The sequence below is a fragment of the Mesocricetus auratus genome, unplaced genomic scaffold, assembly GCF_017639785.1.
Source record: "Mesocricetus auratus isolate SY011 unplaced genomic scaffold, BCM_Maur_2.0 Super-Scaffold_100006, whole genome shotgun sequence".
NCBI classification, from domain to species: Eukaryota; Metazoa; Chordata; class Mammalia; order Rodentia; family Cricetidae; genus Mesocricetus; species Mesocricetus auratus.
In genome coordinates this window covers 65,881,729-66,428,029 of record NW_024429190.1, presented here as the reverse complement: position 1 = coordinate 66,428,029, position 546,301 = coordinate 65,881,729, and the positions used below count along the sequence as shown (strand labels likewise).

The 546,301-nt window shown below is 40.5% G+C and overlaps 1 protein-coding gene and 1 long non-coding RNA gene across 5 annotated transcripts; one reads left to right on the top strand and one right to left on the bottom strand.

The window, feature by feature from the left end:
• Positions 1 to 35,127: 35,127 nt before the first annotated feature.
• Positions 35,128 to 44,088, top strand: LOC110340544. The gene is made up of 4 exons (XR_002382334.2): positions 35,128 to 35,183; positions 39,694 to 39,739; positions 41,967 to 42,115; positions 43,873 to 44,088. It is a non-coding gene; the product is annotated as an uncharacterized LOC110340544 (long non-coding RNA).
• Positions 44,089 to 139,815: 95,727 nt separating this feature from the next.
• Positions 139,816 to 537,083, bottom strand: Slc4a4 (solute carrier family 4 member 4). Of its 4 annotated transcripts, XM_040747371.1 has the most exons (26): positions 536,993 to 537,083; positions 515,480 to 515,542; positions 412,559 to 412,632; positions 394,039 to 394,218; positions 331,313 to 331,448; positions 322,231 to 322,391; positions 314,453 to 314,632; positions 278,995 to 279,071; positions 246,124 to 246,281; positions 239,551 to 239,638; positions 236,852 to 237,006; positions 236,118 to 236,231; positions 233,518 to 233,692; positions 221,002 to 221,135; positions 215,738 to 216,009; positions 203,361 to 203,431; positions 195,019 to 195,210; positions 178,706 to 178,819; positions 176,575 to 176,736; positions 167,006 to 167,184; positions 165,695 to 165,767; positions 157,718 to 157,786; positions 154,657 to 154,830; positions 150,953 to 151,114; positions 144,731 to 144,810; positions 139,816 to 143,923 (listed from the first exon to the last, which is right to left on the bottom strand). In XM_040747371.1, exons 2-26 carry the CDS (start codon positions 515,491 to 515,493, stop codon positions 143,818 to 143,820), a joined length of 3,300 nt encoding a protein of 1,099 aa, XP_040603305.1. In that variant the 5' UTR covers positions 515,494 to 515,542; positions 536,993 to 537,083; the 3' UTR covers positions 139,816 to 143,817. The 4 variants fall into 4 exon arrangements, with proteins under 4 accessions (XP_040603305.1, XP_040603306.1, XP_040603303.1 ...); XM_040747372.1 differs by lacking the exons at positions 515,480 to 515,542; positions 536,993 to 537,083 and adding an exon at positions 456,637 to 457,135; XM_040747369.1 differs by lacking the exons at positions 515,480 to 515,542; positions 536,993 to 537,083 and adding an exon at positions 412,985 to 413,132.
• Between the last annotated feature and the right edge of the window lie 9,218 nt (positions 537,084 to 546,301).

Sequence of the window (546,301 nt, the reverse complement as noted above, 5' to 3'; positions counted from 1 at the left end):
AAACCATGGCCACCTTAGTCCTTAACTTCTCGAAGAAGGCCCTACTAGTAACCATTGCCATGACTTACTTTAAACCTCCATTAGCCACATTTTGGCACTATGCCAAGATTGAACTGGTTCCCCCAACTGCTGCTGAACTCTCTGCAGCTATTCAGAGGGTGAAAAAAAACAATTCAAAGTGCTAAAACTGGTAGCTGCTGACAGCATACAGTTAATGAAGCTATAATGAATGGTGTGGTGGTCACTGAGGTGTGGATGTGGTTTTATATGGAAGAGATCACATGTGCCATCGTTGCTATGATGTCTGAAGACTGATCTTTAACATCTGATTTTATTTGAATTTTTATTTGAATGTTCTTGGACCACATGTAATGAGACTGCTTATCAGAATAAAATACTAGCTGTCGAATAAAAAACAAAATAAAAAAGAACTAGTGCTCAACAGGGCAGTGATGGCACACACCTTTAATTCCAGCACTACGGAGGCAGAGGCAGGCAGATCTGTGAGCTTGAGGCCAGCCTGGTTTACAGAAAGAGTCCCAGGACAGCCAGGACTATACAGAGAAACCCTGTCTTGAAAAACAAAAAAGAAAGAACTAGCGCTCCCTCGAGGTCATAGGAAGAAAAAGTAGGACAGACACACCTCCAATTAACAGTTCATGGAAGGTCAGTGGGCATATTTGACAGACAGATTCTTGAATCATATCTGCTTTGGAAATTTACCTCTGCTTCGGAGAGCCATAATTTACTGTATGTAAGTCACAATTTCCCAAATGTATTCATCTACCGGCCCCTTTGTTTGAGTACTGCCCAGAATTACTGCTGTCAGATTTTCAAGAAACCGTGCCCTGTTTTCAGAAGAGAAATTTGCATTCACAAATCATTTCTGGATGAACTGCCGCAAACTGTTCCAGTTTACTGGGCTATTGTAATGCTTGATCAGATAGAACTTTGGTTACTAAGGAGCCAATAAATTTGTTATGGCTGACTGAAATGCTGTTTTCTTTAGTTTTATTGAGCTCAACTTGACTGCGCTTTTTTTTATATTAAGAATCACTAAGTCATCCCACTCCTCATTAGTATATTGGTGAGTATCCCTAACTGTAAAGCCAGGAGGTAGTGACGCATACCTTTAATCCCAGTACTCAGAAGGCAGAGGCAGGAGGATCTCTGTGAGTTCGAGGCCAACCTGGTCTTCAAAGAGAGTTCCAGGACAGTCTCCACACCAGCAGAGAAATCCTTCTCAAAAAAACCAAAACCAAAAAAAAAAAATCACTGAGTCAAATGCTCCATCACCTTAACGGGAGTTTTAGGCTTCGATCTCATGTCTGTAATCATGCCATTAATCATGCCATTGCTGTTTCACCTCCTATGAAGCTGCTGTGTTTTGATAAGATACTCCCTAAGTGCTGCCCAACATTAAGGGAAGATTTTTCGTTTCATCCATTATCAACTGTAGATGATCCCAAGAGATGATTGTTTTATGTAAGCTCTCAATGATTTATAACTTTAGTCATCAAATTCATCTGAGTCCTCACTGTGTAGAAAGGAAACAAAACTCTATTGTGATGTTTAGAATGACATATGTTGTCATTCTCCTAGGAAATGACAGAGGATAGATTGGTTTTAAGGTATTGACTTATCCCATTGTGAAGATGGTAATTCTGTGATCCATAGGGCAGGCTGACAGTATAGACACAGGGGAAGGATTTCCATTTTACAGATGAGGTAGAATCCTTCCATGCCTGGGAACTTCTGTTTCTTCTCTTAAGTTCTGCAAGACATTGGATTATGTCCATCTTATTCAAGTTGGCTTATGGTAAATGTTAATCACACTACAACATCCATCTTCATCTTTCACAAAATTCTCCCCAAAGCCTGTTTAGGTTAATGTAAAATTTAACTAGCTACAAGCTTTCTGCTGTTGCCCTTTGTAGAGTTTAAAGTCTTTGACATTGTAGTACCAACTCACTGTGTTCTCTGGATGCTTAGGTCATCGCACAGATGGTTCTTCCATATGACCTTAATGGTCTTAAACACTCTCCACAAGAATTAGTTTTTTATTTATTATGTCAAGACGAAATTCTTCAGAAGCAAGGTTTGCCATTTTGGAGACTTAGATTTATGCCATTTAATTCAAGGGTGATAACCCCAAGGAACACACAAATTTGTTCTGACTTGACATTTATCAATTTCCATTGGGAAGAGATGGCTAAAAGGAAACAAGGGTTTGGAAACAAGGGTTTGGAAGATTGTTAAGTCTGTGGTCCCCTCTACAGAGCCCTGCCTATAGTAGGACCCCACCTCACATTAGAGTCACATGGAGAATCATACAGAAACACAAAATACTCTCTCCCAAGCATCAGCTCCAAACTGATATTTGATCAGGTTTGAGTAACACCCACTGTGCCACCATAATTCCTGAAAACAGCCAATTCATGCCTCTCACCTATTGGCTAAGTGGTTGGTCACACTTCAGCAAGGGTAAACTTATAAGGCTGCATCATCTGTAGCTACTACTGCATTTCTAATATTTTTTTTTCTTAATGACAGAGTGACACATCTTCCACTAAGCTTTTCCAATCATGGGCAATCAAATGAAAATATTTCCTTTTCCAAAGAATATTTCATTCTTGTTTATTTCTTCCAAGATTTGAAAACTTATTTTTTCTGTTAGAAAAATACCTAGTTACCGGTTTGTGGGGCCACTAGCAGTAGGACCAGGATTTATCTCTACTACATGAACTAGCTTTTTGGAGCTCATTCCATGTGGAGGGATATCTTGCTCACCACAGATACATGGCAGAGGGCTTTGGTCCTGCCTCAGCCTGATGTGACAAACCTTGTTGACTCCCCATGGGAAGCCTCACCCTCTCTGAGAAGCAGATTGGGGGTGGAGTGGGAGGGTTGCAGGGAGCAGGAGGAGGGGAGGGAGACGGAATAAACTGGGATTGGTATGCAAAATAAAAAAGATTGTTTTCTTATATTTTATTTTTAAATTTAAATTTAAATTAGAAACAAGGTTGCTTCACATGTCAATTCCAGGTCCCTCTTCCTTCCCCTCCCCTCCTCCCACACCCTCCCACCAGCCTCCCCCCAATATCTCCTCATTCCCCATGGTGGGTGAGGCCCTCCATGGGGGTGTCCATAGTCTGTCATTTCATCCAGGGCAGGGCCTAGACCCTCCCTCAAGAGTCCAGGGTGAGAGTGTATCTCTCATTGTTGAGCCCAAAGTCCATTTGTATACCCGGGATAAATACTTATCTACTGCCCAAAGCTCAATAGATTACCTAGGCCTCCTCACTGACACCCACATTCAGGGGGTCTTGATCAGTCCCATACTGGATTCCCAGGCATCAGTCTGGGATTCAAGAGCTAATCCTTGTCAGGTCAGCTGTTTTGGGGGGTTAAACCAGCCCAGTCTTAACCCCTTTGGTCATCAATTCTCCCTCTCTGTCACTGGATTCTTGAGTTCATCTCAGTGCTTAGCCGTGGGAGTCTGCCTCTTCTTCCATCAGCCACTGAATGAAGTTTCTGTTTCCCAGACTCTCTGGCCATGGGATTGTAGGCCGGCACTCCCCAGATCTATGTCTAAAATCCATATATGAGGGAGTACATGCCATGATTCTCTTTTTGTGACGGGGTTACCTCACTCAGGATGGTTTCTTCTAGTGCCATCCATTTGCCTGCAAATTTCAGGATTCCATTGTTTTTTTCTGCTGAATAGTACTCAACTGTATAAATGTACCACATTTTCTCTATCCACTCTTCGGTTGAGGGGCATCTAGGTTGCTTCCAAGTTCTGGCTATTACAAATAATGCTGCTATGAACATAGTGGAACAGACATCCTTGTTGTATGAATGGGCGTCTTTTGGATACATGCCTAAGAGTGGAGTTGCTGGGTCTTGTGGTAGACTTATTCACATTTTTCTGAGGAATCTCCATACTGATTTCCAAAGTGGCTGTACAAATTGACACTCCCACCAGCAGTGGAGGAGTGTTCCCCTTTTACCACAACCTCTCCAGCATAAATTGTCATTGGTGTTTTTGATTTTAGCCATTCTGACAGGAGTGAGATGGTATCTCAGAGTTGTTTTGATTTGCATTTCCCAGATGGCTAAGGATGTTAAGCACTTTCTCAAGTGCCTCTCAGCCATTTTAGACTCCTCTATTGAGAATTCTCTATTTAGTTCTGTAGCCCACTTTTTAATTGGATCCTTTGTTGTTTTGGATACTTGCTTCTTGCGTTCTTTGTAAATTTTGGAGATCAGCCCTATGTCAAATGTGGGGTTAGTGAATATTTTTTCCCATTCTGTGGGCTGCCTTTTTGTTTGCTGACTGTGTCCTTTGCCTTGCAGAAGCTTCTCAGTTTCAGGAGGTCCCATTTATTAATTATTGATCTCACTGTCCATGCTACTGGTGTTATGTTCAGGAAGCTGTGTAAAGATTGTTTTTTTTTAAAGAAGAAGGAGGAGAAGAAGAATGCCTAATTACAATCCCCCTTTCCACCCATCATCCCACTGTGTTCCTATCCGTAACGTAACCTTACTAACAAGTACCTGCTATCTGTCTCTAGGTCATGGTGGTGGTTTTTATATTTTTCTGGACCTCAAGAAGGTGTTTAATGTCTAAATTAAATGCCTGACACCACATTCTTCAACATCAGAAGCAAGGGTTGCTGTACTCTACCTGTGGGATGTTGCTTGGCAGACTCCTAGGTTGCCTAGTTCAAATAAAACCCTTTGCTGCCACCCTGTGGATGACATGTCTAAATGCGGGTACCTACAGAAAGGAGTGCCAAAATGAGATCTTTTCCATTATTCTAGGTTTTACTTATTCTTAAAATGAATATGCAGCATATTAAGCTTGATTCATTTTTTGTTTATTCTCTCCCCTCCTCTTCTCCCAGCCCCTTGGTCTGCTTGGTTTCCTGATACCCTTCCACCCCCAAGAGACTTTTTTTCAGCATTCATATGTAGTCTATTCTCCCTACTTGCTCAGTATCTCTTTTTCTCCTCTCACCATCTTTTCTAGTTTCATAACCTGCACCCATATTTACTCATATATATACATATGTATGTATGTGTGTGTGGGTGTGTGGTTTAGTGTTGGCTATTTTCTTAAGATCTTAACATTTATATAATAGCAGTGTGCATGTATATGCATACATAGCATATTATATATATTTATGAATGTTAAAACAAATCTTAATAAAAAGTCAGCAACACAAAACCATTCAAATATATTTTGCAAATATAAAACTGTTTACAAAAGCATGAAAAGCATCTAACAAGAAATTTCTAACTTTTATTCCATGTGATTCATTTAATTGTCAATTTGATCACTTTTTACACATAAATGTATTCCACTTGGAATTTTTTCCTTACTTCCTGTTTCTGAGATGGTTCAAATTTTGATAAAGCATTAGATCCATTTTGTCTCTTGGCTGTGGAGATAGCCAGTGGTAGTATACTTTCCTAGCATACAGGGAGCCCTGGATTCAATTCCCAATACAAAAACAACAAAACTCCTGAGTAACTTAAGATAAGTATGTTTTTAAAGCAATTCTAATACTTCTCATAGGCTTTGTTTTCTATATTACTTTCCAGTGTGTGACCTCTTCTCATATTCATTCCAATAACCTAAAGATAACCCAGGTCCTATCACATGGAAGAAAATTCCACCCAGCAAACCCAGACTGCACCCTTTCCTGGCTCTAGAAGAAGACTTCCGCTTTACCGGAGGTCAGGCCAGTTCTAGGTCTATTATTTCAGAAGAAGACTTCAGCTTTACTGGATCACAGGCTTAATCTAGGAACCCAGGCGCTGGCCAATGTACTGGAGGCCAGGCTGTTCCTAGGGACCCTGAAGGCCAGGCTGGATCTAGGGACCCCAGTCTACACCTGACCCACAGCTTGTAGACCTATAGCTTTGTCTACAACTTTGGAAGAAGACTTTGGCTTTACCAGAGACCAAGCTATATCTAGGGACCTCTAGATACCAAAACTCAAGACCTAAAGACATGCTAGTCTCCAGAACCCTTGGCCTAGGCCAGAAGACCAGAAAGGAAGAGAAATCAAGGAATAAAACACCATCTAACAAAGACAAACACAGAAATCAACACCTAGACCTATCCCCAAATCTAGATGCCTAAATGTTCGTGTTAGAACACAATTAACAGAAGAAGCGATATAACACCACAAGAGCCCAATTGTCCTACAACAGCAAGACCTGAGCAATCCCACACAACTGAAGCAGAAAAAAACTATAGGGTCCAGTTGACCTGAAAGAGGGAGTGAGGAGTGAGAAAAAAGGAGACAAGACAGAAGATAGAGTCTGGAGGGCACTCAGTGCCTCAAGTTTACTACTCAAAGACCTTATATACCCCAAGCAAAAGGGGAAGGCAAAAGACTTCCTTACCATGATAAAAATGCGGAATGTTTGACTTAGGGCATGGTGACCAGATTTTTTTTGGGTATTGAGAAGGTAGTTATGTTTGTTTGTTCCTTGTATCATGGACTTTATGAAGATGATAGAAATCCTTTAAAAAAGATATGAACAAATTCCCTAAAGAAACTGAGGAAAAGACAAAAATTGGAAGAAATCAATAAATCCCTAAAAGAAAGTCAAGAAAAAACAAACAGAAAAAGGAAACTATTCAAGACCCAAAAAATGGAAATAGAAGCAATAAAGAAAACACAAATGGAGGGAATCCTAGAAATGGAAAATCTGGGTAAGCAAACAGGAACTACAGATGTAAGCATCACCAACAGAATACAAGAGACAGAAGAGAGAATCTCAGGTGTTGAAGACATGACAGAGGAAATAGATTCATCAGTCAAAGTAAACTCTCTATAACTATGCTGTGGATCAACTGCCTAGCAGCTTGCTACCCTGAAAGAGCAGTTTAAGACAATAAAAATTATAAACAGTTAAATGCAATAGCAAACGTCAACAAACACATCTGCTGTAGTTGCACGCAGACTGTGACCAGCTGAAGTCTTTAAACACTACTCCATTCACATGTTCGTCCCTTAGGCTGGAAGGAATCAAGTAACTGGAGTGTGAAATACGTAAGGCTCTATGGTAATCCCTTCCCAAAGCAGCTCCAGGTCAGCGAGGCATTTCACATGGGGGCTCTCAGAGTGCACCGCCTATAGCAGTTTTCCTGTCTAATGGAGCTTTGAATGTCAGATTGCATTATTTACATCTCTATTCTACTTAGCAAGTAAATCCAAAGACTTACCCAAGTCAAGGGAAGGAGAAACTGGCTGTGAGTTTTAATAAGTGGATAGTCAAGTTTGCAGTATTCCAATGCTACCACATAAACTGTACCTCCATTACCTCTTGAGGTAGGTAGTGCTAGTATCCTCAAATTGTAGATGAGGACACCAGGGGACAAGGGGGCTAATTAACCCTTTGAAGGTTAATTACACACACACACACACACACACACACACACACACAAGGGTGCATTAGGGCTCTATACTGGAGTATAATTAGCTTAAGTTCTATACATGCTCTCTCTCGACAGTGAGACTGTTGACTGGATATACACAGACAATTGTGAGCAGTGTTTTGACATTCACTACAACTTTCTGGTAAAGTTTCTCAGGAAAAGAATTCTCAAGACTGCAAGGCTGCCTTGCAGAACACTAATCTTTAAACATTTGCAGAGCTTCTAGGCAGCATTTACCAAGCTTAGCCTTTCGTATTAAACTGGCTTCCACTGTGCTTAGACAGACAGATGAATACATCAAAGAGTGAATGTAGATGAATCAGGCAGATGGAGAATCACTGAGAAGGAAGTGGGGGAAACTGGCCCACCTAAGTGCCCAGACTTCAGTGCTAGGGCAGGTTCTTTGGAACAGAACAGAATATACTCTGCCTCTGCCTCTGCCTCTGCCTCTCTGCCTCTCCCTCTCTGCCTCTCTGCCTCTGCCTCTGCTTCTGCCTCTGCCTCTGCCTCTGCCCCTGCCCCTGCCCCTCTCTCGGCCCTCCTTCTCTCTGTGCTATTCACTCAGCTAGTCACCTTGGTGTCTGTGCAAGGAGTATATCATGTGTTGCTTCTGCAGCATTCCATCTGGAAACTGAAGCTTGTGCAGTTAAAAAACAATGCCCCCTTCACTGGTCTCACACTAGAAGTTGTTTGGATTACTGTTTTGTTAACTTTCATGATGTATGGGAAGGTGACATATCACACAATTAAAATAAATTGTGCTTCCCCCATCTACTCAGTCAGGCTCTGGCAAACCTACCTGGGCAAACAGGAGGCAAACAGCAGCTTCCCTGGGCCTCTACCTCCAGCTCTGGACTCTCCCTTACACCACTAACAATTCTGTTTCTACTCAAACTTCTTCACAGGTTCTAGGACTCTGATACATGGCTATAGTGCCCTAGTTTTACATTGTCTTTCAATTCTTTTCAATGTATTTGTGTTACTGTATTTGATGTGATTAATCTCCAAATTGGTCTAGCAATATAAAGTGATTTGAACTTATTGTTCTCTTTCCCAGAAATATTTCCTTTTGGGAAAAAAAGAGATAGTGGAAGTCAAAGTAATCAATATGTTGTAAGTTTTTGATGTGCAGAAATAGGAGAATGTATTTTATACCAGGAAATTCTCCCAAAGTCCAACTTCCAAGAGATGCACAAGTCCTTTCTGCTCAGCCAACCTTGTCAGCATCCTAGCCACTGTACAGGGCTCCTGCCTCAAATGGAATTGATTCAGCACTCTCCAAGGAAGGGTTCTTAAAAATGTCAATTCATTGAAGCATGGAAACAAATGGGAAACAAATACTTTCCTAAGTTGTGTTGGGACAGGAATGAGATTCAAAATACCTACCAACTGGAATGGCATCTGTCCTCACTAATCGGAGTAGGACACTGGCCAGCAAGAAGGCACGATGGCTGTGAGCACCTGGTCCCATCATAGGTAGTGGGCATGCCTGAACACTGCCTGGCTGTTGGGAAACAATAGCCAAGGGAGCTGGGGAAATCCTTGAAGAAAAGAGGGCAGGACACAAAGTGGCAGAATCTCATACACTTTGTTCATTTGATTTGATTCAAGTAAATTTACTGCTCTCATTCACTGGCCATTGCAGAGTTAGTTTTCAGTGGCACAGCTGCATCATAATGTATTTCCAAGGGTCTTGATCAGAGACATGTTGAACAAGTTCCTGGCAGGTGAAAATGTTTTGAGCAGCATTGTTGTCATCAATCACAATTTGGATAGAAGTTCACTTACAAAAAGAGATAGACAGCTCTTTTTCTCTCTCTCTCTCTCTCTCTCTCTCTCTCTCTCTCTCTCTCTCTCTCTCTCTCTCTCTTTTCATTTCTTGTTATCCCTGAAACACAACTAAGGCATGTTGTGATCTAAATACTAATATGGAAAAAAAGCACCAATTCTCTCAGGAGCCTGTGTGTGACACTGATCACTCTAGACTCTGCAGTATGGGGCATGACAAATGACTGGGCTTGTACACACAGAGGAGGTCTCTCAAGTGCCTACAGCAACAGCAATATCCACTCCCAATCTCCCTTTGTACTCCAAATACACAAGTCCATCATCATCACCTTTCAAGAATCTGAGACCCAGGATAGACCAAAAAGAAGAACAAGTGTAACAAGAAACACCTTGCAAACTTCAGTCTCTACAAACCTAAAAAGTTCTAGCATCCTCTGTTCATTGCTATGATACACAGTGCTCTCATCACTCCCAGTCAATAATCTGTGTGAGCACTTTCTATCCCAGTGCACAATTTAAGGTTAGGAGTTAGGAATAAGGTTCCGATTTCACACCCCATCCCTGTCATACTCCTCCAGGGGAGACTTTATATAAATTGTAAAGAATATCAGTGATGGAATGATTTTCAGAATTGGGAGCTTTCATTCATAGCCACATAATTAAATTGAAAACATATTTCCTTTAAATTCAAGAGTAGGGTTTTTTAAGCGCTAACTGAATTAAGCAAGGTTTTGACTAAATGTTATCTCTTTTCCCCACTGCCCAGCCTCCATTTAAGGTTGCTCCATCCACACTAAGTAGGGAACTTGAGTTCCTATTTGCATGATGTGGGAAGAACAGAACAAAAAGAGATTTCCAAGGAGATGTCTCTTCTCGTGGTTTACAGTTCATTTTATTCCCAAAATAGAAAGATCACCTCCCTACCACCTCAGGCAGCAACTGTGTATCCTGGAAATTAAATGAAGAGAATATTACTTTAGTGCATAAAAGGAACATTGGCACATGACCCATTCCTACCTCAAACGCAGAAGCCCAGCTCTGGGCAACACTGGGAAGTCTATTCTAGCCTTCCTCCAGCCAGGACCCTCCCAACGAGTGCAGACATTATTAAAGAAGTGCCCCACACGAGTCCATTCTTCCTCCTTCCACTTTAGTAGACAGAATTCCATGCAAACTTCCAGCGCCTGCACAGGCCTCCTCTTCAGGTAGATGTCACTCTACTGAACACCACTAGCTACCCAGGTGGCCAGAAGGCAATTGTAGCCTGTAGATAGTTTATAGGTGTATGGGTCAAGGTTAACACAGGTATTACATGTGAAGTCCTCATGGAGATGGGAAAAGTTGGGACTGAGAAAAGAAAGGGACAGGCTATAAGCTGGAGGCTGACTCATGTTCTGTTACGAAGGGGCTGGTGAGATGGTACGATAGGTAAATGCACTTACACCAACCCTCGCAACCTGCGTTGACTATCTGTAGGTCACATGGTGAACATCCAGCACCAACTCCCAAAGGCTGTTCTCTGTCTCTCTGTCTCTGTCTCTGTCTCTGTCTCTCTCTCTCTCTCTGTGTCTCTGCCTCTCTCTCTCTCTCTCTCTCTCTCTCTCTCTCTCTCACACACACACACACACACACACGGGAGAAATTAAGAATTTTAAACTTAAACTTGGATTTCCAGATTGATGCCACTATATATTTGACCGGTTAGGAAGATGTAAATGTCTAGCTATATGCAGTGTGGGTCTTCTTTTATGTTTTTATGCCAGGGCCTGTAGAAGCAGCAGCAGGGCTGTACTTTAAAGATACTGAAATGGATAAAGTACATGAGTGGCCTTCTCACTACAAACAAATATAAAAACCTAACCACCTATAGGTTTGTGGTTTTGATCCTGAGAATGATTTCAGAATGAGCCAGTTTATGAAGCAGAATTGGAGATTTTATTGAATACATTTTAGCATGGGCTTAAGCACAAGGATCAGGACCAATGGGATGCTCCAGGAGAAAGAACATACACCCGAGAGAACAGGTGTGGCTTTCTCTGAGAGAGTTTCGGGAAATAAGACCCAAGAGAGGGTATGGAGTCCTCAAGGGAGAATTACAGCTATCTTAGAATTGGCATCAGCACATATAGTTCCATTTTGATGGCTTTCAGATCACATCTTCAAGGGCTGCTGAGAAAACTTTGCCACTGCTCTCCCTTTTGATGAGTGAGCTAAGTGAGGTTGCTCTGGACACTCGGGGTGGGATCCTAATCTGATAAGGTGAAAACCAACAGTCCCTATCACTACACAAGAGGTCTGACTAATATGGGTCCTCCTCCTGCAAATGGGATTCTGGAGAGATTCCCAGACAATTACAGGTTTGCAGCTAGTAGTGGAAAAGGCCTTAAGCAATTGTCCATTTCACTGGAATTCTTGCTTTACCGAGGGCCAGAGGCTTCAAATGAGCTCTACAGGGAGGGGCTTCATTTCCTTCTCATGTTCCCCAAAATTTCTCTGCCCCTCTATCCTGTTTCTCCTGTATCCACTCACTGCTTTCATATCAAAGGGGCGCATCTCTAAAAGATGGGCACAGCTACCCTTTGAGGTGGGTGATGGTGGGAAAGCCGGAGGATGGCAGTCGGCAGATAGTCACACCAAAGCACCAGGGAATTTGGAGAGAGACGGCAAAGGAAAGTCTGCTTCAGTGTGAGAAGTGTGGAGTGTATAGGAGCTGAAGACCAGACCAAGAGGGAAACATTGATAATAATAATAATAATAATAATAATAATAATAATATTAATATTAATGATAGGAGCCTTAGGTGTGAACAGAGTCTTCACTTGAAAAAAACAGAAAATGGGGGGTTGGAGAGATGGCTCAGGGGTTAAGAGTGCTGGCTGCTCTCCCAGAGGTTCTGAGTTCAATTCCCAGCAACCACATGGTGGCTCACAACCATTTGTAATGAGATCTAGTGTCCTTTTCTAGTCTGCAGGTATACATGCAGGCAGAACACTGTATGCATAAAAAAGAATGGCCCCTACAGGCTCATTAAAAACAAACAAACAAGCAAACAAACAAAAAACAGAAAAACAGGTGGGGTAGAAGGAGAAAGAGAACCTTTGGGGGCAGAGCTAGAGAAGCAGCAAATGATGGCAACTGAGGGGGAAAGAGAGACTCAGAAAGCCAATCTGCAGCCTCAGCATTGAGAAACAATGTCTAACGAAGCAGTGGACACTGAGAAACACAGGTGCTGAGGAAGCTATTTTGAGAGACTCTACTATGAGGTTCGTCTTTGGGAGTCAAAAGTCCCTGAGTTAGCCCATCTCTAGAAGTCCTGGCAGGGTCCGGCACTGACCCACCAGTGCTGGCATGGAAAGTTAGTCTAGTTAATTAAGAAACACTGAGTCAGAGGCTGGAGGCCTCCATGCCGGGGGGATTTTGATGGGTGAGAGTTAGAAATCGCTACTCATTTGCAGTTCCGAGGCTTACCAGAAACACTGCCAAGTGATTTCCAGGCAGGTAAGTTGTGAACAGTTGAAGATCCCCCTGGGTGTCCAGAGCAGTCTCCATGTCAGTATGGAACCCTGACATAGAGTTTCATACACTCATGGGCCTCCCAGTGCCACATCTAATTGCCACATTTGAGTGCACTGGAGACAAGGTTGGATCCTCAGAAACATTGTACACTTCTGGGTCCTAAAATCAGGGCAGCCCAGAGAGATGGTATTGGCTCTGCACACGGAACAGACCGTGTTGCCAGGTAAAGAAAAACAAGAAGCCAACTAGTGGTCAAGTGGCCACAGAAAGATGAGCTTGTCCACATGGTAGACCATCCACAACGAGGGCCTTCTTAGCTCTTCAGATAACTAGAAAGTTGTCATTCCTCTTTTTTTAAAAATGCTGGCTCTTTCGAACCTATTCCCTATGGTGGGATGTCTTGTCCAGCCTTGATGCAGCAGGGAGGAGCTTGGTCGTGCCTCAACTGGATAGGCCAAGCTTTGTTGAGTCCCGCTGAAGGCCTTAACCCATCTGAATGGAGACTGAGGAGGAGTGGTGGGGTGGGGGAAGTAAAAGAGAGGTGAGGGAGAGAATGGGAGGAGAGGAAGGAGGGGAAACTGTGGTTGGTATGTGAAATAAATAAAAAATGATGAAAAACACTTTTAACCCTTCCCTTTCAGTTTTGTGCTTATATTTACATATAAGGTTTTAATATAATTTTGAAGCTTCTTTTTTTCTCTTTTGTCTTTTATACTGTTCTTAGTCACCTTTAAAAGGTATTTTGTTTTGTCTTGTTCACCTCCCTCTTTTTCAGTTGAAGTTGTTTGTTTCTTCTACTTTGCTCTGCAGACTACCCCATATCTCACATCTCCAGCATCCTGGGGTCTCCACTGGACCTTATTCTTCATGTTCACAGTCACCTCTGAAACTCTACATATTGTCTACATCCCTGTCTATATTCCACTACATATTGTCTACATCCCACTACATATTATCTACATCCCACTACATATTATCTACATCCTACTACAAATTATCTAGCTTTGACAACTCTCTGGAACCATGACACAAGACTGTGACCCCTCAACATTGCCTCTTTCATGCCTATAAAACTAGTACCATGCACACAATGGTCAATGCTGCCACACTCTACTACCAGCTTGGGTGAAGCCTGCCCTCAGGCCAAAGTTCATTGGCTTTTACATGCTGATTCTGTGGAAACACTTCCCTCTTTGGTTGTTTTTGAGAGGGAAATGCTTCAAAGGCATTCTCCATTTAGGCTCCCTCTTTTCAAATTTGAAGTTTTACAATATGAAGCCATCCATGGGTGGGGTCTTGCTCGAAGGGTACCTTTCCTATAGTTTCAGTGAAAAGAGTGGGATTTTTTTCTTTAATGGAGTTAATTTCTTCAAAAATTACAGACACTTTCATCCACATTCTCCTTGTCAAAAACTTTAAACTTGCCCCCACATCTCACCAAACCACATTTTCCATCTTTTTCTGCTCCACACTCTCTTTCACTACAGATTTGAGTGAGAGAAATGAAAATTAACTGTAACTATGTGTGGTGGTTTGAAAGAGAATGGCCCACTTAGGCTCAGAAATTTGAGTGTTTGGTCTTGGGCTGTTTGCTGGAATTGTTTAGGAAGGACTAGCAGGTGTGGCCTTATTAGAGGAAGTGTGTCACTAGAGATGGGCACTGAAGTTTCAAAAGTCCATGGCAGACTCAACCAGTTCCCCCCCTTCCCTCCCTTTCTCCCTTCCTCTCTCCTTTCCTCCCCCTCCCTCCCTCCCTCCCTCCCTCTCTCTCTCTCTCTCTCTCTCTCAGTCTCTGTCTCTCTCTCCTGTCTTTCTCTGCCTCCAACTTGCTAATAAGATGTAAGCTTGCCACTCCTGTTCCAGAACCATTCTTGCCTGTCTGCCAACATGCTCCCCACCATGATGGTCATGGAAAATATAAGCAAGCCCCCAATTAAATGCTTTCTTTTATATGTTGCTTTGGTCATGGTGTCTCTTCACAGCAATAGAAAAGTAACTAAGACACCATGGAACAAACTAAAAGCACCCCTGTCTTGAGAAATCCCTTCCTTCAAATAACTTAGTCCATTTTTTTTTAATTTAGCCTTACTCAAGTTCTAAAATGTGTGGATTAAACGCTTTAGTGCTTAACGCTGAGTCATCAACAATGTGTCAGTGTTTCATTAGGGAGAGAAAGCAAAGCACTTCCCCTTGGAGCCATTTAACCAAGACAAGTTCAGATTTGAATTCTCTGCTTCATTCTGCCTGTGTTTTCTTTCCTCTGTTGCATGAATCTGATGGTGAGGGCTTCCTTGGGGGTCTGAGAGTGAATGGTGACAGTATGTGCAGTATGAATTGGACTTGGTGGGTTAGGAGACTCAAAGGTGAACAAGAAGTTTCTGGGTTGTGAAGGATCTAGAGAGAATTAAAGGGAGAAGTAGGGAGTACATATGATCAAAAATGCAATGTATGCATATGTGAAATTATCAAAGAATTGGTAAGAATATTAACTATAATAATAACAAAAATGATTGGTGTGTTTCAAAAATGATTTGACTAAAGGCAAAAGAAACTGCTCCAAGTCACCACATACTATTTAATAAAGTTCTTTCCTGTGATAATATGGGTTAATTTTGATACTTACATAGGTCTTTATTAAAAGTGAACATAATGTCAGTGAGTATGGCCAAAGTATGGATTCTCATGAATGTTGTGAGAATGCATAAATAAACAAGGAGTGGAGTTTGGAATGAGCTCCTGGTGCTGTAGTAATATTTTAAAAGATAGAATCAAACAAAAATTATAAATCCAGCCCCACCATAGCATTCAACTATAATGTGAAAGATATACGCCAAGTATTATAAATAGCTAAAAGACACCAGAAGACAGACATATAGTCGAGATGGATTTTAAAATCATAGGGTTAACAAAATAATAATAAGAAAAACCATAAGACTTTGTAGATAATATTATCAATATAAATTTTAAAACACAGCACCAAAAAGATGATTCAGTAGGTGAGAAGACTTGTTTTTGAGCATGAGTACCTGAGTTCAAATCCTTCACACCCATATAAAATAACCAAACATGGGTTTTTGTGCTTGTGCTTATAACCCTAGCATGGAGTGGTAGAGGAAGGTGGATCTCATGAGCTCACTGACTACCCAGTCTAATCAAATCATTGAGCTCCTGAATTGGTGAAAGACCCTGTATTAAGGCAATGAGCCAGAAAGCAATAGTGGAAGACATCTACACACTGCATGCATGTACACCTACAGATGTCATACACATGTAGGCATTTAAAATACATGAATACAAAGTGAATTTTTATATTTAACAAGAATATATGCATAGGAATCACATGAACTAGGAAGAAAGAGATGGAACATTGAGAATAGGGATGAATTAAGCAAGAAAAACGTCTCATATGATGCAAAGATGATAATGTGCCTGAACTAAAGAGTGTGATTGATGGACTTTATAACTAACCTTCCATACTTGACCCAGTAGGAAAGAAAAATATATTCTAATTCGAATTAGATAATTGAGTCTAAAAATTGTTATTCCACATTAATAGTACATTTCAAGAAACTAGAGAAAGACTTTGAAAGTTTCATCATAAAGCAAGCATAGGTGGGTCAGCGAGATAACTCAGTCAGTGAAATGCCACAAGTGTGAGGATCTGAGTTCCATCCGTGGACCCAATGTAAAACATAAGTCAGGCATGGATGACAGCATTTAAGAGTCCCTGCCCTAGTAAGGCAGAATCTTTGGGACTCCCTGGCCAGCCAGCCTAGCCTAATCAGTGAGTTCTAAACCAGTGAGAGATAGTTTCATAAAACAAAGTGGACAGCTCCTAAAGAATCCAAGGTTGTCCTCTGGCCTCCACATTCAAGCCCAGACTCACACAGTGCACATGCATCAGCAGATGCACACATAATTCTCTCTCTCTCTCTCTCTCTCTCTCTCTCTCTCTCTCTCTCTCTCTCTCTCTCTCTCTCTCTCTCTCTCTCTCACACACACACACACACACAATGATAAATGATTGAGATGATTGAGGAGAATGACATATTGGCCCTGTCTTATATATGATACAGTAAACCGTATTTTGAAACACTGTTATCCTATCAATATGCCTTATGGATCAGTTTAAAATAAGTTTTAAAATGAAATGTAAGAAAGAAAAGAGCATGATATACAGAATGTTATTGTATTGCTTTTAAGTACAGTGTAGTTTGAATTCACATTTCTCATGTCGTTTCCCATGGTCTGAGATATAGTATGGTATAATACGGTTTCCCAACAATTTTCCAATGAAAATTCTCCACAGCTCCACTGCCAACAATTCCTTTGCCCATACTGAACTTACCATAAAGGTGTCTCTGTCAGACCAGTTTGGATAATGTCTCCTTCCCAGTGATAGTAAGGCAAGGAGTAAGGAATTTAGCACTGGTCTTACCCAGCTGAAGGGCAGCCTACTTCAATTCATCTTCTCCTCTTGTGATGCCAGACATCTCTAACATATTCTGAGGAAGAGAAAGCTTGTCTGTCGTCTCTCCTGCATTGCTTAGACTTCAGTTCTGCTATGACAGCATAGCCTCAGATATGCTAGAACAGAGACAGGCTTGACACACTTGGGAAAAGCCATCCTTTTCAAGACACTGAGGCATCATTGCCCAAGGAAGAGAATTAGTTCCAAATGACTGGAATGAAGGATGGGTTGAGACTGATGTTATCCGACTCATGGACCCACTTAGCTAAGCCTAAACTTAGTTAATTACAAGATCATTAGCTAGAGCTGGCCAAAAACAACGATTTGGCTAGTTTAAAAATCAATACCTTATGCCAAGCATTGTCTTAAACACATATATCCTCACAAATAGACTTTGAGATGGCTCGCTTTGAAATTAATTGCTTGGATAAAGGTCAGCCATTAGTAAAGTCCATAATTATAAAGTTCATATATTTTGCGTGGCTTTGTTTTAAAATGGAGTGTAGCACTTGTGTTTCTTTTTTCATGTTCTAAAGATGTTTAAAAATATGTTAGTGGTTTTAGAATTCTGCAAATTGAAGATGATGATATTAGATGAGTGATGTGAAGACAGGAAGATGCTGGGTGATGGCTTCCACCTGTGAGAATATCTGAGATAAGGTAAAGTTAGCAATATTCTGTAAAACCTCTCATGCAGTAGAATTCATCCACCCAAAAGATACTTGCCCTAACAGGGGCCAGTTTGTTTCTGTCCAAGATCTCCGCTATTTTTCAAAAGAAGATTGTGAAATAATTAGGTTTTACTTTTCCAGACAGTTTTGATTCAAGAAGAAAACTAACAAGTGTGACCAAAAAGAGAACCTACTATTTTATACCATTATCCTTACATGTCCATATTTACAAAACTTCTCTTTAGAGTATTCTAAGTGTTAATTGGATATATCTTGTAATATTATTAATATGCATAACTGCAAAGATAGTATTTTTAAAAATCTGTTTTCAAACAGGCTTCTTTGAATCTGGCTGCAAAATTCTTCTGGCACTCTGATTACAACAGCACTGTGTGTGTTTGATAATATATGTACTATGTGTATGCATTATGTATGTTTACATATGGTATATATTGTTTGTGTGTACTGTGTGATCTGTATATTGTGTGTATTACATGTATGCACTATACTGCATGTATTATGTTCCACTATTTATCCTCTAATATTCTTGTCTTTTATTGTGGGCAACACAAACTGGACTTGTGTTTTCTTTTATACTTCTTTTTTGGGGGAGACATCACAAAGGAGGGGGTGGACCTGGGAAGACTTGGAAGTGAATGTCATCAGGGTGCATTATGTGACACTCCCAAATAACCAATAAAAACATTAGGTTGGAAAAGTAAGTAAATAAAGAATAAAAATTTCACCAGAAGTCTACCACTGTCAAGTCCAGTTTTAGGTGCCTAGGAAATGAAAACTTAGTCTAGATTACTGTAGAAGATTCCACATATGATTATATAAACAGGTCCAAGCGTAAATACATCCAGACATTGACATATGCACGCCCGTATTGCACACAGCCTCTTTCCTTTCACAAGTCTGAGAGCATACTGTCTATGCTAGAGGACGCACAGTCCTTCAGGAGAGAGACCCAGCTTTGAATCCAGGAGTGGAAAAGGCTTCTTGTTCCTATTTGTGGACTACCAGAGGAAAAGAACACAGAGGCTGGAGTTCGATGTTCAGTTTTATATGCTGTATGAGCTGGGAGATGTTATTCAGTCTCTCTGCTGTCACATCTCATTTATAAAATGTTGGTGAAGAACTACAGAAATTCCAGGAGGACTTCCCCCCACCGATAACCACATTCACTAACAACACTAAACCATGTGTGTGGGAGCGCGATGGACAGAGACAGACATATGCGGTCTAAATACAGCTGGCTAGAAAATATAGATTACTCAGTTTATCCACTAGATGGGAGCAAATTCCAGACAACTAAATGATTTCACCGTTCATCCCCGACAGCATCCTGAAGGCTACTCCCAGAAAGTAAGGGAAAGGACTTTACCACACTGATCACAACCTTGAGTTATGCTCATGGCTCTGCCATTAACCACTTACACGACCTTTGGCAAATAAACCCATCAATGTTTCTAACTACCCTAGCATAAAACTGAGGTTCTTTGAAGAGCTCAGTATCATTGCCATAGCAAGAACAAGGCCCATTTAAATATTTATGTCCCCTTTGCCTCCCTGAGTCATTCAAATTATCTGAAATTGATACAAAGAAAAACTTATTTTATCTGAGTTTGGGGGCTGTTAACATTTTTTTTCTTTTTTTAGTTTCCTCTGGGATAAAACTGGAAAGAGACAGTATCTATTTCTTAAAGTGTATTAAAATTAGATAAGATGCCACAAGGAAAGTTGCCAATGTTCATTACTTTTGTTGGTGGTGGTTTTAGTGTGTGTGTGTGTGTGTGTGTGTGTGTGTGTGTGTGTGTGTGTGTGTGATATCATTTTTTTTCATAGTATAGTAACGCTCTCATGGTATTAGTCTCCTCTCTGTTTCCCTATTTGTGGTCATAAACCAGTAACTGCAGATTGTTTTTTTATGTTCAAAGAGTATACAGCAAAGCCATGGGTTCAGAAACACCTGGTAGAACCCTTTCTGTAAGCACTGCTGCAAAAAGTCCAAGCATCAAATTTGTAAGTCCAGGGGCCTAGACCCAGGTCTTGACTTTCCTCAGTCCTCACTAAAATCCCTAAACAGGAACTTCTTCTCTAGGCTGTTTAGTCTAAATTCTCAGCCCACAGATTTCCATACTAAAGAAGACTGGAGTCCCTCGAAGACCTTAAGGTACAAATAGTGAGCTCCCAAAATGAACAGAAATCTACAAATACAAACAAACAAATGATACCTCATCTAGATTACAGAAACTAGTGCACATGGTTGGTCCTTGAATTGACTCTGTTTATTCATATTCATCAATTACATTGTTTCTACAGAAATAAAAATGCTGTTATATAGTTTGAAGAGAGCTTCCAAGTCCTCTTATGAAGTGGTTTATTTTAAGGAGGTGTGTGTGTGTGTGTGTGTGTGTGTGTGTGTCTGTGTCTGTGTCTGTGTCTGTGTCTGTGTGTCTCTGTGTCTGTGTGCACGTGTGTTCATATGTGTACTCATGCATGTCTGTCTGCCATAGGTGCCCATAGAGACTAGAAGGAATCTGATCCCCTGAAGCAGGAGTTACCTGTAGTTGAGTCCCTCAACATGGGTACTGGGAAATCAACTTGGGTCCTCTGAAAGAGCAACAAATATTTTAACTGCTGAAACATTTCTCCAGTCCCTCATATACTAGTTCAGACTAGAAAGAAAATGCTGAAGGACTGAGAAGAACCAGGTCTTTGAAGTAAATAAAATTCCTCAGATCCACCCTGATTCTCTGTCCTTGTAAGCTGTCATCACTTGTTAAAGTATTTGATATGATAACCTAGCAGGATTAAAGTGAAGAACTGAGTAAACACTGGCTATAGTTACCACCAGGAACCTTCTCTTTACTCCACCCTCTCTTTAAAAAAAACTATATTAAAACAAATCTTTCTCTTTTCTTTTTCTGTTGTGATTCAGTGTCAAGCATGTAACTTATTCAACAATGACATAGGTGCATGGGGATATGGTGTTCTGTGTTACAGGGTGAGCCCAGGACAAGATCTGGTGATCAGAGGGAGTGGTGACCAGAGAACTTGGCCATGCCCAGGGAAAACGAGGTGGAGGACACAATCTGAACACTCAAGATTGCTCAGGTAGTGAGAAAGCAGACATAGGCAAGAGCAGAATCTAGAAACATCTCATATCTCTATCCTTAGATGTCAACAGAGATGAAGACAAGAACCTGGAGACTTAGTAGTCCTCCAGGAACTGAGGCTGGCTGGAAGGAAGCAAACCAGGGAAAGAATTACCAGACTACCTAATGAGGCACTGTCTGGCTCTATTGCTGGCTTTCTTGGACAAAAGATGCTCCAAATATGCAAATAGGATTTTTGATAACAGTTCTTCAATGCTTATACCATCTTTAGAAAATGTAATAGATACAAATCAAAAGGAAAAGAACAAGCTGGCCTCTGGTTATGTACTTTCACTTTGAGGAAATTCTATAACACAGATCAGTTACCAGTGACTCATTCATTGCACAGTATCACCAGGGGCAGAGAGCCAGCCAGATCCAGTGATCAGCCTGGAGCTAGCTACATTTACTCTCAGAGAATGTTTGTCTTCATTACTGTTGTGGACCACACAATTTGTACATATCAGTGAGAAAGCCTGTGATGATCTGCTTCATGACCAAAGCGATGAACTCTCTACCTTTAGTCCCTCCTGACCTTCAAGAATTCAACAGCTTGAAATAGAAACTAAGCCAGAATACAGGTCCCAAATGGTTACAAGTTCCCTATATATCTGTTAGAGTTGGTAGCTTGGAATACCCTGAACACCATGGCAGCTGTAGTAAGTAATACGGAATTGCTCAATAAACATGACACAGTGGGTAGGGAGAAGGGGAGATACTGTAGACGACAGTTGGCATCCAATATCCACAGAACCTGGAACAGCTCATTTATTGTTTATTCTTCTTACTCGTAGGTTAGGTTAATTGTCTCTACAGTCTATTTCAGGGTAATTTTCTTACTCTAAGCTGGTCATTGGGAGGCAAAAACTAGACTCAACAGGGTCAGCCAGTGTCCTTGATGTTCATCAATTCCCACACAGAGTTTTCCCACCCTAATCCACATACTTTTCAGTGTGTGAGCAACTAAACTGCTTACAGGAGATTTGCTGGTAACATAAATGCAAGAAGGATTCCAGCAAATTGCGTGTAATCATCTTTGGTGCACTGCAGAACACTGCCGTCGCTCACCACTTCAACACCCTCCCGAACTGGCTAGCCAACCGTCTAAAAAGAAAAATTTAAGCCTTAGAGAAAAGCTGCAGAACTCACATGAAACAGTCTTCAGGCTTACTGGCGGGTGTTACGTGAAAGAGTGATACAACCAGCAATTGTTGACGAAGCGAGCCATCAATAGACAACTAACTAGGGAAGATAGGCTTGTCAAAGTGGAAATCCTGCCATGTATATCTTGCAGCCCTGTGATCCCAAGGTTTGCAGAAAACGGTTTTCTGAGTTGAACTACAATTCATTAACGTAGGACTTTCAGGACAGCCTGGTAGTGACAGGAGATGATGGGTGTGGGAGTTGGGGTGGCCCCTGGGCGAAGCTGTTTAACTCTGATCCCTGAATAATCCCGTCAGCACCACCATTCCCCTGGGGTACTCAGTGTTCTCCGCCAAAGTTATAATTGCAAAGGTCATTCGGTTCAAAGCACACCACCCTCCAATTTCATAATATCTCTGCCCAGTTCCAGCCGGTGAAGTAAGCATACTCTACCATTTAATTCCCACTGTTGTAGTATAAAACCTACAAACCACAAGTGAAAGTTTTAAGACAGAAAAGTGCATAGCTTTCAGAGGGGAGGGGGCTTTTAGTGGGAATGGGGCTTGAAAATGTCACTGAACCACCAGTGTGTAGTTCATATTTCCCCACTGATGCCTTATCCTCAACTCAAACCACCCCTTCTCTATGTAGGATCACTGATTTGATAATTTGTCTCAGTTTCCAACTTGATAGGATGTGGAACACTAGCCTCTTGGCATACCTGTGGACTACTGATTATCTTGATAAGGTTAATCAATGTGTAAAGACTTTGGATAGTGCCATTCCCTGAGCTAGGAACCTGGACTATATAAAACAGAGAAAATGAGATAAGCATAAGCAGTAGCTCTCTTCTCCCTGGTTGCAATGTCATGGGACCATCCGCTTCCAGCCTCTTCCCTGCCTTGACTTCCCTATTGTGACTGGTCTGTACTTCACAGGGTATTTTTATCACAGCAACATATAGCTGGGGTTTCTTGTCCATCCTGGTCCCACAGATGCTTTGCCCCAAATAAACACACAAAGACTTATATTAAGTATAAAATATTTGACCGATGACTCAGGCTTCTTATTGGCTAGCTCTCTGTTAATTATTAACCCATAACTACTAATCTATGTATTTTTTACATGGCCTTATCTTACCAGAGAATGCCCAGCATGTCCTATCTTCCTGGTATCTACATGGCATCTCCCTCTGGTGACTTCTCTCTTTTCTCTACCCAGCATTCTCCTCATCTGCTAGCCCCGCCTATACTTCCTGCCTGGCTACTGGCCAATCAGTGTTTTATTCATCAAACAATAAGAGAAACATACTTACAGAAGGACATTCCCCCATCAGCAACAGAAGAGTGGGTAATAAGGAGCTCCCTGAATGAACATCATTAATGAGCTACCAGAGTGAGCAAGAATTACTTGCCAGAATCCCTAATTCTGGGCAAAGAAAAACTTCCTCTCCATGGGAAGAGCTCTGACCACAAGACATGAGAGGAGAGGGGGAACCTTGAAGTCCTTCTACTGCTCATCTAGGGACAGAAAAGTTTCACATAAAATTATAAGGATCCAGGTGTCTGAGGAAAAAGAAACTGAAAAGAATTTCAGAAACTGGAAAATGATGAAATCATGCAGAAACAGGAGCCTAGGACCTCACCTCCTGGGTTCATCCCACACTGTGCTTATATGAATCTGGACTTAACAATACCAGAGACTCTGAAAACTAAAAGTCAGAGCACTTTCCAGGCCTTAGACTGGACACTGAACAGTACACACAGAGGTTAGGTCTAAATGCATGGCAAAGATTGTGAAAATAGACAAAAAGATAGGAACATTTTAACAGATCATGCAGACACTGGAACAGAAAAGAGTGAGTTCCACTAAGGAATTCAAACCATATAGAGATGACAACAGAAATGAAATATGTAGGCCAACTACTTTAAATTTACAAACTGTCTAAGCCAATGGTTCTTAATCTGTGAGTTGCAACTCCCTTGTGGGGGTTTGTCAAATGACCCTTTCATGGGGGTCACATAACAGATTAGATATTTATACTATGATTCATAACAGTAGCAAAATTACAGTTAGTAGGCAGCAGTGAAAATAATTTTTATGGTTGGCGGTCACCCCAACATAAGGAACTGTATTAAAAGGTAACTATTAACATAGCATTAGTAAGGGTGAGAATCACTGATCTAAACTAATCTAAAATAAAGTAGAAACTATAGGTCTTAATATTAAGGAAATTGAATTTTTAATTAAGACATTTTAATAAAAATAAAATCCTGGTTCCAGGTGATTTCATTGGTTAGTTCTTCCAAATATTAAAATTACAGAGAGCCTATAGAATGTCTTCAAAATCAAGAAGTTGGGGACACCTTGTTTTGTGAGGTCAGCTTTACCCTAATATCAAAATCAAATAAGGATCACAGAAGAGGCACTCTAGCAATGCAGCTTCGGAGGACCATCATCACCCACACTGCATGACACTCTTCAGGGATGCCCTTTTTGAGTTACACTTGCTCCCGTGTCCCTGAAAATGGCCCCAATAAACCCAGTGTTTCACCAAGAGACAAGAATAACAGAAGTAACAAAAATATAAGCCAACGTATCTCAGGAATTTAAATGCAAAAATCCTCAGTAAAACACCCAAAAAAAATTAAATCCAGCACCACACAATTCTCTCTCCACCCTCTCCCTTTCTCAAATACACTGTGACTAAATGCTGTTTATCCTAGACATGCATGGCTGGTTCCATTTTCAAAACTGAATCATTATATTCCACCATTTCAACAGTCTATAAAGCAGAAAAATCACAAGTTTTTAAAACAGTTGACCAAATTAATTATCAATTCACAGTAAAAACTTACAGGAAATTATAAATAAGAGACTTTTTCTGCATGATCCCTATGACAACATGTTTAACTGTCGAAAAATTGAATGTTTTCTCTTCTAGTATCAGGGATATAGCAAGTGCACAGTTCTCATCACTCTTACGCAACACCATAAAGGAAATCGTTGACAGTACAATAACTAACAAAAATAATAAATGTGTAGACTGGAAAACGTGAAACTTCCTTTTGGCAGAAAGCATGATTGTCTATATAGTAAATCTCAAATAATCTATTAAAAAGAGAAATCTCGAGTAACTAAGTGACTTTGAGTAATTATAGTATACCTGGCCAGCATATAAATTTTGTTCTATTTCTATTTACAGTGTGAGCAACTGAAAAGGCATACTTCTTAAGCAATAACATGTATTAACTTGAAAAGTAATATTGTGAGTAAGAACCTGGAAACTGATGAAAGATAGCAAAATGCTGATGAAAGATAGCAAAAAACGTTTTGAAACGAGAGAAAAGTTAGCTTCATTAGCTGGAAAACTCAAGGTAGTAAAGGTGTGAATTTTCCATGTGAATCTACTGATATGTGTCAACTATAATCAAAACATCACCAGCATTTTCTGTTCACTTAACTAACCTGACTATATATATGGAAAGGTATTTTGAAGGATGGGAGTAAATTGAAAGGAACTACACAGTATTTTTCAGACATTATAAAACTGCCATCAGCAAGACAGTGTGATGTTGGCAAAATGGTAGACACATAGAACAGTGGAAGCCAACAGACAGTGTAACAATAAACCCACACAAATAAAATCAGTTACTTCTCAGTGAAGATTTAAACATAAGCCACTAGAGAAAAGATAGTCATGAATCAAATGGTATTAAAACAATCCTATCTCTTGGGCAAAATGACCTTTACCTAAAATGCATACTTTATGCATTGATTATCTGAAAAGTGATTATTTACAATCATAAAGCTTTTACAAGTGGATATGTATATGCGACTTGTACACTAAACTGTCTATTTTACTATTTGCAAATCTTAAAGATTATAATTTAAAAGAACAACTTAGCCTCTGATCCATACTAGACAATATATAACATATAAATAATATAGACTAGACAATAGATAAAAGAATGAGGACATTTTAAAGGTATTTAAGTAAGATAGTAAAACTTTAACTTTATATAAACCTTTGACTCCTAAGACTTTCTCTCAAGGATAAAAATGCTGCTTTTCACTGTAACACTGGTTGGTTGATCACCCTCAGTACAGAACACACCATGCTTACAAATTATATGGTAAACCTCAAATTAGGTGGTCCTTCTTGGGATGTCCATCATGAACTCAAGGTTATGAGTAGAAGAAAGCTGATGCTGATAAACGCACCGTCACTCATTCAAGAAGCTGAGATTTCAGGGGCAACCAGCACGTGGATAGCACATTAGTTCTGGTGGAAGGTGGCATCACCAGAAAACAGGAGGTCAAAGTGCCAAAGGACTTTGAAATAATTTGAAGCAATGACTATCCAATAATGCAAGTGGACATTGGTTAGTGTGCCATTGCTGCTTTAACAAATCATCACACACTTGTCTTGAAAAGAAGACAGTGTCTTATCAACCACAAATAGCTCCAAACCTTAATGCCAAGACTCATTGACCCAAATGAAGGTGTCCTGTGGAATCTATGCCCTTGTTCTTTCTAGCTTTAGGAATCCACTCACATTTCTTGGTTCCTGCTCCATTTTGCTCATCTTCTAAGTCAGAAACAATGGCATCTCCCAGAGTCCTTCATTCTTCTTTTCACTTGCCAACTACTTTCCATTTCTTCCTCCTTCCTCCACTTTTATGAACTCCTGTGGTGGCAGAAAGATCACACAGGTCACACAAGATAGTCTTCCTATCTTAAAGTAAGCTGTTTACCAATCCTTATGTCCTGTTTCCTTGAAATCTACTGTGATTAGAACGTGGATGTTTTAGGAAAGGTGAATATCTGTTGAATGTTAGGTAGGAATAGAATACAGCATTAAAAGGGGGACATTGAAATGTTTAATTGATGAACACCGGAGAGAAAAGAGTGCTGATATATTTAAACAAAGCTGAAGCTAAGGGGGAAGGAAAACTACTTTTTATGTGATTAGAAGTTGAAATTTTTGTATTTAATGCTTCTACATGCTCAATATCTCACTGATATTATACAGACAACTATGCTGTATGTTGTAGGCAAATAACTTCATCAGCATGAGATTTAATTAAAATCTGACATTCTATGTGCTTTAGAAACCAAATGAGTACATGACATACTATTAAATGTAAGCTTAAATTGGATTTGAGAGTGCATCTTAACATGATAAATGTAATAAGAGAGAAAAGAAAAGGAATACTTATTGATTTACCTAGAGTAAAGTGAATATAATTTCATTAGTAGAAAGAAGTAACTCTAGAAAGAAAATGGAATAAAGGGTAGGGGGAAAGGAAACCTGTAAACCATTGTAATCAATCCCATATAGATATTTATTTTTATTTTATCAGTTCTGTTATTCTAGATAACCCTGATTGATATACATATTGTTTTTTATTTGCTTTTTCAAAGAACATTCACTTAATTAATCATGTAATACTACTATATGTTAAAAATGTTTACCAGATTAGTACATTTGGAATGAAAATCAAATCATTTACATGTGGCTACTGAGAAATTTGAAGCATGATCCCTTAGTTATTAGCTGTCTTAACTGTTTCTTAATAGACTATATTAAAAAGTCACTTCCTCAATGCCTGTATTTCAGACACTCAGGGTAAGAGGACACACCAATGATTCTCATCCTTTTTTGTTGTTGTTGTTATGTTTGTTTGTTTTTTTGGAGACAGGATTTCTCTGTGTAGTTTTGGAGCCTATCCTGCCACTCACTCTGTAGACCATGTTAGCTTTGAACTCACAGAGATCCGCCTGCCTCTGCCTCCCGAGTGCTGGCATTAAAGGCATGTGCCACTAATGCCCAGCGGATTCTCATCCTTTCTGCCTCAGAAGTACTTGTGAGAAATGATGATGTTCATATATGCAAAACATGCAATTGTGATTTAAGTTCAGTTCTCTATGTAGTATTTCTGATGCTATCATTTTCTTTTCCATTCATGGAAATACAGTCAGTAGTTTGATAATCTAATGTATTTACTTTTATCATGACACAAAACCCTTAAGCTTCCCGAGTTCCCTTTATTTTAATATATAACTAACCATCACCATCTGGGTCTCCATTAGGTGTGATGTCACAAAATCCAGATCTCTTCTGAGAACCTATGGATAAGGTTCACCTTCTCTTGGCCACAGCTTTGCCAACTCCCTTACCAATTCTTCCTATCTCAGTCTTATATAAAATATCTTCATGTGATATAATTACCACAGCTGTTCCTCACTCTGAAAGTAGGTATCTTCTTCCCTTTCCAAATTGTAGATGACCCAAGTATTTTCTCTTCACAAGACTTTGCTCAACGATTTCACTATAATATGAGCTACACAAGTCAGACATGATTTTCTTACATGTCATTACCTGGAACAAAGTATATGCTCAATAAGAACCTGTCAGATAAGCAGACTTATGGAAGCATATAGGGATTACAATGTAAAGAAGCACAACCCCCTAGTCCAACACCCACCAGACGTTCTTTAGACGTGTTCTTTCATCCTTCCGAGAGAACTCAGTTTTACTTTAGTCTGGCTCTCTGGGAGAAAACAAGCCAGTTAATCCCATCGTGACCTTTCAAAAATGCTGCTGGGACCACAGAAAATGCAGCCTTGTAAATAGCTTTGCACAGCTCTGGCCTTTCTTTGTTCCTCACTGAGGGCTCCAGCACAGGGTTTCATTTCATGTTTGTGCAAAGCAAGTGCTTACTCACAAACCCGAAACTCCTGTCTGCAAGGATAGGGAACCCATTTTTAGCAACACAAAGCACCAAGGAAAATGTCGAGGTTCCAGGGTTTTTTCCTTAAACACTTGAAAGCATCCAATTCCATGACTTCTTTCTCCCCCATTGTATATACACAGCATTCTTTGCAAGAGGAATATCTGGTTAGTGTTTCTGTGCAGGTTAGTTTTTAAGTCACAGGCTAGGGTCATTGTTTAGAACGACCCTCAATTGAGAATTGTCAAAGAGATTGCCTGTAGGCAAGCCTGTAGGGCATTTGATTAAGGATTGGTATGATATGGTACTGGGTTGCAAAAGAAAGCAGGTTGAGCAAGCCATGAGGAACAAGCCAGTAAGTAGCATCCCTCTGTAGTATCTGATCCAGTTTCTACATCAGGCTCCTGCCTTGAGTTCCTGCCCTGACTTCCTTCAGTGAAAGCAAGGATGTAATTATATCGCTAGACCCAAGTTAAATGATAAATGGGTGTTTAATGAGGACAATTACACGAAAAAATACAAAGAACTGCTGGAGTGTTTCCCTGCTTTTCCTAAGGGATCCACTGACCCAACAGAAAGAGCACGCAAAGGAAAGCCACGCCTCAAGCTCGTCAAGCCACACCCAGAGGGGTGTGGCCGCCATTTCAGGTCCACAGACCAGATGCCTACAATTCCCTTTTAAGTCTAAAGAAGAAGGTTTTAAGCCTGATGCAAAAACTATATACAATGATAACAAATGTCAAGTATATTCCAGGAAAAGGAAAGGTAAACATACACAAATTAAAGCCTACTATCAGCAAGAGCAACACTGAGCAACAGATATATACTACATGTCCAGTATCAAGGTAAAGGTGTGACAGAGATTACTCTGATAGCAATCCTAATCTGGAGAGTCTAAAACTCATCTAAGATAAGAGAGGCTATTGCTATGGGCGTCTAGTCTTTGTCCTCATCAAAGACCTGAGAAGGAAAGTAACAATACTAGGGTAGGCTGGAAGTGCAAACCAGCGACTTCCAAAGGTGTGAGCAAAGACAGAAACAGCAGGTTACCTGGACAGTCAGCCAAGGTCTCACAGCAACATCGGGGTGACCAACTTTGGCTAAGGTCTAAAGTATCAGATGGACTGTCTCAGAAGCAAGGAAATTGAAAAACTGTCTTACCCTGACTTCCCAGGGTCCTGCCATCTTCTTTTAAGTTTATCTCCTGCAAGCTCAGCTAGGACAGCATTCCAAGGTCAGGGGTTGAGGTGGGGACAGTTCTTTGCCCAAGAGGCCAGTAAGTGAAGAGAGAATGAACTCCAGATGGAGTGTCGTAAGTTCCCAATATATTCTCAGGAATAGCCTGGTGCTGTCAGGAGCAACTGTATCTCATGTCAACGATGTACTGATATTAAAACATTAAATTCCATATTCTGCAGGTCTTTGTGTTTGAAGAGCAAATATCTAAGTCGGACTAACATCATAGGTATAAGAAGCATGGGTAACTATAATCTGTAATTCCCCGAAACATAGTTGCTTAATGGCTGAAGCTTCTCAAAATAATTTAGCAAGGACAATAACTTCAAAAAATGTAACTATATAAACAGAGATAGAACTGAAATGTCTTGACTAGAGGTAGAACTATAAAGTACAATACAATAAAATATCCTAAGTTGTATCAATATACAAAACATATACATAAAGATAGTTTTATATTTGTGAATAAAACATCGTGAACAAAAAGAAAACCCTACTGAGTCAACACTTCGGTGATGGACTGCGGTCAGGAGTTGTAAGATGAAATAAACCCTTTTTTCCCAAAGTTGCTTTTGATCATGTTGTCTTACTTAGGTTTCTATTGTCATGATTAAACAACTTCCCAACCACAGGTACATCCAGTATGAGAAATCTAGGAGAAAATGTGTCTCATTACAGATTCACAGGCATCATGCCCTCCACACCAAACATGCACAAGTGACTTTAGATCTCCTCTAATGTCTTTCACTTTATTAAATGTCCTAGACAAAGCACCCTGAAACAATGATTATTAGTAACATTTCACTACTGGTATCTCCTCATACTAATAGTCATAATTCAACTGAGAACATAAAGTATGATTTACACCCTGAATTCTTAACGTTTGTGGTGCTATTTCCAAACTTATATATCCCACGAAAGAAGTGTTTTCCCAAAGTGTGATTTACATGCTTAGAATATAATGGATACACATGTGTATAATGAAAGTAACATCAGGCAGTCAAGAGGGCATGCTACATGATCTGAAGTATCAGTGGCTGAACACATGGGCAGAATTAGGTACCAGACCTGGGAAATAGTAGCAAGCAGAACAAGTATTTACTGGCCTCCTGACATATTCCCTGGATTTTATGTGATTCCTGCCAAAACAGAAACCACCATGGCATGTCTACATTTGACTATGGTAGTTGGTAGCTAGGATGGCAAAGATGGAGGAGTAGAGAGTAGCAAACTCAAGGTGAAGGATGGGTACTTGAAGAACAGAACACATTTCTCTGGGAAAAAAGAACCAAGATTAAACTATGAAGTTTGCTATGTCTGATGATTCCTGAAAAGGTTCCCCGCTCCATGGTGTAGTTGACATATCTACTGAAGAAAACTAACTTTTCCTCTCCCAGCAGCTATAAATTACAAATATCTTCTTGGTTGGGGATGAAACCTTACAGATGCTCCTTGATTTACTATGGAGTTGCCTCCCAATATATCTGCTATAAGTCAACTGCAATTACTTGGAGCTACCTCTAGTACAGCTGACCTATGAATTAGCATGCCTTAGCAACAGTTCACTATAATGTTGACTGTTTATCTTCATGATTATGGCTGACCCAAAGCCACAGCACTGTCACAAGAGAGCACCCATGACATGTCCTAGGCAGGGGAAAGATCACAAGTAAGAGCAAATCTCTTGCATATAATGGTGAGGTCAAAAGATCATAAGTGGAACCATTGTTAACTCAGGGGACATATGTGCATTATCCTTGCACACACTGACATTCAAAAAATACACTTAACAAACTACAAGAATACAAAAAACAAAACAAAAAAACTTTTCCTGTTCTTAAATGAAATGAGTGCTGTTCTAACCCTTATTTCATGGAAGCAATAGTAAAGACTTAATGTTTAGTCCTGCAGCACTAAATTATCTGCCCATAAGAAAACACACCAGCAGAAACTGCAGCTGTTCCCCAGGAGTTAAGTTACACATGTTCTTCAGAATTAGTTAGGGTTTTACTGCTGTGAAAAAACACCATGACCATGGCAACTCTTATAAAGGAAAATATTTAATCGGGGCTGGCTTACAGCTCAGAGGTTGAGTCCATTATCATCATGGCAGAAATCATGGTGATATGGTGACCAGGCAGCCATGATGCTGGAGAAGGAGCTAAGAGTTCTACATCTTCATCTGCAGGCATCAGGAAGCAAATTGACTTGAACTTCTGAGACCTCAAAGCTCACCCCCTAATGACACACTTCCTTCAATAAAGCTACTCTCTGGGAAACAGGAAGCAATCTTGTCCTGAATTGATCAAGAGCAAAGTGAATACTAACATCTTCTCAAGTGACATAGCTCCAAACAGCCCAAAGCATTGAAGCAGAAAGACTTTTCAAACTTGGCCAAGGACTCCCACACTAGCCATATGATTCTAAGAATAAGACAAGGTAAATCTTCCTAAGGAGAGCTATGTTTAATGTCATGTAAAAGTAAAATATTATTCTTGCAATTTCCATACTTAACACAAAATCTCATGCTCATGACTTACCTGTCTATTCAGTGTGTTTGACCCATTTTTTTTCTCAATAAAATGGTAGAGAAAGATGTTTATTAAAATAAAAATGTCTTGTTCCAGAATTAGGATACTCACATCATATGCCATCCTGTGTGCTGTTTGTATAGATAGCTAAACATACATGTATGGTAATCTCAGGCAGATGGATAATATATTTTTAAAAAAGATTAATTAGGATGATAAGTGTCAGGCACCTCAGAAATCTGTATTTTTCATCTGAAAATTCACAAGAGAAGCAAAGATGGGATGAGATGGATTTGATTCTGAAAGCAACACATTATATGAGGAAAATTCCTCTAGGGCAAGAGAAAGGAAACCCATCTAAGTCTTTCTGATCTGTTCATCAATTTAAATTTGATTAACAGGTCTCTCTAGAAACCATGAGACAAATATTTGCCATTTCAAAGGTAAAATCTTGACCTTTGCTATAGCTTCTTTAGAGTGACAGAAGTCTGAAAGGAACAGAGTATCAGACAAGTCCCAAAGGTGTGCAGTAAATTTATGTTACCAGACATTAGGAAACATTTTTTTTCAGCAAAGGCATGAATTTTAGCTGCTCACTTACATCCTCTGGATCTTGATTTCATCCTCAAAGACTGTGAGTATAACCTTAGCCACAAATTTCCCCAAGAATTCTCTTAGTTATAAAGTCCTCAAATTTTAGCTAGAAATGGAATTTTGTCCTCATAGTGAGGAGTGGACTAGCAAAGATGACTTTGCATTTTTGTTGTTATTATTCTTTTCTTAAATATGAACATGGAAGTCCCACCAGCTCTGCCTCACTCACCTATGGATTCTTACAAGAAAGAGGGAAAAAAGTTACATCTCATTTTAATGACGTATGGTTGGCATAACTTTGACAGAATTACACCTAGTAATAGGAAGTGTTGAGCAAATAATTTCTAGAGAAAATCCCAGTTCTTTACGTGTTCTGCATAATGGGTGGGAAAGCCTTGATTTAGGACTAAAACGAAAAAGATAGCCTCATTACCCTGCCAGTGGTGATCACAGACAAGCACACAGGTTGAAGCTTAAGATCGATTTTAAATGATCACCTTTCTCCTATTTCTCAATATCTCAGACTGAAAGGCTTCTTTATCCTGCCTTTTAATTGCTCTCTTAATCACTTGCCTCCCATTTTACTAGCAGGCAGAACGGCAATAGATTGCCTTCATTTCAAAGGCTATCTTCAAATTCCCACGGGCATTTAGTAAAGTTTCATGATCCTCAGGCATAATCCTCTGAGAAGATTAGATCACTAAAAGAACTACTCCTGCCCCAACAGCATCACACAGGCAGGGGGCAGAGAGGGCTTGCATTGACGTGAGATTTGGAACCTAACACCCTCAGCTCACATGGGAGCCCACAGGGACTCTGCACCTGGCTCAGAATTGTTTTTGTTTCTGCAAGCCATTTCTAAAGTGTGAACCCAGAGAAACAACATATTACTTTATAAATGCAGAGATTTTCCTAATTGGTTTTACATGAAATTTATAGTCACAGACAGTGCTGTCATTTACTAGGAAACCCTCTTTCACTTTAAATTTTTTTGATGATTCCTTTTTATTTTGGGTGCATTAGTGTTTTGTTCACATATGTGAGGATGATGTATCCCTTGGAACTAGAATTACAGACAGTTGTAAGCTGCCGTGTGGGTTGTGGGACTTGAACCTCGGTCCACTGGAAGAGCAGCCTGTACCAGGATTTTTCTTTTAGGCCACCAACCAGCTCCCAAATCATGACATGGAGACTTATTATTAGTTTTGAATGCTCAGCTTAGCTTAGGCTCATGTCTAGCTAGCTCTTTTAACTTAAATTAGCCTGTTTCTTTTTATCTACCTATTACCTTGAGGCTTCTTATTTTTTCTTCTGTGTATCTTCTTTCACTGCTTCTCTATGTCTGACTATCTCTGGATGTCTCCCTCATTCTCTCCTCTCTTCTTCTCTCCTTCTTCCTCCAGTCCCTAGAGTTCTCCTATTTATTCTCTCTGCCGGCCAGCCTCAACTCTCCCACTTCTGCCTAGTTATTGGCCATTCAAGCCATAGGTGCCATTAAAGCCCTCAGGTGCCTAGAGTTCCTCCAGTCCCTAGAGTTCTCCTATTTATTCTCTCTGCCGGCCAGCCTCAACTCTCCCACTTCTGCCTAGTTATTGGCCATTCAAGCCATAGGTGCCATTCAAGCCCTCAGGTGCCTTAGGCAGGCAAGGTGAAACAGATGCAACACATCTTTACACGATTAAACACACATCCTTACAATGTTAAATAAATGCAGCATAAGCAAAAGTAACACACCTTTACACAGTTAAAGTAATAGTCTGCAGCTTAAACAAATGTAACACATCTTTACCCAGTTAAAATACTATTCTATAAGAGCAGTCAGTGCTCTTAACCTTTGAGCCATCTCTCCAGCCACAGTAAACCTCTTATGAACAAGGTCATTTCTTTAATCATTTTATTTTAATTATCTTTTTGAGATAAGATCTTTCTTCTTGTCTCTTTCTCTCTCCTGCTTTTCCTTCCCGTCCCTCCCTTTTTCTCTTTCTCTAGCCAAGGCAGCCTTGTAACTCGATATATAGCCCAACCTGCCTCAAACCTGAGATAATTCTCCTGCCTCAGTCTTTCCTCCTAACTCTGAATGCTGGGATTACAGGTGAGACACCAAGCTCAGTACATTTGAACCTTGATAAAATTCTGGATGACACACAGAAATCAAGATAGAGCTTTTGGACTAAGCTGAATTCTTTGTGTGGTTTTATAGTTTGGTGTCTGTTGGTGACTGAAGAAAAAAAATCACATGTATAACAGGCTTGGAAACATAAGGTTTCTCGGAGTATGTGTTATTCATGGAAGAGGTTTGGATATCCCAAAGGCAAGGGAAATGGATCTTTATGACCTTGGGATAGAGAGAAGCAATATATAAAGTACTAAGGAAATGTTAAAAAGAAAATGGTGGGAAACCATGCAGTGTGTTCATCTTCTACACTGAGTCAAAGAAATCATCACAAGCACAAAGCTGATTGCTTTCCGTTCTTTGCTTGAAATCTATCAGTAGTTTACCACGGCCATAGAACAAAGTCCAAACTCCTAAGTTTATCTAGAAAAGTGTGACAGACTTAGATCCTAATTACCTTTATGCTATGCTCTCTCAGTGCTCTGTCCAAACTGGTTGTACTTGGTATTGTGAGTTGAACTATGTCCACCTCTCTTGCAAAGGTGTGTGTGGGGGTTATGTTAAAGTCTCGTCTCCTCAGAATGTGACCTTATTTGGAGAAAGTCATTGTAAGTATCATTAGATAAGATGGAGCTTCTGTAAAATATGATGAGTTCCTAAGCAAAAAGGACCATTGTCCTTTAAAAAGGGGAAAATTGGGCATAGACACCCAGGGAGAATGACAGGTAAAGACATTGGCAGAGATTATAGTAAAGGCTTCCACAATCTGAAGAGCAGCAAGGACTGCCAACAAATCACCAGGAGCTAAGGAGGGGAGGGAACAAATTCTTTCTCAGTCTCACAAGGAACCAACTTTTCAGGTGCTTTCATCTTGAAATTCAAGCTCCCAGAGTCCTGAGAAAAATACATGTCCATTGCTTTATCCATCTAGTTTGGGAAACAGTCCCGACAGCCCTAGAAAGTCAATTCATTGAACATCTCAACTCTCTGCATGGATCTCTGTCCACAGCATTTGTTTTTTGTTTTTTTTTTTGTGATAGACCAGCTTCTTTCTCTTCTTCTAGCCAAGTTATCCTTATGTTTGGCTGTATATTTCCTCAAAGAGAGCCCTTCCTTAACCTCCCAAGCCTCTTCTTACTTCCCACTTATATTTACTATAAATTCCCTAAGATTCTACACTTCTTCAGAGCTGTATGGACTACTGAAATGTTGTTCATCTTTTTTGATTGGTTGTAAGCATAGACTGGTACGATTCCACTCCCAGCTGTGTTCTCTGTACCTAGACCTGCGGACAGCACAAAATTCACGTTCAAGAAATACTTATTGGCTAGCTTCCTTGACTTTAACTTGGACTGCTCTGTCCCAAATATTTTTTCAAAGATTCCACATCCTTGGTAATAACTCCAAGCAAATATTATCTTTCCTCATGTATATATTCATGTGCCTGAAGGCAGCCTCATATTTCTATAATTTGTTATTATCATACCTAACATTCTATTCCATTCCAGCACACATCTGTATAAGCAATAACATTTGTAAATGTGCTATTCTCCAAGAATGTTTTTGATTTGGGTTCTATATTACTGAAAAGAATCTCAATTATTTGGCAAGCCAACATCCTCTTAAGATTCTATCTGTCCAAGAAGGCATGAGGGAAAGCATGTGGTCGAGAACATTACAGGAATGAAGCAAATACTTGTTTAACCAGTGTTTCTGAATGCGAAAAACTCCGGTGACTCACAAAAATGAAAGGTTTGGTGAGAATTATCTACAACCTATGAAATAATGGAAGTTAATCTCAAAACACTGCCATCTACCTATATTTGTTATAAAGAAAGAATAAATGGTTATAGTCAGGTCTCAGCTCAATTATTTGACTTCTGACTCTGATGGTTGCAGTAAGTTTTAGATTCTTCTACAAACAAATGCTGTTGTCTCTGTGATGAATAGCTTAGCAAGTATGTTCACTGAGTGACAATATTTTAATTTATCCTAGAAAAAAATGTCTGAATAAATGTGAATGTTATAGATATCCTACTAAGTGGCTAGCAGCATCTTGCCTTTGAACAATTTTTTCTGACCATATAAGAACATGACTCTGGCATTTTTTGAAGTACATCCTATAGTGATATTTATTATAGTAAGGTGTACTACTTTATGGCATAGAAGGACCAAGGCAACTAGATATGTCCTAGGAATTCATTTAGTAAATACTTCTTGGACAATTGCTCAATGATAACTATTATGAAAGATGCTCATAACAGAAAGCTGAATAAAAATAATAATAATAACAATACTTTTTACTTATTGACTGTTTATTGTGTCAAACATTATACTGTGTAGACAACTTAGGGTAAACACAAGTCAAAGAGCTCAGATGGGAATATAGCTGTATTGATTCCAATGCCTAAGTCCATTTTTAGTGTATGGAAATTCCACGATGGAAATTCTTAAAATCTATGAGGTGCAGGTTGAGTTTTTGATCTAAGAAAGATAATATAAAAGTGTATTGAGAAGGAGGATTTAATTCCACAGTAATAAAGAAATGCCCTGAGTAATCTTTTCTTAGAATGAGTTTATGGGCCACTTCACATAATCTCCTCAAGTTCAAAAGTCAGGATTACAGTGATTTTGGCCTCTTAGACTCAAGTGAATTAAAGAAAGCAGAAATGAGAAAAAGAGCGTTCAAAACATTAAGTCCAGTAATGAGTCATTGTGTGAACATGTGTGTGCACGTGTGGGAGCATGAGAGCATAGTATATAAAAGAAGCCTGGAGGACTTGGGTTCAATTCCCAGATTAGAAAAAAAATCAAAAAGAAGGAGGCATATAAACACAATTGTTAGTTGAAGTTGGAATTTTGGAAATACTTTTGGGGCACATTCTGAACCTAGAGAATAATTTTCCTCCTTCTCAGTCTGAGCCTATGTGCTCCCAGAGATGTGTTATTTTAGTATTTTGTCTTTCATGCATATTCCCAACCACTGATTATTCTTTTAATTGATTTTTCTACCCCTAAGCATCTGTCTCTCTCTCCCTTATACAGTTCCAGAACATGAACAACTTGACATGATTGATAAATTTGAGACAACAGCATAAATACCTCAGGGAAACATACACTCTTCCCAACTTGGGTGGAGTATATACTTGGAAAAAAAGATTCTTGCCTTATGGTGGTGCCTAGAAAGCTAAATAGATGACCTCCACATTGTGGATTTAGCAGCAGGAAGTCAACTCAGATGTCAGATTCGATGTCAATAGCTAACAAAGTAAAAGAAAAATATATTTCTTTTGGCGTGTGTTGGGAATAAATATCTAGAACTGGATATAAGTGGATTACAAGAATTATTTTTGTTCATTTTTTTTCTTCCTCAAGCCTTACTAATATAGCTCTCGTTGGCAAGACCTTGCATGATCCATATGTACTGGTAAATTTTACAGTTTAACTGCAAAAGAACATAAAGGTAGCAAGATGGTTTCTATCTTAACTTTCAAAACAGGATAAACTTTTGGTATAAATGAATTGAACTTAACATTAAGAGAGTAAGTAGGAGTGAGTCTATGATACAGAAGGCAGTGTCCTGGGTGACTGTGTCAGCTACTTTCCTGTTGTTGTGATAAAACTCTATGACCAAGGCAAAATAGTTTATAAAAGCTATGGTTCCAAATGAAGAGTGTATAATGGTGGGGGAGACGTGGCAGCAGGGAGTGGAAGCAGGAAGTTGAGAGATCACATCTTCAACCTCAATCATGAAGCAGAAAGAACCAACTGGAAAATGGACCAAGGTCTCAAAGCCCTCCCCAGGAATGTATTTCTTTCAGTAGGGCCATATCTCCTCCCCAAACAGCACCACTAACTGGGGAACAATTGTCCCATTATATGAGTTTCTAGGGGATGTTCTCATTCAGACCTCCACAGTAACACCCAGAATTGTATTTTTTCTCGAGCTATCTTTTAATCTGTCATTTAACTCTTTTTCTTTTCTCTATTCATCATAAAGATATGGGAGACATAGAAAACATACCTGGAGGATGTGTGCTTGTATTCACTTCTGTTCAGTCCATTTACATTTTATGTTAATATTCAGTGTGCCTCAAGGTCTATTTTAAATATGATACTCTAAACCCTCTGTAGATTAATTTACATACAAACTTTAACCAAAAATTAAAAATAAATGTTTGGCCTACAACTACTACAAAGAAAGTAACTGTCTAGAACTTCAGTTTAGAAAAGAGTTTGGTGACTGAGCAAGATGTGTTTCCTTTATCTGCAGTATACATCAGTGAAGTACAAAATGCTGCATCTGGGTCAAAGTGTTGGTAAGTAGATACTACATTTGTGCTGTCCAATATAGCATTCACTAACTTACCTTTCTAGTTTAAATTCAATAATTGTGGTTTGGAATAAAGCTCAGAGATAGAAAGCATGTACTGCCTAGCCTGTCTCTCCTATAGAAATATGGATGAGATAGCAGTTGACACAGGGGCAGACACATTTTGGAGAGATGCGGGGTCTTATCCTCTCAATTCCACAATGATTTTGAGAGAGAGACAGAGAGAGAGAGAGAGAGAGAGAGAGAGAGAGAGAGAGAGAGAGAGAGAGAGAGAGAATGTACCTAAGTTCTGCTCTGTGAATCATTTAAGTTAGTCTTGCATAGTGATTAGCTGGTTCTCATAGCCTTCCATAGACCCCTTTATAATTCCTGTGACAGACATCTTCTAAAGGGATCTTTAAATGTATATCTCTTCTTGGCACCTTACTTAGAGTACTCTAAAGGGATGCTGTACAGATAACAAAGCAGAGCTCATTCACATTGGAAAAAATCCAGAGACTAAGCATTTTAAAACTTCATGATGTAATGAAAAAAGTAGAGCTATCTAAAGCTTTAGAATTGTTGATACAACTCCTTGTCCAATGTAAAGTAACTTTGCACTTTAGTGGAAGGATTTTTGCATGTCAGAAAGGAAGCACTTGGGTTTGCCAGAAAGTTCTCTGTTCAACAGGGCTGAGTATTGGGGAAAGATTGACATGAGCTTCAGTGGAGAAGGAACTACCAGTGTCAAACCAAAATGAAATATACTGGCAGCTTCTGTAGCCACTCTGGATTGACGGCTAGCATTAAAAATATATTAATCAGGTCTGTTGACTGCCATTTGTAGAACGAATAGACCAAATAATGTCATTCACAGTTTGGTGTCTAAAGAAAACTTATATTTATGTGGGGTGCCCTTCCAATGTAAGTCTGAGCCTTTTCGCTCTTCCATTTGATCATATCTCACAGGAAAATTGAAGTTTAAAACTTTTCATCTGTATTTGAGCATTGGTAAGCAAGTCCCAGATCTCTGATGTTAAATATGGCAAGGACTAACTACATTGGATTACTTCCATGTAAAATTAAAGTATTAGATCTGCTGAGAGGCAGACTACATGCTCAGCCTGTACAATGCTTGACATTCAATTCTCAGAAAGAAAAACATAGGTTAATTAAATTATTTAAATTTGAATGTATAAAATTTAGTTCTTCACTAAACTGTTTTAAGTGTTTAACTATCACATGTAACAAGTGATCCCAGTATTGAACAACACAGATAAAGAACATCTTTGACATCAAAGAATGTTCCTTTAGACAGCAATATTCTGGAAGAGTTCCCTGAAAACAGCTTAATTATCTAAATTTTTAAAACTAATCTTGCCAGATTTCCTATGGAGAGAGCATAATTGGGTGCCATAGCTCTGACATGGCTCTTCCTCACATCCACTGAACAGACTTAAAGACTATTCTTTGGCCTATGGGAATATGTAAGATCCTCAGAGACGGGCCAATTCATCTGGGATGAGGATCTGAAGCTAAGATTTTCACTGAAATATTAATTAATTTTTAACCCATTGCCCATTGAGGTAATTTTAGGATTGTGTAGTGGCTTACCAGGCTCTGGATAAGTAAGCAATGACCTAAAAAATCAACATACCACTCTATTGCTAAAAGACATTATGGAGACAGGAGTCTGTATGCTTTTGGTCTGCGAGAATTTCCAGGTTTTGCAGCTATGGGGTCAGGGACTGAGCTTCAAATTGATTGGAGAGGTCTCCCAGCCAGCATCTTCTTCACAAACATCATAATCCTCCTCCAAATGTGTAGAGACTGTTGATCTGTAAACAAAGGAACAGCATCTTAAGAGGAAAGGAGTCTTTCTGTAATAATTCACTTGGCTAGAAAGAACATGCACTCACTGACAGACCAGGCTAAAAAAATATTGGGGATTCTCTGATGCCTAGATGATGAGAGATTGCTGTGGTTGACCAGATGACTGAACAGGTATTTACCTAGGAATGGCACAGAACTAGAGAAGAAGAGAATCACAGGACTATGTTTAGTACATCTAATAGCTTCTACAGGTATCATAGTGTCTTTATGCTCCATGACTTTTGCTGAATCATTCATTTCCCAACAGATTGTTTCTGTGTCTCCTGCTCTTCTTGACCTTTGTTAAGACATTGCATGGATGGTCTCATATAGACTTAATTTTTTTCTTTCCTTTAAAATAGAGCAATCTTGGAGCTGAAGAGATGACTCAGCAGTTTAGAACACTTGTTGCAGAGGACCAGGGTTGGATTCCAGCTCCCACATTGTGGCTCACAACCATCCATAACTCCAGTTTCACCTGAATTGTTCTTCAGACTTCTTTGGGCACCAGGTACACACATGATACACAGATATTACATGTAGTCAAAACATTCATACCCATATAATAAGATTTAAAAATTAAAACTAATAGAGATACTGAGCCCATGATCTTCATTTTTCTCATTGTAATCTCTATATTGTCAGCTCATTCTGGTCTATTCCCCCTTTTCGTTCTTCTAAATGCGACTTGCTCACATTAGTATCAGTAGGGCTTTCCCCTCATCTAGGACTATAGACAGAATAAACACATTTTCTAAGAATAAACTTATATTCTCAGGTAACCTTCTGAAGATTAGGAATTTTGTTTTCTTCAGCCTCATTTGCTATTGAGACTTTCACCAAATTAACCATTACTTCATGTAACTAGTCTCTCAATAAACATTTATTGAGGCTATATAGTGTTCTAAACATACACTTAATACTAGAGATTCAGTAGTGAACTAAGCAAACAATTGCTTTCATGTTAGTGGAAAGAGGCAGACAATAAAGAAATAGAAACCCATTAAATTACTTCCGGTAGTAGCAACTGCAATCTGAAAGTAAAAAGGAGTTAATGAGATAAAGAGTTTCAGGATGGTGAGTTAGGTAGTTTGACTTGAAATTCCTGACAATGAAGTGAAAATTGAGGCAAAGCATGGATAAGGAGGAGGCAACCATGTACCAATGTCTAGAGGAAGGCTGTTTTAAGCCTGAGGACACAGGCAATACCCAATCCGAAGCAATGAATAAGCTCAGAATGTCCAAGGAAGGGGAAACTAGTGTGGCAGACCGGAGTAAGAGGCAGAATATTAGGAATGCACAAAACTGAAAAATTAAAATGATGTTTTATATATGATAATAACTCTAAAGGCAGATGGGGAAGTTTTGAGTAGAATGGGGGCCTCATTTGTGTTAGGTTGAGGCAGTAAAAGGAAAGGGGTTTACAGCCAGGGTCCTAACAAGAAAATGCCACAGTGTTAGCTTCAGGGAAGGGTTTGGGGGCGGCTTGTTATAAGTTGACTATGAAATGTCCCTCCAGCATTCATGCACTAAAGATTATGGACCTATTTGGGGAAATGATAGAAGCCTTTGGAGACTGTGCCAAGATGAGGGGGCTTACGTTATTGGGGAGAGATCTTTTCCTGCCCTTCCTGGGTTTCTCCTCTGCTTCATTGCTGTCATGAAAGCCAACAGCTCTGATGCAATATTTCCTTCTGCCATGATGTATTTCCTCACAAGACAAGCAAATAGTAATTTTCCTAGCTGTGGGCTGAGATCTCAGAAACAATGGACCAGACTAAATCTTCCCTTCATGACATTGTCTTTCTCAGGTGTTAGTCAGAATGAAGAAAAACAGCCACATGGAGGAATATGGATATAGGCATGGCTAGAACAGAATCCAGCAAGAGTTAGAGAAGGGTAGGGAGTGTAGACAGAGAGGAGCTGGATTATTAGATCACAGATCCTCTACCTGCCATTCATTTTTCTCCAAATCAGGCCACTTCCACCCTCCCAACCCCCACCCCCTCCCCCAGCTTGCCAACCCAGTCTCTTCTTCTCTAGAAAGAGGGTTGACAAGCAAGCATGTTGTGGCCTTGCAACTGTCGGTCATTTCTCCTTGCCCCTTGAAATTGACTAGCTGTGCCTGTTGGGAAGACCTAAAACAACCTTAAAGTAAACCCAGTGATTTCCTAGCATGCAAATTAAGTTGAGCAGGCCATGTAATGTGGATGTAACTTTCTCTCCCCCAAAATTGTAAGAACAAGAAATATCCTTTTGTTTCCTCAGAACTGAAGAACTGTCTCTCTTCAGGGCCCATCGTGCTACCTGTGGAATGATGTTACATTTCTCCTGAGATTCTAGAAACTGAAGGCTATCTCCCTTCAGGACATGTGTCACAGTGTCCACTGCAGCTATCTCCTAATGCTCTTCCCCATACCTAAAAGCCCATTCCCCGATTTCAGACCACGATGCTGCAACTCAATAAAGTCCATGTGAAGAGTGGTTAATCTCAGCTTCCTTTCTCGACACCTGCTTGTAGAAGTTATAACAGTCACAGCAAGCCTGAAAGCCATATGGAATGTACAGTGGTCCTTTTGTCTGTTTCCTCCAGGTTGGAGATGATCATAGCCACTTTCACTCAAAGCAACTGTGATCGCTCACATGAATGCTATCAGATCTCTTAACATTCCCTCCTAGACTGAGTGGGGAGGCTCACAAGGCTCATGGCTCTCTCAGGAGTCATGGGGTTCACAAGCCTCCATGAGATCCACTCAGAACTCTCCTCCCTGACAGTACATACGTAGGAAACTGGTGGGACTCTTCAGTAGTCCATCTTTCTATAACTCACTTCATAGGAATTTTAAGTGACATAACTTCTAATAAGACATTGATATTGTGACTTCAACTCTTCAGTTGTGCAGGTTTTTGCAGATCAGCCATTCTTGGATGGAACTCTTTAGTGGTGTAGCTGCCCATAAGTTCCTAGGGGATTTCCCAGTGGAATACTTTGAATCACTTGTGTTTCTGTAAGTAACCCTAATAAACTCATTGGTTCACAGAACTGGTCTTGGATGGAACCCATTCTTTTGCTTGTTGTTAACCTCCCTGTTAGGGATGGACAGATTCTTCTTCACAGCTCCCCAGGGAAAGTGAAGTGACACCTGGGAGAGAGGAAGCCCATGCTGCTGCCTCGTGAGAGCGATTATCTATGGAGAAGTGTGAATACTACCACCCTGCAGAAATGATACGAGAGCAAAATCCATCCTCTTTCCCACCTTTTCTCCTTCCAGCCTTCTACTCGACTCTCATATTTAGGCACATAGTCATTAAGAAAATCAAGCAAGTGGGATAGATAATTCATTTTGTGATGTCTGGCCTTGAGGGAGTAAAATCAGAGCTGGAAGGATAGAACATAAATAGGAAGGGAAGGGCTGGAACAGAGATCATGTATGGAAAAACAATCAATTTTTAAGGAACAACTGAGGACATAGCATGATGAATACTCTAGAAATGAAATTATAATGTAATATAAACAGGATTGACATATGTCCAATATCATTTTCTTAAAATTCTATTCTATAGTGGAGAAACATTTATAAGTGTTATGCTCAACTAGATTATTAAGGTGGCTTAATTCTAGTGCTCATAAGAAATAACTTCAGTATCTTCAGAGGTAAGTAAAAAAAAAAAGAACCAGTTAAGGCTGGAGAGAGGGCTCAGCAGTTAACAGCACTGACTACTCTTCTAGAGAACCCAGATTCACTTCCCAGCAACCACATGGCAGGTTACAACTGTCTTTACCTGTAGTTCTGGGGGATCTGACACCTTCACACCAATGCCCATAACATAAAGTTTAAAAACAAAGCAAAATAGTAAAAAAAAAAAGCATTTTAAAAGGGTGGGGTGGGAAGAACAAGCTCTGTCAATCTCATAAAATAAAAAACTCAGGTCACATGGGAAGAATCTACGTTATCTTTGAACTCGTTCTCCAGGGTGTTCATGCTGGCCTCCCTGGCTCTTAAGTAAATAATCTCCAAGGTAGAAATATGAATGATAAATGACTGTGGGCAGACATTGAAACCATGTTTCCAGGAAAAAGAAAGACTAGGAAGAAAAAATGTTCTAGTAACCACAGCACCTAAAACCCAGGTTTCCCTCCATTCCTGTAACTTTCCACTCTTTTTCCACACTTTATCTCCTTCACAAACACCAAGTCTCCACCCTACCCCCAAACCAACAAAACAGCAATAGGCTTTGTTTTAAAGGCAGGAAAGAATGGTGGGGAGTATTCAGGTGGTAAAGTGCGTATGCAAAGGCCAGAGAATCTGATTTTGAATCTCCAGAACCACATAAATCCAAGCCTGGAAGTCTGTTTGTAACCATACATACACATGCACACATGTACATGCATATGCGCAAACACATTATTTTTTGAAAAGAGTGTAACACATTAGGTTGATGATAAAGGGACAATCATTACAATACTAGTTAAGAAAGGAGAAAAAGTGACAGCTTTTATTATCAAAGCAGTGATCGGGGATCTTGCTGGTGCAGCAATTGTCTTACAATTAGAAATCTGCATGCCTTTTAGATAATTTGTTCTCCTTCTCTTATCTCATGTATGGCATTAACAAGGTCTGAGTTCCTTTAATATCACCACCTGACAGGAAAGAAGAAGACAAATACCAGAGGACCTATGGGCAAAGCAAGACAATTGTGTAAGACTAAGAGCAGAGATAAATATTACATCTATAATCTATGTATAATGGCTATGGAAGAACATGGACCATACCCATTATGCTTCCTAGTCATCAATCAGTGATGGGAAACCAGGGAAAACCTTACCATTGTCCCAGTCATACAAAGAAGAACAGCATGAAACAACTCAGTTTACCTGCATATGGCAGATGTGGGGCTTAGGAGGGTCAAAGATTTTAAAGCAATGCTCTTTTTTGGATATAAAACTCCAGAATTCTCTGTAAAGGTCGCCTACAGGGATAGGCTAAGGAGCAATCTGTCCAGTATCAAGATAAAGTCTAAGGAAGACAGACAATAACCATTTCTGAGGGAGAAAAAAAGGAAAGAAAGTAAGTCATTACCAGGGAGCCAAAAGAACGAACAATTCCTGAAGCTAAAACTGTACCAGGAACTATATGAATTTCCTTCAGCCTGAATAGAGAGATCTTGCTGAAGATTCAAAGCATGCAATGAACTGTGGTGAGGCCATGGCTAAGGAGAGGAAATGAATTGAACTCTAGAACCAAAGCTACTCTGTACTCGACCAAAATAAACAAACTTCAAAGTAGAACTTTAGACAAGTGGCTTAGCATTCTTTAAGCAAAGCACAAAATTTAAAGGTTCACCAAAACATACAACACCCAGCCTCACAAGAGCCTGGCAACTGGTCACAAAGTGTTTTAGATGTACAATCAAGGGAGAAGACAAATGACCAGAATATTCAGTCAACAGGAATATAGAGAACAATAAAGATTTAACTAGAAAATCTAAAACTTAAAACGCTTCCTATTTTCTCTGATTACCAAAAGATAGAAGAAATTGGGAATGAAAACAATATAAGATATATAAAAAACATATGGAACATTTAGAAATGAGAATTAATATATTAAACATTCCTAAAAAGAAGATACCAGAAAATGGAAAGATCTCCCATGCTCTTGGATTGGTAGGATCAACATAATAAAAATGGCAATCTTGCCAAAAGCAGTCTATAGATTCAATGCAATCCCTATCAAAATTCCATCACAATTCTTCAAGGACCTGGAAAGAACATTAATCAACTTTATATGGAAAAACAAAAGGCCCAGGATAGCCAAAACATCCCTATACAATAAAGGAACTTCAGGAGGCATCACCATACCTGACTTCAAGCTCTATTATAGAGCTATAGTCCTGAAAACAGCTTGGTATTGGCACAAAAATAGGCAGGTAGACCAATGGAACCGAATCGAAAGCCCTAATTTTAACCCACACACCTATGAACACCTGATTTTTGACAAAGAAGCTAAAACTGTACAGTGGAAAAAAGAAAGCATCTTCAACAAATGGTGCTGGCATAACTGGGTACTGGTATGCAGAAGACTGCAGATAGATCCATGTTTATCGCCTTGTACAAAACTTAAGTCCAAATGGATCAAAGATCTCAACATACATCCAGCCACACTGAAACTTTTAGAAGAGAAAGTGGGAGATACTCTTCAACGAGTTGGTACAGGAGACCACTTCCTAAACATAACACCAGTGGCACAGGCACTGAGATCGACAATTAACAAATGGGACCTTCTGAAACTAAAAAGCTTCTGTAAGGCAAAGGACACAGTCAAAAAGACAAAAAGGCAGGCCACAGAATGGGAAAAGATATCCACTAACCCTACATCTGACAGAGGGCTAATCTCCAAAATTTACAAAGAACTCAAGAAACAAGTCTCCAAAACACCAAAGGATCCACTTGAAAGGTGGGGTACAGAGCTAAATAGAGAATTCTCAGTAGAGGAGGCTAAAATGGCCAAGAGACACTTAAGAAAGTGCTCAACATCCTTAGCCATCAGGGAAATGCAAATCAAAACAACTCTGAGATACCATCTTACTCCTGTCAGAATGGCTAGAATCAAAAAACACCGAAGACAATTTATGCTGGAGAGGATGTGGAGAGAGAGGAACACTCCTCCACTGCTGGTGGGAATGCCGACTCATACAGCCTCTTTGGAAATCAGTATGGAGATTCCTCGGGAAATTGGGAATTAATCTACCACTAGACCCAGCAATTCCACTCTTAGGCATTTATCCAAATGAGGCAGGCTCATACAACAAGGGCATCTGCTCCACTATGTTCATAGCAGCATTGTTTGTAATAGCCAGAACCTGGAAGCAACCTAGATGCCCCTCAACTGAAGAGTGGATAGAGAAAATGTGGTACATTTACACAATGGAGTATTACTCAGCAGAAAAAAACAATGGAATCTTGAAATTCGCAGGGAAATGGATAGCACTGGAAGAAACCATCCTGAGTGAGGTAACCCAGTCGCAAAAAGACAAACATGGTATGTACTCGCTCATATATGGATTCTAGATATGGGTCAGGATAGTGCCAGTCTGCACTTCCACAGATAGAGAGTCTGGGAAACAGGAAAGAACCTAAAAGATATGCATATATGCATAGTACCCAAGAGAAGAGGATGGAGACAAGATCCTCTGATGGGGAACACGGCGAGGGTGGGGGGAGTGGGACCTGGGAAGAATAGAGGGGGTAAAGAGGAAGGGAGTTGGTCATGGGGGAACAGGAAGTTGAGGGGGTGGGGGTAGAATAGGGGAAGAGGGAATCATAGGATCGAAGACAGATCAGGCACCAGAGTGACCTCGAGTGATCTAAAGGTATAACATCAATTGGCAAGCTAAGCAATAGTGGAGGGACCACCTCGAATGCCCATTCCTGATAATGAACTTGATGTCTATAACCATCCGGGAGCCTTCATCCTGTGACTGATGGAAGCAGAGGCAAACACACAACTAAGCACTGAACTGAACCCAAGGAACCCAGTGACAGAGAGAGAGGAGTGATGAGCAAATTGGCAAAGAATGGGCTGGCAAAACCAGCAGAGACAGCTGATCTGAACAGGGGAGTGCTCTTGGACCCCAGACCGACAGTGGGGAGGCCAGCATGGGACTGATCTGGACCCCCCAAATGTGAGTGTCAGTGAGAAGGCCTGGGCAACCTATGGGGCCCTGAGCTGTGGATCAGTGTCTATCCCTGGTATACAAACTGTCTTCATGTGCCTATAGCACAAAGAGAGATGCTCTCTCAGCCTGGACTCTTAGGGGAGTGCCTTGACCCTACCAAGAGTAAAATGACAGACTCTATATATCCCCTATGTGGAAGGATTTGGCAATAGGGTGGGGGGGGGGAAGGGGAGTGCAGGAGGAGGGGAGGGAGAGGGAACTGGGATTGACATGTAAAACAAGCTATTTAAAATTAAAATAAAAAATGATAAAAAAGTCATTCAATATAATCTATATTAACAGGATAAAAGAAAAAGCACTATAATCATTTTAATACACATAGAGAAGTCATGGGTAAATTCCAACAAAGCTCCAAAAAAAAAAAAAACAGGAATAGAACAGCAAGCATTTCGAACCACAAACCATTTCTGTGAAGACATTTCAGCTCAAGCTGTGACAGTGACAAAAGGCCAACTACCTTGCACTCAAGTAGAAAAGGGACAGGCATGCCCAACGTTCAGCTGATGAACAAAGCAAGGAAAGGAGAAATTTGAAAAGAAAGCTAAACTCTTTGTGGATGACATAATTACGACCATTTTATGTAATTCCTCAGAAATCTACCTTAAGAAGTTATGAGAACTTACTTTTTGGTTTGGCAAAGTCAAGAATATAAGGTTAATATGCAGAAATCAGTTGCATTTATGTATTCTAATATTAGGACATAGAACTGTAATGTAAAATAATTCTATTCATCAAAAAATGCAACATTGAAGCATAAAATTTTAGAGTATTGCAAAAACTGCCTAGTGAGAATGGCAAAACACTGCTGAGAGAAATTAAAGACCAAAATTGAGAGCCATACCATGCCTCAACACTGTTTCAAAAACAAGTGACAATTGCCTACATATTGACCTAGAACATGGCAGACATACTTCCCCCTTTGAAGCTCAATAGAGTGACCTTTGTGGATTTCAAATGTGGCTATAGTTACATAAATTACCTGCTTTAAATTTGTCCCTTGGTTTCCTAGAGCTTATAGAATAGGGTCTGAACCCCACAGACCAGCACAGAAGGTGCTTTATGATCCCAGCCAGCCGCAGATCTCCCCTCTGCCCTTAGACTGAAATACCCACCTATATTCTCTGATGAACTTTTCATGCATGTTCCCGCTTTGATTCTGCTTCCTGACCTTTCTGATCTACAGAGGAAGATGTCATCCTTGACTCACTTAAAACCACAGTAATCCTGTATTAGCCGTCTTGCACACATTACCTTAATTCATTTCACAATTTCACCTGAGGAGACAGACAGACAGTGAGCTCTCTGGGGGCTCTGACAGGGCTCTGTCTTGCAGGTAGGGACATATCACATTCATTCTTGAGTCCCCAGCACTTGCACAATGTCCAGCATATAATGAACACTGGAATATATTTGAATGGACTGTTCTCTGCATGAAAGACAATAGTAGGGCTTTCAAAAATGATATACCCACCCCAAGTAGAGTGGCTTTAGACATGAACAGGATATCCTAAGGGTGACTAAGATCAATGAAAAGACAAGGACATTTCATAACAGAGAGGATTATTAATCATTTTTTGCTCTGGCTCCCTTTTGATTTTGGCACTGCTTGAAACGCAAAGCATCTCTGAGGAAATTATGTTTGACCACAAACACCACAAACTATGCCTAGCTTCCCACAGTAAGTCCAAACACGAGTTTTAATAGCCAGTAACTTCACCCTATCTGGCCCTCGACTTCCTCCTGCTTGCAGCTTTTCGTTTCTTCCCATAATTTACACAGGAAAATGCTTATAGGAACCGACTAAAGAGCCTTGGTTCAGAAGCGCTGTTTGGCCAGAGAAGCCGGTTTGCTTCCATCTCATCTCTCTCAGATTCTCTGCGGCAGGTTCACCCTCACAGCCTTCAGAATTAGCTGCTGCCATTCTAGAACCTGGTTCTCCTGCAAGTTTGCTGGGAAACCTGCCCTTTCACCGGTATTCTCACACACCCCTGCAATCACATGGTCATAAGCTTTGCAGAAGAGATCCGGGACCCCATAAAAATTAAGTCCTTTTGATAGCTGGAGATTAACACACTTACACTCCACTCTTTTTGAACATTTAATCATTTTAAGACACCAATTTAAAACAAGGCCAAGTGTACAGAGAGCTATACCAGATAAATGACAAAACTAAAATGAAGGCAGGGCAATCCTAGGGAGAGTCAAAAAATCCCTGATTGAACCATAGAAGGCAGAACTACAGCAAGGGACAAGGTTCCTTTGTCTAATAACTGTTGCCTTGAGATGCCTCTCAGAATCTCCCTGACAGACCCAGGAAATGATCTATAACCTCACACAAACTCTGTCACAAGTCACATCCCCCTACACTGTCACAAGAAGGCATGGATTTCCTCCCCCATGGTATTTTACTTCCATCCAAGCAAACAGGTGTTTCCAAATCCACTTTGGGTTAAACTAAAAGAAATGCTTTGCTGAAATCAAACATGTCCCATTTCTCTTATGGCGAGATGGAGAATGCCAAGCTGACGGAGAAATACTCTCAGCTAATACTGAGACAAGTACTCATAGTGGTCACCTTGGGAAGCCTAGTGCCATCTTTGATGTTTTACTGAAGACATAGCCCAGGTTTTGTAATGGAAACTCACAATTTGAGGGAAATCAGCACTCTATACCAGTATATTGTCTTCCCTCACTCTTACTGCTTATGAGTATTCCAAAGTATTTTCTGTCATAGCTTCAAATGTTTTCTAGCCCTCCTTGAATGTGAGATTTGCACCTTTCTATTCTTGTTGAGTTTACATCCCTTATATTTAAATCCACTCCCCTTGTCTTTTTACCTCAACTTGTCAAGATCCCTTAAACACTATTGCTCCCTCATAAATTTTCACTGCCTGCTAAGTTATCAAGTTCTATAAGTAGAAATAGTTTGGGTATAGTAACTGCATTCAACACATTGTTAAGACTACAAGGAGAACCACACAAGTACAATCCAATGTATAAGTCTTCAAGTGTCCTAAATTTTGTTTTGTTTTGTTTTCTTCTATTGCCATGATAAACACCATGACCAAAGAGCAACTTAGGGAGGAAAGGGTTTATTAGTCCACTGTTGAACAAAGTCAGGGCCGGCGTTCAAGGCAGGAACCTGGATGCAGGATAGAAGTAGAGACTGTAGAGGAATGTTGCTTATGGCTAGCTCTCCATGGCTTGCTTATCCTGCTTTTTTATAAATCCCAAGACTACCCACCTAATAAAGTACCCCCCAAATCAGGCCAATCTGATGGGAGCACTTCCTCCACCGATGCTCTTCCTTTCCAGGTGATTCTAGTTCTTGCCAAGTTGACAAGAACTAACAAGCACATCAGGTTTTAGAAGCTATCCTCCCAACTATTGCTTCTGGGTTTATTATTTAATTGCAACTATTAAACTTGGATACATTTTTATCTACTATCCAGAGGTGAGCAACTGGAAAGAAAAGGTCTGCCTTAATATTGCTATGACTGAAGCTTGTCAACATGACTTCCCAGAGTGCCTCAGGCCTAACATCAATAAAACATAGAGAAAAGAAGGAAGATGTGGTGTATTTTAAACACAATGGTGATTATCAATAATTCCTTGTTGCATTGAGTGAGAACTTATGCAGTGAGTGGGAATAAATACAAAGCATTTGGGGAGGTTAACAAAACTTTAAAAAGTCAATGTAGTTGCTTCATTTTTTTTAAGAAAAGAAGCAGAAGTAGGGGCCATGAAGATAGCAAAAACAGCAAAGTGCTTGTCCTCCAAATGTGAGGATCCATCCCCAGACCTCATGGAAAAAGCCAGGTGGGGGATGCATATGTGTAATCCTAGTACTGGGGAGATGGAGACAAGTAGATCTCTAAGGCTCACTGACCATTCAGAGTAGCCTAATCAGTGAGATCTGCTTCTCAGTCAAAAACTCTGTCTCAAAACTCCCAAAGAATGATACCCCATGTTGACTCCTCAACACACACACACACACACACACACACACACACACACACACACACCAAAAAAGTATAGGATTACAGAAAGTATCTGGTCACAAGCAACTGACCCAAGCCACCTACTGTGCTCATAAGACCTATCAGCCATGACTTGTACACTAGAGAACTAAAGTGGATGTCACATAGTTCATTTGCTTATGGGACTAAGGACTTTCTAGACCAATGGTTCTCAACCTTCCTAATGCTGCACCCCCATAATACATATAGTCCCTTGTGTTGTTGTGATACCCAACCATGAAATTATTTTTGTTGCTGTTTCATAACTGCTATTTTGCTACTGTGATGAATCATAATGTAAATATCTGACAGGCATGATATCTGATATGTGACCCCTGTGAAATGGTCGTTTGACCCCACCCCCAAAGGGTCTTGACCCACACACAGGTTGAGAGAAGCACTTTTCTAGACAAAGAATGCTCCATTGTCAGACACTATCAACTACCCAAATTTGGTTTAGGGAACTTGTTTCATTGTAAACAAGTAAAACAGTGCAATGGAACTTGCCAAGTTTGCTCCTCAGTTCACCCCTTATCTAATTCTCATGACCTCCTGTCTAATTTCCAGGTTACTTGTGAAAAGTAGAGGCACCATGCGGTCTATTATATCAACTATAAAACCTCTCTTTTCAATTTGTAAGCTTTCTGTAAAAAAGGAAATCTCTCTGAAATACATCCCCAGGGGCATCTCAAAACCCTCTCCCTACTTTTGTCCCTTCTTCCAGACTTCATTCACCAGTGTGAGTCTAGTTGGTCATCTAGGTACTCCATTTTCAATTTAGAAATGCCCTTCATTGGCTCAGAAAAAATACAGGCCATGCTCTAGTCTATATCTCTTTCTCATGTGTAGAATGAACAACTGTCTTGGTTTGTCCAACTTTAGCTCTGAGATTCTTTTATCTTAGAAAAAACATTTTTTGGATAAACCCTACTGTGCTATGAATGGGTCAACACATTGATATCTTCAGATCCAAGAACTCTAGAATGAAACTTGGAGCGGATGATGTTCCTGAATCTATAATTTCCTGGCAATGACATGTCTCATTAATGAACTCTAAAAGTAATAACCTAATGGATGACTGTTAAGAGGCATTGACCAATGTATCTTCTCTTCTCCTGGGCTGGGTTTTCTGTAAAGCACTTCTCCAACTCACAAGGCCCCTAAATAAAGAGCTGTGGAAAATCAATGGCTGCTAAAATAGGGAGGTCCATCTCCAATAAAAGCCCCCTGGAAGGTTTGCCAATACCAATTTGTCAGACCTTAACACATATGAACAATTCAACAGGTTGTATTTTTATTTTTATATACATGCATGTATACGGATATATGTATATATACATGTAACAATAATGATTAAAGGGAGTTTATGAATTTGAAAAGGAGAGTGGGAGCATCATGGAAGGATTTGGAGGTATAGAAGTGATGCAAATAATGTACTCACATACAAAAAAAATAAACATGACAAATTTTAATGGAATAATCAATATTGCCAAACCTGAAATTAAAACTTAAATATTTAAACAAAACTAAAGGATTTTATCATGAAATGTTAAAATTATGTAAGAATAAATTGTTGAATTCTTCTTACCCATTTGCTAACTCTTAGTATTCAATATTTATAATGATTCCTCAGTGGATGAGCCATAGCCTGTGCATTTGTACATGACATAGAACCCAAGCTATCACAGTAAGTGTCCTGACCTCATTGCTGGTCCCCTCACCTCTCAGAAATTTCCATGCTCAGCCGAACACCATGGACTGAGGATAACTTTTAAATGTTGAACATTAATGTTTTTAACTCTTTAAAATATTTGTTACATATGGTTTAACACAAAATATGTTATTTCAACCTATCTTAAGAGTATAATCCACTGATATTAAGCATATTGTTGAGCAAGCACTAGTACTATCCATCCCCCAAATTTCTTCATTCCTAACTGAAACTCTAAACACATTAAATAACACCTTCCCTCCTCCTCCTCCTCCTCCTCCTCCTCCTCTTTCTTCTTCTTCTTCTTCTTCTTCTTCTTCTTCTCCTCCTTCTCCTTCTCTTTCTCCTCCTCCTCCTCCTCCTCATTCTCCTTCTTCTTCTTCTAAGCTCCCACAATCTATCATTCTATTGACTAGGTGAATGTGCCAAATTGCCTTGTCAATATTTATGCTTGTACCCATAGGCTAGTGCTGTTCTTAGCCTTGCTTAAAGCAGCCTCTTCTTATAGAGAATGATAGTTAAACCACAAACTCATAACACTCAATGTGATGAAAGTAAGTGGCTCTTGAGTTGCTCAACCTTAAATGGAATATAGACATCATCCTCTCTAAGATTCAGTGAATATCAATATAAAAAGAGGTAGAAAAAACCAAAGGGCGGGGAGGAGTGCTATACATGGATATCTTGTGATCTGAAATGGCTGTTGTAATCATGAAGACATAGCAGCTATGACTACCTGAACAAGATCTGCACATGCCCCCCCCCAGTAAAGGTAGGAAGGCAACTGGTTGAGAGGACAGAGGAGGTCAGCTGGAGTGGGAGGGAGATAAAGGATGGTAAGGAGTGGTGCATATGACTATAATACATTGTATACACATACAAAATTATCAAAAATAAAAGAACTGATATTAATAATTTGTTGGGTGAGTTTCCTTTTCCTTTTTTTCAGTTTTCATGATTCTTCTGCTTCTTTGGTAGCCAAATTCTACCTTTTATTTAAGTTTGAACACAACGGGTAACCTAGAGATTAATCTAGGCTATGATTAAATCTAATCTCCAAATTTTAATATCAGTTCTGCCTCAAAAAACTAGACTTTGCAATTATTTAGCTCAAAGGATCAAATTTAGTCCATTGATCTTTGAAATGAAGAGATTCATTTTTCTCATTGTCTTAGTTAGCATTCCCATTGCTGTGAAGAGACACCATGACCAAGGCAATGATTATAAAGGGAAATGTTCAATTGGGACTGGCTTACAGTTCAGAAATTTAGTCCATTATCATCATGGCAGGAAGCATGGTCGCAGGTGGGCAAACATGATGCTACAGAGATAACAGAGAGTTCTACATCTGGATCGACGGGCAGTGGGAAGAGAGAGTGAGCCACTGGGCTTGGCTTGAGCATCTGAAACCTCAAAGCCCATCACCAGTGATGCCCTTCCTCCAACAAAGCCACACCACCTCTAATAGGCCACACCTTAAGGAATGTTATTCCTTAAGCATTCAAATATATAAGTCTATGGGGGCCATTCTTATTCAAGCACCATATCCATATCCATCAAATACAATGAGTATCAACTAAAGCAATTTATATGTGAAGTAGTTTTTTGTTTGTTTGTTTTGTTTTTTGTTTTTGTTTTGTGTTTTTCGAGACAGGGTTTCTCTGCATTGGTTTGGAGGCTGTCTTGAAACTCTGTAGACCAGGCTGGCCTTGAACTCACAGAGATCCACCAGCCTCTGCCTCCCAAGTGCTGGGATTAAAGGCATGCAACACCAATGCCTGGCTGTGAAGTAGTTTTAAAATTCAAATCTTTTTGCTTTGTGATGGCTAAAAGTGAAAATATCAATGACTTGATGGTCTATGTAGTAAGAGTTATAGATCAATTTCTATACATTGATTATTTATCCAACTTGTTCTGTGGTGATATTGTTTGTACAAATAAAGCCTGTCTGAAGACCAGCGAATGGAGCTTGCCACTAGCTAACCATAGAGGTCTGGATATCTGTACAGACAGACAGGAAGTTGAGATATCTGGGTGGAAACAGGATATAAGCAGGGAGAAACAGAAACTCAATTTCTTGTCTGCTGAGACACTAAGGAGGTAAGGTGTGCTGTGGCTTGTTCTTTCTCTCTGATCTCTCAGCACTTCCCTCTATATCTGACTCTGGGTTTTTTACTATTTAGACCAATTAAGAACTCCTTTTACACTCTTCTTTTTTATTTATATATCGGTTTTATTGATGTTTGTTTGTTTTAAAAGATTATATGTATATATAATATGTATATATACACATATATAATATGTATATGTACACATATATAATATGTATATATACACATATAATAGTATATGTGTATGAATTAAATTTCCCTAATTTAGTTATGTCTGAGTGAAAAATGTAGTGAGTCCCAATTGTACTGTGAGTTTTAAGTGTTCTGATTCTTTAAACACTTACCTTTAGGAAATCTTGTAACGATAACTTCAGATTATTCATTTACATATCATTTACACCATCATTTATCTGACACAAAATTTACTGCCAAGTCATGGTTTTTCTACCTTTACAAAGTTGTGATTTTTGTCAACAACTTCTTCATTCAGTGGGTGAAACACAAATATATTTTAACTTTATCAAAAGGAAAATACCATGAAAAAAATAGAAGAACTTCAAAAACTAGTTTGTTCTGAAATCCAGACTCATTTCTTTGGATTATCTGCACTATTTTCTCTTCCACAGAACTTACTGTTATATATTCCATGTAATAAAATATTGCCTGTATTCAGTTTTCCCAGAGTGAAAAACATAATCCTCCAATTACACTCAGAACTTGAATGAAGTGAAACAGAGTAGCAGAGTAGCAAATAGAAGTCTTCAAATTTTGACCTTGAGTTCTCAAACAGGTACTTGGTATCTCTCATAGAGATGGTAACTTCAAAAATCAAAACCTTTGCAAAAGGTTGGCCTTAAGGAAGATATCAAGAGCTAAAACCTAGCATACTCACTACACAAATTTGCCCTATGCTGAAAAGAATTGACGGAACCACAAGATATTCTAAGAGCAGAAAGTATGGTTGGTATCTTTTCCCACTCATCAAAAGGGTCATGACCAACATCTCTTTAGTAAAAGGATAAGATAAAAGCATGACAAATTTATTTAATAAAAAATTATAGGCCAGGGATTCTTTTTTAATATGTTTTAATTTAAATTAGAAACAAGCTTGCTTCACATGTCAGTCCCAGCTCCCTTTCCTTCCCTCCTCCCCCACCCCCTCCAACCTTCCCAAGCCCCCATCCGATCCCCACTTCGCTCCCCAGGGAGGGTGAGGCCCTCAATAGGTGATCTCCAAAGTCTGTCATTTCATCCTGGGCAAGGCCTAGGCCCTCCCCCATATATCCAGGATGAGAAAACATTCCTCCATGTGGAATGGGCTCCCAAAGTCCATTTGTATGCCAGGGATAAACACTGATCTACTACTCGAGGCCCCATAGATTGCCAAGGCCTCCTCACTGACACCCTAATTTAGGGGGTCTGGATCAGTCCCATGATTGCCTCTCAGCCATAAGTCTGGGGTCCATGAGCTCCCCCTTGTTCAGGTCAGCTGTTTCTGTGGGTTTCACCAGCCCGGTCTTGACCCCTTTGCTCATCACTCCTCCCTCTCTGCAAGCGGGTTCCAGGAGTTCACTTCACTGTTTAGCTGTGGATGTCTTAGGCCAGAGGTTCTAGTCCATGCCTTCATTGAAGAAGAATGACTGATGTTGCAGAAACACAGGTGGATAAAGGGGTTTGTCCAAAAGGCCACAGACTAAAAGGAGGGACCAGCAAAGCCCCTGCATTTAGACTCTTGGTCTCTTCACATAGCATTCTTTCCTCTCGGTCCTGGCATGAGATCTTCCAGGAAAAAGTCAAATGAAAGAATGACATTTATTACCCACCTTGGGGAAGAGAAATTCTAAATTCCACCATGTTCCCATGGCTTAACTCTGACCTAGCAGTCTAACCATCTGCAGCCACTGGTGCTCCTTCCAGCTTCTTCCATGGCTTCACCAGGCACACAGAAACTCTCCTGGTACCCCATCAGTTTCCCTGGACACTCAGGCATCTTTGAAGTTCCTTGCCTCTATAAGGCTGTGCAGCCATTCTATAACCTGTTTGTACACACACGTATGTGCATATATATGTAATGTGTGATCTGAGAGTTAATATTCGGAATTAAGATTTGAACAAAAGGATCGGTTTGCCTTAGACAAGACAATCAAGAAAAGCAGAAGAACCTGGGAAATTGCTAACAGTAGACAGTGAACAAAATAATACCTTGAGATTTACTGCTACTTAATGAATTCTGACATTGGAGAAGGTTTCTGACATAGTGGGCTCGTGATACTGTTGATTACAAAAGTACATTCCTAAATTAGGCTTTTGTTAGTTTACTTACTAAATTAGGTTGTGTTTTCTTATGTAAGAATACAAAGCACAGAAGCATCCTTGGGCCACAACTAGTTTAATTGAAAGGAAACTTGAAAAATTAGGATTTTGTTTTTCCAAGAGGATGGGCATTCTTTTTACATTATCCCTATAATAGCAGGGCTAGAGTAGTGAGGGAAGGTGACAAAGAGCCTGTCACCAAAGCCCTTAGGGATCAAGTCAGAGATTCAGGAGATTAATAACATTTGACAATATTTAGTCAAGGTTTATCCTGGCTGCTAATTACCTTGTAAACTGTGTAAATATGGTCCTACAGATGGTAGTAACAGATTCATCAATCTTTATAAAGCAGGTTTTTAGACTGGTGTGTGTGTGTGTGTGTGTGTGTGTGTGTGTGTGTGTGTGTGTGTGTGTAGGGAGGTTATCCCGTACAAATAAAACCTGGCTTCAGTATAAACTGCATGCTCACCCAGGGTAAACAGCTGCTTCAAGGCTAGATGGTTCAGTAAATTGAACTTCCTTTTTCTGATCTGAAATGTTTGTCCTGTCCTTGAAACTGCTGTGCCTCAAGGGAGTGTTTGATTCCTTAGGAGTGCTTCATGAGTTACAATTATTGATTTAATGTAAAGTTACATTAAATGGTACATAAATATTTAAGATAGGTCATCAGATTTCATACACCAAAGCCAAACATCTAAGTTCTTAATGGTGAAACTAATGCGGGCAGTTGTAAAGATTAGAGGAAATTAAAATATAGAGTTTTAGGCTTCTGTGTATCTGAAATGTTGTTATTTTCACTTTAAAAATACAGTTGCTGTACATGCAAGTAATATCTCTGGTCAACCAAAACAAACGTTCTTTTGTTTTGTCTTGCTTTGCTCTCAAGTCTTAAAGCTTGAAGTAATATTAATTGGCTTCAACTGTGTTTTAGGCAAAGAGCTAGGGATAAATGTAAAAACATAAAACTGATGGTCCTTGTTCTTAAAGAAGGTAACAGTGTGTGGGAGGCTGGCACACATTAAAATGGTCCCAGTTAGTTCGCACCGTGAGGTATCACACCACAGAGCAATGCAGATGTCAGCCTGGGTAACGCAGCAGAATTTAAGAGGACAAATCAGTGCTTGCCAAGAAGAAAAGCAAGGAGAGGACATTCCAGGCAAAGGGAAGGAAGGGCGTGAAAGACACCTTCACTAGCTAATTCTTTAGACCATCTGATTTGGAGGCACATTATCCTCAACAACTGGTTAGTCCGTGTCAAATCTCCAAGGGTTATCTCTGTGGACAGTGAATTTGGTTGATTAGATTTTGATGGGAAGAAGCTCCTGTTAATTTGATGGCTGTCCAAGAGAGTTCACAGAGAAACTAGGGTGACAGATCCTAGGGTACATTTATCTGAGACCAGAGGACATTCCAGGACAGGCAGTTGTGAGGGTTTATTCAACAGCTAGTCCACATTCTATTTTCACAGTTCCTGCGAGCGGGGCTTTGGTGGGCAGCCTGGGATTTTTCCCCTCAATCCCCTATATCCTTTCCATCCACAAACATACAGCATGCAGATACAGGTCCTTTTCACACTACCAGCACCACCCCACTACACATACCATGTAACTTTCTTGGACCCTGCAGAAAGAAAATGAATTAGGCCCACAGAAACCAACTCCCCTTCTGAGTAGGAGAAAGAACTCAAATATCTTCCTCTGAGGTCTGCCAGCTGGATAACTTAGGTTACATTTTCTTTAGTCCCTGATTCAACAGATGTGCCCATTCCAGGACATGAGTCTTGTTCTCAAAAGCAGAAGGCACCATGCAGGAGGCACCGTGATGAGGGGCAGAGCATGGGCAGTGTGTGTTGGGAGGACCGACACAGTGCTTTTAAGACTGCCAGGGTGGGAACTGCACAGAGAACCTGCAGAGAATCACAAGTCGCTCAGAAAGCCTCATGCTTCACCACTGGAACACAATAAAGCTGACACTACAGAAAGAAATAGGCTTACAAAAGGCCCCTTGTGCCAAATGAAATAGCTTGAACTTTGTCCTTGAAGGCTATAGGTGGCTGTGGAAGTGTTTTAAGCACAGACATGGGAGAAGTGGAAAGATCTCTGTATTGCAGAGCACAGATTGGGGACATCCTTTGAAGGCTATAGGTGGCTGTGGAAGTGTTTTAGGCACAGACATGGGAGAAGTGGAAAGATCTGTATCTCTGTATTGCAGAGCACAGATTGGGGACATCCTTTGAAGGCTATAGGTGGCTGTGGAAGTGTTTTAAGCACAGACATGGGAGAAGTGGAAAGATCTGTATCTCTGTATTGCAGAGCACAGATTGGGGACATCCTTTGAAGGCTATAGGTGGCTGTGGAAGTGTTTTAAGCACAGACATGGGAGAAGTGGAAAGATCTCTGTATTGCAGAGCACAGATTGGGGACATCCTTTGGGAGGGAAGCAAAGCTGAGCAGCACACCCCAGGAAGTTAAAGAGGATCTGTTAACACTGGGTGTGTGAAAGAGAGGAGGGCAAGATATTCGCGAGAGTGAGGAAGAACTCCATCACAAAGCAGGTCCACAGGGTCTGTGTGAGGGTGACTCACAGAGAAAGTGCCTATCTTGGAGCAGTTGCAGTTAATAAGAACAAAGCTGGGGGCTTGGGTGATGGATTAGTGTCCAGAGTTCTGATTCACAAGCATGAGGTCTATGTTTGGATCCCCAGAGCCCACATAAGTCAGATATAAGAGGATGTATCTGTAATCCTAGCACCCCTGTAGCCAAAGAGGAGAAAGAGGTAAGAGAATTTTTAGAAACTCATGGCCCAGGTTATCTAATGGATACAGAAGTGAAACAGTGACTGTGTCTCTAGCAAGGTGGAAGGTGAGAACCAGCACCCCAGATGGTGTTCTGACCTCTACAAGCACACTGTGGCATATATATATATATATATATATATATATATATATATATCCCCACAAACAGGCACACACACACACACATACACACGCACATCATAAATATACATGCATATACTTGTACAGATACATGCATGCATATCATATACACACATGCACACACACATTATACTTATACATGTACCCAGACATCATGAACACATATGCACATACAAATCATACACACACATCATGCACACATATACACAGATTAAAAAGTACTAAAACATAAAGAAGATAACTAGGATGCTCATAGGAGAGACTGGGTAAATAAAGTAGTTTGTAGGTGATAACTAATCTGAGAGTTCTGGAGACAACCCTGGAAAGTTCTAGATGAACAAGTCTGCTTGACAAAGCATGTTAAAGAAGATATAGAAAAAATTGGAAATTATCATTTCTATAAAGACAAGCTATTTGAAGTCTTGGATTTGGGCTTGGCATGCCTGACCTCTGAGATTTCAGAATGAGAAATAGTCTTGTTAGCCTAAGTTATTAGGCCACAAAATGTTATTAAAAATCATGACAAATCACTCACATATCAAAAGGAGTGAAATATGATACATTCTTGACTAAAGCAGTGTGGAACTTTAGAAGAGAATCCTCAAAGTATGGGCTTTGCTTGGCACGCTTAGTAGTTTGAACTGGAGGGAACTGGAAGGACCGTGGAAGCCAGGTACTTTCTGTCTTCCCATTCTTTGGTTTCCACTGCTCTTTTCTAACCCAAGTCCCCAATTCCTCCATAGACATCAGAATTCCTACCTTTGAAGACCTCCCAAAGAAACTAGAACCCCTGCCTCCCATAGCAAATCCAGAAACCCAGAAAGTTCACTGTCCCCCTTCTCAATGCTCCATGAGGACTTTCATCCAGAGAGGCCCTGCCCTTACCCTGGGGGAAGAAGGAGAATCCAAGGAGAATATATATATATATATATATATATATATATATATATATATATATATATGATGGCATTATGTCAAAGCCTTTGGCCTGCTCATCGTACTGCACAACTGGGCATTCTCCATTGAAGCCTACTAAAAAATATGTTTCCTTAGGTTTCTTGGTCTTCATTTCTAAAGGCCCCTGTGACACATAAAACTTCAATTGAACAGACTTAGTGTGCTTTTGCCCTTAAGCTAGACATGTTCTTTATAAGCAAGGAAAGATCTACCTGTATTTACAGTAAACAACAATGGACTTAAGGACAAACTATTTGCTATAATAAATGAGTAAAAAAATCATTTTAGTGTTTGATAGGGAACAGATTTGAGGTATAATATTAATGGTGGCAGTTGTGACATAAAGAAGATGAAAGACAGGCTTAGTTATGCAAGGAGTTTTTCTACCATACGCTAGAGCTTTCTCTTTACCATTCCAAGCTGGGAAATTTCTGCTTCCTACTCCTGCCCGATTGCTGTCATATTTAATTTCCTTAAAGGAATCAGAAGCTGGAAAGGCAGGTATAATTTGAGAATTTATGGAATTCTTGGGGGGGCAGTGGTATACCAAAGCTTGTGACAAAATGGAATCTCCATAGGCCTGAGACAAATTAGGGGGTCCCACCTCTTCTTGAGTGTTGAGCAGATGTTAAGCACTGAAGACAACTGTTTAAAAAATGTTAAAACCAGCCAGGCGTTGGTGGCGCACGCCTTTAATCCCAGCACTTGGGAGGCAGAGGCAGGCGGATCTCTGTGAGTTCGAGGCCAGCCTGGTCTACAAGAGCTAGTTCCAGGACAGCCTCCAAAGCCACAGAGAAACCCTGTCTCGAAAAACCAAAAAAAATGTTAAAACCACCATAAGCATTACCAATCAGTTATTTACATCCTTACTATAATCATTCATTCCGATGTCCAATTTCTAGGAACCAAGCAAAGATTTTTGGGAGATGGGCAATTTAAATCCCTAATTAACACCTGCTGGAGGCTCTCTTGCTATCTAGACTGCCTTGAGCAAAAGAACTCCCACTTAAGCATCCAGTCAGGCTTCCCTATACCAGAAGCCATTTTAATCTTTCCACAGTCACAGCTATAACAGCTGATCACATCGGCCCCTGAAGGTGCAGCCTCAGGTAGAACTAGTACCAAAACTTTGTGCTAGATCTCTTATCATCCCAGTCTCAATGGAGTCTAACTGCTAAGAATATATTCAAAGGGCTGGAAAAGGAAGGGTGGGGAATATAGAGAAATGGGGAGAGAGAACAGAGCGCTAGGACTTATGAAGCTATAAGAGAGCTATAAGGAGCCTGAGAAGATAAACTGCCCATCCTGACCATTTGAGGAATTCCAGAAACCTGTCACATCTTTCAGCCAAAAGTCTTAGACACTACAGGCCAAGAGCTGGAACACAGGCCAGTGAGAAGAGCTAAAGTACAGAAGTTGCAATGTCAGGTAAGGACTGAGGAATCAGTCTTCTTGAACCTATAAAAAAGCAGAACAGAACACCAACTGGATGAACTCCAAACTCTGCATCTCCATTTGTGATGTCAAAATGCTCTTCAGATATCCAACTCCTTTCAGCTTTGCTTATTACAACACACTTTTTTCTTGTGGGCTGGTTCTACTCCCTGTTAGCAGCTCTCCTTGGCATGTATTCCATGACTGGCATCCCTAATATCTTGGATTCTCCAAGGCAATCTAGGCTTCAATTTCACAGCTTCACTCAATGGCCTCTCTACTAGGCTTCCACTCTGCGACATACCTGATACATGCCTGACCTCAGCAGCTTTCTTTAGGCATGGAGGAAATTTCCATAGCCTATATCTTCTATCCTTAACTCTAAAGCCAGAACCACTTAGCCAAAGGTGCCAAGTTTCCAAGTTCCAAGGTTACTGGGGCTGGAACATGACCTGCCATGTTCAGTTACATCTTCACGAGCTTTCTGCCCTTCACTGCCTAAGCTTGGCTGTCCCAAAACTTGCTCTGCAGAGTAAATTGACCTCAATCTCAGAGATCCACCATCCTCTGCCATTCTAGTGCTGGGATTAAAAGTGTTTACCACCACATTCAGCTCTAAGCTTTTCTTTAGTTCCTTTTCACAAGTTGGAAACTTAGCTGAGTGGGATCTTGCCCTGTGGTCACCATTCCCTTTATCCCATTTCTTAATCCATTTATCTCCTTGAACACAAAATTTAGCTCTTCTACTTCCTGGCATTCTTTTTCTCCTCAAAAATTTCATTTTTTAAATTTACCCTGCTCAGCTTGCTCCTTTTCATTATAAATCTTCATTAGAGTTACCACTAAAAACCTATACCAGGCTGTTTTGAGATTTCTTCTGCCAAGGGAATTATGCCAAAACTCTTTAGCCTTACACAAACTCTTCAAACAAGGGCAAAGCAACCACTTCCTTCACTAAAATATCACAAAAATGATCTTTAGGCAATATACTAAAATTCTTTGCCTCTGAAACCTCTTGAGTGAGCATCCCACAGTTTATCAAATCATACACAGGATTGTTGCCTTCCATACTCCTACTAGTATGGTCCTATTAAGCAGCACTTAAAGAATTCAACTGCTTTTCTATCCACAGTCCCAAAGTCCATATTACTCTAAACAAAAACACTGTCAGGCCTATCATAAAAATACCCCACTTCTGGTACCAATTTGTCTTAGGGTTTCTATTGCTGTCACAAAACACTATGACCAAAAATTGTTTAGGCTTAGTCTTCACCATCAGTATTTATCACTCAACGAACTCAAACAGGGTAGGATCCTGGATACAGGAGCTAATGTAGAGGTCATGGAGGGGAGCTGCTTAATGGTTTGCTTCCCATGGCTTGCTCAGCCAACCTTCTTATAGAACCCAGGGCCAAAATCCCAGGGATGGCACCACCTGCCATGGGCTGGGCCCTCCCTCATTGATCATTAAATGAGAATATGCCTTACAGCTGGATCTCATTGAGGAATTTCCTGAACTGAGGCTCCTTCCTCTCTGATGACACTAGTTTGTGTCAATTTGACACACAAAAACAGCCAGAAAGTTATCAAGAGACTACATTACTTTCAGAGCTATAGCAGTCAGCACCAAGCCCTGTACAAAGGTGATAACAGCAGACAAACCCACAACCTGCTGTTCTCACCTCCTGCTGGTGTTAACTTGCTGCTGACAAACACTGAGGGCTAAAATGCAGCAAAAGACTAGTATTCAAAAAGCTTACCTACCCATAATTTCAACCTGGCAAAAGGCCCCTGAACAAAATGAGAATATTCCTTAGCCCCAGTCCTTGGACCGAATACTCCGTTCCTCATCCATTGCTCTATCCAACTGGTTTCCTATCACTTCTATCCTCAACACACACACACACACACACACACACACACACACATCAGGCCTTGAAATGTGACCAGATGTGTTTAGATATGGAATCCCATGGCTAAAATATTCAGAGCACAATTCTGATGACAGGACAAGGGGGTGAGTTGCAACATGCAAGGATAGACGGAATATGGGGTTATTCAGCCCCAAAGACTTCTGTCTCAGAGGAGGATTATAGCTGGAGGAGAGCCAGAGCAGGGTCTTCCAATCCACAGGACTCAGAGAAGCCCATTGGCCAGATCTGAGTGTGGAAGCAAGAGCATAGTTACTTTTTATTTTGTACATCCTTCTGCATAGTCACAAGCATGATTTCCGAAACAGTGCATCTTGTTGGTTCAGTGACTCCCCATTTCAAGTCTGTGTTTTTATGTAAATAAAGATTCTAAATCAATCTAGGTTAGTAAGAAGCAAAAGTCATACCTGGTGCAATGTCTTAGGAGAATTTCACAAAGGACCATTTGTGAAGTTATGGTAAGTTAATGGAACCTATAAAGGATATGGATACAACCAAGATTTTGAAACAGAAAGAAGCCATTACCACCAGGCATAAGGAGACTAATCATAACCCTAAGGGACCAGTAGGGCTGCTGGCACCTAGTGAGGACAAAAAGTCAGGCTAGAAATCCATGTGCTCAGTGGAAGCCATACTTGGAATTTTGAGATTTGATCTTTTCTTGACTTTAGCAATGTGCACCCAGTCCTCTCTCTGTGATGCTGAGCAGTGAATTTCGGCATCTGGTCACCTTGTGATCACCCAGGAAACACTTGTGACTTTACAGTATGGCACTGTGAAGTTTAGCAATTAAGTTTCTACAGAATGCAATCATGGCTCACCGGGGATGGTAGGGACAGACCCAGGAATAAGTCTAGGAGCAGCTGTAGTTGTGAAGCACCAAGAGAGGAGGAGATCACATGCTAATTCGTTGGAGGTTAAATTTAGCTTACCTTTATTAACAAACTCCCATCCTGAAATGGCAGCCAACACTCACCTCATAGCCTTGAAGCTGCCTAATGGATTAATTTGTCCTTAGTGGATTGGCCTTTACAAACTTACCTTTTGTTTTCTTAACCTAGGCTAGGCATTATAAATAGCAAGAAAAACTGTTCCTAACTATCAATATGTTAACTGCTTAGAGTCAGCTATTCCAGGAAACAAAGAGTTGGGAGGGAAAAGGACTAAGTTTAACCCCTTCATAACCAGCATGCTCCTCTGACCACACTAGGAGTGTGGAGGGCAGCCAGTTAGTCAAAAGAACAACCAAACATTCTCAAAGTGAAGTGCTCTCCAGTTCTCCAGCTAACTCTTCCGTGCTTTCTTAGAGCAGGGACAGAAATATCTCAACCCCTTTCTCCTCAGAAAAGCCTAAGGGTCAAAGGTACAGAAAATGTGACACTGCCAACAACTACCATGAAGAATAAGGAATCACTCTGGTGCCATGGAAACAAAGCAACAGCTGCCAGACTAGCCCCATATTAGTGACATGCGCTGCTGTTGGTGCTGGAGTAAACCCAGGGCCTCACACACCCCAGGCAAATGGAGCCATGAGCTGCAGTCCTGCCCTGAATTCCCCTCCAGAATCAGCTTGCCCTTCTGCATACACTAGGAGTGTGGAAGCAGCCAAGCATTTCCTAGCCAAAAGAACAGCCAAGCATTCTCAAAGTGAAGAGTTGTCCTCCAGATCTTCAAGTAACTCTTTTTATGCTTTTAAATAAATTTAACTGTTGATTTTTTAAAAAATCATTTTCTAGAAGCAAGGATTAAATAATAGACTTACCAAGAGGAAAGATTTTCAGTAAACCATTCATACATTTTTGACACTGGCTTTTAAGTAAATATATCTAAACAGCAGTCCCCAAGAATTTTATGAAATGTACCTCCACAAAATCTTGGTTTGCTACATGATAAAAATCAGGACTCAAGGTTTGGCTTATTTTTATTACAATGGAGTAGATGATGAGAAAAATGGCCATATTCTCACCCTAAGAACCATTTTTCTCTAACAACTGCAAGTGAAGAGCTTTATGAAGGAAGTTTAAGGAAATCTATTTTGGACCATCAGTGATGTGTGGCACTAGAGTAATCATCAATTCTGCAATGAGCCATATTTTACACACATTCCGATGTTATCTAAAGGTCATCAAAAGCTCTGGGATTCATAAATCTAAAGGAGGAGAGATAATCTAGAAATTCTATGGCAGACATTCCTCTTGTTCTTTTTTTCTGGAAACAGACTCTAAGCCGTTACATATTGACCACTAGGTACAGTTTTTCTTACTATTTATAAATGCCTAGCATGGGTTAAGAAAACAAAAGGTAAGTTTGTAAAGGACAATCCACTAGGGACAAATTAATCCATTAGGCGGTTTTAAAGCTATCGGGTGAGTGTTGGCTGCCATTTCAGGAAGGGAGTTTGCTAATAAAGGTGAATTAAGTTTAACCCCAAATTTCATTCTGACTTACCAGAGCCTAATTAAATGTTTTGAAATTCAAATGTGGACAAAGTGCAAACCACTCTCCTAATCTTAAACATCTTTTGTTGTGAAAGCAAGGTCAGTGTTGTCCATTTTACTGACAGCCTTTGACTCCGTCCCAGCTTTCTTTAATGATGAAGCTTCTATAATGAAGCCCTGCAAGAAACCCGATGAAAATAATGTGTCTGGATGTGACTTTGCCAACTCCCTCTCTAGTCTGAATTTATAAAACCTTCTAATGCCTTTCTCTTTTGCCTCAACTGACTAAAATTTTAGTAGAGGGAGAATCATCAGGTTTCTGTATTCATTTATTTGTTCCTTATTTTAAGCTACCCAGCTTATAGTCCCTAGTGCAAGCTTTCAGTATTTCCAATAACCAAACCCACTTGGCTCCTTCTGTTTTGTCTTTACAAGTCAGATGATCTTGACATCGTCCCCACTGGCACCAGAGTGGCTGGCTCCACTGAAAACTCACATAGTGTGAGGCAGATTGACACCAGCATTAGTTAATGAACTAAAAACTCAAAGGAGCAAAGTTGAGCAAAGGAACAGAAAGTTTTGCCCCCAAATTATTTTCTTTTTTCCACTTGTATTCTGTGGTAACTTTGAAAACATTCTGTGTTTTTCTTAAGCTTCACACTACTTCCCAGGACCACCACCAACTCCCAGAAGATGAACTACAAAGGGAATATTAAAACGTCAAACCCAGTTCCAGTAGCTGCACTTTAAACTCAGAGTCAATCTGTTCTTGGGCCTGGCCTCTTCTCTTGGTTATAAGCATCTCTAGGATCAGTCTCTCCAGTTGGGCTCTGTGAATCAGCACTGCACTCCTCCACAAAGCCAGTCTTCCTTTTGAAAACTAAACCAATTTATTAAGTTGGACAATTAAGATGGGAAATAGGAGTGTTAGGGAGCTAACTTACCAGGCAAGAGTGCTTGCTGTAAGAGACCGTGAGTTTGAGTCACCAGCAAATCCGCAAAAGCCAGGCATGGCTCTGCATGCCTAAGAGAACATGATAGATCTTGGGAGCTCGCTACCAGCCACATGGAAGACTTCAGCTTCAATGAAAAACTCCGTGTTGTGGAATATTATTTTAACTAGGCAAAGATATGTTACATTTGCATACGTTTTGTAATATTACTTTAACTTCATGAAGGTGTGTTACACTTGTTTCTGCTGCCTTTGTTAACTATGTTTAAGATGTGTTACTTTTATTTATGCTGCATTTGTTAATTGTGTAAAGATATCTTGCATTCATTTCACCTTGCCTGCCTAAAGCATCTGATTGATCTAATAAAGAGTTGAGAGGCCAGTAGCTAGCCAGAAAAAAGGGTAGGCAGGGCTGGTGGGCAGAAAGAATAAACAGGAAGAGAAATCTAGGCTCGAGAGGAAGAACAAGAGAAGAAGGAAGACAGAGGAGAGATCCCAGGAGATTCCCAGGACCAAACAGGTAACCTCCAGTCAGACATGGGAAGCAGTGAAAGTAGGATAGACAGAAGGAAAGAAAAGTAAAAAGCCTGGAGGTAAAAGACAAACAGGTTAATTTAAGTTCAAAGAGCTAGCCAAATATGAGCCTAACCCAAGCCGAACATTCAAATCTAATAATAAGTCTCTGTGTCCTAAAATAATAATTCTCCATGTCATGATTTTGGAACTGGTTGGTGTCCAAAATGAAAAGGCTGGTACAATTCCGTTTCAAGAAATTAAGGCAGAGAGCAATAGAGAAACATACCCAATGTCTTCCTTGGGCCTCTGCATGTATCCTTGTGCAAGCCTATGTGTGGGTATACACATATACATGCACACACATAAACACACACACACACACACACACACACACACACCACAAAAAAATAGAAGAGAAAGAAACCTCTTTGACATCTTCTTCCCAAGACTCCAGGAACAACCCATTATACTTTCCTGCCATGTGTGCTTCCTACAGAAGCCTTTTAGCCATCTTCCTTCCTCTGTCTCCGGTGCTTCTAGTCTAGGGCAAGCACCAACATCTCGAACCTGGTGATGCAGTTGTTGCCTGCCTGGTCCACTTACACTCAGTTCCAGAGCTCACTCACTTTTCTCTCTACCCAGACAACAATATGAGTTCTTTTCAAGAGTCATATGATCCAATCTCTATTTAAAAGGCTTTCTGAAACTTCAATAGGACTAAGAAAATAAAACCTAGAACCTCATACATTTTAGGTAAGCCCTCTCTCACTTAGCTATGTCTTCAGATCCTACTAAATCTTTATAAAAATAGATCAACTAAGACTCATTAAGTTGACCAGGATGATCTTCAACTCGATCTGTAGTCCAAAGAGGCCTTGAATTTATGGTTCTCTTGACTCAGTCTACCAATTAGCTAAAATCATAGGTCTATGCCACCAGCCCAAGCTACAAACCTAAGTCTTTTTAAGATTCATTTTGCATTATGTGTATGAGTGTTTAGCCTATATGTCTGTATGTGTACCATGTGTATATTTGGTGTTCAGAAGCCAGAAGGGGGCATCAGATCCCCTTGACTGGAGTTACAGACTGTTGTGAACTACTGGGAACCTGACTTGGGTCCTCTGCAAGAGCATCAAGAACTCTTAAATATTACACTATCAAACACAACAGAATATTTTAAAAGTATGATTTATTCCAAGAGGGCAGAATGACCAAATGATAGCAATTCATTGGGTACAGGGTAAATAATTATACAAACTTCTACAAATCTAGAAAACATTTTATAGTCTAATGTCTATTTATCACTTAACTAAAAGTAGGATATCTTATGATCATAAGAACAGAAAATTTGAAGCTTCCTTCATTTGATAAAACTTGTATATGAAATTCTATACCAGTATGAATACTCTAAATCAGTGGTTCTCAGCCTGTGGGTCATGACCCTTTAGGGTTCAAATGACCCTTTCTCAGGGTCCGCATATCCTGCATATCAGATATTTACAATGTGATTCATAACGGTAGCAAAATTACAGTGATGTAGTAACAACAAAAATAATTTTATGGTTGGAGGAGTCACCATAACATGAGGAACTGTATTAAACAGTCACAACATTAGGGAGGTTGAGACCCATTGTGTTAAGTAAATGAGCAAGTTTTGTTTTCCAGCAAGGAACAGCATTCCGGTACACCAGCTGAACCAACTACAAAATAGGGACCCACTCTCAAGTAGATAGTCCATGTTGAGTTAGATGATACCAATAATTTTAAAGCCATCTCAGCAAAGGTTCTAATAGTTTTGCTACTCTTATGAAATTTCCTATCTTCCTCACTAAATTACAATCCTGATTCTTCAAATCCCCCAGAGCAGCTAGTGTAATGCCTTAGATGGCAAGCACTTACAGAAGTGCCTGTGAAAGCAAAGGAAGCAGACTGTGGAGACTTGCTGCCTCCCATAATTATTCCTAAGAAGAATCCTTAGAGATTTCCAATGTCTTTTGTAGTTGTGTTTAATGCTATAATCAACTATACTTTGTGGTGGCTGAGATAGTACTAATGCTGTGACATATTTAGAATGCACATGGCATAACATATAGAGAATCATTTCATTTTTTCCATACTGATTCCTTCCAGTTTGTACTGGACTCTTGTGTACCACCTATTTTCTTGTAATAAGATCTTTTTGGAAATCACTACAAATTATATCACTTTTTGAAAGATGGTGTGTATTTCTGCTTCTTTTCACACAAAAATGTGTACCTCTATTTTGTTTCTAAATTACTTATCCGAGCCTCTTGAAATAGCATATGACTCACACAGTGCATCTGGCAAATTACTAGTCTGCATAATGTCCAAATATTTCCTCAATAGAAATAGAATCAGAAAACTCACCATAATTATTCAATGGTATGGAAACTGTTGTCTCTTCTATAAAAATCTAAAATTCTCAGAGGATTAATAAGCTCAGAGACTCATTAAAAACCCAAACTGACCTGAATAATTAGATGAGGGCAGAGAAGGATTCAATGACTTTCTTATCATCACCAAGAATTTGGGAGAGAAGATGCAGCAGACTGGGCCTGTCAATAAGCTATTTATTCGCCGACTGGACCCACCATTCTATTTAAATGTTATATCATTATCATTGTATTATATATTGGAACAAAGTCATATGGAGGAGTCAGACACTCACAGACCTGTGACATCAGTAATACTTCTTTTCTTTCACAAATTTCTCTCCAGTGAAACATCAAGTCCTTGTTTTGTTGAATGTGTTACCTCAAAAGGATTATTTACATCCTGTGAACTTATGATGGCCTGGACATCTGATGATGAGAGCAGAGGCTGATGGGAGCAATTGTTCTTAATCTCTTCTATCTATCCTATTCTATCAAAATAGTAAAAAAATATCTCTCAACTGACGTTTTTCCTTGATCAAACTAATTTATATGCTTGTCATGAAACATTCTAAGATATCTTATAAAAATAAACTCTTAATGACAATACAATAATACTCTTTCTGTACAATACTGTTGTGGTTTGAAAGAAAATGCCCCTCAAAGAAAGTGGCATTTTAGGAAGTGTGGCCTTGTTGGAGGAAGTGTGTCACTGTGGAGGCGGGCTTTACGGTCTCATATTTGCTCAAGCCATGCCCAGTGAGACAATCTACTTCCTATTGCCTGCATATCAACATGTAGCAGCTCCTTCTCTAGCACCATGTCTGCCTGCACACCACCATGTTTCCTGCCATGCTGACAATGGACTGAGCCTCTGAAATGAAATGTTTTCTTTTGTAAGAGTTGCCATGGTCATGGTGTCTCTTCACAGCAATAGAAATCCTAAGGCGCCTGTTTAAGAAAAATATCTATGGACAGGGCTAGGTATGATGGATGAGCCATGTCCTTAATCCCAGCTCTTGGTAATCTGAGGTCTGAGGATCTTGAGATTCTGTCAGCAAGCAAAGGAAACAGTCAGGCATGGTGATGCATGTCTTTAATCCCAGCATTAGGGAAACAGAGGCAGGAAGATTACAAGTTCAAGACCAGCCTGTACTACATAGCGAGAGCCTGTCTCAAACAAACCAATGAACAAAAACAAAACCTATGTGTATCTTAAAATTGTATACATTAATTTCATTAAAATTTTGTTACAATAAAAAGAAAGGTGTTAGAAACTCTGGCCTCTTGTTTTAGTTTTCAGATATTAACTGCTCCAGATTTTTCAGATACTATAAAAATACTGAAGATCATAATAGTACACAGAGTGGGGTAAGAGATGACCTTTTCTTTTTTAATTTCTTTTTTCATCATTAGTCCTTATCGTTTGTTTTTATGACTATAGAGATAACTTGAAAAATATAGAGTTCATGGGATTGTTCAGTGTATAGTTATATTACTTCTTTAGTGCTAATTTAAACATGATAATTGTATATATTTTAATTTCACTGGTATACCAAATATGTCAATGTTTACACTACTGGATCAACAGCCTCTTTGGACTGCCAAGTGCCTGATAATAATACATGGGTTTCAATTGGAACCTAATGATATATTCTCCCCCTAGTATGAGCGATTGATTAATCATTGATATCATTGCATTATTTAGGGTTTTAAAATAAATACACAGAATACTTAAATTAAAAAAGAATGTAAGAAAGAAATCAAGGAAGGAAAGGAGAGAAGGGACAGAGAAAGGAAGAGAGGAGGGAGCTCCATGGTAGAGGCCCAGAAACCTTGCCTCTAACTGTTATGCATGCATGTTTCTATAGGTGATTCACATAATCTACCTGATGCTTTCCATATGTGCAAAATAAAAAATTGAAGCCACATGATTTCTATAGCTCTTAGAGTTGAACAGTTTTGTTTCTCGGTATCTTTACTAATGCTGACTCTCCCAATGAGTTTCCCCCTACATACTCAAAGCTCATGACTTTCCCTGTATTTTCTTTGGATTCCAATTCTTTTTACCTACTTAAAGAAATTGCTATAGCAAATTGAAAAAAAAGGAACCCTCCCACTGTGCAGTGGATTCTAGTTGATTTAGTAGACTCAAGGAAATCACTATAACAATTATCTTCTAAACTACACAACATTTTCCACTTTTGTAAATATATCCCATCTACACTATCTGCAAACATGATTTCTCAGTATTTCCTGTTACTACAGCCTTTTAGTTGATAGTACACTTCTTTCATTAGCAAGGCTTCCTTGTTCTTCAGTGCTAAGGCTTAACCCTAGATCTTGACCTAGGAGTGATGTGAGCAAGTATGGAAGACAGAAAGAAAGCATTGCCTTGAAGAGGCTTGCTATCTTAGTTTGTTCTGTATTGCTGTGATAAAACCCTAACCAAAACCAACCTGAGCACAGAGATTCCATTTGGCTTACATTTCTCCATCACAATGTATAATTGAAAGAAGTCGGGGCAGAAACTCCAGAAGAGACCTGAAGGAAAGAATCACGGAGGAACACTGCTTACTGGTTTGCTTTCCATGGCTTATTCAGATTGCTTTCATATACAACCAAGGACTCATATTCCCAGTAATGGCAATACTCACAATGGACTGGGACTTCCTTATAAATCATTAATCAAGAAAATACCTCACAGACTTGCTTACAGACAAGTCTGATGGAGATAATTTCCCAAGTGAGATTTCATCTTTCCAGATAATTCCATTTTGAGTCAAGTTAACAACAATAACAACAAAAGTCTAGGTAATCAGCACACCAGATAAATAAGACTTGTGGCTTTTGTCAGCTTCAAAAGGTCTTAGAAACCTAGTTAAACCAAAGCTGCATTAGACTTTAACGCACAAATCTCACGGGTGCATCACCAAGCACAGTGTGCATCAGCATGAGGTTCTGTAGTTCAGCCAAGGAGTGATCACATTTCAGACACTCATCTCAGCTCTTTTCTTTCTAAGGCCATCTCTTACCTAAAATGTTTAAAAGTGGACTTCTTGAATCAAAGCTTTTATTATAAGTCATCTTTGGAAGCATGCTAACAGACTGAAGAACCATGAAGGGGAATAGAGGAAAGGCAATAGACTCGGTGTCTAAAAGGAAGGCCCCAGTGAGCATGTGACAGTCTATAAGGAAATGCTAGGTTCTCCTTGCAACTGTTTCCACATGGAAAAAGGAAGCAGAGCCTTTTGCCCACTGTAACATGAATTCTAATTGTTCTTAATAATAAAAGACTTGGAGTCAGCTATCAGGGGGTGAAAGCTGAAGAACCAGAGAAGCACAATAGCCAGGCACTAGAGTTCTTACCTCTATCGATGCTCACACCTAAGGGGTGATTCTGTCCTCAGACTGCATCCCCAGACCGTGTCCTCACACTGACTACATCATCAGACTGACTGTTCCTCAGACTGCTTCAGACTGCAATGAGCTTCTGTCTCCTTCTGCCTTATATTCCTCCCTCTGCCCGGCCATATCACTCCTGTCTTTACCTTTCTAGTGCTGGGATTAAAGGTGTGTGATCCCAAGGGTTGAGATCACCTTTGTGTGATCTCTGTTTCTCTTTTAGACTGGATCAACTTCATGTGGCCCTGGGTGTCCTTGAACTAAAAGAGATCTGTCTATCTCTGTTTTCCAAATCCTGATATTAAAATTTTGTGCCACCACTGCCTAGTGTCTAGTGGCTTAGATCTGTTTTCTGATCTTTAGGCAAGCTTTATTTATGAAAACACAAACACAATATCCCCGCAGCCCATAGACCCAGACTCATAGTGCTCAGTAGTTACTGCAAAAGAAGTTAAGTCCCCCCTTCAGGACTGCTGTAAGAACAAACCAACTATGCCAGTTAGGCAGAAATCCTGACTCTTTACAGTCCACAGGAACAGCATTAAGAAAATTCAGATGTACTGACGGGATGTGACCAAAGACTTTAAAGCATCTGCTGTGCAGCCATGGGACAAAAACCTATCTCTCTCCACAAAAGTAGGCAATGCTAAGGACATTTTAATACAGACACTGAGATTAATTTATAAATGATTATTTATGTGGTTTTGTTTCATAAGCACTACGTATTCACAAATTGAAAATGAACAAACACCGAAGAGCTAACTACAATACATAGAATAATCATGCAGTAGATGTGATGTCTTCATAGGGAGATAGACCATGTGTAGTGAAACCCGTGGGGAGGCCGAGAAATCCCTAGCACACAGTAGCTGCAGTTGGGATAGGTAAAGGAATAATTTTGAAAATATCCAAATGAGATAGATTCATAAGACTATGTGTATGAAATGAAGATTAGAGGAGCAGAGGAGCAATAGTATCACTAACACCTCAATAGCAACCAAGTTGAAAAGAAATTGTAGATTTCCTCAGACAAGGTGGGGGGGCATCTTTTATATTGAAACTTAAACTGATACCATAGACGACAACAGGGATTTTGAGCAAAGCTTGAATGCATTGCTTGCTTTGACTCTACATGACTTCCTTCTTAAGAAATCTGAGTCTCTCTCTCTCTCTCTCTCTCTCTCTCTCTCTCTCTCTCTCTCTCTCTCTCTCTCTAAGAGGAGTATAGTGGAAGAGAAATGAAAGGGATATCTTAATAGAGAGAGTCACTATGGGGTTAGGGGGAAACCTGGTGCTAGGGTAACTCCCAAGAATCCACAAGGATGACCCCAGCTAAGACTCCTAGCAGTAGTGGAGAGGATGCCCCAACTGTCCTACCCCTGTAATCAGATTGGTGAATACGCCAACTACCATCATAGAGCCTTCATTCAGTAATTGATGGAACCAGACACAGAGATCTACAACGAAACACCAGGCCAAGCTCCAGGTATCCGGTATAAAAGAGGGAGGAGGGGATATATGAGCAAGGGAGGTCATGATGGAGAAATCTACAGAGACAGTTGAACCAACTCATGGAAATTCATGAACTCTAGACCTACAACTGTAGAGAGCTCAAGGGACCAAACTAGGCTCTCCATATGTGGGAGGCAGTTGTGAAGCTTGGTCTATCTGAGGGGCCCCTGACAGTAGGACCATGATACAAACCTGACACATGAGCTAGCTTGTTGGAGCCCATTCCCTGTGATGGGATGCCATGCTTAGCCTTAATGCATGAGAGAGGGGTTTGGCTCTGCTCCCACCTATTGTGCCAGACTATATTGACTCCTCATGGTAGCCTTTACCCGTGAGGAGGAGTGGACTAGAGATAGGCTGAGCGGGAGCCAGAAGTAGGGCATGAGGAGAAATGGGAGAAAAAACTGTGGTTGGAATGTAAAATGAAATAAAAAGAATAAAAAAAGTCATGTAAAAAAAATCCTAGATTCACTTACTGGCCCATGAGCAAGAAAAATGAACTGAGCAGCTCCAGAACGAAGCAGGGCAGGTTCAGGATTAGCCAGTCAACTGCTGGCGCATATTAAACTCAGCACTATTCACCCTGTTTGCTCTGGTATTAACACCAACTGGCAGTGGTGCATTCCTTCTGCTAGAGAGACTGACCTAATGTTTGCAAACACTACTTCTCTCCCAACTCTGTAGGCACATATCTTTTCACAGGTAACTTATACAATAGGTACTTTTTTTCTTGCCAGTTTCTTAATAGCTAAAACATTTAAAAATCTGGAACTGAAGAAGAAAAAAATGTAGATTTGATATGAATGTAGTTGTTGATAATTTAGCACTATCTATGACAAAATTATAAATCCTAGAAGATTTTAAAGAAAAATGAAAGCAAATGTTTTGTTTAAGAATGTTGTATATTTATATAATAGTTCATACCTGTAATTCTAGCCCTCGGGAGACTTACACAGAATACCGTTGCAAATCCAAGGTCAGCTTAGGCTGCATAGTGAGTTTCAAGTCAGCCTGGGTTACAAAAAGAAACCCTGTCTTAACCTTACCCCCATCAAAAAATAATCATTGTGAGAACGAACCAGATTTTCATTATCAACCTATCAGTTGATGGGTATCTAGGTCATTTCTGTTTTCTGGCCATTGTGGGTTGGGCAGCAATGAACATGAATGAGCAAGCATCTCTGCCATATGACAGAAAGTCCTTTGGGACTGTGCCAAGGAGTGGTACCTCTGGGTCATGCTGTACATGTAGTTTTAGCTCTTTGAGGAACCTCCCCACTGATTTCTTTAATGGCTACATCCCTTTTCACTCCTGCCAACAGTAACATTCCCCTTCATGTACACATCATTTTTATCTTAGCTGTTTTTACTAGGGTTTGACAAAATCTCAAAATTTTAATTTGCATTTCCTTAAAAGCCAAAATGTTGAATGCTTTAAAAAATATTAGCCATTTGTTGTTGCTTCTTTTTTTTTTCTTTTGAGAACTCTCTGCTTGGTTCCATGCCCCAGTTTTAATTTTGTTTCTTGGTCTTCAGGTATTTTTGTTGTTGTTACTTGCATATTCTAGATATTATCCCTCTATAAGATGTCTAGTTGATATCAAGATTTTGTCTCATTCTGTAGACTGCCTCTAGACTTCAATGATGGCTCCCTTTGCCGTGCAGAAGTTTTTTTTAATTTCAGGAGATCCCACTTATCAATTGTTGTTAATGCCTACCCTATTGAGGTGCTTTTCAGAAAATCCTTTCCTGTGCCTATAAATTAAAGAGTGCTTTCTACTTTCTCCTCTAACAGATTCAGTGCAAGGTCAAAGGTAAAGACCTAGTTTCATTCCGCTTCATGTATGTATCCAGTTTCCTCAGCACCATTGCTAAAAATGCTGTCTCTTCTCCAATGTGTACTTTTGGCCTCCTTGTAAAAAGTTATATGACTACAGGACTGTGGACTTTTATCTGGGTTCTCAATTCTATTCCATTTTCTCCATTTTTATGACAACACCTTGCTGTTTTGGTTACTAGAGATCTTAGTAAAACCTCAAATTAGAGATAAGGCTAGCTCCAGTGGTTTTGATGTTGTTGCTATTCTTTGTTTAGGATTGTTTTATCTATCCTTGGTCTCTTGTGTTTCCATATGAATTTTGAGATTTATTTTCAATTTCTAAGAAGAATTGCATTGGAATTTTATTCATCTTTAAATAACAATGAAGTTATGACATTTTCAGGTAAGTGGACACAGAGCTGGAAATAATCATTCTCAGTGAGATAATTCAGACCAGAAAGGCAAACATGACATGTTCTGTCTCGTACCATGGATGCTACATTTAAAACCATGGATATGTGTATTTAAACTGGAATATTCATAAAAGCCAGGAAACAAGTAAGGGACTATGGTGGAAAGGGATGACAGATTTTGAGAGAAAGAGGATAGCATGCAATTAGGGTGAAGGGGAAAGGAGAACTATAGGACAGGAAGGTTTATGTGGGACATGCGGGGGGGGGGAGGGCAGAGAGGAAGGAGAATGGGGAGAGATAACTAACACAGAAGACCTTTAAAATGTCATATGGAAAGCTGCTTCTATAGAAGCTTCCTAAAATATTTACATATGCATATAGAAAGGGAGTTTAAATGAAGTTACCCTATAGTGGGAGAACAATACCTCTCCCAGATATCATAGGCTATAAAAGTCCTAATTCCAGGTACGTATTAGCTCATATTGAGTTGTTAATCAGTGGGATCCCATAGAAACCCCTCCAATATTACAGGCTCTTGACTTTTCTTGTGGTCACCTCTCCAGAACTGGACAGTAAGAATCAAATGCTAAAGACAACACAAAATTCAGTCACAGAGAACAGATTCATGACTGATATCATTTTGGCGATGATAGTCACTTCATTAAAATCTTTGGCCACAGTCCTGGGTATTTTTGACCATGCAACTGATTAATTTGGGTAAAGTATTGCTCCTAAGCTTTCTGACCATTTGTTTTTCTTATGAAAAAATGTTTGTTATCCATCTTTCCTCTGGTTGCTAAGATAAAATGTCTCTTTAAAGTTGCCAGTACTAATAGCAACAACAGCTGGTGTATCTAATTTGCATTTAAATGACATTTACAACAGTGCCCTTCAAATCCTAGGATGCTCCTGATATATTCTCTGTGCACATATACATTTGTTGCTGCAGGATGGCTATGCAGTCCATAGGACATTGACACACTGGATTCCTTAAGGGACCAGTTACTTTTGTCAGATCTCCCAGTTGGAAACCCCCTACCCCTGAGGTATAAAAACCTTGTCTCTCCCACATCCAATGCTGACCTCTTGAACCCCACCTTAGGCAGCCCGTGTACACGGACAAATAAACTTGTTTTAATTAATTGCCCGCTTAAAAAAAAAAAAGGGACCGGTTACTCTATGAAGGGCTGCTAATGTAGCTGCTACTCTTACAGAGTCATCTTGGGTCTAAGGTCTAAGTACCATGCAGGTCCAGCTCCTTCAAATTCTTCAAGGCCTCATTACAACAAGCCTAGAATTGCTCTGAATTACTTCATTGAATACAAATATCTTTCAGAAATTGTTCTTGTCTAGTCAAGACATAAAGCATATAACACTATGATGCTTTGTACCATTATTTGAGGCGAGGCCATTTCAAGAGGGTCTGTGCCAACTTGCTAGGCCTATTAGACACAGGGAAGCTGATGGCTTGTACCTAATCTTGACAAGGTCCCCAAAGGTCTCTCCTATAGATGCTGGTCACATACCAAGAATATTGCTACCTGAGAAGAGGGACATGAAAATTACATATTGATGGGGGAAGGATTTCTGTGTATGTTTGTCTTATTGCTTGATAAATAAAGCACTGTTGGCCAATGGGGAAGCAAGAAAGGTGGGACTAGGAGTTGAGGAGGATTCTGGGAAATGTAGTCAAGAGTAGAGAGTCACTATGTGATCCAGGGAAGAGAGGATGACGTGTCAGGATGGCATCCTGGAAAACATAAGTCCTTATAGAAATATATATTAGTAGTCATGGGTTAATACTTAAGACAGAACTAGCCAATGAGAAGCCCTGGACATTGGCCAACAGCATTATAACTAGTTGAGTTTCTGTCTGTTATTTGGGGTTGACATAGCTCTGGGCCCAGGCTGGCAGGAAGACTGCTCATTACATATGGCACTCAATGTTGGTTGCATGAATTTCCATGTAGAATGACAAAAACTTAAAAGGGATCTTAGAAACAAACAAACAAAAAAAAAAACAGAGCGAAGCATGGCTTCTTGGTAGCAGCATTTTTATCAGGTGAGCTCTGTTTTGCTAGAGACAAGCAGACTCACATGGCTCCTTTAAAGGAGTCTTCCTAACTCATCATAAGCAGCAAAAAACTGCAGGGCTTTTTAAAGAGGCCCCAATACCAAACAAGAATGGTGTGTACGAGCAGCTGGCAGAGGCAGTGACCACATCTCCAAGCTATCAGCATGCTGCTTGTTGGCAGCATAGATAGACCATAGTGGTGAGCACAGCTCCCAGTGCTGGCAGTAAACTTATGCCCTCCATCTTGGAAAAACAACAGCTAAAACTGCCACGGCTTTAATTTTAACAATGTTATTTAGTAGATAAAAGATACATGGCCAGAAAAACATTAAGATTTACAGTAAAGTCAGATTCAGATTCAGTAAAACCTCTAAAAGGTTTATAGGGTGTTTAAAAATAAAACATCTAAAAGGTTTATAGGGTGTTTAAAAAGATACACAGACTTGGTAGAGAAAAAGAAATAGGATAGTAGTAAAAGAAATAGAGAAATTGGGCTGTGGTGGCACACGCCTTTAATCCCAGCACTCCAGAGGTAGAGGCAGGCAGATTTCCACAGAGAAACCCTGTCTCAGAGAAAAAAATAAATAAATAAAAGTAAGAGAAATCGAATAATAAAAAAGCCACGTAAAGATGGAAAATACACAGAGAGTCTGGATACTGTATGCTATTGTGTTGTCTTTGAATTGTTTAATTGCTGTGGAAGGAACAACAACTGCTAAAAGACATTTGATTATCAATGCTGCTGAATCAATACAACTTATATATTTTAAAAATGCCTTTGACTTCTAAATTTAAATATAAAGACAAGTTACTTGGGAAAAGAGTTTTTACTTGTGTTTTCACAGAAAATGAAAACCTGTGGATTCCTTCCAGACTTCTACGATTTGATAAAGCAAGACTCCCTGAAGCAGTGGTCCAGGTGATTCAATATCTAAAACAGGTGAGATGATGCAGCCTTATAGACTACAAAAAACAAGGACTTAGCCAGGTTTCTGTGTTTTGTCTTGAGCCTCATGGTATGGACAATGCCCCCAACCAGCAGGAAGCAGTTTGGAATGAACAACACCCATATTCCCAAATATTATTTATAAATTTTTGTTTTCATTTAGATGGATTGGTTATAAATAGTTAATAATCACAACCAATCTCTTTTAAAAGGTAAAAGGGAGATTATGGCATACAAATGAATACTTACTTTTGGTATGGATTTTCATTTATTGGTACAAATTTAAGATCAATTTTGTGATATATATTTTCCTCTTGTTTAGGTATTTTTGATAACTCATTTAAATAAGTAATATATAATTAGATACAGATTATAGATAAATACCCATAAAAGACAAAACTTATAGTTAGGCTAGTCAGATTTTATAGATATACAGAGATATATTTGAGATGGTTAGATATTCTTCAAATGTTTCAAAGATCTACAGAATATATGGCATTTAAATGGTTTAGAGTTTTTCATGATGGTGAGATACTATTACTCCTGGCATACCAATTACATCTGAGAGGAAGATGGGCATGAAAAAACTGTTTATGGAGTTTGCTTTCAACATGGCAAGATTAGCCATTTGAGCAAGAAACTGCCCTTGCTTGAACTGTTTGACTGTTGCTGTATAAACTGTGCTTGCATGACCCACAGGAAAGTGACTGCTAAATTTGCAAAATAAGATGGACAGTCCTGAAGGGTTCCTGCTTCACAAAAGAATCTGCCAGACATTCTGTAGGCAGACCCACAGAAAAATGACTGACAAATTGCCAATTCAGATAGACAGTTTAAAATTTCCTGTTTTACTGAGAAGTCTGCCAGGCACAACGTGGCCTATGGGCTGAAGATGGATGCCCCAATGTTACAGAGGCACTTTGGGTGACTGTCCAGGTAGCAAGATGTCTCTATCAATTCTAGTGTTTATATATTATCCTTCTGTGTTCTTTGATGGAGTTGAAGACTGCTAGTTGTGATTATAGTTTTCCTTGGTTATTATAAAAGATAAGTAACAAGTAAGACTTTAGACTCACACAGATAGGATAGATGATAAAATATTTTCTTTAAATCTTACTAGATGTTAATGGACTAAATATTGTAATTATAGTTCCTACCTGATAACTATTCTGTTATATATAATTTGACTATCTTAAAGTTAACACCTTTCTTTTTATTTAGACAGAAAAGAGGAGATGATGGGGTAAGTCCTTCTGTGTATATGTTTGTCTTATTGGTTGATAAATAAAGCACTGTTGGCCAATAGGGAAGCAAGATAGGTGGGACTAGGAGTCAAGGATGATTTTGGGAAATGTAGTCAAGAGTGGAGAGTCACCATGTGATCCCAGAAAGAGAGGACGCATCAGGATGGCATCCTCAGAAGATAAGTCCTTATAAAAATATATATTAGTAGTCATGGGTTAATACTTAAGACAGAACTAGCCAATGAGAAGCCCTGGACATTGGCCAAGAGCATTGTAACTAATAGAATCTCTGTATGTCATTTGGGGTTGACAGACTCTGGGCCCAAGCTGGCAGGAAGAGTGCTAATTACAGCATATAAAACTTTATTTGCACCCATGCAACCTTATACACATGGAGTAATCAGAGCACAAATGATCATCAGAGTCTGAAGTTCATGCTTCTTGAAGCTCCCCCAAAACACTAGAAGACAGAATTTACTGGAATAAAAGGATTTATTTAAGGACAACCCTGAGGAAAATTGAGATTTCGCTGCCCAAGTATCTATACATTGGGAGATTGGATGTACAAAGGCTTTTAAGGGACACAGCAGGTTCCAACAAACAGAAATGCCCTCTCTGGTGAGTTCTTGCTCAAGAAGTATGTCTGTCTTATTTTTCCATTTCAGGAACTGCACGGTACCTGTGTAGTAAGATTTGCTTTCCCACAAAATGGCTTCTGCTGGGCAGAAAAGCTTAGAAAAGGAGAGCCAGGAAGAGGTTCATATGATTCTCTGACCAGTTTAAGGTCTTTGACTTTCATTTGTTGTTGTTGTTGGTGGTTTGTTTTAGTTTTGAGACAGACTGGCCTGGAAATTTGTGCCATCAAACCTGGCAGAGGACACTTTGCTGTGGCAGAGCTTTGGCTGAAGTACATACTCTTTTTTTCAAAAGTACTGCTATATCACATCATTTTCCTGTAAAACTATAGATCTGAATATACATCTACCTCAGGGAGAAAATGTACAATGAATTTTAACATGCCAATAAGAGGGCTAGAGAGATGGCTCAGTGGTTAAGAGCACATTCTGCTCTTACAGAGGATGCTAGTTCATTTCCTAGCAGCCATGTTGGGCAGTTTACAACTGCCTGTAACTCCAGGGCACCCAATGTCCTCTTCTGGCCTCAGTAGGAGCATCCAAACATATGGCATACATATATACACACATATAAATCAAACTTTAAAAAACATTTTTAAAAAGCTAGAACACATATCTGTAGTGCACAAAGCCCTATGTTTAAGTCCTAGCACTACATAAACAGGGTGTCATAGTATATGTTTATTCTCCTCCTAGAGCTGATGGATCATCACAGAAGGCAGAGGGGTAAGAAGAGAAGACCTAGAAGAGAAGAAGGCGGCTGATAAAATGTTGTCCTGTGGGCTTGGCACAGTCAATGCAATCGGGAACTCACTGAAGCTGTGGCTAACTGCAATGGCATATACAACACTTGGCCCTCCCCAGTCAATCATGGACTGGGGAGGAGCTCACAGGGCCTGACTCCTCCCTGTTGGACTTTTGATTACTGTTGGATTTGGGGGGAAGAATAGCCATCGCTCACTGAGGAGCCCATCAGTCTGTAAGTGATAGCTAACCCAGACCTATTCACACAGACCATCCTGGTTAAACTCAGTGGGTCTCAGACTAAGATAAAAGCAAAACAATAGCAACAAAATCATGAATGTGGGGAAAGGATTTGTAGGGAGGCTGGGAAGGAAATAAGAGTAGGAAAGGTATTAGAGAAGGTGCAGCTTAAAAGAATCAAAATACACTTTACACATATATGAAACTGTCAAAAAACAATAAAAATTTAAAAATCTGTAATATAAATAGTAAAGTATATTTAAGTCCCACTTGTAGTTAATAGATTTTCAATCCAATGTGAAGGTCAATTATGTTATACTTAAAACTAGAATTTTTAATTTTGTTTGTTTGTCTTTTGAGATAGGGCTTCTCTGTGTAGCCCTGGCTGACCTGGAACTCATTGTGTAGACCAGGTTGGCCTTGAACTCACGGAGATCCACCTGCCTCTGCTTCCCAAGTGTTTGCCACTACCACTTGACCAATTTTTAAATTTTAGAATGATAAAATTAGTAGCTGCCAAAAATGCACCTATTTTCACAAGGAATTGACATAAGACAAACAGGTAATGTACTATATATACTATATAGACGGATATGTAGAAATAGGTTAATAGGTCAAAAGATGATACAGTGGTAGATAGACTAATGATAAACTGATGATGAAAAGATGGATGAATATGTATGTGGAGAGATGACAGATGCATAGATAGGGACAGACGGACAGACAGATAATCATACATACATACATACATACATATTTAGATGTATAGATAATGGAACTGGTGATTGTCAAGACAAGAGTATAAATAAAGTTATCATTTTTCTTAGAATCCAATTAAATTATTGCATGACTTATAGGAGTGACCCTAAAAAAAAACATCAGATTTTCTATAGAAAATTGCATACTGGGATAAGAATAGGCTGAAGCTCTGGAACCAGCAAATGCCCTTGACTCCTAGAAAAGACATCTTCAGTTTTCTTGACTCTCCTGGCACTAAATCTCCATATACCTATTTCCCGGTTTTGTTTCATCGTTTCTACAACTGTGACACTGCTACAGACAAAGAATGATAAAATGACAAGTTTTCTTTGACCCAAACCATAAGTAACCCCTTTTCCCTTAACCAATCCTGGTAAAGATCTGAGAAACAGAACTAAGATTCTCATTAAAAAGAAGCAAACAAATAGATGTAATTTTCTCGTGATGTAGAATATAATTCAAATAGTCAAGCCACTTACTTTTCATCTCACTACTTCATCTAGAATTGGTTTACTGCAAAGTTGCAGCCAGAAACTTCATTTTGCAGTCTCTTTATTTTCCAAAAGTTGAATGTCTTACTTGAAAATATTGGGAGTAAAAGTAAAAAAGATACAATGAGCTTTTAAATATTGTTTGGAAAATTATCAAGGTATCAATGCTTTGAGGGATTGAGTATGATGAAAATTTACATGCATTAGCTTATTCATGACTTTATCTGTTGAAAACATTATGTGAATGTTTTCAAAAGTCGTTATACAAATAAACTTGGCTGAGCAGAAATATGCAGCACACACACACACACACTTAAATTTCTACCAACTCATTGCCAATGCATTAAACTTCAAGGTTTTGCCCTTGCCACATTTTGCATTTATGAACTTTTGGGTTTAAAAATACTCGTTCATCATGTTAGATCATCTTAGATTCTTCTACAAATCCTACTTAAAAATACCAAACTGTGAAGGCCAGAAAAGGGCTTCCAGACCTCCAGGGATGTATAAAATGAGGTATTTTGGATAAACTATAACATGTAAAAGAACATCATGAGCAACAGGTGCAAAGGAGCCTACATTGCCAACCACAAGGGCAGCAATGGGAAATAATAGGAAGTCTGTGACTTCAATGATATCAAGTGTTGGAAAGTCCTACAAGAGACAAATAAGCAGCAATAAGACAGGTAAAAATGTGGACTGAAGATGAAATGGGAGAAAAAAATGGAAACAGGTATTCTCACAATCAAAGAGTCAGTAGTATGCATATACAAAGGATTATTTACAGAACTCAACAGATCCTACAGAGAAGGCTCCTCTTGGTGAAAAGAGGAGCATTTTGATGGGAAGTCCTCAGCTATTTTATGAAGTCATGAGTCCAAATATAATGCACCAGTGCGTGCATTTGCATGCACACGCACACACACACACACACACACACACACACACACACATGCACACAAAACCCATCAGTAAAACAAAAGTGAATTATAGACAAATGGCAGACCAGTAGACCAGCTGTGACGGCAGGACCAGGACAACAGGCCCTGCATCCGGGCCTGTGTTCCAGTGCCTGGGGATTGCCTGGGAACTGCACGGAGGTTCCAATCCTGGCGGGAGCCAGGCACCCCAGATTCCAGGTCTTGTCTCCCACCAGCGAAACCGGGAAACCAGCAGATCCAGCAAAGGGACCAGGGGACCAGGAGGGAGGCTAAGCACCCCAGATTCCTGGTCTTCTTCTTCACCCACGGGACCAGGAAAAGAACGAGGAATAGAAGAACTACCAGATTATTGGACTTGCTAGCACCCACCAAAAGGGAACTCTGGTTCCCCTAACCACCAGACCAGTAAGTGGCTCTTTCTGCACCCACTAGAAGAAGAGATGGAAAAGAGACAATACAAAAACACACCAACAGAAAAACAAATATGACACCGCCAGATTCTAGAGACTCCACACCAGCAAGACTCCAACATTCCAGTGGAATGGAAGCAGAAGAGAATGACCTTAAAACCACCTTCATGAAAATGATAGAGGCCCTAAAAGAGGATATAGGAAAATCCCTCAAAGAAATGGATGAAAAAACAAACCAAAAAAGGCAGGAGATGGAAGAAAAAACAAACCAAAAAATACAAGAACTGAAAAAAAAGCAAATCAAAAAATGCAAGAAATGGAAGAAAAATCAAACCAAAAAATACAAGAAATGGAAGAAAAAGCAAACCAAAAAATGCAAGAAATGGAAGAAATAACAAACCAAAAAATTCATAAAAGGCAACAAATGGGTGAAAAGATAAACCGAAAATTGTAAGAAACAATGCAAACAGTGCAAGGGTTGAAAACTGAAATAAAGACAATTTAAAAAAAACACAATCTGAAGAAAGGCTAGAAATAGAAAAGCTAGGCAAGCAGTCAGGTACTACTGATACAAGCATTTCCAACAGAATACAAGAGATGGAAGAGAGAATCTCAGGTGTTGAAGATACACTAGGAGAAATGGATTCATCGACCAAAGAAAATCTTAAGTCCAACAAATTCTTAACACAAAACATCCAGGAAATATGGGATACCATGAAAAGACCAAACCTAAGAATAATAGGTATAGAAGGAGAAGAAACCCACCTCAAAGGGGCAGAAAACATATTCAACAAAATCATAGAAGAAAACTTTCCCAACCTTAAAAAAGACATGCCAATGAAGGCACAAGAAGCTTACAGAACACCAAATAGAGTGGACCACAAAAAAGTCCCCTCACCACGTAATAATCAAGACCCTAAAATTTTTTAAGAGAAGCTTTCCTTGAGAGGAGCCTTCCCGCCCGCCTGGTTCCAGATCGGCATCAGTCCCAAATAAACACACAAGACGCTGTATTAATTATGAAGCTGTTGGCCTTGCTTGTTTCTTACTGGCTAGCTCTGACTTAAGTAATTACCCCATAATTGTTAATCTAAGTATGTCTCTTACCGGAGAGGTTCCGGGATCCTACCCCATGGCGTTACATCTCGAACTCCCAGTGTTTCTTCCTTCCCAGAGTTCTCCTGGACTCCTAGTCCCTCCTATCTTGGTTCCCTATAGGCTCAACAGTACTTTATTGACAAATGCACAGGACTTCCCCCAACATCTCCTCTTTTCTGTTTAAACAAAAAGAAAGGTCTTAACTTTAACACAGTCAAATTGTGTATAACAGAACAGTTATCAAATAAGAACATAGTTACAATATTTTAGCAAGATTTAAAGAAAATATCATCCATCCCATCCTTGTGAGTCCAAAGTTCTATATGTATCTTTTATCATAACTAAGGAAAACTATAATTATAACTATCTATCTTCAACTCCATCAAAGACCACAGAAGGATAATATATAAACACTAGGATTGACAGAGACATCTTACTGCCTGGACAGTCACCCGAAGTTCCTCTGTAACGTTGGGGCATCCATCTTCAGCCCATAGGCCACAGTGTGTCTGGAACACTTCTCAGCAAAGCAGGAAATTTCAAACTGTCCATCTGCATCAGCAGTCTGTCAGTCATTTTTCTTTGTCCTGCAGAAAGTCCCGTAGACTCTTCCATGAAGCAGGAACCCTGTAAGACTGAGTTCAGCAGTCACTTTCCTGTGGGTCCTGCATGTCCAGATTATACAACAACAGTCAAACAGTATAGGCAAGAGCAGTTTCTTGCCAAATGGCTAATCTTGCCATGTTGAAAGCAAACTCCATAACAAGTTTCTTCGATGCCCATTTTCCTCTCAGACATAATTGGTGCTGCCAGGAGCAGACATTTCTCATTGTCAAGAAAAACCCTAAACCATTTTAAATGCCATTTTCTGAAGGTCTTTGAAAGGTTTGAAGACTACCTCAAATACATCTCTATATATCTAGAAAACCTAACTTACCTAACTATAAATTCTATTATAAGTAACTATCTATAGTCTGTATTCAATTATGTATTATGTTTTAAAAGAACAGTATAAGCACAATACTTAATCATGAGGAGAAATATAAGCATCACAAAATTGACCTTGAATTTGTACCAATAAATGAAAAACAATACCCATACCATAATTCCCCTTTTTACCATTAAAAGGAGATTGGCTGTGATCATTAACCAATTATAAACAACCCATTTAAATGAAAACAAAGATTTATAAACAAGATGGGAATTGGGACATCGCTCATTCCAAACTGCTTCCTGCTGGAAGGGGGCGCTGTTCATACCATGGGGATCATGACAAAACTCAGAAACCTGTATAAGTCCGTATTTTCGGGGTCTGTAAAACTGCATCATCTTAGCTGTTTCAATTGTTGGAACATCTGATCCAATGCTTCTGGGGAATCTTGGTTCGTCAAACCACAGAAGACTGGAAGGAATCCTCAGCTTTTCATTTTCTGTGGAAATATAAACTAAAACTCCTTTTCCGAGTAACATATCCTTATACTTAAATTTTGAAGTCAAGGCATTTTCAAAAGATATAAGTTGAATTAATTCAGAAGCATTTATAATCAAGTGTACTTTAGCATTTGTTCCTTCCTTAGCAATGAAAAAACTGAAAAACATAATAGCGTAAGTATCCAGACTCTCTGTGTATTTTCCATCTTTACATGGCTTATTTATTTATATATTATTACTTTATTTATTTTAATTTATTTTTCTCTGAGACAGGGTTTCTCTTTGAAAATCTGCCTGCCTCTGCCTCTGGAGCAATTCCTACCGGCGTGCGTGCGCCACCACAGCCGGCTTCTTTATTTTCTCTCTCAATCTTACGTATATTTTTAAACACACTGTAAACCTTTAGAGATTTTCTTCATCCAAGTCTGACTTTACTGTAATATGTTTTTCTGACCACGTGTCTTATTTGTAAAACCGCGGCTGTTTTAAACTGTCGGTTTTTTGTCAAGATGACAGGTGTAAGCGTGACTCCAGCTTACCGCCTCAGTACATGTTGACATCCAACAAAAGCTGCCACTTCCAGCTGTATGTACACACCTTTTAATCGTTAGCAGAGTCTCTTAAAACAACCTTGTTTTTTTTTCCTTTTTTCTTTTTTCTTTTTATGCCGAGTCAGGAAGACTCCGGTAAGCGTAAGCGAGCCACGTGAATCTCGGCTTCTCGATAGCAAAACACAGCACACCTGAGAAAAATGCTGCTACCAAAATCTGTGCTTTTCTCTGTTTCTAAAATTCCTTTAAAGCTTTTGTCATTCTACGTGGAAATTCATCATCCCACTCCTGATTACCATTTTGTTAAGAGAAGCTTTTTCCTTGAGAGAATGCCTTCCCGCCCGCCTGGTTCTAGATCGGCATCAGTCCCAAATAAACACACAAGACGCTGTATTAATTATGAAGCTGTTGGCCTTGCTTGTTTCTTACTGGCTAGCTCTGACTTAAGTAATTACCCCATAATTGTTAATCTAAGTATGTCTCTTACCGGAGAGGTTCCGGGATCCTACCCCAAGGCGTTACATCTCAAACTCTCAGTGTTTCTTCCTTCCCAGAGTTCTCCTGGACTCCTAGTCCCTCCTATCTTGGTTCCCTATAGGCTCAACAGTACTTTATTGACAAATGCACAGGACTTCCCCCAACACTAAATATACAGAATAAAGACAGAATATTAAGAGCAGCTAAGGAAAAATGCCAAGTAACAAAAAAAAGGCAAACCTATCAGAATTACACCTGACTTCTCCATGGAAACTCTGAAAGCCAGAAGGTCCTGGATACAGATTCTACCAACACTAAGAGACCATGGCTGAAAAAGCCTTTGACAAAATCCAACACCCCTTCATGATAAAGGTCTTGGAGAGATCTGGGATAAAAGAAACATACCTAAACATAATAAAAGCTATATACAGTAAACCATCAGCCAATATCAAACTAAATGGACAGAAACTCAAAGCAATTCCTCTAAAATCAGGAACAAGACAAGGCTGTCCACTCTCTCCATACCTTTTCAACATTGTACTTGAAGTTCTAGCCAGAGCCATATGACAATAAAAGGGGACCAAGGGGATATAAATTGGGAAGGAAGAGGTCAAACTTTCACTATTTGCAGATGATATAATAGTTTAGATAAATGACCCAAAGAACTCTACCAGGGAACTTTTGCAGCTGATTAACACCTTCAGCAAAGTGGCAGGCTACAAGATCAACTCAAGAAAATCAGTAGCCCTACTATATACAGATGATAAAAGGGCTGAGAAAGAAATCAGAGAAACATCACCCTTTACAATTGCCACAAACAACATAAAATACCTTGGGGTAACGCTAACCAAACAAGTGAAAGACCTGTCTCACAAGAACTTTGAATCTTTAAAGAAAGAAATTAAAGAAGCCCTCAGAAAATGGAAAGATCTCCCATGCTTTTGGATAGGTAGGATCAATGTAGTAAAAATGGCAATCCTGCCAAAAGCAATCTACAGATTCAATGCAATCCCCATTACAATCCCAGCACAATTCTTTACAGACCTTGAAAGAACAATAATCAATTTTGTATGGAAAAACAAAAGACCCAGGATAGCCTGTTCAACAAGGCAACGTCCGGAGGCATCACCATCCCTGACTTCAAGCTCTATTATAGAGCTATAGTGATGAAAACAGCTTGGTATTGGCACAAAAATAGACAGGTAGACCAATGGAATCTATTTGAAAACCCTGATATCAACCCACACACATATGAACATCTGATCTTTGACAAAGAAGCTAAAAATATACAATGGAAAAAGGAAAGCATCTTCAACAAATGGTGCTGGCATAACTGGATATTGGCATGTAGAAGAATGCGGATTGATCCATGTTTATCACCATGCACACAACTTAAGTCCAAATGGATCAAAGACCTCAACATAAATCCAGCCACACTGCAACTCTTAGAAGAGAGAGTGGGTGGTACCCTTGAACGAATTGGTACAGGAGACAGCTTCCTAAACATAACACCAGTAGCACAGACAGTGAGATCAACGATTAATAAATGGGACCTCCTGAAACTGAGAAGCTTCTGTAAGGCAAAGGACACAGTCAGCAAGACAAAAAGGCACCCCACAGAATGGGAAAAAAACATTCACTAACCCCACATCTGACAGAGGGCTGATCTCCAAAATTTAAAAAGAACTCAAGAAGCAAGACTCCAAAATACCAAAGGATCCGATTAAAAAGTGGGCTGCAGAACTAAATAGAGAATTTTCAATGGAGGAGTCTAAAATGTCTGAGAGGCACTTGAGAAAGTGCTCAACATCTTTAGCCATCTGGGAAATGCAAATCAAAACAACTCTGAGATACCATCTCACTCCTGTCAGAATGGCTAAAATCAAAAACACCAATGACAATTTATGCTGGAGAGGATGTGGTAAAAGGGGAACACTCCTCCATTGCTGGTGGGAGTGCCAACTGGTTCAGCCACTTTGGAAATCAGTATGGAGATTCCTCAGAAAAATGGGAATAAACCTACCACAAGACCCAGCAACTCCACTCTTAGGCATATATCCAAAAGATGCCCATTCATACAACAAGGATGTCTGTTCCATTATGTTCATAGCAGCATTACTTGTAACAGCCAGAACTTGGAAGCAACCTAGATGCCCCTCAACCGAAGAGTGGATAGACAAAATGTGGTACATTTACACAATGGAGTACTATTCAACAGAAAAAAACAATGGAATCCTGAGATTTGCAGGCAAATGGATGACACTAGAAGAAACCATCCTGAGTGAGGTAACACAGTCACAAAAAGAGAAGCATGGCATGTACTCACTCATATATGGATTTTAGACATAGATCTGGGGAGTGCCAGCCTACAATCCCATGGCCAGAGAGTCTGGGAAACAGAAACTTCATTCAGTGGCTGATGGAAGAAGAGGCAGACTCCCACGGCTAAGCACTGAGCTGAACTCAAGAAATCCAGTAACAGAGAGGGAGGACTGATGACCAAAGGGATTAAGACTGGGATGGTTTAACCCCCAGAAACAGCTGACCTGACAAGGGTTAACTCTTGAATCCCAGGCTGAATCCAACAATGTGAGATGTACTCTCACCCTGAACTATTGGGATAGGGTCTAGGCCCTGCCCTGGATGTAATGACAGACTATGGACATCCCCAAGGAGGGCCCCACCCTCTCTGGGGAAATGAGGGGATATTGGGGGGGTTGGGAGAGGACACGGGAGGAGTGGAGGGAAATGGAGAGGGACCTGGAACTGACTTGTGAAGTAACCTTGTTTCTAATTTAAATTTAAATTTAAAAATAAATAATAAAAAAGATAAAAAAGACAAATGGCACTAAGTTATCTTTTTTGGAGAAATGGAAGTCCATTGGAATTATATGCCTAGAAGACCTACAATTCAAAGGTAGAACAATATGCCCTGGGATTTAAAGATGCAAATCACATAACTAATACTTGGGTCTAGCCTGAAAGGCTACATTTATCTGAATGAGGTATTACAACTTCCCAGATGCCTTCAAATAATGGCCTCTTTCCACTTAGTGTGATGTAATCCTTCCAATGCCCATGTCTACAATCAAGCTCCATTTGTAGTAGTATCTATGCATATCACTCACATCACTACAAATAAAGCTGTTATGTGTTGGACTCCTTTTCCTTCCCAAAGCTCTGTAGTTACACAATTTACTTCAGATTTCCACTTTGAGGAACACTTAAATGATGCTATGAGAGACTGACTATTCCTCCTCAGGGAATACTAGATTTGTATAAATACAACTGGGTTATAAGTAGGCTTTGTATAAATACAGCTTTCTGTAACAGCAGCAAAATGACTAAGGCCATTAAACTATAATGAGAAGCTTATTTTTTGTCTTAGAGACTACGTGTCAGCCTGTGGTGAGTTGACATGTTGCTTTGGGGTCTGTAGCAAAACTGTGCACCATGAGAGTTCCTAGCCGCCAGAAGTAAAAGAGAAGAGATGGAAAGTGGCCAGGCTGCTAATATCTCCTGTAATGGTGTGTCCCAGTGGTGTAAGTTCTTTGCCTTAATCCCTTCCTCTGCAAAAGTACCACAGGCTAGAAACTAATCTAGCATATATTCCTAGGGAAGTCACTTACTCAAACTATAACAGCAACTCATCCACACATGGTAGGAGGGCAATTATTTAGAAAGAGTATAATAAATGAGATTCATGGTTTTGTCAATAATAAAGAGAAAGAAATGAAGATTTCATCTCTAGTCTCACAATTCATTCTCACATTTACACACTGAGATGAACTTCTTCTGGATTCTTAACTCATTTAATCAGTAGTGTCCTTGATATTGTCACTTGGACTTCCTGCACACATCTCAAGTACACTGGGCACATCTAAAACTATATATTTTCTTGGAAGAGCATTCTTCCTCCAATTTCTCTTAGCTTGGAGAAGTATTCCTAGACTTCTTCCCTTCCTAATACATAACCCTGAACCTTGGCCATGTTGAACTTGACAGACTCCCTTGTATATGACCACTGCATTTAAACCATCATTGGATGAATCTACACACTCTTCCTCCCTCGCACTTCCCCTCTTCACTGTCTCACTCTCTGCTCCATCCATCCCACCTTACCCCTCCCTCCTTTCCTCCCTCCTTCCCTCCCTCTCTCTCTCCCTCCCTCTGTCTCCCTCTGTCTCTCTCTGTCTCTCTCTGTCTGTCTGTCTCTGTCTCTCTGTCTCTCTCTGTCTCTGTCTCTCTGTCTCTCTCTGTCTCTCTCTGTCTCTCTGTCTCTGTCTCTGTCTCTCTCTCTGTCTCTCTCTCTGTCTCTCTGTCTCTCTCTGTCTCTCTGTCTCTCTCTGTCTCTGTCTCTCTGTCTCTCTCTGTCTCTCTCTGTCTCTCTGTCTCTGTCTCTGTCTCTGTCTCTCTCTCTGTCTCTCTCTCTGTCTCTCTGTCTCTCTCTGTCTCTCTCTCTGTTCCATTGCATCAATGACCTGGTGTACATCTCCCTGTAACCTTCACATCTTCTCAGTTGTGCCCCTGCCATATCCTTCCCAGCACAACCGAGTTAGCTCTTAGCAGAGGCTCACCACTGTAACAAGAAGGTGCAATTTTTTTCCATTTTAAGTTTTGTAATACCCAAAGTCCCTTAAAGTTGTTAAGCCATGGCCTTAGCCTTGCTTTTCAGTTTCACTTCATACCCATCTTGCCTACATCCCCTTTCACTGCATCTAGAAACTGAGCATAATGAAGCCAAGTTCTTTCTTGCCATACACTTTCACAGGCAGATTTTCTTTTCCATGGTTCATATTCTGCATGGTTTATATTCAGGCAATTTTGCACTGTCAAAAAATATTTCATATCTTATAATCTAAGTTATCACCCCATTTCAATCACTGTCTGATTAAGTCATTTTTACTTAAAATGCCTGACACTAAAATGAGAAGGGTTTTGTTTATTTTCAGGTTTTTTTTCTCTTCATAACAACCAGTTATGATGCCAGCTTGCGGTCATGCCACTCAATCCAATCCAATTGCAGTACTGAGAGTTAACATCAGGCTTGGTAGGTTTTAAGGGCTACAGGTTCACAAGGCTGAGCTCCCTTCAGATGCCAGTCATGAGAATCAAGTCTTCAAGTTATACACTCCTCGTTCACTTGCCACAAAATCAGGGTCCCCGCAACACTCTTCATGTTTGACAATTTGATGGCACCCCTCATAAATCCATAGCAAGCACTGCATTATTAATAATCAATAAACAGCCAAATGGAACACATACATTGGACAAGAAATGAAGAAGTTGAACACAGAGTTCCCCTGCCCTATCTGGACATGCCACAGTCCCACAACCTTGATATGTTCATCAACCCATAAGTGTTACACACTTCTTATGATATTTTCATTGGGTAGGCATGATTACATTGAATCGGTGGTAACTGACAATAAATTTAATATTCAACCCCTTTCCACTACCTAATGGTCAATATTGGGTTGAATATTCCAACCTTCTAACCTTCAGTCCTACCCCGAAACTACTGGGACTGCCAAATGTCTCATTAGAACAAACGTTACTCCTGCGGTCACAGGCTCAGGAAATCCCAGGGCTTTAGAAGCTCTGTACCAGGAAATGGGGACAAAGACCACACACCTTTCTATGGCAATCATTATCCTTTTATAGACTTATCACAGTTTCTATTCACTTATTTATTCATTCACCTGTGTAATTATTTACAAAAGTCATTCCCTACCAACCAGTATATTCCATGAGATCAGAAAAAGCATCACTGTTTTGATCGAAGCATTGCCTAATACAATGGCATATATTTGAGAAGTGTTTACAGAATTAATTCCTTCAGAAAATGCTGATCACATACCATGTTCTTGACGTTGAATTACATCCTGGAATCAGGAGCTTACCCATTTATGAAAGACATAATTAATAATAGTAATAATAATAAAATAGCAGCAAAGGCTAACATTGTGTTTATCTCTCAATTTATGACAATGGAATGAAGTTGATACAATCATTAGACCCCTTCACATGTAAAGAAGCTGAGATTTGCATAGGTAAAAACAGGTTGATGAACATTGTACAGCCATTCTGTGGCAGGGTTTTAATTGGCCCATGTTCAAACACCCTCTGAAGGAGCAGGAGGGACACAATCACCAGTGGGACTTCAGGCGGACTTCACTGAGAAGTGCAAGTTGATCAGAGTGCTAAAGAATGAGTCAGTGGTTTCTATATACAGCATGAGGTTAGCACACACCAGGAAGGAGGACAAAAGCCTGCCAATGTGCAAAAGGGCATGACATATTTGTGGTAGGCAAAGAGTTCAGCAGAACTAAAGTGATAGGTCACACGGTACAAAATACACAGAAAGCAGGCAAGACAAACAGGTTGGGATCAAAGTGGGAAATTCCTGTGCTAAATTTAACCTTCAAAAAGACAAAACCAATGGTTACTTTGGTGTAAAATAAAAACTATTCCCTGGACTTTATGGAATAATGGGCTACTGTATAGTGTCTTGCAATGTTAGTTCTATAAGACTTTACCAAAGGAAATTTAACATTATTGGCTCATGAAGACATAGAGAGAATTCAAAGCAAAATATTAGGAATTTGAAATTTCAGACAAACTGAAATGTTTACATTTTCCCTTCAATTACAGTCCTGGACATTTCAGTTCTAGTCAGTCATTGTAGCTGAACATATGTCCAACATCTCAGCATAAGGGAGACAGGATAGGTCAGAATTTAATCATGTTTACAGGAGTGTCCAACCCCACCCAGGAGGCAGTCTAGTGGGGTATGTCTGTGTTCACACCATTCAAGTGGTCAGGCAGTCAGGCAGTGGCAGGAGAGCATGACCACAGACATGGCCCAGAGTAGCATAGCAAGTTCAAGGAAAGCAAAGAGAGTCATAAGACAGGCACGAGTCACACGATCTCTAAGCCCAGGCAGGGTGAGAAAGGTGTCTATATGGAAAGAATGGCAAGATGTGGGAAACTGGGGCTAAAATCACTTGACGAGGAAACGTGGGTACAAGGCTGACCCAGTGCAGGATGTTGTAGCCCAACATTTCTGTGCGAATAAGAAGGAATGTGGACAGAACAGCATCCTAACCTGACTGGAGTGAGGAAGATTTGCCTAGAAGGAGAAAGTCAGAGGCAGCAATGGAATGAGTCAAATGTATGGACTGGGATGGGTACAAATATTAGGAGTTAGGACTGAATAAAGTAAGGGAGATTATTTACAAAAGAGGATATAAAGCTAATTGTTTCTCTAGTTCTAATTCTGTCTTGGATTTCTTATTTTGGGTGGTGGATAAGTACATAAAATATATTTAATACTGAAAGTCTAAATTTTAATGTGAAGTTCCACAGCTTCTATTCCAAATACATATTCTAACTCAATGAAGTTCATTGAGTTGTGGTGCTTTTATTTATTTGCAATATTTTTAAGATAGCAGAGTTTATAAAATTAAATAAAAGAGTTAGGTATACATGCAGGTTTTTAGCTTAGAGGAAGGGGTTGCAAATATTGAGTCCTATAGGAACTGATAAATTGAAGACATACCTGTAACCTTAGGCCTTTCAAAATATATGATAGATATAGAAATAAATACATGGGCTGAGGTATTAGTGTATAAATGTATGTGCATATTCCCTAGCTATGACAGAGAGAAGGCATTGCATAGGGACAATCATCACAAACACAATCAACACTTTGATCTTAGTTTCCAAATACCTTTTTCCACCTGAAACTAGGGTACTCTTAAAGAAGAAACTGAGTTTGGGACGGGGCAGAAAATGTACAATATGAGTCTACAATATCTTATAGTGCCTGATAGAAATAAATGCTTACTGAGTAATGGAGACCTGTTAAAAGATAAACAGAGCTAACCTGAATGAACTTCACTCACCAAATCAGGAATAACTAGAATGTCAACACTAATTATTAATAGATTTCAGCCTAGCAAATGAAAGAAGAGATCATGAGTTCAAACTCACTAGAGTAAATAAGCACATGAATGGAAACTATGCTGAGAATGGCGCTTCTGTGTACTTTCAGACATACACCCCACACACACACACACAGACAATTATTAACTTCAGACACACACACAGACACACACAAATCATTAACTTCAAAAAGCAGAATTACCTCATAGATGACAACCACAGTGAAGGTCACTTTTTTTCGAGTGATTAAAATGATCACAAGGAATAGTATGAGATGAACTTTTGTCCCACCTAATAAAATAAAAAGGAAAGAGTGTGTCATCACATTTGTGTGTGTGTGTGTGTGTGTGTGTGTGTGTGTGTGTGTGTGTGTGTGTTGGAGTGGGAGTACATGTACCTGTGGAGGTGAGAGGTTGAGTCTGGTGTCTTTCGTTCTGACTCTCCACTTTTAGTTTTTGAGACAGGGTATGCCATTGAACCTGAAGCTCATGGATTTTGCTAGGCTATCTGACCAGTGAGTTTTACTGTCTGTTTTTAATGAAAACCCCTCCCAATGCAGAGTCTACAGGTTCCAGTGGCTGTGCCCAGCTTTTCATGTAAGTTCAGGGGATCTGAATCTAGGTTCCCTATGCTTATTCAGCTGGCATTTTATTGACTGAGCCATTTCCCCAGACGTATGTTTAAGATCAGACCAAAGACAGAGTAATCTAAAACCAAGAGTAAGGAAGTATTAGACAACACTGAAGGCAGATTTTATAAAATAATTGGCATGTGAACTTTAAAAGGGCTAGGATCATTAGCTAAGGGAAGACTAAGATAAGAATGTGGTCTACAATGAAGGAGAGAGAACAAAGAAATGCAAAAGGCAATTTTCAAGTAGGTCTCTAGCTGTAAAGGGTGCAAACTTAATGTGGTTTGAAAGTGAGACAGCAACTTGATTTGAAGAACTGCACTGTGGTTTTGATCTCTGTGTGAAGTACACATTCAGTTACTCAGAAGTGCTGATGTATAATATATATATTTCAGCAACCACTGAAAAATAACCAGAAAAGATAGTCCCTGTTTGGTAGATTCAACCTTTCTCTAGCATAAAGGTTTGCTTCTAAAACAGAAACAAACAATACCACTATGCTTTTGGCAGACTAATTCTCTTAAACTCATGTAATGTGAGACCTGAGTCCTTTGAACACCATACAACATACTACTTCTCAGCACCTTCTGTTTGCTGCTTCTGTTTTAGCAAATAGCCCATTGTAACCACTAACTGATTACACAGCCACTGTTGAAGCTGTCCCAAGACTACCAGGAGTATATTTATGCAAAAAATTTAATAAGACAGATTATTTAGCTTGATACAGCATTGGAGGCCACACCCTGTCAAAACATAGGGCCACGTAAGTCAGATGAGTTTCAGAAGACTTCTTGTGGAACTGGAGATCACATTAGATGATCCTAAAGAGGAACTAAGGAACCAGATTACAAGTTCTTAAGAAATACGGGGTAAAAATCAGTGAGGAGGAATTGGATCAATGAGGCAGAAGATAAAGGCAAGCTTGACATTATCAATAGAAAGGAAGCAACTGTCCTTCATGGTGGTGAGAAAAAAAGACTTGTTTTACCATTGATATGGTCACATAGTAACCTTATGGGAGCATTGAATTGAATATTGTTCTGGTTTTATTGGTAGGAGTGTGGCCTGATTCTCATCAGAGCCAATATCTCATCAGAAAAGTTATTTAGGAGTCATATTATAAGTAGCAGGCAGGGCATAAATCATACTGCAACCACAGACTGTCTGCTGGCAATAGACAAACCAACAGAACCAAAAATGACAATAATTTGCTAACGGGTTCCAAATTCTAGGGACTGTTCCAAGGACTTGGCAAGTGCTACTCAGGTTTAGTTCTCAAAAATGCACCATGAAGCAGCTAATATTATCTCCTTCTTATGGGTCAAAAACCTAAGGGACAGAGAGACAGATGTGTCTACTATGTCTCAGCCAGCACATGTCCAAGACAGAATCACTCTGATATAATCATGACCATGTGTTTACTAATGGGACTCAAAGTATTATCTAGAATTACAGAGAATAAGACATGATATCCTTCAAGATACCCCTTAATATCTTTTCTAACACTTGGCCATGTCTCATCCCCACATTTCCAAATGATATAATATAAACTTACATTCATAATGATCAATAAGTTATCCCCTTCCTTTTTCTTTTTTGGCTTTTCGAGACAAGGTTTCTCTGTGTATCTTTGGAGCCTCTCCTGACACTCACTCTGTAGACCACACTGGGCTTGAACTCAGAGGCCCGCCAGCCTCTGCCTCTCAGGTGCTGGGATTAAAGACATGCTCCTCCACAGCCTGGCAAAGTACCCCCTTTTGACAATGAGTTTTACCTCTTAACTCTATCCATAGTCTACTTTTGTTCTTTTACCTACATAGCTTAATTTTAGTATTTGAACCCTCTGTTCTCTCTCTGTGTCTCTCTCTGTCTCTGTCTCTGTGTCTCTGTCTGTCTCTGTCTGTCTCTCTGTTTGTCTCTGTGTCTCTGTCTGTCTCTGTATCTCTCTCTCTGTCTCTCTATCTCTCTCCAGGTATTCTCTTGTAAATACCTGCTTATGTGTCTACCTTAGGAGACAGCTTAAATGCCTCCCTTTGGCTGTCTGGGCTTCTGATGTCCTGTGGAGGAACTACTACCACGGTGTACTAATAAATGTTTAACATTTATCCTCAGGCAGGGAAATAAGAGTCCACACATACACCATACCACAGTGCGTGTGTACATTCATTCACGTGTGTGTATATAAGTGTTCACACCCACATACATACATACACTTATTTTATTTGCACCAAGAACATGTAGCAGACAATTTATATTATTTTCTCTTTACTTCATATTCCAAATGAGCAATTAGTCCTAACATAATATTGATATCAAACAGTTGACATTTACATAAGATCAGAGTTCCCCCTCTAAGGTTGGCCAATCACTATGATCAATTATGTTAATGACTAAGGCAAAGTGAACAAAGCCCTATGACATGACTTTCTTGCTCCTCAAGGTCAAATAGGTTCTTTGAGAATCTGACTTGCAGAATACCTCCTCTTTTCTGTGTCATTTTCAATATAACGGCAGCTATAGACATGACCCAGTTTAATGTGAATGTTTTACATTTCCCTGTTACTTTGTCAAATCTAAGTAAGTATACAGCACTTGTGAATTTTTGTGGTATACACCCCTGCATTGACTGATCTCTAACTTCCAACATGATGCCACTGAACAGGAATACAAAGCCAGGAAAAAAATTGCATAGATAACAACACATACACACACACACACACACACACACACACACACACACACACACACACACATACACACCATACAATCATAATAGAGGCAAGTAGTAAAAAGAGAATAGTCAGGGAGGAATGTTTTAATCACTTATTGTCTTTTAAAAGGTAAATTTCATCATAAATTAACTTTCAATGATAGCTATATTTAACATCCAACATCCTCCGGCTAATGTTTTAACAGTAGACTTCAGTGAGCAGATGTAAGCCAGGCACAGATACCTCAGCACCATTTGGCTGTGTGTGGTCTTTCATGGGAGGGACTATATTCCATAAAGGAAACCAAAGTAAACAACCTCCTTTCCTTTCAGATCAGTCAAGGGACAAGCCCAGACCCCAAACCTGGCCGGCTGTATGATCTTTACCCAGGCTCTCATTCTTGATGAAGTCATAAATGGAGGGAAGGTCAGTCATCCAATATGCTAGCTGTTTCTGGCCACAGATTTTGTTCATGGGACCAGGTATGTTCCCTGACTACTCTCTGGAAAGTTACTCATTCTTGCCATATTCTATACAAATAAACCTGTAGTTGTCCCATATTCTGTCCATAATTTACACTCTGCATAAATTAGAAATTATTTCTACTATTCACAATCAGGGAGTCTAATATTTTTTGAACTCTTAGTGGCAAAAGATAAGACTGTCTTCCCAGTTTTACGTTTTGCATGTACATAGTTCTAAGCACTAAGTGAAAGTCAAAAAAGGTATTTGCTGATGTGAAAATATAAGTTATACAGTTAGGATAACAGTAATGATTGCGTATATTATACACAAGCCCCTAACAGAATTCAAAGCAGGAAAATTGGGTTCTGAGTCTTGAAAATTAGAAATAAATATAATGCAAAATTTCAATGATATCTTCATATATTAAGGCTTGACAATGATCTTAATGACCATGAGAGGACTAGAGGCGAGGCATGTCACAGAAATGGAGACTTCTGTGCGTAGCACACACTCTGCCCACTGTTCATTTCACCCACTTATTGAGCTTCACATATATAACCTAGTCAATCCTCAGTTTTGTGGCTTCACAGTCTCCGGCATTTTCCTGACATTTTGCAGCTCACACACTACACTCATGCAAACACAATCCAGAAGCAAGAGACTTACCAGTCACGAAAGAAATCCTCATCAATGTGGAATAGATCTACCTCAGTGGTGAATTCTTCCCTTCCTTTCCCTCCAAGAAACAATTCCAAGTACCATTTAGATGGCCTTCCAAAAAAGTCTCAAAAGACTGAGCTTAGTTGCCACAATACTGTTAAGAAAATATCCAGTGAGAGTGTATTTTTAGTCCTTGCTATAGTCCATGGTTAAAGTTCAACATGCAGAGGTCACTAGAGGATAATAAATGATACATCATTGTAATAAATAGAACTATTATCAAAAACTGTTAGGAATCATTGTGAAGTGAGAGGTGGAGTTGGAAACAACCATAAACATCTGAGGATTGAGCAACATAGCATTCACTCTCAAGTTTTCTGTAACATCTTTGTGTGTGTGTGTGTGTGTGTGTGTGTGTGTGTGTTGTGTGTAGGCTGGAGTATGTACATGTGTGTGCACATGCCTGTGGAAGTCAGGGGTCGATGACAGGTATCTTCTACTTGTCACTGTGAAAGTTTTTAAGACATGTTATCTTGACTAAATCTGGAGCTCACTTAATTAACAACAAACTCTAAGTATCTACCCTGTCTCTGCTCCTTCTCTCCTAACACTGGGATTACATGTATGTACCACCATGATCAGCTTTTTTTACATGGATGCTGGGGATCTGAACTGAGGTCACATGCTTGGAACAAAGACATTTTACCCACTGAGGCATCTCTTGAGTAATGTCTTTTTGTTATTTTTTTTTTAGCTATGCAGTTTAGGCTTGCTTGAAACTCTCAATCTTCTCACCCCTGTCTCCTTAGTGCTTTACAAAGACAGACTTGTATGACCTCAGAAGGCAGCACCATTCTTGCCTTCCTTGAATAGTTACAAGATATCGAATTACAGTACATCTTAACCACCATCTAGGATGACAGAAGAAAAGTAGCCTCACACTAGAACACAGTAATAGCCAGTCTTCATGTCTGCCTTATCTTCTTTTCTGTTGCTATGATAAAATTCACAGACACAAATCAACTTAAGGAAGGGCTTATTTTGGCTCACAGTCCAAGGACAGGCCATCGTGGTGAGGATGTCAAGCAGGAACATTAAGAACTGGTCATGTTGTATCCATAGTCAAGAAGGAGAGATCAATGAAGACACGTTCACTAGTATTCAGCTCACTGTCTCCATTTCATATAGTCCAGAATCCCTTGTCCCCAGAATCTTCCTATCTGCAATTACTATGTGTATCTCCATATCAATTAGATGAGCTCTTACAGGTGTGTTCTGGGTTCATTCCCAAGACAATTTTAGATCCTGTCAAGGTAAAAACACATTTCATCCAAGAGTGTAAGTTCCAGAGACTACTCTGAAATACAATGTGTCCTTCTTACTAGTCTATGTTCTTTATGTTCTACCAATCTGGAAGATATTTATTTTCTTTATCTTTTCTTCCTTTGTTCTGGAGTCATATTAGCCCTGGACTCTAAGTTACATTCAGACTGTTATGGTATCAATTAGAACTGAAGAAGAATTTCAGGGGAGTACATCTGAACTATGGACAGATGTTTTATCCTAATGCTATGGGAGAAAGAAATAAATATCCCAATCAACACTAAATGGACTGGTGCTTGTTATAGCAAGGGGTTCTTTTGAAATGGTTTAGGTATAACAGTAGATATGAGATGCTGTGTACATGCAGGGCTTTGACAAGGCACCATGTCATTTCTGGAGGGAAAACAAACTCTGTGATTCCAGGATGCTAGAAGAGGAAGCACGGGAGTTACGAGTTGAGACCAGTCTCACTTACCTACACAAGAAAACCTCAAAATTTTGACCACAGTACAATGAATTAGAAATAATAAGAAGTTACTATTGAGTTTGATTTTTAAGAAAACCCACAAGAACTAGATATTCCTGAGTAGAGATTTACTAATGTGGCTTATTTTAAATTCAAGGCAAATAGTTCTAATTCATGGGAGGGTAGCATATCTACTAATCCTTTCTAAGTCCATATTGTCCCATTGGTGGGACTGGGCCATAAAATGCTGTTATCAGTAAAATGTAGACAGCTGTATGAGTTACTGGCTGTTGCTGTGTTAAAACACCATGGCACTTAGAGAAAAGAGTGTCTATGTGGCCCTTTGGTTCTGGAAGCATTAGAGTCCAGCATAGCAGAGAATCAGGACATCAAGCTGAGAATTCATCTTGAACTACAAGCGTGAAGCAGAGAGGGCAAACTGGAAGGAGGGTGAGGTCTTAAGCTTTCAAAGCCTACTTCCAGTGACATACTTCCTCCAGCAAGGCCACACCTCCAAACCTCCCCAAACAGTAGCCCCAACTGGGGAACGAGACTGTGGGGAAAAGTTCTCATTCAAACCACCACAACAGCTGTATAGTTAAAAACTTTAGGCTGTGTGTGGTCCCTGTGTTTTCTGACTATGCTAGTTGATTTGTAACAGAAAAATTCAGCTCTGCCCCACTAACATGGAAATAGCCAGAGACATGTAAACAAATGGATGTAGTTGTGTTATAATAAACCATGACTTATAGATAACAATTTAAGTTTAATATAACTTCCTTGTGTCACAAAACATTTGCTTTGGCTTTTTCCCTCCTAGCCTATTGTAGGGTTAAGGAACTGAACATATGTAAGATTTAACCTGTAGGCTATATTGCTAACTCTGGTACAATACGAAGAATATGAGTTAGATAGCTAAAATTACTGATATGAATTAGATAAATAACAAAAATACTCTAAATTTTGGTGTTTACATAGTCTGCTTGTAAGGAGATAGTAAGTTCTACATATACAAATAACTTCATACTGAATCTGAGAAAATGGTTCAGCTAGTAAATTACTTTAGGATGTGAGTTCAGATCTTCAGTACCCACATAAACTAAGCCAAGCCCATCAGTGTGTTCCTGCAATCCCAATGCTGGGGAGGACAAGACAATAGGATCCCTGGGGCTCATGGCTTACCAGTCTAGCTGAAGCCATGAGCTCCTGGCTTACTGAAATGCCCTGTTTCAAAAATAAGGGGAGAACAAGTGATGAAGAGCCCTGGCCATTATATCTACTACCACATTCACATGTGTATATGTGAACATTTACCTGTACACACACACACACACACACCATATATAAAGCATATAAAGAAATAATTTCAAAGCAGTATATAGTACAGATGTATGCAAAAGTTGTTAGTGGATGTACATCTGTACATTCTGCTGCATATATCAGCTTATCAGTGCAAATCCAGATGCATACAAATCAGTAAAATGTGTTGAATTATGAAGGTGATAAAATAAGATCTACAGAGTTCCAAAATTGAAGGGTAAGTTTTCTTTCAGTGCTGTTAGCTAACAAGTATTTATTTTGTCAGTGATATTAAGATCATCATTGTTTTAAGTGACAGAAACACATAATAATAATGTGTTTAATGAAAATAATTTTTAAAAGTTCTGGCTGCCTTGGTTCAAGATAGTTTTATGATTCTTTAGGGGATGAGAAGCCTTCTTTGGCATGATGAAAATAATCTCACAGCTTCACAGAAGCCAAACTGCTGTGGTCTGAAGACACTTGTCTCAACTGTACAAATGGAATGATAAATGTCCTCTTGCATCCAAACAACCATTGACTAAACACTCTGAAACCGCGAACTCAAATCCTTTCTCCTTTAAGCTGTTGCTGTCAGCTGTTTGGTCACAGTCGTGAAAGGTCTGACTTCAGTGGTGAAGCTGAGAACACAGGGAAAATCCATAATTTTCAACTGGCATAAGCTAATCTAAGGGAAAGGTGTGATAACTAGATGGAATCCATTTCTCGAGAGCAGCGTGAGAACACTGATGGAGGCTCCTAAACACTCACTGCACGTAATCTTGGTGAAAGTGGGCCAGTTTATTAGCAGCCTTTCAGGTTGCGTTGACGAAAGAGTCGACAAAAGCAGCCGAAGGAAGAGAAGGTGAGTTTTGGCTCACACTTCGGGTGTAGTTCACCATGGTGTACAAGGCATGGTAACAGGAGTTGGCTGTGCCTGGTTTACACTGCAGGCACAGTCAAATTGCAGGGGGAGTTGGATGCTGAGCTAACTTTCTCATTTTCAGGAGTCTAGAACTCTAGCCCATAGTACATGTCATCCACATTCCGGTCATGTCATCCACATTCCTCCTATTCAGCTAAATCTTTCTGGGAAACACCCTCATAGATACTCTCAGAGGTGTGGGTCCCTGCTGATTCTAAATTCAACTAGGCTGACAAGATTGAACACACAAGTCAAAAATCTTCATTTTGAAAGAGTTCCATGGGATCATTCTCTACATTTCAAATTTTCCAAACTACTAACTTCAATCAGGAATACTTTCTAAATAGTTTGTTAGGAGTTTTTGACTACTTAATGTGTAAGTAATTTTCTTCTCCAGAATCCTAATCTACCTGTTCCATGCTTTAGACCATGACCATGACTTACTGTAAGTTTTTATTCTCTAGTTAGGGAGAGAGAATTTTTACACAGTAAAATCATATATTGCAGGCTTTAATGGACTCTGGGTGGTCTGAGAATACAAAGGAGGGGCTATTTACAGTGAGCTGGCTTGACAACATTGATAGGAACAACTGGCTTGAACTGAAAAGGAAACATCCTGAAAACATCAATAGGCTTCCCCCCACCTCAAATTTACATACTTATTTAATGTCTAACTCTTATTTGTCAGTGTCTAGGCCAAAAAACTCTGGGGCTTGTTTTGTTTCGAGATGGGATATGGCTATGACATTCAGGTGGGCCTTAAAGGTCATTATCCTTCTGCCTCAGCCTCCCAAGGACTGAAATTAGTGGTTTGTGGCACCACACCTGGCTTTGGTATGCACAGTCTTTTCTCTCTCTGTGATTCAGCAAAAGAAGAAAAACCACTCTAAAAACACCAACCAAAGAGCATAGTTGACCAGATCCTTCCAGAATCCTCTGGAAATATCAATTTCCTCTGGTTTATCTGAGGTTTAAAGGAAAAGTGCTGTGCATGGTATTCTCAGGCAGGAACCTAAAGAATAAATGTTTTCTGACTTTCAAATCAAAGTATGAGAAAACTGGACTAAATACTAGTGTGAGACTGCAGGGGCTTAAATAAGCCCCCTTCGGGTGAGTATGATAATTATGGTTCACAGTATAGGAAGAAGTCGAGTTAAAGGACATTTTCTATGTGGGCATTTCTATTTATTTTTAATCTATGAATATATCATTTAACCATTTTGCTGTAAAATTACTGTAGTAAAATAAATTCTAAAACATTCTTTAACTACCATGATGTTCAATGATTGTGTGTGTGTGTGTGTGTGTGTGTGTGTGTGTGTGTGTGTGTGTGTGTGTGTTTTAAAGGGATTGAGATAACTGTGGCTGTGGGTAGAGAACCCTGGGAAAACTTAAATCACATATAAACTTCTTACCACCAGCCAGACTTCTGACATTTCCATTGAGATGCTTGAAAGGGAAAAGAAAAGAATATATTTTACCAGACAATTGTTCCAGCCTTTTACTGTTGTTATGATAAAGCATGCGTGGGACCTTGGCAGATTCCACAGCAGGCGAGGGTGACCGAGGCAGGGGACAAACACACTAGGCAGACACAGCTTAGTGAGTTTTATTAGAAAGGGAAAGGAGGGAGGAAAGAGAAAAGAGGTAAAGAGACACAGAGAAAGAGAGAGGACAGAAGAGAAGAGAGAGACAAGAAAATCCCTGTCTAAACCAGGGGAACAGCAGGAAAGAAAGAGGGAAAGAGAGCCTAAGTGGGCAGGGGTCTTTCTTTTAAAGGGGTCCTTTGCACCTGCATGCAGACTACTAGTCATGGAACTCTGGACTGACCAGGGTACTGCCTGAGTGAATTCTGCTGGGTGACGGGGGCAGGCAAGCTTAATGCCTGAATCCTTTCGACTGTTTTATATATAAAAACTCTCTATATTCTATTCATGTCATTTTCAAGAAGACAGACTGTCTTAGCTAGGGTTGTTATAGCTGTGATGAAACACCATGACCAAAAGCACCTTGGGGAGGAAAGGGTCTATTTAGCTTACTATGCTGACACAGTCCACTGAAGGAAGCCAAGGCAGGAACTCAAACTAGGCAAGGCCCTGGAGGCAGGAGCTGATACAGAGACCATGGAGAAGTGCTGCTTACTGGTTTGTTCATCATGGCTTACTCAGCTCACCATCCAGGGATGGCACCACCCATAATTAGCTGGGCCATCCCCCATCAATCACTAGTTACGACAATGCCCTGCCCATCTTTGGAGGCATTTTCTCAATTGAAGCTCCCTCCTCTGGGATGACTCCAGCTTATGACAAGTTGACATCAAACTAGCCAGCAGAGAGATAAACAAACCTTCACTATCAAGGGACATAGAGTAAACAAATGAATGGGCTTTTAAAAAAACAGTCAAAAACATTTCAAAGGATCTTCAAAATACTTTGTGTCCACTCTACAGTAGTAAAGAATGAGATTTGCATATTCTAAATCTAAATGATTCCATAAAAGCATTACCCATATATGATCCTATCTCACTTGACATTTATTCAGTATTAGTCTTCCAAAGGTCATTTGTGAAATGATGACATTGTCAGATATTTATTTGTTCAGGAAGCCATCATGCCATGATAATGCCACCTATGACAAATTTATTTTTTGACAGGTGACTTTTAATTTTTTTCAAACTTTCAACATGCTATACAACAGAATTCATTTTGCAAATATTATTTTAATACCATCTACAATCAAGTCTTTGGTGTCATCTTAATACAAGGAAGAAAGAGGACAAATGTCAATGTGTCTTTCTCCATGTTGATTTCCCTAAGATTTGTTAAGTTACTTATAGTATCTGGTTATCTAGTGGAATCCAGTTTTTCTTAATGTTATAAAATATAAAGCTTCTTGTTTTTATTTCAAGAGAATTTTTATTTCATAGAAAGATACTTTTTTGTCAAAGTTGGATGTAATTTCAGAATTATTCAACTACTAAAATCATGTAACTGCACATATTGTCTACCCAACTGACATTTATTATATACTAATTTATTACATATTGTTATTTATATGTTCTATAATTATTTAATCTGTATGACAGCCTTCTGAGACAGGAATTCTTGTCACCAGTTAATATTTGAAGATACTGAGATTTAAAAAAGAAAACTAGGAATAGAGAGATGGCTCAGTTGATAAAAGGCTTCCTTCACAAGCATCAATACCTAAGTTCAAGCTCCAGGTTTCTCTTTGTGGAAAGGAAATATAATAGGAGGGATCTGTGCTATAGGAGAAGTAAAAATTAATCAGCTCCTGTCTGCAGAAACAGAAGGTGCAGGATTAATAAATCAAGGGTGCATTGTACCAAACAGCCAGAATTCAGTAAATGGGAGAGGAAACAGGCAGAATCTAGAATTATGTATAGTCTTTAATCATGATGGTTAGGCTAAGCTGAATTAATGGGTTGTCAAAGCCACACTGCACGGGTCCAGCTCCTAGTCATCTCAGCATGCCACCTCCTCCTTTCTATAATGGCTTTATGTGAAAGCTGCTTGCAAAACTAATAAATGGTTATTAGGGACAGAATCATAGGCGTCTATCCCAATATCTTGGTGTAGGATTTAGGGAAAGCAGGATTTAGGGAAATGGTTTGCAACACAGGCCAATAAAGACATCATGGAGTGAGAAAATACAAGTGTTAGACCCCCTAGACTCCCCGAACTTTAGAAAAGGAAGCAGATTCCAAATCCTGCCAGTGTGTTGCTGTTTGAGCTGATTCCCAGGGGTGCTTCTAAGAAGTAAATCATGCACATATCTTTATTGTCTTGCCACATGTTTATCGTGTTTGGATGGAAACTGAAGAAATGAGAACTAATGGGTTAAGATGAATAACTGGAATGGCAAAGTACATTCCTTAGAATCAACATCACAAAGATGTTAGCTGGGTGTGGAGGTTCATGCTTATAATCCCAGCATTTGTGGGGCTAAGGTAGGAGTGCTGTTAATTTAGAACTACTCTGAGCTAGAGTGAGTTTCAGGCCAGGCTGGCTATAGGGTAAGATCTTTCTTGAAACACACACACATACACACACACACACACACACACACACACACACACGCACAAGCAGACACATACCATCACCACCACAGATAAAAAATGGTCACGCCTCTAGTGAGAAGAAATATAATGCACTCTGTTAAAGCAAAGAATGCACAGGGAGCAAACAGCTTAGCTACTTTTAGCCACTGTAAAAACTCAGTGCTACAAAGAAACAAAGAAATGTATACTAAGGCAGAGAAAAGTAAAAGTGTGGTCCCTGCACAGAGTAGGAAGGTGTTCCTGTTGCAGTAAGAGCTCCCATAACCTAAGAGGAGGACTACCCTAAGTGTGGCAGTTGGCTTTCAGTGGGTAGGGTATGGCTCAGGCATTTTTGCAGGGAAGGTGTTTGGGGAAGTAGGCAAAGAAAGAACCTTCAATGATGGCAATAGGCTGAGGTTGTAACACAGGATTTCCTATTTAATGAATAAGGTGTCTAGCTTCAAAGGTAGTCGGTCCTAGTCAAGGCCAGAAATGAGAGGTACAAGTTGTGCTGTCCTTGTCTACCTCTGTAAAGGTTCTTATGGGTGGCCAGTTATGTAAAGAGTGTCACTGATAACCAACTATGATATTTTGTCTAGGGAACACCAACATGTTGACATCTCATGCTGCAGGTAGCACCTAGACTGCAGAAGACCACTTTTCAGGTACTTCTCTATTTTTGTTTGGTTTTGCTTGAGGTCCTCCACTGCTAGTATACACAGACAAGTCATATGTAGCTCTCACAAGTGTCCTGGACTTCTCAACATGTACCTCCCCTTTCTGGCCTCACCTAGGACCTCCTATAAGACACCTATGCGTTAAACAGGAGACCCTGTATTGCAACCTCAAGACGACCAGCCCAAACCTGAAAGGTGAAAAGAAACATGATACGAGGTCTTTTAAAATAAGAAAACTAGCTGTCCTGTAATGAAGCGGGTGCTTATGTTCTCCCAAAGCTGCATGTCATGAAGCAGTAGCTCCCGGACTCCCACAGCTGGCTTTCTGATTTCTAACTCAGCATAACTTTCTTTCCTCCTTCTCCCATCTTTCTTCTCTCACCAACCGCCAAGATCCTAAACTTGCCTGTCCTGTTAGTCTATATGCTCTCTCTCACTACCCGAGGTAAAGGTTAAGATAAGGTCTATGGCTGAGAAGTAGATAAAGTGTCCACTATTCATTTAGTGGCCAGACCCATGTAACCTCACTAGACTAGGAGTTTTCCATTGACAAGGACATCTACTAAAACAGCAAGTGCTTGCAAATATTGGACAGAACTATTTAGTATATATATATATATGTGTGTGTGTGTGTATTAAAATATTAAATGTATTTATTGTCCTATTAGTCTAAAAAATGACCCACTCTAGGAGAGCAATGATAAATCTTTATTCCTGTACAGACATCCTCTTCCTCTTTAGACACAAGTAGTATAAAATCAGATAATTTCCTATTTTAAATAATTTGCTGCTGAGAGAAATGGGTGCCTGATTTAGCTACCATTTTTTTGTTGTCTTTTTATCTTGTCCTAACTCCAGATTAACAGGCAGAGCGCTGTGACATGGGCATGAGAAGCCCGTGATGTGGACATGACTCCACTAATGGGAAAGACACAACCATGCTCCCCTCTAGCAGAACTATGAAGGAACTAATGTGACTGCCTCCCTCCCACTTGACTTATCAGTGACTGTGATCAGAAAAACACTTAGTGCATATTCTTGCAACCACAAGACTTCTAGAATCACCGTTTACCCATTTCCTAATAGTCTATTAACGGTGCTGTGAGTCTTGTCTAAGAGTCAACAGAGCCACCTTCCTGGCAGAGAGAGGGAGTAATGGACTTCAGCAAACAAACAGAGAAAACAAGTTAGACCTTGAGTAACTGAGCCCCAGGACAATAACTCAAGTTCGGTATGAAAGCAATCTGGTTGAAAGATAGATCAAACTTGATAGTAAGTTACTGACCTTACAATGTATCCTGTTTGAGAAACAGATACCATACTCCATCTTCTCACATGATCCCCAAGGAAGGGACCTCTGATCTTATCTAAAACAATATGTCTCGCCTTGCCAACATCAGTTTATTTGTCCTCTTTTTTGCCTGGAGTTCACAAAGATTAATAAATCAGAACCTGCATCCCTCGACATCACTTGCAGTGAATCTCAGCTTTTTTCTTCTTTTTTTTTCTTTTTTTGGTTTTTTTCGAGACAGGGTTTTTCTGTATTGCTTTGGAGACTGTCCTGGAACTCGCTTTCTAGACCAGCTGGCCTAGAACTCACAGAGATCCACCTGCCTCTGCTGGGATTAAAGGTGCAAGCCACTAACTCCTGGCCTCAGCATTTTTCTTCCACATCTTTACAAATAGTGCTTTATTGGGAAACTCATTTAATCTCTCTGTGTTTCATGAGGGGTAATACTATTTCATGATGGTCCTATGATAGTCAAATGAATCAGTATACAAAAAGTAGTCAGAACAGTACCTGGCACACACTAACTAGTATATAAGTCCAAGGTGCTATTACTTTTCATTGATTTGTTACCATCTAATGTTCTCTCTCTCTCTCTCTCTCTCTCTCTCTCTCTCTCTCAAACACACACACACACACACACACACACACACACAGAGCTGATCAAGAGATGATGCAAACTTCTCTTAACCACTTCTGATGACAGAAATAAGGAGAAGAAATAAAACACTGGCATGCAACTTAGGGTTTAAGATAGTTGCCTAATCACAGGCATGTCCTGATTTTGTGATAGAAACAGGTACTATGAGCCGGGCGTTGGTGGCGCACGCCTTTAATTCCAGCACTCTGGAGGCAGAGGCAGGCGGATCTCTGTGAGTTCGAGGCCAGCCTGGTCTACAAAGTGAGTTCCAGGACAGCCTCCAAAGCTACAGAGAAACCCTGTCTCCAAAAACCAAAAAAAAAAACAAAAAGAAACAGGTACTATGGATACCTGCTTTACCTTTTTTCAGTGGTTGCCTAATGACTGAACTTGCATGTATGTCACACACAAATGCACACTACTTCCAAATTAGCACAGATTTCAAAGTCAGAAGGAAAGAAACCATTAGTCATGTACATTATTAATATTCCACTAATGAAATTAATGGATTTTGATTATTTTGGAGTCTGCCTAGGTTTACCATAATAGTTTTAGCAATGACATAAATTCTGTTGCTTTTGTCCTTATAATGCTTTATCCACAAGTCCTTTTATTCTCTTCATCTCGGTGTGTATGGAGAAGCAATGATTGCCTGGAAGGAAAATGCACATGATGGCCCCAGAGAAAGACCCTACCCAACATCAAGACTTTCTGTTCATTGCCACACTGTAATACATCTGTGCCTTGTGAAAGTCATTTATGCCACTTGTAGTGTGATGTTTCTTACTCTTTTGGCTTGCTGAGGGGTCCACCAACCACCCAGCTCTCAAATAAATCACATATGGAGGTTTATTCTTAGTTATGAATGTACAGCCTTAGCTTGGCTTGTTTCTAGGCTACTTTTCTTAATTTGAGTTAACCCATCTACCTTTTGCATCTGGGCTTTTCCTGCTCTCTTACTTCTGTAAATCTTACTCCGTGGATTGCTGTATAGCTGGCTGCTGGGTGGCTGGCCCCTGATGTCCTTCTCTCCTTGTTTTCTTGCAGCCTTCTCCTCATGCCTCCTCATTTCTCCTGTTTATACTCTCTGCCTACCAGCCCTGCCTATCTTTTCTCCTGCCAGGTTATTGGCTATTCAGCTCTTTATTAGACCATCAGGTGTTTTAGACAAGCAAAAATCACAGCTTCTCCAAGTTAAATAAATGCAGCACAATCAAAAGTCACACACCTTAAAATAATATTCTACCACAGCCCCTGATGTCCCCAAAGACAGGGGAAAAGTTTCCTCTATTTCCCTTAATTCTAGCCTTGAATAAATGTGCTTCATTATACTAATTTATGTCCCCCAGGGTTATGGACGAGTGGCTAAACACATGAACTGTAGACTCAAGTAACAAATACACAACATTAGAATCTATAGAAGACATGCATTATAAAGATGCACTCAAATATACTCAACTGAGAAGTCACCACTAGTGTGGAGCAGGGAGATAAGCAGGACTCTCCTCTACAGAGACTATGACAATATCTATGTTGACTATGGATATAAAAAAGGTGCAAGTCAACAGTAACATGAAAAATAAAAGACCCAGAGACTGACATTGGGGTTCAAACTTCAAACTGATGATAAGAAAAGCAAAGTAGCCAAGCTACCAGAGAGCTCTCACCTCTTAACAGGGATGGGGTGTTCCTATTCTCAATGTAGCTAGAGCATGAATGCCTCCTACTGAATACTGAAGACCCTGCTTCTATCTTTTATACCCTTCTAGTACTGGGATTAAAGGCATGTGATCTGTTACTCTTTTAGACTGATTCAATCTCATATATCCCTGGGTGACCTTGGACTCACAGATATTCGTCTACCTCTTAATCCTGAGTCCTAGGATTAAAGGTCTGTATCACCACCTCCCAGCTTCTGGCTGCTGGGATTAAAGGTGTGTGTCTGACTCTTATGACTTGTGACTGACTTTGCTTTCTGAATCCTCAGGCAAGCTTTAATGGATCTATGAACAGAGAATTTTCTCTCAGTATGGGCATTCTGTTCTTGAACTCAGTCTTTGCAGATCTTTGTGGTTTGGGATAGTTTCTTAGACAGTACTGTTATTAAATCTACTGGCTTAACTATGTTATTTTGCCATGTTATTTTCAGTGAACACACAAGTATTATAAAACCTATAACAAAAAGATAAAGGTTTATTCCTAAATTACCAACAGAAATGCATTGTAAGGTAATTTCTAATAGAAGTAATGGACAGCCTGTAACATGTACTTTTTCCTGCCAGCTGCCTGGGTCCCACTGCTGTCTCAGCTCCCAAATAACACACAAGACACCATATAGTTAATAATGCTGTCAGCCAATGTCCAGGGCTTCTCATTGGCTAGTTCTCTCTTAAGTATTAACCCATGACTACTAACATATATTTTTTATAAGGCCTTATCTTTCCAAGGACACCATCCTGACGTGTCCTCTCTTCCTGGGATCACATGGCAACTCCCTACTCTTTACTATTCTTCCCAGAATCCTCCTCGACTCCTAGTCCCACCTGTCTTGCTTCCCTATTGGCCAACAGTTCTTTATTTATCAACCAATAAGACAAACATATACACAGAAGGACTTCCTCCATCATCTCCTCTTTTCTGTTTAAATAAAAATAAAGGTTTTAACTTTAACATAGTCAAATTATATGTAACAGAACAGTTATCAAGTAAGAATTCTAGCTACAAATATTTAGTCCACTAACAATTAGTAAGATTTAAACAAAGTATTCTATCACCTATCCTATCTTTGTGAGTCTAAAGTCTTACTTGTAACTTATCTTTTATCATAACTAAGAAAAACTATAATGACAGCTGTCTGCAACTCCATCAAAGAACACAGAAGGATAATATAAACACTAGAATTGACAGAAACATTTTGCTACCTGGACAGTCACCCAAAGTGCCTCTGTAACGTTGGGGCATCCATCTTCAATCCATAGGCTACAGTGCGTCTGACAAACTTCTCAGCAAAGCAAGAAATTTTAAACTGTCCATCTGAATTGGCAGTTTGTCAGTCATTTTTCTGTGTCCTACAGAATGTCTGGCAGATTCTTACATGAAGCACAAACCCTGTAGGACTGTCCATCTTGCTTTGTAAGTTTAGCAGTCACTTTTCTGTGGGTCCCGCATATCCAGTTTATACAGCATCAGTCAAACAGTTCAGGCAAGAGCAGTTTCTTGTCCAAATAGCTAGTCTTGCCATGTTGAAAGCAAACTCCATAAGGAGTTTCTTCAATGCCTATCATCCTCTCTGATGTAGATTGGTGATGCCAGGAGCAGGCATTCCTCATTGTCAAGAAAAACCCTAAACCATTTAAATGCCGTATATTCTGTAGGTCTTTGAAACATTTGAAGAATATCTAACCATCTCAAATACATCTCTGTATATCTAAAAAACCTAACTATAAGTTTTGACTATTATAGGTAACTATCTATAATCTGTATTTAATTATACATTACATTTTTAAATGAGTTATACAATTATAATACCTAAACAAGAGGAGAATATATATATCACAATATTGACCTTAAATTTGTATCAATAAATGAAAATCCATACCAATAAAAGTATTCATTTCTATACCATAATCCCCTTTTACCTTTAAAAAGAGATTGGTTGTGATCATTAGCCATTTATAACCAACCCCATTTAAATGAAAACAAAAATTTATAAATGATATTTGGGAATTTGGGTGTTGTTCATTCCAAACTGCTTCCTGCTGTTTGGAGATGCTGTCCACACTATGGTGATCCTGACAAAACCTGGCTAAGTCCTTGTTTTTTGTAATCTGCAAGGCTGCATCATCTCAGCTGTTTTAGATGTTGGATCACCTGGGCCACTGCTTCAGGAGTTCTTGCTTTATCAAACCATAGAAGTCCGGAAGTAACCCACAGCTTCTCATTTTCTGTGAAAACAAGTAAAAACTCTTCCCAAGTAACCTGTCCTTATATTTAAATTTAGAAGTCAAAGCATTTTTTTTTCGAAACAGGGTTTCTCTGTGTTGTTTTAGAGCCTGCCCTGGAACCCACTCTGTAGATGAGGCTGGTCTCGAACTCACAGAGATTCACCTGCCTCTGCCTCCTGAGTGCTGGGATTAAAGGTAAATGCATAAGTTGGATTAATTTAGCAGCATTGATAATTAAATGTCTTTTAGCAGTTGTTGCTCCTTCCACAGCAATTAAACAATTCAAAGACAATACAATAGCATACAGTATCCAGACTCTCTGTGTATTTTTCATCTTTACATGGCTTTTTTATTACTCTATTTCTTTTACTTTTACTTATTTTTTTCTCTGAGACAGGGTTTCTCTGTGGAAATCTGCCTGCCTCTGCTTCTGGAGTGCTGGGATTAAAGGCTTGTGCCACCACACCCAACCATTATCCTATTTCTTTTTCTCTTCCAAGCCTACATATATTTTTAAACACACTATAAACTTTTTAGAGGTTTTTACTTCATCTGAATCTGACTTTACTGTAAAGTTTTATGTTTTTCTGGCCACATGTCTTTTATCTGCTAAAAGCCGTGGCTGTTTTAATTGCTGTCTTTCCAAGATGACAGGTATAAGTTTACTGCCAGCACTGGCTGTGCAAGTCTCTGCTTGTCTCTAGCAAAACAGAGCCCATCTGAGAAAAATGCTGTTACCAAGAAGTAGTGCTTTTCTCTGTTCTTTTGTTTTTAAAATCCCTTTTAAGCTTTTGTTAGATTTATGTTGATGGTACCAGGAGTCCATAGCAATGTAGCATAACAGAAACCAAAATTTACTTTAAATTAAAACATGTTTGCTGTAATTATAATCTAAGATCATAATTTCCCTCATCCCCAAAATAATGTTGGGACAACATTTATGGATAGATGTGCTATAGGACTGTAGCGAGCTGCTTGAACCTACCCAGTGAGGCCTAGATTGAGGGAAGTATACAATTAATCATAACATGACCAGGTAACAGGACTGTGATGATTGACCATGCTACACATCTTCTTTCAGCTGATGAATAGATAGTGAAAATGTGCATATGCTCAATGGACTTCTATCTAGCTGTAAAGAAAATTAAAGCCATGAAATTTCCCAAAAAAAAAATGAGTTGAACTGGAAAATCTCATACTAATCAAGGTAACTGAGACCCAGAGAGATAAATGCCTCATGTTGTCTCTTATTCCTGGATCCTAGCTCTGAATATTTAAATGTGAGTATATATCCCAGAGTAAATGCAGAAGCCAGGAAAATAAAAAAAAGATGATGGGGGGGTGGAGCTCTGAAGAGGGGGATCATAGCACACAGGAGCTCTGAAAAGAAAGCTGTGAAAAACAATCTGTTCATCCTTGACCTGTGTTCAATAGTGGACCTATTGCTGAAGCAGGAAAATACTGTCAAATAGAAGCTAAGTCGAGTAGCTAAAGCAGCTGCAAATTTGTCATGGCCATCTTTCTCACTTTGTCTCTCTTGAGACTGAAGTTCCGCAGAAGGCAGGTAGAGCAGCTCCTTTATTTTTAACCTGTACTAAATACATAGCACCATGGTTGCAAGTGCTCAATGGGTAAACAGGATATATGTATTTATACATTGATGTGTGCAGGCATATTAGACCCCCCCCCCACACACACACACACACACACACACTCACATACACCTGAAGGACTGAAGGACCTGGTTCTCTCTTTCCACAAAATGGGTCTCAGGGATGGTACTCAGGCCATCAGCTTGGTGACAAATGCCCTTACATGCTAAGCTATCTTGCTGCCCCCTGAATAAATTTGTAATAAAAACCTGTGTATGTGGCTTCTTTAGACTTAACAGCTCATCAAATGTCTTACTCTTTGCCACCTTTTTCTATGATACATTAAAGTATAAACTAATTGGAAAGACTCTTTGCCATTACATTGAAACATCACAAAAATTTCTTATTGGTTATTGAGATTGGAGTAGCCCAGGATCACCAGGTCGGGACTGGGAAATCCCAGCTCCAGGTAGTCATGCCAGTGGGATTTAAAGACCTCTTGAAATACATCTTTTAACCTTCAAAATGAAGATTTTTTTTCTTAGCTTGCAAAAGCAAAGCAGTGAACAGATGTACTCTGGAAAAACAAAATCTGATCAATATTGGTTAAAGAACAAAGGGATTCAGACCTGAGTGACTTCCACGTTTGGCTACTGCCTATCAATCACTGGTGACAGCAGTGATTGCTCCGCTATGGCAGAGAAGAGCCATACTGATTTCCGTTAGGCATGCTTCCACGAAAATAGATTAATTCTTAGTCATCAGAATCTGATTTGGGTTCCAGCTTAGCAGGCTAATTTTCAGCCCATGGGAGTAAAGTCACGGTAATTTTCCAATCATTTAATGAAAAAAAAAGCAAGCAAAGATAGAAGCAAAACACAGTATCCAAAGCTACCAAGGTCAAATATCCCATGCCTCTCTGGCCCAGTCTCCATCATTGGAGCAGGGGCTACTTTCATAAGTAAATAGAAGAGGATACTCTCAAAGACCATAGAATAGTTATGAGAAAATGTCACCAGGACAAAGCTAAAGAAATCTTTGCTTTCATTGCAGTCTAGCTGCTGTGGTGGCTATAGTTCCCCATCATGGGAAGCAATGGTCCTGGGCTCTATTTACTATCCACAACATAAAGGATACCTGTCACATGCTCTCTGGAATGCTCTCACCACTGCAGTGATGGTACTGTGGTCCTAGCTAAAATAGCTCATACACAAATGTTCACTGAATATACAGATGCCTTCAGAAGGCATTTTTGCTAGTTACTGGACACAAGATAATGACTAGATCTTGGACTTGGCCTGGAGATTTGCCAGTCCATTGGGAGGCAGTGTGATAAGTGTAGTATCAAGGGAAGTTCAAGCTAATATGGAAACCCTGTGTCTACAAATGTTGGGGGAGGTTTTTGGAATCAGTCTTGTATATGTAAGTCTTGGAAAGAGCATATATAAGTATGAGCTTATGCAGCAGTACTTTCTTATCAGGACCACCAACACACATATAATGACAGAGAGACTGATTATTAATTATGAAAGTTTAGCATAGACTTGTTCTCAAATAGCTCTTATTACTTAACCCATGTATATTAATCTACATTCTGCCACATGACATTATCTCATCTCCATACTGCCAATGCTACTTCCTCCAAGTCTGGTTGCTGACTCCATCTTTCTTCTTCCCAGAGTTCTCTCTTTCTCCAGAAATCCTGCCTATACCCCCTGCCTAGATATTAGTCGTTAAGCTTTTTATTACACCAGTCACAGTAATACATCTTCACACAGTGTACAAATATCCCATAACATCCTCATCCATGGAAAAACATAGTCCCCACTTGTACTACCACAGAGATTTTCCCAAGAAGGTTTAAAGTTTCAGATTTACATGAGAGACTACAAAGGTAGAAATGAGGGTCCCTAGTTCTCTGGAGGTTGCATGATCTGGAATGGTTATCAAAACTGAGAAATGATCATTTACTGTTAAACAACCAGAATTATTTGCATCTCACCACATCTTACACTAGTATCTTTACATTCTAGAATCTGGTTCAGGACGTTAACTGCATTTAGCAGTCATCTGTCCTTGATGTCTTTCAATTTATGGCAATTTCTCGGTGTCTTCCTGTTTTTCACAGCTCTGAAAGTCTTTAAGAGTCCTGCCCACAAAATATTTTATAGTCTGTTTGGGTTGCACTAACAAAGCTTCTTAGATAAAGTGATAACTGAGAAGTAAATTTCTTAAATTCTGGATGGGAATCCCAAGAGTAAGACACTAGTAGAGTGGATACTGTTTAGAGGATACTCCTCCTTCATGGGTGGCATCTTCTTGTGTATCCTTATGTGGTACAAGCCGCCAAACTCCATCAGGCCTCTCAAATACTATACCTAAGGATGAGCATTCGTAGAGATAGGTTTCAATAGTGCAAATTTTGCAGGATCACACACACAGTAAGACCAAAACAGGCTGGGAAGATAGAACATTTTCTATCATGCCTGAGAACCTAGGTTCAATGTCCAATACCACAAAAACAAATAAACAAACAAACAAATATAACAGGCAGTTGGTATAAAATGAATTGGCTTAAATTTTCTTGTGATTAGAGCTGTGGATTTAGGGGGAAACACCATAGTTGCATGGTGTTCAGTGTATTAAAACAGGGGCCCTCATTTATATTCACCTCAGTAACTGGCTGTTTGATGGGTATAAAATGTTATTACTTTTAACCTTTCATATTTTATCTTTGGGGGCACATATGGGGAGGTATGTTATTTGCCTCTCAGGTAGAGACATAGCTACTTACGCTATTTAGAAAATTTTTGCAAAGGTTTATTCTTTATCCAACCAGTTATTTATATCACTTGGACACGTGTATTTATTTAACACTATATATTATTATCCACTAAACTTTATTTGATTATTCACATTCTCCAAGTTTTGTCCAATGAAAACTCTTCTAGGTTTATACCTGTGCTCTTTGTTTCTGTCATCTTACCAATGTCCTTGGGCATTAAAGGATAATTCAGAAGCATCGGATGTCATTCATGAACCAGTCCTACATTCAAACTATTTTCTTACAGAGATTTGTTTCCTTTTGTTGAAGAATAGTGTTTAAAAGCTGATGTGGAGACCCTGCTACCGAATCCTTCAGATGGACCTGGAGGCAACCATTCCTGCCTTCCCTTCCTCCATCCTGTAGAGGAAGCGAGAGAAAGAGCAAGTGTAGAGTGAGTGCATTCAGGAGTGAGGAGAGGATAAACCCTTGACCCATACCCAATAGAAGAGGGAGTGACCCCACCTATAGCGACTGGAAGAAGAGATGGGAAGATGACAGAATAAGAACACATACAACAGAAAGTCTTATATTACACAACCAGAGTCTAGGGCCACTACATCACCAAGACCTGAACATCTCAACACAGATGAAATAGAAGAGAATGACCTTGAAAACAACTTCAAGAAAATGATAAAGGCCCTCAAAGAGAATATGAGAAATTCCCTTAAAGAAATGGAAGAAAAAATAAACCAAAAATACATGAAATCAACAAATCTCTTAAAGAAAGCCAAGAAAAAACAATCAAACAGATGGAGGAAACAATTCAAAAGTTCAAGACCTGAAAACTGAGATAGATAAAGAAAACACAAACTGAGGGAATGCTGGAAATAGAAAAGCTGGATAAATGATCAGGAACTACAGATGCAAGCATAACCAACAGAATACAAGAAATGAAAGAGAGAATCTCAGATGCTGAAGATAAACTACAGGAAATAGATTTATCAACCAAACAAAATCTTAAAAACAACAAATCTTTAAGACAAAATATTCAGGATCCCTTTGCTCATCACTCCTCCCTCTCTGCAACTGGATTCCAGGATTTCCGCTCAGTATTTAACTGTGGATCTTTGCTTCTGTTTCCATCAGCTACTGGATGAAGGCTCTAGGGTGGCATATGAGTTAGTCATCAGTCTCTTTATAGGGGAAGGACATTTAAGGTAATCTCTCCACTATTGCTTAGATTCTTAGTTGGGACCATCCTTGTGGATCTCTGGACATTTCTCTAGTGCCAGATTTCTCTTTAAGCCTATAATGGCTCCCTGTATTAAGGTATTTCTTTTGTTGCTCTCTTTTATTCATCCCCTGACTCAATTTTCCTGATCCCTCCTGTTCTCTTGTCACCTCCTCTTTCTCCTACCTCCCTCTCCTCTCCCCTATGCTCCCAAGTTGTTCAGGGGCTCTTGTCCCTTTCCCCTTCTCTGAGGGTCCATGTGTGTCTCTCTTATGGTCCTCCTTGTTTCCTATCTTCTCTGGAGGTGTGAATTACAGGTTGGTAGTCCTTTACTCTTTGTCTGAAATGTTTTTGAACTCTGTTCTATCCTGGATCCCCTTAACACTAACAAACCAATGTTCTCTACAAGTGACTGGTGGGCTGAAATGATAAATTTGCTACTTTAATGGTACTGTAAAAATAAAAATACTAAGGAGTATAATAGATACTCAGATATTCTTAGTTTTTGAGATCATAAAAGTATCTTCATTTTCAAGTTCAGAACAAGTATGGTCATTAACATGGCATTACTAATACCTTAAAGTGACCTCCTGTGCCGTTCTCTAGAGTATTCCCTGATCCCAAACCCAAGTCCAAAGCTGCTCTTACGTGTCTATTCCAAACACTCAATGATAACAGGGAGTCATGAGAAAAAAAGCCTCACTCCTATAACACAGCCCAATGGGGTGACTCGCCTCCCTCCTCAGCAGCCAAAACAACAGTTTATTGGTGACGATAATACATGAAAAAATGTGCAGAGCTGGGGCCTGTATTTCAAAAAATCAATAACAAAGCTCTGAAAGGGGTAGAAAAGAGAAAAGACACACTAATCAATTCAGACAAAATTATGTGGAAGTAACAGAGGCTTTAAGAACTCCCAAGTCCCTAACAACAAACTTTTGATGTATGAAACAAGTCCATTACAGTTGCCCACAGCTCTCAGCCTGGGCATCTTTGCTCTGAGATTTAGGTTTATGGAGTTTGTGCTTCAGCATGTAGCTGAATTCATGGTAGATGGAGGAGGAGAAAAACACTGATGTCCATCCACACCTCTCTCATGTTTCAACATGCAGTGAAAACCATATGATCACATCTGAGGTCAACAGAACAGATGCATAATCCTACCTCAGGGAAGACATACGTATGTGAGGACTAATGATTAGTTTCCATTTTTTAAAACAAAGTTGACAAAAATTTAGTCTCCATTTATTTATTTTTCAGTTTAAATTTAGATTAGAAACAAGGATGCTTCACAAGTCAGTTCCAGGTCCCTCTCCCTTTCCCTCCCCTCCTCCCATGCGCTCCCCCCAACACCCCCCCATTACCCCCTCATTTCCCCAGGGAGGGTGAGGCCCTCCATGGGGATGTCCATAGTCAGTCATTTCATACAGGGCAGGGCCTAGACCCACCCCAAGAGTTCAGGGTGAGAGTGCACCTCACATTGTTGGATGGGAGTCCAAGTCCGTGTGTATACTTGGGATGAGTACTGATCTACTGCCCAAGGCTCAATAGATTACCTAGGCCTCCTCGCTGACACCCAAATTCAGGGGGTCTTGATCAGTCCCATGCTGGATTCCCAGGCTGATGCCTTGGATTCAAGAGTTAACCTTTGTCAGGTCAGCTGTTTCTGGGGGTTAAACCATCCCAGTCTTAATCACTTTGTCTCCATTTTTTAAAAAAAAAAAACAAATATTGGCTATCTTCTACACATAAAATATATACCTACTTCTCTCACCAGAAGCAAAAAAAAGTTCTAAGTGCAAGGATAGCATCAGGATAAAGGTATGAGATTTGGAGGCAAATCTTTAGTGATGAGAACTGATTGTGAGGCCCCATTCCTGTATCACAGCTGAGACATCACCCTACCACTTCAATTCTGCAACCTGCCAGAGAAATTGTATCTCGAATCATCAAAGATAACCCAGGGTCCCATTCCCTGATTCCAGGGCCTCTGCTAATGTAAAGCCATGCTTTCTAGAACAGAGATGATAAGGGCCCTGGCATCCTAAAAAATCAGGGCCTGCAGTCATTTGTGACACCTCCCGCTCCAGGTCAAACAGTCATCATACCTCACCAATAGATATGCAAAATGGACCTACATCAGTGTTGTGTGATAGGTGCTACAGTACTTTTGCAAAACCCTAAACCCAGGAACCCAATACCGCAGCAACTCTGAAAACTGTGCGCTGGATCCCTCCACTGCTGTGGTTATGGACTATGTTGGATGCAGCAAAGGGAAATACCTCCTCGGCTGAGTCTCCTCATTCCAATAAGGAGCAGACTAGGGGCACCCCTATACTCTTTACTCCTTATGCAGCCACCATCACTGCTCTGAACTTCTGTGACTGCGATCATGATAGCCTACCAGTTACTGACTCCAAAAATTAAGAATTTACGATTTTTGAGAAAGAATGTATAATGACGATCTCAAGGATACTCAGTGAGATAATGTCCTGGCTTTGTATAACACTCCCACTCCCCTTCCATACCACAGCTAAGCTGCTTCCACAACCTAGATTACCATGTCTTCTTTAAAGATCTATCCCAATGAATTCCCTGAGCTCTTTGTATATTCATCTTCCACAACCCACCAGATTTAGCTTAGGTCCCACAGCAGTAGACCAGTCTAGTCTGGCTTTCCCTGCCCACACTGCAAAGGAGCTGTAGGCTTGGGTCAGATTCCTCCCTACTATCCCCTAAACCACAAGACCCTCCCATGTCATAGTCAACCTTTCAACTCAGACTTATCTACCACCACACTCCTAACTTGTAATGGGAAGCACATCCTATACGCCTGCCAGTCCCCTATGTCCACCTGACTACATTCCACCCAAGCCTTTTCTAACCTCTAGACTGACCCTCCCACCTCTTCTCTTCTTCCCCTACTGCTTTATCCACAACAAACTCAAACAAGGGAAGACCACATGCTCATATCTCATTACAAGAATACCAATATGATGAAAGATCAAGTTAGTATCTTCTCTCCAAACTTCCTGGCTGGGACATCAACTCTCAGCACCAGTGGCACTTTCATCTTTATGTGGCCAGTATATCCAAGGAGTGCTTAGATTAGTTGACAGTCCTCCATGGCACAAATGAAAATGACCTGACACCTTCCACTGTTTTGGAGTGTTTCATTTAATGCTCTTGTTCCTAGTTGAAGATTACCATTGTTAGCTCAGGCAACTCCTCCCAAGCTTTCTTGCTGACCTTCTCTGGAGCATAAATGCCCAGTCTTGTCCTAGTGGGGGAAGAATAATTTCCCAGGTATACATAGCGTGGGAGGGAACCTAGACTTCTCATTACAGAGGTTTTTCTCCTCTTTCCTCTCTTTGACCTACCTGCACGCCTACTTTCAGAGCTACTTTGTGCCATCTTCTAAGACTTGCTGAGGTTCAGTGGGGGCTACTTGGCTTGCTTCTCTATTTCCACAATCTCAGCTTTTGCTTTGGTTTTCTCTGTCTGTTGAATCACTTTCAAATTGACCGGCTGCTTTCTTGCTTCTGTTCACTTTAATGGCTCTTCTTTGTTCATCCTTGTGTTTTGTTGTAGCGTTTTAACATGCAATTTTTAAAAGTCGCACTCAATGCCCACACATCAGCTTTTTTTAAAATTTAAATTAGAAACAAGCCTGCTTCATATGTCAATCCCAGCTCCTTCTCCTTCCCCTCCTCCCCTGTCTTCCACCACCAGACTCCCCAACCCCCACCGGATCCTGGCTCCATTCCCCAGTGAGGGTGAGGCCCTCCATGGGGGATCTCCAGAGTCTGTTATCTCCTTCAGGGCAGGGCCTAGACCCTCCTCTCAAGAGTCCAGACTGAGAGAGCATCCCTCATTGTGGGATGGGCACCCGAAGTCCATTTGTATGCCAGGGATAAATACTGATCTACTACCCAAGGCCACATAGATTGCCTCCCACAGATTGCCTAGGCCTCCTCACTGATACCCACATTCAGAGGGTCTGAATCAGTGCTATGCTGGCCTCCCAGCCATCAATCTTGGGTCTATGAACTCCCCCTTGTTCAGGTCAGCTGCTTCTGTAGATTTCAACAGTCCAGTCTTGCCCCCTTTGCTCATCAGTCCTCCCTCTCTGCAACTGGGTTCCAGGAGTTCAGTTCTGCTTCCATCAGCTACTGGATGGAGGCTCCTTCTATTATGGTATCTCCCATCCTGCTCTCCTCTGTTCTTCCCTCAACTCAAGCTTCCTGCTTCCCCATTTCTCCTCTTCTCCCCCTCTCCTTCTCCCAGATTCCTCTCCTCTCTGCCCATGCTTCCAATCTGCTCAGGAGATCCTGTCCCATTTCTCTTCCCCAGGGTAATATGCATATCCCTCTTAAAGTCCTCACTGTTTCCCAGTATCTTTGGCAGTGGGATTCTAGGCTGCCACTCCCCTTCCATGTCTAAAATCCATATATGAGTGAGTACATAACATGTTTGTCTTTTTGTGACTGGGTTACCTCACTCAGGATGGTTTCTTCTAGTACTATCCATTGGCCTGCAAATTTCAAGATTCCATTGCTTTTTTCCACTCAGTAGTACTCCATTGTGCAAATGTACCACATTTTTCTCTATCCATTCTTTGGTTGAGGGGCATCTAGGCTTTTTCCAGGTTCTGGCTATTACAAAAAATGCTGCAGTGAACATAGCTGCACAGATGTCCTTGTTGTAAGAATGTGTGTCTTTTGGGTATATGCCTAAGAATAGAATTGCTGGATCTTGTGGTAGACTGATTCCTATTTTCCTGAGGAATTTCCATACTGATTTCCAAAGTGGCTGTACAAGTTGGCACCCCCACCAGCAATGGAGGAGTGTTCCCCTTTCTCCACATCCTCTCCAGCATAAACTATCATTAGTGTTTTTGATTTTAGCCATTCTGACAGGAGTAAGATGGTATCTCAGAGTTGTTTTGATTTGCATTTCCCTGATGGCTAAGGATGTTGAGTACTTTTTTAAGTGTCTCTCAGCCATTTAGACTCCTCTATTGAGAATTCTCTATTTAGTTCTGTAGACCACTTTTTAATTGGATCCTTTGGTGTTTTGGAGACTTGCTTTTTGAGTTCTTTGTAAATTGGAGATCAATCCTCTGTCAGAATTAGGGTTAGTGAAAATATTTTCCCATTCTGTGGACTGCCTTTTTGTCTTGTTGACTGTATCCTTTGCCTTACAGAAGCTTCTTAGTTTCAGGAGGTCCCATTTGTTAATTGTCAATATCAGTGTCTGTGCTACTGGTGTTATATTCAGGAAGCGGTCTCCTGTACCAACTCTTTGAAGAGAATCTCCCACTTTCTCTTCTAAGAGTTTCAGTGTGGGTGGATTTATGTTGATGTCTTTGATCCATTTGGACTTAAGTTTTGTGCATGGCGATAGACATGGATCTATCTGCAGTCTTCTACATGCCAGCATCCAGTTATGCCTGCACCATTTGTTGAAGGTGCTTTCTTTCTTCCATTGTATAGTTTTGACAAGCTTCCTTGTCAAAAATCAGGTGTTGTTAGGTGTGTGGGTTAATATCAGGGTTTTCAATTCAATTCCATAGGTCTGCCTGTCTACTTTTGTGCCAATACCAAGCTGTTTTCATGACTATGGCTCTATAATAGAGCTTGAAATCAGGGATGGTGATACCTCCAGAAGTTCCTTTATTGTACAGGGTTGTTTTGGCTATCCTGGGTCTTCTGTTTTTTCCATATAGTTGATTATTGCTCTTTCAAGGTCCGTGAAGAATTGTGCCAGGATTTTGATGGGGATTGCAAAAGAAAAATCACATGATCATTTCACTAGATGCTATAAAAGCCTTTGACAAAATCCAACACCCCTTCATGATAAAGGCCCTGGAAAGATCAATTCAGGGATAACAGGAATATGCATGAACATAATAAAAGCTATATACCATAAACCAACAGCCAACATCAAACTAAAGGGAGAGAAACTCAATGCAATTCCTCTAAAATCAGGAACAAGACAAGACTGTCCACTCTCTCCATATCTCTTCAATGTTCTAGCTAGAGCAATAAGACAACAAAAGAAGATCAAAGGGATGCAGACTCGAAAGGAAGAAGTCAAACATTCACTATTTGCAGATTATATGATAGTTTATATAAGTGACCTGAAAAACTCTACACGGGAACTCCTACAGCTGATAAACACCTTCACCAAAGTGACAGAATACAAGATTAACTCAAAAACATCAGTAACCCTACTATATATAGATGATAAAAGGGTTAAGAAAGAAATCAGAGAGATATCACCTTTTACAATTGCCACAAACAACAAAAATATCTTGGGGTAACACTAACCAAGCAAGTGAAAGACGTGTATAGCAAGAAATTTGGGTCTTTAAAGAAAGAAATTAAAGAAGATACCAGAAAATGGAAAAATCTCCAATGCACTTGGATAGGTAGAATCAACATAGTAAAAATGTCAGTCTTACCAAAAGCAATCTAGAGATTCAATGCAATCCCTATCAAAATACTGGCACAATTTTGGGGAGAGGCTGGAGTCCTACAATCTCCACTTTGGGCACCTCCTTACTACCATAAGGGTTCCATCATAGCCTAATATTCTACCCAACACTTAAACCTTTAACACATGACACTTTGGGACTATCTAAAGTACACCATATGGTATTCAGGAAATATTGTATGAAAAAGATCCATTTGGTTAAGTTATAGATTCAATTTGAGGATATGAATCATGGCATCAAAAGTGTGCTTTTGCTCCATAATCATACCCTCTAATCTCAGCTTCAGCTCTGGAGAAGCTGATCCCTTAAAAACAGTTTATGCATAGTCACTAATCCACTAATTCATAGTTACTTCTAGTTCTGCCCAAAGTCAGCAATTGTGTCTGCCAGTTGAGTAACCTAATAACTGAAGCTCCAAAATGCCTAATGCTCAACTAATGCAAACCTCCCTTGACAATTCTTCCACTAAATCTCCATGTTTACAATATCCTGACCAACCTCGATTCTACCAGGTCAGGCTGAGGACAGAGGCCAAGTGAAATAAGGCAAAAGATGACAAAAACATTCTGGACACCTGGGACACATTGTAGAACATTGGTATGTGATTTTGCATTCCAGCATATCTCTGCCCCCCCCCGACTATCACTCCAATATCTTTTCTTTTCTTTTCTTTCTTTCTTTCTTTCTTTCTTTCTTTCTTTCTTTCTTTCTTTCTTTTTGTGTTTTTGAGACAGGGTTTCTCCGTATTGCTTTGGAGTCTGTCCTGGAACTCACTCTGTAGACCCTCTGCCTCCCGAGTGTTGAGATTAAAGGCGTGCATCACCACTACCCGGCTACCACTCTAATTTCAATTTGTTCAGGCATTGAGATACCATGAGTTATGAATTGATGGACTTCAACCCATATTAGGTCCGGAGGTGTTAATCAAAATCCATTTTTATGGTGATTGGTCCAAGTGTAGGCATGGAATCCTTATCTTTCCAGTGAGACTTAATTTTCTTTCTGTATATAAAGGCAAAGCCTAGTTAAGAGAAAGTCCTTTGCTGGTCTTACAGCTTCGTTTTCATTTGGCAATAGAAACCATCATACCCATCTTCTCCACATGACAAAATAACTAAGAGTATCAGAGATGTCAACCCTCATGACATAAAGAATAAACAAAAGCCACAGGCTGGAACTCAAGGCCAAGCTCACAACATCGCTGATGTTCACATTATCACTTCTCTCCATCTTTTTCTTCCCACTCCACGTCTCTGCCTTACATCAACTGTCTTTTATGTTGTCTGGCGTTTTCTATTCTTTATTTTTAGTTTGAGTTAGGAGTTGCCTTTTTAACTTTAACTTTTTAAATGTTGAAATCAATAAAGTATCCCCAGTTCCACAATGTTAATATATTTAGGTTAATATTATGACCAAACTCATATTTTTGTTGAACCAAGTATTAAGCAATAGTTATAGATAAATATAAGTTACAAGTAACCCATTCAAAAAATATCAAATTCAAGTAAATTCTTCTTTCTTGTATTTTATCAATGGCTTAAATTTGTCAATACATATTTGGAGTCTAAATCTTAAGGTTTCCTGGAGTTTCTGATTATGTGTGTTTTCTTTTTGTGAACATGAACATATGACTTCATCTAATATCTTCCATATTACTAGTGATTGTAGGAATCCAGGACATCCTTTGAAGTTCATTAACTTCTATCTCATTTTGATTTTTTTTCATAATATTTGGCTGTGGCTTTCTTGTACAGCTTCCATCTTTCCAGAATTTTCTAATAGCTTTTTAAAAACTGCTTTATCAAACACTCAAGTTTTCCACATGTCCCACCATTTAACCCATTCCCTTTGATTTTTTTTCTATGTTCTTGCCCAGGTCTACTCTCCTTCCACTTTGGTTCGGACTGGTGGTTCTCTGAGCCTGATGCTTAGCTATTAGCCTCAATTTCACTGTTCAACAAGATTGAATCAACTTGTTTTTGGGAGCTTAGCTCTTCAGCCTGGTTAAATCCTTACACTGAGGTTTTTTCATAAGTAATTACATAATAACAGACAAATACAAGACAACGGTTTGGTGTTTGAAGCTTTCTGACTACATTATTTGGCTCAGCATTTTGTTGATATGTTAGTTTGTTCTAGAATTTACATATACAAACTTTCCTTCTAAACATTTGAAGACACTGTAGTAATAACCTTGAATATCTAATCTTGTTGAAAAAATGATGCCCACATTGGTTCTGATTTCTCTGTTGGCAATCTCCTTTCCCTAATAACATAAGACATCCTATTTTTCATATCATACAATTTTTATTCTTAATAATCTAAAATGATACAATCTGATGTGCATTTATTTTAGACTGTTTCTTGTTCTTAGCACCCAGATTTATATCTGAACATATATGTCTGCCTTCACTCCTGGGTTTATTTCATTTTATTTTATAGAACACATCATTCCTTATTCCCTGAATTCTCCCACAGAATTCTGACATGGAAACTAGGTCTCTGGGGTGACAGATTGTTCCTCTAGGGAATATATTTGTGTCTTTTCTTTTACTCTTTTTTTAACTTTGATTCTCTGTTTTAAGATATTTCATAAACTTTAGCATACAATTCATTAATTTAAAAATATTGGAATGATGTTTAGATCTCGAGAGCTCTTTGTCATTATTTTTAAACTTTCTTTAATTTAAGTTCCCAAATACAAAACAAATTACATTTTAAAAATTACCTTCTTGTATCTCAAGTATTTTTCATGGTTTATGCATCTTATTAGTCTTTCTCAGTGGAGCTTAAGCAACTTTCTTGAATATTTTGTGGTTCTTATTATGCACACACTTTAGGATGTGATGCAAATGTCTGTCAGGTAGCCTCATGTCTGTGGGTAAGTAAGTCTTGTATTTAGGCTGACATCTTATGTACAGATAAGCAAACCGGTCACAAACTTTTCTATATAAGTTCCTAACTTTCCCCAAGGAAACTGGTTCAATTATCTTAGAGAAAAACCCTCTTGAGTTTGTACCTCAGGATAACAACCTAGCATTAGGCTTATTGAGAAACAGGAGTGGGTGAGGAAGTTCCCATGTGCATATTCTCTTTAACAGCCTTCCTTAGCCAACTGTACATCCTGTTCTTGACAATGTCTGAGTCCAAGTCTTAATGAGTTCTCCTGCCGTTCTACTATGGCCTTCCCTGCAGCCTACATTGGACATTAACTGGGTAGTTTCAACTTTTAAATTTGTGTTTGCCTCCAGCATCCAGAACTTGGTGGGAGTCTTTGGGAAACTTGTAACTTTCCATATTTTCATTAAGATCTATTTTCAACAGACTCTCAGAGAAGCAGATATCTCGGTTTACCACTTTGTATAGAATGCAGTGTTACAGTTAAAATAAAATACTCAGGGTTTTGGGGGGTAGGCTAGGGGGCATCTATTTTCAATGGGCAAACCCAGAATCCCAGCAACAGTGGAAGACACTCAGTATAGTATGATGGGTGTCTGAATTAGTGCTGTGTACGTGAAGATATTTTACAAATAGTTAAGTGTTTAAATCTGTTTAGGAGGCAGGGAAGAATTAATGATTTGTTGAGTGAAGTTAGAAACAGACTTAAAGGATGGCATTTACATGTCTAACATGAGAACCACGTGGCTGGTGGCTTATTCTATGGCACAGTGTGGAATAGATGGATATATGCAAAACAGATGTTGGTCTAAAACTTTAAATGGTCTAAAATCAATTGTACATCCATGCTCAAAAGAATGAACAGGGCTAATGATGCAGAATGGGGGGTAACCAGCAGAAAGATATTCTTTGGAGATGTGATTGCTGTGACAGGACATGAAGAGAGAGGATCAGGCCTGAGGGAGAACTAGAAGAACAATAATTAACAAAAGATGGGATGGGGAAACCAGAAACAAAAATTTCCTTAAGTCTCCAAAAGCACTGATACTTCATTATTTAAGGAAGGATACAAAGAGTGACAAAGACAAAGATTTAGGTATATGTATTCTTATATTTTTGGTTGTGAGCCTAGCCTTTAATGGCTGAGCCATCTCTCCAGCCCGAGTGTATGTATTCTTAAATCCATCCTATTTACTCACCTGGTAAATGTGGGCTACCCTGACTGCCACCCCTCATTGGGATTATTTCCACTAGTCACTCTGCTTCTAGTCTCTAAGCTAGGCCGCTTTGTTGCAGATCTGATCAATTTTTCCCTTTTCAAAAGCCTTTAAGGGATTTCTATTACAACTTAATGTGAGTCTTAAATCTCTCATCAGGAAAAAAATCTGTGACATCAAGGATCACAGAGGATTCCCATCCCTTAAAGACACTTCCCGGGACTTCACAGAGGCTTCTCTTCACTGGAAAGCCTTATTCAAGCTTCTCAAACCACACTCTCCCTGCCATGCAGTGGGTTCAACTCGTTACTCCACTTCTTTGGTCCCTAGTGTGCAGAGATGCGCTGTTCCATGAATTTGATGTTTTCTTCATCCTTTGACCGCTTCTCTCCTCATTGCAATGGTGTTCCCTCTGTCCATAGGCCATCCTTAAGTCTACTTAGCTTCCTGCACATTCCAGGTCTCTCCTTGTCTCATCTATAAGAACACCACTATCCCTATTCTGTTCTCATATTATCGTTTCTCCTTTATAACAGTGTAATTCTGTATTCTTTCATTCATTCATTCACTCACTCACTCATTCAGTCAGTCACTGTATATTTTTTGCTAGATCACCCATTTCATTAGGGCAGGAGCTATGTTTTTCTTCACTGATTTAACCACCCAAAGTATCTCATAATAGTCAGTATCCAATAATTATTGGATAACTGATTTGACAGCTACATTGCTTCTTAGACTGTTTTCTGCTGTTATTACAAAATACTACAGACTGGGTAACTCTAATGAGAAGAGACAGCCGACTGACAAGGTGGTTCAGCAAGTGCAGGTACTTATGCTCGAGCCAGAGGACTTAAATTCAATCCACAAGATGGCAGAAGAGAATGAACTCCAAGAGCGGCCTTCTGATACAGGTGTCATGGCACATGTGCACTAGCACACATACACAAATTAGACAGATGGATGGATGGATAGACAAATGAAAAATAAGATTTATTTGGCTTATAGGTTTGGGGGCTAAGAAGTCCAAGATTGTGGCTTTGGTGAGGGGTGGGCTCTTGTTATATCTTAATATACTGAAGGACAAGCACACAGAGATAAACAGAAAGAAAAATCTAGGGTCAATTTCATTCCTGAGATAACCAGGTCCCTCTGTGGCAAGCAGCTGATCCAGTCATGACAGCTGAGTTCTTTTTGATCCCAATTGCTCTTAGAGTTCTCTCCCGGCATTGCCGCACTGAGGATTGACCTTCAGCATGATCTTTGGAGGAGACATCAAAACCACTGCATATGGTAATTCTCTCCTTTCATTATTTTGTTTTACACCTTCCACATTTGCTTTATCTCTTTTCATAGTTTCACCTCAGAAAGCATTTTTGGACACACATTTCTTTTATAAATGGCCAGGGTTCTTTAGAAAATGCCCTGGTAATTACATATCTTATTGCTATAAGGAATTATCAGTATCTTCAATTGGACCTCCACTCCACCCAGTACATATTTCTGTCATAACATAATTTTTAAAGAGCCTACGTTTTATTTTATGTCTATGTTTTACCTGCATGTATTTATGTGTACCACATGCATGCAGTGCCCATGGAGGATAGAAAAGGGCATCAAATCCCCTCGAACTGGAGTTTCAGATGGTTGTCGAGCACCATGCAGGTGCTGGAAACAAACCTGGGTCCTCTGCAAGAGCAACAAGTAATGTAAACTACTTAAACATCACCATATATTTTAAAAATTGAATTAAAATACATCATTCCCTTTTCTTCCTCTAACCTCTCCATTAACTTACCCCACCTTCCTCCTCTCTCTCAAATTCAGGAACACTGGCCTCTTTTCCTTTATTGTTACACACACACACACCTACATACATAATCTGCTTCACCCCATAATGTAGTTTATATGCGAATGATGTAAGGACTGACCATTTGGTTCTGGACTACTAATTGGGAGAATCTTCTCTGAGAAGACCATTTTTCTCCCCATCTCATCATTCCTTAGCTACCTGTAGTTTCTTTATCTAGGGTTGGGGGCTCCACAAAATCTTCCCCTTCCATATCAGCACATTAGCCTGAAGGAGCAAAACCACAGTTACCTCACCTATTCAACTTCCCAGCCTGAAAGAAAGAGCAAGATCCTGTTTCCTCCTGCTCACAATCCTTTCTCCACCCAGTCATCTCACTTCCTGTCTGTATGTTAGCTAGTGGCAAGCTCCACCCTCTGATCTTCAGACACGCTTTATTTGTTTGTTTGTTTGTTTTTATGAGACAGGGTTTCTCTGTATTGTTTTGGAGGCTGTTGGTCCAGCCCGGCCTCGAACTCACAGAGATCCGCCTGCCTCTGCCTCCCGAGTGCTGGGATTAAAGGCATGCGCCACCACCGCCCGGCCCAGACACGCTTTATTTGTACAAACAAAATATCACCACATCCTTGCTCTCTAGTCTGTAGGGAAAGCCTGGTTGCATACTGGAAATACGTGGAAATGTAAAAGGATGCCACTTTTCCAGTGTGAAAACTGTCAGTAAGAATATGGTATGTGCATAAACTCTGCCAGGCGGTGGTGGCACACGCCTTTAATCCCAGCACTCGGGAGGCAGAGGCAGGCGGATCTTTGTGAGTTCAAGGCCGGGCTGGACCGACAGCCTCCAAAACAATACAAAGAAACCCTGTCTCATAAAAACCAATAATAGTAATAATAATAAATAATGTGGTATGTGCATAAACTCTAATAATAATGCAAAACTGGGACAGCACAGATAACTGTTCTCATCCCTGGCTTGCTGAAGGTGGCAGTTACACAAATGATTCTGCTGGCAACCCCTTCTTGACTCACGGCTGAAGAAACCTAATTCAAAAGGTATTCCTACACGGACATCAGTTGAGGCTGTCTGTTCCACTTCAGGCAGGCGTTACCTTGTTCCTAACCACTGTGTCAAAGGATTGTTGTAACTTTCCACAGTTCTACCTTTAGAAACTTCTCTTCACACCATTTTTTTTCTGAACAAACCATAGTGTATTATGACACAAATATTGCAATGCTATACTCTTCCCCTGTACATATCATCTTCTTTGGAGACTTCCTGAATATTACTTAGTTAGTGACAATACACAAATTATGCTTTTTTTCCTGATTTCTTGACTTGGCAATTGTACACATGATAATAGTTAATGAATCCTATAAGAGAATTAATAAAGCTTCACCATATTTGATCTCTGCTGAGTCAGGCTTGGCTGCTTCTTACAGCTCAGTGATCAAGTTTGCTTGTACACCACGTATCCAGATGTGAAAAGCATCTCATGAAACTTCTAGATTAAATGACAGTTCCGGTCCAAGTCTTTACCTTACTGTTTTTGTATTCCAATGTTGTGGGAGAAACTTTGGCCTGCCTAAGCTGCAGTTATCCTGTTCCAAGTGCCCAGGCCAACTGCATGTGCATGCATGGCAGGTGCTTCTTCCCTGAGCCAAGCCACCAAGCCTGCCTCAGTGCCCAGAGACTGCTGACACAGAGACACCAATGAGGAAAGGACAATGCAGTAGAGTCAGCCACCTGAGCCAATAGGACCTTGGGAGGGTGTGTAAAAACAGGTCTAACTTCCTTAATAAAGGAGTCTGCAGCACATCCTGCTGCTCACTGACTCCCAGTGCCTGAGTCTTGGGTGCTGCATCTTCTCACCCCCTCCCCCAAGGGGTGTCCGAACTGGATAACCCACAACACAATGTAAACTTTCTCTGCTTCCAACAGTAATTTCTCATCTTCCCTACCATTTGTTTCACCTGCCATTATCAGCACTTTCTAACGGCAATTTAGGGCCAGACTGACATTTCCTAGAGACATTTAAATGTTAGATGAAGGCTCAAGTTGGCCCAAGAGAAGTATGTGCAATATATCTTCTGAGAATCAATTCTGGATGGGAAAAATCATTCTTGGATTTTGTTCATTCGATTAATTATTTTTTAATGAATGCTTACAATTTGTCGCCCTTTGGCTTGCTTTAAGAATTAATTGAGTATATATATCATTCTAGATTCAAGAAAATGGTATTTTTTAATTTAGTAGTTAAAAAAAGAATGACAGCATTTTTTCTCTAATTGTCCTTATTCATTATTAATTTACTATAAACCTTGAACAAGAATATTTCATTAATAATAAAATATGACTTCAATCTTCTATATTTAGGGACATTAATTTTATCCTTCTACCTAGAGAGAGTACCAGGCTGAGGACAGGTGCTCTCATTCACTCATATTTCTAGTTGTTTTTACAGCACTCAAACGAACAAAATAAAGCAATCAGTCAAGGAGTTGAACAGAAGCACTTGACACTCAGAAATGCATAAAGTTACTTTATTTTAAGTATACATTTAATTTTGAAAAATATAAATGCTAAAATATCTCATCTTCTTCATCTCTTAATTCCATAAAAGTCACAATAGAAAGCTTCATAAAACTGTAAAATACTATGTTATAGGAATTTTAGGTTTCATATTGGAAAAATTATTAGCAATATATTGAAATGTTTTCTGTTCTTTATCATTTTGTTCCACCATGTTGATCTACTTCATTTAAAATAAAAAGATGCATCATTTCTCCAAAGTTAATAAAGACTAAAGAGAATAAAAATAAGAATATCTGAAAGTGCGTACTGATTGTGAAAATTAATGTGTACGGATATGTACCAGCCACGAAAATGGCTGCAAGGAGGCAAGTCTGCGTTTGTTGCACATTGTAGGCCTGGGACAAAGTTACTTCAGGCTCTAAGGATTCATTGGGTGACTTAAGCCCTGAGTTGCAATATTTGCCTAGGAAACAGAATTCAGGATTCTTATGAGTATCCACAGAACACAATGAAATGGACCAGGAATAAGATATATCCACATCTCTGGTCAAAACGCAAGTCTCCAGATTCACATGTATCACAAAAGGGTGTTTTCCTTTTAGGCTGCCCTGAAGCTCAGTGAAGAGACCTGCACACTCCCAGGGCTATGCCGACAGGGAAGAGCACTGTCTTCCAACTGTCTCCAATCACTTCGTACTAGCAGGGCTTCATGCTCGTGTTATGGGAGCAGATGGGACCTATCACAGAATATAAGGAAGAAAATCGTAGGTTCTTGCACCAAAATCATGAAGTGGTATGAAAAAGACTGAAGAAAACTTTGTCCCATTCCGGATCAATGCCAACCTCTGTAATATAATTCAAATGGTTTTGTTTTTGAAAGATAGTCAGCAGTCAATACATTTCAAGTACTTTAACACAGTTAAAAAAAAAACAAAAACATGGAAGACAATCATTCGCTATATTAAACACCAATACATAGCCAACAAAGGATTTACTCTGTGTGTGTTGTTACATGTGCCCCAAATGCACATATGCTGAATTACCGACAGCAGACACCCCCTTCTCTTAGGTGCGGGATCAGGAGGGAAGTTTTCTTTGCCTCTTTTCAACTGAGTACTTCCCAGTCCCACCCCTCAACTTTACTGGAAGGAGAAACTGAAACAGCACTGCCCCTGACACACAAAACAATTAGGATTCCAAGTAGTTTTTGCACACAGTAGGAAAGGAACAGCATCTCCAAGACCTTCTGCAAACTGGAGGTTTCCTGCTTCAATAGGTGGGCTCAGCCCATGCATCTTCCTCTTCACAGTCAGTTTGCACAACCACAGTATTCCTGGTCAACGACTCTGAGTCTTAACTTCAAGAAACATTAGTCTCCAAATTCACATCCAGGGAGGAAGGGTAGAAAGGCATTATAAAGAATTCATTGCTGTGTTTGTGTCCAGTTTACATACAAACAAAACCACCCTGAAGTCTGGTTCGTTATCAGCCAAGAACAAATTCAGCCAGGTTCAGATAATGTGGGTTTCCATGGAGATTGGGGAGTTCTGCTTGTTAGTGTGGGAACTACGGAGCGATGAGAGGGCTTGGTGCTAACTATTCCTTGTAGCAAATGTAAGGTATGGCTTTATGTTCCTTTTGTGAATAGTAACCATCCACTCTGGTCAAAGACTAGGGATGGATCACTTCAAGATCTACTCAAAGCCTGAATTATGACTTAGGTTACTTCAGGAGCTCTCTGAAAAGGATAAAGAAGACCATGAATCTCTAAATAAACTTGATTCATAATTAGAATATATATATGTACATATATATATATCCAGAGATTTCAGAAAAGTAAACAAAGTGGCTTTGATTGAACATCAAGATTGACGCCTTTACTATGCATGACTTTGCATGCTTTCCTGATGTTTCCATCACTAAAAAGGTAAGACGGCTTATGTGGTTTAATGGAAAACTAGGGAATACACAGCAACCATTACAAATGTGCTGTAAAATGTATCACCTGAGATGTTAACAAATAACATGTCATTTCCTGCTATCGTTTCAGTGATAGCATTATTTATGATGTCATTTATACCTAATTTCTATGCAATTTAAAACTTTCAAGATGACCAAATACTGTAAAAGTCACAGATAACTTAGGATAATAGAACCCTTACCCTCAACATTTCAGGAAAGCAGAATTTTTTTTAGTTATGATAAGAAAGTGGGGCTCTGTAAAAGCACACCACAGAATCAGAGTGGTTCAGTTTTGCCTCTCTAGCAACCTCTGACAGTGAGTGTGCATCACAACTGTTGTTATAACAATCCCAAAGTGTGGACTTCACATCTAAACTGTTATTTTAATATACACTTGGTATATAATGTGACTTACTAAAAACAGTGCAATCAAACACCACACTCAGTCTGTCCAATAAAGGTCTAATTATTCAACACAGTATGATGAACCACGTACATATACACACACATCTATTCTGAGTGATCCAACCACCTTGTTCTACGAATGCATGTAAATAAGAACTTTAAACTGTCTTTGGAGATCTATGTGCTTTCTTCCCATTACAGATGTGAGATAGGGCTGTTAAGATTCTTAGGGCTTTTGTACTGTAAATATGTGATATCTGTGATGCTGACTGATGTCTGAGTCATTAATAAGACATATTCACCTGAATTTATATGATAGATTTCTTGGCCCCTGACATATCTTTCATGAGTGGTTTGGGTTTTATGAAAATGGACACAAAGGGCTTGATAACTTTGGCTCTGTCTACTGTCACTTTTTATCTGGCTTTGCACAAGTGTGCAACAGCCACACACAGAGCTTATACACAAGCACACAAATTATTAAAATGAGGAGATCTCTAACAACACTGCATAGGACATCAACATGTAACACACCAGCATCTGCCCCCAGCATGACCATCATCACAGCAGAAGTTACCCCTCTTCCACGTGTTTCTCTCCCCAGACTCCTTCACAGAACAGTTACATTTATTTTGAAGAAAGGGGAAAAAACAACAACCCAACAGATTCTTAGAAACATGATGTTTCGTTTTTCTTTTAATTTGTTCTAGCCTTCTGGCTTACCATAGTGTGTGTGTGTGTGTGTGTGTGTGTGTGTGTGTGTAAAAATCACATTATATACAATACAATTTTTACAGAAAGCCTGGCAGCTACAGGTAAGAGGTAGAACTACTCAAAACTATGTTTCCTGCTGCAGGAAAAATTCATTTTTTCTTTACAGTAATTAAAAAAAAGTTAAAAAAATTGACAAAAAATAAGTTGCAGGTTAGGCCCCATAATTTAAACAACAAAATCTAGGAAGAAAAATATTCTTCAATGTACTCAACAGATAAGTTCATTAAAGGGTTAAAAAAAGTTGCATAGGAAAAAGGGACATTCCAGCACTTGCTACAATGATGGCAAAGGTTTCTCTAACAGGGAGTGAAGTACCATTAGAGTTTTCTGCTTTTGGTAACTGTAAGATCAGGGTTGACAGCAAGGGCAGGTGGGTAGCAGCACTTTTCCAGTCTTGGGGGCTCTGTAAGCAGGAAGGGACTCTGTCTGGAGGTCAAGGGCTGTTCTACCAGACAATGGCAAGTCAATAAGCACAGCTCTAAGTTTAGGTCATGAGTTCCTTCAACAGTTTCATAAAAGGTTGTACAAAATTCTTAATACTTTTGATCGCTGCTTGACAAGGGCAGCTTCTGTGTGTGTCTTGAGTGACAGGGATTTACATGTCAGAGGACATCTGAACACCTGGAAACAAAAGTATGATCCCTCAGGTGCTTTGTGTGTTTTTGTTTTTGCTTTTTTTTTTAAAGGAAAGGGACACTATTATCTTGATTTTACCTATGCAAGAGAGAAGTGGAGAGAGTGACTGTATTATTCAGCCAGTGACCAGACAAAAGTATTAAAATACATGGACGAAAAAAGAAAGGGAAAAAGTTAGAACGGTTAACAAAAGTGTCAGTTTTGAGAAAGACAAACAGGTTACAATGTAGTTTCTGTTCCCTTGTTCCTCCAGGGATAATCATTGTCTTCAGGCTCAAGTTCTATTCTAATTTGAGGCACAACTTCCACTGGAGTTCTAGGAGGACTGAAACAAAACAGACAAAAGAAAGAAGAAAAACCATGAGTAAAACCAATTTCCATTGTCATCTCTGAAATGCTTGTGCACTGTGCACGTTTAAAATGGTTCAGTCTGCTCCAGTCCCATACTAATGCCATCCCTTTCATGTGTGTTAAGAACAGGGACTTTCATTTACTCATTTATTTATTTATCTGTCTGTCTATCTGTCTATTTTTGGGTTTTCGAGACAGGATTTCTGTGTGTAGCCTTGGCTGTCCTGGAACTCGCTCTGTAGACCAGGCTGGCCTTGAACTCACAGAAATCTGCCTACCTCTGCCTCCCAAGTGTTAGGAAGAACAGGGACATTTAAACCAAAGCAAATTCAAGTGAAAATTGCCCAAGATTTCACATATAACAAAAATTCTCAAAATAAAACAAAAAATGAGACTATTATGTTAACTAATATTGTTAGAAATTACAGGCCCAGACCAGTGCCGGAAGATATTCACGGTTCTGTCTTCGGAGGCTCAGATAGGACCTGTCATTGCCAGACCCTTGCTAGAGAGGAGGAAACTCCAGTCACCCTGCGTGACAATGAAATTGTAAGGGCTAAATATCGATCCTGGCCTTTAAGTTTTTCATTACAACACTTAAGTTTTTCATTATTCCTAAGAGTAAAGCTCAAGTCTTTAAAAATGCCTCCCATTTGTGAACGAACTCTGGGGCGATTCCTAGGTCCGTGGGTAATCCATTTAAGTCCCAGAGAAGAGAACCAGGGATTCTGCCCATAAGCCCTACTGCTGCAGCATCCAACAGCACAAGGCAAATGCTGACCTTGGTATACCCAGCGACTCAAGGAAAGGAATTTTATCAGCATGATGTGTGGCGTTCAAGGAATGTTGATGATCTTTCTCCTGGGAAGAAAAAAAATGAAATTAAGCAAAATAGATCAGAGTGTATATGAAAACCTTCATGCAAACCAAGGCAACCTTCAGAACTGGAAAGAGTAGGAAAATCAGGTTTAGACAGTGTCGATGAACATTGTGTCAAGCTGAGCATGCAGTGTGATAGAGCACAAATCCTTTTCCCCCTCTCCTTTAGGGTAGGAGGGGAATCCCTCCACGGGCTAGAACATCCTCTCTATGTCTCACACATGTTCTTGAGCTTCCATCCAGGTCAACACTCAGTCTTGCCTAGCTGCTGCTATTTAAGAGGTAAAGAGATGTTGGAGGTATGTGTATTAATTACATGTTCAGTTTAATGAATTCTGTTCTTCGTTGGCCTACAAAGATCACCACGTCATTAGAAAAGTTTCAGTCAAAGTGGTCATATCTAGGCTTCTATATCAGCCATCAATTATACTAGGTAAAGGGATTTTGACAGGGCAAACAATTGGTATATAAGTTTTTATCACAAGTTTTAGGTTTAAGCTAACCTTTACAGCCTTCTTTTACCGTTAGTCATCTAGGGATGAAAATTAAAGCAGAATATGATAGTGGAACTTAAATTCTAAAAGGAACTCCTAACTAATTTCTGTTGATAAGGGTGGGCATAAAATTAGCTATGTTTATAAGTGATATTTGCAAGTTAGATAACAAAGGTAAGACTTATTGGTTTCAATGCAGTGGGTACTCTGCCTCCTAATGGTGCCCCATGATCCAATTTCCTGGGGTTTATGTTCTTGTCCTTCCCACACTGCAACAGAGCTGTCTCTCAGCTAACATACTATGGCACAAATTCCGGATGGTTTAATCTTAGATTCTATTGCAAAATACCATGGCTTCTATTTGAATTTCAAGCTCTCTCTAGGGAGAAGCATGCCACTGTGCCATGGTAGTTCTATAGAAACATCCACAGGCCAAAGAATTGAAATTTCCTGCCAAAGACCATTGATTGGAAATACATCCTAAGCTCCAACCAAGTCCCTAGAGTCCCAGCTCTAGCCGACAGCCAAATACGCAATCTCATGAGACCCTGCACCATGATCATCAACTCAACACGGTTCTTGAATTTTTGAATGTCAAGAACCATGAGGGAAAATACATGTTGCGCTCTAAAGCTGTTGAATTTGGCAGTAATTCATTAATGAGAAATTGATAACTATATATGCCCCAAATTTTATCAACAGTTAATCATTTCAAATTTTCTTGTTGACCCTAACCTCTCATGAACAGTGGGTGGCATTATCCACTAGAAATAAAAGTGTCTCCGTTGTCATTCCTATACTATTTCAGTATCCTCTGCAGTGCAGCTGGATCTAATGGAAAACATTTTTTTCAAATGAAAACTTAAAGCATGGAGTGTTTTGGCAGCAATTGCTTTATGGTGTTGGAAAAGCTTCATATGTTCACTGATGTAACTACAGAGTGGACTGTCAATCACGGGCAAAAAGATGACATTCACATGTTATTACATGGTAGCCGCCAACCTAATACTGGAGAAAGACCAGGGCAGTTATAACTGTGACTATAAAATAACAGAAGATGAATGAAGAAATTAGGAAGGAAAACACAAATCAGTTTTATCTAGAGAGTTTTACTAATATTTCATGACTGCCATTTAATTGAAAGTATTCTAAATTCTAAATATTAACGACTCATTGATCATAGAGAGACTCCAGGTATATAATTTCTCTCTTTCAACCAATTAGATGACTAACTGAGACCTAAGGAGGACAAACAGTAACAGACAGTGATGTAATACTACATAAGCTGCAGATCTAAATATCAGTGGGGGGGGGAAATCAGTTAAAACTATGGTTACAGGTTTAGCTATTGAAAGCAAAACAAACAAAATGACCCTGATGATGACTTAGCAAAAAGACTATCAAACAAAAATTAAGAGGTTATGAATAAAAGGGAGATGGGTAAAGCTTAAGGAACAAAAATAAATAAATAAAATCTTCTAAGAAGTAAACTGTTTCAGTCTTTACACAGAAAAGAATAAAGACAATGTAGGAGAGAGGCAAATTGAGGGCAGTCCTAGAGGACAAGCGTGGGTCATAGTCAGGCAAGCATGCAAGAGGTTAGTTCTACTCACTGTCCAAGGGTTTGTTATCACTTAGGAAAGGTTGCTGTTCCATGATGTCCATTGGAATTTTAATACTGGGGACCTTTTCTGAGTATGGGCAGTCAGACTGTGAAAGAAATGTACAACAGTTTTTAGAATCTCCTCTATTATTTCAGCCCTTTCTGCTTCCCAATGTTTGCCCAAACCTACCATTTTATCATTTATAGCAACTAAAGAGAAAAGCATCAGGTATCATTCCAACCGCCTAACTTTTCAAGTACTCTACATCTTTATCCATCATTTCTTTCCCTCTTCTGAGTTAATGGGACTGAGTTCACTGAGGTTCAAACCACAGCAAGGAGATCCCTCCATTCTCACTATAAAGTATTCCATAGTTGGAGTCTGAATCAGCAAACCACACACAACTGCAAAGCGTTCCACAACTGAATTCCCAATCGGTAAACTTTGGTTGTTGCATGTGTGAAGCAAAAATGCTCCCTATGAACACAGATAAAACACAGGAAAATTTCCAAACTATATATGGTCTTAAATTTCATGTTTTGTTTTACAGTGTTCTCTGATCCTTTCTCCAGGAAAATTATGACTCATATTCCTGTCCAAAATGAGTTTAAGACATTTTAACATCCACTAGCAAGGAACCTTTATTACTTAGTTTCCCTTTCTTTAATACACTCAAAAACTATTCTATAATTAAAAATTCATTTCAATTTGCTTGTAACAAAAATACTTTTAAACATAAGCAAAAATTGAGAAAAATAAAACCAAAAGGATGATCAAATAAATAGATTCATAACCAGGAAGATGATAAAATTCAATAGTTAGTTGTAGAACTTCATAAGAACAGGTCACATAGCCCAAAATATCATACATTTTCACAGGATTACTACTTAATTTTTAAAGTTTCTATGATCATGTCAGTATTATCTGCAACAGCTAAATTATGGAACTAACCTAAGTATCCAACAGCAGAATCTGGAATCAGGACAAAGACAACATCATACTCACGGGTGTGTGCCTGCGTGCGCACACATGTGCCCCCCCCAGTTTCCCTTTGGCCATAAAGAACAATGAACTCATGTTGTTTTGAAAGAAGTTAGATATAATTAGAGATAATCATGGCAAGTGCATTAATCCAGTTTCAGAAAGATGAAAACTTAAGTTTTCATTCATTTGTCATTCTGAGATTTTATTATAGATACATAAAATCAAGAAGTAAAGCTATCTATGGAGACAAAGGGAACTAATGCAGGAAGGAGGGTAAGAATAGGGACATGAGAGAGAATATGCCCAACATTTAATACAACACACAAGAACTTCAAAAATCAATTAAGAAATAAATGTATTGTTCTAAGCCTATATTTGGACTGAATGGATCCAATTTATCTATTAACTGAAACTATCAAGGAAACAATCTTTTACTTAAAGAAGGGGCCAGATGAGAGGAGAAGGAGGAAAAGGAAGAGGGCTCGGGATATATCTCAGAAGTAGTGTTTCTCTAGCATTGTGACCCGCACCTGTACTTAATTCTCAGCACCTCAGAGATAAAAAAGAAATGACTGTGTGGCTTTTATCTAAAATCTGCTGCTCATGATGAAAATTCCTTTATGATTAATACATAGAGGCAATGAGTTATAATAGCTTTTGAGAACTAAAATGATGTGTTTAGCTGACAAAAAGTTAAATTACGATGCCACATGTACCTTCCTTCATGATCATGTCATAAACAGACGTCTCCCTTCAAATATTTCCTAAAATAACAGCACTTACACACAGACACCTGGGCAAAACAACTCTTAATTACTAGGCAGGCCCAGAAGTGACTGTGAGTAAATAAGACATAATTTTCACAATGCGTGCCATAAATACAAGAACTGTGACCCTGGAGTCCCAGGATGGACACATGTAACCAAGGACCCCACATCATCTGAGTATTGAAAGAGACACTTCCAATGTATAGTCTTCAAATAATAGGCTCAACACATAGAACCTACTGCCCTGATATTCTTTAAACTACCAAGCCCATTCATTGTGTATGAACAAATGCACACATCTTCTGTCTGGATAGGGATGTGATAGAGAAGAAGGAAAAGAAATTAGTACCACCCAAGACCTTTCCCAAAAACTCATTTGCAACATGCAGCAAAAAAGTGGTTAATATCAAACAAGAGCATCGTGTGAGTACAAGTCATCAAAAGCATATTTAAGAATTCTGGGATTAGTTTAAGGAACTCATTTCATTCAACTTCTGTCATGAGAGAGGGGTAAATTTTAAACAACCCCAAAAGGTTGCATATTATTTTAAGTAACAGAACATTCCATTAATAAATGTTTACACATTAATAATGTGTGATGATTTTTTGGTGTTTATGAGTACGAACTGAGGTGTCCATTTCAAATATTCAAGATGAAATACTACTTTAATTATTTTAATATTTCAGCCAACCTTTTGTTTTTTGTCTTGAATGGTCCAAAATTCACTTCAAGCTTTGATTTCTAGTCAGTGTCCTGGTATACTGTCCTTTTTAATACAGCATGCTCATCTGAACTGCAGTTCAAACATGCTCTGTGCTCCCTTTTTCCTCACTGGAAACAGAAAATCTATACACCTGCTCTCACAGAAGATGAATGGTGATAGTCACATAAGTTCCCTCCAAGCCCTTTTCTCTATAGCTAAATGTGTCTTGTATATTTAGCCTTTTCTTATTGGATCAATTTATCTGAAATCCAATTCTGTCTGGTGCTTCCCTTTGCTGTACTATATCCACGTTCCACAAGAAGAATACAACCAGACAACCCGATCAACTACAAACACACAGAGAAGCTTGGGTGCGAGCTCGGGCTTTGCCACACCAAGCTGTGCACACTTAGAAAAATGACTTTAATACACTTTAAAAGTATACATTTTCACTTGTCCGTAATACCTCAGGCTAATTTTTTTTAGGTTCTGAAAAATAAAAAAAGTCAATGTTTATCATTCTAAATCTCCTTACCTATAAAATGAGAACAAAAACATGCACTTTAAGGAGATGTTATGACAGATGGAGATAAAGCATCCTTAGCTGAAGTTATTGAGTAATTAAAAATTAACCGTATTCCTACTTTAGGACTGCAGGAACACAAGCAGATTGTGTGATGTCAAGGATGCTGACAACGCTGCTGTTCCATCAGCACCAGAAGAAATCCATATAGATCCAGAAACCCAACAGAACTGCTCACTGAGTGACACACAGTCTTCATAGAGAAGGTTGTGTGGTAAAAGTCTCATTCAAAACTCACTCTATTTTGTTCATAGAGATAAGTGGTCATATTCAATCAGAATTTTAATAACAAGCCATTATTTTCCAATATGACTAAGTAAAAGCCCCCCCTCCCCGCCAAGAGTCACATGCAAAGCATCATTTTGACAACTCTTTCAAAGGATATTGGTTTGAGTTCTCATTGTGTGTGTGTACCCACGCTCATGTGCGCATGTGCACATGCACATGCACATGCATGAATAAGAAACATAAAACCCAGATTCTCTCTGGGCACTGATTATAGCCACTCTGCCCCTTCTCAAGCATATACTTCCATGACATGATCTAAAGAAGAGTAAGTATTAATATTTTTGTTTCTCAAATTAATCACCAAACTATAGGGGAACAATCTTGACTATGGCACTGATAAAGATTATTCAAGAAAGACCCCTTTCCATCTTTTTTAAGAATTGTTGAGAGAGGGGGCTGGAGAGATGGCTCAGAGGTTAAGAGCACTACCTGCACTTCCAGAGGCCCTGAGTTCAATTCCCAGCAACCACATGGTGGCTCACAACCATCTGTAACGAGATCTGGTGCCCTCTTCTGGCATGCAGTCAGACATGGAGGCAGGATGTTGTATTCAAAATAAATAATTCTTTAAAAAAAAAAGAATTGTTGAGAGATAATGCTAAGTATTTGAGTGTTAAATATAGGGCCCATGCAGCACAAATACAAAATAAAAAATGTTCCTTTAACTGGATTTACATGGAAAGTTTGGAGTTTCCCTTACATCATCATTGTCGCTATCTAAACTTCCTTTCTTCTTTTTCTTTTTCTTCTCATCCTCTTTCTTTTTCTTGTCCTTTTCTGGAATGACATCATCAAGGAAGCTGAGGTCGTGCTGGGAGAAGAGGTAGTCCATACCTTTTCTGACAGCTACAAGTGCCAAGATCTGGAAACACAATCACAAAACAGGTCATTTAAGATATCATAAGGATGCTGCCCTCAACATTTGCAGAAAACAGGTCATTCCAGATGATGTCATAAGGATGCTGCTGACGCTGCCCACCAATATCTGTACAAATCCATACAGGTTCAGTGTCTGACAGAATTGCTTACCCAGTGACCCATAGTCTTCCCTGGACAAGATATTGGATGAAAATCTCAGTCAAAATCTCCTTTGTTTTGTTCACAAAGATATATGATCATATTAAATCAGAGAATGTATGCTTATATTCAAATCAATTTGAATGACACATAATTATTTTCCCAAACCGTTTCCTTTCATGTTAAGTTTTTAATAAAATTAAAAGCTTAAAGGTAAAATAGCTTGCATGTGATTTCTAATTATTGAAAATTTTAAAATTATACAGGTTTCTAAAAACTAGTCCCTAATATAAACTAAATGTTTACCATGTTCCTGATCCTTGCTGAACATTTAGGAAATACTATCTCATTTATTCCTTACAACAAACTCCAGAAATATATTGTTTCTATCACATAGTTGAGCAAACTGCAGTTTATAAATGCTATATGATCCAAGGTCATGGTACCAGTAAACAAAGGATGCAAAGTGGATAGGTATCTTCTTCTTTTTACATTTATTTTATTTTTATTTATATGTGTGTCTGTGTATGCTGTGTATGAATACATATATGCAAGTATCAGTGGAGGCTAGAAGACAGCATCAGAATTACAGGCGTTTGTACGTGCAGGAAACACCCTTAATTGATGAGACATCAGTTCGGTCATTTCTGACCAGAAGTGATTTATATTCTATATTTAATCTCGAGGCCCACTTTGCTGCTTCTTATGCCAAAACTTTTTACATCTGTATCTTTGGTCCTATGAACTCTTCTGCGTTTTGTTAGTTTTTTGGTTTTTTTTAAAATTCTGCAGACAAATACGAGGTTCCATTACATGACTTGCCTTTCCTCAATGGAGGTTCATTAACATCAGCTGCTTACCAATAAAAGTCATACACAGCCAAGTTCCAAAAGCAGTGGTCTTTATCCACACTACACTCTATACTTGAGGCATCCATTTCCTGAAGAGATCAACAACATCTGCCCCACTGACATTCCAAAACCATTTTTTTTTCTTTTTGGTTTTTTCGAGACAGGGTTTCTCTATATTGTTTTGGAGCCTGTCCTGGAACTCGCTCGGTAGACCAGGCTTGGTCTCAAACTCACAGAGATCCACCTGCCTCTGCCTCCCAAGTGCTGGGATTAAAGGCGTGCACCACCACCGCTCGGCATTCCAAAACCATTTATGAACCTAAGGGGATCTCTGAAAAAGTAACACTTTACAAAAGTAAAGGATTTAGCAATATATAATTTACTGGATATATCTCAAATTTATTATGGGTGGTTTAATTTTCCCACTTTTAACAAAATAATGGGAAGGTAGAAAGCCCTTACAGGTAAATGAGACTCACTTATAATGTTCAATTCTTTTATTTTTTACAGCTTAAGGAAAAAAATGTAAGGGATTATCAATGAAAACAAGATCTTGCTTAGAAAATGTCAGTAATATTTTAAACCATTTTTCTATGTCCTTAGGAACAAAAGAAATACAACTATAAACACAAAATATATACATAACAAAATAACAGTCCCCATTAGGAGTTTAGGTGACTTTACAAACAAAGTGTGGTAAGTATAGAAATGGTTTCCAGAAATCAAAGGGATGATGGAACAGAGCTGAGATCAGTCTTATGTGTTGTTATGCATCCGTTTCCTCCAATGATTGAAACAATATATCCTGCAGGAAAGATCCTTAAACAGGAATGTAAACAACTCAAAATACCTTCAGGAAGTTCCTGAAACTGACCAGATTCACTAGTTTCCCCACCCCCACCTCCCATCCCCTCCCATCCCTCTCCACCCACAGCCAGAGTAAGCAATAAAAGCCAAGAGTCCCTCACAGATCAAAAGAGTTAAGCTGCAATGAAGGCTCCCTGACCAGACCACCTGCCTGGAAAAGCCTCAGACCAACTGAGGGGCCTGGAAAGTACACCCTCGAGCTTGTTTAGCTTTCTGCAGGCTGTGCCATATGCTCCAAGTTCCCAGCTTTGTGAACTGCCACCATTGCTGGAGTTGGCCTTGGTGATGCTGCTGTCCTTGATTCTTTTCCATTCCTGTGAGTAACCCCTCACGCATATTCCTGTAAGTAAGCCCAATAAAACTCATTGGTTCACCAAATTGGACTCTGGTAAGGAAGGGACACTGGCACACTGGAGTATGCTCTGGCAGACCTTGCTCTTCTCTCCTCTTCCCTCTGCCTTGCTAAAAGCTGTTTGAGTACATCTCTAAAGCTAGCAGGTAAGGGCCATTCCCTTATTTGGCCACTTCCTCCTCCTGAGGCTGACTACTAAGGTCCAGCTATCAAAGTATTGAAATCCAGGAATTATAAGCCACCCTTGGCTCACCTAATTAAATGTCCAATTAAAATTAAACACCTCATCCTAACACGGGGCTTCCCCTTTTACCTTTATAAACCTCCACTTGCCTAAGGACCATGACTGTCTCCTCTATCCAGAGGCAGTCCTTTGTTCCCCTCAGGGACAAATATCCCAATTTCCTCTCCCTTCTTCCTCTCCCCTTCTCCCTCATCCTCTATCTCCCATGTTTGTCCCTTAACCCTGCCCTTTGTCCCCCTGAGGCAAGTCTCCTTTGTGCTGAGAACTTGGTCTTGGGGTGTTCTGAGCTAATACTTCTTCCTCAGGTGGTATCTGCACTTTGGTCTGCTGGGGGTTCCCTGTCTGGGGTGAGTAAACGTGTGTTGCATCTCCCCAGGAGAAGTTTTGTCATACAATGTATGTATATGTGGGCAGCTTCTCTTGAGAAATAGAATTACAATAAAGTATAGAATTCAGTAAGGAGGCAAGACCTAGAGCTTGCATTTCCTCTTTGCCTTTTCATTCAGAGGGGCAGTTACTTGCTTTACCTTGATGATTATCATGGGAAGACTAGAGTCCAATCTTATCCTCAAAATAACGAAAACCACCTAACTCTAAATACTCTGTTTCTTCTAATGAGCCCTGCCTTTTCTCACAAGTCTACAAATGCTTTTACGATTTGGACTGAAGTATATTTTATTTTTATTTAGATTGGTTCTATTATACAATACCTTAAAAATCATGTGTACTGGTGTCTACTGCTTGCCAGACATTGTGTTATATACTTGGCATTCATTATCAATGCTCGGAACAATAACAACCCTACCCTCCCACTGATGAGTTCATGGTGGCTTGAGTATGTTTGCTGACCAACAGGAACTTGAGCCAGTGTTTGAACTCAGAAGGGCACGATTGTAAGGTGTATGGCCCCAGATGCTGTCATGGGAAACTTAACAACTGGCCAACATGACCAACTGAAGGCTAAAAAGACCATGGAAGACTAGCCACACATTTACATGATCTGGATTTTCCATTGTCACAGTAACTGTGTGATGTGCACACAGCCGTGAATAGTTTCAATTAGGAAAACCTACCATGACTGGGAAAATAATAGCAGCCACTGTTGACTTGAGGATCCAGAGTAGAGCCAGGCACAACACCTGCAGGAAGGTGAAGAGATGAACGCGACGCAGGGGGACGTGGCGCAGGTAGATGAAGTCAGGCTGATGCTTCAGGGGCATCAGAAGCAGCTTGAGACGGTCCATGAACTGGGGAGAGATGTGGAAGAAAATCCAATGTATCATTTGAAGAGCCAACCGAGTCTTTTCCACTCTGCTTAACTAGCCACGAGTGAATTACATTGTGTATTTCAGGCAAGCAATGCCCTCTTCAAAGGACAAAGCTCAGATTAGGGAGTAGGGGACTTACATTATTAGCACAGGCTGATCATGTTGCCTGTCTTCTAAGTTTGGCTGATCAGTTTTTCTTTTGTAGAGATGTTAGCAGGTATATAAGAAAAAGTGGGAACGAAGGACAAAGTTCCAAAGAAAATAACTCTAGCTGTTCATCCTCTACCTTCTATCACTACTCTCTGCTTCTCAACACAGAGGGTTCTGAACCCATTTTGGTATGATATCTGAAGGAAGACATCTAACTTACGCCTCTGCTCCTGCCTCAGTTGTCTTATCGGAACGAAGAACAGATGATACCCCACACTGTCAGTACCCCAGAGACGTTTTAAAGGATCTAAGTTAAAATGGGAATGCACAGAGTGTGCCAATAAATCCCACTTGCCTTTTCTAGGTTAGATTTGATGGACATACCCATGTCCACCATCATGTCACTGTTTCTTTTCAGAGAAAAGCTCCATACACATACAGTTTCAAGACACTGACACGAGAGCCTCAGAGAGATTGGCTCTGCCATGTATGACCAGGAACTGAAAGGATAACTGTGCATGCTTGTGCCAAGTGAACCTCACAGATGATGTGCCGAGGTGACACTGATGGTGACAGACAAGATGGTACTTAGCAACACATCACAGGGGCTTTTAGGAGGAGACATTGTGTGGACAGCTACTGATCTAATTATAAGACTTGGGTGACAGTTAGGAGACCTGGGCAGTCTATGGGTCCTCTGACAGTGGAACCAGTTTTTATTCCTAGTGCACAAATGGACTTTGAGAGCCCATTTCCCATGGAGGGATGCTCTCTCAGCCTATATATACAGGGGAGGGCCTAGGTCCTGCCCCAAATGATGTGACAGACTTTGATGATCCCACATGGAAGGCCTCACTCTTCCTGGATGAGGAGTAGAGGGGGTTGGTGGGGGGCGTGGGAGGATGGGAGGCAGAGGGAACTGGGATGGATATGTAAAATAAGGTTGTTTCTAATTTAAATAAAAAAGAATTCAGAAATAATGTTTTGTCATACAGAAGTAAAAGTAAGTGGCATTGAAACAACTTTCTTCAGAGCCACTGCCTAGTTGAAGGGTTTTTGTTTTGTTTTCTCTCTTTAGAAACCAATCTTTCTTAAGTGTAAAGATTAGATTTCATCTTTTTTAAAAAATTTTTTGGCTAAACCAACCTCATCAAAAGGGTCTAAAAGAGGAAGAATCAAGAGAAAAATAAGGAACAGTGAAGAGGCATTTGGGACAACAATAACACACTAGCAGGAGTTATACGGTTCAGTAGCTGTCCCCACAATACTCCCCACACCCATCGTTATGAGGCGGTTGGCGATTTTCTTCTCTTTATAGACAGATACTCAGTTCTAGCCATTGATAAAGCCCCTGGAACATCCTGAAACAAATCCCTGATTTAGACTGGATCCTTAAAAGCAAACAAAAAATAATAACTATAATTTTCTAGGCATCTAATGTTCATATTTTCTCATTTGGAGAAGAAAGAGTATTTATAATGGCAGACAAAAAATAAAATACTTTACAAAGTTATACCTCTGAAACACTTCGTTGGCACAATTAAACTCATGTTGCCATTCACCTAGCACAGCCTAAGAGGAACTACTTTGTGTTTCATAACAACTATCCCAGTGCGGAAGAACTCTCCTACTGGATCAAAACCAGGAATGGTTAAGTAGCTTTGCTTTGCTTTTGGGGGGTCTGGCCATTTGCCCAGATCTATCTGACTTTAAAACCAAGTTAATATAAATGCAATAAATGAAAGCAAGGGCTGTTTTGAAGGAGTCCAAATGAATTCTTATGATGTTCACAGAACACGCAGTCTTTTCCCATTAAGACATTACTGAGTGCTAAATAAGGCTACAATTAACAGGGTGCCAGAAAGCGGCGGAACTTCCAGTTTCCTGGTGCCAATTAAATTAAACCTCCATCGAGAGACAAAGGCCCTTACAAAGTTTTCTCTAGCAAGTTTTTTAAAAAGTGGACTAGGGGCAGAAGCAGGGTCACTGGCAGGGGCAAGAGCAGGGTCACTAGCAGGGTCATTGGCAGGAGCATTGGTAAGGGCAGGCGTGGTCATTTTAATTGAAGCTGTGAATAGCTGAAATTTTTGATGAAATCAATACCTAACACACATTAATTTTAATTGTTTATTGTCGTAAAACTTTTGACCACTGAGTTCAGGAGTGTGCACTGCAGGATCACCTGCTGCCTGTAAGGGTTATCCATGTTGACAGGGGGAAAAGGTGAAGAGAGAGACGAGGAAAGAATACTAGTGAAAGGAAGATGAAGAGAAGGAAGGGGGAGGGAGAGGAAGAGGGGAGCTGTGGTGGTGGAGGTGGCGGTAGCGGCGGCAGATGGTCATGGCTGTAGTGTTGGTGATGGTGGTGGTGTGGTGGTGGTGTGGTGGAGGAGGAGGTGGTGGCGGCGATGTTGATGGTGGTGATGGGAGTGGAAATGGTGGTGGACTTGGTGGTGGTGGGAACGGTAGCACAGAGCTCATTTTCTCTTCAGATGACATTAAGCATTCCCTTTCAGTAATGAGCATTCAGGAAAACATTTCTTGACACTGGCTAGTTTTGTGGATCACATCAGAAATGAAAAGCAGATGAAATACTGAGGAACTGGGAAATAAATGTATTTTAACGAGTCAGTGGGTAGAGATCGGTGCTCTCAAGGATCTAGGGCTATCCTTCTCTGAGCAATGCACAGCTTGCTCTCACTGCTGTGGAAGCTTACCTGCACACCGTTAAGTGAGGCCACCCCCATATACAGGAACACGCCGTAGAGAACGGGCATGGGGATAAACTGGGAAGGAAAACAACAGAAACAAGTTTAAAACAACAGCGAAGATATTTAGGGAGAGGAATAATTTAAAAGAAGGCTGAATCTGAAACTAACACACAGCATGTAACAACAGGGCAATGTCAAAATAGTGCACTTAACTCACCGATTGATAAAGTTCTAAGCCTTGTATTAGAACTAAATGCTGATTAGGAGATCTTTAAAATTAATTTCATTTTTCTTCTTTTTAAATAATGTGCATAACAATACCTTTTTAATGGGAAACTGTTTCTGCCCTTAAAAGCACCGGACTATGCAACCCAGATGTTTGTGTGGGCTATGAGGTACAGGCAGAGGTAGCAAATTTCCTCACTCCGGATCCTTTTGTAATAGTCTGTTGGTTTTTCTCTTTACTAATTTTTGCCAAAAGATGTACCAGCTTTGTGTGCAAATGCCTCTTTCAGTAAAATAAACGTCTAATGGCTGCCCATTTTCTTCTCAGGACTATTAAGTCACAAATAATGAGAATATGGTTTAAAAGGAACACATAACACCTGGAAACAATTAATTACACATATGGATTAATGCACATATTTGAAAACTCAATTAATATTTTTATGCATTATTTAGTACAATATCCTTCACAACAACATGGCGTATTTTAACAATGAGAAGTTCTAATTCGGGGTGTACATATTGTTTTTCCCCAGACCTGTGAAATGGAAGCTATCATGTTTGAGAATCAAGCAGTATTCTACTGTTGAGAAATCTTCTGTCTGGATGACAAGAGACATCAACCTTGGGTTTGAAAAGAAAATCAAGTAACTAAAGCACTTTGTTTCAAAGCTCAAATACGAAAACGGAAATGTAATTAAGGTCAGCCAGCAGATCCACATGTGGGAGGCCACTATATTCCTTTAAGAGTAGACTTGTGAAACCACTGAATGCATTAAATGAAGCAATGAAGCACCACTTCTAGAGCCATCTTATGGCAATTCCCTGATGCTGCTCTGCCTCGGACCCTCTGGCCACCATTGGAGAACTAGTGAATCCTAAAATGGACTGCAACTGCCTCCAGTTGTTACTGGTTAGTCACAGGCACAGGGGTGGCCAGATCCCAGGGGGGAAATACACATTTCTCTACGCTGTAAAATGTTTTCTCTAAAAAGCATTAGCAATTCTATAGGAACTGGTTTTAATCTTGAGCTCAGAAAAGAAAGGAAAAAAAAAGGGAACGGAACTGAATGATAAAGTGGGTAGGAGGGCAGCCAGCAGGCTGTAATACCCAACAGTGACCACAGAGCGGTAGACACATGACACTCAAGCCAACTGTGCTCAAACACATGCCTCCCTTTCTTTCAGCATGTGAGTGCTGAGGTTACTTTTTCTTAAAATAAATAAATAAGACCAGTAAACGATCTAATTTATGTCTCTGAATCAGTTTCAAGGCGTCTATTTTCCTTTAATATGTGATGATGTCTCTTCATCTATTGTTACATTTCTAATGCTCCAAGTAAGGAAGGAGATAGAGGAAGTAACAGCTGATTCATGGGAAACTACTTGGTTTTCAAATTTATTTTCATTCCATGTGCATTGGTATTTTGCCTGCATGCATGTCTGTGCAAGGGTGTAGATTCCCCTGGAACTTGAGTTACAGACAGTTGTGAGTTGCCATGTGGGAATTGAACCCAGGTCCTTCGGAAGAGCAGTCAGTACTCTTTACCGCTCAGCCATCTTCTCTTCAGCCCCCAATGGTCAATTTTTTAAAAATCTGAGTAAAGCAAAATGTCCTTACCCGGGCTTAACTAAAAACGTCTTACTAATGTGCTTCTACTACCATAGCAAAGGAACATTATGCTTTGGGCCTTACATTCATTCTCTGAACTTATATTAACGGACTTTACCCAGTCTACAACACAGAATGGCATGGATGGATGTGGGCAAGAAAATAATTAGGGATATGAAGATGTTTTACACACACACACACCAATTGGGAGAAAAGCACACACACACACACACACACAGACACACACACACACACACCAATTGGGAGAAAGGCACACACACACACACACACACACCAATTGGGAGAAAAGCACACACACACACACACACACACACACCAATTGGGAGAAAAGCTATAAAATTGATTTTTGGTCAGATTCAATGTGATACAAATACTTCTGATATTTTCATTTCCTTCACAATAGTATGTATCAATATAAATCCCATAATGGAACTCCAAATGAAACCTGACAGAATTGTTGGGGTAGAGAGTATATTTTATAGAGTCTACTTTATGAATCATATCAGAATGTCAGTATTTAAAAATTAATCACACTAGAATCATTCACTAAAACAGAAAGTTCCAAAAAGAAGGAAAAGAATGCTTTTAAAACTGAGAGCTACCCAGGGTATGGTAGCTCATGCTTGATCCCTGAGCACTGAAGAGGCTGAGGATTGCCATGAGTAGATTAATTGAAGGCCAGCCTAAGCTATTGTATTACAATATCTATGAATAATGAATACTACCAAAAATTAATTTTAAATTGAAATGGAATGTACAGTAATAGTGGGTAAGCATTTATACAAATCAAGTCAGGAGAAATTAAAAATACCCATTTCATAGGCATATCAAGATTGCTAAATGATAACCTGCATAAATGATTATATCATCAATAATACCCAGGAAGCAAGAAAGGATAATTACAAAGAAGTGTTACAGTCAACAAACACTAAAAAAATGAGAAACTTAAATAGCTGATCCTATAATCATATAGAATAATAGAGGTGAGATGAAATTAAAATAAGATTTAACATCTTAATATTATGTCATCAAATTTTCTAATTCTGGTGAATGGATCTCTAGAGATATTTTCCCTTTGTATCTCCTGGTGATTTTTCAATAGTAGAACACTCCCAGAAGGAAGAATGGGGAAGGATATTTGATAAAAGGGAAGACTGTAGCTGCCCAACAACAGGTAAGAATTCAGTAAGGACTGAGATGTCTTGATGGCTTTATGTTCAGGTGAGTGCTTGTGTGTGTGTGTGTGTGTGTGTGTGTGTGTGTGTGTGTGTGTGTGTACCCGCATGTGTGTCTAAAACTAGGAGTAAGGTCTTGATTAAGACATGGGTAACAGAAGTTGAACAGACCTGGGTTTGGATTGTAGCTACCAGCCAGCTATAGAATACTGAGACATTTGTTTGTTTCTCTTACTCTGGGCATCGTTAAGTAGAAAGCACCTATGACAGACTACATAACAGAAAACATCTTGCCAATTTATTACTTAATATGACAACTAAAAAATGATAAATGGAGAGCTTATGCCATCCTTATCCTGAGGACTTTGACTGACAAGTCGAGGAGGCTGCCTGCAGTTGCCAAGGTCTTCCTGTTACCTCACTGACCTTGGTAGGGTGGGTGGGGAGTGGGACTAGGGTACAGGCAGGGTTGGCTGGAAGGTTTAACTTGAAGTCCTGCTTTATTTAATTTCTACTGTGTTGCTCTTTCAGCTAGCCTGCCTTGGCAAGAATACCAACATAATGCCCTAACCCTCTGAAGTCTCAAAACTATATGGATAAAGAAGCTCCGATCCTCAGCCTGGAATGAGGTCTGAAAAGTTTATGAAAGTTACATAATTTTCACCACATAAGAAGGATTCCAAGTGAGATCAAAGAATCTGGGAAAGATAATCTTATGGGAAAAGAAATAGAGATTCTTTGAAGACTAAGCACCACATTTTATTTCAAAAGACACACATTACATGAGGCTACAGAACTTCCAGAGTTCAAATCTTGTTTTTACCGCCTACGCATTTTGAAGTCTAGTGAGTTATTATTCACATTTTTCCTATATTTAAAGTGCGATATTATTCATATAGTTCTTATAGGCACCAATGGGAGACGACATTTTTAAATCTGTGCTGACCCCTGAGTCGAAGGCCCAGCTCAACAGACAGTAGCTTCAATCCTAACCATGGTCACCTCCACCATGGGTGTGCTGCTTCCCTGGTGTAGGACACACTCGGAGATCAAGGATCTGCCAAGTACAAACTAAAGGCTGTCTTCTACACTTTAGTGCACTAGCAAATCTTAACGAAAACTTTTGGCCACGCCTCACGTTAAAGATAAACTCATCCAAACAGAGGCAGCTGTGAACTTTACTTGATCTTTAGTTCTTGAGTCTTGCCAAGAAAACAGGGAAAGACAGCTCAGAGAACTTCCTTTCATCCCTTCACTGCTCTGTGATCACCACTCACAGAACACCAGCAGTGCCAGAGCACTTTCCCTGTGGAGGCTCAGCGGAAGCCACGTCGCCAGCCTGGGAAGCTGGTTCTTCTTACTTCCCAGCAGTTCTATACTAAGCAATGATGCCATTCGGTGCTTTGAGGCATCTGTGACTGTAGCTGGCCAGGGTCAAGGGGTATCCTCATGAGCTTAAAGCTGGAACACTGCAATTCCTTACATTCCTCCACATAAAATTTCAACACAGCGATCAAAAGGGACGCCATAAACTTCATGTTCAAAGTAACTTGCATAAGTAGGCAAACATCTGTATGGCTTCATGCATGCAAGAAAATTGCTCATCTCACCCCAGACCATTAAATTTGCAAGGAGAAAAAGGAGTTGGGCAGGGAAGGTGGTGCACCATTTCAGTTTTTAAAAACTCCCATATAACTCTATTTCCCATCCATTTGATCTAACTTTCAAGGGCAGAATCAGAAGTAAAACTATTACCTGAAGTTATCACCTGTTGCTTAAAAAAAAAAAAGACAGTCACACGGGAGGACAACCCGTGACACCACTTTCTGCATGAATTTTGAGGTTAATTATTAATTGTACCTTTTCCTTTGCAGTGGCTGACATTTCAGTTAAACCGTACCCTTAACATCTGCCTCTTCCTGTACTGACTTTGCAAATGCTAACGAGGCATCTCTGATACAAGCACACCACTTGTCAGAGGTGAGAAGGGCACTTGATCTGAGATAGCCATCCTTATCGGGAGATGCTATTTCCAAAGTGAGGAACTCGCTCAAGTGAGGAATAGAGGTCTGAAGAAAGGCTGCTTCATGCCTGTTGCCTTAATAACCATAGTCTACCGCAAGCTAGGCTGGCAAAACAATTTCATTTCTACATTTGAGAAAACCCTAGCTTAAAAAAAATGTGTGCTGAAACTGGGCAGTGGTGGTGCAGACCTTTAATCCCAGCACTCAGGAAGCAGAGGTAGGAGGATCTCTGCATTTGAGGTCAGCCTGGTCTACAGATTGAGTTCCAGAACAACCAAGGCTACACAGAGAAACTATCTTGACAAAAAGTTCTTTTCCACTACAATGGCTCTTCAGATGAATCAAAGTTGCCAGACAGAAACAGCCACAATGAGGATCCTAGCAGCCCAGTAAAGCAAGCCAAGGCATGGGCTGGCCAGGATGGCCAAAGGGGAGTGTAAATTTGGCTCATGGCTCCCTGGAACTCCATGTCTCTTCTTAATGAGCTCTCACCTCCCCTGTATACACTGAAGTACTTCATATACATATGGGGTAAAAAGGTCCACTGTAAAAATCCAAGGTTTTCAGCTTCAACTTTTCTGCAGCTCTTCTGGGGTACAGAGTGAGGCATAGTTAGGAAGACCTGGTACCAGTTATGAGTTTTATCAATCTTTCTAAAAGAAAACATTAAACAAATTTTTGTTTTGTGTGCCCCTTTGGAACCTACTGGCAAGTTTTCCCCGTGATTAAAACCAAATTTTCTGTAACAAAAACATGGAAGTTTGAAATACAACTGCCCTTTCTGAAGCAGGATTTTAAACTGTTTAAATGAAAAAAAAATCATATACAAGACAAAATAGAGGCTTGGGCGATGGTGAGCAAATCTGAAAACTGAAAGGATTTCTCCTGCCTGTCCCTCAATGGAAAAGCAAGTCTGCACTGGAGCAGTGCATGGCATGAGCCCACCTGCAGGGGAGGGGTGGGAGCACACCTGCAGGGGAGGGGTGGGAGCACACCTGCAGGGGAGGGGTGGGAGCCCACCTGCAGGGGAGGGGTGGGAGCACACCTGCAGGGGAGGGGTGGGAGCCCACCTGCAGGGGAGGGGTGGGAGCACACCTGCAGGGGAGGGGTGGGAGCCCACCTGCAGGGGATGGATGCTTCCTACAGTACAGGGTCTTAACCACCCATGGGGACCTCCCCAATGTAAGCTCACGGCATGAGGTAAAAGTGTCTAAGCATGTCTGCCAGCATCATATGCTAGGACCTGCCAGGGGGACAGAAGCAGCTACAGCCCTTGACAGAAGGTACAATGTTTCACATTCATTAACCCTGTGGTTCTCAACCTTTCTAATGCTATGACCCTTTAATATAGTTCCTCATGCTGTGGTGACCCCAGACCATAAATTATTTCATTACTACTTTATAACCATAAGTTTGTTGTTATTATGAATGTAATGTAAATATCTGTGTTTTCTGATTGTCTTAGGTGACCCCTAAGAAAGAATCACTTGACTCTAAAGGGGATGTAACCCACAGGTTGGGAACCAGTGCACTAAGTCTTTAAAGCCACCTTCTTACTTTTATAGAAATGACCATGGATTTTCCTCTGTCCCTATGACACAGGCCAGAAATAATCTCTCTGACACCATCTTTAACCTCAGTTCTTCTGTGGGTCACCTGATATACACAGTCCTTCATGACTCTGTTCAGAAATTAATGAGGAAATGGAAACTATGGAAACCAAGGATAAATGGTGAATAATCAAGTATTTTAACTATTTAGCAATTATTCCATACCAAATGTATGCATGAGTCTAGTACTTGAAAGGCAAAGTTAGTTTCCAGATTTGGATGTTGTAGCTCCCTCCTCTAAAATTCTTTGACTGGCCACTGATAGAAACTTGCTAATCTGAGAGGAGAGAGCTTTTACTGCTAACTGTCAAATTTGAACATCATTTGAATGTTTTAGAATCATGTACTATCAGTCCATTAGTTGTACAACCAGACATAAAGTCTTAAAACTTAAATTGTTTAAAAATAAAAATTTTCAGTTGGCAAAATGGTAAGCTATTGTTAACAGTGGTTGCTCACAGTTGTTAGGTCTGGGGGAAGTTGGTGCTTTTTACACAGTAGCACAAAGTAGAAGATGCAAATTACCAATAATTAGTTAGGGATGTTTTTATAATAGAAAAGGGAAAGAGAGAAGCTAGCTTGTATCACAAAAACAGGAAGCTTCAGAAGCGAAAACATTAGCTTTCTTCTTTAGTTCTTTTTCCTAAAGGGACCATTATATGTATGTTACTCTGTCTACACCAATGTCCACCTCATCAATCAACCCATATGTTGATTTCCAGCCTTCTAAATATTCTACCAGGCAATGATTCTTCAAAAGTTCATTTCTAACGTTTTCCAATTATACATCAGTCATTTTATCCTTGTTTCCTCCTCAGGACTAACAGGCCTTCTGATTCAAGGAAAAACAGAAATGTGGTTATAATTAAAAATAGTAGAAAGAAATTCACAATGATCAATGTGAATCACTAGAACTCTGTGGAGGTCAGGCAAGGGGCGGAGCTTAGGTGGTAAAGGGTAGGGCTTACGAATAGGCAGGTGAACAGAATAGATAGAAAACAAAAGGAATATAAAGCATGTGGGGAGCAGGAAGGAAAACCAGTGAGATGAACATATATGACACTGCCCTTCTATAGGTCACAAGAGATTTCAACATGGGTAATGTCAGATGGTTCCAACAAGAAGCCACAAAAATTACAGTAAAGGAAGGAATAAGGGCAGAAGGGAAAATCAAAGCAGATGTTTTTAAAGTCCTTTTTTCTAATTGGCCCAGGCTTCTATGTACTGTGAAATCTTGCAAGCATTTCACACGTATGTGTCTGATTGCTAGTTGGTGTTCCAAGTAAGAGAAAGAGGTGCATGTCTTAGAGATTTACCTTCAAGATGGGAGCCATGAAGACGGACAGGCCAGTCAGAATAAATACAAGGGTTCCAGTGACTCTTTGTTCCCTGAAACAAAATCAAAGGTCATCATTCTAACTTCAGTTCTCACGGACCTCTAGAGAAAGATCAAATCAGTATTGGGCTAAAGTATCAATAGTGATATTATGTACTTCAGATCTCAAGAATATCATAGGAATTCAACGTAAGTGTGAACTTAAAAATATTAACACTACTGAACTCATGAAGAAAACAAGTGATTCTTCTAATGCTTTTACTCCTTTCAGAACCAAGAATGAAAAATCACTTCCTCTTGGTCCATCAATTACTGGCTTCTTTGAAGTCCTTATTTTTCAAACAACTTGTGCTGTTGTTGTGTAATTATACCTTCTTTCATGGGAGACAGATATTACATTGTCCCACATTCTAATTAACAAACAGCTCAGGGAAATTTCATGAGTGCAATAAATCTCAACAGTCTAATTTCCAAATCTGCAACAACAGAAGTACTTTTTAACAAATATGATACACGTCCAACATCTTCCCCACCCCCAAGAAAGAATCACCCACTGTTGAAGCGTGGGAAATGATGGCTCTCTTGAGTGAAGCTATGCACCCTCACCCTTGTGAGTAAAGCTTGCTACCATAAAAACAAAAAACAAAAAACAAAAACAATAGTGTACAAAGGATAGCCACTAACCTCCACAACTACTCTAATTTGATATTTGATGGTTATAGTTTCTCAAGTTCTTATGGGGACAGAAATGGGTTGGAAAATCAGAATTCCTTACTCCTTCATAGAATGCTAGAAACCATGGCCAACTTAAGGGCTCAGAGTTCTGAACATGACTGAGATCCAGTAGAGTACTCAGCTGTATATTGAAGAAAATAATTCACACGTTCTTAGGTTGTATCACTTAATATTCTAGAAATCAAGAAAATGCACATACTATAAAGAGTAAACTAAAAGCTACGAGTTATCCTTTTTATTAAAAAGTTCTTTCTGGCAAGGTGGTGGTGATGCATGCCTTTAATTCCAGTGCTCCGGAGGCAGAGGCAGGCAGAGCTCTGAGTTTGAGGGCAGTCTAGTCTACAAAGAAAGTTCCAGGGCAGCCAGGGTTACACAGAGAAACTCTGTCTCAAAAAACAAAACAACAAATAGACAAAGACCTTTCTGGAAAAGATAACTTAGTAATAAAGTAACTCCCACCATCCGTTTTATCCCCAGATTGTATCAACCTCCATATGATTGACACAAAGATGTGTACTCATGGGCTTTACAGTGCCATTATCCCGTGACAGCACACCTGACTCCGAGAAACTTCGGTTGTTCTCCAGGTGCAGAAGTCTCTGTCTCCATCTTCAGACTGTCAATGTGAGCAATGGAGATGACAGTGGCAGCCACATACCAGGGAAGAGCCATGAAGGAGCACACCACCATGAGGATGGCGACCCAAAACAGGTCCAGGTGATACCCAGCTCCCTTCTGCAGAAAGAAGTCACAGCGCATGTACAGTACTTGTCCTCTAGCTGTAGTCAGACACAGGAATTATGATGAACAAAAGGAGCCTGTTCTGCTTCGGGAAAACATCTCTTATAAGGAAGCACTCTGAGGAGGGACTTTCCCTTCCCTTACTCATAATATTCCTTCAGTGGTAAACACAAAGCCATCTCCTACAGCACCTGTGCAGATCCTACTCTATTCTAATTCTGAATAATTAATTTCGACACATGTCCACTTCTCTTAGTATCTATTTACTATAAATTAACCTTTCTGTGTCCAGTTTTACAAACCACCCTCCCCAATGAAAGTAGGGCCCTTAGTTGGAGTTACTGGGACCATTCAATGATGTAATCACAACAAAGGACTTTGTAGCAACTTACAAGGGTGTAGATGTTCTATGGTATGTGCTCATCAAGGGAGGTGGTGTTCAGAGTGGTACTGGCTGTTAAGGCATCATGACCAGTGCTTGCAAAGCAACAGACTGTCTTCCCTATGTGACAGTGTTTACAGAATGTTACTTGTGATGCTACTAGGTGTATGTTATGATCCTCTAAACAATCCTGATGGAGATGGCATGTAAATGATCATCTCTAACTTCTCATAGCCAATGAGAATAGTTGCTTAACCACTTACGAGCCACCATCATTAAAATAAAGAATACTCCCTTAATCAAAACAGACTGATTTAAAACACCACCCTGGTCACAATAACATTTACTGACTTGACGAGCAGACAACGCAACAAAAGTTCCAGCTCCTTTACTCACTAAATAAATACTGTTCATCATGTCTCCAGTGTTTTTCTGTGGTTATATTTCTCTGTTCTATTTATGAAGAAATCAAAGGCTCATACTCCTGTGGAGCCGAGGAAACTAGAGCTGCCTATTCTCACAGCATGAGGGGGAGCAGCACCTAGAGTCACACTATGGCTGATCCAAGAGAATAGAGAGGCTGACCTTGGAGAGAGGGGATGTATGTGAGTTACACCAGAAACCCAGGGTGTGTTGTCATGTGGATCCTGTTACAGTTTGTCAGAACACTGCTCTTCCCTAACAGAACTGCCAAGAGTTTACCCATGGCTTGCACAGGAGGTCGATATTCCCAGAGAATGCATAGCAGACGAGAGCTGACACAGAAGTAAAGACATTTTCTCATAAAGCCAGGTTTGACTGGGAACAGACATCCGCTCATGAGACAAATGCTATGTATATGTATAGAATCAGGTTGCTTTAGGAATGCATAATTATGTGATGTGAAAGTAGAATGTGGCAGAAGAAAAGAAGGCAAACATGGGGTGTGATGCCATAAATTTATTCTATAATGACCAGAGAAGTAGGTCTTGTGATATGTTTGAGATCTCAATCATTCATTTTCTCAACATATAATTGCCTGACAACTTAGTACCAAGCATGGTTCTAGTTGCTGCTGACACGTCTGTGAATAAACAAAAAGAATCCTCTCATGGAGTTTCCCCTCCTACTGTGTGAGACAGTAATGAACAACATACATTTTGAAGGCATCTTACTTGGTGGTAAGTCCTAAGAAGAACCAGAATAACTTGGGTTTGCATCAGGCATAAGATGGGATACCACTAGAGGACTTCCAGTAGCCGAGTGATCTGATTTCTATGCTCTAAGCAGTGTGGCTATTGTGCTATGAACAAATTGAATAGGATCAAGGACAGCAGGGCCAGTTAAGAGGGAGACGTTACAGTTCCTTTAGGAGATTATGGTAATGAAGACAGAGGCAGTTGGATTCTAACAGTACACTGAGAATTGCCCTCCCCTACCAGTGTTCATGTCTATGATGCTGCTGAAGGGCCATTTAGGATCTGGTCTTTGGTAGAAGGACCAATGTCTATAGCTCCATCTTTCCTGCCCACCCCCAAATTCTATACAACACCACACACAGCCACATGAGAATCCTTCAAAGTGTTTTCCTCATTAATGCCATGTGTGTCACTACTCATGGTAACATCTACCTGGCATAAATTCCACTCTTCTCCTTGGTTCAGTCTTACTTATTCAAGACTGAAACTGCTTTTCATTTTTTTTCTGGTAGTTTAAAGACACTGAGTCCAGAGATACAAAAGCTCAATGAATTTATTTCTTCAAATGTCAACATGCAAGGCTTACTAACATTCAAGACTTACTATGTTTAGGTCAATGTCGTACATACACTAGAGTCTAGAGACACAGTATTGAAAAAAATGTTAAAAACTTTGCCCTAAGCTACTGTTGTAAACTCTTTAGAAGCCAAAACTTGCCTTAGAGAAGCTATTCCTATGAATCAGCTCAGATATGCATGGAAACAATCTGCTCCCAAAGGCATGCCTTAGCTAGAAGCATCTGAATGGCTCAGATTGAGTGGAAATAAAATCATGTGCAAATACTAGCATTCCTTATCTAAAACTGTAAGAAGGACCGGAAAAGGAAATATTTAAAAATAGCATAAAACTTATCTGCTCCTTACCACCTCTCCACCTTGGTACTGGCTTTTCTAGACTCTCTTGGATTATATAATAGCCCCGTTTCACCCAATTCTTCCATCCCTATTTACTGTTTCAAATACAATTCTTCAAACTTACATTCTCTCACCCGATTTATCATAGGTTAAAGTCCATCCCCTCCTTTCTGGTCTCAACTCAAATCCCCCCTTTCCCTCACATGGACCAGCATCCTTCAACCCCCTAGGCAGCCATCACCACAGGATGTTACTCTTGTCCCTTTACAACTAACTGTCTTCACAGACTAATCTTTAAACACCTTAATCAATATGTGACACTTCCCTGATCAAAATATTTCAGTGGCTTCCAGTTTTCACTTATAATACAATACTAATGGGAACTAAACAGTATAAAACTACCTGTAAGGATAGACACGAACATTTATTTCTATAATTATTGGCCACCCCACACTCTGGCCAGTACCTAGCAGTGTCTGGAGATATTTTTGAGCATCACAACTTGGAAGAGGTACAACTGGCCACCCTGGACAGAGCCCAGACATACTGACAAATGGCTGTCAGCATATAGAACAACCACCACCAATAGGATTGTTCAACCTTGGCACAAATGCTGAAGCTGACAAACCTTGTGCTGTGTAATGGGAGTCTACTCAGTTGCCCTCAACTTGAGTCACTTGTTCTGTTGGCCTGCTCTCTGCCTCTTGATACAACAAGGTGTTTCTCACTCGGGGGCTTTTGTGTGGTAACTATTATTGAATAAACATTCACTGAAGACTTAGTCTAAACTAGACCCTGTGTTCAGTTAAACAATGGTAAGACAAACACCCATTCTTACAGAGAATGCAGGTGACTAGCTGAGGTAAGGCACACACACAAGTAATTAGATGCATGCAGGACACATGGCACAGCGTAAGATGGGTGAGCGCTAACCTTGACGCTTCCTTCCGGGAAGAGACCGGTGTTAAAACAGTTGTACCTTCAGCATTCAGCACAAGTGTTGGGTATATAAGAAGCAATCTAAAAATGTCTTTGACTTCATCTATAAACCCAAAGGATATTCTATCTTCTGAAACTGCAAAGTAATTTAAGCGCAAGACAGAAACTGTCTCTTTGAAACTGCACATCCCTCACTGCTACAGAACAAAAATAATTTAGGACAAAGTCCACAAAAATCAAAATATAAAAGAAAGAAAAGGGTTAAAAGCCTCACATTTACATGTGGGACCAGGATGACAAGAAAGGAAGGCCTGGGAGGAAATACAAACAAGGAGCAAGGACTCATCACTCTAGGAACATACAGGATTTGGGTGGCACCTTGGGAGTGTCCCACCACGAGGTTTCAGATGAGATGGAGGAGAGGGCACAGGTTTGCACGAGAATTAAAATGCACTCTAAACAGAAAATCGCAGAAGTTTGGAAAAGTTACAAAAAACACCAAGGATGAAGAGTTTCATCTACGTATGGCCTTAAACCATGTAATCAGCCATTCTGAGGAGTGAGGATGGGCTTGCATATTTTTCAGTTATCATCTCTCACAGTTCTGTAAACCTGAGAACCATGTTACCAAGATAATAAAGCATTTCAGTTACATGTGTTTATTGAGGCTAACACGGGAATTGTGATGGGCCACATAAAAGCTGGTGAGAAGAATAAACCATGGGGCTTACTTTGAAAAATATTTGGCTGAGAAATAGGGATAAAGTAATTACCCAAAGAACTGTATGAACTATCATGTGACCACTGGCACAGAATAATATAAATCACTAAGAAAAAACAAAAAGCAAGGGCAATAAAAATTACATTAGGGGTGAAGGAAGGTGACACTAGGGACTTTATATTTAGAAATGCTTAAAGGATGGAGCCGCTTTTGGTGAACAGCGATGACTGGGGAGTGAGGAATAGATCTTCCAGCAGAACTGTGAGAATCAAGAACCCAAAACCATTTATGCAGAGCACTGGCTGGCACTGGCAGCAAAGCATCTTAAATCTAGGTTGACATTGTTTTACAAGGTTCTTTAACTGTCAGGCTGGGAGAAACAGATAGTCAAGAGGCAAAACTCAAGATAGTTGAGGTGCTTTAGACGTAAGACCAATGTATAAGAACATCATGTCACAAACAAACTGTGTTCAAAGAAGCGAGGGAAGTTGGTTATGATGCTTCAGTGGCTAAACTATTATAAGAATCTAGCTTGAAATAATAGCGCTCGACCCAAGACTGTGATAACAGGGACAGAAATGAAAAAATATCGAGCAAGGTAAGTTTAGGAGTTATGCTTTAAAAATAAACCATGAAAATATCATATTTAAATGAAGTGCTTTGTCACAAAGTGTGTCATAAGACAGTGATTGCCAGGATTATATGACAGCTATCTGTAGATAACGGTCCTAAATGATTTCTGCTTCCTACACAACTCTTGAAGTCACTGTTTTGGGGAAGAATATTCCTGGCTTTGTGGTCTGAAGCTGGCTCTGCTCTGGTCTCTGAGAATGACTCAGGAAATGACCTTGGAGACATACTTGACCTTGCTGGACCTGGTTTGCTTTCAAGTATTCTGCAGGTAGAATGAAGGGCATAACTAGTCAAAATGGGCCCAAAGAGTCAAGAGTCTTGGTGTTGCTATTTCAGTGTGGGGTTGTTCAGTACAGTGGATATCATCTCAGGACAGACAGCCAGAGCCACTTGCCACAGAACCAAAGCAAATGCCACCCCAAGCATGCTGCTCCCAACACTGTGGTGCCCCATTTCTCTTGCTGAGTCAGGTTTTCCTTTTGAATCAAGTTCATAGCATTTAGTGTCTTTTACAATTTTAGGCAGTATCTCCAATTTGTACATTCTACAACTTTCATTTCTCAGCAAAATGAGAACAAAACCACTTCATTCATGATCAAAATGTCAACTGGAGGTGTTGGATTTGTGACAAATGACTGGCATCTACACTATTACCACCATTATGAAAAAGAATAGTTTTCAGTAAACAATCCTAAAAGGGATAGAAAGTCATTTTTGTAGATCCATGTCTCATTTTAAGGACAAACATATTTTAAATGTCTACTGTTTCCTAAGAGATATAGGGAAATAAAATGCTTACCTAGTTTATCAATTCTAAATATATTTAATTCTAAATTACCAAAAAGAAAATTTGATAAGCACTGAAATAATAGAAACTCACCTCCAAACATACATAGCCAAATTTTTCCAGTGACAGATTAAAATTTAAAGTGGGTTCCAATATTTCAGATTAAAAATGAATTAGTCCAAGTCTATGTTTAGCCTTTCCATAAACTAAATCACTACTCAGAGCCCTTCTAACACTAAAAAGAGTCAATGGGGAAACATGCATCTCAGTCTTGCCAATGAGTATAATGCCATATGAAAAAGAATCTCCAAGGACATCCTTAAGCATAGACCTGCAACCTGCAATTGACTTTGTTACTAGAATGCACATTACCTATGTGGCTTGGTAAAGCCCAAGTGAAAAATAGAGTTTAAAGTGGTTGAGGCTTCATTCTTTCCTCTCTTGTGCATGTGTATCTGTAAGCATATATTAAGGGATGAATGAACAGAGAGAGATGGATGGATAGGCAGATAAATGATATATGTGCATACATATATATCACAGATGATCCACTTGTAATATAGAATCTATAAGCAAGTTTATGAGTCCAGGGACCATTTAAAGAAATTTTCCATAGTAATAAATAGATTTCCATAGTAATAAATAGATTTTTTAAAGGATATGCAAAGAAGATTATTCTCATGTTGGTAACATGATCAAAAAATGCCTTCCTAAAGTAAATAAAAACTCCCAGTAGAACATAAATTGTTTACTTGACTTTTGAAGTCAAGGCTGACCTCTAACTTGCTACATAGCTGAAGACAACTGTGATGTATTTCACAATACAAAAATTAATGCTATTAATCAAATGATTGTATATAGTGCTATCAGAGACTAGAACATGTATGCATGTACATATGATTCATTCTAATATTTCTGCAAAGACACCTTAGGGAAATTAGTAAAGTACATTTCATTGGTTTCTAGTCAAAAGTATTTAAACTCTTGTGATAGTCTTATAAAATTCAATTGTAAAGTTGTTCATAAAACAATAAAACATGCTATCTCCTTGCTTCTGACCCCAACTTTTAACAAGTGAATTGTTTAGGTAGAGAAGAATTTAATGAACTTCAGTAATATCAAGTTTTAGAAACACGTTTTGAGGGTCTGGGGAGATGGCTCAGTGGTTAAGAGCCCCTTCTTCTTCCAGAGGACCCAAGTGACCCATAACTGCCTGTAATTTCAGCTCCAGAGATCCAATGCTCTCCCTTGAGTTCTGCAGGCACTCAGATATGTGACATACACTCACACAGGAACACATATATATACACACAAATCAAATCAAGATGGCAAGAGTGAAGAGCTGTCCTCATTATGGCCCTTAATTATTAACAGATTAGACTATGAGACTCAGAGTTGGACGCTGTAAAGTTTTCAATAAAAGCCTGAAAAACAGGCTGCAGTTCTGTTGTGGGAGCAAGGCATAAACACATCAGCAGTTGAACAGCCATCTTCAAATTGAAAACGTGTCACCTTATGTAGTCATGGTGTACAATACATATACAGTTATGTTAATGGGAGTTTCCAACTGAATAATCAACCGTTCCCCCGATGATAATTCAAAATCAGTGCCTCATTTTAGATCAGTGACCACCTCAAGTTTTTGTTCTGTAAAATTCTGCTTTCTGACTTCCAGCATTCCTTGGGAATATACATCAGTAATTCTCATGCTCCCACAATTTTCCACCTGTTGAAATACAACCAAGTCTCCATTCTGCCCATCCATCTCATTGAATATGCCAGGAAGCCACTGCATTCCATATCCCTACCTCCCTTAGGATTTCAGCAACTGTACGGGAAGCTGTTCTCTTGACCACCCTCTGTGCCAAAGAAGTCAACAACCACACAGGCTAGGCTTTCCACTAGAGTCTTTACCCCCACCTTCCCACACCACTTCAGGAATGATGGGCAAACTGCATGGAGCTCATTAACTGCTTTCTTTCCCCAAAAACCTTCAAAACAGAAACATCTCCTCTTCAATGAAATATTCAATTTTCTTCTATCCCTAGTTTATGAGTCGTGGGATTTACTTCTTCCTCACCCTCATCTGAAGTTCTAACTGGATGGTTTATCATCTCTCTCATCCCTCTGCCTGGTATATTTCTACACTCAAATGCTTTTACTCTCTCTGTAGTTTTCCCTCTGCCATCCATCCCCCCTTTGCTAAATTCATCCTGGTGATACACTTCCCTATTTCTGCATGTGATTATAATACATTTTCATGCTCCTCTTATATGGTGATTGTGAAAAGATAATGAGTTAATATATAATATAAAGTGCTTAGAAAATGATCTGCTTCATGGTCAGTAGCCATTAAGTTTCTAACTCTTTTTACTTTTATTAGCCCTCTCTCATCCCCTATATGGCATTTTTGAAATTATTTGTGACCTAAAATATCATTAGACATGGAGAAAATTTACCTAATTTATTACAATTTAGGCAACTCTCTATACCACTAAAACATTTTCTCTTGGCTCATGACGATGCCATTAAACCTATGTTTGCAAACCCTAAAATATAAGAATAAAAACTTTTCTTCATACTTTATGGTCTATAATATCCTGAGGTGAACCTTTTAAGGAAAGGGGATAAGGTGGGGGTATAAATGCTTACCAACAGTTTGTAACTGGATATCTGAAAAGTCAGGTGTCAGTGAGGAGGCCTAGGTAATCTATTGAGCCTTGGGCAGTAGATCAGTATTCATCCCGAGTATACACATGGACTTTGGACTCCCGTCCAACAATGTGAGATGCACTCTCACCCTGAACTCTTGGGGGAGGGTCTAGGCCCTGTCCTGGATGAAATGACAGACTATGGACACCCCCATGGAGGGCCTCACCCTCCCTGGGGAAATGAGGGGATAATGGGGAGGGGGTTAAGGGGAGAACACAGGAGGAGGGGAGGGAAAGGGAGAGGGACCTGGAACTGACTTGTGAAGCAACCTTGTTTCTAATCTAAATTTAAACTTAAAAATAAATAATGAAAAATAAAAATAAAAAAATATTTATTTACTTTTATTTTATATGCATTAGTGGTTTGGCTGCAAGTACATCTGTATTTGCAGTGTCAGATCTTGGAGTTACAGTGTGGAGTTTCATGTGGGTGCTGGGATTTGAACCCAGGTCTTCTGGAAGAGCAATTAGTGCTCATAACTGCTGAGCTATCTCTCCAGCCCCTGAAAAATCTTTAATAATAAATATTTGCTCATTCCCTAGCACTAAGAATTGGTGTGATTAAAAGATGGAAATGCCCATGACTCTGACCTGATCTGGTCATTATGTACTGTCTACATGTTTCAAATTGTCACATTCACCCCATAAGCAGATGCAATCCACTTTTTTGTGCGTACAATGTGGGAATGGAACCTAGTGCCTTGCATTATAGATAAGCACGCTATCACCTAGCTACCCACTTCCTATCCCCTACAAACTTCTTGGAAAGGAAAAAAATCTGAGTTTATTTAGCAGAAAGCAGGTGATTTAATTAAATCTTCGATCACCAAGTCGTCATGAAGGTGGTTGCTATACCCAAATCAGAAGTAGGAAGACTGGTGCACAGACCTTTCCTTGATAATTAAAGAAACAGACAGACATTGAAACATCTTCCTCATATTTAAGTGATTGCTACCCAAGATATCACACTAAGGACCTTGTAAACACTAACTGATCTTTGTATGACCTTTCATTATACTATAACTCTCAATAAAGCTTACTTGGTTTTGAATCAATAGATATTATCAAGAACTAGGAAGAGAGTAGAAGGCAATGGTTGCCATTTCTATGGCCGTTTACCTTGAGCTTATGTTCTTTCCTGTTCACAATCACAGCCGTGATTTGCTGGTCCATGAAAATCAGAATGGTGACTAACAAAGCCGGGATAGCAGCAGCAAGGTACACCCACCAGGGGTTTCCTCCAAACGGTGGGACAAACCAACCCCGGTTAGGACTTGTTGGCTAGAAGCAAAGAGATAAAACTTTTTCAGAGCAATGTTAATATATGCTACATGCTTTAAAAAATTCACATTTCAGAGGGTCAACATACTAAAAAGTAGAAACAGTTATAGTCTGGAGGAAAAGATTATTTAAGAGAAGTCTTCCTAAAGGGTGTTATTTTTGAAGCTATCCCTAAAGGTAAGGAAAGGAAATATATGAGCTATTGGGAAAGCAGAGGGTGACATTTTGAATACATGAAATTAGTTGAGATAAGGAGTCAGATGGAAAAAAAAACTAACATTAAGAGACGCAGAAGAAAACCCCAAATGTAATATTCTATAAAGATGTACCAAAAAATTACAAAGCCGTCACAAATTCTGTTTAAATTTTCACACTGGACAGAAATTGTTTCTACTTCTGCCAAATAAGTGGCTTCATAATATGCAAAAAGATATTTTACATGGTATAAATAATTGAAGCATTTGTATCTCTTATAAGTGAAAATTATCCAGAAGAGATTAAATTCCAAGAACTACTTCAGAAAACCAGAGAAAGTTCTCATTTTTCCACTTTCAGTAGATCATATAAGCCTTTTACAGAAAGCAAATTTTCTGTTATTTCCTACTTTAAGGAAAGCATATAAGTGTAAACATTCTTCCTTCCTTTCTTCTCCTCCTCCTCCTCTCCCTCCCTCCCTCCCTCTTTCTCTCTTTCCCTCTCTCTTTCTCTTTCTCTCTCTCTGTCTCTCTGTGTCTCTCTGTGTCTCTCTGTCTCTGTCTGTCTCTGTCTCTGTCTGTCTGTCTGTCTGTCTCTATCTCTCTCTCTCTCTCTCTCTCTCTCTCTCTCTCTCTCTCTCTCTCTCTGTCTTTTAAACAGGGTCTTATTCTACAGCTGAAGCTGGCCTGGAATCACCAATGTAACACAGACTGGCCTTGAATTTACAGCAATCCTCCTGTCTTAGTTTCCTGAGTGCCAGACTTATAGGTATAAAAACAAATTCTGAGTGCATGTTCCCTCTCCTTTTATTTAAAACTCTACAATGGAAAAAAAATTTTAACGTTACCTGTACCACATATTGTGAGCTTGTAAGACAAGACATTTCATCTTGCTTATTAAAGAATTTCAACCCCCCAGGATGGAGTATGGCTCCAGGCAAACATTTAGAAAATACTGATTTAAATGCATTACTTATCAAATTAACTATAATTTATTTTGGCTAATGTCATGTATGTGCATGAATGCATGCATATCCCTTTCTCATCAACTAGTTATATAAAACTGCCACCAGCTTAATAATGTTTGACATTATTATCTCAGTAGTGGGGAAAACAGAGTTGTCCTAGAAAATAGGTTATAATTTGCAATGGAAAACTACATAGAAATGTAGCTATGAATGACTGCATAATAAGTTTTATATCACACACACACACATACACAGTAAATCCAGAAATTACTTAATTCTCCTGTTTTCTTTATAACAATTAAGCTTCATATTATAAGTGTTCCTGGAAAATAGTTTGGAAGGAGAAAAAGACCCCTAAGTTAGAACATGAAGGCTTAAATTCTACCTTCACAACTTGTCTCCACTACTGAAGAAGTGATGGGCATTTGCTTAGTGTTTGTGAGAATTACTGGTTTATAAAACAGGCATGATGATAGTTATGTGTGCATTTATCAGAACTGCTACATGAGTCAAGCCAATTGGATCTATAAGAGCATCTGAAATATACTAAAATATATAAGGCTGAGGTTAGCTCATGCTATGTGCCTTTTTAAAATAAAAGTCAATAAAGCACAAACCAAGAATTTGATCCTAACTGTGGCATTTAATTTTAGTGAAGAAACCAAACTAACTATAAATGAGCCTAATAAGGGATTATCTTGATGGGGAAAGTGCTAATTTACTGAAGTAAATTCACAATAAACTACATTAGGGGAAAAGAAAGTCAAGAGGTTTGAGGAACAAGCAAAAGAGAGACATTCAACTCACCTTGAACTCGCTTGGCACAATTAGTTTTGGAGTGTCCACACCTACTAGAGCATCTATTACACAGAACATGAGGATAGACAAGATAATGGCAAAATCACTGATCAGCTTTCTTGCCTGGAAAATTAAAAAAAAAAGAAAGGATTATTTAGTACCAGATATATGTGCCAGTGTCTATGTTTGAAGTGAAAAAGAATTTGATATTTACTAACATGAATTATCTTCAGGACAGATATAAGAGAGATCACACAAGCAGGATATATCCTTTGTCCTATGTGCAACATGAAAGACATTTGTATAAGAATAAAATCTAAGCACAGATTACACAATGAAATAGAACTCAGTTTATCTGGAAGGCAATGCTAAGAATAATAAAACAACAATATCTTAGTCACACTTCCATTGCTGTGAAGAGACACCATGAGCAAGGCGACTACTGCAATGAAAGCATTTAATCAGAGGCTTGCTTATTGTTTCGGGGGTTAGACCATGATCATCATTGTGTCACACGGGCAAGCATGGTGGTGGAGAAGTAGCTGAGAGTTCTACGTCCTGGTCTGTAGGCAGAAAGAGATTGGCCTGGCATGGGCTTTTGAAACCTTAAAGCCCATCCCCAATGACATGCTTCCTCCAACAAGGTCACACTTTTGTCATCAAAGCCACACTTCCTAGTTCTTAGAATCTTAATTTTCAAACAGTTCCATTTCCTGGTGACTAAGCATTCAAATAGCTATGGGGTCCATTCTTATTCAAAACCACCACAAATAGAAATCCCATTGAGTAGCCTGAGAATGGCATAAATCTATAAGGAGAAGATTCTAAATTCCAATCCATTGAATAAAATCAGTATCAAGATCCATGATAAAACCCAGAGATGGTTTATAGAAACTGAAGGCTGCACAAGCTTTCTCTAAGAAAGCATCCCCTGTTGAGCTAGTACTGGAACACTACTTGATGTGAGGAATGCCTTCATTGCTAAAGTGTGATCACCATTATTTGGTCATTCAATGTCCTAAGTGCCTCCTCTAGTCAAGACAAGGTGTGAACATTAACCCCTGTACTTTCCCATGAAGAAGTGCAGAATGACTATTTACAAGTCATTAAGGTGTTCATAGGTGTGTGGGTCAAGGCCAGGGTCTTGAATTCTATTCCATTGGTCCATGTCTGTTTTTATGCCAATATCAAGCTGTCTTTATTACTGTAGCTGTATAGTAGAGCCTGAAGTCAGGGATGGTGATGTCTCCGGAAGTTCCTGTCTTATATAGGATTATTTTGGCCAGACTGGGGTTTTTGTTTTTCCATGTGAAGTTGAATATTATTCTTTCAAGGTCTGTGAATAATTGGGTTAGGATTTTGATGGGGGTTGCATTGAATATCTAAATTGCTTTTGGTAAGATTGCTGTTTTAATTATGTTTATCCTACCTATTCAAGAGCATGTGAGACATGACACATAGATTGCCCTGGGAAGGGGAAATAGATGGGATCCCCTGGACAAGCTGGGGGTGAGAGGCAGTTAAGGGGAGGGGGAGAAATGGGATGAGAACAAGGAAAGAGATATCTAGCTAGAGGAAGCCATTACAGGGCTAGAGAGAAACTTAATACTAGGGAAATTCCAAGGGATCCACAAGACCCCTAACAATATTGGGGAAGGGGCCTATACTGGTCTTACCCCAGGAAACAGATTGGTGACTACTCTAACTGTCATCATAGAACCTTCATTCAGTAGCCAATGGAAGCAGATGCAGAAATGTATATCCAAGCACCAGGCAGATCTACTGGATCCCAGTTGGAGAGAGGGAGGAGGGATTATATGAGCAAGGCGAGGGGGTCAGGGAAGATCATGGCAGTTGTAGAGCCTCGTGGAACTGACCTAGGCCCTATACATGTGGGCAACAGTTTTGTAGGCTGATCTGTTTGTGGGATCCATGGCAATAGAACCATGATGTATCCCTAGTGCATGAACCGGTTTTTTGAAGCCCATTCCATATGGTAGGATGCCTTGCTCAGCCTTGATGGGGTGGTGCTTGGTCCTGCCTCAACTTGATGTGAGCAAAACAGACATAATCCATATCTTTATGAAGTGCCAAGCCATGTTATATCCAACAAAGCTTGCTCCTGTGTAGAATTAGCGTTCACTTCAACATCAAGCCATTCTCATAGCTAATGGTCAGTTTTCTGATGCTGCTAGATGGCAGAGATGGACTGACGAGGAAGGCATGGTTCTCAAGACAATGGGCTTGAGGAAGTGAATCTATCTCCATGAGTTCAGTAGGAGTTGAAGCAAAGGAAGGAAATTACATGATGATGCAGCATGCTCGAAGGAGCTCAGGGATTGATTCTTAGAATTGCTACATGTCCAGGGCTATAGTATTAGCTAGCAATTGGACCACAGATGTTTCTTCTGAATTGGGAATTCTTCAGCTTCCAGAAGGTCAGATTCTGCTAGCTTTAGTTTGCTCAAGAAGTACACACCATGGAAGAAAAGGCGAGCTATCAGGGATGAGTCCAATTAAATTACACAAAATAATGTCAAAAGCAAACAGATAAGAGAAATAAAATAAAAAAACGCAGGATAATGGTTACAATCACAGTTGCCACAGGCAGATGTGATGGGTGGGACTTTCAGCATTATTGTTCACAATATAAATACATAGTCTTTATTAGCTGCAATTGCTTCATCTGCAAGAGAGGCAGAATAATACCACCAACTTCATATCAGTTTTCTTTATCAGAATTAAAAATGCTTAATCATGAAAGTACTCAACATAATGTCTAGATAAAATACTGTTGTTATTTCATGTTTCAGGAGGCCTCTTGATTGCGAATACTACTCAAATAATTTGATTATCTACTGCCAAGAAGTTCTGAGACAGATCTTTAATTCTACGAAACAAGTCCAGAAATCACATGAAACTGCTTCACAGAGTCTATTTGGATTGGAAATACCTAGGATTGATGTTTCCCAGGGCCTCAGTACTAGATAAAACTCATCAGTTAATTTTTACGCAAATAGTATTGAGAATAGCAGTTCAGGATAGCCTTATAAAGGTTGGTCCTAGGAAGCAGTTTCAGTAATATGTTAGGATGTTATGATCATCTCTTTGTTCTAGGAGGCCACAAATCCCTGTACAACCAGACTTCACTCAAGTCCAGTAGTTCTTACTCATATTTATTATTTTTCCAAACCTCACCCACAAAAATCTAACCAAACTCAAATATCTATAAATTACTCAAAGACTTGGGAATGGTTATTTTAAAATACAGTCACTCCTTTTACTGTAATAGAGAAAGTACACTAATGAAGGTTCACATTCTCCTGTGATCTATATATTCACCTGTGGAGTTTTGCTGCATTGCAGTCACTACTGGCACCAGGCAGAGAAGGAACAGGTCTTTTTTAAGTTGACTACCCCACCAATCCAACATGGCCAACTAGATGTCATTGCTAAGTATACTTGTAGAGTTTCTAACCTGACCCCTGTTATGCTTTGGATCTCAAATGACTCCCACAGGCTTATGTACTTTTTTCAACTGGTTTCCAGCTATTTGGGAATTGTGAGGCCTGTCTAACAGGGGGTAGAACTCTGGGGGAGAGCCTTTGGGGATGATAACTTGGTCCTGACTCTGGTTAGTTGCCATTGGGGAAGGCACAACTGCATGGTCCTGCAGTCAGAGATATAGATGACCCAGGAACAATGCCTTCCCAGTTGTGATGGACTGTATCCCTGAACCATGATGGAGGAAACTCTTCCTCTATAAAGTTCAAGAAAAGTAATCAAAATGAGCCTATATACTTAGGGAGACAGATCAGGTTACAAGACAGAAACTACCATGTGAGAAATACCTATCAAAAATGCTTAGAAACGATTTAAGGTCTTTATCTATGTAAGAAATGATTTTTCAACTGTATTTTAAATATGAGATATAAAATATTTCCCAAAACTTGTTGAACTATAATCTCTTTGCTCCTGAAATCATATCTCATCTTCCTTCCTTCCTTCCTTCCTTCCTTCCTTCCTTCCTTCCTTCCTTCCTTCCTTCCTTCCTCCCTCCCGTTCCCTTATCACTCTTTCTCTCCCTCCCTCCCCCTCTCTCTTTCTTTCTTCCCACTTCCAAAAGTGATATGTGGTCCTTGTAGAATATGTAGAAAAAATAAGAAAAATTGTTCCCCAAATCCTCTATAAAATAAACTCTAATATCTGAAATATATGAAAATACATCATTATGTTATATATGTCTATTCACAGGTATGTGAACATATAATCTTGAACATTCTGATGTTTGGGGGTTTCTTTGTGATAAGGTATCACTATGCAGTTCCAGGTTCACCTCAAAGTCATGATCCTCTTGCCTCAACCTCCCAAGCGCTAAAATCACAGGTGTGTACTATCACCCTCAGCCTGCATCCTGTTTTGTGTGTTCTTTTCACAGTTAGTTTTCTCCATATCATTTGATATTTTCCACAACAGTGACATTAGACTGCTCCCAACTTCTCTACAGTGAACAATATCATAAGGAAATATTTGCAAATACCTGGGGATATTTTCTTGGAATAAATTACTATAGGCAGAATTGTTCTGTCAATGTATATATTAAAATATAAGGCTTTGGGACATAACGCAAAATTACCAGCCAGAATGTAATATTGATTTGCCAATTTCACTCTACCTAACATACAAATGACTCTGGATAATGTAAAAGTTATATCCATTCTCAAAGGGAAATAAGTTGCTACCTCTGACAATATTCAAAAGAACATAAAATAGCCAAATCTCATAAACCTGTTGTTTTGTGTGGTGTAGCAAACTATTCTATTTCTTGTTCCATTCTGATTCTCATATTTCACACAGACTCTACATAAATGCAGCATGCTTTTAAAATGACATTAATATTTGCTCTCAGGAGTATCTCATTCAATGTCATAAAGCCAACACTATATGGACAGAAATCAAGAAAAGAATTTGGAGCTCCTTCCTAGCTCAGAGTACTTGTGTGACCAACAGCCCAGATGACCAAGGTCTTTTTCACTGTTGTGTTTGATCTAGGAATGCTATGATACTCTGAAGACATTTTGGAAATTGAGTTTACTAGACTTCCCAGTCTACTTTACTGGTTACATCCAGGTTTGTTTGCTAGTTTCTTCTCAACTCCTCCCATCTCTTCATGCTCTCTTTTCTATTTAGACTCTTGCCATAATGATTTTCTTCTATCACACACTTAAAAAGTGATTTCTTTCAGGACACACCATGTTTCTATCTATCTATCTGATACTTCCACTAAAAATATTCTGCATTAACAATTACCTTGAAAACATACCTAGGATCATATTGCATTACCTCATATGGTTCACTCCTTTAACATCTTACATGGTTTCTCTGTTTCACAGTTGTCAGCCTTCAGTATCTCTGTCATGGATTGCCATGCATTTGGGGCAACTCTAGTTCAATAGCAAGTTCAGGCTAACAGGCTATAATGTGAGTCAAGGTAGCAAAATCTGTGAAAGTCTGATCAGCCATTAAAGGCCTTCAGGTTGAATGAAGGGGGCCAAGCACCAATGAATGCAGACAACGCTTAGAAAAAACAGGAAATGCATTGTCTCCTAGAACCTCCAGAGAGACACAGTCTTTTTCACCTTTATTTTCAGGATAATGAAACTAATTTCACACTTCGTACATTCATATTTTAATTTGAACTGCCAGATCTACCTCTTAGATCCAACGTTTTCATGATCTAAACTACCATGTTTATGGTAATTTGATAAGATGATTTGGTTATTTTGATAATTTGGTAAGAAAATAAGGTAAGGATATAATTTGATAAGATGGCTATAAGAAACTACGTATTATGAATATGTACATATATATACACATGCGGTATATATGTGTATATAATGTATATATTGCATACATTTCATATATCAGAGTGTTTTACATACATATTTCATATTACATATATGTAAAAACACTCTGATATATATATATATATATATATATATATATATATACATACATACACACACACACGTGCCCACACACATATATTGAATTTGGTGGAATTCCCGGGCAATGGCTGTCTTGTCAAATGTGGCACTATTATAACATGGGTGTAAAGGTTGCTGAAAACACAACTTCTGACAAACATAAGAACTATAGTTCTTAAAATTTGTAGAAGATAAACGACAACCCATTAATGATGCTAACCCTCACTAAAAATCTCTGGCAAAGCTACAACACTCTGTACAACATATTAATTTGTATTTCCCCTCCATCTTAAATCATATATCTAGTTGAGGAACTTTAGAAATCACTCCTAGGGATGTTTATGACTAGGAAATTCATTTCTAAGAATCAGGATCCAGTTTTAACATTCATGCCAATTGATTTTCCCCAGATCACTCTTATATTCAATACTAAATATTTTCATGTGGGAAAGTAGGTGGGACATTATACTAGCAGGCAACTCAGGAGTTACCCGGTGCTAAAATTAACTGGGCAAAACTAAGTCAGAAAGCATCCTAAAGATGCCAAGCAAACTAGATAACAATCAGTCTAGGCTATGTGCATGGGCATTTTCAGGACTGATTTGAAGACAGTAGGACTTGATCTCTTTGGACTCTTCTCACATTTCAAACACATTTAGAAAAAGAAAAGTATATTAATTCCTTTCATCGTTTTCTCTTTCTAAACAATATGCAGATTCACATACTAATAAAAATAAAATCAGACAATCATAGTTTGTAATTCTCTAGTAGCTACTAGTAGTGATAATTAACAGTAGAGGTGCAAATGCTTTCATGAGAGAAAATATACATATATATATGTATATTATTATTATTATTATACCCAATTCTGTGGATACAGAGAGCTCACTCATATTTAGCTTGAATGGACACTTATATCCATCCATCCAAACCCAGTAGTAAGTATCTCTGGGTTAACCTTCAAAATCGTTTGGATCTAAATTTTCCCAATTGGAGAGAAAAAATAATAATAACTTACAGAGAGAAAAACTTTGATTTTTGGGGGGTGGGTCTTTCGAGACAGGGTTTCTCTGTATAGCTTTATGGATCAGGCTGGTCTTGAACTCACATAGATCCACCTGCCTCTGCCTCCCAAGTACTGAGATTAAAGGTGTGTACCACCACTACCCAACTAACTTTGATGGTTTTAAAAATTATTTTTCATGGTATGTAGATATGCTGCAACATGTACTACTATAGTAATGTATGATAGAGAAGCATGTCTAAATTAAGACTATAATGACCATTGTGTAGTAAGACTAGTTTTGACATTTTTGCTATTTTTATTAGAAAAAATAAATTGAGAAATATTTTCTATCCTCTGCAAAATTAATTAGACAATATCTCAATCTATAATTCTACAAACATATAAAATATTTAAACTACCAAACTAAAGAAAAAATTAAGTGGATAAGAAAGACAATTCCAATAATCATATGCTGTTCCTTTATTCTCTGGCAAAAACAACCCAATAAATCTATTATAAATGTACTTTTTATGAAGGATGATACCATATTAATTATCATGGAGTCATAATCATGGAGACACCAACAGCGAGAAGCTAGTTAATTTACAGGGAAAAAAATAAATTTGGCTCCTCGGAAGCCCCAGAGGACATTCAGTTTTCACTTTGCATGGACCGCAGCTGCTCTTAAATTAACTGGGGTGGGTGTGGATGCTGAGCGCCTGCAGAGCCACTCACAATGGATGAAGCTGCTACAGGGAGACAAGTACAGCAACAGCAGACGCCCTGGGGGCTCTCAGTAAATATTAATCTATGATGTCAAGTACTCTAATGAGAGACATGCTTGGGAGTTCTACACAATAGTGTAAAAAAGCATTTAATCTAGAAGAAAAATACACTAGACAAGTATGCACCTTTTGGCAGACACAGGCGTAAAACAGCATGATACTTTTGAAGTTTGATCTCTCTATATAGCTTGTTTTTTAATAAAAGCATTAACTTACTCATAGTAGTGATCTTAACTCACAGGATTTTGATCAAATTCAGTAATAGTCTGGTTCAGACATAGGGTTTTTATTCTATAAGCTTCAACTCGGGGTGGGAAATGGGAGGTAGGCTGGACCATTTTTTAGGATGGGGCTCATAGCTTGCCTGTGGAACTTTCCTAAGCAAGCCTAGAGAAGTGGCCCATCCAGGAGACTGAGAATTAAGGAATCACTAACAGAACACTTCTTCTTTCCTGCCTCAAAACTGGGCATTCCAACAAGGGACCAAACAGGCACATGCCAGAAACAAATAATAAAATCGCATGGGAAAAACTATGATCCAATCTTACTTCAGACTGAAACTAAAAAAAAAAAAAATCTTAGGCAGATCTAGAGAAAGGTAACCAGAGGAGTCAAGATTTAGGAGACATATCAGAAGTAAAATGGTGACTGTTTGGTTTTTTTTTTCAGCTTCCCAGAGAAGCTGTGGGAAGAATGTCTCCCAACATTAGAAGTCTGTTATAGGAAAACAAACCTCAACTTTCCTGTGTAACTCCTAGGAGTATGGGCTGACCCTGTGAACAGCAGCTGTGGGAGGGGAAAGGCAGATCTCTGTCTGTCTGTGGGAGGCTGAGTTCTTATCCCAGAGACTCTCAAGCAACATAATACCACAGCTTTTCAGAAATGCAGAGGCAAGATTAGACTGACTCACATTAAAATCCAAATTCAATTGCCCCAAATTCCCAACTTTTTTCCTAAGGTCTCTTTGTATATAACTCAAGCCAGTATAATAAAGGGGTTAAGGTTCAATGAGGAAAGTTAATCTCAGACTTTATATTAAAGCACAAGAATTTAGCTTTAAATGACTAATTAGTAATTAGACAACCTAGGAACAAGAAACTCGTGTTTCACTGCATACATCTGAATGCTGTTGACTCTCCTATGATAGACAAGTTAGCTGAATGTGCTTTGAACCAAGAGAATAATGTGGTCAGATGGGATGACTTCTTCTATCTATAGCCTGTCTCTGCACCAGCATGAGAAGCCCACTCACCACACTGGGATCAACCATTACTCTGAACTCTATTTTAATTGGGGCTCAACTTAAACTAACTGTAATTTTTTTGTCACATATCTGTGAAAGCTGAAGTATTTGTAGTGAGTGTAAAAATGTCTAACAGACTGAATTGTATTAATAACTAAAGGTCCCTTTGTCATTCTTCATGAATAGAAAAAAGTTAGACAAAAGCAAATTTGACTTTCAAAATGACTTTCCTGGGTATGAAATATCAAAAGAACTGGGAAAAGATCTGATATGCTCAGTGACAGAAAAATCCTACTAAAAGAACTGCAATGATGTGATATGGCTTGATATTTTTGAACTATACAAATGTCACCCAGTTTTCCTAACAACAGAAAGAGACAGAATATACACCTATTACTTCTTACTCACTTTTAATATGTTAGTTGTTTTAGTTTGACAGTTTTTACCTTTCAACAAGAAAGTTCTAAGAGAAAAGAAAACAGAAGAGAAATGTCACCCACCTCTTAGAAAGAACTGTTTATAAAATAAACACCTCTTACCTCTAAATACAGTCAATTTTAGTGGAACAGTGATAGCCAAACTGTCAACAAAGAATTATGGTTTCAAATCATTACTACCCATTTCCTGTGGTTTGTGCCCATTAAAAACAAAATGCATTACCTAGATAAAATGCTCACCAGGTTTTCATTCAAATTCTGGAATAATTTGTTTTAATTCCTAATGCAAGTTTTTCAAAACCCACCATCAGCATGGGCCATAAAATGACACAAAAATGTGATCTCTCAGGAGATCTTTATTGTGAGTGGAAATAAATGACAAAAGTAATACTTATTTGAAACTGCAGAAAGTCAATTTACTTGTATCTATATTAAGTACCTACTATGTGTTGGGGTTTCACTCATGCTCGTGTCCTTCACCTAGCATAATGTGAAGCACATATTAGAATAACCCTCATTTTGTTCTATATGGGATGAATATGCTAATTAATAAGATACACAACAGTAGTTTGTTGAGGAAAGAGTACCATTGAATAGTTGCACCATCTAAATATAACGTGGAAAGTAGTACAGCTGTTGATATTAGCTGGAGCTTAGAGATTATTATTTGTGTAACTGGGATGTGTATGTAGAAATAGCTAATGCTTTCTCCAGGTTTATATTTGAAACTTCTTCCTTTGGTGGTGTGAGACAATTGATTCCTGAAAGAAGGCAGCCACATGTAGTGCAGCCACATCAAAGGACCAATGGTTTTGCCTAAATCATAGTATACTATGGCTTTCTAACTTTTCCTGTCATGATCTGATCCTGCTGTATCTTTAAACTCCACTTGTCTTTTGTTCCAAGTATGGACCAATAGCAGCATTCTTCCATGCAGGCAATCATTCACGGTGTGGGACTCTGGAAGAACATTCATGTGAATGCCTTGAGCCATCTGCCACAGACAATCACACATTATGCTTTGATGTTACTCCTCGAAGTTTGAAGCTAAAAGGCTCTGACTTTGAAGCTGATCTAATAGATCAGTCTCAGTACGGGATGGAGGACTGATGTACCTCTCTGAAAAGAATGGGAGAACATTAGGCACCAGTGGGATTCTGGCTTTCTGGCCATGTTCCATCAAGTGTCTGGGCTCTGTAGCAGGCCTATATAATCAGCCTAACAAAGTCAATCTGCTTCATCCAAAGTACTTATACTATTCCATCACTATTTGCTCCATGAGATACAGAAGGGGAGTTAGTCACTGTCCCTATCTAGTTAAAGGCAATGAAGACCACACTTAGGAAAATCCAAGTGTTGGTGTAAAGGGAATGGACTGGAATAGATCAACCAAACAACCTATAAACAAGTTTGATGTGAAAAAGAAGAGCATTTTTGCGTGACATGGAATGGGCATCTTAGTTTGCTGCACTGGTCCATTATCTACCCCTGTGTACAATGAGCTAGCTAGTTCCTTTCCATATGGGTTGATCAGTAGTGGTATAGGAAGAAACAGAAATAGATGGGTGGAAGATAAATGGGGAGAAGGAGGGGTAGGTACAGTAGAGGGGACAGCAGTGATGGATGGATGGATGGATACATACCTACATACATACACACACAAAAAGACAAGTGTGTGTGAGACAGAGAAAGAGAGTGTGTGTCTGTGGTGGGGGGAGAGAGAGGAAAGAGGAGGGAGGAGAGAGAGGTGAGAGGGGGAGTACTGACTGCTCTGGCTGGCTCCATGTCAGATGGCCTGACTGACTAAATCCTGAAGCCTACATTCATATCATTTCTCACGATCCTTCTCTGCCCTTTCCCTGAATTTTGGGTTCAACCCACCAACCCTTTCCACAACCTCTGGGCCCAGGATACTAAATAATTTCATTGTCACTAGCACTATGACACCATAGTGTCCTGCATTTTCTCTAACCTCAACTTCATAAACAATACCTTCATCAAGTGATCCTCAACCATCATTTCCTAATTTGAGTTCATTATTTGATTCACTCTGGGATCCTGACACCAAGTATCATTGTAAGATTCTGTCCATGGGTGGCCAGGAGGATAGGTTTCGTTAACAGTTGAGATAACACATATAGGAAGAGAGCAAGTTCAGTTGTGGGAATAAAGTAAAGCATGTTCTGAATTAGGTGTGCAATACTTGTGAATCATTCACAGGGAGAGACTCGCAGCAGCTGCAAAAGAAAGGCTGGCATGAACATTGAGATAATCCTCAATGGGTGGACGTCTGTAAGGTTTTATCACTGACTTGTACAGTAGAAAGGATTTATTTCACTTACCAGATGAAGCCTCAGTGCTCCACTTAAAAATACAAAACTATTAGCACTTAAAACAACATTAATTACTGTCTAGCAGAGCTCTCCCTTGGTAGATGAGGTAACTAAGTCAGCAGTGAGGCATCAGAGGGCATACTGTTAATGTGTGTGAGACTCTGTCTAGATTCCTTTATACATACTCTTCTCACAAAATACAACATTTATTGCCATTTCAGTGACTTCCACAACTCAGCAAACACTGAGCACCAGAAGTTGATATAAAGGACAAAATAAAATTTTAATAATTTTCAAACAGCTCACAGCATTAACTAACAACTCTCCAAACATATAGGAATGAAACAATTACGTTAAGCATGGAAGTTTTCATTGTCAATACGCAAGATCAGCATCTATACACTTGTCTGTTTCTACCCACAGAGGTCACCCATCTAATTGACAGCTTGAATTAAGCACACTGAAACAAATAAGAGATAAGCATTATTATTATTCTCTTATGAATATTCATGATTTATGTTTGTGTTATTATTTGCAAGTATTATATAAGATGCATGTAGGTGAAAAATCATTATTGTTGAAAGCCATTTCAATAGAAATCCTAACTAGAACACTATCACTTTTCTATTTTCTCAATTTTCCTATCTCAATTTTAACTTATTAAAATTGGGCTTAGGTAGTGGAATTTTTCAAAGCCTGACTTTGGAAGCTACTATTTCAAGATAAAAGTGACATTTACAAGTACAGTTAAGATGATCACTGTTTTGGACTGTGAGGTAAGTTAGCAAGATGGTGGGACAAGACTTTCTGATGCTCTTCCTCCCATAAAATATCAGATTGAACAATTATCTACCCTAGAAATAACTTCACCAGGCCTAAGAACTCCAAATGAGTGATTACACAGCACATCTGTGTAGGCTACAGGTTAAGATACAATGACGAAAATCATATGCCTCACGTATCACCCTCTCTCCAAACCCAGGCAATGCAACTTGGAGACAGATGCCCTCTGCTTAGAGTCAGGATAGGGAACGAGCCCACAGACACATATGCCCAGGAAAATCTATGTGAGGACAAGATGAGCTCCCATTGCCTCAGCCTCTAGTTGAATTATGAGGACTGCACAGAGCTAGTCTGGTCCAGCAGCCCAAGGTTCTACAATTTCCCCACAACTCAGTCTCTTTTCCACTCCATACTGGAGTAATCTCAGAGCCTTAGAGTATAACCCCCCCCTAATACCAGCTCAGAGACAATGGTCTCAGTCCCTATGATGTCTTGGCCTCTAGACCTACTCAGCACCAGACCAACCTCCGTGTCCCCAGACTTCAGGCCATTCCAAGTCCCAGTCTATACCAGAACCAAAAGGCCTTCACATAGGAAAGGAAGTTAAGATACAGACAATGTGTCTTTATTGACAGAACATGCTAGAAATGCCACCAAAATAAAACAAAAAATCAGGGCTGATTAAATTCAGTAAAATTAAGGATATAAGATCAATATACAAAAACTAATGGTATTTCTCTACATTACTAGAAACTCTCAAAAAAAATCAAGTTCACAAGGTTCCACCAAAGAGGAATGTCTAGAGGTAGAATGGCTGTTGAAATGGGGAGTTTTCTTCAGAGATGACCACTACCTCACACATTCCAAAGTCAACTCAAAATTGATTACTTAACTGGATAGTCTGAAACCATAAAAATTTCAGAAGAAAACAGAACAAAAGGTGTTATGCTGAATTTGACAAAGATTATTCTCAAATAGAAAAACTAACATCACACCTAATTTTATTGCAAGAGTAGATTCCAAGAAAAAATACAGGAAAATGATAAATTGACAAATCAGACTGTATCAAACTAAATGCTTCCACTCAGCAAGAGAAGCAATTAGCCAAGTAACACGGCAAGTGCAAAGTGTGTAAACATAATTACTAACCATTCACCTGACAAGAGATTAATGTCAAGAACATGTAAGGAACTCAAGCATAAAATACATACAGTCCACTTAAAATGGACAGCACACTTAATAGGCATATCTTAAAAGGCATATAGGTCAAGATATATGTGAAAAAATGCTCAATGATAGTAATTGTCCAAGAAATGCAAATTCAATCTACAGTGAGTTGTGAACTCACCTTTGTTAAAGATCACCAATATCAAGAAGACAAGAGATAACAAGGTTTGGCACAGATTTGGAGAAAAGGGAATCCTTACAGTCTATTGTTGGGAATGTAACTTAGTTTAGCCATTGTATTCTAATTGTAGATAATGGCTGACGGTTCCCCCAAAGAATTAAGAGAACTGTCACATGATTCAACATATAATGAAAGAAAATTAGTGTGCCACAGCCTATGTGTACTTCCCTACATCATAGCACCATTCATAACAGCCAATACACAGTGTCATGATAAATGTCACGCACAGATGAATTAATGAAAAATAATAAATATATGCATTCATTTTCAATATTATATAATTATACATGTAACTGGAATACTATTTGGAAACTTAAAAGAAGCAAGATAGGGCAACCTGGAGGGCATTTTGAAAAAGCAAAATAAGCCAGACATAGAAGACCAATACTGCAAGATTTTACTTGTGTGTGGAAACTTAGAAAGTGAAGATCATAGGCCAAGATAGCAGGGAGCCAGGGGAAAGAGAGGATTCTGGTCAAAGCATGCAAAGTCCTATTACAATGAAAGGGTAGGTTTTTGAACTGGAATGTGTAACATGCTGATTACAGCTTATATGTGTTGTATATTTCAAGTTTGCCAAAAGGAGACTTTGTTTCCATTGCAGATATATTTTAACCATGTGAAATTATAGATAACTTAATGTAATCATTCCACAACATAAACATATATTAAAATATGCTGTGTTCCATAAATGCATATAATTACTACTTGTCTACTAAAATAAAAAGTAGAAAAGATTGCCATCTGATGTTTGACATAAGCTTGTGTTACAAATTGCAACATATAAGAGATTTACAAGTTTTCCATAGTTCCACTGACTATGCTCAAAACACATTAGACTTTGGCAAGAAGTAATGATCTGTAAAAAATGCAACAAAAAATAACAACAACAAAAAACCCCAAGATCCCATGAACTGGTAACAACAAGGGAAAAACCACAATCCAGAAGAAATTATCCTTAATTCTTTTACCCAGGAATCTGTTCTATATAGAACTCATCTACTGAAGAAGTAATCTGGTTAAGCACATCTCCTGGGTGTGTACTGGGACCACAATGTCACCAGCACTCAGGAACGGCCCTAATCTGCACAAGTGAGACAGGGATGCCTTAAACAGTAGAAAGTAGGAAAGAGGAGGACTACCTGCACAGCCAGGTTCTAGGTAATGCGCTCTTCTCTCTCTCCCTCTCTCTCTCTCTGTGTGTGTGTGTGTGTGTGTACATCTGTTATCACACCGTGTTAAACAAAGAGTAGCTCTGAGCCTGCTACACTCTAGTATATGTAGTCTCTTTTAATCAGATTAAATTAAACCCTTCCCCCATTTCTCTTTAGGGAGCATTTTCATTCCTTGGGCTATCTACTTTTAGATACCTCATTTTCAACTCTTCTCTTTATTCTCTATTTTGTAAGAGGAAGAAGTCAACAAGTTCATAGTTTCCTAGGTGAAAGTGAATATACTAAATTTCATTTTCCTGGGAATAGAACAGGGCTTCTGTCTACTGAAGTTCTATATAAACCACAATTAAGCAGTTTCATGAGGGGAACAGGTCACTGATATCGATCATGTTTAATGCAGATTACCTGGAAACATTGATCTTTTAAACAATACAAACTGAACTGTAAAGCAAAAGAGCATCTTGGTTTCATTTCCTATCTTTAAAAAGGATATTATTTAATAGCTAAATGTTGGTCTAGGCTCTCAAGAGACTGCAGTTTTGAATTTAAGTTTATTCAAGCTCACTAGAGGGGAAGAGGAAGTGTATGCAACCGAGTTACATTCTAGGTACTACAGCATTCGGTAGTATTGGAAGGAAACACTCGCTCAAATAGCCATATCTTACACCAATCCTAGGATACAACATTGACTTAGTTTAGGCCCATAGAGTGCAGTCAAGTATTAATGTATAATCAATGTTTGAGAAATTCTATGAATTTCTACACATCTGTAGTTGATGATTGGGAAATTCGTCATCATTTAAAACCCTGATTGATATGAAAAGGTTTTGTTTATGTATTTAAACATTGTGGGTTGAAGGGTCCTCTCTTCATCATGTGTGTTTAGATGGAGCCCAGCACATTCCTCCAATCCACCACATTACCAAGTGCTATAGCCAGAATTTACAATGGAATTATGAAAGCAAATCTTGGGAAGGTTTCTTGGAGTAGGACTACAATTATATTAAGTGTGCATTCACATGAACAAAGACCAGAATGTATCATTTAAATGTACAAGGTAACGTTGGACATGCTGAATGGCAGGTGCCTTTTTCATTTTGTAAAAGTGCATTAGTGGTGAGACAGGGCAAATCCAGTGAAAATTATTTAAATCCCAGGTACTTACCGTTGTTGGGAAATAACGACTAGTTTTGAATTTTTTCATAGCCATTGAAGAGGTGTAAGTGCCCAGGAACAGGATGAAGGACATGAGTGTGATATCAGGAACAAAATCACAATTGTTTCCCACAAGCTTGCCTCCGTATTTCAAACACTCCTTCTTTGACAAATAGGCCCAGTCAAAGGTAGCATTGTGGTACTGAAAATAATGAAACAAGAATTTTTTTTTAGAGAACACTGACACATCTGAAGCAGCTTTCCATACTTGATGGGATCTGGAGGGACTGCACTAGAACCGCCTACAACAAATCTGAAGATAACCACTGGAGAATGTAGTAACCTGATGAAGACTTACTAGAGTGACAGGGGGTAAAGAGGCCAGCGTTACAAAAGCCACAGTGAGAGGGATGCAGTGTGGTGTGCACTTTGTTCTTCCAACTTACAATCAGCCATTTGTTCAACAGCAACAAACTATAAAGTCCTTTCCTGCCAGCCTTCCTGTAGGTCAAATGGGATCCATTAATATCCTAACCCTCAAACTGGGAGACTCCAGAAACACCTCTATTGCTCACAAAGCACTCATTTGTGTGCACTTAGGACCACATTCACCTACCTTATGGTACCAATGCTCTAAAAGTCGTGGAAGGTAACTAACCCACATCCTAGTGAGCGCACCCTAGTGACTGAAGAAGTGGTACTATCAAAGTGTGCATGCCCCTGGCTTCTCAGTCGCAAACCTAATACAGCATTGCATTTTCCTTGTCAACTCCAGGTCAGCACTGGGAACACCACGAGGGGAATGGCTGTGATCCCTTTGCACCCCTTCAGCTGTGTGGGAGATCTCCAGTCCTGTGTTCGCATGATCTCAAGCACACAGGTCAGTTTCAAGTGTTCCTGACCTGTTGTCAATTCTGTGCTTCTTTCTGGCAACTCCCCCAATTTTCTGATCTAACACACATGAGAATCTTCCCGTTAGTGTCATGGGTAGACCTGTGCACCTGCCTCAGTGCCTATGCAACCACACCTGACGGCTTCTCTGCAAACCGCCTTTCATCATCCAACAACCACATCAACAGTCACTGCCTAAGCTACTTGCTTCTGCTCAAAGACGGGAGCGGCCGTGGAACAGATTGTCTTCCAGAATTCCCCACCGAATCAGGCTGAGGCTAAACTCAGCTGAGACACATCCTTGTTCACAATTTTCCTGGCCTGAACTGATTTTCTTGATGAATTTTGAGGCTCCCTCTCAGCTAGTGACACAGAATTGAAGTTCCTGCATTAGAATCTACTTCTAAAGCAGTAGTCATTGACTTATTTTACTTACAGGGCAACTACAAGTTAATGGCCTCTAAGTCTCAGGAACTTTTTCTAGAACCTAAAGTCTAAAGGAAACCACTAAATTTTCTCACCCTTAGTATTCAACAGTGCAGGGGTGAGTGCACCTCCTGTGCTAGTCAATAATTCAGGGGTGAGTGCACCGCCTCTGCTATTCAACAGTGCAGGGGTGAGTGCACCGCCTCTGCTATTCAGCAGTGCAGGGGTGAGTGCTCCTCCTCTGCTATTCAACAGCGCAGGGGTGAGTTATCCTTCTCTGCTATTCAACAGTGCAGGGGTGAGTGCACCTCCTCTGCTATTCAACAGTGCAGGGGTGATTGCTCCTCCTCTGCTATTCAACAGTGCAGGGGTGAGTGCTCCTCCTCTGCCAGTCAACAGTGCAGGGGTGAGTGCATCTCCTCTGCTATTCAATAGTGTAGAGGTGAGTGCACCGCCTCTTCTATTCAACAGTGCAGGGGTGAGTGCTCCTCCTCTACCATTCAACAGTGCAGGGGTGAGTGCTCCTCCTCTGCCATTCAACAGTGCAGGGGTGAGTGTTCCTCCTCTGCTATTCAACAGCGCAGGGGTGAGTGCTCCTCCTCTGCCAGCCAACAGCGCAGGGGTGAATGCTGCTCCTCTGCCTAATGGTTTTCCGTGATAAAATTATTTGGTGGCTCATTCCCCTGTGGAAAAGACTCTCTATTTCTTTTATTTGAGTCTTATTCAATAATTAGCCTTTAAGTATGTTGGTCTTGCTGTACATAGAGTATTTGTTCATACTGTGCAGCAATAGCTGTTTCCCAGACATTCTCTGCTTAAATGAATGTCAGTGTGGTTAGTGGAAATGACTGGATATCTCATCTGAGAAGGTTTCTAATTGCTCATAACTTGCATCTTATTGGGTTCCAGGCTAGGAGGACATTGTATGATAATGAGAATTATTTGGAAATACTCTGCAAAGAAGTGTGGAATGGCAAATTTCTGTTGTCTTTTAAATGAAAGAGTTCTATATCAGCTCAAATAAATCAACAACTTTTGCCATTTTAAGAATTCTCTTGATAACAGTGGTCCAGTCTGGCCAGAAATGGAGGAGTTTTCATAGAGCTCAAAAGACAAAATGCCTGTCCAAGGTAATAAAAATCAACCCTAGATCTTTACTTGAAATATTTTCCTGTTACCTCCAATTGTACACAGTTGTTCTGCATAACTGCTTTTATCGAACTTGGCAAGGTGATTAATCATGCCGTGTGTGTGTGTGTGTGTGTGTGTGTGTGTGTGTGTGTGTGTGCGTGTGTGCGTGTGTGTTTTGATTTCCACATATGGATGCCTTCAGGAAACTAGAGCAATGTTTAGAGGTCATAATTGATAACATATTTCTTTGCTTTAAAATCAGCAAAACTGTGCCCTAATTTCACATCAGCAACATAAAATCAGCAGAGTCCCTCTCTATAGCCGGAATTTCCCCAGGGATGTAAGATACACTGGAACAACCCCAAAAGGAATTTTTATCCATTTCCTCAGACAGATTCAGGTTCCAGTGAAAATGGCACAGATACAGGTGCAAAGATAGACAGTTTATCTTCCATTAGTTATTTCAAGATGGCAATGTCAATATTGTAAAAGTACCAAATGAATCTGTTATTGTTGTCTGAAAAAGTTAACCTCCAAATCTCATCTAAGGTCTCACACATAAAAACATTAGGCAACTAGAAAATATCTTAACACCCGAAACATTTTCAAAATAAAAAGTTGATGACTTTCATAAAATCTACAGTGTAGCTGACCATCGGTTCAACTTAAAGATCACAGAAAACACATCTCTATGATTTGTGTTATTTCTGCTCTTTCATATAAGTTGATGTTAAGTGAAGGTTAATTCCTTAAGACTTCAGATAGAGTCTACACCATGAAGAAATACATACAGAGCCATGGTTATACCTGAGTCCAAGTCACCATTGTCTGCTGTGGGTTAATTCAGGAGGCTCAGCATCTCATGCCACTCACTGTCTTTTATCTCTTTGCAGATGTTTCTTACATCTATGGCTTTTATCTTTCTGGGCTTATGCAACATACTCTCTGGTCTTTATGAATAGGACAGACACATGGGAGTATAATCTCAAAGAATCTATGACTGTTAGAATTCTCACATTACCTCTTTTTTCTCAAGATGCTTACAATTTTGCATAGCAGTTATATTGCAGCCCACCCTCAATGATTACCGATATGAATTTGGAAGTCCTTAGAAAGATGTCTAACAGAGCTAGAAGAGATGTAAAGGTTTGAGACATCAGTTGCGATGAGCTGACCTGGGAGTAATGGAGCAACAGAACTACAAGCATTCTGAGTGAAAACGTGGAGAGCATCCAGAGTGCCAATGAGGGAGGTGAGACACCACAAAAGGCTACTGATGGATCACAATGATAGGTGAAAGAAACACAATGGGCTGAAGAATAAGTAGGAGTGAAAAGCTGTATTAGCAATTACAGACTTTTTAAAACAAAATACAGCAGCAGAGGATACTCTAGATTATAAGAACATTTGCAAGGCTTTTAAAGATGAGTTTCTCAGGGACAGTAAACATAAAAGCTGTTCATAGGGGATGAGATAATAAAACACACCCAAACTCAACTACTTGTAGAGATGAAAAAGGAAAAGGGAGTAGTGAAAAAAAAAACAGACAAGTAACCAAACAGACACTGGTTGTAGCCTAGGGCTGGGCAAAATCTGCAAATGATAAATTATACAGCCAAAGGACCAATAGGATTATGCACATAGCAGTACAAAAGAAAGAGCAGAGCTCAGTTTAGGGTATGGCAGGCACCAAGAAGCCCTGTTGACTGTGTGAATAAAGCCCTTCATCAGGCTCCAGTAAGGGGCATATCCAAAGAAGAACTGTGCCAATTTGTCAGTCCTCTGTGCAGAGGATACAGTTAAAGTGAACATTCAGTTTAAAATGGCGAGATAAAATACAAGATGCTCAGTTAACACTCAACCTTAACTATGTGTAAGCATTTTCAGTGCAAGCATGTCCTATGCACTATTCAGAACATACACTAAAATTATTTAATATTTTCCTGAAATTCAAATGTAATTGAATATTCCTTATTTTGTTCGTCAAATCTGGCAATGTTATTCATTTGATAGGATATTTTGAATAACAACAACCAGTAGAGATTTTAAAAAATTCCCACCAGGAATTCGAGAATGCAGTGAACCCAAATAAACGTGTGAACTAATATAAGCTTAAAGGGAGTAAGAAAGATGAAAAAAAAAACCAGCAACAATGTCTATAATTTCCTTAGAGGAATAAAACATTTGCTCAAAAAATTGCTTAATAATATAAGGTGGTTTAAAAAAACAGTGTAAGTGCATGTTTATGAGAACAGATGAGGAAGCCAGATATTACACTGAGTACAGAGAAGACAATATTTGCACAGAGTCCTGAGGTATCAGGAAAAGCAGGTTAGCAAAGCTAAGAAATAACAGGGAATGAAGCCAATGGATGAGGAAAATGAGCAACAGATTTGATGTGCATTTCTTTTTTTTTAATTTATTTTTAAGTTTAAATTTAGATTAGAAATAAGGTTGCTTCACAAGTCAGTTCCAGGTCCCTCTCCGTTTCCCTCCCCTCCTCCCATGCCCTCCCCCCAACCCCCCCAATATCCCCTCATTTCCCCAGGGAGGGTGAGGCCCTCCATTTCTTTATGCGTCGACAGACACACGGGAGAAGAATTAGATACTGTGAGCAGAGACGTTCACATGAAGACACAGAGACCCCTGTGTTAAGAACAACCATGCTCACCATGGAGGAGCTATTTCAAAGTGGTCATCTGCAGTAAACTACAGTGTGTAAAGGGGGTAGCAAGGGAAAAGGTTTCTAAAAAGAGAAGCAGCTGAGAATTTCCAGAAAGAACAATCTCCTGAAGAGACATCAAATCAGTTTTCTGCATCGCATTTTCAAATATACGAAGTGGATTTGACAATTCTCAGAAATACAAGGATTTTCTTAAAAATAAAGTTCCATATTGTCCCCTTCCCCCAAAGTAGCAAACATGAGTGCATATATGAAGTTTTCTACAACAGATTTTTAAAGTAGGAACATGTGTGTCTTTAAACATATTTAAGGATAGGATGGTTTTGACACCTAACTTTCTCAATGGGAGAAAACCATAAGAATGCCATGTATAAGAACATTAATACGACATTCAGATTCCCATGAAAATGAATGTTAACTCCCTGACTCATCCTGAAGGTACATCAGATCAAACCACTATTGCTGCTATGTCAAACTGTCCAGTAGAATGATGTGACTATAATAATTCTTAATCCTTGCTTAAGAAACTCTCCAGTATAGACATTGTGAATTTCATTGGGTAGTATAACAGAGTAAATAAATAATAAAGATTTACACTCTTCTCCTTCAACACACACAGACTGGTAAAAGGTGCTCTTTTAGGTATGATTGACAGTGACATTATACAGAAGCTTCAAGGAAAAGTAGCTGATCTTCTCACTTAGGGCTTTTCCCACCATAGGCAGGCTATATTTGCATAATCTCCAATCTTACTTTATCATGTACAGCATATATTTGAGCTGCAGTTCTCATGAAATACTGAAATATAGTGGTTATTCTGCTCGTGACTAAGATTATTTCTCTGAAAAGTTGAGATTATTGCTCCCAGACAGACATGCAAAGCAAGCTAGGTAGTTTGTAAAATCAGAGAGTTTAAAATCCACCAGAGATGAGGACATAAAGACATTTAAATAAACTGAACTTTGAAATGTTACAAGTCCCTCATAGTAAAAGACACCCACTGGGCAGCAAGTGCCGGATTCAGTGTCTTCTTGAAAGGAATGAGGCATCTGCCCTCCAAAGACCAGGATGATCTTTCTTCTCTCAGAAAGCTGAGAAGTCAACAGAACTATCCCATAGGGCTTCCTGGGAAACAGGAACGGTTTATGTCTTGATTGTGACATAGAGCATGCCACTGCAAACTCATCAACGTGAGCTCATCTGAGTCGGGTATTAAAGGGATGCCTCTGAGGAACTTAAAATAAGGACAGAGAGGAATCGCGTGCAAGGAGCTAATACTAAGCAATTCATTCAGTCATCTCTGGGGATACTGATGTTACATTTTGACACTGAGCTAGAAGCTGAAGCTATTAGATCCTATCTCATTCAGACACAGTATGCCACCAGCTGCAACTCCTCTCAGAGCCTTTTCTTCAGCGACCAGATAAAGAATTTGTTTGCAAGGTAGAGAGAAGTAACCAGCAAGGCATCAATAGGAAAGGGGGCAGAGGTGAGGATAAAATAATTACAGCAATAAAGGAAAACACCAGAAACACTGCCCTAGTCCTCAGGGAAGCTTGTCTGGGCAGTTCCCATCTGTCTGGAGGCTGGAATGTCTCTCTTCCCTGCCCTTCCATCTGAAACATGCCCACTGCACAGGGCAGCTTGTCTTCATGTTAATGAGGATGAAGGGGATGGACCTTCCCTCCTAGGGCCTTAGGAGAAGAAGGCTCACTGGCTAGGGGCAGCACGTCACCTTTACTGCACCTCTCTCATAACTTATGGATCAAAACGAAATTCAGTCCTGATGGCCATATGTCCCAGGAGGAGTTCAGGGAAGAAGAGCCAGTATGCCGCAGCACACAGAGGACTTGTGCCTCTCTGAAGTAATGGCTTCTCCTTCGCTAACAATCACAGTTACTGAGGGAACACAGGCCAGTGGAGGGCAGAATATCTGAGGACAGTAACACTGGCTGCGAGCAGCAGCTCTGCTCAGGACCAGCTAGCTGCAGAACTGGCCCCTGCGGGACCTGGAAGGCTAAGAAGCAATGTGAAAGCAACTGTCTTTAAAATCTTTATTTCAAATAAACATTGGTTTTTATCAGCTTCTTTTTAAAAGCACAAAAAGAATTTTAACTAAAATTCTTTAAACCTAGAAGAAAGCATTTCCTCCTCTATTTTAGGCAAGTTCTTCTGGGTTGGCTGGTAAAGAAACTAAAATCTGAATTCTTGTACAGTGACTTTCAACATGTAGATATATTCCTACACATAAACAGACACACACACACACATATTCACACATACACACTCACTGGCACACACATACATATACAGATACACACACACACACTCTCTCTCTCACACAGTATGATACAAAGAAATAAAGACATAAAGTTCGAAAGGAGTCAAAGAAAATTCTAGCAGTAAGTAATGAAGTCAAGAAAGCCAGAGAATACAAAACAAGAGAGAAACAGGGTCCTGTGAGAACTGCCCAGCAAAGACACGAACAGCATCTCTGAAAGGGATGCTGTGGACACTCGCCACACAATATCTGCAGAAGTGTTCTGGTCTCCTGAGAGATGGGCACTCTCTCAATACAAGGTATTATGTTTTCTGTCTTTGTAACTGGGAGATTGATATTCTTTGGTCAGCTTCCATATTTGGAATAGAAGGAATAATCAGAAGCCTGAGACAGCTCTTTCCCCATTTTCTCCAATATAAAAGTTTTCTCCCAGCATGTGATCTTCCATGCAAAACAGCTCGTTTTTAAAACTTAGTTCAAGTGCCTTAAAGGTCCTTGGTTACAAGCCATGGGAAAGGACACGATGTGATGGAGACTCTGTCCTTTCTAAGTAATGGGGGAAATGTCCGGCAACTGGCATCCTTAGAGAAGGGAGAGCAGTACCAATTGGTCAGCCAGACAAATGCCTAGTCAGGCCAGAAATAGACAATATTAGTTCTTGTTTCCCAGCATTCTCACTGCTCTTATAGAAATGTTTCAAGGTCACAATGAATGGGATCTAGCATTAGACTCTTTAAAAAGGTTTAAAAAGTAATGTTATATGGGTAAATGTTGGTTTCACGTCTTTTAAAGAAGATGAAAAGCTAACTATAGTGATGACAGGTTAGATTTTATTTCCTTTCCCTCTATGTGCAATTACAATCAACACAGCTAAATGGAGACCACATAGCACAATGCATAAATTATAAACTGTGTGGGAAGTTTGAAATATGTTACTTACCATGTCAGTAGAAGCAACTGTTGGCAGGTCTTCTGGGGCTAGTGTAGTATCATTAGATACTGAGAGATTAACTGTAAGAAAAGAACAATTTTTGTCTATGAAAAATAAAATAGAAACAAACTAAATGCATAGTGACCTTTAAAACACAGGTCAGGGCATTAAAAATTCTGAAGCAACATGTAAACACCATGAAAGGATAGGATATGTATTGTAACTGTATTCTTCTCACATTAAAATAAAACAAAGATTGAAGCAGATATGTATGAAAAATATGTAAGAGATGATATTAAATTTGTTTCTGTTATTTTTAATCAACCACACACTAGTGCTTTACCAGTTTATCTTATAGGAAAATGAAAAGTTAAAGAAATCTACTTGAGAAGAACAGATGCTATCCAAAACTTGGGAGCAGTTACTAAAAGTTTAGAATCTTATGTTGGTATCTTTACTATCTATCATTCTGTTTTTAGTGCATATTCAGTATGCATTTGTCTAATGGAAGAAATGCCTGCCTATTATTACGGTGATTACCAGCTTCATGTATAGCAAAATCTCACACTTTGGAGATTCACTGGTTAAGCATTAGGAATTTGTAGTGTTTAGAAAATTGAACTGTGCATGATAAAGTCTATATTTACAAAATGTGTGAAAAACACTAAACAATATAAATATAATGAGATACAAATCAAAATTTAAACTTATTTTCATATAATAAGGCATAATTTGTAGATTTAAGATGCACCTTGCTGAAGAATTTATTTATTAAACCAACCTTTACTTTGGAAACATTTCATTAGTATTTTATTTTATGGGTCTGAAAATTAAAATGCAGTATTTTAATTAAATATTTCATTTTTATCAGATAGATTCTTTTTTCTACTGAAGGGAAGGTTTGCACTTAAAACTGTTATACAGAGGACATAATTAATGGCAATATGAAACAATGTCTATTAAGCTTTTATCTGAGAATCATATCATTTATTCAACATTTGATGTAAAAATTGCTCTTTGATTTCTCCCCCACTCAGTCAAACTCCAGACTCATTTTAGCTCTCTGTGTTTCAGACCTTGTCTATATAAAACTTGAAGGAGAAATGCATGACAGTGTTTGATGATTGATACATATAATGAGATCCATTAGAAGGACAAAAAGCACATAGCTACTCACTAATCTTCCCTAGGGTCTACCAAGCCTGAGTCTCAGTCACAGGCACTCAAATTAGTTATCCACGGTCAGTTAAGAAATCTGGTGAAGAGTGTTTCTCCAGGGGAAATGAATGAGAATAAATACACACAAAGGAAATAGACAAGGCAAAGAAACTAAAAGAGAGGAAATGCATGGCCTAGGTCCTAGTTTGGGTCAACATTATAATCTAGTTTGGTCACTGAAGACTGGACATTGTATGAATATTAGCCAGAAGGTCCTGCCTACCACAGCCCCTCTAACTTGTGCATATGATATGCTTTCTTATTGTGTTTCATTACAAATCCAAGAGAGTCAAGTACACTAAAGATCGCTTGGCCTAAGCAACAATACAAGATTCCTAAAATAAAATTTAAAAAAATTAGCAAAGTATTATTAGCAAAACTAGGGTTTTAGTAGTTTTTTGTTCTTGAAAAAAGAGCATACAGTATATTTTCTTATACTATTCAATTTGATCAAAACATGGGACGGGTCTAAAGATTTATCACAGCTGTGAGAGTGTCTGTCCAGCTAGCACGGCGCCCAGGGTTTCAACCTCAGTGCTAGTTAAAGAATCAGATGGGAGGGGTGGAACAGTGGTAGACAATTGTCTGTCCAACATCATCCTGGGCTATGTAGAAAACTTGAGACCAGTCTGGGCTATAGTAGACTCTGTTTCAAAAATAGGTAGTAAATAATTAAATAAATCATCCTAGAACACACCACAGGCAAACTTTCCCATGTGATTTAAGTATGGGTCAAGACTCTGAAACAAACCATGGCTCTGCTAAGTTTGCAATCAGAAAGCATTCCCCAGTTCAGACCTTACTTAAATTTGGCTCTCTTCTTTCTCTACCATCATTCCTACTTATCAGGATCTAGATGACGTTGTTTATGGGCCAAAGATTCAAGGTGGGACAGCACTCACTAATGGCATCCATGAACTCATAGTGTCTAGCAGGCAGGCTGCTCCTCAGCTAGCTTCTCAATGCAATTTCACCAGCTTCCTAAACTTCTCTGTATTCCAAACATGCTTAACGAGCTGGGGAAGGTGAAGTCTGTGAAATAACTATACATAATACAGACATTAAAATAAGGAATGTATCAATCCCACTCAATTATATTTCTTTACATTTTCAGTGTTGATCTAAGATAAACTAGAAAAGTAAACTGGCCCTAAAAAATACCAGAAGAGCAATATCTAAAAACCAGCAAGAAGTATAAAATACTATATATTCTATAAATATATATTGGCAGGGTTTGGAAGAGTCCATAAATGAGATTAAAAGTAAATTTCTTTAGGCTCACTGATGAGAAAATGATCAATTACAGCTGGGCTCTTGATCTACAAGGGCCATTGGGCACCATTTAGATCCAGACAGAGTATAAACACTTTGGCAACCAATTGCAGACTGATCCATTTATAAGACATCTGCAATATCCTTAATTAGGATTCTGGAAAGGTCAAAAGAAAAGCCCAGACACACTGCACTCTGTCTTTACTTTCAGCTCAGCTTCAAGGCTCAGGGAAAAGTGCAAATCTCTGCTTTAACAATGTAGCTAATTTAGATCTAGCCAGTCAGCACCAGGACAGTCTAGTCTATGCATTCTCACAGGTTTATTGTTTTCCATAAACAGGATTCTCAACTTTTTTGGTCCTCCTTCTTACATATCAACGTTTAGCTGATCCTCTGAATTGTGGAATGCATGCTATTGAAAATAGATATTTTTAAAGTGTCTCTGTTACTTTTCAATCTTGAGCCAGCCCTTCCTTCTTAGTGCTTATGAAAAGGTCTAGTAAAAGAATCAGGAGATGGAGTGGCTTCAGCTGTAAGAGGGGACATGTGCTGGTGTTGACACACATCCTACATAATGTGACCCTCTTTAATCTCCACAGACCTGGTGCCAAGGCTCCACAGGGCCCTTCTTTATATACTAGCAGGAACTGTAGCAACAGGAAGATGCACAAGCTCAGATGAGGCCATGCAGTCAAATGTGAGTAACAACTGGTTACTGCAGACTCTGGCTATGGTGTAACACAACATCACAGGCAGGGAAGGGCACAGTAGTCCTGGCCTAAATTTCAGCTGTGCTACATTTTGAGCACAAGGCTCTAAAGCTCCTTCCATTAACCCTGGTCTTGAAGAAGTTACTTCACTATTCCAAGCCACAGATCCTTCATTTGTGGAGCTGGATTTGAATTCCATTACCCTGTAAAGTGACAAAGATTAAATATGCAGTATAGGCAAAACAGCATGATGCCAGCTTCACATCACAGCTACGTAAATGGTGCTAAGTTTACTACTAAGGTGACCTGGAGAAAGCAGAACTTGACCTGGGGGATATGTCAGATACTTCTCAGAGGTCTTTGTTGTTGTTTGTTTGTTTGGTTGGTTGGTTGGTTGGTTTTGGGTTGACCTCAAACTCACAGAGATCCTCCCACCTCTGCCTCTGAGTTCTGGAATTAAAGTTTTGCACCACCACTGCCCGGCTCATAAAGGTTTTGTGACGATCAAATCTACAGATACTGTGCTATTGAAACAGGTTTACTGAAATCCCCTGGTAAATGTCTTCCGTTTGTATGGTGATGACTAAATATCAGTCTAATCTGAATCTCATGGCTACAATAACACAGAACCGAAAACAAAGACACTCTTAAAGTTACTGTAAATTATCAGGGCTCAATGCTTTACTGTACTCTAAGCATTCTCATTGCCTTAAGGAAATCAAGAAAGTGGGAAGCAGAACTAAGATAAAACTGGATCTCCTTACTCCAGGAGCTTGTCTTTGATCCCAGGGCCCTGGATAAGTTGATGATACCACCTCTCTTGATATCTCTCTTGATAAAGTTGAATCTACGCTTTAAATGTCTAGGTCAACAAAAGAACAAAAACAACTTTTGTGGAAATGGCAAAGAGAATCAGGATAATTCTGTAAGAAAGGACCATGGCTTACTACTCTCTCAGCCCTAAGTCTAAAAACAAAGGTATACAGCTTTTTAAATTTTTTGATTATTATTATTTTCATTTTTCCTAAGTACTTTTTAACAAACCAAATGGGTGAGATTTCCAATGACTAGCAAGCAAGTTAGTCTGTCTTGAGTCACAGATATTCTTCCCACAAGTTTGCCTGAGACACCATGCTATTGATTAACGAGTGGAACTACAGTGGATGTATTATGTTTAGTCACGGTTTCCACAAAAATGTCTCCTCCATACCCTCCCATCATCATTTTCCCAATGTGCCGCAGACATTATTCAACAGAAGTTGTCCAAATACATGTTTTATATAAAGGCAAAGCTAGAGACTATTGCTAGGTCTGGTGACAATGCAAGTCCATTCCTTCGCCACTTCCAGGCTCTACAAGCCTCATGAGGAACCCGCTGAAATATAGGTTAGGACAATGAAGGCAGACTGAAGTGATGAGTGTTTTGGGTTTGTGTGGCTTTCTCCAGAGCCACCATGACCATGAATGACAAAACATCAACTATGCTAAATGCAGGTCAGTATCAAGGGCAAGCATGAGGAACTTACACATTCAAGTTTTGCTATTACTTTATGATGTAAACCGACTTCATAAAAAAAAGCAATGACCTACCATAAAAGGGAAATTGCATTTAATATGTCACCATTCATAAAAGATAAGTTAGGACTATGCTGCATTTCCTCATGTCCCATAACTGGGATTTCTAATTATGAAACTCATATTGACTACACTGTTGGACCACGGTACACACATGGAGCCCAGTAGTACTTTTCAATGGTGGTAACTTGTTATCACAGTATCCATCCATTATGCCAAGAGAAAAACTATGTACATAGTGACAACTGCTTCAGAGCATTCAGATGTCTCTCCATACTTAAATAAAAAAAGGTAAGGACATGGAAAGCACTCCTAACCCTGTCACTTGGTTTGGTCTTAACAGTTTCACACCAGGAGAAAGGCCATCATTTACTCTGAGAGATTACAGACAGTAATGTGTTGGATGTCTGAAAGAGAATATTCTTCTCTTAATCGCTCATCCATTATTAAGCGCATTCTCTCTGGAACAGTTAGCAACTAATCAATAAAATAGAACCCCTCTGTTAACGATACAGTGTCTGCCCCTGAGGCTATTTTTCTGGCTTTTATAATTTATTGTTGTTAGCAGGACTTCTTTCACCTTCAGATAAAGGACCAACACCTGGTCAGAAAATTCATTCTGACCTTTTCTAAACTATCAACACACACTCGAGCATGTGTTTATCACAACCTTCACACATTATGCAAATGAACAGAGAGACTAGAGTAAAAATTTATTTCTAAAGTCTGGGTCAAATGAATTTGGACCTGCAGCCATTTGAAAATGAGTTACACTATTTATAATATAATAAACATATTATTATAATCAAAATGCCCTGTTGAAAAATGTTTCAACAAAAAAATACAATGTGTATGCACTCTATATCATTACAAGGAACATAATTCTTAGAAATCAATAAAGTAGACTCCCAGTACATTTCTGATGATGTTCAAAGAAGAAAGAAAAGACCTTAGGGGAGAAGTAAAGGTGAGTTTAAGGAAAGATGTCCATGTTTTGTTTCCAATGTAAAAAGTCTTAGTACTCACATTTCTGGATGAATTATATAAATTCCCTTATGATGAATTGAACACCTTTCTCGTAACACTTGAAAGTCTTTTGCTTCATGACTATGGAAATAGTACACAATATCCTTAAGGTTTGGACTCAGTGAAATAGCAATAAATAGTCTACATGTGCTAAACTAAATATATTTTTCTTCTCTGAGACACAGGTGCATGTGTTTCCTGATTGTCTATAATAGCACATGGTTATTAATGACTCTCCAGGCTCAGCTTGCAGTAAAAGCTTAATGGGGAAAAAAGGAAATGTGTAAACTTCTTTAAAGAATACGACAATATTAGACTGAATGGAGTTGTATTGCAAGACAATGAGAATTATGAGAGAGAGAGAGAGAGAGAGAGAGATTTTGATGTTGACTGGTTCCAAGTATTATGCCATTTAATGGTAATAATAAAGCTTAATCACAATATAAATGCAGTCATAGATTATGGGGCAAAGAACTTAATTAATTAGTCTATCTCATGAGCCCATACTGCTATGTGCTTGGGAGTCAGAGACATGTGGATCTCTGAGTTCAAGACCTGCCTATTCTATAAAGAGAGGTTCAGGACCACCAGGGCTACACAGAGAAACCCTGTTTCAAAACAAAGAAAAAAATTAAAACTCAGAAAATACATTTTTAAAATGAAAAGGAATTTGAACAGAGGTATGTGGGTACACAGCACTTTGCTTAGAGGACCGAGATTATACAACAAAATGTCTCAATGTTAGACATGGATTATTATAATACAAGTTCTTTGTCAGAGAGGCCACAAAGACAAACAAACAACACAGGCTATTACCATTGCTCTTGGTTGCCCATAACTAGATTGCAAAAGTCCATTTCTGAAGACATTGAAGGAGATAGAAAAATCAGTATAGAAACAATGGGAAACTCTCTCGCTGGAGATATTACTGGGAGATAGATGCTTGCAGGCGGGGGAGATCAGATATCAGTGATCTCACCCAGTACCAAACCATGCATGTTACAATACAGATGCACCAGGAAAGCTATGACCCACTAGGGCAATAGTGGCATGACTGCCACTTGGAACAACCAACTGCTGTCTGATTGGGTTTGAAGCCTACCCCCATAGGAAGGAAATCATGCCTGGTCAAAAACCCATGGCTGGGGAAGTCACAGGAAACTGGCGAGGGTGGGGTGGTGGTGGAGGGGAACCTACAGCTAGTGTTTTGCTAAATGGTTTTGTTGTCAAACTCCCTCCTAAATACTTAAGTCTACAGCCATAGATAGCACTATTCTCCCCTTGGTCAGAGAAGCTGCTTTGTATAATGGGCACTATTTAATGAGGTGACTCATCACTGGTCAAAGTACTCAGAACAAGTGACTGTTAGTTCTCAGCTGCAAATGGGATATGTAAACTTCCCTGCTGATAATATTCTTCTCCAAGGTTCCACGGGAAACGCTTTGGAAAATGAAAATGGAAAGAACGTTAAGAACCTGAGGATGGGTGGGAGTGCTCTGAAATGTCTACTGGGCATGACATCACCAATACATGTATCAATTTATAGCAGCTGTGGTTGCCTGCACAAGACCAAGTCAGTCAGATAAGGAAGGAGCGCACAAGCTCCAAACCATAGCTGAGGAGCTATTGGCAGTAGTTGGCTGCTAAGAGTTCGTTCTCTTCTAGGATGTGGTCACTGATAGGTTGACAACACTCCAGTGGATGGTTCTATAAACATGTACATGTGGGCACCATTGATTGAACTCAATAGGTTACATTCTATAAATAAATAAATAAATAAATAAATAAATAAATAAATAAGGGCAAGAAGTTGCCAAAGGGACTAGGTGGAGCGTCTCAAAAGAGTCGTGGCAGGGAAGTGTGTGGATATGATCAAAATGAATTTTATATATGCACTAGGAAATTCTTAAAGAATAAAGAATAACACGTCTGAAATACTAAAAAAAGGGAAGACATTTAAAAGGCTATAATATATTACGGACATGAGTACAGTTCTCTTAGTGGTGAGGGAACCCTATTTCCATTTCTGCAAAATCTTTCAGTTTGCAGGATCACGACTCCATCTGTGCAGTTGCTGGCTTGTTGTTGCATACTGCCCCAGTGTTGGAAAACAAGGCATCCGCCAGTTTAAATATTATTGGCTCATTGACTGAATGCTTTCACTAGGAGTGCATGTTGTGATGAAAGACTGGCCTTTTGTTGTTCTTAGAGCACTTACTTGAGCTGTACGTGCAACTCTCCCTAGCACCTTCCCATTTCATTCTTCAGAAGTAATAACATTTATGATCCATCTTTCCAGCTTGCTATCACAGCTACAAAGGTTATAGGAGAGAGTTATGTAGGAACTATACAGTCATTTACTTTTTTTCATCTTTCTTTTTTCATTTTTTTTAAAGCAGGGTATAACTGTGTAGTTCTGGCTGGCCTGGAAGTCACTATATAGACCAGACTGGTCCTGAATGCACAGAGATCCACGGCTTGTACCTCCCAAGTGCAAGGATGAAAGGGATTAAAGGACATGTGCCACCATGCCCAACCTATAGCCATTAACTTTATAGAGCTTAGAAAAATATGAAATTGTTAACAATCGCAAATACCCTGTGGTGTTTTGAACAAGAATGGCCCCCATAGGCTTATATATTTGAATGCTTAGTCAGGAGATGGCACTATTTGAAAAGGATTCAAAGGTATGGCCTTGTTAGAGGAAATGTGTTACTGGGGTTGGGCTTTGAGGCTTCAAATCTCATGTCGAGGCCCAAAATCTCTCTTTTGGGATACACATCAGGACGCATCTCTTAACTACTTCTTCAGCACCGTGCTGCCTATTGCCAAGCTCCCTGCCATGATGATAATGAACTAAGATTCTGAAACTGTAAGCGAGTCTTCAATCACATGCTTTCTTCATGAGAGTTTCCTTAGTCTCTTCACAGCAATAGGACAGTGACTAAGACATATCTATATGCCCTTAGTTTCCAAACCACAAGCAAGTTTCAACTCCCCAGGCTTAGAAATTCATCAGTTCCTGAATACATATCATGAATGTCACTTATCTGAAACACTACTAAAATAAGTGAAACCATCAATGTGGATGCAGAAAAGAACAACGGCCCAATGGTGTATTATTAGAAAGAAAAATGATACATGCAAGCATCTTTGTGCTGCCACTTACACTAAAGGTTAAATTGTGGTGAATAATAACAATAAAACAGGAAATATTTAATTACTCATTACACGTTTACCTTTAAAACAATTCCTTTATTGGGGGCAGGGGCTGAGACAAGGCTGACACTAGATAGCCCAAACTAGCTTGGAACTTGAAATCCTCTTGCCTCAGTCTCCCAAATTCTGGATTACAGGCATATACCATCATGTCTGCCTTCTTCAGATGGTATATACTATCACTAACCACATCTTGTAGAACAGAAAGGTGATGGCAAGCTGCTTGGGGAGAATGAACTTGCTCCAGTCATATATTTGGCATCATTCAACGGAAAGATCTATACTGGTACCAATTAGAGGGAGTGGGAGCTGGTGTCCCGAGAGGAATTCAGGACTGATGCTTCACACAGCCTTGGGGACACAGATCAAAAGGAAGCTATAACACCACTGCCTGTACTTGCTCTGCATATGTGAAGCCTGCTCAGCCCTCAGTGCCACATTTTCATACAAAGATCCTTGCTGGCAGGGAAAACTTCCTGGAAAACTCCCTCCTGTCTCTCTAGCCTAATTCATCCTTCCCTTCCCACTCTCTCCCTCTGTCTCTGTCTCCCTGTCTCTCACTCCCTGTCTCTGTCTCTCTTTCAATTTGAACACACTCAGTGATACCTTCCTTAGTCCTGTATTAACTTGTCTGCCAGCATCCAATTAAAAGAAATGGATGTAAGTTTCCATTAGCCATAGGTAGGATGGAGCCAACACCCGATCTATCTTTTTGTGTGTGACAGGTATGCTGACAAACCCCTAAGCCAGCTTCACAAACCACAAAACAGCTGAGTGATAATTATTTTCTTTTAGAAAACCTTGCTGAATAATTACTCATATTTGTGTAACAAGTTACTATACAGACTTTTGCATAAATACACAACATATATGTATGTATATATACACAAATAAATAGAAAAGTCAAAATTATCAATGTTTGTGAGTCTCTTTTCCTTCCTTTCTTCCTTTCTTCCCTCCAGTATTGGGGATTGAACCCAAGGTCATACATATTCCAGGCAAGCATTTGACCTATTGAGTTATGTCCCCAACCTCTGAACCTAGTATTTTCACTGCCCAGTCTTCCCTCAACTCCAGAATGATGGCCTCCATCCAAAGGTGTTAGACATTCTCTTTCCAAGAAGAACTCCACATACATGTGTTTCTCTGGTGGGGGGCAGGTGTAATTATTTTAATACCTACCACAGTACAAGCTGGTTTGGGGCTTTGATTTTGAGGCAGATTCTCACTCTGTAGTCCAGGCCATCATGGCACTGTATAACCCAGGATGGCACTGAATTTGTGGTAACCCTTTTGCCTCAACCTCCTGAGTTCTGCGATTACAGGCTGTGATGGCTATTCTTGGTTGTCAATTTGACTATATCGAAAATTAACAGAAATCCAAGTGGTTGGGCACACCTGCGAGGGATTTTTCTCAATTAGATCACTTGATGTGGCAAGGTCCACATTAAATCCATATCTTTTGAGGTGGGAAGATTCATAATTAATCTAGGCCACACATTCTGGTGGCAGCCTCTATAAGGGACATGGAAGAAGGAAGGTCTTGCCTTTTGCCTGTTTGTCCCTGATCTCACTGCCAAGTTCATTCCCTCACTGGTATCTGAGCCTACTTCTTAGGGATTTCAGTATTTGTGAAGGTGGGCTGAGACATCCAGGTTCATGGACTGAGCAACCACTAGTGGTGAACTTTCCATTGGTAGACAGTCATTGTTGGACTAGTCGGACCATTGTAACAAAGCCCCCTACCGCCATATATAAATATATATATATTGTTTATATGCCAGTTCTATTTCTCTAGAGAACCCTATATATTGCACAGGCATACACCATCATGTTCCACACCAGTCACATTTTAATGTGTGGGTTATTTTGTATACTATCACATCAAGCCTGTTAAAACTCTGCTCTAGGCATGTTCATCTGAATATTGAAATCTCAATCTCACATTTCTCTGCCAAAGTATGGGCTTAACATTAACGTCTGTTCATTATCCTTAAACTAGACAAGAAGAATTGTGGGTGTAAAGTCCTAGAAACCCAGTGTTCTCATCAGCATCATGAACAATAGTCCATGGGATGCTCCTCTCTTCCTTCACCACCCAGATGGAAAAGTGTGTCCCCAGTGTCTCTGTCCCCTCTGCCTCTGGAGAGAGGGGGATGAGTTATAACACTAGCATATCTGGGGGAAATATCACACAGCCTCTCACAGGCTCAAAAAAAACCCTTTAACTTTTATATCATATTCACTTTGTATCTGGTCTATAATGCAATCACATTTACTTTACCATAAATATGAAAAGGCTTAGCCTCAGAATCCAGAAGTGAAAGTAGATATTCCATAAATATACTGCACAATTATGCCCTGGGCTTATATCATCCCAGGATTCTGCTGGACTCAATCCCCTAGGCCTTACTCAAAAATCACGAAATGCATATTAAATTTTACTTTAGGGAACACCATCCTATAGCTATTTGTACACTAATACTCATCATTAAACTTTATAATGCAAACACCTACCCCTCACTCTCTTATAGCAAATACAGAGTAACTTGCTCAGAATAAGTCATTTTTCATAAGTCTTGTGTCCTATAAGACAACACTAAACTATTCTAAAAATATTTTAATGACTTTAACACGTTTTTATAAAAAATTGATAATGACTTAAGTTTGGATTGAGAGATATTAAATTAATAAGATATACAGTCACATTCCTCACTCAAATGTTGCTGTGCTCTCTCCTGACTTCATGATACAAATTTTCTATTAGTATATTATATATTATATACCTATGTATGTTCACATAGCTACCTGCCTTCCTTCCTTCTTAGCATATCTTCCTTACCAACATTGCACAGCCGTTTAAACCAAAAGGTCCCACTTACTCATGAGAGGCAGTCAATCTTAACTACCTTTGTTTAATTTCATGATTGAACTCATAAAAAACTGAATTGGAATTTCCCTTCTATAGTTTAAGATATTCTACTTAAACACCATTTAAAAGAAGAGATTTTTGTAGCAATCAAGAAACAAATAAAATGTGAAACAGAATCCAGAGGATTGCGTTCTTCTACTCTTTAGACTCATCCTATACATGCATGTGCCACCCCCAATTACCTCATAAAACTAAGAATAAAGTACATATCACTTCCTTGTTTGAGGTGATCACAAAGTACTGACCTGGCTATGTTCCCATCCCAGTGCTCCTGATGTCATTTCCTCATTGAATAACATGCTGCAGATACATCAGATATCAAATTCAGTACTGTGATTCCTCAGAGAACTCCAGGTAAGGTCCTTCAGAAGGAGCATGAGCTCATCCCTTCCTGAACAGAGAGTAAGTACAAGGCTAACACGAGGTTTCCTCACCTGGGTAGGGCGGCAGGCAAGCGCAGGAGAAGTAAGTGTTGTACCCCACTTTGAAGTCGGAGTTGATAGGATAGTAGTCCGCTAGCTTGATCATCTTCTTGAAAGCATCATAGATGAAGATGAAGCTGATCAGAGAGGAGAAACCTTCTTCCGTGAAACGAGTGAAGTACTGGACCAGGAAGCTGGCATCAGTGGCCACCAGAATGAGACACATGAAGGCTGACCACAAGCCGATCCAAAGGCGAAACTCCAAGTAGTCAAAATTATGGTCCCTGGAAAGAAAAACAAAAGCGTAACAGATATTTTGGCTATCCCGCCAGGAAACAAGCAGAATCTAAAAACCACTGAAATGCCTACAGAATGGTTGCTAAAAGATCACTTTCACAGGGGAGGGCCTAGGCCCTTCCCTGGATCATATGACAGACTTTGGAGATGCCCTTTGAAGGGCCTTACCTTTCCTGGAGAGTGGAGTGGGGATTGGGGTAGGGGTTGAGGGAGGGTTGAAGGGGGCAGGAGAGGAGGGGAGGGAGAGGGAGCTGGGATTGACATGTGAAGCAAACTTGTTTCTAATTTAAATTAAATAAATAATTAAAAAAAACCCAACCGACCAAACCAAAAGATCACCTTCAGACACTGCATATAAAGCTCAATTTTATCTAGGAAATATCAAGCTTAAAGATTTGATTTCATGCTATTATTATGCGATCTTTAGGAATCACTCTAAAAGTTTTGGTGGGATAGGCACTTAGAAAGCACGTTTAATGTAAGTGTGTATAACTTACTAATTTTCTCTTAAAAGAAATAACTTCTGAGGTGGAAACCTCCCCTCTGCTAGCTGCCTTGATAGAACCAAAGGTTAGTTATGAAGGCTGCCGGGAAAGAAACAGTAGCTGTGCCCTTTCCCAGCTGTGACCCTCATGAACTATAATACCAACCTGGCAAGCAATATATATATATAGTACATCAGTGGTCTGACTGTCCCAGAGGAAACCAATTACTCTGATTGGATTAGAGGCCTGCTGTACCAGAGGAACCCTATACCTAGTACTGGAAATCTGCTAGAAACCCATAGCTGGGGAGGTCACAGACCCTAGACAGGAACTTAATATTGTTGTATAGTTGCCTGGATACGATGTAAAAATGCCTATTAAACATTTATGTTTATAGACAAATGCTATCATCACTTTAATCACAAGGTCCCCTTTTTCTAGTGGATGACAGTGAAATTGGAGACCCATAAATTCTCAAGATGCTGATAATAAGCGATGATTGATTGGTCAGCCCTATATAGATACTTATAACATCTTTGTAAGGAGTATGGTAGCAAAGTGGTCGCAGAGAATAGGAGACAGAGGATATCTGTACCATCTTCTGGGGCAGACAAAAATTACAATCACGGGCTAATACCAATTGCATTCATGACTGGTCTATACAAAAACAGAAACAGTCATGTATTGGTGGGACACAGTTTCAAGGAGCCCTGTAACTCATGAATGATCTATTAGCTGTAGGTAGATTTTGGGAGATGCCTACCATTGGAAAACTTACCAGATCTCAATGAATAATAGCAAGCACAGTCACACAAACTAGGTGTGTCACAAAACACTGAAAGGGTTATCAATCTGGAAAGGGACTTCTAGGGATAAGAAAAGGATTCATAGGGAAGGAGGGGAGATAAGAAAGGGTAGGGATGAGTATAACCACAATGCATGTGTGAAATTGCTAAAGAATAAGCTTAAATAGTTTTTAAAAGTATTTTTTAAAGTATTCATGGAGGGTACAAAGTATTTAAAAAGCACTGATACCAGGCATGTATGGGCAGTATGAGTTTTACCAATTAATGAATATAACACTAACATCAGTATGTTCTATGTACTCAACTTGGGACTGTCTTCCACTAAAGGAGAAGAAATGATAAAGGCAATTACATTATTACATGCTGAATGATAGTGTCATGAGGAAAGCGGTAAGTAATTTTGGGAGGGAATGAAGTTGCACACAGGACACCAAGGTGTTTGAGAATACCTATGAAGAAACTTTCTTGACTGAGTAGGGAGAGACAGGTCAGGAAGCAGAAGAGTTTAAAGGAAAAGTGGTGTGAGGCAGTCTGTAATGTGCACTGCGGCTGGAGCATGACCAACAAGAGAAGACAGGAGAAGAGATAAAGGCTGTTATCACATCAAGACTGCCCTGCCGCGATGCAGCCAAACACTACAACTTCTCATTTGAGTGCCCACGGATACCATTTACTATAACTGGATGTGTACCTTGTTCCACTTGGGCTTGTTCCATAGAAGACTTAGAATAGGCCATCACCATCTAACTATGCTACTGTCTTACAATTTCCTTCTCATTTCTTCTAAGTCAAGATCAATAGACAATGATGGGTCACGTAATGATATTTTATGTTTGCATATGGATTATCTTACAATTATGTGGAGAGTGAGTATTTTTTGTTTTTTTCCTTTTTTATTTAAATTAGAAACAATTTTATTTTACATATCAATACCAGCTCCCTCTCCCTCTCATCCTTCCATGCCTCCCACCCCCCATCCCATCCTTCTACTGCTTCCCAGGGAGAGTGAGACCTTCCATGGGGGACCATCAAAGTTTGTCATTTGAGGCAGGGCCTAGGTCCTTCCCCATGTGTCTAGGCTGAAAGAGTATAAGAGTGGGTGTTTTTTTAATGATTATTAACTCATAATTTATTAATGTGGAATAATACTTCTGTACACTGAAGACGTGTTGCTCTCATTGTTAATAAGAAACTGATTGGCCAGTGGCTACATAGGATAAGGTTAGGTGGAAGAACCAGACCTAGAGAATGCTGGGAAAAAGAAGGAAGAGGAGTCTGAGGAGATGCCATGACATGTAGAACGAGCAGGATGGGATGGGAAATATATATATGAGGTAAATGAGCCTCAGGACAGCACATGGATTAATAGAAACTGGTTAATTTCACTTGTAAGAGCTAGCTAACAACAAACCTAAGCTTGGAAAATTATGTTGGAGAAAAACTGGGCAGGATGAACTAATGGCTGCTTAACTGCACAGCCATGCCGACTCTTGAGTGCACTGAACAGGAGGGAAGAAGCCAGTGGCAGTTGCAACACACCACTTCCAAGACACAGTGGGAAGCTCATAAGCCTGGTAGTGGGTCACACTGGCCTTGGGAAACAGTGAGCCACAAGGAAACACTAGCACTGCTGCTCTATCTAACAGAAGCAGATGAACAAATTCACAACATCGCAAATCAAAGGACCATTTGTCACATAATCGGCAGTGTTGACTTTGAGGCAGTGTTGCAAATGTTTCTCATTGCTTTACAACTGTTTTCAAATACATTGCTGGAGACTATGTAACAGTACCAATTATGATGAAACAGACGGAAAAGTGAGAAGGGAACTTACTCGGTGGAAGGAAATACTCTGTAGCCTACAGTAATTAAAACAAACCAAGACACACAAACGTTTTCTGTAGATTCAGATGCTGATCACATCTCATCTGATAAATCTCGCTGTAAGGGTCTGCCTGTTTGTTCCTGTTTATAGTGTGTGCTTGTTTAATCTTCCATTGAAGCCTTTCTTGTCTCACAAAATGTTTTCTTAAACATATAAAAACTGTTTGACTCTCGTTCTGTAAACTGACGTGAATAAGATTCTTTCCAAGTCCTCGGAATTATGGTGGAGGAGGACTCTGTAATAACAATCTACAGAAAAGTCACCATTTTACTTACATATTGCAACTCCAAGGCCTAAGAAGACTTTCACTGATGTTATCCACCCAGATCTTTTTTTTTTAAGGTTTCAAACCCTCACTTGTCTCATGTAACTTATGATACTTTTCAATAACATACACAGTCTGAAACACCATGTGAGAGTCCTATTTAAGGAGTACTGTTATGGTTTGATTTGATATGAAATATATCTTGGGGCTGTGGGTTTATACACTTGATTTCCAGCTGGTAGCACTATTTGGGAAAGTTGAGGAACTTTTAGAAGGTAGAAGCCTGGTGGAGGATGTGAAACCTTGGAAGTGAGCTTTGAGGTTGTATAGCCTGGCCCTGTTTCCTGTTCCCTCTCTGCTTCCTGACAGCCAGATGCTCCTCAAACTCCCTTTGCCATGCTTTCCTAGCCTGTGATGGAGTGTATCCCCTGCAAGTCAACCCTTTCTCCCCTAAGTTGCATCCTTGAACAGCAACACAAAAGTAACTAAAACAGGTGCTGTGTAGACACTGGCTATTACAAAATCCTGCAACACACAACGATACAAAATATGGAAATTCTTCCAAGGAATACTCACAAGACTTAACAAACTGTCATCTAAGGACAAGCTCAGCCAGTAAAGGCAATTCTGTCTTAGAATATTTCAGGTACAGCAGGAAGAGACAAATATATCCAATTTTACTTTGAATTTACTCACATGCTAAAACAACAATTTAAATAATTGTCTTATCTTAATACCCCCACCCCCAATTTAAAAAGACTAAACTTCAAAAGACAATATTGGTGTCACTATTATTTACTTGTGTACTGGAAGCTATCTACAGTGAAGAACGAGGGTGGAACCGTACACTAACAACAAGGCATTTGGTTTCTTCATTGTTTCAGTCTCATGGAAGAAAAGGGCATTTTTAAGAGGGATCCAAGGAAAACAAAACAAAAGTCTGCCTCTCCCTCCTCCTAAAATGGCAACTGTGGAGGCACTCTGAGCTAACTAGAGCAGGAAGCCATTATCAATCTTGGGCTTGTAAAGGTCAAACAAGGAATGGAGCTACAAGAGCCTGGTGAGCTAAAACTAGGCTAGACAGGCCACCTGACAGGGGCTAGTATCAGAAAGCAAGCCAAGCTGCTGTGCTGAAAGTAGGGAATGATGGGAGAAAGTGACATACTGAAACTCTGATCTCTCTTCATTATCTAAGCCAGCAGGAAGTCCTAGAGGGCAAAGGAATCTGGGGCTTGAAGTCCTGGGGAGCCAGCCCTCAGGACATGTAACAAAGCAATGAGGAAGAGAATTACTGGGGAAGGAATAAACAGAAAGCCCAACAGATGGGCCTATACAAATGACTGTCAACTAAGCTCTGGACAACTTAATCAGGAAGGCAATTCGCACTTCCAAATCTTATCATTCCAGTATTTTGGTGGATTGGATTCTTGGATCGATTTCATTACAATTCTGTGCTTTATCCAGATGGGACAACATACAAGAGCAAATAACTAGACAGACAGACAGACAGATAGACAGACAGTCGTACATATACATACTTGCTGAAATTAAACAGAAGCCTCTCAAATACCAAAACAGGTCCTGTGCTGCTCAAAATGGTGAGAGGTTGACCAGCAAAAAGGCAAAAGATGGCTCCAGAGACAGCGGTTCCCAGGAAACTCTCCAACACACCCTAAAAGAAAAAACATGCAGTTGGTAAAGCAAAACAAAGCCCAGCACACTTCTTTTCTTCCTATTGGTGATATCAGCTGAAAAATGAAGATGTGTACATTGTAAGGAGCTCCCTCACAAACAAAACAAGGATAAAGGGTTATCCAATATGAGATACCATCACAGATCTTTTCACACACATAAAATTAATCTTCCCTATTCAAAAGGTTGATTGTTCCTCAAAACAGTAATGACTGAGACAACTGGTATCCAGGAGGCAATGGCATTTCTGACTGTTACTTAAAAACATATGGAAGACTCGGTCAATAAAAATCATATTCTGTGCACGCACCAAACAGAAGAATTGATTCGGTATTTTAAAAATATATTGATTGGATCTTGCAAATAGTAGGTACTTTTAAGTAACTATAATTTTAACATAAGGTCTTTTTTTTTCTAATAGAGAAGATTTGAAGGGGAGATGAGAACAAAGGGGGTGAAATGGTGATGCAGTTTTAAAAGTTATTTTATCTATTTTTTAATTTCACACATGTACACAATGCATTTTAATCACATCCACTCCCGCTCACCATACTGAATCACTCCTGGACATCACCTCCCATATCCATCCCCAACTTAATATCCCCTTCTTTACTTTCTTCCAGTAAGTTGCACATGCGTGAGTAAATGGCCATCCACTGGAACATGAACAACCTAGGAGAGGTCACATCCTGGAAGAAAACCGAGTCTTTCTCCCAACCAACCATCAACTGCCAATAGCTCTCTGCTAGCCATTTGCAATTTTTAAGCCACCAATTGTAAAATTATTATTATTATTATTATTATTATTATTATTATTATTATTATTATCATTAGTGTCGGGCTGGAGAAATGGCTCAGAGGCTAAAAGCATTGGCTACTCTTCCAAAGGTCCTGAGTTCAATTCCCAGCAGTCACGTAGTGGCTCACGATCATCTATGATGAGATCTGGTGCCCTCTTCTGTCCTGCAGGCCAACATGTAGGCAGAGCACTGCATAATGAATGAATGAATGAATGAATAAATAAATAAATAAATAAAATCTTTTTAAAAATTCTCATTACATGCTCAAGCATTTTTCCAATGCAAACTGTACAAAAAAAGTAAGAACCCCACTTTCACATCTGAGTGCCAATAAGTAGCTTGACAGGTGCCATTCATTCCTTATCACCATCCCAACTAATCCTTTCTCAGAGAACACAATTGAAGCAGGAAGTAAAACAACAGAATGAAGATGTGCTTAGACAGACAAGACGGAAAGGGACCCCCCCGGTGCCCCCAAATAGTACTGTCTTGATTTGCTGACTGTTGACACATTGACATTCAGGTGAGCTAACGATGTGAGCGCACTGCATGTAAGAACTCTCAGCCGTGTGTGCCCGTCTAAGCACACACCACTCTCTAACCACACACCACCACTCTCTGCAAGCATTAAATCCGTGTCTTAGGCTTGGGTTTCCCTAGAAATGGAAATTCTAAGCTCATATGCATAAATAGAAGGTTTTACATTTTATCTGGAATTTTTCATGGCTCACCTGAAAGCTAAGGATTTAAATGCTTCATTTGACCAGAAAACCCACCTGTATGGTGGTATGCGTTGTTTATAAGACTGTCTAAGCACACATCACAGGCAAAGAACAGTGCATCATCCTCAATCATCATACAGAGAAATCCCCATGTCTAACCCTTAGCATAGAATCAAAGCTTATCTCAGACCGGGTGTATAATTGGAAAGGAGAAACTGGAGATTTAGCATCCTCAGCTTTACTTGGCATAGCCATTAATCTCTGTAAGGGCAGACAGGAACAAGGTCTTCCTGCATCTCCTGTTTCTCCTCCCATCGTGCTGTCCACCATCCCTCTACCACGTGCTCTGCAGGGCCTCAGCAAGAGCTGTAGGAACTGAAGACATGCCCAGATGACAGCCTAGGTCTCCTTATCAAAGGTCAAGAGCCCTTGTTGCTCATTCGGTAAAGATAGCAACCAATTTCTTCCAGCAGCCCACTGTGATTTATGGAAGCCCTGTGATGGTTCAAAGGCAGATTATTTTTATTTCAGTCCTCGATCCTGTCGTAAATGCTAGTTTTCCGTTCTGTGGTTGACAATCCTGAAACCGAAACAGGTGATTCATTATATACACCGCACTGAAAACTTGCTTAAACCGAGAGATGCTTCCAGCGTTTCTGAGAAAAGAACAATTTTACCACATCTTGACATATTCCTCTTCACAACACAGAATTTTTTAAATAATCCCAGGCAATGAATAACTTTAACTGTAACTAGAGTTTAATGCAACTTACAAAATTGTTATAAACATCTTTTCTGATTTATCACATCCAGTGTTCAGTAATATTTGATTTTCCAAGATAACTGCATTGAATTGCGTCTTGTCAATAGCCACAGGTCTTAAAGACATTCTAACTTCTAGAAGGAACAAATTTTCTAGCACTTCACAAAGATGCAGTTGACTAGGCTGGGGGGGTGCAGTGGCGTCAGGGACAAAGGGGGCCCTGGCACTTTTGTTGGCCTTCCACCTTATTCTACTGCAGACAGAGGTTGCCTAGTAGGAAACAGCAGAAAAAGCAGACAGCCAGTACTCAGGAAATCCAAAGTCTAGACTGTTCTGCCACAAGAGACCCAGTGATCTTCAGAATGTCACCTCACTTCTTTCAAGTAATAAAATAAATGGTGACATAGTAGAGAAATGGGCTCTGGCGTCACACGGTCTCAGGATGACTTACAGGCTACATCAAGTCCCCAGTGTAGTCTCTAATCTGTGTTTTAGATCAGACACTACGTGGAGCATACTTAGGATAGTCTCTAACAATTGAAAGCTTTTCGAACAACAGCAACCTCTCATACACTACATGCTTATCTATATATAAAATAAAGGGGTTGGACCAAGTGACCTCTGAGATCTCAGACAGCTGGCTCAATACTAGGCAAACCTTGCAGACATAACTATGTGTACTTAATCATCTTCACCAGTCACCATAGATCCACGCATCTCTTCTATCAAGACTACGGCAACTTCACTGGTAATTACTTGGATTAGAACAGTGGTTCTCAACCTTCCTATGGCTGTGACCCTTTAATACAGCTCCTCATGTTATGGTGACCCCTAGCCATAGCATTATTTTTGAAGTATCATTGCTACTTCATAACTGTAATTTTGCTATTGTTATGAATAATGTGGATATCTGATATGCCACCCCCAAAGGGACCATGACCCACAGGTTGAGAACTGCCGGATTAAATCAAAAGGACCACAGTAGAACACAAAGTAGAGATGCATGGTCAGGTCTCTTCCCTCACGCCTTCCATCCCCTTCACCCTTTGTTTCCCTCAAGACAGGAAGGAGGTGGAAAACTGTGAAGAGAGGCATGAAAAGAGGAAGATTAGTCCTCTGTGACAGGGGGCAGGGCCTCTTGAACTCTGCATTAAAATATAGAAGCTTTGGGGGCAACACCATGGCACCAAGGGTTGCTTCTTTTATTAAAACTGATGCTTACAAACAAAATAAAATAGTCTATTTTATATTATAGGACTGGAACCAAAATCTATACGAAAAACAATTCGTGACTATTTCTCTGCTTGCATGGGTGTATGAAATTTAACCCAAGATATCCCATTTTTCAAAAAAAAAAGGCCAGGAAAGGTAGAACAAGTCTCAAAACTTCAAGATTAAGCATACAGAAAACTAAAGCATAGAAGGAAGAGTCCAGATTGTTAAAATATACTTATGTTGGAAATACCAGTATTTATGATTTTAAGCTACTTGGGACAAGCATTGTAAGTGACATCACCTCTGTAACAATATAAAGCAAGCTCACTAAAGAGAATTGGACATTAGACATTAAAGATATACGCCTTTAACCTCATTGTAATTTATATTCACATAAGACTAAAAAATAACTTCTGTGACTCAGTACCCTTTGTAGTAGAGCCTTTATCGTTTGGGTTAAGAATTGTTACCTTTGGAGAAGGACTTGGTTGGCAGCAGTAACAGAAAGGGCAAACAACATAAAGGCTAAGAAAAACACCAGATTTTCTGTTTCTTAGACAATTTGCAAACTACTAGAACTTAGAAAATAAAATATTTCAGTGGCATTAAATGGCAATGCATTCACCAATATTACTGTGATATGACAAACTTGAAAAATGTTTTCATTTTTACTCATAAAGAGAGAAAATTTAGTTCATGTTTGGAATGATTTACATGAAGCATACAGCTTGCTGAATAATAAAATTAAATTTATGTAGATGAGTTTTTGAATCTGAAGTTTAGCCAAGAAAAAGGAGGCAGCTGATGGCACTAGAAACAAATCCAGCTCAATTGCAAGTTTTATTGTTTTGGATTGTTTGTCTGCAACAAGGTTTTGGTTTGTTGCTCAGACTGACTTTGAACTCACTGTGTCATCTATACTGAATTCAAACTCATAATCTACCTACCTTCACCTGAGTGCTGAGACCTGCATACATTTTAATGTCAGGTGCTCAGCAGAAGATAAACCCTGTTATTAAAAGTAAGTTAAGGCACGGTACAAGTGCGGCTGGAGAGGGAACTCTGCTTTAAGAACACATACTCTCTTACAGAGGACCTGGATTCAGCTCCCGCCTCACAACCTTTTGTAACTCCAGTTCCAATGGATGAGACATCATTTTCTGGCCTCTGCAGATACCAGACACCCATATGGTACACATGCATACATGCAGGAAAAACACTCATACACATAAATTAAGAATCAACATTTTTTTCCAAAATAATGCAAGTATTTAAGTCACATGAGAATTGCCCTTTTGTTATAATGCTAATTCTTCATATGATATATATTTGTCTGTTTGCTACACTACTGATTCTTCATATGGCATATATTTGTTTGTCTGTTTGCTATAATACTCATTCTTGGTATTCACACAAAGCAGGTAAATCGGCATCTCTGAAAATGACAAGGAGATGAGGCCTAGAGAATCAGTCTTCAGATTGAGCCCAAGTTTGAAGCACACCCATTCAAACAATCTCCCTTCCTCCTTCACAACAGCATTAGCAGCTAACTGCTCACAGACGGACCACACATGCGCAGTGGGGGGAAAACTGGCTGCTGAGCCTTTGCTTATTTTCCACATTGTGGCTTCATCCTATAACACAGTGACTCTGTCCTGTCCAGAGGAAGCGTCCAATTCTCATGGTCACACTCCCCTACTGTGTGCTTTGTCACAGCCAAGATTTCAGGCCACATGTCCAGCAGAAACTAGGGGAGGCAAACTACATCTCTGTTTGAGAAAAGCAGGGGCCCAGGACTTTGAACTTTCTTAGAAAAGAATGAGAAGCCTTACATTCTTTGAAGAACTGTAAACATATATGTGAAACACTCAGTTCCAGCCTAACACTACACAAAAATCAATTCCAGATGGATAAAACACTAAACGAAAACACAACACAACTGAAGTATGTGGGTAAATGTCTTTCTAATCTTGGGGGAGAGGAAGCCTCTTTTAATATATCATGCAAACAAGAACAATAGAAGACTAAAGTTAAAATCTGTACAGCCAACGAAGCCACAAACACGCTTAAAAGACAACATGACAGTAGAAAAAATATTTTGTTAATGTTTCTCTAACAAGTAAAAGAAAATATCCTTATTATACAAATAGTAATGAGGAAAAACTAAATGCCCCCAAATGAGAATGCAGCAAGGACACACGTATAGAGAAGGATTTATGGTGTGGACAGATATCCAGGCTCAGGGGTGGCATCAACTTAAAGCAAGGCATTGTTTTCAACACACAACATAACAAAAATGAGAATTTGGGGGTAAAATATGTTTTACTATGGGTGGGGAAGTGGGTACTCCTGTATATTGGTAGAAATATGAATTAGTGTAGACTTCGTGAGTGTAATTTAAAATAAATAACAACTATAATCAACATATTGCACAACAGTTTTTGCTAGGCATATGCCCTAGGGAGATAATTATAAATAAGAAATGTATAGCTAATGACCATAGTGTTCTTTATAAAAGAGAAAACTGGGACAAACTGAAAATACGTTTATTAAATAAATTATAGTGCATATATCATGTGATAGCCACTATAATTATGTTAAAGAACCTATTAAAGAAGAAAACGCCCATGAAATTAAACTGTTATAAAATATGAATATGTAATCTCATTTAAATAAACTCATATATGTTTACATACCTATGTATGCATATTTTGCAATATGTATGAAATGATATAATGAAAATGACATATTGGAGAAGCTATTTTCAAAGCAACCATAGACTAAAAATGATAAATTTTCACTTTAGCATCATTTGGGACTCCCAGTTTTATCCATATGATTATAATTTTCTGATCACCAACAAAACAGAGTTGACAAAGGTCTTTCTAATAAAAAAATAAAAAAGAAACTTAGTTTCTGACAAATTTAACTCAGAACTTGGAAAGCACATTTTTATTTGTGTGTGGAGGGGTGTGCATTCACATACATATGTTCAGGTGAGTGGTGTGCATGCATGTGCATATATGTGTGTGGATGGGTATACATCCACATATGTATGTTCAGGTGAGTAAAGCATGCATGCATATGTGTATACATGTGTGTGGAGGGGTGTGCATTCACATATGTATATTCAGGTGAATGGAGCGTGCATGCATGTATATACATGCATGTGGATGGGTGTACATTTACATATATGTGTTCAGGTAGAGTGTGCATGCATGTGTATACATGTGTGTGGAGGGGTGTGCATTCACATACGTATGTTCAGGTGAGGGGAATGTGCATGTATATGTGCATACATGTATGTGGAGAGGTGTGCATTCACATATATGTGTTCAGGTGAATGTAGTGTGTATGCATGTGTATACATGTGTCTGAAGACCTAAAGTTGCTGTCAAGAGCTTGTCTGAGAACTCACCACTTTATTCATTGAGGCAGAGTCTCTCCACTGTATCCAGACTGCACCAGTACAGCTACAATAGCTAGCCAGTTTGCTCTAGGAACAACCTGTCTCTGCCACCAGAGAGGAATAATTACAGAGGGTCTGCCATGCCCTCCAAGCGTTATGTGGGTTCCTGAGATCTGAACTGTGGCCCTTAAACTTTCAAGACACATGCTTTAAACACTGAGATATCTCCCTAGCCTGTAAGGCATGCTTAAAGTTAAAGTTCCTTTCTGAGATCACAGGTAAGCAAGATGGATCCCATCCTTTGCCACTAAACAAGCTTGTTTTGGTCGACCAAAACATCAAGTTGTATCATCCCGACAGACAATTCCTGCTCCAAAGCTAGAGTGTGTTACTGTACAGGTCAACATGGTTCTGTGTCTCCTACTCTAAATGAAAAGCATTTCTGTGCCCAGGACAACAGTCACACAGACTGAACTTATTGTCCATTTCTCAGTAAGTTACCAGTTCATGCCAATCCTGTTGCTGTATAAACTGTATGTGAGAGGCATTGCAAAGAAGCACCTTTCCACTGACATAGGAAATTAGGCTTTTCCGACTTGAGCAGATTGATGAAAATGTCTCAGCACAGCAGAATGTTAAAATAAAGCCTCAAATTTGGAGATGCCAGCTATAAATGTCCCTTATTATGAGACAAGTTCTCTTAAAATGTGCTCTGTTAGGCTCCATAAATATCACAAAATTCACAGAATGCTAAAACTCTTACTGAATTATTTTGCTGAAAGGTTTGTGAAGTAGGATTTATATTTACTCCTGGAACAAAAATTAAAATGACTTTCTTCACTCAGTCTTCACTCTAGACTATATTTAGTCATTCACAATCAAGTATAGGGTTACATTAAAATACACTTTCTTGTGCTACAGAAGAACAATTCTTAAAGAACATGGTACTTACCACAAAGCATCAGAGTCTTCCTTATACTAATATCTTCCCCAAAGACTAAGTAATGACTCACTTTGTTACCAAAAAAGTGTTGTATTTATAAGACAGCTAGTTGAGTATCAGGCTTTGTCCAAAGATAATTAGGTGCCCTGCCACTGAACTATTTCTTCAACCCTTATGTTACTTCTGCTTTGAGATAAAGTCTTGTTAAGTTGCCCAGGAAGGCCTTGAAGTTAATCCCCCTGCCTCAGCCTTCTAAGTATCTAGAATTAAAGGTCTGTATCATCAGGCCGAACTCCATCTAATGGCTCTTAAAGTGAAAACCCTTACGTTCAAAAAGTTCTAGTGGAATGAATTTATATATTGATATTTAATAATTAAATCAAAACATCTAAATAAACAGGGCAGTACAAAAATGTATACAGGACATCAGTATGCATGGTGTCATGGTTTAGTTGTGAAGGGGGATAAGATTTCAGAAAAGTGAGGCTGAAAACTGTTTCTTTACTATAGGGCAAGGAGACTATGGCATCAGTTTGATGGGAATTACCAAGAAAAATGAATGAGGTACCATTCTCAAACTCCAGGAATTTATCTAACTCTAAATTCTAAAAGAGAGAAATGGAGACAGGCTGAAATTGGATGCTACAGGAATGTAAGATCAACTCTTGGCAAAGTAGTTCAAGATAAACTATAATACCCCAAAGTTATCTTTATAGGAAATCTGTGAATACCCTCTTTGCAAATCCCAGCATCTTCTAAGACCTTACTAGCTGGCAAAATATATATGCCAACAATGGGGAATGTATGCAGCCATTTGTGCTGGCCTTATAACTTAATTATACTGGCAGCCACTGTAACCTCAACTGCACTATTTTGAATGCAGTTCCATGATAAATTTTATTTGCTACTCCAAGATGATCTGTTTCTAGTGACACACAAACACACAAACACACATACACATATACATAATTACATATTGATATATACAGGCATATAGATAGACAAGTTACTTATGTATGCATTTGATAAGTAGATGTTATAGAGAGGACAGATGATGGTAGGTGGGTGGATGGATGAATGGATGGATAGATGATAGATGGATAGATATAGCCAGATGATAGATAGATACAATCAGCCCTGAAACCAGTGATTGAAAACAAATCCTTGTCTTCAAGCTGGCCAGACCTCCTGAACAGAAGCTGGCAGAAGAGGATGCTTAGACAACACTCATGCAGTGAGTCATCTGTGTTTTCACAACATGTTTCTCCCCAGCACCCATGTCTATTTGTAGCCTGACAATAAAGGCCCTATCCAAACCATCTCTGAGCTGTCTGCCTTTAAAAGCAAGGACATTGTTCTCAGCTGACTCACTGGAGCTGCGTGTACTACAGAGACTAACCTGCTGACTTATTTGTGAAGGATATGATCTAACTGCAGACACCCAGGTTTTCCCAGTGCTTTCTGCAAGGTCTTGGCCCTGTGCTTAGAAAGATAAATGAAGGAAGAGAACTTGAATCCTTAACTAAGCTCATTACATACTATTGCTGTACCGTGTAGGGACATAGAAAAAGGTTGCGTTCATTAATAGTCTAGATAAAAGTCACATAAGCCTAAGGTTCTTACCTATTGCGCTCCCCTCTCTCTACCCCCAAAACATAAAATGACTCAAAACATATCACCAAATCCACAAAATATTTTGTTGTCCTCATGCCAAGTCAAAAAATTGCCAGAGGATGAAAACATTAATAAGGTATAATACACACCCTTTCAGTTATAAGATACTCTTCAACATGGCAAATCAGCTCACTGCCTAGTTCTTAAAACAGAACGAAAGCTATTTGTCAATATTTCAGACCAACAAATATATATTAATAACCACTAATTTTCTATCTTCCTTATTAATGTTTCTGCCACCCAGACTCCTGAACACTGTCTAGAAGAACTTGACTCCTGCACACCATCTAGAAGGACTTAGCCTTAAAGTACAGCTTTAACAGGAAAACACCTCATATACAAAAGAAGTAAAGTATGTTCTTCAATATTTTCATTCACAAAACCTTTACAAAGCCTTCCTATATTAACAGTTTCAAGAAAATTATCAATGGAGGTTACAAAATCTATTGGTAAAATGATTACAGTATGTCAAAAAATCCTCATGTGTCTGTATGACTTTGAGTTGCCAAATTCCCCAGATAATATCTGAGAAATGTTTGGGGTCACTGCTACACACACTGATGTTCTAACTCATTCATGCTTCTTCTAACATCTTCAGAACCCAGAAAACAGACAGGGATTACCCGGATCTTATACAACAGAGGGGAATTCCCATGATACCCATTTATATTATACAACAAAGTCTACCATCCCAGACCTCACTCAAATGGAAACTGATTCATACAAAAGTTACCAAAACACACTTAGACAAACTTATCCCCTGGTCTTAGATGCTACATTCTAAAGGTAAATCTGGGGTGGAGATTTGGATCAGTAGTAGAGTACTTGTCCAGGGCACTGGATAGTTTTATGTCATCTGAGAGGAGAGAACCTCAAGTAAGACAATGCCTCCATAAGATTCTGCTGTAGGCAAGACTGTAGGGCATTTTCTTAATTAGTGATTGATGAGGGGAGTGCCCAGACCATCGTGGGTGATGCCATCCCTGGGCTGGTGGTTCTGGGTTCTATAAGAATGCAAGCTGATTAAGCATGAAGGAGCAAGCAGCAGTTCTCCATGGCCTCTGAATCAGTTCCAATCACCAGGTAACTGGCTTGTTTGAGTTCCTGCCCTGACTTCCTCTAATGATGAACAATGATATGGAAGTATAAGTCAATAAACACTTTCCTTCCCAGGTCTCTTTGGTTATAGTGTTTCATCACAGCAATAGAAACCCTAACTAGGACAACCAGTATACCAGAGGCCCTGAGTTCAACACTCAGCATCTTCCCCACCCAAACACACACAAAAAAACCTTAAAGCTAAATCTCACAAGAGTCTAAAGATTATATTTCAAAGAAGCAGTCAATGTACACATGGGAAGTATTACAACATCACCCTCTCAACAGGAAAAAAATCTTTAAGATGTTTCAGTCAAAGCAGACCTCTGTATCTCCTAACAAAAATTGGCTTTGTTCCTAAACATCTGCTCAAACCAAACAGTGCATCCCTGAAACATCATCAGAGGAGTTTCCTTGTTCAGAGGACAGCAATTAACACAGAAGGTCACAACTGAACCCTCCGCTTTTAAGGGTGCCTATACTGTGAGGAAACCCAAGATATCCTTATGGAGAAGCCATGTGGAGCATCCCTTAAACCCAGCTGCTCCAGACACTCTAGCCTAGGCACTTTTGAGGAGAAGCCATCAGACAACTTCAAACTCTAGAGCCATCTAACTGCGACGTGTATGAAGGGTCAAACAAGGTGAACCCATCAGCCGTCACAACCATGAGATGTAATATAAAATGGCAGCTTTACTTAATGGATAAGCATACTTGACCTAAAATATGACCGTGTGATTTTTTTCCCTTAGTACTTGGTACCACAAAAGTCTCTATCTTATCTTTGCATCTAGAAAGGATTCTAGAGCATAAATATTTACTAGAACCAAATGTAACAAAAATAATTTCTGGAAATTAGCTACATTCACAAAAGAAGAAGCTGGCAGGCAGCATGTGTGAAGTCACATGGGTTTAACACTAATGGGTAAGCAAATGGGAGGGCAGAGCTGGAAAGGGCTTCAACTGAGGTTCAGCTCGCCTCCACTGTATATTCAGTACCTAGAACAAAGCCCATAGTATCAACTTTAAGTCATTTTCTCACACCTTGTTCTAACTGATTGGGCAGGTATATGACATCTTTTCTCTCACCAAAACTGAAGCTATTATTTTTGCAAAAAGAAGGCAAACACCACTTTTCATAACCAACAAGCTGTGGTGGCAATTAATGGTATAACATGAACTCAGCAAGGCTCTTTACAGCTCAGTAACAGCCCAGGAATAGAAGAAACAATTTCATCTGGGATTCACTGAAGCTCAGTCCTACTGGCAGGCATGCAAATCCAGCCTTGAGCAAACCACTCCATCGTTTGATGCATGGATTTGCTCACACTAAAATGAGAGCAAAGAATCAAGTAATCACACGTCCCCAGAGAGTGTGCTCGCCAAGTGAAACCAAACACGGCCTGTCCATTCCAGATCGTGGTAGCTCTTAAACCTTGTGCACCACACAGGATCCAAGCAGCTGAGACGCTTTTGCCCAAATAGAATTGTAGATCCTCATTTCCTCCCCTTCTTTTCCCCACTTGTGACTCAAGCCAGATTTCATCGAGCTATTTTTGTAATTACTAACATGCTGGAAATACAGCAGCGAGCCAGAAGCGAAGTAAAATGCAGCATCCAGCAAAAGAAAGAAAATCACGCTGAGTAACTGAAAGGCCATCTGCTGCTCGCAGAGCTACAGGGGTGAGAAGGACAATCTGCGCCGGACTATTTGTGTCCTCTCTCACATCAGACCCACCTGCATGTTGTCAGTGGCATCCCCGAGCAGTCCTCCAAAAGTGATGGCGTTGGTTACCGTTGCCAGATAAATGAAGAGAATTGCCGAAAGAGCCTGAATATTTAAAGCATCATAAAAGTCACTGGCAAAAAATGGTGCTTTCCTCTTTATGTCCTTAATTAATCCACCACAGAACCTGGGCAGGGAGAAAGCAAACATGTGATCAAGTAGAAGATAAACAGCCATCAAATTCATCAAGACATAATTCACTAAGTCGCAGAGAATTTGGACTTCAGATGCTTGAGTCAATGACAAGATACTATATAAGACAGTCTCATTTAGATGAGACAGAAAAAAAATGCATGGGAGAAATACATCTTCTGTCTCTCTTTTTCAGTTACCAGAATAGGTTCAACATTCCCCAAAGATCGTCCAGTTCTTTAGATGACAGCACTGAATAGACAAATTATAATTTTCCATTCTCCAAAGACAAACATGCAAATCCAGTGCACATCTCATAAAGCCTCTTAAGATATCACAATGTCATTTCAGCCCACTCTAGTATCCACTGAGACCTGTAAGATGTGCACACTCAGCCATTATTCTCTGCTGGGAAAACAACATTGAACAATATAGGCTCTGAAGCTCTGACCTCATGGAATTTACTCTTGGGGGTGGACAGTAAGATAAATAAGTAAATAAATAAAATTGAGAAAATTAAATGGATGTGGGAATTACATAGTTCTAGGGAAGAGGCATTGGGAAATGTAGAAAGATGGCTAGACTGAGCCTCTAAGAAAGTGAATTTGGAATAAGGACCCAAGGTAAAGAAGGCATGCAGGTGTGTGATAACCAGTAGTATGTGTTGAGCCCATCGACCAGCCAACTATTTTTCCAACAGAATCTCAAAAATCAGCCTTGCCTATGCAGAGCGTGACTTCTGAGCAAGGTACCCCTTTCTCAAGACTGACATGTTATTCTCAGCTGTGCAGGGCATCCTATCTCTATATCCTTGATATATACTGGGCTGTGTAGCCACTAAATGAATGTGGAAAGGGGGGGTGAAGAAAGAATAAAGCAACAGTTTGATGCATTTCAACACATTAAATTCCATAACTCATATCTGGGCTATATGTTAAAATTGACAAGGTTATTCCTAGCAAAAAGTCTATAAAGAACTGTAGTCATGCATGATGTTGAGATCTATGATGGACCATATATGTGATGGTGGTCTCACAAGATGATTACGGAACTGAAATGACACTATCACATAGATGCATCATTAGATTTGAAAATATTCTCCAGTGCAATTCTCTCCTTGTATGTCCTGGTGATATGCTGACATAAATAAACTTATTCTACTGGGAGATATATAAAAGCATATAATTATACACATTCATGGCTGTGTTACCAGTTCATGCATTTGACATATTACAGTTTTTATTATTACTTTAGTGCATTCTTCTTCAACTTGTAAAAATAAGTGTACTGTAAGACAATATGCCATGTTAAGCTGGCAATGGCTTCATACATGTCATCTTTATCTTGTCTTTTGACTGTATAAAGAGGCCACACTGAACAACAGGTTAATACCTTTAGATTTTTGTAAGTAAACTCTGATATCTGCATGATGACCAAATAACCTAAAGACAGAGTTCCAGACCATATTCCATCATTAAGCAAATCATAAGGTGGGGAGGTTTTGATTCTTAATTCTATCAGAGGAAGGGAATAGTTCCTTTTTACTTTAGGAAGAGTCACCAGCAGAAGGAAATAATTTCATCTTGTTCAGATTCAACTGCATATTAAAATGACATATTTTTAATCCTGTGACTTCCATGTCTTCATGAAAAGAGTATCCCACTAAAATTTGTACCTAACCCCAAATAGAAAGAGATCACCTAACAATGGAGAAACGATCACAATAAGAAGTTAACTGAAGGTTCTTGGGAATCACATTCCTCCCTATGTGGCAAAGGGATGGAGCAGTGAGCAGTGGCCTACAGACCACGCCTTTCCACAACAATGTTACACACTTTAAAGTAAATGTCCAGGGAAGGGATGGAATTATGAACCCACACGAGAAATCTCATCAGTGTGGCCTACCGCCCATTCTCACCTGCCAAAACCTAACTTTCTCTGCATCATCCCATCACTTGTTCCCCTGGTCACACTGTCCAGATGTCAGTCTCCTAGGAGGTCTATGCCTCAGCCCCTTTCCAAACTCATACCCACATCAATTGTCTCCCATCTACTTTAGCCCTTTCCTTGAACACTGTTCTTATCCACAAGACCCACTCAGATCACTCTGTCTAAAAACGTGCTACTACTCATCACCAAAGTCACTTTTTATTTCTTCATTTTCCTCATAAACTCTTTGGTGCATTTATTTTTCTGCTTATGATTTCTCACATCTCTACACAGTAAAGCTCATAAGGCTGGGCATTAATATATTGCTGTATCTCCAGTGCCCCTGACTATTAGATGTACTATAAATATCTGTTGGCTGAACAGAGGATCAAACCAGTAAATGAAATATTGAAAGTGAATTCAGAACAAAGAAGGGAAATTTAGATCTAAGGAAAACCTTATCATGAATGGCAAAAGGTTCCATCAGTTACCGGCCAGTTCTCTGTAGTTCTTCACAGTCACCGTGTCCTCCTCCTCCATGTCCTCCATCATGAGGTGTGTCCCCATTCATCTGGATGTTCTCTCCACCCGAGTACATATTCTTCCTAAGAAAAACAATGGGGTATAAGTAGATATCTGTTTACTGCGTACATTTGCTGTTAGGCTGTAGTATGCTTATAGAGACTTATCGAGGTCTTCTCAGAAAAAGACCATGATGTCTTATTCTCTGCTAACAGACAATTCTTGAAGTGTTCTATCTAGAGGTGAGACAAATGGCTGGGTGAACAAAGACTTTAACTTATTGCACATTTATAGGAATGAAACTGTTTCACCTGGGGAATGACAGATTTCCTAGAAATGACTTCTCAATTTCTCTGCTAAACTGCTTAACCTGCTAAGTCTACAAGGGCTATTCCTGAATAAAATGATCTTTCCACAGGCACAGACAAAAAGTTCCCAAAACATCCCCCAAAGGACACCCATGACACTTTCTGACATCAAGAGCTGAGCTGAATGCCAGCACCAATGAACATCAAAGCATGATACACTTATCTTGCAGTGTCAAGTAAATCTAAAGCCAAGGCATATCAGTAATTCATTTAAGGCAAAATATTTGTGGGGATCTAGGACTATCAAAACATGGCCCGGCCCTAAATCTTTTCCAAATGCAACCTGCTGAGTGGCTTGACACTCCCCGAATATTGTCAAACACATGACGGCTTACCTTTTGTCAGATGATGGGAGACTTTTTGGAGGTTCTATCCTGATTGCTGGGTCCCATTCCCCAGGTGGAAGGACAATGACTTCGTCTAGGAACTCATCAATGCCAGCAATCAGGTCCTGCCTATCTTTTGCTTTGTAAGCAATGTCATGGAACACCTGAATAGCGAGAGATGTGCTGATCAGCCGAGGGAACTTTCTGAATGGCTCACAATACATCGCAGCTGAGTAATACAACCCACAGTGCACTCTGACATGCCCATAACTACACTCTCATCTTCCCCACTATTCAGTCTATTGAGGGGTAAAGTTTATGATCTCAGCATCTAAGCAGAGGTTTGAAAATATGGAATTTTAAATGTGTTTTTTCTGTTAAAATTCTGACAAATGCTGTGAGAGCCAGATGAAAACATTTTCAAGATCCCTACTGAAAACCATTCCCTGAATTAGAAATGTCTGAACAGCTGACTGTAAAAATACAGTAAGACCAAGTTTACGCTATTAAAATCAAGGAAAGACACATTCCTGTCCTCTAACAATGTGGGCTGTTTTAAAAGAAAGAAGAAAGCCTGAGTTATATTGGCAGAAAGGAATAGGTACGTGCTCACCTCCTTCCCGTCTAGCAAGATGATACCTAACTCACCAAATGGAGTATAAGGGTTTGAATGATAAGTGCTCCTCACTGTCTTGGATATTTGAGCTCTTGGTCGCCAGTTGGTGGTACTACTTAGGGAAGTTTAGGAGGTGTAATCTTCCTGGAGGAAATATGCCACAGGTGGCAGGCTTTAGGCACTTAAAGTCTCACTCTACTTTTAGTTTACTCTCTCTGCTTTTGCTTGACTTTGATGATACGAGTTCTTGGCTTTCTGTAACTGTCACCTGCCTCCATGCCTTCCCATAATGGTGGAGATGGACTCTTGTCCCTATGGAGCTATAAGCTTAAGTGTCTTCATTTTTCTGTAAGTGGCCTTGGCCATGGTGTTTCGTCACAGTGACATAACTCATACAGACAGAAAAGGCATTGTGTCTTTTGTTCACATCAGAGAAGAAGTTTCAAGGTAGCACACAATCCCTTTGCTCAGCATCCCATTCTTCTAATTGAGCTGATCTGAAGGTCTTCTCAAAGTCAAACTTGTAAGTTAATAGTTTAATCATCCAGAAGAGAATGTGACCCCCATTCCACACTCTCAACCTGTGCTAATTCTTTCTGCTATATCACTTCTCCTAGAAAATAGTTTTTAGAGCTATCAGGCAACACTAGTTTGGGAGCTCTGGGGTTGAGAAGAAGGCAACATGCAAGGAAAGTTTTTCCTTTGCAGCAGACATAGCTCTCTCCCCTAATATTCTCTGGCAGACAGGAGTCAGAAATATACCTCCCCAGCCAACCTTGCCAGAAATATTGGCAGTTTCAACCAGTGAGATGTAAGAAAAGTAAGGTTGTAAAATATCTTTCATAAGAGGCCCTCATCAATATCAGAAAGTCACTCTATGCCCATTACATGCAGCCTAAAGCATTCCTAATTTATATTAGGAAATAATTTTAAAAGAAAGTAACTATAAACACATAAAGTTAAATAAATCAACCAACTAAAATGAGGGGAATAAATGTTCCTGGGAGACAGCAAAGTTGTGCTCTTGGATCCAAAAGAGAGTAAACCGCTGAACAATAACCATGCAGAACTTCTCTACCATAGAGGGACAGAGCCTCCGACTCTACACTTAACAGGAAAAACTGACAAATTGATCCACGGAGCAAAAGTAAAATATTTGAGAAACAGCAAAGTAGAAAGACTAGAAAGCACAAACTGATACTCGTCTATTCCAATGGCATTTCCTCTACTATAAGACTAGTCCAGAGTTTCATCATAACTAAATATTCTTAGTAATACTAAAGCTACTGCAAGTGTGGATGAAATGTCAGCTCCAAAGCACTGAGTAGTAACAGTACCTGATGTGCCACAGATTGGCCTTGCCACAAGACATAAACCATAACAACAATTATATTTGGATACTCATGAAAATGTACCACCTACTTTTATTATGCATTGTTTTATAAAAGTCATCATGTCTGAAATAATACAGTATAAGGACAAATGTGATCAGAGAATTGATAAATTAGACATTTTAGGAGATAAAGTTAACACAATGACTTTGAACTTATTCGGCAATAATTAAACATCAGTTTAACAACTGTAAATACATAAGGATTGTAACCTAGTATTTGCATATTGGTCACTTCAGACAGTAACAATTTGTTGGTATTGAGAACACTCAACATCCTCTTTGTTAGTTATTTTTGCAATATAGAATTAGTAGCTGTTAATCATCATAGCTCTAATATGTCTCATATTATCATATAGTGTATAACTGAATTAAAACATCACACAATATCCTATAAGTAGGAAAACTGTACGATACTCATTTACTTTAATTTTTAAGAAATTTAGAGTATTTTCTAAATATTTTGCTCATAAAAAGAGATGGAAATGTATTTTGTGTTAGAATCTAACACAAAAGCAAAACACATGCCTTACTTATTGGAAGCTGTTCTACATAAGGAAGATCATTATCCACAAATGACTGTATGTCATTCTGTGGAGAGCCTTGTAGCCAGATAATTCTAACTGAATAAACCATGACAGTCAATTCACAGTTTAGACAGACAACAAGATAATCACACATCCCCTTGTCCTATTTCCCTACCTCGTCAGACATCAAGGTGGCGATGGCTCTTCCAATCTCATGGTAGGACTTGGCTTTCCCCTTTGGACCTAAGAGAATGAACAAGAACCTAATGGAGAAGGAGAGAAACAAAGGCTGTAACACACATTTCATCAAACTGAGAAATCATCATCTTAATCCATCACAAGTTCAGCTGCAGAGACCATCTTTATCATGCATGTGCACCAGCAAGCGCATTCATGTGTGTGCCTGTAGAGGCCACAGGTCAGTGTCTTCCTGAGTAGTTCTTCCCCTTCGTTTAGATACAGGGTCCCTCATTTCATCTGGAGCTCACAGACATAGCCCAACTTGCAGCCCAAGGATCCTCCTGTCTCTGCTTGTTCAGCCCTAGGAGTGCAGGTACACTCAACTGCACCTGCCTTCTTACATCGCTGCTGGCCATCTGAATTTGCATTCTTGTATTTCTGAAGCAACACTTTATAGGACTGAGTGACCTACCCAGCCCCTAGAACTCAAATGAAGAAACATGTAATGCTAAGGGATGAGAAAGATATTCTTTAACCCTACCACAAGGTATTACTGAGTTAATTTGAAGGTATAGAAGAAACCTAAAAGCCTTCTTCATGGAGCAGGAAAAGCTTTACTTATGTACTTCACAAATAACTGATCTCTCTCTGTTTTAAACTTTCCACTGTCTTCATTTCTACTGACTTTGGAATCGGTGGTACAAGTGTGTTAAGGCCATTAACTATGAAGATTTGGTACATTTTCTCATTTCTCTGACCTTCCTGACCCAATATGGGCAGTGACAAATGCTCTTCTCTATATTTTTTAGGAAATACTGTTATTCATCTGAGTGGGATTCAACACAAACCAAACCTTCACACGTAAGCCACATACTGATAAGAAGGAGAAAAAAATATGAGAAGAAAAAAGTACCATTCACAAACAATTAAAAGTCCTTTGTGGGTTCCTGCATTTTCCTTTCCAAATTTAATCTCTTGATACCATAAAAAGTATTGCCCCAGAGCAAATATGCCCTGAAATAAGCAATGATGAACTTGTCACTTTGGAAGGAGTTCCTTCCACACCATGAAGGTAAAGAGGTATGTCTGCACTAAGGAAGAAGGAACCTTAATAAGTAAGTAAATAAGAAAAAAATGTACAAAAGGTGACATTAGGTAAATCCTTGCCTCATGGTTGCTCATGCCTTACCTAACAGGGAGGAAATGAATACAACACATACAATGGTGTCATGTTTCCACAGCTCCAGGAAGCGTGCAAAGCACCTTTATCACCTTATTTAAATTCCTACACAACCCTCCTGCAAAACAGAGCTCATCCTGTTTAGCACTAAGGAATCTGAGGGTGGGGACACAGTAGGTTAGCCCAAGGTTTGTGCTTGGTAAAGGACAGGGCTGAGGACAGAGCATGTGGCCACGACTCGTGATGCTGTGGTTCAACCTTCAGCGTCAAAACAACAAAATCAGGAGAGGACAGACTGCTACACAGGCATTTTATACCCCACTCCTCCAGTAATGACTCTACACATACACACACAAACACACACACACACGCATGCACGCACGCACAATTCTTCTGATACACTGGAGCTGAGATTCAACAAACAAAAGCTATCCAGCAATCATTTCCATGGGTTCCCTCCTGCGAAAAGAATTGTGGATTCTTACTTAGACAAGAAAGAGTAGACAAGATATAGTGGCACTAGGAACAGTTTAGCAGCTTACTTCACTAAATTTTTCTTTTATTTACTTAGTTCTCTAACTCACTTTAAAAAGAAAAGGATTTAAATCAATGTCACCATCGATTCCAAAATGGTCCTAAGCATATGAATACTTTTCTTCATTTGCAAAATTAATTCCAAAGAAGATAGGAAAAAAAAAAGAACAAGGAATTAAGATTGTGACAAATGTCCTTACAAGTTTGGACACTCAGATTTTGTTATCAGAATAACCATAAAGCCATACAGAACTTATGTGCTCAGAACCTGCCCTGTAGTGGAGGCTAGACTTACTGTTGAGGGTTGCCATAGTGAATGAAACAGCAAAGACAATTGGCAACTCTGAAGCCTGCTCAAGGATGAAAGTGGTCACTATTAGAACTGCACTTTATTCTTCCAACACTTCCAGGGATGCTTGGGGGTTTGTTGTTGTTTTGGCCTAAAGGGAATGGTCATTGCTCTTAGCACAACACATGCAAAATTTTTTAGACAATAAGGCAGGGTCCCATTAAGAAAAAATTTTTTTTAATTACCACTGGTTGCATTTATCAATTGTGCTTGCCTGTCTATAAAGCACCATGCCAGAATGACAGAAATGGTTAGGCTAAATGGACAGGTGTAGTAGCATAAAAGAAAGATGTCTTGACACTAGTTAGTGCCTTTGTTTACTGGATTTATCTTGTCTTTTATTGTTTCCATGTATCTAAATATTAATGTTCCAAATAATGTACAATCATTCACATCTTTTCAGGGCCACTTTGTGCCTCTATCACTCCTCTCTGGTACCCCCATGTGAATTCAGCTTGCAGAAACACCCTCTGGAAACTGATAAATGAATTCGTTATCACCTTGTACACACGGCAATAAAACTTAAATAAATATTGTGTTGTCTGTGAGAAATACTCTCGTTCACTAATAATGCTCAAATGTAAAGTTGGCCAGAGGACAGGTAATAACTGTCCAAGACCTGACAGAGTAACGGAGCCACCAAGTCAGCATAAGGGCATACTTTTTCAATAAAACATTTACTACTTGGTCTTTGCTCAATAATACCAAAGAATGGAAGGAAGTAGAACGTTAGTGGAAGCTATAACACATACTATAACAATAAGTCAGAGTATGTGGATTATATTGGTTCAATAACCCAGAAGGAAACGTATCTAGGTTGAGATAAAAAGACATTTATTCATTATAAAAATGTCACCAAGTGCCAAGTGGAAACAACATGGTGACGTAAAAGCAGTTTTCTTATTATTTCGGTTAGGAACAGTTCAGAGATCTACTCCCTGAAACCATGAAAGGAGGAAGTCTGGGCATAGGTGTGCGGCAGCGGCATCGCTGTAAGGTACAAGTTTCAACTTGGCAGCAGAGACGGGAAGCAGCTTCTAATCCAGTGCACTGTTGCAATGGGGATGGAGCTCTGCAAGGCCTGAGACAACCACAGCTGGGAGCAAGTTTGGAAGCCCTGCTCCCTCTGCCTAACCCTGCTCCCCTTCCACCCTCAAACAAGCAAAAGCTGTTTCAACTTTTACGATGGGCGGACATCCTGCCAAACTCAGCTTTTATAATGCACTGAAAACTCCTTTCATGACACAAGCTGGTTTTTGTCAATGGACAGCTGTTATTTTTAACCAGAAGCCTTTTGCTTTATTAACAAATTAAGAGTAAACACCACATTGGTGTGGCTGGAAGTGAACAGTCCATGTTGACAGCTCATGTTATTGGGTTTTTTTCTTTTCACTTACAACTACAAATGTCAGAGCTAGACTTTACAATAATTCCTAGTCATCTCCAGAAGTCCCCTTCCTACTTTTGTAGGATTTTTTTTTCTTCAGGTAACTAATTGAGCCTGCAGAGGGTGCCTCTGGCACACTTCACAACAGAAAGAAAGCCCAGATGATTCGTGTCCAGAACCACTGGCCTATACAAAATAATTCTAGGCAGAGTGAGCACAGTAACAGAAAAGAAGTCGGTCTTCCTAAAGCGCTAGAACCTTTTAGAAAGGACACACCCCCACTTCCTGATAGATCACTATTTCTAGACTGAACCCAGCATGTACCGATCCCTTACTCCAAGCTCTGAAACATCAGTGAACCAAATAACCCATTGTGCATAATGAGCAGCTTTGGAAGATGTGGCTAACTTGTAGCTTCCACAATAGACTCATGAAGACCACAGCCTATCACCACCACTTTAGATGCAGTGCAGGACACAGACAGAATCCATAGCAGGAATGTTGGCCCAAACTCTCTGAAAAATTGTAATTAAATGATTAAGTCCAAGCTATTTTTCATAGGCTAGTGATTAAAACACACAATAAATATGTATTAATTTGTAAAATGCTAAAGAGACAAGTACTATATTTAGGAGGCTAAAGCTCACTGTCTTAGATTAAGATCTAAAAGGAACAAACTGATTTATCGTTATTGCTTCTTACTTTCCTGAAGTGTCTTACCCTAACCCATTTTAGGTACCTCTCTAAGTTTGGTCACTGTGTCAGATGTGTAAAGTTCTACCTCTAGCATGAATAGCAAATCTTCTCATCGCCTCCATTCCAAGGCTGCTAAGTGGTAAGAAGAAAATGAACCAACATATATCTCTGTGAATGGACATAAAGTGACAGCAAGAAATTCAAATTCAAGGCATTAGAAACATCATAAACACATCCTAGCAAGTCACCATACAGAAAAGAATGGTGTGTCTGCTTTTGCATGAAAATCCAGACCCACCCTACACACACACACACACACACACACACACACACACACAGAGCCAGCCATTTATAACCACAGCACTGCGAATAGAGGCTACAAATGACCACAAGAAATGAAGTATAAAGAACCCTGTGAGCTTAGCTAGGAAGGCGACCTGAGAGCCAAACTTCTGAAAAGGCCCAGAATAGTAATGCTGTTTCTCAAGAAGAGTAATAATAACATTCACAGCATAATTCTACTCTAAATTTTAGGAAACAAATAAACATGAAAAGACATGTGCAATGCAAGACTTTTCAATTGTGCCCGCAGAGCAACAGAACAGTGTGCAAGTTAAAGCCCACCAAGGAGCACAGGCTGAGTCATCACAATGGCTGCATGTTCCTCATGAGATTTACTTTACTGTATGTTACAGGACACAGCCATTGTAAATATCCCCCTGTACATACACACACACACATAAACAACAACAACAACAAAGCCAGCTAAGGAGCCTCTCTACTGGGTGATTACAGCTTAATGTGCTTCTGAAGACAACAATCCTGGGAAATATTAATATATGAGGGTATATTTTTCAGATTACAGCCCAGAAATAGTTTTATGATATTGAATTACATCCCTTCACTTGTCTTAAATAGATGGCTTCACTCTCCTTGCTCTTCAGACGATGCCATATTTCAAATTTAAATGACCACCTCACTCTGGTGCGAGGAGAATGAACTAAAGAATGAGGCATATAGGAGGAGATGATAAGAGACAGACAAAAGGCCATGGTTTGAAACTTCGTGTATGTGGATCACTGGTAAAACAAAAGGCCTTTAAAATGTTTTTTTTTATTTGTAGCTTCTAAAGGGGAAAAAAGAGTAATAAAAACGAAAAGGCAAGAGCAATTTTCTTTAATATTTCTCAGCATGTCTTCTCTTTCTGTCTCCAGAAAAGTTAGTGCCGAGACATACAGAAAGCCATCGGGGCACCAGGCTGGAATCCAGACATCCTGAATCAGCGGCTTGCCAGGTGATTGCTCAGACAGAACTGCAAGGCTCCACTGGAACGTTACAGAAAGCACCAATCACAATAATCCCATTAATTGCACAGCTGTGATCGCCTCCTTTCCAACGTTATGCAGCCAATGTCTACCCCAGGTATTTAAAAACGATGGGTGGAAGGACTCATCCTTGCCATCAGGAAGAATGGCTGAAATGAAAGGACTTGGGGACATTGGCTTCTCATTTTCTTCCTAACCTGGCTCAGAACAAACCTTGACCCTCTCGTCACTGTTGATTAACCATGCTCAGACCATCTGACTCCACTAAGGGGAAGCCACCAAAAAGAAGTGACCTCCCTCTGCCCTGAGACCCACAGGAAGCATACTCCTCCCCCGATCAGGCAGCAGTTTCCCAATGTCAACCTGAAGCTACAAATTCCTCTTTAACGTCCTTCTTAGCACAAGTCTAAGTGAGGCATTAGCTTTTCTTCCCCTTATCATGTGCCTCTGTCAAGCACCTGAACCACTAAGCGCAGCTTCGCAGAAAGACAACAAGATGACTTCTAGGGTACAGAGCAGGAGAGTGACATGTGACTGTAGCATAAGTATCATTCCCTTGAATGCAAAATTGCATGCTTGATGTAAAATGTACAAATTTGAGTGCTTAGAAAGAGAACAAATTTTACAAAGATGCACCTTTACATATATATGTATGTATGTATGTATATGTATATGTATATGTATGCATCTATGTGTTGGCTCATCTATATGTGTGAGACCAATAACAATCATCTGATAAGACAGAGGAAATGAAAATAATTATGACCTCAGAACTAATTACTAGTTGTACCAATCTGGGCAAGGTATTTAAACTCACTGTCTCCATCTATTAAATATAGATACTAGAGTTTGCATACTAAAACAATGAGCCACAAGAAGAAACCAGCACACGGACCAATCAGTTAATATAACCGTCATCACCATTACTACTCCAGTAACATGGAATTTGAGAGCACAAATGTCACTCAGGCACTATTTCAAATGAAACATCCCCAGTGCATTGAGTGTATCCTCACTCCACTGATTCACGGACCTAAGAGGGAGAGTGCTTTCTCTTAAGCATCCTGTGAAACCTATGGGGTGGGAGAACAGCTTACCTTGTGGGCACAGGGACCTCAGTCAGAGCACCCAGCATGACAGCCTGCTGTAGCCGAACAAAAGCAATGAAGGGAGTATCCAAGAAGTCAACCTCCCCAACGAGCACGTTGGAAGCTTCTGCATCACGTGGCAGTTTTTTCATAAATTTATTCTTCAGCTGAATAGGAAGGGCCAACAAAATACAACTTATTTCAAGAGAGAGAAGAGTAAGAAAACATACCATATACAATCCTCATAGGAAATCTCTTCAAATGGGTCTTTACACAGCAGTACTTGGCCAGACATTTTTATATTATGATTAACCATTACATTATAGTAAACATTTATCTGCCCCTTCAAAAAATACTAAAGATGCAATAAAATGGAATATATATTATACCCACACTCATATAGTATGCAACATATCTCCATTAATTGATTTATTCACTTACTCAATACACTATTGAGAATTAACAGACAATGATCTAAGCCAGAGGGCTAGCAGGAAGGACTCATTCATTCCATGTCCCCTATTAGATCCATATAACCATGGGGGGCATATAATGTGATATAAAGTAGCAAAATGGGACAGATAAGAAAGAACTATCTCTCAGAGCTATCAAGGAAAGAGCTTCACAAGAAACACATTTGACAGTGGAGAAAGGGTACAATTAAAGTGCAAAGACTTACTGAAACACCATGCAAGCAGAAGGGAAATGAAAAGCCTTTGGACAGGAGGATGCTGGTGGCTAGAGAAGTAGTAAGAAGCCAAGTGTGGGAAGCTAAGAAGCAAGGGTGAGAAGAGAAACTGAAGCTGCATGTGCTATGGGGACAATGTTATGGGTCACTGAAGGTCATGCACAAGGTTTTACGAAGGCAGGAAGATGTCTCCTACATAAGTTGAACATGACTTGGAAGCCACTAGTATTGAAGGCCACAGAACAGAATAACACAACCCTGAGTCTATAAGCATAGACTGAGAGAAGCAGCAAGACCCAGACCCTGGGCCCTGGGCCTCTCTGTCCTTCAGAGAGGTAGAACACATTGTAGAAGACAATGGAGAAGAGCAGTAAAGAAGAGGAAAACTAGGACTTCAGCAACAGCTGGAGAGAAAGGCTGAAATGATGACCAGGTGTTAGCAGCTGCATTCTAAGCTAGTGAAGGTTCCAACAGAATGACGCGTAAGAGTGGATCAAAGAACCTAGCACAACAGCCATGCTGGAAAACTGCAGTAAGAGTAGGTACAGGGGACATCAGGGAACCAACCAAACAATGAATCAGGGAGTGGACATTGGGAGCACTGACTGTTATGTTAAAATGTGTTGCTACAGAACAAAGATGAACAATGGAGAGGTCGGTGGAAGAGAGTACAAAATGGAAAGAAAGTTTAAAAGTGTGAATATCACAGTCCTTTAGAAAGTGAACAGAATGCGCTAATGGAGGCAGATTGCTGCTATAGGAACGGTAGAGAATAACTACAAAAATAACTGCAAACCAAACATCCTGGAACTACCGAGCAGGGGTGGTATCCGCATCACAGATAGAGGAGTCAACTGTACACAGGAACACAGCTTACAATCCTACCAAAAAAGCAGACTGGATGGGTTTAAACGTGGGTGATTTGAGAGACTTGCTAAGTGGTGATGAGGGCTTTTAAGGACTCGCATTTCTGCAGTGAACCAAAAGTGAGCTGATGGTGAGGGGGAGGGAAGTGTTTGGAGGATTAAGGAGAGTGCAAAGCCATTTTCTCTCTGAGTGAAGGCTGCTGGACACAGTTGGTCTGAAAGTTTGTCTAATACTCATTATTCCTCTATACAATTCAGGGGAATTATTTCAAGCAATAATGGATGGATAAAGATAAGAACTTGAAAAGACCACGCAAAAGGTTCAGACTTCTGATAAACACTTTCTACCCCCGATACATGTCTTATCCTTCAAGTCAAAAGCACCTGTGAGCTTAATTGTTTCTGCCATAGATTACTGTTAAGACGGGAGGTGGCAGGCATAGCTCAATATCCCCAATTAATAAGAAGGCTGTGTCAACATTTTCCTTTCAACCTCTACTTAAGAGTTTCTTAACTGGGGAAAATCTATGACATGGAAACTGGTCTCTAGAAGTCTATTAGCCTCCATCACCTTCCATTCCCCCCGTGTAAGAAGGTAGCCCTAAATAGAAAAAACAAAAGAGTTAGAACCAAGACATTGTGGGACCCAAAATAAATGTATAAATAAGTCAAAGCCGAGCACATATTCTTAGATATCCACAACATGGTTACTTTAAGCAGTATGGAATTTTCTAAAACTTCCACCACTTGGCATGACTATATTAAAAATATATTATAATCTCATTTATAAGAAATCTGTATAGAGCTAAAGATCATCTTGCTAGATGAAATAAATAAGACTCTGAGTACAAATATCACGTCTCTCACATCTAATATACACGATCTTGACTGAATTTTTATATACACGGGCATATGTATATAAAAATACAATGAGAACATAAAGAGGATGTGGTCTGAATGGAGGGATAGAGGGACTAAGAGAATGTAATAGGAGGGAGACAAACCACTGCATTTCTTCTGTCATATGCACAATATAGGTTTCATAGATACAGATACATACACACAAGGGGAGACTACTAGGGGATGGGAAGAGATCAGCAAGGAGGGAGGAAAGACAGAGGAAGGTAGGGGGCTGAATATGAACAGAGAACAATGGCATAGGTGTATGAAAGGATAATATAACCCCATTAATTTGTATACTAAAAAAGTTTTTTAAAGTACCTTTTTAACACACAGATATGAAATCAGCAGACCCATAAAAGGTCTAAAACCACCACAGGTCAAAATTCGTATGACCTAGGAAGTTAATGAGGGGTTCCTAATTACACAAAGCAGACTGGAGTGTGGCTGAGTGGCCACACACTAGCAAAATAGTCCTTCTTTATAGACACAGAATACAAAGCACTTAAGAATCTGACTGTCCAGCCCTGTATCTGCACTAGACTCCTGGCTAGAGATAGCCAGACATGCTGCCTGCAATCACCTATGGTTACATGGTCTCATGCTTCCGACCAAGGAGTATCCTTCGGAGTTCAGCACAGCTTGTTCTAACATCTCAGCCCACTTCCTTGGAAACTCCAGTAGTTGTTTCCGAATCACACTCACGTTAGATGTTCTGAAGAAGGTCAGACTGGTTCTTTGGAAATAAACTCAAGATCTACTTTAAGTATAATTCATTTGTAATAAATACCATGAGTGGGAGAAACAGGTTTTGTAGCAATGAAAATCAGATCAATAGACCATCAAACTGTCCAGAAAAGTTATGGAAACTTTTAGGGCTCAACTGCAACAACTGTGCAACTCACAAAACACTCAGAATATTCAGTCCACAAAATACTCAACAGTGTCTGGCTAGTTCTGTCACATTTTCACTGAGATTACTGGAGTCATATAAATCAGCCCTTAGATAAATCTTTCCTGCCTGAACATGCTCCTTGGGTGATCTTGTCAAGTCTCACGCTTTTTTTTTTTATCTTTTTTTAAAAATTTAAATTAGAAACAAGCTTACTTCACATGTCAATTCCAGCTCCTTCTCCCTTCCCTCCTCCCCTGCCTCCCCACCAGTTCCCCCAGCCCCCCTAGCCAATCCCCATTCTGCTCCCCAGGAAGGGTGAGGTCCTCCATGGGGGAATCTCGAGAGTCTGTCATTTCACCCAAGGCAGGGCCTAGCCCCCACCCCAATGTGTCTAGGCTGAGAGAGCATCCCTCCATGTGGGATGGGCACCCAAAGTTCATTTGTAGACCAGGGATAAATACTGATCTACTGATTGCCGAGGCCTCCTCACTGACACCCAAATTTAGGGGGTCTGGATCAGTCCCATGCTGGTCTCTCAACCAATGTTGTACTTGAAGTTCTAGCTAGAGGAATAAGACAACAAAAGGAGATCAAGGGAATAAGCCTTGGGCAGCAGATCAGTACCCATCCCAAGTATACACACGGACTTTGGACTCCAATAGAACAATGTGAGGTGCACTCTCACCCAGAACTCTTGGGAAAGGGTCTAGGCCCTGCCCTATATGAAATGACACACTATGGACACCCCCATGGAGGGCCTCACCCTCCCTGGAGAAATGAGAGGATAACGGGGGGGAGGGGAGGGCACGGGAGGAAGGGAGGGAATGGGAGAGGGACCTGGAACTGACTTGTGAAGCAACCTTGATTCTTATCTAAATTTAAACTGGAAAATAAAATTAAAAAATAGTGAAAAAAATTGTAAAAGAAGAAGTCAAACTTTCACTATTTGCAAATGATATGATAGTTTACATAAGTGACCTGAAAAACTCTACCAGGGAACTTCTACAGCTGATAATCACCTTCAGCAAAGTGGCCAGATACAAGATTAACTAAAAAAAATTATCAGTAGCCCTATTATATACAGATGATAAAAGGGCCAAGAAAGAAATCAGAGAAACATCACCCTTTACAATTACCACAAACAACATAAAATACCTTGGGGTAATGCTAACTAAACAAGTGAAAGAAGTTTGAGTCTTTAAAGAAAGAAATCAAAGAAGACACCAGAAGGTGGAAAGATCTTCCATGCTCTTGGATAGGTAGGATCAACGTAGTAAAAATGGCAATCTTGCCAAAAGCAATCTACAGATTCAATGCAATCCCCCTCAAAATCCCAGCACAGTTCTTCACATACCTTGAAAGAACAATTCTCAACTTTATATAGAAAAAGAAAAGACCCAGGATAGCCAAAACAACCCTGTTCAACAAAAAAAGTCTCATGCTTTTAAAATTCACCTACAGGCTGATGACTCACAAATACATACCTTCAGTCAGAACCTTTAACAAAACTCCAGATCCGCAACACCTCCATCTGGATTTCTACCACACATTTCATTCCCCACATCCAAAATGAGCCTCCCTAATACAGCTCTCCTCCTCCATTCCACCCACCCTCTGAAGCTCTCATTCTTCACTGCCTGCTGAACAGCAGCGATTCCATTCTTCTGTGCCTCAGACCCAAGACTTCACCGTCATCTTCAACCCTTCTCTTTCTTTTGTACCCAAGTCCATTCCGGCAGCAAATCCTGCTAAATCTACAATCGCACTGTATCTAGAATCCCATTGTTTCTTACCACCTTCAATGTCACCACCCTGGTCCATGCTGTGATCATTACCTATGTGGCATTGGCTTCCTGCCTGGATTGCCATTTTCTACCTTTGTTCCCCAACTACTAATGAAAGCAGCCAAATCAGGTATATCAGAAGCCAGATCACTTCATCCCTGTACTCAAAACCCTCAATTGGCTGCCACTTCGTTGGGTGAAGTCAAGACAATTATGAAAACCCCTGAGTCATCTAGAGGCCATAAGCTCCACACCCTGATCACCTTCCATTTTCTTCTGGTCTTTGCTGTAGCAACCATTCCAGCCTCCATATCTGCATCCTTACACCCCAGGCTTGCTCAGCTTAGGCCAGTCTTTCACAGCTGCTGTTTCCCTGGACAGGAAGATCGGTAGGGTTCCCTTCCTTAGTCCTTCACTATCTACTGAAAGTCACTTAATCAGTAGAGAGACTTTCCCTACCCCCCTCTCCCAACAACGATTTCCCATTCCACTCTCTGCCTTGATTATTGTTTCTTGTACTTATCAAACATGCCACATGGATCTTCATAACCTACCTCCCCACCCCAATACAAGCTCTCTATAGGTGAAATGATCATCTAATGTGCTCAGTGGTAGGTTCCCTATGTCTCAAAGAATACTTGAGAAGAAAGGTTGACAGTTGTTAAATGAATGAAAGGCAATTATTATTTCTACCCTTCCCCTTCTTTTTGTTTATATTTTTAACTTTTTCAATTTTATGTGTGTGTGTGTGTATATATGTATGTGTTTGTTTTTATGTATGTGGACATGTAGTAGTGTATGTCTGTGTGCATGTGTGTATGTGTTTGTTTTCATGTGCATGGACATATATGGGTGTGTGTGTGTGTGTGTTTGCTTTCATGTATGTGGGCATAGAGGAGTGTGTGTCTATTTATGAGTGTGTGTGTGTGTGTGTGTGTGTGAGTTTGCTTTTGTGTATGTGGACATACAGGGGTGTGTGTCTGTGTGTGTGCTTTCATGTATATGAACATATAGGGGTGTGTGTTTGCTTTTGTGTATGTGGAAATATAGGGGTGTGTGTGTGTGTGTGTGTGTGTGTGTGTGTGTGTGTGCTTTCATGTATATGAGCATATAGGAGTGTGTGTGTGCATACAGAGGCCAGCGGCTGCAGTTAGGAATGATTAGAAATCATCCTTGGTTGTTCATCCACATAACCAATCAACTCTCTCCCTCAGTTGGGTCGTTCAGTAAAAACCAGATCTTGCTAACTTGGCTAGTCTCACCAGCTGACTTACTCTGGTAATCCCCCATCTCAGCCTCCCGGGTGGAATAATAGGTGGGCTCACGCACCCACCTCTTAGGCACATAACTCTAGTCCCTGTGCTTCTACAGAGAGTGTTTTAACAGAGAGTCATCTGCACAGCCCTCCTCTTTATGAAGTCAGTCAGTCAGTCACATCCCACCTGGTCACAAAAGTAAATAAAGGGCCTCGATATGGGCCACTGTCACTAAAATCCTTCCCTAACAAGATATATTCATGACCCACATGAGAAAACAAATGTTTTTGTTTAAAAAAAACTTGTGTTTATATGTGTAAAACTCAACACCGTCCCAGTAAGTAGTGGTTGTTTCCTACCAGGCTGGAAGGGATATCTCAGGACCATCAAACCAGGGAAGGGAGAGGTCAGAACCAAAATCTAAACAAAAGCTGGAGAAAAAAAATGGGTGGAGAAAGGGCAGTTAAGGCCCTAGTCTTGCATGATGTCCTGCAGCCCCTCTAAGAATTCTGTCCCAGTTAAGGAAACCACTGCACCCCCCCCTTTCAGGCTTACATGACTCTATAGTGTGTTCCTCTCCAGTGCAGAGCCAGCTACAATAGTGTATCTGACAGATGAGCTGAGGAACACCAGGTTACATAAAACTGAATAAGCCTCTGCAGTAACCCTGTATGCCTCAGAGTGTCTCAGCTCCCACCAGCAGAAAAGGCACATTGTGGCATGAGAGCCAATCACAAAATGTTGCTTTGGATAGAAATGTTTTCCTCTTTCATCTAATCTTAGTCAAAATATATAGGTACCCGCAATGCTCTGGGTCTAACTGCAGGCACTGTGGAGAACACTTCTGAAATTCACAGTGTCATGAAGAAGCAAATTCAGAAATAGCTGGACTGAAAGAAGAAACATAAATAACATGGAAGTTACATTGTACAGTAGGAGGTCATAAGTCATAGCAGTCACACCCAGTAGCAAGGTTCAAGGAAGGTGCTTCTCTGAGTCAAAGCTTAAAAATCTACCCCATAATGTTGGCTTATCAAACACTGATTCACGTGTTATCTTTTTAAGGGATGAAACAATATCTGATAAAGGAAAATAAAATGTCTGAAGTATGAAAGCTGATTCTGGGCATATACAATAAACCTTGAACAATCATAAAATAGTAAGAGAAAATTGTACAGCTTAAACAGCAAGGCATCATGAAAGGCAATAACAGACCATGAGAATAAGAACAAAATACAAGGCTTATAATTCGGGCTAAAAGTCTCCCAATAAAATCATCTGGATCGAATTCCAAAGATAAAGGCTGACACATTCCTTCCTTATAGATCATTAGTTGTTTTTCCGAGGGAATGCCACGGCTGGATTGTATGCAGGGTCAAACACAAGAACACACACATTGCTGAGAAATCCCTTTAGCCAACCTTGATTTCAGAGAAACAGAATCCAAGCAGCTGCCTTTGGAACTACAATCACCGAAATATACTTTGGCTAGCTCAGCAATTTTGTGACTTTTTTTTTTCCTTTTGGCTTCTTTACCAGATTTTAATATAAGCAGCACATCCAGATGTGTGCATACTTTGAGTCCTTTAGAATGCATTCTTTCCTACAGAGTAATATCTTGCCCTAATTTCTTAGAGCTCTACAGCTTGCCCTCTGCTGTGTATGCTTACTCCCGCACGTTCCTGAATGTTCTTCCTGTCGCAATGATTTCTATGAACCCAGAAAGCACAGCACAGGTAGGTCAAGACACTGGAAATTGTGAACGGATAAAGCAGAATAAAGTAGACAATGAGAGATGACAGTTCTGCTCTGAGATAGGAAAGCTGTTCATCCCCTAAGGACAGTACCCCACAGCTCATGGCAACAAGCAAATCTTTCATTCCCCACTTAGATGTCAGTGTCTCCTACCCTGTTGAAGAAAAAGTAATTTGAAAAGTTAAGGTTTCCCAGATGGGACCAATCACACTATAACCCCTAAGTGATCTTCATTACTATAACCACTGAGGAACAGCATGACCTCAAACCCACTTTGATGCATACACACACCTAACAGAATCACCTTTGAGTAGATCCAACTTTCCCTTGGAAAGTGGCAGGTATTAAAAACTTTCTTTTTCTACAAACATGGCATGTACTCACTCATATATGGATTTTAGACATGGATCAAGGGAGTGTCAGCCTACAATCCTAGTGCCAGTGAGTATGGGAAACAGGGAGGTTCCCAAGAGATATGCATGATACCCCAGGAAAGTGGAATGAGGCAAGATCTCCTGAGCAGATTGGGAGAATCAGGGGAAGGGAGAGGGAACCAGGAGAAAGAGAGGGGGATAAGAGGAGGGGGAAAAGAAGGCATGGGGAAGCAGGAAGGTTGAGTTGGGGTAAGAATAGAGGAGAGAGCAGGATGAGAGATACCATAATAGATGGAGTCATTATAGGTTTGAGGAGAGAGTTGACATGAGTGAGATTTCCAGAGATCTACAAGGATAACAGCAACTGGAAAACTAAGCAATAGAAGAGAGACTACATTAATAGCTCCTCCCTGATGATAAAGTTGATGACTACCTTATATGCCATCCTAGAACCTTCACCCAGTGACTGATGGAAGCAGAGACAGATACCAACAGCTAAACACTGAACTGAACTCCAAGAACCCAGTGACAGAGATGGAGGAGTGATGAGCAAAGGGGTCAAGACCTTGCTGGTGAAACCCACAGACAGCTGACAGGACAAGGAGGAACTCTTGAACCCCAGACTGATGGCTGAGAGGCCAACAGGGAACTAACCCAGACTCCATGAATGCAGTGTCAGTGAGGAGGCCTCAGAAATCTCTGGGATCTTCAGTAGATCAATGTACAAATGAACTCTGGGAGCCCATTCTACATAGAGGGATGCTCTCTCAGCCTGGACACATGGGGAAGGGTCTAGGTCCTACCCTGGATGAAATGACAGACTCTGGAGATCCCCCAAAGAGGGCCTCACCCTCCCTGAGGAATGATGTGGGGGTTGGGTGGGGGGCTGGGGGAGTTGGTAGAAGGACAAGGGAGGGGGGGTGGGAGAGGGAGATGGGATTGACATGTGAGACATGCATGTTTCTAATTTAAATAAAAACATATATTGAGGGAAAAAACTTTCTTTTTCTCTCCCATAATTATTGCATTAAAATAATTACATCTAGGAAAATGTGGCTTCTCAACTCACCCCTCCTCGTGTCCACATACTGAAACTATCCTGCCTACCTAATCAAAGGGATTATTCTTGAAATTGCTATTAACATTTCTCTTTCTGTCCTCATTTTCTTAGTTTTAGTAGGTGATTTTCTTGTTTTCTTTTGGGAATCTCCAGGTGTTATTCTTCCCCAAACAAAATCATCTGTCAAGGTCAATGTCATTGTCTGTGCCCTGGTGCCATATCCTTCCCTGTAGATGATCTCTGTGGTTAGGGAGTTACCATGCATACTGATGTGCTCCTGATTTTCTCCACTTGTTATCCTATCATGGCATACCTGTCAGAAGTGCCTATTTTCAATCTCAAAAGTATCTTTCTTTAAAAGAAAAAATATATATAACCCCCTACATTTGCATCTCACTGGGATTTCATCAAGAAAAGTCTACTATACCATGTTATGTTATGTTATAATTATCTGTTATAGATATTTAACACTTAAAGAATACCAAAGCATGAGGGCACCTAGGTAAAACAGCCACTTGTGAATTATTTGTGTTTTCTGAGAATGCATCTATTCACTCTATGTAAAATATAAATTGTTATGACAAAAAACTCTACTGTCCAATCATTTTACTGTGTTCTGCCTCTGCCCATTACCTTCCCTATGCCTACAGAGAAGTAGCCAGATGAAACTTGGCAAATACAATGGATTTTTTTATTTCCAATGGGAGCTTCACAGCGCCTTAAAGACAATGCACACATTAGCTGCTTTCTCTTACACTGAAGCAGCACACTGGAAAGAAGAGACTCAGGGTGTTCATACCTGACTGACTAGTAGACTCTCTCTGTGTCATGGCCTCAGTTGTATATTTCTGCCATAATAGTTGACTATGAACCTATGAATTCTCCTACTTTAGGTTCTGCATGCCTGCTAGTACTTGGTTCACTACACAGAAGCAGAGCTTCCAGTCAGTATGATTCCAAACTAAAAACTTGCATAGTCCTTCTTCAACCCACATGTCAACCAGTAGAAAAATAAATGATGTCTGAAGGAATAGCATCATCCATAATAGTGAATTCTCTTTGTGGTGATATTTAGTTAGAAGTTACCAGGCTTATTAGTGAACCAGATCGACTGATTGTTATGCAAGAGAAACAAACAGAGACTAGCCATAGCCTTAAAGCAGAGCCACCCAGCAAAGATATTAGATACAAGCTTCAAAAAGACTTTATCACATCTGAAAATATTGATTATATGATATAGAATTTCAGCACAATGTATTGTAAAGGCAAATTAGTTGTCTTAGAGACTGAAATGTACCACTAGGTTGTTAATTACAATATTACTTATAATCTAAACCCTCAGAATATTCAAATGTAGAATGTGGCCATACCCAAGCATTCACTATAATTCATGGCCTTAATGGCAAGCCTTATAAAAGAAATGCTAAGATTTGTATGTATACATCAAGAAGGCAACAATACATGAGGGTTTGGGTATATGGCTCAATGAGGCACATGCCTAGAATGCACAAAGCCTTGGACCAGATCCCCATCCATTCAAATATACAACTAATGAAGGCAACAAACAAAATAATATATGAACTCTATAGAAGGCAAAAGGAAATAAAGAATAATTAAAAATCAATAAAAGTGAAAGCAAGCAAAGATATAAAGCCTAGCGGTTATATTTTATGATTTGACAGGTGTTGTCTTAGCTTATTTTTCTAAGGGAGTAAAACAAGCTGTTTCTTGAGAGTTTATAAAATCTAAACTATTTACCATTGCTTACACTGTTAATGGCAGTTACCATCTACGATGTAGTCTGAGGTTTCCAAAATACACAAAAGCTGAGAGCACATAAAGTCACTAAGTCAAAATGGCAGGAGGCTGTGAGATCCTGCTTTTACTTTTTAAAACACTCATCAACTTCTGTCTGTCCTTTTTTAAGAAATACAACTTCAAATAAAAACAAATGCCTGAAGGTGAAAAATTGGTTTTATAATTTTTCTTTCTAAATTTAGAAATCTCACCACCATTAATGCAAATGAGTCTGCAAGGCAACATGTTTACAAATGGCCATCAAGCTAAATATAACATGAAGTGGGTCTAATTTCCTAAACAGGATGAAATTTCAAGCAATGACCTCATTAAAGAATTTAAATTTCCAAGCCACATTTTGTGTCTGATATTATATAAAAAAAATAACACTGTTATTCAGGCAGTTAGTATTTAGTAATTTTAAAGCAAGTTTATTTGTTCTACTTTAACTGAATTCTTAGAGCTAACTTATGAAACATTTATTCTGTCATTTTAAAGATGAGGAAAACTGATGTCTAAAGGATGTAAGGGTCTCCACTAACTCAGTGAACTAAGTCACTAGGCCAGAACTTGAACACAGACCATCTGCCCAGGTCACTGCATGGTGAAATTCTTACATGTCTCACAAATACATTTGACTACCTCAATTTTAGAAGCTCTTGACATAAAAGTCTCCGAACCTCTCACATACTAAAACAGAGTTGAAACATCTGCAAGAATAACCTTTAATCACATTTTTAAAATGTTAATAGTATTTAACTGCATAAAATAAATGGTTCAGAGAGAGAAGCTGGGGTGAAGACAGCCAAAATTCAGAGACTAGCACTTAGAAAGGGCTTAAAGGAAAAGACGAACCTACAAACGCTGGATACTAGGTTAGGGGATTTTTTTTCAACCTTCTTTCCCTACATTGTATGTCATAAACTCCACAAATTGTAAATATGGGTTACCCACCCCATGTCTCAAAGATGCTATTCTGTGTGGTAATAAGTTTCCACCACCTACCTGCTCTGACTTCTTTTTATATGCTGCAGTTCCTGACTCTAGGCTGGCACTATGGGAAAGGTAAATCTGGTCCTGATTTCCTCCATCTCCCTGGACATTTCCTAGTCTGTCTTCTGTAACTGTATTTGACACAAGGCATCACTGACTACTATCTGTAACTCATAAGTACGTCTAAAAAGGTAAAGTATCTCTTTAAAAAACATCACATATTACTCAACTTTGTTACCCTGGTGCCTTGCAGTCTGAGCCTTGCAGAAAGGGCTCAGAAAACATTTAGCACAAAAATCCCAGGTTAATTTATTATCCTAGGTGAGTAACCCCAGGTTATAACATCAAAATGGAGATTCTCATAGCAGGTGATCCCCTAGGTGCTAGCAAATTGCAGAAAGGTAGGTCTTCAGTAATAAAGTGAAGGTGTTTTTGCTGTCCCAGAACAGGTAACCATGCATTGCAAACCAACACTAGCCAACGTCTTTCTTTAATTCCTGAAGAAGTACCTGATAGTGCTATCCTGTGCTGGAGTTTTCTCCACAAGCTTTTGAAAGGGATCCCTGCCTTTGGATACAAAGGGCTTCAATGATTATCTTTAAATCATTGATGATGATAATTGACAATGGTTACTAATATTCTTTCCTATCAGTGATCACTGCCCATGCACTGAGCCAGGAGTGCTTCATGCATCATTCTCACATTTTTGCAAACCCGCTATGATTTCTGGCTCCAATTTCCCATGAAGAAAGTGAGGTGGAGAGATTACAGTACCTTGAGTAAGATCATGAAAGGAGAAAAGGCTAAGCTAAGAGCCAGTTCAAAGGCTAGTCGTCTACCATCTTTGTAACCAGATAGAGCTGTCAGCAAATCTGGGCTCTTGCCCACACAAGGCGTGAGACCTTGGAAAAACTGCTTCATTGCTTTGAACTGAGTTTCCTCATTTGTAGAAAGGGCATCACAAAAGACTACCTCACAGAGCTGTGAAGAGGAGTAGAGGAGCTAATATTTGAATGCCCATGCACAATCAACACAATATTGAGTGAAGAAATGGAGCAGCTCTGAATCAAGACAGCCTCAGTGGCGCCTGGAGAGTGAGAACATGACAGAGAAACGAAAGGTAGACGGGGCGGAGTGCCTGTGTAAAGAGATGAAGAAGCAGAGTCTTGAATGGAGCACAGCAAAGGAAGTGAGGCTCTTCAAAAGCCCAACATTCCTCAATGCCAAAGGCAAACACTGCAGCAACCCTGGTGATTCACAGACACTTAAAGTGAACATCTGACTGGCACTCGGCGTACCTGTGTGACTGGCACTCAACATGCCTGTGCCCTTATTTAACCTACAGAACAGTCGCTAATAAAACCAGAGTTAGCATCTTCATCTGCAGACAGCACTTGCGAGTCAAGTGTTATGCTACAATGGAGAAGCTCCAAAGATTGTGCCAGAGGTAGCAGTATAGATATTCAATAAATGGTGACTCTGCAACTGCAACATAGTCTTAATATCACCCTCAAAAACCCAGGAAGAGGTGCTGAGCAAAATAAAGCTTCTCATTCCCAAAGGGATAAAATAAACTACGGCTTACACACCTCCACTTTAAATTCAAATATAACCTTCCAAATTTTAAAGAAATAACTCTTCTCCCAGCTTGGAGCTCCGTCTTAAAGCTGTGCAACTGCAGTTTGGAAACTCTCCAGGAGAGTTAATCATGCCACACTTAGAAAATATTGTAGAGAGTAACCCATGATGGGGTTACCACATCAGATAGATTGAAGGTTGGGGTGAGTGTGGGTGATTCAATACAACTACGGTATAAAATAGATATAATTCCTCATGATGACTGTATCATTGTATCTATCTGAATTCCCTCAAAATGGCACACTTGTCCTTGAACAACTGTGCTTAGCACAGCAAAGGGGGAGAAAAATTCTTTACTTCTAATTCTGGATCTACCTATTAATATCTAAAAGGCAGCGTTTGTTAATAATCTTCCCACTTCCGCCCCCAATAGAAAGATTTTAGACATAGGGCTCCTTTCATTGCCCGGCAACCTCTAGCTGCCATGAAGGAAGAAAGGTTGAGCAGGGAACAACCAGAGGAAGTCAAAACAAACAAACACAATTAGCATTGTGGGGTTAGTGCCTTTAAGGGAAAATTATAGTTTAAGGAGAAATGTTTTACATGTATTCTCCTCTGCACACACCCCAGCCAGGGTAACTAATAACACGCACAGACTATTCTGTCCAAAACAAGAAGTTCCAGGCATGACAGGTGGGAGGAGGAATCATCAGAGGTAACATAGGCAACCAAGAGTAGAAAGTTAAAGACTTGGGAAAACAAACACCCATGCAGAATGCTTTTCTTGTGGTAAAAGAAAAAAACAAAACAAACAAACAAAAAAAAAAAAACCACTGTCTCAAACATCACCTAACCTTGGCCAACCTCCACTGCAACCCATGAATCCAACAGAGCTTTGCCCTGGTCACCATATAAACCACAGAGCTGATGCTTTGGACCTCTCAATTACTATTTTATTTCTCTTCAATTGAAGTCCCCTCACTCAGAGCAAACAACAGCAGCAGTTTATAACCTGGGGTCCCGGCTGAGGCTGCAGGGAGCTTGTGGGTCCCTTAAAGTTACATGCAATTTATGAGCCTTCCAACTGAAAACATGCTCAATGAAAACCAAAGCTGTTCCTCTCTAAGGATGAGAGCTGTACAGACTTAAAACTATAAGAGTTTTGGAATGGAAATGGAAAACATGTGTTCTTTTAAGTATTGGGGGATGGGAGCCGCAGAACAAGAAAACCTGCCTCAGTCTTCCAGATGTGTTGATGGCAAGAGCATCTTTACCAGGTTAGTTCTTCTCAGAAGGTTCCTGGCTCTCCTGTGACCCAGAGAAGCTAAAGACAACTTCTTCAAGGTCACACCCCTAGAAGAGCAGACATATTCACTTGAACCCACCCCCATTCGTTTCTCACTGGGAGACAAGAAAACTGAAATGACAACCTATTAAAATGCCTTTTAAAAGAAGTCAAAATAGTTAAATGTAAAAGAGGTGGCAACAAAAATCAGCTGCCAGGCTGACAAGTCCACCTAACTCTTAAAATGAATGTGAACAGATGTTCTAATACCTAAAGATTCGAGTTTAACAAGAACTTGTCAATCAAAGTCTGTGGAGGTAGGAGTTAGCACTATCTATTCACTTCCAAATGGCTACTCTCAAATTGTCTTAGAACTCAATACTATCCTCTGCGAAGCACAGAAGCCAGGTCCTAACAGGGCTCGGATGTACAAGCAACCATATGGCCCTAGAAAAGCACTTCAAACAGGCAGCTGTATGGCTATAATTAAATCTGTAGTAGTCATGCTATTATTTGTTTAGCAGGGTTTTTTTTCCATGCACTCTTCACTGAGGTCTCCAAGAACATGTACCAAATTAGAACGACAGAGCATAGCAACAAAGTGAACAAGAGGGAATTGAGGAAAAAGTGTGTTTCTGACAACCAGGGAGCATATACAGGAGTTTCCCTAAGAGTTTCTTATTCTTCTGCACTTGGGGCTAAAACCATCAGCCGTGACTGTCCCTTGAGTCTATGAACACTGAATCTGAGGGTCCTCTCCTCTCCTTCCAGGGTTCCAGGGTATGTTCCAACCCCTAATTCTGCCCTCACTGTATGTGTGCATGCATATGTGTGTGTATTTGTGTGTATGTGTGTTCGTGTGTGTGAAGGTTGAGATCAGAGGTCAACCTTAGGCATTGGTCTTCATATTCCACTTTGTCTAAAACAGATTGCTTGTCACTGCATACCCCAGACTAGCTGTCCTGCAAGCTTCCAGGGATTCCTCTCTGCCTCCCATGTCAAAATAGGAACACTGGCATTACAGACGTGTATAATCAACTTCATCTTTACATGGGTCCTTAAGATTCAAACTAAGGTCCTCACATTTAAATAGCAAATGCTTTGCCCACTGAGCCATCTCCCCAGACCCAGGCTCTTATTTTTTAATCCATATGCCATTCATCAAAACAGAAACTCTTAAAGAGTGCAAAGATTACCTGGTCCAATTTTGGTGTCTTCTTGAACATTCAACAGAAAGAAAAAGGCATCCAACTCAAGAATTAGTGCACATGTCACCTCCGTCTATACCACAGTTTCTAATAGAATTTCTGCTCCCTCCTCTAGTTATCTAACACTTGACATTATCTACTTATTTGTGTCTAAGTGTATAATGTGAACGCAAGGATTGGACCTGAGTCTTTTTTGTAGTGTTCGTTCCCAATACAGTGAATGTAACTGTTCATCAGGTTAGAGCCCTCTGATGATCACATGCCCTGAGCATGAGAACTCTATGAGTGTCTCATTACTACTGCGTGTCCTGCTCAGAAAAGAAGGTGTGGTATATAAATGTACTTGAGCTATTCAATTTCACGTGAATAGTGATGATTTAGACCATAAGTTGCCATGTTTATCCTGTGACAGGCTAAATGGAGGCTTTTCAGATGACAGAAAAACTCAGTTACATATTCACATGTTTAATACTATTACAATGGAAACCATTCTTAGTCTGTAAGAAAGGTAAAGGCAGGCTCTTGGTAGGCTCTGGTCCAAGGCCATAACTTGTTCATTTTCCTCAACTTTCAAACCTATTGCTGAACATAAACATTAAGGTTTAGGCCTTAAATTTTCTTCAAAGACCCATGTGTTAAAAGTTCAGTTCCCAGCCCGTGGTGCTACTGGGACAGAGAACCAGTAAAAAAGGTGGAACATAGTAGGAGATCTTCCAATTATGAGGAATTCTTGGAGTTGTTCATTTATATCCCATCCTCTACTTCCTAGACAAATGATCAACAGCTTTGTGTCACTGTGATACACTGACATGCCCTGAATCTAAAAGTGATGGGGTCAATCATCAGGGACTGAAACCTGAGAGCCAAAAGAAATATGTTACAGTAACAGAAGGCAGACACAAAAATATTTAATCAAAACTTAAGTATGCAATTGGTTTCAACAGCTACAGTAAGTGTCATTATAGAAAAGTATATTGTGTAATGAGACATTATAACATCAGGTACCAGCCTAGACTCAGGGAACTTCCCCCCAAAAGATAAAATTTAAAGAGAAATAGAATATGTATAAGCTTCCTGTAGAGAATAGCATTGTAGTTGAAGTAAACAGCACGTGAAAGACCCAGGCAGGAAATTAGGTGGCATGGTATCACAGCAGGAAGATGTCCCTGTGGCTGTACTAACTCATCAAGAATGAGAACTTTGCATGTCCATGACAGAGAGATTCTAGGTGAGATATGCAGGACTCTGAATGTCACTCTGGGCTTCACTGTGAAGATAACACATCCTCATCGATGAGCAAAGCAATGTTTCTACACACTGCTTCAGTAGACAAGACTGCCATACATGTTCAGTATATTCTCAGGCATTTTTGTCAGCTTCCTGTGTGTTGTAGTTTAAATATCATAGTGGTTTATATGAATGTAAATATAATTTCTAACGTACTGCTATAGATTGGCTTGCTACTATTGAGAAAGCAGGGAAAGAGACCATGCCATGAATATAAATCTTGCCTATATGGAACTGCAGAACAATTTAATGCAGAACCATACTAGATCATGCTCTATTCCAATAAAACAGAAACAAGACACTAAGGCTCTATTTTGCTATTTTCTCTTGAGCCACTCAAAAATTAAAATATACACTGTCTCACTCTTTCTCTAGCTTATATACATGCCATTTTCCTACTTAGTTTATTCTACTACTATACTTTCCAGAAAGCAGGGGAGAAGTTTGAGGTAAGTGGTTGGTGTTTATTTTGGTTTTGCTTTGATGCTGGGGCTAGAACCCAGGTCTTCCTGCATGCTAGGCAGGTGGTCCGTGGTGAGCTACAACCTGAGCCCTGGAAAACATGTATCCAGTTTCATCCTGCCTATACTTTATCCCATCTCCTTTTATTGTCACAAGGACACGAAGACATGATGCTTTATTTTTAACTAATGTTTTTGTAAAGCTCAAAGGGATAAGGACTGCACAAAATCACTAGGTAAATGGCAGAATCCAGGCTTTGAATCAGTATCCCTGAGATGAGAAAAACCAGACTCTTCTGACCCATCAAGGCAATCTCTACTGGCACATCTCTACTAGCAAGAAAACTAGAGAAGGCTCTTGACTTTCTCCCCATTCTCTTGAATCATTTCTTTTCTTTCCACACTAAAGTATTACAAGCTCAGAGCTGAGAGCAGAAGGGAAGAGCTGAGATGAAGCCAGGCTAGCCCCCTTCATAGGTTAGACTATGAGGCACACATACACAAGCACACACATGGGGGGCAGCTTAGCATATAGCCCTTGGTACAACTGGAGGGTACAGACTTGCCTAATAAACCTTTTACTGATTTGTTTTGGTTTTAACCCTTTATTTTGATAAAACCTGTATGCTGCACTACTTTGGCACATTGTTTAAAAAATAAAAGAACACGCTTTTTAAATTTAATCTTGTGTCTTTCACATCATGCCTCCTGGCCTCATCCATCTCCCTCCCCATTCCAAATAAAACAAAATAAACTTTAAGAGGAAAAAAGGGGGAAAGGGGGAAGTAGCAGGAAGGGAAAAAAATCTCATCATTGAAGCTGTAGTATGACACAGTGAGTCATACAGTAAACCCCTTTATCCAATATATTATTACATGCAGGCGTTTATTGAAAAGAATAACTGGTCTGGTTCTAGGCCCCTGGTCTCTGCTGCACCCATCCACACAGGGCCCTCACTGGGACTCTTCATAGACATCCCATTGCTGCCCTGTGCCATGGAGATCCTGCTCCACAGGATTGACAACCCCCACACACCCCATCCCATACTCCAGCAGATCACAGACCGGGTGGATGTTGGGGTGGGCCAACACTGGTTCTGGGTCTGGGTAGTTGCAGGATTGGTCAGCCTACCAGCTCTCTCGTCTTTGCCACCAGGGTGAGCTCTCCATGGCCCTGGCTAGTTCACCCCTTGCAGTTTTGAGCAATGGGTGGGGCTATCTCCTGCTTTCACTTCCTCAAGGTTGTTTCTGACACATATACACCTTCAGGGCCAGCTCTACTGGGTTGCCCAGGTGAGATGTAGGGGCCATCTCCAGAGTGCTGCAGCAGATGAGGGGCAGAAACAGCTCTCTTACTCTTACGATCTCAGGGCCAGCTCTCCCACCTGCCTCAGGTGTTGATGGGCAGCAAGGAGGGGTGAGTAATGGGGACAGCTCTCCCACGCTCGCAACTTTGAGCCTGGTTCACCCACACCTCTGCCAACAGGGTTTGGCTCTATTGTACTGCCTAAGGGAGGTGCAGGGCCTGTTCTCCCAAAGTGTTGCAGCTGAGGGCAGGGAGAGCTCTCCCATCTGCCTCAGGCATTGATGGGGTAGCAGACATGATTTTTCAATATTATGGAAATTCAAACTGTGCACATGAATCCAGCTCTTTAGAAGAGCCCACTACTGGATTCTGTTACTGAGATGTCCTTCAGGGAGTGCCAGCGTCACATGGGATGGGAACAGGGCTTCCATCTCTCAATGAAAAAGTCCCTCATGACACACTCTTACAGATGTTTTCATAGTCTTCTGATGAAAAGGGACAATTTGTAAGAATCCCTCACTTTGAAAGGTAGCTTCACAACTATTGGAAATAGTAACCACCACTGTTATTTTTTTCCAAACAAGTTCTCTCCTCCAAAAAGTAGTGACTGGGATGCTTTCTTGGGGATCAAGGTTCAGCAACCCAGTAAACTGTCCAAGTACTTGCTTTCTTCAACTGAAGTCTCCACATAGGCTATGTATTGAACTATCTAGTTTTACAGGTTTATCCATATTGAAAAACTTTTAAAAAACAACTTGGCTCTAAGTTTCCTTTGAGAAATGAGCCTTGTGAATTAAAAGCACACTGACCATTCTCTTTCCTCTGGCTATGAAGCTTTCCTGACAGCAGCTGAGTTTGAATTTTACTTGTTCTTACTTATTTTCAACTGTATACACTGATAATTACTGTGATGTTACCTTGGGAATCCAACCATAAGAAACTAGGCAAAGAAAGACTCACAAAATATAGAACAAGCAGGTACGGCAATAAATCCAAGTTGATGGTAAATCCTTTAGAAACTGAATCTTCCTTCCCCCAATTTCACATGACCCCATGCCACACTCACCAAACACAAAGTTTATATCTAAAAGAAAAATGTTCTATGGTCCATAATCTAAATCTGCTCTATTGGGGCAGTGTAGCAATACTACATCACCTATAATAGAACATTTGAGTGCTGACAGCTAGCTTTCCAGTATATTCTTGAGACATACTATCTTTTATTTTAAGCGAAATTAAAGATTCTACGATGATTTCTTTATAGTATAGCAGCTAGCTAGTTTTCATAACAAGAAAACTGTGTAAATAGATTTTAACAAATACATCAACAAACTATGTTTGAAGTGTTAGCATTTAGATGCTTGTCCTAAGTGAGAAAAATATATAAATATGAGATAGTCAAGAATGCATGTTTTGAGCAACTGGCTGACCTATTAAAACATACTGCCAATGAATATAAAAAGTTTCACCAGAATGAAAAGGTAAGACAGTAACTTCATTTTAAGACACCAATTTTCTGTGAGAGATTATCATGTTCATTTCATTAGACTTAAAAAAGAAATCCTAACACAGAATATCGTTCTTCCCAGTGAGTCACTACTACAGTAATTAACTCACTAGACCCTTCAGCTCTCCCCACAACACAGAAGGTATATACACTAAAAACAAAAAGTGACAACTTTATCATGCACACAATAGGTCCTAGATAGTGTTAAAAATTCAAAGTAGGAGCAATTGCATCAGCTGCAATATTTAATGGTGGATCTCAAGGTAAGTGCTACCAATACACCTCAAAGTAAATGGTACCTGGACTGGAAAGATGGCTCAGCAGTTAGAGCACTGTTTGCTCTTCTAGGAGACCTGGGCTTGATACCCAGCCCCCACATGGTGGCTCACAACCATCTGTAATTCTAATCCCAGGGGACCAGACGTACATGCAAGGCAAAACAGCCATACACATAAAAATAAAAAATTTAAAAGCAAAGGTCTGCCTAAGAAGGGTAAAGAAAAATATACTTTTGAATACAGCATATGTAGATGTGATAACAAAATTCATGGGGGACAGTCAGACGCATTTCATTACTGTGAGGGTAAACCAATATAGCACAAAAGGTAAGAGCACAAAATATTAAGAGCCAAATTAGCAATGTAAAGGTGAAAGATGAGGAATGACAGATACATAAAACAAACCTGACTTGTATCCTACCTAATCTTACTGCAAAGCCAACCAAAACTGAGAGGCACTGGCTCACTTACATAATAAAAGTGACCATGACAGTGAGGATTTGCACCACACTTTAACACTCTCCCTTTTAGAAAACCACCCCACAGAGACTGCAGTGCTAAGTGGATTATAATTCTGTACTATGAACCAGAAAAACTGGAATTCAAAAGATGTAAGAGTCAATCTGCTTATTGTCTTCAGTGTTATTCCTGTGATGAGCCTAAAGTCAGAGTTTCCACCAGAAGTGCCTTTTCCACTGTCAAGAGTAAATAAGTAAACAAAGTATTAAGGGTATACTCGTATCAAACTTGATGACCTAGAGGCGACTCTGTCCATTGTGAGATGGACCCTGGACAGTCAGAAAGCCAAAGAACCACAAGGCATTTCAGCACAGCAAGAGAAGATTAATAAATCAGATGGGTTCTAACTGGATTATCCACTGTGACCCATGGACATGCCAATTTGTCAATCTAATCTACTTTCATTAATTTGACAAGGGACACTAACTATGCAGATGTAACAACAGAATAATGTATCTCCTTAGAACTGGTGGCTTTGGGACCACTTTTTCATAGAATAGTAAAAGCTACAGTATTTTTAATTTGTTGGAGAAGGAAGCCATCCACTTGTATTGTTAAAATGACAGCTGCAGTATTGCTTATTTTTCCCACTTTGTACCAGACTCTACCTAAGGACAAATGTCTCATTTGGCTAACAAGCTTGTCTTCTATTATTTATGTTCTCTAAATGGCCGGGAGCCTCCAAAGTGCTCATCTGTCTTTGATTGGCTGTCCTGGCCTGCTCGGATGCCTTTCTTTCCGTGAACTCTGTGCACGCTATTGTTAGGATCACCCTACCTGAGACCACACATTGCACCATTCTAAAATCATATTACTGTGTGGTAGAGGAGATTACTCAGTGGGAAAGATGCTCATGAGGACCTGAGACTGGGACTGGATCTCCAGCACCCAGGTTAAAGACAGTGCCAAACGTCTTTAATCCCATGCTCAAGGGACAGGGGCAGGCAAACACTAAGGGCTTGCTAGCCAGCCAATCTAGCCAGAATGGCAAACTCCACGTTCAGTAATATGCCCTGTCTGAAAAAGCAAGGTGGAGAACAATAAAGGGAGGTATCCATTATCAATCTTTGGCTTCCACATGTGCACACACAAGTGAGCACACCTGCACATACATACACCACACACACACACACCATAGATGCACATACTAAAATAAATACATATGAACATCTTTTTCTCATGGACCCCACCAATCCAATCTAGGACACAGACACACAATATGACATATTTTAATCACGATGGCAGCCGAATTGTCCAACTAGTCACCATCAGAGCCTTAAGAATTCCTTGGATTTTTAAAATACTAATTCAGGTAATTAGTTCTTTCAGCACGATGTGTTCCTCAAAGTCCAGAAGTGATCAACTGGACACATGTCTGTTTCACTGTGGTTTGAGACCTAAAAGCAACCCTAATCCCTACAGGCACAATTCATTATGGATTAAAAGCACAAGTGTGCAGACAAGAATGTAGCTCTGTTGCTTAAATGAATTTAACCTTAGGAAAATTAATCCCTTAACTCAAATTTGCCCGTGTATGTAAAGTAAGGTTTATATTAATCATTCTAAAGCATCAAGGTAAGGAGGTGTCCTATCTTTGTTGATTTTAAATGATTGCCCATGCAGGAAGAAGCTCAATCAGCCATCTTATGAACAGATCACTTACCTCAACACCATCAGATTAAACTGTTGAATGACCAACAGGGCAGCCAGCTTTGAAATGCAACGTTTGCAATGGCTACCTATACAATCACTCAGTAACTTTTTATTCTCTTACTATCTATGCACAGAATACCATGCAGGCAGGGATGTGCATGTGGTATGAAGTACTGGTTCTCAGATGATCAGAGACGTTACTGCTGCCCTTTTGATAACGTGGCAGAAGAAAAAGAAGCCTTATTGTCACTTCAGTTCAGTTCTATCAGTAAAACCATAGCCCCAATGGCAACATGTGGAGAAATTAGAAAGCTCTGTGAAGGACCAAAAGATAATGAGATGTGGCCACCGACTCCACAGGCATCTGGATCAACAGGCAGGCAACATGGGAACAGTAGGAAGTTCTCAATTTCAGAAGAAGAGCAGAACGACTTCCTTGGGTGCCATGGCCTCTTCCTACAGCTCTGAAGAGACTCCGTGTGAGGGGAGCAGCAGACTCTGTAGTGGTGCCACCATATAAGGGGAGGGGGTGGTCTACTCATCTCTCAGCTGCCCACATGCAGCACTCCTTAGAGGCACCTAATGAAGCCCCATACGGAGCTGAGTCTGGACCTCAGTTCATTTGAAATTCTCCCAAGGAATGAGGGAATGAAACAAAGAAGAGGCGCCACATAACTGCAGATGTGTTAAGTAATGCCTGGAAGAGAAGGCTTGTCCAGAGCAGGTTGAACTTTTTCTTTTTATTCCAGATACAGACCACCAAGTAGGACTCCTGAGAGAAAAATCATTTCTAGATTGCCAAGGAAACTCCTAGAGGACTTCTACAGCTGTCTCAGTGCTAAGACCAGAAAGACCTTCAGCTTCCGTTGCTTCAGAAATGCAATAGAAACACAAGTAGCCAAGGCTACAGTCGCTGCACTTTTTACCTGTACTTTGGGATATAGGCAACAAACAAGAGTGGACATCCAATCAAACCAGGAGCATGAACTCAGTCTAATTATCTACATTTTACCTTCTGAAGAGAGGCCCAAGATGAACTAAGAAGCAAATTCAAGCATGTCCAGAGTCTCAGTTTCATCAGGTACTTAGGCCTTTATGTAAAAGATAACTCAGGGGTTTAATTGACAAACAGGACATTAGCAGCAGAGGAAGCTTATAAATATGTTTTAAAAATCTACAACACAATTAGTAATCCCTTTGGGAATTAACTGGCTAGTCAATAAATGGTGACCCAGTAACTGCACTTAGAACACCTTCATAAATACTCATGAAGATATAAGCAGAATATTACAATAAGGCTATTTCTTTTTTATTCATCCTTTCTTTGTTTTGTTTTTCAAGACAGGGTTTCTCTGTGTAGGTTGTCCTGGAACTTGTTCTGAATACCAGGATGGCCTCAAAATCACAGAGTTCTGCCTGCTTCTGCCTCCCGAATGCTGGGATTAAAGGTGTGTGCCACCAACACCCAGCTTAAAGCTAGTTCTTATAGGCACACATAGTTGTAAGAAAAAAACAACTTGGTATTAATGACCACATGAATAAAATTAGATTCAGGTATACTATACAACCTTCAAAAAGAATAAATACAGTGGGTTTCAGAAAATTCCTATTTGGTTTGTGTAACTATAAAAGTATTCATGCATCCAGAAAGCCCTGGACTTTAAGTCCAGCTACTAACAAGGGTTACTTTGACAAGCTAAAATAGACTGTTCGCATTTGCCTTGCTTGAATTTTATAGCAGTTTTATATACTTTTAATTGAGGAATTCTGAGGTGTAAAAAAAAGACAATAATGTTCTTACAGTAAGTAGTGATTGCATATATATTATATATATGTATGTATATATATGTATGTGTATGTATGTGCGTATAATAACTATTATAAAGCTTTATAACCACGGCCTTAGATAAATTGTTTAACCATGCCCATAAGGTACTGCTGTTGGCTCTGTAACAATTTTCCACTTCCAAGCCTTGCTTATTGAAGTCTTAGTTAAGGGGAATTTGTGATATGAGACTCTACCTAAAGATTACAGGTAATGGAATCCCACTTCTCTTTGCAACATAGTCTAAGTACATACATAGAATAGCTGGCATGCAGAATGATGCAAACTGAAAATAACAAAAAATAAAATATTTAATATACAACTTTTCAGTTTATTATTTAAGATATGTCATATCTGCAAACCCTTTTACCAGATGTATAATGCAGACATGCAGTGCTCCCAGCATTCAGAGCTCAAGTTCAAACAAGACAGACATGGAGTGCTGAGGAAATGGCGTACTCAGTAAAGTACTTATACACACGACTGCAAGGACCTGAACTTGGATCCCCAGCATCCAAGTAAAACTTGTGTGTGACAATGTGCCAGCAATCCCAGCCCTGGGAGAGCGGAGACAGGCCCCTTCAGCTCAGAAACCACAGTGGACTCCAGGCTCAATGAGAGACCATGCCTCAAAAACTAAGAGGGAAAGCAACTAGGAAAGACATCCACTGTCAAGCTCTGGCCTCCAGCACATGCGCACCATGCGTACGCACACACAAACACACACCCACAGAGGTGGGGGGAGGAAGGAGAGGGATAGGGAGAGAGATGGAAGACTGTACCACAGAGCCACTAGGAGCCGATATTATTTTCCTGCAATGCTCCTTTCCAAACACAGTAAGTCTGCGACTTGTCCACTCCTTAGTGAAGCCTCCAGTGTAGACAGCATTAGTACCATTAGTCATGTATAAATACTCAGCTGGCATGACTGACTTCAGTCACAGAGACCTAGAAGACTGCCAGTGTGAAAACAATCACTCCAAAGCTCCCATATTATGTTCTCCCACAGTATGCCTATGCCTGCTTACAGTGCATTAGAAAATTTAAATGTTTTCATTAGTGTGGAAATACTTTAAAGTAGGAAGTCTCTTTACTTCTCACCATCCTTCCGTAGCACAAAAGAACTTGCTTTGTGGGTACTAATGAGGCCTTCACATTTATGGCTAATACGTTAAGAAACTGGCATTGTTAGGTTACTGAGTTCTCAATGTAATACACAGAGATGCTCATGCAATGCTTTAAATAGGCACACCACCAGGTGATCCGGAACATTGGCAAATTCCTCCATCCTATCACAGTATCCACAGTGATCGCTTTAAAATGTAAATCAGAACATGCAACTCCCCAGGTAAAGAGCCAAAAATAGTGTGGCGCTGCACTTACAATAAAATAAAAAAGGTCCCCCTGACTGTGTTCTCAACCTCTTTTCCCACCACACACCTGCTAACCTTGCTGCAGTCACTCGCTCTGGATTTCTTTTTTCCGTCTTTAAATGAAACATACTCATTCCTACCTCAGGGCCTCCACACTTGTTTCTCCCTCAGCCCTGAAAAAAAAATTGCCCTGATCTTCCTCTGCTGATTCCCCTTCTCATCTCTGCCTCCCTACTTCCTGACACTCCCTCAGTCCCTTGTTTTACTGTCAGGGCAGTGGGGGATTATCCTATTTTCTTGGCTTTCCTGCCTGCTCCCTAGCTCTAGCCTCAAACTTGGAAGCTCTGTGACTCAGAGGACAAATCTGCTTCACCCACCCCTGGAATTTACCACCAAGAGTCACGTATGGCATGACTTAGGAACATGTAATCCCCTTCCCTGGCACTTCCACGTTTTCTAAGTTAGTACTAGTAATACAGCAAACTAGTAACAACATCAGTACTCAAACTCTAATCAGCCACCAATGGTCAAAGCTTTTGAAACATGGGCAAGAACACGGAAACACGGAGTGGGAAAAAGGAGCTACAGTAGGTCCAGTTCCTAGTTTAAAAAAAAAAAAAAAAGACAGACATCAGCCTTATTGTCTCCATGCAAACTGATCCTATTCTAAACGAGCCTGAGGATAAGTGTCACGTGACCACCCAAAGGTACACAGCTGATCAGACAGCAGTTGGTTAGCACCAACTTATGAGTGTCACATCTTGCAACCATGTGGATATCTTGACATGCTGAAAATACTGTAGTTGGTTAGGACTGATGCTGAGGTGTTCCTTCCTTCACGTGCATCAGAACCTACTTCTTCAGGGTTACAATGAACATGCTAATCAAAAGAACTGAAACCTCATGGGGTCCTACTCTAGACGAAAAACAACAGGTGACTCATGAAGCCAGAGAGTGGGGAGATTCAGCTTCTCCCAGAGATGAGTCCTTTATTGGTTGTGCAATACAAAGTGGTCAGCCCTGTAAATAACCATACACATACAAACAATAAAACAGTTCAGAGATTGTATTTTATGTATGGGGGGAGCTGGGTGTGGGTGTTTGAACATGTTCGTGAGCACATGCGCGCATGCAACAATAATAATCCAAGAAAAAGAGGCTATCAGTTTGAGAGTTGGGAGTGGGTCCTAGCAGGGGCAGGAGAGAGGAAAGAGAAAGGAGAAAGTGGTCCAATCCTATTTTAACTAAAATGCATCGAGAAATCAAAAAATAATGAAACACACAGCTGAAAGAAAACTGAGGCATTGAAGCCATGGGGGAGCCCGTTGCTGCCATCAAATCTGTAGCGACTAAGGACTGACAGACAACATGCCTTTGTTCTCTGGTTTTCACAGATGTGATTCTGTTTGGAGCTCTCCTGTCCCAAAGGTCCCTGAGAACACTCAAAAGACAAGATGATAAGCTCAAAAAAGACTTTACTGCAACTTCCTCCACAGAGTAAAGATGGACCACCCATGTTCAGCAGACCCACAGAGAAGAGAAGGTGCTTCTTGTGTACATGTCTACATCTGTGAATTGGAAAGAACCTGTGTGAAGGCACTAAGAGGGAAATTCTGCTTTCAAGTCATGAAAGTATCACCCCAACTAAGCTACAATGAGTCAATCCTGCACTGTTTGTATAGAAAAATGAGACTAGCTCTCAATCACAGACTGTGTCTTTCTAGATTCCATCTTATAGTTGTCAAGACAGCAATTTCAAGTTCAGACATGATTTAATGGTTTATCCTCTTACTCTCTGACAAAATATTTAAATTTACATCTACTTCCATAAATGACCAAGACTTCAAAAATAAAAATCAGGGCTCCCAAGTACACTAAAACTGACAGACATCAGATAGTGCTTAAAATAATCATGATACACTTTAAAATTTAATCCTAGATCAAATTCCTCCAGGAGACCTTTGTGATACATTGCCTGTTAATTCTGTTAAACAATGATGTAACCAGATAAGTAATTACAAGGTCATGTGAACCTTACATGCATTCCTGGAATTCTGTAAAGTATGTCTACCTACAACATGGGCTGCAATTTGCCCTAACATTGACTCTGCAAGTGTGATATAATGTTGTACCACTGATAGCCTGTAAGAATCCAGTCCTAGCTGGGCAGTGGTGGCTCACACCTTTAATCCCCGCACTGGGAAGGCAGAGGCAGATGGATCTCTGTGAGTTCGAGACCAGCCTGGTCTACAAGAGCTAGTTCCAGGACAGCCTCCAAAGCCACAGAGAAACCCTGTGAAAACCCACAGGAGAAACAAAAAAAAAAATCAAGTCCTATAAAGTTAAGAGCACAGTACATCTCTACTAGTTCAAGCTAACAAGCTACTGCTGAGGATAGCCATCTGGAGATGTAGCTCAGTGGTGGCAGACTCATATCTTATGTATGAAACCCCAGCAGTGATCCCTGGTGCTGGGGAAGAAAAAAGCCACCCCGTGTCTTGTCCTTTCACATTACTCATGAACACTGGTGTTTGTTTAAGTCTCGCATCTTATACAGTTCCATTTTTCAAAGAGCAGAAAAGGGGCAAAGTGATGCAGAAAAGCAAAGCAAAGACAATTGAGAAAAAAATAACTGGCTAATACAAAAGCACCTACAACAAAAACTGGATCTATGCAGATGCACAAGTCAATGAGCTCCAGATGTACTGCTACTGTACTCCTCACAGGTGTTTTTCCGCTTAGTAAACATAACAGCCAAGCAGGGAGGCTGCTGGGGCACTGAATCGCCCCATTTGGGCTCTGCTTTTCTGCTGCTCTTAACTGTTTTGAGCTAATTTTTAATCGGACAGCCACTACTGAAATCCTGAGTGCATAGGCTTGGCAGAGCAAGGAAGAAAAAGTGCAGTCCACAGATTTGTTTCTTCTGCTTCCTCAAGACAGAATCTCATTAAAAAACATACCATCAAATTGTGTCACCCTGGAGCTGTCAGAAAAAAAAAGCCTTTCTGTTCCCCTTCACGACTCTGAACATGAAACCCATCTCTTGGTTAGCAGGAAGTTTTATAAAGCTCCAGGAAGTCATGAGGCCCAGTCACAACTGTTCAGATTGCATCCAGTCAGAACTATCCATCAATCAGAAACTTCTGCAACAATTGGATGGAAGTTTGGGAGGGCAACTTAGAAAAGCACACAGGACAAGTTTGACTTCACTGCCAAACTCATTTCCAGGACACAGGCTAATTAATTGTAAAAGCTTTTTCCAAACAAATTTGAGTCTGGCAACCTGTTTTCCACATCCAGACAGAGGAAAAACAGAGGGAGAGAGAGAGAGAGAGAGAGAGAGAGAGAGAGAGAGAGGGAGGGAGGGAGGGAGGGAGGGAGGGAGGGAGGGAGGGAGGGAGGGAGGGAGGGAGGGAGGGAGGGACAGAGAGACAGAGAGACAGAGAGACAGAGAGACAGAGAGACAGAGAGACAGAGACAGAGAGACAGAGAGAGAGAGAGAGAGAGAGAGAGAGAGAGAGAGAGAGAGAGAGAGAGAGAGAGAGAGAGAGATTCAGGGTTATGGTATTAAAACAGGTTACGAAATAAGATCTGGGTTTAAGAGAGCTCCATCTGCAAGTGCATTTTATTTTATCATATTTTATTTTTGCCTTAAAAGGCTCCAAGTGGTTTTGTATTCAAAGCATTAGGTCGCTTTCCCCTCCATGTCTGATGGGAACAAGACTGTGAGCCACTTTAAGCTCCTTTCCAGCCTTTGGACGGATGCAAAGGACAGAGATGCTTTTGGGAGAAAGACCTCACTGAACTAACTGGCTACAGCGCCAGCTATATTTAGGTGGGTAAGTTCTCTGAATATATACCATTAACTTTCATTTGCCAGCTTTGAAGACTGAACCAGTAAAATCCCTGAGCTAGGTCTTTTTTTCTTCACCTTTAACATCAACTTTAGGGACTGGAATGCTGACAGAAGACAAAAAAAGGTTGATTTCAAGAACCCAAATCACACACATTTTACAGCAAAATCAACAACCTATGTACTCTGGTCCTTGAAGATAAAGTTGATGTGATTCACATTGCAAACCATGAAACTCCCTCTACGTGTGCCCAGATTTAAAGAGACCCAACAAAATGAGAAATTTCTCCCAGCCAACATTTACCAGCTGTCTGCTCACAAATTTCTAGCTAAAGATGGTCGTCCCTAATAAAAGAAGACATACTCAAAAATGTATCAACCAGATATGTCAACCCTAATTGGTGTTTCCTTATCCAAGTTCAAATCCCCTACCAGAGGGTGTGAGTAATTAGCACTGTTTGGTAAAATCTGGGTGGAGCCATGGTGAGCATGGTAGCTTTGAAGGAAATACTGAGGGTCCAAGTTTTCCTTCTGCCACAGGTGTGTGCTTCCCAACACATTTGCAAGCAAATGCCCAGAACCCTGACCATATCCAGAAGCCTCAGAAGAAGGCAGAAGAACTAACCGTGTCACTGTTTGTGGAGGAGCAGCCCAAGGAGTCAAGAATGAATATCAAGGCCACAGTCATCAGTCCTGATGCAGATGCCTCTTCCAGAAATACCAATAGATAAAGATAAGAAGGATGGCACCAGATCTCAGAGAAATGTGAAAGTCAACTTGTTGGAAACCCATTAAGCTTCTAATCCATGGGGGAAAGGAATGGAATGGTACAAAAAGCATAGGGAACTGAAAGAAAGGGAGAATGAGAGATTAGTTCCAAAGCTTTTCCAGTGATCTGATCTGGGCAAGTGAAGGCCTTTTAAGGAAGCATTGAGGAGAAGGTTGAAAGATCCAAGAGCCATTTCATAAGTAAGAGAGTAATTTCACCTTTCTTGTGCTTTTTAGAATTCACCACAGCCTATAAAACTCTTGTCATTACTACAGGAGCTGCCAGTTAAAGAAATAACACTGTCATAAATTTTTTGTAGAAAAAAATAGCAAAGTATGAAAAAAAATCAAAGCTACCCTACTTAAAGAGACAGATCAAGAAGAAAGCCTGGGACTGATACCCAGATAATGTGCTAGGCATGAAGTCAACTAGAACTGTGTTCTACTGTTATATCAAACGATTTAAAAGGAAGTTAAGAGAAAGAATCAGATGCATGGTTTTTCGAAATATGCATAAGGTACTGTTTCCATGTAACAGAGGGGGAAAGCTGGTACCATCACACACCTAGCCATTTTTGAAACAAGTAGCAAAACCATATTTTCTCAATTCATGTCCCTTACAGCTTACCTGTAAATGTTGGAACAGGCTAGAATTTCTGTATGTCTGTCTGTCTGCCTGCCTGCCTGTCTGTCTGTCTCTGTCTTTGTCTCTCTGTCTCTGTCTCTGTGTGTGTGTGTGTATGTGTAGGTATGTGTGTCAAGAATATCTGTATATATATATGCACATATATGGCAGAAGGTATGTGTGTGTGTGTGTGTATGTGTGCACATGTGAAGATCAAAGGCTGATATTGAATGTCTTCATCATTCACTCACCATTTTATTTTTTAAAGCCTGGCCTCTCACTGCCCCTGGAGCTTTCTGATCTGGCTCGATTGGCTGCCCAGCAACCCCAGGGATCTCCCTGTTTCCACCTCCCCAGCACTAGGATTACAGGGTGTTCAGCAGCAGCATGTTTGCACAAACAGCACTTTCCAAAGGCCCCTCTGTTGTCATAAAACATGAACTTTCATTTCTTTGAAGCGTTATGATTTTTTCATCAAGAAGTATCAATATATTATGTTGTTGAAATATAATGTATTTACACATTCACAGCCAACTAGGAAAATGACCCAGTTTATATCGCATTCTTTTCAAAAGAAAAAAAAATGGCAGAGGTTCAAAATCTCTGTCCTTTATTACAGATGCTAAACGATATACAGTTACCAGCACCCCTTAGCCTGTTATAGTACACCAAAACACTTTTTCATAAAATACCCCACTTAAACCCCACAACAAACCCAAGGTAAAGGTTATTAATATGCCCAGGCTTAGCCAACTGTAGCTCCAAAACTAATGGAGGCAGGTGAATGTATCACAAGGGCCAAAGCCAAGACTCACTGGTGTCTCCTCTGCTCACCACACAATTCTGCTTTCTTCCTTAGCAAAAGAGAAAATTCTCATCTGCACATAATGTCCATTTTAGTGTGACATCCACTATCTCAAATGCAATCCAGCATCTCTTAGATACACAGTCAGTCTTCAATTTCAAAGAAGGAAAGTCTCTCCTTACCTGGTCCTTCTCCGGTTTATCAGAAATGTCATTCAGACTGGAGGATGTCAGATTCCTATGGGTCATGGCTGGGCTACCTGGAAAAACACCAGCAAATTCCGATTAGAGACCTCTTTTCAATGGCACGGGGCTGTGGTTAAGCATTCAGTAAACACTGAGCGATGGTAATGAGAATGGTGACGAGGCTTTTAACCACAATAGATCCTGTAGCGTTTTCCTGAGTCCAGGCTGGAGTATAAATATAGCTAAGTGGAAAGTGTGTAAAATCCCAAATACTCTGTCTTATTGCTTGGTTATATTTCAGGTTAAGTTAAACCACAAAAGTGTCTAAAGCAGTAAGTGTAAAAGCCTGTTTGTCTAGCTGTGTTCACATCTCCCGTTGTCTTTTGCACGTCTCTTCTACTGTTCCCTTTTTCCTTTGCTTTTCCCCCGCAGACACATCTCCCCCTATCACCAGGAGAACTGGTCTTGGGTGTGTACCTGGGTCCCCTTTCCCCTTGCCCTGGGTTGTCCTTCCACACATATGACTCTCTCTGGTCACCCAGAAAAGCTATCCACCCTCCTTTGCCCAGCAGACATTTTGGTCACAAATAGTTCCCCTTGTTGGTATCTGGTCCAGAATCCCCAGTCTTTGCCTCAAAATAGTATTGTCACAGGTGCCTTGACTACTCGGTGTTCCAACTACCAAGGTAAACACTTTGCTTTTTCCTCTGTAACATGTCAGACTTTGAATGATACACTATACAGGGCATATGACATTGAACCAATCTTTCTATATCAGTCAGAGGTCAAACTCACTAGTAATCTACCCAGTTATTCCCAACACTTAGACACAACAGAAGGGACATCCAAAGAGCCACAGGCTGGTGGATTGCAGGGAGACCATGGTAATCAACAGGCTCCTGGGCTTCCATTTTGCAGTGGGACTTGAAATTTCTAGGCTGATTAAGCAAAACAGTAACTCTTCAAAGCTAGGCGTTTGACCCAACCCCTGCAGGGTGCTGAGCAATGCAGTAGCTATTAATCCTCAATGATCTGAGTCAGGCAAGTCTTCCCAGCAAGAGGGCAGAGGTTGAAAAGCAGCACTAGGTCCAAGCACAGTGTCTCCTTGGCTTGAAACCATTGTTCACAGACATGAATTCCCTCCAACAGAAACTCCAACACACAACCTTACAAAAGACAAAAATCTGCTCCCAGTCAGTTAATGTCGGTGTAACAGCAGCTCTTTAAATATTATAATCCCCTTGAACCACTATATCAGAAAAGACCTAGTGTTCTGAGCCGGGAAGACAGGGTATTTTCCACTCCGCTGCATTTCATTGAGTAAGCATGGCCTAGATCTCTTAAATCCTTTACCTGGCAGGGTGTTTTATTCTAGGAAAATCTGAGCACAGGGCATTACTTAAAAAAAGGAAGAAAGAAAGAAACATCTGACGAAGTGTTTCTTAAGCAAAATTAAAGGAGTCCTGTTGAAGACAGCAGTTTATGCTTTGAATTGCATTCCAACCAGTGTCAACTGATTCAAAAGGTGTCAGGAACAAACCTGAACTCCCCCAGATTATGCTGAGATGGAAACTAATGGAAAATGATGAGTAGGTTTAACTTTGTACTTTCCTTCAAAAAACAGAACCGGTCATTGGCACTACCTGGCTGAAAGTTCTTCCTGAATGAGAAGGACAAGTCACATATTAAACAATGAAGGCTGAACAGTCCTGGTCACACACACAAGTTAAACACAGCCTTTGGGCAGAAACGGACCAGACTGACTTCTAATTATTACAACAATTTTATTTAAGTGGCAGCAATCACATAATTTGAAAGTTAAATAAATTAAATGCTTTGGGTAATAGATTAAAGAAATGGATTCACTTTGGAAATCTGTTAAACACTGTAAGGTATATTTGAACCTATCCCTGTCCGTCTTGCCACAAATACTGAATAGCTAAAAGCCAAAACAATGGGGGTTTTGTTATAGTGATAAACTTGATTGACATGACAATCTTGCCAAAGAAACAAAGCCTGTCTCATTTGTCTCCTTTCTGAAAGACTCCCATCTTGTGGTTAATCTCGAGTCACTCTTTGTGGGGAGCAGAGGAAGGCACAGATTGAAGAAGGACGAATGAACCAGATGAGAAAAAAGTGTGTTAACAATCAAATGCACTGAATCTCCTAAATTTGATTTGATTTCTAGTAATAAAAATAATTAATACGAATTTTCAATTTTGTAACATATTGTAACAGCTCTGAGGCCGACAGATGCAGGACAATGGGTAAGATGATTGGAATTGTTTAGTCTTTTCCTCTCTCTTTCCCCATCAAATACAGTAAGAATCCACACTCCTCAAAACCTGGAGCTAGAGACAGCCAAATGCTGCCCAGTGCTCTGACTCCGTGATAACCAAAGTGAGGGCCCAGGACCAGCAACATCCACATCAGAGGGGCACTGTCCATTCGAACCCAAATTCTGAGACTCTGACCATGCTAGCACCAACAAAACTCTGGGAATGGTTCATAGAATAAGAAGTTTTATTCAAGTTGCACTGCAGTGTGGAAAATATGGAGAACTACTACTCAAAATGAGAAACCATCTTGGCAGGCAGTGTGCTACTGGGACTCTCAACTGAAAACACCACGTCTGAGCTTGGAAAGTCAGAGGCATTATTCTGACAACTTGCCCTGTTGCAAAGCCCCTGCTGTCACCTGTCCTATCTCAAGCAAATTGCTAAATTAGCAACCTCACTATAAAAACACACACAGAAGAATATTTGGGTTTTCCCTTGTCTCCTCACCTATACAACAAAATCAATAAATACCTTGGTTTTGGAAACTCACTTTGACCACAGAAACATATTACCAAAAGCAAAGAAGACAGAACAAGAGCCAAAAGAGATTACGAACTAGACTGTATGTGGGAAACAGAAATCTGTATGTTGATTTTTCACAAACACAGGAAGCTGTTACACAACTGGCCCCTAACAATGAAGTATTGTATACATTTTGCAACAGATATGCAATAGGACATGTTGTCAGAATAAATCAGTGCTCTGCATTTAGAGCTGGAGCATGTAACGTAAACTCATTACACGGCAACACTGAGCAAAAGGACTGGAAAAACTGTCACCTGGCATCAACAGGTGAAACAGAAGAGTGTTGTAGAGTGTGTTACCTTTGGGGACAGGTGGTAATTTACTCAAGGCTGCATTCAAAACCTCGTTCCAACTAAAATCCAGGACATTCAGATGTCTTGGGACTGTTCTTGGCCAAAAGGAACTTTGCTTCTAAAGTATGATTTTAAAAAGAAAAAAAGGAAGACCCAGTCTTGGGTGCACAGTCATAATTAATCCAGATATCACCATGTTCAGGCCATAAGGGAGAGAAAACATTGGAGAATCACATTTCCAAGCAGTTTCACACGGTTGAAAGCTGTTGCTGTTTCATTTCCAAAGTACCCGCTTGGCAGGTACATACCGTTTCTATAAAAATTAATTACACTCTGTACTGTTTGAAAATCATTGTTATTCTTTACTATATATGTAACAATTTAAAAAGTCCTTTGCAATTGTATCTGTTAGATGCATTAAAAAGAGGTGAAGAAATGTACAGCACAGGAAAATGATATTTAAGTGTGAGCATAAAATTCAAATGTTTACATAATACAATGAAAGATTAACCCCCACCTTACCTCATACCTCCATTAGAAGCTAATAAAATACAGAGGGACATGCTAAAACAAGGGTTTCATCACCTATGAACCATACAGGATTCTTTATTCTCATGAGTAACTAAGTAACAATTTCAACATTTAAAAAAAAAAGTTCCCAGGACTGATAGACCTCACCAAGCCTGGCCACTCAGGAGGCTGAGACAGGGGAAAAAATCCAAGCTTAAGAGCAACCAGGGCAACATAGTGAGAACTGTCTCCAAACACAAAGTGAAGGTTGGAAGCCAGGCGGTGGTGGCGCACAACTTTAATCCCAGCACTTGGGAGGCAGAGACAGGTGGATCTCTGTGCGTTCTAAGCCAGCCTGGTCTACAAATTGAGTGCCAGCCCAGTCAGGACTATTGTGCACAGAAACCATGTCTCAAAAAAAAAACACAGGAAAAAAAAATAAATGTTGGGACTACCGCTCAATGCTAAGGAATTTACCTGGGTTCAGTCCCCATTATTACAAACACATTTTAAAAGATAAATAACTACCCTGGGCAGTGTTGGCACAGGCCTTTAATCCCAGTACTGGGGAGGCATAGGCCAAAGGCAGGTGAATCTCTGAGTTTGAGGCCAGCCTGGTCTATACAGTTCTAGTACAGCAGAGAAACCTTGTCTCAAAAAAACAAATAATAATAAATTATTATTATTATTAATTGTATTAATGTTATTATATAATTAATAATAATATAATAATGTAGTTTATATGTATAATAGACATATAAGTGAATCTAGGTAATCATAAATTTCCTGAATTTTATCAAAAATTCAGAGGTATGAATCCGATTTACACTGCCTGGGGCCACCGAAAAATATGCAGTTTATTTTTAAGAGCCTATGTCACATATTTGTCCCCAGTCTGTGGAACTATTGAGAAATGTTGGAACCTTAAGGATGGAGGGGGTAGTAAAAGGAAAGCAGATCTTTGGGAAGAATCTTTCAGGGGCATACTGGCACCTCCCACAAGTTCCCACCATGATGCACTGTCTGTGCCACCATGGGCCCAAACCCAAGAGCCTAGCAACGTCACGTTTTAAATACTTGTGTTTAAGTGATTTTATTGTCTGTTTGGGATATAAAGAATAAGTACAAAATCAAGGCCCTCACTCTGTCTATTTCACAGGTCTAGCCTCGGAGCATTAGTGGCACTTCATGAATATTTTTAATAAATAATATGAGTGGGCTGTTTTTTATTTAGAAACTACTATAAATACAACTGTGCTAAACCCATTTCTTATGGAGGGAGGTATTCATTGTATGCACTCTTAGGAGCCTTTAGACTTGGAAAGCCTGAAGGTAAATAAGGAAGAAGTGTGTAACCAGCCCAGAAGTCACAAGACAGAAAGACAAAGCTAAGTTGGCCAAAGTCTGTCTGCTACTAAGACAACAGAGCACAGAAGCAGTAACAATAGAAGAGAATCTGCACAGGAAAATCCAGGAACTGAGGCAAATGGAAGGTATGAGAGCCTAGGGCTAAGAAAACCCAAGGAAACTAAAATAACTCAAAGCACATGAACACTGTGAAGGAGGAGTATGTTTGGTAGAAAGAAGAAGACATCAAAAGACTCCCATAACTATCAAGGCAGGAGTGAAGTTCAGCCAAAAGCTGAAGTCATTCTTAATGTATGGGGCAAGGAAAAGAAATGCCCTTATATGGAGAGCTGGATGTATGCAGAGATCAGCTGACAGTACCACAGACACCTGCATGCACAAGCCTTCCCAAATTCTATTCTCTTTAGTAGATTTTCAGATCTCTGCAACCCAGTCCCTGTGGTTGATCTTTTTAACCTCAACTCCAGCACTCTGGTTTTTTGTTGTAGTTTCTAGGTTTTTTTTTTCCTCTGTTTTAATGTTCTAACTACTTGTGAGGTTTCCCTAGGTTCAATCGTAAATCCCAGACATCTCAAAAAAACAACATGCAAGAGCAAAACTTCTCTAATTCATGATGATGCTGTTCTAATACCAGTAATGAGTATTTCAATTTCTCTGTGACCCAAAGCAGCTTAATTGTTTTAAGTATTTCAAATTCTCATTCTCTCTCTCTCTCTCTCCATACACACTGACACATTAGAAACACTAAATAGGAAACCCACTACAAATGCCATAAGGAGTCTGCAGTCCTTCTGATAACAGCATCTGTTATTACAAAGTTCTCTGTGTGTCTCACATGCACATGTCCATGCATACACCCATAGGTACAGTTCATATGCACACATAAGGTAAAACAATGAATGAAAAAAACCAGCCAAAAATATTGGTAAAAATATTCACAACAACTGAGACCTTCTTATCTCACAAACACAGAAAGAACCTCCAGCAAGCCTGTGCTATCTAGGAAGAAGGTAGATGCAAAAGGCGTACTAGGAGAGACATGATGGGCAGATCATTGCCTTATTTGAAACAGGCTCTGACCCAAAGTATTTTTCATTAAAGAGGCATTTGAGGTCTACCAGGAACTTAAGACAAAACTCAAAAGTTAAACATACTCCATGAAGAAAATAAATAAAAATGGTAAAAACAAATATAATTTAGAAAAAATTAAAATTCTATTGGCTTATAGAAAGTTCTGAAATGATTTTATATCTATAACACATGCATGGTACTTAGAAAAAGTGATAAAAAAGATCTTTGAATAAACAAACAATTGCTTTAAACATCAGTGTATACATCCCTATGAGTACAAAAAGAACCCCGCAACATGAGCTAGAAAATAATAATAAATCCTGTAAAAGGGGAAATGGATAGCAAAGCCAGAAAATATAGGGAAAGATCAGAGGCATAGAGGATAGAGTCAAGAATGTCAAAATCTGATTACAGAAAGTATTATTAAACCAGAACAAGGATAAAGAAGGAATGCCCATTATCAAGAATATGCCTAGGCTAATGAGAGTGCATCATTAGTAATAAGTCTCCATATTTTCATTTGAGAGCTGGTTGGTGACCCAAAGAAATGTCCAACTACAAATGGCATCCAACATGGAACCCAAATTTCCACACAGGGCCTAAGAAAGCTGGAAAAAAATGGATACAGATTCTTCAAGAGATGCTGCTATGCTATGCAGGAGAGCACTTGAGCACCGTTCAGGTTTAGAAAGGACAGGAAATTAAGTTAAAATGTCTGCCACAGTGTCACTACCAACACCCTAGAAATGGGCCATTAAAGGCAGATATTGGTTAAACTCAGCTCCCAGTTAAACACAGTTCTTAATCAGAACTACAGGCTTAAGGCTTGGCTCTCAAGGACCCAAGGTAGAGCCAACCACAAGAACCTCATGATGGAGGGCCTAGCTACCGCTTAGCAGTTTAAGGTTAAGCTCATATGGCCAGGTAAAGATACAGGCATACAATAAAATAGGTCCAGACCAAAACAAAACAAACAAACCTTTAAGCAGGTTACAGTGTGCATAGGTACTTAAGAAAGAAAAGAAAATGGCTATAGACAGTCACAAGAAAGAATAAAGAGTTTAAAAATAATTAAGTCTTTAAAGAAAGACTAAAGTAATATAAAAATAATTAGCCAATAAAGATGGGAAATACACAAGGAGTCTGTATGATGTTTGGTTGGCTTTCAATTTTTTGAATGTTGATGAGCAAATGGCAGCTGATGAGAGACATGGGATTGTAAAAGGAATTGCTGAATTAAATTATGCTTTAGTGCTATCTTAACTATAAAATGGAAGTCAGAAAGTGTATTGCATTGGTGGAAAGGTTATACTTTTGTATCTACAGGGAATGAAAGGCTGTGGATTCCTTTAAAATAAGAGACCAGATTTGATTAGGGGAGACACCCTGAAAATCTTGGCTACAGACATAAAGAAAGAAACCTAGTAAATCTACAAGACAGATGACATCCTGATCCGTTGACATGGGAACATCTCTGAAACTGGATGAGACATAATAAATCATCTTGTTGGTTACAGAGTCCTCATGACTTATTATTACATGCCATCCTTTCATATGGCATGGATAGAGGTTTGGTTATACAGTTCAAACAGGCTTACAAAGTTGACAGAAGTCTTTTATCTGCTCAAACATCACATACACACACACACACACACACACACAAAACATCTTTGACTGGCTTGCATACAATGCAAAGTCCATACCTTTGGAAGAATTTCCAGAGCAAGATGACCAGACACCAGTGGAAATGGGTGACCCAGGTAAACCAGAGTGCCTCTGTTGCAGTTTTCTCAGAGAGCTACACTCAGAACAACAACTTGCCCAAGTGGCTAGCTTTACCACAATGAAAGCAAACTCCATATGGAGGTTCTGCAATTTCCTTGTCTCAACTGCTGTCAGTATACTGTACCAACTGGACGATCAGGACATGCAGGGAAAACACTACTGAACTTTGTCAAGACAAGGTGGAACAGTCCTTTAAAGTTCCTGCTTCAAAGCAAGTCTATCAGATATTCTAAACCTGTAGGCCAAAGATGGCTGCCTCAACACTGCAGAGGAACTTGAGTAACTGTCCAAGCAGCCAGCTGTCTAGGTCATTTCTATAGTTTTGTAAGTTGCTTGCTCTATACTTCCTGTTTACTCAGGTAATATTATATTCTTCTCAAGACTCTGATGGAGTTAAAGATGAGATACTTATAGTTTTCCTTGTTACCAAATTCAGAAAATCGACTTAAATGAGAGATGTAATGTTTAGAACGTAGAGACATAAATCTTAAATTGTTCATCTAAGGAAATGTTTTGATGTCTAAAAAGATAATTTGGTGTTGGTAATACAAGTTAGAATAGAAAGTAAATTAGGCATACAACTTTGGACTCACCAAGATAGGATAGATAATGGAGTTTTTTCTCTGAATTTGCTAAATGCAAATAGGAAGGATATTGTAACTGTAATTCTTACTTGGTAACTGTTCTAATTATATAAGGTCGTACTATGTTAAAACATAAAACTGTTCTTTAGACAAAAAAAGGGGTAAAGTTGCTTAATATTTGCTTAACTATGTATAGATAGGTTGTGTTTGTTTAATTATATAAAGATGTGTTGCTGTTTTACCTTGCCTGCCTACAGCACCTGACTGGTCTAATAAAAAACTGAAGAGCCAATAGTGAGGGAGGAGAATTGGTGGAACTTTTGAGCAGGGAGAGTAAGTAGAAGAAGGGATTTAGGCTCAGGGAAGAAAGAAAAAGAGAAAGCAGGGACACACTAGGGGCCAGCCAGACATGGAGGATGTGGGAGAGTGGGACACACAGGCTGAAAGAAATGTAAAGAACCCTGAGGCAAATGCAGATGAAGAGAAACAGGTTAAATTAAGTTATAAAAGCTAATTACAAGCATAAGGTAAGGTCGAGCATTCATAACATATAACAATAAGTCTCCATGTCTTTATTTGGGAGCTGGTTGTTGTCCCAAAGAAAATTCCATCTACATGCATCTTCAGATCTGAAGGGCCCCTCAGGACAATTTAAAAAAAGATTAAAAATAAAAAAGCATGAAGATGAATTCTCATAAAACTTCATAGAGTCAAAAAAGAAAAGAACACCCTCACCTTCCCTATCTAGAATCAGAATGAAGACTTTTTTAAACAGCAGAAGTGCTTTGTGGAGAATATAATAGTGTCCAGTTTTTAAAAGAATTCTTTAGTAATCCAAATCATAGATTGACTCAGGAAAAATTATAAAGGAAATCTGGCACTAAAATGTTATAAAAGTATTAGTATTTTCTGGCAGTATAATTTAACAGAACAAGAAAATAAACCAAAGACAAAGCAGCTACCATCTCAGAAGGGGGAGCAAGGAAAATCAATGAGTGACTACCCACTGTGGAGCAGGCCCAAACAGCAATAGGCAACTACGGTGTGGGGGTGGCGGATAACATTAAAGCCAACAAGAAGGGGCCATCCTGCCAAAGGTGCTAAGCACCCTGCAGGTTATTAGTGTCGTTGAGATATGAGCTCAACAATATAATAATGGAGTTTTGTTTTGATTTCTCTGTTTTTTAATCAGTTTGAGGGCTGGTAGACTGGCTCATGGGCTAAAGGCACTTGCTGCCCAAGCCTGGAGACCTGAGTTCAATCCCGCAGCACACACATAAAAGTGGAAGGAAAGAACCAATTCCACATGTCCTATGACCTTCAATGCACACTGTGGAACACACACACACACACACACACACACACACACACACATACACATACACACACTAATAATGAAGAAAAAATAATGAAGAGTTTTTAAAAATGCACTTTAAACCTACAGTTTAAAATAACTATCAAAAAAAAGTACTTAGAGAAACCATCAAAGTCTTTGAGTGAACTATATTAATATAGCCATAATGTGAATTCTATTTAGGGATTGTCAGTATTAGATTCAAGTGACAGAGAAAGCAGAGCATTGAATGGAGAGAGGAAAAAGCACAGATCTGATTAATATTGACAAGAGAAAGTAGAGTAGCGATGACAGAGTCCGGTAACACCAGCTGAGAGGAGGAGGAGGAGGAGGAGGGAGGATATGGCTGTTAATGTCCTTGACAAGAAGTCAAAACATTATGTCAGTCTTGCTACATAAAAAAACTGAAATATTAGATTTTCACTTCAAACAACAAGAGATATTTATAAGGAACTAAAAATAATATTAGTAGCTTAATTGGAAGAAGGAATCATGCAAATAATGGGGTTTTTGATGTTGTTGTTTGCTGTAGAATACATGAACAGACTATATCTGTGATGAAAATTTTTATGGAAACATGAAAAGGGCCATAAAAAAGGTGAAAAACCAAATGCAAAGCCACTCAGAGCTGGAAGCAGGTGCTGTAAAGACCATCCTGGGAAGCACAAGGATAAAAGAGAGCTGTTAGTACTTCACTCAGTGTTTCTGACACTCGCCATGTCGGCGTGCCTAGGAACACAGCACTCGGGAGGCCAAAGCAGAAGATCTGCAGGATCAAGGCCAGCCTGGGCTGTACAATAAAACCTGCCTCAAAAGCAAAACAAAGAGGAGGAGAAGAATGAAGAGGTCTTCCAGGCGGTGGTGGCGCACGCCTTAAATCCCAGCACTCAGGAGGCAGAGGCAGGCAGATCTCTGTGAGTTCGAGGCCGGGCTGGACCGACAGCCTCCAAAACAATACAGAGAAACCCTGTCTCGTAAAACCAAAAAAAAAAGAAAGAAAAAAGAATGAATGAAGAGGTCTTTCTGTGCTTTTCTTTTGGTTATTTTGTTTCAATTGGTAAGCATATTTTATATAAATATTTTACTAAATGTGGTGGTATCATGAGAATTGCTAGGAACATTGACTACTGGCCAACTTTAGGAGCTCTCACTAAATTAAATCAAACATGGAGACTGAAATCTTTATATAAAATAGAATTACATTTTAAATAGTTTAGCATCCTCATGACAGACTATTTACACAATTTAAAAAATTATAGCTAGGGGTATTTTCCCACAAGCTCTGTCTGCAATGATTTGAATGTCTAACATTAGTCAGCAAAATCCATTACAGCTGAGAAGTCTGTGCATGTATGTAAAGCAAGTCATTCTCATCATTCTGTATCTGCAACCAAATAAATATGTAAGTGTAGACACAGTGATTGAATACATGTGGAGATAAAGACAGGTGCATGAGCAGAGTGATAAAATGGCAGCAAACCCACTCCCTGAGTCTACACTTTCTTCTCTGGCTTCCGAATGCATGTATGCATGTGTACATGTATGCTGTATACATATACTACTGGAGGTTGAGCCCAGGGTCTTGAGCATCCTAGGAAAACACCAGGGTTGTCTACTGAAAAAGCATCATCCTCACTGAGGTGCTTGCTACTCTCAGTTGGAAGTGTCCTACTTCTAAGTTATATCTATATATCTAGTTCTAAGGATCTCAAAAAGTATACTGATATTTCACTCTGTGACCCTGACCTGCCTGATATTTCCTGACTACTATCTTTTTAACTGGGTCGGGATATGGAGGACTAGGAGGTGAAGAGTTTGAATGGTGGTTCATACTTCACTTTTCTGGGATAAGCCTACAAGACACATTCAGAGAAATGTTTTAAATATATGTTAGCATGATACAATGGAAAGAAGACAGAGTTGGCATAAAAAAAGAATAGAAAATGGAGCAGTAACTCCCTAAGATTGCTGTAAGCAATGATCAAGGAAGCACATGAGTTAATATCCTGCTGTGGTGCTCAAGAACTGGTACTTTGGTTTTCTTTCCATGAAGTCCACTGATTGCAAAAGAAAACTGTCAAGTAAAATGAGCAGGGTAGGTGTTCCATATCAATTCATCATGTGGATGTTTCCAGTCTTAGGAGATGAGTCCAGATAACAAGGCAGTTGCACCTCTAATTCATGTCCAGAGCTGGGAAGTTGAAACTGTCTTAGCCATCAGAAACTGAGCACCGAAGCCCTAAAGAAGCTTTTCATCGTCACACAGGAGACGTGAAGTCACAACAGGCTGACTGTGTGACTGCAGAGAGAGCTGTGTGACAGACAGCTTTTATCAAAGTGGCAGGGCCAAGGTAATCCATAGTTATTTGTTAAAGAAACACAAATCCCAGAATGGGGTAACATGTATGTAATACCAGTTGTTCACAAGGCTTCGGCAGGAGAATCACATGTTTGAGGTATAACTGGGCTATAGAGCACACATACTCAAGGCCAGCCAACACAACATGGTAAGACATTTTCTCAAAATAAAAAATAAAGGGGTGGGAGGAGTCTGGGAATATTGTTATGGGTAGAATACTTGACAAGCATGTGTAAGGCCTAGATTTAATACCCAGTAGAAAACTGAAAGAAGGAAGCAAAGGGGGGAGGGGAACAGAAGGAAGGGGAAGAGAAGGAGGGGAAAGAGGAAGAGGAGGGGAAGAGAGGGACGGAACTCTACACAGCCTCGTTGTGTACCCCCAGATAAATTTAAAGCTCATCTTGCTATTTCTTGTACTACTGCCAGAATTATAGGCATTGACTAGCACAGTTAGAATTATAGGCAGTCACCAGCACACTTGGCTTCATGTGGTTCTGGGAATGACACCCAGAACTTCCTGAATAGCAGGCAAACTCTACAAACTGAGCCACATCCCTAGACTGAGGGACAGAAAGTTCTTTAATGGCACCTGGTGATATCATCTGCAGGGAGAAGGTAGGGTTCATTTCAGTGTCTGATGCTGACGGTGTTTCCTACTGAAGCAGTACAGAGGAGGGTTGATGGTGTTTCCTACTGAAACAGTACAGAGGAGGACTGACAGTGTTTCCTACAGAGGAGGACTGACAGTGTTCCCTACTGACGCAGTACAGAGGAGGACTGACGGTGTTCCCTACTGACGGTGTTTCCTACTAAAGCAGTACAGAGGAGGACTGACGGTGTTCCCTACTGACGGTGTTCCCTACTGACGCAGTACAGAGGAGGACTGACGGTGTTCCCTACTGACGGTGTTTCCTACTAAAGCAGTACAGAGGAGGACTGACGGTGTTCCCCACTGAAGCAATACAGAGGAGGGTTGACAGTGTTTCCTACTGACGGTGTTCCCTACTGACGGTGTTTCCTACTGAGGCAGTACAGGAGGGTTGATGGTGTTTCCTACTGAGACAGTACAGGAGGGTTGATGGTGTTTCCTACTGAGGCAGTACAGGAGGGTTGATGGTGTTTCCTACTGAGGCAGTACAGGAGGGTTGACGGTGTTTCCTACTGAGGCAGTACAGGAGGGTTGATGGTGTTTCCTACTGAGGCAGTACAGGAGGGTTGACGGTGTTTCCTACTGAGGCAGTACGGGAGGGTTGACGGTGTTTCCTCCTGACGGTGTTCCCTACTGAAGCAGTACAGAGGAGGGTAAAGTGGTTGACCAAAGAACAAGTGTGGGACACAAGAAGCACCACACAGAAATAAAAGCCAGAAGCAGCAGAGACCTTGAGACTGCTTCACCAGGCCTAGTTTTGCTGGTTAAACATTGCTCAAACCATCGAACAAAGGTAATTTCTAAAAATTCCATTCTCTGCTGAACCAGTACAAAGAAGAGGAGACAGGAAGAGAAACACACCAAGACTAAGGTGAATGAGTTCCAAATTTTACTTAAAATTTCCTCCCACAGAGTAGCAGAATTTCCTCTCAGCCTCATGATCAGAATACAGAACAGAGGGTACAAAAAGCTTAGAAGTCCCACAGGGAAGAGCCCCGGGAAGACTGGTGTCCTAATAATACATGTGACTTGTAGAATCACGATCCCAGGACAAACAGATCTCCTCGACATTTCTCACCAGGTTGACTTTCTCCTCTAACTAGATATCACCCACTTCCTAATATCTGCTTATGTAGTTTTGGTGACAGGAAATTTTCCAATTAATGAAGTGACCCATTTTATCACAGGGGAGTTCATTATTACAGGTGACACAATATCCCAGCTAAACTATAATGTGCATGGGCTACAAGGCCAGTATGAATACAGCATCAAGGTGCCAACTGAAGCATTGACACACTCCTCAAGAGGTAGGGTCAACTTAAGTGCACATAAACTCTATTGGTCCTCTTTGAAGGCATGTGCATCTTCTCATAAGCAGAGGCCTTTGCTTCGTTCTATAATTCTCTAGCACTTGAAAGCTAGTCACTGATGTCTCCAGCCCCTCCAAATGAAGTGCACAAAGGGCTCTGTGATGGGGGATGTCCTTCTGTATATATATATATATATATATATATATATATATATATTCTTATTGGTTGATAAAATAGGCAGATAGGTGGGGCTACCAGACGAGGAGAAGGCTGGGAAGAGAAAGGACAAAGAGGCACGGCAAAGAGACGCCATCTGCTAAAGGAGTAACATGCCGGATTATGGATAAGCCACAGCCTTATGCATCCTCATTCAAGGGACCATATCTTCATCAAGCAGTTTTATGGTCTGAATTTAAGAAAACAGAAGGTTGTATCTGGTCATGATTCTCTTGGAAAATAAAAGAGGCTGCAAAAAAAAAATACCTTTCAATCTCACCCAGGAGTATCAGGAGTCTAAAGTCAGTATCTTCCTCACTGAAATACTCACTCAAGGAGAACTAGAGCTTTCCTCAAAAGGAGTGAAGCAAAGCCTGCCTTCCTCTACAATGTAGAGTCTACATACTTATAGTAAACCAAGTCTCATCAGCCAGCTAAGTATGGGCAAGTGTAGACCTTCTGTTACCTCTTCACCTCATCAATGGTTAATAGGTTCTCATCCTCCTCCAGGTGTGGGCTGTAAAGCTACAAGCATCTTTCACGCTGCTTGGGATAGAATAAGTTCACTACTAACATCGTTCTTGGGAACAAATAGGTCAACTTGTTAGCCCCCAGAGAATAAGCACTGTGCCTGCCCGCCGGGAACTGGTAGACTGAATATGTTAATATAAATAACATCACAAAACAATATCTTGTATTTTTTCTTACAGATTATATGCACTTCCCTAGAAATACAGATAAAATATTAAAAGATATTCTTTGGAAGTTGGTAAATGCATTAAACCTCAACATTGACAGTATTTCCCTAAACCAAGAATCCATAGTAAATGTGTGCTGGAAAAATCGATTTTTAAATTAAGACTTTTCCTCAAAGAAAAGGTGGACCTTATAATTACGTGTAGCCTGTTCTTTCTCAGAAAGTGTGTTGGTGTTATTTTTTCCAGTACATTCACACAGACTATACACTTATTTGTAACCATGGTTACTACCTGCAGAAGATTTCACAGTTTGTGACTTTCTAAAGTAAAAGCTCACCACAGCCCAAAGCATGCCCATAGTAGCCCATATTCCAACAGTTCCCTGGAACTACAAAGAATGGGCCTTATATAGCAGAAGCATCCCAAAACAATTACGCTTGGAAGGCTATCATTGAAAAAGACCAGAAATTTCATTTCCTAACCTGAAACAGCAAAATGGAGTTATCGGTGAGCACAGCTCTTCTTATCAGGCAAGACAAACCGTGACTGAGGGAAGAGAGGCCTGAGAGCTGAGACAATGACAAGCAGATGAAGAAGTGGGCAGGAAAAGTGCCATCAGAAGTCTGCATGGCATCCAGCTTTGGTCCTCCCACTAACTGGGTGACCATAAACACTCCCTGTCAGATAGGAAAGGTCACAATGAAGGAAAACTCAGATCGGATTACCACCAGAATGACCTGCATGCGCAAAAGTGACCGTTCAACCTGGTACCTGGGCCAGGACCCTGATGTACATGCATCCCCTCTCTAGATTACTGATGTTTTGCCAAAAGGACATGAACCAGCTCTAGAAGCTTCCCTGGGAAGGCCGTCAGTCACTTCCACTCACATTTTCTCTTCACGGGGTCACACCTAACTGTAAGCAGGCAAGGAAGGCATGCCCTCATATGTGCTTAGAAAGAAAGAGAGCTGGAATATTTATATGCTAAGATCCCATGATTACCAAGAATACTTAGCTTTTGCTGAACCACAGGGTTTCATCAACACCATGACCTTGTTGAAACCATGTTGCACAAAGGATGGCTGGGATCCTCATAGTTGCCTTCCTGACATCTTGAGTCCTCTCAGAATGGTCTGGGAAGCAAGCAGTGGAAGGTCTGGCTAAGGAGTCTAATTTTGTGTCTAGCATTAACAGCAGCCATAGGAAAACAGCAGAATTAACTGTGCCACTGTGGCTGTTTGGTATGTGGATAATAGGATGAACAATGATCTGATGACTTTATAAAAATTATTCTTTCTCTAATCATGATATGTATTCTTTTCTCTCATCTACCAAGTGTTCATTTTGTCAACAAATATTTATGAAGTATCTGTCTACCGAGTGTTCATGAGTGTTCATCATCTAGTCAATAAATATTTATAAAGTATCTGTCTACCAAGCTCCCTGAAAGGTAAAAAACTCCAATCTTACCAGATTATATATTTAGGAATGTGTGTGTGTGTGTGTGTGTGTGTGTGTGTTTGTGTGTGTGTGTTTGTGTGTGTGTGTGTGCATATTTAACCACAATTAAAGACAAAAGAAATCATGAATTTGAGAGAGAGTAAGGCTGGTAGTACACTAAAGAGAGGTGGAGGAAGGAAAGGGGGGAAACACTGCAATCATATTTTCATTTCAAAAATTTGTTTCAATGATTAAAAAAGGAAAAAACCCAACCTATGTACATCAATCACAACCCATGGTTCAATAACAGTCCTCATAGTACTATCACCATGAAATAAATGAGTAAAAACATAATGTGTCAACAAGGAGATCTGTATGACTGAAAACTTTGCCATCATTCATTATAACACTGTTTATTCAGAACAGCCAAAACAAAAACTGGAACTACTATCCAAAACGTCTTGGTAATGGATACTACACATTCTAGTTAAATATATGCTGCCTACCTACTATCTACTTCTCTTCTCCTTTTTAGATTGAGCAAACTTTTAAAGATGGTCAAAAAAAGAACTTCTCTCAAGCAACCTCTAAGGAACAATAGAGGGGGAAGTGTTGTTGAAAGAGCATGGTTAACAAGTAACTTAGTCATGCAAGAATCAGGTGGATAAACTGGTCCAGTCCAACGTTTACCGACACCATGCTTGGCACTGGGCATACAGAGATAAATGGGATGTGTTTCAGACTCTTTGGCCCCTTTGTCAGCAACAAAAGAAGCATAAACAGTGTGATGTAATGATAAATCAGCAGAGGTGGGGGATGGGTGTAAGGGCATAAATGAGCGAGAACCTTGATGGCTGGCAGGGAGGGGTAAAGAAGGCATGAAAAGAGGATCTTGGAGGAAACAAGATCTCTAAAGATAGGGTAAATCTAGCCACATCAAGTATGGGCAGCTGGAGAAGAATAAGTAATACACTGAAAAGCATGAAATCAAAGCTCTTGGGAATCTAAACTATTTGAGATTATAATGCAAGGGTAGAAAAATAGAAAGGATGACTATGGAGGTGAACACAGACCAAGTAAAGGACTGGAGAATTGGGGCTTATTCTTACCACTATTAGCTAGACTGGAAACCTTGAGCTTGGACTTACAAATGGTAGGGCACTCGGTAAAATGATGAGTAGCACCAAGAATGTGCATTCTGGGGTGATTGTGAAGGGTGAGTTCTATAAAGTAAGGATAAGGGCTGGAGAAACAACGGGTTTACTGAAACGGTCCCCACAGGAGGCGGGAAGTAAAGAAGCAGGAAACTTTGGAGGATGAAGAACAACCAGACATCCCATATGCAGCAGGGTCTTGAGGGCTTGGTAAAAGGGTGGATGAAGGCCTACAGAGCTAGAGAATGCAGTAAAGGGAGGGGCAGTAAGTAGAGCTGAATTCCGAGGACAATCATAAACATCACAGCCTTTCCGATTACCACCAAGAGAAAAGCCCTGTTTCTGAAGATTCTGCCAGCAATTTTCATCAAAGTATAATTCCACTGTTTGCTGCCAAGAAGAAATTTTATTATTAACTTTGAAATTGATATCCGCAACTAGAATATTGCATTTGCTTTTCCTACTGCCTACCTCATTCACATGTGCACAGACACACTAATTCAAGTAGTTAGGTTTTCCGTTGTCTCCAGTAATTAAATCCAGACATTGTTTGGCCTAATAATGATACTTTATTGTGTATCTGCATGGAAGATTCTCCATCAGTTTCAGATTAATCCAGTCTACCTCACTAGTCACCCATGAAGCCACAGTCACACTGGTTCATCTGGTACCTCCCTCACTGGGAGAACACACAGGAGCTCCCTGCATACTGGCTTGCTCCAGCTTCACAGTGCTCTCAGCTATGCCCAAAAAAGGATGCTTGCAAAGCCAAGGCTACAATTCGTATCGTGATTGGGTAGTTGTCCTAATACCTATCCACTGCATAATATCTGAGTCTACAGCTTCTGAGAACATGATAGCATAAGCATTCTCTAAAGCCAGGTGTAGAGAATGGCTCCTAACATCAAATAAATGAATATTTTGTGGCATGTGTCGCTGCTGGGTACAACAAAAGGCATCTCTATATGTCTTATACACTGTCCACACATGAGAACTTATGTTTGGATCCCCAGCACATGTATACAGTCCAGGTGTCCAGATGTTGTGGCATATGTCTATAACCCCTGAGCTGCAATGGTGGGGTGGAGACAGGCACAACCTGGAACTCACTGGCCAACCTGTCTAGCCAATCAGTGAGCTCCGGGCTCATGAATGACCCTGTCTGAAAAACTAAAGTGGAGAATTATAAAGAAAGACAGCACAAAACAGCCTCTGGTCTACACACACACACACACACACACACACATACATGAACATGCACATACACAAAAAAAAAAGAAAGGAAGAGAAAAGAAAACTTAAAGAGTATTATTTACCTGGGCCCCAACTACTAACATTTAGCACATCATTAAGCAAATAATAAAAAGATAATTCACTACAAAATAATAAAAATATTATATAAATAACCTCTTTCATGAAAAATAATTTTCCTAAAGTAGTAAAATAACACTCAAATATTTATGAACTTCTGTGAGTGGGTATTGGAGATACCCAGGGTTCCTGAAAACCCACTTTGAGAAACAAGACTTCAGCACAAGGGTCAGGAAGCGCTTTACTGGCTGAAAATAACTATTTCAAGTTTTGTGGGCCCTGTGATCTCTGTTGCAACTACCTAACTCTGCCATCAAGGCATGAAAGCAACCATAGGAAATGCTAATGAGAACGCCCTTGTTCCAATAAAACTTCATTTGTAAGACAAATCATCCATGGGCTTATCTGTTGACCTCTGAGCTAGAAGATAGCTAAGTAAAACAGACATGCATCCTTGTCCTTAAGAAATCCATGACAAGGGCCAGAGAAGGAGTTCAGCAGGTAAGAACACATCTGCTCTTGCAGAGTGCCAGAGTTTGGGTCCTAGCATCCATATCAGACGAATTACACTGCCTGTAACTCCAGAACCAGGATCCAATGCCCACTTCTGGCCTCACAGAACCTACACATGTATATACATAGCCCTGCACATGTTATTAAGAATAAAAATAATAAAGCTCTTTCTTTTAAAGAAAAGTATGGCTCAATACCAATAAATAAATAAATAAATAAACAAAACTCAATGTTGCTATGAAATCTCGATAAAATACTTCTAGAATTCAAGGTCTGTAAAGAATTTTTTAAATGGAGAAGATTTTAAGAATGTCACAGACCCTAATGCAAAAGTGGAATTTGAGAAGAAAGCTTCAGGAGGAAGGACGGGATCCCAAGCAGGGAGATTATTTAGGACAAAGGCATCAAGAGAGAGAAGCACCTAGAAAATTCAAGCAATGGTAAAAAATGCCAAAATACAGTGTGTACAGAGAGAAGTATAATATTTTGAATGTGCTTAAATTTACAACTGCAGGTTGCTGTGCAATGGAACTTGAAGCTCAGAGGTTTGGATGCTGTTTAAGATGCACAGAGACACCACTGGGCATTCTCACATGGGGATGTATCTTATTAGCCAAGTACAAAAAGACAAGGGGAAGGCAACATATTGTAATGTATCAGTACAGGACTAACTATAAACAGTGACCCCAGAAAACAGGCTAGTGTATCAGACAAGAGATGAAGCTAGAGGAAGCAAGATCCTGAACAAGGATAGTAAGACAAAGACAAGGAGCATGTCAGAGGTGATGTGGAACAGATTTGGGGGTTCACAAAGGGTGTTCATGGTCCCAGGCCAGAGAAAAGCATAAGTGGTGTAAGGAGTAGGAAAATCAGGAAACGGGACAGATTTGACAGTGAAAGAAAGAATTTGCTCATAAACATATCATCATTTTTGTCAAGCACCAGTTTGAATCTTCACAATTCCAAATTCCTCTTATAGGAAAAAAAGTAACAAAAACAAAACTATTTTATGATTTCGGCAAGCTGTCAGATTTCTCCCAGATCTGTGCCTCTTGAAGTCTCATCCAAGTCTCCAGTATTCTGAAAGAAAGCAGAATTCCTAAGCTTTTCTTTCTCTTATCATCCTTCTGTAAACTGTTTAGAATCAGTATATATTTTTGTCCACTGTGAATACAATATGAGGTATCAATCAAATAACTCAGGAGATTGCGTTTAGAAACTCGGGGTAAACAGTAACTAATTCCTGTGGAGAAAAGTAGCTCAAACTATCTGTATTTTTAGAACTCTGTCACTTGTTGCTGCACACCACTTACATTTTCTCATGTCTTCCTTTGACTAAAAACCCTGAAGACAGATGTCAGGCTTCTGGAAGACTTTATTCCCTGTAGTCTTCTGAAAACTACGCCTAGGAACAATTATAGTGAGAGAAGTTTTAGTTACACTTGTATCTTCTTTTGGCTTATAAAAGACAAAAACTTCCCATCCAACAACAAGCTATTATCTTGACCCTGGTGAAGAAAAGACCAGAGAGGTGAAATGTGGAGTATCTGGACTCAAGGTAAGAGTGTGAGGCAATGAACATCTCTAATGTGGTTGTTATTCTCCAGCCCAAATAAAGGCTGACAGAGTTCAACTATGAATGTGATAGCATATCAGAAATTTAATAACGTCAGCCCCTAGTGAAGAAAATCTTCAAAGATGGCCACGTCATGCATGATGGAAGGAGAAATCTCCACTGCCATGTTGCTGTAAGTCCATAACCATTTTCCAGGAATATTTTCTCATCATCCTGGCTAAAGTTCAACACTTGATCCACCCTGGACTCCTTCACTTTCCTTTCCTGACACCATAAGTTTGTCCACCATGACATCAGCCTGCATTACCCCTTCCTTCCCACTTCTGCAGTCTCAGACTAGCCCGGTCCTTAATTCCCTTCATCTCCAGTCTACGGCAATAGATGCCCTATCCTCTCCTGTTCAAAGGCCAAAGACAGCCACACACTCATTCCCCTGGCCCACAGTTCTGTCCATGCTACCTCCACAATAAAGTATTTTCCATAAGCTTCCACAAATGGACTCAATTATTTTACCTTAATGCTTCAGTGTTAAAATTTCACATCTTCTTTGTTAATTATCAATGTCAAACAAATTCTGTGATTTTTCTCCCATCCTATCACAGACTTTCAATTTATTTTCCTAATTCTCTGCACACCTGTTTCTAATAACCATGGTGTCTCCTATAAGCATTTCAAAGTGTGTCCTGTGCTACAATCTCATGCACTGTAGACAAACACGCCTGCCCTCCACTGACCTGGCAGCATTTACTGTGACCTCTCTAATCCCTTCTGGGGTTCCTTCATTTTCCTCCATCTACACCCTGAACTGAGAGTCAGAGTTCAGGAAGCAGCTTTGGACTTGAACCTGCTGAAGTGTGCTCTCCGGATCTACTACTTTCCTAAAGAAGTTCTAACCCTGTCCAGAGGACATCAGAGTGAAAGGACATACTTCAGTTAATCCAATCTCCAAATTTAATTATTTACTTCCAGATATGCTTGAAAGGGAATCTGAAAAAAAATAAAAAATAAAAGTCTCACAGTTTAGTTCTTTAAATTGTTGGGCTAACTATGTGGTCAGACTGTAGGACAGATCAAGGGTTTACTATGTGGTCACATTGTAGGATAGATCAAAATTCTAGTGTTAAGTCACTCAGTTTTTAACTTTCCAAGAGCAGTGCCACCTGAGCCAGGAGAGGAACGGAATCACAGCAGACACCAGGGTAAGCACTGCAAAGCAGAACAGTGTGCTGGACACAGTCATTTACAGTGGATGCACAGATGAGACAGACAGACAGACACAATGCAAAGGAAGGCGAAGAAGAACACAGAAAAACTCCAAGTGTCGCCATCTTCCTAAGCAAGCGCTCAGAACTGAGACTCCAAAGTGGCTGATCTCATGCCACTAACAGCAAAGGGGCACAAGTGTTTCATAAGGGCTCAACTGATGCGGGCTGTTAGATGTCAAACTGAATTCACAGATAAGCGCTCCTACTGAAGAGCCATTCTGGATTTACCACGATAGGCGATGCGCTCACACCCCGATAATGGCAAAGCGTTTAGGCTGGTATTAACCTGTCCTGAATCAGGGAAGTGAAAGCTTTTCTTTTGTTCTCAGTGGCCCGGGCTGTTTCAGAACTGCCTGAGAGATCTGTGAGAGGAAATCGTTTTTTGGTTTTGTTCCAACTTCTAATTCAATACCTTGGCAGCATTTGAAATGGATAAGAGCTCTAAGCTCACATCTGCCTCAGGTGACAACTGAGATAAGGAATGCTCTGAAATGATGAGAGCTTACTTCCCCAAAACACCTTTCAAAGCAGTTCTTGAAATGTAGTTACTTGAAGTTACGGGGCCTCAAAATACCTTGCTAAGAGTATGGAAAGATTCAGTTGATGGCATCCTATTATAATCCTGATTATTAGCTGATATTTTTGGCAGGTTTTTCAAAAAGCAGTTCTGTGTTAATTATCAGGAAAAATTATAATCAACTCATCAGATCAAGATATGCAAAAATCTGGGAAATAGCTCTCTTAGGTACACAATATCCACTTCTAGCTAATGGATAACTGTGGCCAAGGTGGCTACTAGTGAAAACGGAGCTGCTGGTTGCCTTCAATGAAATGATGAAGCCTCAAGAATCATTTCAGAGCATGTACAATACAAATCTTGTCCAGAGGCAAACAGCATTGTTGTATCGAGGACTTGTAATGCACTGGGGATGTATAAGCTCGAGATGCAGCTTATACATTATAATGGAGTTGAGAGGAGAAAGTATAGACAAGACACTCGGAGAGCAACAGAAAAGAGTCCACAGTAAATCTGCCATTGTGAGGCCCAAACAATAGATGCTGGAGTATTCTAATATTTAAAATATCTGTGATTATAGGAGCTATTTCATAAAGTAGACGGATTCCATGCATATCCTACCTGCTTTAGAGTAGGTTTACTTTAAAGTCTATGGTAGGCAGGTTCAGCTAGAGTTCACCATCTTAGAGACCAAAACACAAAGGACGAGCTGATTTGGAGAGAGGTTCACATCACATTAACAGTAGACAAAAATGAAGGTGGGTAGGAAGACGGAGCCAACAATATTTAACCCTAATTTATGCACCTTGGGATGCTCAATAGGTACTTAATTGATTGAACTGACATGGTAAATAATAGGGACCCCTCAGAAGGTGAGGCTGTATATCAATAGTTTAGGAAGAGAATATATAGGAGAGAATATAAGTCATCAAAAGAATTCACTCGTTACTGAGCGAAGTCTTAGATTATCATGGGTCTCAGGCTAGATTTCATATGGTAGCCATTAACAAACATATCAACAGCAATTTTATCACTGTTACCAATTTCCTTGATGCTTTTTCATCTGGGTGTCTGATATAGAATATAAACAAGCTTTTCAGGCACAAAAATAGAACTGCTCAAGAAATAATACTACCAGAACCTGGATGACTGAGGACTGAGCACTGTGCTACAGACACTTCTTAATTCTCACAAAGATCCAGTGCTGGCAAGATTGACATAGTTTTGTATATGAGAAACCCAGTTGGCAATACAGAAGAAGCTTTCCCAACGTCACAAAACCATCAGTGGTAGATCAAGAATTCAAACCCCTTCAGTCTGATTCTAAACTCAAAAGCCTGAACTGCTTCCCAGGAAGCATTACTAGGAAATACATGGATTTATAAGATGGAAATATATGATTCTTGCAAAGGAAACCATGTGGGGGCTGGAACTGCACTGAACAACAAATAGATCATTCCAGCAACCTGGCTCTGTAAACTCCTACTCTTAAAGAATACACCCCCTACACCCACCATATAGCAGAAGAAACAACCATATATTAATCCTGTCCTAGACACACATGAGCTGTGTGTTTCTGGAAAGTTACTGAACTCTCTAGTCTCATCTTTTTCATCCAGGAAGTGTAGATTATGGAACTAGCTACCACACAGGTTGCTTAGCAAGTTAAATGGTATCCTATAATGTACTGAGACCAGAGATCATGAAGAGTAATAAAATGATGTTCATGATGTTTTATTGCTATTCTCTTGGTTAGACCTACTTTCTAGCAAAAACAAAATGATTACCAAGTTAATACTTCAAAAATAGGCTCATCCTCCCTCAGGTCTTCCCTCCAAGATTATGTCTCCACCTCTTCAAAGAACCTTCTTCTGCTATGAGCACCCTGAGGCCAAGCCACTTCTTCAGTCTTACATGGCTGTATGGATGAGCGTCAGGTAGGTATGCCTGTGTTCTGTTTTGTTTTGTTTTCAGCAGTCTATCATCTTACACAACCAATAGCCACATGAGCTCTGCCTCTCTCATTAGAAAGGAAACCCTTGAGGGCAAAGACCCATGTGATTCATCTCTGAATGCACAAGAGCCCAACAGTGTCTGGTGTACAGTGATATGGAACACATTTATTTATATCTCTATGAAGCACAGAGATTATTAATAGTTTCTTAAAACATAAAATTTATAGCAAGAGAAGTCCTGAAAGAATATAGCTCAACAAACACTATTTTGGGATGAACTAAACCTTTTCCCACTAAGTCAGCTGAAAAAGACATCTTCACATTAAAGTGAAATTTTCTAATTCTAAAATAGGAGAAAGCAGAGACCTAACTATGTCACTGTACATGAGATTCTTGATATCTGGAAAAAGTCTACATGATCAATTTAGAAATACACCCGTGTGATTGTCCGTGAAAACCGCCTTCTGCTTTGGTTTCAGCAAAGCTCCATATTTGACAAAGGATATGGTGCTCCCTCAAGCTCTAGGTCATCGTCCATATCAGCTTCCATCCTTCAGGCATATACTGAGCATTTGTAGAAGAACTTAGTAAGTTCTTCCTAACTACCACAGAAAGACTGCATCTCAAGTTAGCACCCTTACATCCTTGGAAAGAGACCAGCATTGGAATGAGGAAAACGGAGTTTCAGAAATATGGCCCCTAGACAGGCTTTCATGCCATTCCTGACCCTTGCACAGTTCTCACTACCTCACAAGGTACTGGAACCAGGTCAGCCAGCCACAGAGAAAATTCTGTGATAGGAGCAGCCAGTCATCCCAGGTTTAGCAATACCCTCGTGGGCACTTCTCAGGGATGGCTTTCACTCCAGTAGGTAACCCAGCCGTCCTGCCCTCCCTCTTCCCACCACCACCATCTTTGCCCCTTCCCCACCCATTGACTTACTGAGCCATCCCACGCTGGGAGTGCGCCGCACTCGGGGGTCATCATCCAAGGTGCGGTTTGCTAGGCAGGGCACTGAGTTCTCAAGCGGGCTGCGGGCTTTTAGTGCCAGAAGCGGAAGACAGGAAGTGGAAGACACATGAGCAGCCACAGCAAGGATGAAGATGGAAGCATTAATGAGGAAGAAAAAAATACCAAGGCAAATCACACAAGCGAGTTAAAGGAGAACAGTGACATGGTACAGACATGTTACAATGGCATTCACCTCCTCCCAGGACCCTGAGCCCTTAAATGGCACAAATGCCAACAGAGAATGAACAAGGTTTTGTGAAAAGTACATTCAATCATTATAGCGCCCCAAACAGAAATGGATGATGTGTGCTGTGAATCCAATACACAAAACATGGATTATATCCAAAAGACAGATTTCTGTAAGGAACATTCATCTGACGACACAACATCAGGACTGTTAATAACTGTTCACCACGTAAGCACACAGAGGCAAGTAGCACACATAGGGATGGGATGTCATGTTAGTAAGCAGTTTTGTAGTATCTACCCAACGGTCTGACTATGGAGCTTGTAGACAAGTACAAAAAGCAGTAGTGTAGACATTGTGTCTGGAATATTTTCCTTGACGAATGCAGACTGGCTCTCAACCTTCTGTTTTTTAACCCCTGCTGTAAGATGACACTGGAACATGGATAAGCTGGTGTGCTTTAATACAAATTCATTTGAAATGGAAATTTTGGTCTTCACTTTCCAGTGCCTTCCAATATCTATTTTTACTAGAATGTTAACCCTTGGTGTATCCATTCCATATCGAGGATAATGATCCAAGATGAACATTCAGTCAAGTTTTTCTAGGTGCATTTCATCAACTGGAGGGCACGACTGACTTCCTCTTAGGACAGGGCCATCTGCTCTTAGAAGCTCATGTAACTTGGTTTGCTAGTCTCAACTGTGCACCATGCTCCAAGGCTAGTAAAAACAGGGCACTGTTGTATTCCTTTAAGGAAAGATAGTAATGTTGGAAATGCATGACCATAAGGCAAATCACAATTTAGACTTAAAAGAATTTTCCCCTTAATAATAAAAATAGTCATTCTATTCTCAAGGTAATACATTTAGCATAGTCCACCAAACATAAACATTAGATAATCTATTCACATTGTGTGCAAGACAGGGCAGGCAAATGGTCATTTTTTAAGACTATACTGGTGACCAGAGAGGTCAGGCTTTAAATTGAGCCATTTACAAATGAATATAAATTTATGGTTAAATTTGGACATTGAGCACATTATAAACTCCAGAAATATTTTTGTAAATTTGTCTGTCTGTTTAAAAGCTGTAAATAAAGCCAGCATTTGTTAGCAGGCCCTCTGTGCCAGCACCTGTTTGAGGCAAATCTGATGTCTTCTCTCTTGCAATCTGAATTTTTAATTGTTTTCCATAATTGAACTTCTTTGCAAGTTTTTATTGCACTGAGAAAAATGAAAAAGCAAAATGGACCAGTTGAAATTATTCCAACGTTGTTTCTGTGAAGAGGGAAGCATTTAGAGATATTCATCAGCGTACTGACCAAGCCTCACCTCCTATTTCTCTTGGCAAGGCATAGACCACTACTCCTATAGACCTACCTATACGAAATGACAAGTGTAAGTGCAAACAAGGCCACACTAAGATACGTTCAGTGAGAACTGCTGGAGGTGAGAATGCAAAGTAAATGCAAAACAGTCACTGAGTCCTTTAGCTGGTAACGAGGATGGAGATGGACAAATTTTCTCTCTGATTTCATGGCTTGCTTCTGAGAGAAAGACTAGCAGGTGTACCCAGTCCATTGAAGCTAGTAACTTCCAGTCTCTCTCCCTCAGCTGCCTCCACTTGTCAGTATGGTATTTGTTGGGAACTAATCCTAGAGATTCCTCTTTGTATGCACAGCCCCCATGAATGCTGAGCCTCCCCATCAAGAGGGCAGTGGAATGGAGTCTGACAGATACCAGCCAAGACCTGGCTCCAAAAGCAGGCATGAAAATGTAACCGCCCATAGAGACTTGGCACCTGTGATTCAGGAAACCTTACTGGAGCCATCTGGCTGCTTACCCTAGTGAAAACATGGAGGCTCACAGCATCCCTTACTTACATTGCCAAATTCCAACACGTTGATTTGTTGGACCTTTTATGTTCTATGCAGAGGAGAGAGAGAGAGAGAGAGAGAGAGAGAGAGAGAGAGAGAGAGAGAGAGAGAGAGAGAGAGAGAGAGAGAGAAATGATGCAACCTTTTGGGTTGCCTTTTTTCTTTTTTTCAATTCACAAATTTACTCTAGCGATGAAATTTTGATAAGCTGTTCTGAAATCTAGAGGATAACTTTCTAGAATTAGAGCAGGATAATGATATATTATGTATACCTTTTCTACATAATACTTTCGCCATATCTCTTCTCTCTTCAGCTACAAAATAAACAGCTTGGCTTTGCTAATATCATACAACTTTCTTTTAAATTACTTTTGCCTGACTTCAGACATAAACAAGGTAGGAACTCGCTTATGCCACTCTGTCTTGACGAGGAAATGCATGGTTCTACAGACTTTTGAGTGACGGTTTCCAGTGTCTACATTGTTGAAGATGGTGCTGTGTGAGAGGGGGAAAAAAGTAATGATTCATACTCCCTTTGGGAATCAACTTACAAAAAGCCATCAATCCTAAATCTAGCATCTCTCCTAGAACCAAGCAAATTAAGAGAAATTTCTCTAGGAAAATCTTCCTTAGTAAGGAGAAAATAGACTTTGCTCGTTGTAAACGTTTAAGGCTCTTGGTAGAAATGCAGAATTGTATGTTTAAATAGTTATTGAGCATCACTGCTCTTTCAACACACTATTCTGCTATGCTATTACCTGGCTCAGCAGCCTCCTTCTACAAGCACACCTGAGACACGACTCCTAGAAATATAAAGGATTTGACTGACCCCCTTGTTTGGTGAGGCCCTGCTTAGTTAATGGCCAACAAAGTCCTTCAATATCATTTATTGTATGGAGTAAGAGGCCAGGATTCACTGGGAACTGGGAAATAGATGACAGCAGAAGCTTATTTCTCTGTAACTGAATTAGCATATTGTTATAAAGTAAACATTCAACATTTGGTCCCTCTGCTAATTATGTTTGTCTGTTAATTTCACATCTGTTTCAAGACTTCCACCTGCAAACGGAGATGCTGCATATATTATAACTATTATAGATCATATTGGCTGATGTAAAACAGGTGTTTGAATATTGGGAACCAGCACTGTTGCTAACACTACTAATACTCCTGATGTTTGCTTTGTCCAGCATCATGAAGGCTAGTGGAAAACACTAAAGACAGCAGCTTGACCTGATTTAAATCAACTTTAAGATCTGAAAACAATGTTTAAAAGACATATCTGTACTTTTGTATTAAGGCAGCACAGTTCACAATAGGCAAGATGTGAAACCAATATAACTGCCAGCTTAAACAATGTGTTGTATACAAAGGAAAGGGTATTATTCAGTCTTAAAGATGAGGGTAATTATGTTATATATGGCAACATGAGTGAGTGGAGAGGTCATTAGGTGCAAGGAGATGCACAAAGAAAGACAAATGTGACTTTGACGTGTGTTCTCCATATCATTGGAGAGCACAGTAGGACCATTAGTTCCCTGAGGCTGCGGGGTTGGGAGAAACAATGGAAGATGTTGGTCAAATGCCACAATGCTGCAGTTCAACATGAGAAATGCACAGTAAGTATTGGGGTAATGGGTATGTTAACTAGCTTGATTCAATTACTCTGCATTTTATACATTGGACCTCATTTTGTATCCTATAAACAAATACATGTCAATATCTAATAAAATGGATAAATCCAGCTTTTAATTCAAGAACTGGCAAAGATCTCTTTTTGTCATGTATTTTAATGAGAGACAGTTTGGTTTGTGCTGACTGGGGTATGCTCGGCCAGTCTTGGAAGACATTAACATTTCTTCTCCTCTTTCCTTTTGGAAGACATAACAGAGAGTAGGTCACACTCACTTCTTCTGACTTGCCCCCTCTTTTTCCTCTTCTCTGCCTTCCCTCCCTTCTTCTCTGGTTCTCTTCTTTGAAGACCAGGACACAGTCCCAGATCCACACCACCCTCCCTCTCATCTACTCTCAGAGCAAGATAAGGCTGTGGAGAATAAGACTTCGCAAGGGTGACTTGATTTAGTGTCCCAAGTCCTGGATGGTCTCCTCAGCCTTGCAGCAGCATGTGACTGTTCCTGGAGACAAGGTCTAGGGCACTAATACTCATTTGTGCCACTCTAAGGCAAAGAGAACCATTTGTGGCATTGCTGTATCTTAGATTCTTGTTGTATAGACTAGATTGTCAATTAGTAAAATTTTTAACAATATGCATTTCATGGCAACATCCCATGCTGTTCACTGATAGTGAAAGCCTGTCAGTGCTCACATGTGCTGGTCAGTCTTGATACTTTAGGTAGCAATTTAAAATACTATAAAGTCCACATTTGACAACTCATTATGGATTGTTTGACAACTGTAACATGACAATGAAAGGAACACTGCTTTAAAATTGAAACCTCAAGAATCTTTTTCCATTAGTGATGGGAGGAGGGGGCTGAGAAGCACAGGCAACAATAGCACACAAGCTGAAAGTGGTAAATTGATGATCTGCCCTCAATTTTAAATCTGAAAGTCACTAAAAGTATCCCTCAAGATATTTCTGAATATTATCTGTTCCTGAGACCAGGATCTTATGCTATTAATAAAGTGTTTTCATAATACATCTTACCTACTCCTGGTAACATAAACACAATAACACACTATTACCCTTATGTTACAGACATAACAAGACTCAAGGAAATTACATAACTCTCAAAATTATGTACCTGCTAAATACCATCGAGGACTGGTACAAAACCTTTGGAAAGGAGGGCATCATGTCTTCAAGAAGATTGGGAAACAGGCCTTGAATAGGCCTAAAGATTCACTGTGCTCTACTCCTAAACTGTTATGAAGTGTAGGATGGACTCGTAAGTAGGATAAAAGTTTGAATATTGCAGATCTGGAAGACCTGGGTAAAAGCAATAAGAATGGTGCCTTATGGATGAGTTAGAAACATATTACCCAAAATAGCCACAGTAGCTGCTATCATTAGCAGGAGACTTCATGTGGATACTTTGTTAGAGACTCTGGAAGAGCGTCACTGCACTGAGCTCTGGCCAAAACATTCATCTGTGCTGTGCAAATGCACAGAGAATGAGGGTCCAGAACCAAACAGATGGATTTGTGCTGCTGGGCTTTGGAAGGAGCTGACTGCATTCAGAAAGGCACCTGGGATGCCATACTCATCAGAAAGAGATATGTGCCTACGGAAAAAAAGATGCTACCTAACCATCTCAGAACTAGAGGTACATGACGCCTACTTCAGAAGAGCAGAATCTTTGAGGGAGGTTAGGAAAATGCTTGTCCTAGTTTATTGCTTCAGGGATCATGCTTGAATTCAGCAATATGTTGGAGAAAAGTGGGAAGTAGAACAATACAGCCTAAAGACAATTGGGCAAATTAGAATCCAAAGCCCAGACCAGAAGCAAAGAATTGCTAAAGGGACTGAGAAAGCTGCCGAGCCTGGCTTTTGTCCCAGCCAGATCTAGTCCACACCAGTGTCGAGGCAGCCTGATCTTGTAGTCACACCACATAGCTCAAGTCAGATTCAAAGCAAAAGAGCCTGACTAATCCTGCCTCTATTTCTCTGGATTCTAGAACTACCACAGCAGCAACGCCAAAGGCCATGATTCCTTCCTAGTGATGGTTCTGCGCTGTTCCCACTACCCGTTACTTTCTAAATATCCAAAGCTCTTCTGTGCTCATGTCAAAGCAGCTACATGGGAAAGAATGAGGCATCATTTTCCTGACTGGGTGAAAACTGGAACAAAGAGTCTGGATACAGAAGCCAGGACTGCGACAAGGTGCACGCCTGCTTAAAGGGGAGGGTGGGGAAGGCAGTGAACTGAAGCTGAACCCAGTGGCATGCTGAGCAGCAGAAGGCTGTGGATGTCTATAAATACAGAAGAGCCCCTGGGGCAACACTGATAGTGTAAGGAAAGCTGTGTGAGCCCCAGGAGCCAGCTGCCCTGCTTGGAGCTACCACCTTCCCCGACTCCTCAATGCCTTGTGAAGTAGTTGTCCCTAGCCTTGGATGTCCAAGGTGGACCAGGATTCCTCTTATAGCCATGTAAGCAAAAGCATGGAAGGTTCAGACTACGAGGAGAAATGGCCTCGGCCCCTCCCACTGTTACACAATGGGCACTGACACCATTTACCAAAAAAGTCTGAAGAAATACATAAAAATTATTTCTATGAGTTTCTTCCCAAAGAGGAAGCTACCCAAGCAAAAAGTCCAGAAGACACTCCTTGAATATAACTGAATGCATTTGTTGAGCGATTACTGTCAGCTACCATTCAGGCACTCACGTATCTCACTGGATTTTTTCATTATTTCTGTTTTACAGACATCAAAATGGGCTGCACTATTTTTCCAATTCTTCAGTAGGAAAAATAAGGAACTTTTTACTAAATAATAGTGAGTTCAGGCCGGGTGTTGGTGGCGCACACCTTTAATACCAGCACTTGGGAGGCAGAGGCAGGCGGGTCTCTTTGACTTCAAGCCCAGCCTGGTCTACAAAAGCTAGTTCCAGGACAGCCTGTTTCAGGGGTGGGAGTGGTGGGGGGGAGTTCATGATAATGAACCAAAAGGAGGGAAGCATAGGGTGAGTCAGTCTGAATGATTACACTATCATGTATGTTAACGAAAGAAAATGAAACAATAAATATATGTTTTAGGTTTCACTCACTGGTCAGTAGTGTTTCAGTCTGTCCTCTACTAAATCAAATAGGTTTTTAACTACCAAAAAAAAATCTTTTCAATCCTAGCAGATTACTTGTGTTTTAGAAGCTGTATACAGTTAAGTACATGCTCTGAATTTCATCTGTGTTGTAAGTATTTTCTCCATTACTTTTTAAAGTTTAGAAAGAACTGAACCAATAATAAAGCAAGTCCTGGTATCTAGAACTTGCTGGCCTCTACAGTGTGAACACTGCCTTTGTAGCAGAGTTCAGCTGCTTACTGGAAGCCACTGGAATCAACATTGGGACCCGGTGCACGAGGGGACCAGAAACAGACCCATTTTATAGTATTTACACTCTCACACACAGGTGGAAATCACCACAAGTGCACAGATTATAGTAAACTGTCACCAACCAAGTAGGAAGTCCTTCATGTTGAGTATTGCCATAGTCTTTTACTATATTTAATTGAATGCTAATGGGATTTAACAGAAGACGCAAATAACACACTGCTGGCAGAGTCTCCCCTCACAGTTGGATCTTGTGAGCAGACGAGAGCTGACTCTGAGACACCAGTGGAAACTAAACAATCCTTGACTTAAGTGGCTCCATGCCATTCAGCTATCTGTCATGCTGTAGCTGGCATAGCCAAAGCAGTCTCTGTCATGGAGTCCTATGTCTATATTTAAAGCTAAGATGATTTACATCTATCTAGGCTTTGCATGAGGATATTACAGGCCAGCTCCAACTACAGTCAACCTAAGATTCTTGCTTATTAGAAGAGCAATGACAACTATATAATTCCTTACTTTCAATGCTTATTCAAAGAGCATTACATAGTCCTTAGGTATATTAAGTGATTAAGCCCTAAGACACAAGAGTAACTGTGCAAACTTGCAGATTAAGAACAAGCACCTGTAGAAAGCCAAAAGCGTGCCACCCCATGATTTATGATCATGTACCTTGGAGGCACGTGTAACTCATTGCTGTAGGATCTCTCAAAGCCAAATCTTGCCTATGATATTTAAAGAGTTGGGTAACACAAAGGCCAATAATACCACATTTGAAACAAACTAATCATATCCTATGCTTCAGGGTATAGGCTGATCATTTGAGAAGCCAAAAAAAGAACTGCCTGACGTTCCCATTTGCGTCCTGCCCTGTGTGTAGAGCATTGCACAAATGAGAGGAGAATGATGGAGGCAAGTTCAGCTTCCTCTGCAGTCCGGGATCTACCGAGAGGACAAAGTGTTGAAGAAGGAGCAATCTTAACTCATTCCTTGTACCTCACATCCAAATACCTTCTCCAAAAGCTTGGTGGCTGAGACTTGCCCATGTCTAGTTTCCACACTGTCTGTAGTGCATGAAAAGGCAGCTCACCCTTCTGGAGAAAGAGCACCATGGCAGCCAGCGACTCCTCAAGGCAACATATGAGCATGTACAACTACATGAGTACATGAGTAGTACCTCTATGTACTACTACTGATACAATGATTTAAAGCAAACAAAACCTCTACCTGTTGTCTGAGTTTTTTTTAAGAAACTTGACATTTAACTGCCATCATTGCAGGTACACATGCTGATTAAAACAAATTGTTCGTAAGATGAATTACAACAGCCAGCTCAAGCAATGGCACTGCCAGCCATGGAACAACCTTTTCTTCAAAAATAAATCAACAGGCATATAAAACCCAAGATACCTCTGTTGACAGCAGTGTTCCCAGTAACAGTAGAAGCATAAAACCACAGCAGAAACATTCAAAAATAGATTCTCTTTCTCTCTTGTGAATATGCTTTATTGAAAGCATTCATCCCTTAATTATTTAATACACTGTTTTGGTTTAAAAACATGGAATTCTGTTTATAGTAATCTATCTTCAAACCATTGGCTTTGAATGGTAAGTGAGAAAAATGGCATTCCTGGAAATGGATTGACTGGGATCACATTCATTTTGTATAATGATTTTAACCTGCCTTGTGTCTGAGAACATATTCTATAATATTATGAAAGTGCAGGTGACTACACCGGGTTACAATTTCCCTCACTCTCTTGGTACTAAGAAGACGTGATGGTGGTAGAGTCTAGGGCTCATTCTACCAACTCAATTCTTGCTTGACTCTGCCTACTACACCTTCATTTCCCACACTTCACAGAAACTTGTTTCCTCTTCTCAAACTGCACCCAAACATAAAATTTATTTCCATCGATGGGAATGATGCCAAAGATAGACACTTTGCAAGAAGTTGTGGTAAACACAATAAAATAAATGTAACAAGAACATGGTACCTTTCCTATTGTTACATAATGAGTTAATAATCCATCTTGAGTAATTATATTTCCATCTGAATATGATTATTATTTATCATGAAATCAACTGCCTTTTCAGGTGGCAAAAATAATTTTGAGTCATACACCAGTAAGATGAACACTAATAGATTAGACACAAACAGCCATCTTAAAGCAAAATGTTGTTATGTGATATTGCAAAGCATTTATCATATCTTATTAGATACTCCTAGTTGTTGTAAGACATAATCCCTGAGGCACTCAATATTTATTGTCTGCAACCTTGCTGATTCATCTGAAATCCTCAGTTGTTTCACCGAAGAGTTATTAACAAGCCACTTTAGTCAATCAGCACAGACACACATGAAGAGGCCAGGCACTGTGGCTTTGTAACCTACAGCAACAGTGAAACTTTTCCACTAAGATTGCACACCTGCCCAATTGTATAAAAAGGATCATGAAATGACTGTGGCACATGACCTTGATATATTAAGAGGAGGGAAGAAGGATTCCAAGGGATGGAGTAAAAGGTGAGTGGCACTTGAAGAGACAGCAGCAGCCAGCTGGCTTTGCATTACCATTATCAGGGTTGGTGAACATCCTACTTGCACTGGAGACAGTTTTCCCGATGTCAGCCAGGGACCGAAGGTTGGACTTCTTGGTTTGATGCCGGTGTTTCCGGAGCAAAGTATATGTGACCTTATCCTTAAGGTCAGGCTTCAATAGTCCTGCCTCGATCTGGTGGTCAGCAATCATCTCTGATAGAAAGCAAAGTGACACAAATATCAGACATCAAACCATGAAGCTAACTGTCAACTCTAACTTTGTGGATGTCACCTCACCACCAAATCTAACATCATACATTACTCCAACTTTCCACTTTATATGACGGGACAGAATGCTGGCATTAATGAGAGGGTTATAAACATTCTAGCATTAACTGTCATTAGAAAGGAAGAACTGTCCTTACTTCTTTTTATTTTTTTAATAGCCCAGTTATGGTAAGTTCCCCTAAAACAAAGTTTCCATGAGAAACACAATTAGTAAGTAATTTTCATTTTTCAATTTAAAAAAGTGAGGTTCAAATCTTCATGCCTGTAGTACATAACATCAAAGGTATAAAAAAAGAAGAATGAAAGAAAGAGAAGCTGTATATTGTAAAATCATGAGGAATGATTTTTAAAGTCTTATCTCCTCAGTTCTTCTAAGTTATGTTTTCTTTAAAACACCTTTTCCAATTTCAGAACAACTAATGAAGGAAAGATTAAGCTATGAAATTATACACTAATCTTTTCAGAGGCATTAGATTTAATTTTCCCAGTCAACTCCAATTAAAACCTTGTTTTCAAATACAGCTGGACTAACCTGTTTTAGAAAATTTTAAATCTTAGTCTTACTACAAAAAAATGTTTCTATTCATTCTTTACTGTTTTAACTTTAAAAAGACAATGGCTTTGGGGTCTGGAGAGATGGCTCAGGTGGTACAGTCCTTCACCATGCAAGCAGGAGAGCATGAGTTTGGATCCACAGCACCCACATAAAAAGCCAGGTGCCGTGCTCTCCACCTGTAACCTTGTACAGAGGGGAATGTGGTGAAGAAAGTCAAAGCCCAGGAGTCCACGGGTTCCATGAGAGATGTCATCTCAAAATATAAGGTGGCTAGCAATTAGAAAAGACACCCACCACAACTCTGGCCTACACTCACGCAGGTACACACATCCCACACATGCTCACACACACACCAAATCTTATTTCAGTAGAAAACAAGCCTCCTTTCTCATAGGCAAGCACATTCGCAGCCACAGGTAGCCTGAGCATGCTATTCCTATCTCTGCCTCCATTCGGGGTGACACAGGGCAGAATCTGTCTGAGGTGTGCAAGGAGAAGCACTTCATTGCACACCTTCCTCCTAGGAAACTCCTCAGGGGAGGGCAGTTCAAAAAGGAGCCTGTTCTTATGCAAAAGTCTGGCAGCAAATTCGGTGGGTGGAAGGACAACAGACAGCCTTAAGGAACCCTGCACTGAAGAGAAGGGGCAGGTGGCCCCAGGACCTTGCTAGCGACTCATGGCACTATTATCGTTGGTCCATCTGTAGAGCAAGCACTCAGCCTGACAGTCTACATCTAGAAGCCAGCAATTTACACAGTGGACAGTCGGCCATTTGTAAGCCAAGAAGAGGCTAAATCAAGGGTTTTCCATCATTTGCCTGGCACAGAGGCCATGCATGTACAGACATTAACCACTTGGTAAGGGACCTGGAGGAGGCAGGAAGTTTCTCTTGTGAAGTGTTTTGGTTTGGAAGTGGCCTTCAGCTTTGGGTATTTTTAACCACACAAACCCCACTCAGTAAAAGCCTGAGAATGACCCTGGAAGTACAATTAGCTCTCTGTCCCACAGTTCAGTAACTAAGTGCCTTCAGACACAACCCTCTACTTTCCCTGTAAGTCCCATTCTGAAAGTCCATTTACAGAAGAACCACAAAAATAAACAGCCCCAGCACATCTGCTGCAAGTGTTATCAGACTCTCATTCCAATGCCAGGGCTGTGGGTTAAAGTGTTTCTTATCTAGCCTTCCTGGCAAGGCTTCTCAATGCATATGCATGCACAGCCGGCCCTCTGTACTAATGCCTGGGAATCACCAGTTAGGCAGGTTACAACAACTGTGTAGCTAAAGGCCTTCATTAAGCTTCCATAAAAATGGCCCACATAACAGGATCTCTTTAAGCATCGACTAAAAAACCTTTCAAAGGAAAGTGGGGGGCAGTAACTTTTATAACCACACTGAAATTAAGTGTTCAGTGTTCAGCTCCCACAGACACTACCAACTGAGAGAAAATGAGCCAAGTCTAGATGACAGCAACTGAAGGAGACCTTGGGGAGCATCAAGTTCAGCTCTTGTTACACAGGTGAGAAAAAAGAGTAAGAAGTGACTGCCCCCCCCCGTACAGACTAATGAGAGGCAGAACCCCGACTAAAATTGAGACCTTTCTCCATTTGACACACTTATGCCCACCAGGCACACTTATGCATGACTATAATGCTAACTAACACTCTGGACGCTTAAGCAGAGGGACTCTGAGTTCCTGGCAGCATGAGCTACAAAGGGAGTTCAAAACCAGCTCGACCCTCAAAAGAGTCAAAAATAATTTATAAAAAAAAAAAAAAGACTAGGCAGAGAGAGAAGCGACCCATGATTCAGTAAAGGGACACCCAAGGCCAACTAAATATTTCTTAACTTCAAAATTAACAATTATGTAAATAAATATATGTGAGTGCGCCTAATAAAGACATTGGTTAGGTCTATTCAAATCATCTATCCCAGTGTGAAAGATTTCACGCCATAGCCAATCCCCTGAGTGACAGTGCTAAGACATTTGGCAAAAGCATACCAAAACCATTCAATATGTTCAAAATTTTTGGATCTTCTACAACTAGAATTCTATACTAATCAAACAATTTTGCAAAGCTATAACAAAAATTTGCACTTATCTTTATAATAAAAACTTAAAGGCCACCCAAATACCTCATAGATTATTTTACAGCTATTCTGTTTTATTTATAGAACAACAGGAAAATATTGATACTTATGTTTTTATCTTTAAGCAAATAAAAATTAAAATGATGAACCATGGGACTGGAGAGATGGCTCAGCAGATAAGAGTGTGTGCTCTGCAAGCACGAGGACCTGAGTTCACGTTCTGGCACCCAGGTAAAAAGCCTAGCATGACTATTCATGCCTAAAACCCCAACATTGTAAGGCAGACACAGCCAGACCTTGTGAGCTCACTAGCCATTCATCCTAGATCATCCAGATAGGGAACTCTTCAGATTCAGTGGGGGAGCTTGTCTCAAGGCAATAAGACCAAGATTGATGAAGAAGACACACAACCCTGGCATCCACCAGTGCATACACCCATATCCTCACACACACACACATGCAACACACACACACACACACACACATACACACACACATACATACACAGTACTGTAATTCCATTTTGTGAAGAAGTACCGTAATTCCATTTCATGTGCATAAACAGAGTTACCCAGAAAAAAAAATGCTGAGATGATAGGCAAAATTAGATTAGGGAATATTTCACTTCTATGGTAAAATCAGGGAAGGTTTTATATTCATAGTAAAAATTCTATGGATTATTTTTAAATGAGCATATATTAATCTTATGATTATAAAGAACAATAAATATAAATTTTAAAATATAAAAGGCAGGGTTCTTTTAAGAAAAAGAAATCAACATACATCAGGACTCACACATCTGCAGACAACCAGAGCTCAGGGTGTATATATGTGTGTGTGTATATATGTGTATATGTGTATAAATACATGAGCTCCAAAAATAGAACTACATTTTCTCATCCATTTCGCATTGTGCTAAATACCTAAAATGGATTACAGCTTTTTTAAACTTAAGAGTAGAAGAAAATTCCATGAACTTGAGTTCATGTATGAATGACAACCTTTACATGTAGGATTACAATGGTGATGCTAATAATAAACCTATTAAAATAACTCTTGAAAACTATGTCTTGTCTTCTGTAATGTTTCAAAGACAATTTTTATTAAAGTACAGTAGTGATCTCTCTCACACACACACACACATACACATACACACACACACACACACACACAGCACAGAGATCCTGAAAAAAATCAGAAGTAAGCAAATTTTAATGTAAAAATGTCATTTGCCAATGACCAGCAGTGATCTTCCTCTCAGGGGCAGATGAGGAGAAACAATAGCGGGTTGACCAGCAAGATGGCTGGAAATCATCCTACTATTTATTAAGTATAATTGTATTTGCTATTATTTCTTTTTCTTTGCATTTTCTGAAGTAAAATTGGGCTGCTTGGAGAAAACACAACACGAGATTTAGAAGTGTGTAGCTATTATATGTGCTGGCATATGCAGGACATAGCAACTTCTACTTCATCCTCTGCTAGGAAAAGATTTTCCTAATAACAAAATAATCACTACAATTCTTCAAATTACTGCACTGTCTTCTGTCATTCAAAATGAAATATGGGCTTTGTACTGCTTATATCTTATTCTCCATGAGTTTTTATTCTATTGGAGGATTTTTGTTTCTTTATTGGGTTGCACTTCTTTAAGCTTGCTCTGTTTTCTCTTCTGTTATGCTGGTCTTTTTTATTTTTTTTTTGTCCTCCCCTTGTTTTGCCCATGATGAGTGGTTTGTCTCTGAATTATTTTTCTGTATTATCAGTAACTGAATGATAGCACTGGCACTCTGCCTCCTTGCCCCAGGGACTGCAGAGCAAACATATTAGTGAGTGATGATACCTCAAAGTGACCTAGTGGTATCTAATTTTAACATGAAATAACAATGTTTAAAGCAAATGCATGGAGGTTGGAAGAGTCCAAAGTCAATAATAAAATGTTATGGAAAATTAAGCAAGAACATCAAATTCGCAATTCATCTTTTTTAAATATAGTAGATGTCAGATCTTCTGTGTTTGGCCACTGGCTAAAGAGGGTCTGATTTAATGTGGGACTCTGTATTCTGCTATATACAGAGAGTCAAGGAGTTGCTAGAGACCAGAAACTCTTTAAGGTAAGTCATTCTGGAACTGAAGACCACGAAGACAGCTTGGCAATAAAGTCCAGCTTTTCAGAACAAAGAAACACATCACCCTGTTGATCGGCTCTAAGACCAGCAAAAATATAAATATAAATAAACAAATAAATGGATGAATATAAATGAATGAATAAAGGTTCTACAACTGCCATTTCCTCAGTCCATACTCTTTGGAATTTTTCTTTTTGTTCATAAAACCCCCAAGCATCTCCCTACCAGACTCAAATCAGACTTCAAGTAGAAGTTTGGCAAGTGACAAGTAGGAAAATCTAGGTAACTAACTACACTAGGGAACAGTATAAGTCCAATAAGCTTGGTGACCTTACTTAATTCTCCTAATGACTCTGAGGGACACTGTGATGCTCAGTTTCTACTGTCAACCTGACACAGTCACCTGGGATGGGCATCTCTGGCAGGGACCACACAGATTACATGAGGCTGTGTACATATCTGTGGGAGACAGTTTCTATTACATTCACAGATGTGACAAGTCCCAGCCTAAAGGCAGACAGCAGCATTCTGGGACTAGACAAAAAGAAGGCAAGCTGAGCTCAAGCACCCACGCCTTCCCTGCTCTCTGTTCCTGGAGATGGATGTGATGTGAGAAGTTCTCTAAGGCTGCTGCCTTTGTGACTTTGCAGCTATGATGGACTACAGCCTGGAACCACGAGTTAAAATAAGCCTTTCTCCCCTAAGTCGCCTGAATCAAGGTATTTTTATCACGGCATCAGGAAAGGAAACTCTGGCGTGCACCTTAATACTGCTTTCACAGATGAGGAAACTCGGTCTCCATGAGTAGCTAAGTACTGTGTTTTGGCCATGACCAGCCACACTAGCAGAGGAAGACTGTCACCCCACTGCAATCCCAGCATTCTTCCTGTGAAACCACTCAGTATCAAATGGAATAAACACACAACTCCATCCAGAAATTTTTTTCATACAGAGCAAAATATACACTCACTGGAAGGAAGAAATGTTGAAATTTCACACAGAGACATTCCATAAGCTCTGGTGATATGAATGATAATTCTGTGCCAGAGTAACCTGACTCAGTCACATAAGGTCTTGCTGGCATCATGCCCCACAACATTCCTCCACACACAGCTTCATGACTGGACATTCACTTCCCATCACACCAGCCCAGGAAGCAGAGGATTTCCATTCTTCCCTAAGACATAAACTCTCTTTTGAAGATAATGAAACTGAGGTGCAGAAAATCTCAGCGTAACATCTAGAGGCAAAGAGTTCTAAAAACCTAGTGTCCAGATAGCCAATTAAAATGAGATTGAGAGGGTTCTCTTTCCAGAATATTAATCTAGGGTGAGGTAATGGCTCAGTAAGTAAGTAATTGTCATGTAAGCATGAGAACCCACGTTCAATCCCCAGAACTCATGTGTTAAAAAAAAATCAGGGATAGTGGTATATACATATAATATCAAACCCTGGAGTGATAAAAACAGGTGGATCACTGTGGCTCAGTGGCCAGCCTGACTAGTCTACTCAGTGAGCTCCAGCCCAAGGAGAGGTGCTGTCTCAAAAAACAATAGCTGATTGCAGCCCAGATATGGGAAGGAGAGCCTGGGCCCTCCCCCAAATGATGTGATGGACTTTGATGATCCCCGTAGAGGGTCTCACTATCCCTGGGGAGTGGGCGGTGGGTTGGGGTTCGGTGGGAAGCATGGGAGGGTGGGAAGGCAAGGGAATGTGGGGAAGGATATGTAAATAAGAGTGTTTCTAAAAAGGAAAAAGGGGGGCTGCTGGAATCCAGTTGCAGAAGAGGAGGAGTGATGAGCAAAGGGGTCAAGACAAGGCTGGAGAAACCCACAGAAACAGCTGGCCTGAACAAGGGGGTGCTAATGGACCCCAGACTGATGGCTGGGAAAACAGGATAGGACTGATCCAGGCCCCCTAAACGAGGATGTCAGTTTGGAGGTCTGGTTAATCTATGGGGCCTCTGGGGTAGATCAGTATTGATTTTGGGAGCCCTATCCACCTAGAGTGGTACTCTCTCAACCTAGACACTCGGGGTAGGATCTAAACCCAGCTCCAAACAATATGCTAGACTTTGAAGATGCCCCATGGAAGGCCTCATCCTCCCAGGGGAGCAGAAAAAGGATGGAATAGGGGGCCAGTGGGGGCAGGGGAGGAGGGGAGGGAGAGGGAACTGGGATTGACATGTAAAAGAAGCTTGTTTCTAATTTAAATTTAAAAAGGGAAAAAATATTAAAGTGATCAGCGATCAAAGAGAAAAAAAAAGAGGTGGTTTCTGAGAAATGAAACCAAGGTTGACCTCTAACCTCCAAAGGAACATAAACACATGCATGCATGCTCAGAAGCACACACAGCCATCCGTCCACATGTATGCATATGAACCCACACATATATCTACAAAAATGCTAATTATGCTAGGAAGTTAAAAAATTAAAATATTTATGCACATTAAATATGATCTTAGCTGTAACAAAAAATGGAGGCTAAAAGAAAAGCACAAAGTAGAAGACTGGCAAATACATCTGGAAGAAAATATTCCAAAATAGGAATAAAAACCATAACCAGAGATGGGCATTATTTCTTAGCGCTACTTTCCTTACTATTTGTCAAATTTTTCACAAATGGCTCATTTCATGACAGAACTCTAATAACAAGTGCTATGGAGGCTATTCAACCACGCTTATCCTAGTAGGCATCTGAATGGAAGGACATTCGCGAACAGGAAGAGGAAGTGGAATGGCATACTCACCCACCAGCTGCGGGAGAGAAGATGCCTCCAGGTCAAGCATGATGGATCCTTTCTCCATACAGGTCCTCAGCTCAAACAAGCTGTGCAGGGACAGCGTGGCCACATGGGGTTTGCTCCATCGTTCCCCACCCTGCTCCACTTTTTCTTCAAACTTAATCCACCTAGGAAGAGAGATTAGTGAGACAGAACTGCAACCTCCTTGAAGGCAATGCCAACCCCTGCCCATGCCCCGGACCAGCACTTCCATAATGTCTCCTCTTGTGCAGTCTTAACAGTTTATTATGTTGTCACCTCTGTCGTCTCCAGAAATACATATAGTCACATGACCCTCCTTTTCTTAAGAAAAAGTGAACCAAAAAAAGTCAAAGCACCCCCCACCCCTGTGTAATCATAAAATCCCTAGTAATGGTTAAATAGGTGGCCATTACATGAGAAAAGAAAAAGAACATACATCTCAAAATTTCTCATGTAGGGCGATCCTGTGATTACAAAGTTAGCACCACTGAGGACATTCTGTTGGGACCTTACAAGATAGGTTTGTGTAAAATGAAGGAGCAACAATGAACCAGTATTTATCTTGAATGGAAAATGTTCAGTTGTTGGTGCTTAACAAGGACTATGTTTTGCCATATCTTCATTGGATGTCCCTGTCTCAGCTGGCTTATGTCACTCTCACTGAGATGCCAATAGTGATTTCTACCCTTGAATCCAGGCTCCACATGTTTAAAATGAGCAAGGCCAGTGGACCACAGACTCACTGTGATGACAATACATCCTCTAGTGACCTTTGCACTGGGACAAACAGCCCTCATCCACAGCTTCTGCTTTCTAAGATAAGTCGACATTTTGAAACAGAGAAAGCAAAGACATTTGTTTTTAAGTTTGAGGAAAAAAAGAACACATTTGGAAGCCTTTATAATACATGTATCATATCACACAGACTCTCTCCTAAGCAGCTAAAGGAAATAGGATGCCTCATTACTGCAATCACCAGCATTCTTCTGCCTTTCCCATTGAACCTCTGAAGGATGTTGGAATGAGGATGATGGGGTTAAATTTTGTTTTCCTACATTTTTGACCCAAGGGTTTAATGATTGAAAAACATTTTCCTAGAATAAGCTAAACACTCACCTAACTTGCTGCAGACGAGAACAAAGGGCAGGGGTCAGAGGAAGCTCTACAGAAGGTATTATTTATAGAACTCTTGACAACCCACAGAGAGGGGGAAGAAACTCACTAAGAGGACTACAAGTGAAACAGATTAAGAGATCATTCACTGTGTTGAAGAAGAGTTTAGGATTTTTAATCACACCCAACACTCATCTGACTCAGAAGTATTTTACCAGAGCCCACCACACTCCTCCCAGGAAGCTTCTCAGAGCCAGGCAACCCTCCATGTCAATGGTAACTTCTGTCTCCACCCTCTCAGCTGTCAAAGTCTCCAATACTCTGTAAAACTCCTTTTGGTAGATATTACACCACCCAAAACAACAAGTGGCCTTGACGTTTAAATGTTTGCCTTTTTATCTCTAGAGTTTAAAAGCCACTTGGGATTGGTCAACTCCAAATACATACACATGTGAGCAAAGCTAAGTGGATAATGTATACAGAAAAAGACCATGAAGTTGAGAGGGAGTAGAGGGAGATATTGGAAAAGTTGGAGGGAGAAAGAAGATGGGTATAAATGAGGAAAATATAGTACTTGGGTATGAAATTCTCAAAATAATAAGAAAATTTAAAATTCAGCAGCACCACCAAAGAGATTCTAAATCTTCAAATATGGACACAGTTTATTTCTATAGAAGTAGTTGAAACATATTCCAAAACAGAATGAGAAACATCTATTATGCCCCTCTCCATGTGTATATGTGTTTGAAATGACATTTTCTTCCTCTTTGGTTGGAATTATTTCCAGAAACATAGAAGGAGCTGGGAAAAAATGAGAATTTTGCATCACACATTTACAGTATTTTATGACTATAACAAAAATAATAATAAGCAATTAAGGTAACTGGGTCACTTCAAAAATAATCATATAATTATTATGATGCTGTTAACTTTGAGTAACATCTTTTCTTGCTTGCTCTAAAATCTTTAAACATGTTGTGGTAGATGTCATGTGAACCATTTTATCTTATGTCTTAATTTTTAGTTTAGGATCAGACTCCAGAAGGTAGAAGTGTTCATAGTGTGTATACATGTATATCAAGTCAGTGCTACCTAGAAATACGCCATCTATAGAAAACACAGCTAGTACATAATTTGTACTCCTGAGTATTCTCACTAGCTAAGAGAATCTTTGATCACAGAATTTAAGCCCAAGAAATATGGCATAGGTTTACTAGGAACTGTAGTGCAATGCTTCAAACAGGCTTCATTTCCCCCTTATCTTTCTTAACTGAGTCCCCATCCATCGGTTGCTAACAATCTGCATTGCTAACCTTATACCCTGAAAGAGAACTAAGCATGACTTGTCTGTAGCAGTTTTCTGCCATTACCTGAAACAGCATGATTGTTAAGTTCTTTAAAATGTTGAAATCTTGGAGACTGAGAATTCCTTTTTGTTTCATTTGGGTGAGCTGTGGTGTGGTGTGGTGTGGTGTGGTATTTGAATCTTCTAAAATTCTTATGTTGGGCTAATGAAATGACTCAGCAGGTAAAAGCACTTCCTATGCTAGCCTGACAACTTGAATTTGATCCCATAGGACCCTTGGTGGAAGGAGAAAACTAACTCCCAAAAAATATCCCCTGACTTCACACACACACACACACACACAAAAAAAAAATATATACATATATATACATACATATATAATATAAATAAAATTTTTAATTATATGTTAAAATTTTGAGTATTTGGTTTTGAGAGAGGTTTTTCTTATTGGGTTGGGTTTTTAAGACATTCTTACTCCACAATCCAGGCTAGCCTTGAACTCATGGCAGGCATCCTGCCTCAGTTTCCCAAGGTCTAAGATTATGGGTAGAGCCACCTCCCCCAGTTTTTATGCTGAAATTCTAGAGCCCAGGGAGAAGACTTTTGCAACTAGAATGTGCTATCAAGAGCACATGGGCCCATCACACACCAAATCTGCAAAGCCCTTAATCTTAAACTTCCTACACTGCAAAACAATGAGGACTAAGTTTCTATGATGTGTAAGATATTTAGTTTACAGCATTCTGTCACTGAAGCCTGAATAGGCTAAGATACTCCTCAATTAACTAAGCAATAGAATCTTGATAAAACTTTTCAAAAACGAGCAAATCCACTGACTCTCCCCTGGCCTGTCTTTTATTTATTCCTCTCTGAAGCTTACAATTGTAGCTAACTTCCTGACTTAAAGCAGAAATCATAGTAAATTCCTCAAGAGCAATGAGAAATCATAAATTCCAGCTAGGCTGGACTTTCAGAAGAGCACCAGTCACCTCAACGAATCACACAGACCTGCAGGTCAAGATTACCACAAGGAAAGGAAGTAAAACCTCATAACTAGTCCACTATTTACAGTTCTATTCCTAAGGGACATATACAATCTCATGGCTCATTTTAGCATTTACTTCCATAAATATTGAATACTGTGATAACAGCGTAACACACAGCTAATAGCATATGGGAATTGGTGCAATGCCTATCAAACAAATCTACTGCTCTAATTGTTCAAGGGATGGTTATACCAATTTGTCCATTTAAATTGGTTATAGTTAGTTTCGTCCCAGAAAGGGTGCATGCTCTGTCTATCTGCCTCTCACATCAAGGACAAACTTGAAAAACAAAGAGTCAACACTCCTCAATTCAAATCAACATCCATTAAAAAGAAGGCTGAGACAGAGAGACCAAAGTTCAGACTATCCAAGTACCAGACATTTTGCAAAGGTGCTTTAGACCCATGTAATTATGTTTTTAAAAACCAGACACTTTTACTGAAAGCCACCATCTACCCTCCACAATCACTATGAATAGCCACATAGTTGTAATGGGTTTCTGTCTCCCCCCTCCTCTTGTTTCAGTACATGACACGCTACAGGAAAATTAATTTTAGAAGTTGGCTTTTTAAATGCATGCAATTACAAAACTGTTGTACCCTTGGAGGAGCAGTTTATGAGGTGAATTTTATTTATTCCAAGGTCTTAGAAGAATAATGATAAAGTGCTCTGCAGTGTAATATACTTTGAGTGGCTGCCAACCAAAGAGCGTTTCACTCGTCTGTTGAAGAAACAGAAAGCCCACTGGGAATCACTGAGTTTTGCAACTTTCCAATCATATGATTAAATATAATTAAGTAAAGACAAGACCTCTAACTTTAAAACCTGCCAGTTTCACGGTGGAAAATCCTCATGACCTTTGCACTAGAATATAATCCAACTGTGTAAAACTACTGATATAATAATGAATTTCTTGCTAATTAAAAAAGTGCTTCATCACACATAAAAAAAGTCAATGCTAGTATATAGCTGGGATAAATGCTATTTTAGGAGAATTCATAAATTTCCAGATCAACTGTAGAAAGTATCACCTATAATTATCTAAATACAATGACATCTAATTACATATGTAATTAGATTCCCCAAATCTTCTTACAGAAAATAAATAAATAAATTCAGTCCAACAAGGATTTTTCTCAGAGTCATCTGCTATAAAAATTCAAAGAACTGTGGGCTATGGAGATGGCAAACTCACAGGATAAGGTACATGCTGCTGGTCTGTGGCCATGACCTTAAAAGAGGTTCCCCAGAGGTGAGCTGGGTCATCGTGCCCAACAGAAACACAAATAAACACTAGTTTGCATTGTGTTCCTGGACATGACACTCCGATGCCCTTTTCCTCTGTTGGCTAATGTTTCTGAGAACTTGTGAGGGTTTTCTTCCTGACCAGGTTTGCCAGTGCAGGTTGGATTACACAGAGGAGGTGATCTTTCACATAGAATCATGCCATATTGGTGATGTTCAGCACTGGCCACTGAAAACGCACTAAGGACAAAGTGAAAATGAGGAGTCACTTTCGAAGAGCTAACCCTAATTCAAATGAAGAAGTGGAAGAAGAGTGAAAAGCCTGTCCCTTCCTCGTGATGTGAGGCCATTCCTCAATCTGTCTACTGTTCACCTGTCAACTGATTCCAATGGGTTCCTGTTTTGTTTTGATTTATGTTCTGTTTTGTTTTATTCTGCTTTGTGACAGGATCTCATTTATTCCAGGCTGGCCTCAAACTCATTATGTAGTCATGAGCCTCCAGTTCTCTTGACTCCACCCCTCCAGTGCTGGGATGGTAGTTGCAGGCCACCAAGGCCAGCTTCACGGATTTTCGGTGAGGGGTACAGGCTTCTTCACCACTTCAAGTGGTTCCATCTTAATTACTGCAGCTATACTCAATGTTGTTTTTTCCAATGACTACACATTGCAAAGGTGCCCTCTAAGAAGGCTAACACTGTACCTCCATCAGTCAATCATACTTTTCAAACATGAGAAGTCTACCCTTTGCACAGTCTTCAGCTTGTGCCCTATTTTGGAAAAGCCACTGGAAATTTTAAAGTTCTAGGAAAGACAAAATGGGAGGAAATGTGAAAAGGAAGACATGGAGCTTACGGCCACTTTAAATCCATTAGCAAAGGCTTCTCTTGCTGCTAATGTTTCATAACTACTCTACTTTCTCAGACTCAAAGGGGCCATCTTCTCTAGTCCTGAAAACATTTTCATTATGTGAGGAATAGGACCAACCTAAAATTTCTAAAGTCGGATTCAAATCACAGTAATGCCAAAGCTTACTATAGGATATTCTTATTAAATAAAATCATTAGTCAACTGAAAAGTACAAACCTTAAAGGGGAAAAAAGAATGATATTTGCTCTAGGCCTGCACTAGAAACTACAGCTGGTTTGAAAAGTCTAGATATTTAGCTTTCTTTGAAATAAAACTGTCTATCTGCTATCAGCTCTTGGTGGAATGCATGTAATTCAGCAGGAAGGCCCTTGTTTAGCATGTGTGAGACCCTGCCACACACAGTCCAAAAAAAAAGTGTCTATCAATGGAAATTTTCAAAGGAAAGAAAAAAATGTCAAACATATTTGTCAACCAGAAAAAAAAATCATGCCACATCATCACATATGGAATTGCTCTCTTCTAGGCACTTAATTTGTATTCATTTGGGAGGTTTGGGGCCTTTTAATAGGGGGTTGGACATTTTATTGTGGCTGGAAAATGCACATCACAAATGGAAGTCAAACATCACTACAGAAACATTTTGACGGAGTGTGTGTCACAAGAAGTACAGATTACGGGAGATCTAAATATTCCCAGAAGCATAATCACTGCCAAAGCTCTCCATAGAATTCAGATGGGACAGCACACTCAGAACCAAGATTTCAATTCTCTACACACCCTGTTCCGTGAGTATGGCTATGAGGCAGGGAGTTCTGGGCATAAGGAGCAGGGTGCGGAACAAGAAAGTGAAAATCCCTGCCATCTCAGAGATTTAACTCCATTAGGAAGACATAATAGCAAGGTAGATAATACACTAAGTGACAATGAGTGCAAAGGTCAAAAATATAAGGGAGGACCTGGGACAGGAGGTATAGGCAAATGTTTTAACTCAAAAGTCAGGTAATATATGAGTAACAGCCTGAAAGAGGTAAGCAAGTGTGCCATGTAGATAACTGAGGGGACACAGGCACAAGGTGGTGCCAAGTACAGAGTCCCTCAGAGAATAGTACAATTGGCCACTAGGGCTCCACGAGGCTGAACTACAGGAAAAGAGACAGAAGGCTATTCGAGTACCTTGGGATAGATAGTTTATAAGCAAAATAAAGGCAGGTATAAGGAGACCAGCTAATTGGAGGGTTTCGCAGAGCTGGAACCAGGCCTGAAGCAGGAAATGTGATGAGATACTAAAATATCTGAGTATTTCATAGAGTGAAATCAAATGTGTCAATTGATCAGAAAACAGGTGTAATCGAGGTGGGAGATAGGAAGACTCTGGTGTCCTGGCTGAAGTATTCAAGAGAATGAAATCGTGTACTGAGATGGAGAAATATGTAGGAGGAGCAGATTTGGATGTAATAACATTATGACTGCTAATAGCCCTCCAATTACTCAATGCCAATTAAATAAGGAAGGAAGTCTAGAGATATAAATGCAGATGCCATCAGTATATTGAGAAATCTCATGAGCTTTGAAGCACAGGGCCTCCCCTGAGCTTTAGGATGGATGTACTGGGTACTCTGTCAGACCACAGCAGAAGGGATGATAACTAATTTTCTATTAAAATACAATTACATACAAGTATGGAAATGTCATAATGAGTACTATTAATTTGTATGTTAACTAAAACACTCAAAAGAATAGTTATTTTTAAAGCAATTCATTCTCCACCGGTTAAATATTCAACACATATTTATGAGCAGATTCTATGAGCAGGCACTTCAAAGCTAGTAGAATGCTATAGTAAGCAGGACAAGATGATCTCTGACTTTGAATGAATTCATGTAATAAGGAAAGCAATATCAGAAATGCAATTAGAAATAGTCATAATGATCCTAAATAGAAGAAGTTATCCGAAGTTTCTCTAGAATTACATCACCAAAATACATAGCTTGCCTAAAATATACTTTAAAGGAGGTAAAGAATGTTTGGCCATCTTGGTTTTCAGATTCCCATATGACCAAGCATCATAACTCAATCCTGTAATCTCAGTACTGAATAGTCTGGGGCAGGAGAATCACCATGAGTTCAAAACAAGTCTGGGCTACAGAGGATACCTGGTATCCTCCCTGAACCAAAATGAACCAAAAATAGAAACATTATAACTATTTCATTCAACACTGAGTTGCCTACACAGTGAAATGTGTTTTTTCACATTGCTGAGATCAAGGGTCATGTAAATTAATGGGTATCCAACATTTGACAAGAAACAAAGAACAAAGCCATTCCTGTGCTCTCGTCAATGATAACTATTAACAAATAGTTCAACATGAAAAGGCCAAAAGCTACGTAAGAGGTACTCCCGATTAAACCAACATACACAGAAGAAGGAACTTTTAGAACAAGAAAATAGAGAAGAGGAAATCTTGGAAGACCCTCTCTTGACATACTAGGAAACTAAGGCTCAAGAAGACTACCATCTATACTGAGCTAACTAATGAACAGCAAAGCCAACAGTAGACTAAGACTCCTCAAGTAGTAAGAGCATGGGCCTCACTCCACAAAGAAAGAAAGGAACAAATGGAAAATGCTAATAAGAAACAGCCTTTGCTCCAGTATCCTACTTTTGGGAGATGCTTTATAGACTTGAGGTGCATCCTGTTAGTACACATTACAGGAGATTCAATCTGGAATATGTAAGTAAATATCTATGAAAGTCTCAGCTGTGATTCCTGGAACCTCAGAAACTTGCAAAGCATTGAACAATTTACAAATCAAGTCCACACAAATATTCAAGGTATTATACATATATCACATATTATATCCAAATAGTATATATTTTATAAGTCTGCATGCATAATCACATGTAGTAAGTGCTATTATTCACTCGATGAAGAAACAGGGTCATGTAATAGGACAGAGTATAGAATTAAACTGAGGTATCTAACTTCTAAATTCAGATAAACTTTCCACTTGATTTTAGCTGAAAATTTAGAAGATAATGGAGCTTTGGCTTGAAATTACACCATCTTTGTCTTAGAGCTACGATTTTCTCCCCAGAACCACTTCTGTTTTGGAATAGGCAGCATCCCAGAGGATAACACAAGATATGATCGCATGTAGAGATATATCTTGGCCACAGCCTTGGGGTGATAGAGTTTATTATCACCCTTATGTTTTACCATTAAATAGCCTACGAATTAAGATTGACTTCTCTGTCAACAAAAGTCAAATCCTTACAGGCCTGATTAATAAAATATGCTCCAGAAGTGAACAGGAGGTATCCTGCATCCACATTAATGTCCGATGACAGAAGAAACAGAACTACCCATTTTCTAGCCCAGTGTCACACCATCAACCACCTGATGCTAAGGCCAGAGAAGGCAGCACTCATCCATTTGCCCTACACTTGCTTCCCCAGGCCAGCCCTGCATTCCATCAGCCATGTCTCACCTCGCTGTCTCCTTCCATTCCATCTCCTGTCCATCCACAGCCAGCAGCTCATCGAGTTCAGTGAAGAGCTGAGGCGGCGCGGGACTGTCATCTTCCTCTCCCAAGATGAATCGGATGCGTTCTGCGGCAGGAGAGACTGCAGAAGTGAAAATACTGCGGTTAAACATTGGCTGGAAAACCCTGAGGAAAGTGTAGCTTCGAGTTCTTCCTCTCTCCCCAAGATTATTGGGCTTCCCTTCCACAATTTCAATGGACATCCTTTATCTTCAACTCAAAGCCAAAGAGGAATCAAAGGCTCTCTCTACTCCTGTGAGCCAAACTATATCTCAGTTCTCCACCCTTTCCAAAAGGGCAGCGGTCTAGTCTTGTATGGTTTATGAGAAAGAACCTTGAGCCCTCAAATGAGCTGAGGCCCAACCTCATGACTTCCCCTCCTCCTCACTTATGACCTATCCAAAATTATGAGACAGAAATCAGTCTGAACCAATCACTTCTCCAAGTAGCAGTGGGAGGGATGACAGAGTACCCCAATCCTGAGATTCCTTAGGTCAACCACCTGCCCTCCCTCTGCCCACCCAGGTCCCTCGCTGCCTGTGACTGGGTAACCGTAAAGCTGATGAAGGAATATTTAACAAGATGGGTCTCTTCTTTACTTAATGGCAGTATCCAAAAATGTTTAGTCACACTTGACTGCACTTGAAAAACAAGTCCAAGTAAAATATTGTACACCTGAGGTAGGGGAGGAAAAAGAACATTTTCCAACACACTTAAGCACATAATTGAATGGCCTACTAGCTCCTTTTGACCCCATCTCCTGAAATCACGCAATGAAAAATTAACTAGAATTTCATTCGGATTATGGGTTATTCTCTTTAAAGAGAGGAGCTAACACTTGGAGGTCACATCACAAAACTAAGGTTTATGTATACTTCCATATGCCTTAATAAAACCAAGAATGTCAAATCCATGAGAAAGCAAACCTGATATATATTATAAATAGATGATTGCATATATACATATAAACATGCAGAATATATATGTCAAACAACCTAGGAAAACATGTAAATCCCTACCATCTGAAATCTATAGAAATGCAGGACAGACTAAGATAGTTCCGACCAAAATATAATTACTAAAAGAAAAATTCACAAGTAGTCAATTCAGTAATAAAAGCTAATTATTAAATAAAATACATTCTTTATCTATTAAAATGGAAATGATGGAAAAAGAATGACCTTGATCAGTATTTACGAGTCATGCACTCATATCCCCAGAATCTCATGAACAAAGTACTCTCTAAATGGAAATTTAGAATTATATAAAAATGTTTTGAAAGCATATTTTTATAATCCAGGAGTTCTTCTACTAAAATTACAGTCATTTAAAAATATAAGTTACTTCAAATATTTTAATATAAAATTGATTGTATTGTTTACAATTGAGAAAAATTTAAATCCTAAATATGAAGAAAAGAAGATCAGTTAAATAAAGCATGATACAAACATACAACAAAACACCATGTAGGCATCAGCTATGACGCGGAAGGGGCTGGAGACATGACTCAAGTACAGAGTTCTTGCTTAGCATGCTCGGGATCCCCATTTCAATTCCTTTGCATTAGAAAAAAAAAAAGTAGGCAGGGAGATGGTTCAGTGGCTCAAGTTTTTGCTGCGCAAGCTTAAAGAACTGAGTTTGAATCTCCAACTCCCATATAAAAAGATGGGTGTGGTAGCACACATCTGTAACTCCAGTGCTGGTATGGGAAGACAGGCAAATACTAGGGGTGTGGGGTGGGGGGGGGGTGTTCTGACCAGTCAGTCTACACAAAACAGAAAGTCCAGGGTTTAGTGAAACACCATGTTTCACTAAATAGGATGGAGAAGCAGAGTAACACCTTTAATCCCAGCACTGGGGAGGCAAAGGCAAGCAGACCTCTGAGTTCAAGGACAGCCTCATCTACACAGAAAGTTCCAAGACAGTCAAGGCTACACAGAGAAACCCTGTCTTGGAAAAAAAAAAGGAAAGGAGGGAGGAAGGGAGGGAGGGACAGAGGGACGGAGGGAAGGAGGGAAGACTGACAAGCAGTTGAGGAAGGCAACTTGACATCAGCCTCTCATCTCTACACACATCTCCATGAATGAGGGCACACTCACATACATGCACCTGTGTGTTCAGAAATATATATATGTATATACATATATATAGACATATATATATGTATATATATATACCCACACACAAAAAGAAAAGAGAAGAGAGTGAAAGTAAAGTATTCATGTATGGGATTTCCATGCAAATACCATTGAATAAAACATGAAGCAAAATTGCTAACTTATGGCATATAAACCACATAAAATTAAATGAGAAAAGCAATCACAGGCATAAACTGGTCCTACTTTAGTATTGTTTTAAGTGTATGTTACAAGAGAAAGTCTAAGATTTAGGCAGCTCAATTTTGCTCATGCCCACATGCATGTTATTAAAGTTTTCACCGTCTAGTTAAATGACACTAGTCCCTCAACAGTACAGTTTGCATTTCAGTTAACACAGTATATCCACTTGTTCTTGCATTAAGTATAAACCTTGCTGCTAGCTCTTTGGTCCATGAATCACTACATAACTAGCAAATGGGAGTTTTGATCACTAGTCAATCCCATTATTTCTTTAGTCTATCAGTGACTGGCCACTGAACACTCATGATTCAGTTCACACACCAACATCAAAGTGTGTGGTCTTCACATCTCCTCAGGAGAAATCCACTTGACCCAGATAATCCACAAAAGGGAACTGGTCAACCAATATGAAAGTGAAGCACACAAACAAAAGATGGTGGCATCAGAAGAAAACTCTGAACCAAAGGAAATGCGTGTATAGAGACATTCAGGTCAATGGAATGCTGACATGCTTTCACTCACCATGTGGGGGAACTTCAGATGCACCCGGGAACTTAGTGAAGGCAAGCTCATTAACACACATGAGTATAGTTGTAATAAAACAACGACCCTGCCTTAATGAAAATCAGGAGGCCTTCTCTTGCCACACAAAGCAGGAAAAACAAAAAACAACAGATGCTGATCCAAACTTAGAGAACATTCCAATGGTCACCAGGAGAAAAGAACAGACTTTCTGGTCCATAAGACACAGCATTGTGAGAAGGTAAGTATTATTCACTAACCCAGTAAGATGTTATGAAGAAACAACCCACTACATTCTTGATGCTTCTAATGTTTTAAATTATTACAGACTAAGTAAATACTAGCTTGCCCTTCCAATTTTCCAGTACTCTTCGAGTTAACATCAAGAGATCTTAATGATTTGAAAATGTTTTAGGAAAAACGAGACTTTCCCATAGATGTTGAGGGTACCTTGAGCTCATTCAAGCTTGTCTGGTCACTGTTTTCATTAGTGCAACACCAGGTCATTGGACAAGTACTGCATCGATCTACAGGCACATTTTCACTTAACAAGTATACTTTAAACATTACGGGGTTTATTTCTAGCACTGTTTTCTTCCATTTACTTTTTCTAAATCATGAAGTATCTATTACTATTCATGCATTCATTCAGCTACTGTTTACTAAGCACTGTCTGCACTCTTAAGTGGGCTTAGCTTCAGGCTCTACATAGTAAACAGAACTCTGACAGAAAGATCCCTGTTCTCATCATGCAAGTAGAGGAAATAGACATCAACTAAGAGACTGATTAATTTTTTAAGTAAATCAATAAGTTCACACATGAACGGAGAAAAGAAATATTTGTTAAGTGTGTTCGCAAATCATTAAATTAAGGCAATTGAATGCATAGTGAGGCACAGTACAATGACTTAGTTTTACTTCTATAATTAGAACAAAATAGCTTTGAATTTTCTCAATGTCTCAAGAAGAAAATATATAAAGCCTTGGGACTTTTGTGTAAAATATTTACGATGCCTTTCTAATCACAAAATTAGAGGAGACACTGTAATAGGACATCCAAGGAGGCATGATAATGAAATGATGGGAAGAACTCGGGGGTGTGAACAGTGTTTCTGGGGACCAAGATGGTCACATTACTAAAAGTTTGGTCATCTTAATCAGCACGCTGCTTTCAGAACTGGAGTTCACAAGTGTGGACCACTTGTTACCATCATTTTACATCAGAGACCCCAAAGGCAGCTGAGAGTAGTGGTGCACACCTTTAATGCCAGCACTAGGAGGCAGAGGCAGGTGAATCTCTGTGAGTTTGAGGCCTGCCTGGTCTACAGAGTGATTCACAGGCCAGCCAGAGCTGCATAGTGATATATTGTCTCAAAAAAAAAAAATAGTGAGGAGCATGCAGGAAGGGAAGTCTAGATTTAAATAATCAACTGACTTTTTGTACCTTCCTAGAAATGTGAGGTAGACTTGTCCAGACTTCTAGCACAGAATAATAAAGTGTGTGTGTGTGTGTGTGTGTGTGTGTGTGTGTGTGTGTGTGTACGTGTGTGTGAGTCTCCTGCACTGAGGGTCACGTTCCTATATGGCAATCATCCACAGAACACCACTCTCTGGTCTGGCATTGCCAGCATAGGAAAACACCAATCTTTCACTGAGGCTTCGGCAGAACGGATGGAAGACTGTCACATCCCCCCACATTAGTCTCTAGGTGCCATGCCTAGATTAACTTATTTGTTAAGTACAGACCTGCGAACAGCCAGGAGATAACCCTTTGGGGAGCAAAATCCCAAAATCCCGTGTCATGAAGTAGCATGTTGGAATAAGGAATGAAAACAGGAGACAGCACCGCACTGAGAGTCCAGACTCTGGAACCAGACTGCATGCATTAGCACGGCACACATCTCAGCCCTGAGACCTGACCCATGTTAATTAACCCCTTGTTTTTCAAATTCCTCACTTGCAACACGGGAGGACAGTGGTGAATATAGGGCCAAAATTAGTCTTGACACTTGCCAATGTGACTTGTAAAAAAACAAACAAACAAAACAAAAAAACACTACCTTATAGTCACGGCTTTCAGAGCCATGGCAAGTTGTAAATATATAAAACAGAAAACAAAACTGCCAAAGGTATGCATGGTTTGCTTCAGTGAATCAAGAGGCTTCGGGAATGAGAGCACAAAGTGTGCCTGCTTTATTGGAAACAACGAGAACAAGGGGGAATAACAAGCCCTTTCACCCTTTTGGACCCAGGCAGAACATATGTCAGAACATGGTCCTGTATTCCATCCAAAGGAACTGTGATTCTAAGTAATAACTAAAATAGCATCCTCATAAAGAGACTGTGAAGAGCAGACAGAGCATGACAGAGAAGAGGGAAGAAAAACTAACAAACAGTTCGGTGGCTCTGCCTGGAGCAGTGAAACTGACACTTCTCAGCATCACTTTTCCACTGAATCGCCCTCTGCTCAGAACACACTTTGGCCTTCTGAAAAACTGCAGACTTTCTCAGCGGTTCCTACGTCACTGTGTTGCCTACATGCCGAACGACAAGTTGTCCGTCTCGGTTAGTGGGAGACACGTGCTCCCAAGCGCTCTGTGACGAGAAGGCATGCAAACACGCGGCAGGGACGCTGCCCACACCAGTGGCACCCACAGCAGGCATCACTACACATCAGCACATCTTTGCTCGTGAACCTGAACTTCACCTTAGAGCTCATCGGGGCAGTCAGTGTGCACCAGTCAGAAACGAGAGAGGGCGATCACTCATGAGTGCTTCAGTTCGTCTTTATACCACACTGGCCCCATGTATATGTTTGTCCATCTTGTTTCCCACAAAAACTCAGAACTATCTCCAGAGTATGCCTGCCCGTTTCTTCATCCGTTCTTTTATTTCTTCCTAGAGGAAACATTTGAAAACTTTTCCTCTCCTCTCTTAGTTTTCCAGTTAAGAGTTCTAACTGATTAGGGGGGACTATATTCTGACTGGATTTGATCCCTGCTCCAAAGGAGGCAATTTTATGCATGATAATATAAGCATGGTCAAAAGCCTGGCTGAGGAAGTATTATTTTTTGGCTAAATGGACATTTTATCAAATTGCCTTCTAAATATTTATGTTTATACTTATAAATATGGGTTACTCACAACCTTGATCAGAGAAGCTTTTTTTTCAGTAGTCAGTGATGACATGCAGAACTAGTCAAAACGCTGAGTAGAGATTCAGTGCTCATCCCCAAATGACCATTCTTCTTAACACACCACTACCACCACCATTGCCATCACCACCAACACCATCACCACCACTACCAATATCACCACTACTATCACCACCACCACCACCACCACCATCACCACCAACAACAACACCATTACCATCACTACCACCAACACCATCACCATCATCATGACTTAGGAAACTTGCAGAAGAGACGAAAAGGATGTAAGAGTCATTAGAATTGGAATTCAAATGCTAATTCTAACTGTATTTATAGCATCACTAAGTTGTGTAGTATAGATGGACTTTGTATATTAGGAAGACTTTGGGTCTAGATAATATTGGTGTGCAATATTTTTTATTTATTTGAAGTGTTCCAAATAAAGCTCATAAAAATAAATAAGTGCCAGATAATGGGGAGGAATTCTGTGAAATGTGGACTTCTGGACTTGATAAGGCTATTGCTCTCAAGAACTCACACTAGCTATGGTGTCCCAAACAAGATCAATCCAGCCAAAATTCCAGCACAAGCAGGGGAGGGGCTCTTTAGGACCCACCTATGACTGAGGAGTTACTGGCAGTTGCTAGCTGGTCAGTGACAAAGAATGACTCTGTTTCAATGTAAGGCCCCCGGCAGATTTGTCTCCTGATAGATTTCATATTCACTGGCAGATGCTCCAGTGAAGGGCCCCTACCCATACACCTATGGACAGTACTAATTGCACTTAGTGGATCATATAAAAAGAAAGAAAGGCCGTGAAGCTGGGAGAGAGTCATGTTGGGAGAAGTAAGAAGAAGCTGAAGGGGACAAATTAGGGGTGAATATGATCGTGTTTCATTGCACATATTTATGAGATAATTCTCAAGTATCAAGAAAAATTATTATCAGAAAGAAAATATTATAAAAGTTAAAAAAATAAATTTTTAAATGAATATATTTCTTCAAAAAGGCATATCTATGATATCCCATGTGGAAACCTGTTACTTTGTAAGATAATTTTTAAAATAAAAATACAGTATTATTTCAGAAATAAATAAAAAAGAATTCTATCTTTTCCAATAACCCATACTAGCCAGTCTTAGAGAAATGGAACTCTCCGTTATCCTAGCCCCAGAAGCAACAGTAACAACTATACAAGATCCTTCTTCTGAACAAGCATACAACCTGCCCTGTGTTGCCTAGCTTTGCAGAGGTGACTTAGTCAGTCCACTGTCCTCCAGGATGGCAGGCTCTGTGTTTACATGCCCTCCTCAGAGAGCAACACAGAACTGTGCACACAGTTGCTACCTTCTACACTGAATTAATAAATTAGAGATGGCTGACTAAAACTTGACTACTTCCTAGTACATAAAAACGCAACCATTCGCAAAGTGAACCTTCTATTTTAAACAAAGTTATCTAAGTTTTGGAGAGTGGATTTAATCTCCCCTTCCCCTTAAATCTACCTTGATTAGCTGCAAACATGAAAACACAGCAGTCATTCAAGGCTAAATAATCCCCAAATAAAACAAAATACACCATAACTAAGTAGCTTCCTTTTGCTGGAACCACTACCCCCCCCCCGCCCCTGACAAAGCTTATCAATGTGTATGTCTCTATTACAGTATATACACACACCACCTCCTCCATGTTTTTGTCCTTGCTGCATTTTGTCTTTGCACACCTCATCTGGCAAGCCCTCCTGGCTCGTCCCTCACTCAAACAGATCTTGAAGCCTACCTTGGGAACAGTCAAGTTATGCAAGTAAGAACAGATGAAGAAATGTGTAAGACAATGGAGAAATGAAAGCATAAAGATATATGACCTGAACCAGTTCCTCAGAAGAGGGAATTGGCTATGGATTGTCTGTGTTTTATTTTTCAAGTGCTGCCTAGAAAATGATGTAACATAGCAAAATGGAAATTAAGACCTGGTAACCCAAACACAATCATCCTCTAGAATTCACCGGAAACTAGTTTCATGCTCTCCACTTTCCAGATACCAAAATCCACCTGTGCTCAAGTCCCATTCATAAAGCAGCAACGTACTTGTATAAAACCCGCATTCTCTCCAGTGCGTTCCTTCACACCTCAACTATTTAAAATACCTCATACAATGAAAACCCCATGCAAACAGTTGTTACACTGTGTTGTTTATGGAATAAGAAAAAGGTCTGTACATGTTTAATCAGATACAACTATCGCCGGCATTGCTATTTCGATACATGAAGGTTAAATTCTGTCAGAGTCTGTGGCTATAAAGGAATAACCATATTTGTGAAATATGTCATATGATATAATACTTATTAAAAGATTATAAAGTATTCTTATAAAAACACCCCTGGCCTTGGGAATTCAGAGATGAGAAGATAATACGTGACAGAGAAAATGCTTTCAGTAAAAATGTACCAGGTAGGGTTAGAGAGACAGCTCTGTGGTTAAGAGATCTAGCTGCTCTTGCAGAGGACCTGGGTTCAGTTACCAATAGTGGCTCAATCCAATCCCAAAGTCCCAACACCCTCTTCTTGCCTCCCCTGCTATTAGGCACACACGTGGTTCCCAAATATACTGCAAATCATTCATATACACAAAAAATAAACAAGTCAAAAATAGGCAATAACTAATATCTTTATGTCAGGTGTTTGTTACTACATAAGAGTTACACTATGTCAGATGGTACATTATTACATCAGCCACTTTATTTAAACCTATATCATACACAGGGAAACAGTTTTAAGATGATAAAGGACTTCACCAAGATCATATGAGCCAATGATATGATCTCATCCTCTGACCCCAAGCTATTCCATGCCCATTTCTTAGCCACTGCACTCATGTTTTTACAATGAGATTAATCAAAAGAAAAACATGGTCAGAGTGCCATATGAACAGTACAGACAGGAACGGATTAGATTTCAGAAGAGGCAGAAATCACCCTGGCATATGAAACAGTCCTGAAGTAAGTTAATTGAACATTTGGTTCATTATCCACCCAAAACAATTTGTGAATGTGCCCTTTATTCTCAGTCTGGGAAGCATCCCACTGTGGCCACCCTGAGGGCTACCAAAAAAAAATAATGTTTCTAATAGGAATAATGGATATAATGAGCGGTTCATTCTGAGAAGGGCAGGACTGCATACAAACTACCTTCTGTGGGTTAAATGAGGACTTGAGCAAAGTCTTAGCTCTCAGACCACAGTACGAAAGGCAATAACCTTATGTAAGTTATCAGTGTGCTGTTATCAGCTGGTTGACACAGTTAATATTTGAAGATTCATTTTTTGTTGCTAGTTGGTTTATTTGTTTTGACATAGGGTCTCCCTGTGTGCCTAAGTGTCCTTTATTAACAGATAATCCTCCCCTCTACCTGCTGAGTTCTAGAACTAAATATTCATGTTTGTTCCTCATTCTGAGATCAAAATTTCAAAGTAGATATCATAAAGGCTATTTTATTGCCAAGCCATTATAGAACTCTTAAAGTACATTTATATAGAGATGGATGATACATATGATAATTAGATGTATGTATGTGTTTATGTATATATTCATATATACATATATATTCTGCATACATGTAAGTCCTCAAATTCCATTGTCACATTTATAAGAAATAATTAAATCAACAAAGTATTATAACTCTACAAATGGTGAAAACACACCAATGGCAGTGGCTATTAGTCTTGGTGGAATCCAAGTTTGGAGGTAATCTACTCATTAACCTGCTGTGCCTCAGTCAATCTAGAAGAAAAGTTATTATTTATTAATATGCTAACAGGCTCTACATGGGTAGATTAGAAATTTACTCTTTGTATTTTAAATCACCCAATAAATAAATTGCCCAGTAGCATTCATTAAAAACAGATCATTTTAAACCTATGTGGGAATCTGTGTATTAATAAACTCACACTCACAGAAAGCTGTCAAGTATGACAATTATCTTTAATATTCCATGATATTATTATCCATCTGGAGATACTCAACATCCCTAAGAACATGGGTTTCAGAACCCTATTGAACTATCTCTTACATAGAAGACACTGACTCTGGACCCAGTTGTATGTACATCACAGCCCATGAAAAATCCATCTCCAAGTTATCTGTTGGGTCTACAAGGAATATTCATCCTTTGAACTCCAAAAGAAGGCCCAATTAATGCTCTCTGTCTGCAAACACCCTATGATGGGGATACCACATTTCAAATAGTTACACTGGAGCCAGTCACTCTCAATACCCTGCCAAGGATGTCAAGTCCCAAAGTTCCTGAGGATGCAATAATTAAGTACCAAGCAACCAGAAAGTGGGAACAAATGCAGGACCAGAGAGTCTAAATTGACATGACAAAGGGAATTCAAAAGGTCAGTACAGAGCTCAGAATATGGTCTGTCCCTCCTGAGCTCCTAAGTTTTATCTTTTGACATCTATAACATGTCAGATAAATTTCCAGGAAAAAAAGTAAGAACTCAAGAAAGAGGAGGTCTTCCAAGCACCCCCATTCATCCATATGTAAGCACTTGACCTAGGCCATATCTGCCTTGTTAAAATTATGAGCACTGAGTACCCTGCATGCCTGGGTAATCATTCCTTCTGGATGCTGTTTGTAACTTCCTCTAGTCTTTCATTCAGATCAAATTACTTCCTCCCAAAGGTCCAGATATACCCAGACTCTTCCTTTCATGAGTCAATAAATTCATTTTTGTTGTTGTTTGTTTATACCAGTTATAATTGGGTATTGTGTCCTTACAGGACTTACTAATTCATAATGTGTGTAGAAAAAATGCCCAAAGGATACAAATTACATGCTAACAATTATCGCCTCTATAATGTAAAAAGTATTACTGTTTCTTACTTTCCTCACTTTGTTTATATGTAAGTTCCAACTCTCCTAAAAATACCATTTATGTCATATTTATACAGAAAATGAACCAATTAGGTTTTGAATTTCTAAATTGAGAACATTCATGTCAAATTAGTACCAGACACTCCCCTAAAGTAGTTGAGACTACATAACTCAATTATCCTCCTCAACAGCCAACACAAACACAACCCCATAGCACTTGCCTTTACTGCTATCTAGAGACTGGAATAGGCAGATCTGAAACACAAAAGACTGGCCATGGCTCTGAATGTTGGTGGATGGAGCAGCTACAAAAGGCCATGGACACAGAGCAATGGGCTTGGGATGGAAGGCCTCGGGCATGCGGCATGGAAAGGGAGGCGGCTCTCTGTAAGCAGAACAGGGGACATTTGGTGAATCAAATAGTTAAGAATATGGCCACTCAGCAAACTTCTCCAGCAAGATCCAAAGTTCCTTCCATGTGTCTCAGCCACAGTAGAGATTTTCCCTGAATTCCCTCCTTCAACAGTTCGCTTCTTTTTGCTCTGCCAGAACTGTCCCTGATAAGGTTTAAATGATGAATCCCTCTGCTTAAGAGTGAATACATCAGCACTTTTTCCAGGTTCAACTCAGAGCAATTATCAGCACAATGTAGACCCTGGGGCTTCTAAAGTCAGACTTGATTCTCATCAACACTGGGAAATATTCAAGATTCCCAAAATAAGCTCCACAGACTCACTCAAATGCAACTATTTTCTTTACCGAGTAGCTAAATTTATAGCTCCAATAATAGTGTCACAACCACCCTGCTAATGCTGCCATTAGATGTCTTTTCTTATGTGGGTACAAAGAAGACATCCTCCTTCCTGCAGTCTCTCTGTGTGAGCACAGAATGGCACCAAGCCTTAAGGAAACTTTACAACTTCTGTCTTATCCTTGTTGCCAAAAAATCTTACCCATCTTTCCTGGACAGCAGCATCGAGAAATGTGGTTCAAAATAATCTATTTAAGTGCCAGCAAGATGGTTCAGTGGGTTAGGGAACTTGACACCAAGACAAGCAACCAGAATTTGATCCCCTAAAACTATATAGTGGAAGGAGAGAACTGACTCCCACAAGTTGTTCTCTGATTTCCATACATGTGCAGTGCACGCACACACACACACACACACACACACACACACATATGCACGCACACACACACAAAATAAAAAGTAAATTAATATTTTAATACATAAACAATCTATTCAAAGCAGGTTATAAAGAATAAAACAAAAATTATGTATATAATTTTTTTTCTTTTTAAAAGAAGTGACATTCTTCGTAGAGGCATTGCTCTACAGATCTTGGTAGAATTCTGGATGTAATAAGAGAAATGTCAACAAGATTCTACAATAAACTTTTCTTCTTGTCTGCCTTGTTTCTGTTCTGAGTCAAGGGTCCAAAATTAGTGGCAGTGATTCTCAACTTCTGTGAAGTTAATTATATTCTCAGCAAAGGGAAAAATTACAACAGGTTCTCCAACACTTCCTACTATTCATCTAGAGCTTCGGTATAATGCTCATTTGCCTCATAACACAGTTGGAATGTCTGCCTCCTCCAAAACTCATGTTAAATTTAAGTGCCACTGCACTGATATTGAGAGGTTAGACCTTTATACAATGCCAAGGCCCTAAGAGCTCTGCCCCTCAAGAATGCACCAATAGTGTTATAGCAAAAATCCAATGCTAACACTTTGCTTTCTCTTTCCCTCCTGCAACGAGATCCCTTCCATTAAGAAAGCCAACACCAGATATGGACACCTTATACTGGTCTTCTTACCCTCCACAATTGTGAGTCAATGCATTTATGTTCATTGTAAATGAGCCAGTCCCTGTTATTATATCCTATCATCACCCAAAAGATAATAATTCACCTGGTTATTTACCCAAAAGACTTCATGTTGCCAAACAATAAAACCAAGACATTTGTAAAACCTGAGTTCTACTAATAAAGAAACGATATAGGAAAGACATAAGTCCAATGTAAGCTCTTGTGTTATTTTATTAATCACCTTCTCAAATATTCAATAGAGATTTGGTAGGTTTATTTTTAGTAGATAATTAAGTGGAATCAGCTACATTTTAGAAGCATTTTGTGGATACAGAACTTTCATTTGTTATAGAAATAAACATCATTCTAAATTATTAAACTACACAAAGCAGATGGAAAATAGATTAGAGTGATAACTGCTTAGGGACTTTAAAGTCCTATTAATGTGTGCTACATGCAATACATTTAAGAGTAATGTCAACAAAACTAAACAATCATTGTCTTCCATACAATATATCAATCTCCACACCCAACAATTCTTACTTTCTTAAGTTAAAAGCCTATGTATATCATTTAAAGTCATCTGGAAGTAGCTTCAGTTCATTAGAGTTAGGTAAACAGATGCCACTTCAAAAGAGATTGATTACTAACAGTTTCCTGTCCATAATGAAACTGCTGAGAAAGTAGTTAGTGACTTCTAAAGCGTATGGTAATATGGTAGGTATGGCTACTCCATAACTGAGGGAAGGATGTCCAATTAATTAAATGTCAGTCATAAAACTTGGTTTGCCTTTGTTTTTTTCTAAGACAATCCCCTCTTTAGATCCAGCAAGTATCAGTTTTATTTAGAAATATATTTGTCATAAATATATTTATGATGTTCTTCAAGATCTTCATAAGCTTGAACTTGCCTTTCTAAAAATTACATTCATAAAAAGACTTATGAGCTTTATAAAGTAGGCATTCATCTAAAATTTGCCCTTATATGGGGGTAGGAAGGAACTACTGAAAAATCAGGCTAAGAATAAAATTACCAAGTTATAAATTATTTATGGCAAATACCAGAGTCAACCCAGGACCTCCTACCTACACAGTGAAAGACGCTTAAGCCTGATGAAAGAAGGAAGGCAAAATCTTTAATGTTAAGGTAAACATGAAATATGCTCAGTGATTATGTTAATATGAAAGTGAAATAAATAATGCAACTACTGTGATATAGGATGAAGAGGGGAGTGGTTGCTTCATTGAAATAAGTCAACAATGACCAAACCTCATTGATGGTTAAAGTCCCCAAAAGGACCAAAAAAAAGGTGTTTGCTGTGGCTCCTTCTCACAACCCTGGAACTTAATCCTTCATCAGATGGAGAGGGTGATGTGTTAAAGTGTAGGGTTTTGCACATATTTTCCTACACCTCTATGTCATGAGATTAAAACAACCCTCCATTGATAGTAACCATAGGGAGAGGGATGGAATCCGAAATTTAAGACCTGGATCCAATGAATCCTGACTCCAAATCCACCTGAGGAAATCATCTCTTTTCCCTCTGACTAAATTTCTACTCTTTTGTCATTAATAACAGGAAGAGTAAAGAAATTATAGAATTTCCACTTCTGATTCTAAAATAATCTACTCAGAAAGACAAGATTGTGACATTTCATTAAATGATCTACTGATGTTCACTATTCATTCCATACTTTGGGTCTCTCCTTTGAGAATGATTAGCAATTGATTTTCAATACAAAAACAAAATTGAATCTGAGCATCACTAAGCTTGGGTGGAAAGGAGGAAGTAATCCTTAATGAACTTTATTATATATTTACCTGGTTATTTAGTCAAAGGTATATAGTAACACTAACTAGCGATACTGAGATACTAGCTACCAAAAGGAGTTGCAAAATGAATAATTTTTATAGGATTTCTCATCAATTATGGCCAAAAAAAATCAGCTCCATCTAGTCTAACCAACTAAGTCACCCCTGAGTACTTAAAAGGAATCATATGAGGAATGAACCACGTGATTAGCAACAGAAGCTACAGGGGCAGAACAAGCACCATGATGAAAGGAATGCATGGTGGGAATAACCATCTACCCACAAAACGGAGGCACAGGCAGAGGTGTTGGGATGGAGGCCTGTGGGGATTGAAGCTCAGATTTCCCTGTTACAGACTGTAACCCTTCATTTCTTTTCCTAATGAGTTTATGAACACAGAATATTCTTCAAAAGCCCATACTGCATGTCTTAAAAACCAATCTTGTCATTAGTTTGAACTCTTCAAAACTGAGACGAGTTAGAAATCTTAATAACACTTCTTTTTTCTCTCTTCAAAGTACCCAAGGACATACTACAATTGTCTGCTGATGAGTGCTAAGCTTTTTGGCACTGTTTGGAATTAAGCCATTATTCCTTAACTTTTCAACAAGCCATCCATTCTAGTGTCCTTAATTTACTTTCCCCTGACTTTAAATAGCCTGAGAAGCTGTCTAAATCCACTCCAGAGCTCAAATAACTAAGCCTATAAACTTGTCAGATTTAACTTTGAGGGTTAAAAATCAGTTTAACCATCAGGCAAAATGCACAGAAACACACACACACACACACACACACACACACACACGTGTGTGTGTGTGTGTGTGTGTGTGTGTGTGTGTGTGTGTGTGTGAAGAACTGGGCAGAGAATAATTGCTACTGATCTGAAAAAAAAATTTCCAGATGCATCCATCAACTTTCAAAGGCTACAGAAAAGATATTCACCACAGGTAATACTGGGTAATACACTAACCTTCTAGGGTTGGTTACACATGCCTAACCTTAAGCAATGGGTATTTAGAAAATACCCACTGAGGACTTAGAAAAATAAGAACAAGCTCTACTGAGCCAGGGTAGAGGCACACACATATAACCTAGGTCTTGGGAGGCTGAAAGGGGGGATTCACAGATTCACTCTAGATGACACTACTTTACAGTGTCATCTAGATAGCTTAAAAAAAAACAAAAGGCCTGTGCTTTAAAAGTGGCCATTGCCACCATGGTGATTAGCTTGTCATTTTGATATATGAACCCATTTCCTTAATTTCCATCATGGTAGAACCCTGTCCAACAGATGTTGGACGTAAGTAGAGGCACATCTCTCAACAACCTATTCCATTCCTGATGAAAACATTTGCACTTCTACATTACAAAGGTTTGCAAATGAAATTATTTGCTAAAGTCCAGAATGTTTAGAGGGTGGATTTTCTTGTCAACTTCAAATGCTGCTGCTCCCTTTCTAAAGTAAGGCAGTGAGCTAATAAATTGAAGCCCTCAGATGGCATTCTGTCAAAACATCTGCAAACGTTTATTTTGCTGCCACAGTTCAGCTGAAAGCAGTTCCTACTGAGATACAGACAAGGCTATAATGTTGATTCATGCTTTTGTGGCTTCAAAACTTAATGACCGTAACTTTTGTTTTTTAAATGGTTTGGAATTACTACCATAATGCCACCTCCAACTGGTAAAACAGCAATTTCTAGTTGTTCTTAAAGGCATCCTTCTCCAAAGTTCTAGGTCCTAACTGGTGCCTCAACTATGCCTCATGCCCAGAAAGTAGGAAAACATCACTGTCTGGTTAAGTGACGAAGTCTAAAAGCTAAGGCATCAGAGGGCTTCTTCATTAAACAAGTATTGTTACTGAATTTGGCAGGGTACAAGCCATCCCTTTAGTCTATTATGTATATTATGTTATATTCAGATAACTCAGGCATTCACCTAATCTCAAAATAATATCTGTAAATCCCTGTACTTTGACTTCAAACTCTCAGGGGTTTTTCAGTTGAAACAAACAGTTCTACATTTACTTTATTGTAAAAATATGTCTTTCTGAATATCCAGATGAAAGGGATACTTCAGGTTAGTTTGACAAGTGTCCCACCCCAGCAGCAGCTGGAGCCACATCGGCTAAGACATGCTGCCACCTCTATTGAAGAAGGTTAACCTTTGTGTCTGAACCATGCATTCACAATGACTACATACACCTCAGTCCAGGTTCGTGAGACTAACTCTCATGCATTCCTTTCAGCTTCTTGTCATAATCAGGGTAAAGATTATTCAATATCTCCTTTCTATTTTTCTGCTTTGCTTGGAAACGCAACCCAAACCAAAGTACTTTTCCAGTTCAAAATAGTTCATTGCCTTCTCAACATAGGTGAGGTTTGAATTATTAGGAAAGTAATCTTGGATAAGTCAGCTCTGCCTAAGTCAGTGGTATTTGCCTGGGTCTTAGATTTGATACTAATGGACACAGAAAAAAAGAAAAAAACAAAGAATTCTGTGGGAAAGGGAGGAACCCAGAAAAGTCAGCCAAATTTCCAGTCTCTCAAGATAGTCATTGTTTGGCTTGATAATTTTATAAATTCCAAGAAAATCAAACATATTATTATTTAATACATTTGGCTTATTTGATGTCCCTACAATTCCGTGGATGAGCAAGAGATGACTATGGGCCTAGCAAGTTGATTCACAGACTCTTAATGAGTATCTATCATGTGCAAAAATTGTGCACATACTAAAATGCTCTGGGATCAAGGACTTTATGTCTCAAAAGAGAAGAGCCTACATGCCCGAATCGAATTACAATTGTGTTTTCATGCATTTGTTATATGTATCTAATTACATGTACTAAACATTCATCATGTGCTAATCCCCTAGGCACTGTCCCATAACAGGATAATGTTGTCAGATTTATTTTACTCAAAGCACTTAGGAAGGCTACACGTGTGGGCTGTGGTAGGCTAGAGCACAGAGCATGAAAAAGCATGAAAAGGGGGAAAGGAACCTATAGAAGGATACATACACACACAGATGATGGGTGGGTACAAGCACACACAGACGATGGATGGGTACAAGCACACGCAGATGATGGGTGGGTACAAGCACACGCAGACGATGGACGGGTACAAGCACACGCAGACGATGGACGGGTACAAGCACACACAGACTATGGATGGGTACAAGCACACGCAGACGATGGATGGGCAGACAGATGATATGAAAGCAGAAGTGGGCCTAGCTGGGGAAGAGAAGAGGATTAGGGGGTGGAGGGGAGGAATAGAGGAAGGTGACAGAGGGACAGGAACTAAGTGCAATGACACATCTGTACGAAAAGATCAAAATAAAAACCTGCTGAAAACATTAATTAAATCTAAGAACACATGTTTAGAAATTTGTCTAGGACATTGCCCCACATCAGGGTGAAGGACAAGATACGCAGATGCTTTCCATAACGGACGCACCTATAAAGCTGTGGCTAGGACTGCACACCCCTTCTTGCACTGGCTGTTCTTTCCATCCCAGCATCTTTGTTTTCTCAGCTGCACACATCTTGAGTGCTTTGCTGCTTTCTCCCATCCACTACCTTGCTCCTAGTGCATTCTTAGCATTCATTTGCAATTCTATCAGAGAGGCGACATTTCTATGTATCCGACAACATATGATAAGAATGCTTCCACCTACCCCAACAGGTGAAGCTACATCCACTGCTACTACTCGCCCTCAGTTGCAGACTCCAGTACTCTAATGCAAGCAATTATCCAACTAACAAACATGTGGTATTACCTAGCCTAGCCTAATAATCTTATTTTTCCAGAAATAAATTAAAACACAGATTTCCATGTTTCTGACTCTCAAAGGAAAGATGGCCAAGGGTCAATATTTTCACAAAGAAAACTTAGTTCCTGGGTGAAGTCACAAACTAAACTAGATGGGGAAACCCTAGAGTGAAGTTTCTCCAACAAGTTCCTGACAGTTAAAATAGAATTAAGCACACATTTTTCTCTTAAATACTTTAAAGAGATGTAAGCAATCACTTTAAGTAATTGCCGCTCATTTAATGTTTACTGAAAGAGTTTACAACTAATTCACATGCCATTTTCTCAAGTCTTCAGGCTTGCTTGCCTTTCCTGCTGGGTATTAAATGGCTTGTTAACCATTAATAAAGGAGGAAGGAAAACCAGGATCTGGAGGTGACTTCAAAAGTTAAAGGAGCTGCCAAGAAGCATGCCAAAGATCCTTGTGGCATTAACTAGGACCAAGAATAGGCCATGGTAAGCAACATACTACCTATAAGAACAGAATATATACAGGAAAAAAAATCATTTCTGCAGATAACAATGAGTATCAGCATATACTCATACACAGACACAATGATAAAGGCCTAGGGACAAAATAGCATCTAAATGACAATAAAAATTGTTAGTATCCATAGGTTATGGATAGTGGTGGTATTTAGTTCCATTTCATGTTCTCTGCATTTATTGCCATTTAATAATGCCAGGTGCCATTGTTATCCCCACTTTACAGCTAAGGACACTGAGGCATGGATGGAAAAACTAGGGGACCTACATAAGGTCAAACAGCTAGTGAGTGACAGAGCCACCAACTCAACCCAGGCAATCTGAATCAGAGCCGAGAGCCCTTTAATTGCCACAGTGACTGACATGAGAAGTAAGGCCTGAGAGAGGCAGAGGTAAAGGAATGGTTCAAGCTTTCAAATGCTCATCTAATATTCACTCCAGAGAACCTACTGTGAGTTAGGTGCAGCTCCGGGTACTCTCAGAAATAACAGCACAAAGACAAACGGCACCAAGTCCCTTCCCAACGCTTTGCTTACTGCACTTGTCAGCTCCTTCATAAATCGTTCCCTAGCCCAAATCACTACTTTTTCACTGTCCCACTGTACTTCAGCTCAGTGTATACGCATCTGCTCATCCTCTCCAGATTGTAGGTGGTGTGATGGGAACTGCCCCCTGTGTCTTTCTCAGCACCGTGATTCCAGTGCACCTGGACACACTGCCATTCCTCAGCAAATGCTTGATGAAGGCATGAACAGATTGCATGCATGCATACACACGCATGCACACACACGCACATGCACACGTGCACACACACACGCACGTGTGTAAGAGAGAGAGAGTATACCCTGCTCTACAACTCAAAGTGTAATACATGTAAAAATAGGTAGTAGGCTGACTATTCCAGTCTACTCCAGAGCTCTGTCTAATGTGTAACATGTATCACGCTAGTATTCTCTGTGACCAAAACTGGATGATTTAACATTTTGATATGTTATAAGATAGAGCATTTTGTTCACATTTCATTTTCCTGTTTCTTCTCCCATTTCCTATGCTAAAAACATGCAGGTCATGGCTGCCAAAGAGATGCCCGCAACTCAGTCTGAAGCATGTCCTCTGAAGTAGCTCGACATAAAAGTCAAGTCATTTGCCCAAGGTTATAAAGCTGGTAAGAAACAGACTTGTGACATTTGCTCCAAAATCTCATACTGATGACAACTAGTTGTTTTGTTGTAGTAGTGCTGTGTTGCTTTAGTTTTTCACTCTACCGATGTGAATATAAGCTCTACCTTCTACTACCTACTTGGCCTTGTGGGGAAATCATTTAACTCCCCCAAGACTCATTTTTAGCATCTGAAAGATTAGTGGTTGAGAACTCATGGTAATAAGGATTAAGTGAGCATTGAAAAGAAGGTGCCATGTGATAGATATCTAACAAACAGGTATTTAGGTTAGTTTGTTGATAATTCAACCATAATTAAGGATGTTTATTAATGACGAATATAGATAATAAAATTTCTTTTAAATGCTGTACTAAAAAAGACAACTATGGCCACATGTTAGTGGCACACACCTTTAATCCCAGCACTTGGGAGGTAGAGGCAGGAGGATCTCTGTGAGTACAAGACCAGCCTGGTCTGCAGAGCGAGTTCCAGGACAGGCTCCAAAGCAATACTGAGAAACCCTGTCTCAAAAAACCAAAGGGGAAAAAAATAGACATCTATGTAGGAATTTTATGTATTACTTAAGAAATTCCATATCCACATAATTAAAATACAAATCAAACTAAGAAATGGCTATGAATGGGAATATCTATAAATTAACATTTCTCTAAGATAACTCTTACTGCTCCTGTTTAATTAGGAGAGACACTAAGGCCAAGGCAGAACTGCATACACCTCTAATCTCAGCACTCAGGAGGCTATGGCAAGAATACTCATGAGTTGAAAAACCACCTATGCAACTTACCAAACCTGGCCTCAAGGGAAATATAGACTACTAGTGTGGGAGCTGAAGAGATGGCTCCACCATTTAAGAGTACATGCTACTTTTCCATAGAACCCGAACTCAGATCCCAGTACACATGTCAGGCTCACAACCAGGGGGATGTCCAATGTCCTCTTCTGGTATCCCTGAGCACCCACAGGAAAGTCGCATACATCAACATGAGATTATAAGATGGCCAAGTTGGAGGAGGGGCCGAGTGGGAAAACAATGAAAAAGATATCTTGATAGAGGGAGCCATTATGGGATTAGGGAGAAACCCGGTGCTAGGGAAATGCCCAAGAATTCACAAGGATGACCCCATCTAAGACTCCTAGCAGTAGTGGAGAGAGTACCTGAACTGGCCTTCCGCCTGTAATCACAGATTGGTGAATACCCCAACTGTCATCATAGAGCCTTCATCCAGTGATTGATGAAAGCAGATGCAGAGCTCCACAACCAAGCACCAGGCAGAACTCCAGGAATCCAGTTGAAGAGAGAGAGGAGGGAATATATGAGCAAGGGAGGTCAAGATCATGATGGAGAAATCTACAGAGACAGCTGAACCAAGCTCGTGGAAACTCATGAACTCTGGATCGACAGCTGTAGAGATTCCTGGGCCCACTGTATGTGAGTTTGTTCTATCTGAGGGGCCCTGGTCAGTAGGACCAGCATCTAACCCTGGTACATGAGCTAGCTTGTTGGAATTCATTCCCTGTGGCAGGTGCCTTAATGAAGAGGGAAGGGGCTTGGTCCTGCCCCCAACTTAATGGGCCAGGTTTGTTGAGACACCATGGGAGCCCTTACCCTTTGAGAGGAGTGGATTGGGGAGGTGGACTGGGGGGAATTGAGAGGGGTGGGAGGAGGGGGAGGAGGGAGAACTGTGATTGGAATATAAAATGAAATTACAATAAATAAACAGAAAGAAACAGAAAAAAGCAAGTGGCATACATATGTACAAAATGAAAGAATAAATAAATAAAATCCTTAAAAACTAAAATAAAATAGTAGACAGTAAATAACAGTGGAAAATGCAAAAACAAACACAAATCAACTTGCCTAAGGCAGACTCAGTCACTGCTAATCTAGAACCGGAAATTAGCTTAATGCTGCTGTCCAATGACTGAATGAGAGCATGACACAAATGCTTGGTTGCACACTAAGCATTTTTCTACATCTTTCTGTGATGGGTCATTTGTCCCTGTTCTAATGGATATCCAGTGCGCCGGTAAAACATTATTTCTGGGTATGTCTTTGAAAGAAATCAGTACTTGAATAATCAAACAGCAAAGCTGCCCAACCAACACTCAATCCACTGAGGTACCAAACAGAAGAAGAAGATGAATTAAAGGTGAATTTGCTCTCTGTTCAAGCTACAGCACTCATCTTTTCCTGCCTCTGAGTGTCAGCATTCCTGGGTTTTGGCACGCATCAATGCTCACCACCACTCAGATATTACGATCAGGCTAAATCAGACCATTGGCTTTCCTGATCTCTACTGTGGCCTGTTTACAGCAGGAAATGTAGGCTCCTCCATCACCACAATTTTCATGACACACAGCAATGCTCACAACACACACACACACACACACACACACACACACACACACACACACACACTGCGAGTTTTGCACCCTGAATAACACAATTTCCAATTTAAAAGAGTCTCTATCCAGAGGAAAGATATGAAGAGCTAACTTAAGGTGCAGGTTCTGTGACATACTAGCTCTATGAATCAAGGCAAAACTGATCATTGATGGAACAGGAATGGAACAAATTTCTCACACAATTGCTTGCCAGGGGGGGTTGAATTAAACAATCCAGATACAAACCCAGCACAGACCCAACAACTTAACAGTACTCAAAAGATGCTGATGGAACTGAATATGAAGCCCTCCAGAAAATCCAGAACACTTGAAATGTAGGGTTATGTTGACAAATGAAAGAAAGAGCAAAGAGGGGTGGAGATTTAAAAGACACACCTGGAATGCTCTAGATGTGATTCTGTTGATAAACAACAGATTTCAAACTGTCACACAGTACTATGGCTTTGATCCTGGTTTGTACAATATTAAACTACAGCCTCCTGTTACATTCTTTCTCTTAGTAACAGGAGTGAAAGGAGAGCCAGGGAGATGGTTAACAGAGTAAAGGTGTTTGCTCTACAGCCTGATGGCCTGAGCTCTTCCATCCCTAGAACCCAAAGTAGAAGGAGAGAGCTAAATCCCAAAAGTTGTCCTCTGATCTTCACAAGCATATATATGCACACACCAATGGACGCACACACACACACACACACACACACACACACACACACTTACACAAAATTAAATAAAATTAAAATAGAACAAATTTTATAGTGAAATGAAATGATCATCAAACTACATTCTATTCAGGCATATTAAAAGAACTACTTTCCAAGAGGTGGTCCATGAGATACAGGCTGGAAGACATAAAATACCTGTAAGTAACGCATTCTGCAAGCATTCTAACACGGTGACAAGGATGCGTGCAAAACCATAGCATGTAAAACCCTAGTGGGTATACTTCAGTCCTGTGACATGAACCTTACAACTGTGCCAGTGCTATTTGGACTGAAGTTAACAACCAGTCAGCTTTCCCTCACTCAGAAGACAGAAGTGAGCTACTGCAGTCCCTGCCTCCCTCCCTTCTTCTGAATCCTCGGACTATAATGTCCCCTCCTGCATGAGCTATGTGACTGCAGATCACTAAAACACGGGGAAAAGAAAAGCAGAGGCAAACGAAGTCGGGTGGAAATTACTACAGAGAGAGAAAATCATGAGCTAGTCTGGTTTTTAACTTTCCTTTTATGACAGATGGTAAGCGCCATTTATTATATGATGTATTACAAACATCAAAAAATGATTACTACAAAGAGCGGCAAAGTTTCAGGAAACATGATGGAGCTTGAAGAAACAATCTGTCTAAAATCCATTTACTAAAACTCTATGCTTGAATGGAATCTAAGTTTCTATTTTTTTCAAATATCCTATTTGAACCTAACATAGCATCGTCTTCTCCTATACAGTTCCTGAGTTCCAAGATAAGTGTTATCTGAGTGATACATCAACAGAGAGACAGTTACCTCACAAGGTCACCACCAAAATTTGTGTATCCTTATCTCAAATTGGTAAGGGCTCACCTGCCTATCCAGCTGCAGGATGAAGACCTGGTAACTCTCACACCCAGTGTGTACGCTTGCTAGTTCTCCTCTGTGGCCCTGGGTGTCACACAGCCACTCCAGCCATCTGCTTAGGCCAACCTAACTATGTGCAGGGGCATTTGGGCCTAATAGCTAACTATACTACACTCAAGAGCCTCAGAGTACAGGAGGTGCAGAAACAGCTGGTCAAGGAGACAGACAGCTCACGACAGAAAGAGTGAGGGCAAGGCAACCCACTAACAAGGCCCAAGGCTCACAGACTCATTTCCCTGAATTCTCTTTGCAATAAAGTCCACTGCCTTGTATTTTTAAAGGAGATAACACCATCGTAATCAAACAAAAACTAGAGCCACCAAATTTTAGAATTGGGAGAGACATTAGAAAATAATACAGAAATATCACTGTGAACAAGAAAATAGGATAAGACTTTGAAGGATTTCTCCAGGTTCTACCAAGATTAAAAATAACGACCATTCTCCTCCTCGATACACCAATCTTTCTAACACAACAACATGATTTATCAATTGAAGTTGGCTGTTTCCAAAGCTTTTAAGTATAGCTTTCACGGGTCAGGGGGATAGCTCAGCAGATAAAGCAGCTTGTTGCATCAACCCGAGTTCAGCCTCCAGGGCCCACATAGTAGAAGGACAGAACCAACTCCTGCAAGTTGTCCTCTGTCCTCCATGTGCATTCCATAGCATGCATGCACGCACGCGCGTGCGCGCGCACACACACACACACACACACATGCACACACATGCATACACTATAACAGTTTTCAATTTTTTAAATATTTCTTTTATAAGACTGAAAAACTCACTATTGTTTCCAAACCCCAAACACAACCCCAATTCTTCCCTAGGCCTCTTTCGCATTTCTCTAGCCATCACCATGGTTCTGCCTTAAAGTTGAAATAAAATAACATCTTGCTAGCAATATCACCTTCAATACAACACAAGCACCCAGGACCAAATATAGAAGGCAAAACCAGGACTGTGTCAGACTTCACACTAGGTGCTACTCATTTCCTTAGCATCTGTCCCTGTGCCTGATTTCCTATGTCCTAGACAACAGGGAGGCTGGTTAAAGCCAGCTGACTGAGGTCATATACCCTTCCGCCACATTTTTCCCTATGGGTACCACAAAAAAATACTTTAAATAAGCTAATTCAACAACTAATTTTTAAAAAAATGATGCTCACTTGATGGATAGCTAGAGTATGAGATGTCTTGCTTCGAAAATACACTGTGAAAATATACATAATAAAATATACTACCATTCTCCTTGTGTTGACTACCAGAGGACATTTTAAAAGGTAAAGGAATTTCTAATATAAAGAAGAAGCAAGCACAAAGCTAAAGCCAAAAACTGAGATGAAACTGGCCACTGACTTGTGACGCTGGCTGGATGAAAATTAGGTATCAACCCATAAACAAATTTAATCTATACAAATCATGGAGCATGAGGCTCGCCTATGATGGAGCTTGGACCATTTCTTAATGACACTTCTAGGATGAAGATGGCCCTAACATCAACAAAGAACAAACATCTTGTAAGGTTTCAAACTTAGGAAATACCCATCCTCCTTCCTTACACTGTCTACTTTTCTCCTTTACCCAAAAGGCCACATAATGTATCCCAAAATATGTGTAATTCACAGCTTACCCTATCTGTACATTCAGTAACACAAAATGGTTATGATTCAGTTGTTATATGTAAATCCTTTATGTGTTGATATAAATCATAAAACACTGCGAAGAATCAAACTCACTCCTTCCTAATACAGCCTTCCAGCCAGATGTGTACATCAAAGCCTCCTTTCCCCACCCAGTGTGACATAGAGATCCCAAGACTGAAATTAGCACTTATGAGTTTCCTTACTTAGCAGTGTCTCTTACACAGATATACTACTGATGGCCAAAGTAGGGCATACTAGGTCGATACATGTTCCCTTGGACTATGTCAATTCGTATATCACATCAATATTTTATTATCCAGTGAAGAGTGCATTTCTAACAGTGACAATAATTAACATTTACATGGCTATTTACACATCACAAAATACCTTTAAATATGTGGCCTCATATGTAGCTCACAAAGCCTACCACAATAGATAATAAAAATAAACACAGTCTTAGACATGTCATAGTACCAATAAGTGGCTGAAGTAGAACTTGACCCAAGGTCTTCTGATTGCAAGTACTATGGTTTTTATACGTACCTATTCTCTATATCTTTGTGCTGGTCCCAACTCATTGTTTTTTGCCAAAGAAAAATGTTTGCATGTGTATATTGTGTGAATATATATTTATATTTATAAATCAAATGAGAAATACAGATGTGAGAATAAGTAATAATCTTCTATGAGAACAATCACATGCTAGGAAGAATGCATGATAGATATGTGGGGTATACCCTTTCCCGGAGAGGACATATGGAACTATATGCACAGCACAGTGTTCTAGGATAAGTCAGTCAGTAAACAGAAAGACTGGGAGTACACCTCAGGAGAAGCAAGGTCCTTCCCTGATGCTGATGGCTGCCAGCGTAACAGCTGTACCAGCAAGGCCCTGGGCAGGGCACAGTTAATGCCGATTCTTCAAGGACTCTGTCCCACAGCCAAGCCTCTGGCTGGGTTTCACAAGGCCCTCTTTGTCTTGGGCCCCCTCCCAATACATGAGAAACCTCAAATGTCTCTTGCCACTGAGGGCAACTAAGCTAAGCTACTTGGGCTTATTAGCTCTGACTGTGGCCAGTCGGTGGTGCCAAGACTTATTTCCAACACTTCTCAGTCCTGCAAACGACCTACACTTCGTAAGAACCTGTCTTTATCTGTAGTAAATGGTTAAGGGATTTTTGCTTCTAGTAATACTGTAAAATCAGATGAGGAAACCAAAGAGGGTGATTTCTTATTCTCTGCCTGGTTCTCTATCACCAGTCAATAAGAGAAACTGGGGTCTGTAAAACAGCAGAGCCACAAGGACATAATACTTATTTTTTCCAGTTTTCAACATGAAATAATTCAGAACTGTTAAGGATCATCAGCTCTAAAAATGACAAACAAATATATGAAAACCACCTTTTTTCAAAAAATAAAATATGAGATATAATCAACAGAAATAGTCAAATCAAATTGGCCTCTTACAATCACATTAATAATTAAGACATTTAGTGTAATATGACCAATCATAACTAACGTCCCCCAAACAGAGAATGCATACACTCCAAGTAAAAAACAACCCTGAAGGACCAGAACATTGCCATCTTTCTGGCATTGCTTACAACCAACATTCTGTCTGCCTCTAAAGGGTAACAAAATTGGACTTTCAGGTTAACAGTTGACTGATTGTTATGTGTAAGATACATCAGTTTCTAATTACTTCTACTGCAAAACACAAATTAACATCTCTCAGCATGTACACTGACATGCAGGTGAGTCCACAGAGAAAGGTACAGGGGTAGCTACAGTGGGATTGAGGGAGACCTCCAGTCTCCATCATTTACTCTACATCACACTGGTTTTCCTTCACATGGTTTGAACTATGGAAATAAAAACACATTAAGGTTTTGTTTGTGGCAATAGTGGAGAGGCTACCTTAAATGCCCTTCCCCTATCATAAGATTGATAACTACCTTAAATGTCATCATAGAGCCTTCATCCAGTAGCTGATGGAAGCAGAAGCAGATTCACAACTACCAGCACTGAGCCAAATCCAGTTATAGAGAGGGAGGACTGATGAGTAAAGAGGTCGAGACCATGCTGAGGAAACCCACAGTAACAGCTGACCTGAACAAGTCATGGGCCCCCGACTGACAGTTGGGGAACCAGCATAAGAACAAACCAGCCCCCCTTAATGTGGGTGTCAGTTGGGGAGCTTGGGCAGTCTATGGGGCCTCTGGCAGTGGAACAATATTTATCCCTAGTGCAGGGGGGCGGTGCTAGGTCCTGCCCCAAATGATGATTCCCATGGGAGGCCTCACTCCTCCTGAGGAGTAGATAGAGGATGGGATGGGAGTTGGTGGGGGGAATGGGAGGGAGAGGGAACTGGGATTGGTTTGTAAAGTAAGATTGTTTCTAATTTGAATAAAGAAAGAAAACCTCAAAAAAAGATTTTTGTGAGACATAAAGAAATAAAATAGATAAAAAACAAATTTAAAAGAGTTGGTTCACATGGAGACATCATAGGCCTGAAAACAATCACTAAATGACTCAATGTCATAGGAACAGAGGCTGCACAGACACTATGACACATGACCATGCTCCTACCTAAAATAAGTGACATCACGGAAGCTTCCTCAAGTGGAAAGCAAGAAGGGTCAGCAAACACCGTAATCAATTTTGAAGAATTGTGGGAAGGAATGGTTCAGTTTTACGACTACCTCTTCTCTTAGGAAAATCCAACTTGAGCACCCTAAAAATCTATCTGGATGGTTTTAAGAATGACCTGTGTTTCCAAAAGCAAACAGCAAGCCAATCCAGTGATCACTGAGCAAATGCCTAGGATTTGCAGCTCCAGGGTCTTGGAACCAGACAAAATCACTCACTTCACTTAGGGAAGTGTGGTTCCCGGTTTCAAAGGCTAAGCCTCTAACTCCGAAGTCCACTGGTGCTGCAGTGCCGCTTCTAAACCAGACGAGTCCATGGAGAAATGAGCCCTGCTCACGGGTCCCTCCACTGAAACCGTTCCCCCCAGTCTACTCCAGCTAAATACTTATGATTTAAACAGGCAAGCTTTATTCCTTCAGCAAACCTAAACACTTCAATTTGCAGAAAGATAGTCAAGTAGACTCAGAAAAGGAATAAACTGTAAACAGCTTTTTTTTTTTTTTTTGGTTTTTACGAGACAGGGTTTCTCTGTATTGTTTCGGAGGCTATCGGTCCAGCCCGGCCTCGAACTCGCAGAGATCCCCTGCCTCTGCCTCCTGTAAACAGCTTATTTAGTGGAATAAAACTGAATTTTTGACAGAGGCAAAAAGACTTTTTTAAAAAACCTGGCAACCTGACATATTTTAAATTAAATATATTCTCCATGTAACATCTGTAAACATTTTGGGTACTACTTGTTATTTACCTTTTATTGGTAGAAAAAATAAAGTCAACTATTTTCAAAACAGCAAGCCCACCAGTTCACTGAGTGGCATCCCTTGTTTTTACAACCCCAAGTGAATGGCATATGCATTTTTTATAAGTAATGATGGAATCTCCCTTACTGTAGCTTCGGGTGCCTTCCTTAAACTAGACCAGTCAGCCTTTGATGCCCCCTGTTCAGGAATGCTCTCAAACAAGTACACTTGCTAGCTCACTGCAAAAGAGGCAACACTAACCATAAAACATTTCAAACATGTTTCCTCTCTTGCAGGGCCAGTTGTAGACATATACTCTTCTCTGAGCCAGGTCTCAACCAAGTCAAAGAAACAGCCAAACATGAACTAACATCAACTAATGTGATGAGTTTAACAATGTCTCCAATGGCCTAGATCCCAGACCAAGGGAAATACAATGAACAGGCATTTCCTCACAGAAGAATCCCACACCTGTCAGAGGGAATCTGCCCTATCAGCTTTGCAGGAAGAACCTTACTAACCAAGGAGAATCGCTTCTCCCTGAACTGCAGAGAAATATTCCTGTTCTCTTTACCTATTTTTCTGATTGTTCCATTTCCTTTCTTTCAGAAAGATACAATGTACTTCTGGTTTAAGAAAGGTTGGGCATGGAAACTGCTTAAGGGGATCTTTTTTTAATATATTTTTTAATTTATTTTTATTTTTAAATTTAAATTAGAAACAAGGTTGCTTCACATGTCAATTCCAGGTCCCTCTCCTTTTCCCTCCCCTCCTCCCGTGCCCTCCCCCTCATTTCCCCAGGGAGGGTGAGGCCTCCATGGGGATGTCCATAGTCTGTCATTTCATCCAGGGCAGGGCCTAGACCCTCCCTTTGGGAGATCTTTTACAAGTTAAATTTCCCTTGCGTCCACTGTGTAAATAGTGAGCCTCATTTTTTTCCTTGGAATCTCTTTATCGTGTGCTGTAAAAGTTGATGATGTAACAATTACCTCAGCTCCCAGTAATGTTCCTACTGACCATCAGTAAGAAGGCAGCTATCACATGAATCTCTTCAGTAAAAGCGCTCAGACTGAGTGAAAGGAGTACACAATTAGCATGGTATCTGTCTTAGAAATTCAAAACACTGATATGGAAAAAGAAGTTACCCCAATGAACCATCTAATGGACTCTGGAGACCCACCATTAAACTGACTTTACAGAAGGGCTTCTTCATGTGACACCATCAGACTATGGATTTAAGAAGCCTGCTCAGGGAATGTGAGGGAACTTGACTGATGTCCAGCAAAACTTTGCTAAAGACATCATTTGTTTACACAAAGTTCTCTATATTGCATTCTGGATTTTATGGTGATAACACTGATTCTTTTCCTAAGTAAATGACTGTTTCTAAGTCATTGTCTCTATGAATTAAGTAAGTTCCATATGTTGTGTATTTGGTAGAAAAACAAAAATATCACACACTCACACACACACATCTTGGGATCACAGTTACTCCATCACTGTTCTTTCTTGAATCTTTTTTAACTCGCTTGTTTCTCTCTCATTTATAACTTAGTTTGTATTATTTTAGTTTATATAATAAGTATATTACCTTGGCTCTTTATTCACATAAGGTCAAATAAAATTAAGTAATATTGAGGTTAATTTTAGAACTTTTGCAAAGTATTGATTCCATACAATATATAAACTTAATAGTACAACAGCATCTAGGAAAGTTGCAGAAGCAGCCCACTTTTGAACTAACAGGTCAAGTTGACACTTGAGTAGATGACCAGAGAATTTTAAAACCTATGCAGTACAAACATTAACACAGTCTAAAGTTGATGTGTTTAATGTGACTTTTACAGAGTAATCAGAAATTAGGCTTTGCATCAGAGAAATAATATAAACAACTCATGCTTTGTTATACATGCAGCAAGTCTGTGAAAACACTGATATTGCAGCCTCAATGACATTAGCCCATACTCCGTTGTGGGCAACCACCATCAGACCATACCAAATATGAGATTTAAATAGCATTTTTGATCCTATCTTTGCCTTCATTCATTCTCAACTAGTCTTCCATGATGTGATAAGTCAGAAATCATGTGTACTGACCAAAAACACTCATCCAATTATACCTGTATGTTATGTCATGTAATTGTCATAGTTTCAGTTTTTAATCATTGGGAAAACTGCTAATTAGTTGGAAAGGATGTAAATTATACATATATATACATACATACATACATACATACATACATACATAAAACATCTCTCTGAGTCATGAGAGAGAACCCTATTCATTATAAAATCTAAATTTTCACTGTTTAACCTAAAACTTCAATTTACTCAGCTAGCCTGATGTTCCTTTGGTATGACATTAATTGCAGGTCAGAAAAATTAGAGCTATGATTCAAGTTTGACCAAATTTTATTTGGAGCTTCTATTTGCATACAAACTGATGTTACTTATTTTTGTAAACTTTAGCCTGACTCTTTTCATTTTCCACAATCCAACATGTAGCATTGTAGTATCAACAAACATACGATCTGGTCCCTTGGCCTCCACCAAATAACACGGTCAATGAGGAGGCTTTCAACTGTTTCCTCAAGTTTGTTTTTCCCAAGATTTTTCACAGAGCCAAATAAGCCAAAGAGGTCAGCTCCTCTCCCACATATTACACCAAATCACCTGATTTATTTGCATACTATGAGAAATCTAACCCCAGTTTCTTCCTGAGGTGACCTCACAATTTCCCTTGAAATACTGAAGACCTAGATGTCCAGTCATATGTGATAAAGCAATTACAGAAGGGATTTATTTATTAAACATTAATAGCCTGGTCATGCAGAATACCCAGAAAATCCCCAAACACATTTGCACTGAGAAATCACTAGAAACAAATGTGTCTAAGTCTCCAAAGGCCTTTCCCTTCACAAATGTGATAGACCTTTCTCAAGCCTTCAATCCCCTTGACCTCTATGCTTCAGTTAGCACTGTTGAAATTCTCTCCTCGCATGGTTTCCCTGGGTGTTCTCTGTGTTCTTCTACAGCCTCTTTGTCTCATTTGCTGACTACCCTTTTTGTCTGCCTCCACCCCCTTGGCTGGCAACAGCAACTCAGGTTCAAAACTTGGCTTTCAGCATTTTCTCCCTCATTATTCACCATACACTGAACTACACTTGCACAGGCTCCTCACAAATAGATGAACAAGTCTAAACCTCAAATTGTGATCCTATCTATAATTTCTAGCTGGTCACCTAAACGCTGACCCCTGACATCTCAAAGGCAACAGGTCAGAAATTGAGCACATTGTTTTTCAACCTTGCAGACATTCCCAACATCCTACTCTAAACCTTCGTTATTTTGTAAGAACATTACAAAACAGACACAAATAGTCTCCATTCTACCACTGACGCTGCAACTCCAGTCTATTCTAGCCATTGCTGTTTAAGCAAGGGTCAACAGCCATCATTCTCAGCACACTGCGTGGCCCAAGAAGCTAAGGTTCTTTCCTATTGTCTGCGGCATCAAATCAATAAGCAAAATCGTTATAACGTTCCAAGGTCAAGTAAATTCTCTGTTTAGCAACCCAGTAGGCTTGGGCAACATTTAACACATGTTTTTCTTTCTACCCAAACTTGTGTCCTCACACACTTTTCTTCCTACGTGGAATGCCACTAACATCTGTCTGAGCATCTAGATTTCTCATTAGTCTGTTAAAAATTCCTATCTATATATACCATATCATTAGCATGACTCTTTTTACTACCCAACACTTATACCTTCAATGCACAGTGTGTTTTTCCTCTACTCCTTATAAATCACCTTGCAAATGCCTTCCACTTGAGACAGATAAACATACTATTCCTCTAATATATTACAAAAGTTCCTAGAGTCCTTTGAGCATTTCCTTTCTTGTGTTTTCCTTGGTAGCTTGTCCACCTGCTGGAAGGAAAGAGAATAATTCTTACCTAACCTAATGACTTACTCCTTGGCTCAGCAACCTGCTTTGCTCAATGAGGTAAAACAAAGCCCATTCCCAAGGACAGCCAGGTCCTTGGGCTCTCTGATGTCTCTGAAGATTGAAAACTAACAATATAATTCCAACAGTCACCCTGCAAGATGGGGAATTGCTTGCATTTCACTGAGAGGCACAGAGTCACGCATGCAGTGATGTTAAGGAGGAAAAACAGACACTCTGGGTTTTTCTAACTCATAGTGGGAAATGAGTGGAAGGAGGCAAGAATGCTGCACATCATATCCATGTTTGTTAAGGTGGATAAATACTTGCACTGGACAAAACCTTGCTATGAGAACACTGCCCTGATGGCTCAGAGGTTCTCTGAAGATTCCCACTGCATTTCCCCTGGCACCTTGTTTTCAGGCTAAATCCAGATGCTTTGGGACTTGCAACCTCTATTAAAAACCAGGACTCTGTCATTTTTAAGGGATTCTCTCTTCAAGAAAAGCACTTGGAAAGCATAGAACTGAACTGATCTAACCTGGGTCTTTCACCCATCATTATTAAAAATGGGACTGTAAAAAATAGAATCAGTTCAAGCAAAGGGTCATGCTGCATGCTGAGTGGATACAACTATTTTCACACTACATTCCAAAATGGAAGGAGAAAAGATATTAATATGCAGTTGGCAGGTACTAGAATTCAACTAGCATAGACAAGATAGTGCATTTTGGAAGAGAGAAAATTAAATGTCAGGGTAAAGCAATGTGAGTCATTTATTGATATTAATCTTTCTGCTAGGTAGCCCAAATGAACTCGAACTCATGATTCTTCTGCATTGGCCTCCTCAAGTTGGGACTACAGGTATACACCACCACACCTATATTCATATTGAATCTCTATGAAACCTAGTTAATAGAAAATACTTTGTTTTGACTCATAGACCAGGGTGGACTTCAGAGGGAGGAGTACATGAAAACATTCAAAGCAAGAAGTACCATTCTTCTGTTGCTGTGTAGATAACCACAATTGGATTGCAAGCCAAACCACCAGAACTAAAACTCTGAAATGTGAATTTCTAAAAGGGATCCAGGGAAAGCACATCAATGAGTCTTTTCTATCAATGAGCAGAAAGCATGAACACGATACTACAAATATTTTTCATGTAGGTCAACTTCTGATTTAAACACAAAGGCCATATTGTACACTGAAGCTACAAATACAATACAGCTGAGGGCAGAGCGTGAAAGGTCAAGTGCCAGTTGGTATTAGTAATGGAAATACAACCCCATAAATGAAAGACACAACAAAACTCAGCAGAGTTTCTCAAAGAAGAATGGCTGACATTATCACAGCGCATGTAGACCTTCCTAGCTTCCAAACTATAAAGTGCGGAAAACATTTTTACCAGACTTTCTAAAAATGTGTAATTTCACTTCCTGTAACTTGGTGTCAATTTTTACCCTAGAGATCCTTTCAGATATTTCTTTCTGTTCCTTTATGTTTACGAGGAACTATACCATAGCTTTGTACCATGCATACTGGGAGCCTGTTGTAATGTGTACTGGGAACTTGCCTAGAAATACCATGCTTAGGACAGACATGTCTAATTAGAGGATTGTAATCAGTGCAGGCAATCTGCCTTCACTCTACCCAGAGCAAGAGCATGAACTTTGGTGTCTGACAAGCAAATCTTGGCTCTGTCATTTACTGAAGGCATGACCTTAAGAAGTCTGTGTTACCTAACTTCATCAAGAGCCAACTTAAAGAAATAATGAACCTCATGATAGTAATAAAAAGAATGCTCACCTCACATTGTTATTATAAAGATTCAAAGGGAGAATACATTTTAGAATTAAAAACATAGTCCCTCTTACATAATAAATCCTGCCTAACTTTTAAGTATTATTAATACAGGTTAAGATACTACTTATACTTGTGACCTTTGTAACATAGAAATAAGATGAAAATAGCAACACTAACCACACAAAATTGTTATAAAGATAAACTTAGACAACATCAGAAAAAACTAATACTGTTTAATCGGACGGTAATGTACAAGTAGAAAGCATGTTACTCTACTACACTGTTTTCTGAATTCTGCAACCAAAGATAACACATAACGCTTGAGCTAATTTTGCACAAAGTTACAGAAATTCCTCATGACCATTCCAATTTCATTGCTTCCATATTTCAGTACAGCTCAAGAAGGGACACCATGGGGCTGGAGAGAGATGACTCAGCACTTAAGAGCATAACAGAGTTCAGTTACCAGTACCCAAGTCAGGGAGGTCAGAACCACTCTTACTGTAGATGACCAGTTTCTGCTTCCAGCCTGCACGGGGACCTAAACCCATGTGCATGTAAGCCACACACATAAATCTAAGTAAAAAAAAAAAAGAAAAGCAAGAAATCTTTGAAGAAGAGGAGGATGAGGAGGACACAGAAGAGACACCTGTCCCAGGAAATCAAGTCTTCAAAGCAAATGATCCTTCCACAATAGAATCAAAGAATCCAAGTACCTATTAGTTAAGCAGCAAATCATTATTCTTCACATCCCACTGGTGTTCAGGGCTTGATCTTCTGAAAACATCCAAATGAACCCAACAGGGAACTTTTACAAAATCTTCCTGGATTCCACCCCAACTTACAGAAGTAAAAAATCTAATTCAGAAGTCAGGAATAAGAAGACCTTCAAGTAAGTCTGGTATTCACTTATATTTAAGAATTGCCACTTCAAATCTATATTAAGAAAAGTCACAATCAGCATGGTTAGCACTTAAGTTACTATGAGGGGAAAAACTGCCAGAAAACAAGGAAGGAAGAGACCTCTTCCACTAAATTGTAATCCAGGTAAATTTTGAAATATAGTACACAAAGTTCAGTGAAATCAATATTTAACTTTTCCTTCAAATACACCTTTCGAATACCATCTCATGGGATAAACAAGGATTGTTTTATAGCTGGTCATTAAACTGCATTTAGCTTTTCTAGTGCTCTACAAGTTTGTTTATCATGTGCCTGCATGATACACAGGGACAGAAAATCAACATTCTTCAAGTCATGATGCCCCATCAAGCCCCGCTCTCCACTGAATTTGCCTTAAATACAACTGTCCTCCTTTATGAGGCTCCAGACACTGAATGAGAGGAAAATCAACTCGGTGATCTTTCACTCCTCTCATTTGAGCTTGTGGGACTCAGCCCCATGCTGAACAGTACCAACAATACCCATCTACATTCACACCAGTTTTTCAACCTGAAAGGTAACCCAGGCAGGAGCAGAGCTGAGAAGGGTTCACAAAGAACCTATTATGTCAAAAAATCTTATTTCCTCTTTTGAGTAAATGACTGCATCATTCACGTGGACTTAAGTAAACCAGCTATCCTTATCCCACTTCTGACTTAGGAGCATCCTGTGTTGCATCCTTGGCAGTGAGTATGGCTTTTGCTCACTGTGGAATGACATCTTCATGCCATACTTAAGTACTTAACACCTGAGTCCACTAAGGCCACGCCCCAGTCTGTAGAAAAGTAGAGATTGTTTCATTGCACATCTGCTGGTCTCCCATGGCAAGACACCATCCAGAAAGTGCATTCTAAGGAACACTGCCCATGGCTAAATGATGGTCTGAACAAACACCCTACTGAACACATCAGTCTGATGTCTGTCAATGAAAGATGCAGGTTGATAGAGGCTATCTAAAGTGACCAAAGCAGAAGACATCAGAAAATCAGAAGTGAGAGTAGGATGACATAAATAAGAAATAAGAAGCAATGTTGAAAGCATAAGAATGCAAGCCAGGCAGTGGCAGCACATGCCTTTGATCCCAGTACTTGGGAGGCAAAGGCAGTTGGATCTCTGAGTTCAAGGCTAGTCTGGTCTACATAGTGAGTTCCAGGATAGCCAGGGCTATACAGAGAAACACTGTCTCAAAAAAATACAAACAACAAAAAAGAATAAAGGGGTCCCCTGCACTCTCCAGAGCCAAGGAACCCACCACTTAAAACACAGGCAGGCTAGAATGATCAGAAGACAAATGAGTGACTTCAATATCAGCTTGAAGAAGTAGCCTTTGGTCTGACAGTGTTAGCAGTGACTCGGAGGAAGACAAATACATAGAAGCTATAAAAACATCAAGTCACCCAAAGCTGAGAAGTGTTATAACTCTTTCTTATTATCAAAGGCTATTATGTAGAAAAAGGATTAATTGTATCAGCAAGTACATGACTAAGACCTAAGGTTCAAAAATCACAAGAAAACTCACTTTGAGTCAATATACAGAAAAGCTTTTCAGCAATTAAAACCATCCACAAAAGGAATAGACCACCAGGCGAATCAATGAGTAATTCGGTCCTGGGAGTATAAATTATGATCAGTCAGAAAAACCATAACATGGGTTTCTGCTTCCATGGAGCATAGATTAGCTGGTTCTTGTACTCCTTAGCACTTAACTCCCACCCTCCCCGCCCCCCCAAAAAAACGAAGAAAATAACTGTGATAGAAACCAAGCTGTCCCGCCAATAAGGGAGAAGGAAGAGCTGGCAGGGAGCACAGCAGTTCCAATGACCCAGTCTAAATTACAAATAGCAACCCTCTATTTCCATTCTAGGAAATAAAGCTGATATAGGCTTATTTTTACCGATGACATCACATTACTACAAGCACATCTCCTGTTACTCTTATCACTTTCAGCAGAAGTTTACAGACTTCATGAGTCAAGACACATGAAAAAGGGAGAGGCTAAGTTCCTGAAAGCAGACTGCATAGAAAACTCTAAAATGACCGTTCAGTCGCCTCATTTAGCATACTGAGGAAGCAGAAGGAGGAGGCTCTGCAGTGAGGGGACTATAAAAAGCTCACCAAGCACTTGGGTAAGAAAGGATGACACCGTAGACCAGCGTGAGATCAGCTTACACTGAATTCTACAGGGAGGTTCCCAGGACCTGGACCACATGCAAAACCAGTGGAAATTTTGTAGAAGTTATCAACGTTTCAGACTCAATCTGAGCTGGCCTCAGGTTTCTGTACAGAGCAATAAATCCTTAATGAGTACCTTGGTGATCCCCAGGGATGCCGCTGAAGGAAAGAACAGGGGGTTGTACAGCAGTAAGTCAAAGCCGCTCCTGGGACACCTCACATTTCCTTCCCTGAGAGAAGGGTGGCCTGCCCTTGCCATCCTGCCAACATTCTGCTGGCTTCTCACCTGCAAAGGCCAAGACATTCAATGCAACTGAGGCAGAGCTTGTCCTGCTATGTGAAACTCTGACGACAAGAGAGAGACGCTCTCTGTCAGTCAGATGCCAGCCCTGCACACATTCCAGACCGACGTCGCCCAACAAATATCACCATGAAGGTGTGTACATGGACAAAAATGGAGTTTTCGCTCAAATACCCCTTAGACAACTAAACAGGACAGGAAAACCAGGAAGAAAGGTTGTAATGATGCTTGCAAATACACACATGCTGAGCCTTGACCACTGTGTAATGTCGCTCTAGGACAGATAGAAAGTTTGGGGATGCCATAAAAGACAACGCATAACATACCCTTTTGAAAATGCATGAAAGACAGAACACACGGTTAGCTGTTTTCACAATACATTTTTGTTCACCAGCTTATAAGATAAGTGTACTCAGCATTGTCAGACCCCAACTTAAATATAATTATCCCCTCTTTGCATATTTCAGCAGTACAGGCACAAATCACAGGTGTCCTTGTTTTCATTCTGATTCCAATAGACTCCAACCTGCTAATCATTATCAGGACTGCCCTTCTTATGAACTCAGACCCTGTCCATTTCCATTTATTATACTGCACTGGCAAAAGGGGTGTTTCCTGGATCTCCATGAAGTCTCCCTATAATTTTATCAAAGCAATGGCTACAATTTCTTTCCTAAGAAAGAATGACTCTTCTATTCCTCTCCTGTGCAAATTTCAAACCAAACATTTCAAAAGTTTTTAAACAGATTTTAGAGGAGGAGGAGGAGGAGGAGGAGGAGGAGGAGGAGGAGGAGGAGGAGGAGGAGGAGGAGGAGAAGAAGAAGAAGAAGAAGAAGAAGAAGAAGAAGAAGAAGAAGAAGAAGAAGAAGAAGAAGAAGAAGAAGAAGAAGAAGAAGAAGAAGAAAAAGAAGAAGAAAAAGAAGAAGAAAAAGAAGAAGAAAAAGAAGAAGAAGAAGAATATGTTGTTGTTGTTCTATTTGTGAGCAAAAAGCAAAAATCGGGCTCCTGCAGATAAGAAGCACAAGTAATCATTTGCATCATACACTTATCTTATTTAGAAAATCAAAACAACAAAAAAGGGTAAGAAAATCAGTCAAATACCTCCTCAGCACCCCCCCAACAAAGCTGAACATTTGTTCAAGATGAAGCAATAATTCCAGTTTCACTGGCAACAATAATGTGTCACCGCTGTATGTAATGAAAGCAAAAATGAACAAGCAAGGCTGGAAATGGAACCCAGGCCTTTGAGATGCTAAACAAGTGCTCTCCCAACAGAGCTACATTAGCAGTGCCCAAAACTTTGATATGATAAGAAAGAGAAAAGCTTCAAAGATCAAAGAAGAGGTTTTAGACAAGATAGGAAAATACGATCCATAAAAGGAGGAAATGATAAATTGGACCTCATGAAAGCTTATAATTTGCTCTACAAGAGACCCTGTTAGGAGAATGTGAAGATGAGTTACAGGCTGGGAAAGAATTTTCTCCCCTGTCTTATACCTCTCACAAGAATCACTTGAACTAGATAGAGGAATTAAGTGTAAAGCAGAACCTGTGACACTCCTAGAAAACATTGTAAGGAAAAAGCACACTGTCATACTGGATCTGGCAATGGTCCTTGGATATTCACCAGAAATTAAGCAATAAAAGCAAAAGCGAACAAGAAAGGCTTCTGCCTGGGAAAGGAATAATCAACAAAGTCCAAAATCAACCTCTGGAACAGAGGGAAATTTTTATAAGCATCTACATGATAAAGGAGAAGATCCAAAAATATATAAGAAACTCATGCAACTCCATAGCAATGGGGAAAAATAAAGTCACTCACAAGGAAACATAAATAACCAAAAGTATATGAATGTATTCAATAGCACAAATCACCCAAGAAATGCTAGTTAAAACACAGTAAGATACTACTTCATACCTATTAGAACATTTTGAAAAAGAAAGAAAAAAAAAGAATTGGTGTGAATGTGGCAAAAGAGGAAGCCATGCATTTGGGTGGGAATGTAAATTGGTGCAACCATTATAGAAAGTAATGGAGCTTCCTCAAGAAGTAGCTAAAAGTCCTACTTCTGTATATACAAAAACTACTATCTCATTCCCAATGTAATATTATTCACAACAGCTACAACATGGGAAGTGCCAAAGTATCCAACAGAAATGAATGAATAAATTGTGGTGTGGTTTTATATATACACAAATACATGTATGTATACCAGAGAGAGAGAGAGAGAGAGAGAGAGAGAGAGAGAGAGAGAGAGAGAGAAAGAAACTATTCCGCCATAAAAGAGAAGAAAATCTTCCCATTGTGACATCATGGAGGAAACCTGAAAGCAATGTGCTAAGTGAAATAAGCCAGAGAAAAAAACTCTCATAAAATCTCTCTTGTGTGAAATCTACAACAGTCAATGAAACAAAGAAAAGAGTGCTGCCTACCAGGAGAGACAGAGAGATGTTTGCCAGAAATTACAAACATTCAGTTTTAAAGCAGTACTTAAATATTCCAAGCATAGCAAAAGCAATAACTAGGTGAGGTGACCGATTAAGTGACATGGTTATGATAAACCTTCTGAAATACATATACATATGAAATCACCCTACCACATGTCTTAATTCATATAATTTTGCTAATTATGCTTCAATAAAGCTGTGGAGGATAATCTATAGCCAAGAATAAAATAGCTACAAATCTCATATCTGACAAAGAATTTATATACAGACTATATACAGAATTCTCCAAAGTTAATGGCTTTTTTAATCCCACTAGAAAATGAACATATATATATATATGTATATATATGGACAGTTTAACAGAGAGACTACACAAATACAAAATACACTTTGAATGCTAGTAGCCACTAGGAACATACAAATTAGAACTATGGCTTTGTTGCCAATAGACAACTACTAAAACATAAAATAAAATTTTAAAACATGGTAGATGAGGGGTGGGGATGTTAAATTCAATCCAAACCATGCATATACACAAAGAAAAGGAAAGGAAAGTTAACTAGGAATAGTGATACAATTCTGTTATCCTACTCTAAAGAGGCCAAGGCTACATAGAGATTTCAAGGCCATCCTGTACTTCATGGCAAGATACTATCTGAAACAAAATAGGGTTAACATCCAATGCTGGTGAGGGGAATTGAATCTCTTATACCATCTAGTCAAAAGCAAATAACAGAACTACTTTGAAAAAAGAGGGCTGGCTGTGATAGTTCCTACAAAGTTAAATGTACATATCCTTAAGTGTGGAAACCTCACACATCTTCTAATGAAATGATCTGATGGTTATTCAAAGCCCTGCGTACAGATCAGCCTGATCAGTAATTGCCCCAAAGTGCAAACAACCGAAATGCCTCTTAATAAACTGATAAAGGTTCACACTCATACACCACAGATCTGTCACTCAAGAATAAAAATTAGCCATCCACAACCTGGCTGGGTCTCAGGAACACTATTACAAGTGGAAAAAGCTCACACACCATATGATTTAATTTACACAGAATTTGTGAAATGACAAAACAAGAGAGATGGAAAATGCCACTTAAAGGACTGACCGTAGGTCCATCTGAGGTACCAGAATGATGCTTTCTCTGTCCTCTTGGGCCATGTGGTACCTACCTGCAACAATCCTTGAGGAGTGACAAGGAACAAAACCCACACATGGAACCCAGGTCATCTTCCTTACATAACCCAGTGATATAATCCACGACCACTGGGGAAATGGAGTGATGGATATGTAAAACCTCCGTACGATCTATGACAAATACCTATAAAGCTATACTTTTTTTTCTCAAAATAAGTTGGAAAAAAGAGAGACCAAAACCTTTACTATGCCAGTTCTTCCTACCCCATGGTCACTCCAGAGGCTGTCACTGGGGAGGCCTCTTGTGTATGCTTCACACTCCCTCACTCAAACTGCCTGGAAAACTTCAGCTTGTGTGTGTGTGTGTGTGCACTAATTTAGTGGGGTCCTCAGTTTCAGGAGAGACCACCAACCATGTCCTCATTCGGCAGAGGGAAATCCCACGCTGAGATCCATTGAGAAGCATGCACAAGAATGATGGGAAAATCCTTCCCCTCTTCTCAAGTTCTGATGCTGGTAAGAGATGGTCATGCTGTGGTCCAGGCAAGTCATTATGTAGGAATTAGGAAGCCACAGCCCAGCAAAGGAAGGAAGTGTGGTGTGTGGAGAAAACCCTTACTATGTAAGCAACACAGGCCTAAGTTAACTGTTTGTGCCACCCTGACCAAGTCAGCTTGCCCTCCGTTATCTGTTCTGTTGACTGTGGGGATTTAAGAAGGGAATTTGTGATGTTTCTATATGATTTCAAGGGAGAGGAGTGGGAAGAGTAAGAGGACACATGTGATGTTGAAATGGATGGGAACTACCAGAAGTGGGGATGTTTAAGTGAGTATCAGGGACAGAGAAGGTGAGGAGAAGTCAGGGAGTACAGGACCAGACAAAACTAACATGTATTGTATGAAAATCACATAAGGAAACTTGCTACTTTTTAAGGAAGGAGTGTGTGTGAGAGGAGAGAGAGAAAGAGACAGAGACAAAGAGACAGAGAGAGACTGTAGACAGTATTGGGTAAAAAAGCCAATTTTCTGGTTATTATCTTGAAAGCTTAAGGCACACAAAACCAGATTCAGACAGTATCCCAATTAAACCATCCCTCCCTGTTACTAAAATTTTAAGGAAAAAAAGTCCTAAATGAAAGGAAAACTCTTCAGGAAGTATTACAGAAAGAAAGTGACAACCTTGTCCAAGGCATCCTGCCAACCACATCGTCACTTTAAATGACCTTTTGCTCAAACAAACTGGTTCTTTAGGAGAGAGGAGAAAATGTGTTCTGTTATTTGGATGCCTCTTCCCTATTCATTTACTTTATTCATACACTCCCTCAGTGACACTTGGAATGGGGCTGTCCAGGCAGCCACAGCTAAAACAAAGACATTTCCTGTGCCTGCTCTCTGGGGCTGCTCATGCTGGTGCAAAGAATTTTTATTTCAATCAAGGAAGGAAGCAAAGGATGCTAGATGCTAGGCCTATGAATGAGAAGTTGATTCTCAAAAGGAATCAGCAACAGACAATGAGAGGGTCATTTGGCCCCAAGTGAGAGAAAAACACAATGTCAGGCAACCTACTTGGGAATTATTCTGCATTTGTTTCCTGCTTTATTTATGACTATTTGAAGTGAAGGAGCATTTTTAAGTCTTTTCTGGCAGTTTTTTTTAAAACCTGATTTATCTAGCTTCATAAAACCCGAGCTGATTTTGAGTGAAAGAATATGAAAACTTGAAAAAAATTTAGAGATTACCAACACCAACTCTTTGTTCAAAGGTTTGGTGATTTGAAACCCAACACATGAAAGGAAAGACTGATCCACTTCCGCACTCCTCAGATGTACCACAGGACCCTCTCTACCTCCTTCAAGTTGGAAAGAGCCCCTGGGGACCAGATAACCAGAGCATGCTAGCCTCAAATACACCAAATGTGTCTTAGGACTTGGCTTCTTGAGAATTACTTAGGAATGTTCCATTTGGTAACCCATTTCTCATCAGTGTTTGCTTGATTCTTTCCCAGTGACTCTATCTAAATGGACTCAGATCACACTTTATCTTGTTTTATGATGAGCAATCTCACTTGGAACATATACTCTGAAGGTTTATGGCATGTCAGTCATTAAGCTAAGCACTTTCTACCAACCATGCCATTTCATCATCATGACAATCCACGAGTTAGGGAATAGTGTGCCCATCTTTCAGGTAAGAAAAACTCAGATTTAGAGAAGGTGAAAAACTAGTTCAGGGTCTTACATCTAATCCAGGTTGACCCAACTCCAGCATGCAAAATTTAACCAGCACATTTCTCCTAAAACACTTAAGTCTCCCAGTAATTTATGCCACCTATTTCTCATTCATCACTAAAAAAAATTCTAGAATCCTCAGTTCGACATTCAGCTTCAAGAGAAAGCCGGCGGTAACCAAAGTCACCTTTTTTTAATAGTTCAATCTCCTGGCATGAAAACTTGTCAAGAGCAGTTTTCTGAACTTTTCACCACCACCATAGTTCCACGAGTGCAACAGAAACATCTCATGTTTTCATACTGCGGTAATCAGGAATAAGGTCAGGACAACTAATCAAGCAAGTTTGGGGGACTGGTAGCCCTTCCTTTAAGCTCCCTGCCCATCACTCCTTGTGTCTGCTTTTAGAAGCATTTGCACATGGCCCAGCTGCATCTGACCTCTCCATAGACTGCAGTTCAAGGATCTCCATCTAATCTGCCTTCCATGCAGAATCACTGCAGGGAGCCAGCTGTTCACCAGCTGTGAGCTTGGGCTAAGTTTGCTTACCATCTATACATCTTCATCTACAGATTTAGCTATTTTGCATACCTCGCAGGCTCATTATAAGGGTTAAATGAGTCACTTATCAGATCCTCAGAATAATACTCTGCTATCATTGTTATTGTAATGTTGGTAGACATGGTGATTATTAATATTGGAATAATCACAAAATGGGAGTGGCCTTACTTACATAATCGATCACAGTATTTAAGGGCTTCATTCTCTAAAATTAAACTTCTTCATATCAATTTTTGACATTCCTATTTCTGGCACTTAGTTTACCCTGGTGGGCTCCTTAAAGACCTCATGAAATGAAATCTAGAGAAATGGTTTTAGCGCCTTTCTGGGCTTGTGGGAAACTCATTGAGGACATGTTCCTTAGTCCTACAAGAAAAAGTCATAGCACTCATGTTCTCAGCACAGGACTGTCCACACTAAGAGTGGAGGGCATGCTGAAGCTGATTCAGCAGCCTCTGAAGGAAAACTCCACTCCACCCAACCAGAGGGTCACTGCAAGTCTCCTTAGAGTGTGTGTGTGAATGTGGAGTGTGTGTGCACGTGTGAGTGTGCAGGATGTGTGCACACATATGTGTGTGTCCCCACACACATGTACACTATAAGAAAAAATTATCGTTCTTCCAGGCAAGAGTGCAAATTAGGACCTAAGTAGCTCTCAAGAACTTACGAATTTTACCTCTTGTTTACATGAGGAGCCCTGTAGGAAGCTATGCTAAGAAAAGCAAGGCTAGTCCATATATGAATCCTGCCACTGGACATATGTGAACTTTGGAGTCATTTAACTTCAGAGAACCTCACTTTCTTCATCTGCAATGGGGACATAAGAATAGCTTCCTTGCTGACTTTTGGGAAGGAATGAAGGTGGTGATGTATTTAAAGCACTTAGTCCTAAACAGCCACAACACGTAGTCATGACTGCTAGTCTCCAGAAGCACTCTTAAGAAGTCCCAAAAGATAATGAGCTTTCCCACTACTCACCTCCTACCAAAGCCTGGATGTGAGACTGGTGTTTACAAAGACTACCCTCTAAAATGTATTCCTGGATAACACATAACCACCACAAGATGATACACAGTCTGTCCCTCAGTATCTGAGAGGTTTTGGTTCCATGATCTCCATGGATACCACATTTCACAGATGCCCAAACCTCTTATATAAAATGGCACAGTAGCATATTCTTCCCTTAAGCCATCTCTGGGTTATTTATAATAGCTAACACAATGAAAAGGCAGTATAGTTATCCCATCTTGCATGGAGAACACTGACCAAAAAAGGTCTACACATATTCAATGTAGATATAGTCTTCTTCCAAGTATTTCTGATCTGCCTTTGGTTAATCCGGGATAACAGAGCCCAGAGATATGGAGGGCCAGCTGTATTTGCATTTAGTTAGCTTGCCTCACTGAAACATTAAAAGCACCATGAGAGACTGCAAGCTGTACGGGCTCTAGGTTCGCATGGGCTGACGTGTGATTTGAAGGATCTTAGATTCCAGAGGGCTCTTCACTAGGCCCTGAGGAAGTAGCACGAACTCTTTGAGACTGAATATCCTTGTCATTAAAGAGATAAGATGACACTTTAAAAAGTAACTCACAGTAATTAAAATGTTTCTGCAGGTTAAATAGAATAAGGTGTCCAGAGTTTCTAACAGAGAGCCAAACGCCCAGGGGGCATGCAACAATTTTCAGACTGCTTGAGAAACAATCTTATTTTACTGTTTAGCTTTAAAATGCTATTGATAACAGCCCTAGACACAACTAGACGATTACCCATACCAGACTTTCTGTGGACATATCTACAGAACATTATCTTGATTAACTGATTTAGGAAAATCCAGCCCACTGTGGGCAGCAGCAGTCTCTAGGCAGGTGATACTGGGCTGTAGAGGCTACCCAAGCATGGCTCTGTTAATGAGTCAACAAGGAGTATTCCTCCACAGTTTCTGCTTCAAGTTCCTGCCCTAACTTCCTCAGCAATGGACTGTGACCTGTAAGCTGGCATAAACCCTTCCCTCTCCTTTGTTGCCTTTGTCAGTGGGTGTTGCCACAGCAACAGAGTGAAACCAGAAGAACCTTATCTACTATTATTCTTATTGCCTCTTATCTAAAGCTGCAGTGAAACCATCCCTCTAGAATACAATCCTAATAAAACCTCTACTTCTCCTTAGCAGGCTTTTCCTTTCATGACACGAAATATACAACTGATTATGTTTGTCTTTTCATCTTGGCTTCCAGGAATCTCAGGCAAACTAAATTCAACTCCAGGAACAACACTGGCCCTAATGGTTCTGCATATCCTGTACCCTCCTTGGTCTTAATTTCTGTTTCACCATATTTTTACATAATGGAAGTACAAGTCATCTCAAATCTTTTGTGCAACATGAGAAGCTATTAGCTAACCAACTACATAATTCAACTTCAGGGGAAGATGTAAAATAAGCATGATGAAAAGAGCTCCCGGCCTGAGTATGTCTAACACTTGTCTCTCTCCTTGCTTAATTCATTTCATCCTTCAGATCGGCATTTTCTCACAGAGAGCAGGACTCATCTCTGAAGACCTCCCAGGATAAGGTACGCATGCAAGTACACTTTGAAACTGTCATGTGCTATATAAAAGCCGATTAGTATTCTGTTTCTAATCATAGAAGAAGAATATTCAAACAAGTGAAAGTGCACAAACTCATAGACTATGATGCAACACCGAGGACCCCTGCAGGCAAGTTGAATGGGTACATAGTGAGGGGGCAGAGGCAACCACCCTTCCATATAGAACTCTCTAGAATGCTCTAGCAAGAATAAGTGTGCTCTCCAGGGAATCATTCCAACTCAGAGAACATTCGTTTGTCCATATTTTTTAATACAGTGCATTGCTTGGTTTTTAGTCATAAACTGATTGACTTGGAAGACAGCACAAATGGTTTGCTGCCCAGTGAACCTGTGGGATGAGTCCCAACACTTTCTTCCTTGTCAGCAATAAGAAGAAGGAAGATGCTGTGTGCCTCTGACAACTGTACACAAAACATCAACTGCTGTAACCAAAAGTATTTACATACTATTAATGTCATCCAGAGAGGGTTGGGTATGTTTTCTTCTTTTCTTTTTAAAGTTAAATTTGGGCTAGAACCAAGCAGCTCTTAATAACAGGGATGGTAGGTGTTTCTCCATTTTTAGAATAATTTGCTGTTTTGACTAGGAATTCAAACGTTCCTAAGGAATCTCTAAATCTTTAGTTCAAAACCCCATTGTCCTCATTGACTAATAACTTAGTCTATCTGCTGCTTCCCCACGAAGAAGGAAGACAAGGAGTTGCTGCTGTCTTCAAAGGTGATGAAGTAGGAGCTGGAATTCAAAGACCCAGCTCTGTTCCTTGTTATGGTATGAATAAAACAAAGTAAGTCAGTATAATAGCCAATATGCCCAGAGCCTGATTTCTTGCCAGTACTCTCTGAGAGCAGCATAGCTCATTGAAACCTCACAGCAACTTCATGGTACATGTCCATCATACCATACTCACACATTACACAAACTAAAATCTAGGGGCTCAGGGTATATGACACAGTTAGTGGAGTGATTGCCTAGTAAGCAGAAGGCTGTGGATGTGATCCCAAGCATCACATAAACCAGGCCTGGTATTTCTGTTTGTAATTCTAACACTCAGGAGGTGAAAGTGTGAGCATCATAAGTTCGAGGCCATCCTCATCTATTACATAGTGAGTTTCAGGCCAGCCTGTGCTATATGAGAGTGTTTGTCTCAAAAAAAAAAGATAATTAATAAAGGAATCTTTCTTCATTTGTAAGGGTGTAATACTGTCTTTAGATTTGCCCCAGGGTTATTAAGAAAATCAAACACAATTACAGAGGTGTGTAGTCAGATTTTTCTTTGGGCCACCAGCTCAGAAATAACAACATGGAAACACAGAGACTTATTAATTATGAAAGCTTGGCCTTAGCTTAGGCTTGTTCCTAACTATTTCTTATAACTTAAATTAGCCCATTTATATTAACCTATGTTTTTACTTGTGGCTTTATACTTTTCTTTCATTCTGCATATCTGACTCCCTCCATGTCTCACTGGAGTCTTCCCACACCTCGACTGTCTCCTCCTATTTCCTCCTACTTCCAGAAGTTCCATCTGCACCTCCTGCCTAGCTATTGGCCATTCAACTCATTAGTAAACCAGTCACAGCAATACATCTTCACATAGTGTACAAAAATCCCACAACAGAGATGGCTGTCTTGATAGGGTCGAAAGTCTTACTCAGAAGTTATGAGTTCCTACTGAAGTCTTGTGGCTCCCTAACACACCATTTGGTAGGCTAGGAGAAGCAACATAATACACATGAAGTGATTTCTGCAGGTTCTAGGCTCAAAAAATAAAATGAAAATAACAAAGGGTGTCTGAAAGGCAGCTGGGAAAATTGGTGACTGCTGTAATAAGTATATCTACAAGCAGACTGATAAGCAATGGGAAAAGCCCAATAACAGTGTGCCCATGCCCTTCACAAAGACACAACTGCTACTCAACTGCTGGAATTTCAGCCACAGTGAAAGGTGTTACACAACTATGCTCATCCATTTCCAAGGCAACACATCTCAAAAAGAGTCTCCTCCAAGATTCAGTTGACTTTAGACCAATCAAGTGATTTTCTAACTTTGAATACACCAAGCTCTGGAGAAATGAATAATGGAATCATCCAGGATTTGACTGCACCTATGACATGCTCATGTTTTCAGTCTGACCACTCTAGTGTTTCAGGTTCATGACAGGGTACAGAACAGCAGTCCCCAACCTTCCTAACACTGCAACCCTTTAATACAGTTCCTTATGTTATGGTGACCCCCGGCCATAAAATTATTTTCATTGTTACTTGATAACTGTAATTTTCCTACTGTTGTAAATCATAATGTAAATATCTGATATATAGGACATCTGATAGGCAACTCCTATGGAGGTCATGACCCACTGATATAGGTAGGCCAGAAGTCCAAGACCTCGTCAAAATCCCCACTCATCCAAAAGAGTCATCATGATCCCAGGCAAGGAGATAAGTCTGTGGGAAACTATGACTACATTTCTACAACAGGGATAACTTTTGCAGCTAGAGTTATGAAACAATTAGGGTTTTATGTATGGAAGTCTCTCTGGGTTATTTAGACCACAAAAGTAAAATAAAATGTTTTGCAATGTATGGTCAAACTCAGTTTAGCTGACCCCCTAAATGGGCTTTGAACTTCACACAAAGGACTCAGAATAACTTTGGTTCCATCCAAAATAACTCTGATAGAAAAATGGGAGCTGGAGCAAAGGGGACAGGATGGTGGCGAGGCTATGCGGAAGGCATGAAAAGCACTCCTGTAAACATGCTCTTCAGGGCAATGGTACCCTCCCAGGCCTTTTCTGACTTCTTTTCAGTAAAAATGCATTTCCTGATCACAGACATCAAAAGTGGGATGAAACAAAAAATATACTGGCATTCCACATTTTCTCTGGTTAGACAAAATGCTTTTGTATCACCCATTTCTCTTCTGGGCCTGACTGTGACAGAATAAACTAACAAACCAAAACCCTGGTATAAATCACATGATAGATACCCTTCTATACTTGGGTGAGCTGTGTAAAGTGATTCTGGAAGGGATTCACCAAGTAAGCTGAAGCGAGACCAGGGCTTTGTGTCCTCTTGACCTGTCACTCGATCCATGTGAGTCACAGATAGAAAAGGTCTGCGTCTGACTTAGTCAATGCTACTGAACATTCATCTTCATCTGGAATCTTCTTTCCCTCCATGCTCTATATCTCTGGTTGGAAGAACGGGTATCCTTAGAGGATTTTTCTTGGCTGTCAGTGTGTATTCTGTCAAAACAGACAAAACTCATTGTGCACTAGAGAAGGCAAGTCCTTACCCTTCATACTGATACCAAAAGCTTTTGCTAGACTCACTAGTAATTTACTGGAAGATGCTTTATTTGGCACGTCAGAATTTCAGGAGACAGTATTTATGGAAAAGAACTTAAAGTCCATTCTGAGGATTCCTTTTTAAAAATTTAATAGAAATTTCTTTTCAAAGTAAGTTTTAACTCACTGTGTGTCTTATGCAATGGACATCTACCACACGTTGGAAATTCTGGATCTTCTCACACACTGACCAAAGGTAATGCGATCATTTCCAAATAAAACTCTTCTCCACTGGGCTCTTTCTGCTTGCTCAGTGCTGTGGTTCATCTTGTATAAATCTGCCCAAAGTTACCATCCTTCCTCCTGCTCACAGCTTGTCTAGGGTCTTTTCTCTTCCTTAGCTCAACACTGACTTTCTCAGAGCATCTTTCTCTAACCACTGTGAACAAATACCATTAAAGAGTCTGACAGCACCATGAGCCACAGACTGTCAGAGAACTTTACCATTTATCTTTGTGAGTGTCTTATTAGCAACTACCGGACTACAGTCTCCCCCAAGGAAAGCACGTGTCTTTCATTTTGCCGACTCTCCTAACCCAGCGTAACACAGCACTTGAGACACCTGTAATGGACACTCTAGATAATGATCAAGATTGGTGGTTCTTAACCTATGGAGTCTTGACCACTTTGGGAAGGTTGAGAACCACTGCTCTATATACACTAACAATGCATCCCACAATTCTCACACTAGCATGATGCTAGGGTTTGCTGGGTCCACTGAGGGTCCCTCTAGAGTCCTTACTGAAGTCCTTCTAACTTTATTTGTTCAATGGGAACAAGCTGGAGGGCTGAGGCCTTCCTGGAGCAGGGAAACATGAGTGCTAAGTCAAGTCACTCAAATTATTTTCAAAACATGGCAGAGAAGCAACAAAAGTAATCAGCCAAATGTCAAAACGTGAAATTTTTTAATTAAAAAAAGAAAACACTATGAATAAATAAAGGTGGACAGACAGGCATTAGCAAAAAAAAATAAATAAACAGATTGGCAGGAAAATTATCAGTCCATAGTAATATCTACCTATGCTTTTTCATCCCATCTTATAACTTATTTATTTTTCCTAGAGTAAATTCAATTGCTACCAAAAGAAGATGTACACTAGGACTTCCACATACAAGCTTAAAAGATTCCTGGGTTAAACTTGGAGGGTACAATGGAGGGAAGGAAAGGCTCTTCCCAAGTTCTGCCTAGTGTCAGCACTGCTCTTCCCTACAGTAGGAGCAAACAAATGGTAGCAATAATATTAATCGCATTTAGATGCACACAGTGATCTTCCTAAAGCTCATTCACTCAAGCACAGACTCGCCAAAGAGCTGTGCCAGCCTCTGTCACAATCACTGGGGTGCAGTGTATCCTCACTTATGTCAGCCTTTGTCACAATCACTGTGGTGCAGTGGCTCCTTGCCTATGCTCTTGGTCACAAAGACTGGGTCTGCCTCTCAGCAATCCAGTCACCAGTGGTGTGAAGTTGAATCATCCACCTCTGTGAACTGCAGAGCCCTCAAAACCGAAGGATGGCTGCTGTCCTCATGATTTTTATGAGGAAAATTAAGATCATGAACCTTTAGCTTTTGGATTGGTACCTAGAAAATAGTTTGTATTCTGTATCATCAGCAAGATATTGTCGGTGACATTCAGGTCACTTTATACACAGATTCACTCTCATCCTCTCTTATAATCCTTCTTTGTATATGGAGAAAAAGAGGACAGAGACAGACAGACACACGGACAACTGACATACACAAACTGACTCATCAAATGTAAGCAGTCAATTATTCCAGCTAACCATCAGTAGTGACAAGGTTAAGATTTCCTAGAAGTGACAAGTTTTCACTACTTATAGAGTAAATAATCCACCTAAAAGACGCTCATCCACAATAGCCACTGTAAAATATGAATGTTGCTGATCTCTGTCTGGAGCCAATACATATCTCCTCAAAATGAAGCAATACACTTAGCTTACAGCTCACTGTGGAGCAACCCATTAGCCATACAGGAATTTTTGTTAGCACATTTTTACTGTGAACAAACTTGGGGTTCTGAAGGTAAGGAAGAACATAAAAGGTGACTAGTAGGCAAAAAACAAAACAGTCCCCCCCCCAAAAAAATATGGACTTTAAAGGTCACTTAGATACAGAATGTAAACAATGGTATTATTCCATCCTAAGAAGAAGGGGACACTATGGTAGAAGCCTCTCAGTTCCATCATCTGCTATGGAGGTCCATTCCTGGATGCAGAGGCAGTGAAAACAGCCAGCTCCTCTCCTTCCCTGTAATAACTAAGGACACATCTCTACTCCTCAAGGCTCCACTTGGGTGATCATCAGACTATAAATCCCCCACCAACCCTTGGCATTTTCCTCTACGCTCTCATCTCACCACTGGAGCAATTACCGCACTGTTTTAGGTATCTGCTTGGGCCAGCATTACCATAAACCATCAGTTTTAAGACACTGTCATTCCTTCAGCCCCATACCCTGGGCCACACAAGGACAGAAGTGCTCTGTGAATATCTCTAGGATTTGACCTAAGTGCGTTAGACTGAACTGAATCGTGCTGAAAGGAAGGCCTGAGGATCTGGCTGCCTCTCTGTTTCCCCTTATTATAGTGGCTAACAGGGTGACTGCCCTGGTACCATGAAGGATGATGACAAGCCCACCAGCTTACAGTTCATACAAATAGATCTTGTATCAATGAGATCATGCACTAGCTCGGCCCTCTGGCCAAAGGGGAGACACAAAGCACAGCTTAGCTTGCATGTGCCTGCTTCCTCCTCTCAGGGGAACCATGGAAAATGGAGTAAAAGTTTTGTTTACCTAACAAAAGCTGAGAAAATATTTTTTCACTTAAGAAAATGTCAAATTAGTGAAAGTGACAAAAATAAATAAAAACCTACCACATACTCAAAGAGTTGCACAATTGCCTGAGAGCAAAACCGTAATTGTCAATGTACTAGCATTTGGAACAGGGTTCAGGATTTCAAGGAAGCCAGCCACTCTTTTATGAACACTAAACAGAAATGTCACAAACAGCTTTTGATTATACTATGATTGTCACAGTCTATAGGAATGAACTAACATATGGTGTTTTTAAAATAAACTACTAACCACATCCAGTGGTTTCAATTAAAGAATGGTTCATTGCCTACAAAAATTCCCCTAGTACCAGCTGTCTTCCAAAAAAAGTCCCATTGCCTCACTCTGAGTTTCCACTGTCATCAGGCAGATTGCCAAATGGTGTGGACATGAGGGGTAGCAGCTCCACAGTGAGTGGACCATGAACACCTTGATCCATGGAGAAACCTCCTATACAGCGTATAAACTGAACTGTAGAGTTAAATTCAATGACCTGCTTGTTAGAAGACTACAGTAGTCTTTTTTTTTCCTAACCAGTGCTAGGGACCAAACCCAGAGCCTCATGCGTACTAGGCAAGTACCATCATGAAGCTAAGTCTCCAGGCTGAAGATGAGGGAAGATTCAAAGGAAAGTTTAGAAAGTTCGTACAGTCTGCTGGTACAATCTCAGAAAAATATTTAACGTACTAAGAAAGGCATAGCTATAAGGCAGGCCTCAGCTCAAAATAGCAGAAAGGTCTTACTGATGAGGTTTAAACCAGTACAGAGAAACAATACAGTATAAGAATAAAAGGCTTAGTAACAGATTCACTACAATAATTTCATAATCATAGTAAAAAAAACCTATTTCTAGAAATCTACAGGTAAGGTTATTTGAAACTGGGTTGAAATGACAATGTACGGGCCTGGTTAGCCTTTGGGGCCTCTGCCACTGGCCCAGTGATTTGCCCATTTGGTTGGCTTGTTTGTGATGTTTAGCAGTTTCACAGGATGTAGTAAAGTATAACTGAACAATGAAGTGTCTACAGAACTTATGGTTATTTGTATGCCCTTGAGGTTGAGTGAGTCTTTCCAAAGCGCTGGATCACTAGGCTACCTCATTCAGAAAATAATCAAATACCCCATGCTTAACAATTAAAACTAAAGAAGTGGAATTCTGCTTCACTGGCAAACACATGAACAGAACAACACATGAATCCAGAGGTGTTTCCGATTATTGTTTTAATTCTGAGGACATAAAAGGATCATTCAAATTCATTCTGAGACCAACATAAACCTTAATCTGCAAGCCAGATGCACACACACACAGAGCCAATGCTTTGATATAGTTTTTGAGATTATAACATAATTACAAAATTTCTCTCTTCTCTTTCCTCCCCACAAACTCTCCGGCATACTCCTCCCCACCCTTCTTCAAACTGATGACCTCTTTTTCACTAATTATTATTTCATATATGTATGCATACCCTGTTCAGTCTGTATATTGTTACTTGTATGAATGTTTTTAGGGATGATCTATTGACACCAGAAAACCAATTGGTGAGCTCTTTCCTAGAGGAGACCAATCATCTCTCCAGCTCCCAGGTTTCCTCGGTTGCTTATAATTCTTTGTGTAGAGCTGAGACCTCATGGAATTTTCACTATCCAGCTGGCATGTCCCCTGGTGCCACATTTGGACAGTCGTACTGATAAGATTCTAGGGGTGTACCTTCTGCTATTACTAGGAAACACAGTGTCACAGCAAACTTCCTGATCTGGTCTTGCAATCTTTCCACCCTCTCTTCCATAATGCTCCCTAAGCCTTAGGGAGTGTTTTTATAGATGTATCCATTGGGACTGTAAAGTCAGTTCTTAAAGCTTTCTATGTAAGAAACTCCACAAACAGCCTTGGAGACACCTTCACAGTGCACAACCTCTTTCATATACAGTTTTCACTCTTCACCATGGGACATGAACACTAATTAAACAAGCTTCCTCACAGCCAGGCTTACCGACCAACTCAGCAAGCTCTCTGGTTCCTTAGGAAAATGTGACATCCAATAATATTTAGGATAAGAAAAACAATGCATATATATATATATAAGCACTTTATCCACTTTTGGAAATTATGGAAATACTTTATTTAAATGTAAATTATTATTAATTATTATTTGTTATTGCAAAACAAAGCCATGGAGCTATAAGCATAATTATATTTTTTCCTGGCCTTTCCTCATTTAGTCATTATAGAACCAAACATTTTAGAGGGCCCATTGGTGATGTTTATTTTAACCCCATTTCAACCAGGATTAAGTTGGTAACTACTTATTTACCAAGATGACTGTCAATATTTACTAAATTGGATGCAACCCTTACTTCCCACGTTTTTATTTTCTTGAATAGGCTACATATTCAGCTAACAAATAGTTTTTTGACATGTTATTTGTTCATTCATTCAAAGGATACACTGTTTCAGAATATGCCCATGATACAACTGTTACCTTTGGGGCTCTAACAACACAGCTGGAGAGATGACACCCATTTGGAAAGGGTAAGTCACTGACTGGGGCATTATAGGGTCCACATGACAGCTTCTATGACAAATTTAGGTACCACCACATGTGTTCAGAAAAAATGAAAAACTTGGCAAATGGGTACAAACTAACTCAACAAGTCCTCACTAAGACAAGGTAAGCTGACAACTCATTAAACTACTTAAAAGAATGAAGGTAGTAAGCTCTGATCCATAGTCAATTTCATCTTAAATATCTAGGAACGCGCTAAGCTGGACACCTGCTTTGAGCGATGGAGATAATGAGTTTCTCTTTTTACAGGGAGAAACTCAATAGAATGAGCCCCTCAGGTACCTGGCAGCACCTTCTCAAATGCCCCCCTCTATTTCAAAGAGGAGCCCAATCCAGAAAACTCATTTGACTAAGAAGAGACTAGCCAGAAAGTCAGAGCAAGGAGGAACCAGAGAAGCAATAGATACACCAAAGGTAAAGAGGAGAAAAAAAAACAGGAAAGAGCCAAAGATAATTAAGGTTTTGACTCTAGATGTGACCAGGAACATGGGGACTCCATGTTCACAATACCTCCACAAAACGATGAAGTAAGACTCCTGTATGGGAGAACGCTATTAAGAGAGGCTGGCATGCCTGCCTCCAGACTGTAGCACGGGAGAATTCTGGAGACTGTATGGAGTGTGCCTTGGTCTCTCAACCCAGCTACTTTGGCTTCTACAGGTCATACTCACAAAGCCTTGGATTGAAATCCCTGATATTAAGCACCCATGTCCTTCAAAACTTACTTCCTTCTGTGTTTCCTAAACAGAATACCATTCCAAGAAGACCCTGGTCAGTGTCTGTCACTCTTCAACCTTCCAGTCACATGCACACACTGCAGCTTCCTGACTTTCAAACTTTAACCCCAAACCACAGGACACATCCTGCATTCTGCTTAGGTGGCAGTGCCTGGATCAGTCATTTAGACGCTGTTTACCTCGCTAAAGAGAGATCTCATATCTTAAGTTCCAAACACTCTTCTGGATTTCCCCCTTTGCCACTCGAAGCTACCAACTCCTTTTAGCCCTACACACCCCTGCACCTGGAGTATACTAGAACCCTCTGAGGTCTCATGAGTCACTATAAATAGCAACCGCATCAACTCTCCCGTGACATGTAAATACACTATTCAGAACATCTCACCTCGTGGCATAGTGAGTTGGAATAACTATTGGAGTAGAATAGCCAATGGCAACAGGAAATGAAGAACTGCCATTTGGAGGGCACATCAAGGTGACAGAGAGAACCACATTTCAGAGGTTCTAGGCTGCCTAAATTACTCACGAAGACAGAGCACTGTGACGTGGTCATCCTACATCCACTAATATGGGTGGAATAAATTACCTGCACCACAGGATGCATTGCATTGTTGCATAAATTAACTCAGTGTCACATGCAAAAACCCATTTCCTTTCAGCCTCAAATTCCTAAACATTTTGATTTCACTGAGAAACAGAGAGAGCCATTCTTTTCATGAAAGAGAGCGAGCCCATTGGTTTGCAGGGTACAGAACAGCCCAACTACTAAGTTTGAGGAGAGCATGGTAAGGAGGCACTAGCTCCTGGCAGTTTTCCACACATCTGAGCAGCTCAGTAGTTGTCTGTGCTACCCCTGGAAATCCTCAGCTGCTTGGGCCTTTCACCTGCCAGCCAACATCCAGACTGACACCCACTGGCAAGTTCAAAGGATCTACTGAGAGCCAGGCACCAAGTCGATGGTAAAAGTGCAGGAATACTGGCAACGTGTGGAAAGCATGGCTGAAAGGGCTTAACAAACAGTAATTGCTACAATAGAGACTTGCTCCCCCCCAAGTCCAGCCTGGAACTTCTGTCATTGTCTACACGCAGATGAGGACAAATAAGACTGCAGAAGGTAAGCAGAATAGTTCTAAGCAATTACTGATGGGTCAGCAGATGGCTCTGCTGGTCAAGCTGCCTCCTGCCAAGCCCGAGGACCTGAGTTCAGTCCTTGGAACCCGCACAGTAGCAGGAGAGAACCGACTCCTGGGCTGCTGCTCCTCACACGTGACAGATTCACTTCTCTCCTGTAGACCCAGTCAGTTGTCACTGGTATACAGAAATTAAAGGAATTATACTTGACATCAAAATCAAGGATCACGCCTAAAAACGTTATGAAAGAAAGCAAGAAGGGAAGGAAGGAAGGAAGGAAGGAAGGAAGGAAGGAAGGAAGGAAGGAAGGAAGGAAGGAAGGAAAGAAAGGTGTGAGGCCAGGCTGGAGAAGGGCACAGGAGTGTGCTGGGAATGAGGAAGTCAAATGGCAAAAACCAAATATTCTTGGCTCCTTTATAAAGCTACTCTGTTCATTTACCCGGATGCCCCAAACAAAAGCAACTGCCCATTTCTCTGTTTCCGTTTCCTGAATCTAGCTGGATCACAGGCTGGCATCCATTGTCCCTGGCTCAGAGAACAATGTCCACTAGCATAAATCCGGTGCACAACCAAAGAGTTAGAGAAGAATACAAGACTACAAGACCGTCATCCACACCCAGTGACCCAGCACTGCACAGTCGCCATGGGCAGACCTGCAGACAGGAGGCAGCCAGTGCCTCTGCACTGCCACAGACTCCAGTTGGTCGAGAAACACAGTGTGTCGATTCACAGAGCATGATACTCGGTTTGTACCCGTGTCTCCTAACATTTGACATCACTTCACAGAGTCTGCAGTCACAACGTGGCCTGTGGTTCCAGGACATTAACAAAATAAGAAGTGCAGAGGCCAAAGCCATTCACAATGGGGAGCTGAGCTCTGTTCCAGATCCCAGCAGCCAGGACCATCTTTTCCTTGCATTTTGGGCACGCCTCAGAGGATGGCAGCTGCTAACTTAGGAGGGGAAAAGTGCACGGTGGAGGAGGTAAAAGGATTATTTTTAAGAAAGAGCACAATCTAACTTTTCTCTCCACCACCCACTCCATGCCACCTCCTCATTCCCGTGTCTCTCCTCCTGCCTTCACTCTGCTCCCCAGCCTGCTCTCCCTGTTACTCAGTGTGGCACAATCTCACTCTCTCTCTCTCTCTCTCTCTCTCTCTCACCGCACACACACACACACACACACACACGTTTCTTACCCAGTATCCCCAGCTGGGATACCAGTTCTGACACCACACTGGGAACAGAAGTCAGGTAAAGACATGGGGCTGCTGAGCTAAGGGGGGGGGGGTTGATGCTAGCCATCCTCACAGTTCTAAATGTGTAAGGATCAAACATATACCAACTTTTTTTTTTTTTTGGTTTTTCGAGACAGGGTTTCTCTGTATTGTTTTGGAAGCTATCGGTCCAGCCCAGCCTCGAACTCACAGAGATCCGCCTGCCTCTGCCTCCCGAGTGCTGGGATTAAAGGCGTGCGCCACCACCGCCTGGCATCAAACATATACCAACTTTTAAGAAACCCTATCTTGATGCCACTTGATGCCAGAAGTGATGGAAGCAAGAGAGAAAACTCACTCTATTCTAAGCTAAATGAACCTGTTAATTACGACATCTTCCCAATATGCTTACATACTGGAAAATTTTTTGGCTGATTCACTTTAAAACTGATTTTGAATAGTCCATTCTGGGCTTCTTGACAGTGGCTTCTAAGCAGAGTTGCCTGACTCCTGTGTGCAAGGATGAGCATCCATTAATATATATGATGAGTTATGTACCCTGTGCATTAATTTCTTCCCATCACCTACAGCCAACAGACAAGACTACACACTTGGGAGTCATCTACCCAGAACAAAACATCATTTTGGAAACAGCTGAACTGATGAGGCATTTTCCAAAGGAGAACAATTAAAAGTCGGGGTGAGATTTTTCATGGAAAGAGGCAAGACAGAGAGATGATATGTTAGGACAGGATGCAAGAAAATCGGCTGGATTTTCACTTGAAGCAGGGAGAGACTTAGAACACTAAAAGCAATGCTTGTGTTCTCCCTAGTGAATAGCCCAATAGCCTGAATATTCTTGAGTGAGCACGTATTAAATATTCTTTGGATCTGACACAACTCTAGGGAGTCACAGTAAATGAACAAGATGCACTGCACCCTCGCTTGCAGTTAGTTATAAGACTTATGACCTAGCATTCACTCAAAACAAAACTGAATGCTGAGGGACTTGTTAGTTGAGACGGTGTCATAAAGGAAATAGGGGCGGAAGAACCCTAACACAGAGGAAGCAGCATCAGAGGAGCCAGAGAGGCCCCTCTGAAGAGGTGGCATTCTAAGGATGGAAGATGAAAAAAGGGAAAAGCCAATGGAGACAAGAGTGGTGTGGCCATTCCAGGAAGCTGGGGTTGCATATGCAAAGGCTCTGGAGTACAAAATAGCTTGGAAGCAAGGAACCATACCATCAGCATGATTAAAAGGGAGTGGGTAAAGAGAGAATGGCGTGGTACACGGCTGGAAGGAAGCACAGCATGGATGCTGCTACAAGGTCAACGGGACACCATCAGCACAGGAGTGACATATCTCAGCCCAGACTTTGTCATTACCAATGCTACCCTGACCGGAGAAAGACTTCAAAAGCAAGGCAGGATATGGCAACGCCCTGGGCCAAACCAGAGCAGCCAAGCTGAAAAGTGGACAAAGTCACACAGTTCAGATGTACAGCCAAGAGAAGGCACTACAGAACCACCCGTGGAGGTGAAAGCAGAGAAAGACTCGGATGCTTTTCATCAAGTGACTACCTGTGAGTTGTTTGGGTTTCTTTCCTCAAAAGATACAATTTCACATGAATAAGGACAGGCCTATAATCCCAGCTCCTCGAGTCATAGGGACAAAAGGATCAGAAGTTCACGGCCATCTTTGGCTAAAAAGCAAACAAGCTCAAAGCCAACTTGAACAATTGGTCCACTGCACGGTTTACAACATTTCCAAAACCTAGCTTAAGACATAAAACAGTGTGCCCAGGAAGAGATCTCTGAGGATTCACCCTCAGAACAAACTATATCACTTATTTTGAATGCCATATTCAAACGGCAACAGCATTACATGACTAATACATATTTAAATAAGCCTCTTTCTGAGCTACTCATTCCTAATTATCTGAGTGTTACTAACACTACTTTCCAAAAAGTTAGTACATCATTATCACCTCTAAATTACTCCTTGGGAATGGGAGGAGAGGAGGGAAGTGAAATTGTGGTTGGTATGTAAAATAAAATAAAGAAAAATTGCAAAAACGACAGCGACAGAGAGACAGACAGAGACACACATACATACACACAGTGAGAGAGAGAATGAGAGGGGGGGGGAGGGAGAGAGCAAGGGAGAAGGAGGGGGCCAAAGGAGAAGAGGGAAGAGAGAAGGAATGGAGAAGGGAGAAGGGGAGGAGAGGGAATCTCTCACATGTGCTCAGTAGTGGCCCTCTTTGATACTGGCTAGTGCCATGCCAAACTAGACAGTAAACAGAGAGAAATCATAGTAATCTATTTGGAATGGGATATTATCTTTTTTTTTCTCCAAGCTGCCAGTTGTAACCCTTTTTATATGCATTTTGAGGATTTGGCTTAAAACAGATACTATATTTTAGGTGATATATCATAAAGACTCCCTTTAAGAGAAGTTTCCCTGACATTCCAATGAAAATAACACAGCTTTAGTCACTTGCCCTCTATTCCCTCCTACATCTCACACTTACTCTACTCCCTTTTCGGAATAGAAGTCCATTTCCAAATTCTTCAATACTTAATATTAACTCAGTGGCCCATCTGTGACACTCCTCTTAAGAGTGGGTCTTGTCTGGCTTCCTAAGCCACCTGCTTCATTCCATTGCTGAGGCTATAAAAGATTCACACCACTGCCCTTCGCACCCTATTTAATTTAATGCTGCAAATTCACTTCTCAACACCCTGAGCTGTTTATTCTAATTTGGCCTGCTATCACCTGCAATGACCCAACTTGATCTTTATCTGTGCCACCCACAATGCATTTTATTACAGGGTCTGGGTTTCTGCAAGAGATGAAGAATGCCCAGAGCTCTGCCAGCAGGAAAGCTATCACTAAGTCAGTCTTCTTCAGGAATCTTCCACCACTGGCATGCGCTTCCCCTGTACAGATTCATTCCCATTCCAGACATAAGGTTCCCCGTTTATCAAAGAGGCTCCACACTCAACAAACACAGCACAGCATAAACATACGCCTAAACCCACAGTCTACTTGCCACTTGAGTCCAAGGGTGTTCTTTGAAATCCTGCCATTCCATCGTGTTATACAATGTATGAAATCTACGATGCTCGACCTTTTGAAAACCATGTCACTCAACATTTCTCTCTGCACTATGCAATGACTCTCTTGATACTCCTTTTTAAATCATTGACCTGGCCCATAATCCAATTAGATGTCACCTGTGACTGTGACATTTGGAAGATGAACATATACACGCATGCACTCTGGTCTTCACCTAGCGTCTCAGTAAAACCTATTTCTAAGCAGAATCAACCCAAAGAGCCTCTAACTATTGATTACTGTGGTAAACTACTATATCATCCTTGAAACTCTGTCCTACCTCACTTGTCTAGATGTAGAAGTGCCATTTGCACCTACACTTGCTCATATCTTTCCTCCATCAACTCAGAATCTTCCACACGAGCTCTCAGATCAACTTGTCAGCACAAGGAGCATGTCTACAGCCATCACTCATTAAGCAGACCTCTCCAGGATTCCTGACTCCCTCGGCAAAGTTCTGGGAAGCATCTTGCCGAGGATGAGTGAGGCAGAGAGTGGTACTGAGAGAGAATACTCACTGAGTGGCTTGAGGATGCTGCTGCTGGACTCATCGGCGTTTTCCACATCAGATTTGTCTGAGTAGTTCTCAGAGATTCTTTCCTTTTCCTTCTTTTCCTTGTGCCCTGCCTTTCTCTTGTGACGTCTCCTTCTCCGGTAACTCTTGGGCACGTGGACCCCAATGTAGATGGTGTGGTGGCCTAAGGAAAAGTAGGCAAGTCAACAGTCAATTCAATTCATGATGTCTCTACATATAAATCACACAAGAAACACAAGCCAGATACATCTATGAACATGGCATTATCACTCAGTATTAGGCTAACACAAAGAACTGAAATCTTGAAACATAGAATTCCTTTTCAAATTTCGGCTATGGTATAATTCCACCCATTGGCTGGTGTTTGGTTCTATCCTCACAGGCATAGGGTTTAGGACACAGGTGTAGGGAAAATCAAAAAATACCAACTAGAAACCAAGAATTCTTGATTCCATTCACATATCTGAAATCTGTTATCTATGTCACCTTCTCTGAACTTCTGTTTGGTTGGTTTTTGGTTTTGTTTATGAGACAGGGTCCCATGTAGCCTTGGCTGACCTTAACTTGCTATGGAACAGAGGATGACCTTGAACTTCTGGACATACTGCCTACATTTCCCAAGTTCTAAGATTCCAGGCATGCACAATCATGCCGGTTTTTTTTTTCTGATAGAATCCAGAGCTTCACATACCCTTGACAAATACTGTACCGATGAGCTGAACCACAAGCCCCTTAACTCTTGGAGCCTCAGCCTCATCCTTTTATACCACGAAAGTCTTACGCTGGATAACCCCTAAAGGTCTGCTCTACCCTAGTTTTTCATGACCTGTGGTTATATCGACTAGAATGAAGGGAGAGAAGCCAGTGAGCTTTAAAAATAAAAAACAAAAGTTGAGGAAGTCATTCTACTAGGGATATGGTTTTTATACCATAACATTAGCAGAACAGAGACTGAGAACTGGGACAAACTGAGACATACTTGGAGAGGTTTTAGAAGTACTCAAATGTTCACATTAGGAAACGCTAAAACGAATGTCAGCCACGGTGCCATTCTCATTCCTCTTTTTTCGTTTCCAGAAGTTTCTAAAAAAACTGGTTGTTGGGATGATAAAAATAAGACTCATCCCAGCAAAAACTGCCGTGAAGAGAAGGGCATGAGAAAAACAGACCTGACTGCTTCCAGGCATCCGGAGGGAAGGCACTTCGACACTGACAAGCAGTATCATTTTCCCAAATCTGATAAGATAAAAAAGGAACTTAAAGTTCCACATCTTTTTTTTTTATTGAAAAACTTTGACTTTCACTTTATATACAGTTTAACTTCTGAGTGTGGGAATCACCATTTCGGAAGGAATTTGAACACTCTTTTATTGCAAATTAGATTAGGTAATCTCATCTAAGTGTTTCATTTCCCATTTCTAGAATTATTCTTTGATGGTACTTCACAGTTCCAGAGATAATATCACATACCGCCATGTAACTCAGCCTCCTGAGTATCAATGGCTGTGAACTACTTTCCATGGAACTCACCAGGCACCCCTAAAAACACCATAACTCATGAGATTTTCCTTCAATTGACAGCTTAAATGAAACATGTGCTTCTTCGAGAAAAAGCCTCCAACTATAGAAGAGAGAACTCTCAGGGGTCGTGTGTCACAGAAAACTCCTGATGCTTGGAAAAAAGCAAGAGCATCTTCGCCCAAAGCAGAACTCCCCCCAACAACCAGCAACTTGTTACTACAAAGCACAGGGAACAATCTGCCCTCAAAAGTGTGCCAATGAGAAATCTATCACGTCTAACCATTTCCAAGTGAATTGTTCTCATGGGAAAGCTATATTATACTAGGAAATAGGAAATGTCTTCGAAACAATGGGAATTAAGAAACAGTGTCAATTGTTTCCTGTGTTCCCCTTACTAAGGGAGTCTTTGCAGGTTTATCTCAAGTCTCAACAATACAAAATAAAAGAACCCTATGGAAACGCCTCATACCACACACACACACACACACACACACAGGCGTGCGCGCACATACACACACACCACATACGCAAACACATATACACACATATGTGCATGTACACACACCACACACAGAGAGTAGGGGGGTTCAAAATACTAAAATATCGCAGTAAATGTATTCTGCACATTATTAAGTAATAGGCACAAGAAAATGGTAATTAAGGTATATTAGCCATGCCAAAATGATACAATAAGATTTACTATATGAACTCAAGTCTGTGTAGTACATTTGGTCAAGTCATTTAAAAGGTAAGCCTATATGGCTGACAGGATTTAACAGTAAGATTTCTGACTATAAAGTATTGTTTTCAAACTAATGAAAAAGTTACAGTGATTCAGACAGACAGCCTTCGAGCTCTGCAGAGGGATGTGCCTTTGTTTGAGAGCCTACTTAGATTTGTCATGACCACAAACATGGAACCATTCTTCTCATTTGCTGACTGTAGCACTGTCCCTGTGGCACATCCAGCTAGCCCGCATTTCTCAATCCCCCCACACCTTCCCTGGCCTGCCCACAGATAAGGATGCCTTCAGATCTGACGCTGCACTTCTGAGTTCTGCAGCAACCAAGAGGAAATGGGTCTTCCTTTATCGACGTCACAAACATCAGGCATTTTTATTAGTTTATCACGGTGTAATCTGCAAACTGTAAAACTTACCCTTCTTAAGACTATAACTCCATGATTTTATGTAAAGTTGCACAAACATCACCATCATCCAATTTTAGAACCTTTCTACCAATCCACAGCAATCTCTCAGGGCCATCTGCAGCCAAGCTCAGTTCCCTATGGCATCGCATACACCCACTCTTCAACGTTCTGTATACTCTTGGTACTAGCATCTATGGAGCCATGATCCTCTTGTTCTCACATGGCTATGAGCCTTGTGAGGATCCTTACATGGTAAGATAGAATATTCCCAGTGAGGAAGATGCTGCCTCCCAAGAAATGCCCAAGGAATCAAGTTCCTGAGCTGAGCTCAGCATCTTCCTCCTCCTCCTCCTCCTCCTCCTCCTCCTCTTCCTCTCCCTCTTTCTCACACATCTTACTGGAACGTAAATCTTCCCCTTTGCTCTTGTGTTTACATGAATGAAAAGAAATGTGACTCCGGTTAAGGTGGATCATTGGGATCTTGGAGACAGTGATTGTTACTTCATTGATTATTTATAGTCTGTCTCTACTTCAACTTCGTTGCCCATGAAAGGAGGCAAACAAGATAGTCTTGTGTTGGAGGACGTGGTGAAATGGGCATGCTTTTACATAGGGAAGATCAAATATTTAATAAACTATATTGCCAAATCCCCAAAAGTAGCGTGAGTTGAGACAGAAGTGTTCTCACTGCCCCCACAAAACTCCTATCTGTATGATGAACAGCAATGGAATTACTGCTGGAAAGTCTATTGTTGGCGAGAATATCACTGGTGGATATCAGTGTTTATTTTCATTAAAGTATCTTTATATGTCTCAGAGATATGTCATGACGATTGATGTGAGCTCTTAGAGAAGCTACAAAGGTGGAGGGTGTAGCTATTGTTCTCCATGTAAAAAGAAAAGGAGGAACTTGTCAGAGAAGCTTTCAGACCCAAGAATCTACAAAACAGTATGATGTTTGAAGAACATGGGATCATTACTAATTTATTATAAGGAAATTTTGAGGCTTAAAAACCTTCTCTGCCATCAGTTTCATAAAAATTGCTTCAAAGAATAAAGGGGAAATAAAGAATAAAACTTTCAAATTTTGTTTTCACTTTAATGTAAAGCCTTAATTCAGAAAGAAGGTACAACTGTTAAACATATTAAAATAAAGCATACATTTATTATTCTAATCAGATCAATAGAGTAAAAGCCCTGGAGCCTACATTTGACAGCGTTCATTTAGGTGGATAGTCATAGGGCATCGTGTCTACAATCTGGCAGGAATATCAGCATGGTGTGTTCAAATAAATACCCTACATGCCTCTCTCTGACAGATGGTGGGAGTTCCCAACACATTCCAAGTGTCTCGAGAATACTTCACAAACCACACTACAGCCAGGACTTCTGGGAAGAAAACACTGCTCTGCTGGTTACCTCTGAATGTCAGAACTGTCACTATGGGTCTTGTTTCTTTTCATCATTACCTGTTCTACCCTAGTTAAAAACAGGAAGCTCTGTGTGGCAGTTGCCCCCAGGTCTCCCAATTCCTGAGAAATATCTCACCTAACTGTAAACTTCTGATTATGGCTACAATGTTTTCAGGGCAGACAGGCAACCCTTACACTTAGTAACTCTGTAGACTTTCAAGTTAAGATGGCTTTCACAGATACTACTTCACTAGGATGATTCAGAAGTTGGAAGAATCAAACAATCTCTCAAGCCAGAAAGTAAAAATTCACCAGCCAAATTAAAACTTCTATGGATGACTTGACAGTTAACAACCTATATCTCCATATGCGTGATGGAAGGATCAGCTCCTGCCTGAGAAACATGCTGCACTGTATTATGCAACAGATGTAACAGACATCCTCCAAAAACTTGTAAGCATGTTCATCACTGCTGCACATTTCTCGGGCACTGTCTGTGATCCTGCTACTAACCTCAGATACAGGTGAAGAAACCAAGTTTGAGGAGTTGGGTTGTTGAAACCAATAAGCAAATGCTCTCTTCAGAAAATCCCACACAAGTATTTCCAAGGCATCCATGTCAGTATGAGATGCGTGCCAGCTTTGATAGGATTTCTAAAAATATACTTTCACAGTGTTGAGAAGGGGTCTTGCTGGGAAAGGCATGGCTACATGTGCCTATAACCACCCACTAAGGGGTAGTAGGACTAATTGAAACAGGATTGTGGTGACTGCTGGTCAGCCAGCCTAGCTAAAAACTGGCATACCCCAGGTTCATGAAGAGGCCCTGTAAGGTAGAAAGAAATAAAGCTAGATAGCAAACATCCCTCTCTGGCCTCAGTGTGCATATTCTCTCTCTCTCTCTCTCTCTCTCTCTCTCTCTCTCTCTCTCTCTCTCTCTCTCTCTCTCTCTCTCTCTCTCTCTCTCTCTCTCCCCCTCTCTGTCTCTCACACACACACATACACATAACACATACACACGAGTGTGAACATGCACCACACACACACTACGCAGCACACATACAAAACTAAAACACACATGACATGTATCCTGAAAATCACATAACTAATTGGGTTTCCTTCCTCGTGTTGATGGTAAGAAAGACAAGAAACAAATATCAGGCCACCCTGTGGTGGACACAGCACTTCTGAGCATGCATTTGATACATTGTCCTCCCTCTTCCCGTTTCTCAACTGTTGTTTTCACTTCACCCTGAGCTATTTTGGAAGAAGGCAGCTATATGGTTTTGAACTTGAGGTTTCAATACTGTGAGCCAGCCAAAGGATCCCCAAAGGACAGATAAAATCCTCCCCAGAAACGCAGCTTGTCCTACCTGCAGTCACTCCTCCAGCCTCCCACACACGTCCCTAATTAAACATGGAGATATGCTCCAGCTGTGGTTCTCAGTCTCCAGTGCTGACCTTTCCACAATTAACCAAATTTCTGTTCTCTCCAATTTGAATCAAAGATTCCACAACCCAAACACTTCATACCCTTCTCTCAGAACTGATCGGCAACAGTCCCAAAATACAAGTCCTTATCTTACATAACCTGGTTTATGTCAAGATGCCTAGAACAAATTGTTGCTATCGCCTAGAGGAATGTAAAGAAGTGAGATGGAGATTTATTATTTTTTAATCTTTAAAGAAAACCGTAGGAGAGGAGGCAAGGATCCTGGATGAGTGCTCAGTTACAAATGGAGACCCTGCAAGGCTTATACAGATAAACAGAAAGCAGCAATTGGCAGGGTTTATTTAAGAGAGTTTAAGAGTCCTGATATCAAGTGCAGGCACCAAGAGATGAATGTCTACCACTTTATATAATAATAAGATGACCAGACTGTACAATCCAAAATATTTCATAAATTAGTACAAATAAATTGCTGGTTTATCCTACATGAGTAAGAATGTCCTGGTACATTTTCATGTTTATTTCTCTTGATATATCAATTTATTTGATCAGTATCTCTTCATTACTTTGCCTAATTCAATACTTTGGGATAAATCAATAACTATTTTTATTGTCATTCAAATTTTGATGCAGTATATCTGATTCAGCAATTATATTCAATCTCTATTTTGAAAAGAAGCTTAACTTAAAAATTCATTTACTTTTAAAAATAAACACAATAAAATCTGCAATTATATTCTTCAAAAAAAAAAAGAATGTCCATAGTCAGCTCTAATAAGATGTAATAAAAGTAACATTTCTAATTTACTGGGCATTAATACCAGCTCAGGAAGGGTTTCTCTTTTTCAGACACCATAATATAATTTTGTAGTTGCCAGTGGGTAAACCAGCCCTTTATGTTTGAATGAGGGTCCAGACTTCAAACACACATGACTTCTTAGGACAAGGGTGATTTCTATTTTCATATTTTGTATAGGGGAAATGTTGTACATTACATATATAAATTATTTATAGACAATATCAACACTACCAATTACACTGAGAATTAAACATACAAGAAAATACATGGAAAATGAGTCGGTTTTAGTTTTGGCATTTAAGAGAGAGTGGGTCTGGGGAGATTGCTCAATAGGCTAAAAGCATTTGTTGTGCAAGGACCAAGGTGTACATCTCCAGAACCCAGGTAGATGTCAAATGAATAAGGAGAACTTCTATAATCTCAGCACTCCTGCAAGAAGATGGGAGACAGAGACAAGAAAATTCTCCAGAAGCTCACAGTCCAGCTAGCTGGCCTAAATGACAGGAACAGTAGAGACCCTGCTTCGGGCAAAGCAGAAGGCACCACACCACACATGTGTGCTTAGACACACACACACACACACACACACACACACACACACAGAGGGGGGGGATATCTTTCTTGCCCTCAACTTTGAACTGCATGGGATTCCCAGAAACCTTACGGTCTTCTGAGATCCCCTAACAGGACTAATAAGGAGTTCTCAGCTTGTCATTGCTGTGTTCATTGAAAGCAGAGTTTTCGCTATTGAGTGATGATGACAGTGATGATGATGGTGGTGGTGGTGGTGGTGGTGGTAATGATGATGATAATCTGTGCACAAGAACAGCTATGTTTCTCAGCTAGATGTCAATCCCTTAGCTCAGAAAAACTCTGCATTTGCCTCCAGCTGCCCATGTTAGCCAACAGCTGTGGCTAGCCTTAAAGGTGGGGACACAAGACCACTCACTAACATCTAGTTTCCATAATGACCTCTATTACTAACAGTTGACAATAGAGGTAAAAGAAAATTAGCAAATATTCTTCCATGCAACTCTTCGTTTTCAGTAGGCATAGATCATTTTTAAATATCTACACTAAAAAGGCAAGAGTTCCCTTTTAAAGGTATTTTAAGAGGCTCGCCCTAATGAGCAAGCAAAAGTTGAGTTCAGCTCAGCCTACAAAAACTGCAGTTCCTAAAGTGTTTCAAGTCAGGAACAGCTGATTCTCCAAAGTAATTTTAATGCTGACCTAGAAAACTGTTTTCTATCCTTATCTACAAATGAAAAGCATCAATCTACACAGAAATGTAGACATAATTTTCATGAGCAATCTTACTGAACAACTGCCCCCACTGTATCAAGTCCTCAAAGTTAATCCAAAGGTGTGGATGGTATTTCCCCCTTTCCCTTTCCAAAGGGGAGAAATCAAAGCTATGCTTTTCCTTATCTCCAGTCACCTGGAGCCCTGATAATAATGTGTGAACTCCCTCTGTTCTCAGTAAGAGCTGGGCAGGAGAAGCTACTTAACCTAGTCTTAAGTTCTCCCTTCACTGGCTCATTAAAACCATTGAACAGAATATACTGGGTCAACAGAGGCAACACCTTCCATTACTCTATCCTCCCTCACCCTGGCTGCCTTCCCCCTGCTCTGGGCACAGCTTCCCCAGTGTTCTCACAAGTGAGTGCCAACCCCCAGGAACCAGGTCTGCCAGGACTTTTACTTCACTAAGGACAGTTGAATAGACTCAAAAGATCTGGGCAGGCTGGCACTGGCCAGTCAGAAACCCTCCAGTCATCCTGACAGCCAACAACCCCTGAATTTTAATGTGCAGTATATATGTGGTTATAGAAAATCTACCTGCAAGCCAAACACAGAGAGCTAACAGCTTTGTATTTCTCTTGTGGTCACCATGTACACAACTGAATGGGAAATAGATCTGGAAGACACAAAACAATAGCTAATCCAACAGTCATTGATAATTGGATTTGCAACTGCAGCTGGAAAGGCAGCCAGAGAGACACATAAATGCACACATTCATATCCTCATCCCAAATACATTGTCCATCCCTGACCCTGTTGTGGGTTCTGTCTGCAGGGGCTTAACCTTGGCTGGGCGATAGGAAGACTGGTCTTTGGTGGTTATAGACAGATAATTCACAATACAGTTGATGTACTCCTGCCTAATCACAAATGAAATAGCTCACACTGTTTCACATGATTCTCTTTCCCAGCACTCTGTATGTAGGTAAATGAGATGCCACAGCAATACCACCAGCTAGAGAAAATGCCACAAGAGGCATGTTAGCCTCGTGAAGACCAACCCCCAAATCTTTATGATTATGCTTTTCCATACGCACCCAGAAAAGAAAGCTACTCTCTACGTGAGCAGCTCAGCCATAGTCATACGTTGAGATCCGGGGACCACACATACTACTTTGTGTCTTCATTTCCAGTGAGTCCACTAAAGCTGAAGAGTCAGCTGATGTTCAGAGACAGGCGCTACTCTTGGTCCCCCAGGTCACAGAAGCACCCCTTTCCTGTGTCCCATGACTATGTTATTTGCCCATCATCCCTCCTCCCATCCAACATTATGTATGCAACACATCTTTTAAAAAACAATGATGAGTCCATTCAAATTAGCAATTACCTAAAAAAACAGAGGCTTGTTGTATCTCTGGAAATGCTTCAGTCTTACAGTTACAGAATGACAAATTTAGATCCACAGACCTTAGTCCCAGAAGCTGCCCCAGAATATTAAAGTGTTCTGAATGGAATGTGTGTCCTACTATCACTGAGGGTCATTCACAGGGTGAGGCCACCCAGCATGATGAAGTCTTTCTCATTCATCGGTCTAAAAGCCTTTCCAACACTTCATCCTCCCTTCCGTTCCCATTTCTTAGTCTTCAAGATGCCTCTTCTGGTTCTCATTCATCTCCATCTACACTCCCCTCCCCTCTGGAAGAAAGAAGCACAGCATACCCTCTGGGATGGGTGCTGCCTGGAAAGACATTCCCCTGGTTATTCCAATGCCTGGAGCAAAGCCCTTCCACTTCTCCCAGGCTCATCTAGACATCTGTAAGCTGAGAACATGAAGCTGAATCTTTCGTAAGATCCCCCCCTTAGTCCTGTAAATTCTATGAAATTCCAAACATTTGAGAGTCTAGTACAACTAAACACACAGAAGGAAGGCTAACAGCTCTCCACCAACACCTTAGCGCAGTGGTTCTCGCAACCCTTTAATACAGGTCCTCATGTTGCAGTGACCCCCAACCATAAAATCATTTTCATTGCTAATTCATAACTGTAATTTTGCTACTGTTATGAATTGTAAATATCTGATATGCAAATCCCAAAGGGGTCACTGCCTGAGGGTCTCTTCCCACCTTTTCATGGTGAAACTCCATCTATTCTTGCCCCACATTGCTAAGAAAGGGTTCCAATATCACCTCCTTCGACCACATCCAGGGCTTTCCATTCAACCTCATCACACCTGGCTCCTAACAACTTTCAAGCCATTGGCTCCTGGCTCTCTGTGGAAACCTCTCTATCCCATCCTTCTTGATTTTCCACTTCCTTCTATGTCTGCTCCTGTGTCTCTCAGTGTTAGTGCTCAGCACACACTCCAGTCCTCTTGAAACATTCTGCTATCTTAGGGGATGTCATTATTCCCATGGCCTGTGATAGTCCTATGACTAGGACTTCCAAGTTTCTATCTCCACCCCTGTTCTTTCTTCTTAGTTCCAGTTTACACAGTCAACTACTTATGCCACAGTTCTACATGGATATCTCACAGGCATTAAATAGATAACCCTAGCACGCCAGAGACTGAGGTAGGAAGATTACCATGAGTTTGAGGCCAGCCTATGCTACATAATTCCAGTCCAACCTAGACTACAGTGTAAAACTCTGTCTTCATTAACTACATAAGTTGGAAAGATGGCTCAGTGTTAGAAGTGCTTGCTGTGTAAATGTGAGGACCTGAGAAATAAGGTAGAGAGCAACAGAGGAAGACAACTAACCTTGAACTCTATCTTTCACACACACACATATGCATGAATATGTCCATTACATAATTGCCACAAATTATCTGGATCTCACCTACTTCAGGCCACTGAAGGGCATGAGTGGTCCAATGATATGGCATACTAACCTACTTTCTGTTTCTCTCAGGATGCCCTTCCCATCTAACATTCCAAGTCTACAGACATGCCTGCCCCAGATTCACCTCTATCCCTCCTCCTTCCTCTATCTGATTTCTTCCCATCCCTTGGGTCTCAATATTATTCCACAAGATAGATATATTCCCTGGATTCTCACATAAACTCATCTCTAAATTATTATATTAATAAATTTGTGCCCTTAAGTAATATCTACTTCTTTTGACTAAACAGAAAATGTCCTAGTAGGAGTGTTTTACATGCAAGGGTATTAAGGTTATACATACAACTACTCTTGTCCTTTTACTAGGCTGAAATGGTAGAAGCATAACCCTTGAGTTACACCTAAGTAAGGATAGCTAATATGGGTATCAGTCAACTAACTTACTGAATATTAGATCAGTATTTCAACTTCAGTCTGGGAGTGTTCTGTAATCATAGCAACCACTGGAGAGATCATGATGAGCAGAACGATAAATTTCACACCAGGATTACATCTGCAGGAGGTAATACTTTAAAATTATAAGGTACATCCTTAAGATTTCAGATGTCATTATATTTTTAGCACACCTGAAGGACAGGGTTATAAATGATATAACTGATATTATATTTTTTTTAAAGAGTCTGCAGAAGGCTGGGATGAAACTCCATGACAGAATGCTTGCCAAATATGGGTGAGGCACCGAGTTCCACAAAAACAGATAAACCACAGGAAAAAATCAACAGAAATTAAAATTGAGTAATTCACCCTGGCTTACTATAAATAGCATAGTATTGGGGGGTGAGTATTAAGCAAGAATCCATGAGGCACTGCCGGTAGGAGAACAAGGAAACCAGCCGTGAGCAGCACTGATGAGTCTTTTCATGTCACCCAGAAAGACAGGGCACAGCCAGGAATAGACAGAGGTCCGGAGACTCCTGGCATATCACAGCTCCTCAGCACAGACCAAAGCAAAGAAAGCAAAAACTTGAGCAATCAGATACTGATAGAATTTGCCAAACACGTGTAGCCACTGGATTCAATTAAAGCCTTCACTGGACATCAAAGACACCTCCCTGATTTTGCAGTACAAATAGAATTTCTCATTGAAATTTTAATAGTCGGTCAAGGACTTGGGTGATGACTTAAGCAACCTATAAATACATAATTCTGATCCTCTGCAGGATATGTGTTGGCTAATATTACTAAAATCTAACCGTTCATATTCCCAGGCGTTTCTGCCTGGTAAAAGTTACGGAGCATTCAACCTTGAAAATATTCAGTAAAATAATATCTCGTGGAGTTATTTCAAAGTCAACAGAGTCTAAAGGTGAACCCATTGTATATCTTGGGATGGCTGTCTTCTAATTCCAACCCTGTGAAAGGTAAAAGCAATTACCAGACTTAAAAGCTTTCTCGTTATCCAGAGAAAGGAATTATTTAAGTCACCTATATTGCTGACTCAATGGGTGTCACTCACCACCCTCACTTCCCTCACCTCTCATCCCACCTGGCAATCAGTGGAGTCGGGATGTAGTGTGCAGAACCTCCTGTGAACCCGTGTCATGGAAGCCTTCCACCTCAGTCCTTTTGAAGTCAGCGAAAGAGTAAAGTAAAATCAAAACCAAATCTTAGCAGCCAGCTTGCCACAGTAACAAAAGAATCTCAGCTTCTCTTTATTTCCGACTTGCCTTGCTCACACTCACCCAGCAAAGCTTCCAATGCCCTCAAAGTTAAATTTTTTGCAATGATTAAAAACAGGAAAGTATTTAGCTCAGGCTAGATACATAGTACCTTTATACTATTACATAATCTCATTCAATTGGCACCTAAATCACATGGTAGCCCATAGGACACAAAGTTACTCTAATCTAATCTGTGGGGGAAGGGAAAGGTTTGTGCGTATTCATATGCTATACTCACATGGTCCACTCATGTATGTTCCTCACTGCCAGCACACTATGCACTAGAACACTAGAACCCTTCTGTTTTCCAGGAGAAAACATCGCAGGCTTTAACTGGCAATGGGCAAGCAGTTTACCCCGGGCACATATACAATTTAATATGATTCTTCTTAGAAAATGAAGACAATTTAATAAACTAATGGTGAGGTACATGAGCAGTTTAACTACAAACATTAATTGGGTCATATATCCAGAGCAAAGGGAAACAGAATGCATCCAAAGAGAACTAGACAATAGTCCTCGGGAAATTTCACTTGGTCATTCTATCTTCACCTCTCCAATAGAGAGAGCAGTGGGAAAGCACACCTAAGAGGTCAAAGGTTGGGGACTGGGAGGAATGAATTGAGAAAACAAAACAACCCTTTGGCCAATTAAAGTCTTCAGAATGATGTCTATGGCCATAGCACCCGGACCACACTCAATCTTGTCTAGAACTGGGGGAGGGGGGTGTCAGTTGTCATTTTCTACCTTGCTTGAGATGGGGTCTCTTTAAGGGTTGCCATGATAGCTGACTATGGGATGTAGGGTACTCCTGCCTCCACGTCTCAACTCACTGTAGGAACACTGGGATTGCAAGCACTTATCACTCCCAGGCCAAGGTTCTGGGAATTCAAACTCAGGTTCTCATGCTTGGACAGCAAGTTCTTTATCCTCTACCTCTCCCTAATCAAAAAGCATTACTATTCTTCTTGGAACCATATATATCAGACATTGTTTTTGGATAATTATCACAAGTCATATTATAAATGGCAAGTTCACTGTTTCCATTTTATGGAGAACGAAATCCGCACTCTACATTCTAATTGGCTCCTTTCACTGATGCAATGGTTTGGCAGCAGACTCCGTTTTGGAATTTTATTCTCCAACTGACGCTTAACCACTCTACTGTAATGGCACTTAAATAAAACAAATGGTAGATACTCCCAAAGTAAATATGAAACAGCACCTCACTAACACGCCCAGATAAAAAGATTCATCTAAGATAAAACTGTCCCCAGCATGTCACTTCAGAATGTCTGAATCCTTGCAAAACATGAAGTACCAAGTCCAATTTGTTGAGGCTTATTGCCATAAAAGAATGTCAACACTTAGGGCAGGAAATGGCTTCAAGGGGGTTTTAGTCAGTAACATATTACCAAAGAATCCTCAACAGAGGAAAACTCTGGGAAGGTATGACGCCTGTTTCCTCTTCCAAAAACCCATGAAACCACATCAGATTTCCTCACTGCAGAGATCTACAGATAAAGATTTCCTTCGCCAACAGCAGGAGGTGTCAGGCAACCATGGAGATAAGAGCTGTAGGCTTTAGGACCTCTGGAGAGTGTCTAGCTGAGTCCAAAGGAGAAAGACTGGAGGATTTGGAAAACTCTGAGGAGGCTCATCCTGCTGAGGGAGGAGGGTAGGGACAAGCTGCTACTCAAGTATCAATTTTAAAGTTTCCTGCGTGTCTTTAACTTTTCCAATGTGGGCAATGCATTGTTTCTACTAAGAAGGCTTTTCCTTCAGCCGTCTTTGCCCAAGTGTTTCCTCTGTACACACTGTTTCTGAGCCATTAGAGTGAACAGCAGAGAAGAGGCCAGCACCGTGCAACCGGACACTTAGGTCCAGACCTCAGAATAGCCCCAGCCCCGACCTGGCCCCGCCCTTCCCATCCGATAGGTTTTCATTCACCCCTTCTCTGCAATTACAGCTTTGAACTCTATAATTATTAACAAATGTTTACCAGGCCCCGCCTTTTTCTTTAGAACACTACCTTCCTGCAAAGCACATGAATAGAGAGAGCATCACAATGTCCTCTATCAAAAACTAGCTTAAGTCAGTATGATTCCACATCTGTAAAATGTTGAGGTCCTGACACCTGACAAAAACTACCATGTCATCGTTTTAGTCCTTCTATTTCCAAATCATAGAACAGGACAATAAGAGGAGTTTAGAGAGAGAAGTTTTAATGGTTACTCTTTCTTATCACTCCAAATATATAAGCACTGTAAAACTGAAAATGACCCTTGTAAAACCAAACAGGACACCAAGGATCAGATAGAGACCTTATCATACCACTTGGCTTTAAGTGCTGAGAACAAAATACTAACTAAAACTATAAGCAGAGATTTGAGAATGATATCATTTAGCATGTGCTTTGCTTAGTTCATAGTCTGTATTGATTCATTCTAACAAGTATTGGCGATTGTGCACTCAGTCCCAAATGCTGCCCTACACTTCCAAAATGTATTTCTATGAAAAGCCCTCATGACAAATTCCAGAATTTGCAACAGTACTCTCTTTCTTGATGGCCATCAGGGAGTGGGGGAACTTCTAGAATTATTCCTGCCTACGACAGGTGGGAGAACACTTCTTGTGGGACTCAGCTTTTAAAGTGGAGGGAAAATACCAAAACATAGCCTTAACAGCTTTGAGAGAACACTGACCAAGTTCCAGAAGCATCAACATTTCAGACCATATTGTCCTGCTGTTCTTTATGTTTCCTGAGTTGCTAGTTGGATTCAAAGTTAAGGAGAGGCCCCTCCTCATGAAGTCAGAGCTGCCAAGGCCACTGGGGAGTTACCTAGCCCAGCAGAGCCAAGGCCTTATCTCAAAGGATAAGGTGGAGTTTGCTCTTTTCCCCTATTGCGAAATATGAGAATATTAGGTAATCTGTTTATATCACACAGCTCCAAAATCCAAGCTGACTTTATTTTTTAAGACAGGGTCTTCAGACTGCCCTTGAACTTCTGATCCTCCTGCCTCAGCTTCTCAAGTGCTGGGATTACAGATACACACCACTACACCCATCTCCAAGCTGTCTTTTTTGTAATCCATACAATTTCCTCTGGGGGAGGGGGGAGCTACCTCAAACTTGGCTTAACTGACAAAATCTGGCAATTCCCCCTGTCTATGCTTGAAATCAAACCCAAGTAGTTGTTTCCCATGGTCCAGGTTATTCTGGCAACATCGGTTTATCATCTACTGACTAGAGTTCCATACAGAAGTGCCAAGGATAGGCTTAGGTTTTTGGTCCAGAGCAGACATCTGTGTGCGAATCACAAAACTCCTTCTACAAGTTGATACACTTGGCGCTCAACAGGCACTGCAAAGAAACTTCACACCATGTAAGGTAACCAGAGAGGGAACAGATCTATAAGCTTCCATTTATTTTTCAAGATTAAAATTGGCACTGGGTTTCCTTTCCAGGATGCTATATCTAAGCCACTAACACACAAGGGACATTTTATGAAAAGAAGGTTCAAGTCTTTAAATATATGTGGCACGGATAAGTTTATTACCTAAACAAAAGATGACTCCTCTCCTGACTCACTCTGTTCTTGGTGAATTTTATAGCTGATGGTTCTCTATGAGGATTTGGGGAGGAGGATTAAGTGTTACACCGCCCACTGAAAGTAAAGTTGAACAAGGTGAACTGGGGGCATGCTCTCAAGTCTCAGCTACTGCAGCTCCAGAACATCATTAGAATTCCAGGGGAGGACCTGGAAATCTTCTGGCCTCAAAAAACTGAATCCAGGCATTCCAAGAACTATTTTTACTGTATGAACATGTCAAAGTAACTATAGCTACTGGACCTCAATTATCAAAACTTATGGAAATTACTAAAAAGCAAAGTTTATAAAACTTACTTTTGCAAGATGTGTTGTAATATACTTTAGTCATGGTCATCTTAGCAGGAAAAGATGTAATTTGCGGGGTCAAAGGAAACATAATTGGTAATTTGCAGGAAGGTATTTGAGCTCCTTGCCCTTTGAACTCTCCATCCTCAAGCCACCGCATTAACTTCTACTAAGTGTGTCAAAAACCTAGCTATTCAGGAAGTAACATGCTGTTCCCCATCAGTAAAGCCTTTTTCTATGAAATTACAAATATGAGATACACTCACAACCTTGAGAAATGGATCCCCATTTAAAAGTCAACCTCCATCAAAAGTCATGACAGCCATCATCCCTTCCCTCACTCGGTCGCAGGGCCCACAGATGTGCCAGGAAACCTTTGTCCATTTCAACTTCGCCACACTCTCACCCAGAGCTGACACCACAGTTAAGACCCCCAACTCTATTTGATGAAGCCAGCTGAGAGAGGAGAGGGCCAAGTGGAAGGGTATTGAGGGAGAAGGAATTAGTTCATAGCTCCCGACCCTTCTACGGCAGGAGTGCCTCCACCACAGCCACCATAAGAACCACCATCCTGAAGGCCTACAACAGACGATGTAACATGCCCTGAGATAAAAGGGATCAGATCACACACCAGCCAACAAAGACTGACTGTCACGTGGATGTCCTGTGAGAACAGAAAGCCCAACCTTCGTTGTCTCGAAACCAGCACGCTTCTTGAACTGACCCTGGCACTTCTACAACCCTCTGGTTGCCTTTTTGCTTCTCTCCCAAAGAAAGCTGGCTACAGAACCATGTGTTATTTATATTACCATTTATACTGTGATCAATAGATTAATTTTCTGCGTGAAACTCAAGGGAAATAGTTCGGGAAATACACTTCTTGGACAAAGCTTTAGGAACCTGAGTGCAGTCATCTGCTGCAGTGCTGTGCTGTTGATCCAAAGCATCTTCAGGACGGGAGATTTACATCTCCTGAGAACTCAGCCAGGACCTAGTTCCCAAAGCAGAATGTGTGCACACTGTGCGTCCCCATGCCCAAGGCTTTCTCACTCTAATTGTTCTAAAACAATAGAATTTTCATCAAGCCTACATTATTTCTTCTGCTCTCACTGGATGGCTTTAGTCCCTCTTTTACAGTCAGGGCTAACGACAGTGACTGCAATGAAGTTTCAGCAGTAAAGAAAAGTTTTACTCTTTTGCCTACCCCAACTTGGCGTTTTCCCATAGTCACGTTGCAAAAATGCAAGGAGCCCATAAAACAATATAAAAGAAAATACTGCAGTTTCCGTTTTCCTAAGAAACTGAAGCATCAGATTCTTGTTAGTCAGCCTCGAGTGCTTAAGTGTGGGAAGTCAGGGGGTGGGGCAAAGAGGGCACCAACCTTCCAGAGGGCAGAAGAAACTCACTAAAGAAACATGAGAAAACAACTTAACAAGCAGCACCCTGGGGCTGCTCCCACAGCACAGGCTCATGAACACCCTCGACCTGGGCTCCAGCTGCTTGAGGCATTGCTCCAAAGCACACAATATCCACCTTCTTCTTCTCAGCCTCACCATCCTCCTTGCCAAGGCTTTGGGGGGCATGAGCTACCCAAAGGGGCCAGTCAGTCCACAGCCTCCAAAAGAGGGAACTGTCTCTCAAGTGACATTCACAAGAGAAACTGGTCACATCATTCATCTATGAGTTTCCTTTGGTGCTATCTATAACCCTGACTGCCGTACGAAATCTCAAACTCAATACCAATAATAGACTATACATCTGTGATGCCTCCACATTGTTACTTCAATACATATTAATGAAGCCTTGCCTTCCCACTACCAATCAAGCAGCATCCCCCGACGTTACTGGTAAGTCAGGAGGTGAGTGAAGGGAGCACACACTGAAGTGTGTCTGCAGAGATAAAATAGAACTCTGCTTCGGTTTTAACAGGCACTGGAAACATTAGTGAAAGAGGTTCCGAGGAATTTTTAAATCGAAAACGCTTGCCTGTGTTTTGTGAACGAGGACTCGTCCATTACAACCATTCTCATCACCCTCAGCTTAGACCTGCTTTCCCTACAACAATAATTATCGTTCTCTCCTTCGGCAACATCTGTTTCTCTCCTCTACAAGCTACCAAAAAAGGAATAGTAGAAGGTGCTAACGAATTCGTTTCTATAGATCTGGCAGCTCCCTGGAATTATCTAGTAAAACATTCATTTCTGGCGGAGAGGCAAAGCTAACACAAATAACACCTTTTTAAAAAAAAAAATGTCACAGGTAAGCCCCTGCCGACTTCAATTCTGAGGGTCCGATGAAGTTCTGAGAATTACTTCCCATGCAGAGGCAAAATGCAGAGATTAAAGAAACTCCACCGGCAAGATTTGGCGTTTAACTTTGGAAGATGTAAGACGTATGAAATATATGAATGATATTATATACAGAGTACACAGAAGAAAACACACACCTTCCCAGACCCAAAGGGCTCACCTTCTACTTCTTCTTCATCACACACATGTTTAAGGAACGAAGCCCCTCTGTCCAGGACAGCTTCATCCTCCATCCTGTAGTAATAGAAAAGAAAAAAAGAACGCTCAGACTTCTCCTGAAGTGAGCCACTTGAAGCAGCCCAGCTCCTGGGCAGGTTAACCTGAAAGCTGTTGTTCATGTTTGCAGGGCAGAGTCCCTCTTCCTTTGGTGGCTGTCACTCCTTCACGCAGCTCTTCTCATTTGGTGCTTGAGAATGTGCTGGCCCCACATAGCTTCAGTTCTAACCTTGAGAGGGCAGCCACATGAAGAGGTGAGAGAAAATAATCCCAATCTTGTAGGCTGGATGTTGAGGGAGATTCTCCCTTTGGGGAGTTGCAGAAGGGAAACACAGAGATGAAAGCAAAAGAAGAAGAGGAAAAAAAATACCAAGAGAGGAAGTTTGGTGTGTCTGGAGTGTTCGTGACGATCGCTTGTGGAAATCCAGTTTCAGTACTCCGCTCTTTAAACACCGACTGCACAAAATGTATACCCTCACAGGAGCACATGCACACCCACCCACACACACAGCGACAGGGAGTCAGGCTAATGCACAGTGGGAACCTAGCTTGCAGCCAGCCTCTTAATACCAGCCCAGGATTCTGTGTTGAGTGGCAAGCGTTGAGTCACATGTTGGCCTCACGGAAATCTGACATCTGAGGATTACCTAGCACCAGGGCTTCGGTGGGCACATATGCATGCCAGCCATCCATTCACTTCCACACTCTGATCACGCGTCGCTCTGTGTGCTAGATGCACTGTTAACTCTCCTCTGAAGGGCACGAAGTTCTGCATTTTGTAACCATGCTATGCTGTCCTCCTGTCTCCTTACATAATAGAATCTACTCTGCAATTTCATATGCTAAATAAGACCTCAGAATCTATCCAAGGAACGACAGCGGGTTTTTTTTTTTCTTTTGCAGTCTCCTCCCGGTGCCAAACATGTTTCTAGTTTACAGAATGAGTGGAGCTTTATTCCCTTACTCTGTGGCTCCTTTCCATTGCATTAACTTTCATATACAGAATTCCATGAACTCTATTTATAGGGGAAGCAGAAAGAAACCCTGAACTGCTCGAATGCTGCTTGTGTAGTACGGGTCTTGTAACAAAGAACTTTCTCTGGGGACAGCTGCTCTGTGTCATCCCATGTCTGAGCCTTGCCAGAGAACCACATGTTCACTCTACGCTCTAGTCATCCAGTTAAATGCTAAAGCACTGGATACGGTTGAGTCTGTTTTCCGCATGGTCTGTATAACTTACTCTGGTGCTTCAGGGTTTGCTATAGTCTAGGTAGAGGTGCACTGAATTCAGTTTCCCTTCCTCCATTACCAAGGCATCACCTTTACATAAAAGGTCAGATGCAAAAAAAAACCAAAAATCTAATTCCACCACTTAATAATTACGCCACCGGAAGCAAAGTACTTAACTCTTTTGAGCCACAGATTTTCTTGTATTTTCTTGTATAAAATTAGAACAATCATATCAATTTCACAGTGATTCAACACAATACTCTCAATTGACTGCTTTGAGATTCGAAAGAGGTGAGGTGCCAGGTGTCAAAGCATTCGGCACCAAACTTATTTGCACACATGCCTTTGTTTTATAAATGTGGTTCCCTAGACCAGCAAGGTATCTCAGCAGGTAAAGGTGCTTGTCTCCAGGCCTGATGACCTGAGTTTGAACCCTAGAACCTACACAATAGACAGAAACAACTGGCTCCACACATGTGTTGTGGCATACACAGAGACAGACAGACGGAACACATATACACAAATAGTAACATTCTTCAGTAAGTTTGTTTTCTTTCCTTTTTTCCCCTTTACCATCCCGGGCAAACAATGTCATTAAGAAACTCATTACTAGTCCCCGGCCATGCCGCCCTGATGGCACCCCATCTCATCTGATCTCAGAGGCTAAGCACGGTTGGGCCTGGCTTGGATGGGAAGAAATGTATGACCTTTGGATTCTTCAAGAGTCTTCTCTGGGGGATATGAGCCTCGTACATGATGGCTCACCCCGACACATGTCAGGATACGTTTCCTCTCTGCACTCAAACCAAATGTATAAAACCCGACATGGGCCAATCAGCAGGATTACAGTGGGAATGAAATACCTTGAAGGCTATGAAGCCAAGCCATTTGCCACTCTTGCTGAGCCTTAGGTTCCCAGGAAGATTAAAGGATACAGCGTTACTCATGGGTTCAGCAAGTATTTAATTACTGCTTGCTATATTCCAGTTACTCTTCAGAGGGAGGGGAACAAATCTACAAATAAGACAAAAAGGTTCTTAAAAAAAAACTAACAACGAACAGAGGAACAAGATAACATCGAAGAATAGCACGAGGGGCCGTCTAGCATAGGGCGATGCTGATGAGCTTCCGAGGAAGTGATTTAATTTGGGACAACGTAGCTGGGTGAAAAGGCAGAACAAGAAAAGGGACAGCAAATGACAAGGCCCTCAGGTAGGAACGTTTAGCACCATCCGAGAACTGCTGTAAGGTCTGGACAGCAAGGGGGTCAACAATACAGATGACAATGGAGAGAGCTGGGTCATGCAAGCCAGGAAAGGAGTCAGCATTGATGGTCTGAACTGTTTTCACCTTTCATAGGATCGCTCTACCTGTGCTGGGGAAAACTGACAATTAGGGAACAAGAGAATTCGCATACTACCAAAGAAGCAAGGGGGCTGTGTGAGAAACAGGCCACTGGGAAGGCATGGAATGCTCACTTTGCACACTTTAAGGTAGAAACATGCATCCTGTGCTTAAAAAGTTGCTGATATGATCACAGCTGTCTGAGTCTGGAACTAGGGACTTGTAGCTGGTGCTAAAATGTGGCAAAATTCATGCATCAGGCTGCGGCTGAATTTATTACCAGATGCACTCATGCAGGAAGGGAGAATCGGTACAAGGGAGTAGACCTGAGATCACCTGCTAAAACACACCAACGCCCCCAGGTCAGGCAGTGAGGCAAGGGTAAACGGGGCATGGGTGACATCAGGGAAGTCAGAGAGAGCAGGGAACCCCACCTGAAAGCTGAGGCAGACAGGGATGGAGAAGCAAAGGTTGGATTTGGCAATATGGAGGATGCAGCTGCTATACTAGGAGCTCTTGAAACAGGTCGTGCTCAGTGTTGGGGAGAGAGGAACAGAGAGGGTGCTCGCCTGTTCCCTTTTCTCTCTCCTATCTCCCTCCAGTGAGGAGGAGAGCAAATATGAACTGAGTGTCTATCATGCAACCTACACACTTCCAAGTGCCAGGGATACACAACCACATTACCTTCTCGAAGATGTCCCCTGGAGGTCAGGGAGCAGTCCAAAGTGCAAGGGGCCATTAGTTACCCAGCATTTGTACACACAGATAAGAATGACAGCTTAATGAGGGTATTTTCTTAAAACTCCTCAGAAGCACAACAAAAATCCCAGAGTGTTGCCCTGCTGCACGTCCACTAACTGTGCACCATGCCCTTTGGAAAATAGGATAGTTTGTCCCTCATCTCTTCTCAGAAGTGACCCCAGGTCGGTGAGCATGCCGAATTCAACACAACTAAATGTAGACTTCACTTTGTACCCTCTCACCCATCGGGCAGGCCCTAAAATATTTTGTTGTCCCTTGATATATTTCCTAAAGAAAACATCTAGCCTTGAAATCTAAGCCTTTCCCAAAATTGCATGCCACAAGCAAAAGAAACGGAAAAGCAGGAAAGCCAAAGACATTGGAAAGGAAGGTAGGAAAGTCAGTGCATGAGCCCTCTGGCCAAGCTGAGCAAACTGCCCAGCCCTACTGTCTGAGTAGGGAGTGGGGGTCATGATGGGTGCATTCCTTGGCTCTTTGATGCATAGTTCACATTCTCTTCAAGACTATACATAGCAAATCATCGGATCTTGGTTCTTTCGGATGGATCATGCAGAGCGTCTGAAAACAGGCCTCTTCTGGGGGCAGGGGGAGGGGGCACTCGAAGCAAAGTGAAAGCATAAAATCTGGCAGCCCTGCTTCTGCCCCAAGAGCAAGGTCATCCTGGAGAACTTGGCCTTCTACACGGACCACAGAGACTCCCCCCTTCCCATCCATCTCTACATGACAAATCTCAGTTAGTTCTTCAGTCTTACGTCCTCTTAGCAGTTGCAGGCTATTATTAGTAAGACAGAGATACCATGTAAAGTGGCTGACCGAACCATTTTCCCCTCTATGAATCAGTTGGAAGAAATTAACTCATCCAGTCCCTAATCAGGGCCCCAAATCCATCCTTAAAAATGTCCTTTGCACGTGCCCCGTATTTTCGCTGAAAATGAACAGGAAGTACGCTTCCACACAGCTTCAGCACTGCTCACAGCACTAACATGAGGCAGAACTCAGACAGACTTGGAAGCTCCTCACCAGCATCAGGGGGTTAAGAGTCACACCAGTCATTAGAAAAGCCACTTTGGTCCAATGCTGCCTTCCTTCAACCTGGGTTCTGATCAGAGAAGTTACAACCCTTCTATACAAGTCCAGACCCACGGGAGGGATTTTCTTATTCTCCGTTATTCTGGGATAGCAAAATGATTTAGCTGGAACACATATCAAATTGTCTGCCAAATGGGCAGGCTCTCACCAGCCGGTCCTAATCACTTTACAGGCCTGTGAGGGTGACTTAAGTCCGGCACGAGAAACATTTGTGCAGAACTGTCAGCCACTGGAGTACCGATCCACATTCCAGCCCTCTCAGATCCCACCCCCTGAGCCTGTGCCAACTGCCAACGTGCTCACTAACTAGTACTCACGGCGCAAGCAGCTGCCACTCAGCCAGTCAGCAAGTGGCAGGCCGCCAGCACACAAGTTTCAAAAGCACCAGCCTGCTAGTCACAGTGCTGTTAAAGGTTGAAGGTCTTCGTAAGCTAGCCTTTAGATTCTCCTCACTTGCCCTCCTGCGTCCCTCTACCATCCTTCCCTACTGCAACTCCCACGGTAGCAGTTCACTTGTCTCTATGGCAACAGCATCTGGTTTCAGAGTTAGAACTTCATGCAGCACAGTTCTCTCTTAGCCCGGGGCTTTTGCCAAGGGGTGCACTAGCAAAAAGGCTGCAGCCTGAGTTGTAGCCACCTGTTTCTTTGTCACCACAGGATGGCAATTCTTGGTATGTTCTTGGATTGTGGCATCTAGCACATGGAACAAACACTGTAAGTTCAGGGTGCTATCCACAGCGTAGGGGGGCCATTCTAGAGCTTGTACTCATAGTCCAAAACCGGCTCATACCCTCCATAGCCTGAGCCAGGATGGTCAGAGATGGGTGGTGTAGGGGACTTGTGACTGCTTCCAGAGATAGCACCAGGCAGCAGGATGACTCCAGCTGTCAACATGTCCAAACTAGAATTTGACATCACTGGTTCAATTTGTGCATGCAGCTTCAATTTTTATTAGTTAGCCTTGTATTTGAACTCATTCCACTTCATCCTTGCCAGCTTGGTCTGTTTATGACACCCAATGAACCCCATCACCCCTCCTTTTATAAAAGCCTTCCTGTCACAGCAAAGGTAAAACAGTGCTGGGCGCACATGCCCTCAGGCACCGGCATGTATAGGGAGTGGAAAAGCACTGGACACGAAGACTTATACTATCCAGCACTGTCATGATGATTACGTATACAGTGTTGTCAGGGAGCTTTACTTATGGACCAAAAGGTACTGCGGTCTCAAATCTCAAAATTGGGCTTTCCCTGCCCTTTGGCTGGTCTTAAATCAGGCAAGAGGTAGAATGCAGCACATTACAGTTTTCTACTCAGGAACTACACAAAACGCAACAACCAACCTAGCATCCAGAACCGCCCACCCCCAGGTGCATTCCTAAGCCGTTCCCTAGCCACGTCACTTTTAAGAGGTGGAGAATCACTCTTATTAGACGTTTTCTGCAAACTTGACTTTTCTTTTTGTAACCAGCTGCATTTTATTGGTGATTTTTTTTGTTGTTGTTGTTGCTTTGCAAAATATCTCGTCCATATCTGCAACATGTACGTAAAGAACATCGCACTGTCAGAGTCACGGGTGACAAGAGAAGAGACATCTCAGCACTGCAAAGTGCACTGCCATCTTTTGGCAACATGTGTTCACTACAGCAAGGGGAGCAAGAGGACTCGAAGAGGAGGAAAAGGGAAAGTTGAAGCCTTTCCCTTTCCCCTTCAAAAGTTCACAGAGGTCCCTGAGGGCCTAGCATCCCCACAGGAAGTGAGAGAGAACAACGCGGTCATTGGCTTAACTGTGCACAGTGGCCGCAGCCCTGGACAAATGTATTAGGAAAAGAGAGAGAGATCAACACAGCAAAACTGACAAGCACAATTGATGGTAGCCCTGCCTCCCACAGATCTGCAGGCCACGAAACAGAGTAAGCCTCCCTCCCAATGCAGGTCCTCCTAATCAGCTTGGTCATTGACACAAGTAGGCGGGCCAGAGAAATGTGGCCCCACATGAAGTCAGATTCCGGGCTGAACAAAATGTAAAACTGCAACCCTGAGCAGGATCGTGCTGCACACACTTCTGGACTTATGAACGGCCTTAAAAGTCCCTTTGTACTCTTAGGCACTTATCCCAGAGAAATGAAAAGGTACGTTCACACAAAGACCTACACATGAATATTCATGGAAGCTTTATTCATAATAGCTAAAAAACTAGAACTGGCCCAAGTACCTTTCTATAGGCGAATGGCTAAGAAGCTACAGTCCATCCATATCTGGAATGTGGCTTCACCACAAGCACAGATGAGCCACTGAGTCACATGATAAGATGATGTGTCTCTAGGTGGTTATGCTAAGACAAAGAGACAGCCCCAAAGGCTGCAGGCTGTATAATTCATTCCTGTGATCTTAAACTCTAGACATTTCAACTTGGTCAGTGACCGGTTACCTGTAATAGTCAGTCCACAGGCAACACTGATAGCTTGTAAATGCCACAAATACGTCACACTGACATTGTAGTAGTCTGTGATTCTATATACATTGACTTTGGATTAATGCATATTAATTAGATTCAAGATGTCATGCAGGTAGGGGCTCAAAAGCAGGGTTGTTGTTGTTTTCAGGACACAGGGCTGGGAGTCAGCCACATAGCACCTGATCTGGTATAGCCTTTGGCCTGGTCACCTCTGACACACAGGAATGACATCAGAAAAAGTGCTTCCCCTCACCTCTCTCACCAATATGGCAGCCAGACAGTTGACATTGTCCATCCTGACCTACCACCCAACTGGCAAGGATGAGGCTGCTGGCATCTGTTGGGGTCATAATAAGTTCCAGACAATGAGCTAAGCATTATACATGCTTTACTTCAATGTGGACACTGTCACGGTGTGTTTGACTGACTTACACAGTGCTGAAATCCTACCTGAAGGATTTTAATGCCAGTTAACAATATAGAAATAGGTATTAAAGACACTCAAGTTCATATTTTAAACAGTTTAATATTAGACTTCTTAGCATATCAAATAATGGTCTCATGATAATGTTTTCACACACATAGGTTCTTATCCTTAGCTCTTACTCCCTCTCCCTGAGTGTAGTATTGACCAAGGCATGTAAATTTACCAAGACTGAGTTTACCTATAAACCAGGAGCAATAGGGGTAGAAATGAAAACTGAATGAATACACCTTGGCTCTCATGTTTTCTACTACTTTTTTTAACATGGCATGCCACTTGATCACTTCTGATAGGAGTACCTCACCTCAATACCTTGTTTTCCGTGCGTTCTTTAACAACTTCATATGTGTTTTGATAATATTCACTGCCGCCTCCCTCAACTCTTTTCAAATCTACCCTCTTCCCTACCACCCGATAGTTTGTCTGTTTTTCATTCTATCAAGGCTAATGTGGGTTATTCAAATACTCTTGGATGGGTAGGTGGCCCTCTATTGGAGTGTGGTTGATCAATCAGGAACAACATTCTTGAAGGAAAAAAAAAAGACCCTGACCCTCCTTCTCCCACCATCTGACAATTTGCCAGTAGCTCCTTAACTAAGGGTAAAACCTCGTACCCAAACCCCTCTGATGCCTTGATGTTAGTCTGGCTTAGGCTTACACAGGTTTTGAGCATGACATCACACCCAGAGTGAGTTCATACGTGCAGCAGCCCTGCTGTATCCAGAGGACACTGTCTCATCCAACCAGTCTTCCATGACAATCCCTGAGCCTTGGGGGGGGCGGGAGGGCACAGCATGTATGCTCCATTTAGGGCTGAACCTTCTTCAATCGCTTATGGTCCGCACTCTGGTTGTAATTTACCATCTACTGCAAACGGACACTTCTCTGATGAGAGTTGAAAGAGTCAGTCATTCATGGGTTAAACCATAAGTCGTTAGGAGTTGGCTTAATACTGTGTCCACTGATCAGAGTAAAAGTAGTATGTCCTTACCTGGGACCTTCTCATTATCTATGAATTCAGTAATGTTGTAAACACTAACTACTTGCCAAGTTCTATGACAAGCTCGGTAGAAAGCAAACTTGACTATCTAATTCAACCTTTCCAGAGACCCACTTCCTTTTTCAAACGCCCATCTTATTCTGTGTGCTCTTAAGTGTGTATTTCTACAAAGCCACATTGCACCATTTTTGCAAATGCACGAGATGTCTTTGAGTACATTCATCCCTTCTTAGGACTTTTTATCACCACCTCCCTTTCTCTTTCCCCCTCCACATCCCTAATAGTCCCTCTTTTGCTTTCATGTCCATTCCCCACCCCTCATTCTACACAGGCACATAGTGGGAGATTCCTGTCTTTGTGAGTCTGTCAGGGTCTCATTTAACAAGATATCCAGCTCAAGGTATATTGCTATAACTAGCGTAGTTTTGTTCTTGTGATGGCTGGATACAACTCCACTGTGTATATGTGCCACACTTTCTGTATCCATTCATCTGTTGATAAGCACCTAGGCTGAGTCTGTAACTTGCCCATTTTGTATAGTGCAGCAGGAAATATGGCAACACAGGTATCCTAGGAGTACGCTTATTTTGATGCTTAGGCGCATACGCCCAGAAGGGATAGTGGTGTATCACGTCATAGCTCTATTTTTATCTTTTTAAGGAATCTCTATATTGATTTTATAGTGGTTGGCTAGGGAGATAATAACAGGAACCAATATATGAGATTGTATCAAATTAAAATCTTCTGTACCTCATGAAGTGGCACAGGCCTGCCAACCCAGTACCCATTTGAGAGGCTAAAAGAATAAGATCTTGAATTTGAAGCCAGCCGAAGCTACATAATGAAATCCTGCCTCAAAACACAAATGAAAAGTGTCTAAGAAGCTTCTCTGCACAAAAAATAGGTAGGTGGGTGGGTGGGTGGGAGTGTGGGTGGGTAGATGGACGGATGGATGGAAGTGTAGAGTAAATGGAAGAAAATCTTTACACAGGGAATTAATATCCAGCATATCTAAAGAACTCAAAATCCTAAACACCAAAAGAACAAAACAATCCAACCAACAAATAAACAAATGAACTGAACAGATACTTTTCAAATGAAGTACAAATGACTAATAAATACATGAAAAAATTCAATATCATCAGCCATTAAGGAAATCAAAATCAAAATTACTGACATCCCACCTCACTCAAGTCAAAATGGCAATCCTCAAGAAAGCAAACAAAAAAAATGTTGGCAACAATGGAGAATTTCGGCAACTCCCCTGAAGAAGCAGAAGGCCACTGCAGGATCTCAACAACGGCGATGACCCCAAACTGAGAGCCTCCTTTACTCTCTACAGTCCTGCCACTGTGTAAACATTTCCCTTATGGCTGCCTGAACCTTCCAGGGCCTCAGCCTTTTTAGCCTAGAGATTACAAGCAAATGCATGAGTCAGCCTCCTTCCATGCCATGCCAGAAACTAGGCCACTCCACTCTCAGCAATCCAAGAGTGCACTGATACCTTAAAGAACTTTAGCCCCTGGCTGTTAGTTTGACTCCTAACAGTGGAAGCAGGTGTGTCTCTAACTCTTTTGCCTGCTCTTGGGACTCTTCCACCCATTGGGTTGCCTTGATCAGCCTCGATACGTGAGGGCTTTTACCTTGTCTTCGTGTGTCCTGTTTCGTCCTGTTTGGTTGTTGTCTCTTGAAGGCCTGTCTACTCTTTTTCTGAGAGGGAGTGGACATGGGGGCGGGGGAGCTGAGAAAAGCTGGGAAGAGTGGAGAGACGGGAAATTGTAGTCGGGCTGTATTGTATGACAGAAGAATGTATTTTCAAATAAAACAGAAGAAAAAGAAGAACTTTAGCCCAGAAATCAGCATCTTTACCTTAACTCCAGCCCAGTGACAGTGCCTGCCACAAAGGGCAATCTGTACCAGATGGTGTTAAACAACATTGTTACCATGGTTTCCCTCATTGTCTCAGGGAGCACAAGACTCAGGGAGGTACCTCTAAAGCCTCACCTACCTGAATTTGCCCAAGCAATGCAATGTAGTTTAGTATCTGAAGCAGTCAGCACATAGGCATCATGGAAATACATAGTATTGCCATCTCTGGGTGAAATCTATATCTTAAATAGTAACAGACTATCTTTCATGTTGGGTTCAATAGTGAGTTTTCTACACTCATAACAAGAGAACAGAGGGCATATGGAAATTACATATTCCACTGTTAGACCTGGCTGGATTGAAAGTGGGGGTTCCCTGGACTGGCCTCCCTGTATAGGAATGGAATAAAGTTTTGTTCGGCTCTGGTGGAATACAGTTTTGTTTGGCTGTAGGAGAGGTTCCTCCCTCCAAAATATAACTCCATCACTGCCAGAAACCAGAGGACACCTGTGAGACACAGTGCCAAGTGCCAAGCGTGGGTAGAGGTCCTAATTTGCACAAATCAATTTCTGTACAAAGTTGGAGACAATCAAGAAAGTTTGCTTATTAATTGGTAATTTTATTAGGTGTGAGAGTAACACTGGAAATTTCTTTATTGTTTTCCCCATTTTATAATAATATTTGTATAATAGATGTACATTTATGTGCTGGTGTGCATACACACACACTAGCATACACATGAGGAGGCCAGGGGCAGGATCTCAGATGTCTTTCTCCAAGCACCCTCTTTTTTCTTTCTGCGCAGGATCTCTTACTGAATCTGAAGCTTGCTGTCTTGGCTAGTCTGTCTGGTCAGTGAGCTCCAAAAATCCACCTGTCTCTACTCTCTAATCATACACACACACACACACACACACACACACACACACACACACAGCCATGCCTGCTTTAATATTCTTATTTCTTAGAAATGTATGCAGAAATATTAATTGGTGAAATGCTGCAAATGAGGACTTGCTTTAAAATATCCCAGGAAGAAAATGGTATGGGAAGCAAGGGAGTGAGACCAAACTGGCCTCATGTAGAAGCTGAGGGGTGAAATGTACATGCAGAGCTAACCCAGGGGTGGGGTGCACACAGATAGCTAGAGGCAGGGGTGGGGTTCACACAGATAGCTGGGGCAGGGGTGCGGTACACAGATAGCTGGGGCAGGGGTGGGGTACACAGATAGCTGGGTCAGGGGTGAGATGTACATAGATAGGGACAGGGGTGAGATGCAAATAGATAGCTATAACATGAATAATAAAATCCCAGAGACAGATAATGGGGTTCAAGCTGAATATCAGAGTGGCTAAGCCACCAGAGAGCTCTCACCTCTACCAATGCTCAGACCAAAGGGGCGTCCACTGTACCTAAGATTGCATCTCCAGACTGCACTACTCCTCACCAAATCTCAGACTGCTGCCTGAGACTATACTGAGATCCTTATATTCTCTCTAGTGCTGGGATTAAAGGAGTGAGCTCTGTTTCTCTTTTGGACTGATTCACTCTCAAGTAGCCCAGGGTGACTTTGAACTCACAGAGATCCACCTGCCTCCATCTCCTGAGTCCTGGGATTAAAGGTGTGTGCTGCCACTGCAGCTTCTATGGCTGTGGCTAACTTTGCATTCTGATCTCCAGGCAAGCTTTATTATATAACATAAACAATATATCACCACAGATAGCTAGGGGCAGGGGTGGGGTGCTGTACTGCTCTCTCCCTTCTAAATTTCAAGTGTGAAATTTTCCAAAATAAAATATTCTGAAAAAATTCACACTCACATTTGGATATGTGGATACTGTGTACTTTGGCACTTGTACATAAAGCCCAAGACTGGTATCAAAAATCATCTTCCCTTGCTTGCTGGCCTTACTCAATGAGACAAGATGTCTCAGTCAAACCCCAGAGCTCACTGATATGGCTTGCAAGCTTGCTCTGGGGACCCCTTCTTTACCTCCTCTGGATTGAATTACAGAAGACCACCAAGCCCACCCTACTTTATTGTGGATTCTGGGGATCCAAAATCCGGTGCTAACAAGTGACTGCCAAGTACTGAACCACTAAACCATCTCCCCAGCCCTAATTTTGAAATTTTTAAAAATCACAAAAGAATGCATGAATATAAATCATAACAAATGCACTTCGTTGTTACAAATATGGATTTGCTCCCAAATAATTAAAAACTGCAAAACCTACCCCCATAACCCTAATTTTAGACATAATAAAGGAAAAGGAGTATTATGCTCAACAACCTCATTCATGGCCTTTTCTCTCATGCCTCATACCCAGGCTATGTCTATGAATAACATATGAATAGCTATGTATTGGCTTTGGCATGCCTAATGCTTCCCAGCTGATGCAAACCAAAACAAAGTCTAGAAGAGCTGACCAGATGGTTCAATGGGTACAGTCACTCAGAACCAAGCCTGATGACCTGCGTTTGAGCCTCAGGACCTATATGGTAGAACAGAATCCTGCAAGCTGTCCATTGACCTCTTTTTTGTTGTTTGTTTTTGTTTTTGTTTTTTGAGACAGGGTTTCTCTATAGTTTTGGAGGCTGTCCTAGAGCTAGCTCTTGTAGACCAGGCTGGTCTCAAACTCACAGAGATCCGCCTGCCTCTGCCTCCCAAGTGCTTGGATTAAAGGCTGTCCATTGACCTCTTAACATACACACACTATGGCATGTACTTGTGCATGCACATACATTCATAGACACAAAAATAAGTAAACTGTGTGTTTAAAAATTTTAAACCTACTTTGAACCATGATTCTTTGAAAAAAAAAGTCTAAAAGGCCTATGCTTCTCAGCAATGAACACCTATATTTAACTAAATTACATGGCAGAGTTGGCAAGATAGCTCAGTGGGCTAAGGCACTTGTTACCCCTTGAGTTCAATCCCTAAAATCCTTGTAAAGTAGATAAGCGAGAACTGAATCTTAAAGTGTTCCTCCGACCTCCACGCACATATTATGGTACCTACGTGCCAACATGTGTGCATGAGAGAGTTGTGTGTGTGCGTATGAGCACATGTGTTTGCATGCTTGCACACATACATAAATAAATAAAAATAAAAGTACATGGAAAAATGCAACAGAGTATACAAATGTTTGCAGTACCAAACACTAAGGTACAAATAAACCCATGAGTGCTCACTAGAGTAAACGGTGAACCAGCATGCAATCTACTGTGAATCATTGTAAATATCACACTGTACTTCATCCAACACACAAAAGTACAAAAGACTACAAGGTGACCAGTCGGGGTTCTTATAGTCCAGCCAAGTAAGGTTTGTATGAACACTTAACCTATGAAAGCCAGAACTGGCTATGCAAGTCCACGATGGCTCTGGCAAAGACCAACAGCATGTTCTCAATGACACCATATCCCCTTCTTGCCAAGCACAGGAAACTGACTTTTTCTTCCCCCCGGAGGAATATTATTGCAAGGGTTGGTTAGGCTCCAAAGTCAACTCATGAAATCCTACTTACTGCAATGTGGTCAAACTATAGTAATAATAATAAAAACAAATAACTAAGGACTTCACATGAATTATTTAAACCTCACTACCAGTCCATGAAGCCAGTACAATTAGTGCTTCATTTTACAGATTGAAATCTGACACTTAAGGATAGACGCGCGCTGTCAACATCACACAGCTGCTAAGTGATGAGCACCTAACGATGCCAGGATCACTAATAAAGGCATGGTGCTACTACCATTGTTTGGGGTACAGAAGTAAAATAGACTTGTGTGGGTTTATACGAAGCTGGAGCCATAAGCACCGCTCCAACATTGGTTTCTAGGGGCAAACATATTTTGAGTTTCAAACAACTAATAAGTACATTGTGGTAACATTCCAAAAATAAGTTAGGAGCAGCACGCTCTGCATCAGAAGAGCTCCCAAATAATGGAACCTACTGAATAAAAAGCAGCATTGCCTCTAATAAACACTCCAAAACAAAATTAACCACAGTCCACGGAGGAAACCTACTCTAAGAAGGAATTATATACACAGGCCATCCAAGGTAGCCATTTGCACCAGCTTTTCTTTTCATCTCAAATATCATTATCTGGGTGGACGCAGTCATCTAAAACCCTCAGTAAAATCTCCCTTGGGTTGTAAAGGGCTCTTCAGCATTGTGACTTTGCCTTTCTCGAGTGTTGGGATGCATTGTGAACTATAACCAAGTTGAATCCATTTCACAAGCCACGACAATGGAAAAACTGTTTCTTCACAGTAATATCAGAGGAAAATGCCCTTTCCCAAGAACAGTCTCAGAGGCAGACAGTTTACTTTGCCTCCAATCTTCATTTACTTGAACTTTCACACTCCTGCCAGCTTCCTACCTCAGCCCAGCTGCCAAGGATCAAGAGCCCAGAGTCTCAGAGGAGACCGCTCTGACTCCTGCCTTCCAGCCTGGACTCACAGCTCCAGAAAGCTCCAGAAAGCTCCAGCTGGGCATGGCTAAAGGCCGCTCACACCGAATGAGAGTGCTCTACCCATTTCTCTTAAACTTGCATGATCTTTTCTGCTTAGAGTGATCTTTGAAAGGCTGGCATATAACTCCCAAAGCTGTATACGTGTCACTCTGTTAGAAGTCAAATCAATCAGTGCTTCATTAGACTATGGATTTACAGCATTTTGATGTGAGGGCTGACATCTCATTCATTAGGAGAAATATCCTGTTATTCAGGCTCAGTAAGAACCAAGCCACCTGAAAAAGAAAATGTAATGTCTTGGCAAATCTAAAAGTTTCTTTGTCCAATTCTGGCAACACCCCGCCCCCTTGTCCTACCAACACCTTTGTCTTACCTTTATTTTATTTCTTTTTTACAAAACAGTAAAGAGTGTTTACAAAATGAATACAACTCAACTCATTGCCTCTCTGGGCCTGAAAAAAGTGAGTTTAGTATAACTCACATCTTTCTGTAAGAGAGAAGCCATGAGATGTTATGCAAAAGGAGACTGCATGGTAGGTGCTTGGCACAGAGCCGGTAGAAAGCACACATAGGTAGCACTCGTGTGCAGCGAAGTCCTTCACTTGTCCCAGACAGGCCCAAGTTCATGAGGGTCACGTTGCTAAACAGGAAGCCAGGAGACTGAAACCGTTGTCTGGCTGGCACACTCGTGCCATGCTAAGGCCACAGCAGAGGACCAGAGAACTAGCTATATAGTTTTTCCAGTGCTGTCTCCGAGCACTCAGCTCAGGGTGGCAGCCAAGCATATGGGACAAGAGAAGCTTCTTCTAATTGTTATGTACCAAATGGGGCACCACGCAAAGAAACCACCGAGCGCATACCTCTTGATACAGCAGAGGCCAGATTTCTCAACACACCGATAATACTCAGAGGACTGACTGGGAACATGGCTGAGGGCTGGCCACAGCCCAGCAGGGTATTTTTGAAAGGTGGTTACCCTGAGAAACACACACTGCTTGTACAATATTTATGGCTGTGGAAAAAAAGCTTGAAAATGATCCCACACGCCTATTTTTTAAATTAGAATATAAAAAATTAAAGCTAAATAAAAGAGGGATGGATCCATGAAAAGAAGGAGGAATGTATCCCTTGGTCTTCATGAATTTAAATCTATGGCAATAACTAATTCTCTGAAGCTCATGATTGCCTAAAATAGAAGTGGAAAGCTGGGCAGATGAGAAATAACATTTTATATTGTGTAGTAAAAACAACTGACTCTGAACAAGCCAGGAAACTGTCTATAACGATCGATGCATGTGCACATTGGGCTTTGGTTTGCTGGTCCATTTGAGTAGATCACTTAAGATCTTCACAATGACCCAAAACCCTGTAGTATTCCTATCCCCCATCCAGGAGGAAATCCAGTCCCAGGGCCAAACATGAATGGCCTAGGGATACAGGATCTGACAGAAAAGATGGAAACTGACACCCGTATATTACTCTAAAAGTCATGTGCTTATGTGCCAGATACCCAAGAGCCTGGCCCAGAGCTCACTGGATGCTGCTGTCCTTGGGAGGTGGGGAAGGAACCAGAAGGCGGGACATCTGTGAGAGATGAGACCCAGAGAAGTTATGATCAAGCATCATTTCCTTAGGTACCAGATCCATGGAGCTGACAGTGGGAATAAGCTGGGAGCGGGGATAAGGTTAGTTTGAATGGGTGTTATTATCACAATGAAGTCCTTTGGAAAGCATTGCCACCTGTCCCTCATGCGGGACCAGACTGCAAAGTTCCTAGTAACCCAAAAGATCAGTCAAAAGTAAATTGATGAACTCACGGGAGAAAAGAGAGAAACACACAGCCCAGCTGTGATGGTTTAGTGTATCGAGGACAGTCCTGAGACGGAGGACAGACGGATACACTAAGTGACTTCTGTGACACCGTGGTGGTAGCATAGGTACAACCCTGAGGACACTCACAATTCCACACTATCTGTTTATTTTCTCAACATGTGTTAACAGATAAGAAGGAAGATATCATATTGAGTCTAGATTAGAGGTCACATGAGGCAAACAAAGGATCCTAAGAACATTAGGAAACCACACAGAAGCAAAACCAGAAGCCAAGCTCCTAGGATGGAATCCATTTCCCTGGATAAAGCTGCTGCAGTATGAGCTGGGGACGCTGACACTTCACAGCCAACACTAGAAACAATTTACAGGTGCCTGAGGTGCTCATTCCCTCATCCCTGCTAACAGACATGGCCAGTCACAGCCAGAGAGCCCCAGGCCATTGACCTCCAGCCACAAGACAGTCAAACTATCCAATACAATTTACAGACACTGTCACTTGAGAGCATTGTATGATGTGAAAGATTCAGAAAAAGATAAATGAATTTATCATTTCCCCACCTTTCCTAACCAGGAAATGCTAACAGCCTAGGAAATCTGCAGCATAATCAAAGCTCCCCTCCTAGCCACTCTCCCTCAACCCCTGCCCTCTCCACAAGGCCATCATTTTCTAACAGCTGTTGGTCAGTATCATCTCTGGCTGACATACTTTCTGAAGTACTGTGTCCAGAGATGTGTAAACAAAGTCAAGAGAACACAGCTGGAGGCACTTTTCCACCCACCAGCAGACAATCAACTGAGCCAAGGATGGAGTAACTAAAGCTCAGTCCTCTACCTATCCAGTCACCGAAACTCAATTTCACCAGAGACCCAAGGGTATCACAGAGAAAAATGATGCTTAAGCACCAAGCAAACATTCACAAGGATGCTGTCAGTGTGGGCCGGAGTAGGCAATGAGGAGGGTACAGGAGATGAGCAACTCAGGCTGATACAGCAGAACCCATGGAATGGGTGTTATGCCAACAACACTGACTCCTCATAGCACTGGAGGATGGGAAATCCAAGACCATGCACTGGCCAATCTGGGTGCTGGAATGCATCATCTTCCATGCGGATGAAAGTGCTTTCACTGTGTCCCCCCAGAGCAGAAAAGAATCCCTCCCATATGTCTTCTTCCCAAACCCCCCCCAAAACATCCTGACTCAAACATCACCAGACCCAGGGTTTGATCAGATCTCCAGGGCACGAACAGAGGCTTCACAAACATTCAGTCCATGTGGGGAGATCTCCTTATTAGTTTTTCACCATTTAACGTATTTACTAACACACAGAAAGGTACACAATCATAACAATAGCCACAGAAACAACTAGTTTAAAGTTAGGTCAGGTATGATAGTAAGCATATGCTTGTGGTCTCAGCACCCAAGACATGAGGGTTTTCACAAGTTTGAGGATAGCCTGGGGTATGTAATGAACTTCATCCAAGACAGTTGGTGTAGCAAAACCTTGTCTCAAAAAAAAAGTAGACAAGAAGATCATGATTAAAACATAATAATAATAAAGGGAAACTAACGGACAATGAAAGCTAAGACACAACCATATGGTGGCAAAATGGGCTGATGCCTTCACCTCCAGCAGCCTGGAAGAAGAGGTTTCTACAGACTCAATGAAAAGCACAAGCAGAGGCCACCCTATTTACCGCTACCTGTGCCACCCAAAATGGCTCTCAGCTACACACGCGCACACACACTACCAATGCACGATGACATAAGCAACATCTCTGTCCTTCTGAAATAGCCAACAAGAAGCTTACTCATCTAGTCTCTACCTCTGCTTCAAACTCCCATATCCCATGAGTCTCCAGTCAGACTGAAGCTCTGCCATGTGACCCCATTTCTGGTCCTACACCCTCCTTGCTTCTATGACGCATTCCCACTGAGATCTTCTAGTGGCAGGTGATCACCGGTATTCACCCTCTTCCCGCATCTTCCCAGTCTCAGAAGACTGGGCATCTTCCCTGACGCTGTCCCATCCAGACACAATTCTGCCTAGGTGTGGTCCTGACCATGAGGATTTGAAAAAGATAGCGACTGTATCAAAACCACCTTGCACCCATTCAAGTGAGAAACCTAAGTTGAAACACAGGCTCTTGCAAGGGGGAAAGCAAGGAATCCCAACCAAAAAGTACAAATAATAGCAATAGTCACGTCAAAATGTCAGGCATTTAGGTAAATCTGAAATTAGACTTGTGTTCTCACTGCAGATGGAAAACGGAATCCAGGCTGACTATGGAGGCAGGTACACTGTACAAGCAAAGGTTGTACAACATCTATGTTGTCTTTGTGGGCAGCCAGTGAGACCCTGAACAGTGAACCAACTTCTTTGATGATGTCACACTACAGCTATCACACCCAGGCGTTTAGTAGTAAATCTTACCAACCCTGGCATAGGTAACACAAGTAAATCTCCTGTTTCTCTCTGTGCACTCAACTCCAACAAAGTAATTTGTGTCTGACCTAAGGTCGGGGAATGCTATGTGGTTCTAGTAAGACTCATGAAGCATGTCAAGCTCTTTATATGAAAAGAATTGCCAGATAATTTTATTTGCATGTATTTATTCCCAGATAACAGAGTCCACAATTTAAACTATCTCGTGCTCCACTCTATCAGCCACTGGCATGCTTAAAAACCTTAAGCATGGTGAAGACAGGATTCCAGCTCTTCCCTCTCATGCCCACATGTACCGGGAGCTGTGTGAAAGACACATGTGTGTGTGCAGGGCTGCAGAACACAGCAACATTATGCTCCTAAACACTGATACCTTCTGACAGCACAAACATTTATTGTTAACATTCATGCACTAAGACTCAGAATATATTTCTATCTCCCCGGCTAATGAGCCTGTGGACTGGTAATCTATCAACTGTCAGCATGGTTAACATACTGTTTTCAGTTTCAGGGTTAGAGATAACGACTTCTGTACTGTAAATAAAGCATGGTAATGACAAACCTAAATTTATCAGCATTTAGGATCATCTGAGAATCGCTGTGCTGTTTTTCCATTAAAAGCAAGTGAATGATACATATGTTTCAAAGTGTCAACCAAAGCCTAAATTTTGTAGGAGTAAGCAAAAGAACAAGGGAATATAAGAGGTTGGAGAGACATGTCCATACAATAAAGACCTGAGAACCCCACATAACAAAAGCCAAGCATAGTCACATACACAAAAAAAAAGCAAGCAAAAAGATTGCTTGTATCCCCAGCTCTGGGGAAGTGGAGACCAGCAGACAGATCCCTGCAGATCACTGGCCTGCCAGACTAGCCTACCTACTTGGCCAGCTCCAGGCCAGCGGGAGACACTATCTCAGAAAACGTGTGCATGTTACCTGAGGAACAACACCAGAGATTGCTCTCTGGCCTTCACATGCTCATGCACACAAACTCACATGAACCAACACACAAACAAATGCACACACAAGAGAGACACAGATTACAGTGGGTATGTGCACAGGGACACAAAGAACTTTCTATGGAAAAAAAGTATTTGATGAAATCACATACTGAAATACAAGATACTATTTGAAAGCAACAAAAGCCAAATGGGTGCTTACGAATGAATAAATGTTCCCAAAATAAATGATGCTTTTAAAACATCCTGACTGAGTTTTATCATATTTCACTTTGAAGTCTGTTTAAACTCTTCAGACAGTTTTTGGAATTCTGTATATCACACTCTATCTCTCTGACAACTCTCCGCCTTTCTAACTCCAGTCCAGCTTACTTGGAAAACTTTTTATTAAATACTTCTTCTGTACCGGTCCATGCCAGATTCTGGTGACATAAAAAAAAAATCTTAAGATACAGCTATGTCATGGTAGAGATCCTAGACTGTCCGGGGGAAAACACACATAGCTAGGTGTGTTGCTGCAGGACTTCCAACAGCAATATCTCTTCCTACTTTTTATCTAAAAGCATAGCATTCCCAGCGACAAGAAGGAAGTCTTCTAAGTCAATTTCCTAGGACTTTCGCTTGACGTAAGGGGGAGAAGTAGAAGGAGAGATGAAGAAGGGTGTGAGATCACAAAAAAACATGCTTTTCCTGAGAAAGAACATGCAAGATGTTTTGCAAGACATTTCCAGTGTTTTCTTTTTTATTTGTGTGTATGTGTATGTCTATGTGTGTCTGTGTGTGTGTGTGTGTGTGTGTGTGTGCACGCGCAAGCATGCAGGTGCCCTAGGAAGTCAAAAGACATCAAATACCCTCATGCTGGAATTGTAGGCTGTTGGGAGCTGCCAGGCCTCACTGCTGGGATTTGAACTCTAGTCATCCACAAGAGCAGCAAGTGCTCTTAACCACTAAGTCATCTCTCCAGCCCCTTGGTTACTCTAAAATAATTAATAATAATAATTACATATACATTGGCCACAAAGTAAATTAAACTCAAAAGGAGGACACAACGTCATCAACATTTCCTGAAACCGCTAGTTGGTTGAAGTCATTTCTCTTGACAGTGTCTGCGTGAAAGCCACAGTTCCCTCCTTGAGCCAGACAATGGCTGTTCATCAGCCTAAAGACAGATCATGCTGGCCATAACCTCACTCACTGTTTACAGAAAGATATGTGTTCCAGACATGTAGCATTCACTCGCCCACAGCAGCCATCAGAGGCCTCTCGAGAGTGAACCACATTCAGCCAGCATCCATGTGGTGGGGCAAGTAAGTAACAAAGGACTTGGAGGGGACACCCAGATGAGCTCAACAAGGGAGGCTACAAAGACAATCCAAAATGCATGCAAAGGCATTGCAGGCAAAACAGACTCTGGAGTACAAAAGGTGGAGCACAGACAGAAATAAAGAAAGAAACAAGGCCACACAGTTCAGGGGAGAGAAGGGATGCACAGACGTTTAATTCTCAGAGATATTCATGGCCACATGTCTTAGGAAACTGAGTACAAGCCATAGAAAGTACTAGAAACCCTCCATGAAACGCAAAACAACAAAACATAACAGTAGGAGTGGCAGTACTATTAACACAATACAATATAAATAGCAAGAACAAATGAAACTACAGACTGCTGTGTTCAGTTAAGGAAGCCAGACTCAGACAATTGTCATGTTTTCTCACCTCTAAAATCTAGAAAAGACATGAAAACAGAAAGGAGGCGATGAGGGAAGAGGAAAGGGGAGCAGCTGGAAAGAAGGGGGACGCTAGAGAAGGGACAGGTGGTGAATATGGTAAAATGTGCCCTATGCATGCATGGAACTGTAACAATAAAACTCATCATTTTGCACAACTAATATGCACTAATAAAAAAACTTAAAATAATAGCAATAAAGATAATGATGAGAGATAAAACACCAGACTCTCCTAAAAGCTGTAAATAATAATCAGGGGAAAAGTCATCATTTATTTTCTCCATTTCCAGGCACTCATAAATTTTTATCATTACTAAAAGCATTTCTGTTGATTAACCACAACAGAAAAGTCAGCTATCTTTAAAACCTAAATCTACTGCGGCTTCCCACAATACTTAGGGGAGAAAAAGAGTGTGCATGAGAGCCAGATACTGCACAACCTGAGTGTGTATAACTGCAGAAAAGTACTGGCAGGTTGAAATGCTTGTAACAGCCTCAGGAAAGACGTAAGAATTAAATGAGGATAGTCAAAAGTTTACCACATGGGGCCTAAGGGGGAGGACAGTCATCTTTACTGTCCGGGGGAAGAAGAGGAGAGGTTAGAACTGCCACAGCATCTGCTGAGCTCACTCTGCACTCGAACCCATACTTAACGGCATCCTTGTAGCAGTCTGCCAGACAGCACTTGTTTTTCCCAAAATGCTACAGAAGGCTCAAAACAATAGATAACTATTAAATTAAAATGCAGTGATTTAACAGACTATGGACACCCCCATAGAGGGCCTCACCCTCCCTGGGGAAATGAGGGGATAATGGGGGGGTTGGGGGGAGGGCACGGGAAGAGGGGAGGGAAAGGGAGAGGGACCTGGAACTGACTTGTGAAGCAACCTTGTTTCTAATCTAAATTTAAACTTAAAAATAAATAATAAAAAAATGCAGTGATTAATTTCAACACTTAAAATCATACTGTGGGACCGTGAAGATGACTCAATGGTTTAAAGGCACTGGCTGCTCTTCCAGAGGACCTGGGTTCAATTACAAGTACCCACAGAGCAACTCACAACCATCAGTAACTCCAATTCCACAAGCTCTGGCGCCCTCTTCTGGCTACTCATAGACACTGCACACACGTGGTGCACATGACATACATGCAAGCAAAAAAACCCATATGCAAAAAAATAAATAAAATTACTCTTAAAAAATATTGTGTTCAGTAACACACAGTAAGGGGGCCCTTTTAATATGCATATTATTTTAAGTGTTACCTAGGCCATACTTAATCTGGCCATGGAAGAACATACCTCAAGGGTAAGAAAGCTTGACATTGACTTTCCAAGGAGTTTTAGGCCTGCCTAAAGAGCATGGAATCATTCCAAATGTTTTTGCTTTTCATAACCAAACATCCCAAGTAATTATGAAAGAACTTCAAATCTGAACATAAGAGAGGCAAAAATGAAATACTCATTTAAAGCTTTGACCATGGCTTAAGAATCGCCCGATGTTTACTTGAGAGCCGTCCGGAGAGCATCTAGCTAGGGGCCTGTAGCAGGAATAAGTGGGGAAACTACTAGGGAATCCCAACCTAATTAGGTTCCTTTGTTTTCTATACAGTCCAAAACAAACGGCTGATTTAAAACAGGAGAGTCCAAAACTGGACACAGTGGCACACATACGTCATCCTAGAGGCTGAGACAAGAAGATCTCAAGTTCAAGGCTAGTCATGGTGGCACAATGTAGTGGTCTGAATGAGAACGGCCCCATAGACTCATATATTTGAATTCTTGTTTTGCAGTTGGTATAACTGTTTGGGAAGAATTAGGAGGTGTGGCCTTGTTGTAGGAGATGTGCCACTTTGGGGTGTCGAAAGCCCATATAACCAGTTGTGGGGGGTAGGGATGTGAGGGTGTGTGCATCCATATATATGGTTGTTGTCTCAACACATAAGTTCTCAGCACCATGGCTGCTTACCAGCTATCATGGTCCCCAGCATGATGACCACCGACTCACCCTCTGAGGCTGTAAGCAAGACCTCAATTAAATTCTTTCTTTTACAAAGTTGCCTGGTCATAGTGTTTTTGTCACAGCAATAGAAAAGTAAAGAGTCACAAGAAAAAGGGTCAATATGATAACAATGCAAACAGATGACGACAGGAAAAACTCTGTAACTGACAAATCAGTAGATTCGACTGAGGAACTCAGAGCACACAAACTAAAGAATCAAAAAAGTATGATAAACTCTAATATCACAACTTGCTTCCAGTAATTATTCTATGAAATATGAATATGTATAATAATGACCCGTTTCTATCATTTTAATTTTTCAGAGAAGGGACGCTTCGGACGCTAATGAAGGGAAAAACAGAATTTCAGGTACTAATTTTTAATTTTTATCTATGTAATCTATGCCTTCACAAAAGTTCTTAGCCACATGGGGCTGCCTAGAAGACCATGGAGCAACTCAAGGGGCTGTTTTCCTTTTCCTATCAAAACTTCCTTTCCTACCCCAGGAGGGTGATCACCTCAGCTGATTCACTAAATAGCCCATTTCAGTTTTTTTAAATACATTTGAAATCAGGGGTCGCAAATATTTTTATTAAGAAGAAGAAGAAGCAGAAGGAGAAGAAGGAGAAGGAGAAGGAGAAGGAGAAGAAGGAGGAGGAGGAGGAGGAGAAGGAGAAGGAGAAGGAGGAGAAGGAGAAGGAGGAGAAGGAGAAGGAGGAGAAGGAGAAGGAGAAAAAGAAGAAGGTTCAATACCCACCAAATTATCAAATAGGACACTTAGTATCAAAGTTAGCATGTATTTGGCCCTGTAAACACACTCTCCCTTAAGAATATGGAAACAGTTGTAAACCTAGCATTTACAATATTTGGCAGTTCGTGGACTTTCCTAAAGCCCAACTGTAGGCCTCAAGACCTCTAGGTTAATAAACAATGCCTGTGTTGGTAAACAAGCGTGAGTCAAGCCTTCAGTAATTTCTAGGATTTCACCTCTGAAATGACAAGGAATCTGGTTCCACCTCTAAAGGTGTTTATCATACATTCGGCATTCGTCAGCGATAATTACTATGGCCTTTTTGTTGTGTGCTGAGTTGCTCAAAGCAGAAGAGGATTAATTGCTCTCAAAGCGAGATCCTGGCTCTTTCCTATCTCGAAGGCTGAGAACCTGAGCTATAGCTGGCCTTCCACACAGGCCACAGTGACTTCATCTGATTCTCCCCAGAGAGCTAATCAGTAGACTTCCTGTCGCTGGCAAGATAAACCAAACAAGCCTGGAATTAGACGGACTACTGCAGGTATTGTCTGGAAGGACAGAGTCACCACTAATGTAAGTTCCAACCCACCTGTCCTCCTCCAGGCCCTCGTCCTTGTCCTAGGGCTTTCCACTCATGGTCCCTCTCTTCCCAAGCCCTGTCAGATATATTACCACCAGAGTTACATATGGTCACTGTATTCCCTAGCTTAGACCCTCATCTGGAAACAGGCAGAAGAAAGTACAGGAAGACAGTTAACCATCTCAAGGGTACAATTAAGTGGAAGGAATCATTTCCAGTCCACTATGGCCAGTAGTGTAGCTACTGTTTGCCCATAACTAATGGTGGGTCTCACACAGGTAATAAAGAGGATTCTGAATGCCCCCCCCAAGAAATGACCATCTGAGGAAAAGGAGAGGCATGGTCTACCTCTCACATGATTACAGGGTCACTACAACATTGTACCCCAGAAGTATCTCTAGCTCTTAGGCATCTACTAAATTTTAAATACGATTAAGTTAGCATCATTCAATCTTTCTTGTTCTGTAACTGCTTAATGTAATGCCACTCCTAACATAAGTCATCCAAAGCCTACCTATAAAGCACTGTTAGGTTCACGTAGTCTACACTGATTATACTTCAGTCTCTAAAACTAAGTGGAGAAGAAACTGCTAAGTGGAAGATTCACTTCTTTTTTTTTTCTTCTTTTTTTTTTTTTTTTTTTTGATTTTCTCAAGACAGGATTTCTCTGTACTGTTTTGGAGGCTGTCCTGGAACTCGCTCTATAGACCAGGCTGGCCTCGAACTCACAGAGATCCACCTGCCTCTGCCTCCCGAGTGCTGGGATTAAAGGCAAGATTCACTTCTTCATTAAAAAAAATATTTTATGTGACTTCTTTTGGGACCACTTACAGTTGTCCCTCATAACCTCGCTGAGTTTCCCATCTCGGGGACTTACTGTAAAGGTAAAATTCCGTTTTCAAAACCAGCTAGAGCTACAAAATGATGAGAGGCCGAGGTGAGAATGAAAAATGAGATTGGGGCTAGGAAGATGACTCGGGGTAAAACACGTGCCACTTAGGTGTGAGCCACAGGTGTAAATCATCAGAGCGCACACACAGCCAAGAGCCTGATGGGACACATACTGAAGGGTCTGCACTCTCAACGGTCCTGCAAGGGAGATGGGAGCAGAGGACGAGAGAGCATGGAAGCTCCAAATAGCCTGCCTTATATAACAGTAAAACCACAAGGAGACCTGACCTCCAACAAGGTAGTGAGGGCTGACACCTAAGGGTGTCCTCGGATCTACACATGCACACTGTGACATGTGCAGGCCTGCACACCACACACCACACACCACACACACACACACACACACACACACACACCAAACACAGACACACAACGTCAGCATAAACGGTGAGGGGGAACAAAGTTTTCAATTGTGAAACCTCTTTGACTATTTTTCCTTTGACCCTGTGACTAGAAACCCTGGAACAACACTGCAAACACCGGTCACCTTGGAAAGCAAAGACACCTCTAAAAATAAAAGTTAAAAGAATAAAAATCAACATTTCCGGGCTGTCACATAATGGTTCTCGGGGACACAGAAAGACATGCTTGCTATTCTACCCCCACATGGGAGCTGTGGCAATTAATTATTCAGCATTTGGAAAGTGCTCTGAGGGTAAGACGCTAAGTGCTAAAAATCATCATCAATTTTCAGCAAACCACGTTGAAAGTGAGCTCACGGTTTGCTCTTGGAACTGAACCATTAGTCTAAAGGTCCTACTTCCTTTTACCTTCCATTTAGGCCATTAGACTAGAGAGCTGAGGCCCATGTGGAACCTTCTTCCCTCCAGCCAAGTTCTGAATGCCTTGTGGATAAGAGCTAGTCCTTGATTTCCAGAGAAAATATGAAGTCTAATAATGTGGGTTTTACTGAAACTTATCATCTTTACTTATTAGGCACCCTTCCTCTTCTGCGTTTTACCTACATTGTGTAATGCGGCAGACTTATTGGCACATTGCACTCAAGGAACTTTGTAAGCAGTTTAATCTCTAGTTTAATGTACTTCTGTACGTTTGTGTATGTGTCCACGACTGTATGATACAAACAGTAACACAGTCTAAGAACTGATTAAACTTTACATTCTAAATGAAACTATAAAGCAATAATCCACCTAACTACCAAAGTCTAGGTGGAGAATTTTTCCTTCTTAATTGTAACCTTTTCTAGCTTGTGTTTTTACAACTCTTAAGTATGATTGAGTTGTTTTCCACCAAAGCATAACTAAAAGCCACATTGTAAAGACTAACTTGCAGGGCTGGAGAGATGGCTCAACAGTTAAAAGCACTGGGTTTGATTCCCAGCGTCTACATGGTGCGCTCAACCATCTCCAGTCCCACAGGATTGGACGCCCCCTTTCGGCCTCCACAAGTATTGCACACATGTGATGCACATAAGTGCATGCAAAACCCCTATACATATAAGAATAAATAAATAAAATTCAAATAAATAAATAAACCCATGTACATGTATAAGAAGGAAATGAAGAAGGAATAAGTGGGGAGTGGGAGGAAACACAGGACAAGTAGGGTTGTTGGGATGGAGTTTCTTCTGCCTGTTTTTCCTCATTAAATAGTTCTCAAACAGCGGTTGTAAACCAAACCTGCAGAAAGCCACCTCCCAGTAATTGCAGTCAAACTGAGATTAGACAAACAAGAGCAAAAGTCATTCTCACGTGCATCAACTTTGGAGGCAATACCATTTGCTACCTCTTGTCTCCTACAGAGTAAGAAACAATTCACCCAAATTTCATAATGTTGTTTTTGCAACTTAAAAGCTGTCTGCATAACTTTCTTACATATGGAGTTTTGCCTACTTGACAAGCCTCACCACAGCTTTCTTAAAAGGTAGTTTATATGTTGTTGTTGCTGTTTGGTTGGTTGGTGCTTTTGAGGGGGGTTATTTATTTAAATTAGAAACAAGCTTGTTTGACATGTCAATCCCAGTTCCCTCTCCCACCCCTCCTCCCCTGCCCCCCACCCCCCCCCCTTATCCCTAGAGCCAAGAGATCTACCTGCCTCTGCCTCCCGAATGCTGGGATTAAAGGCGTGCACCACCACTGCCCTGCATGGTTTATGTGTTTTAATCCCCAAAATGCAGTTTTAAAAGTTGTCTTAGTTTGCTTTCTGTGACTGTGATTAAAAATACTGGTCAAAAACACCTTGGAGAAGAAAGTGGTTTATTTCCGCTTAGGGGTCACAATCCATTACTGAGGGAAGCCCGGGTAGGAGGTTAAGGCAGAAAGGAACCTGGAGGCAGGAACTGAAGCAGAGGCCATGGAGGATGCTGCTTAGCTTGCTTATACAATCCAGGGCTATGGGCCCAGGAGCAGCCCAACCCACAGTGGGCTGAGAACTTCCCACATCAATCATTAATAGGGAAAATGCCCCCACAAACACGCCCCACAGGCCAATCTGTTGAAGTAATTCTTTCATTCATGTTTCCTCTTCCCAGATGACCCTAGTTTGTATCAAGCTGACAAAAACTAACTAGCAGAAGCAATTTTGCCTTTACAAAGAGCGTATTGTGGGATGAGTTTTTCCCACTCATCACATTTAAACATTAACACATTTTTACACATGTACTAGGTTAACCTTCAATATGTTATCTATATTCATTCCTCCCAATTCATGTCTCCAATCAAATGCAAAAGAGAGATCTTAAATATGTTCAGCTTCCTTGATCTCAACAGGGTATAAAAGTAAATAATAAACGATTGCTGTTTGCTGAAGTGAGAAGATCTCCATTAGGCTCTTGACTCGGAACCAAAAGTAGCTGTGGTGACATCCCGTTTGTAGAAATAAAGCTTGTCTGAGGATCAGAGGATGGAGCTTGCCACTAGCTAACCATAGAGGTCTGGAAGTCTGTACAGACAGACAGGAAGTGAGAAGGTTGGGCAGAGAAAGGAATATAGGCAGGAGGAGACAGGAACTTGCCTTCTCTTCTGCTGCTAGTGAGGTAAAAGTGGCTTTGGCTTGCTCCTTTCCTCTGATCTCTCAGCATTTCCCCCTCTGACTCTGGGATTTTATTATTAAGACCAATTAGAACTCTTATTACAAGTAACTATGAAATTCTGTATGGAACCCAGAAGACTGCTCAACTCAAAAAATAGTTAATGTCCAAGAACTGAAGTAACACAAAATTTCTCATGAACTAGGTTTGATGTTGTATATAAGCATAATCCTCTTCTTCTAAATAATAGTTTATAATAAATATATAAATCCCTTACTTCCCATGGATCACTCCTAACATCCTCATTTCAAAGATAGATAGATAGATAGATAGATAGATAGATAGATAGATAGATAGATAGATAAGGCGCCCCTACAAGCAACTTAAGCTGAAGAGGAGGCTGTATTCAACCGAAACCTTTAAAAGTACAATTTAGAGGCTGGAAAGAAGAGCAACTGTTCTATTGAAGAGGACCCAAGTTTGGTTCCCAACACCCATGTTGGGATCTGATGCCCTCTTGTGGCCCCTGCAGGCACCTGCAGTCATGTGCACATACCCATGCCCAGACACATAATTAAAAATAAAATAACTGTCTCTTTAAACAAAAAATACAAAGAAGGCATTACTTCCTCTTCCACACTGCTAACTTAAGGAAGATATACCAATCATTAGCCATTGATCCACACTTCACATGTTTCATGACTAATTCTGTTTTAATGCTAACAATGCAATCAGAAAGTCCAAAAAGAAGACTATGACATAGCAACCATACTGGGGTACCCATTTCAAAGTGCTTTGCACTCATGTCACCAAGGAAAATGAGTTAACCATGCCCTCCACTAAGTAAGAAATGACCCAGCAGAGGCTAAAGTCCCATGAGAACATTAATTTAATCCAAAACCAAATTTCTAAAACACTCAGATAATCTACTATATGTCAGTATAATTTAAATATTGAAACATTAAAAATGATTCCAGAATGTTCAAGGACCAAAGCTATTTAATTGTCAATATTACATTGGTTGTAGGTACTAATATCTTCATGTAGCACCAGGGCTCTCCCTCTCCTTTCTCCCTCTCCCTCTCCCTCTCCCCCTCCCCCTCCCTCTCCCTGTCCCTCTCTCTCCCTCTCCCTCTCCCTCTCCCTCTCCCTCTCTCTCTCTCTCTCTCTCTCTCTCTTTCTGTCACACACACACACACACACACACACACACACACATATTCTTAAATTTTCCACCTGCCATATGATCCAATACTTCAAATTTTAACATCAGTACTTATTCACTTTGGCTTTTTCCAGTAAATGTATATAAATACCAATAAGACATACAACGCACTATAAGGCATTAAATTATCCCTAATATATTGCCAGGTGTTTTCTTCTTAGGGAAGAACTAGAAAAACATTAATAATGAGAGTACTGGATTTCAGACACACAAGAGTCATATTACAAGAGGGAAGGAGAGTGGAAAACATCAAACAAAACTCCCCATGCCCTCTTCTAAGGACTTTGTACCCAGCAACTTACTTACGTCATGGGAATTGAGTAGGGTGAGCTTGGCTGAGAGCTGGGAGCATGAAGCCACCAGCCACAAGGCACGGAGCATCTGAGTGATGTGCTGCCTGCTGTGGCTCTCCCATGCAGCATGGAGGCACTTCTACAGCCAGTGGGCACTCAAGTCAGCTCCGTCTTGTTCCAGAAACTACCTTAGGCACAGAGGGATAATCAGTTGAAGGTCATGGCTCCTTCAAATGCTGCCTGTACCTCTGGACCATTATGAAATAATCTCTTTGTACACTGTGAAGATGTGTCTGCCAAGGCGCCTTCTGATTGGTTTAGTAAAGAGCTAAATGGCCAATAGCTGGGTGGAGGTATAGGCGGGACTTCCAGGCACAAAGAGCAAGAAGAGAGGCAGAGAAGCCAGCCAGACATGGAACCAGGTGCTCACAGAATGAGGTAGAGGTAAAAGCCATGCGGTAGAACATAGATTAATGAAAGTATGGTTTCATTTAAGTTATAAGAGCTAGTTAGTAACAAGCCTAAGCTATCAGCTGCGCTTTCATAATTAGTAAGTCTCCGCATCGTTATTTGGGAGCTGGCTGGCAGGACAGAACTGGTTAACATAAAGTTCCAAGGCCTGTTCTCCTTACTTACAGGTGGGGACACCTCAAGGGTCTCCGGAGGACCTGCTGGGCACCTGTTGCTGCTCTTGACTTACATTCCCACTTCTCTCTCTGCTCACTCTAGTTCTCTCCCCGCGCAGTGTCCCACACACTTTCTGAACCATCTCAGGAGCTGCCCATGGTCTGCATCCTGGGGGACAGTGGTGGAAGTGGACCTGGAGCACCGGCCCTCCCGCTCTAGACCCCCCACCCTTGACAGCAGAGGAAAGTACTGACAGTCACAGAGGATCCGGAAAAATTACAGAACTTCCCACAAGCCACCACAGCCTGCAGGTACAAGGAGGCTCCGGCCACAAAACCATCCCCAGGCCTGCTCTTGCTCCCAGCTTCTACTGGCTCTCTCTGTTCTACATCCCTCCTCTAGTGCCCTCTGCATAGACCTTTGTTGATTATCACTGTCCACATGGGGAGGTCACTTTCCTCTCCAAGGTACAATGATCCACACTTTTATTAATTAATTAATCTTTTAAACAGTGCTAGCCACAGCTGTCTAATCAGAGATCAAGGCACAAGCACATGGACAAATTGGTTAGTAGCCATCACTCCACACATCTCCACCCTGGACATGCTCTCTGAATTGTATAATGAAGATCATAAGAGGCAGACAGAAGGGAAAATCATTCAGTGCGTCATTAAAATGGGAGATAAGGGTGTACAATCCATTTTACCATGATAAACATCAAAAAATTTTTAAGACATTCTTAGTCTGGGTTGTTAATTAGTTTAGCATCAGTAATCAGAAATTTCCACTGAAGTAAATAGTTGACACTTCAACAACAGTAGGTAAATGGACTATTAACTCAAGCAGACAGAGTCACAATCTCCCAGAACCAGGCTCCTCAGGATACCACTTCCCTTTCCTTGATCCCTTACATTGCCCATGGCTACAGCCCAGGCTGCAGGCCTTTGTTCCATCCTGCTTCTGCTCAAAGCACTACACTCCCTAAGCTCTCACGTCCCTGGGCACCAACTGAGAACTGAATCGCAGAGTTCCTCCACAGGACCAAAAAGTTACACTTACAGCCACAATCCAAGCAGAAACCTGCTGGAAGCCCACATGCTCCAGCCTGCTTTTTCTGCTGCTCTGGCTTTTGTATCAAGACCTTATGTTGTTCAAGCTCATATGTCCATCCATCACAGAAGCTGGAAGCTGCAGCCAAGTGGGAAGATGCGGCATTGCACTTCCCAAGCTCTAATTTGTGAACACATTCAGCTGCACTGCAAAAAGTTATACAACACAATGACAATGTGCATGTGTGTGTGGGCGTGTGCTTGTGTGTGATGTGTACACACACATTTTTACAGATGCACACACCCATGCATGTACATGTAGATGTCAGAGGTCTACACTGGGTGTCTTTCTCATCACTCTCCACCACCTAATTTTTTATACAGGGTCTGTTTCTGAGCCTGAAGATCAGAATGACTACAGTGGATGACCAGTGAGCTCCCAGAATCCCATGGCTCCACTATCACACACACACACTGGCATCACAGGCTTGTTCTGCCATACCTAGCTTTTTACGTGGATGCAGGGATCCGACCTCAGGTAAGCAAGTGCTTATCCACTGAGCCATCTCCCCAGCCTCTGATAATGATTTTTAAACCTTCAGAGAACAAAATTTACCTCATTTGTTTGGGAAAGCAAACAATTTCTGACTGATGTAATTATCCCAAATTAAGAAATATGTAATCATTTCAACAGAAGCAAAGACACTGAGTTCAGAGTAATTCCACGAGGTCTATATGCTTGCTTTGCAATTGTGGATAGCACTGCACATACATTTGGGCCTTCTGGTCAAGGGAAGAGCTGAGACAAGACATGACAGGGTAAGGCACCTTCCCAGAAATTGCCATGTGGGGTGAGACCCAGCATCTTCCAGATCAAGGTTATGATGGGGGATGCCCTTCTGTGTATATGTTTCTCTTATTGGTTGATGAATAAAACACTGTTTGGCCAATGAAGATGGTGGGACTAGGATGAGGAGAATTCTGGGAAAGATAGGCAGGAGAGCCCACTAGGAGGATAGGATACACCAGGCATTCTCCAGTAAGCCAAGACCAAGTAGAAATACATAGATTAGTAGTTATGGGTAAATAATTAAGAGAGAGCTAGCCAGTAAGAGCCCTACCATCTGCCAACAGTGTAATAATTAATATAATGTCTGTGTGCTTATTTGGGGCTTAGAAGGGTGGCAGGACCTGGCGAGACAAGAATCTCCAGCAACAAGGCTCAGTGACGTCTTACAGAAACACTAAAGAAGAAAGGAGTATCCACACCATACGCTGAATCAAGTTTGTGGAAAGAGAATGGCTCTAAGTAACACCCTACATAGAGAGAGGGGTCACCAGAAGACTAGACCTACTTATGCCCATCTTCTCTTCTCAACTGTGTGAGTGCATGTTCCCATGGAGACTTCTCAGGATCGTCTCCCTTTGGAGAAGCCAGCTTCTCAGCGCGATAAGCAGCTAGCTCTGCTACGGGTCTACTACATAAAACTCTCAACACTTTTATGATTAAGTTTAATTCTCTCAGTTCTGAGTGGTGCTTCTGGTTCTGATACTTTCAGGCCTGGGGAAAGTGTTCACAGCATCATAAACTTCAGCGAAATCTCATCTCAGACTCGGGATGGCGCTGGTTATGACAGTGGTTCTCAACCATCCTAATGAGGCAACCCTCCAATACACCACTTCATATTGCGGTGACCCCCAAGCATAAAAAAACTTTTCCTCTAAATTATTTTTAGTGCTACCTCAGAACTGTACTTTTTCTACTTCTATGAACTGTGATGCAAATATCTGATCTGTAACCCCTGTGAGAGGGTCATTCGACCCCCAAAGGGGTCATGACCCACAGGTTGAGAACCGCTATAGCTAGATATATTCATGCAGTCTGTCGGCTCTCATGCATGCACTCATGATATGCCCTATATTCCTCTACACCTTTCCAACCATGTCTATCTTGAAATATAAGATGAAACCCTCTAGAGAGTATTCTGGTTTTTTGTTTTTTGTTTGGTTTTTTCGAGACAGGGTTTCTCTGTGGCTTTGGAGCCTGTCCTGGAAGTAGCTCTTGTAGACCAGGCTGGTCTCGAACTCACAGAGATCCACCTGCCTCTGCCTCCCGAGTGCTGGGATTAAAGGCATGCGCCACCACCGCCCAGCAGGAATATTCTTTTCTTAATATGTATTTCAATTCTGTATGTGCATAAATATTTTGCCCACATGTATTATGTACAGCATGTATGTGCAGTGCCAGGCAAGGCCAGAACATGGCACTGAATCCTCTGAAACTGGAGTTACAGATGGTTTGTGGGCCACCATGGGAGTGCTAGGGTCCTCTGCAAAAGCAGTAGACTTCTCCTACCCACTGTGCTACTGAGCCATCTCTCCATCCCTTCAAGGGGACATTCTTGATGGCACTTCATATAGTCAGGGTATGAACGCAGGGACAAGGGGTATTTGAAAGTCCTCAGTAAGAGATTATTAAACTCAAATATATGTACAAGCATGTTGTTTTTCAATATGTGAATGTGTAGTAAAACATACTAAGAGTTTACTAGAAATATTATACATAAACAAAAGACCAGCTATAAATCTCCTGAATATACCATGCATTCACTTATATTGTAAGGCAAGTTAGCACACATCTAACACAGAGATATGATAACATTCTCATGGCCCCTTTCAAAGATTTTATAAGAGCATGTGTATTCAAAACTCCTAGTTCAATATGCAAATATGATCAGCATTAAAAAAAGTTTGAATGAAAAAGCACCGAGTTAAGATGTCTTTTGGGCATATTAAAAGTGTGGGAGCTTGGATAAAGGATATGAATTTAAAACTTTCTGCACTACATTTTTACAGCTTCTTGTTAGCCTATAATGATTTCAAAAGAAGCCAGGACTGGAGAGGTGGCTCAGGGCTTAGGAGTACCAGGTGCATGATGGTGGGGGCTGAAGTTTGGATCCTGGCACCAATGTGACAATCAGGGTGACCAGCAAATGCCTGTGAGAACACACACATGCATGCACAAATATCTTTTAAAAAATAAAAAAACTTTCTAAAACACTACTAATACTTTTAATCTCAAATAAGTCGTAAGATTATATACGAGAACAAATAAAGCAGTCATATCAAAATGTGCTGTTCTCCAAGGAGCAGTAACAGAAAACAAACACTTCTAACAAAGTTTGGTTCGCAAACCTCATTAATAAGAAATTTCACATGGCCGGGCGTTGGTGGCGCACACCTTTAATGCCAGCACTCGGGAGGCAGAGGCAGGCGGATCTCTGTGACTTAGACACCAGCCTGGTCAACCGAGCGAGTTCCAGGACAGGCTCTAAAACAATACAGAGAAACCCTATCTTGGAAAAGAAAGAAAGAAAGGGAGGGAGGGAGGGAGGGAGGGAGGGAGGGAGGGAGGGAGGAAGGAAGGAAGGAAGGAAGGAAGGAAGGAAGGAAGGAAGGAAGGAAGGAAGGAAGGAAGAAATTTCACAAGTGTCCTGAAGAGCAGGACAGCCACGAGCCACAGCTGCTACCTGGGCTGGTCCCTCCAGAAGCCCAGTTCAGAGAAAGCAAACATTTTACGCTTGCCATATTTGGTATTTGCCCTTAAGCGACAGTCTGGACGAGGTGCTCCCCAGAATGAGGAGGTGCCCAGCACAGAACACAGCAATGCTCACATGGGAGCACATTAAAGAGCCGCTCCAAAGAGTGATCAGTCAGAATTAGAATCCACAGCCAAAAGTTTTGGCAGGAAAAAAAAAAATCCAAGTGCTTGAGCTTTGTTTTCTTCCCACGTTTTTGGATGGGTTTTTACTTTATTTCTCAATGCATTTTCAAGGGAAACTGTCTGATCTTGTTTATCTAAATCCTTTTGACACATTCCTATCTGCCTTCCCTTTTCCCTGGCAAAGAGGCTCGATCCGGTAACAGCGCAAATGTGTGAGCTGTGTGTTTCTGCTTCATCTGTTAATGTTCAGCAATTTCCAGAGGTGATTGTGATCAGTACTTCAACAAGCTCCCTACCGTGGGCCTCCACTGCCTGCCAATGTGGTGAGTGATCATCTCGCATTCCTAAGGACACAGTCTCTAGAGGTCAAAGGAATGAAGGAACAACGTGCCAAACGGTTCAACGGCTGTCTTGCTGCAGCTGTGGTCATGCACCTCCCAAGATGAGGATGGCTGGAGTACAGCCATTAACACCCAAGGTCCTGTAAAGCCTGTATTGAAGACATTAGGCTATCCCATAGAGATAGATAGATAGATAGATAGATAGATAGATAGATAGATAGATAGATAGATAGCACAGACTTCCCTTCTGGAAACACTACAAATGAACGGATGGATGAATTCCCTTTTCTTTTATGCCAGTTTAGATACTAGAGCTGTCGTAATCCAATTCTTTAAACAATTCCCCTTTGGACTGGAGAAATGGCTCCGTGGTTTAGAGCACTGACTGCTCACAATGTCTGTAACTCCAGTTCCAGGGGCTCTGTGGCCCTCTTCTGGCTTCATTGGGCTCATGCACATACCCACATGAAGACACATACCTACGCATAATTTAAAGTATTAAATCCTAATTGAGAACTACACACATCCTGTCTCAACAAGATGATAGGACAGACTTAGCAGACTTCCTAGGGAAGGCCTTACCCTCTCCAAGGAACAGATGGGCAGTGAGGGGTTAGGGAGGTAGGGGAGCAGGAGGAGAGGAGGAAGGAGGAACTGGGATTGGAATGTAAAAACTAAATTAATAAAAAAATAATAATAAACTACACACACATCACTGACCTTCAAAAAATCCATAATATCAATCTTTTGAAAATTCCAAGTGCCCAATAGACACCAGAAGAAGGACCCTTGTTGTAAGCATAAATACAGCAATATCCACATATTTCTGAATTTATCGGCGCTGGAAACCAATTAAAACCACTGGTTTAACCTCTCAAAATGGAAGGCAATCTCTCAGAACCGAAGGTAAGTGTTTCTGAGGCACTAGTTTAGCAAGGCCATGGTCACCCTTTGTATTTATGTCTATTTTCCATTACATTATACCTGTACCAGAAAACCAAGTCGGACTACTAAACCTGATTGCTATCCTGTTTAGTGAGCCCCTCTGGGTTAAGCACACATGATATATGCCACCTACAGTGTAAGCATCACTGTACATATATCCTAGCACGTGATCATGAATGTATCTCTTGCTCAGGAGAGTACCCACAAAACAGTTACACTTAAGTGATGAGAACAAAGCAACCAAGAGTGCTAACAGCCTACAAAGCAAGTACATCAATAAACTCCAACACAAAATAAAGAAAGAAAAAACTGACACCTTTAGGTAATCAGATGTCCACATAAAACCCACCATCTTTGGGTCATCAGCCTGATTTGCAAAGTGAAGCCTATCACTGATTAAGAGCCCCACATGACCCTCCAAAAGTAACACTCACACAAATTTTAATTATATTTATACAAAAATAAAAAGTGCATGCCACTAGACCACCTTCCAGGCAAAAGAAAAAGTCTTGAAGACAATCCATTAGCTGAGAAGCACGAGTCAGAGCTGCTGGATCACCGTGCTGCCAGGGGAGGTGTGCTCTGCACCCTGACTTTAGGGTTACAGTCGGCATATGTGCAAAACCCTGTAGCCACAAGGAGTGTAGAAGGCTTTCCAGCTGTCGGCTAATACTCATCCTTAAATGTTCAATTCTGCGTGCAACATGGCTTCCCAAGTATGGGCGCTGGGGCCACTACAGTATTCTAGATCTGAAAATGTGTTGCCTAACACTCTAATTACAGAAGCTAAAAATATATAGTCTGTAGGCTTTGGGGGAATTACCCATGGAGTGAAGAGCAATATAACTGTTTTTCAAGAGTGCTTTGGGTTTAGTGTGTGTTAAATGGGACATAGACTTAATATGACCCATATAATGAAATGGGTAATCTCAGATAGCTGGTTGTTAGACTTGCAACTTCCAACCTAATGTTTGAGAAGCCCTATCCAAAAGTCAGCTTTAGTGACAGGAAGAAAAAAGTCTTAGAAACACAGTTTGAGTCACTCAGGGTAAGAACCTAAGAGAGATAATGAAATGTGTTGTTCATTCACTCAGCCAAAAATTTATTAATGTGCCAGCAACTGCTCTCAGTGCCGGCACAATTCAAATCAAGAACAAAAAACACTGCAGAACACAATGATGATAATAACTAACACATGTAAAGTTCTGAACAAGGCCTAACAACGTTCATTTGGTTGGTGCCTCAAAACTCCTCTGTGACTGAGTTTTATAGGGACTTTGATAAAGGGAAAAACTGAGCCTGACAATTTTTTTAATTCCCCAAATCAAACAATGAGTAGAATAAGAGATGCAAGTCTTCAACTCCTGTAACTTCTGAAACGCCAGGCAATGCAACATTACAAGATGTGTGACTGTTGTGTGGAGTTCCTGTCTCGCACAAGGCAAATTCTACATGCTTTTGAGTGCTGGCTGAAAATTGGATTTTAGGCTTTAAAGGACAGATTCCTACCAGTTGGGACAGTTAAGTTCAAACGTTCCTAATCTCTTTGCACACTGACTGAACTTAGCAGATGAGAGCACTGATGAGTGAGTTGGCCTGATTAGCTGTACTTGGTAAACAAATACATAAAGTTAACTTCCCAGGTATTAAAACCTTCCTTACAAGGGATAATCTGTTCAACAGAAACTTTAGGAGCAATAATAATAATAATAACTAAGCCGATAGAATACCTCATAAATACTTGAAAAAGTATACTCAACAATGTAAAGTTAAATCCATGATGTAATATACTCACATATCTATAGACCATGTAAAATATATAAAGCACATTGGCCCGTTATTCGTAAAGATGTTTCTGGAAGACTTTCATTCAATGCGAGTAGGAGGATGAGTCTGTATCAACTTCGGGGGAAAACGCCATCTACTAAACCAAACCTAACAACTGAACTCAACACACACTAATTCGTTCTCCATATTTTCTAAAAGATGTACTCAGGAACACCCACATCAGTACAGTTCGTAACAGACAATACAGAAAACAACCCAAGTATCCATCAAGAATGAAACACATAAATGTGCTGTGCCATTCCCCAAAAGCAAAACTCCTTAGGACAATGAGAATAAACAAACTTGCTACCCACAAATCAAGAAAGAATCTCTTAAACATAGCAGTTAGCAAAAGGGGTCAGGTGCACAAGCATGCACCATATGACTGACTCACGGACCGTTAAGTAACAGGTGGAAGCCACCTACAGCCTCAGACGGGAGAAGCTACTAGAGGGAGGCAGCAGCTTCCAGTGGAGGGAACTACCATAGGCTTGCATCCTGATGTGGGCACTGCCTACACAGACGCATTCGCTCAACAGATTACTGAGCTGTCTACTGATATTTTAATGACATTTCTGACATCGTTGCACCTCAGTAAAAGCCTAAATGGATGAGGCAGTAGGAAGGGGAAAGAGAATTGAGGAAAGAAGAAGAGAGGTAGGGGTTGCTCTACTTGACGCTAGCAAGCCCCAGGTTCTATCCCTCAGTTCCTCAGTTCTGCTTGTGGCCTCTTGTCCACCTCTTCCTAAGAGGCTGTCCATCACTGGGTTCAGCACTTTCCATATGCCTATCACTGTCAGCCCATCTCTGCCTTCTACTGTCTTTACTGTTGGCTGTGATATCAGAGGTCTTATGACAATAACTCAAATGTGTTTCACATCTGCAGACTCTAAGGGATCTCCCGAGAGACAGAGCCCTCTTTAATGTCTATCTTCTCTCTGACTGCTCAGAGCCTTTCTGGCGAGAAAACATGCCACAAGCCAAGTGGACGACTATATTACTAGATTCCATCAATCACTATATCTCCAAAGCAAAGGTAGAACTCAGTAATAGTCCAGACTCTTCAAGTTTACTCACAAAATAGTAAAGAGCAGGCTATTCATCAAGGAGGATAGTTACCAAAGCAAAAAGAGCACCCAACTTCCTATTCATGACATTAGGAAAAGCTTTTCTATTTATGTCACCCAACAAAAGAACAGGTTTCAACACAGTGTAGCCCTTGCTCCTTTTGCATTTCTGGTTGTTTTATTTCAATGCCTCCCAAAAGCACCACACAATTCTATCCAGAACTTTCTTTAAGCTTTCTAATACAAATTCAAAAAGCAAGAAGAAAATCAGCTAAAGATGTCAGTTGTTGATTACCTACACCATTCAAAGTTTTAACTTCATGTAACTTACTTCTGTATAGATTCTACACGAAAATAAACTTAGATCCCAAGACTGAAGCTAAAACCGACACACCCCAAACTTAAAACCCTCGGGGACAACACCTCTAGCATTGCTGAATCCAGAACCTCAAAGTTGAGGCAAGTGGACACTGCTGCTGTGGGATTGCCAGGAAGCTATGAAGAACCTCGTATTAGCAGAATGAACTTTCATCTGCTTTGCTCTCTTGCTGTGTGACTACAATAACACTCACTCCCCTTCATCACTGTCATTTGATGAAGATGTAGCAGCATTTACAGATACAACATTCCAGCCACCTCCAATAACTTCCCAGGATATTTTTTTTCTAAGTAAAGTTCTCTGTTTTGGTTTTCCGGTCTTCCAAATAAGCAAAATAACTTACCCTTACATCTGCTTGATTCTCAGGGAAGATGACCATGTTTGATTCCCACAAGCAACAGATGAAGGTGGTTTCACTATTACTATCATGACTATTCTATTGCCATCTTTAATACATCGCTAATTCAGAGGCGATAAAGGCATCATTACTAAGGAAAACACCACTGTGAGCATCGTATAGAAGATTAGAAAAAAACATTTTCCCACTTTCTTTCATAGCAAATAAATAAAGGCACCATCATTCATCCCTTCCCCCTCCTTTGGGTGCCTTAATTGCCATTGCACTGCGGGGACCAGTCATTAGAATAGCAGTAAATGTGGCTTAAGATAAAAGAAAGTGGGCAACCTCTGAATGTGTATGTTCTCTTGTATAAATATGAGGATTAGACAGTGCTGTGTAAAAGATTATCCACATCTGTGGCTGGAAAAATAGTCACAGACATGGATGGTGAGTACATGAAATACCTTCAAGTTAGGACACAAGTGTTCATAACAAAAATGTGCCCAGTGTGTAAATGCTGAGAGTTAGGTAAAAATTATTTGTATACAACTTACCCCTGACCTTATATCAAAGAAATAATATTTCTCCCCTAAAATTTTTATATGGAAAAGTAGTAATATCTAGTTTGGTAAAGTCATATTTCATTCCTGGATATTCTTTAACTGCTCTTTTGCTAGGGGACTCCATTAATAACAAATTTCCTGGGTCTTAAGTTGTGCCGAAAAACAACATCAGGTAAGATATGTATTCTGCTTGAGGCTCCCTCTGGCTAATCAGTGGTGTATACTGGTTCCTTCTATTTTGCAATTTAAAAAAATACTTGGAAACTTTAATCACCATTAGATTTTCCTGTTCCCCACTTATTCTTTCCCATCCAGACCTGACTGTGCATCAAATCCAGACTTGGTCTTTATTCCTACTGTCTAAAATGAATGCCACGGAACAAGCTGATGGAACGTCCTTGCCACACTTCAGCAGCAGTGACTTCTCCCAGGACTGGATGGATCCCTTAACCATAGCAGCCCTCATGAACTGCAGTGCCCTCAGAGGCCAGCGGGAAACCTGATTATCTACAAGGATTCACCAGCTAATGTGTGTTTCTTTTCCTCCTTTAAGTACTGTGTTTTCCTTTAAGATGTGAGCTACGGCCAGACTATCATGCGTGTTATCAGAACAAGAGATCACAATCTTGCAGTTGCCCTCCACGGAGTTCAGTGGAAAATGAGACTACTACCAGGGTGTGCTGGGAGATGTCTCAAAGGTTGTCAGCTTCCTACCATGTTTTTCCTCTACTACATTTGCCTGTCTTCCTTGTATACAATATTTCTGTAAATCCAAATGTCTTCTAATCATTTAAAATAGTGGCACTTGCGTGCAAACACTGCAAGCTTTTTTTATGTTGACATACGTCAATAAGTTGAGTATACTTTTGACCACCTGAAAGGCTCACACCCTCTGTATATGTTTTTAAATCTTAAAAAAAGCCTCAAGACAGAAAAATGACACTGCAATTTTCATACTGCAAAACTAATACAAAGGGTTGAGGGTTTCCGCTTTCTCAAATATACCTAGCACTACCAAAATATCCCATTTTCTATCCATCATCCCATCTTTACAAATGCCCTATGCTCCAAGAACTCACAGCCATGGTAAGTTTCCCGTCCTACCTATGTAGGGAAGTTTTGTGTCATCTTGCCTACATTCGGAGCTAAAGGTAAAACCATTCTATTTTACAACATAAGAGATCACAATCCTATTTAGGTTTAACTTTAAAATGAAACTAAAAGTTTTTTGTCAGTTATGAAAAGCTTTAGAAAATAGGCACACTTCCTTTAAATGAAGTAAAAATAACTTCACTCTAAGTTCAGCAATAACTGGAAAGTATTTAATGCTAATGTGACAGGCACAGGTCTAGGGTTCTTAGAAACATTTTTTTTGAAGAGTCTTTAAGCCATCCAGTATTGGTCTGGCTTCCAGAGAGAATGTATTGAGATCACAATGAAAATGAGCACGAATGAGCGATATACACTTCAATTTAGATACTATTGCAACCCTAAGTCCCCGATAAAGAATAGGTAAGCCCTGTGTAGTGTGGCGCCTCAAGAAAGAGCCTTTCCAGGATTTGACACTGTTAGTGTAGCCCTGTGTCAGGGAGTTCTCACTAGCAGCGAGTTTGTCTGGCACTAAAGTGAAAGGGGAGAGAAGGGTGAGTGGAAAGGAAGAGAGAAGCATGCTTTCAGCTCTTTGGCTACAGACTGGAAGAACTTGCTGCAGGCAATCATGCTAAGAAGAAGGTGGGGCCTCCGGGAGAGAGGGAAGGCAAAACTACACGTTTACAGGGAACCGACAAGTGCTCTACCTTGCTAGAGCCAGAGCAGAAATGCTTCCTTGGCGTTTCTCAAGTTGGGTTCCCGCCCCCCCAACCCCCCTCCCCGCTTTTTTTTTTTTTTTTTCTCGGAGAACTTTCCTCTTTATGGCGCTTGCTGCTGTTAGCCGCTGTCGCTCAGTGGCTGTTATGAACAGACTGGCAAAGGCTGAGAGAAAAGCACTTAAGAAAGGAATCACCTGTCCTTGCCAAGACGCACACGCTGCCCAGTACCTGAGCGAGAGCTCCGCTGTCGCCAGCCAACAGAAATCCCAGTTTAACCTCTGTCTCCCCCTTGCAAATAAATGTGTGTGTCTCTTGCAGACAATCTGCCTGACTCACCCCCACCTCCGGCGTGCCAGGGAGAGATGTGAGTGCCCGGTCCTGGAGCAGACAGAGGAATGGGGACCGCGGCCTCGATGGCACTATTTCCCCCAACCTTAAAGATCCGGGGGTGTGTCCCCCCTCAGGCAGGTTACCAGTCACGCTATGCCCACCGGGCTCCAGGGAACACAAGTGTCACTGCTCCTGAGCCTAGCCGGGGCGTCCACTAGCCCCGTGGCAACAACGCCCGGTTACGTGCAGGCGGCTATGCAGCAGGGGGAAAACAGAACCACCCAAACTCGTCATCTGAACGCTAAGACGGAATAAAAAGTACTTTTTCCGCAGCTGCAGCAGCAACGTCCACACTTCGCGGGCGCCCAGCCCAGGGGATGCCCGGCCCGCCACTGACCTCTCTCTCTGCGTCCCTCCCTGGACGCGCAGAGGCCGTCAGAGCGCCCTGCCGGACCAGCCCCGGGGCCCGCGCCCGCCACCCAGTGCCCACCGCGCGGGCGAGGCTTGGGGACGTGGCCGACCCAGCCCGCCACCGCTCCGGCCACTCACCTCCTGGGGTCGGGCTTCCGTCGCTCCTCCAGCTTGGCGACTGAGTGTGAGGCTGCAGCGGCCGCCGCCGCCGCTGCCGCCGCCGCTTTCGCCGCCACCTCGGCCGCCGCCGCCACCTAAGCTCTGCCCCGCGCGCCGCCGGGGCTGGAGGCGGGGGACCGCGGGGACCCGGGCGGCGTGGGCTGGGAAGTTGGCGCGGCCGCCGCTCGCAGCGCGCGCGGGGCAGCAGTCGCAACTTTGGCGCCGGGTGGGTGCGCGCTGCGCCCGGGGAGGCGACCGAGGAGCGAGGGCAGCCGCGGGAGGGTCGGCCCGGCGAGGACGGAGCAGCGACGCCGATCGGAGGTGCCGGCCTCGGGGAGGGAGCGGCGACAACGGGGCGGCTCCACTCTACTCTGCCTCCCGCAGCTCCCGCGTGTGCGCCCGGCTCGCCGTGTGCCTGCCGAGAACCGACGCTGCAGCCGCTGCCGGGCTCGGGGATGGGCTGGGCGGCCGAAGCGCTACGGCGAGCGCGAGCCCGCGATCCATATTTAAAGCGGCGAGTGGCCTCGGCCGGCCCCCTGCCCTGCCCTCGCTCACGCCCGCCCGGCCCCCTCGGCTCCCGGCCGCCACTCGGCGTCAGTCGCCCCGGCTTCGGCGGCGGGGAGGGGCCTCGAGCCGCGCCGCCCCCGCTGGGGGCTCAGCACGCCACGCCTGCCTGGGACTGGAGGGGGCGGGGGTGATCTGGCTCTAGACCCCAAGGCCTCACCTCGCCTTGCTCCTCTCAAGTCCAGAGTCAGCGGGTTGCTACGTTCAGCGTTTCATCCGGCTGGCCTCAGTTCCCCCACTGGGGAGAACCTGAAAGTTGCATGCGTTTCCCAGCCCAGATCATTCTGGATGCTACTTTACAAAACTTGGGGCACTTTGGTGAAGAAAGTGCTGCCAGCCCTCAGTGTTAAGTCACCATACATCTTTATTGGCAAAAGATGTCTGGGAACACCGTGGACCTCCTCCTTGCCTTTCATTATGTCACTGGTGGCTTCTATCTGGAGTTAGGGAAACACCCTTAGCCATCCAAGGTGGGTTCTTGAGTTTGCAAAGTGGTCCTTCATATTTACTATGCTGCTCAAGTTAATTAAGTATACTTTGCCAAGCAAACCACAGTATGTCAATCAGTGGCCCAGCACTGTTGTGATCAGAAAAGAAAAAAAAACAAAAACCTTTAATGTGTGAGCAGATGCCAACATAGACACCATCTAAAGTTCTGAAGACTACTACAGAGTGGCCATTTAATGGACTGTGTGTGTGCAAGCATATCTGCGTTTCCTGTTCTTGCATATAATATGTGAAAGTCACTGCTCCAACTTCCACATAGTCACCCAAACACATGGAACCAAGAGCAGTCACCTCACATCCTGACTCTGGCTTCCTCCAGGATAGGTAATAAGATGCCAGAGAGGGGGCCATTGGGGGTAGAAGGGGAAATAGAATTAATGGCAGAGGCACTTTTTTTTCTTTTCAGTATCTAGAACTGGAGAAGGTCCATGGCAGCATCTCCCCCCCCCCACCTCCCACCCCTGGGGGTTGGAGAAGCAAATACAGAGCTTGTGTTTGGGGAAAGTTGGTGTGTGTAAAATCCTTACTCAACACTCAGCAAGCGCTGGGAACCACCCCAAGTTGCCTAATGTCTGAAATTAAATGCACTAGTGTCATGTGTTTGGCTGCTGTCATATCTGGCTTGCTTTCATGTTCACACATTCTCCATAACCTACTGTAGTGATAGGGGCAATTCAGCAGTGAGGGGGAAAACAAAACGTGACCTTTAAATCTCTCCCCTGAGTAACTATGTTTTGTCTCTAGACTAACTGTCCCTCCTAAACACACAGCAAGAATCAGCAACCCAAAGCTCATGAGCAAAAAGAAATCACTTTTGTATTAAGAATTTGCCACCGCTGATCAGCAGTTTTTCCCGCTGTGGATTATGTATTTCAACATAGCTGGCAATTTCTCATTATAGTCGTGAACCAGCCATGAATAGTCAGCTTTGGTGACTGTCTGAGAAAGAAAAAGTCCAAGAAACACATTTTCCATGTACTTGACTGCAAAACATGTCAAAATGCCCTTCGTGCAAATTGATAGGTAACCCCTGGAGGCATTTTAATATCAAGATTGGCAAGAATTCGTCCTGAAAGGGGGTGTAGAGCAGGGTGGGGGTGCCAGGAGAGAATGAGAGTACTGTGGGGTGAGATTTGGTGTGTGTCTTAAATTAATGAGAAAAGAATTGGCAGACGGCCCACTAGCCCTGTTATCACTCTCGACTTGGTGTTTGCCGTCCCACAATTAAAAAGGCATGTTCCATTTCCTCTCCTATTGATTATAGTCCAGTAATTGAGATCCGTGTGCTCTCCTTTGGAAAGGTCATGATTAACTTTTTGTTAACTCTGTGTGTGGCCACCTTTGCTTTTGCCATTTTGAGTGAGGACAATAAATACTAAGGACCTCTGCCCCCGAGACACACACACACACACACACACACACACACACACACACACACACACACACACACACCTGTCCTAAAATGTGTGCCTTTGCTCCTCAGAAACCAAAGAAAGATTCATTTGTTCTTTTCATCTTGTGATTCACAAAGTTTGAGGATGAAAGGAATGGACAGAAAAGCTGGACTTGGGAGCACACACCTGTAATCCCAAAGGGGGAGCAGGGGGAGTACAAGTTTGAGCGCAAGTGCGGAGGGAGAGGGGGTGACCGGGCTTCAGCTCAGCAGTAGAATGCCTACCTACCAGGAGCAAGGTCAGAGTTGACTACCCAGAAGAAAACACGAAGATTGGCGGGATGAGTATACTCTTAACTGGTAATGCTTTGTTTGCTTCCTGGCCAGTAATTCCCTATGCTTTGTAGCCCTCCAGACTTACCGTTTACTAGTTCGTTTATTAGGCAAGTTTCTCATCCATCCATGGTTCTAATCAGAAAACAATCCTGATGAAGCTTTGTTTCAATGACAAGCACCATCTAGTGGCGGCAGGTGATGAAGCCTCCTGCTTCAGACGACACAAGCTAGTCAGTCGTGGCGTCATCAATGTGTGTCATCAAGTGAGAGTGTGATATGGTGATGTGTGCTAACATTACACAACTAGTAGGCTTTCTATTAATCGTGGAATGGACGTAGAGCACAAAGTTGACCTGCAGATAGGGTTATCACTGTAGAAATTTCTCAATCTTTGCGTGATTGTGACTAGGCCCAAAAGACTTTTTTGTTTAAGTTGCTTTCATTCCATAACATTTAAAAAAGTGACACTTGTTACTACTTGTTCACTAACTATACCGTGGAACCTATAAAGGCATTTTGTTAGAATCTTTTCATTATTTTATCAGGACAGAAAGGTGAAAATAGTGAATATTTATACTGAAGTTATAAAAAAAGATACAGCATTCATACACATCCTATTGTTATTCTTTTTTTTTTCTTTTTGGTTTTTTGAGGCAGGACTTCTCTGTGTAACAACCCTTGCTGTCTTGGAACTTGCTTTGTAGAACAGGCTGGCCTCCAACTCACAGGGATCTGCCTGCCTCTGCCTCCTGAGTGCTGGGATTAAAGACTGGGCCACTACTGCCTGCCTTCGTAAACATCCTCTAAGAGACCTAAACAGAAAGGCAGTAGTATATAACACTGTATCTTGTTACCTCCAGAAGAGCTAATGTAAATGTCCCTCCATTTGGAGTTTGTTTCAAACAGCCCACTCATTTGTTCAAGTTTGAAAAGTATTTTGTTATATAGACTGGTGGCTTTCTTTGCCCTGATACTTGTTTTGACTTCGACTTATTTTGCTGGTAAACAATATTGCAAAAGAGATTTACGGAAGATGCTACTCTTATGTCAGGGTAGCCACTGCCTTAAACTAGAACAAGAAACTCCAGGCTTTTCCTTTTTGCTCTGCCACTTGTCAAGGAAAAATCCGAAGGGGTGGCGTCAGAGGAAGAAAGGGAAGGAGTCAGAGGAGGGGAGAGGAGAAAGGGGGGGAAGAGAAAAGGGGAAGAGAGATAGGGAGAGAAATTTAGATATCAATATCTAATTTTTCTTTTACTTGGACTCAGAGTCATATTTAGTGTGTTCGTAGTTAGCGTGACAAATTCCTGAATAAATTCAACTAACTGAGATTTATAATCTACATTCCTGTCTACAAACCTTGGGCTTAAAAATAGCTGCAGCCCCTTTTTATGAGGCAAGGAGGAAGGTGAAGATGGTTTTTGCAAACTGTCAGCATGGCATGAGCTGGGGAAAATAATTTTATTCAGTTAAACATGTGTCATGAGTTGCTTTACAATTTTAACAGCTAGTCTCTAGACCATATCCAACTGTCATTTTTAGAACATGTGCCTAAAATCAAATATTAGAAGAGACTCTGACTGCTAAAAACAGTATCTTAGCTCTATTAAAGTCTAACAAGGCAAGATATCCAGCCTTTCTTAGATTTGATTCCCTTTGCAGTAAAATTAAGGGTTGTAAATTACGCAAAGTGTAACAACTCCATTAGGCATAATACCAGAATGATTTCCTATGGTGAGATTAGAACAATATAGTGATAGAGAAATATGCAAATCTTTCAGAATGTTAGTGACATGTTAGTTTGTCATCAGGTACTGTTTGGTAACCTTAGGCAAGTCTCCCAGCCTCTGCCTCCTACAGGAATCCTCTCACAGATCTGAATAACATAGAACACTGGCCTCTCTGTTTGGAAGAGAAAGAAATAAAACAAAACAAAAAACTTGAAACAGGCTACCAAGCCACTGAAACCTATGGCTGTGATTAGATTATCTGTTCCTAGGTAATATAATTAATAGAGAACTATATCAAACTTCTCTGCCAAATGGACCATGCTCTGTGTGTGTGTGAGTGTGAGTGTGTGTGTGTGTGTGTGTGTGTCTGTGTCTGTGTGTCTGTGTGTATGTCTGTGTGTGTGTGTCTATGTCTGTCTGTGTGTGTGTATCTGTGTGTGTATCTGTGTGTGTGTATCTGTGTGTGTGTGTGTGTGTGTGTGTGTGTGTGTGATTCCTCAGGCACTGTCTAATTTTTTCTTTTGAAACAGTGCCTCTCAGTGGCTACAAGCTCATCAATTAGGCTAGACAGGGTAGCCAGTGAGCCCCAGAGATGCACCTGTCTCTGCCTCCCCAGAGCCCCACGGGAATTACAAACATGAATCACCGCACCCAATTGTTTGTTTGTTTCAACTCAGCTTCTTTTTTGGATTAAAGTTAGATACTCATGTTTGTGTGGCCAGCACTTTACCAACTAAGCTATCACCTCATTCCAACAAATATTTCTCATGAACCAACTAACTTTATATCCAAGACTCTTGTAGGAGATGGTTTTCTAGAAGCTGAGTCCCTGCTTGTGAGGCTGGCAGGTAAGCACACTAGATAATTTCTATTATTTGGGAATGCTAAATGCTGTAAAGAGCCAGATGCTGTGGCTACAGGGTCATGCCACCCCAGTTTTCAGAGCCTGGCTAACCTCCTCATCCCTCTGTAATTAAAAAAAAGAGAGAGTCAGCAATGCCTTTCCTTACCATGTGAAACACTGGGAAACTGCGAGCAATCCCTTAGCTCTAAGAAATAAAGCCTAGAGGTGTGACAGGGTTCACAAGACAAGGGAGGACTGCTTTCAGGTGGGTGTGGGCAGCCTGCTAAGAAATGATGCTGGCAACTTGATACACCATGGCTGGTTGATATCCATGTGAGAGGCCTGCTCTTTGCAAAAGAGAAACCAGGAAGGAGGAGGGGGTAGGGCAGAGGGCCTGGGAAGAGAGGAAGGAGGGGAAACTGTGGTGGCAATATAAAAATAAAATAAATACAAAAAGAAATGATACTGGCACACTGACCTCAACAAAGTAGACGGAGGGTGTGGCAATGCTCAACAGCCACGTAAACGGACAAATGGCGTGTGGCAGTGCCTGGCACATGGAGGGAACTTAATACCTAATTACTTATAAAAAGGTGCTCCTACGCCGTCTTGTTTAGAACACTAAAAATAAAGAGGCATACTTTCCCACAGTGTGCCTTTATGTAAAGTATTTCAGAAACCACAGTGTCTTTGAGACAACATTCTCCTCACAGAGTAACTTTTAGACTACATCAATATATTCATTTGTGTGTATACAAGACATACTGTAAAGGAGAAAAGGGGTGGATAAAAGCCACGCCTGCCTCGAGGACAGGAAATTAGATGAGGAGGAACCGTGTGGGAGGGAGAAAGCCTTTTCACAGAATAGTTTGTGCTTTGGGGGAATTTTAACCATATGAGCGGGTTGCTGATTTTTAGCATGAGTTACAACTGAAAGTATATAGATAAGCCCACTCACATACCTAATGGTATTGTATACGAATGAGTACATGTTTTTAATGAGTACCCATATGATAGACAAAATGTGACACAGTGGACACTGGTCCCCAATAACAGTGTCGTATTGGGTTCCAGTCGCATCAATGTGGAGACAAAAATATCTTCAGAAGGATGTTTTTGTGTGTGTGCAAATAAACTACAAAATTATAAAGTCAAGTTTATCAAGCGTACTTGCTGTACTTCTGATCAGAGCAATCTCATTTGAAAAAAAATTACTCATTTTTCCATTATTAAAGCAATGCAGTTTCATTATTTTGAAACAAAAGCATGAAATAGACAGAATAGTGATTTTAAAAATACCTTTCTCAGAGAAAACCACTAATATTTTTTATATATTTTCTCTGCATAATTTGAATTTGTGGTTTCCAGCTGACTGATCATATTGCATTTTTTTAATGGTGTGGTTTTGAAGCTAATTCTGTCTGAAGACAGTCTCGGCACATAACGTTCGCTTTTAAAAACAAGGCCAGGAAGTAAGGGGGTTCGTTTGATGGCCCATGTTTCTTGATTCACTGATGCTCTTCCCTTATTACAGCACGTTCCAAGCTCAATCCACTGCTGATGAACACTGGGAGCCTGGGCTCTCTACTGGCGGCAGCCACTGTCTGGCACTAAAAATCCTGACGGTCCCACAAACAGTAATATTCACAGCCAGCACCTATACAACTGCTACCAAATTCCAAGGACAGCTCAGTAAGTTAACTAGTGTAATATTATAAGCCATCATTGGTAATGACATCACACCTCTCTTGAGAAGATTATCTGTGAATTTCCAAACTCCCTAGTTTAAGGTCACCTCTTGTCACACTTTCATGAAGTCTGAGCAAGTCTGCAATGGGAGTTGCTCTTTCTCTGAGAACTTAAACATGTGATCCAGAGAGTCAGCTTAATTGTTGAAGAAATCCGCAAAGGGGCCACATCTAAATTGCATCCAATTCTCAGACTCAGCTGAACCTGCCAGAGCATGCAGAACCCCACATCAACTTCTCCATGTAGTTCTGAATACTCTATTTTGCAAATACAGAGGTTCAGAGTTTGGAAATGATGCTGTGTCTTGGTTTTATTTTCTTGTTTAGCATGACTGCAAGTCAACCTTGGTGGAGGCACTCATCTGTAATATCAGCACTTACCAGACAGAGTTAAGAGGACTGCCCCAAATTTGAGGTCAGCCTGGACTACTTCTAGAGCAGCCAAGGCTACATAATGAGACTCTAGCTCATAAAGAAAATAAATAAATAAACAGATAAGATTACATTTTATCATGAATAATTATAGTGAGATCTTCTGTGGTACTTGCTTCTCGTTTCAATTACGCATATGTGCTTCCTGTCCACGCTCCTTCCTCTAAGGTGCATGGTAATGTAGAACATGTTTGAAAGCCATGACTATTGGTCTATGAACTGGTTAGACCACAGTGTTTACTTAACACTAGTTGTTTCAACTTTCTGACTTTATTTTCAAAGACAGAGGGTAGATAATCTTCTTCTGCATGTTGCAGGGCTGCTCGTTGTTGATTCAGTGTCCAGGTGCTGAACCTAGGACTAGAAATATTTATGTTGTTATCCTTTAAAAAATAAAGAACATCTCTCCCTAAACCACACAGAAATTGGTGAGCAATTCTTGTTTAAACCTTCAAAGAGTAGCATTTGATGTAGCATAAATCAGAAACTGGAAGAGGGAGATTTTGCTGGTCTTACTGGTAGGTAAATTCTTTTCCCGTGAGGTTTACTGAGTGCTGAAGCAACTTTGACCCTTCAGGGAAGGTATCGGCCTTCTTTCTCAGGGCATCTATTTCTTCATACATTTAGTGTATATTGGAACCAATAGTCTGGTGTCCTAGACTAAAGAAAGTATTAAAGAACATCAAGAGGAGGAAAGGAACGAAGGAACGAAGGAAGGAAGGAAGGAAGGAAGGAAGGAAGGAAGGAAGGAAGGAAGGAGGATAAGGAAGGAAGGAGGGAAGGAAGAGAAGGAAAGAAGGAAGGAAGGAGGGAAAGAGGGAGGGAGGGAAGGAAGGAGGATAAGGAAGGAAGGAGGGAAGGAAGGAAGGAAGGAAGGGGGAGAAGGAAGGAAGGAGGGAAAGAGGGAGGGAGGGAGGGAAGGAGGGAAGGAGGGAGGGAGGGAGGGAGAGAGGGAAGGAAGGAAGGAAGGAAGGAAGGAAGGAAGGAAGGAAGGAAGGAAGGGAGGGAGGGAGGGAGGAAGGAGACAGAACAAAACAGAAGCATACTAGATAGTTCTCTCTGTCTAGTCGGTGACCCTCAAATTCTACGGCTCTTTCTCTGATTAGTTTAAAATGTAAAGTATTGACTGTTTATTTCAGACTTCATCCATGCTGGCAAGAGGAAAAGATATTCTCTTAGAAGCAGCTGCTCAAGTGCCTCCCCTGACACTGCAGTTCCCATTTGGAATAAAGAGCAAAGTAATCAAAAAGATACAGGTGATATTTCAGAGAATCCCCAAGAAAATATTCTATACAAGGTGCCATGGAGCTGTGCTAACAAACGGACAAACCATCAGTGAAGACCACGCAAATGGTCCAGTGTAATTCCAAAATAATTAATCCATGAAATCCAATGTTATAGTCAATAATAAATAATTGCTGTTTTTGTCAACTACTGCCTAATCTCCATAGAAACTTTGTACAATGAGATTTTTAAAAACCCCTTATATTCTGCAGTTGAAGAGATGGGCTCAGCTATATGATGTGACCTTCTAGAGTCAGAGTCACTGCTCTTGGTAACTTCTTGCCCCACCTCAATTAGCAAAACAAAGCTGACAGGAAGCTGCCACTGGTTCCTCATCAGCCATTGAAAGGAGTCCAAGTTACCCTGCTTAGAATGGTAGCTTTCTAAGACCTGGCTTCAGTCGCCTGGAGTGGCCAGGGGTCCCACACCTAGCTGTGTTCTGCTCAACCTATTTCCTAATCATGCCATTTATCTTCTTGGACCCAGCCCCTTTCCCAGGCCATTTATGCTCATGGGAATGTTTTTGTTTCCTCCACTTCAAGCTCTCTACCCATTGAAAGCCAGACTTTTGAATCTCTAGTTCAAATGCTGTTTCAGCCTCATTATCTTCACTCATTAGTTCAGCCCTGCGATGGCTATCATTACTGTCAAGTTGACACGATTCACGATCACCACGGAAATGAACGTCTGGGAGAGTCTGGAGTGATTTTCCAGACTGGCTTAATTGAAATGGGAACACCCACACTAACTGTGGGTTGCACCATTTTGTGGCCTGGGTCTTGAACTGAACGAAGAGAAAAAAAAGGAAAGAGAGCTGAGCATTAGTGTTCAAGTCTTTGCTTCCTGGCTTTGGAGGACTACAGTAAGTCACCTGACACTCCTGCCACCTTGATATCCTTGTCGAGATGAACTGCACACTCACTCAATCTGTGAGTCAAAGCAACCCTTTCCTTACATGGTTTTTGTAGGTATTTGTCACAACAATAAGAACCATAGCTGATCACAAATTAAAGCACTCTCTTTCTCCCTGATGGGGAGTGTTTTGGATGTGCCATTTAATTGTCCCACCATTGGCACATATTGAGGCTTTTAGTATATAGCCCCCTCCATCCCCCAAAAAAACTGTTGGTTTTAAAAGTAAGGCATATATGTCTTAAATTCCTGTATTGTTTATATCCTCTGTACGGTCCCATACTTACAATGGACTTTTATTAAAACAACATGAATGAGACCAGTGAGGTAGTTCAAAGGGTAAAAATGCTTGCCACCCAATTCTACAAGCATAGATACCTATTGGAGAGATAACCCAGTGGTGAAGAGCATTTGTCTGCTTTTCCAGAGGTCCTGAGTTCAATTCCCAGCAACCACATAATGGCTCACAAGCATAGACAACTAAGTTTGATCCCCAGAGCCCACCAAAAATGGAGAGGACAGACTGCACACACAAGGTGGCTAATATGCCATTCCCATGAACATCAAATATGCATGTGCTCACACACGCAACAACAATAATAATTTTAAAATTTTTAATTAAAAGCTGAATAAATGAAACAATGAATAAAGGTTAAAGAATAACAATTACAAGTTAAATATAATAGGCTTCTAGTATGAGCCTAGGAATCACTTCATATTTTTATTTTTCACAGTCTCCTATATATATAAAAGTCATCTTTCAGGAAGTTGTAGGATTGGGTAAAATGTGGGCACATACTCGTGGAGTCTGAGGCACACAATTTCGTCTATGTCGAACCATTTTGCACTCACTGAAACAAATCTTTACAGAGTGCCTGTCTTCCTCAAGACCCAGCAAGTACTAGAGAAGTAAATGAGCAAGACAGACCAAATACAGGGAACTTCAGTTCTAGTGAGGAAAGAAACAAGTAAGTAATAAGCAAACATAAAGTAAGTTCTATCACACAACTTAGCAATAAGATGAAGGAGAGAATCCTGAAACAGAGTAATTGGGGTCCTCTGCTCCAGGAAGGCCTAGCATGAAAATAATTGCTTAAACAAGGCAGCTGCACAGGCAGGAAAGCCATCCAGGCAGACAAAACAGAAAATTCAAAGACACCTGCAGGCAGAGGTAAGACTGGTGCTTTTATAAAGTAGGTCTCAGACTGGGCGGTGGTGCCTCCCAGCACTTGGGAGGCAGAGGCAGGTGGACCTCTGAGAGTTCAAGACTAGTCTGCTCTACAGAGCGAGTTCCAAGACAGCCAAGTTTGTTACAGAGAAACCCTGTCTAAAAAAAGAAACAAAACAAAACAAAAAGTGAATTTTTTTATCTCTTCTTACTACCCTTAGTTTGAAGTCTATTTTGTTATATATTTACAGTGACCCATGTTTGTTTCCTATGTCCATGTAGTTGGAACACCTTTTTTTTAGCCTCTCCCCCCCCCAAGGCAGTGTCTGTTATTTGAAGTGAGGTTTATTTCAAGGAGGCAGCAAAGAGATGATTCTTGCTTTTTTGCCCAATCTACTAGTCTGTGTCTTTTAATTGGGGAATTGAGATTACTCATATTCGGAGCTACTACTGAAAGTTGCACACTGGTTCCTGTTAACAGTATTGGTGTTTTCCTCTTCTCTCCTGATTAGCTATCAGTCTAGCATGCTGTGTTCTTTACCGTGTCCTCTTGAAAAGATTTTTTTTCTCGTGAATCTGAAGGGTTCCTTCAAGTATTTTCCATAGAGATGGCTCAGTGGTCATGAATTTCTTGAGCCTATTTTTATCTTGGAAACCTTTCTTTGCCCTACAGTTATGACAGCTTTGCTGGGTATAATACCCGACCTTAACAGTCGTTGCCCTTTAGAACTTGAAGCACCTCAGTTTAAGCACTCTTAGTTTTGAAAATTTCAGTTAAACAATATCTGCTTTCAATATACATTCTTGGTTCTGTGTATTTAGAATTTTGCTTGTAAGAAGAAGAAGGGAGATTCTTTTCTGGTCATGGCTGTCCTGTGTCTTAAATGCCTCCTGTATCTAGATTGACATCTCTTACCTCTGAAAAATTCCTCTCTTTCTTCTATGCCTATTATCCACAAAGTTTGTGTTTTCAGAGTATCATGGACACTTTGGACCTTTTACTTTATTTTTATCCTTGTTTATTCAGGTTCTTGTAAGTAAACCCATAAAACTCTTTACTTCACCAACTTGAACTTTGGTGGTATCCAAACTTTGGTCTGTCAAGGGCTTGGTATCTGCAATGAGTAGATGTGTGTGTGTGTGTTGTGTGTGTGTGTGTGTGTGTGTGTGTGTGTGTGTGTGTTGTGTCTCCTCAGGAAAAGCTTTGTCATACAACAGTTGGGTAAAGTATCTAGAGGGGGAAAGCCGGTATGCCATTATGGAACCCAGATTTTGGAGTTATTAAAACAATGGGAAGCTATAACTAAAACTAAAAAGATGAGGGTATTAGTATTTAGGCATTTGTACTGGCCTGCCTTTGGAGTTCTGACAGGATACACCCTCAGCTGCTGCCACTAAGAGCACCACCTGTGTCTACTCACTCTGTTCCCTTTTTAAAGGGCCCTGCCCACCTCCCATCCCCATCCCCCCCCCACTTGCTTCTCTTTCCTCTCTCCCACTGCTCCTGAACCTGGAGGCTAGTCTCCCACCTCCCTTTCCCCTTTTTATGATCATTTTCCCCTAATAAAAATCCCATCTTCTTGAACACTGTTGCATAGTGTCTTTCTCTCTTGAGCCACTTTTTAAAAATTACAACAGAGGGACTGTGGTGAGATATTGTTTATGATTTATTAAAGCTTGCCTGAGGATTCAGAAAGCAAAGTCACCCACAGGCCATAAAAGCCAGGCACATACCTTTAATCCCAGCAGCCAGAAGCTATGAGGTGGTGGTACATACTTTAATCCTAGGACTCAGGATTAAGAGATAGACAGATCTCTGTGAGTCCAAGCCCACCCAGATCTACACAAGAGTGAATCAGCCTAAAAAGAGAATTATAGCTCACACCTTTCATACCAACATCAGGGAAATATATAAGACAAAAACAAGGTCTCAGAGAGGAATTCATTCTCCAGTCATGCTGAAGATAGGGGCATTCGTTTTCCAGCCACACTAAGAAGAGGCAGCAATTTGAGACTTGGTGAGGAGCCCCTGCATGGATCAGCCCTTTCAGCCTGAGGTAGAGGTGAGAGCTACTTTGCTTTTCTGACCTTCAGCTTGAAGCTTGAATCCCAATATCAGTCTCTGGGTCTTTTATTTCTGGTGTTACGAGGGACTAAGGATGAGAGAAAGAAAAAATATATAGAAATAAGAGAAGACTATAGAAGATGCAGCTGAAGAATATAGTAAAGAATGCTTTATAGTAAACTGGGCGAGGAGACATAAAATATCAGTCCTGAAACCTAACTGAGCAATATATAAACAGAAGTAAAATCACCACGAGATAGATATGCAAGAGTGGAAATTAAATAGAAAATAAGAAATAAAAAGAAGGCTTATGGTATGAATTGCTGGCAGTTGACAGTTACTGTCTTGGGATTTTTATCGCTATAATAAACACCATGACTGAAGAACAAATTGGGGAGGAAAGGGTTATTACACCTTCACTTCCAAGTAACACATCACTGGGGGGGGGGGGGAGTCAGGGCAGGAACTCACACAGGACAGGAACCTGGAGGCAGGAGCTGACACAGAGACCATGGAGGAGTGCTGCTTACTGGCTTGCTCTGTCTGCTTTCTTATAGAACCCAGGGTCAGAAGCCCAGGGGTGACACTTCCCACATCAATCATCAATCAAGAAATAGCAGCATAGGCTTGCCCACAGACCAATCTGGTGGGACAATTTCTCAACTGCAGTTCCCTCTTCCAAAATAACTCTAGTGTGTGTCAACATAAAACTAGCCAGCACAGCTACACTGAGTTGAAAGGTGAATTCTCTGATCCCTGTACCTTTGGCAGTCGACTGTTCTCTGAAGTCCCAGCGTTCTTTGGGCTCCTGCCTGGGAGAGGGGAGCCTTATGCTACACTGTAGCTTCTTCTCATCTCCAGGCCAGGCATAGAAGAGGAGCAGCTCTTTGCTTTGCAGTTTTTACTGCTCTCCAGTCTTCCAATTCTAGTCTCACTTTTCCTTAAGCTATTGTATCATATTTATTTCTCAAAAAGCATCAGCAACCTTTTCCATCCCCACATCCTCTTTTCCTTGGTGCCCACTAGCAAATGGGCAGTCTAATCCTCCTCTCCTTGAATCTTCCTGAGTTTGGGGCTCTTCTGATCACACAGCACAGGGAAATTTGAAGCTGTGTGACATAGACCATGCAACGTGACGATTCAGCCAGTGTTTTCTGGAACAGCTGTGCTTTGACCTATGACTGCAATGAAAGAAATCCAGTTACCTCAAAGCTACCATGTTTGGTGTCAAGCCACTTGGAGAAGCCACTGCATGTAGGCAGTCTGGTGGGCAGGTCCAGTTTTCAGGTATTCCTAACACAGCCATATGAGTGAAGGAACTTCCCCATGACCCCAGCCCCTAAGCATGTAATTTCCCCAGCCTTCACATCTCAGCTAGAATCATAAACACTGTAGAGGAGGCAATTTCTGTCCCAATCCAGAGAATCAGTGAGCATAACAGAATGATCACTATAGCAAACCCCTAAATTATTTACTTACTGACAGAAGTATCCAGATCAGCCAGTTAATCAAACACTGAAATTATAAATTCATATAAGCTACAGTACCACCAATATGCTGCATATATAAATTTTCATATAAATACTATATATGTGAGTATATGATCCAGATGCTTATATCAATAGCAGAGGTGCACATAGTCCTCAACAAGAGTATTAAGCTGGGTGTCTTTTCACTTACTCAAATGAAGGTTGAATATTTGTGTTGAGTGTTTGTGGTAACTATTAGACAAGGAATCTGAAGTTCAGATATGAATGAGATACTTTAATGCCTCTCAATAAAACTAAATTTAATTGTAAAGCATATTTAGGTTTGATTAAAAAAAAAACACTAGAGTCAAAGAGCCAAATCTCCAAGCCCTGTTGCATATTCAAACCTCATGATTTCCCTTACACTCCATAAGCAGTTTTCCTGAAGTTATCTCTAAGTCCATGTAAGTGGAACTACAAATAGAACAGACTGCTTATGGGTAAAATTCCTATGCATGATAGATAGGTTAGGGAATTGGAACACAAAGTTGTTTTGTTTTCAAAAACAACCCCTTTCTATACTTTTGTTCTTCTTAGCACCTGTATTATTCTTTTCACCTTACTTAGGAGCCATATAAAATGTAAGAATTTGGATATGGTTATTAGACCATGCTTTTCAAAATGCATGCTTTTATTTTTTTAAAAACTTTTAAACTCATGTTAAATATTAAGACAAAATTATGTTCCTAGGCATTAGAATCCACTATGCCATTAATAAGTAAAATCAAAATGTTTTGCCTCTGCAGTAACCAGAAACAGTGACTGGACACTCAATGTACAGAGGGAACAAGTGTCAATAACAAACAATGTCCCTATGACAGCAGTTATTTCAGCTACAGGCTCTTAGCTCTGACAGTAGAGCTAGTTAGTAATGATTTACTTTGTAGTAACCCAATAAGCTTTTATTACTCTTTCAGATTCACAGTCAATATGAAACCCTTTATCTATTATTTTCTCTAAATGTGAACGTTTTATTTAGTTTTATTTTATGTGTACAATTATCTGCCTGTACTTATATGTATGTGTACCATGTGCATATCTGGCACCTGTGGAAGCCAGGGAGGGAGTCAGATCCCCTGGAACTGAAATTACACATAGCTATGAACTGCTATGGGGGTACTAGGAACCGAACCCAAGTCCTCTGCAAGAACAACAAGTATTCTTTTATATATTTTTTAATATATATTATTAGTTTTTTACAACCCATCCACGATTTCCTTCCCTTCCTCTCCCCCCAGACCCTCACCCACCATCTCCTCCCAGCGCCTACACACACACACACACACACACACACACACACACAACATCTACTCCTGCTCCATTTAGATTCAGAGGAAGGCAGATTCCAGGGGTATCAACCAAACATGGCATATCAAGTTGAAGGCTGAATGAGACAACCCAATAGGAGGAGAAGGGTCCCAAAAGTGGGCAAAGGAGTCAAGACAACTCCTGTTTCCATTGTTAGGAATACCTCAAGAAGACCAAGTTGCACAGCTGTAACATATGCAGAGGACCCAGGTCAGTCGCATGCAGGCTCCCTGGATGGTGGTTCAGTCTCTGTGAGCCCCTGTGAGCCCAGCTTAGTTGATTCTGTGAGTTTTCTTGTGACCCCTGTGGCTCTTACAATCCTTCCTTCCCCTCTTCTGCAGGATTCCTTAGCTCCCACTAATGTCTGGCTGTGGGTCTCTGCATCTGTCCCCTCAGTTGCCAGATGAAGTCTCTCACACCAAGTGTTCCTAACTGCTGAGTCATCTCTTCAGCGCCACCTCTCCTTTTATCCCTTATGAACAAAGTAAATTGAACTCAAGACTTTGGGCTTTCTACTTGTATCTTATGGGTCATGCCAATATTAGTATGCATTTGAGGGCATTAGGATTCTGGAAGCCACCCCATACCCCCCACACACACACATACACACTTAATTATATACTTAATTTTTGTTTTGTTTGTTTTTGAGACAAAGATTCCCTGTTATGTAACTGTGACTGCCCTGGAACTGACTATATATAGATGAAGCTATCTATTCTCAACGCACAGAGATCCACCTGTCTCTGCTTCTTGGTTAAAAGCTTATGCCACCACTCCTGGCATGTAAGGGGTTTTTCTTATGTTGTTGATTTTCACTTGGTTTTTTTTTTTTACCAAGAAATAAACTAAACCATGGTAGTACAGAAGTCTTACACTATTACAATAGAGAAATTTTTATTGGCATTTACTAGACCACATCTTTTATAGAACCACAGAACAAATGTGTTTATGCTTATTTGTGTTGTTGTTTTCCAAAGAATCTGATTTAAGATACTTGTTTTTCAGATGTGTACACACTTGACATAAGATAAAAACTTAGTTTAGGGATGGGAGAGGTGTCTTCGCAGGTGGAAGCACTTTTTATCAAGCCTGACAAGCTGAGTTGTGTCTCCTGTTTTCAGAGGATGGAGGGAGAGAAGCTACTCCAGCAAGGAATCCTCTGACGTATACGTGCACACCATGTATACCTCTGGTATACGTGCCCACGCACACAAAGTAAGTAAATCATTTTTAAAGTTAAGAAAAAAGAACTTATAATTAACAAGAGGTTACAAATCTTTTTCTATAAAATGTCAAGCGGGAAATGTGTTTGGCTTTGCTGGCCAAATGTTCTCTGTGTCAGCCACTCAGCTGACCAGTGCTTTGAGAAAATGGCTGGAGATGATATGCAAATGAATGGGTGTAGCCAGATTTCACGGAAGGGCCATATTTTACCAATATCTACCTTTCAGGTGTCTTAGTGTGGCTTTATACTCATTGTTTCTTCTTTATTTGAGATTACCCCGTGCCTCCTCACTCAGCCCAACCTCCTGTGTTGCAAGTCTGATGACATCAGTGACTGGAATGCCACAGAGCTACTCTGAAACCCAAAAGCTGGGAGACACAGAGCAGCAGACTCTATGTGGTGTTTTGGAATGGAGAGATGGTATAAAAAGACTCATTTACAATCTTTAACAGAGCATTCTGGCATCTTCTACAGATACATCTAAACTGAAATATGGCTGGTGGGGGGCATCCTCCCCAAAGGCGCAGCATTGTACTCAGTCAAACCAGTACTTGTCACTGTCTTGAATTAAACCACCTCGAAAACTAATGTGAGAAAAGTAAAGCCCACACCAAGAACACTGTCTTTATATAAGTAAAAGTGAAAGAGAAAAGGGAATTGAAAGATTAACTTTATGAAGTATTCAATGACCTCCTCTTATGTAATCATAGGGACAGATCCTATACTCCTATGGCCAAATGACACAGCTGCAATCAACCTGCCCGGAACTGCTTATCTCCTTCCCAGCTTGTGTTACCAATCCCTTCCTAGCTCCCTGGAACCCTAGTCCTTGCCGAAGATTAAATTATCCCTAGATAGAGAGCCACAGTACATAGAACATCATTTTAATGAAGACCGGTGTTACCAAAAGTGTATAGTCAAATCAAGAATTATCAATAGGTGAAAATTAGTGGAATTGAAGCCTCAAGTTGTTGACAAATCCTTACATGTCTTGTCTTTCTAACCTTCATGATTTCAATTCTGGACATACACCATAACCATAAACAAGTCATACTGTTTTTAAAAGTCTCTCCAACCCTGAACACACCGAGGTCTGAAATCAAGTATAAAATGTTCTTTGACATTGCTGATCTTTGTTCCTCCCTGAGCTGACCAACAAAATCCAGTTTCCCCTGTGCTTCATATTCATTAGTGATTCACGCCCCTCTCTGGTGAACTGTGACTCCACTTGAAAGATAAGACAGAGAGCAAAGAGAGAAGGCAAGAGCCAACAAAGTCTAAGCCAGGGTAGCCTACTGTTCAATGTTGAACCGAGACCACTGAAACTAGGGATTATCTGATTACTGGCTACGTACTTTCCAGACAATGGTAGTTAAAGATGGGAATTTTTAATTTTTAAATTACAAATTTAACACAAAGCCTAAGCTTTGGAATCATACCATCTCAGCTTGGTTCTATTTACCCTCTCAGTAACTTCTCTTATTGTGGTGGGAATAATGTCCACTGCTGGTTGTGGGAGCAGGTGTCACTAATAATTTAGTAACCACATGAAGACACAGTTTACAGTACCAAAATTCTGCTACAGAGCCTTCTCCGTTCACCAAACATATCTAGTACTTTGATCTATATTCCATGTTCTGTTGGGTAAGTTTACTATTTATTATCTCTTCACTGATGTTGACTGAGTTAAGGACACTGGTCATTATGAAGGTGTGCACAGTAATGGGCTTCATTATTAAATTCATATCCTATTTCCTGGCATTGTAATCTCGCTAGAATCCTATACCCATTTAGAAGATGGGCTCATAGAATACTCTGAATTACAGAGAGGGACAGACCTATTTCTTTTCAATTACCTTTTCATTCCATTTTTAAACTCAGCCAAATTAGCAACCCAAGGAAAAACACATTACTCCTTCTTGTTGAAATACAATTGCTTTCTTTCATTTCTTTAAGGGTTTCAACAAAGTTGGGACACGATGTTGGGCCTGGAGAGAACAATTAATTGTCTTTTATCACCTGCAGTGCTCCTGCATTCTTTTGCAGTATTCATTCTTCCAGCAATGTACAGTTACTAATGTGTGAAACACGATGCTGAGTAGTACAAACAGTTAACACAATGCGGCACAGTCCTTGTCTTCAGAAAGTTTACTGAAGAGTTCCCACAAAAAAAACTAGCATTAAATGAACATAAAAATAAGCAATTTGTTAATTACGAATGAGGTCACACAGCAGTCATCTCTGGAAAAGAATAGCTGGAAAGTAACTCTAAGACTTCTGGCGAGTTAGCACCTAATATCTAAGGGGATGACAGCAGGAGACAACTTTTTTATCTCCACATTCCCTGTCGCTGACATCATCTCTCAGTAACACACAATGGGACATGGATGGTGCTGTTTGGGTGGGGCAATGAATGTTCCCATAGACTAAGTTAATGAAATAATCATATTGCCACATGACGACTTTTCTCAGCCTATAACACCATATTGTTTGCTCACGGTACAGTGAGTGGTCTGTTTATTTTGTGTTGAAGAGCTCAGCTTGGTGTCTACTAGAACCCTACAGAGCACCACTGGCTCCAAGACACACACCTCATTCAGGCATATAGCCCTAAACAACACTCAGAATATGGGTGGGTGATGGGGGAAGTCCTTCTGTGTATATGTTTGTCCTATTGGTTGATAAATAAAGCACTGTTGGCCAATAGGGAAGCAAGATAGGTGGGACTAGGAGAGGTGGTGGATTCTGGGAAACAGAGGCACAGTCAGTTACCATGTAGGACCCAAGAGAAGTAAGAGGTCCGGACCCTTTCTCTGGTAAGAGAAGACCAAGTAGAAATGCTCAGATTAGCAGTTATGGGTTAGTAATTAAGTCAGAGCTAGCCGATAAGAAACCATAGCAAATGGCCAACAGCTTCATAATTAATATACTGTCTTGTGTGTTATTTGGGGGCAGAGACAGTGGTGGGACCCAGGCAGCTGGTGGGAAAGAGTGCTCATTACATATGTCAAACTCAACGTGCAGCACAAATTTCCATGTAAATCTAACAAAAGGTTAAAAGGTATTTTACAAACAGAAGAACAGAGAGAAGCACAGCTTCTTGATAGCAGCATTTTCTCGGGTGGGCTCTGTTTTGCTAGAGACAAGCAGCCAGTGATGGTGATAATCTTAACCCGCCATCTTGGAAAGACAGCAGTTAAAATAGCGGTTTTTAGGGGATAAAAGACACGTGGCCAGAAAAACATAAAGATTTACAATAAAGTCAGATTCAGATGAAGTAAAAACCTCTAAAAGGTTTACAGTGTGCTTAAAAATATATAGGTAGGCCTGGGAGAGAAAATGAAACAGGATAGTGGTAAAAGAAATAGAGAAGCTGGGTTGTGGTGACACACACCTTTAATCCCAGCACTCTAGAAGCAGAGGCAGGTGGATTTCCACAGAGAAACCCTGTCTCAGAGAAAAAAAAGATAAATAAAAGCAAAAGAAATAGAGTAATAGAAAAGCCATGTAAAGATGGAAAATACACGAGAGTCTGGATACTGTATGCTATTGTGTTGTCTTTGAATTGTTTAATTGCTATGGAAGCAGAAAAAACTGCTAGAAGTCATTTGATTATCAATGCTGCTGAATAAATCCAACTGGGGGTAGAGAAAGCAGCGGGACTCAGTTATAGGTGGGGGTTGCAATTGAATGCAGTCTTGATACATTGCTCTAGGTGGTAAACATTATTACTGAAGGGACTCTGCTTCTCCAAAGTGTATGCCCTCCTTGGGAAGATGTCAGTGTCTCATTCTCACCCTGAAGCATGAAAGGTGTGTACCAGCAACACCCTCTTTGTCTTTTTGTTGCATGCTTGATGCTTGACTCTTTGAGTGTGGCAAAAACATGAGATACTATGAGTACCATTAGCCAGCTTTTTATTTGTGTGCTTTCTTTCCGATAGGATTTTGCTTCAGTCTTTCACAGTTTATCTTTTTTTTTTTTTAATCTAAGTCCTCATTCTCCTATCCCATCCTTAATCTCAAGGCACTTCTCTGAACTCTGCGATATTGATTTCTCTTTCTGTGTCTAAAATTCCCCCATTTCTGGTTTCACATCCTTATTCTCTAAGCTGGCTTATTTTATAAAGTGACCATGCTTTTGCCTTTCATTGAATTATTGTAGAAATAAATGGAATCACTTCTCTAACTCCTGGCTAAAATTAATATAGAATACAGAGGAAATCCATGGGAGTATATTCAATATGCAGAAAATAATCACAATTTCATCCAGCTCCAAAACATGTCATTGAAAAGTTTTTGTGCTTTTATGATAACTGGTCCTGTATTCTTGGAAACGGGGTCTAGAGTTATCAGTTACCTGCACTTATGTATAAGATAAAATGGTAAGAAGTGGGCTTGACTTCTTATAACTATAGATTACCATCAAGGAAAAGAAAATATCAATTCATGATTAAAATGGTCTACTCAAGGTTTACAGTGCTTTGGTTTAAATCACTCATTTACTAGCAGTGTGGTCTTGGTCAATATGAGCTAACTCTTCTAAGATTCAGTTTCTATATTAATAAAAGATGTCTACTTCACCAGTTTGTTATGCAAAGTACATGAATTAAATGGGTGTAAAGCCCAGTATACCATAAATAGTCAAAAAATGTTAGTGATGTGAGATGTCCTTCTGCATGATGCAAATATGTGTTGCTTTTATTGGTTGATGAATAAAGCTATCTCAACCAGTGACGAGGCAGAATATAGCTAGGTGGGAAATCTGAACAGAGGTAGAGAGAGAGAGAGAAGGCAGAGTCAAGAGAGACACCATGTAGCCACTGAGAAGGCAAGATGCCAGTGCACAACCAGAAATCCACAGCCATGTGGTGATACACAGATTAGTAAAAAATGGATTAATTTATAAAAGAGAGCTAGGCAGTAATGAGCTTAACCATTGGTCAAACAATTATAAATTTATATTGAATCTTTGAGTGGTTATCTTATAAGTGGCTATGGGGACCCAGTAGGCAGAGAGAAACTGGTCAAATGGGACATAACTAGAAAAGTCCCCATCTACATGTTAGCTTTCTAATGACACTAGTCATTGGAAATGGAGCCCAGATTGTAGCATAGCCTTGTTGGTCATCATTGGGAATGCAGGACTGCATAGGAAGCACTGTGGCCACATAGTAAATGAAAAGAATGATAACAGAATTAACACTTTTCTGCGAATCTTCCTAGGAAAAGCCCCAAGAGAGGAGGAAAAAGGTCACACAACAAGATCCTCTTCATCATTGCTTCCAGTTGTAAAATAAAATTTTAACTAGTGGTTGTGGTAGATGCCTTTAACTCCCAGCTCTCAGGAGGCAGAGGCAGGCAGATCTCCATGAGTTCCATGCCAGCCCGGTCTACAAAAATGGGTTCCAGGACAGCTGGGTTTGTTGTTACACAGAGAAATTCTGTCTTGAAAAACCATCACATTCACCTTGGGACAGTACAATCTGCAGAGTACACACAAGCTAATTCATCCCTCACTAGTTACCCACACATTCTGTAACTCCACCCTGACCAGAGCCCAAAAGTCGTGGGTGGCAAAGACCGCAGGTGATCCAGTAGAATGTCCAGAAACTGGTCTGATGGGGAATCAAAATCCATATTAACAGCAGAAGTACCTGTCATCCCAAAATCCTCTTCTCAGAGTCAGCCATTCCTTCCTCAGAACATTGCTACAAAGTGAAGGGGACTTATGGACCTGGTACTTATAAGAGGAAGGACCACGGAAACTGTGGTTTGAATTTAGAGGTTTTTGGAACATCAATTCAGCATTTGAAATCTCTAACAAGCCTTTGAGAACCAGTCAACTTCTCCAAAGCATCTGGGTAAGCGGGAGCAGGAGACCAGCATTGTTGATTAGTCTGTTTATTTAGCTAATAAAACCAAACTGTTTTTTTAGGCACAGTAGTTGTTTTCTTTGCCAGTGTAGGCAGAAAATTGGATTCACTGTGTTTAGACATGCCCTTTCATTCAGGTCAGAGTTGTACATCCATAAACCTTTTTATCATGTTTGATATCTATACAGGTGATTTGAAGCTACATTGTTTACATTATTCATTCTTTTAAGAGAGAGAGACTGAGTCAGGGATATGTTCGCCTGAAATTCTGAATTTTAACTGGGTCTTTTCCCATAAACTTAGGCTATTGTTTATGGTTTTCCTCTGTTATAAACACCATAGCAACCAGGGAACCTTCTCGTGAAATCTGGTTTCCATCATCTAATGACCTGTAAATATTTAAAATCCTGAAAATAAGGCTCTAAGACAGGTGCGGCAGTTTCCTAGTGTGCTAGGTTTTTAGTAAGTTTTATTTTCCTCTTCACACACTTGCCTTTCTCCTCAGGAACTTAGGAAAACATCGTGATGCTCAGGGCCTCGTCTCTCCCTTCTAGTGACAAGGTCCCTACAGGTCTAACGTAACATGTGCATACATAAGTGTATCCTCAACACAATACTATTTATGCTCCATTGCCTCCCCTTTGCTATACAAAAGGTCTGGATGTACAAAGTCTATGAAATTCAATTCAACTATAAAAATTCTAATAAAAATTTTGGTTATATCAGGTATAAAGATGATCTTGTTATAAAGACACACTCCATATGCTATTTATCATTCACTTTTAGAAGTACAAATGATGGTATTATTCTTATAGGCTTGATTTCCAAGTAGCCTGGATGAACCAAATATTATCACTCCAATTCTCTTTTCCTTAACAGTATTTCAGCTACGGACACATCCTCACCTCAGCTTCTTATATTCTTTCAGACACCAGTTATGCTTCACAACTCAGGCTTGCAGACCTTTCATAATTACAGGTTAGAGTGTTGTATTTACATCTACAGATTAAGGAATAAATAATTGAACAATGCATGAGTAATGCAGCCATAATTGTGTTATTTAGACAAACGCTGGGAAGGAATTATCTCCGTTTGCAAACATGAAGCATTTTCTTTATGACTTGCCATTCTAACTCCCAATTTAGAATAACTAATAAAAATGATTATAAATCACTTTGCAAAAATAAAACTGTTAAGCATGAGCTGAATCAGTGCTATTAATTAAAGCTGTTAAGGGTTTGGAGCAGAAAGATAATGTTGTCTCATCATGGTTAAAATAAGGTCCAACACCCCCATGGAGGGCCTCACCCTCCCTGGGGAAATGAGGGGATAATGGGGGGGAGGTTGGGGGAAGGGCACGGGAGGAGGGGGGAAAGGGAGAGGGACCTGGAACTGACTTGTGAAGCAACCTTGTTTCTAATCTAAATTTAAATTAAAAATAAAAATAAATAAACAAATAAATAAAAAAGAAAAAGAAAATTAGGTCCAAAACTACTGTTGGTGAAGAGATGTACGAAGGTGGCCACTCACCAAGGCTTCAATTGCTTCAGCTCTTTGGTCCTTTTTTTCTTAAAGACAGGGTCTCAAGTAGTCCAGGCTGGTTTCCTACTTTCTATATACCCAATACATCCTGGAGCTTCCATCTTCCTACCTCTGACTCCTGAGTGCTGGAAATACAGATATATACCACCATGCAAGTCTTGTGTCATGCTGGGGATCAAGCCCAGGGCTTCATACATGCTAGGCAAATACTCTACCAACTGAGTCACACGTCTATCCCTGTTATGTCTTTTTCAATACAGTATTTTTACCCCAGCCTTCCAAGAATCACAATGTGTATGTTTGGACACGAGCCAACTCCTAGGAAAACACAGTTTTACTGTTATCCCAAGAAGTTTGATTATATGAGTCAGCTAAGATTAAAGCTCCAGGAGTTCTACTTATAAAATGTAAGTATGGGATGATCAGAGTATTAAAAACTTTAACAGAAGTCAAGCCATATATACACAAGGTGCTCATGAAACTAGGCACAAAGTGAAAAATTATCATAGCAATGAAATCTTTATTAGAGTCAAAGATTTGGAGAGGGGAAAACACACACACACACATTTACCTCGTCAGCTCATGATTACACATCAAGAGTCCTTTTTGAGGTTCACTAAAATCTCCAACCAATGCATGAAGAGACACAGTGTAAGAAAGCCTAACTCACTTCCCACCACAAAAGCTTGTTGGCAACACTCTGTGGAATTCTTGCCATGGAGTTAGCCTGTTGAGACGATGCACCATCATTCCCAGAGGGCCAAATGGGCCTTTATAAACGATAGCAAGGAGCATAACAAGGAGGGGTAGACTGGGCCCCTGTTTGTGGAAAGCCAGCAAAGGCCGTGTGTGTTGTTAAGTTTTGTACTGATTGCTCAGTAAAATAAGGTGCAGGGCACATGGGCGCACATACCTATGATCCCAGAACCAGGGAGGCTGAATCAGAGTTAAGTAAAGATGATATCAAGATCATCTAATATTTCTAGTTAAGAAGAACTAAAGTGTAACCCTTGCTTTGCTGGGACACTTAATACTGGTTATCTGGGTCATTTGAACCATCTGTGATTAAGAGACTAGCACCGATGAGGCAAAATCTTCTGGGAAGTGTTTTCTCGGGGTCAGCCCACAGAAGCTGTGGCACAGAGTGGCCCAAGGCCCTTCTTTGTACCGGCAGCCAAATGTGGCCATGTTTTAGAGTCTCCCAAGTGCCACTTGTCTTGAAGGCACAAAGGGTTCATGGGAAACAGCTAAGGCTTGGCACAGTGAGAGGCCAGGAGAGGCCACCGGTGAAGTTTCTTAGCCACTGTCATGTTGCTGTGAAGAGACACCATTGCCACAGCAACTCTCATAAAGAAAACATTTCATGGGAGACTTGCCTACAGTTTCAGAAGCTTTATCGTCATGGGGAGAGGGTGGCAGCAGGCAGGCAGGCAGGCAGGCAGGCGGGGTGCTGGGAAAGTAGCTGAGAGCCACATCCTGATCCGACAAGTACAAAGAGAGAACTGGGCCTAGCATGAGCTTCTGAAACCTCAAAGCTCCCCCCCCACACACACATTTCCTCCAACAAGACCTAATCTTTCTCAAACAGTGTGACTCCCTGATGACTAAGGAATCAAATCTATGAGCCTACGGGAGCCATTCTTATTCAAACTACCACATTCCACTCCCTGGCCCCTATATGTTTATAAGGCAAAATGCATTTACTTCAACTTCCAAAGTCCCCACAGCCTCAACAGTTTAAAAGTCCAAAGTCTCTTCTGATACTCATGGCAACCTCCCCACCACCACCACCTCTTTCTGTGTGTGTTTGTTATGTATTTTGTCTTTTGAGACAGGGTTTCTCTGTGTAGTCCTAGTCAGCCTAGAACTCACTCTGTAGATCAAGCTGACCTGGAACTCAGAGAACATCCTGCCTCTGCCTTCAGAGTGCCAGGGTTAAAGGCATGCCCCACCCCCACCCCCAACATTCATGTAACCACCTGTAAAATCAAAATAAAAAAGGAGATGACATACTTCCAGCATATAATGGCACAGAATATACATTGCCATTCCTAAATAAATAAATAAGCATAGCCAGGAAATGCTAGACCAAAGCAAGACCAAAAACCAGTAGGGCAAACTCAAGATTTTGCATCTCCATGTCTAATGTCAAAGGACTCTTGGGATTCCCAACCCCTTTCATCTTTGTTGAATACAGAGCATTTGTCTTGATGGCTGGTTCCGCTTCCTGCTAACCGCTCACTTAGCAGGTATCCCTGGTATGTGCAGCATCTTGAGGTCTCCGCTGAAATCCAGGCTTTACTCCTTGCTTGTGTCCTTGATTCACACACAAGGTGAAAGCTGTCAAGTTTCACTGTTTGATGGGACTGGAACTTGTCCCCCACTCCTCTTTTACAGGTAGCAAAAGCCCCAGGACTGGCCTGTAAAGAAGTTGAGGCTTGGCACCATGTGACAGCATTAGCATTCCGAAAGAGAGCCCAGAAGAGGCTATGGAAAGGTGCAGCCCAGTTATTTTAGAGATGCAAATACCACCAAGGACAGCAGCAGCGGAGTGGAACTGGCCTAAGCCTAGGAAACCAGCTATGTGTGCTTCATTCAGACGGCAGCGAAAGGTTCAGGCATTATGTTGGCCTGCCCCTGATAATTGGCAGGATTCACTCAGGCAGTTCTCTGGCCAGCCCAGAGCTCCATGAGAATCAGTCTGCACACAGGTCCAAAGGACCCCTTTAAAGGACAGATCCCTGCACTTACATCTCTCATCTTCTCCATTACCTTACTCTCTTTCTCATGTCTGCCCCTCCCCTTTCTGTCTCGCTATAATAAACTGTGATTAATACGCTCTCCATGGCTCATGCTGCATCACGCTGGTTCCCGTCTCCTGTGACACTTTTTTTCCTTTTTTCTAATTTCTGATCTTAAGCAAAATAACAACAGGCAGAGGTGGAAAAATGAAGCCATCCCAAGGCCCTTCGGAGGCCAGAAGATTGTGAATGAATCCCAGATACCCAACAATGAGCATTTTTATGCTCTTGGACCCTGCTTTTGCTTTGATCTAATGGATCTCCCTTTTTGAAGTAAGAAAATATATAAATTATCTTTTATTTTAAGGAGCTCAGTTAAGAGACTTTGGAATTTTAGGCAGATTTTTTAATGTTTTAGAGAGACTGAATATTTTAGAGAAATTCTGGATATTTTAGTAAAACTTGTGCTCTGAAAATACTTGGTGTGTTTTAAAGAGACTGAACTTTTAAAGTGAATTGTTAAAGACTGTGGGACTTCTAAAAGTTGGAATGTTTTATATTGTGATAGCACTACTGATATGTGGGGCTGAAGAGATGCCTTAGCAGTTAGGGTCACTGGCTGCTTTTCTAGAAATCCAGGTTCAATTTCCAGCACTCATGGCTGCTCACGCTCATTTATAAGTTCAGCTCCAGGGGATCCTCACCCATTTCTGACCTCCACAGGCACCAGTCACAAAAGTGGTACATAAACATACACACAAGCGAAACACCCATACATACAAATGAAATAAAATGAAATTTTAAAAATATTAACATGTCAGCCAGGTAGCACACACCTTTAATCCCAGCACTCAGGAGGCAGAGACGGGGGATCTCTGTGAGTTCAAGATCAGCCTGGTCTACAGAGATAGCTCCAGGGCAGCCAGGGCTACACAGAGAAACCCTGTCTTGAAAAACAAAACAAAACAAAAATGACGTGTCATCTTGGGAACAAATGAGAACAAAAAGCTCTAGTTGAATAGTTCATTTCTAGTTGAAAAGTTCTAGTTGATATGTTCATGCCAAGGTGACAAGGAATAATAGTGTTAGTTTTATGTCAACTTGACACAAACTATACCCATTTGGAAAGATGGATTCTTATTTAAGAAAATGCCTCCATAAGACTGGCCTGTTATGCAGGACAGTGGAGCATTTCATTAATAGTGATTATTTTGGGAGGGCCCAGACCATTGTGGATGTTTCCACCCATGAGCATGTGGTCCTGGATTCTGCAAGAAAGCAGACTGACAAAGCCAGGAGGAGCAAGCCAGCATGCACACCCCACTTTAGCCTCTGTGTCAGTTTCTGCCTCCAGATTCCTGCCTTGAGTTCCTGTTCTGACTTCTTTGGATAGAGCATTACAAGCTATAACATGAAATAAACCTTTTTTTATTTTTCCAAGTTGTTTTTGGTCATGGCATTTTTTTCACAGCAATAGAATCCCCAACTTAGACATACAAAAAGAAAAAAAATGCTCCTACTATCTATGATGAGTTTGAGAAAAGACCTGACTGACTTGGAACACAAGGCCTTCATGCCTCTACTTGAGCTATATGCATATGCCATCATATCCAACTCCAAATAGGCTTTTTAAAAGCACATACAGGGTCTCAATAAGTAGCTCTGGTTGTCCTGGAACTCACTCTGTAGACCAGTTTGACCTCAAAATCACAGAAATCTGCCTGCCTCTGCCTCCTAAGCTTTTAAATTACCTTTTCTTTACTGTGCAAAATGGAAATAGAGTCACTCAAATTTAACTTAATAAAAAACAATGCTATCCTTGATGGAACTTTTGCTGAAATCTGACAAAATTATTTCCAGCTACAGAACACAAATTATTTAACAAAAAAATCTTTGTAAGGACCCATAAAAAGTCATGTGTTAATGCCATTCACACTTTTCAACCACTTACAAACTGTACACACACGTACAACACACATATAACATATTCACTCATACACATACAACACTCATACACACATACACAACACACATACAAACACACACACACACTTCTACTATTACCATTAACAATAACAAATGTCACGAAATGTTAATTCCCTTTACTTTAGGAAACATACTCTATTATTTTCTATTCTACCATATTTTTGATTGCTCAATCAATTTTGGTGCTCATTAGATGGCCTGCAATTTGGCCTGCAATGAAACCATTAACAATTTATCATAAGATGGTTCATAGTTGAAAATTATTTTTTTCTTTTGACAACAATATACAAAATGTACTCATACCAAGACATGTTTATTGGCACACATCTATAGTTCCAGCACTTAGGAAGCAGAGGCAGGAGGACAACAAAACAAGTTTTTAACATGTATCACCACACTTTCTTTCATAAATTAAAACGTAAGTTGCCAATTATTTGTTAGCCATTCCTTATTTATCATAGATTTTCTTTCTTCTAGTTTATTTACCTTTATGACCATTGTCCTGACTTTGTCACTAATGAATTTTTGAATTTTTATACTGCCTTAAAGTGTTAATTTCTTTTCTTTCTGATTTCCTCTGAACCCTCCGGTCCCTCTCAATCTCATTGAACCTCACCTGTTATCAACTTAGCCAGAATTTCCATCATGAACTAGTGTGCTGGGTTCTCCTACAGTAATTCCTTACTGTTCCCCTACCCCATAAGAGCAAACATGTAAAATTTATCATGACTTTGAATAGCAATTTGTTTCCTTTTTGGCCTTAACTTGCTTGCTTTTCTTTCTTTCTTTCTTTCTTTCTTTCTTTCTTTCTTTCTTTCTTCCTTCCTTCCTTCCTTCCTTCCTTTCTTCCTTCCTTCTTTCCTTTCTTCCTTCCTTCCTTCCTTATTTCTCTCACTCTCTCCCTCCCTTTCCTTCCTTCCTGCCTTCATTCTTGCCTTCCTATCTCCTTCCCTCCCTCCCCCTTCCTTCCTTCCTTCTTTTTTGAGTTAAGGTGTTGCTACGTAGCCCAGGCTATCCTGGAGCCCAACCCAGGACAGCCTTGAACCTGCTATATTCTTTTATAAGCCTCCTAGATTCTGGAATTCAAACTAAATCATGCTTAGCTTTGAACTCATATGCCATGTAGGGTTTTGTTGCCTGACTCTCATATTTCTTGCAAATGTTCTGTATTTTTATGACCAGCATTCTTTCCCTCCTCACAGCATGTTATGAGACCCGTTCTCATTTCAGCATAATGTTCTGCCATTGGCCATAGCAACCCTATGATAAGTCTTTGAAAAGTCAACCGCATAAGCTCATTTCCAGGGCAACACAAAGGTTATTATCAATATGATAAGAGCCCTTGTGGAACTCCACTTCAACAAGTGCTAACCCATGAAAGTATCCTTCACTTTGGCCGTTTGCCACCCCTGACTGGAAACTACCATAGACCCATTGGAGTTCATCTCTCAGAAAAGGTCATACTCTTGTCCAAAGCACATCTGGGATGGACTGTTGTTAGTCTGAACAAGCACCCAAGAGTATGGCTTTGTTTCATTCACCCAGCTGCCTCAGTACCCTTTGTGTGTGTGTGTGTGAGAGAGAGAGAGAGAAAGAGAGAGAGAGAGAGAGAGAGAGCCGAACAGTGTTTGTTGGTGTTCCATGTCACATGGTAACCATGCTGCCAACTTGCTGGTGGCCAGACAAGGACATGAACTAAGTCCATCTGAGGCACTGGAAGTGAATGAAATGTTTCTTTCTCTTTATTGTCTACCAGTCAATGGCATGGATGCAGCTCTGACTTTCTCTTCATAAGCTGTGGTGCAGATATCAGAATATTTTATTTCTAACAAGGAGAAAAGGAGCCAAAACATATTGTGTGCCTACTACCTTCCATGTCAAGTGTTAAAGACCATACACATGTTCCTCGGTTGAATATTCATATCTCCTCTATGAAAGATACTATTTTTCATTGCACTGAATGACTAGCCCGTAGGCATACATTTTGTAGAAGAAATGGGGTTTCACCCACAGAGACAGCAGACCAAGCTCATGAGAGCTCACGGACTCTAGACCAAGAGCTGGGGAGCCCGCGTGGGATCGAACGAACTAGGTCCTCTGTATGTGTGCAACAGTTGTGCAGCTTGGTCTGTTTGTGAGGCCTCTGCCAGTGGGACCAGGATATATCCCTGGTGCATGAGGGCTTGGTCCTGCCTCAACTTACTGTGCCAGGCTTTATTGACTCCCAGAGGGAGACCTTACTCTTTCTGAGGAGTGGGGGGGGGGGGGAATGGGAGGAAGGAAGGGAGGGCAGACTATGGTTGGTATGTAAAATGAATAAAATAAAAAAGAGAAAAAAAATTTAAAAAGAAGAAATGGGGTTTCAAACAAAATCAGCCTTTTCTCCACCCCTAACACTTCCAGGAAGCCTGACCCTTTCTTCTAAAATGACCGTGCTCAGAGGATAAAATAATTAGCCTCTTCACTTAGCAGATGAGTAAACATTACAGTAGAGACATGAGGTAGGCAGAGGGAGAAAATAGATATGAAAAAACATGGGAGAATGCTCAAATAAATTGTGAAGCAGGTGTGTCCTGAAATGACTATCTGACAACATCTGGTACATAAGCATCAAGAAGTATATGCTTTAGATCTGGGGAGTGCCAGCCTACAATCCCATGGCCAGAGAGTCTGGGAAACAGAACCTTCATTCAGTGGCTGATGGAAGCAGAGGCAGAGTCCCATGGCTAAGCACTGAGTTGAACTCAAGAAATCCAGTGACAGAGAGGGAGGACTAATGACCAAAGGGATTAAGACTGGGCTGGTTTAACCCCCAGAAACTGCTGACCTGATATGGGTTAGCTCTTGAATCCCAGACAGATGCCTGGGAATCCAGTATGGCACTGATCAAGACCCCCCTGAATGTGGGTGTCAGTGAGGAGGCCTAAGTAATCTATTGAGCCTTGGGTAGCAGATCAGTATTTATCCCAGTCATACAAATGGACTTTGGACTCCCATCCAACAATGAGAGATACACTCTCACCCTGAACTCTTGGGGGAGGGTCTAGGCCCTGCCCTGGATGAAATGACAGACTATGGACACCCTCATGGAAGACCTCACTCTCCCTAGGGAAATGAAGGGATATTGGGGGGGGGTTGGTGGGAGGGCACGGGAGGAGGGCAGGGAAAGGGAGAAGGACCTGGAATTGACATGTGAAGCAACCTTGTTTCTAATTTAAATTTAAAAATAAAAAAATATATATATAAATTTTTTAAAAAGGAAAAAAAAGAAGTATATGCTTGCCCATAATATATTTGGTCACAATAACAAAGGCAATAATAGAAAGAGCCCAAATGCCCATCATTAGTAAAATGGGTAAATAAATTGTAATATATTCACATAATAAATTCCTATGTGGATAGAAATATTATGAACTATATACATACATGTTAAAATTAATTAGTCTCAAAAATGTAATTTGGAGCATAAGAATTCTTACTGAAGAACACATCACTAATGAATAATTCTATAAATGGAATGTTGAACAAAGAAAAAATAATAGAAAAATGCTCAGTGTGATTCTGTGTGTGTGAGAGAGAGAGCATGTGTGCATGTTATTGTGTGTGTGAGAGAGTATGTGTGTTTCAAACACCAAGCAAACTGTATACTATGTTTATGACATTTAAGGAACATCTGCCTGGGAACTCTTCTAGATCTTTGGATTGTTGATAGGAATTTAATAGCACTTATTATTTTCATAAACTGTGGATATTATATTTTATGTATGTATGCCTTTCACACATATTTTAGAGTCTTCAAACTTTTCTAAGGGAAATTTGTCATAAGTGCAGAAGAATATACACAAGAACACACTGGAAAGAATGGAGAAAAGGTCTACAAAGCAGAAAGAAGAGTCTTAACTGAGGAGAGAGCAGGTGGCACTAGGAAAAAGGTGAATTAGTCGTAAGTATACACATTACAAGAGCTATATTGGGAAGATGAAGATGTATTGGGATCACCAAAAGGGTGAGCAGGATGACTGGGCAAGAGGCATTCAGCAGTCCAGCCACTCCTAGCCAGTACTTTAGGGAGTAGGCTTAGAAGGCTGCACAACTTGCCTTTTGGTATTGCTAATTTGCTCTCACAGTGAGAAAAATCTTTGTTCTTGGGAGTGTATGTGTGAGGTAAACATCAGAAAATGTTAGGCATGTGTTAAAAGTCTTCATGAACTCCTATTTGAGTCTTCACTATGGTTTCAAACTCTCTTTGTGTTTTGTACAGATCTGGTTTAAACATGGTAGAGCAGCAATCTTTCCACCCACATACCTAAAGCTGAGTGGACCCTCGACAACTCATGGAGGCTGAGCTATCCTATACTCACTGACTCTCAAAAGAAAGCGGTCCATGTGTGCATGATACAAGTTTGTGCATGACGCATGTGTGTCTGCGTTTGGTACATGCAAAGGAAAGAGTTACAGAGGTGACATTTAAATCCAAAACACTAAGCAGCCAGGTGGATGAGTATTTCAGGGAGTGGTTTAGGACATGGGAAAGGTAAGTGGCCAAGCAGCTCTACCCCAAAAGAGAGGACTAGAAATGTCTGTCTATTCACTATTCCAGTCACATGGCTGGTGTGACCAAGAAACTGAATTTCAATTTGACTCTAGTTACTTTAAAAGTAAATGGTTACATATGGTTAGTGACATGCGTAGTGGACAGTACAGGGTATCTTTACCTCCGCATGTCTGGGAATGAGATGAAGTCACCTAAGGACAATTTGAGGCATGGACTGCCACAGAAGAGCATAACTCGTCTCCAGCACTCCTGAGCACACCAGAACTTCCTGCCACCATTCCCAGGTTCCTTCAAATATATGAGATGATAGAAGAAGAACACAGAAGGAAAACATGGAGAGGTGATGGAAAAGAATGGGAGGACAAACGCAGAGGTTAGTGGTCCCGATAACGTGACAATCTAAAACACAGCCTCTTTTCAAAGACTGGTTCAGATCTCAAACCCCAAGGCTCGCTCCCCTATACCTCGCCCACACTGATGTACTTTAAGAATTTGTTTTCTGGATGCTGTTGGTGAGCTAAGACAAAGGGTTCATTTTTTAAATCATCTTTTCTGCTGGTCATGCTGAGTGACAGGACCTTTATACCATTTGAAATGGAAATTTATCCTTCCATTTAGATAACATGCCTACTGAGCTTTCATTTGCCTTCTGCTAACTAGAAAGCCTCTTTGTGATCAGGCTCTGAGCATGTGAGGGACTCACATATTTACAGGCCACTGTTTCTAAACCTTGGCTCCTAAACGAAAGAGGCTTGAAGACCAACTCCACCTATTAGAAGGGCACCTGGCTCCCCAGCTCCATTTTACTATATGAACTGAGCTGCTACCTCCCCATCCCCCAAACTCCAGCTTGGTTTCTGTTTCCCTGGGCAACATCACTGTGTGCTAAAACTCACTGCTTGTACACTCCATGGATTTTCAGGAGTCAACTTTTATTTTCGTAATATAATAAAAGATAAGCAATGTATTTTCTCTTTCAGCTATAGAATTCAAAGCAGGTTGAGGCATTAAAATGGCCTCATACACATTAAATGAGGATCTATAAATATATACACATATTAATATAGGAATTCACACTTAATCGATGAATAGTTAAGCCAGATGGCTAATTGGATTTAGGGTTTCTATCTGATGAGTCAAAAATATAATGCCATTATTGAAAGTAGGCCAGTAAAATTCTGGCCCTGCCTGCATCTTCATAGGCTAGCAAGAGAAAAGCCATTAGCAAACAGCAAATTTCATCCAAACCTGTCAGCAGAATTGATCAAGCAGATTCCACATTAAACTTCAGACGGCAGCAGCAAGCACTGGCCCTTTCCAGGTTCCATCCATACCAGACACAGAGTCTCACTGGTGACTGAGATCAACAGACATTTATGGAGTAAACAAATGATAAGAAACAGGGTGGCAAGCCCCTCCGTACTTACGGGTGGCTAGAAGGTTCAGATCCCTGCCTGACAGAGGGTCCGAGAAGCCCCTAGCTTGATGCAGGGGCCTGTCTTTAATTCTCCCACACCAGGTGCTTTAACATAACTCAAAAGTGCTGTCTTATTCCTACGTCCTTTTTGAGTCGATGATCCAAAGTCATATCAGAAAGGGAGCTGAGAAAAAGGCATTATCATTTGGGAGCTTTCCAATAATTTGGAGCATCTCTTTTTATTGTCCTCCACTCCCCTGGTGACATCTATCTTTAGCCACTTAGTTTTAAACTAATGATAGTGTCTCCATGCCAACTACTAAAGGATTAATAGTGAGAACATTCAAGAAAGGAAAGCAGGCCTTCTGGTTGAAGACATTGCTTTTGTGGAACACCTTGTTTCAACCAGTTCCTCTTAGGTCCACCTTAACGGTCTGAGTCCTTTTTATCCTAAAGACTTGAGAAAATCAATTCCTGCCGTGGGTTTTAAGATCCAGTTCTTTTAGACTGATCTGGAACTTGTGTTTCAGTATCCTCAAAGAGCTCTGAGAACCCCTTCGAGAAGAAAAGACATCGTCGCTCTTTAGCAAGGAGAGTGTTCCTACCATCAGAGCCTTTCCTGAAATTATAAACAACGTCAATATGCCAGCTCAGGACTTGGAAGTTTCCTGTCACGATTCAGATGGAGAGTAGACAAATAGAAGCAGAGAAGGGACAGGATCTCTGATTTCTCAAGCTCTTTCCAGTCCCAAGGCTCTGCGATTCCATGAGTCCCTTCCTTCAGAGCATCAGAAAATATCTGAACCAGGCCTCTTGCCTGAATTACCACCCTAGAGAAGAAGGACTGAAGTTCTCACTGGCAGACAAAGGCAAGGCTTTCTCGACTTCCCTGTAGAGTCGCTGCTGTGGGAAATGCTCCATCTTCCCTCAGAACAACCAGGCCTGGCCAGTCTGCTACCCAACACATGGAGTTCAGCCAAAATAAACGCAGCCCCGGAGATTCAGAAAGCAGCAATTTTTGCAGATACGCGTAAACGGAGGGGGGGGGTTGCAAGGACGCCACAAGTCCCCTCACTGAAAACTGAGATCTGACCTGATTTGATTCTATAAGCTGAAATGTTTCGCGATATGATAAATTAACTTGTTCTTCTGACAACTGAACTCCTGATGTGATGAAGTCAAGCCCCATTTGTTTCCTATTTCCTCTTTCTCCGACTCCATCTCATCATAACGCACCAGCAGAAAAACTCAAGTCCTTGGTACATCCTGGCAGAAAGTGCCAGGGGAGGAGAGAGAGGCGTCCCAGTGGTGTGTGGTGTTGCTTTCCATAGAAGACCTCAGCCCTCGTCTCTCTGAATGCCTGTTGTCCCTGGGCAGAGTCAGGAAAGAGACAGGCAGAAGTGAGGACACTCAAGGGACAACAGAGCGGAGGCAAAGAGCAGACACATAGCTGAAAGAAAAAATGATGCTGCAAAAGGAAGAAATTTGAAAAGGGAAAAAGTCTTCTCCCTGACAACAAAACCCACAGAATTCCCTTTCCTCCAAGTGGGACTCCCAAGAGAATGTTTTCTTTGTTTAGAATGACTAGAGAAAGCTGAGTTCACTCTACCTATTTCCAGTGGCTTCGTCTCCAAAAAGAGCAATAGGAAGCTGCCACAGAGGCCAAGACTCAGGTTGGAGACGCACCTGTAACAGGATCTAGTTATTGCTTGGCCATGGGGAGATGCCTAACCCTGACAGCACTCCTGAGGCTCCCTAAAACAGAAAGCAGCAAGAGCCTGCTAATTGGAATCTGAATGTCATAGGTGCCTAGACATGGCCCCATAAAGTTCCACCAGGGTTATCTCAGCAAATTCCCAACCAGATCCATCTCTTTTGCAGGTAGGGGCATACTGTAACATGTATTGTGCAATTTGTATTCACCTCTCCCAGGCAAGAGACAAAAGACACCATCAATAAATATTATGTTAGTTTAGGCTTTTTTTTTCATTAAAAGAGGGAAATGTTACAAAGCAGCCATGTGCATAGCCATCCTTATTCCCTGTCCAAGTTTTCTCCAAACATTGCACTCTAGTTTGAAAGCTTTATTGATCCTTAGTTTTCTAATTCACTCTAGTTGAGTGCCTAATACATACTCCTGTTTTGGCCTCCCAAGTGCAGAGAGTAAAGGTATGTATATGCCTTGATGCCTAAGAAGGTGCTTCTGAAGGATAATGACTTTTGAGCTGAAAATAACTCAAATGATGTGGGGGAGATCAAAGCATGTGAAGGCATGAGAGAAATACATACAGTTCAGGAACAACAAGCAAAAGCAAACTCTGATATGCAGATTTCTTTTTTTTTTGAAAAGTTAAGGTAGCTTAGCTAGGTAACAGGAATGAGTCAGATTAAGACTTAAAGGATCATGAGGGTCATGCAGATATGACCATAGGTACCACCGGACATCATCCGGGAGGTCTGAGCAATGAAGACAGTGATGTGTTTAGCTGTAGATTCATAATGAATGGGAGCAAGAATGGAAGCTGAGACTTGGCAGTCCATAGCAGAGACCATCAGTGGTACCCTGGACCACTGGATAACAGTGCAAGAGTGAAGGCTGATCATATGCACCCCATGTTTTGAAAGTGAGATTGCCAGGAAATGAGGAAGAAAGGCATCAAGAGTGAGCTCTGTGTCTGTGATCTAACCAACTTAGTGTAAGGAAATGACATAATGATAGGGAAGCCTGGGACATCGGGGAGGGTCAGCTTTGGAGGGAAAATATCAAGTTGTGTGTTTGTTATGCCTACTTTTAGAAATGTAGCAGAAAGGAGGGGAGTGAGAGGGAGCTGAGATTGACATGTGAAACAAGCTTGTTTCTAACTTAAATAAAAAATAAATTTAAAAATGTATCAGAAAACAGAGCAATTAAATACATAATCTAGCAGTCACAAAGAAATCAAAACTGGAGATACAAATCACATTGTCACATGAATTTTTGGGCAGTGCTACCGCTCAAATTCAGCTTCACCCCAACTCAAGTAGCAGTGGTTTTATTTAATTTAGTTAGATAGCATTTATTTATTCCTATTAGATGCAATAATATGTTCAAAATAAACCACTTCAAAATAAATTCACTGGAAAAATTTTAAAAGGAAGATATCTAAAATACAGAAAACCAGAACTTTTGACTTTTCTCTGCAAGAAGCAGTTGTGTGTATGGTTGGAGTGAACTATGTGGTTATGAAAAAATACTTTCACAGACAGAGATAGAGAAACTTAAAGCAGGAAGGGCTGGGGCACCCTAAAAGGTGAATGGCATATGACCATGGCTCACTGTATCTACCAGAGACGCACCCAACCTGGGCATACACTTTGCTAGAAGTTGTAAGATGGCCAGATAGACTCCTGCTGGGGTTCTACTTTTAAAATGAATGGCATCAAACCTCAGGCTCTGGCCGTGGGACACAGCAGGTACCGTTCACGGTGGTTCTCAACCTTCCTAATCCTGCAACCCTTTAATATAGTTCCTCATGCTGTGGTGACCCCCAACCATAACATTGTTCTCGTTGCTACTTCATAACTGCAATTTCGCTAGCTATGAATTGTATTGTAAATATCTGATATGCAGGATATTTGATATGCGACTCCCAAGAGAGTTGGGACCCACAGGTTGAGAACTGCTGTGCTAATAGCTAAAGAGGCCCAAATTGGCAACAAGCAATCGAGAATATTTGGTGAATTTGTTTTTAATAAGAGCTAGAAATGCATGCACTGGGCAGTTTAGCTGGATGATTTCTATTGCTCACCACTGCTCCCCCACCCAGTTAACCCTTTATGGTAAATAGAGATGGATCGACCATTGACATCCTGTCTGTACCTTTCCTCAGCAAAGCCACCAGACTGGTCTCCTGTCATACAGAAAATCTACTTTTATTGGTGGAGAAGTGTGGAGGGCTGTGACAAAGGTAGAGAGATAGAGTGAGTCCCGACAATGAATGGTGTTTGTATAAACGGTGGACCTTGAGACTAGCTGTCGAGGAGAACTTTGCTCACTGAATGTACAAGCTCCTTGGAGATAAGATGAACAGAGTGAGACTTAGCAGTGCAGTTATTTCTCTGGCAGGAAAGATGAAAAGGCTTGCTCTGACCTGGGTCACTCCCTTCTTGTCCCACTAGGGAGTGTTCTTTCCTGTAGACCCCACTTAAAATGTTGCCAGAAAGTTGATACTAATTATGACCATCATTTATTTGATATGATAGTCACCCATGTTTTATTATGCTTGCCAGGACTAGCCTTGGTAAAGAACTTAGCCTGAAAAGCAAGTGGATATGAAAAAGAATTGATTACTGAGGCAGCCAAAGAACGAACAATGTTAATATTTTAATGGAAGTGATAACTGGCCTCCACTAAGAGTTCACTTACTGACCCCTGTGACTTCATTTTATTGTCAATGATGAATAAACAATAGCCCCCATTAGTCAACTTAACTACCTGGTTTGTCATCCCAAGGGCATACTAATAATGGCTGAAGTCTATCGTTTGGAGCTATCTATGCTAAATACAAAAATGTATTTGGCAAGTATATTCACATAGCATTCCTACTAAAAATCTAACAGGATCTTTTAGTATGTGCCCATTACCAACAAAGAGCATGTCTTTGTGTCAGGAGTCACTTTCATCAGCTAAAGGATTGTGGCTGAGTTCATATGATTGTTTTTGCAAATCAGACTTCTCATGCAAGTAGTCCTTTGCCTTTAATCTTACAAGAAGCAGGGAGTCTTTCCCTGTGCTGGCATACTAACCTCACCTGTGGCTCCTTTATTTTTTCACTACTTCCTTTTTCTGACTAATGAGTGCTGCTCTTATCTGTTCCAAGTGACCAGTGAACTTCTGGCTGACTCTCAAAGGGACTGAAAGCACACATTAAACAATTCATGGGCAAAGCATTCCCCTGTGCATGAACTATGCTTCTTCTCTAGTACAATGGACTTAGAACTAGTTGTTGGTCTCTGGGCCAGCAAAGACATCACTCAGCATTGAGTTCTTTAGCATAGGAGTCCCAGTTAAAGGACCTGTGATGGGACTAACACTGAAACATTAAAACATGGTTTGCAATGAATACCTTAACCTGGACTCAGTAAAGGCTGGCTGGGCGAGACCTTTAAGGTTACACAGTCAAAGGGATAAGACTGTACAAAAATTTTGGGACCGGATGGTTCTCTCAAGTCTGCCTCTGCAGCCCTGTGAACCATCAGAGAGAAGTTCTGAGAGTTTGAAAATTTAACCAAAATGATATCAAAATTTCTGAGAGTCTCCATTATGTCAAAACTAACATGTTCTTTGAGACTTCCTGAGCTGTGCTTCAAGTAGATGGGATTCAGTTTAGATAAGACTGGATTAAAATAGCAAAAAAAAAAACACTTATGCCATTTATGTTAGGAACCCTAAAGTTAAGGAATCAGTAACTAGAATAGGAGTTACCAAGGGCTAGGGCAGGAGTAGATGGGAGAGTGAAGAGACATTGGCAAAGCACACAAAATGTCACTTAGGTGGGAGGAATAAGTACAACCGATCGTTGTGCAACATGGTGATTATAGTTAATAGGGAAGCATGTACTCCTGAAAATGACAATGCTCCTACCTTAGAGAATGTGTTATTTATGTTAGCTAACTTGATTTAGCCATTCCACAGTCTGTACATCTATCCACATCTTTACAGATATTATGGTATTTAATTTGTATATTTCAAAATATCATGTTGCACTCAGTAGCCATGTAACATTTTTGTCAATTAGAGAATCAATACATGGAGACTACATAGACACCATGAACTTACTCAGGCTGAGATCTTAGAAGCATGAAAGAACATTTTCTGTCGTGGATCTAGGGCATCCACAGGACTCACAGGAACTGTGATCCCCCAGGGATCCTGTGACATGGTCTCCTGACACACATTTCCCCCTCAGCAAGGTGTGTCATCCGAGTTAAGAGCACAGACTGTGTGCACACATAGAAGACAAGGCCCAGTAGCATTCATTCCCAAGGCCCTGCTTGAAGTTACCACCATGCTGTCTAGACACAGTCATCTAAACACAGAAGTAGGACTAGGGCCCACAGTTACTCACTCAACTTTGGGGATAGTGCAACCTCAGACTTCATAAAACAAGAACAAGAAACAGATAAAAGTTGCTTACACTACCAGTAGCAGTACTAGAGCACCTGGGCCATGCTAAGGATAGCAGCAGAGAGATCTGCATCTTCTGGGCTGCTAATCAAAACAATCTTCCCTCATGCTCAGTGATATTGAGAGGCTGAGACCAACCAGGGAGGGAGGGACACAGCAGAAAATATGGGGGTTGGTTGCAAAGTTTAGAGTAGATTCTGAATGCAGGTCCTCTTCCCTCACAAATAGTGGTCCCCCTTGTTGGGAAAGGTGGTCTACACAATGAACATTGTAAACAGTATGGTCAAGGGCCATGTCATAATGAAGCCTAATCTGGACCAGGCTGGATGGCAGGAGAAGCAAGGCTAAAGGAATTTTCTGGTGACAATAGGCAGCCTGCAAAAAAACAGGAAAATGCTACACTAAGTTTCAGTGAAATTCCATACTTTATTCAAGAATATATTCACATTAACTTGTACATAGAAAAGTAATTGCAATGAGAACCCTTTAGTGTGTGTTTTCAAGTGAAACCTACTTTCAGAGATGATCAATGTATATGTTTCAACAGTCTCCCAAACACCTAGATACATTCAGGCCTTTATTTGAGAATTGGAAATATAAAAAGGGCCAAGCAGCATGGGAGGCAGTGTCCTGAGAACTTCACAGGGGATATCAATGATGTACCAACAAGGCAGGGCAAAGCATTTGGTAGCTTCCGAGAGGACAAAGTCTGGTGAGAATTTTAGTCCTTGGGAGTTCTAGGAAGAGGGAGTTTAAGCAGTGTGGTTTCTGTATTGATATAAGGACAGTGACATCCCTGAGAATTAGGGAGCCAACTGAGCACACTCAGAGTAGTACACTTCCTGACCCTCACATCTTTATTTATCCCGGATCCTTGAACCTGAGCTGCCTCTTTGACCTGGCAGAAATGGTACCATTATAGTTTTAAGACAAAGTCTTTTGCACTCTGGGAGAAGAGTGGTCATAATATAAGAAATCTGGCTTCTCTATACCACCTTACTATGAGGAAACCCAGAAGAGTCTAATTAGAGGACTGATGGGGGAAGTCCTGTGTATATGTCAATAAAGCACTGTTGGCCAATAGGGAAGCAAGATAGGTGGGACTAGGAGTCCAGGAGGACTCTGGGTAGGAGAAACACAGGGAGTCACGATGTAGCCCGCTAGAGAAATAAGATGTCCGGAACTTTGCTCCAATAAGAGAAATACTTAGATTAACAATTATGGGGTAAATACTTAAGTCAGAGATAGCCAGTAAGAAACAAGCAAGGCCAACAGCTTCATAATTAATATAGCCTCCTGTGTGTTTATTTGGGACTGATGCGGCTCTGGAACCAGGCTGGCGGGAAGGCTTCTCTCTACAGAGGGCACATGGAGAAGGACCTAGAAACTCTGCCAGCTAAGATGAGCTTGCTTGACTGCTGGCTCCAGCAGAGTACCAACTTCTGACACATGAGCCATCTCAAAAATTAGCAACACACAAGACAGAATCACACTCCCTGTGTTGTGTAAAAGCCAACCAAAATAATCATAAGCATAAGTATCTGAACTACCGAGTGTTGAAGAGAATGGATAGTAAACATGTGGCCAATCTATTTAGGAAACAGGACACCAGTAGGATCAAGAAAAGATGTCTTGATGCTTCTCATGCCCTTATCTTAAGGCTCTTCCATGTCTTCCCAGGCTGGAAATAAAAAGGACTCAATGCCATCACTCACCTTCACTTAATAATGAAATAGTCTACATGTCTACAAATAACTCCTTGCTAACAATGACATGTCACCAATGCTTTGGACATAAAAAGTCACTCAGTACAAACCTGATGTCATGTCTATGGCTTTGGTGTTCAGAGATGCCAGCTCCTGCTACGTTCCCCACATATCTATCTGCACTGAGGTGATCTGAGCCATTTCCCCGCCTTGCATGTGCTGCAATCTACACAGGAATGTGCACGCTGTACTTATCCACAGAGGGCAAAAACAGAATAAGCTATGATTTGCACATTGCTTGGGGTCTGTCAACACTAGCTGTAAAAGAAACACTATTGAGAAAACTCCAGTTAAGCAGAGCTGATAAAGGGACCTAGGATAGGACCTGCCATTTTTCACTTGGTACTATACAATGTCTGGATGCAGTTGCAAAAAAAGTGACAGTTATCAAAGTCTTACTCCAGAACCCAATGCTTTAAGACATCTTCACTGTCTCTGTCTATTCCTCTGCATCAGGCAGGTCCTGACCTACCCCTGCCCTGGCTATATATAACACTGACAAAAGCATTAAATATTGTCTAAGGGGTGGCATCTGTCCAGCTGAAGCTGCAGTAAGTACAAAAACCAGCTCAGGGTGCTGCTTCTGTTACCATAGGAGTAGACAGCTCTGAGAAATTTAAAAATAATTTTGCAGCTTCCTTTGAGCTGAGACTCACCGTCAGCTGAAACACATTTTAGAGCCCCTGTCGACATGTGTCTGGAGAAGGGGTGGATTAATAATAGCTTACATTTCTATAGTGCTTTTCCCTCCCCAAGGATCCAAACAAGGGAAACAGGCTGAATCTTTTCTCCTTGTTTAAAGGAAGAACCCTAGTGAATTTCAAAGCAATCCTAAACACTACAACTAATTACAAAGAAATTTACTTTTGTAAAGTGTCAGGACATAATTATTATTTTTTTAAACTTAAATAGTGCTTGCATCACTCCTGAGAGCTTACAAAGAAGTTCCCCCATCACAATTTCACAAGGCTATCATCTCTCTCCAACAAAGACAGTTGCTGTGCCAGAAGATTTAGAGACATCATGGGTGAAAAGATTAAAAATAATAATAATAATTAACAGTGCACAGGGAGCTCCATCTGGAGCATTTGATAACACAGTGGGAGATAGATACAGATGGGAAAAGGTGGGTGGCATGAGTAGAATTCGTCCTGATCCCATGGGCTTAGGACCCTAGCCATGCTCTGATTAGTGTAGGCTTTCATTCTTTCTACTCCCTGCTATTCAAACAGAACAAACCAGGCCACAGCCATCGCGTCTTCCCAGTGTCCAGTGTCTGCATGGTCCCCGGGTCACAGTATTACCTTGCCTGTCATTATGATGTGGTCAGTAATACATTTAGTGGTGTTTGGTAATCCTAGATTAATACAGTGTTTCATTCCCTAAAGCACAGATTCTTTCTTATCTTTCACCCAAGTAATTTGCATACACTTCTACATAGTAATTCCAGGCACAATGCTGGTTATTCTGAGCCTTTTCCTCTGACTGGCAGCTAATTAGACCCCTGAGATGCTGGCAGGTGTTGAGATGAAAAGACATCATAAACCCAGTTACAGCTAGACAATGTTTTTTTGATAGTCTGTTCAAGTCACACAGCGCCTAACTATCTCAGTCTTTTAGGATGAGTGGTTCCTTGATCCTTGAGGCTTCCTGAGCAAGGAGGACCTCTGCTGTTAAAAAAGAACCAACATCTTTGGAAGGAACACAAAAAGACGAAAAGGAAAGAGCAATCAGAAAGACTTTACAACAAAGAAGATTCTCTTTATTGATTTTGTTCCTTTTTGTAAAAGTGCCAAGGCTAAAGGGACATGCAGACAGCCCCAGTCTCCCCACCATTCATAACAAAGATGATCTTATAATGAATAAGGCTGAAAGCAAGTGGGTGAAAAGACAAGATTATCTATTTTCCAAAAGGGAATGTTAACTGCATTGCAACTCCAAGAAATGTCATTCTTTTTCTTTAGTGTCATAGTTTGAGAGGCTAGTGTAGAACATGTACATTATGTCCATCAAGGGATAACACTTTCAGCATAAGAGATATATATAAGGGGAGAACTTTCTTCCACTGTGTCACTCACTGAGGGGGAGAAAGCCTTGTCGCTGTGACTGCTTCACACACCCTCGCTACCTAGAGGGTTCTGTGCATTCCAAAAATATTCCCCCAACTTGATTTTCTCCAAAAAAGGTATCGATCACCCAAGTGTTCACAGATGATCTATCTCATATGCACATAGATTTAGGCTTAATGTGGAATACAAAAGTATCAAAGAAACTTTAGTTTCAAGAAACTTTACAACTAAGATACATATTATATATAAAAGAACTAATACAGTAAAGGAGATACATACATTAAAATGTGATCTCCCTTAAAGCCAGGAATGTGTTGATAGTAAGTAAATGTATAGTGAGTGTGCATTTAACAAAATAAGAGAACTTTGAAGACTGCAGACATCAGGGATTCTGAGGAACAGAGAGCCTTAAAGGTGATGAAAACTGAGTAAACCAAAAAAAAGAGAGAACACCCCAACTTAGAAATCAGAGTTGAGGGGCTGGAGAGATGGCTCAGAAGTTAAGAGCACTGGCTGGTCTTCCAGAGGTCCTGAGTTCAATTCCCAGCAACCACATGGTGGCTCACAACCATCTGCAATTCAATCTGGTGCCCTCTTCTGGCGTGTAGACAGAACACTGTATATGTAATAAATACATAAATCTTAAAAAAATAAAAGAGAACAATTAAAAAAAAAAAGAAATCAGAGTTGAGTTTCCATGGATAAAACACATTAATAAAGATGTGTTTGAAGGATTGGAAATAAGCAGCCAGGCTGAAGAGGCAGGGTCATTGAGGAAGGTACTTTCTTACAGTTGTGTCACATATGATTGTAACATGGAAAAAAATAAAAGAATGTGGAAATGGGACAGAAACAAGCTATGGGACCTGGTGCTAGTAAACAGGAAACTTGACTATACATATACATACATTTACACACACATATATATATATATAGTGTATATAACAGCAATTAATAAAAAAGAGGTCACAAATTTGAAAGAGAACAAGTAGGGGCATAGAAATGTTTGGAGGAAGCAAACAGAAGAGTGAAATTATGTAATTATACTACAATCTCAAAATATCAATATTTTTAATCACAAATGAGGAACTTGGTTCTGCTTGAAGTCTCCCATCCAACATATTTTAACTAAACCATATGCTATCATTATCATGTAATATAGAATTAATCATCATCCCTATGCTTGTAAAGTACAAATCTCTTACAATACTACAGTGACTGTGTGTGTGTGATATCACATATTTTATGTATCCTAACTTACCAGAGAACTTTTTGGCATGTTCCTTGAGATGACACCTGACATATCTAGATAAAATGACATACAAAACAGCTACCACCAGAACAAAATAAACAAAGGACATGTTTTCCCATGACAGAATCTACACTTATTAATCATTACCCCAAAAATCATCGCTAAGTCAAGACATTGATTAGATAGTACAATTATTTGAATCACTACAGGAACACCAATTTTTAAATACACTTGAATTTTCTCAGATTACTCAGTCCTATTAGTTTGAGGAGAATTTGAATTCCACCCTTCCATGATAAAGTATAAATACCACAAAAATGTTACACAGAGAGAAATATAAAGCAATTGTCCAAAACTTGGCAATAATCCTAAGAGCCTGAATAATATTATCAATAACAAATGTTTCCAATGGTCATGTTAGCAATTTTGAGCCATTCTGATTCTTCGCATTGTTGTTGTTATGCAGTGTGGTTCAGAAGGTAACTTGTTAAGAATAAAAATGTGGTCAGTGGTCATATTGTTCTCTTACACTTACTGTTACTATTCTTTTGTTGGTTTTGTTTTTTCTTCCAGGAATATTTTTAGGATGCTTGCCCATACCAGAAACCATATAACCAGTAAACCCATAACCAGAGCTGATTGTGGCTCACGTCTCTCACCCCTACACTCAGAATGCTTAGGTAGGAGGACAGGAGGTGCTCCAGACCAGCCTGGGCTACAGTAGGATCCTGCCTCAGAAACAAAACAATCAAGGCTACGGAGGTGGCTCAGCAGTTGGATACTTATATTGCTTTTCCAGAGGACCAGGGTTCAGTTCATAGAACCCACATCAGGAGGCTCACAACCACCTACGACTCCAGTTACAGGGGATCCAATCCCCTCTTCTGGTCTCCATGTGTTCCTACATGAATGTAGTACACATGAAGTCACACAGGCCAACACATGCAAACATAAGTAAAAATAAAATTTAATATCTTTGAAAACAGTCAATCTATAACTGTATGAATTTAAATAGAAATCCATCGTGATAAAATGGCAGTTAACAAAAATGAATGGGAGTAATCGTTTAATCTCCCTTAGCACTTTGAAACTCCATCAAAAGAGACATGCGATCTTCTAGCACAAAATCTGAAAGATAGCTCCTGTTTCAGTGATGTATTAGCCAAGTTCAGTTTATTTTCCTTTTTAGTTAAGTTACATATATATAAATTGTTAATACAATACAGGAATATCTTAAACATTCTATTAAATTTTTCCTATTCCAGACTTCTAGGGAGTTATTTTTCACTTCCCTTGAGTCTGTTCACTTTAGGGACAACAGTATAGTGAACTTCTTTTTCAAATATTTATTTTTATTATTTTAACTTTATACTGTGTATGTGTGTGTGTGTGTTGGGAGGGAGTGCCTATGGGCAGATAAGAAGACGGGATTCCCCTCCCAACCTGGTCCTTCACGAAAGTTATACTCCCTCTTCAGCACTGAGCATCATCTCTCTAGTCCCCCCAGTGAACTTCTTTTAGCATAGAAGAGGCTGTCTGAGGGATGGAAAGGAGGTGACAGGAGAGGGGGAAGAGGAAGGAAACAGAAAGAAAGGAGAGACATGAAGGCAATTACTTGAGAGAAAGGTGTTTAGCAAGAGCAATTGAGAGACAGAAAAAAAAATGAGCTAGAAGGCTAGCCCAACGATACGCCAAGCAAGACGTAGTAGTGAAATGAGAAGGAAAAAGGAAAACCAAGAGCTGCGGATCTGACGAAGGATGTGCAGAATTTGCAACACGCTCCTTTACAGCTTGGCTATTAAGAGGGTGCAGTATGTGGCCATACATCAGATTTAGCAGACAGCATGTGTCTGCTGGGAAAACAGGGAGCTGAAGTGTCACAACCTGTCAAATAAACATACTAGAGAAATGAGAGCAGTATGCACAAACATATGGGATTCAGCCAACTAATTAAAATGCTAATGCGCCTTAATAAACTAAAGCCTAAAGCACCAAAAGCCGATTCTGTGGAGCCCGCCAGAAGAACGCAGCAAAGTAGACACTCAGAAAGGAAGCATCTCACCTTGCTCTCAGTGGAAGCTTTCCTTCGAAACTTAGCAAAGTCTTTAGCAGTCACAGTTTATAATAAATTCAGATGAGTAAAATAATTTCATTTAAGAAGTCCTCGTTAGACTAGATCATTCTCCTCGCTGATAGACCAAAGGAGTGAAGCTGAAAAACTGAGGGGCAGTGGTGGTGCATGTCTTTAATTCCAGCTCCTGGGAGACAGAGGTAGGCAGATCTCTGTGAGCTCTGTGAGTTCAAGGCTAGCCTGGTCTACTGAGTGAACTCCAGAACAGCCAGAACTACAAGAAAAACCCTATCTCAAAAAAAAAAAAAAAAAAAAAAAAAAGGAAGGAAGGAGGAAAACTGAAAATCAAAACCACCTCATGCTACACGCTCTTTTAAATGTGTGTGGTGTTAAGCTACTTTTCAACACTGAACTTCTTTACTTTTGTTAATTTTTTTAATATCAGAACATACTTGGTGTTAAGCGTTAACTAAAAACTCTAGTCTGTCTGCTTAGCCTCTAATCCTTCTCCCTGCAATGATACTTCAGTAATTCAGTGGTTACATAAAAATCTTCAGAAAAAAACCTGTTACTTTATTTCATTTAACATATTTAGTTATATTTCTTATGGAATGACAAATGAAGATTTCCTTGTGTCTTTCCCCTCCCGCCCAACCCATCAGAAGGAAGTATACCCAATGCTGTGTTGTAGCTTGCTTATACCAATAGTGAATTGTGTCAAAAGATTGCAAGTTAGTTTTTAGACACCACTATTATTAAAAGTTGTACAAACTTCCAACAAAATAAGTAATTCAAATAAGGACATAACACATAAAATGTTTCCTCTCTGATATTTGATGTTGCTGTTATCTGTGCTCTTGAGGTTACTGCGGCTCACTGTGGGCATGGCAGAAGTACAGCATATGCTAACTGCATAGATGATGCTTCTACTCATTTCTCTCGCCACAGTAGTGATTCTACTATATGTGTCTATGACATCATGCTTTATGCCTTAAGTAATTAAAATAAAGTTAATTTCTTTTTTCCTAATGAAAAAAAGAGTTCATACTTATAACCCAATTCGTGAAAGTGACAAAGTAGAACTGTCACATGCACAAAAAGCACGTTTCTCCCCAAACTTCCTCACCTTGGATGACAGTCCCTAAGAAACAAATTATCTATAATTCATCATGTGAACTGGATGACAGCCCCTAAGAAACAGATTATCTGTAACTCGCCATGTGAGGACAAGTTCTGCAGATTCCCAGTGAGCCTCCTCTGCAAGAGAAGGGGTTAGTCATTTCATTTTTGTGGTTTTTTTTCCCTTGCACATAAATTTGATCTGATAATTAAGTTTGTCTATGTTCTTCGTAGCAGGAGTTATTATAGAGTGGCACCTTACATAAAAGGACTAGACAAAAACCAGTTGGGGTTAGTATGGTGACACATGCCTGTAATCACTGAATTAAAACAAAGAGATTAAGGCGTGAAGATCGAGTTCAAGGCCAGACTAACTAATAAAGGTGTCTTTATTTTTACAGTTAGTAGAAATACACCTTTAGTTATGTACTAAAATGTTTAATAGTTTGAATTTCTCAGGAGTAGAACCATGGGGCCTCAGAGACCAATCCAACAATTTCCCTTTTGGATAAAATGTGCATTCCAACCTCTAACCCAGTGACTCTCGCTGCTCCCTGAGGTAGGGATGGGTTTTACTGTACTGTCAGCTTCTATGGGTTCTCTATTAATGCACAAATTTACTGCAATTAAAGATGGACAGGGAACAGAGTCCAGTGGCAAGTGTACCAGGAAGCTGGGCAGAGTAATTTAATTATCAGAGTTGGAATTTGTCCAGGACTCCACCTGCCATAAGTACCCTGGGATCTTTAATGACCACAAGTGGTCAGGTTTCTGGTTTTATGGTTTGTCCAATTAATTTCCAGGCACAACTTCAGCTAGAGCATTAGATAAAGGAACTGGGGAATCCACTCTACTAATAAAGAACCTGGGGACTTGTACTAGTTCCCCGGAGGATTTGTCAAGGTACATGGATATGTGTGCATCGTCACATAAACACACACTTAAGAAGAAGTACTTCCATTACAGATAATGAACAAGACATATCTCAGCCATTTCTTACCCATCCACGTCGGGTGAAACTGTCTCCACTGTGCAAGTCAGATTAGGACTGGAAGATGCTGCAGTCTGGGAAGATTCTAGCATCCATCCCTGCCTTAATTATGGCCAAAGGTAGAATGCCCAGGTTGTTTTGCTTATGCCCACTACCCTCTAGAGGAATTCATCCTCACATATATAGCTCAGGTTTTCTTTCAAATCTTGAGGTATTCTTCAGAGTGAAATTTCAGTATAAAAATTTCAATTTGGGGGCTGGAGAGATAGCTCAGAGGTTAAGAGCACTGACTGTTCTTCCAGGGGTCCTGAGTTCAATTCCCAGTAACCACATGGTGGCTCACAACCATCTATAATTCAATCTGGTGCCCTCTTCTGGCGTGCAGGCAGAACACTGCATGTGATAAATAAATAAATCTTAAAAAAAGAAAAAAATTTCAATTTGTCATATTTTCTGCTACTATCTTCAGTTAGTGCCCTCTTCAAAGTGAGGACTATGGCCCCTACTATTATTTAAAAAATCTGTGTATTTCCCTTAGTGCAAAGTAGGGAGGCTCAGTGGTTAAGAACCCTTGCTACTCTTCTAGACTCAGTTCCTGGCATCCCTGTCACATGGCTCAGAAACGCCTGTAACTCCAGCTGATTTCTCTGTACACTGTGCACATATGCATATAGACACATACGGACACACACAGTACAAATTAAAGTCTCTTCTTTAAAAAAATAAAACCTAGCTCTGTGGTACCCAGACATCACTCCATTGAACACATATGTCAGTATTACCTCTGAAGTTTATTAAAAGCAAACGTTTGCTGGCTCTAATTCATATTGATTCAGTTGCAGTGTCTAAGTATAGAATCCATGTGTTTGAAATTTAGGAAGCCCTGAAGGTCAGTATGTTTTCGAAAATCAAAACTTTTACCTCCTTTGGAGATAACAACATGTGATTGTATGATTCTAGGAAGAAAACCATATCAATAAATCATACATAATCTACACACTATCTTTCTCCCGTTACTGTGTTTATTTTCTTTCACAAATAGCTTCTACTTTAGATCCCATTGCTGCAATCATCAAGTTTAATTTCTTTTTCTTCAGGAACCATTGTGTAAAATTACTTTGGGATCTTATTAAAATTCAAGCTAATTAACCTGACCATATTTATTTTCACACTCAGATAATATGAGTAATTCATGAGAGACGCAACACTTGAGACACAGGGGAAGTTAAGATGCCTATGACGCAAATGCAGGCATTAGAAAAAGATTATTGGTAATTTCAAACTAACTGCTACTTTTTCCCGTTACTGTAGCTGATCTCTCAACATAATGCTTTGTTTTTAATTAGGAGGAAAAGAGATGTTTGAAGACATTACAGAAACTGGTGGGAGAAGACAGCTTCATCTTGCCAATGTGATTGAGGTTTTTATTAATCTGTAAAACGAGATGCTTGTAGAGTGAGATCTCTCAACTCCCTTCTCACTTGAAGCTGCCACCAGTCCACAAATGTTAAGAAATCTAGTTCTAATGAATGTGCAGAATTAGCAGGCGCTTGCTACCCTCGGACATAGAAGAATGAATGATGTGACTTTTACAAAGAAGAGCATGTTTCTGGGCCAAGTAAGGTGAAGAGCTGCCCAGATTTTTCTCTGAGTTTTCCACGTCACAGAGTTGTCACTGCAAAAACCTACACAGTTCAAGGCAAACCAGGGTAACTGGACACCCGACAGAAAAAAAGTGAGCTCATAAGATATAAATGAAAAGTTTTTAATGTTGTAAATATAGATACCTCTTGGCACACTGAGAAGTAATCTATAATTTCCAGGTTTGGGTTATGCTGATGGGACATAACAATTTACTTCTAAACATGAACATATATTTGTGTGTGTGTGTGTGTTTGTACTCATGCATGTTTGAATGTGTTTCTAGGGATCAAACTCAAGACCTTTCATGTGGTAGGCAAGTATTATTCCACTATGAGCTATATTGTCATCCATCTATATATGTATGTATGTATATATGTATTTTCATTTTTTCCCCTAGTTAGGGCCTCACTAGTTACCCAGCTAGCCTTGAACTCATGCTGTATCCCAGACAGGTTTTAATCCACAATTTCCCTGCCTTAGCCTCTCAAACAGCTCATTACCTCTGCTGTCATGTCCAGATACTTCCAAACCTCTGAGGTATTCCAGTCGTGGTTAGGAGATAAAATACAATCTGAAAATAAAAGGATTTGTCCTTTACAAGTCACAAATGACTTCTAAATACAGGACAGAGGAGCACTTGAGAAGGAATGCAGAGAGATATCTTCATTAAAAATCAGCCCAAGTGGGGGTGTTATTGTACATAAAACTGAGTAGTAACAGTACTCCAGACTGAAAGCCTATCAGAAAGTCAATTATATCAAAAGAACCAATGTCTCCCAAAATGACCCAAGTACATACAAACAAAACCCAGTTGGCTTTTTTACCAGTATACATGATCTCAAGTAGCCATCACAGCCAGTTCTTAGCTTCCTAGTCTGTATTTCTAACTCCCATACACACCTGCTCTATGAATTTAAGAACAAGAATCCACTCGGGGTCTTCTAAATTTTTATAAAACTTTGTCTTAAGGTTAACATGCAGGGTACTACAAAGTCTAAAATGCAGTGTGATGAGAAGACTCTAGGATGTTGAGAAGTAAGAAGCATCTGTATCCTGCACCCAAAATTGTTCCTGGAAACAAGGTCCTCCAAGTATTAGAAATCTACTCTGACATTTGTTTGTGCTTCTGATCTCAGAAACCCAACAAAGAGACACCAACCACTGTTGCTACATCTCCTTCCATTGTAGTGAGCCTTCTGCCTCTCTGGAGAGCTTCCAGAGGCTCTGAAGGGCTGGTAAATCCTTCTCCTTCCCCACCCTCTGCTGACCATTTAGATAATCAGGACTAAAACATTAAAAAAAACCTCTATCTATGATGAAAAATAGACTATCACTGCGGTAATCAGTCTGTCTTGCCCACTTGATTTCTTTGGTTTCACAGTGTCTCACAGTCAAGAGGTTTCCTTGACTTTTAGACGAGACTTTAGACTTTGGACTGTTAAAGATTATGGGGCATGTTAAAGAGTAGAGTGTTGTGATTTAAAGATAATATGTTGGGGTGTCATGTTGATAAGGGTTGGGCTTATGACAATTTATCTTGATTTTCAACTTGACAAGATTATAACTTCCTAGGGAACTAGCTTCAGGGAGTGTCTGTTGGGGCATTTCCAAAGAAGTTTAACTGAGGTAGAAAGACCCTCATGGGTTTAAGAGATACCAATCCATGGCCTGGGATCACTAGCATCCATTTCTCTCAGGTTCCTAGTACAGTATGCATTGTGACTGGCTACTTCATGTTCCTGTCACCAGGCACAGATCTGGATTGATCCTTAGCACCTCTAGAACACATAAACACAACTATCTTACAAAAGCAATTAAAGCAAACCACAGAGAACTTCAGGAGAAAATAACAGATAAACAAAACAGAAACTTCACTAAGGAGAAAGAAAAACCTCAAAACAAGCTAGAAGGAAGTCTTCCACCTATAAACCAAAATGGCTAGAACAAAAAACTCACAAGAGCTATCCTATGGCAGAATTGAACAGGAAGAAAGCTAAATCTACTGATTCAAAATGAAGATAGGGGATATTAATAAGTCTAAGCAGGAAAAATGGTTGAGCAAATAGAAAAGTGTGTAATGAACCCTGGGATATGTTCAAGCAGACCAACATACACATAATAGGACAGAGGAAGAAAGAAAATACAACAGAGTTGAAAATTTGTAATTCCTTAAATTTAGAAATTTAGCTCCAAATAGAATGAACTCCCAAATATTCACACTGAGACACTACAGTCAGACAAAGTAGCTCGTCACATACAAGGAACCCTCAACAAAATTATCAGACCATTTCTCATCAGAAATCTGGTAGACCATGGCTGGAGAAATGGCTCAGTGGGTAGAAGTATGCAAGCCTAATAACCTGAGTTCAATGCCTACAGCCCATGTAAAATCCAGGTGCAGTGGTATCTATAATCCCAGGGCTCCTACAAGACAGGAGACAGAAGCAGGAGAATCATCCAAAAGCTCTCAGGCCAGCAAGACTGGAGCATACTGTGCTGCAGAAAGAACAAAAGAGACCCTGCCCCTCAACAAGACAGAAGGGAGAACGAGCTCTCAAAAGTTGTTCCATGACCTCCAGATGTGCACTGCAGTGCCTGTGTGTCTGTGTGCTTATACACACACACACACACACACACACACACACACACACACACACACACACACAAACACAAACACAAACACACACAAATAAATGGTTTCCAAAAAGAATGGCCACACTAACATCACACAGAGCTGGCCTTAAGTCAGTGAAAGGCTTTAATAGGTATAGAGTTTGTTTTGTAATCTTAAAATTAGAAAATCCTAAGAGAGTGGCCACTGCACAATAACATAAATTCATTTAACTTCAACAAACTATGCACTTAAAATGATTAAGATGTCAAAGTTATGTTAAACATATCTTGTTGGAATAAATATTTGAAAGAATACAAATAGATACTTGACTTATTCAATTGTCTAAGTGTGAGAAGGAGGAAAGGAAGGACAGCTTTTTAGAGGCAGTGATTGTGTTTGCAATGTGTGACAAAACCATGTCCCTAAAACCAGTGGACTCATTTCCACCCCTTTCTTGACTGGCATCTCAGTCTCAGTTAGTACTAGTGATTGCTTCAAATTATATGACTGGCTGGAGAGACAGCTCAGTGGTTAAGAGCACTGACTGTTCTCTCACAGGACCTGGGTTCAATTCCCAGTACTCACATGGCAGCTCAGAACTGTATGTAACTCCAAGATCAGACAAGCATGTAGGCAAAACACCAATGCACATAAAATAAAAATAAATAAATTATTTTAAAACATATATATGACACTAAATACAATTGCGCCACATCCTCCTCTGTCAGCCGTATGCAGGACTGAGATGAAACAAAACAATAGGAATCCTGATCCCATGTTTATGAAGTTTTGATGGTTTGATCATCATGGACTTTTTGTTAACATCCTCTTGTGTCTAGCATACCGTCATCACTAGTCAGTACCTCGTGTGGACTCTCCTCGGCCATCTTTGCACCCTTTTGCTGTCTGTCTAGGCAATGTCAGTGTTTTCCAGGCTTCCATTCCATGTCTTCTCCATCTGCACATGCCATCTGCGTCACCTCGGTTGCTTCTATAGTCTCCTGACTGACTACTGTTTGCTTCTCAGTTCACCTCCAGTCACACTGCAGGAATAGCAGTCCCCTAAGCTAGCCCCAATCCTCTGTCCCCGCAGGCCAGCTCACTCCTATCCCTGAACATATTTCTTCGCTTCTGATGAAGTGCTTTATCTTGCCAGGATTTAAATCTCTGAATTCATCAAAAACCATAGCCTTGCCTTCCTGATGCCTGCCTTGCAGCCTATGGTACAGGAAGAGAACAAAAGGCCATAGGAATCTTCCAAGACCTCCATCTCATCTCCACTTCCATTTCCCCCTCCAGTTATTCAAATATGCCAAGATCTCAGTTTTACAATCTCAAGAAAGCCATCCTGTTACATGAAATATTTCCTTGAGCCACCTCAAATTTCTGCTGTCTATTTCTGCCTGCATAGTCCTTATACATGGACATAGTCCACAGAACTCTTCTCTGGCCTCTTGGTTATACTAGGCTTCCCTTGCTATGTGCAGCTATAAAATTCTATATCATCTTTTCTTGTAAAGCCTTCATATGCATTACTGTGACTACTCATTCTGTTCTTTTATTTTCTACACAAGATGAGGGTGTGAGATCGCTTTGTTTTCTTCTCTATCATACATTCAGCCACATACAGTTGTCTAGCCCTCAGCAGACCCCTACTAAGTAATTAAATAAGGGAGGTCAGTCAGTGAACGTCAAACGCCATTCAAACGAAATCTACACAGTTAATGGAAAATTGAGCCAATAAACAAAGGCACAGACACAGATTTCACACATCCAGCCATGACTAGGAAGCAGCTAATTTGCAAGTCCCACCTTTTCTTAATCCCGGAGTCACTTCTTTTGCAAAATAACCCTGCAATGCTTGTATAACAGGCAGAGAACATTCCCTTTGTTGGCTTGGCTATCCTTGGGCCTCTGGGCATCTTGGCAGACCCTGCAGGACCATCTGGCCTTTAGCATCCCTCCTGAAGCTCATTTCTGCTCCTCTGTGAGCAAATGCTCTGCCATTGATCTTTTCCAGGATGTAACATTGTACCTGCTGTTTCCTGGCTAGGGCATCTCATCAAAGAGTAAGTACCAAATGGCTTTGCATGCTTAGGTAGAAGAGGTTCAAGCTTTCCAAATTCTAAAAGTTCACCATAAAGATTTGGGAAGCCCTTCTCAATGGAAGTTCATAGCATTTTGAGATGGTTATGCTCATACAATGAGTAAAAGCAACACATATGATCTTACTAGACAATAATTGAATGGGTAAAACATGTCTAATTCCCTAATAATAGTCACTGTCTAACTTTTAACCTGTCTGTTGAATACTTATGGTTATATATAAAACAAAGGTCAACATAATAAAACTAATTAACATAGAACTTGGCTCTGAGGAACTTCATTGAAGACTGTGGGAAAAGAAAAACCTTTTCCTGGCTTGGGAAAACAGGACTCTTAAACCAACTGGACACAGACTTTTTAGCACAGAGCATTCAGTGTCTTGTCATCCCCTAAAAGTATAACAGATGACTTAAATTTATTATGTAAAATATGTTAAAAAATAAAACAAGAACTAAAGAATGCTGTTAGCCACACAGTATGTAGTTAACAACCCACTAGCATGCCAGAATCTGCAATGTTCTAGTGCTTTCTCTGACCAGCTACTCTTCCTTACATGTTCTAGGAACTGAGCCTTGCAAAGGTAAGAGCCAGGCCAGGAAATTAACATCATCTATAATACTGTTACAGCAGCCTCCAATATCATAGCACTGTAGAACTAAATGTAAATCTCCATGAGCACCCCGTCTGCATTATAAAAAGCATGAGCCCTGAGTATAATGTCATACCCAAAATATATGCACATAGTGCTTGCTATCTGGACAGAGATCTGCACGTGCTAAATGCACACTGCACAAGACCTTACAACTTGTGTGAGTACTTTTCCAACCCATCCTTCCTAGAGGCGTTGCCTCTAAACACCAAGATGTGAGCCGGCATGCATAGATGAGGGCCAGATGAAACATTCTGTTAATATACGATTTGCTACTGTGACCCCACAAACTGCAAAGGGAAAAACTCCTATCACATCTCATGATTCTTTGTTCCACTCCTTATCATGGAAAATCTGTGTACTGAAAATTATAATGGCAGATACATTTTAGATCTTTTCTCCACAGAGGACAGAGTTACCAGCCCCTGTGGGTTTTGTTTTGGTTTTGGTTTTGGTTTTTTTCTTTTCTTTTTTTTTTTTTTTTTTGACCAGTCTGGATAGTAATTTAGTGCCAGCACCAACTGCTGGTTAGATCAAGTCAGCAGGATGGGGCTTGCTGTTCCCTTGTTTATGTGATTTGGGTTCTTGAACATTTAAAATTGCCAACAACCCCAAATGGTGTCTCATTAACTTCTCTCCAATTTGTTTCTATTTGAAGATAAAAATTATCATATTTGAACTAAATTTCAATAAGATACACAAGTGACAAACCACTGTAAGACCAGCTAGATGTCTGCTTGTAATGAATAGGACAGAGATTTTTATATCAAACCACAACAAGGGCAAATGCATCGCTATTATCATTTGTTCATAATCATCTTCAGAAAACCTATATACTTACTGAGTATGCACCGCTGTCACAAAACCACTCTGGGGATTTAAATTAACAGTATTAGACTGACACAGGTTATCATTTCTGAAATAGGATAGAACTGTTGGCTATAAGAACAAAGGCTAAGCCGGGCGGTGGTGGCGCACGCCTTTAATCCCAGCACTCGGGAGGCAGAGGCAGGAGGACCTCTGTGAGTTCGAGGCTGGGCTGGACCGACAGCCTCCAAAACAATACAGAGAAACCCTGTCTCGAAAAACCAAAAAAAAAAAAAAAAAAGAACAAAGGCTGCTTCTGTTTCTACTGTTTATGATTTAAATCTTCCTTAGGTAAAGAGAAAGCAGGGACACTGAAAGGCAACACTGTCACACATGACTCTCTTACTTACAATAGGTCAAGCATCGGTGCTCAGCTGTGTAGCCAGAGGAGGTCACAAAACAGCTGTGGGTACCTGCGAAAAGAAAAACAATCATGTGATGTAGTTCAAACACTGTAAAGACCTTGAAGTGATAAACTGAATCTGTCCTTCCTGCCACTCCCAGGTTCTAGGCTCGGCCTAACTTCCTCTGCCTTTGTTGCTGAACCAGTATAGTGTACAAATTCCTACTAACTAGAAAGGATTTCAAAATTAAAGATTTCAGCTGGGTGTAGTGGCCCACATCTTTCTTTTTGTTTACTTATTTTAATCTTTATGTGCATTGGTAGTTTCCCATGAGTGTTAAGTCCCTTGGAACTGGAGTTACGGACAGTTGCGAGCTGTCATGTGGGTGCTAGGACTTGAACCCGGAAGAGCAGTCAATGATCTTAACCACTGAGCTATCACTCCAGCCCATGGCCTATATCTTTAATCCCAGCACTCAGCAGAGGCAGACTGATCTCTGTGAGTTTGAGGCCAGCCTGATTTGCACAGTGAGTTCCAGGCCAGCCAGGAGTACATAGTGAAAGCCTTCCACAAATTAAACAAACAATCAGATAAATAAATACAGGATTTCTAGTTATCATTATTTTTAGTTAGTATACAAAGTAATGGGTTCAATTGTGACATCTTCATATATACAGATCATTATACTTGGTTTTTAACTTGCTTCCCATAACACTTCATCGTCAAACTCCTTTTTTGTAGGTCTCCTTCTTCGCCATCATCTCCCTGTCTGATTGCTCACGGTCTATTATCACCCCTTGCTCCCCTTCTCCTCCCTAAAGAGGAGTGCCCCTCCCTCTCCTTTACACACACACACACACACACACACACACACACACACACATGTATGTGTATGCACATGTGTATATGTATATATACAAATAACCTAAATTTAAGTTTCAAACATATAAACTTAAATTCAGATTCTACATGAGGAAAAAGTGTGCTATTTGTCTTTCAAAATAGATTTATTGCTAGAATAATGTACGTGAAATTTGTCTCTGCAAACCTCCCCTTGTGAAAATCTATAAGTAAGCTGAGGATGTAGTGCATTCTTGCAGTTCTACCATTTAGAAGGCAGAGACAGGAGGGTGGGGAGTTCAAAGCTAGCCTTGTCTGCATAGTGAGTTGGCAGTCATTCTGGTCTAGGTAAGATCCTGTCTCACAGGGTCTATAGATCTCTCCACTGATCTTTTATTGGGGATTTAAATGTATAATAAGTATAAATAACCATTTTCACATTTGTCAAAATGCAAGTTTTATAGAAGAAAATGTTAAAAAAATAGAATCTTACTGAAATATACAAATATTTCAGCAAAATACAAATCTGCTGAAATCCATCAACCATGGGGATTTTACCTCTGTAAGAACAATTGATAAAATGAGACTTTGACTAGAAATTGTATCTGGAAAACCCTTGCCAGAGCTTCAGGTCCTGCTTGCAGCATCCTGCATCCCTGAATGTAAGTGTCTACCGCCATGCTAGCTGGTCCCACACGCCCGCCACTAATGTCCTCAAAGACACGATAGCTATTGTGCAAATGCAGGAGGGAAAAAGAGCTCAGGTTGCTTATCTGTGGTTTTTATTACACAGCTACTTTGTTTAGGAGAAGCAAGCCTGAATAACGCATTCCTATAAAGGACTAAGCACAAAGTTAGTATTAGGAGAAAAGATGCGCTGTATTTCCCAAAGTCTGTGTCTTTTTATTCCTGTTCCTGTGAAAAATGAAAATTCAGAGAATAATGCTGTGAGCGGGCCATGGCCTTACTGCTGGCTACATGAGAATTTGGGCCTTCGCCAACACAGCCCTCTCTGTTCAGCCGCAGGACTGAAGCATTTTAGAGGCGCTGGAAATCTTGCCTCAGTGAGAACAGGCTGTTGTGTGAATTCCCCTGCTTTACAGCGTCCCCACTTAGCCTTACTTCCGCCTGTGTCTCTGGCTATTATTGTCACAGTAACTATTTTGTCTTAGCAGAACCACTCAAAACAAATAATTTCTAGTATTATTTTTCTCAAGCTTGAGGGAAAAGCAACTCTGAGGAGATTCTACCTTCATCCCTGAAAGCTTGTCTCTTTCAGTAGCATCTATGTCTGTTTGACTAAATAATGCTATCGAAAAGTATGAAACAGCTTTTAACATAATAAAAATGAAGCCACCAAATCCTTTGAACTACAAAGTCCCCCATCCCAACTGATGACCTCCTACTGCCTTGTGTATAAAGCTTCTATTTGTTAAAAGTCTTTCATTTGGAGGCATTTTTTTTTGAGAAAGGGTATCTCTATGCAGTCTTGCCTGGCCTAGCGCTTACTCTGTAGACCCGGCTAGCCTCGAACTCACAGAGATCCTCTTGCCTCTGCCTCCTGAGTACCAGGATTAAAGGGATACACCACTGTGCCCACATAATTTTGGGATCCTTCAAATAGAGACTGAAGAGGCCTCATGAAGGCCTCAGGTACATTAAAACATGCAGATGAACAGACTATCTTAAATTGTATTGAGTATCAGTGGAATTATTTAAGTTATTCTTTTTTAATAATGATTTAATTTTATTTTATGTGCATTGGTGTGAAAATGTCAGATTCCCTGGAATTGGAGTTACAGACAGTTGTGAGCTGCCATTTGGGTGATGGGAATTGAACCTGGGTCCTCTGGATGATCAGCCAGTGCTCTTAACCACTGAGTCATCTCTCCAGCCCCTCATGTTATTCTTATAGACTATATTTCAGGGCAATCCTTACAGCCATTATTAATGATGTTCTTGGAAGATATTAATGAACCTAGAATGCAGAATTGCCTTGAATCAATACAGAATGTTCAGTACATCAAACAGCCCACCTGGCCTGTGAGAGGGGGATAAGGTAAGTTCCAGCAACCCCTTCCGTTCTCACCCTGAACACACACAGAGTGGGAGGTCAGTTGAGACAGAAATAGGTTCTGTGCAGGCTCCACTACCAAAACAAGCAGTGGGCCTTCTGCTGCCCTAATGACTATTTGTGAGAACGAAGATGCTTGCCATATGTCTGGCATCGCAGTATAAGCCTTGCACAATCATTTCACTCAGTGCTCTCAATGACTCTGCTAACTGTCTGTAAAAAACGAGACTCACACAGATTTTTTATTTAAAATTATTTTTGCAATATATTTTAATCATTTTCTCCCTGCCCCTACCCACCCAAGAGACTCAGAGAGGTTTGCTGTTTGTTTGTTTGTTTGCTTGCTTGCTTGTTTTTAAGGCTTAGAGAGAAATGTGTGTACCTGGAAAAGAATGGTGGAATTCAAGTTCTTACCCCTAAGCCCACACCTCTGTTCTCCCTAGATGTTTAACAATCCGTTTTTAAAATCTTACTTGCAGTCATCATTTCAGAGTCCATAACTGTGTCCTCTGTCTCCCTAAGCTGCCATGTTTTTTAGTTAAAGCGTCAATTCATTTCCTTCAACACCAGAGCCAAAGAACTGAACCATGGAGTAATTAGAATACGGAATTTAAAATGTAATTTTAAGAGGTAGTAAAGCAAAGGTTTAAAGAGAAGGGAATTTAAAGTATTTTTTTCACTTATCATTGAAAAAGGATATATTTCTTGCTGGACAGTGTTGGTGCATGCCTTTAGTCCCAGCACTCGGGAGGCAGAGGCAGGCGGATCTCTATGAATTTTAGGCCATCATGGTCTACAGAGTGAGTTCCAGGGCAGTCAGAGTTGTTACATGCTCAGAGAAACACTGTCTTGAAAAACAGAAAGGAAGGAAGGAAGAAAGGAAGGAAGGAAGGAAGGAAGGAAGGAAGGAAGGAAGGAAGGAAGGAAGGGAAAGAAAGAAAATGGATGTATTTCTTGAGGCAATATCGTTTTTAAATCTCTGGGGGGTACACGTAGGTGAGAGCATGCCACAGTGCATGTGTGCCACAGAGCACGTGTAGAGTCAGAAGACCATCTTTGTTTCTCACCTTGCTTGACTCTGGGTCTCTTGTCAGCTGATGCACATGCCAGACTGGCCAAGCTGGGAGCTTTGGAGATTCTCCACCCCCCCCCTCATCTTGTTCTAGGAGCACTGGGGGTGCAGATGCTGCTGTTGTATCTGACCTTACACAGGTTCTCATGTCAGAGCAGCAACTGCTATATTCATCGAGCCATGCCCCATGTCAAATACAGTCTTTATAGCAGTTATAAATGAATTACATTTAAATATGAGCAATGAAAACTTTAAGTGTGAATGGAGAAATCAAGTTGAAATATGTTGCATAACAAACGATACCGTGTATTTAAGTTTTAACTACCTAAGATAATGGTGCATAATGATATGGATATACTCATTCATATATAAATATACATAAGTACTGATGGATAGGGAAAAGTCCACATTAGGGATGAATTATTATTTATGGAGTAATTAAAGAGTCATGGCTCTAATAAGTAAACAAGGAACATTGGCTATGTCCGGATGTATTGATTTAAAATATTAATGATGGATTGAAGAGATGATGCAGTGGTTAAGAGCACTGGCTGCTCTTACAGAAGACCTGGATTCAGTTCCCAGCACCCACATGGTGACTCCCTACCATCCATAACTATAGTTCTGGGAGATTTGACACCCTCTTCTGACCTTCATGGACACTGAGCACAAATGCGGTGGGTACACACACCTGCAGACAAAACATTCAAACACATAAAATAAAATAACTCTTAAAAAAATAGTAAGGAAAGATGGCAAAAAGTTTCCATTTGTTCAGTATCAGTGGTATTTTTATATGGCACTAGTCTCCAGCATTTCTTGAAAGTTTAAAGTGTTTTCTTTCAACACAATTTTTTGATGTTTAGTGGAGATATATAGACAGACAGACAGACAGACAGACACACACACACACACACACACACACACACACACACACATACTCACTGACCATGGAGAGAGATCAATAGAAGAGCCCCATGTGCTCACTACTGACCACTGCGTATTGTGAGGGTGGTGCAGTTTGGGAGGAGGAGGAGATACTAAAGTGATGATGAGAATAGGGGAAGGAGATGGTGAAGGGAGGAGGAAGCCCTCATGGATGAGGGGAGCCATTTGCAAATAGTATTTGAAGCTTGAGCCTTAACAACTAGCTGCAAGTGTAGAGCATCTTGGCTAAGTTGAAGCTGAGAGATGTGCCCAAGTTAGGAGAATTAGATGGACCCGTGTCCCTGCATCCCAGATACCAAGTATAATTTATTAGAAAAAACCCGAAATTACTTGACACTACAGATTATCCTGAAAAATAATTAACCCCAGTTAGGTTTCACACATCTAATTGACTGAAGAAATCCCAAGTAAGCTACGAAGAGAGCGCAACAACAGAACATTTATCAAAGGGAGCAAGATGCCTGGTGTAGTAAATTGAGCAGGAGGATCTTAGAGTTAGAGGCAGTAAAGTCAGTGTCTGGGCATTCCAACAGTATGTTTGAGCTCTGTGTATATGAACTAACCACTGTCTCACAACCTGGAACATGTAGGACACAAGCCTTCCCACTACTCACAGAAAGAAAGAAACACTGTTGTTTTCAAATACAAAACTGGCCCAGATGTTAACAGGAATCCCAAATGAGAGACAGTGTGGGTGGTAGCAGTCTAAGTTTACTGAACTCAAGCAACTGCAAGATCAGAATTCCAACCAGATCAGGTCTGCCTGTTAGTTCGGGCTGCAGCTCGGAGCAATGTCCTTCAGCTCGGAAGCGGCAGCTGCATCTTGTGCTGGAAGGCTAACATACCCGGTTCTCGGACTGTTCATCGTCATCATAAGCTAGAATGCGAAAGCCTGGCTGGTTGAGGTACCAGAGACAAGGGCAGCATCGGGGCAGCTGAGGAGGTGGTGTGAAAAGCCAGCACCCATGCAGCAGCGGCGGCGGCGCTCGGTCTGGCAGCTGTGTCCTTTGAAATCTGCAGCTGCAGGGCTGGCAGCTGTGGCCACTGGGTTTGGGAAGGGCACGTGGTAAGCTACAGCATGGGCTGCTCAGATGAACAAAGGCAATGTGTTAGAATTTCCACAAACGGGAAGGAAAGAACTCTTAACTCCAGAGACCAGAGCCGGTAAGACACCCATGTGTTTGTGCTCTGGGGGTAGGAGAGGCCAAGATGTTCAGACCATGGCAGTTTGCCGCCATGAGTGATGGTGTTTGTGAACGACTTAGAAAAGAAAGAAAGGAATGGAGGGGGTGTCGCCAGAATCTGCAGATGATCCATGGTCACTTATAAATACTCTGTGATGGCAATGTCTTCAATTATAACCAATGATAAATGGGTCATACTCCAGCCTGGTTTTAAGAGGAACTTGGTGATGTAACTAGAATTTTATTCTATAGGTAAAAAACACAAAAGGAGAGTGACAGACCGCTCAGAGAAGGAGCCACTAAGCTTGTAAATCCAGGTGAGACCAGGAGAAGCTGGGCAATGAGCTCACTATTTAATCCCAGAGTTGGCCTTAAATCTCCAACTGCTCCTACCAGTCACGTAAATCCACTAGCACAAGCAATCTCCAGGTTATTCAAATATGCAAAGGCAAAATAATCAAAATGAGAATGGCAGGCCACAGAGAACCACCCGTGATCTGCTTGATACACTGTTGATAACTGTCCACCAGCATCCGTGACACCTAGCACACTGAAAATCCTCACCCTATTACGGAGCCCACATGGGGAAGCCTTCTGTAACTAGCTCACGGAAGACACCGGTGCACCTCGCTTACCTAGCTCCTTGTCCATATCAGGAATCATGCTGTCTTCCCTGAGAGAGCCCTCTCTGGATGAAGAGCTTCCATCAGCGGACCTCTAGGAGGGCGAGGACAAGCTGACCTGGCTGCCTCAGCACCAGCTCCTGATGAGGACACAGGGGACACATGGGTTGTCCCCACTTTCCTGAGTCATGCACAGGTGTAAACATTTAAGCGTCACAGTGAAGGATCACACTGGGACCAGGAAGGACGCATGCACGCTGCACTCCTGCTGTCAAGGTAACAGTTATCTTGGATTCCTGGCAACAGGATCCTGCAGGGCCTGCCCTCAGAGACCCTAAGGCATTAAGCAGACTCTCCCACTGGAGAGGTCACTGCGCTCCAAAGGGCTGGGCACCTCTGTCCCTCCAGAGAGGAGTGTTGCTGGCAGCGTATAACCGACTGTCAGCATTTTTCTACTGTGAATGACGGCCCCACTGTCCTTACATTTCCTTTCTTCCTGCTTCCAGTAAACACTTGGTACTCACAGGGGAATCTGCCTCCAGCCAGTGACAACTGATAACTTGTTGGCATCCTAGCCTTCATGAAAAGTGATCCATAAAAAAAATCGAAGCACTTCCTTCTGGTAATTAAAATCCTGTTATCACGGCATTTGAGGATTTAATGACCACTTGAAGGTCATCCTGACTACAAAACTTTGAATAAAGTAGCAGGCCTGATGGTCAAAGCAATAATGGACAGTTTCTTTCGACCAGACATAGGTGTTCTTCCCCAACTGGAAATGTCGTGTGTATGTGTAAGAGGAAGATAAATGGTAGGCTTGCAGGAGGAGATTCTGGCCCCATAAAGGACCTCAACTGTTCTTTCTTCATCTCACAAGTAATAATGGTCACAGGTACTTTGGTTACTGGACAGTAAATGTTTTCTGGCTCCCTAAGATGACTCAGAGACTCTCAGCCTTGCCATAGGAACACCCATGCATAATCAACGAATAAACATCATGTCACAATTCCACATCTCAGTGTGAAATTGTTACAGAAGACAAAGCCCAGACATGGAAAGTATGACTACAAAGGTCTACACGGGTGATGGAGATGACAGCTAGGAAGCCCCAGGAGGAAGGCAAAGAAGGCTTGGGGCATGCCGAGTTGTACCCAGACTCTGGCTTGAAGAGTAGAATGTAACCAACTCAGATGAAGAGAAAAGAGAAAAAGGTAAGAGGAGGAAACATCTGGTTTCAGCCACATGCCAAGCTGATTAAACATTCAGGTGCCTGGCTAGAGGTATGGCTCAGCAGTTAAGAGTACTACTCATTCAGAGATCTAGAGTTTGATTCCCAGCACCGACACCACAGCTAACAGCTATCTGTAACTCCAGTTCCAAGGGATTCAGTGCCCTCTTCTGACCTCCACAGACATCAGGCACATGTGGTACAAAGACATACATACAAGTATAGCAGCCATATATAAAATAAAACTAAATGAATCGCTAAAATAGAATATTCAGTGCAAAATAGCAAGAACTTTCTAAATACTGGTTAAAAAAAAACTCAGAGAGATAGAATGTATTGCCCTCGCTAGTAGATGCTGAAAGAGATTCAAAGGGACATAGATTGTGGAATTCAAGATGGAAGAAGGCGTCTGCAAAGCGGTTGAAGTTGTAAGTGGGTATTGTCAGAACAGAAGACCACGCAGAGTCAAAGAAGATCCTGGTGGTGAGCATACCAAGAGAACAATGCAAAAGGCTGGAGGATTTGGGAGCATGGGACCTGTAGTGAACCCAGATCATAAAGCTGGCTGGAAGAAACTGAAGAAGTATTTAATATGGTTGGTGTGGTGGTCCTAGCAGACATTCCAGAACATGGAAAAGTCATAGAAATGGGAACTGTGATTTTTGAAAAGCCCATTGAGGCTGTGCACACTGTGGACCAAGTGAAAATCCAAATACTATTTTCTGCTAACGGGCATAGCAATGTCCTTGCTCAGTGCCTTGCTCAGCCAGCATCAGAGAAACTTCCTCCTGCAGGAGATGGGAACAGACACAAACAGACAATATGCAGAGAGGAAGAGAACTTGGTACACTTGGCCCTTAACAGAACAGCTTCATCAAAGACTTCCTCTCAGGGTCCAGGGAACTGTGCAGAAGATATGGTGAGATTGTGAAAGCCAGTGGGGATGGAAGACACCAAGGAAACAGTGCCTTCCTAACACAACAGGACTAACGCACATATGAGTTCACAGAGACTATGGGCAGCCTTCATAGGTTCTGCACAGGTCCAAGCTAGATGGGGGTCCAGCACTGAGAGGGGAAGGGCAAATGAGCACCCATCGCTAACCCAGAGACTGTCTTCGACTGACAACTGCTTTCAAAGGAAAAAATTAGTTTTCTCCAATGGAGTCTTACTAGGTAGACAAACCACATTTAAGGGCAGGCTCCATACCCAGCAGTATATACCCAACACAAAATGAACTCAACGGCATTTTTGGAGATATTTTGTCTCACAATGCTTTGCTTGCACATTTTTTTAACCTTACTTGTCTTTCGCTTACCTGTTATGGTTTCTGATTTTGTGTTATTATGTGTTTTGTGTGTGTTTGTGTGTGTGTGTGTGTGTGTGTTTGTCAGTGTGAGGGTGTGTGTGGGTGTGTGTCCTGTATTGTTGTTGTTGTTTTCTGTTTGTTTGCTTTGCTTTATTCTTGTTTGCTTTTTTATTGAGCTGGGGTTTTTGGGGGCTGTTGTAGAGTTGGATGGGTCAGAAGGTAAGGAAGATCTGGGAGGAGATGTGGGAGGGAAAACCATGATCTGAATATACTGTATGAAAAAAATTATTTTCAAAAAGAAAAACACTTCCATGTTTCTACAAAAGTATAGAAGACTTTTGAATTTTTATTAAGTCAAAGTAATTAGTTTTTATTTATTTCACTGCTCAGTTTCAACAGTAGCATTTCAAGTCTTACTTGATCTCTAAGGTTGTGTTCTCCAAGCTTTTCCAGGACTCCAGTATCCTCTGCCTCCCACTAACACTGCTAGCTAGAATTGATTACTCCCCTATTGGAGCATCCTGCATCCTTCCCCTACAAACTGTATGGACATCTAAGCCCCTTTTTCAACTTAAAATATCTTCCTGTAAAATCTGTGAGTAACTGGACTTCTGCTTGCCCACTCTGGGATCTCCTGGCCTGGGGACTGCAGGCAGGTCTATTCACCCCCAGGACCAAGCCACACAAAGACACAAATAAGAAAGAGAACTTCAGACCAATATCCCTCATGAACATTGACACAAAAATACTCATTAAAATACTGGCAAATCAAATCCAAGAACACATCAGAAAAACCATACACTATGATCAAGTAGGCTTCATCCCAGGGATGCAGGGATGGTTCAACATATGAAAATCTATCAATATAATCCACCATATAAACAAACTGCAAAAGAAAAACCACATGATCATCTCACTAGATGCTGAAAAAGCCTTCGACAAAATCCAGCACCCCTTCATGATAAAGGTCCTGGAGAGATCAGGGTAACAGGAACATACCTCAACATAATAAAAGCATTATACAGCAAACCAACAGCCAAATGAAACTAAATGGAGAGAAACTCAAGGCGATTCCTCTAAAATCAGGAACAAGACAAGGCTGTCCACTCTCTCCATATCTTTTCAATATTTTACTTGAAGTTGTAGCTACAGCAATAAGACAACAAAAAGGAGATCAAGGGGATACAAATTTGAAAGGAAGAGGTCAAACTTTCACTATTTGCTGATTATATAAGAGTATATATAAGTTATCCCAAAAAAATCTATCAAAGAACTACAACTGATAAATACCTTCAGCAAAGTGTCAGGATACAAGATTAACTCAAAAAATCAGTAGCCCTACTATACATAGAAAATAAATGGGTTGAAATTATACAATGGAAAAAAGAAAGCATCTTCAACAAATGGTGCTGGCATAACTGGATACTGGCATGTAGAAGAATGCGGTTAAATCCATGTCTATCTCCATGCACAAAACTTAGGTTCAAATGGATCAAAGACCTCAACATAAACCCAGTCACACTAAACTTCTTAGAAGAGAAACTTGGAGGTACCCTTGAACAAAGTGGTACAAGAGACTGCTTCCTGAACACAACACCAGTAGCACAGACACTGAGATCGACAACTAATAAATGGGAGCTCCTGAAACTGAGAAACTTCTGTAAGGCAAAGGACACAGTCAGCAAGACAAAACAGCAGCTCACAGAATGGGAAAAGTTATTTGCCAACCCCACATCTGACAGATGACTGATCTCCAAATTTTACAAAGAATTCAAGAAGCAAGTCTCCAAAACACCAAAGGATCCAATTAAAAAGTGGGTACAGAACTACATAGAGAATTCTCAATAGAGAAATCTAAAATAACTGGTAGACACTTAAGAAAGTGCTCAACATCCTTAGCCATCAGGGAAATGCAAATAAAAACAACTCTGAGATACCATCTTACTCTTGTCAGAAAAGCTAAAATCAAAAACACCAATGACTGTTTATGCTGGAAAGGATGTGGAGAAAGGGGAACACTCCTCCACTGCTGGTGGGAGTACAAACTCATACAGCCACTTTGAAAATCAGTATGGAGATTCCTCAGGAAAATGGGAATCAGTCTACCACAAGATTCAGTAATTCCACTCTTAGGCATATAACCAAAAGATGCACATTCATAAAACAAGGACATCTGTTCAGCTATGTTCATAGCAGCATTTTTTGTAATAGCCAGAACCTGGAAGCAACCTAGATGCCTCTCAGCTGGAGAATGGGTAGAGAAAATGTAGTACATTTACACAATGGAGTACTACTCTGCAGGAGAAAAACAATGGTATCTTGAAATTCCCAGACAAATTGATGGAACTAGAAGAAACTATCCTGAGTGAGGTAACCCAGTCACAAAAAGACAAACATGGTAATACTCACTCATATATGGATTTTAGACACAGAGCAAAGGATTACCAGCCTACAATCCACACCTCCAGAGAAGCTAGGAAACAAGGAGGACACTAAGAGAGAGACATACATGATCCTCCAGAGAAGGGGAAAGTGACAAGATCTTCTGAGCAAATTGGGAGCATGGGGGGAGGAAAGGGATCTGGGAGAAAGAGAAGGAGGGGAGAAGAGGAAGCAAGAGGAGGACATGAGGGAGCAGGAAGGTTGAGTCAGGGGAAGAATAAAGGAGAGCAAGATAAGAGATACCATAAGAGGGAGCCATTATAGGTTTAAAGAGAAATCTGGCACTAGGGAAATGTTCAGAGATCTACAAGGATGACCCCAACTAACAATCTAAGCAATAGTGGAGAGGCTATGTAAAATACCCTTCCCCAATAATGAGATTGATGACTACCTTATATGCCATCCTAGAGCCTTCATCCAGTGGCTGATGGAAGCAGAAGCAGACACCCATAGCTAAACACTGAACCAAAGTCCTGGGATTCCAGTTGCAGAGAGGTAGGAGTGATGAGCAAAGAGGTCAAGACCAGGCTGTTGAAACCCACAGAAACAGCTGACCTGAACAAGGCTCTAGACCCTCCCCCATGTGTCTAGACTGAGAGAGTATCCCTCTACGTGGAGTGGGCTCCCAAAGTCCATTCGTGTAATAGGAATAAATACTGATCCACTACCAGAGACCCCATAGATTAACCAGACCTCCAAGCTGACACCCAAGTTCAGGGTGTCTGGATCAGTCCTAGGCTGGTTCCCCAGCTGTCAGTCTAGGGTCCATGAGCTCCCACTTGCTCAGGTTAGCTATTTCTGTGGATTTCCCCAACATGGTCTTGACCCCTTTGCTCATCACTCCTCCCTCTCTGCAACTGGATTCCAGGAGTTTGACTAAGTGTTTAGCTATGGATGTCTGCTTCTGCTTCCATTAGCTACTGGATGAAGGCTCTATGATGGCATTTAAGGTAGTCATCATTCTCATTATAGGGGAAGGACATGTAAGGTAGCCTCTCCACTGTTGCTTAGATTCTTAGTTGGGGTCATCCTGGAAGAGAGAATCTCAGGTGTTGAAGATATACTAGAGGAAATAGATTCGTTGTACAACTATTATCTTAACAACAACAACAAAGACAGGAGTTGATATGTGGCTCACTGAGGATAGACTGTATGTTTAGTATATGAAATATCTGAGTATAGTTCCCAACACCAAAGAAAGTAAATGAAACATGAAGTAAATGAGGGACTGGAGAGGTGGATCAGGATGTAAAAATGCCTGCTGCTTTTCCAGAGGTCCTGACTTCAGTCACAGATCCCACGCTCTGACTGTAACTTCAGCTCCAAGGGATTCAATATTCTTTTCTAGCCCCCATGGGCATATGCACATATGCACACACACACATACACACACACACATGACACCCCACACACACACACACGACATCCACCCTCCCCTCCCACACACACACACATGATATTCACACACACACACACACACACACGACAATGACATTCACTCTCACACACACACAACATTCACACACACACGACAATGACATTCACTCTCACACACACACAACATTCACACACACACACACACACACATACACATGACATTCATACACAAACACACACATTTTTAAGAGAAAAAGGAGGAGGAGGAGTAGCTGGAGAGAACTCGCTGCCCTTGCAGAGGACCTGGGTATGGTTCCCAGAACACCTACCTACTTCAGGTGGCTCACAACTGCCTGTAACTCTAGCTCCATGTTATCTGATGCCCTCTTTTGGCCTCCAGGGGCACACGCATGCACATGGTGCACATAGATACACATAGGCACATGCATATACACATATATAATAAAAATAAATCTTTAAGGAAGGAAATAAAAACTTATATTCAAAATAATTTGGCACATTTTGAGGGAACAGAACATACTGGTTAAACTCCAGGCCACAGTACTCTTTATCCCAATTCTTTTTTGTGTGTGCTATATTTTCTATACATAACACATTCTCATTTTCTTGTAGTTTCTAGGATCAAGATTTTTTCCAAGTAATGGGATGAAAGGATCTGTCTATTTTTTATGGACAGGGGTTTCTCCGTGTAAAAGCCCTGCTGTCCTGGAACTTACTTTGTTGACTAGACTGGCCTTGAACTCACAGAGATCTGCCTGTCTCTGCCTCCCAAGTGCTAGGATTAACGCCATGTGTCACTAAACCCAGTTTTGCTTTTTCTTAATAATAAATTTACTCATTTGACATACTTAGTGGCTAGAAATCCTTTTGCCTATGAATGTACAGAAACACAGCAATATGGTTTTATTAGAGTCATTTAGTAGGAGGAGACCGACAGTGAGAAACGAAGTCAGAGATTGTGACGGATATTACAGTATGGTGAGTACAGCTTTTGGAAAGGAGTTCCTTATTTCCACCTTGGATGAGTGGATGAGCGGGATGGAGCAGAGCAAACCAACAGACAACACAATGGCCAGGAAGGAAGAGATGAGCCCTGATGAAACACAGACTGCAAAATCCACATTAAGACCATAACATGCAGCTACTGCAATTTTTATCCAAAAACATTGCTAATAGCAGGCTGACATTCTTCTATCTAAATGCAGTAACCTCCCATTTTCTCATCAGGTGAATAAGAATCTGGTCTAAATGCTGCCTAATCACAGGCTAATAATAGCACAAACACGAGGGTGTCACTGGCTAGAGATCCCCAGATTTTCCTTCTCGGTTATACTTGTTACAGGTCCTCCAGGTTAACATCAATCCCTATCTTGCAGTAATTATGTCATTGAGGGGTGAGTCCCTCCTCCAGTGTCTGCCTTCTCAACAGTCCCTCCTTTCCCACATCAAGCAACTGAGACAAGTCTACAAAAGAACTTCCCTCCCTCCTTCCCTTCTTTCCTCTCCATCCTCTTCTCTTCTCCTCCCTCCTTTCCCCCTCCCTCCATGTTCCTCTTCCCTCTTCTTCCCTCTCATCGTCTTAATAATAATTGCTACACCCTGAGCTGAAAACCTATGGAAATGAGGTTAGTATAGCTACAACGGGTCGTTTTAATAGTAAATTATATACAAAGAGCCTCTATTTTAAACAATATGAAGGTTGTTCCACAGAGCTCATATTCTAGGGAATTCTCTTTCTAGAGAAATACTTTTGAGGTCATTTCTACAAACAGATGAAAAATACTTTGTTTTTCAAGACAGATACTAGTCACAGAAACATGTGGGAACTCTCCCAGCACATCTCCTAAGTCTCAGCGCACTCCCCTCTGGGAAGCCACCATTTCCTGGATCCTATTCCACACCCTGAGATGTGAATAGTCTCAGATATGGTCCATCACTATAGCAAAACAGACGACAGGTAACAGAAAATGTTAATGTTAGATCAAATTTTTAGCCTTTACCAAGTACTAGGTAATTCACTCTTGTTCTCTATTTAAATCTACAAGAGGCACCTTCTGTACATCACCTTGGGAAAATCCTGACCATGAAATATTGAGGGTATTGTTTTGTTTTTTCTGTGTGGTGCTGATATTGGCCTATTTTATGTGTAAGGTGCAATTAATTCTAGATGCTAAAAATGCAATAGGACTTCAAAGCTAAAATACCTGCTCTAATGAGCTTACCTTCCAGTAGTAAGGTTTGTATGCACTATAAAAACAGACCAGTTCGAGGCTGGGCTGGACCGATAGCCTCCAAAACAATACAGAGAAACCCTGTCTCGAAAAACCAAAAAAAAAAAAAAAAAAACAGACCAGTTAAATAGACAAGTTGGGAAATGCTGATAACTGTTATGGAGGGAAAATGAGACAGGACAGGAAGGGGGACCATAATTCTACCCAGGCACAGAGTAAATAAATTGTCTCAGAAAGGCATCTTTGAACAAATACTTGAAACACTCAAATATGTAAGCTATCCCTTCAGGAGGTACTGTAACCTCATTTCCTTTCTAATAATAATAATATCTTCCTTGTGGGGAGCTTGAAGATTATTATATTTTTATCTATGCATACATGGAGTATGGGGGGCCTCCTTGGGACCCACTCCTGCCCTCTGCAAAAGCAGTAAGCACTCTTAGCGGCTGAGGCATCTTTACATGCTCCCTACACAGGAATTTGAAGATGACACTTAAGGGCTGGGGAGATGGTTGGGGCAGAGAGTGATAGAACAAAGCACTGTACATATCCTATGGGCTTATACATGGCAGCTATAAATAGGAACACACGCACACACATGCTTGAGTGCACAGAAGAGTGGGGGAAGAGATGCATGTTTCATAGATTTAAATCCCTTTAATTCTGAAGAAAACTATAAGCAATATAATTAGTAAATAGATGAAATTAGGTGTAATACCAAAGAGTCAAGCATGATGACACAGTAGGAAAAGTCATTTGCTGCCAAGCCTGATGGCCTGCATTCAACTCCCCGGGACACACATGGTGGAAAGAGAATGGAAGCCTGCATATTGTCCTCTGACTGGCACATGCACACCGTGGTGCATGCCCGTGCACAATGTTAAAATCTGCTAAAGAAACAGTTGTGAGGGAACTCAGGTTATTATTAAAGATGGCATTGTGCAACAGTAGAGGAAAATGGATTTTAAAAAACGGTTTTGAAGCAATTAGTACATCCATCCATGAGAAGTTTGTAAGTCATGTCCTTCAGGTCAACATAAATTTCAGTGCATAACAGCTTTTAAACATTAAAAACAAAAGCATCAAAACAAAAAAAAGCATCAAGTACCCAAAACAAAATTTCATAAACACAAAAAGGCAGGCCTTACTAAGTAAGTAACACTAGAAGTGTGTAAAAGCCACAAATTCAAGTGTATTACATACTACAGAGAGATTAATTAAAAGATGTTTTTCATCAGGGAGAAAGAAAACAACCATGGTTGTCCTATTTACAGAGCATCTGCAACTTACTGAGCAACTGAGGCAACAAAGGAAAGCTGTTCATAAATGTGGGCAGATTTTTTTTTATTTTACGAGACAGGGTTTCTCTGTGTTGTTTTGGAGGCTGTCGGTCCAGCCTGGCCTCAAACTCACAGAGATCCACCTGCCTCTGCCTCCGTGGGCAGAATTTTTAACACAGACCTCTGCATCCTTCTCAGAACCTTGTCCTCAGCCTCTTACCCCATCCCCTACCAACGCTCTGAAGCCTCATTGCTATGGTCCCATCTTCACTCATTCTGACTTGAGTATTTTCTTTCCTGCTTATGAAACATTCATTAATTGCTTTATATTCTAGTCAGAACCTTGGTTGCTTTTTAGCACAATGAGCAACGTAAGTATCTACCTCGTTATATTGCTAGAAATCAAACTTGCAAGTCAATATCCCTAATTCCCTGTAGTCTTCCTCTATGTGGGCTCAGAGTAATGTTTCACCTCCCTTTGCACTGGGCATTGTCGATGCTGCTTACTTTGCCCAATAAAATGCAAAAATGTTATGTGTCAATTTTGGAACAAAACATTTCAAAGCCAAAGTATAAGTCACAATAGCCTGCCTTGGGTGAGAAAGGAACCAGTGAGCAGGGCATGAGGGAGTGGGGTGGGCATAAATGAGCAATATGCCATTTTGTGTAACTAAATTTTGTAGCTGTTATTGTTGTCTAATACAGAGGAATGGCTAGTGAGATGGCAGGTAAAGGCAGCTTGGTGAACTGACCTGAGTTTCATCCCAGGACCCATGTAGCAAAAGGAGAGAACTAACTCCCACAAGGTGACCTCTAACTTCCATACACATGCTGTGGTACACATGTGTCCTGTCCAGCTCCAAAATAAATAAGTAAATGTAATTTTTAAAATGTTTTACAAAATTATAGAAATCCGGAGAAAACCAAGTTAGTGACAAAAATCAGCATAATGGCTCTTCTTGGCAATGCATGTTCCCAGGAAGATATACTTGGGCACCTTTATGATACTAAAAGTATTATGCTGAGTGGTGTGTGTGTGTGTGTATGTGTGTGTAAAACCTGTTTTAGATTCATAGTCTTTTGTTTGTTCTCTTTTTTTCTGAGGCAGGGTTTCACTATGTGGCCCAAGATGACATGAAATTGTGGATCCCTGTGCTTCTGTCTCCAAGCACTATGATTATGGTCATGCACTACCAACTCAGCTTAAATTTACAATCTTTATATAAATTATACCTCAACTTCTAAGAAGCTAGCCTAGGATTTCCTTTTATTCAACTACAACCTACTTGGGCCTACATTATCCACATTCCTCTCTTTTTCTCCCCCACAAACTCACAGAATTCCAATGCCAGACAACACAAATGCAAAGTCACAAGGAAAGCAGAAACACAAATATTTTTAACTGGTGGGAAGATCAAAGGAAAGTCAATAATGAACTGTGGCTTCATCAAACATTTACAGAACACAAAGACAGAGCAAAATAACCAATGACAAAAATGTATGTTAGGATTATATTTGCTTTAGAGAAATTTATTCTTAAATTTGCAATGGGCTTTTAAGTCTAAAATTATGCTAAGAAATTATAATAAATTTTTGGTTAATTGTGGTTTTGGGAAACCGAAATCTGTTGTGAACATATTTTTGAAGTTAGAAAAATATGTTCTTTTCTTTTGGTGAGTTGACTTTGTATTGTCCTATACACTAGTGATCTTTATGTATTAAAGCAGCTATCAAATATGCTGACAACACTCAGGAAATACATTTATGTTCCTTTCCACACCAAACGTTCTTTTCTCTACATGCGTGAGGAACTTCTGTTTTCAAGGAGTCACAGAAAATTTCCTCCCTTAGCTCTAGGCTCTGCTTGTTTTAGTCGAAACCAGACAGTGCTCATCGGCATCACAAGCCAGATCCCTCACCTCTCCACAGACGTGAAACGGGAGTGAGAGGGTAAAGAACAAAGGGAAGTCATTTACCAACAGCAGCCCCAGTCAGTGACCTCTGGGGAAAACCTACCCAGCTCCTCCTGCCAGCTGCAGTCCAAGGAGTGCGGGAAAGCCAGGCCACTACCAAACAAACCTCAGGGAGGGGGCCAGGGGCGGCACAGAAAGAGCCACATCAAATCCACACAACAGCATTTCATCCCATAAGCAGCAGCCTACTGACTGAGTTCACGCAATAAACAGACCCCAGCAGGGGAGAAAAACAGAGCATGATATTATTAATAGTAATTATTCCCAAGTTTGTTATAAACTCACTTGGAGGAAAAATGACAAAGAAAACATAGAACTTATTCCAGCCCTGCTGAAATACATCTATCTGGAGTAATTAAAGGCTCTTGGCTATTTTTAAAGTTTCATCTCACTATTGTAAAGTGTGAGTCCTCTACAATGAGATAGGTGTGCGACTGAGGCACATACTTGCATCTAGGATATCTAATTTAAAAACAATGCCTTTCATGCAATGGATACAAATCAAAGGACAACGCCCAGCTTAGAAGTCTATTGTAAAGAATAAAGATGTTCTTCAGCCTGTAACAACATAAGATACAAGCTGTGAGAGAGGCAGTGTTTCCAGGTGGGAAGACAAAGGCTTTCCATCCTGAGATCCCGGTTCAAACAAGTCCAAGCAGTATTGCTTTTACCAAGTTAAGTCCTTTGAACCTCGGCTGCCCTATCTAGATGGTCACAAGGATTAAATATTAACATGTATGAGGGCCTAGTCACTCAACAGACACAGTAAATGGCAATTATTTTCAGAGTTTTTTACTTTCGTATTCATTTTTCAGTCATGTATTTACCACTTATTACCAGGCACTGACTTATAGTAAAAAGGTGGATAAATCATATACAACTCCTGTTGTCATGGAATTTCCATCTAGTAGGGAACACACACAAACAAACAAGATTAAAAAGCAATGACAACAGGAATAGGCCATTACAGCATGATATTATAATGTATGGCATGGAGGAAATTATTTGGTATCGTGATAACTCAGGGGACTTCTCATCCAACCCTAGGCTGGTACCACAGGAGTTTCTTGGAGACAGCTGAAAACAGAGTGAGGAACAGAAATCAGCAAATGAAGTGCAGGAGGTCAGGAATTTTTCCAAAGGCCCAGAACTGGAAAGAATATGTTTGCCAAAGATTGTCTCAAAATATCCACCAAAACACGTCCTTCTTCTGGGAATATAGCATCGTCCCTGGAGATCTTTCTGGTTTCTTCCTTGACCATAAGTATCATAATGAACAGCCTTTCAACTGACAACAGCAACTGGAGAAACACCTTTGCAGCCAAAATTCTACCATAATCAACTATAAATTGCATCCGTCAGTCACTAGTCTCAAACCCAAAACCCTGGTTAAGTGGTCCAACAATTCAGAGTATGTACTCTCATTCCCATCCAGTGATCCTCTGAGGATAGCAATGGACAGGGTGATGAATAAACATGCCCCACACCTCCTGTGATCTTGCGGTCCAATTAAACAGGTAACAGTGTGTCCTTAAATGTTACTTGAATGATTGGTCAACAAATGTAATTGCCTTTAATCCCAGCACTTGGGAGTCAGAGGCAGGTGGATATCTAGGAGTCTGAGGCCAGTCTGGTCTACAGAGCTACTTCCAGGACAGCTAGGGCTGTTACACAGAGAAACCCTGTCTCGAAAAAATACAACAAAAGGAAATGTAATTGAAGACCAAACTAGGGAAGACAATGATAAAAGTAAATTCAAAATGCTACTATGGTTTAAGACTATTACCTTATTTAGTATAAGCAGTTGCACCAATAAATTCATTTTATGTCAAACCAATATTTGAAGATCTATTATTATATATTATTATACACCAGGTATATATGCAGACAAAACAGATTGTATATTTCTATTAGCTGAGAAAGAAATGTTTAAAGATTAAATGATAATATATATAGAAAGGTGTTTTAAATAAGAAACCATCCCTGTATTTTCTTTACAAGTGAGTTACACCTGAAAATTTATCTTTGCTTTGACATCATCCTAAGTTATTACTTCTTTATATATAATTGAATTCTTGATAACAAATTTAAATAAAGTAATAATATTTACACCTAATGGTTTTACTACACTTAAGACTAAGCCTATAAAGTGAGCCTTTCTCAAGCCCTTGAGAAGGAAGAAGAAAATTACCAATTTGGAGAAAGCTATGAAAAAAGTCAATTTCTTCTTAAATACACAATTGTTAGAGTAATTATACAGATTAAAATAGGGCTGCCTTTAAATGAACAAATTTGTGTATATTTTTAAATACCAGATATTGTTAACTATGATAAAAATATTAAGCATTGGGCATTTATTAACTTATGTAATAAAATTCTTCAGCTATGGGAAATGACCATTTATCAACAATAAAAAATTAGTACAGGAAAATAGTGAAATAAAATAACATAGGCAAATAGAACCACTTATGGTGCATAAAGTATTTTTATAAACTACAAATAAAATTGATCAGTGGTATAATAATGTCCTTCGTCCAAGAAGATGGGATACTAGATTTCTCTATTTACTTTCTATTTCTTTAGCTTTGGATTCATCTAACTTAGCACATTAATCCTAAAATTGGTTCTCCATAGGCATTCTTCCCATGGCATTCATGTTGTTTCCCTTTCTTTCTATGTATTTGATCATAAAGGACCATAAAAATGCACAAACATTTGTAGATGTAAAGTATCTACATCTTTCTCTAATTTCATTTCCCTTGATAACAGATAAAATCAAGTTAAGACAAAAGGTTCATAGTTTCATCATTCCCTACTAAAGTAGAAAGGTTAAAAAATACAGCATGTCTCTCTCTCTCATGCTGCAAATGTCCACTGCAATAATTAAACCACCCGTGGCTTTACTTACAGTCCGTACCTTTCCAATAGTCTGTAGTGAACCTTTTTCAGCAATAATGCCTGGAAAAGTCAAAGAAATCCACCTTCCCACCTTGTAAGCTCCTGACACCTTCTGAAAGATGCAGGCTCAAGAGGTGCCAAATGAGATGGGAAAAAGCAGCCAGACAGGGACTCCTAGCCAATCTGAAAAGAGCAGGTCATGGCCAACAAACATACCATCCCCTCGCTTTCCTTTATCCCTTCTTTTTTTAAGAGTTAGGTACAGTTCTTGTTCAAAATTAATATAGCACGAAGTATTTACATTTCTTCTGTATGAAGTGGTCAGTTGGGAAAATTTATAGTTAGGGAAATGCAAAAGTCGTGGCAGTTCTTATTTCTACACTTATTTAAACATTTTCGGGAAAGAAAGTGTGTGTGTGTGTGTGTGTGTGTGTGTGTGTGTGTGTGTGTGTGTGTGTGTGTCACAGCATGTGGAGGTCAGAGGACAGTTTTAGGAGTCAGTTCTCTCCTCCTGCCTTTACATGGGTTCTGGGGATTAACTTGGATCGCATCCATACTCCAGGATAACTGGTGCGTGGGCTTCCAGGCAATTCTCCTGCCTCCCTCCCTCCTCACTGCAGGAATACCAACCAGCATGGCACAATTGGCTTTTTACACAAATTCTGGCACTGACCTTGGTCATCAGACTGAGCTTCCACAGTGTTTAAGACTGAGCTATCTCCCAGGCCCCGCTGCCATTTCTATCTGTTCTGAAGGGAGAACCAACCACAAGTTGGGAATCACAAGCTGTGTTTACATTTTATTTCTTTTTCCTGGAGCTTCCTGAGTAATAACTATTATCATTTGTATGGATCATAATAAAGAAAGGCCGTTCATAGCTTTTGAAGCTATTGGCACTTAAAAGCAAGCCTGTGTCTTGGAAAGGTTCTAATGCCACAATTAGCAAATTAAGGAAAGTGAAGCTCACAGAGGCCAACACTTGCCCAAGGCATAGGCAAGTAAGGAAATTCATCTTCAGATTCTACATCTGTTACACACACACACACACACACACACACACACACACACACACCTCCCTAAAGATGTCAAAATAAAATGGTATTTAAAAATAAACATTTTTTAAAAGATTTATTTATTTACTTTGTGTATACACATGTTCTATCTGCAAACACACCTTTATGCTAGAAGAGGGCATAAGATTCCACTACAAATGGCTGTGAGCCACCATGTGGTTGCTGGGAATTGAACTCAGGACCCCTGGAAGAGCAGCCAGTGCTCTTAACCTCTGAGTCATCTCTCCAGGCCAAAAAAATAAACATTTTAAAGTTTTAGTAATTGAAGGGCAATTCCTAAGGTCCTTAATTAGTAATGAATTATGATTTCACTGGAGTACAGTTTTGATCTCTGGATTTATGGGACGAGAGCGCAAGTTAGTTTATCAATCGTACTTAAAAATGTCTGTGCATTAATACAGTGTTACCTGCTAGTAATACTAGGCAGGTTTAAAAAACAATGAAGCTGGGTGTGAGGGCATATGCCTGCAACCCCCAATAGCACTCAGGAGCCTGAGGTAGTGTCTTAGTCATTGTTCTATTGCTGCGATGAGACACTATGGCTACAGCAATTTATAAAAGAAAGCATTTAATTGGGGGCTTGTTTACAGTTTCAGATGGCGAGCCCACGGCCAACATGTCAGGGAGCACGGCAGCAGGCAGGCAGTCAAGAGCTGGAGGAGCAGCTGAGAGCCTACATCTTATCCTCAAGTTGGAGACAGAGAAATAGAGACTGAGGCTGCCAGGGAAAAACCCAAAACCCACCCCTGCAGTGACACACCTCCTCATCTTCCCCCAAGTAATTCCACCAACTAGGGACCAAGCATTCAAATATGTGAGCCTATGGGGGCCATTCTCATTCAGACCACCACAGGCAGGATTGGGAGTTTGAGGCCAGTCTGGGCTACATACATAGTAAGGCCCTGTATCAATACGTTACGGGTTGGGGTATAATTCTATGGTGGGCCAGCACTTGCCAAGCATGTACAAGGCTCTGAGTTGGATGCTGATCATGGAAAGGGGTGGGGGCAACTGGATTGAGGTAACACTAAGGGAAGAGATTCCTTAAATATCCATAACTCAGAAGTGAAGACCTATATCTTGTTACTGCTGATCAACAAAATGTAAGAACAAAACAGATAGAAAATCAACTTTAGTTAAATGAAAAGTGAAAGATCAAACTCATGAATGGCTGAGCCGCAAATATATCAACAGCAGTATGCTGCTGCTGTAACACAAGCACATGCAAGCATGCAGAAATGTGTCTTATGGAGGACATGCTACTAAAACTTTTCCTTGACTGGAGACCTTTGCAAATGCATAAACTCTACAAAGCTAAGCATGGCACACACCTGTTGTCCCAACTTCTCAGGTACTTGGGCTCACACAAGGTTTCCTCAGTCCAGGAGTTTAAGACCACCATAAGCAACACAATGAAATGGGCTCTAAGAAAAAAACATAAGTTAAAGGTGGGTTAAAGGAAGTCCACAAGCACCAGAATAAAGAATTATCAGACATTTCTTTGGGGAGCACTCACACAATGATGGTAAATAACCACGGAGGTCTTCTACCCCTGGAGGTACAGCATCTGCCCTGCAGGATGCTCTGACCACCATCCAAGAGAGCTTGCTCGAGCCCCTCCTCTTCCTTATAAGGGGTCACATCTACACGCCACAGCCACAGCCTAAGGCCATTACCTCAAGTCTATTGGAAAAATAAGATGGCACTACATAAGTTCTAGAGCTAGGCATGGTGGCTTATGCCTACATCCCTAGGAAAGGATAGGCAGAAGTTAACTGAAAGTTAGATGCCACCCTGGGCTACATAGTTGACAGTCCTTCTCAAAATAAATAATAAGTAGAGAACAGTAGTGCATGGAATTGACTCTATAAAATAATCTTAAATTGGTAAAAAAAAAGAACTGTGTTTCTTTTTTTCTTTTTTTAATTTATTTTTTACATTTCAAATCCTAGTTCTCCTTCCTCTCCTCCCGCCTCTCCCACTTACTCCCCCCACCTCCCACCTGTTCCTTGGAGAGGGCAAGGCCTCACCTAGAAAGTCTATTAAGTCTGTCCCAGAAGCAAAACCAAGGCACCTCTCCACTCCCAACACCCTTGTCTAGACTGAGCAAGGTATCTCTCCATATAGAATGGGCTCCACTAAGTCAGTTTGTGCATTAGTTTCAGATCTTGGACCCACTGCTAGTGGCCTCATCTATTGTCCCAGCCACACCACAGTCACCTATATTAAGGGAGTCTAGTTTAGTCTTATGCAGGTTCCCCATTTGTCAGACCTGAGTCAGTGATCTCTCACTAGCTCAAGTCAGCTCATTCTGTGGGTTTCCCCATCATGGTCTTGACTCCTTTGTTCATATTATCACTCCTCCCTCACTTCGATTGTACTCCAGGAGCTTGGCCCGATGGTTATTTGTGGATTTCCTCATCTGCTTCCATCTGTTCTCTGGAGTTGTGATTTGTAGGCTGGGTATCTTATGCTTTATGTCTGGTATCCACTTATGACTAAGTACATACTATGTTTCTCTTTCTGTGTCTGGGTTACCTCACTCAGGATGGTTTTTTCCAGTTCTGTCCATTTGCCTGAAAATTTTAGAATGTCATTGTTTCTTTCTGCTGAGTAGTACTCCATTGTGTACATATACCACATTTTCTTTATCCATTTCTCAGTTGAAGGGCATATAGGTTGTTTCCAAGATCTGGCTATTATGAATAATGTTGCTATGAACATAGTTGAGCAAATGCTCTTGTGGTATGAGTGTACCTCCTTTGGGTATAGGCCCAATAGTGGTATTTCTGGACCTTGAGGTAAGTTGATCCCTAATTTTCTGACAAATAGCCATAGTTATTTTCACAGTAGCTATACAAATTTGTACTCCCACCAACAGTGGAGGAGTGTTTCTCTCTCCAAATCCTCTCCAGCATAAGCTGTCATTGGTGTTTTGATCTTAGCCATTCCAATCAGTGTAAGATGGAATCTCAGAGTTGTTTTCATTTCATTTCCCTGATGACTAAGAATGTTGAGCATTTCCTTAAGTGTCTTTCTACCATTTAAGATTGTTCTGTTGTTTATTCTCTGTTTAGATCTGTACCCCATTTCTTAATTGAATTATTTGGTATTTTGGTGTCTAGTTTCTTGAGTTCTTTGTATATTTTGGAGATCAGCCCTCTGTCAGATGTGAGGTTGGTAAGGATCGTTTCCCACTCTGTAGGGAGCGGTTTGTCTTTTTCATCATGTTCTTTACTTTACAGAAGCTTCTCAGTTTCAGGAGAGCCCATTTATTAATTGTTGCTCTCAGTGTCTGTGCTACTGGTGTTCTAATTAGGAAGTGGTTTCCTGTGCCTATGCTTTCAAGTGTATTTCCTACTTTCTCTTCTGTGAAGTTCAGTGTGGATGGAATTATATTGAGGTCTTTGATCCATTTGGACTTGAATTTTGTGCATGGAGATAAATACAAATCTATTTGCATTCTTCTACTTGTTGACAGACAGTTATACTAGCACCATTTGTTGAATATGCTTTCTTTTTCCCATTTTATAGTTTTAGCTTCTTTGTCAAAAATTAGATGTTCATAGGTGTGTGGATTTATATTAGGGTCTTTGATTCGATTCCATTTGTCCACCAATCTGTTTTTATGCCAATACCAAGCTGTGCTCCATAGTAGAGCTTGAAGTCAGGGATGGTGATGCCCCCCAGATGATCCTTTATTGTACAAGATTGGTTTGGCCATCCTGGGTTTTTTGTTTTTTACATATGAGTTTGAGTATTGGTCATTCAAGGTCTGTGAAGAATTGTGCTGGGATTTGTTAGGGATTGCATTGAATCTGTAGATTACTTTTAGTAGGATTGTCATTTTTACTATGTTGGTCTTATCTATCCAAGAGTGTGGGAGATTTTTCCATTTCCTGATATTGTCTTTAATGTGTTTCTTTAAAGACTTGAAGTTCTTGTCATACAAGTCTTTTACTTGTTTGGTTAGAGTTACCCCCAAGGTATTTTTGTTATTTGTGGCTATTGTAAAGGGTGATGTTTCAATGATTTCTTTCTCAGTCTGTTTATCATCTGTATATAGGAGGACTACTGATTTTTTTTAGTTAATCTTGTATCCTGCTACATTACTGAAGGTGTTTATCAGTTGTAGGAGTTCTCTGATAGAATTTTTGGGATCACTTATGTGATCCCAAATTTTGGGATCATCAGCAAATAGTGACAGTTTGAACTCTTCTTTTCCAATTTGTATCCCCTTGATCTCCTTTTGTTGTTTTATTGCTCTAGCTAGAACTTCAAGTACTATGTTGAACAGATATGGAGAGAGTGGACAGCCTGTCTTATTCCTGATTTCAGTGGGATTGCTTTGAGTTTCTCTCCATTTAGTTTGATGTTGGCTGTTGGGTTACTGTATATTGCCTTTATTACGTTTAGGTATGTTTCTTGTATCCCTGCTCTCTGCAAGACCTTTATTATAAAGGGGTGTTGAATTTTGTCAAAGGCTTTTTCAGCATCTAGTGAAATGATAATGTCATTTTTTTTCTTTCAGTTAGTTTACAATGATGTATTTTCGTATGTTGAATCATCCCTGCATCTCTGGGATGAATCCTACTTGGTCACGGTGGATGATTTTTCTGATGTGTTCTTGAATTTGGTTTGCCAGTATTTTATTGATTATTTTTGCAACTATGTTCATGAGGGAAATTGGTCTGTAATTCTTTCTTAGTTGTGTCTTTGTGTGGTTTGGGTATCAGGGTAACTGTAGTCTCGTAAAAATAGTTTGGCACTGTTCCTTCAGTTTCTATTGTGTGGAATAATTTGAGGTGTATTGGTATTAGTTCTTCTTTGAACATCTGGTAGGATTCTGTGTGGAAACCATCTGGACCTGGGCTTTTTTTTTTTTTTTTTTTTTGGTTGGGAAACTATATGGTCTATTTTTGAGAAGGTTCCATGAGGTGCTAAAAAGAAAGTATATTCTTTTATATTTGGGTGGAATGTTCTATAGATGTCTGTTAAGTCCATTTGAGTCATAACATGTTAGTTCCCTTATTTCTCTGTTAAGCTTCTGTCTGGCAGATCTGTCCAGTGGTGAGAATAGGGTGTTGAAGTCTCCCACTATTAGTGTGTGGGGCTTGATTTGTGATTTAAGCTCTAGCAATGTTTCTTTTACAAATGCAGGAACCCTTGTGTTTGGGACACAGATGTTCAGAACTGAGATTTTCTCTTGCTGGATTTTTCCTGTGATGAATATGAATGCCCTTCTTTATCTTTTTTGATTGATTTTAGTTTGAAGTTTATTTTGTTAGATATTAGCATAGCTACACCAGCTTGTTTCTTATGTCCATTTGAATGGAAATTTTTCCCAACCCTTTATTCTGAGGTAACATCAATCTGTGAGGTTGAGATGTGTTTCTTGTATGCAGCAGAAGGATGGACTCTGTTTCTATCCAATCTGTTAGCCTATATCTTTTTTTTGTTTGTTTGAGAAGTCAGGTGTAATTCTGGTAGGTCTGCCTTTATATGTTACCTGGACTTTTTCTTTGCAGCTCTTACTATTCTTTCTTTATTCTGTATGTTTATTGTTGATTATTATGTGGTGAGGGAACTTTTTTTTGGTCCAGTGTATTTGGTGTTCTCCATATTCATATTTTCATAGGCATGTCCTTCTTTAGGTTGGGAAAGTTTTCTTCCGTGATCTTGTTGAATATATTTTATGTGCCTTTGAGTTGTACTTCTTCTTCTATCCCTATTATTCTTAGGTTTGGTCTTTTCATGGTGTCCCAGATTTCCTGCATGTTTTGTAATAATGATTTGTTGGATTTAATTTTTTGTTTGTTTGTTTGTTTTTCGAGACAGGGTTTCTCTGTATTGTTTTGGAGGCTATCGGTCCAACCTGGCCTCGAACTCACAGAGATCTGCCTGCCTCTGCCTCCCGAGTGCTGGGATTAAAGGCATGGGCCACCACCGCCCGATACCTATATCTTTTTATAGGTGAACTGAGACCATTTATATTAATGAATATTAATGAACAGTAATTGCTATTTCCTGTTATTTTTATTTTGTTGTTGGTGATAGCATTGTGTTTAATTCCCTTTTTGTGATTTGCTGCTGTAAGTTCATCCATTACCTGTGTTCTTGTGGATACAGATGACTTCCTTGGGTTGGCATTTTCCTTCTAAGTGCTTTCTATAGGGCTAGGTTTGTAGACAGGTATTGTTTAAATTTGGTTTTATCATGGAATACCTTGTTTTCTACATCTATGGCTATTGAAAGCTTTGCTGGGTAAAGTAGTCTGGGCTGGTATCCATGGTTCCTTAATGTCTGCATAATGTCTGACCAGGACATTCTGACTTTCATTGTTTCTGCTGAGAAGTCAGGTGTAATTCTGGTAGGTCTGCCTTTATATGTTACCTGGACTTTTTCTTTGCAGCTCTTACTATTCTTTCTTTATTCTGTATGTTTATTGTTGATTATTATGTGGTGAGGGAACTTTTTTTTGGTCCAGTGTATTTGGTGTTCTCCATATTCATATTTTCATAGGCATGTCCTTCTTTAGGTTGGGAAAGTTTTCTTCCGTGATCTTGTTGAATATATTTTATGTGCCTTTGAGTTGTACTTCTTCTTCTATCCCTATTATTCTTAGGTTTGGTCTTTTCATGGTGTCCCAGATTTCCTGCATGTTTTGTAATAATGATTTGTTGGATTTAATTTTTTGTTTGTTTGTTTGTTTTTCGAGACAGGGTTTCTCTGTATTGTTTTGGAGGCTGTCCTGGACCTTGCTCTGTAGACCAGGCTGGCCTCGAACTCACAGAGATCCACCTACCTCTGCCTCCTGAGTGCTGGGATTAAAGGCATGTGCCACCAACGCCCGGCTGGATTTAAATTTTTCTTTGACTGATGAATCTATTTCCTCTATGGTATCTTCAACATGTGAAATTCTCTCTTCCACCTCTTGTATTCTGTTCTTTGTGCTTGCATGTGGGTTTTCTTTATTGCCTCTATTTCAGATTTCAAGTCTTGAATCCTTTCCTTCACTTGTTTGATTGCTTTTTCTTGGTTTTCTTTAAGTGATTTGTCGATCTGTTACAATTTTTTTATTTGTCTTTTCCTCCATTTCTTTAAGGTAATTTTTATTTCCTCTTTAAGAGCCTCAGTCATAAAGTTATTTTTTAGGTCGTTTTCTTCCACTCCATATGTGTTAGATGTTTAGGTCTTGCTGTTGTGGCACCACTAGTTTCTAGTGGTACCATATTGCTCTTTATATTGTTGAGTGTATTCTTACCTTGTTGTCTACACATCTCTTCCTCTAATTGGTATAAGTGGAGCTTGTGCTTCAGGGGGTCTCCCTTTCTCCAATTGCTATAGTTGGAGGCTGTGGCTGCGTTGACTGCTCCTTCAGGCACAAGCAGAGCAGAGCCTCTGGTGAATGCCCCTCCTTGCTTAAATGCTCAGGTGGTCGGTCCTTGAAGAGCAGGTAGGGCTACAGCCAGGGTGGACGCTCCTCCCATTGGAGGCGGGACCACGGCTCTGGTGATTGCTCCACTAGGTGGGGCCGTGGTCTATGCAGCAGCAGGGTATCTCCAACTGAGAACTGGGACTGAATGCTTGCTGGGACACAGGTACTCTTCCCTGGAGGAACTTCTTGCAATAGTTTCTGGAAGCTGCTGCTGGAAACTGCTGCTGTCGTCTCACCCAGCGGTCGCTTCTCACTCCGGGGTTTAGGCTCAGGCCTCCCTCTGACACTGCTGCCTAGTCTGAGGCTGTTTCCAGGCTGGGCTTCAGGCCTCCCACAGAAGCTGCTCCAGGTCTGAAATTCAGGCCTCCTTCTGATGATGTTCCCCGCCCGAATCTTGGGCCTCTCTAGAAAAGTGTTTCTTAGTAGATACAAGAACATAAAGCTAGGGGCAACTGTTCATTACTATAATGTTATTTCTGCATTTTGTGAGCTGGAGGTTATTTTCTTATTATAATATTTCTTCAATCACTAAATTATTTTAAAGGAAATATACTATTTTTTATTTTGTGTGTATGTGTGTGCGGTTTGTATGTGTATGTGCATAGCCAGAAGTTGACATTAGGTACCTTTTCTTTTCTTTTTTGAGACAGAAACAACTGACCTGACAAGGTTTAGCTCTTGAATCCCAGAATGATGGGTGGGTGTCCAGCATGGGACTGATCAAGACCCCCTGAATGTGGGTGTCAGTGAGGAGGCCTAGGTAATCTATTGAGCCTTGGGTAGTAGATCAGTATTTATACAAATGGACTTTAGACTC

Coding starts and splice junctions, on each gene's coding strand:
- Slc4a4 (XM_040747369.1), bottom strand. CDS start 413,103: ATGTGCTCCTGTGAGGGTATACATTTTGTGCAGTCGGTGTTTAAAGAG. Junction 279,072..314,452: donor GTTCACCAACCCTGATAATG/GTAATGCAAAGC, acceptor GTGTTTTTCCAG/GTAGCCCAGCCATGACCCAT. Junction 237,007..239,550: donor CCACCTTGATGTCTGACGAG/GTAGGGAAATAG, acceptor CTCGCTATTCAG/GTGTTCCATGACATTGCTTA.